The sequence below is a fragment of the Poecilia reticulata genome, chromosome 14, assembly GCF_904066995.2.
Source record: "Poecilia reticulata chromosome 14, P_reticulata-male-v2, whole genome shotgun sequence".
In the NCBI taxonomy this organism is placed as follows: Eukaryota; Metazoa; Chordata; class Actinopteri; order Cyprinodontiformes; family Poeciliidae; genus Poecilia; species Poecilia reticulata.
Window position 1 is genome coordinate 22476979 of NC_088843.1, and position 475908 is coordinate 22952886.

Here is a 475908-nt window from a genome sequence, read left to right on the forward strand (position 1 = left end):
TCAGCTAATCAACCAGCGCTGTGCTCAGGCAAAAACTTATTAATAATGACAATATAGACATTAAGCCTGACAGCATAATGTAACAGACCCAATGTTATGTTTTGGTGTTTTTGCTACTTTTTTGTGTGGGAAATGTTTGTTTTTTGGTTTTGATTTCCCTGATCGGTGATCTCTGCTCTATCTGCTCGTTGAGCTGTAGTCTGTCGGTTGCCATGGCAACAGATCCGGTAAAGTCAACACAGAGCGAGAAAAGGCAGAATAGAAGTGGTGTTTGGTTCTTCACCTGTTTATCAGCTTTATTGTACCTTTATTGTGGCGCACTGTCTGCAGCCGCTGCAATTCATAAAAGTTAAACAAGCGACAAAAACTGAACTAATCATCAAACTACGGCTCCTACAGCATATTTAAAATAAAACGATTGACCAATATAAGAGAAATTTGCGCCTTCTTGCATCTTGACAGAGCTAACAGAAACAAAATTGTTTATAGATTTGTATCACGGAGAATTTATCAGACATCAGTTTTCTCCTCTTTATTTTATATCTGATAACAAATGATGGCGCTACGAATATTTTTGTGACAGATTTCTGCTTGTCCTGCATTGGGATAAAATGGTTTTCTGGACATAACTCGATGAATCACATAGTGACTAATAGGTGGTGTCCAATCCAGTAATATATCAATTAGCAGGCAGGAGTATGAAAGACATAAAAATAATTAACTATACTATATTAAGAAATTAGATTTAATCCTCAGTGCTACATGAAGCTCATTTTGAAACATCCATCCATTTTCTCTACACCCTTGTCCCTTATTAGTGTTGGGAGGGTTGCTGGTGCCAATCTCCAGCTAACGTTCCAGGCGAGAGGCGGGTTACACCCTGGACAGGTCACCAGTCTGTCGCAGGGCAACACAGAGACCATTTTGAAACAATGCAAGTTAAAAACAATATTTTGCAACAAGTAAATCAAGTAAATTAAGTCCAATGTTAGGTCTATGTAAGCTAAACGTGAGAATGAGACGTTTATATATATATATATATATATATATATATATATATATATATATATATATATATATATATATATATATATATATATATACTGGCATATGCTGCCACCACTGAAAAAATCCCTGCCCCCCCCTTGCCACCCCATAAATATTTTTCTAAATCCGCCCCTGCCTATCCGTAATTTGAGATATCTGTGTTTACATTCTGACTACTAAGAATGATAATTAACAATTCAGTATATCTTGAAATCTTGAATCACGTCACCGGCAAAGAAATCTCAAATTTATTTGTCGCTATCTCAAAAGAAATTTTGACTAGTCAGAATTATAATCCCTAATATCTCCAGTTTAGTTTTGCTGAGTCATTCCTTTCAAGACATCTGCAATTTAATTTAATTTGCACTAGTCGAATCTATTAAACAACCATCTCAAAATACATTTAAAATATCTTTGATTGGATATGTTAAATATATTAAATTATGATTAGCCTGAAATATGTGTTTCAGATAGTAATTCATTGTGGACATCTTGTATAATAAGATATATCTTAATTTAATAGTAATAAATCATTTTTTTGTATTTGGAATGAAAGTGTGGTTAAACAGATTTTATGATAAAATGGCCTGCCAGAGCTTCAGTCGGAACACATCAGCTATTCGGGTCGTTTCAAAATGAGATTAACGTGAAACTACGCCACAAAATGATGACACTCCAGACGTGTGGCAGCGTTTGAAAACGGAGCTTGGCTTCAGGTGCGGAAGCTGTCGTCATCCCTCCCCGGTCCATGCTGCGCGGGGCCTCGGGTTTCCTGGTGGGGGGGCGGCCGAGTCAAAGCCTGAATGCTGAGCAGAAGACTTTCACATCACCTTTCATCATTAAAGTCAGCAGATTAAAGGAAGGGTAAGGAGCAGGAACGCTTTAGAAACTTCAAAAAAATGAAACTTTAAGAACAGTATGCAAAAGCAGAAAAGTTTCAAACTTGAGGTGAAGCTTTTTGAAGAGCAACATGTTATTTTAGCTGTTTAAAAGATAAAAAAAAAAACAATGCACTTTCTGATATCATTATTCATAAAATGTAACAAATGTTAAAGTTGCAGTATTAACTTTTAGAGGAAAAAAAAAGTTTTAATATGAACAGTGACGGTTTCTGATATGGGTGACATGGGCATCTGCCCAGGGTGGCATTTTGTGGGGAGCGGCATGAGTCCATCCACCCTCCCTTGGTTGTCAAATCAGGTCAGGTTGGTGGTCAACAAACACTCAGAAATGTCCCTCAAAATGTAGTTAAACTGGGAGGATGTTAGAGAAAGAGTCAATGTGATCAGTGATGTCCACTTTTGTCAGTAACGAGTAATCTAATACGTTACTATTTCAAATCCAGTAGTAAAATAAGTTACTTATCCAAATCACTGTTCGTTACTATTTTATGTAATTTTATTTCCTCTATGCATCTTGGGGAGAGACCGCCGTTACTATGTGACAGTTGTCAGTAGTGACTGATACATAAACAATGGAGGGAGAGAGATGCACATTTTGTTGCTGGAAAAACAGGAACTATTTAGAGTTTCTGTCAAGTCCGATTATTATAAGTGACTTTGGGCTTGTTTTATTCTGAAGTTTCAGGTTGCGGTTTTTCTGGGCTTGTTTTTCAACATAAATTTGCTCATTTGGTCTTGGAAATAAAAACTAAGCAGAGACACATAATGAGACCCAGATGTTGTCTGACATCCAGGTAGTTTTAGTCAGGCTCTCCCTGTTCACCATTTCCTGGATGAACAGGGAAATGTTCATATATATAGATATATATCTATATATATGAACATATATGTGTATATATATATATATATATATATATATATATATATATATATATATATATATATATATATATAAACACCAGAGCAATAGAGGCTCAGATCTACCACACCAGAGAAGACCCAAGGTGTAGGTTGTGCAAGGAGGCCCCTGAGACAGTCCAGCACATAATAGCAGGGTGCAAGATGCTGGCAGGGAAATCGTACATGGAACGACATAACCAAGTGGCAGGCATAGTGTACAGGAACATCTGTGCAGAATATGGACTGGAAGCCCCGAGATCAAAGTGGGGAACACCCCCAAAAGTGGTGGAGAATGACCGAGCTAAGATCCTGTGGGACTTCCAGATCCAGACAGACAAGATGGTAATGGCGAACCAACCGGACATTGTGGTGGTGGATAAAGAACAGAGGAAAGCCGTTGTGGTGGATGTAGCAATACCAAGTGATTACAACATCAGGAAAAAGGAGCATGAGAAATTGGAGAAGTACCAGGGCCTCAGGGAGGAACTGGAAAAGACCTGGAAGGTGAAGACCACAGTGGTGCCTGTGGTCATCGGGGCCCTCGGGGCAGTCACCCCCAAACTGGAGCAGTGGCTACAACAGATCCCAGGAACAACATCAGACATCTCAGTCCAGAAATGTGCAGTTCTAGGCACAGCCAAGATACTGCGCAGAACCCTCAAGCTCCCAGGCCTCTGGTAGAGGACCCGAGCTCAGAGGATGAAACAGACCACCCGAGGAGGGTGAGAAGGGAATTTTTATATATATATATATATATATATAGATATATAGATATAGATATAGATAGATATATATCTATATATATATATATATCTCTTTATATATATATATCACAGCTGTAACGCAGAACAAGGAGGCTGGAGGGGAGGTGACTCTAAAATCCTATCTAGAGTTTTCTTGATAATAGTGGAGCACAAAAAAACACATAAGAGTTACTAAAGTCTTTTTTTAACTGTTGTAACCATTAAACAATCTCCCCTTCAGGTCAGCCTTATAAGTGGAGACACATTGTTGAGGTAATATTATAAAATAACTTGCAATTACATAAGTATTGACAAAGATCACTGTAATTTTCAGAGATGGCTGAGAGTTGTCAGCAGCTGCTGAAAGTAACTAAAAAGTTATTTGTACACTTATACTTGTACTACACACACACACGCACACACACACACACACACACACACACACACACACACACACACACACACACACACACACACACACACACACACACACACACACACACACACACACACACACACACACACACACACACACATTTATAGAGACCAATTAACCTAACAGTCATGTTTTTGGACTGTGGGACGAGGCACAGAGAGGCATCTCGATGGCAAGACGGACGATGCACAGAGGTGGAGGCACAGAGAGGCTTCATGGAGCAAGGATCCACAGAGGTATGACAGTATTGGCCCTCATTTATTGAAATACCTTGTGAAGATTTTAGCAGCACCAGAAAAAAGTCTTGTAAAAAAACTGCACGTCCTTTTCTGGCGCTTTTCCAGTTCACTTAAAAGACACAATGCGATTGTGTCTTCAGCTGCCTCATGCTCCATGAACGCCAGAGTCCAGCCAGCAGAACAGTCCCAGGTCTTCATTAGGTCTTTGAAAACCTTTTTTGTCAGGCCTGGAATCCAGTTCTGCTGGATGGCGATCGGCTGGCCCTCGATTTTAACACAAATTTTGTTGCTGGACAATCAGGAACTATTTTGAGTTTCTGTCAAGTCTGATTACTATCAGTGACTTGGGGCTTGTTTTTTTTTCTAAAGTCGTGGTTTGTGGTTTTTCTGGGCTTGTTTTTGAACATGAATTTGTTCATTTGGGCTTGGAAATAAGCAGAGACACATAATGAGACCCAGATGTTGTCTGACATCCAGGTAGTTTTAGTCAGGCTCTCCCTGTTCACCATTTCCCGGATGAACAGGGAAATGTTCATCTGTGTCTTTGTTAATATCCAGGTAATATAAATACATTTATAAATGTAAATATAAAACTATATGTATAAATATATTTATAAATACAAATATATAAACATTTATACATTTAAATATATACTTATACGGTTTCTGATATGGGTGACATGGGCATCTGCCCAGGGTGGCATTTTGTGGGAGCGGCATGAGTCCATCCACCCTCCTTGGTTGTCAAATCAGGTCAGGTTGGTGGTCAACAAACACTCAGAAATGTCCCTCAAAATGTAGTTAAACTGGAGGATGTTAGAGAAAGAGTCATTGTGATCAGTGATGTCCACTTTTGTGAGTAACGAGTAATCTAACACGTTTCTATTTCATATCCTGTTGTAAAATAAGTTACTTATCCAAATCACTGTTCGTTCATATGTTATGTCATTTTATTTCCTCTATGCATCTTGGGGAGAGACCGCCGTTACTATGTGACAGTTGTCAGTAGTGACTGATACATAACAATGGAGGGAGAGAGATGCACATTTTGTTGCTGGAAAACAGGAACTATTTAGAGTTTCTGTCAAGTCCGATTATTATAAGTGACTTTGGGCTTGTTTATTCTGAAGTTTCAGGTTGCGGTTTTTCTGGGCTTGTTTTTCAACATAAATTTGCTCATTTGGTCTTGGAAATAAAACTAAGCAGAGACACATAATGAGACCCAGATGTTGTCTGACATCCAGTAGTTTTAGTCAGGCTCTCCCTGTTCACCATTTCCTGGATGAACAGGGAAATGTTCATATATATAGATATATCTATATATATGAACATATATGTGTATATATATTATTTATATTTATATATATATAATATATATATATATATATAATATATATAAACACCAGAGCAATAGAGGCTCAGATCTACCACACCAGAGAAGACCCAAGGTGTAGGTTGTGCAAGGAGGCCCCTGAGACAGTCCAGCACATAATAGCAGGGTGCAAGATGCTGGCAGGGAAATCGTACATGGAACGACATAACCAAGTGGCAGGCATAGTGTACAGGAACATCTGTGCAGAATATGGACTGGAAGCCCGAGATCAAAGGGGAACACCCCCAAAAGTGGTGGAGAATCGAGCTAAGATCCTGTGGGACTTCCAGATCCAGACAGACAAGATGGTAATGGCGAACCAACCGGACATGTGGTGGTGGATAAGAACAGGGAAAGCCGGTGGTGGATGTAGCAATACCAAGTGATTACAACATCAGGAAAAGGAGCATGAGAAATTGGAGAAGTACCAGGGCCTCAGGGAGGAACTGGAAAGACCTGGAAGGTGAAGACCACAGTGTGCCTGTGGTCATCGGGGCCCTCGGGGCAGTCACCCCCAAACTGGAGCAGTGGCTACAACAGATCCCAGGAACAACATCAGACATCTCAGTCCAGAAATGTGCAGTTCTAGGCACAGCCAAGATACTGCGCAGAACCCTCAAGCTCCCAGGCCTCTGGTAGAGGACCCGAGCTCAGAGGATGAAACAGACCACCGAGGAGGGTGAGAAGGGAATTTTTATATATATATATTATATATTATAGTATATAGATATAGATATAGATATATATCTATATATATATATATATATCACAGCTGTAACGCAGAACAAGAGGCTGGAGGGGAGGTGACTCTAAAATCCTATCTAGAGTTTTCTTGATAATAGTGGAGCACAAAAAACACATAAGAGTTACTAAAGTCTTTTTAACTGTTGTAACCATTAAACAATCTCCCCTTCAGGTCAGCCTTATAAGTGGGACACATTGTTGAGGTAATATTATAAAATAACTTGCAATTACTAAGTTGACAAGATCACTGTAATTTTCAGAGATGGCTGGTTGTCAGCAGCTGCTGAAGTAACTAAAAAGTTATTTGTACACTTATACTTGTACTACACACACACGCACAACACACACACACACACCACACACAACACACACACACACACAACCACACACACACACACACACACAACACACACACACACACAACACACAACACACATTTATAGAGACCAATTACCTAACAGTCATGTTTTTGGACTGGGACGAGGCACAGAGAGGCATCTCGATGGCAAGACGGACGATGCACAGAGGTGGAGCATCCACAGAGGTATGACGTATTGGCCCTCATTTATTGAAATACCTTGTGAAGATTTAGCAGCACCAGAAAAAAGTCTTGTAAAAAACTGCACGTCCTTTTCTGGCGCTTTTCCAGTTCACTTAAAAGACACAATGCGATTGTGTCTTCAGCTGCCTCATGCTCCATGAACGCCAGAGTCAGCCAGCAGAACAGTCCAGGTCTTCATTAGGTCTTTGAAAACCTTTTTTGTCAGGCCTGGAATCCAGTTCTGCTGGATGGCGATCGGCTGGCCCTCGATTTTAACAAATTTTGTTGCTGGACAATCAGGAACTATTTTGAGTTTCTGTCAAGTCTGATTACTATCAGTGACTTGGGGCTTGTTTTTTTTTTCTAAAGTCGTTTGGTTTGTGGTTTGTTTTTGAAATGAATTTGTCATTTGGGCTTGGAAATAAGCAGAGACACATAATGAGACCCAGATGTTGTCTGACATCCAGGTAGTTTTAGTCCGGCTCTCCCTGTTCACCATTTCCCGGATGAACAGGGAAATGTTCATCTGTGTCTTTGTTAATATCCAGTAATATAATACATTTAAATGTATATAAACTATATGTATAAATATATAACAAATTTTTATTTATTAATATTATCTGTGAATGATGTCGAGCTTTGAGTTGCACTCCAGAAAACTGCAAACACCGAGACTAATATGAACAGTGCAATAAGAGTAAAAACAGTCACAAATGAACGTGTCTGTAAAGTTGCACAATTAAACGCCATTATAATGATTAAGATCAAGATAAGTGTCACAAATCTGTGCAGCCATCTGGGTTGTGGAGCCGCTGTGCTCTGACAGCAAACGCAGGGCCCTAACAGAACCTGGTGAGTGTGAGGGAGGAGGCTCTAAAATCCTATCTAGAGTTTTCTTGATAATAGTGGAACACAGAAAAACATGTAAAAATTACAAAAGTCTTTTTTTAACTGCTGTAACCATTAAACAATCTCTCCGTCAGGTCAGCCTTATAAGTGGAGACACATTATTGAAGTAATATTATAAAATAACTTGCAATTACATAAGTATTGACAAAGCTCCATTTTTCATAGGTGGCAGAGAGTTGTTGTCAGCAGCTGCTGAAAGTAACTAAAACGTTACTTGTGATCTGACTTAGTTACCTTCCAAATCAATTAATCAGTAATCTAACTGACTTGTTCAGATTAACTATGCCATCACTGAATGTGATTTATAAACAATTATCTTTCTTTTTACATGAGTTTGTTTCACTCCGCCCAGCAGCCGCACCCTCGAGGGTTAATTTGCCCTTCTCAATGTCTGACAGGGGGGTAGAGGTTGGTCAGGTTTGCCCTGTGTGTTGTCTTGCAGGCATGGCGCCAGGTTGAACCGTGGAACAGATTGGTTCCTCCACACCAGCAGAAGTGTGTAAAGAAATAAGTGTTAAGGAGAAATATTTTGCAAAGCATGTTAATTTGTCTAAGGCTAATTAGTTAAGGTTTGCAGATTATTTTGTTTATGCCCAAAGTGAAAGTAAAACCAAGATATAAGTGCTGAAGGTTTTAAACATTACAATTGAATAAATATTTAATATTGAGTAGAGTCTGAGTCTCCTGTAATTTACACTGTTAGCATAGTAGACAAATTTCTTATATATTCAATGTCTATTGGACACAATGTGGTACAAGATACTACAAATTTGGATGTTATTAGTAGGTTTAGTGGAAGACACTGGAATGTCGGGACATTTTAAAGAACTCGTGTTATAGTTATTAGAGACTGAAGTATATGACTTGGAGCTCAGGGAAATTATTGTATAAACTAAGCTTTTGCAAAACAAAGAGACGCAAACTGGATGACACAGACACAGATGACGATCACACCAACACCCACAACCTTCACACACTCCCCCAAGAACCCGCACCGCCAGCGCAGGGGGGTGGGAACCGAGAACGGCGTCAAACAGACTAGAACCGCCTCTGATTAGGAGACAGTCTGTGGAAAGATCGATCTCCTCCACCTACTCTCTGAGCTGATATTGCTTTCTGAAGGAATGCATCAAAAACCAATCAGAGTCAACAGGCGGGGCTTAATGTTGCCAATCAACTTTGTGATCCAACTGCTAAATGTCCTAATGGTGGAGAACCAACTTACCATTACAACAAAACCGTTTATTCACTGTCATTGGTGGCTACGCTAACTAGCATTACGTTGGAAGTTTGGATGCTGCCATTTTTGTATGTGTCCTGTTCAGCAGTGTGACACTGAATTGTTGTCCGAGTGTCAAGGTGAGATCCATTTACTTTCACAAGTGGAGAACTACAGCGTTTGGCATGATGGTCCATTTGATATACATAAACTTTATTAAATTTTGCTTTGGGTTTATTTCAAATGTAATGGACTAAAAGAAAGGGAGAAAGCAGGAAAAGACGTTTAAAAGGAGAGAAAGAGTCATAGCAGAACACAAGTCGACTCAATAGAAGTCTGCCTCTAAACCTGCAGAAAGAGAGAAAGACAAAACACAGAAACCACAACATATACAAAACAGCTAACACATTGTTGGAAAGTACATGGTACATGGTATACTTTCCATAAGGTTTGAAGCTATTTTAGGCTTGATTAGCTTCGCTGTTTAGCTAACTCCGTCTAGTGTTCTCCAGCTTCCAATCAGATCGGTTTTAGAAGCAGAAATTACCCCAGTAGGACCAGGGAAGTAGATTCGTCATCCATCGCCGTTTGCAAAATGTCGCTTATGCGTCAGATTTACAAATGTATCAGAAACGCACAAGTATACAGGTTCCGGCTTGGTAAAAATGTGATTGTGTTACAATCTATGTAATTAATGGAAAGTAATGCTGTAAAATCCCAGCCCTTCTTAATTTATTTGTATTCTTTGTTCAATTTAGCAGTTTATTAAAGACGCTCAGCTCTGCACAAACAGTACATCGTCTGTGTATCTTGTTTTTGACGCACAGATCTGAAATAAAAAGCCAACACATATTATTTTGGACATTAATATCTTTTCTCTTTTATTAAGACAAGAACTCTTCATTGTTTTGTAAAAATGTCTATTTATGAACGAATACAAAATGTGTATGGGAATGTGGAACTCCTGTTCTCCATTAATACACATTACATTTTTCTCAAGTACAGCAGAGAGACAAAAAGAACAATCTGAAAACAAGAACCGGGTGGAACAATCAAATCTTTTTTTCTTTTTTGGGAATCAAAGGAGTTTGAAAAGGCGGTGGAGCGTTCAAAGTGACAGTAGTACAGCCACGACACGTTTCTGATCCTGCTTCATTCCAATAAACGTATGATATGTCAAAGAAAAGGAATATTTAACTTTTTTTTTTTACAGTGCACCAAATATTAAGAAAAAATACATAAAACATGTACAACATATTGTATATGCAAAACATCTCACCAGTTCTGGACCTAAAAAGAATGTGTTTGAACTTCTGGACTTGATGAACGCATTTGTACATGCCTTTATGTTGGCGACAGGGGGGGCCTAAACTTTGCATTCTACCTGAGATGCAGTCACATCGGTCAGCAACACATGAACCTGAGACAGGACATTATCAAAGGGATCCAATGTGCAGGAAACTACCTCAGTTACAACATATGTGCGTTCTTTTTTTTTTTTTTTTTAATTTACAGGGAATATCCAGAAAAATAAATCAAAACCTTATGTGTCATTTACTCCAATCTCTGATTAATTCGACACACACAAATGGTATCTTTCATGTTTTTAGGAGTACAAAAAAGTCAAAATCAACAAATCGGCCTTAAGGAAGAAGCAACATCCCATCCCCGTCAGTTCCTGTATTGACGACTTCATGTCTTAAAACTGGATCTAAGTGGAAGCTGCCATTGGTCATGGAAGCAAAAACAGTGCTCACTGTAGAATACAAATCACAAAGTTGCAGCCTAACAGATGAAGTGGTATCTGCTCTGTGATCCATAAAGCAACAATAACCAGTCAGATATTTGTTTGTCATTTCTTTTTATTCAGACACCAGACCGTGAAACATCTAACCTAATCAGTCCCCCGTTGCCCTACCCCCACCCATCCAGTTTACACAAACACAAAACAGTGTCGTCAGCATACAGAGTGAACATAGTGGTGATTTATAAGTGACTTCTTAAATCGAGTACACGAAATGTGTGTAACTAATATGTACATGTCCGGTGAAAAAGCCAAAAAATTAAACTCCCAGCTACAGCTATCCCAACTCTTCTTTTCTAGGGCTGCAAACATTTCATTAGCACAGACGGGGAAAGGATAAAGAATGCATTTCAATCAGTTCCTTTGAGACAAACCTCAGCTTCAAATCCCCAACATAGAAAGCCTAAATGCTGTCTTCATGCATGACGATGATATATTAAAGCTATCGCACAGCTGATGTGATTCACATTTATAAAATACAATGAAATGCTTAAAAGTCACAACTAGTGGTGGATATGAGGACACACCACAAGCAACACCCAGTTCCCCAAACAGGAACTCTAAAAGTAGTTTTCAGTCCAAAATGTTCAGTAGGTTTGACTGATATGTATTTATACTGATGATGAACTGAAAAAAATATAATAAAGTCAGCAGAAGACAGAGGTGTGTTAGGTCAAAACTAGCTAAAAAGCTAATGTTAGCTAAAATGTTGTTAAAAGCACATGGGCTAAACCTAGCATGTTGACTAACATGAACTCACTCCATTCAGTGCATTGGGTTTATCATAAATAGCTCAAATGATAATTTTAACTAAATTGCTAATGTTAGCATGAGGACTATCACTGAAATATCAGTAGCAGTCCCTATTCAGTTTGCAAACACCTGTTGAAAAGATAAACTTAGCTAAAATGCTAATGCTAGCTTAAATGCTAATTTAATGACTGATCTGGGTGATGCTTAACATTTTCTTGTATATTTTGTTGCTTATTGTCATTATCTTTTCTCCACATCTCTGTAATGACTTTTGATCTAAGAAGGTTGAATAGTTAGTTCTGATTAAAACTCTATTTCATTAATTGTATCAGTGATGATCAGACTAACGGTGAGTCAGAAGGTCTGACAAAAGGTCAATCAGAACAAATTATCTGAGCTGCCAACTTTATATAGAGGCAATTAAGGGATTTAGTCAGTTTTAGAGATTTTCAGCTGTTGATTATTTGAAAGTTTCTTCTACAGTCAAGTGACACTATTTTACTACTTATAAAATAAAAACAGGAAGGGAGTGTTTGGAATGCATGTGGGTGCTCAGCTGCCAGCAGTTCACTGTGATTGGTTGTTCATATAAACTTGTTTTAATGTGAAGAAATTACCACAAAATAGGGAAGTAATGGAAAACCAAACAGTCGGAGCAGAGTCTGCTGCTGGCAGAGATCTCTCCATTTCACAGAGAATATTTCTCCTTTCTGCTGGACTTTCTGCCATCATAAGATATTTTTACACTCACTAAAAGTCAGATCACTACCTCTAACATTTTGTCAGGTTAGGTCTTAATGCCTATGATGCTGTATGAAAAACTTTTAGCTTACCGAGGGAAAATTCTAGGAAAAAGGATAACATTTCCAAAAATTTGAGCATTTTCCTGATGGCGTTAAGGAGCTGATTTTAGTCTTAGGATTCTTTATGCATAAAGACCCAAGATATTCGGTGGGATTAATTGATTGTTTTCACATGATTTTAAATGTTTGAGCATATATTTTTGATTTTGCCATCTGAATAAAATTAATTCTGTAAACTCAAAACTTTTAAAAATAATTCCTTTCTCCCACCCATAAAATCCATTAATTGCGGTTGATGTTTAAAGGGGCAACATTATGCAAAAATCATATTTTGCACGTTTTTGTATGTCCACTTGGGTTTCCACAGCTTCTAACAACAACCCAAGCACTTAAAACAAAACCACTCGGCTGTTTTCAGCATTACGTTCATGTTGTTTGGTGTCTGGAAAATTAGCCGTTTCAAAAATCTCCAGGGTTTAATGTCACCAATCAGCAGTCACTGCCCTGTTACCTAGCAGCCCCAGCGGAAATCAGCCCGTTGCCAAGCAACCCAAAACTGAGCTCCAGAATGTTTGATCAGTTGGTTTTACTGCTGTATAAGAACAGAAGTGTTTTGTTGTTGACTTATTATCCAGAAACCATTTGCTGTGTTCTTGTTGGTTATGTAGGCGGCTCTACTAATGCTTTTCAAAGATGTATAGTTGTACAATTGCTCCTCTGTTTGCAGCCATTTTCACCTGCGAGTGTAAACATTGAGTTGGGGGGCGTGGCCAGCAGCAGCTTAATTTAAAGTGACAGGGGCCGTACTGAGAAGACTAAAATCACATTATCTAAGAATGAATTTTTGCAAAAATAAAAAGTGCTGAAATTGTTTTTAATGCCCACACACCTGTTCTAACTTGTTCATTTAGTCATTTTGCCCTGGAAAAACACCCAGAATTAAAATGGCAGTGATGTAGATGATGGCATATAAGCTTTATGTGACACGAGGAGTGAAAACCGCTAAATTTTCCCACTGGAAGAAGAGCGCTCCAGTCGCTACCTCCACAGACACCCACCCACATCTGTCCTGGACTCATTAAACGTGTTGCTTGCTGTGTGAACTCATAAGAACCACAGCAGAACCACCAGGCGCTCTGCACTGTTGACAAGCTGATGCAAACAACGGATTAACGGCACGGAGCAGAAAACGTGAAGGAAGTTATTTTACAGGCAAACAATGACTTTTGGCATAACTCCAAACCGACTCCGGTTCGGTTCTGGCAGCTGGTGCTGAAGCGGAACCGAAACGATCCGAGCGCAGATACAGACATGCAAAGAACGTGTGAAATATCGAAGCATTCAAAAAGCGGGCGGGCGAAAGCAGAACCCGAGTGGTGTGACCCTCAGAGCCGTTCGGTTTCCTCTCCGTTTGACAGAACTTAAGATGAGAACCGAGGCGTTCAGGCGTTACTCTGGGAGGCTGTAAAAAGGATTTGTGACTCCTCTGGCTTCATCTACATCCAGTGTTTATGAGAATAAATGAACCCACCGACCAACGCCCGCGAGAGCTCAAATGAAGTTCAAACTTACAGATGTTTCAGTTTAAAACTGGTTAAGGCGGTTCTTTCTACTGCGTTAACTACACAACACGAGCATCCTGCACTTTAACAACCAGGCATCTCTCCTGAAATAGGACATTTTATTTTCTCCACTTGGAAGAAAGATAATACTTTAGATTGAGAGAAAATGCAAACAAACTGAAACGCTGATATGTACAGGCATTTTAATCATAAGAAACAGGAGAAAATTTTAATTAAGCAATATGGAAGAAAATTAGGGATGCAATTTAGAAAGTAGGTCAAGATTGGTAAAAATCTTTCAGTGTTTATTTTTGCAAACGTTCTGGTCATTTTGCCTCGTCACCATTTTGTCAGAAAAGTGAACTCTGGTTTGGTTCTAAATGTGAACACCAAGAGGACCAGAGACTGCTCCAGAAGCAGGAAGTGGACTACAGCGCAGGGCATTCTGGGTAACTACAACCAAAACAAACATGTTAGCCTAAGTGAAAGAAATGGCTCGTGGTTTTTGCCCAAAGATAAAACACAAATCCTCCAACCGCTAAAACCCGATGACACTCCATTTTTATGCTGTCTGATGAAGAAGGAAGTTGCGCTCAGTGTCGTTTTTATGTCATTTCCTCCAGTGCAGCGCCCCTGCAGGTAAGGAGGGGAACGTGTTGCTCAAAGGGTTTGGTTGGTTTGACTCAAAGCAGTTTGAAAGTGAAACAAACGTGCAACTTTTATCCCCAATCGAGCCGAGTCTACCAGACTATCAGGTGGGGAGACACAGTAAGTCTGTAGTTAATAATATCTACAATCTGGAGGTCGCTTAATGTTATTTTGATTTAATGAAGGATCAGAATCAATTGTAGCATAAAAATAAATAAATGACGGTTTAATACACAGTTATATACAAATAAATTAAAGTTTGCATGAGATTCAACCAGTTTACCAACAAAATGTATGAATTTGTTTGTTTCCAGAGGCAACAGAAATTAGGAGGAGAGGCAAAATGACCCATAAACCTTTGCATCCTTGCTTCTACCTGTACTTCTAGGTGTTGTTGGTGGGGGAGTTCAATAAAAACAAACCTGCGTCTGGTTTAGGCTGTCCGTACAGTGACACACAAAGCACTCCATGCATTACGTCTTCAGAACCTCAGAGGAAAAAGAGAGAGGAAATGGCTTGAGACAAATCACAGTATACTTGAAAGAGTGTTTGTTATGCAGGAGAGGAGTAGAGCGCGCGTGTGCAGACACATTTAGAGAAATGAATAAAGTGGCTGTGTAATTTTACCCTCATACAAAAGCCGACAGCACGCTGATAATAACAAGTGTTGGGGGGGGGGAAGAAAAGATGAAAAAGGGGAAAAAAGAGCAACGAGGTTATGCAAATGACGATCAGCATGGATGTAGAGTGTGGAGAGAACAAAAAAATTCAGAACAAGGCACAGAATTTTCTGCAAATGGTGGAACTAAAAGATAAACTTCGTACCAGCAGTTAGGGAGGTGTTAAATGGTGAAGCTCTCTACAGTGATTTCTGGCAACATCTGGCGCCCCCACCCACACCCACCCACTCCCCACCCCCCGACTCGCTTTTAATTTTTTTAAATTTTATCTTTTTTATCTTAAACACAAATAACATTCCATCTACATCTGCAGACTAGACTAAACGACGGCGTAAAACCAGGCCTTTCCTTCAAAATCACTCCTCCATCCCTTTCACCAAAAAGCGATCTGAATCCGTCAAAAACAACCCCCCTGCCCCATCCCCGGGAAAGCGGCTCGGCGTGCCAGCGACGACACCCGAGCGAGGGCGGGGGCGGGGGTCCCCCCGGTTCGGGTTAGATGTAATACTCCTTCTTTTCGTCCGAGTTGGTGTGGCCGCCCTCTGCATTGATGATGGCTGTGTCTGCGTCCGCCGCGTCGTCTGCACCTTTGGCTTCGTGCGTGAAGTAGGTACCTGAGGAGGGGCAGCGGAGCACAGAGTTACCCCGCAGCGAAGAGTGACTTATTCACCAAGTCTACTACGAGTTAGGGCTGCACAATAAATCAGTAACAAGATATATATCGCAATAGACACATGATCAATTGATATTACATGTCAATATTCAATATAGTCACCAAAGTCATATTTTGCCTAAATCACCTTTTGGCAATAGAGTGGTGGTGTTTATTTGGCAAAAATACGTTTTGACAACATTATTTTAGAACGGTAACGATATACAGAACCGCAGAGAGCCGCACGGCCTTCTGGGAGATGTTGTCAGAGGAAACCTTTAGCTGCTCAACTTCTAGGCTAGTTAAGTGGAGTTGGTGGCAACAACTAACTCTCTCACTGTGTAGTTGCCTAGCAACAACCTGCAGGGTAACAAGCAGTTTCAAACCCCCTCAACCCTCCCCCCCAACTTCGGTTACCTAGCAACTACCTGTTGATAACAGCGGCAGTTTCAGTTTTGTGCTTAAAATAAACAACGGTGTAAAGTGACAACTGAAGATAAAACAGTAAAGATCAAGCCACCAGTTTGGCAATATTTCAGACAGTTAAAATAAAAATCTAATCAATAATTGTTGCTAGATGCTCATAAGTTTTTCGGCCACATCGTTCAGCACTACTATGAGTATACTTATCTGATACTAAACATGAGGACCTGTGTTTGTAGTTTAGCTTTCATAAGCTATGGACACACTGCATGTTATTGTTTATATCCAGAAATTTTGCAGAGCAAAAAAAAACAATTCTTTTTTTTGCCATCGGATTCCGTTGGCAAAGTAAAACTTGGAGACATATTAATTTAGTGCATTGCGCCACAGCAAAGAAAAAATAAAACGTAGAAAAAATGTTGAACAACTCAAAACCACTGATATGTTGGACTGTCAGGATAACACATTTTGCTGGATGGCAAATTGTCCCAGAAGTTGTTGTGATAAACGATAACATTGTTGTTTTGAGAGTCTTTATATGTAATATAATGGTAATGGCATAATAACGCAAGAACACATTCTCAAACATCAATAAACTTTAAACTCTAATGAACATTTAACACAAGAGCTGGAAGTCATCAAATATCCAAAACAAATAAAGAAAACAACAGAAATAAAAAATAAAATGAATTATGAAGTTTCTGTAAACAAAATTATCCTTGAAGAAAAAGGCCAGTTGAGACCAAAACAGCAAACTGAAGACTTTTATCTTCTGAAAAAAGAAAAATGATGCAAATGAAAATTAGTAATTTATTGCTGATTGCAACATTTTATAAACTTAAAATTAAGTATTTAATTAGTATACTTTCTACTACACTACAAGTACATGGACCACACTATACTTGATGTACTCAAGTATACTCATCAAAATAAACTTTGAGTATGCTAGCTTTTGCTAAGGGACGTAGCGGCTAACAGCCTGCTGCTTTAGATGATACCACAGATTAAAATGTGACCCTCCATTCACAGCACCTGATTATGTAAATCCTCAAACACACACACACACACACACACACACACACACACACGCACACACACACCAGAAGCAGCAGCAAAGCGTCACACTCAAATTCTCCATTTTCCCCCGGTTTGCTTGCTGCAGGATTGGCACATGAAAATCAGGGCCTTGAAATGATCTTGAGTGCGCAGAGGAGTGTGGATCGCACGTTCGAATTAACCTTGTCAAGTTGGGCAAAAGAAAAGGCCACTTCAAACCTCATTTGCAAGATTTATTCACACCCTGTCACAGCGGACGAGTTTGGTAATGATGACAATATATCGAGGCTGAGTGAGGGAGAAAAATGCCAAACGTGAAAAATTACTGTTTGATCAGACAGAAACAAGGTGCTCAGTGGTGCTGCAGCAAGTACCAACCTGCTGGGGGATTTTCTTCTGTTCTGCTTTAATGTCACACTCAGACCAAACTAATGTTAATATTACACAAATATAACCTGAATAAACACAAAAAACAGCTTTCGACAGCGGCCTGGCCCTGTGTGAAAAAGTGATTGCCCTTGAAACGTAATCCGGTCAAATGCCTCATTTCAGCAGTAAGGCAGTCCAGAGTGTTTTATATGGTAAAAACATAATTAACAAACAAAACCAAAGACCAAACATTTCAGTGGCAAAATAAGAAGTAAAGAAAATTTATAATCCAGACTAAAATATGGCTGAAAAATGTACCGTTTCATATCAGTCAATTCGTATAATAATTGATTAGTTTATGGTTTTAAATACCTGAAATATTACCAACCTGATGGTGTGACCTTTCCTGTTTTATAGACAGTTTTTACTCCATGTTGGTTTTTATTTTTAAGCAGTTATGAAGCTCAGTTGGGAAACCTTGAACTGCTGCTGCGCCAGTTACTCAACAGGTTGTTGCTAGGCAACCAAAGACTGAGTGAGTTGTTTGGTAACCAAAGAGAGGAGGTGAAGCTGCTGGTGCGCTTCGGATCATTGTCCTGCTGCAGAACCAACATGATCTGGACCTTAAGAGCCAAGTTCAGTTACAGCCACAGACCATCATACAGCCACCACCATGTTTCATCCAGACCATCATGCTGCCACCACCATGTTTCATCCAGACCATCATGCTGCCACCACCATGTTTCATCCAGACCATCATGCTGCCACCACCATGTTTCATCCAGACAATCATGCTGCCACCACCATGTTTCATCCAGACCATCATGCTGCCACCACCATGTTTCATCCAGACCATCATGCTGCCACCACCATGTTTCATCCAGACCATCATGCTGCCACCACCATGTTTCATCCAGACCATCATGCTGCCACCACCATGTTTCATCCAGACCATCATGCTGCCACCACCATGTATCATTCATCCAGACCATCATGCTGCCACCACCATGTATCATCCAGCCCATCATGCTGCCCCCACCATGTTTCTCCAGACCATCATGCTCCACCACCAGTTTCATCCGACCACATGCTCCACCACCATTTTCATCCGACCTCATGCTGCCACCACCATGTTTCATCCAGACCATCATGCTGCCACCACCGTGTTTCATCCAGACCATCATACAGCCACCACCATGTTTCGCTCTGTGGATGATGCTCCTCTTCTGGAAAATGCTGTCCTACTTCTAAGCTAGATGTAATAAATAAATAAAATAATTATTGTGGATTAGATTGTTGTAGGGTTCTTCCTGTTAAAAGGAGTTGTTTCTTTCCATTGTCAGTGGCGCAAAAAGTGGGTATGCAGGGTATGCAACGCATTGGGGCGCAGCACCAGAGGGGGCGCCAAAACCCTGTCTGGAGGGGGCGGCGCGCCGATGATGTTTTCCCATACACTTCAGCGCGCCTTACGCTCCTTCACCTCGCGCACATAATGAGGCAAATGTAGCGAGTTTTACCCCTCACGTATCGTCGCCTCGGGGGTGGGGGGGGGGGGCGCCGATCTATGTTTTCGCATCCACCTGAATAATGTGTAGTTGCGCCACTGTCCACTGTCACCACATGCTTGCTCAGACTGACTCAATGCATTCAGCCTGGCTTCCTTAAATCTAATGTTTTGCCATTTGGCATCAAATTATTGACTGATCTTGATTGTGTTCTATTAAAACTTGAAGTTTAGATTATCTTGGCTGTTAATTTCCACTAACATTGGAAAATGTATGACCTGTTGAAGTACTTGGCTGGCTGACCAACATTTCTGAAGCATTTGCTTTGGAGAAAAGCTGCCATACTGATAATGTGCTGATGCCAAGTAACCTGAAACTCTGACCCGAGCAGAATCATAACATAAAAAACATTTTTCTGCATCTCTAATTGCCTCATTTATGCCATTTCCCCTCTGAAGTGTTTAATGTACGCAATCCCATTTCCTCCTGCGTTGGAAACATTAACGTGTGAAATTCCTTATAGATTGTAATTATCCAGCCGTCATGAGGGCGGCGTACGATGAATGTCGTGCTATTCATCAGGACCGCTAGAAAAATGCAGTTTTACTCATCATCAGTAACCCGCAGCACTAATGGCTGCTCCTCCGTCTTTTGGCAAACTTCCAGCCAGTGATGTAATAAGAGAAACAAACTGAAGCACTTTACATCGTGACGGTGCAGATGGCGCTCCAGAGTATAAAAATGAGCTTCTAAGAAATGTTTCGGCTTAAATATCTTAAAATAAAATTCTTAATTCGTCTCCTCAATCTGACCATTTTAAGAGGAATATTTGACCTTTGAACCCTTCAAGCTTTTATTATTTTTTTATGGGATTTAAAAAGCTCACACACAAGAGACAAAGCAATGGCAACTGAGCAACTTGTCCAATAAAAAAAACAAACAAACCCCGAATTCTCATTTATCTAGTTGATTCTTTGAAAAAAACCAAAGATACCACAGACTGTGGACACTGACATTAGCGTTAGCTTCTGCGTTGCTGCTACATGTTTAGCTTTGAGATGCTATTTCAGGCCTGAACAGCTTTGCTGACAGGCAAACTCCTTTTAGCACAACTTGAACACAACAATAGTCTTTTCCAGCGTCCAATCAGATTGCTTTGGAAGCTGAAATTAACTCTTAGTAAGCTGAGAGAAGCGGTTTCTTTCTCCATCGTTGTCATTTGCGGATTTCACTTGTGCATCAGGTTTCTGGGAGTACCAGAAACATGTGAATAAAAAGGTTCCGGCTTGGGAAGAAGATGTTACTGCATTAAAATCTCTGTAATTATTTGATCATATTTGAAAAATTTAAGTCCAGACCCTACCTCAAAGGTTACATATTAATAAAAGTTTAACTTATTTACTTCTGTACTTTAAAACTGAAGAAGCTTTTTGGATGAGAGATGAAACATTTTCAAGAAACAGTAGAATAAGTTCTATGTAAGCACTTAGGGTTAGCTTACCTACTAATGTATCGCCTGAGTATAAAAAGGGAGTCTATGTCAAATTAGAAGCTCAAGTTGCCATCTCTGGCATTATCATGTAGACTAATAATTTTCTGAAGAAAAGCCACAGTACCAAGAAAACCTGAGAAAAACTGTCTAGTTGAAAGCAGAGTGAAAATAAACTATGGGTAGTTTAAAACTTTTGCACATCTACTAGAACAAACAAAACTTTAGTAAGTGAGACCCAGAGTATGAACTGGTCTGCTACCTTTGTGTCTTGCAAAGTAGCGTCCCAAGACGATGAGCAGGCAGAGCATGGCGAAGACGACCACGGCCACCACTCCTCCAATGACGGCGTGGTCCACCGTCCTCGGTGTGCCTTCTCCAGCTCGAGAGTCTGAGAAGAGAAAAGTCCATGAGAGAAACAGAACCCATAAAACCACCTGCGACACGGTGGGAAAGGCGTTTAGCTACCGAACCGCTGTGGATCTGACAGAGAAATGTAACGTAGATGTAGGTTCCTCTTAATGGAGAAGAACCTAAAATCTGCTGCTGTAGCAACTCAAAAACACGGTGGTGTGGGTCGCCTGTGACCGAGCGACTAACTCACATTTTATTAATATATAAATGTTACTTCTATCGTTCAATATAAACTAGATTATTGTGTTAATTTTATTAATCAATTTATTGAAAAACATGAAAAAAGACACCAAAGTTAAACTGAAGTAGCAACACTTGATAGTTAAATTTAGATATAAATCTAAATAACACAATATTTAATAAAGTATTCACACGCCTGCAGCTTTTCCACATTTGTCACAACAAATGATCAAGTATTGTCTGGGATTATAAATCATAAACCAACACAGAGTTGAGGATAATTGCAAAGTGGAAAGAAAATCATGTGAAATGGCGGTGAATCCTCCCAGGAGAGGCTAAATCACTGAAATGACTCCAACAGCTCATCACTATTTGCGTTTCCATCAACGTTTTCATGTTGGTTTGGTTCAGTAGTGGAGGTCCAACTGTGATCTGGAACATTTCATCTTGTTGTGACTAGTCTGGTTCTTTGACTCCAGCAGGAAATCACCTTAAAAAGCTAATCGAGCTCCTCAAAACATTGAGAAAGACTTTTTTCCCTCTTATTTTGTCAAACATAAAGCTGCAACTAACGGTCACAAATTGCCACAGTTCACAGTTTGAGTTCAGTTTGAGATGATTTTTAAAAAAAGTCAGGAACTATAAATGGTTTTTAAATTTTCCTTCCTTTGACGGTTCAAACAAAGAGCCATGCAGTTTAAAATCCACCTCCCCATGTGAGATAATGAAACCACAGTGGCTGTGTTTCCCTTAATGAAAGTAATTGCACCTAAGTGATAGTTTCTGCGTATAAATTGCCTCCCGGGACGTTTCCAGGAACTGTCAGGGGTCTGCGGCTCGTTTCAAACTGACCCCAGAGCAGATTGACACTGCTTTTCGGTGTGATTTAAATAAAAATTACTACCTTTTAAACCGACTTTGCAATTATTTCTCATCCTGCTGTTTGCAGAGCAGAGAGGAAGTTAGACGGCGCTGAATTCATGAATGCATTACATCTGCTGCCCCCTACAGGACAAGCCTCCACAACAGACGAATAAACTTTTATTTGCTGTGCTGACTTTGAATTCATCTCACTCCGTTTCTCCACTAAAATTAATTTAAACCAGAAACTTTTGATGCAGACAATCACAACCGTCCTCTGCACCCCGTCTGCAGCCCTCCGCCCCCCACCCCCACCCCGAAGCCCACATTAACATCGTAATAGGAAAGTGTGTTAAAGCACAACTCTCGCAGCCTGACAAGAAGTGAATTGGATGTCAGAAGGATTCCTGCTCAGTTTAATTGAACTTGCCCGGCGCTAAAAAAAGAAAAACTGCAGTCAAAATAACCTATTAGATCTATAAGGTGAAGCTTTGTTGAGTTTGACAGGTAGAACAGCACTGACCTCCACAGCGCTGTTTTCATCACAGTGTTAAGAAAATGGTCTGAGTAAATATAAAAAGCATTTTTAAAACAGTAACTACCCCCTAAACTTAATCATTTTGTCCCAATCGTCTTGTTCTGTCAGCTACATTGGAGGTTTTTAGACCCTAAACATCCTATTTAAGGTCACCACACACCATCCCAACCAGATTTAAATCAGACCAGTTGGTGAATAGACATGCTATTCACTAGCCTCTCCAAAGCTAATGGTAGTAAGTAGCCTCCTTCTGATTTGTTAGCATCAGCCGATCATTTACCGTTGTTGGCCAATCATTAATCAGATCAGTTGCTAGCTTCAGAATAAATGTAGCTTCCTGCGACAAGTTTTCTCTGATGTAGTCAGTACAAGTCAGCCTAGGCATGCTAGTTGTTAGTCTCTCCAAAGCTAATGCTAGACCATCTTTGCTAAAGACCAGCAGAGGAAGTAGCCAACCCAGTGGGCGACCAACCTATGTGTGCTTGTCACTAGCCTCTCCAAAGCTAACGCTAGTGAGTTGCCTCAGTTACCGTTACTAGCCGCTCATTACTCAGAACGGTAGCTAGCTTAGAAATGCATTTAGCGTCCTGTAACAAGGAAACAGCCCCCGCTGGGTCCCAATAGTCTTAATTTTGGCTCTGAAACTGCACCAGTTGCAGACCTTGGTTTAAACCAGTGGTTATTTGAGCTAACATTGCGGTTTCCTCTGACATCAGATGATTTTTCTCCACACAATGGCAGCTCTTTGGATACTTCTTCTCTTTCTTCACTATTCTCTGTAAAACTGACAGATGTTTGTACGCAGATGTATGTCGTGTTCTTATTCTCCTGTGAAATTAGAACTTTTCAACTGAATCAATAAAAGCCTTAAATTAATATGACATTCATGCTGATGAGCTGTAATAAATAGTTTGAGGCTGGTTATAAACCATGTCACAAATCTCGCCTGGAATGTAATTAGCGGGAAACTCGCAGGATCTTCGTTAAAGCACCGTGAAGATGCATCGTGTTGATGAGACCAAATGGGTTATTAAAGGACTTAATGTAGCAGCAAAAAAATAACATTAACCTCAGAATGGAAGTTGTGAACTGAAGATGTAGGACATTATGAGAAAAAACAAACTGTGTAAGAGATAGTCATAATTACTTCCCCAGCAGTAGCTCATGTTTAATGGCTCTCAGCTACTGTACCGTCCTTTTACAGCTAAGGACGTATACCTGCTCTACTTACTGCTCATTTTGAAATTTTTTTATTGACACACTTTAAATTTAGCACAGCAGAGTCTCCTGAAAGTTTTCTGTGCTTTCATTTTCAAACTTTATCTTGAAATGTGCTTGAATTCTAAAAGCAGAGTTAAGGTTGGACGGTATGGCTGAAAATTGAATCACAATATAAGCGTTTCATATCAGTGGATTTCAAACGTTATTGATTAGTTTTTTTTATTGTTTTAATGTCTGAAATACTGCCAAACTGGTGGAGTGACCTTTCCTGTTTTATCTACAGCTTTCACAACACGTAACTTTTTTTTAAAGCCATTATGGTGCACAAAGGCAAAACCTGAAACTGCTGCAGTGCACGTTACTCAGCAGGTTGTTGCTAGGTAACCAAAGAGTGAGTGAGTTGCTAGGTAACCCAAGAGTAAGTGAGTCAACTGTTGTCACCAACCTAGCTTAATGGGGCGTGAGAGTTTGAGAGGCTAAGGCTTTTCTTCTACCTACATCTCCCAGAATGCTGTGCGGTTCTGGATGCGAGTTCAGTGAATATTCTATACATTGTCACCTTCATAAAATATTGGCCTAAGTCATTTTTTTTGCCAAATGTTATTTTGGCAATAAAACCAACTTTCTACACTGTGGACCAAAATCTCCAAATTGAAAGTATTCAGGGGATAAAATTGTTTTTCTCCCCAAGTGAAAAACCTGAAAATAATGTGAAATCTCTCTCTTTTACCTGCACAACAATAAATAAAACACACAATATTTTATATTTACCTTAGCATTTAATCATTTAACACTTGGACTTATTTTCCATTTTTTTAAGTCTATAAAATGTTTTTGGTTTATTCAAAGAAATAGCCAAACATTGCTGTATTTAGCCAAATACAACAGATGGGTGTTGGGATGTCTGTATTTAATTAAAAACTCCAAACAAGATGTTTGTGACAGCGCTTATTACAAGACAAAAAAAAGGCTAACTAAAGAAAAAGGATTTTTGTTGCACTTAATATTTTTAGTTGAAAGATATAAACTTGCCATGGAAGATATGCTAAAAAAAAAAGCCAAAAAAAGTGTTTGAAGGCCATAAAAAGTTAATCCAAGGACCACAAAATAACAAAAAAGGGAAAAAAATTATGATATTGAAAGTTGAATATTGTATCAGATGTATTATACACTGATATTGATCATGTGATTATCCCAAACGGAGGATCCAGCAGGCAATCGGGAGCGGCCATTTTGGCGGGAGAGAAACCCAGGTGTGAGAGTTTCTCATTTTCATGGAACATGTTGACGAAGACGTGAAAGATCTCCTAATTGGATCTCCTAATCTGCTAATTAAGCATTGGTGATTTGGGCGCTGTGCCTGTAGATAGAGGGGCAATAAGGAATACAGCAGCACAATGTGGGCGGAGTGTCACCGGCGCACAATGCCTCGTCAAGATCCACTTCCAATGCCAGCAACGCTGCTGGTTAAAGAGTGAATGTAATTAAAGCACCAATGAACCTATTCATTGAACCTATTTAAAAATGTCAGGGAAATCTTTCGCCTCTCGGGTGGCGAGCTACACCGCTTCCATACAGAACGACTCCGCTGAAGGTTTATTAAGCCTTCCTGAAAGGTGTCAGAAAAAGGGCTTTTCATTTCGCTTCTGAAGCCGTGTAAAAAACCTTTGAAAAGTTCAAATTTAAATAATAAAAACAGGCAAATTATTCTTCTCCAGCAGTGATTCAAGAGATGGCTTCATCAGCCAGAGGAGTGTTTTTTATGAATTATTTTGAGACGTTAGAGTAACTGGAAAACGTAAAAAAAATGAAGGAAAAAGGCTCCTCAGTAGTTAAATAAGATATATTGTTATGTTTCTGCATCAATCAGGCAGAAATGGAGAGGCAAGCTGGAAAAGTGTCAGAAGAAGAGCAGAAGAAGAAGAAACATCCTGGATGCTTTGGGTCCTGCAGCAAGTCGACATCTACATCCACTCCAGGAGCTCATCAACGACTCATCCAGAAGAACAGTGACCTGCATCAGCTAAGGTCAAAGGTCATGATTCAACAATAAGACAAAGAGAAAATATCTTCCACTGGAGAGTTTCAAGACCAGAACAACTGACCTGACTCACATTTACTAAACATCCTGATAATCCTGAAGACTTCTGGGAAAATCTTCTCTTGGCTTGAAGAAGTAGAATGGATCTTTCTGGAGTAAAACTGGAGTAATTTCCAGTCTGAATGATGGTGGCGGTGGAGAGATGCAGCTCTGAATATCAACCTGAACTGCAAAACGGGATTTAAAACGACCTCATCTTAATTCAGGGAAATCTTACATCTTCAAAGAGTTCTGTAGTTTATCAGATTCAAGGAAGGGAGGAAGGAAAGAAGGAAGGATAAGAGAAAGGAAGGAAGAAAGGAAAAAAAGAGGAGAGAAAAGATGGCAGGCAGAAAGGAAGGATGGAAAATATGAAGAAAGGAAACAAAGAAGGAGAAAAGATAGGAAGGAAACAATAGCACAGATGGGCTGTTGTTCGCACTGGATTTATTGCTGATTGCCCTGAATAGGATAGTGTTAGCCTTAGATAGGCTAGCAGTAGTCTGTTTAGGCTTGTGCTAGTCCTGAAAGATGAAGTCCTGTTGAAGTCCTGTTGAAGGCTAATGCCATTGATAGGTCTGCATTAGCCTTCAACAGGTTTGCATTAGCCTTGGATAGACTAGCGTTAGTTTCTATAGGCTAGCAATAGCTTTTGATAGGCTATCGCTAATCCTGAATAAGTTAGCATTAGCCGTCGATAGACTTGGATTACCCTTGGATAGGCTAACACATCGCATGCCTAGGCTGGTTTGGCCTAGCACTTTTTTCTAATGCAAACTTTATAGAGAAAACTGGCTGGCAAACAATATCTAAGCGACATACAACAAATGTGCTTATGTGTTTTTGAAACAGTTCACTGTAATCCAGCGTGACACCTAGCATAAACACCGTATTCATGCTACTGACTCTGCAGATGGCCAAAGGGGAATTCTGCTAGATTTTTTACTGCCTTGAACATCTTTAGTTAGCTCTAGTTTAAAAACTTCAATACTTGGACTCATAAAACATGGACTAGATTATTCAACAATAAAAGCAGAATATTACCGGGTGTGAAAACACACTTTGTTTAACTAAATAAGACAAACCCAAAGAGTCAGAATTTGCATTTCATTATCATTTTTTTAATCTTTTTCACTCTCCAGTTTTCTTTCTCTTCAGCGGGAAATTAGGTTTTTAAATAAAACATGCACTGAAAGTTAAGTATCATCGGGTGTTGAGGTAGAAAATCTATTTTCTGGCACCAACATCTCAGCCAGCTTTTAAAACACATTCAAAGGCCTAAATCTGGTTACAGGATTAAATATCTAATTTACAGCAGGTGGAGAGCTGCATGGGTAAATAAAACCCTCTCATATTTCCCCCACATGTAATATCAGCCTGTGTGTATGTAATGAACTCCACTTCTGGTGTCAAACAATATAGAGAAGAGAAAGCGTTCCAGCTAGTAAGCCAAGGCGAGCCAACAGTACATTACCTCCTTTGGAAACCTTGCACCTTTTTTTATCTGACGGGGCCATTCATCATTTATCTAATCATGGCAAGTCCTCATCCAAAATGTAATATAATTATGGGCTATAACTGTTCTCAGGATATTAAGCTGTATCTGGGCCACGGCTAGCTCAATAAACACCTTCTAATAATGGCTTTTAGTGGTCTCTGGAGCGACTTATCCTAACACACAGAGGACTCTCTACGGCTCCCAGGGCCAAATGAGTTTGCAGCTTGTTGCAGAGATGCACATCAGTCCTGTTAATGGGGACACAGTTTGGCAAAAAAAGAGAAAGAAAGTGGCCCAGTGGTGCTTCTCACCAGCCTCCAGACTATTCTTTGCGTGATTATCTACCCGACTCTCTCCTCCCACCCTGCTGTCGCCGAGCTGCACCAGTCACCCCATCGACGGCTGGAGACATTGCCCTGGTTGGTGCAGCTGCATTCCCCTAAATAAACAATCACCTGACGAGCACAAATAAGGTCAAAACAATTATTAGCCGTGTTTTAATCATAAAGAAAAGGCCAGGAGATAAATAAGCCGTACTGGAGAGAAAACACAGACTCCCAAAGTGGAGTGCCATGCCGCCTCTTCCCCTGCCTCATTGATAACAACAACAGAGACTCTGTGTAGCCCGGTGTTGTGTGACAGAATGGCATCAGTGAAATGACATCGGGGGCTTTGTGTAGATCTGTGAAAACAGCAGACGCAGCCCTGAGTGAAGGAGCCGTGCCAACAGCAATACAGAGCTAATCCTGGAGAAGAAGCCAAGACAATGGCTGCATTAACATACCGACAGTAAACAGACAGCGGTGCACTCGCCGGTCAAGGTCGTCCATGAACCACTCACGGATTAATACACAAACTTGTGTGCCAAAGTAAAATGTTAGCATTGAGTTGTTTTTGGGGAACCAGAACTTCATCATCTGCTTCATCTCCAGCATGAGGTGGTTCTCTTTCTCTCTGCTCTGAGTCAAACCAACCAAACAACTTGTTCCCCTCCTCACCTGTGAGGGCGCTGCACCAAGAACCACTGAAGGAAACTACACAAAAACCTCTGAAGAAGACACTGAGAACTTCCTTCTTCACTGAATGGAAACAACAGCATGCTGGGGTCAGATTGTAGCAGCATAATTTGCTAAAAGATCATGAGCCATTTCTCCTGCTAGTGCCAGGCTAATGCGTTTGTTTTAGTTGTCTTTACCCAAAATGCCTTGTGCTATAGTGCGATCCAGCTTTCGAAGCGGTTTCCGGTCCGCTTTGCGTTCACATACACATTAATAATTCACTCCAACTGAAGCGAGACAGAGGTTTGTAGGCAGACAAGAGTTCACTGTTTTGGTGCAATTACTTATCTGTTTTAAGATAAATGTCAATATAAATTAGCTTAAATTAAAAGTTAAAATAGTGATACTGTGATAAAAGATTATTATTTTAAGGTTTTTCATTCATCTTTACCAGTCAAAATGTCATGAATGAAGCTAAAAACATCAGACTTTTCCAGCTTTTTTCCTGTCTGAATCCTTTAACCCGGCTGACTGCAGGGTGTTGGTCTTCAGTTCAAACTGGAAGTAAAAGCAAAGGAAACATGGAGGATGGACGGTGGAGAGGATCCCTGCAGTTATTCAGAACATCACTGAAAGAAAAAACATTAGTGATGTTTTCCCTGATAAATTCCAGCTTGGTACATTTTAGAAATGAACCTGGAAAACCTCCACGGCGGCTTTGCCTGCCAAAAAGCGAGCGAGCGAAGCGTTTCAGGGATCTCAGCAGCTGGAACGGTGAGATTAAATTAGAACAGGAAAGAGTGGAAGAAGGTGCTTTACTATGGATATTAATAATCAATTTCGATTTCCTCTGAGATCTAATTTTTACCTTGTTGAAATAGAAATACTTTAGAGTGTGACCCACATTCTAGGACAAAAGAACATAATAGTCCATGAAGGATAATTGGAACTTTTGATGAAAACTGTAAAACTGTCATATTTGTGGGAAGATATATTTTAATGTAAAAAATAAAACATTAAATAAAATTGTCTGTTTCAAAATAATAGTATTTTTTAGGGAACACCTCCTGAGGTGTCACAGAGTGTGACAGTCAGTGACAGAGACCATGGGGTGGGAAGATTTTACTCAGTTATATTAATCGATTTTCGAGTCCATCCATCCATTCATCTTCTTTACACCCTTGTCCCTTAGTGGGGTCGGGAGGGTTGCTGGTGCCTATCTCCAGCTAATGTTCTGGGCGAGACGATTTTCGAGTCAAAGCGATTATTCATAATGATTTCTGCTTTAATCTATGAATGTGCAAAAGATTCTTGTGATCTTCCTGGGAATCGATAAAAGACTAAATGACTCCAAATGTTTGCCTTCACCAAAGACGGGGCCGGTTGGATCCCTCTCTCTCTCTCATTTTTGTAGCTTCCTCTTTGTTTTGGTGCTTTCCACGTATGCTCCAGAACCGTCTCCATGGCGACGTCAGAACACCGTTTCAAAATGGAGGCTCGCAGGCAGTATGTTTTGGGACATTTTAGGTCGATTTTGAAAGCTAATAAATGAGAACTGGGATTTTATGTGAATCCATTTTTTTGGCACACCCCTCCCTAACAGATCCATAATTCTCTCTATTTAAAGTGGGAAAGACAAGAAAACATGATATTTAAATGTGTGTGTAGAAACACCAAAGGATAACTTCCTTGATTTAACAAGATATTGCTCCTGAATTTATTTCCAAGCTCTGGCAGTTAAATGTTTCAGGACGACTAAAATATGACATGAAGGTCACATGCTTCACTGTTGCCAGTAAAACCAAGTTATTTTTCACCTTGTGTGACATGAAGCAGCTGAAGGAGACGACGCGAGCGGCCATTATGGTGCAGGTGTTGTTGCAGCCAGCAGATGGTTGACTGACAGCTGCGATTAACGAGCATCTGGACGCCCTAATGAGGCTCTCTTTGTTATTACAGGCCATCACTATTACAGCACATAATCACACATTTTGTTCTATAATATTTCCAAATGCTTCTCAGACAAACCCTCTGTTATTTGGAAGACATTGTCTGGTAATGATGTCCATAACCGCAAAACCATCTGCTGGATTCTGTATGCGGATCTGGAGGTTTACAGGTAGCATTCAGGGGGAGGAGCAGGGGAAACTCTGGTTGCCATGGTGATATTAAGGCGGAGGGGATTAGCTGAATCTGTTTTGACCTTGACCGATTAAAGAAACGACCTCCAGTTGCTGCAACAAATCCACACCAGTAGAGTTAAACTGGTTCTACTGGTTACAGTTAAAGTGACTGAAAAGATGGCTGAACTTCCTTCAGGGTAAATGAAACGTCCGTCCATCCGTCTGTCTGTCCATTCATCGACTGAACTCTCCACCAAACCATACGTCTATCATCTGTTCCTGCTTCATCTCTAATATCATCCATCATCTTCTCTGCAGCTCATTTTCCAGAACCTGCTTGAACTTCATTGTTATGTGACTTTAATTAATATTAATTAACCAACAGCAGCTCATTTATATGTGTTTTGGTTTGATTATGGCTCATAATATTTCATACTTTAGTGACCACATACCCAAAACTAGGAACATAAATAATGTAAACGGTGTTCGATTTAAAATCTTGAGAAAAAAAACAAACTATAATTTAGCATTTTTAGTGATTATTTATCTCCATAACGCTGGTTAGACCCATGGAGTTTGAAATGTTTTGTTTTGAGAACAAAATGGAAGAGCTAAAAATGTCATCCATAACAAATTCTGCAAAGCAAGAGCCAAAGATAAAAGTTACCGGAGCTTCAAAACTTTACGACTCCTACCGAATAATTCGTCTCCTAATTTCACCATTAACAAAAACACTAATTAAAACTTAAAGGTAAGGCCGTTTTTCTTCCTCTGCTGAGAAGTTTTCAATCCCTGCAGCTGCTTCTTGATGAAAGCTGTTGATGCTTCATCTATTTCAGGACTTCTTGGTTTATTTCATCATGAAAAGCCAGACGGAACCTTAGAGGTTCACTTGACTTTCAGCAGGAGGCGAGTTATAAGGGGAGGTAAAAGGTTTGTGGAGGTGCTGGTGGTTTGGGGGGGGGTCTGTTTGTCACCTGTCACACTCAGTTGTGAGTCTCAAACTAATTAATGCAGCATATGTGGCTCATTTGAAGAGAGCCCCAAAGGCAGGTTGACTGCCAGATTAGAAAGTGACGCGTCTACCTGCACATACACACTCAGCGAACGCCAGTGGATCTTAAATAAAAAGGTCCAACTGGGCCATTAATGACTTCTCCGTCTTAATGAGGAAACCACATTAGATCTGGGCTGTTGCATTCTGGGACGAGCAGCAGGGTTTCCAATCTACTCTGAGTTTAACTCCTTGTGTGACTTCTGGAGTTAAACCTTTGGGTTCATTAGAAATCTGAGTCTCTTATTTGTATGTCCTTTGTTTGTCCCAACATGGACAGAAACGTCTCAGAATCTGAAAACCTCATACGACCACATGTGATAACCAAACATCGTGCTTAAATGGATGGATGGATGGATGGATGGTTTGATGGATGGATGCATGTTGGATGCATGGATGGACAGACGAACCATTTGATGGCTGGACAAATGGAAGGTTGAATGGATGGGTGTTTTGGTAGATGGATGAACGGTTGTTGGATAGACAGATGATAGATGGATGAAAGGCAAATAAATGGATGGATGGACAGATGAATGGATGGTTGGATGGATGAACGGGTGAACAATTGATTGACAGATAGATGGATAAACGGATGATTGGATGGTTCTGAATCATATCTTCATAATCGTATCTTCACTGATCTTTTTGGACATTTTTCCTCTCAGATTGGCATCGAACCATTTCAGAACCGGGTCAAACCACTTAAACCTGTTGACCCCTGTCTGCCCCCCGACCTGGCAACCAGAACCCCCCACCTGGCAACCAAAACCCCTCGACCTGGCAACCAAAACCCCTCGACCCGGCGACCGCAGCCCCTCCACCAGCCTCCCGTCCTCCATCCCGTCTCCTCCACTGATGGTCTGTAACGTCGTCCTTCTGCAGCGGCTCGGTTGTCGGATTAGAGACTGAAGTGGCGTCCTTCACTGCTGTTCCTGCGAGCAAAGTGGCCATTATGCCTCTGCGTCCCTCCTCCACTATTAGATCTCGGAGTGCAGCTCAATTATCCCACGACTTTCAACAGTTTGCTGACAGCCGCGTTGGCAGAGCGTATCCTTTTCCAGACGTGCTCACCTCTCCGGATGGGAAATTAGTCAGAGCACCGAACCATCGGCTTAAACAACTGACATTTTCCCTCAAGATGCCCTTTCATTAAGGGTGAGGAGACATGAGAGGACCAGAAGCTGATTGAACCTCCAACATCCAAACCCTGACTCTCACCCCGCTTCTTAGAAACAAGCTACTCCATAGGCGTCCAGAAAATCCTCCACAGCTTCTGATTGGTATTATCCATCATTTTTATTCAGGCTTAGAGAAGCTACATGATGAAAAAACTTCGACTCTCCTGAACTGCAGCCATGAAAACACATTTTTATGTCCTCTAAAGCAGCGTTTCTCAAACTTTTTCAGACTGAGGACCACTTCACCCATTTAACAAACACTCCCAGTCGAACTAACCTGAAATGTCAATAATATAACATCTTATTATATACAACCTGAAATGAAAACATTAGTCTCTTAACTCAGTTCAAATTTGATTATCCTAATGAGAAGGGTGATGCTGTTTTGTAAATGAGACTGGCCATGACAAAAAGATTAACAATACTCACTGCGGTTTGAGTCTGTTAGAGTGGATTTTAAACTTTCCAATGATGGAAAACACATGGATATAAAAAAAGAAGCTGTTCTTTTCTACAAGTGTTTGTGTGCATTAATAACATTATAGGGTTTTTTGTACTCTAGAAGCATAATTGCAGAAAAATATACTTTTCTTTCATTCCTATGAAAGCCCAATGTAAATAATTATTTCATTTTAGGTTTTCCAGATGCAGTTAGTTAGCATGGGGCGCAGCACTGCTAACCTAAATCTGCTGGCATGCTATGTATCATAACAATTTTCTAAAAACAATAAAAGTTCTGCACCTTTAACTAAAATAGTTTTCTCAGACTCAGAACTAGAAGCGGACTTGAAGTTTATCAACATTCATATCAAAATATGTCTGTTTCTCATGTAAAGTAGAATATCTAAGGCCTAATTTCTGTCTAAAACACCCACTCCTCCCATCTATTTTAGAGGGAAATGTACAATCTAAAGAGCAGCTCATGGTGTCTTACTGTTCTCTCTCTTTTAGCCTCAAAAAGCTGGCCATCGCCATGGCGACAACATTAAGGAGGGCACATAGAGCCAGGCGGTCAGTGCTGATGGCTTTCTAACAGATTCTGACTCGATAGTCACACTCTGAGCAAAGGGAATACAAACTTGCATTAATATTCCTCCAGAAGCTAGCTTAAAATCAAATATTAGCTCATTAACAGAACTCTGGAGGATTTAACTACAGACGGAGGAGAAAATTCAGGACAAGGGACAAGTCTAAAAGTTTTGACAACTCTTTATTTAGAGAGACAGTCATGTCTTTAGACTTCTAGAGAAAACCCATAAAGGCCAGGGAATGCAGAAAGATGAGAAACATCCTACTGCTACCAGCTAGCATGAAGCGCTAGCACCACATGACATGTCTCCAAAACGTAAAGTTTTACCTCCCTGAGTGCAAACAAACTGTAATCTGGCTTTTTATGTCACTACTGGAGGATTACCATCTTCCTCTCTGAGCAGAATTTCAGTCCATGTCGGTAAAGAACTTGTTTCACTGTGGATAGCGTCTCTCTCTTAACTGCTTTTGCCAAAATCTTTAGCAAATCCAAAATATTCTCATCAGATTTAGGAATAAAGAAAACATCAACACTGCAGAAACACAAAATTTTATCAAAAAGTATCTTTGTCTAGTTTCTAGAGCAAATAAAAAAATAAATAGAAACTTTTCAGCAAGAAATAGTAACTAGTTAAGTAATTCCTTAATAGTGAATAGAAGTATTGGTTCTATTGACAGATTATTTCACTTCTAAAATGGGAGAAATATTTTGTGAAATAATCTGCCAATGGAACTAGAACCTTTCTATCAATACTGAGGAATTATTGACCTAAAACAAGCTCCTATGTTTTGCTGAAAAACTTACTTGTAAGTTTTGTATTATTTAACGTACAAAACAAGATAAATATTTGGTAAGATTTTGTGTCTTTGCAGTCAAAACAAGAGCATGTGAAATGATTTATATAAATAGAAATGTCTGTGCAAATCCTTGGACATGAGGTCACTTTGCAGCCTTTTGTTTGGTTTCTTGTATTTATATAAATCATTTCACATGCTCTTGTTTTGACTGCAAAGACACAAAATCTTACCAAATATTTATCTTGCTTTTGTACATTAAATAATACAAAACTTAAAAGTAAGTTTTTCAGCAAAATATAGGAGCTTGTTTTAGGACAATAATTTGCAACAAAAGGCTGCAAAGTGACCGCATGCCAATGGGACTGTCTGATGCACATCATGCTGGACAACCTGACAAATTGCACCTTTATTGCTAATGCTGCTAATGTTTAGGCATGAGCACTGTAACCCAGACTAATTGTATGTTTAATCAGTGTGCGCTTAATGGCACTGGAATGACAAAACAAAGCTCTGCAGCACAGAGTTAAGCTGTTTTTAGCTGAATAATGAGCAGCTGCAGGGTCCATTCATTCTTTAATTTCCTGTCTTTCTCCCAGTAACCTTGTTTCCTTTTGCATGTAAACATATTAAAACAGGTGTTGACCTAGCTGCAGCTACAGCACACATTAATTACCTGCTACTCTGGAAAATGGCCACCGGACGTCCATATAATGTTCTACTGATTTATCAATCCACACTTGAAACAAGGAGGCGGCGTTCAGAAAAATGAACAATATTGTGTGTAAATGCTGACTTTGTGCTCAGATGCTCTTTAAGAATGAAGAAATGCATTCAGTCTGCATTAAAAATGACCGACTGAGTATTTCCTGTTTTAGTGACATCAGAGCAAAGCTGACTGGTAAGAGAGAAACATTTTTTTTATTTATCAGATTAGAGACAGAATAAATTTGCAATCTGTTGACTTTGTGTGTGAAAAGCTGAAGGGGTTAATTAATTAATCTTTTTTATTTAGCCATAACAGACAAATGGAAAGATTTTATACTTAGTTAAAAATAAGATTTTGTTTTATTTCTTGTTTTATTATTGCATTCTCTAGATATTTTTTTCTGAATTGTTTAGCAGAAGAGTCTTAAAATTAAAACTATTTTTTACGTTTATTTTAATTATTTGGAGGAACATTGGGGACATTTTTGCAGAAAATCTCTAGCCATATAACCGGTAACGACGAATATTTATTTATTTAGGACTTATCTTTCGTCTGTTCTGAGCTCCTCTCAGTTTTTCAGGGTGCAATGGAGGAACCAGTAAATGACGTGATGTTTACTGGTTTCGGTTTGTTTCTGAAAACCAGATGGTGATCTGAATAACGGCAGACCTGCGTTTGCTCTGTTTGTGTTTGCAGCTTTTGTTCTGCGGCTGATCGCCGCATTAGGAAACAACAACGGGCTTTTCACAGTTCACGCTTTGCCAGCCGCCATTCTCCCGCTCGCAGCTCGCTCACACCTCAGCGCCAGATAATAAACGATGGCATAAATTAATTACAGGTAACCAACACCTGAACCCACCACCAACTTTCAGTCGGCGTGTTTCCATATTAATGGAGTTGCGTCTCCGCTGCTGTCGGAGCGAATCAATCCTCGCATTGTTTTAATAATAATAAATATTCCTCTTATTGTTTTTCTTAGCATCACGTAGCATTTTAGACTTTCAGCTGCTAACTCTAAGGGGTTGATTTATGTCAGGAACAATTCAAGCAGAAAACACATGCAGACACTGCAAAAACACAAAATCTTACCAAGTACTTTTGGTCTAGTCTCTCAAGCAAATATCTTAGTATACTTGAAGTAAAATTACAAAAGTAACTTTTTAGCAAGAAATGGGAGCTTGTTTTAAGTTAACAATTCCTTAATATTGATTAAAAAAAGTAGTTGTTCTATTAGGAGATTATTTAAATTTCAACATGATGTTTTAAATGTTCATATAAGTGAAATAATCTGCCAGTGGAAAAGTTACTCTTTATCAATATTAATAATTTATTGACTTAAAACAAACTCCTGTTACTTGATGAAAAGCTACTTGCAAGTTAGAATACTTCAAATAAAACAAACTAAAACAGTTGTTCTAGAAACTAGAAAGAAATTATTGGTAATATTTTATTTTTGCAGTGTATTTGCACTGAATTTGACTAATTTTTCAACAACTACCGTCTGCATGGTTTTGGTCTTTCAACAATTGCTTTTGCTTTACACTTACATTACTGAACATATTTGATTAATTCCTGATCATGTAATTTTAAAAATGACCTTAAAAAAATCCATAACAGATAATGAAATAATACTGAATTGATGGAATGGGTGGATTTATATTCAAAGTGAAGATTACTCCTGTTTGTTTTTCATATATATTTGAAATTGATGACATTTTGTGTTTTCTTTGTGTGTTTTAAGGTATTTTGTGATGCTTATCTTTTGTAATGTTTGTAAATTGTTGAGGCGGCTCATTTTAATTTTGTGTTTTGACTTTAGGACGTTTGATTCCTAAAGTCAAAACACAAAATTAAGGATTTTGACGTAATATTTATGGAAGAATCTTTAAATAGACAAATAAACATCATGACCTAAATTCAAACCGATATCTCTGGGATTCATTATTGGGTAACATAGTTAATAGTAAAAGTGAACCATGCATCATTTTCCATCCTTTTCCATAAAATTCCAATAAAACACAATACGCTGTTGAGACTGCAATTTGAAAAATGTGTTAAACTTTAAGAGGCAGAAATACTTTAGCAGGATTTTGAGCCTGAACCAAAGCCAGGAGCAATCCTCATTAAACCTCAAAAGTCACTTTCAGTTATTACATAAGCGCTCCAAATCCTTTGTGTGTGAATACAGAAACATCCTCAGCGATCAGGCATTTATTTATATTCCCCTATTGATCAAAACCGCTTTAGAATATCACAAAGAAAGCCAGGCTGCCTGGCAGTGAAGCACAAAGACATGAAAGGTGATTTAAAACATTTGCACAGGGAGCAAAGTGAAGCAGATGAATAATGAATATTAAGATGAAATGTTTCTTAAAAAGGATGATCCACTCCATCTTGGCACAGAGCCTCTGTTTACCACATTTGGGCCAAAAATATCAAGAAAAAGAGAGAAATTCAGATTTCATACTCACGACGCAGCGCGGCGGCTAATTACTAACATTTAAAAAATGATTATGGGCTGAGAAAGAACATCTGGGGAAACCATTCAAAAACTCATCAATGCCCACAAAACATCCTGCTAAAAATAAATAAAAACTCAAACAAAGCATCTGCTTTCTCTTGAAGACGAGTTTTTCTTGTCAGTAGCAGGCAGGATGCTTCAGCGCCGCCGCGGAGCGCCAGCTAACTGGTGGAGATGGAGGTGATTAATTCAGGGAGCAACATGGAGCTATAATAGAACCAATCTTTCTGATCATTCCCTGCTTTATGTGAGCATTTATGCTGAAAACTAATTAAATTATCTCCTGATTTGGTGATTAAATCTGAGATCTGGAGGTGGAGAAAAGCTACGTTTGTCCCTGGGAATGTTTGAGGGTCTGGACTTTGACTGCACCATTGCCTCACCTCGATTCTTGCTCCTTTGTTCTGGTTTCTTATCCAATTTTACAGCTTTATTCGATAATACTTTGGGTTGCAGAGGCGTTTGTGGTCGATTCAATGACTGCAAAGAGTCCAGGACCAAAAAACAAAACAATATCACCAAGTAACCACAGTTAGCATGATGTGTTTGTCCTGACCTGCTTTGTTTGGTTTCCTCTGTTATGGTCAAGCATTTCTTCTTTGGTCTCATGGTTCCAGGACGTTTTTGCTTCATTCATATGAAGTTCTGTGAACCTAACGCCTCTCACATCCTCAGGCACACACCAGCTCTGTTTATTCTGACTCCACTCCGTTTGTCTAGAAAGTCCAGTTCGTTTGGTGAAGTGTGAATGCTAATTGAACTCTGGTCCATCTACAAACCTTGCCCTCAGTTCGGTTGAAGTTCGGTTGAAGTGAACTCTGGTTCGGTTTGGATGCACATGAGAACGCCAAGTGGACCGAAAACCGCTTCAAAAGCAGAGAGCAAGGTATTCTGGTAAATATAACCAAAACAAATATGCTAGCCTAGCTCTAGCAGGAGAGATGGCTTGTGGTGTTTAGCCAAAGACAAAAGAGCAATCCTGGGTGTGTTGTGGTGGCGCAGGGGTTAAGCACAACCCACGTATGAAGGCCTTAATCCTCAATGCAGCCATCGCTGGTTCGATTCCCGGCCTGGCGACCTTTGTCGCATGTCTTCCCCTTCTTTCAATACCCACTTTCCTGTCAATTAACTATCAACTAGAGCCAATAAGACCTTTAAAAAGAAAACCTCTAACTAAAACCTGATGGGACTCTACTTCTGTTTGCATTTTAAAATCTGAGGGGATCCCAAATAATGACATCATGAAGATGTTTGCAGAAGTTGCAGGACGTCTGGATCACAACCAGAGTAAAGTACCATCTCTGCACGTAATTTCATTAGCTTGTTGACCTGCACGAAGCCTCAAATAAGTCGTAGACCAAAATGAAATCATGCAGCTAAATTGCAACAAACAGGAGCTGATTTCTGGGCCCATGGCTCATTTTTGCTCTGCAGCTCACTAATTTGGTCATTAAACCAAGCGAGCAAAGTTAGGTTTAAATTTCCAACGGAGCAAAATGAGCACATTGATTAACAGAAAGCTCATGACCGTGAATTCGCTCGCACAAATTATGAGACGGCAGCCAAAAAAAAAAAAACACAAAAAAACCCCACAAAAATAAAAAAATAATGGGAAAGCGATGCAAATTAGACGAAATTAGAAAATGATGTCTATCAGCTTCAGTCAAACGCATGAAAACAAGTAAATGAGGTCTATTTTTGCCTCCACACAAAACTATCTGCAGTGGCTGATATAATCAGTCCTGTCCTCAGAGTGGCTTTTATTACCTTCAGGGAAGAACTGTAATTGGTTAGTAGGTGAAATCCTTCTCCAAGTGTTTCCAGCTAGAAAGATTAGACTTATTGCAACCGCAGTAACTTATTCTGACAGAATAAACTCAAGAAAAATAAGACTGGCGTCCCAAAAGACTGATCAGTGCAATCGATGAATAACTGACAGTAAGCGGTTGACATTTAAAAAGCCAAGCGGCGGTGCAAACACAAACGCACAGAAACAGAGACATAAAGAGGAAAGTAAAAGATACCAACCATGAGCTGCAGGTTCAGCGCTGGGCACAGTGTCTGAGCACACAGGGGGGAGGACAGGGAGGTGTGGAGGAACAGGAGGAACGACATGCAAATAAAGAAGAAACGGGGGGGAGGAGAAAACAAACAACACCCATAAGCAAGCATTCAGGAGACCAGAACATGACAAAAGACATAAGACTTAAGGGAAATCAAAGGGAGCCGGCGGCAGCGCAGAGATAAACACCAACACAAATACGCTTCCCACTGCAGACGGCGAGGACGATACACAGCCGACTGTTTTCATGTGCGCGGGCACAAACCGCCCGGAAACATTTAACTACTTCCCAACGTCCAGTTATCACCGACGGGAGAAGTTCAAACAAAAGGGCTGAAGCTGCAGAGATGAGATACTGACCCGCTGCTTTCATTAACACATAAAGATCCACTTCACTCCGTCTGACGGTTCACAGGAAACACGTCTGGTTTAGAAAACGGTGATAAAGCTGAAGCATAAAAGTTTCACAAAAATATGTTGTTTACATATATAACTTTCATAGAGTCACAGTTTGATATGTGGCAGGTAATATGTGAAAAAAACTGAGCACCTCCGCCTTCACCCTGTGCTAACTAGAAACAGCCAATCAGAGCCAGGAGGCGGGTCTTAGTGCTGTCAATCACCCCTGTGTATGCTACAGTACCTTCCCCACAGCAGAGCCTGTCCTGAATGCTAAAGGTAGTTAGCATGGCCACCAATAATAAACAGTGGATAAAGAGTTTTCCTGTATCGGTAAGTTGTTTCTTGCCATTCGCACAATTAGCAGCGAGTTCATGAGGATGACTGACAGTGCTAAGACCCTCCCTGGTGTCTCTGATTGGTTGTTTTTGGTGCATTTCCTCAGACACCAATAGTAGCTCAGGAAAAAGTTGGAGGAGGTGTCTCATAAATATTTAAAAACATATTCTTTATGAAAGTTACATACTGCAGCTTCAAGGCAAGAATGATAAGAAAAATGGCTGAAAACAAAGAAAATAAGAATAAAAAGTAGGAAACTTTTAACTAGAGCTTGTAAAAGTTCCCCTTAAACACTTTCACAATCCTCACAGCTACATTTAGCTCTTTAACCTCTCCTAATAACTCCATATATTAATTTATTAAACCTTTAAATAAAACCTTTGTTGGTTATTTCTATTTCTTTCCAGCAAAGGCTGTTTATTTTCCTTTAATGGGGCTTCGTTTGTGAGAAAAATGTGTTGAGGCAGAGTTAAGACAAAAATCTACTAAATCTTCACTGAGAAACAGCTTTTTCAACAAAACTTTGTTGTTCAGATGGAAATAATTACATTATTTAATTTTCTTCCCTCATTACCTGCAGCTAAAGTTTGCGATGAACACAAAGTAGAAAAAAAAAATATTTTTTTACAGCTTATATCACCAACATTTATTGCATGTTTTGCAACATATGTTCAACTTGTTATGCAAAATCATTAAAAGATCATTCATATGCACTTTAAACTCATTTAGTTTATTAGTTTTAAACGGTTACAGTTGATTTCTAATCTCCAAAAACAAGTGAAGCTTTGAGACAAAAGATGCTGCCATAAGCCAGTCAGATCCAGCTGCAACACGTGAAACCAGTTGCATCGACTGGTTTGCCTTTAAGGAAGATCCTGTCAGTGAAACTGAGACAAATCCCAGTCGGTGGTGCTGCAGCAGAAGCAGAGTTCACCTTTACTCTCCCTGAATCTATTAACATTTACATAGAGAACAATGTCAGATGATACTGGAGGTGATGCAGAGTTTTCTGTTTGATCAACAGCAGCACAGAAACAGTAATTACAGGAGTTATTGGCCGCTACGGTGAAAACCTGGTGTTTCCCAGGCATTTTCAGAAAGTCCATCAACAAACCAAAGGTAAACACAAAGGTTTATTTTTCCAGAGTAAACAGTTACGTCACTGATAAAGTTTATTTATTTCAGTAAACATGGTTTTCTCCAGGTACTCTGGCTTCCCGAAAACATGACTAATGCTGATTTAACAGTGGCTGCGTTTCCATTACAAATTTGTTGTCGGAAAGAAAAATTTTAATTGTGGTGCTTTAAATAAGAAACTCAATTAAAATCACATCTAACCATGTTTGTTCACACAATAAATCATTAAACAAAACATGCTGCACCATCGTCCTCCAACCACTTCCTGTTTTTCTGAAACTCAATCTGTTTTTTATTTACTTGAAATTGTGAAATTCAGATTTCTTCACTATATAATAAATAAAGAAGTTTAAATAATCTATACTGAAGTAAAACATCTAGCATGTGGTGAACAGTTAGCTGTAACTAATAACAGTGTTAGCAGTTAGCAACGCTCAAGCGGTTAGTTTAGTTGCTAGTTGCCTTTCTGATGCCTGAATTTATATCTTGAAATAGTTGTACATAATTTAGCAATGTTAAAAGGTTATATGTTTACATTTATACATATGTAGATTTATCTTGAATTAATTTATGTTGAATTAATACAGTTAAAACTGTTGGCTGTAACTGCTAACAGTGTTAGCTGCTAGCTAACAACGCTCTAAATGCTAACTTGGTAGACATTGCTATTCACATTTCTGATGCCTCGCAAGTCTGAATTCACCTCTATAAATAATGTTGTAGCCAATTTAATAATGTTAAAAGGTTGAATCTTACTGTGTTCTGAATTTATGCTTTTTCTATTTCTGGAGAAATAAAAGGGTTATATTTTTACTGAAAATTTTCACAAACATCCATGTTTTTTAGATGATTTCTTCTATTAATTCAACAATAAAAACTCCTCCATCTCCTCTCCTTTTTATGCTTTCATTTCTTCAGCAGAAAACAGGAATGCAGACATTAACAGAGCTTTGATGTTTTGTAGAGATAATGTGAACAGTGTTGACGATAAAAGCAATAAAATACAGTTTAAGGGTTTGTAAATGGTATATAAATGGTGTGAAATAAAAACACAAACCCTCTGCGCCGTAGATAATTTACAAAGCTCATGCCTGGTTATGCTTTTAACGAGTTATCATCTGGATCAAGCAGAAAGACTAACAAAATACAACAAAACACTTGGCAGGAGGCAAAAAGAAATGACATGGATGCGAGAAGAGAAAAGGAAAGAAAAACACACACCAATCGTTTTTCATACCAAATATGAAAAACCAACTATTTGAAGTCAGACGGATTGTAATGTTATCAGCACAAAAATTGTTTAACATTTACTTTATCCATTTTGTTTTCTCACTGCCTGTCAGACTAAACTTATCCTGTTTTAGGCCAGATAAAACAAACTTAAATATCTCTATTTGCTAAATATGAAAATATAGAGAGAATATTTGATTACTTTCTTTAAATCTGCTCGGATAATCAAATACCGGGGTCTCCTTCCTCAAGCTTCTCATAATAATAATGTTTTGCTGCTGTATACTTTGTATACAGCAGCCACAGGGGCGTCACTAGGTTTTAAGGATAAGGGGGCTTAGGCCCCAGGAAATGCAAACGGATGAATGCAACATTTCTCCAACAGCAACAAAAAAGGGGAAGTTGCTTTTCCACTTTTAAAATAGTGTTCAGGGTAATAGAAAACTCTTTTCCTACAAAACATGATTGAAAACATTTAATATATAAATATAATAAAATTAATTTCTAGCAAAAGTTGTTAAAATAAATATAATTTCCTATGGCTCTACACCTAAACTATTCAATATCCTTTGAATAACATTTGTTCTTAGTAATTCGAGCCATATTTTACAGATCTTTATACGATAATGTAAAGAGAAACTGACAGATTTATGACCAAGAAGTCTCCTCCTGATTGGCTGATTTCGTCAGATTTTTCTGTGATGTCATACAAAGAAGCAGAGTGTGTGATGTTACCTTCGACCCAAATTTTGGCTGAAAAGTTTCAATTCTCCCTTCAATTTTCAACCATTGCAAGACTTCAGCTAAGCTTAAATGTGGACACCATGTTTTATTTTCACATTTTTATTGATAAGTGTTTGTTTCAGTTGCACTAAAAGACCCCCAACACATCACATTACATGCTTTGAAATGATCAAAATAAAGACATATTTTCAAGAAAACCTGGCAGGTAAGCACGTTTTCTGTCCTCTTTAAATGATCTGCAGGTTGTCAGTTGTGGCGGTTTAATATGATTACAGCGTACAGTGAGAACAACAGGTGTACAGCGTTTGTTCAAGTGTGATCAACAAACCACAACGGCAGAATCTTTAAATAGAAAATTCCTCTTTGCCTTTCAAGGCTGCAGCTAACGAGCTCACTGAGGTAAACACTTGTCAAGGCTCCTGTTCTGCTGCATAGAATGTCAACATAATTAATATGAAAGTGTTGATATCACAAGTGTAAATATCACACAGATATTTATGATGCACGGTAACAGGAAAACCTGCTCCCTGCCTGTCTTCATGAAACCAGAAGGTTGTTCCAATTTGTGTGAATTTTGTACATTTTTGATTTTTTAAAGAACAAAATGACTGATTTGGGATTATTTACAAGGAATCCTGCAATATTTGCAACAAATTTGACTTTGTGTTAGTAGCCACATCAATCACAGACTGTAACTTAACATAAAGTAATGTTGAATGAATTAGTAAGAAATACTGCCTCCTGTAGGTGGGAGTTAGTAACCTGATATTTTGACAGGTTTAAGTGACAAAAAACTAACTTTTTGTCCCCAATTTAGTTCTACATATTGCAAACAAAATTTATTTTTGCAATTCACTTCACTTCATCTCACTATTGGTGCTGGTTATTTTCTTAATATAGTCAAAAAAGTTTAATCAGCTTTGCTGCCACCTAGTAGTTACAGTTAGCTCAATTATGCCTATTTTTCCTAATTTTCCCACCTTCATTTATCCATTTTGATTTACTCAGCTTTTAAGTATTTACTTAATTTATTATCTGCTTGACAATAAAACGTCATATATGCTTTATTAAATTATTGTTTAATTTCCTTTTGGGATCAATAAAGTATTTCTGAATTTGGATTGAACTGAATGTTTTCAGCTGATGTTCAGGCCCGTTTTCATGTTTTTTATTGATTTCTGGAAGTTTCAGTCGTCCATCTGTACATTAAGAAGATGTGCTGGACTCCAGACTAAGTGCTTTCAGCCATTATAATTTCACTGATGCTCTCAGAGGGCTGCATGTCCCATGACGGCGTGTATTGTGTTACTATCGATCGCCAGCTGGATCCAATTTTAAAACAGAGGACTAAAAACGAGGAAAGTCGGGACGAAACCTCGGGTAAAGTGAGGTGAAGCAAATCTAAATTCATAAAATTCCTAAATCGCTTCACCAGATGGTGTTTGTGTAATTTAAGATGCTGACAAACATAATGAATTTTTGTTTCTCTTCCCTTCCCTTCACTGCATTATTGTCCTGTTTATGCTGTGGGTTAAATTAATTGCTTGTCAGCACCGTTTATGGACTTTCATCAATTAAAGCTAGCCTGCTGCCTGATTGTTGTCTTTTCACTGCATGCGCATTTATTATTCTTTTGTTTTGGCCATTCATGGATTAAGCACAATTGTTCATTGCACTGTGCTGACTTGGGGGATTATTAGTCATATTGTTTTGATGGTCGAGGGGAGTGAATAGGTGGGAGGGTGGGTCATTTTTCAACAAAGCGCTGCACTTTTTCACCAATTTCAGAGTTAGTTTGGATTCCTCCGAAGACCTCTGTTGCCCCGACTTCTGCTAATATAATAGGCTGCTGCCCCAGAGAGGGAGTCGCACAATAAGGAAGCTTTTCAAGGAAAACCTTTGCTTTTACACTGCCAGAAATAAAAAAAAACTTAGATAGCATAGAATACGTGAAAAGAAACTGTGGACACAAAAGGAGACGAAATGCAACTCCTGAAGGTGTTGTGACAAGTAGAAAAGATGGAAAATCACAGCAAATGTGAGAGGAAATTATTGACAAGTCCTGCAGTAACAGAAGCTGAACAGAATCCTATTTAGTGGCAATTACAGCAATTTGCTCTCACTGAAGTGCAAGGAGTTTTTGGTTAGCAGACATTTAGAAATTCTCCGTCTGAGCGAAAGCAGTAAGAGAAGAGAAGGCATCTGGCAGAAAGCTTCAGTTTGTCGTTTCAGGATGAAAATATTGGCTGTGCAGATGTGAGGTTGGCTTTATCAGGAGAAGTCCGGCTCTCAGGGAGCCTGAAATAACCTGCCAGATTCTCTGCATCTCCAGGGATTATCAATGAAAACACGGCTGAGGCTTTACTGCTGGAGTTTCCTCACAATCTGGGTGGAAACATTCAGCGTTCAACTAGAAAACGCCTTCAGAGAATTATACGTCCAACAAGTCACGTTTAGGTGACGTCTTCATAGTTTGTAAAGCACTTTCTAACATTAATGTATAAATATTTGTAATTAAAAACTATTTCCAGTGTGAGATCATGTGAGTGCTTTAAAAATTTATTTATTTTTAGGCTATTCTAATAAAAACACTTCAGTGCTTCTCCTTATGGATCTAGTTGGTAATTTCTGACCAACTAGTTGGTGGTGAACTAAAGATCGAACACTAAGAAGACTCTAGATCTTTCTGGGATCAAACTTCTAGCGGCATAACTCAAGTTTTAGCTTTTGAAGCAGAAACAAATTTTTAAAATGAATTTACTGCATTTGTTTCTACAGTAACCAGGCGTCAAATGTGAAACCTATAAAAAATGGAAACAAGAATGGATGAATGTGGGTGAATGGATTAATGAATAGATGGATTAATGAATAGATGGATGGATGGATGGATTGATGGATGTTGGACCAATGGCTGGAAGGTGTATGATGGACCAATGGAACGATCGATGGATGGATGGACAGACCAACAGATCAGTAGGCCAGATGGATGTTTTCCCTACTCAGGTTGCCATGGTGATTTACTCAGTTTTGTAAACTGAACACAGATCTGTTATATCTCCTTAGCATTGATGATTTCTATCAGTTTTTCAAAGCTTCTCATCTCCTGCAGTGTAACTGAAACGCATCTACTTCCTGTTTCCAGCAGGAAGCGTTACTATTGGTGACGAGCGATGAAAAGGTGCGGTCCTACGGGGAACTCGGTGTTAATCATCCAGATATTTCTAATCAGCCAGTCGCCAGCGCAGACTCTGGATCTGCACAGCAACCTGCATGGATGCGCGTTCCCTCTAATCCAATCAGATGGCATAATCAAGCACAATGCCTGTGATTTCTGCCAGCCTTGTGAGATTTGTTCCAATTGAGCAGTCCGTCAGCGCAGCTTTGATTGCGTTTGGAGCTCAGACTGATTTAGAGTCTATGTTTTCTATCTGCCACCCTTTGGAGGTTTAAACCCGCCTCGACCCCCTGGGTTCTGCTGCTAAAAAATCTGCTTCTTTTTTAAAGAGAGGCCTAATTTCTGAGTGCTAATGTTCATTTGTTGGTTTGCTCTCATCACTTTTCTGTTTTTCAAATCCAGCACTGCGTTTAATCCAACAATTTTTTCAGGAAAATGTAGTTTCAGCAGGTCACACCTCCCCACCGAGGGCATTAATATCACATTAATCTGGACTTTTATTGATTTATTTGAAACATTGTTTGAGTATCTGTTGTTTTTTGATCCAAGCGTGAGAAAAAAAAACAAAAAAAAAACATACAGTCTCACTGTGGCTGCAGCTAAAGATATTTTTATTAACTTATAATTCTATCAATTTTTTCTGGCGATTAATCGATTAACTGGATAAGATTTTTAATTTGACCGCTTAAGCCCATTTGAGATTAGAAATGCATTGAATGACGCAAATAAACAAGTAATAACAGGTAGGTTCCTTTTAAAATAAGTAAAATAAACACTTTATTGCCTAAAATGTAACAACACTATTCCATCTTTTAAAACCATTCTGCCGATTAATTGATTAATTAGATAAAAAAAAATTATTTAGCTAGTTCAAAATTTTTTATACATTAGAAATACATTAAAAGATACTAAATTTTTTTTAAAATAGGAAAATCAATATTTTATTGCTTTAAATGTTACAGCATTCCTTTAGTGAACACTTGATCATTTTTGATCAAATAAATTCTTAATTTGTTAATAATTAATCAATTGATTAACTTTAATTATTCATTTTAATTAAATTTTTATTTATTTATTTATAATTTATCTGCACCAGTAACAGTTTACCTGTTTTGTTATTCATATGTCGTCACACTCATATTTTTTCTATATTTTCTCTGCGTGCTCCAGCAGCCATTTTGCTGCCAAATAACTGGAGAGCAAAATGTCCTTAAAAGGAAACTTTTACAGAATTTGATCCACTGCACTTAATGCAGTTTCCTGAACAAGTGCATGTTAACGAGCATTTGAAGCATTTAACCTTCTCAGTTGTGTTTTGTGTGTAAATATTGGTGGCCTGAGAAAAAAACAACAACAACATATATTTGCATTATAAATGAATTATGAGACATTTTTTGCATCCTAAAAGCACCGGTTTGTTCCGACACAATGAGCAACAAGACAAAAGTCTCGGTCCTCTCATTTCCTCGCTCACCCACATCCTCACACAGATGCATTTAGAAAATGTGAAAAACATGAGGGGGCGACGTCACTCTGAGCCTCGGAGCGCTGTAATTACTCATCATTTATGACTGGCTCAGTGATCGTCCAAACACCAGCAAAACCGATTCTTCTCTCCATATTTATTATTTTTATAGGCATTATGAGGAATGTTGACGTCTTCGATGGTGACCATGCATGAAACCAAAACAGGCCTGGAGCAGAAACTGTGCCGTATTTTGAGTTTTTTTTTGTTGCACCAGGTGTTGTGTAAGTTTGTACACCATGAAACCAAAACTTTTGATTAGAAGTCAGGTCTCTGTCTTTCCAGGTCAGACATCAATACTCCGCTTACCTGACCCTGGTTTATGTGTGCGTGGACGTATATCTGCTAAAAGATCTTCAGGATAATAATCTTCCTACATTTTGAATTTCCATCGATGCAAAGTGAGCAAAAAAACTGAATAAAGATGAAAAATATTAGCAAGTTAATTAGTTTAATTCCACTTATTTTGTGTGAAGAAAGTGTTTGAATGTTCTTTAAATGAGCAAGTTTTTCTGATAAATGGAAGCTGATCTTAGCCTTGGTATCAGTCTCATTCTCTAATTGCTTTTCCTGAGCTCTCTCCATTTCTGTTAAATAATGTGAGCCTAATTTAGATTTTCTGTTAAAGCCCAGAAATAGAAAGTTTGTTAAGTGATAAGAACTTTAAGAGGTCTGCCTCTAAATATGGCCGACAGTAGGCCTCCTTACAGTGTGATATCCTTAATTAAAATACCACAGAATCAAAGTATGAACACAAATATGTGCATAAGAATTCAATTTATTTTTTTAACTTGCAACTAGTCCTCCTGCTGTGAAAACAGATTCATATTTAAATATGTTAGTTTTATTTATTTTCAACTTTAACAGTGTTATGTTGGTATTTTTGATTTTCATGGCCAAACAAAAATCCTGAATGCTGAAAATAAACGAGGTCTGAAAAGATGCTTAACAAAGAGGATAAATTAGCAACAGGGCTTGCCCCAGATGTGGCCACGCCCCTCTGTGTATATTGATCGTGGTTGATTTTACTTACTATATGACTATTTTCATATTATTTTAACTTTATTTCAGTAAAATTAAGACTTTATTCTTGTCCTACATTATACTCATAATATGACTTTATTCTCATAAATATATAAATACATATAATTTTTTATTTTCTTCGCATGGCCCTAATTCCTTGTCGTCCATTATGACCTGATACTGGTAACCAGTTTGATACTGGTAACCAGTCAGGCCTAAGTGCCACAGTGCAATGAAAAAAAAATCCAGAAGGAAATGGTAAAATCCAGAGTAGGGAAAACATAAAAGCACAGGGTGATACAGTACCTTGACTGGCTGCAGGGTTCGGGGTGGAGGTGGTGATGGTGGAGGTGGTAGTGATGGTGGCTGTGGTGGGTTTAGGGGTGGTGGTGGGAGCATCTGGATGAGAGGACAGATACATGTCAAACACAGGGCTGGACGGGGAGGAGAGGAGGGGAACAGATGAAAATAACAGCCATAAAGATAAAGTCTGAGTGAGGCAATGCTGTCTGCAGCTGATGTAGGCGCAGCGGCTCAGCCTGTGGCGCTGTGAGTGAGAGGGTGGGGGTGGGTGAAGTACTGCAGCGCAACGACTCACCAGGCAGAAACTGAGAGCATCAGAGGTGTCACATCACTACACCACGCAAGTTACGAAATATAACAGTCAAACATACAGAGGATCTGCACACATCCATCAACATCTCAGGTTTTTGTGACATTAAAACCTTTGAACTGGAAGTTTATCCAGCTTAAAAACAGACATGTCTGCTAGGAGGCAGAGCTGGACAACAAGTCAATAATATGTCTGACACGATCAATACCAATAGATAATACATATGATAATATATGTATATCTTAAACATTCACTAAACTCAGATCCAGAACCGCACAGCATTCTGGGAGATGTAGGCAGAAGAAGGCTTTAGCCACTCTCACAGCTCACTAAGCAAAGTGGGTGGAATGAACCAACTCTCAACTCTGGTTACCTAGCAACCACCAGTAGAGTAACTTTCACAGCAGCAGTTTAAGGTTTTGCCACCGCACCTCAAAACTGCTTGAGAATAAAATGGGAACAATGGCTTGTTATAAGTGAAAACATTCGCCATTCGAATCAGTACTTTTTAAATCAATATTAAGAAATTATTTACTTAAAACAAGCTCTTACTTATTGCTTCAAAGTTACTTATTATTTAATCCTGTCATATTTCCAGTGCACTAAAATATCTGTACGGAAAACCAGACAAAATGACTTGGTGAGATTTTGTGTTTTTGCAGTGAAGCTGCATTTTGCAGGGAGGTCATAGTTGATCAGAAGGACCTGAAAGGGACCCACTGCTGTGAATAACAGTCTTCAGTCAGAGCAGGGGCGGATCTACTGGGGTGGCATGGGGTGGCATGGGGTGGCAGTTGCCACCCCAAATGAGAGCCTTGCCACCCCTGTTGCCACCCCAGCTGGCGACTATGAATTCAATAAATAGTTATGGGAAATCGGACATTAAGCTCATGAATCTCTTTTTTCCGACAACATTGAATGCATCACCTACTGCTGAGTAGCGGGAAGTGCGAGAGAAGGACAGAGCGCGAGGCAGCAGCATTGATATGGATGGATATAAATTACTGGACTGGACATTACGTGACTTATCTTGCGCCACACATGCGCCATTGCTGTCCATTGAGTCAACATTATGGGTGGTCAGAAAATACCACAGTCACGCAAAGAATCTGAAAAATGGACGCAATATTTAGCGGTTAATTCAACCCTATGAATTAGATAACAAGGGCTTCAGATTTAACAGGTGAGGAAAAAGTTTTAACTTAAAGAAAACATTGAACAAGTGAGCAGTGGGTCAGTTATGCTAGGCTAACTGTTGCTAGCCTTCTATTGACTTTATAACCTTAACATGTGCTGCGCAGTTCGGTGTGTTTTGGTTGGCTTATGTATTTAATGTACTGTGTTTTTATTGTCACCAACTGTGTGTGTAACGTGTTTCGTGTGCTGAGGAGCGATCAGAAACGGCAGAGAACAGATTCGAGGTGAGGCATGCAGTTCTCGTGCATCATCGCTGGGGGCGTTCATGAACCCAGACATTGTGACTCCACAACTGCAGTAAGAGACAGTAACAGCGATCTAGTCATACAGAAGCTGCACTGATACAGAGAGCAAGAAAGACGTCATTTTGAGTTGTACTTTAACTGTTTCTCCCTTTGCTGTTAAGCACAGCACGAAATTTATAATATCTACATGTCTAAGTTTGATTGAGATAACGGAATTATTCTGCGGCGGCGACGCAGCTAAACATCACATGTTAAAGAATAGTCCATTTTCCCTCCAGCATTGTACCCATGCGCGAAATTTCCTTATGTAAACAATAACATGCAGGGGTCTAGATTTGTAAATCCGATTATAATCAAGTCAGTGCTTCACCAGCTATGAACCTCACCATACATCACTATATATATATATATATATATATATATATATATATATATATATATATATATATATATATATATATATATATATATATATATATATATATATTACTGGCATATGCTGCCACATGAATATTTTTCTAGATCCGCCCCTGAGTCAGAGGTCTCTTCAGAGACTGACTGCTACTGGAGAACATTCTGGCCCACGTTTCAGTTTAACAAATTAGATTCTCCTTTGGGATAAATAAAGGATTTTTAAATTGAATTCAACTACAGTTGATACATTTTGTCTCATTTAAGGTGGAATAAGTTTCAAAATGACTCACCTTGGTCCCATTTGTCACAAAAACCTGTTGATTCACGGCGGACATGTTGACCGTTTAGATCCACTGTATGTTGAATAACAAACTGAACAACTACACCCGTAGGCTAGTTTCTCTTTACAACAGAGAAATAATGTATAAGCATAATCAAATGACTGCATGGAAACAGAAGATGAAAATTAAAAGTGAGGAAAGTGAAACAAGCAACCCTCTGGTGCATAGCGGTCACTACAGTGGACAGCTGTTTAAAAGTAATTGTTTCCTAAATGCAGTGGTTTCTATGGTGGAATTGCATATCAGTCCTTAGAATGCTCTCTACTGCTCCCCTCCATTGAGGTTAATTCAGTGGCAAGTTGTTGTAACTACAAGTTAATGTCATTGGAGTCCAAGATGGCTGGCAGACAGACACACTCGATGACCACTCCTGGAATATCCTCTCAATCCTTCTATTCTAGGAGAATCCTCGAGGTAAAAAAAATATGCTGACATGCAGAAGTATCTAAGTAACAATATTATTAACTTAGTTTGGAAAATTTTATTTCACATAAGTAGGAAATTGTGATTAACCATGTGTCCAACACAGTGGACATCATGCATCGCTGACTATATTTTTAACATAAGTCATGTAGTTGATTTACCTTTCATTATAACTGTTTTGTTTGTAATTTAATTCATTTTGTGTATATCTATAAGTTAGTTTTAAAAAATCTGCTTTCTTATGCAGATCAGTTGTAGTTTGTCTTAGTAAAATTATCATTTTCTCATACTTTTAGACCACAAGTGCAGCAAAGAACAAGGAACAATATAGAATAGTCAAGGAAATTCCCTCCGACTCCTCTGATGATGAGCATAGTGACAGCAGTGATGAGGAGTGGCTACCAGAGAACACTAGAAATATAGGAGATACGGATGATGAAGGAGATGCAGACAGTCAGAATGCTGAAAGTCAAGATGATGGGGGCCAGGATGATGAAGGACAGGTTTCAGAGGGAGGTCAGCAAGATGAGGGAACTGAGGAAAATGTCCACATGGTACCAACTCAGAGAAATGTTCACAAGGGCCATGCCCAACCCCGCAAATATGTCTGGAAAGTCCAAGACAATAACTTTGATGGAGACCTGCCACCTTTTCTAGGAGAAAGAAGGGTAAATGTTGATGGAAGAGAACCAATTGATTTCTTTAGGTATTTGTTTCCCTTAGATCTCATTGATGAGATAGTGCATAACACCAACATGTATGCGCTACAGAAAGGGAAAGAAAATCTGGCAGTGACCAGCGAAGAAATGCAAATTTTTCTAGGGATCAACATGGTCATGGGGTACATTCGGTATCCTAGGACACGTATGTACTGGTCCAGTGAGGATGGCCTCCGTCTTGGAATAATTGCAGATGCTATGTCTGTAAACAGATATGAGCAAATTCTGAGTTATCTGCACTTTGTGGATAACTATACCTACCAACCAGCAAACACAGACAGGCTCTTCAAAATAGCACCAGTGCTAAGTACACTTCAGAAAACATTCCTGGCGGCAGCAAACCCTGAAGAATTCCAATCAATTGATGAGCAAATCATTCCCTTCAAAGGCCAACTGTTAATCAAGCAATACATACCAAAAAAAGCCCAAACCCTGGGGAGTGAAAGTGTGGGTCAGGGCAGGGTCCTCGGGTTATATGTACAGATTTGAAGTGTACCAGGGCTCAGCAATTAGGGGTCAGAGCAATGGTTTGGGAATGGCTGGAGATGTAGTGATGCGCCTTTGTGATGACATAAAGCACAAAAACCACAAGGTGTTTTTTGACAACTTCTTCTGCAGCATTCCACTCCTTGAGGCCTTGAAAGACCTAGGCATCTATGGCACAGGTACATGCAGAGCAAACAGAGTGAAAGGAGCGAGTGAGAAACTTAAGAGTGAAAAACAACTGAGAAAAGAAGGTAGAGGAGCCTGCTCTGTTGTCAGCACAAACAGTAACATCACTGTCACACGTTGGCTTGACAGCTCAGTCATCCACATGGCATCGACCTGTGCAGGTCAGTCCCCTGAAGACACGGCCCAAAGATGGCTGAAGAAAGAACAAACCAAGATCAGTGTGCAAAGACCCTACTCGGTGGCCCTTTATAACCAACACATGGGTGGGGTGGATCTTGTTGACCAGTGTGTGGCAATGTATCCCCACAGACGTAGAAACAAGCGGTGGTACATCAGAGTGTTCTTTCATTTTTTGGATGTGACTGTTGTAAATGCCTGGCGACTCCACCTGATGTCTGGTTTGGAAAAGATGAATCTCCTCATCTTCAAAGCTTCTGTGGCCCGTGCACTGATAAATTCTGGCTCCATTCAGCAAAACAGAAGAGGAAGACCCAGTGGAGCCCCACCTCCAGCAAAGTGCAGAACAGTGACGAAAGTACCCAGTGAAGTCAGGTTCAGCGCAGGAAATCACTGGCCTGAGCTCACCCAAGTCAAAAATGCAAACAGATGCCATGATGCTGCATGCACAAGGAAGACCAAATACATATGCATGCAGTGCCATGTGGCACTGTGCCCTGGATGCTTTGCCAATTTTCATGTAGCCTAGGAGTTAGGAAAGAAGTTAGAAGAGAAGTTCTGGAGATGCAGGTGTTTGATGAAGATTGTTCTCTTGGTTTGGAATAAACAGAAGGGCTATAGGATGTTAGAGTGTATGAAAGTATGTTCAAGTGCTTTTCAAAGCCCACAATGGAATAAGGGGTCATGGATATATGATCAAACTCAGATTAAATTAGTCTTCAGTTAAGTTCATACTGTTCTATGTTGAGTGCTGAAGCGCATGCAGTCCACTGTAGTGGACATTTTTGTAACTTCCTGAAAAAATTAAATTTTTGAAAAAATAGTTCATATTTGTTTTATTAATGCCCTAAGAAGAGTAAAAACAGATTTTAAAAAAATCTTGACTCAGGGATTCATAATTCATGCATCAGAGGGTTTAAGCAGGGTTGATGAACAAAACATTCTGACTGGAGACCATTTTCCCCTCACAGCTTTTTCCTTTTTACTTCATTAGCCGGGTTAGACTCCCCACCCTGACAGTGACCAGTGGGAGGTATCAAAGTGACATTTTCCCCATCCAAGTGTCTGGGCTGCATTGATATGAAGCAGCCGGCGGTGCTGCTTGCTTAGAGACCTCCCATGCAGCTCTGATTGCCTAGGAATGGACCGAGGAAAAAAAAAAATAAAGTAATTTGTGGCTGTTGATAAGGAGGAAAGCTAGTCCACGCTTTAATGAAATAAGGTGTTATAAGAAGGTGAGGAGAGGAAATGTGTAGGGACAGAGACAGGAGGAGAGGAAAGTCAATGAGATGGAAAAACTGTTGGCTTTAGCAGTTAGAGGGTGAAAAATGAAGCTAATGCAGCAGTGTCAAAAACAAATGCTTCGGAAATGTAATATCACCGAGTTTAAGTCGCATTAACCCCTAATATTGTGTATTCATATGGCTATGGAGGCATTTTGCACTGTAAGTATGATGAATTACAGTGAAAACAAGCCCTTTGTTGCTTCAGAATACGTCCTGGCCCCATGCGAGATCCATACTTTAAATATCAGTCATGTTACCTGAAAATTTTAAACATGTAACAGTGAAAACCCACCTCCAAGACCTCCATACACGACTACATCAAAGTAATCTCTCAGCTCAGTTCCTTTCTGAAATTTGGGAGAATTTAGGCTGAATTTCTGAAATTTGGGAGAATTTAGGCTGTATTTAGTTTTGAACGGACAGATCATCAAGCTACGTCTGGAGGATGTGGCTAACAAACATGTTATTACTGTTTCATATCAATAATTATTGATTAGTTTTATGTTTTAAATGTCTGAAATACTGCCAACCTTGTGGTGTGACTTTCCTGTTTCATCCTCAGTTTTCTCTCCACACTGTTTGTTTTTAAGCAGCTGTGAGACTCGGTGGTGAAACCTGAAACTGCTGCTGCTCAAGTTACTGTACAGGTCGTTGCACAATAAAAGCCTTTCCTTTACCTAAAGCTCCCATAATGCTTTGCAGTTTTGAATTAGTTTCAGTTAATATTAGCTATTGATCTATCGCTATTGATCTATCACGATATAGGTATTATTGATTTACTGTTTAGCCCTACATTAAACTTTGACTTTATGCTAAATATTTAAAGCTGAGAATTGAAATTCGAACAACCAGCAGTTATAAATGGGTTCCAAGTACAATCCAAAGCAAGTTGGCCCTGTACCAAAAAATAAAATATAAAAGCCAACATTTTTTTACGACACCTAAATTTTCAGGATTTACTTTTTTTTTTTTTTAGTTCTTACTCATTAACTTACCCTACATTTTAATTTGTCACCTTGTTTTTGCTTTCATGTATATTGCAATGTGTTTACACTGTTACAACTATATTGTTTTATATAGTTGTAACATATACAACTATATAAAACAGTTGTATTTGTAAATACCCAGTTGTATGGGTATTTCCATATATTTTGTACTTTGTACGATTATTAATTTCTTTGAGTTGCAATTAACCCACTTCTCATACTTTTTAACAACAGCAATTGCATCAAACTGTATAGATCCTCAATTTATTCTGTTTTGGTAATAAAAGTTGCAAAAAGTTCATCGAAATGAAAACAGATATTGTTTTTGTTTATCTGAGAGAGAAAAATTGAGAACTTTGTTGATTATTTTCTTTTCATGCAAGACTGCAGACAACAGCATAAAGGTTAATTCACACCAACACACCGCAGATAATTAAACCAGCTCTCATCTCCAACCGGTTTCATAGCCACAGTAATATTTCTGTTCAACAGTAAAATAAACTCTGCATGTTTTTTATGACTTTTAAAAGCAAACCCAGTCCAGCGTGAGCTCTTTTTTCACGCCTGCGTGACATTTTGTGTGATTTGCAGAAGGTGGGTGGGTCATCACCCCACTGAGCTACGAAGTGAATATTGCAAATATGGTACACTCACACTGCGACAAGCTCTATTTTAAGGTTGTTTTCTTACATTAAGGTCTAGTTGAGTGCATGACTTGGTGTGTCAAATGTTTAGAAAAGAGAAGTCAGGATCTAGTCGATCAGACGAACTCTTTCTTTTTCTTTCTTTCTTTCTTTTTTTTTTAAACGTAACGAAGAGAGAAGTTACCTAAGATGTGTGCAAAACTTCCTTGATGTTCCGCTAACATAGGAAAAACACAATTTTGTAACTGTGACGTTTCTATTGAATAAGAAACATGATTAAAGTAAGTTTGTTAACACAATAAGAAAAAAAACACAAAAAAAAACATGCCGCACCATGATCCGTCTACTTGCAGTTTTCTTTTTCATGGTTTCTGCCAGTAGCAACATTTGGTTGTTGATCACATGACTTGCATAATGCAAAATGTATAATTGCTATGTTGTGAAAAATACTGATTTAAAAACAGCCAAAAAACACACCTTATCCTAGCACAAAAACTGTATCGAAAAAAGTTATTTCAAAATTAGCCTGTTTCCATTAAGAGAATTTATTTTTGTAATTCCAATTTGGGCGATTTTAAGTTCAATGGGAATGAAGTTTGCAACACACAACACACAGCAATCAAACACACAACAATCAAACACACAACAATCAAATCCTCTCAGGCACAAATTCTGCTCCTTAAAAACATTAACATTTGTAATATGCTACTTTATTTGTTTCACTAAGATACACAAAGTAACTGTATTTAATCATATAAAATGAATTTATATTTATTGCTATTTTCATTGAACAAACGTTGGAAAAAAACAGTAAAACTTGCAATCCCAATATAGATGTGGTTGTAGAAACTATGTAAATTTGTAACATTTTTCACAACATACATAGCATCCCCAAGAGCAGAGACGAGGAAAAGAGTACATGTTAGCTTCTGTGGTAGCGCCATCACGGTTTCCATTATGCTAATTAATGCAGTTTAAGGTATATTTGGAGTTTGAACTATTGAAGTAGGCAGTTACAAGCATGTTTAAAGATGGCAAATTAGCAAATATAATAATTAATTTAAAACCAGCAGTTTCTGGATCAGAAATTCATCATGAGTGTTTTATGAAGATCTCAGGATCATCATCTGTGGAATAAAAGATTATCTCAGTTCTCTTTCATGTTATGCTGAAGGCCAAAGGTAACGTTTTAGCCAGAATTATAAAATATGTGCAAAAAGGTTAATTTTTTTACTATAATATAAATTAATTTGAATATTGTAATATATTTCTGTATTAAACTGAATACAATGACCTCTGTAGCAGTGATATTACCTAAATAAACTTGCACATAAAGATATATGAACAGAACTGCACTCAGGTAGAAAATAGAAGAGCAGCTGTTTGTTACTGAGTAAAGAAACAAAAAGGCACCCAACAGAACAGGCTAATGGCTTCTCTTTCCACACTGAGTAGCTTTTTGTCAAAAGACAGAGACAAAAAAGGTAAAATGACCTCCTGTTTTTTGTGTGTTTACAAAAGTGCACTGATGTTCAGAGGCCTTGGTTCATGATCCATCTTTCAGTCGAAACATCAACAGACTGAAAAAGCTGCTTTTTTAATTAATGAAACAATTTTTGTGATTTAGTTATAAATAATTTGAGCAAACATCACTGTTATCTGTAGGTCCAAATCCCAGGTCTAGATCTGGTTTTCTCTGGGAGTTCTGCTCATCTCCATTAGTCTTAAACATACAAGATTACATCTTCTGAAAGCCAGAATAAAAATTACATGCACCAAGATTACTTTAAGTAATTTGTTAAGAGCCAGAATGAGGATGTTATGGCTTCTGAAGCAACATCTGAGTAAAAAGGAGGAGCATCTGTGGCTGAATCTAAGGATTGTGGCGTTACATGAGTCTACTACATCTTTGGGAACAATTTCCATGTGTCTGAAGGTTATTCTGCTCATCTGTCCAGTTAAATGCATACAGATGGCCATAATGACCATGGTTTAAATTTCAATTTTGGGAACTGATAACACAAAAGTTACTCGTAATGAAGAACAAACAATAAACATTTTTCTGTTAACACTAGAGTGCTAAATCAACATGGTATTTAGCAGTTCATTAGTGCTAACACGTTATACAAGCATCGTATTCATCATAAGTTTGAAGCTAATGAAAAAGCACTACACCAACATAATATTTAGCAAAAGCTAACACTAAAGTGCTATATCAACATGGTATTTAGCAGAAGCTAACGCTCTAGATTTAATAAGTTAGCATTAAATTGTCAATGACAACATATACACAGTATTTCACCCTCAACAGAGCCATATTTGTCATTACACACCTACCTGCAGAGTTTGCCTTTCAGGAAGTGGTTCTTTGGATCAGTGTTAATCATTGTTTCAGTTGGTGAGTATAGCTAACTACTGCTGATTTTAGCTAATGATCAGAAAACATGCAGGACATCAGTAGATTTTACTGTAAAACTACAGCAATGCATTCTGGGTACAGAGTGTAACGGCTTCAACTGGATGTTGCTTAGTAACTTCAGATTGACTTTTTGAGTCGGGGTGAACGACAGCTGGTTCTGTTGTGGATCCAGGACCTGTGAAAGGTCTCTCCGTCCCCAGTCCAACTGCCTTGGGGTGGCATGTCCAAAGCCAACCGTTAAGAGTCCCCGAGTCGCCATGGCAACCATGTATATTAAGGCTCACGAGCATCTTTACTGGGGTTGGGAGCGAGCTGCAGTAAATACATGGATGGATGTTACTCATCTCTGTTCTGTCTCCAAGTCTATTGTTGTTGGAAAATAAATTATAATGAAGCCATTTTAAATGTTTGTTTTGTATCAAAAATAAATCTGAAAGAAAAAAAAAACTGAATGTGAATGGGTTTTTTTTTTCTGTAAAACACAATGCATGAACATGTTTGGTCAGAGACATTACTTAGACATGAACAGACTCTTTTTGTTATTATTAACAGGGTTCTTAAACATTTTTCAAAACAATATCTCAAAACGTTTTAAAGTTATACAACAGTCTATGTGATTTTTATAACTTTCTGCCTCAAACCTGTTAGACAATAAGAAAACGTTAACACTGGCATTTCAGAGCTTGATGCAGGACAATTTCACTGCTTTTTTGGCAAAACTAAGCTTCAGTGGTTGGTTTGACATTTTAGACCCAGATTAAAAAACAAAATTATCAGTTAAACCTGATTTATAAAGAGTCCAGACTGTAAACAGCTGGTAAAACTACATTTCTAAACTTAAAAAAAGAAAGTAACGTTGGGTCAAATATTAAAATCAAAATGTGATGTGGTAAATCTGAGACAAAGCTTGAAATTTAACATAAATCTCTGCATGAGCTTTGTTAAAATTTTGTGTTTCATAAACTAGAAGGAAACATATTATTCACATCTGGAAAATAAAAGGTAATTCCAGACTTTCCCAAACCATCTAGGAATCCAGAATGAGGCAAACGAATGAATCTTCTGTTTGTTTTACCATCCAGATGGGAACTTTACGCTTCTTTTAAACGATTGCCTCTAACTGGCAATGTTTTAAAAACATGATTTTTTTTCCCTCTGAAATGAACATAAATGTAATTTTTTTTTCCATCCGAGTTTTATTATGATGATAATAAGAGTAATGCAGCTGTTGTTAATATCTTCCCTGGGGGCACAGCGGCTCTACATGATTTAAAAACAGTCTTCCTTCAGGGAAAAACATGTTCACAGCTAATGACAAATTCACACTTGTTAGTTCTTGGAATATTATAGTTTATGCTGTTTTATAAAGCAAATCAGGAAATCCAAACAGGAGCCAGGGACGGCCGTGTAGCCTCTTAGAACTCCGCCTGAAGCGAAATTTAAAATTGCAGGATTGCCTTCAGGTGTAATGGATCAGTATTCTGGCTACGCTCCAGTGCAGCTTGTTTTCAACGCATCAGACCACCGCCACTGCTCAGACCAGTCTGGGGATAAAGAAGTGAACAGATGGGAAGCTGGATGGAAGATCGGTTTGATCCCATTAACAGAAGAAGTTCTGAACGACTTCTGAGAAACGGTCCGGTGAGCTGGTTCTGATGGCCGGGAGGAAAAGCTTTATAAAAGCTCATTGACTTTCAGATTGTGACAGGAATGTGCTTTTCCTCCCACTGAGTCATCAGGCCTTGTTTACTGATGAGGGTTATGAATCAAGGCGTCGCGCCGGACAGCGGGGAGCGTCGAGACCCGACCTGACAGGAAACGCTCGCAACTGAAAGAAACGTCAAGTCTGCAATCAGGCCGAAACTTCAAATCTGTTTCTTTCCTTCGGTTTCAGAGCTATCTTTCAGTTTCAGTTTCTTTTTCTTTTGAACAAACTTTATGGCCCCAATGTAGATCCAAAGAAATGGACAGGAGAGTGCAGCAGGTTTCCATCCATTCGTCTGTTTTGACAAATTTTAAATTAAAGATGGAGAAAATTTACATCTCATTCATCACAGGCTCAGATTTTTTTTTATTATAAAGTTTGTATTTTTTGCTTTCTTTCTCATATAAACTGAATTTGTGCTGATTATAAGGTTGGACCTCTTATAAACTCTACCTGTGGTCTCTGCATCGTTTCTGCTTTTATGTCTCAGTTTTCTGTCCACTGATGCTGCAAACCCGCATCACTGATTTAATACTGCGACTTAAAATCCTCTCAGCGTCTTTTTTTTCTTTTTCTGCGTTTCTTCAAAGCAGTTTTTAGGCAGTAAATTTGTTCTCTGAATGAAGAAGTGAAATGACATTTTCACACTCCGGTGTTTCAGAAAACTCTGATTAAATAAAGGACTGAACCTCTTTTCCAATTCACAACGCCCTTGTCAGAAAGGATCTGGTCTTTAAAGTGCGCTCCAAAGCAAACAGCAGCTTCTCTGCACTGACAGTCCATTTAAATTTATTATGAATGTATTTATGGGAAAACATATACATATTTATTTCTGTTTAGGTAAATAAATTAAAGAGTTTGCACAATCCAGATTGCTGCACAATCCAACACAAATTTAGCACAGATTATTGGCCACAACTCTTTTAAAAATGCTGCAACAATTAGAGATGTGAATCGTTCAGTGTCTGGCGCTTCGACTCACTTCCAATTTTTAGGGACATGATTCAATTCAGAAACTATTTTTAGTTCAGAAACCAAATGTTCTAAAGATTCTGTTTAAATAAAAAATTGCAAACAAATAGAAAATGTATCAGTAACACAATTCAGTAAGGTTCCATCAATTTATATTTAAACAAAAATATGGTTGTTTTAGGTGCGCTTAGGTGTCTTTTCTTTAATAAAAATATCAAAGAATAATTCAAACTAGAAAATTCCTGCAGAAATTTTAAAGGGGCATGCCAAAGTGTGCCCGTCGGCTTTGAGCCAGTGTTTTTATACTAAAAATTAGCATTAATGCTAAAGAAAGCTGCAACGTAGTCAATAACCTGTGGAGAGGCAGAAGCATGTAGAATAATCTGTACTTGTACCATTCATTATGTTAAAATTGATGCATATGCTAAAATTAGCCAATATGCTAATGTTAGCTCAAATGCTGGCAGTAGGATGTGGAGCAACACGACCATGTTGTTTTAATTTTACTACTCTATTCAGTATACTAAACATTTCTAATTAATGAGAAAATTAGGTAAAAGCTAACTTTAGGTAAAAGTGCTAGTGCACTAGTCATAGACAGTGAAATGCTAACTTTTGTACAAATGCTAATGACCTGCCTTGCTGAGCATCACCGCTCTTTTCCTACGAATCCTCTTCTGCTCTCTGTCAGGTTTGTGATCTGTAGCATCGCAGGCGCTGCGTCTGTGCCGCTGGTTCCTTAAAGGAGCAGCGACGTTATTTTCTGTCCATAGACTTTTAATCAGCTATTTATTCTTATTTATGTCAGATTTTAACATGGGGGGACATATGTGTAATGGTTATAGTCTTGAATCAGTAGTATAATGCTGAAAACACAAGCAGTTGTAAATACCAGTAAACCCTACAGTGCAGTCCTGGGGAGCTGCAGTTCCAGACACTCTGTTCTTCTGTTGCTATGGTAATTAATCCCCTGCAGCTGTGAGAGCCAAAGAGCGGGAAAATCCTCTTCAGACACAGTTTCTATACTTGGGAGACACCAGGCGTCAGTCTGAAGGACCCTGACAAAAAGCATAAGCCCTAGCAAATTTTTGTAAACATTGTACATGAGCATGCATGTGTATCTATGTTATGACCAACTTTCAGACCAATAGGGCGATATTTATGCCTGTGAGGGGGATTTAAAAAGGGTTTTTGAGTCAGCCATAAACAGTCCTGTGTGTGTGTTTCATAGAGAAAGATTACTGATTCTGTGAGACACAAAATCTCAAATTTTTTCGTTTTTATTAATTTATGTAATCATTTTAACTCCAATCCCCAATAAAAGTAATAGCTCACTTGCCGGGATTGAGCCGCACGTTTTGATACCACTTTTGTGGGTCAGCATGCAGCGGTACGAGCCGCATTAACGGTAACGGAAGAATAATAAATTATATTTATAACTAGAAAATTCCTGCAGAAATTTTAAAGGGGCATGCCAAAGTGTGCCCGTCGGCTTTGACGCAGCGCTATGATGTTAAAAATTAGCATTAATGCTAAAGAAAGCTGCAACGTAGTCAATAACCTGTGGAGAGGCAGAAGCATGTTTAATAAACTGTAGTTGTACCATTCATTATGTTAGAATTGATGCATAAGCTAAAATTAGCCAATATGCTAATGTTAGCTTAAATGCTGGCAGTAGCATGTGGAGCAACACGACCATGTTGTTTTAATTTTACTACTCTATTCAGTATACTAAACATGTCTAATTAATGAGAAAATTAGGTAAAAGCTAACTTTAGGTAAAAGTGCTAGTGCACTAGTCATAGACAGTGAAATGCTAACTTTTGTACAAATGCTAATGACCTGCCTTGCTGAGCATCACCGCTCTTTTCCTACGAATCCTCTTCTGCTCTCTCTGTCAGGTTTGTGATCTGTAGCATCGCAGGCGCTGCGTCTGTGCCGCTGGTTCCTTAAAGGAGCAGCGACGTTATTTTCTGTCCATAGACTTTTAATCAACTATTTATTCTTATTTATGTCAGATTTTAACATGGGGGGACATATGTGTAATGGTTATAGTCTTGAATCAGTAGTATAATGCTGAAAACACAAGCAGTTGTAAATACCAGTAAACCCTACAGTGCAGTCCTGGGGAGCTGCAGTTCCAGACACTGTGTTCTTCTGTTGCTATGGTAATTAATCCCCTGCAGCTGTGAGAGCCAAAGAGCGGGAAAATCCTCTTCAGACACAGTTTCTATACTTGGGAGACACCAGGCGTCAGTCTGAAGGACCCTGACAAAAAGCATAAGCCCTAGCAAATTTTTGTAAACATTGTACATGAGCATGCATGTGTATCTATGTTATGACCAACTTTCAGACCAATAGGGCGATATTTATGCCTGTGAGGGGGATTTAAAAAGGGTTTTTGAGTCAGCCATAAACAGTCCTGTGTGTGTGTTTCATAGAGAAAGATTACTGATTCTGTGAGACACAAAATCTCAAATTTTTTCGTTTTTATTAATTTATGTAATCATTTTAACTCCGATCCCCAATAAAAATAATAGCAATAATGCCGGCCTCGAGCCGCACGATTTGATACCACTTTTGTGGGTGGGCACGCAGCGGTACGAGCCGCATTAACGGTGATGGAAGAATAATAAATAATAAAGAGGCGTTCTATTGGGTGTAGAACAATAGGTGCCTGCCATGCAATGCATGGAGGCAGTACTGACTTGCTTCGCAAGTCAGTACTGCTCTCCTTATGCATTGCTATGGCATGCCCCTAATAATAAAGAGACATTCTATTGGGTGTAGAACAATAGGTGCCTGCCATGCAATGCATGGAGGCAGTACTGACTTGCTTCGCAAGTCAGTACTGCTCTCCTTATGCATTGCTATGGCATGCCCCTAAATATAGTTTTACAAAAAAGTAAGCAGACTAAAATCGATTCTTTATGGAATTTTTTTTTCTTGCACAAAAACCGTAGCGACATCCGACTCTTGGAAAACGAACATAAATGCACCAGATTTCCTTCTAGTCAAGAACTTTAAAGGAAAACGACAGAAGACCCAAAATCACCTGGACAATCTTCTTTCTGCCTCACTACGTTTGAATTTCAGCTCCATCTGCTGTTATTTAAGCCATCTAAGACAAACAGGAGCGACTGGCAGCAAACTGCCCACTAGTTAAAATGGAGACGCGGTAAGTGGGGAGGTGACTGAGAGGAAAACAGCCGCTGAAAACACTGTGATGTCGGGCAATAAACTGTGGAGCTGAAGGAGCGGGGAGGCCGTTAACTTCCCCAGGCCCCTCAGGATGGTTCTCTCCCTGGTTTGAAAGGAAAACTGTGATGATTGTGTGAAGCGAAGATGCAGTGAGAGCTGCAGACCGGGCCGCCGTCCCTGTTAACGTTGTTAGTGTCAGGCGGACTGGGGGTGCTCTCCATCACCGCGGGTCACAGCGGTCTGGAATCAGACGCATTAGAGCGAGCTGCCGGCCCCGAACGCTGGGCTTTGGCTCTCGTGGTGGGAGAGCAGGGAGGCAGCTGCTGCTGGGCGCTCACTGGAGATCAATGTGGAGGCTGTGCTCAAGTGCTGGGCAATAATTGAAAACATACATCAAGTTTTGAGGCACAAAATATGAAATGTTTGGGTTGTTTTAGTCGGGTGGACTCAACTATTTGGCTTTGTGCGCGGTGATACAGTTTGTCCCCTCCAGGGTCGTTTTAAGGTATGACCTCACTGATCGTTTCGTGATCAATGATCGGTCAATACTCGCCTGTGAAACTGATCTTATCCACTGTTTTTTTCTACCTTCACAAGGCTGCGTTTAACAATGGTCGGCGTACCAATCCCGACTTCGCAATTATTTAGTTGTGTTCATTTCAATTTCTTAATCGCACAGATTTTTACACAACTGATCTTGTTTGTTTTCTTTTCTACATCCAAAAGTCCCAAACAGAACCGTTGTATTTGCTTGTTTCTGGTACGCCCATAAATCTGAAGCACAGGCAACATCTGAGAAACAGCAGCGATGGACCTGGATTATTGAAATGATCTTCCTCAAAGCTCCAGGAAATTATGCCTTACTAGCTCTTGTGTTCCAGATGGATGATTATTTCTGTGTGTTTATTTTTTTTTTATCTTATAATTTCAGATTTTTTGTCCAGGTTGACTTAAAAAGTTAACTACTGTAAATGTTAGGGACGCACAGATATGAGAATTTGGGCTGATAAAGATATTTGCTAACATCCTTTTATCATATTTTTGATTAGATTACTTGATTAATCATCAGAATAATCAATAGATTACCCATTTACTAAAATTATAGTTTAAAACAGCATCTTTGTTCCTCTTTCAGAAGCGAATGTTGGGTCTGACTTGATCCTAAATTACTGCAGAGAGAAACACGAAGGGATTCTATGAGGAAGCGAGTCTGAACTGGTTTTAATGGTGGCTCCTCTCTCTCTCTTTCTGCACCGTCGGTTTGTGTTTCTCAGAGAGACGGCAGCAGATTTCAAAATTCAATCTCCATGCAAACTAAGGAGGAAGATTGCTTTCTGCTGCTTAATGCCGCTACGTTCGCTGTAATTGGCTACAAACAGATTCACACCAACATAAACGGATGCATTTTGACGTATAACTGATATTTTACATGATTAAAAACCCGAAGCTCAACAAGTTTTTAACTAAAAAAATGTTTCCCCGACGCCTGACAGGATTTCTTTTTATGTTTGTGAAACAGTTTCAGGATTGAAGCAGCTGACAGACTTCAAAAATAATTTAGATTCAGCTTTTCTGTAAACAGAGAGGAGAAACATTTCCTCATTCTCAGAGACTTTTGAAAACGGACAAATCTGCTGTGATTGTGCTCCGAGTCAGATTGTGCAAAGATTATTTTTTCTGCACATTTAATTTTTTCCTTTCATCCAAAATTTGGATCTGCTATAAGAACATTTTAACCCACAATCATCCTTCACCTGATCCAGTTCTGATAAGATTCTGAAGCAAAATGAGTAAAATATTTACGTGTTTCATGAAAACTGATATTCATTCAATTATTCTGAGATTTCCAATTAAAACTGCTTGGAAAAACCTACATGTAGTTAAAAATCCAGGTTATTACTAAAAGGTCCTCAACTGAAGCATAACGTGAACTCTTGTGCAGTAATATTTTAAAACATCTGCAGAGAGAAGCCGTCGGAGTGGATTTGTTGTGGCAGGACGGTTACGGACGACCTCGGCTCGACCCCGGCATGAATAAATCACACGAGTTCAAGCGCAGTGCATGCATGCATCTCCGCAGCTGCAGCGTCTTAGCGACTCTGTGAACCATTAAATTAAAGCAGAGTCAAACTGAATGTTTAGTTTTCACCTAAATATGGTTTACCTGCTGCTGCAGAGACCTAACGCTAGCTTAGAGCGCTTTGATTTGTGGCGGCGCCTCTGCAGACGTAATTAGCCCGTTGTAAGTAACGCTCACCCAGCCGGCGTCCATCACTTCTCCACCCAAACCTTTCCACTCCGCTAATTCCCCTCCGACAATAGCAGCCGTATAATTTCTCCGCAGGCTTGGGCTCCACCAAAAAGTGATTGGGAAGTAATTTTGGTCAGGGGAAAATGAGCACATTAGAGCGTAGTGCTCGGCTCGGGGAGTAAATGTTATTTGTATCAACAGCAGAGAGGCATGTTGAGATAACGCGGTGAGGAGGAGGAAGGCAGGAAGTCGACACAAACGTGGGATTCATGAGGAATAAAGTCGTGTTTCCTCACCTGGATGAAACATCACAGCTTATAAATAAATCTAAACTGACTTACACCGAGATGTAATGAAAAGGAACAATGTGGCCTCTGAGCCGATGTTTTTAAACATGAAATCTCATAAGAGACTGAACCGTATGAAGTCAGGCTCAGCGTTAGAGGAAACAACATTTTACTATCAGCTGTTATTTGCTCACGGTATCGGCCGATCTCTTTGCTTCAGGCGGCGGTGGAAGGGGGTTGTGGGATATTTATCTCAAAGCGGTTTATAGAGCTGTGCAGGCTAACTGGAGAGCACTGCTCAAGAACAAGAAAAAGAATGGGAACAATGACTTTATAGCACAATCAAGTAACTATGCTACCTTTAGTTATTATAGAAATGCTATATATATCAAATATAACTTAAAAGAAATTTTATTTCCTAATTTAACACCTTGAAATTGGGCCTGGTCTGCACAGTGGCGCAGTTGGTAGAGCTGTGGCCTTGCAGCAAGAAGGTTCTGGGTTCGATTCCCGGCCCCGGTCTTTCTGCATGGAGTTTGCATGTTCTACCTGTGCATGCGTGGGTTCTCTCCGGGTACTCCAGTTTCCTCCCAAAGTCCAAAAACATGACTGTCAGGTGAATTGGTTTCTCCAAATTGCCCGTAGGTGTGAGTGTGTGTGTGTGTGTGCATGGTTGTTTGTCCTGTGTGTCTCTGTGTTGCCCTGCGACAGACTGGCGACCTGTCCAGAATGACCCCGCCTCTCGCCCGGAACGTTAGCTGGAGATAGGCACCAGCAACCCTCCCGGCCCCACCAAGGGACAAGGGTGTTAGAAAATGGATGGACGGATGGATGGAAATTGGGCCTTTGTTTCTTTAAAAGCTCCTGTTCTTTCTGAAGCTCCATCTCCAGGAAGTCATCCCCACATGGCTCCTCTATTAACCCTTTAGCAACGTTTTCACCAGCATTGCTCTGAGCAGCAGCTCCTATAATGAGCTCAGTAGTTCCACCAGCTGTTGGCTAATTGCTGCTGGCTAGTCTGAAGGAGCTGATAGGGGGAGGAGCTACGCATCAAAGGCAGAGCTAGGTTCACCCAGGTATTTTGTACAGCTGAACGGTTGCCATGGAGATTAAAGGGTCAATCTCCCTTTTTTTACCAGTATGTTTTTGATTCCGGAATAACATCATTATATGTTGGAAAGCTAAAAAAAAAAAAAAAGGATTTTAAATCATACTGCACCTTTAGAACTTTCAAAAAAGAGGAATTTCTTGAGTGAACAATTAAGAGATATGACTGTAATTCATTCAAATACTACAGAAAAAATGTAAGCAGAATCTTTTATGTCTTTAAGATGACAACTAAATCCCACAATAACTAGAGGGTTTCAGATTGGAAATGTATTCATAAATAAATTAAAATGTTCAGCTTTGGAAACTTTTAGGTTCTATTTCACTTTGTGTTTTGAGTCATTCTTTCTGTCAACATGAATAGGTTAATGCGTGCAGTTAATGTAATAATTTCAACGTGTTAAAATCCCGTAACGAAGATTAATCTATTGTTTTGACCTGAAAGCCTCTCCTGAGCAGGGTTACCGCGTTCTGGACTCGACACACGGAGAGCGACGGACGACAGCAGAAAGCAACAAAAGTTTGGAACGTCTCAATTTTCTTGTGTTGCGTCAAATTGTGACCGTCGCCTTGTGGCACAACATCCACAAGAAAGGAGACTTGGAAAGATTTTTTGTGGCCCGTAAACAGCAGTTCAAAAATGATACAAATTTATTTATTAAACCGTAAATTTTTAATCAGGGTAAAATTTTTACAAAAATACTTTTCTTGCAATGCAAAATATTAAGTACGACACAAAGTATTTGTCTTTTTATAACTAAGCTTGTATAATAAGTACAACCAGGTCTATCCTGAGACTTTTATGGGTTTTATTTAAATTTTCAAACTTGGCTAAATATAGAACACACCAAATCCTGTTCTTGTAACGGGGAAGAAACTTGTTCAAATGAGCCAAAAAGATTTTGAAAACTAGATCCCTTTGTTTTAATACAGAAAAATATTTTTCATGTTTTGGATCTATAACAAATAACATCCTTTTCATACAAAAACCAAAAAAATAAAAAATCAGATGACTATTTGGCTAATTTTAGTTTTTTTATATATATATATATAAAACTAAAATCAGTTTATATATATATATATCTATATATCTATATATATATATATATATATATATATATATATATATATATATATATATATATATATATATATAAATTTTTCTAGGCCTGTGGTACTTTTGACTTAACCTGGCATAAAGGTGATGTTTTAATTTCATTATGATAAGTGAGTGTGTTTAAGAGGAACATTTGATGTGAAACTGTTTGAAACAGGAAGAGGATTCCTGCATTATCCGTGTTGCTCTAAATGACGGTGCAGAGCGGATCAACAGTGTGGTTAATAAAGCAGCCAGGCTTCAGCAGTGAGCTGTTAGCATATCCACAGATCCCTTGTTTTAAAGTCAAGTCGCATTTCTTGAATTATGCCGGCAGAGTGTTTAGTATGCTAGAAGTGCGACAAATGAGCACCTGTGTTAACAGCTTAGCGGCCTCATAAATCACTCAGTGTTTTACATTTAATTATGCTGCTGTTCATGTTCAGTCTCCTAAAACTGGCTTAAATTGAGCAAAGTGTTCACAACTTGAAAAAACCTGCGTGAATCATAGAAACGTCATAAGTTTGGTGTTTCAGCTTACCGTAGACGTAGAGGACGTAGTCGTCGAAGGACTCGCCCAGCGGGTTGGACGCCACACACCGGTACGTCCCGTTGTACGACTTGTTCAGATTCTCGATGTAGAGATCGCCGCCGGTGATGACTGCGTGGGACGGGACGTCGTCATCCACCTTCAGCCAGTTGACCCGCTGTGGCCTGGAACCAGAACGTCAGGAAACAGTGAGGACAAAGAGACGCTGGAGGTCCTCAACCATCGGCCGGGACGCCCACCATCAGCTGAACCGAAGAACGTTGTTGAATAAATCATGGAACGTCACAAAGGAGCCAACATTTGAAGAAGCCAGGGACAAAAACCGCCTGCAAAGACTACAAACTTCCTCTGAAACAGCCGAATTGGCACCAGTTTTGATAGATTTGAAGAAGGTGGGGGGTCCAACTTCACTCAGGTTAAAGCTGACCTATGTGTGTCCTTTGAACAGTGCCGAACCAGTCTATGGCCTATACAAAGCATGTTCATTACAGTTTTTTGAACAAAATCATTCTTAGAAAATGAGATTTTAGTTTGCCCAGTTGTTCCTATTTTAAGCCGTTTTAGGGCGTCTTGTCACTTTAAATCCCAATAAGCTGCTGCTGGCCACGCCGCCCAACTCCACGTTTACACTCAGACATGAAAATGAGTGCAAACAGATGCACAACTATACAACCGTACATCTTTGAAAAGTAGAAGTGGAACCTCCTGCACAACCAAAAAGAATGCAACAAGTGGATTCTGGGTGATAAGTCAACAACAAATCACTTGTTTTTCCAGCAACCACTGCACTACACATAAAGTCATAAAACCAGCTGGAACAAGTTTGAACTCAACTAGGGTTGCTAGGTAACGGGCGGAGTTCCATTTGAGTTGCTAGGTAACACTAGGTGACTTCAATTCTGGAGATTTTTGAAAGTTCTCATTTTCCAGACGCCAAAAAACAAACTTGTTGCCAAAAACTGGCTGTGTTTTTTTTAAGCGCCTAGACAGTTTATTGAAGCTGTAGAAATGTAAATAGAAGAACAAAAATGTCCAAAATGTGAATTTAGCATAATATGTCCCCTTTAAAACTGCCTGTTTTAGTTGTTGAAACACCAAATAAATCTTGTTGTTACTTCCTTCCACAGGGTTGCCACACACAGTCACCTCCCTGACTCCAGAGCTGCGCGCACACAGACTTGGCAGACATGCTTTTACAGGAGCAGTAAAATGTAAAATCGACTTTATGAGCTTTATGTCATGTTATAATGTTATTCACTCATCAAAAACATAACTGGAGAGTTGCTTTGGTTCTTTCATGCATGTTTGAGAAATCCATACCAACAGGTCAACAGTGTACTGCTGCAAGTGTGTAACATACACTGCAAAAACACAAAATCTTACCAAGTATTTTTGGTTTAGTTTCTAATGCAAACATCTTAGAGCACCTAAAATAAGACAAAACTAACTTAGTAACTTTTGAGAAAGATAAATGAAAAATTTCTAGTTGGCAAATTAATTAACTTATAACAAGATATGTTTCTCATGACGGAAGTAAAATACAATAGAGCCATTTATAGAACCCTGTTGATGGGTAAATAGTAGAGGTGTGCCGATTGATCGGTCACCGATCATAATCGGCCGATTTTCGTGAAAAAGTGCATGATCGGTGATCCGCGATCATTGGCTCTTGTTGCCGATACCGATCACCTGCATCTCATTTCTCAGCCTGCCTGTGCAGCTGGTCTTTCACACTGCGCAAACGCGCAGCAACAAATCCTAAGCGATGTGGAAATACAACGCACTGAGTGAATGGGGAAGTTTGTGTATTGCGGCGGAAAATTGAAGCAGGTCAAAATGCATCAACACAATGAATCTAATACGACATAAAAACATTGCCATACTTGACGGAGTTTGGCTACATCGAGGCTCGCTGCAGTAAAAATGACATATGGAGGATCAGATAGCAGGTAAAGCAGCGCACAGCTACAAACACTCACCCGGATTATTAGCATGACGGTCAGAAAGCTAAACAAATAACCCGCAAAATTATTTAAGTCTTTGAGCTGCGATGTAAGACGCTGGTTCTGATCTCGCTGTTGAACCGCTGCTACGCGCTACAGGTAGCGCGTAGCAGCTACCTGTAGCTGCTACAGGTAGCTACAGACGGAGCGCCGCTTCTGCTCCACCTGGTAGTGACTCTCACACTGAACCTCTGCTTAAAGCTGCAGCATCTAACCTAAAAAAATACATTTCACATACTTATTAAAACTTTCACTGTCCTAACATGAGACAGATAATCTCTAAAAAAAATAATCAATCTCCTCCCTGCTCTGCATAATTACTCCACTCAGTCAGAAACAGCCACTCAGAACTAGCAGTAATCAGCTAGCCGCCATGCTATCAGGACGTTTTCATTCAGTAACTCTGGATTGTTTATTGTAATGGAACCTGTATTTGCCTTTGAATGTTAAGTTTTATACTTGAATTTTTTTGGCAATGTTGAGAGGTTTTATTTTGGCTCTTTGTATTATTTAGCCTCTTCAGAGCCTTCATATGTTATCAGTCTGTTAAAGATTGTATTACCGACAGCAGTACAATTTGCAGAAGGCCTGTTTTGTTTAGTTTTCTTCTTGGAAAAAGTTATTAAAAACAAGTTTTTGTCTAAATTAAGGTGAATTCATGGTTCCTTTTTCCACATAATGTAACCGGTAGTGTTTATGATAAAAAAAATTATAATAATAATTATGTGATCGGTATCGGTGATTGGTATCGGTGATCGGCCCTCATGGGTGATCGGTATCGGCAGGAAAAAACCTGATCGGCACATCTCTAGTAAATAGTTTATTTTTCCATTCTCCTGCTACATTTTTCTAAAACAGGTCTATTCCAGATACAGTTTTGATCAATTCTAAAAAGAGTTTGGTTATTATGGAGACTAATGAATTTAAATCTAATTTTCTTGTGTTAAATGAATGCTACTAATTGCAGCAGCTTTGTCTTGCATTGATATTTTTACCTGTGTAGGTGGGGAACTATTAAGCATCAGCCTTTGTTCTGGTTTCTTCTTGAATAGCAGGGTGGTTTATTTCAATTTTATGACAATAAACTCCAAGTGCCCTGAGTAGCAGCGGGTTGGGGAGGGGGGAAAGGAGACAAAAAAACATCTCCATTTGGCTGCAGCGGCTTCCAGAGGCCTCTGCCAGCTCCCGTTATTTCCCCTGAGCGCGCGATGATGGCCTCTCTTGTTGCATTTTGTTGCGCCGTTTTAAGTTGCTTCCCTCCCTTTGAAAGCAAATTTGGTGGGGATCAAGCACACAAATCGAAGAGGTGGAGAAAAAAAAAAGAGATGAAGCAGAAAAAATTCAACCCAAAAAGAATCTGAAGCAAAACAAGCAAAGCCCAAGTGTGTTTAATGGCCGACAGAAGAAAAGTCAACAAAAATATAAGTTCTGATGGAGCGGATATTCTATAGGTGGACTGGATGTTGTGAGAGGAGCTGAAATGAATTCAGTGGAGGCTGATAGACAGAGATAGACCAAAGAGGTAAGATGGGGATGCAAGGAGAGAGGAAGGGCAGGCGTCTGGAATACAAATGGCCGCCTGCAGCCGGGCGCGGCGCCGCTATCTGCTGTAATGACTACACAACTCTCAGCAGCTCTAATGAAAATGACTTCCAATTCCCGGCTCACTGTATTGATTGTGTTTTCATCTTTAGAAAATGAATACAGGGAGCGCTTGTCTTGATGCCAAGTTTGAAAACCGTGGGGGTCGGTGGGGTTGGTCTGTGTGTGTGTGTGTGTGTGTGTGTGTGTGTGTGTGTGTGTGTGTGTGGGGGTGCGCGTGTGTGTGTGTGTGTGTGTGCGTGCGTGTGCGGGGGTGTGTGTGTGAGTGTGTGTTGGGGTACATGGTGTTTTGATCCGTGTGTTTTGTGCCTGTGTGTTCAAGTTGTGTCCTGCTTTAGCAGATCATAGAGTAAGAACCGTTCCTGGCAGCTCCAGATTAGGATGTCTGGAATAAAGCTGGAGGTTTCAGCTGAGTTTCACTTCGCCGCGTCCTGCTCACCTGGATTTTAACTGATTAAAAATCATTTTGAGGAGTTTTTATTAAAAAATGCATAAATTAATGAAAATATGAATGACTTTTTTTTTCCACTGAATAAAGATTTAAACATTTGAAGCTTTACTTTCAAATATTTTAATGCAGTGATGTCCAAACTTTTATCTCAATCTAAAAATGCTAAATAACATTTTGGTGAATTCTTTTCCTGCTCCGCAACAAATTAACACACATTTTAATTGCAAAGGTCCAAAAAGAGTCTCAGTTGTACAGTTTCCCAACTTGTTGGTCAGGATATCAGTTTTATTTTATTCCCAGAGTTGTCCTGGAAAACCCTTCACTGGATTTAGCCCAATTTAATTATTGGGTCAGCTTTTGAGCAAAAAGTCACTGGGGATTTCTGGCTCTACTTACTATGACACACAAAAAAACAATATGGCTAACAAAATAAAAAAAAACACTTATTGTTTTCAATAACAAACAAATTTGTTATTGAAAATTTCATATAAAGAAAAACAGAAAAAAATCTCTATCTGCATCAGCTCCATTTGCTTCTTAATTATTGAATAAATATATCTACTTATTCAATAATTTAGCAGCACAAAGGAGGTTCTGAACTGAAATTGTTGCTTATTTTGTTGATAAATGAACACAGAACAGGATCCCCACAGCATAGTGCTGCCACATCAGAGGCGTGCTCCGTAAATGATGCAGGTAGGTCAGTTCTACTTGAAGCCACTAAAGGAGCTGCAGCTACCACTAACTTGCTGTGTTTCTTTTACAAATGTGTGCAAAACTTCGCCAATACTCTGCTAATGTAACAGAAAACACAATTTCACAATTGCGATGTTTCTATTAAATAAGAAATGCAATTAAAATCTTATGTTAACTTTGTTCAAGTCATTAAAAAACATGCATCCAACTACTTCCTGATGTCTTCTTCCTCGTGGTTTTCGCCAGTGGTAACATCCTGTTGTTGATCATGTGATGCGAAAAAAGTGACTCTATTGCAGTTTTGTGAAATAAACCAATTAGTCAGCACATCCTGGTGCCAACACTTTTTAATCAAATAACTGCTTTTTGGAATTTGGCTTGTTTCCATTAAGCAAATTTATTTTCAAAATGTCAAATTGCACAATTATATGTTAAATGTAATCTGTAGAAAGTACTTAATAACAGCACGACTTCATAACTGGGATCAATTGGAGTTAATGTAAGATTAAATTAACTTGTTCTTATTTTATAAATTGTCTTGAAGTGACATTTAAAACCAACAGAAGCCATAACGTCTCTGTGTTTTTCTGTTTGCTGCAGTTTCTCCTCTCATTAGGTCACTTTTATACAATATTCACAACTCCACCATCATCCAATGATTGTTTTGTTCTGTTTGGATCCGAGCGGCCTTGTCAACAAATTAGCGGGAGCGACGCAAACGCTGCCAGTTATACGGAGGCCTCAACCGTCCAGCGGGACTTCTGCCCGAGGCGCTCGCTCTTTTATTCTTCCCCGTTCGCTAATGGCTGTATTTGCACTCCATTACATCTCCTATCACACAGACCTGTCATCTGAGCAAACCAACACCTGCGTTCGCCACTGATACGTACGAAATGGCTGCCTAATGAGAGACGGGCAGGAGCTTTCACACGACACCGACAGACATTTGCAGGAATCAATTATCACCAATAAAAGCCTCAGTAAGTTTCCAACATGAAGGGGAAAAAAACAAAAAAGATTCAGCTGTTTCTGCTACAACTCAACATTTAACTGCATTTGTCAAAACAGTTTATACATTCACATCCTCGATGGAAACTCCTTTTGAAAACGCCGTGTTTAAAGAAGTGATTGGCTGATTTTATTTTTTCAGTTTTGAGGAAAAGGTCCAAAAAAATCGGTTGCTAAACTTACGGCTGTCACATTAAAGAAGTTAAAAATATAACTTGTTTTTTGATCAATATGGATGCTGAATGCTTTTAAAGCTGCAGACAGTACATTAACTGTGTAATTGACTATTTGTAAGTTGCAACTTTATCCTTTAAAATGAAAATACTGTCACAGATGGAAAGACCAGGAACTTATGTAATAATTTGTAAATGCCAGTAATAATTATTTGTTGTTAAAGGGATGCACAATATATCGGCACTAACATCGGTACCGATCAATATCAGTCATTTTTAAAATATCTGAATCAGTTCAGTAATTTATTTATCTTTATCTTGTTGCCGTTTGTTTCTGGGCTCTTCTTTTTTTCTAACGATTTTGAAACAGTAATTCAATCTTTGTAATATTGGCAAATATCGGTTATCGGCCATAGCAACAATATTATATCTGTAATTTACCAATTTGCAAATCTAAAATCAAACCAGATTTTTCGTCAGGTTCTTCCTGTTAAATGGAAGTTGTTCATTTCAGCTGTCGCCACGTGCTTGCTCCATGTGAGGGATTGCTGTAACTTCAACAGCTTGCAGTAGTTATCTGTAGACTGTCGCTACTTGCTTGCTAAGAAGGAGGGATCTGTGCTTAGTCACTAGCTGTGTTTATCGCCTTTTGAAGTACTGCTTCATTAAACATTAATGGAAATAGCAAAATTAAAAATAAACTGATTTTTACACTTAAGTTGATTTTTGACATTTCTGAAAAAGAGTTAGTCCTCTAAAAGGCCAAATAAATTGTGAAATGCAAACTCTGTCTTACCAGAGGCACAAAACTCAAAAAGGGTTTAATGTGAAGATCTCCAGCTTGGAGGAAGAGGACTCACTCCTTTTTTCTGAGAAGTATGATCCGTGCTGCTTAGCGGTAGCATGGCTGTTAACTAGCTGTGGCTGCTAACTAGCTGTGGTTGCTAATTGTCGACACAACATATGATTTAAAAATAAGCAAGAGAGTCAGATTTTGGCAGAGTGCAAATCTGTAAAACACCTCAGATAAACAGAACAGGTTTATGGTTTCCTATTTTTTGGCTTTAAAGATTATTTAGTCTAAGTAAAGGAACAAGAAGTCTAAATACACTCAATATTTATTTGTAATTGCTTAAGGTGTTAGTCATTGGAACTAAACAAAACTAAATTAATATGGAAATACTCCACAGCTTCATGGGAACATGCTGTACGTTTGTAATGATCAAAGAGAAGAAACTGAACTAAACCACAAACCACTTCATGGATACTTGCTTTATGTGATTAACCATCAAAACAAAGAGATTTATTGTAACGTTATCAAAAAAGAACATAGATTATCAATTATTAATTCAACAGCAACAGGATTTTATGGTATAAGTGTTGACAGTTGAACAAATTAAAAACAAGTTTAGTAAAAGTTACCACTAGTTTAGCGAACAATATTTAATACATGAAAGCCATGACTCTTAATTGGGATGTAATTTACACAAATATACATAAATATGTGAAGACTTTTCCATAAATACATGCATAATATCTCATTAAAATGTGGGGAAACGTTTGCTTCACAGCGCTGTTTTCGGAGCATCAAATGGACATTAAAACTGTAATTTCTGCATATTTAAATTATTTTTTGCGACCCGAAAATGTACAAGTTGAGGTTGCATGTCCGGAATATTAAGAATATTATTCTATGCAGGGTTTAAAAACAAAAAAGTGAAGCTTCTGAAGGCTTCAGAGGCTGTCAATAGACGACAATGAAGCAGGAAAATTAGGTAGAAAATGCTAAGAAATAATACAGAAAATGCAGTAGAGCAGCAGAGTGAAGCAGACAGTTTAGAGCTGCGTATTAAGGCCAGCATGTGATAGATTCTCACTCAGTAGACCCAGAGGAACAGAGGAAATATTTTATCTCCTTTATGAGCTGCTACAGATACTGTACGTACTGAGCAGCTGCGTGCTGAGTTATTTAAAATTAACTGCTTCCTATAAAGAGAGGAAAAAAATAACTTCCTTCCCGAGTCGGAGAATGATTCAGCACTGGCACGCAGAAGTATGTCAGAGAAATAACTCAAGGTAAAACACAGAAAACTTCTTACCGGGCTCCTCAGAAAAATCTTTATTTTATGGCGCCATTTTTACTTAAACGGCTGCTGCCTTGAGCTTTTTCAGATGAAAAGAAAACCGTCCCTGACTTCAACAAGAAAGAGGAAAATAAAGCTTAATAAATAACGCTAAACTTGAAAGATTCATGTGGCCTGATATGACTTTGCTGCCAGTTATTTAAACACGATATTAAGATCAATGTGCTTAACACTTTATAATAAATTAAACTACATTCAGTTTTTTCAGTGGGGATTTTCACTGAAACATAGCAGAATCGTTTTTATGTCAAAACGTGGTTAAGATGATGTTACCGGAGGTTCCTACACAATGGATGGGTGAACGGATGGACAGAGGGATGAACAGATGTATGAATGGATTAATGGACTGTAGGAGGGATGGATGGAAGAATAAATGGATGGATGTTGGACCAATGGCTGAATGATGGACCAATGGATGGATGGATAGATGTATGGATAAGTGGATGGATGGACGGACGGATGAATGTCAGAACAATGGATGGATGGGTGAATAAATGGATGTATTTTCGACCTATGTATGTATGTATGTATGTATGTATGTATGTATGTATGTATGTATGTATGTATGTATGTATGTATGTATGTATGTATGTATGTATGTATGTATGTATGTATGTATGTATGTTGGACCAATGGATGGATGGATTTTGGACCAATGGATGGATGGATGAATGTTGGACCAATAGACGGATGGATGGATGGATGTTGGACCAATAGACGGATGAATGGATGGTTGTTGGACCATTGATGGATGAATGTGCAGGTTGTGCCAATGACTCCTTTTCTTCAGCCAATCAAATCCAAGCTTTCGCTCCAGGCTGGTGGTTTTCAGTTTGAACTTTGATGTGTTAAAATCGTTCTCATCTCATATCATCTGAGATCCGGCAGAAACTCTGCAGCCCAGAGCAGTGGCGTCCCCAAGTGATTGGCAGGAGGGGCCATGGACCTCCTGGGAAAAAGCTGATTGGTTGAAAAAAGTGTTTGAAAGTGACTTACTTTGGTTTGCCTTTGGCTTGACACGTCAGCTCCAGGTTTTCTCCTTCTCTTGTCAAACCCTGAGGAAATTCCACCACGATCTTCACCTCTGGTTTGTCTGAAACAACGAGAGCAAAACAAGAAAATATCGTATGACTCAGAAGAAAAAGACACAGGAAGGGGAAAAACAGACCCACAAAGCTTGATAGCTCCAAAAATTGTATTTTATGTACAATACAAAGAAAAAAATCACATCATGCAAAGTTAAACCATTGTGTTTAGCAAGACACCAAGGCAACTGAACTCTGGAGACAAATATTCTATTTACCAAAAAATGAAACAAATTGGAATTCTGAAAATAAATTTGAAAAAAAAAAAAAGTTTTTGCCCTGCAGTGAGGTGTCCTTTATTTTATTTTTTTCACAAAATTACAATGGAAACATTTTTCCACATCACACGAGTCATTGGTGTGTGACTTCCTGCATTTTCCACTTCCTGGAAAAATGCAGGAAGTGGTAGGAGCAAAATGGTGCTGCATGTTTTTTAACTTGAACAAATGTATTCACATGTAATTTTAAATTGGTTTCCTGTTTAATAGAAACACTATAATTGCAAAATTGTGGGGGGGTTTTCACAAAAACAATTGCAAAAAATGTTTTTGTTTTTAGCAGAATATCGAAAGCTTTGCGTACATTTACAGCGTCTACTGGTTTTAGGTCGAAATCAAAGACGATGGAGAATCTGCATCCTTTAAAAGATGAAAGGCAAAATGAGGAAGCCCATTCAAGCGGAACTGACTGCTAACGTTTAGCGTCCTGCTAAAGGGAAACGCATGGAGCAGAATGTGTGGAAAAGCTTCTGCTTCAAGCAAACAGAGCGAGCAATCTGAGGTTCCCAACAGACACAACAAAAGATGCAACAATCAGAGCAACATCCATGACTCGCCTCGGCTGCGTTTGAGTGAGAGGCGGTCAATTTTATGCTGCTCAAAGGAACCTTTATTGACAAACCAACAAAAACAACAAGCAGCACCAGCTTAGCCTCGATGGAATCAGCTTGACATAAACAATAAAATTACATTCAAGGCGTTTTTCCTCTACACTTCCTGCTCTCTGAACCGTGGACGGCTGTTCTGGAGCTGCATCCTAAACGGATTCTACACGAACCGCAAACCAAAGCATGGAATAAACCTTTAGGGGTCAAAACGTTAACTGGGCCGCACCAGAAGTCAACCTGCAAAGGGCAAAAGGAAAAGTTCCAGCAGAAAACAGAAGATGGCGCTTCAGAGCCAGAGAAGCTTAAACTGTGGACATATTATATTGGGAGAGGGACCAAACAAGATGTTCTAATCTAACCAAGGACACTTAGAAAAAAAGTCTTTAGTGGCAAGCTCAAAGATCGGTAGGTCAGAAAGCAAAAACCCTACTTTTTTCCTGTCAGTAAATGCACCACAGTTAAGTTTCTACTTCACAAACTTAACACTCTTCAGTGTGAAGTTGCTACACTGAAATGTAGCTGTTTTCAGCCTCAGAAAGCAGCTTCAGGTAAAGTTAAAGGAAGCAGAAAAGTTGTAAGACGTTTCTAAGCAACAGAGAGAGGAACTTCTGCAGATAACAGGAAGGCTAAGCAAAATGTTCTGGTTTCTTACTTTAAGCATTCAACCATCACGGATCATGTGGGGCGTTTGGAAATGTTGGTAGTCTCAGAGTAAAACTAAAGCTACACTGATTAAAAATACATAGAATGCTAACTGCTAGCATAAGGTGCTAACAACAGCTTCTATAATCAATATGTTTTTGTCTTTAGATAACAGTGTAAACCAGTTTACTGCGGAGCTGTGTAGCACTGACTGCACTCTCGTGCACACTGTGTGACATCGCCCCTGCTGCCGAGGCAGAGCTAAAAATTAGCTCTGCTGTTAGCACATTAGCGGAAGAGTTCCCACCACTGCAGGGAGGTATGACCCATTCCATAAAGGAGACACCCTGCAGAAAAAGAAGAGATATTTCTTCTTGTTTTATGTTTTTTTTTTAAATGTAAACAACTTTGAGTTGCCTTTTTGCTAAACCGTCTCGTCAAAGTCCAGAGCCAAATCCAATCAATAATCTGTGGCAATCTGAGTGACTTTGAGCTGTTTTCTGAAGAACGGACCAAAGATTTGGTCTGTAGATGTTCAGAGCTGGTGAAAACAAACCCCAGAAGAACATGGATCACTCTGTTCCACCTGCGATGTGCTGGTTCATCGCATAAAATCCACTGAAGTCTGTTTTTGGTGACGAGTTCAGGGGGTGTACATACTTTTACAAAGCTCTGTACTGAATGCATCTTTTTTTCTGATAAACACACAATGGAATAGTTTTCAGATTTGATCCAATTCTTCATAGAGAGAAAAATATCTGGGTTTGATCTGAACGTCTGCTGAGAGGAGGAATCATAACTTCCTGCTGGTGATGTAAACCACTCTTGTTGTGGCCTAAAGGTTCCCGTTTGATCCTGGCATTTTTAATCAGGCCTGAGCCACGGCAGTAAAGCTCCACAAAAGGCCGTCCGACCTCCTCAGCCATAAACAACAGAAGCCTGGTTGTCCGTCTGTCCGCTTCCTGCTGACGGACGGCAGGCGGGTGTGCTGCCAGCTTAGTGGGCTCAGCAGCGCTTTAGCTTTTTCATGCAGTTCAGACTGCATGAAAACTTTTTCCTGCTTCCACTCATCTGACCTTGTCATCTCGGATCCATAAACATGAAGGACGCCCGGCGTCTCCAGGTCGCTCTGACAGCCTGCAGTTCCTTCAGTGAGTTTCTGTTGACGTGTGTTCGTAGGTTGGAAATCACATGACTTATCGTGACATTCGTCGTTGCTATGCATTGATTCAGGGTAGGTTTTTTCAAATCACGGATTTTACCAAATCTGTGATTTGGTAAAATGACACAAAGACTCTGAAGATCATCTTCACTATCACAGCCAGATAACAGGGTTTAATAATAATAAATTAGAAAACATTGAGAAAGCAGGAAGTAGGTCAGTTATGCTGGCCTGACTTTCCCTGACAGCCTTAAAGGGCCAGTGTCATGTAAAATCAACTTTTTCTAAGCTTTCCATCATGTTATAATTTTATTCCTTCATCAAAAGCACACTCAGTGTTAACTGATTCTTTCATGCATGTCTGAGAAATCCTTGAATCTCCTGTTAGTCTGCAATGTTTGTTTTGTGTGCACTAATTGGTGAATGCATTTTTTTTAATGCAAGTTTTTAACAGTTTTTTAGAAGTTTATTCACGCAGGATTTGCATTGAGTTTCCACAACTCAATGTTGTGGTATTATTAGTATTAGTGATATGTTTCTAGATCTGTTTTTCTCACAATTAAGTTGGAATCTATGTGCTTTTTCTACATTTTACCTCCTTTTCCATCCCACAGAAACACATATCCATCTTCTTTTTGCTATGTTTTATGTTTGTCTTTACTTTAAATTCTAAAAATAGAAATAAAATTTCCAATAGTAGATTCATCTAAAGTTACAAGTTGTCTGTTTTCAACAGTTGTGTGATATTTTTGAGTTTTATATATATATATATATATGCAAAATTTAGCTGAATTTTATGTTCATCTTAACTTTAAATCCTCAAGCTAGAAAGAAAATTGTGATTCTTTAAAAATAACAGCACATTTCCTACAGTAAATGCATCTAGAGTTAGAAGTTGGATGCTTTCAAAAAGCAGTGCAACATTTTGGAGTTCGTTTGTCTGGTATGAGAGTAAAAACGTCTGTATAGGGTGTAAAAGTTGCAGAAGTTGGTCTGATCGTGGTGAATATTTCTGAGCGGTTGGCTGGTGGATCGTTTGTGTTCATCCTCATCAGGTTTTCTCTTTATGGCGCGGCTGCCGCCCCCCCACGGAGGATTGACGTCTTTTTTTGTCTACGTGTTGTCCTTTTTGGACACGGAGGCGCTTTGATGTCGACAAACTCGCCGGGGTGTGTTCCTCTTTCACTCGCAACGCGTCAAAAGTGCAAGTGTTGCCGTTTGATCCCTGATGGATGGAGGGTGATTAGTTTTCCAGCTCAAACTGGGAGCAACTCGCATGCAGTGAGAACAACTTTGATCAAATGTTGGGGATTCAAAGTGAAAAAACGAAAAAAAAAAAGTGGAAATCAACATTCTGCCCCTAAATTAAATACATTTCTGCAAATCAGATCATAGAAACTGATCAGTTTATATTTTATGAATATTTACAGACATAAACAGAACTGGAGAAAAACTGAGTTTCCTCCATGATTGTCCTGAATTTATAAACTCTGATCAGAATTTTAATTTTTTTTTTTATTTGTTTGTTTTCTAATATTATTCAGATTTGGAAAACACTGGAATCTAATTCCAGATTTTTCCAGACTGCATTGGGACTTTGTATATTCATTCATAATTATAGAAATCCAAAGATTTTCTGGATCAGACAAAGATTTTTCTATGCAATCAGACACTTTTGATCACATCTCCGCCAAAACATGGAGCTGACTTTAAATCTTCAAAGAAAACAGAATTTTTAAATGACTTTTCTGCTTAGGAAACCTCACATCTATGTAATCTGACGACATTTGATCTTCAACACATCAGTGAGTATTTTATCTTTATTTCCACCCGTTGCGTGTGACGGCATGCAAGAGACACTGTAAACAGAGTAAAGATTAAACTTCCACCAAGAAAATGTTGAGATTAATCAAAGTCAAACATTTTGAAACCAAGAAATTTCCGAGATTTTTCTAGAAAATTTCTGAACTTTATCTCAAAATTTCAGACTTTTCAAGCAAATTGTTTACTTTTTAAATTCAGTGACTTTTATGTTTATCTTATCAAATATCTGAGATTAATATAAAGATTTCTGAGTTTCTTGTAGCAAATATTTGACTTTTTGAGTGGAGAAATTTCCTTGTTTTTTCTATAAAATTCCTAAGGTTGATCTCAACGTTTCTGAGATGTTTATCAAACATTTTTTCACTTTTGAAATTCAAGTTTCTTCTAGAAGATTTCTGAGATTAATTTAAATAATCTGAGTATTTTCTTGAATGATTTTTGAATTTTAAACTCAGCAATGCAAACGTTTTTATAGAAAATGTCCGAGATTCTCTGACATTTTCCTAGCAAATGTTTCTATTTTAGAAGCTCATATATTTCCTTGTTATCTAGAAAATTTCAGAAATGTATCTAAAAATTTTTCAGTTTCTTGGAGAAAATTTATTCCTCTCTTTTAATATTTTTTGTCTATAATGGCCCTAATATGCCACCATAGTTGTAGTTGATGGATAACAGAACGTATAAGCCACATTGGTTTTTATTTAAATGTTTCACCTCCAATAAAAAAAAAACAATCAAGGTAACAATTAAAAAAGCAAAAGGTTTGAAGTGATAAAGACATGAAAACTAGTTTATTACAAATCTGAACATCAGACTGAAACATATACTTTTGCCTGGTTGGTTTCCAACACCGTAAAAGGAGCCATTTTTAAAGTAAACAACGGACCGCGGTGCTGAATATTTAGACGAAGCAACATTTACAGACTGCAGCATTGTTATTAAAAACAAAAGCAGCTGGACTCACATTGCACCTCCAGGAATTTGCGCGCCAGGAAGTCCTTGACCGCAGGATGGTCCACGATGCAGATGACCGGGACGCCGTCGTCCTCCTTACTGACGGCGAACGTCACCCGGCTCGTCACGGTGTACATCTTATCGTAGCTCAGTTCCACTTTGGGTTTGCCTACAGGAAATACAGCAATACATTTAGTTATATTTAGCTGCGTAGCTAGATGTTTTTGAAGCTAAATGTTTAACAAAATAAGCATTTAGTTAGCAAACTAAATATTTAGCTCCTAACTGAATAGTGACAAAAAGCTTGGACACCACTGGTGTTATGACTGTTGGATCTGTTGGTTTTCCATTACTTTGATACTCCTAGTAATAAAATATTTAACATGCAGGAAGATCATTTCTGCTAAATCCAGCTGCTGGCCTGGTAGATGATGTGTGACTTGTTATTTTGATTCAGATCCATTTAACATCAGGATGAGGATCAAATCAGTGAACAACACCGTCACAAAATCCTTCAGTTCATGTTTTTAGTCCTAAAATGCTTTTAATTTTAAAAACAAAGTCTCCTGCTCCAATGTGAGCACAAACCTGTAGAAAGGTTTCAGAGAAGAAGGTGAAATTAGCAGACAGTGTGAGGTTATTGGGCTGATTAATGAGCTGCCATCTTATTTCCTGCCTATCCTTCCTTTTCCCATCTGCCATTAGCTAAAAAAAACTCTTCACAGTTGAACGATGCCGTCTTCTCCCCGCGTCGCGTTCAGACCGGCTCCTACGGGCCGAATCTACACGAATCAGAACAAGTACAGCTCAGCTGGAAGGTTTTAGGTGCTGAGTACCTGTCACTTTATTCTCCTCCCACACTGATTAATTCATCATCCTCCGTCCAGATGCCAACTCAACATCCATTTGTGCTACGTAGAGATAAAATGGAGAAGCCCTCCTGCGCGCGGCGTGGAGCCCAACCCAAATGGCGCCCGGATCTCTGGGACAAAGTCATTTCAAAAGATGGACGGCTGAGCTGTCAAACTGTGCAGCATCAAATATTTATCTGTTCAAGCAGAGACAATGTGAAGCAAAATGGGTTGGACTAAAACCTCAGCGCTCAACGTCCTCCAGGAAGTAGATGGAGGTGGAGGAGCTACGTCATATTTTCTCTGAAAACGTCAGTCGAATCTTGACTCTTCCTGGTTAGCAAAGACAAGCAGCTAAAGCCAGCAAATGTTTGAAAAATATTAACCAATTTTAGATTTTTAGCTAACAACCAATCAGAGCGTTGTAGAATAGTGGAAAAGGAGGAGTAACATTTTCACAAAAACACTCAGAAATTTGGAGATACATTTCTGAAATTATCTAGAAATAACAAGGAAATTTCAGAGTTTTAAAATTTTAAAAATTGTTTGAGAAAAAATTGAAATTTTTAGATTAAGAAAATTTCTAAAACAAAACAACAACAACAAAAAAACAGGAAATTTCAGAGTTTTAAAATTTTAAAAATTGTTTGAGAAAAAATTGAAATTTTTAGATTAAGAAAATTTCTAAAACAAAACAACAACAACAAAAAAACAGGAAATTTCGGAGCTTGGAAGGTTGAAACTTTCCTAGCAAAACATCTGAAATTTTGAGATTCATTTCAGAAATTTTCTACACAAAACACAAGAATTTCAAAAGTTGAAAATTTTTTACTTTGAAAGTCACAAAATTTCCAAAAGACAAAAATGTGCCTTTTGAAACTCAAAAACGTCCCTGTTCTCTTCTAGACCACTTCTGAGATTAATCTCACAATTTGATTTATTTCTAGCAAGTTTTCAACTTTTCATGCTCAGAAATTTCTGAGTTTTTTTTAGTGCACGTTTACTACTCCTTTTTTTTCCCCCTTTCTGCAACAGCCTGTTGCAGGAAAGAGGTAAAAAATGTGCAAAATCTACATTACATCCCCGGAACTCCACCACATACTTTGCCCTGATTGTTGTTTTATCTGTTTGTGGGGACTTCCTGCCGGGGCAGAGCGGGGTAATTGAAATCGCCCCGTGGTCGCCTCTCAGCTCTGCAGCCTAATGGCTCCTCTGCTCCCTGTCAGTCAATAAAAAACCTTATTTCTGTCGGCCTTGAAAGAGCAGACGGAAGCGACCCGGGCAGCGAGGACCGCTGTTTTTATGCGACTTTCACCGTATTGTTAGCGTGACGAATCGGACTATAAATCACAGAAACTCACAGGATAAAAGGGGAAGGATATAAATAAGATAAAGGATCTGTGGATGTAGAAACAGATGATTGGAACGGATCGTTATCTGCAGAACATTAAAGCAAACTTCACTGAAACATGAGTCTGAATTAGAGGAATTAGACTGAATATGTTTAATTGGAAAATTATTCTGAATGGAGCCTCTTTAGAAATATTTAAGTCTTTATGAGGAAACCAGATATTTATATATAAAAGACATACAGCATCTTGTTTCTCAATAAATGTGCGCAAAATTTCAGTTTTTCAAAATTGTTGCGTTTCCATTATGCAACTGAATTTCCTAAATGTCAAAATGTGCAGTTATTTGGTCAGTTGTCTGAATTCCAGCTAAACTTTTCCTGTTTCAGGTTAAACAGGGTTAAAGAGAAGTTGAGTTTTTTCTTGAATTCAGCAGTTTTTTCAGTGTTTGGCAGAAATGGTTTTGACGTGGGTCAAACGTTCTGGATTTCTTCAGAAATATACTTTTGTATCCTGTGACCTTAACTTCTGAATTTTTAAGTAAATTATAAGATTTCTTAAAGAGTTTTGAAGATTTCTTACTGGAAATGAAAACTTTTCGGACGTCAGGTGGATTTTGGGAGAATACAAAGCAGATTCTTTCAGATTCTGAGTAGCTTTCTCACAGTAATTAGCACAAAAAACTAAAAATAAACATGTGTTAAAAAGCTCTAATGGCTGTCAGTCGATCTTTATTGTCGGCCTGTGTGCGAACGGTGTGCGGGTCGAAGGTAAATATTTAAAAAATAATTAAATATTTACCATTAAGTTTGGTGAATATTTGGTGAAAGAAGTAAACTTTTGTTTAAATTGAGAGAAAAACAGGGAAATGAAGCCATCTAAAAGAAATCTATATTTTACATCTGCTCTGGTCATTGGTTACCTCTTTATCTATTTAAATCCAGATAAACAGTAAAATACTGTGATTCATCTGCTTACATACGATTAAATCCTGTTTTCAATTGTCTGAACATAATTACCTGTCCAAAGTGACTCTACAGACTCAGAAAATACGAGTGAAGCGTACCGTCCCGTGTTTTACGGTCTCTGTAAAGCGGTTTGTGAGGTCAAAGCCGCAGAAGCGTGAATCCACCTCTTCAGAAGTTTCACTGCATCACAGTCGGTTATTTTCCTCCAGCTAAAGCCTTGGCTAGTGCTAACTCTAATGTGTCAAGAAGAAGAAGACCTCATGAAGCACCCGGCGCCCATGCCTCCTCTACAAGGCTAAGTTTAGATGATAACTTCCAAAAAACTTATATAAATATCCATCCATTTTCTTTACACCCTTGTCCCTTAGTGGGGTTGGGAGGGGTGCCGATCTCCAGCTAACGTTCTGGGCGAGACGTGCGGTCACCCTGGACAGGTCGCTAGTCTGTCGCAGGGCAACACAGAGACACACAGGACAAACAACCATGTACACACACACTCACACCTAGGGGCAATTTAGAGAGACCAATCACAGTCCAAATGTTTTTGGACTGTGGGAGGAAACCGGAGTACCCGGAGAAAACCCACGCATGTACAGGGAGAACATGCAAACTCAATGCAGAAAGACCGGGGCCAGGAATTGAACCCAGAACCTTCTTGCTGCAACAGCTCTACCAACTGCGCCACTGTGCAGCCCTTATATAAATATATACATATATATATAAAAATAATCTTTGCGTGTTTATTGGTGAAATCTGGTGAGTTGCTGCTTTAAGTCGGGTAAATTATCGTTGGATTCTCAGTTTAAGTAAAAAAACAAAATGCAGAAAAATAAAAAATGTAAAAGTTTAAATTTTATGCTTCCTTGAACAGTTTGTGCTCGGTCTATGAGCTAAATAAAACATGTTACATTTTTTGCACAAAATCATTCAGATAATGAGATTTTAGTCTGGTTTCAGCTAATTTCAGAATGGGCTGCTTTAGGGCCTCTGCTTGGGTTGCCAGGTAACGGGCAGAGTTCCATTTGGGTTGCTAGGTAACGGGCAGAGTTCTGTTTGGGTTGCTAGGTAAAGGGCAGAGTTCTGTTTGGGTTGCTAGGTAAAGGGCAGAGTTCTGTTTGGGTTGCCAGGTAACAGGCTGTGCCTACCAGAGGGGCAGTGGCTGCTGATTTGTGACGTTACATTATGGAGGTTTCTGAAACAGCTCATTTTCCAGACACCAGAAAACACGAACTTAATATTAAAACATTGAATATTAACTGAAAATATTAACTTATTGCTAAAAACCAGCTGGGTGATTTTTTTTAAGCACAGTGGTTGTTTCTAGAAGCCGTGGAAACCCAAATGGAAGAACAAAAATTTAAAGATTTGAGTGAATCTCATGGAGGAGAACCTGCTGTGGTTCTGGAAGCCCAGGCTGCTTTGACAGAACCTTCAGCTCATCTTGCTCTTGATAATACTTCATAGATTCTCTATGTGGTTCTGGCCAGGCCTCATTTCTGCTGTTGCCATGGTGATTTGGTTGCTTTTGTGCGAGTTGGTACCAGGTCCAGCTGGGAGATGAAACCAGCACCTCCATAAAGCTCATCAGCAGACAGAAGCCTCATCAGATCAATTTCCTCCATTGGCCTTGCTTCGCACTCCCTCTAAAGGCTACAAATGTTTTCCTTCCGCTTAACTTTCCTTCCTGCAATATACTGGAAGGCAGCAGTCCATGAACATCAAGCTTCTTCAGCAATGACATTTTGTGATTTATCTCATTTTTTTGTCAGTCTAATGCAATAACATCCTGAGAAAGTAAGTTATATTACTTTGAATAAATCATTCAGTTATTAATGAACTTTCTGAGGATATTTTACTGTACTGACATGCAGTCGTGTTTGCTTCTCGTTTTGTTTTTCATGGAACCAAACGAAGCTCAAACTGATCCTCTTTTCATCTCTGCACGTGACGCCGTGGAAACGCCTGATTTCATAACCCTGATGGCATCTGATGAGATTTTCTGAGACGTAAGTGAAAGATAATGTCTGCAATGTGATTTGGGTTCTGTCTGCAGATAAAATAATGACTCTCAGAGGCAGTTAGAGGTGACAGGACGTCCCTGTAACTGCGTTGGTTATGCAGTTACACATCCAGACAGATGCACTCGCTCTAATGCACAGTCACTGATGGTGTCTTTTTTTCTGTTTTTAAATAAAAAGCTTTGTGGGAGTGACAGTAAGCAGAGTCAGATTCGGTGCTGCAGGTGATAAAACGGCCTTTTTCAAACAGTTTTGAAATGGAGATGAAAGCAGAGGTGTGATGGAAAACCTCTCAGATATTTTGGGTTTGAATTTTAGCTGAACCGTCCGACAGCGTCATTTAGGAAGAGCCTTTTAAAACACAGACAGAAAGTATTTACCGGCTTACGTGTTTATTTTGCTTTTTTGTTAAATCTACATAATTTAGGACATAAAATCATTTTTAATACACTGCAAAAACACAAAATCTTACCAAGTATTTTTGGTGTGATTTCTTGTCTTAGTCCACTTGAAATAAGACAAAACATGAAATAGGAGGATGTTTAAAGTCAATAATTCTTTAAAATTGATGAAAACGTGGGAGATTGCTTCACTTATGGGAAAATGTTCATCACTTTGATTTGTAAAAACTTTTGTCTGCACCACATATCAGCAGATATGAAATGCTCCTTTTGTTGTTTAATAACATGTTGTTTTGATGATTCAACTTTATTTTTTAAAAATGAGACATTACATATTAAGTAAGACTTACATGTACATACATGACATCATCATTTTTTTTACTCACTATTCAATGATTATCACTTTCATTTAGCATAAATGCTGCCTCAAACATGTGTTTTGTTTGGTTAAATAGTTGACACAGTGTCTGTTGTAATTTCAGACTGCAGTGGCCCCCCTAAGGACCAACCTGGACACTAAAAACCTAGACGCGCCCCTGAGTGCACCAAGTCTGAGCTGAGCCAGATGGTGCAGGATGAATCGGTGCCGTTTTGGGGTTAATGTGCCGCATTGTGACGCCTGCAGCTCAGCTCCTGATTGGACGTTTGTTTGAAAGTCTCTGAATAGCCGGAGGCCGGCCGCTGAGGTGGAGCCACCCAGCAGGGGGCCTGTTCCTCCCTCAGCTCGACCCGCACTTCTGAAGCGCCGCTGCCTTTGATGATGGCATGCAGGCTGTGAGGGCGCCGGGCGGCGAGCCGCGGACACCTCCACACATCGCTGAGGCTTTCATGGAAACGCAAACAGGAAACACTATCGGCTCGTTCTAATGGCTGCAAAGCGAACGCATTGGCAGAAAAAGTGCTGAATCTGTTCGTGTCATCGTTATTTATTGCCTGGCGCATTACAAGGACGTGCTGGTTAAACCATAAACTACATAAAAATAAAATTACAACAGTTATTAAATAACCCCAAAAGAACTTCTTTGTATGTTTTTATCTCTCTTTGGCGCTTATCACCTTTACTTAGTTTTATCTAAGATTAACGTTTAATTTTGGTATTTGATGCTTTTATTTTGAAAATTCAATTTCCGGTCTGTTTGTTAACGAATGGCAGCTCAACAAAAGTGTAAGATGGAAGACAAGTTGTTAGGGAGTTAATATTATGAGTCTTATTTTGAAAATGAGTATGTTTTAAATACTGACTAAAAACGTGCTTTTGTTTTATCATATGCTGTTTATTTTATATGTAGCCAATATTTTAAGTTGCAAACATTAATGGTTGTAACAGTATGATGCTTTATTCAACCTGAAAGTTCGTCACTAAAGTCCTTCATTTGCTACATTGTCTAATATTCAAATGAACTAAAACTTAAAACACAGATTTAGACATTGAAAGTATAAAAAGCATATCATACTTGATTTAACTCAGATTATATATAATTCACATAGTGTACTCCGTGGACACTCAGCATCTCCATCAACTCTTGGCACAAAGTTGTTGCAATAAATCAATTAATCACACAGTAAATTAAAATGAACTCAATAATTTTCATTCTGCAGATTAATATTTTTGGAAGGGGACTCTGTTTACAGAGAATTCATGATTCATTTTATTTGTTGTTTTTGATTGTTGTATTTTATGCTGGATATTTAAAATATCTTTAAGGTTCCAGTGTGAAGCGTTCATTAAAAATTAAAGCGAGCAAATTTGCATTATGATGTCATCATCAACGTATTACCTGAAAATGTTATAAAAACAACAATATCATCGTTTATCGCAATAATTACTGGGACAATTTATCGTGCAGCAAACTTTTTATTGTGACAGGCATAATTTCCCTTTCAGATTATTAAAGTATTTTTTATGTTTTATTTATTACTGTCTATTTTATAAGATACATTTCTTTCTGTAATGTAACTATTGTCAAAAATAAAGGGCCTCACTAAATAACAGCTGATTTTGAACAAAACTAAGACAACAGTGGAACATCATGATGTGAGCAGCACTGTGACATCACGTGATGATGTCACACCAGTTCCTTTGACCTCAAAGTCACCAACATCTCTGAAGTCTCATTGCGGTTTGTGAACCACTGAGAGCGCACAAACCAACAGCGGCTGTCGCTACTGTTCTTTTCCACGTTTGAGATCTCACCGTTTTCGAGGAAAAAATGGCAAATTATCTCCAACCAGAGCTGCTGGAATTCAAACTTTCAAGCAACGAGGTGATCCAGTACCAGCCGGACATCTTCATGCTGAAACTGGAGCTGGACACGTTGGGGGAGGACCTGAACCTGAACACAGGCAGCGACTGCAAGACGGCCATGGAGGATTCTCAGGGCCTGCACAACTCAATCTCTTTGAACATGCAGATGATGCTGGAACAAACGGTGGACGACACATCCACTTCCCTGGACGAGTTTGACGAGGACGACGGCTGTGACTCTCTTACTCTGGGAGAAGATCTTGGACAGCTGACACACGACGATGAGTCTCTGCTTCCCACTGCAATAGGAACGTCTGAAGGGTTCGAGTCGTTTCTGCACAGAGAGCTGGAGGTGGTCAAAATTTCCCACCAGGAAATAAGCTCCAGGTTCGAAACCGACGTTCTGATCATGCGAGAACAGCTGCGAACGTTGGAGGAGAACCTCAACAACGACAGAGAGATCATAAAACACCTGAGTGCCGAGAAGAACGACTTCCAGCAGGAGATCACGACCCTCAAACAAAAATGTGGCGACAATGAAAGCATGTATAAAACCGAGCTGGAGTGCCTGAGGAAGGAGCTGCAGGATCAGGCGGCGCTGAACAATCAGCTCAACAAGAAGATAAAAGAGATCAGCGACAAGGCCGTTCAGATCGAGAAGGAAGTCAAGCAGACGAAAAAGAGCGGTTTCTGCGCCTGTTTGAGCTAGAAAGGAACCAACATCACAGGCTGCATCCGGGCCTGGGATTTTTTTTTTATTAATATTTGCTAGATTAGATAGAAATATATTTTTTAAATGTATATTTTGTGTGTGTTTGTGTGTGTGGATGGGTTTGTATGTGACAGAGTGACAGAGACTGTGAAAGACCCCAAATTTTCAAAAACTAGGTAGCATTGCTAGCATTGCAGCATGCTGGCGTGGGTTTTTCCGGATACCCGGGGTTCACCCATCTAGACCAAAGATGTCTTTCCAGAGAATTGTGTGTGTGTGTGCGTGTGTGTGCATGTGTGTGTGTTGGTGTGAATGGTTCCTCTCTGGAGAGTCGCCACCTTGTCGTGGTGGAGAGGCTTGCGTGCACCAGAGATCGTGAGAGTGATGCGTTTTGTAGCAAAACTCCAGGTACGGTCACTCTAAGCAGTAGCAAGGTGCCAAACAAAGAGCGACTCAAAAGAGGCTCCTACAGGCTGCCGGAGAAACTACGGCAAGCTGCTTATGTAGATACTCAAAACCCCTGATATATTACTTTTATTTCAATCAATCAATCAATCAATCAATCAATCAATCAATCAATCAATCAATCAATCAATCAATCAATCAAAATTTATTTGTATAGCACATTTCAGCAGCAAGGCATTTCAAAATGCTTTACATCAGTTCGCTCCCCTTATCAACAACGGGGGGGACTCCAACCCGCTCCCCTTTTCAACAGTGGGGGAAATACGTGCATTAAAAACGTATTTACACATTTATGGTGAATCACCAAAATGGCTGACACATTCAAACTATTAAAACATGAGATTTTTGCAATTCCATTTGAATCTCAGTGTACAATTATATTATAATGCTTTTTGATAAAAAACAAAAACTTTATTTTATTTTAATACTACTTTATGACAGCATTTTGTGGTGTGCTAAATCTGTCTGCGTTGTATTTCAGTAGTACAATCAACTGTAGCAAGAAAACTTGAATTAAATGAGTAAAAATGATAATGTTAGCTAAAATGAGTGTTGACTGGGATTAAATTACTGCATCTAGAATAGAAAAAAATTACAATCTAAAATTGGCTATTCTGTTCATAGCTAAAATGTTGGCTAGCATTCGTTTAATCCATCTAATATGGAGACATTTGCTTGCATGCTACAATTTGCTAAAATTCTTCTGTTAACTAAAACTTTAGGACATGTAGTCATTTTCTCCTATGATGTTGACAGTGTATAAACCACAGATAATTAAAATCCTAATGTTAGCAAAAATGCTAATAGTATATTATAGTATAATATAGTATGAGAAGTATGAATGCTAACTCCATGTTAACGGTTGTGTGCGAGGTAACAGTTGTGTGCGAGGTAACAGTTTCCAAAATGTCAACATCTTGTTGACATGTTTGTCAATCTAGTATTAAAATAGTAGTTTAAAGCTAAAATCTGGCAAAATGCTAATGTTAGCTAAAGTGATAAAGGTTGCATGTAACATTAATTTCTTATATTAAATTTGAGAACAGTGAAACTTCTGAAATATCTTAAAAAGCTAACATGAGATGAAATACCACCCATAACATCTGGGCTAACATTAGCATGTTGACTAACATTAATCTACTTCATGTCGTATGCTAGCAGCAGTGTATAAGCTAAAATTAGCTAAAATGCTGATGTTAGCTAAAATGCTAAAGTTAGCACAGGTGCTGTCACTACCATATTAATGAACATTACAATTCACTAGACGGACGATAATAGTTTATCATCTAAATTGGCTACAAATAAAATAGCTAAATGCTAACAGTAGCATGAAAAATGTCCCTAGCATAAATACCAACATTAATTTTGTTAATTTAGTATATAAGCTAAAATGTAACCTATATACATTGGCTAACAATAGCAAGTTAACTGAAAATGACCTATATCTATAATGCCTATAAGTATTATAAGTATGCTTATAATGTAGACAATGTTGTAAAAAACAACAGGAACTCAGTGTCAATCCCTGCAGCATTCACCCAATAAAACAGTATCTACTGGCTGATTGAGATTGTATCCAGATACATATGATATTAGCCTGAAGCAGTGATGGTGTGTTTTCACCCCCCACCTTTCAGCTCCTTATCTCCCTTCATCCATCTGATGGTGGCTGCAGGCTTGCTGCTCATGGCGGTGCAGGTCATCTCTGTCTCGTTTCCCTCGCTCAGCACCTCATCCTTGGCCTCGATGACGGGGTTACCTGGAGGAACTGGGATGGGACAAACAAAGTAAACACTGAGGAAACAGAAGTTGCTTCCACAAACTCGTATCACAGCTAAATTTGGAGGAATCATGGGACATGTGGTATGCTTAAAATTCTCCTGCTAGCTAAAATGGTAACATTAGCATATTAGCTAGTGGAGTTAAAACAACAGATCTTATCCCAGAGATTCCATGATTCCTCCACCATTTGGAGAAATCATGGGATAAATAGTATGTTTATCTTCCCTTACGCTATTGTTGTTTTATTTGTATTTCCTCTAATTCATTCAAAGACATTTGAATAGACTTGTTGCTGAAAGTGTGCTATATAAATAAAATTACCTCACCTTACCAAGAATGTTAACATTAGCATATTAGCTAGTGGAGTTAATACTCCAGATCTAATCCCACAGATCCTCCAGATCATGATTATGATCATGATTCCTCCAAACTCTGGAGGAATCATGGGATACGTAATATGCTTAAAATTCTTCTGTTAGCTAAAATGCTAACATGAGCATGTTAACTAGTGGAGTTAATACTCCAGATCTAATCCCACACATCGTATGTCTTCTCCATGATTTGGAGAAAATCATGATTTGGAGAGAATCTTACATTTTAAGATTCTCCTGTTAGTTAACATGTTAGCATTAGCATGTTAGCTAATAGAGCTGAATCTCCAGATATTTTCCCGTATAAGTTGAAGCAGAGGTGAGGCAGAGCGGTGCCGCTCTTTAACAGGCATGTTGGCAGAAACTCCTGATGACAGCTGACCTTTAGAGTCACTCAGAACGCCACAAAGAGGAAAACAGGTCTGATCATCAAGAGTACACGCTCAGGGGTCACTCTGAGGTTTGTGTGTGAAATCTGAACGGTCCTAGTCAAAGACTCTCAGCCTGAACACAAAAGACTTTCTGAGGGTTAAACTATCATTATCCAAAAGCTGACTGGTTCAGTTCAGGAGGGAATCATCTGCAGATTAAACAGCGACAAAAATAAATGGATTTCATGTTAATCAATTAGGCATTTAAATAAGGAGTATAAGAAGTACATGTTGCCATCTCTTCAGATATTAAATTAAAAGTTGTGTTCATTTTGACTCATTTTTCTGGAGTCATTATTCATCGTTTCCATTGATGGATGAATTTGGGTCGTTAGCTAAAAGGATCTGAATGAGATCATCTCTTTATGACAGCAGAGTAACATGCTGGGTGAAAGTGGCAGTTAGTTTTCTCTAGCATTCATACAAACAGAAGCTTCTGCTGGGAGGGCTTCTATTGTGCAAAAGTCTTAAATCATACATTTTTTTCTTTATTCCATCCATCCATCCATCCATCCATCCATCCATCCATCCATCCATCCATCCATCCATCCATCCATCCATCCATCCATCCATCCATCCATCCATCCATCCATCCATCCATCCATCCATCCATCCATCCATCCATCCATCCATCCATCCATCCATCCATCCATCCATCCATCCATCCATCATTTCTGTGTAAAATTTAAAATCTGTAGGAATGAACAGACATTATCTAGAAAAAAACAGCCAATTTAACTCATTTTAAATGGGATTTTTACACACTGTTACTGAGAAATGGTTGCAAAAACATAAGTTATTATATTTCTTTTACAGAATCTAACAAAGTTCAGAATTTAAACAGTGTGAAAGAAATAAATCATATTATAGCACAGATAAACTAACTGGAAATGAGCCGTTAGTTTAAAACGCTGATCTGAACCCGATGCTAAGATAATCTGGACCTAGAACTCAGCTGATTTTAGGTCAGAGTCAGATTAAGGGAAGTTCTGGTTTAAAACATTTCCACGGTACTGAAGGTGAGAATGAAGGAATCGTGAAAAACGAACCCGACTCACTGCTTCACAAAATGCCAGGAAAACTCAAGTTCCTTCATGAACAACAGATTTAATCATATCTAAGATCAGATTCCCCTTATTGGCTTTAATATTTATTAATTAAGATGGGTTGCATTTAAAGGGGGCATAACGTGGCGAAACCATCACTTTTACTCCAGCGTGCGACCTCGTTATTGCTCCTTTTAATAATTTAAACACCAAACAATAAAGGCAGTGCATGCAGTCACGTTGTTTTCTGTTTTCCATGTGAATGTACTGTATGTCGAAGCGTGATTAGAGGCTTTACCTCCCGCCGACCCGTAACTCTGAGCGGCGGTGCGTTTGTGTACTGAAAGCGTGTGTTTTTGCTGTGTGTGTGTGTGAGAGCTTTGATGTTGTACTTAGCACTGTGATGTCGGCGTAGGCTTCCTGCGGGGGGTCTGTGTAGAGCTGGCAAACATATCGACCCTCGTCTGACAGCGAGACGTTAGACAGCGACACCCGCAGCTCGTTGTCTGAGAAGTTCACCAGCTGAAAGCGCGCGTCTTTCAGAGCTGAAAGACAAAAAATAAAGAATTTAATATGTGGCAGAGATCGAGGTTTATAAACTCCAGTGTGACGATTTGATCTGATAACATCACAAAAAGCAACGCAAAAGCAGGAAGATAGACAGGATTATTAAAGAAATTCAAACGCTAATCAAGGAATATGAAATAACGTATCATGTTGTAATTATTGCTATTAAATGTATTGAGAAAGAAACTAAAATACACATAATGCCAGTTCTAGTCAGTTTCTAAACAAAAATCTAATTTTGTTTAATAATTTGGTCAATCAACAGAAACGAATAAAAAGTGGTAGATATACGTTTGGGAAATTTTATTTTTTAATTAATTAAAGATCAACAGGGATAACCACTGACTGGACAGATGGATGAATACATTATATAACAATAAAACCACTTTAACAAAACCGTTCCGACATTTAAAATAAAAAATTATTAAACCACCTTGGAGTTGTTTGGATAATTTAGACAATCCAGGCTACCAGATGTACTTGAATGCACCACAAAGACACACTGGTGGGGAATCGCCTCTGAATATTTTGGTACCAATCAGTTAGTAAGAAAAAAATCGGATTTATGTTCAAACTTCTGACCTTTTGGTCATTTTCTTTCCTTTGATTTATTTTGTTTAAAACAGTTTATAGGTGCAGAATATTTTTAATATCATATTAAAACGACAAACAGCAACAATAGAAAAACAGAAAAACGTTTCTGTGCATTTTCCTGAATAAAGAGCAAAAATTACATTTGACAGCAAATCACGGCAAATAATTTTTTTTGAGAAATTACAATATGAAAATAAAATCAAACTTCAAAAGTGAATCTGAAAGAAAGTATTGATCTTACCATGACTCTGATACCGACTTGGTATTGATCTTATGGATCTTATGGATCGATCTGCTCTCCTCTGACTCATTTAGTTACATAAATATTTAGCACATGTTCAGCTGTCGGCTTCATTAATGTCTATTATATTAATAATATTTCAATTACCCGACTCAGTATTATTGCTTATGCTGTATTCTCTGCTCTATTATTATTATTTTTCTGCATTTATATATATTTTTTATCGTAGTTTGGATAAGATCAGAGGTGGGTAGAGAACCCAAAAATAATGCTCAAGTAGTATAGCACTACTTCCACATATTTTTACTCAAAAGTAAAAAGTAGCCATCCAAGAAATTACTCAAGTATAAAAAAATGATCAAGTGCTGAGTAACTGAACCAAACCTTAGTTATTTAATATTTAAAAATTATACCATCAGATGGACCAAAACAACGTTACATGGAAGCATTGGTATTTTAAAGACCAAAACGAAAATAACTAATATAAATACCATAATTACAATAAAACAAACAAAGGACACGACTCATGAAATGTTAACAGAAACTGCAGGTGTGTTTCTGTGTCTGGTGAATTTTTGGTTAAAACATGTTTTGTTTTTCGTTCAGTGGGTAGAAAATCCAGACATTTTACTCAAGAGATACAAAATTACTCAAGTAAAAATAAAAAGTGCAGCGTAGTAAAAATGCTCCTCTTCAAAAACAATGACCTTACTTCAGTCATTTTCTGATTACTGGAATTACAACCAAACTCTACAATCGCTTCCATTTACCTCCACCCTGAATTCCCTGCTGCAGCTAAATAAAAACATATTTGTATTTCTACTATGATTCTGCTCAAGCAGACGCGGTTTCCCTGAACAAAAACTTCGTCCTTGGCCGTCCTTCACGGACTCAGAAGTCGTGCGGTCCCTTTCATCCCAGCTGACCCGGTTTGGCCGCCTACCTGAGCCGCTCCATCAGCCGTAATGCAGGAAGACGACATGCGGCTGTGATGAAAGCCGACCGTCTCCCGCCGCTCTGACAGCGACTGCGGGCTCTCTGCACCCTGACCCGCTCACATCCCGACCCGCTTCCACTGAAAGTTTGAATCATTAAATGCTTCTAACAAAAAGCACCTTTCAGCAGATGTGAGGAGACGGCGAGACCGCTGGGGCATGTCTGCACAAGAATTTCACAAATAATGAACAGAAGGAGGTTGATGCAACAGTGTGAAGCTCCCCGCATCTGCAATTTTAGCTAAGGGTCAATTAAAACGTTCTGCATCTGCACAGCAAATCTGCCTGATTTTACTCACTTTACTGGAGAAAAAAAACAAAACAAAAGAAGCAAATCAACAGAACGTCAGTTTTTATTTCAAGTCGGTCTTTTCCTTCCTGGTGCAAAAGTTTAATGAAATTAATGAGATCCAAGGTCAAATCTGAGAGAAACGAGATGTATTTAGCAGCCTTCATTAAAGTTAATCAGGCAGCGAGAGAGCATCGCAGGGGAGGGTCTGCGGGTCATCGTTCATCCGCACACAACATGGAATCAAAATGTTTGACCGAGAAAGATCGCTTTATGTTCTGTCGCATTCTGCTAAGCTGCTTCACTTAACCACCAGATTCACACACAGACGACCGTCCTGCTAGAGGAAAGCGGAAAAAATAAAACAAAATGCTTCATAAAACATCCAGAGCCGCATCAACATGCATCTGAATTAATGACTTCATCATTAAAAACTTCATTTAGCTCAATGATTGATGACAGTTTTTCACATTAAACTTTTGAACCTCTGACTGCAGCACGTCTTTAAAAAATGTGGGGAAAACATGCAAAATGTTGGAATGAAGGATGAAGAGGTGATCACAAAAAAACTAATTTTTCAAGTTTAGCTGCCGTCTGAATGTTGTTCTCTCAGTAAATCCATCTACAGATTTACAGTTCTTCTGGGAATCCCGCTGTTGATGCGAGGAAGAATTTTGTTTAAGTAAAGAAATGAGAACATAGTGTGTCTTTGTGACAAGCTGCTGCTAGAAAAGTGCTTGGGAATCCATTTAAAATTGATTCTGCTACTAAGTGAAGTACAGCAGTGTTTCCTCCCTGGATTTAGATGCATTTATAAACACATTTCCTTTAGATGGCTGTAAATACAATCACCGGCACATAAATGTTCTGAAACACGCAACAAAAATTTCAGAGTCTTTCCTGAAGAACATGACCTCCACAGTTAGGCATAAAGTGGCTGCATTATGCTGTGGTATTCATTTCAGTTAGCATTGATGGGGTCAGAAGACAATCCATGACTCAAAGTCCTGGAGAAACGTTTCCTGTCAACCAGAATTTACAAAAAAAAATTGTGATGAAACATCTCCAAGGCAGCAAAAGACAACTAAAAAGAAAAGCGTTAAAGGTCATGAGGTGAGCCAGCCAGTTTTCTCTCCTGATAGTCCAGTCGACCCGGTTCTATTGGGACCAGTCTCTTGGTTCTCTCTGCTCGGAGTCAAACTATCCAAACCCTTTGAGGAACCTGTTCCCCTCCTTGCCTGTGGGGGCGCTGCACCAAGAACCACTGAAGGAAACAAATGGAGGCGTCAAATTTTAGCCGTTGGAGGATTTCTCTTTTGTTGTAGGTAAAAGACCACGAGTCATTTCTCTCGCTAGCACTAGTCTAGCACGTTTCTTTTGGTTGTATTTACCCAGAATGCCCTGTGCTGTAGTCCACTTCCTGCTTTTGGAACGGTCCCCAGTCCAATTGGTGTTCACATAAGTATTCAAACCGAACCAGCGTTCACTTCAGCCAAACCCAGATTGCGTATTCGCAGCTCACCAAACGAACATGACTTTCTCGGTTGGATTAAAGTGGACTAAACCGGGCTGCTCCTAAACCCCAAGGCCAACAGAAAATCTGTGGAGCAAAGATGTCCTGAATTATGCAGGAAATCAAACCAAAAGCTGCATTTCCATTAAAAATGTGCAAAAAACTTTGTCGATATTCCTCAAATGTCGGAAAAACATAATTTTCAAATTGCGGTGTTTCCATTAAATAAGAAAAACAAATAAATTCACATGTGAATTAGTTTGTTCACACGGTAAGTCATTGAAAGACATGATCCTATCACTTCCTGTCGCCTTCTTCATGGTTTTTGTCAGTAGTACCATCTGGTTGTTGATCATGTGATGCCAAAAAACAAAGTGTTTCCATTGCAGGTTTTGTGAAATACACTAATTTTGATACAAGCGAAAAACCTCATCTTAGCGCAAAACTTATCAAAACATTTACTTTTTTTTCCCGAAACTGCCGTGTTCCCATTAAGCAAATTTATTTTCGTAATTTCAATTTGTTTGATTAAATGGTCAATGGACACAGATAACAAACATTTAATGCTGCAAAGAAATTAGTTTGTTGAGTTTTAAATTTTTGCTGGAGATGAACTGCAGGTTTCAATCAACTCTAACCAGTCAAATCACCTGCTTTTGTTGATATTCTCTCTTTCTGAACATTAACCTGAAACTTTCACAAAACTAGAAAAGGCAAATTCAGAAAAAAATTGCTGGAGATCAAGCACTTGTTCTATCACACCAAAAGTCTTTAGTTCTGTTGTCATTGTCAGGTTTGTAATTAAAGTTCCCATTGTCTGTCGTTATATTCCAAACATTCAACCTCTAACAACAAAAATGGATTTTTAATCCAATCAAACATTTGTTGTTGCAGCAATTGATTTTAATCTGTTTCATCAAGACGTTTTCCTCTCCTCCCTCTAATCCCTTTATGTGTCACTTCTAAATATTGGATCATAATGTGAGCATGAGCAGAATAAACCATAAAAAGCATTTAGAAAAACAAGGACGCCGCCGTCCAAGGTTTGGGACGGGACAGAGATGAAGAGGCGGACGCTGCTTTGTGCTGCTCTGCAGGACGGGGACGGCCGTGTTTAGGGCGAGGACGAGTGAAGATGGGCTGCAGACGGTCCTTCATCGTTACATCACCAGAACTCACCTCTGCCCGGGTTTTGTGTGCGTTTAAGAAAAGGTGACCTTTAGCTCCACTCGTTTCTGTCCTGTTCGCCTTCTCCTGCTCTGTCATATCTGATGACATGAGTGGGATGACAAAGATGGCCGACAAAGGCGGGACAGAGTGAGGTCTTCAGATAAGAGACATCCATCCAAACTCAGAGGTCAGAAATGATCTGATGCGTTGATTTTTACGGCTCACAACCAGAAAGCTCATTTAAATGTGAAAAGACGGCATGTTGAAAAGGTGAAGCGACCAGGAGGAAATGTTCACTATGTGATCAGTTCAGTGTTCACAGGTAAATCCTAATCATTCCAAATTCAAGGAACATTGGTCTATTTGTAGATTTTTTTTTTGTGAAGCACAAAATATTTTGAAGGAAAACTTGTGAAGGTGAAATACCTCAGAGGAATGTTACGCGCCGCGATTGGCTGGCGTCTGCGAAGCACAACTAGCTAACTCCTCATTTTATCTCCTTGTTTTATTAAAACATAAAATGCTGCGTCCCTTTTTCAGATTTTTTGTGTAATTTTGTCATTTTCCAAACCACAGATTTTCTAGACTCAGCGCATTTTGACGATAAACCACATAATCTCTAATCCAGTAACGAGGAAGATCACAGACGTTAGTTTTTGCGCTAGTGCTAAGACGGTTTCTACTGCACATTTAAATGCGTATGGAGGTGAATTTGGTGTTTGACCCATCATTGAGTCTCACGTATTTGCTGATTTTAGCTTTTAGTTGGTGGTTTTGGTCCCCAGACTCGGTTAAAACCAGGAATCCACTGGAATGCATTTTGAGTGACGGGAGAAAAGAGTCAATTCACCAGAAATATGTTACAACGCCATGAATATAAGGTCAACTACTCCAATTATATTCTTTAAGTGTCCTTCATAAAGAGTATTTAGGGTATTTAAAGTATTTCCATATAACTATGAGTCAAGCTGTTTTAAAAAAGGACTCTCAAAGCTCCCGTTTGTTATAACTGCAGACTCATAATGGGTAACACTTGTGGTGAAAACTTTAAAACAAAACCCGAGAAGATTGCTCGCTGTTCTTCTCCTAATGGCTTTTTCTTCCCCTCCTCACCTCTGCTGACGCCGCCTGTTTTACTCATACAGCCTTTTTCTCCTTCTTTGCTCCCCCCTGATTAATCTGCGCTTCTCGTGGCGCATTTCATTTGAATAGTTTTAGTTCTCCAGCCGCTGGCGGAGGGAGCGACTCCCACCCAGAGAGAGCTGGAGATGATGAGTGTGCCTCGCCTAAGTGGCTGCAATCAATTGTGATTAGTGGCTGCTGCTACTTTTTGAGAGGAGCACATCAAAGTTTTATTATTGGGTGTCAGAGTGGGCGAGACAGGGTGGGGCGGGGGTAATTATGCTCTTATCACCCCCCTCCTCCCCACTCTGTGTGAAGTCTAGGCTCCATAGCTCTAGTCGCCGCCTGATTGTTGGATTGCTTCAGTTCGAATTATGATTTTCTCTCTAATACGACTAATGTTGCTTTAATGTTGACTTTGCTAATTTATTTGCACTGATTTGCATCATGATTTGTTTTTTAATCAGATGTAGAGCACAAAACGCCTCTTAATTGACCTTTAACTTCTCTCCATCTCACTTCAAAATGCCCTTGCTGATCTGTAAGATATAAACAAAACAATCTCGTTTTTAACACAGAAATCTAAAATGGCGTATTAGGGCAATTGTGGATATATAAAAACAGGAGGAGTACATTCCTGCCAAAAACTTGACATTTTGAGAATAAATTCAGAAAATGTCGAGAACAAACAAAGACATTTATGAGCTCCAAAAGTCGAGCTTCAAAGTTGAAAATTTGCTAGAAAAAAACAAACAAAATTTAGAAAAATTTCGGAAATTTTCTAGAAAAATTTAGGAAATTTATGAGAATTAAAAGCCGAATATTTGTGAGAAAAAACTCAGAATTGATCTTTTCACCGTACAGGATGCAAAAAAGGTCGAGTCATAAAAAAAAGGGTAGCTAACATTTCTGCAGACCCCACACATTCTGAACACTAATTGTTTGCACCTTTACCTTACAGGCAGTGCTAGAGCATTATTTAAACATAAAAAAAAAGTTTCTGTCCCAGATTAATATCTGTATATATTACTCGATAACCTTTTATTTTCCATCAATCTTTATATATCTATATTTAAAATGTTTAAACATTTCACCAAAATACAAATTTCTTTTGAATAAATTCCAATTCTGTATAACATCTTTGAACTGCCATCGTAATCTGTCATGTTTTTTTTTAGGCCAACTTTCCCAAATGGAAAGAAAAACCAAAACAAATGAAAACAGTTTTCAGCAGAAATAATTACCGTCGACTTAAACAAGATTTAAGCTGCTTTATGAGTACGTCCATTATGAAGTCAAATGCAAAGATAGATAAACCAATATGAGTTTAAGTAGTAATAATAACATTAATGCATCTTATTTGTGTTGTGCTTTTCTGAAAACTCAAAGAAACTTTACTGGAACCAAACAGAATCATAAGCAGATAACCTGGTTATGTAAAGGTTGTTTAATGTGTGGAATGTATAATGTTGGTATGAATTAGCAAAATGGTAAAACTGACCTAAAGAAATCAGAATCTGTCATATTTTATGACGGTAAGATGGCGCAAATGGGAATCAGTGGGAAAAGTGTGTAAAATTAAATCTTCACTAAAAGCATAGGGAGGTAATGTTGGGGTATTAAATGTTAATTTGTGGGTTTGAAATGGAAAAAAGGCAAATTTACCAAGACCAATGATTAACTAATCAGCAAGAAAACCAGAAATCTTGACGCTTTCACTGTGGATGGCAAAAAAAAAAAAAAAATTTCATTTTTCAGCAAAAAAAAAGATAAAATATCCAACACATAACCTTCAATATTTAGCTGCGTACAATCCTGCACATGCATTCAGTGTTTCTGCTCGCCTTTCTGTCCGAGCTGCCTTGTTTTATTTTTCATCACATGAATCCTTCAACCCTCAACCTTTCTGCTCTTCAGTGGACAGCTTCCCCGCTGATCCACAAGCTACAAATGCTCCCTCCTCCACAGGAGAACAAGGACGCGGCTTTGTGTGCGAGTCCTCTTCACAGTCCTTTGATACCAGCATCCATGTGGGTGTGCGCATCACAAATAGAAGATGCTGCATTTTGGGTTAGCCAGCCGCCGCAGAACTTTGCTTTTTGTGTCTTCGTTTTACCAACAAGTGCTGCACTGCAAAGGAAAAACTCAAAGCCGGGGAGGGAAGCATGACTTATGCATTAAGCCTCTGAACATGTCAGAATCAGATCCAATCGTGTTGGGATGTGTATGAACGTTCACGCTTCCTACCAGAGATGACACATGTTAAACTTTCAGAGATGGGATAAAGGGAATTTAGCCAAACAAATAGTTAAATTCTGTCAATTTGAGAACAATGTGGAAAAAGCCCCCAATCATAATGCCATTGTTTTCTTTGTTTCTCTGAGTTACTTAAGAGGAAAAACCGCGGATGATTCTGAAATGTGTGAATCAATCCCAGAGCAATAAGTCTGATTATTCAGTGGATCCAATCCTGCACCAACGTGGGCTGAGAGGCCGCTCAGCGAGGAAGAGGCCAACAACACAACAGCAGCACAGGAATCCAGAACGCAGTGTTTGACTAAACTGAAATTAAAAAGGATTAAAAAAAATTATGAAATACATCCTGATGAGGTTTGTTTGTCAGATTAAAAATATCTTTAAAAAAAAAATTTGCCTTTTAGCCAGTGTTAAACATACTTCCACATTTCTGTTTTTAAAAATCTTTTTTTTTATTGATCTGATCTAACATTATAATTTATAATGTCTTTTTTTCATTAACTGCCAGCGCAAAATCATCATAATTAACAGAAATAAAGTCATCCAAGCATCCATCTACGTAGTTTGTTTCTCTTCATGATCATATTCCTAAAATAAATGGACTTTTCGATAATATTCTAATTTATCTAATGGCTTTGTAAAGTTTAGTGTTTGGTTACATCCAAAATGAAGTATGGTGGTGGCAGCATCATGCTGTGGGGATGTTCTGCTGCAGGACTTCATAAAATAGATGACATCATGAGGAAACAACAGTATGTGGAAGTACTGAAGCAACATCACACAATTAGGTTTTGTTTTTGGCAAATTAATGAACCAATCGGACATTTTTCTTCTCACTCTGGTGATTTTGACCTGAAACGATGGACGTCTGCTCTGATTTAACTCCAGAGAGGAAAAGAGATGACTGTGAATCGTTTCTGTGGTTTTAGAGCTGAAACGTGTTTATGTGATCGGCGCAGCAGCAGCTGCTGGTAATCTTAGCAGAAACTTTCCCTGAAACAGACGACAGGCTGCGCTACAAACTCCCAGCTGTGTGTGTTTACAAGCAGCGAGCGGCTGCAGAGCAGGAGCGCTCTCATGTTAAAAAGGTCATTGTTGCTTTGGAACGGTGCCATCTGTCCACCCTTCAGTCGGCAGACAGTCGGAAAAAGACGGAGAAAAGCATCAGACGGTTGTGTTTTCACAGAGGTTAGCATCTACAGTCAGCGAAGATGATAAAATATCCCAGGAATATTGTTTTGAGACATTTTTTTACTAATATTATGGAAGAACACATTCTCAAAGATCCATAAACTTTGAATTCTAATCAACATTTAGCGCTGGAACTGGAAGACATTTTAAATGTCCAAAATACATAAACAACAGAGACAACCAATAAAATGAATTATGAAGTCTCTGTAAACAAACTTGTCCTTCAAAAAAAATGGCCAGACGAGACCAAAACACAGACTGAAGACTTTTATCATCCAGCTTTGGGTAGAAAGATAAAAATGATAAATCATGCAAATGGAAATGATTGAGCTCATTTTAATTAATCCTGCAGATAACTGATTTATTGCTTATTGCTACAGGCCTGGGTGTGTTCACGCCAGTCCTGTTCAGACCACTTTAATCCAGCTCCAGTCCATCTGTTGACAAAGTTTGGTTTGTTTGTGGAGGTGTGAATGCTAATCAAATTCTCGTCTGCCTGCAAACCTCAGAGCAGGGCATTCTGGGTAAATACCAAAACCAAAACCAAAACAAACGTGCTAACTTGGCGCTAGCAGGAGAAATATTTCTTTATCCTAACAATAAAGAGAAATCCTCCAACCACTAAAATCTGACACCGCTCCAACTTTGTTTTCATTAGTGAAGAAGGTAGTTGCGCTCAGTGTTTCCTTCAGAGGTTTTTGAGTCGTTTTCACAGATTTCTGCTTAAAGTGGCATTCGACTGCATCCTTTTGACGCATTGCAAAACTGAAGTACCGCCCTCAAAGGACAATTTTTATTTTAAATCATCTGTAGAAGAACTGAGAGATAACACCAGAGAAATCCCTTGACTTCCAGTTAAACTTGACTAAAATTGATTAAACTCCACATATTTGCCCGGCGGGAAGCATAAAAGCTGCTTTCTGGTGTCCGTAACGCGGAGCAAAGCGATGACCAGCGGTCCGGAAGCAAATCGCCTCTCTCCCTCTGCATCTCTGACATAATCCACCTCTGCGGATTTAGACTGAGATCCAGCAGATGTGAGATGTTGTTTGGAAGGTTATGTCATAATGAAGCGGTGCAGCTGCAGCCAAGATGCCTAGAAGGGATCACAGGAGATCAAGGAGACGCCGTCAAAGCAGAACGTTGCCCTTGACAGCTGGCGCCGTGGGAGGCGGCTCTTCGTCGGCCCCACAGCAGATAAACGCAGAGTTTTGTTTGGTGCACACGTGAGGGCATTGGGTAAACGCTGCCCTTGTGCCGGATGCGGCAGGCTGGGCAGAGGGAACGGAGCAGGGAGACTGAAGGACTGATTGACGTTTCACCTCACAGGAGTTTACTGAGGCCGCCGCTTCACGCGAGCCGGGCAGGAAGTTTTAACTCAACAGAAAGGTCAAAACATAAAGAAAAATACGCATGCTGGCCGCGCCGCCAACATCTGAGGTGTAAGAGGGAGATTCAGATAATCACAGAAAAATATCTGGAGTTGCAGTGTAAAGCAACTAAAACTTTGTGGCAATATTTAAATACATCAGTCCAGCAGTAGCAGAAAATAAAAATATACGGAAGAGTTTATAGGTGTCCTGTTAGGCTTCCTAGAACAGGTTAGGGTTGGAATATGGTCTAAACAAAACGTCTTCATTACAATTTTTTCACAAAATCATTCTTAGATGATGAGACTCTCAAGTTTTTGGTCCATCTCTGTCAAAAGCAATACACAGTTAATAAAATATACCACAATTTTGAAGTATGGGCTCTTTTCTAATTTCCTGTGGCGGCTAGCTGTGCTGCAGAACTGATCCTAGCCAGCAGATGAGCAGGAGCTAATGGTGGAGAGTTGATTTCTGCTGTTATTTTTATGCAGTTCTGCAGCTAACAGCGTTTCAGTTAGCATGTTTACTTTGGCTTTCTTATAAACTGCCAAGATGAGATAATCGGCAGTCTTTGCATCATCTTCAGTCTTCTAATCACTTATTCATAACCACACTATATCATCAAAGACAGTGTGCATTCTTATACACAGGCGTGTGTTTTTTTTCATCCTAAGACGTTAAAAAAGATTCCAAACTACATAATTGTTGCTTTAGTTATTATGTTGTTTTCATTCTGGCAAGCAGATATCAAAACGAAGCACAGCGACCTTTTCATATGCAGTCTGGATAACACAGTTTTTCTTTCTCTGATCAAACACTCTGCTTTGCTTCAAATGTTAGAAAGTGCATCTTTGATTCGCGTCCAACGTGTGGGAGTGGGGTTGGATAAACAGGCTCACACAGCAGGGGAGGAACAGAAGCGAAAACAATGAACACCAGCTAACGCAGCTCCGTGTCGCTGTTTGTGCTGCTCAGGTAAATTAGACTGAAGTAATGTTTCTGCTAGTCATCTGACACATTTACCTTGTTCCTTTGATTAAGCAGCTAAGACAACAAGCGCTCGCTGTGTTTGCATCGATTGCGCCGTTTCTAGCGGTGATTAAACTGCAGCAGCCTCGTGTTCCCCTGTCAGGGCTGAAACTCGCTGAAACCTCCGCATCCTCCATCTCATGTGTTGCCAGGTTTGATCTGGGAAAACATTTAGCTGAGTTTGGGGGTAAAATAAATGTTTTTAATAACTCCTGATGCGTTTTTTATGAACACAGCCGACTGCTTCGCCTTCAGCTGCAGAAACACAGCAGTGAAGCTGAAGCTGCCAGGTTATTGCAGTCACACTCGCATTATTTTTGCAAATATATTCCATGTGAACCCCTACTTTGCTTTTGTTTTTAAGTTATGCAAATCTCTTGTATATGGACTATGCAATATGCTGGAAGCAATATATGCAGTAAAGTGAGTAATGCACTAGAAACATATGCAGGTATTTCTCACAGGGTTAGGTTCTTATTTTGATCTTAAAACATAAAATCATAGCTATCTGTAGCCGTGTTAAAAATAACAGCAGGAGAAATTATATTTACTAGTAGATCTATTAGAGTAATAGAAAACCAACAGGCAAGACATGCACAGTTCTGATTCTCAGTAATTGAATTATTATTATTAAGTTATTAAGTGGAGTTTAATCATTGAGGTCCTTTATTTAAATATGAATTCTTCCACTAACGCAGGGGTGTCCAAAGTGCAGCCTGGGGGCCGTTTGTGATTTTGGGCAAACAGTGGAAAATGGAATGGAACGTTTTCTTCTATTTGGATATTGTTTTCAGTTTTACAAAACAAATAATATCTTCCTCAAAAAGTATTAGCTGCAAAAAATAGATTCCCATTTATAAAGGTTTTGAAGTAACGAAAACACTGACCTGTGGGTTTGTCTATTACTAGATACTACAATAATTTACTGATCTGCTTTCTACAAACATCCGACTATTTTGTTGAGCTCAATAAAAACGTAGTTCTAGTTGAGCAGATAAAATGAAAAATATAAATTTTTTGTGTCACTATGTGCTTTCAACTTAACGATTTTGGCCCTAAAGACAAAAGGTTTGGACACCACATCCCTACAGCAAACACAGTGGATGGGTTCTTTATGCCTGGGAAAGTAGACCATCAAACCTGGTGGTTTTATTTTACAAAAATAAAAGATTTATCAATACCTTCTTCACTGCAATCTACAGCTGAAAAGTTAAAACATGCATGTTTTAGGAGTCCAGACCTTCTGCATTTATTCAGACAAGCAGCAGAAAAACAAATGAAGTCTATGAATGCTTAATAAACCAATAAATATGCTACAAGACTGACGTCCATTGTATCAGAAGCACCAAAAGGCTTTTATACACTGATGACAAAGACATGCAGCAACATTTCTCTGCAGCCTAGCGACCTCTTCACAGAGACAAATGGTTTGAAATAATAATAACACGCATTCAGGCCAGCCCAGTATCACGTTATTTCAGTGTAAAAGTCAATTATGTTGTTGGCTTTTATATCAGACCAGTGAAATTATTTGCTTTCTCCGTTCCAAAGCTAGTGATGCTCTGTGATAACAATAAACTGCTCCTACAGGCTTCAGGCTCTGGTGGTTGGCTGTAAAAGTCACATATTTACTTTTAGTACATATAAAAACACATTAATGGACAGAAAGGAAAGGCAGAAAACACACCATTAAGTTTAGTTTTATTTTACGTGTTGGCCTAACAATGCCACTGCCAAGAACAAGCAGTTAGCTGGTAAGCTAGCTAGGTAATTAGCATGCTTTTGTTAGATGAGGGATTCATGTTAACGTGCATTTAAAGACATAACAGAGGACAAAGGTAAACATGGCAGTGTATTGTAAAACTTACGTCTCATGTCTCTGAAGTAAATGGTCTGTCTGTTGGGGTTGAGCAGCTGGATAACGGAGTCGTCGTTGTTCTTCACCCGACAGCTGATGATCGCCGTCTCTCCCTCCACCACAGCCACGTCGTCCGTCACCAGGTTCTGACTCACCACTGCGTGACAGAAAGGAGACAGGAAGCCTTAAATTACGAGACTTCAGTGAACGCACCATAAAGAACATCATGCAAACCATATAGCCGACTCAAAATGAAGGTAAAAGTTAGCTAAATTTGACAAAAGAGGGACGCAAATCTTAAAATACAGCCCGAGAGCCTTTTTGGAGCCGCTGCTTGTAATAATGACATTTTTATTTTTATTTTTTGCTGTCTTTTGTTGAGAACAGGCCGAGTGTTGGTGAGGGAAATACAGCCAACTGATCCAGTTTTAATGCAGCTCAAAACACGCCTGACGCGCCTCCTCCACGATTCCTCCTTCCCGGTGAACAGAATCGCTTCGGGTCCAGACGAATCAGCGGGAGCCTTCATCGCTCAGATCGCTGCGCTTCCTCGTCGCTCAAACAATATCTGCGCCTGCAGGATGAAGCATGGAGCCGCTCCAGCTCCGTGTTGTTAGGATTTGAAAAAGTGCAGCAATAACCTCTCAGACTCCGCTTTGGGCTAACATCTATCGCTGCAGCTGACGGTTAGCCTGTGGCGGCGCTGGCTCGTTTTAAATGATGAGTGGAGAGCCGAGCCGGACCGGGCAGCCAGCCGGCGGGGGGCGCCGGTGACCAGGGCCCCCCGCCGACACTACCACGAATCAAGTGACGGAAAACAAACAGGACGTCAAATTATTGGGAAATGAGTTCATTGAGAAAAAAAAAAAAAAAAAAAGAAAACTGAGGAGGATTTGAAAGGTAAACACACACTGTGTATGTGTCACCGTTTCTCCGAGCAGCTTGTCAACATTTAAAAATTAAACACCCAGAAATGACCCGGCTTATGAATTATAAACCAGAGCAGCAGCTAACCAACGCACATCCAATTACCGGGATCAGACCCGTCTCCGAAAACCGCCGAACACACGCCGCTGATTCATGAGAGCAAATATGTTCCAGAGGAAAGAAAGAAAGAAAAAAAAAATCATAATTTAACAAATGAGGTTTTCTATTAGCATCAGGAGGAGAACTGTGTCACGGCAACATGACAGGGTAAAGAACGGCTTTAATCATTTATGGATGCAGGCGCTACAGGCCAGCAACGACTGACTGCAGATCAGACACAGGTTTCAGATTTCAGATTCAGGCTCATTTCCACCAAACGTCCGGTCCGGTCCGGTCCAGTCCGGTCCGCTCAACGCCACCGTTAAAACCAAATCAGCACCCAGCAGCTCCTGGACACCATCAAATCCCTCACATCACTCTTACTTGTGACAAACTCTGAATGTTTCTGTCTTCATCAGGTCTTTACATCGACTTCCTTTAATTTTTGATTCACTTTTAACAAAGAGAACCATCAGGGCTGTGGCAAATAAATAAATAAAATCGGTTGACGTAAGAACTGCAAATTTATGATTAGGCGCATACAAAGGAAAAATATACGTTAAATAAAATTGCAATAAAGTGGAAATAATATGAGTATAGAGTCATCACATTATGAGAATAAAGTCTGAATATTATGACTATCCTCAAAATATGACTTTCTTCTCAAATTATGACTTTTATCATATTAATACGACTTTATTCTCGTACAAGTTAATTCTTGTAATTCTATGTTTTAATTCTCATAATTTAATGACTTCATTCTCGTAATTCGTAATTTTATTTTTCTTAGCGCAACCCTACTACTCTATTGTACAATTGCTATTTAGTGCTGGCTAGTCTGAAGGAGCTGAGCCTCCAAGGCGGGGCTAGGTCCACCCAGGTGTTTTAACAGCTGAACTGTTGCCATGGAGATTAAATGATTTCTCAAACATGAAAGAATCAAAGCAATACTCCAGCTTAGTTATTGATGGGGGAATAACATTAAACATGATGGAGAGATAAAAAGTCGATTTTACATGAAACTGCCCCCTTGGGGAATGTTTATGCGACATGGAAAGGAATTATAAACATTTTTCTCCATCCTTGGATATTTTATCCAGGATTTATCCAGGTGGTCATAATGTAATGCCTTGTTTTCCAACAGGATTGGATTTAAAACTTTGTATGCGCCGGCTGTTGTTGCCTCTGAAGCGCAGACAGCCGTATTGATTCCCTCGCTAGGAGGTTCCTCACCCTTCAGAAGGTCAGTGGTTTGAACTCCAGAGTCAGAATAACCATGCATGAGATCCCGACGCTCCACTTCTCCACCATGCATTCATTACTGAGTGATTTCTACAGGAATGTGCTTCTGAATGTGACCTCTACTACTGACGTGTTGAAGTGTTGCTAAAGAGGATAAAAACATCAGCAGTTCACCATTTTACAGCCGCTGTTCGCAGAAAAACCTGAACAACAAGTAACTTCCTGCAACACTAACTACTCTTTATTTTGTTTGACCCGTGGTTTTTAAAGTACTAATGAAGATAGACACAAAGCTACAAATTTAGAGGACCTGCAGTCTAAAGGTGGGTTCACGACAGCCCTGTTTGGTTCGCATTAGTCCAACTCCAGTCCGTTTGTCGAGAAAGTCCGGTTCGTTTGGGGAGATCAGAACAAAAAGTGGAACTCTGGGCCGCCTCCAAACCTCGATCTGGCTAAAGTGAACTCTGGCTCAGTTTGAATGCATATGCAAATGCCAAACAAACCGGAGACCGCTCCAAAAACAGGAAGTGGACTGCAATGCAGGGCATTCTGGGTAAATACAAATAAAACAAACTTGCTAGCCTAGTGCTAGAGGGAGAAATGGCTCGTGGTCTTTAGCCAAAGGCAAATCCTGCAACGGCTAAAATCTGACGCCTCCATTTTAGTTTCCGTTTGGGAAGTAACACGCAGTGTCTTCTTCAGAGGTTTTTGTGTCGTTTACTTCAGTGGTTCTTGGTGCAGCGCCCCTACAGGCGAGGAGGGGAACAAGTTGCTCAAAGGGTTTGGTTGGTTTGACTCAGAGTGGAGAGAGAGAGAAAACCACAGCTGGAGGATGAACAAATGATGAAGTTTTGTTCCCCAATAAAACCAAGTCTACTGGACCATCAAGAGAGAAAACAGCCTAAAAGTCTTCGAGAGAAGAATCAAATTCTGTCGGCAAGTTAGAAAAGTCCTGGAAAAATAAGTTTAAATAATTTTCCACCATACTAAGTTTATGTTCTATTAAAGCACCTGGTTTGGTTCAGGCATGAAGCGTATTGCAGATCAGATCATTTACACATGTGCAAACGGCTGTTTAATACAGAAATGACACCATTGTTTTGGCGCCCCCTCTGGTTCAGCACCCCTATGCGTCGCATAGCCATTTTTTGCACCTCTGTTTGCTAATAAAACAGGAAACTCCTCCTCTCTCCGCCCGCTGGAAGCAGCTCTGACTCTTCCTGCAGCTCATGACGGCTGCGGCGGCCGTTAATTAGCCTCCGCCTCCCTCCGCCATGTCAGACGTGTTTATTTTGCACAACAGGAACAATTAAGCCGCTGACAAGGCGGCCTCATTTAAAGTCGTCCCCGGCAGACACCTTGCGGCCCCCCGCTGTAACCTTCAGTGGTGCCTTGAAATGCGTTTGGCTGTATGGAAGACATATTATCATAAGCAGATGCCCACGCTGCCGCCCACCGCCGCTCAGCTCCGAGGAGCGAGGTCGGCTCCTGAATATCAAAGACGCGGAGGTTCATTTAGTTGGGGTTCTGTTTGGGCCGCCGAGGCCCGGCGAGGCCCGCTGATCTGAAGCTCATTTGTTAAGCTGTCTGTCCTCATCCGTCAGCATCACAACAGCCAATTTCTCCTTCCCTGCTCATCTTCCCGTCTCCTAATGGCCGGGGATGTTCAGAGCTTCTTCACTTCTGAGGTATGCAGATAAGAAGTTCACGCTCCTCCCTGTGTTGGCCCGTCTTCTCTTTATTTTAATCGTTCATTAAATCAATGGAAATTGATATATTTTTTTTTTTACATCTGTGAGCGTTGCTAGCGCTCGTATCTCACGAGAAGCAGATTTGTCTGATCATAAACATCATATCTGACAACCTTCAGCCTCCACCTGTTTGTGAGAGATGTCATGTTTATTAGGTGAGTTGCTGCCGCCGTGTGATCTCTTATTAGATTAAATTAAAACTAATCAAAAGCAATATTGGGCCGCAGAGACTGAATTGGCTTGCAATCCCGTCTACTTAACATCAGCGACCCGAGCGGTGTGTGCGGCGTTCCTCTCAGATCGTCTGACGTCAACGGAAATCGATGACTCTTGTTGCAAAACATTGTTATTTGTACGTATCTGTTTAAATTTATGTAAATATGCATATGTATTCTTGTTTTATAATTGATTTGTCTGAAATAAAAGAAAACCAGCTGATCCTACAGACTACATTTCCATTACAAATGTTAAGAAAACACTATTTCACAATTATGGTGTTTCCATTAAATAAGAAACGTAATTAAAATAATCACGCAGCACTTTGTTTGCGTGATATTTCATGATATTTCATCTCCCTCCATCTACTTCCTGTCGTCTTCTTTGTGATTTCCGCCAGCAGTAACATCCGATTGTTGATCATGTGACTCGTCTGATGCAAAAAAAAATGTTTCTATCACAGTTTTGCAAAGCAGACCAACATGGATACGGCCACAAATAAACACCTCATTCTAACACAAAAACATTCTATCAATTGTCCATTACACAAAATTATTTTAGAAATGTGACATTGTGGAATTTTCCGGTCAATGTAAACACAGCTATCGAAGGATGATTACTGGTTCCTCTTTGCTTGTGTGAAGTTACAGAAAAGTTCTAGCTAGTTTTCAGAATTAGTCCATTAAAGATCTGAAAAGTGTGGCATGCATCTTTGTTCAGGCTCTCTGAGTCATAGAATAGTGGTTCCCCAGTAGGGCAGGGCAATAAATTGATTTTACTGATTACATTTTTGACTTTTTTTGGAAAATGTTATTTTTGGATATAGTTCAGAGCGATGTTAACACGCCCAAGGCGGCCATCTTGATTCTTGTTCTTGTAAAATTGTGTGTTTATTTTGCTGCTTCTCGATCACCAGATTATAACAACAGATAGATAAACGTAAACTTTCAGTTGTTGCAGCTCTTTTGAACTCGCTCCAGTTATTTTCTCCACCATGAATGTATTTGACGTTTTCCATGTCGGCGTGTGAACAGATTATGATCCTGCAGAGATTATGAATTCCTCTCTGACATTTCAAACGCTGTGTGTTTCTCAGCAACTCGAATACGATTGTTTTCTCCTTTTTTGCTGCACACACACACACGTATGAGGCTAAGTGTGTGTTCGTGTTCTGCACACAGAAGCATGATTGCATGTTTTCTGATTGCAGGCGTCGACTGAAAAACGATGATTTGTGTGAAGCCTCTGAGGCCGGAGCTTTTTGAAAGTTGGGAATCATTTTCTGTGATAACGTGGTGAGTTCAGGAAAAATCCGTCATCATCCTGATCGTTACAGAAAGGAAAACAAACAGTATCCTCACTGCACATTTATTTATTATATGGATCTGCAATTAAAGTACAAGTTTTAGAAATCAGTAGTTTAAATGACTCACGGGAAAAATACTGAGGACAAAAAAAGAAAAAATCCGGACATTTTTAAACCTATTCAACTACAAGTTTCACAAGTTGTAAGTTACAATAATGTAACTGAATGTGTTAATAGTAAAGTTTCTGTTGAATGTGTAAATAGTTGTAGATCCTAAACGTTAGAAGGGTTTTGCAGGTTTGTTTTATTAAAAGAAACAGATCCACTTTGTGAATTTTTAAACATTTATTTTGTCAATTCTGAGCAATAAAAACAAGATGAAAGTTACTTTTATTAAAAAGCGTCATAGCAGTCAACGGGCCACAAATGACCCCCGGGCCGCACTTTGGACACCCCAACATTAGTTTCATGTCATGAGATGGATAATAGCAGTGAATCATTTATTAATTTTTTTTTACCACCAACAGGTTTAGGTTTGTTGAATCTTGTGTTCTGCAGGTAAACCTGCTTTGTGCCACACTTTTTCCTTTCCAGTAACTTTCCAATAACATGCAGCACTCTGTTAGCAACCAGCGTCATTAGCGATGATCTTTGGAGGCTGAGTTATAACCGTCATGTCAACACGGCTGTAACTTAATATTTTTTATATTAAAAATCCATTTTAATTCCAAAGGTGAACAAGAATAAAAATAAAAAAAAAACTGTTTTGGATCCAGGTTGGAGGTTTATCTTTTTACATTTAATTTCTGGGATAAAAACAAAAATAAATAACTAAAGGATTAAATGTTTTTTTTTTTATATGTAGGCTTTTTCTAAATCAAAAAATGTAGTTTTAGCTACATTTTTACATCTGTAGTGTTACATCTGTAAGCTGACAGAGAATCGGTTTTACTGTAGGTTTCGTTCCTTTGAGCGGGTACTGGTACCGTTCTGGACCGGGACCAAATCCTGCTGGAAAATGGAACCAGCCTCTCCATAAAGCTCATTCAGCAGAAGAAAGCATAGATTTTCAAGTCTTAGTTAATCAAGTTAATACTGCCACACTTTTTCCTTCCACTCAACTTTCTATGAATATGAAATAACTTTGTTTTTGACACGTAATTTTTTTTTGGTTTTCATTCTCTTTACGCCATATTAATCTAAAGACATAAACACTTGAATTATACAGTGTGTGACAGAGCTATATATAAAGACACATCTAGAAGAAATATTGAACTTTTTCAGGAGATTCTCGGTTTTTAAGCTCCCACCATTTTGCTTGCACTCTATTATTCAGGCCTATTTTGTTACTCTATAAATTTTCAATGTTGCTAAAATCCTTTTAAAGGAGTATTTTTCTATTATCTTGAGGCGATGAAGCAGAATGTGAATACAGAATCTCATCTGAGGCCTTGACATCTCAGTTAACAGCCCGCTCCTCCCAGCTCCTGAGAAAAACAAATTAAATTGTTCTGATTTTTCTAAAAATGCTTCAAACCGATGCGCATGTCGTTTTTTAAGGAGTCGCGGGGAACATAAAGGTTACGATGGAGGCAGGCGAGTATAATTGTGCACACGGTGTAATAACATGTTACAAGCTCACGTCCGATCCAGAAAAATCAGCTGAAAGCATTGTTTATTTATGTTGGATATTTAAAATGTCTCCCACTTCCAGTGCTAAACATTCTCAAAGTTTATTGATCTTTGAGAATGTGTTCTTGAATTTTTATTATGTCATTACCATGATATCATTTGAAAATGGTCTCAAAACGACAATATTATCGTTTATCACGAAAACTTCTGGGACAATTCATCATGACAGCTGCCTGTGTGCATTTATTTCATTCATGCATTGCAGTTGGAGGCAGCAAAAAAATCAGTCTATGTGCCACAAATGGCCCCCGCGCCACACTTTGAACACCCCGTCCTAAATTAGAAAAGTAGTTTTTTAAATATTTCAGTAGCTCTGATTTTCTTCTGACATTGTGAGTGTAGAGAAGCTGCTTTGAAACGTTCAGCCATCGTTCATCAATTCAAAGAGGAAAGATTTATGTTAGCTGTTGCACTGAGCTGATTTTAATTACAGTAAATCTGTCATCAATTCCTTCTAAATTATAAGGTGCAAGCGATGATGATGATGATGATGCAGCAGGCTTCATCCTCCACCTTATAATTTAGAGATGGAACAATAAGAAAACCGATGGTGTTCATTTTTTAGGTTATATTTTCAGACTTTTACTTCTTCAGCTGCATTTCCAGACTCATTTTCCTGCTCTTTTGGTTTCTAAAGGCCTCTTCATATCGAGAGCTCTTAAAACTCACTTAAAACGTGTGTTTATATTACAAGCCGCGCAAAGGAAGCTCACCAAGGTCGGCGATAAAGTCTTAGGAAAAGGTTCTAGTCACAGAGACTTAACAACAAATCCAAACGTATCAAATGACGCTGAATTGTTTCTGTTGTGGATGAAAACCTTTAGCTGGAATTTAAAGCTGCAGGCATTTGAATGTCAGGAGGAATTTCAATAATTTCTATTGGAGTGCAGGACTCAGTTGTAAAAAAAAAAAGCTTCACACATTAACCCCATAATAGTGCAAAATAAAATCAATAAACAGCTAAAAAAAACTATAAATAAGGACATTGAAGTCAAGTTTACACACCTTTCAAATCGACTCATTAGATTCCTAAAAGTATTCAACCCCTACTGAAAACCAGAGCCATTAATGTAACGTTCAGGTTTTATGAAACAAATGACAAGAACAATTGTGAAATAAAATCTATAGATTACCTGCTGCTCTGTATGACTATTAAAGTTTTCCTCTTCATAAGGACAATTTTAAAAATCAGCTGCGTCTCAGGTAGATATGGTAGATGCGTAACCATGGCAACAGGTTATTGTTTTTGCAACTTCCAGCAGCTGATTAGCATCTCAAAAGCTCAAACAACAGTTGAACTTTGACACCAAACCTCAGAGGAGTTGCCCAGGCGGCTTTTTGGATGTAAAGCAGAGAGAGAATCGTCTCTGCCATGAATCTTAACGAGCAATAATCTTATCCCCTACTCCAACATCTTCCTAACCTGACACAGACCTAAAGAGGAGCAGCAAAAGCAAATGAGGTGGATCAGCAGTGGTGATGTCATTCAGGACATTTCACTGTGAAATATCATCTCCGAGCTGTTAGCATGACATGGCAGTCATACAGTCAGACAGTCATATAGTCTTCAGTCAGAGGCCTCTTCAGGTTTGTTGTAAGACAGACTGCTACTGGAGATCCGTCTTTCCCACAGGACCGCAATTCTTTGAAGCTATTTGGATGATACGAAGTACAGCATTTCGTTTCTTTGTTATGAAGAAAGGATTTCTGTATCTGGACTAAATTATGCAATGGTTTTGTATCAAATGTTCATAAAATATTCTGTACTTTAAGGCAGTGTTTTTCAACCTTTTTTGAGCCAAGGTACATTGTTTTAATAGAAAAAAATCACGAGGCACACCACCAACCAAAAATGTAAACAAAGATACTCTGTAGCTGTCTAGATTACATATATAGTCATTCTTATCAAAGTGTCTTGAATAGAAATCAAATAAACACAAAAATTAATTTTTATAATATTTTACATTTCTTATTTCAAATTGCACTTAACATGTCCACTTCAAAAATACACCTGAACAGCCACAACACTGTTGTGTGTGATGCATGAATGTAGTAACATTCATGCATCACTAATTCTCGTTTTAATGTAAAATGCTCTGTACCTACTGCCATCTAGTGGTAAGAAAATTGCATGATTATGCTGCTAGTCACAACTACAGCAAAGACACTCATAGATGGCATTATATGCAGATAATAAATTCGTTTTCAAAAAATCTTTTAAGACTAATTACTGTATTTTCCGGTCTATGAACGCACCATACTATAAACCATACCTTCAAATTTTTTTGAACCCCCTCCTTCCCGGAAACTTACATATATATCAGCCGCACCGGGCTACAGACCGCTGGTAACTCTGCCGCTCTCCGTTTCCCATAAGGACCCAGCAGAGGGCAGCAGAGGGCTGCGTCCTAATAACTGCTAGATATATTAAGAACGTAGTTCTCCGTCTCCAAATCCGGTTTTGTTCACACCGAGTTTACGTGCAGCGGCTTTATTTCCCACCTGTACTGCCAGATCGATACTCCTCAACTTAGAAGCTGCATCATATGAGTTTGAAAACATTTCTCCTTCGTGCCTGCTGCTAGCATGGCTGCTAGCATGTGCTTGTTCTAAATGAAAATTAGCGCATTCTTCTTTGATTTCCAATTTTGACTTCCAATGATTCACTTCCTGCTAAAGAGCCCCCTGGTGGTTGAAGAAAAATACACAGAAAAGCCGCATGTTCAAAGTGTAGGAAAAAAGTAGCAGCTCATAGTCCGGACAATACGGTAGGTGAAATTGGATAATTTCCACGGCACACCTGACGATCACTCACGGCACACGCGGCACAGTGGTTGAAAAACACTGCTTTAAGGAAATAAGGTGTATATTGCTTAGTGTTGAAGTAATTTTGATACTTAGAATTTTTCAGTTTAACCTGAAGCATTAAGATAATCTGAAATAAAAAGGATTCTTTATTATGAATTATTTTATTGCTGCTCAGTTTCCTTCTCTTGCAAAATGTCAATAAAGGAAACATTAATGTCATTAGGAATCAGTGAGTTCTCATTAATATTCTACAGCAGTCACAGTAAATAATACACTTTTAATAATGTCTTTAGTGTTAAAGCTTTCATGTTAAACTGTCACCTATTAGCAGTTCTGAGTATTTCTAATGATTTATTGGTTTTATTTTAAACGTTAAGCATCAATTTAACCAGAACCAGAGTTTTAAAAAATCCTTTCAGGGAAAACTGGTTGGAAATAAAGAATAAATATGATAATTTTTACAATTTTATTCCAAAATTAAAATTGAAACAAATGTTTGCCTACCAATAAAATCATTTTTTTGGTTCATTTAAGTTTGTTTTAAATGATTATTCAGGAGATTCTGTGATTAAAATGGAATACTAAAAGAATTTTTTTATCTATCGTGTTGACTAAATGTTACATTAATAAAACCTTTTTGTAGGTTCTGATTTCTTTGAGAAACTGAATTTTGGATGTTCACTCAGTTTTAGCCAGAATAATCAAAACTGAGTGAATTAATTTTTTTAATGCTTAAACTGCCTTAGTGAAAAGATTTAGACCATTTTAATTAATTTACTCATCTAAGATATTATTTTACAAAAAATGTCTTTGCAATAAAAAGTAGCAGGAGTAAATTAACTTCATCAAGATGTTTTATTTTTGACCTGATCCCGATTCATTGTGTTTCCTAACAGACCAAACCTTTTTGGGGCCAAAAAAAAAACACACAAACACCGTCCACACAAAGAACAAAACATTCAGTTTGTTGCAGTTTTATGTTTTCAGGCTTGATGTTTATTTTGCGATTAGTAATTAAAAAGTGAATGACACCATGGTAGCAGCTAATCTAGCTACTACGGTAGCAGTGTTAGGTTAGCTACCACGGTGGTGGCTAACCTAACACTGCTGTGGTAGATTAGCTCATTTAAATAAATGCTCTACTGATGATGTGTCAGAGTTGATGTGGAGGTCACCTTTTTTCTTCTTCTTCAATGAACCAAAACACACCAAACTCCACAGCACATCTACATGTTATGGTCGTCAAAGCCAAGATAGCATAACTGAGCTACTTCCCTCGACCTCCCTATGCTATGCTAGTCATCAACAGCATGTTTTTAGCATTATGCTGAAATGTGTCAATAGAAATCATTTTTCATGTGTAATAGCTTTTAGTTTGTATTACTCACCGTTATTTTTAAAATATGATCATGCTAGGTCAGTGCTCTTAGGGCCCCCTAGTGGTGTGGAGGCACTAAGCAGTGAGTTGAGTCGCACATGTCTTGGGCCAGCTCTGTTCCCCATCTAAAACAGCCTCTCCCTCCCTTCCTGCATCCTTCTCCATCCTCTTTTTGCTCCCAGCAGGGCGGGGGGAGACATCGCCCCGAAATCAAAAGAAATGGAGAAGTAAACAGAGGAGTAGCGGGGGAGCCGGCGGTCAGGGATGGATGGAAGGCGGCTCCGCGCCCGAGTCACTAATGATCAGGAAAATGGAGGGTCATGTGGGAGCCGGGTGGGGGCACATGGAGCTGGTGTACAACAGACCGGAGATCGCTAGGAGTGGTGGGCGGACGCGCCGCGTGTGTTCTGGGAGTCGCGTGCGCCGACGCGTGTTTGTGTTGCACGGTGGCGGCGCAACGTGATTAATGCGTCAGAGAGGCAGCTGTGGTCCGGACTCACTCGTTTGGAAATATGTTTCTGGAGGAAGACGGAGAGGAGGGAGGGGGTGTAGCTTCATCTTGTGGCAGATGAACAAAAAAACAAACAACAAAAAAACCCTCTACTGGAGTCAGAGGAAGAAAGGAAATCCCAGCCAATTCCTCTTCCTTCCATCAACACCTGCTCTGTTCACGCATGATACATGTTGGCTTATTAAAATATGATTCATGCTTAGGTTAGAGCTTATAGAGTAAGACATTGTTAACTAGGATTTAGGGATGGAGGAGGGAAGGGACAAGAGTCGATTTCCTATCTGAACCGTTTCACATATGTTAGCATATGTTAGCATGTGTTAGCATGTGTTAGCACTGCTGCCTTGTTGCAAGAAGGTCATGAGTTTGAACCCCAGTCTGGGCTCTTTCTCCATGTTTGGGTTCTCTCCAGTTGCTCTGGCTTCCTCCCACAGACCAAAAACATTTTAAAAAGCTACAGTTTGTATATGCATTATATTAAAAATATGTTCTTCACATATTTTTTAAAAGTGTCACCATGTTGTGACAGTTTGCTATGAGACAGATAATCTGTGAAAAGATCGATCTCCTCCCCGAGCTGCTGCTGCCGTCTGAAGAAATGCAGCGCTCCGACCAAAAACAACAAATATGTAAAAAAAAAAAAATTCTTTATAAATATTACATACTGCAGCTTTGAGTTAGTATATAAGTCACATTTTAAATATTTCTTTAAGGGAACCTCTGGTTGAATAAACTACTCTGCATACCAGGTCCAGTTTCCCAAGCGGCATTTTGTTTTTAATACTTTACGATGCTGTACAAAAAGATCCACAACCAATAATGGAAATAAAAGTGAAAGGACGTTTGTTTTAAACCAATACTTTCACTAATCGTGGGATTATTAAAGTTTCAACCACATGAACATTAGTTCATGAAAATATATTTCCTTTTAGTCCCCTCAGCAGTTATCTGGACAAGGAATTCTCAGAAAATTGAACAAGTTCGCTGAGCGTTCCTGCCAGTAATGTTTCATATTGGACCGCCATGTTGGCGGAGTGCGCTCAAAAAGCTGCGATTTGTGCAAACCCTGCCAGCCTCCATCCTCTCTGGCAGATTATGAAATCTGAAATGAGTCCAAACCTTATTAACACCATAATTAAACCTGGAGCTCCAAGTATTATCGAAGTGGCCCGCATATGATAACAGAGACACAGAAGCAATTTGAATTGCCCAATTTTTCTTAATCATTTGGAATTATCAATAATATGAATCTCTACTGACTGAATCCAAGCAGCTGATATTTTCTGGGTGCGTTCAGCTCCAAACACCTGCAGAACGGATAATTCAGAAATCCTTCCAGCATGACTGTCAATAGCGGCTGATGAGAATCAGATCTAATAAAAAACAGAAAGTAGACTCTGACAGCATGTTGAATATGAATTTACAAATACATCCTGTTAATATAAAAGCTGTAATCTCAAGTGTCTGACTCAAATTTCACATTTTTATGAGAATAAACTACAAGCTCCTGTATGTGAATACTTTCTGATTCCTGGTGAATCGTTAAAATGAACGAACTGAATCAACTGACTCAGTTGATTCAGTTCATTTCTCAGTTCAGATGAGGTCATCGCCAGTCGGGTGAAACCTCTTCGTTCTGTGACTCATAAAATGATTCACTGACTGTTTTCATTGACCATATAATTGCACAAATTGGAAGTACGAAAATAAATGAGCCATGTCAAAAAACATCACGCTTTTCACTAAAAACGTGGAATTTGTGTATTTCACAAAACCGCAATAGTAACACTTTTTTCACGTCACGGGATGAACAACCGGATGTTACTGGAGGAAAAGACAAAGAAGACAACAGGAAGTGGCAGGAGGATCATGATTTTTCATGACTTATTATGTGAACAAATTTATTCACGTGTCTTTTAATTATATTTATTATGTAATGGAATCACTGCAATTGCAAAATTGTGTTTTTTCGACAGAATATCAACAAAGTTTTGTGTGAATTTGTAATGGAAACACAGGTAGTGGGAGACAGCACCACTGCAGGACAGCAGGTGATGCGCGTCAGGATGTGATTCGTTCACGTTGTTATGTAGCGCCACATCAGGACGTCCATGCCAGAAATAAACAAGTAAACAGTATGTTACTTAATGTCTGGCTGTTAAATATGTTTTATTTGTTAGCAAGCGCTAACAACGAGCTAAACGGTGCCTGATTGTAGTTCTTTAACATTATATTCTAGAAAAGGTTTTACCTTCATTTGTTTTCCTTTCCCCATGAGAAATAAAACTGATTTACCTAAATGTATAAAATGAAAAACTATCCTGTAAATTCTTATAGAATAATCAGATATAAAATGTTAAAATAAATTAAATGAAATGTAATTTTAAAAAAAATGTGACTCTTACACATTTTTTAAAAATGTGTAAGAGTCAGGGAATCTGTCAGCGCTAAAAAGCTTCATATTATGTAAAGCATTTTAACTCAACAAAGCTGCAGAAAGTCGGTTATGAATTTTTTAAGTGCAGTGGCTCCAGCTTCACGTTGCCAGTGTGGGTGGTTCTGTGGAGCGACTGTGTCTGAAATGTGCAGCCAGTCATGGGGATATTGTGTTGAGTCAGGCGGCAGCAGCGCGGCGGCGTTTCACCATCAACCCTGACACTCGAAGCAGATTTACTCTTCAGGGGCCACGACAGGCGACAAACAGCTGAGGACAGACGATTTTCCTTCTGAAGAAAGACTTTAGCTTTGCAAGTTTTCCTTCATCCTCAGCTGGAGCAGTGAGGAAATACAAGAAAAACTCTGATAACCGAAATCTAACATGACAAGAATGATCCAGCAAAAACACCTCTCCACTGAAACGTTGTTAAAAAAATTACACTGAACATTTGGTTTGGAAATTAGCACAAACCTTGTGTTGCTTTTGGTTTCTCTCTATGGTTAAACCAGTTCACTATGAAAAAGTATATTTTTATAAGGACAAACCATTTTAGCCTTAAAATAATAGTTTTATGTTAATTGTTAAAAATAGTTGTTAAAAAAAAAGTTGAATCGCCGCCAACTGATCTTGCAAAAACAAGTACATATTTTCATAATATATACAATTTTAAGATGTAAACATCAAATACTCATGTAGTGTTTTGTTGTTTTTTTTACAAGAGTTATGCAAATTAAAAACAGTTTTGTGCCATTTTTGTTGTAGAAAAAAAAATGACACAAAACGGTGCCATTTGTTGAAAATAGTTCACTTGCATAGGCCTGTGGCAATAAGCAATAAATCAATAAATCAGTTAATCGCATGATAGATTAAGACAAACTCAATAATTTCCATGAGAATATTTTACCATTTTCCTTTTTTATCTCTTTCTACCAAAAGCTTAATGATTAAAGTCATGCACAGCATTATGAGCAAACAAAGTTGATAAAAACAAAGAACAACTTTAACAAACAGACTGGAGTCCCATCATTTGGGTTAAAGAACCGTTCAAACGAATCGGATCGTTCGAGAGCATTCTGTTTGGTTCACTGTTCAGCAGTAAAACAATAAATTAGCAAATAGACTCTAGTTAGAATCAAATGAAAAATGTTTTTGTTGGAATTACTTTGGTTTTCATTTTTGCCCAAAATGGGGGAACTGACTCATTTTTTCCACAGAAAAAAATACAAATTACATACAAATTAAACTGTTGTGATGCTGTTTGGACACTAGGAGGCGCCTGTCTAAGTGCGTTTATTAAATTTCACAGCCTGCAGGTAGAAATGAGACCTGATGGAATAGGCTGGGGTTTTAAAAGTAATCTATATCTGGATATAATTGATAACAGAAACATTAGTTAGTCAGACATATTTTCTACCAGTGGTGCAACAAACAGCAGAGCTATAAGAGTCGTGGAATCAAGACGGATGTTAGTCTGTAGGACAGGTTGGGGGGATTTCTCTGATTTGCTCCATAATAATTAATCATTACAAAGGCACAAATATCAAATTAACCTCGTCGCAGGAAATTGCCACATAATTGTGCAGGCAGCCCTGAATCAAACATGTTGACAGCTTGAAGTTTTGGCTCCACATACTGAGGGGAATCTGAGCAGGCAGACGGATCGAAGCCAAAAAATGGTGCAGGATCCAGCAGATCCTGAGAACACAGACTGGCCTTCAGATTCTGTTAAAAAAAAGGCACAAAGCTGCAATATTTCTCTGTGCAGTAGCTGCATGCATTTTTTTTTATCAGTTATTAATATCTAATATTATTGATGGAAACAGCCAGAGAGGCAGAGTTTGGTGCAGCAAAGAAGCCAAACCGCGGCGGCTTTGTTGGTTCTTCTGTCTAGCAGCAGGTCTGGCTGCTGTTTCTCTGCTGCTGATCATTGTTATGAAGGGAAGTTTGGCTCAGAAACCTTTTTACAGGTGGAGGTTTTTACACCAACCGTTACTGAGGGATGGAGGGAACGTTCAGGGTGTGGATGATGGTAAGATACCATCTGCAGCTTCCTGCTTTCGGCCAAAAGCTGCCCGCCGCCGATGACTAGCATTTATCTAAGTGACCAACATAAAGTGTTAAATCTTAAATGAACGTGTGATATATAAAAGAAAAAGGGACGCAGTGCTTTGCTACTAATTGTCAACTCTATGACTACTACATAACGAGGTCAGGAAAACGTTTTAATGCAAAAAAAATAGCGAGGGAGAAGGAAGTAGTTCAGTTATGCTCGTTTGACTTTGACAATCTTTAACATGTAGATGTCCTGCGTAATCCGTTGCATTTTGGTTCAGTTAACAAAAATGGCAAGGAAAACAATGGTCTTTTTTCCCTCCAGCATTGTGAACATGCACAAAATTTCTGGATGAAAACAATAACATGCAATGTGTCTATATCGTGCCACTTCACAACAAATGTTATCTGGAGGCATTTTACAAAAAAATCGTCCTAGATATCAAACAGTACAGTAAGCTCTATTAATTATTAAAAGTAGCTTGAAATATTTCCATCTAAGGAAACCCAGCAGACTGCCTTGCTGACCTGCAGCACTCACTCCTCCTGGACCAGCAGGGGGCGACAGTCGCTTGATCTTACAGCAATCCTTCATACCCAGAATGCATGTAGCGACAGTGGAGAGGAAAAACTCCCCATTAACAGGAAGACCCCCTCAAAAAAACAGATGAACTGATGTAGGATTATATTTGTCTACAAGTTATCATGAACACATTCATGATAACTTCAGGCTATTCAGGCTAGAATAACCAGTTATTATGTTTGGGGTGTAATTACTTTTTCACACAGGGTCAGGATTGTTTTAATATTTTTGTCCCTTAATTTCTGAAATCACCTTTTGAAAAGTGCTTTTTTAACTTATTAAATATATATAGTTAAATGATATGAAACATTAAAAAGTGACGAAAACTAAAAACTTCAGAAATTACTTTTTCAGAGCACTTGATGCAGGAAAGAGTAATTCTTTTATTAGTTTATTCCTAGTAAATTGAGGATGTGAAAGTTCTCGAACATGAGCTGTGCATAAAACCCCTCTGCTCCCTGTTAAAATTTATTCCAATCATAACTTTTTTATAGCATCCACTTGACTTACACTTTAATAATTACGCTGTCCTGCTTCCAGCTCCCTTAACACTGTCAAACTCTTTGGCTTTGCGAAAATATTAACATTTTACTAGTTTTTTAAGGAATGCTCAAAATTTAAAATAAAATCTGAAATTATTATGAAATCGAGGTTGGAGAAGTTTAACAGGATCCGCCTCTCTCATGCTGCTAATTAATCAGTGGACTGCAGTCGGATAACACGTCCCGGTGAAGAAGGAGCCGTGTCCTAAGCTGCCTTTCTATTGATAAATGTAGATTATAATGCGACAGACTAGAGTGAATATTGACATTTCAATAGCAAAAACACATCCCTGCGGCTGCGCTGCTTCTTGTTGCAGTGAGAGATGACCTTGCTGAATATATCTCTTGGAAAAACACCGATAGGGCTCCAGTAGCTTGGGAAATTGAACCCGTGTTATAAAAGGGAAAGCATACAGGCTGACAAGCAAACACTGTATGCGCGTGATTGATTCAGTCACTTATCGGAGCTGTGCTCCGCGTGCAGCGCGTGTGAGGCTGCGCGCACATGCGTGCATGCGTGCCGGCGTGTGTTTAAAGAGCCCGTCTGTCCACACGTGGATAAGGCTCCTTGTGTTTAACCGCGGCGGCGCTCGGCCCACCTCCCCCCCCCCCTGTCCTATTGATTGGCACCCAGAACCGACACGTGAGGCGCCCGTGCAGAAAGAAAGAAGCCTTTTCTGTAGAAACCAAACAACGGGACCTTTGACTGCACAAAATATTTTTTAGCCTTGAGGTCTTTTCAAAAATGTTACCTTTCAGCTCGGCAGAAGACCATTTTCAAACACTATCTCTTCTTTTTTTTTTTTTTTTTTTTTTTTTGCTAATCAATGTGGCTGCAGCAAGCTTTTATTAGCTGTAGGGCACTATAGGGCAAAATCCGGTTTTCTATTGTTACGCTGCTCTACTATCAGTTCCCTCAGTAGCTACTTAAAGGGCATATATAATATCACCTACGACTAATTAATTTCAGGATTGCACCTGATGAAAATTATAGGTTATTCTTCCATAAAAGTACCGAAAGCGGAGCAACCGAGGGCGCTTCAGAAGCTGGCCGAAGAGCAGATCAGAGCAGAACAATCCGCCCAAGAACCAAGAAGTTATAGAAAAAACTGTAGCTTGAGCTGATGTTTAAAACAGTTATATTCATCAGGGTTGGGCTAGTGAGAAGGAAGAATGATAGGAAGCCAAATTCCAGTAGAAGTAATATCTGCTCCTGTTCTGACCAGCATCTTTACTCTAATATGCACAGGCGACCGTTAGAGTTTTCCTCCTAACAACTGTCCCATAAATACCCTTTATGTTATACTTTTAGAATATTATATTATTTCTGGGATCCACTAGATAAAAAGTTAGTTCTACTACTCCAACACCACAGCTAACAGAAGCTAATGCTAAAGCGCTAATTTAAATTCAGATTACATCTGCCCTTAAAGAGTACAACCCTCAAGCCCCAGTTTAATTTTAACTAAATCTGCATGTTTTAGAATGCCCTTAGATATTGTATTTATTTTGTTCCAGAATGTTTTTTGTTCTAAATAAAGTTATTTGTAAAAATAATGAAGTTGTGGATGGATGGAAGTTACACACACCATCAGATTTCAGATAAAATCAAACAGCCACAAAACCTTTTCATTTCCAGCTTCCCAAGATGCACCTTGTTTCCAATATTGTAAATAAAAAATTGGTGATTTTCTGGAAATAATTTAGTTTCGTTCCACAGTGAAATCCACAACAGCAAGGGTCAGTCTGCATTAATAATCAATGTTTATCTCCATTGTGTTGCGTGGAAATATAAATATCAATAAATATTGGTTATCAGTAGAGGTGTGCCGATCGATCGGCCACCGATCATAATCGGCCGATTTTCGTGAAAAAGAGCATAATCGGTGATCGGCGATCATTGGCTCTTGTTGCCGATACCGATCACCTGCATCTCATTTCGCAGCCTGCCTGTGCAGCTGGTCTCCTCTGTCCTTCACACTGCGCAAACGCGCAGCAGAAAATCCTAAGCAATATGGAACTATAACGCACTGAGTGAATGGGGAAGTTTGCGTGTTGCGACGGAAAATTGAAGCACGTGGGGTGAAGCAGGTCAAAATGCATCAACACGACGAATCTAATATGGCATAAAAACAATGCCATACTTGACGGAGTTTGGCTACATTGAGGCTCACTGCAGTAAAAAAGACGATCAGATAGCAGGTAAAGCAGCGCACAGCTACAAACACTCACCCAGATTAGCATGATGGTCAGAAAGCTAAACAAATAACCCGCAAAATTATTTAAGTCTTCGAGCTGCGATGTAAGATGCTGGTTCTGATCTCGCTGTTGAACTGCTGCTACGCGCTACAGGTAGTAATATTTTACAGACAGAGCGCCGCTTCTGCTCCACCTGGTAGTGACTCTCACACAGAACCTCCGCTTAAAGCTGCAGCAACTAACTTAAAAAAAATAAATTTTACATACTTATTAAAACTTTCGCTGTCCTAATACGAGACAGATAATCTCTAAAAGAATAATCGATCACCTCCCTGCTCTGCATAATTACTCCGCTCAGTCAGAAACAGCCACTCAGAACTAGCAGTAATCAGCTAGCCGCCATGCTATCAGGACATTTTCATTCAGTAACTCTGGATTGTTTATTGTAATGGAACCTGTATTTGCCTTTGAATGTTAAGTTTTATACTTGAATCTTTTGGAAATGTTGAGGGGTTTTATTTTGACTCTTTGCATTATTAAGCCTCTTCAGAGCCTTCATATGTTTTCAGTGTGTTGAAGATAGTATTACTGATAGCAGTACAATTTGCACAATGCCTGTTTTGTTTTTTTCTTGGAAAAAGTTATTAAAAACAAGTTTTTGTCTAAATTAAGGTGAATTCATGGTTCCTTTCTCCACATAATGTAACCGGTAGTGCTTATGATTAAAAAAATAATAATTATGTGATCAGTATCGGTGATCGGCCCTCATGGGTGATCGTAATCGGCAGGAAAAAACCTGATCGGCACATCTCTAGTTATCAGCCATAAAATTGGATATAGATATTGGCCAAAATTCTACTATTGGTACATCCAACATGTAGTCTTTTAGAAAATGTTGTGTTTTTCATTGTACCACTGACATGGAGAAACAAAGATTAACAAGGACTGACGATTTTTTCTTTAAGGACCAAGACAGATGTGCTCCCTTTGCGTTCCCTCTATAACAAAACTTTTCTTACATTTCTAAGATATTTCCACCTTTTTTTCATACTTTACCTAATCATTGTGAAACTTTTAATGAACGCAATTATGAACCAACACCATCACCTAAAAGTTTCAGCATCCCTCTAAGCCAAAATAAACCATCTGGAGCATCAATTGATTTCTCTAATTGACTCCTAATTAACTACACAAAACATGTTAAAGTGACTTTAGGGACTAAATATCTCAGGATTAACCATAAACATTAATGACTTCCTGACTCAACTAAAAATGGCTTTGCTAATTAATCTAAAGTCCAAAATCCATCAACGTGTTTAAAGCGGGTGGTTCAAACCTTGAAGGCAGTTTGCTGGCAGCGCCATCGTTACTTTCTCTACTCCCTCTGAAGAACTGCAGCCGTTGGCGAAGAGTTCAAAAGGATAAGCGAGTCAGATTTGGCTGCTGCCGCGCTCATTTGGCTCCACCGACGGTTCAGTCAGCAGAACCAGAGATCTGAGATCAACCTAAACGCTGATGAGACGGCTTATTACAGCCTCCAAATTAGAAGTTTCTTTTAAAAACGCCACCGAAACATGAAAGGAGTTCACCGGTTGTGGGGACAGAAACTGGGCACGGATTTGGTTTCCATGTTGAGGACAGACTGGCCGGAGACTGGCTGCGAGGCTTCTGATTGGCGGACGCACGGCGGAGATCAGCTGCAGGCCTGGTTTGTGAAAAAAAATGTTTTTAGCGCTCTTATTTATTGTGACTTAACTTAAAGCTGAAGTGGCGTTCTTGGATAGTGTGTATTCTTCCATAAACAGTTTGGTTTCTTTCAAGAGGACTAAAATAATTTAGTTTTTATACCAGACAATTAATTTAAGTTTGCACATTTGCCGCTGCATTTTTATACAATATTCTACAAAGAAACAGCTCTGGGAAGGTTCCATTATGGCATTTCAATTATGTTGAGGTGTCTAGACTTTGACTGGACCATCGCAACAGTTTGATCTTCTCTTTAGAAATTTTGTTTCAGATTTCAGATTCATTTATTTAAATAAAATAGATACATTGCACATTTACAAGTATTAAGGGGAGACTAAATGTTTTTTGTTTAAATTTACGAGGAAAAGAGCATAACATTAGTAGAATAAAGTTGTAAAAAAGTTGTTTTAATGAGAACAAAGCTTCAATAGTTATTAACGTCTGACTTGGTCTAATCTGTAAAGTGTTGGACTGAAGATATCCCGATGTGGAGACTTTGTCAAGATCATTTTGGCACACATTTGTGATGTGTGTCAACATAAGCAGCTAATATCAGTGAAGCATATTATTTTTCAAAATCACATAAAAATAGAAAACCTGTGATGTTTTAGAAACATTTCCAGTTCCCACGGCTCCTGAAAATGTTGAGTCCAGCTGCTGTTTTGAGCTTTCATGATTCAGTGCGCTGTCATAGGAGGCTCCGCCCCCTGATCCATGAAGCCCCGCCACACGCCTAGAGAGCGAAGATGCTTGAAACCGAAAAGAACCGGAATCTAAAAATTGATCTTTATTTTCAGTTTCAAATCCTTTTTTGTTTAAAAATAATTTTTAAACTAAAACTCAAATTTTATGCCTTCAATTGAACTCCGTAGGATGACATATCCGTTGTTCTGTCAGATGAAAACTGTGATCGTGTCTCTATACGGCTGAAGTTAAAAGACTAACAGGTTTAATAACTAAGTTTTAAGGATTAACACTTTGCAATTATTTATATTTTTTATGTTTTCATTGGATTTTTCTTGTTTTTTGACACTTTTGGTCTCCCACACCAGAAGGCGACAGGAAGCCTGAATTAAACGAGTGAAGGAGGAAAGCTGGAAAGCAGGAAGCTGTGGCGAGGAGGAAAGGAGAACATGCAGGAAGGGCTTACCTGGTTCCTGTGCAGCTCCTGAGGTGGAAGGGTCAGGCAGGTGGAAACAGGTTGGAGAGGGGGGAGAAACACAGAACAGAAAGGGAGATTAGAACTGAAACACCTGCTTAAGGTTGATTTACACAAACACAGTGGAGCATGCTGGGAAAGAATACGAGAAACAGGAAATGGGTCGATTCCTTCTTAGAGAAGAAACATTAAAATAATATCAGGGAGTTGCTGGAAACAAAAATAACATTTCAGCTTCAAAAGACAAACATCTACATTCAGCATCATTCTGAGAAGTCGCTAATCGCAGGTGGAAACAGAGCAACCATCTAAAACTCCTGCAGCATTTTACCAGGAAACGAGTCTTTTACAGCCAGACGAGGCTCAATTAAGTCGTTACTTCAGTCATCATTTTAGCTAATAGCTTTCATTCATAGTTTGGGGGCTTAAACATGAATGCAGCTCCATTAAACTGAAACAGCGCATTTCCACCAAGTCCCACTAAAAGTTTAAATGTTCTGCTGCTAGGCAACAACTCCAGGAAGTCCTCGCTCTGAGCCAAAGAAATCTGCAACACACACCTTCTCTCACAAACAGGATTGTTTCTCAGCTCCTGGGCGGCTTTAAGTGGTTTTTTAATCAGACGACAGTCTGATATTCAGCAGTGTTTTAATGTTTTAATGTAACAAAGAATCATGTTTTTCTGTTACGTTTCTGCACAAATATGAGGAAAAGGAAAAAAGAAATCTAATGTTCACAGTAATGTTCACAGAGGAAAATCTCAAATTGTTCAGTTTACAGATTAAATCCACTTTAACAGATTTTCTGAAATACTTTTTTTTAATATCATCTACTTGTTAAAATTGAACCCATTTTATGTTTTTGTAAATATTCCCATAAAATGTATAAAACTATATCATACAATAAAATCATAAACAAAAACAACCAAATATTGTTTATTTTCAAAACAAATTTAAAAATGTTTTCTTTCATGCTCAATATTTATTTAAAATTATGACGTCAACCAGCTTCAGCCAGTTTGACCACAACATAATGCATGGATTTTAAAACGATTTAAATTTTTGTTTATTGAATCAGATTAAATCAGATTCATATATAAACCTAATATATAAACCTACCCTCAGTAAAGCATAATAAAATAACAATAAAAATCTATATTTCTTCAAATATATTTAAATGCGGAAACAATTGACTTTTTTATGATGTGGAGTATTAAAATCTTCATTTAAAAGCAATAAAATAAGATATTTGACAGCAGAAAATCTAAAACCTGAGAATTAATAAATGACAGAAGCAGAAAGCATCGGCGAAATCACCCTGAGCCGAGGCGTCGGTCCAGCATGGGCGAGCAACAGAGAGGGAGAGAGAAGGAGTTGGCCTTTGGTACAGTCTGGCAGCCATTTAGGCCCTCATCATAGAGGAACAGTCTTCAGCCAAGGAAGCATCAGGATTCCAGCTAAGAGGCAGCTTTTGATTAGAAAACCTATTTCCTCTTTAAGTTTTGCCAAATTTCAATCATGGTGATATTCTAATTACCATTATCCGAAGCAAGAAAGGGATTCAGAGACTGAGTAGGAGTGATGGAGAGGAGGAGGGAGAGGAAGGCTGCCTTTGAAGAAAAATGAGGGATGAGAAAGAAGCAAGAAAATTAAATGAAATAATGAGGATAAATTATTTTACAGTGATGTGAAAAACTATCAAGCCCCTTAGAAATGTTTCAGATAATCAAATAGATTTTAATAAAGATAAACTGAGCAAATACAAAGCGCAGTTTTCAAATGATGAATTCATTAGATGAATACTTAGAGACCAGAATGAGTATATGTGGAAAAATAATTACAACCATTATTTATCCACACATGAAACCATGGAGAGAACCTTCCAGAGGCCGACCTACCAGAACTACTCCAAGATCTCATCAAAGTCTCATCCAGGAGATCCAGAACATCTAAAGCTCTGCAGGCCTCACTGCCTCTGCAAAGGTCAGAGGTCATTCGTTGACAATAAGAAAGAGAGACTGGGCAAAAATAGCTTCCTGGCAGAGTTCCAAGGCCAGAACCGCTGCTGACCCAACAGAACACAAAGTCCCAACTCACATTTACCAGAAAACGTTGCAAGTTGTGCATCCTGTTACAGCTGGTGTAGAAGTCAGAACACACTGGGAGAACTCTGACCTTAATATGAATAAAGACACACTGTCTTGGCAGGACCAGACAAGCTAAAATCTACAGTCTTCTTTATTTTCGCTCTTGGGGTTACAGCCAATCTGTGGCAAGGAAAATAAATGGCGCTCCTGGATTGGCTGCTTCACAGTTTATAGCATGAAATAGCATTGTGCTAAGGTTTTTTAACTTCCCAAGCTGCATTCTCTTTAGATTATTTTAGATATGGTCCAAGAAAAATCAGAGATTTGGAGTGTTTTCCACAAATAATTTGGAGGAAAAATTCATAATTATTGATCCACGTTTAGGCGTGGGTCCACTGTAATCATTTGGAAACTGTGTTTTGTGTTACCTCTGGTTACTTTGTCTGTTTGAGGACAAATATGTCCCTAAGTCACATCCTTCTCCTGACATGTTCATCTGCAAACTTACTTGCCTTTTTATGCCTTTAGATAATTAATCCTCTACTCGCTTTGTGTTTAATAAGTGGCAGAAATTTCAATCCATGCATCCTGAATTCAGTCTGGTGAAATCCCTCGACTTCCCGGCTCTAACGCAGCGCTTATTCTGCTCGACAAAATCTTGATTGAGTTTGACAGCCTTCAGTTTCACCAGAAAAGCTTTTACCAAACCTGCAGCACTCACCAGAAGAGTAAACTGCTAAGTCTCTCTGCAACGCATCAGTAGTCTCCTGCTTAAGCATTCAAGCATAGTACACAGAGAGCGGAGAAACAAAGTGCTTCAGAGAGAGCCACCGATTCAACCCGGACCACCCTGGAGCTCAGGTTCACGCGGTGTGATGCGGAGGGTTTGCTGTGGGGAGATTGAGCGGCAACAGGCCAAACATGGAGCAGCCGTCCCCATGTTAAGCAAATGGAGAGCAGGTGAAGAATAACTGCATGGCCGCTCTGCCCCTCGTGGGCCTTGTGGGAGCTTTTTGCTAACCCACCCCGACCCGCAACCTCCAGAGGTGAGGTTAAATGACAAGGACTGCAGAGATGCATTAAACATGAATCATTTGGACACAGAGCCAGGCGCTGGCCCACTCCAGAGATGATAGGGACATTAACCAGGGCTTCACCAGGGCCTGAGCTGCATTTAATGAAGGCCTCCGCTACACCCAATGTCTCTCTCCACATTTGACTCACAGCCACAAAGGCAAGTAGTTTAAGATAAACACTTCCACTTCTCTGTCTGCCGCTTCGTCTAAACATAGTTAGCGGTTATAGACATTGACGTAATCACGACCAAAACAAGGGTCAGGACAGATCAGAAGTGCTTTGAGAAACTCTGACCAGAAAGGGTGTTTGCAATTGTTGGAGACAGAACCACGTTTCTATGAGCCCTCAGGGCAGATTCCAGTTTAAAAGTTTAAAAAGTCATGGTTTCTAAACAAGTAAAGCTTTGCATCATAACTCAGCTACAATTTAAACATTCTCAGTGGCACTTGTTCCTGTGAGCTGTGTAGGATGGGATGGTTATAATACCTGAGGACTCTATGACATTAAAGGTAACACTGTTTGAACCAAAATGATTTACAATAGCTAGCAGGTGGCTATCACATTTAGCATGTCTGTTGGTGCTATAAATGGCCTGCTGCATCATGGATAATATCTGTCAAACACCAAATGCTACTTTTTGCTGAGTGATTTTACACTTACAGAAACAGGCTATAGCAAGCTACAAGAATTAGCATATCAAATTGGTCCAATGCACAACTATAAAGGCTCACTCCCACAGCAGCTAGCCTGGCTAATCAATAGGCTAACTTTGACTTAACTGCAAACCTTTCAAAGTCTGTAAAGGAGCCAGAAAACAACTAACTGATGCAATCATGATGCAGCGTTCATGGATAAATAAGAAGTTAGCACCAAATATGACCCCAAATGGTACTAGAATAACAAACGTTATTTTACATAATAATGAAGTTTACTCATGGTTGTTTGTCCTATGTGTCTCCGTGTTGCCCTGCGACAGACTGGCGACCTGTCCAGGGTGACCCCACCTCTCGCCCGGTACGCTAGCTGGAGGTAGGCACCAGCAACCCTCCCGACCCCACTGAGGGACAAGGGTGCAAGAAAATGGATGGATGGATGGATGGATGAAGTTTACTTGAATAGTACTCAGTGGTGGCCAATGCTAACTAAAAAGTTTAATGAACTAACTTTAGAGTACTAATCATAAACATTAGTTCTACTAATGCTAAAATGTTACACCAACACAATGTTTAGCAGAAGCTAATGCTAAAGCATCTCACATTATGTCTGCCTTTGAAAGATTACAAATTTGAGAAGTTTAATTTGTGTTATAATGTCCTTAGATATTGTACTTATGTTTATATACTGTCCTCTACTGTCTGTTTTATTTTGTTTCTGTATGTTTCTTGTTTAGAATAAAGTTATTGATTTAAAAAAGACAGAAACTGAGAGGAAACAGAACTTCTGCGTAAACAGTCTCTACTCTCTTCAAAATAAGAGCATGAATATAAATGGCTAACTACTTCAAAATTGAATGGATGCTAACCAAAACTTCAAAACAAAGTTTACAAAACAGCCAAGTAAATTAGTCCTTTAGAGTTTATCCTGAAACGTTTAGAGGCAGCTCAGTGTACTAAATATCTTTCAAAGTTAGCAAAAGCGCTAAACAAAAAATTAGCTTTGCTATTTGCTCATTAGAGCAAGTGTGCCTTGTAGTACTAATGTACTTATCTGATGCTGAAGTTCATACTTCTGAGTTTTTCCATCAGTTTGAACATTTGTCAAATATTTTAGTCACTTTTAGTTGTTTTCTCTGATAATAAGCTTAAAATTGATCTCTGTGGCTGGGTTTCCATTGATCATATATAACTGCGCAAATTGCAATTATGAAAATAAATTTGCTTAAACACGGCAATTAAAAAAAAACAAAAACATGTTTTTCCAGACGTTTTTGCACCAGGATGAGGAGGTTGACAGCAGTATCAAAATTAGTCTATTTCACAAAACTGCAATGGAAATGAAAGGGTGGGATGATGATGATGGTGTGGCATGTTTTTTAATGTCTTATCACATGAACAAACTTATTCATGTGTGATTTTGCTTTTCACCGCAATTGTGAAATTGTATTTTTTCAACATTACTGATACATTGACAAAGTTTTTTTGTACATTTGTAATCAAAATGCATCTAATAGGATTTCAAGCTTCATTTACAAACCATTTCAAAATATGAAAGTAGTAGCTACCTAGCTTGATAGCTAAATAGCTAAACAGACATGTCAAATAAAATACATAAAAAAGGGCTGGAAATGGTGTTGTTTTTTAATCTATAAATGTAATTATGGTAGAAAATGAGCAGATTAACCCTACTTCTAATGAATCAGCAGATTTTTAAAAGAAACAGATGCTTCCAAATGGCCTTACTAAACAAACCAGACCTGTTGCCATCTGCATCCATTACGTAAGGCCTGGCGACTCTTTCCTTCACTGGAAGCACAATAACAAAGACTTCCTTCAACACACTGCACTCCCAAACACTCCCAAACACGTCATCTTCAATCGTCGCTCTTGGTTAATGGCCTGGAACGCACAGTCAGTGTCCATCAAAGAGGGACGTTGTCGGGATGGATGCACATGCTGACAACCTTTCTCTGCTGCTCCTCCATCTCAAACACACCGTCCTCGTCTCACTCCCTGCAGTCGGTTTAAGTACAGCAAGCAATAATGTGTTGATTAAATCTGTGATCAGCTGCCCAAAGGGCATGAAATTGGACATGATGAGTGTGACACATTAAAAACTAATTATCAATCGCAGCGACCCTACTGCCTTTCTTTTAAAGCAGCAGCACATCAAGTGTGGAAATCGTTGCACTGTTTGCTGTATCGCTGTGAGCTCGAAGGTTACAGCCGTACCTGGATCCCCTTTGGCTTCAAAGCATTGTGATAAAATATTAATCTGTTATTTACGGCCTACAGCGTTTTCTTATTATGTAGCTAACACAGGATCAGGAGACAGGAATGCTGCCAGCAGGGGTTTAAGTAATTAAGGTTCGCCTCTCCTGCACATGTCTCTATTATTATTTTGTCTCTGTGAAATGCAGGAGGCTCAGCCTGACACATGAAGAGCGAGCCGTACATTCCTGTGATATAGAGATCCATTACCTTCATCTACGACTGTGCAGCGTTAAAACTTACTGGTAGAGGTTGGAGTTTTAGTCGGAAAAGATTAACAGGTAAAAGGTCTTTTAACACAACATGAAAACTATTTTGGGATGTCAACATTTATTTGATAAGTTATGATCAAAATGCAACAAAAAAGGGTAAAAAAAAAAATAGGGATGAAAGAAATTGATTCATGAGTTAATGTAAAGTTGATCAATTTTATTGATCTTTCCATAACATTAAGGGGCTAAATTTTTCATGATTTAATGCTGCATGGCTGAATGAGTTAAGATGAAACTTAATGTGGAGTTTTATATTTCATAACAGAACTGCATAAAGTGTGTTTTGCATTCCAAACACCATTACTCTTTCCCATTCTGGTATGGCCCCGCCATCTTTGTTTCTGTATTGACAGCTCCGGTTACGGATGACCTGCTGCTGTAGTTTGGTGCTGGATGGCTACCAAACTATAACACTAAAAGAAGTTTTAAGCTAACGTTACTGGTTAATCAATTAGAACTAATTTTGATATAATAAACTATTAATCTACAATCATAAGTCGATTAGTTGTTTGCATCCCTAATACAAACCAATTTCTGTCTCCCTCTTTGGAACGGTTTTCTTTGAAAAAGTACTAAATGATTGTGAAGTGGAAAGGAAGAATAGTTTTCAAAACTGTTGACAAAGAAAAACCTGAATGCATCTGTATTCTCCGTCCATCCAGTCATCGTCTTCCTGTTATCTCCACCAAGAACCCCTGAAGGAACCGACACAGACACCGCTGAAGAAGACACTGAGAGCAACTTTCTTCTTCACAAAATGGAAACAAAAACGGAGTGGCGTCAGATTTTAGCGGTTGGAGGATTTCTCTTTTGTCTTTGGCTAAAAGACCATGATGCATTTCTCCTGCTAGCACATTTGTTTTGGTTGTATTTACCCAGAATGCCCTGCGCTGCAGTCCACTTCCAGACTTTTGGAGCGGTTTCCGGTCCGCTTGGCGTTCTCATATGCATTCAAACTGAACCAGAGTTCACTTCAACCGAACTCAGACCTAGGTTTCTAGGTGGACCAGAGTTTGGTCAGTATTTACGCCTCTATAAAACAAACCGGACTTTCCAGGCAAACGGACTGGAGTTGGATTAAAACAGCCTGAAGAGCTGGTGGAAAGGCAGTCTTTGTTTCCCTTTGGGATCAGTAAAGTGTTTTGAATTGAATTGAGGACCTCAGCAGATCCATCTCTGCTACTTTTTAGTTTTGCATTCGTTTTGGCACCTGCTCCCGGTAAAGGGAGACTTAAAGCCGCTGCCAAGTCTCCACATTGCGTCACCAGAAACCTGCTGTGGGATGAAAACTCTGCACTCGTCTCTTTGCACTAAAATGATTTCTACTCAGTTATGCAATGAACTGGATAGCAGCTGTCATTTGGTGCAACCTTAGAGGCATAAACAGCTTTTTTTCCCCTTCCCCTCGCCTTGATTCCTTTCTCTCTCTGGCTCTCTTTGGATGTCGCTCATCCATCCTCTTCCCCTTTACCTCCGGCTGTCTCTGGGACCTGGTGATTAGAGCGCTGGGTGCTGTCCTGCTGATAAGAGCGAGAAACCTCCGTTTCTCCACCACCAAAGGCTGTGTCCACAGGGAGCCGGGTAAAGAGAAGCCCTGGGTAATGTCCTCCAGCTCCCCAAACCATAAACCGCCTTGTGCGTCACATCGTTTGAACAGATAGGCCCACATTTTCACGACGGATAAAAGAGGAGAGGAGAGGCCTGGGCATTAAAAGCCCAGCGTTATGCATGGAGAGCCCTTTTTAGCAGAGAAATTTACCATTCTAGAGTGAGTGTTTACAGTACCATCTGGCAGATTGTGTGCACTAGTATTGAAAATGTAGGACAAAAGCGGTGCTTAAATGAGGATAATCCTCAGTTTATGAGTGCGGCTATTGTCTAGATTTCCATCTAGCTGCCATAAAAAGGAAAATGATAAAGCATCAGGTTAGCCGTAAAAAGAGTCATTTGAAATAATATGAGCATAGCAGAAGAACTGCAGCTTCCCATTGTTTCTGAACCATTGTTACTGAGCGAGTTATTTAAAAACCAAGTCTCAAAGCGCTCCGGATTTGCTGCTTTTTTTTTTCCTCCTCCTTCCAATTCGAAGCTGAAGAATTTCAGAGTTGAAAACTCGAGGAGGGTGGAAATCTGTCTGTGAAGGACAGATGCTGTGAGTGGAGACGATTTTATGGAATCAGCTGGTGAAAAGAAAAACAGAAAGGAGCCAACCTTGGCCTTGAGTGAGCGGACTGTGGGCAGACTGAAAACTGCCCATGAAAAGATAAGATCTGACAAAAATACGTGGTTTCTGCTGAAACTGAACTGGGCTCTGTCAAATCTGCACTTTATTATCTCCTCAGTGTTTTTGTTTTATTCTATAAGCTGCTAACCGTTGCAATAGGCAGTCCGACTGAGTTTACTTCAGATTATCAAACAAATTCTAAAATCTGACAGAGAAAATGAGAAGCAGTTGGTTTTGTTTGTCCTAATAAACAAAAACTACCTTTTAGTTTTGTTCAGTTTATATTTGTCAGATAGTAAATGTGTTATCTGCAAAAATGGGAAGAAATCTAGAAGGACATCAATGAAAAATAGTTTTTTGAAAGAACTGTGGAAAATTCAACTAAAGCATTTTGACAATTTAAAAGGACCTTGTTATTTTTACAGATACGACGAGCTTGCCGGCTTCTCATTGGTCAACTTTCTGCCTTTGTCGGGGTCTGAGGATGCAGACTGACGTTTGAAACTCTGCAGACTTTTTCGTTGTGCTGTGTGCTGTCTTACGTGAGGCCGACTCACATCTAGAGATTTTATCTTGAACTCCAAAAATACAGATCCAAGGGTCCAGCTTTATTGGATTTCTGTGAAACACTGCATTGATTTCAAGGTACTTCTACTTTCTTCAAGTCTCTCTTTAACCCTGCACCTCCATGTCTGATCTAAAAGTAGTCAACTTTAAACCTGAGAGTTGTGTGTTTCATTCCAACCTCCTGCTTTCAAAGCTGGTCTGAAACTTTTTCAGGTTGCTTTTTATATTTCTTAACTTTATATTTTAGCAGTGTTTTGGTGTCACTTAGAGGTTTGAACAACAACTTTAAGTCAAAAGGTTTGTATTTATTTATTTATTTATGTCAGATCAGATATTTGAAATCTTGTCTAGCGCTGACTGGTCACCAATCTGATAGAAACTCAAAAATCATAACTTATTCTGATTAGCAAATGCACCACACTCCTATGTTCACAGGAACATAGGAGTGTTCATGTTGCACTGCAACAGCAACACTCTTCAGAGCGTGAGGCGTAACTGAGGGAAGTTGATTCTGATCAATACGGTCAAGTTGTTTTAATTAAAGTCAGAAGACATATTCTGCTTTTAATCCCAGAATTCAGTTTATTATTATTATTATCATTATTATTATTATTATCATTATTATTATTTTAAAATTTAAGTCAGAATTCCGGTAGTTCCATTTTTTTTCCTCCAGAATCTTGATTTTAATATCAGAATCCTCGGAATTTTTCAGAATTTTGAAATTTAAGCCAGAATTCTGGGAATTCAAACTTTTTTTTAAAATTTTTATCTTGACTTTAATCTCAGAGTCAGAAATTGTATATTTTTTGGTGACCCTAATCCTCCTCTCAAGACATCAGACTCCTCACGTTGCACTAGCTTTTATCCAGGGCGTTGGGAGTAACGCCTGCTGATGACAGGCACAACCAACCTCTTGATTTTTGTTTTTAAAATAAATATTTTTATCCAGTTTCCATTTCTTTGTGTTGGTGCAGTAAGGTGTTTTTTGTGGTTCCGTTTTGCTCCATGCTAACCCTTTACGCTCCTCTGCTAATGACTGGGTGTGAGGTTTTCTGTGCAGGGAGGAGATTTTCCAGATTTAAAAGCCGGACTCGAGGCTCTCCTGTGTCCACTGCGCTCCATCACCACTCCGTCCCTGCTAGCTTGCTTTTTACCTAATTGAATCAGCCAGTCCCCCGTATCAGATATTCCTGAGCGAAACGCTGAGGCCCATCCACCCTTTTCCTAATGCTATTATGGGACGTGGGAGAGCAAGATGGATGCTTTAATCCTGCTGCTGGAGAGAGCAGGAAGGAGAGCGTGCCCCCCAGTCAGACATTAGCCGCAATATTCCTGCGTACAGAGGACCTGCCCTGTCACTGCCTGACCGAAAGCCACAATAACAAGAGCTCATTTTCCTGTAAATAACAGAAACAATAAGTTATTGCACTGCTTGTTAAAGGGGGGAATAAATAAATGACTGCAGCACATTCCGGTGTGGGCTACCGTGGTTTTTTTTGTGTGTGTTTACCCGGCAGATAGGCAGGAATGCATGTCCAATTTGACACAATGGCGATGCAGATGAGTGCGGCTGAGGGAAGCCTCCTGCCGTCCAGCTCTTCTTGTTTCCCAACATATTTTCTGCTGTGTCAAACCACGGCTAAGCTGAGGTGAGGTCCATTATTTCTGGCCAGCTCAGGCACAAAACTAATCCTCTTATTTGGGAGGTCAGCGTCAATCATTATACAGAGGGGTGCCATTACAGAGTGCACTCCAGTGAGCTGATTTCTCCTTACATAAATATGCGACTCCAGGGGCCACTCTCACTCCTTCGCTCCCATCCACTCACTTTTGCTCTCAACTTTCCCCTCTCTTATCTGCGACCTTCTCCAGCTCCGTTTCGGGCTTTTTTTTCCCTCCCTTTCATTATTCACTCTCATGCACTTTTCGTCTAACGTTCCTCTCTTTCCGGACCTTTTTTTTTTTTTTTCTCAAAGTCCAGAGTGGCGTATAATTGAATCTGCAAAGAGTGCATGAGCAGGAACAATTAGCCCGGTGGCTAAGAGGGAGGATGAAGCTGTTCAGCAGTCGTAGAAAAATAAAGCAAAAAAACAGAAGATGCTACAACATCCGGAGTCATTAGCAACTCTGTCAAACACGTGGAAGAAATGTAGAGAATCTAACCATCAACTTGCGTACATTTATCTGCTCTTAAAAATGATTAAGACAGGACAACATGTTAGCTATGTAGGAAATGATTCAAAGAAAATAGCTACTAGCGTAAACTGCTACACAGTTAGCATGATGGTAGAAGATGTGAAACATCAGCAAAGATGAGCATCTCATGCTAACTGGTTGTTTGGGAGTAAAAAATGTTTCCCCCCTACCATCACAAACATAAGTGTGCTACTGGGACTAGCTTGAAGTGTGTGGTTTAGTCAGAAGAGACTAAAAAAGAGCCAGGTAACAATCCAGGTGTGTCTAGACCACCTGGACTGCGGTCATTCAAAGACACACTTTTGCCTCCACTGCAACAAAATAATCTGATTTTCTAAATATGTTCTACATAATTTATTTATTTTTTCATAAAATACTAACTACTTAATCTAAAAACAGTTTCTGTTTTGAGACCTCAGAACAAATTACATTACAAAAGATGTGGAACGAGGCAAACCTTTTCTGGAAATATGGAAAATTAAGAAAAATAGGTTTGAAGCTCGTTACCTTTTACACGTCTGGTGTAAATATTAGGCCCCAAATCTTTGTTTATACTTGCATGTGAAACAGGCTGCAAACAGATGTGCAAATGTACAACCGTACGTCTTTGAAAAGCAGAAGTGGAGACTCCCGCACAACCAACCAGAATGCAGCAAGTGGTATCTTGATGGTAAATCAGCAATAAAACACCTGTCTTTTTCAAAAGCCATGAAAACCAGGTGACCAGATGTGCTGGAGCTCAGTTTGGGTTGCTAGGGAACGGGCAAAATTCTGCTGGGGTTGCTAGGTAACGGCGAAGAGTGACTCAACTATCAGGAGGTTTTTAAAACAACTCATTTTCTAGACACAAAAGCTTACTGTCACAAAACAGCTGGGTGGTTTTTATAATGGTTTGGATTGTTTTAGACACAGTAGAAACCCGACTGGAAGCGTACAAATGAACAAAATGTGAATTTTGCGTAATATGTTCCCTTTAAGTTTGGGTACGGATTTTATTGAGGTTCTGAGTGAAACGCTTTCCAGATTTTTATTTGTAAATAAATGAAAAAATCAATGTCTTTCCTTTTATTACTTAATTTTTCTAAATTTTTCACGACTCTGTTCGTTGATCCCATTAAAACCCGTCGAGGTTTGTGACTGCAGGGCTGCAGGAAGTGGAAAACGCCAGCACCAACACTCCAGAATGCTCCGTGTCTGTATTCCGTTTAATTTCTGTCTTCCAGGAACACTTTGTGCATCCCTGAAATTACTATCATAGATTGCAAAGCAGTGCGGCTCAAAATAACAGCCCCTTAGTGCTACTCGGACGGTTACACCGGAGCAGCGACGCATGACTCCGCTGAATCCATGAATATGTTAAAATAGGCAAAAATAGAAGGTTGCTTTTCCAGGGAAAATGGAAGAAGGAGAGAAGAAAAGCATAAAAATGTATGTCTTCCTTTATGGTGGTGCCGGCGTCTGCAAGGATGGGCGGTAAATACGTTATAAATACCAATTAGGTTAAGAGAAGGGGAGCAGCTAGTCGGGGAAATTATCAGACAGACGACTCTTCTCTGAAAGGAGAAACGTCGGCCATGTTGTGAAGCCTCAATAATGTTCCCTCCACCTTCATGTCTGGGATGAAAGAGCCAAAATGTCCTTTGAATGCCTCCAGCCCGAGGACTTAACATGCATCAATAACATTTCCACCTTTGAAAGTGTTTGAGGAGGTCTCCACCAAACCTTTCCAGACTTTCAGCTTCTGCTCACTTCCTGAAAGGCCCCTTCCTCAGATGGAGAGGAAGAGGAGGCAGACAGCTCATCGCCGTGGGAGACGGCCAGCTGCAGCAATATTCTGACCTCTTACTTTTGTTTTTTTTTTGCCAAAGCAAATTTGATTTGAACAGTTTACGTCCTCATCTGCGATCGCTTCAGAAAGTCGTATTCTTCTTCATATGAAAGCAATAAATCCAAAGATTCCCAGAACAAAAAGCCACGTTTATTCAAATGGATCTCTGCTATTTCTCTACAGCCGGACAGTTTTCCAATGAAGGGAAGACAAACTGCTGAATAAGCATGAGTCTGTGCTGCATTACCAACAGAAAACAGAAGCGAGGGAACATCAGGGACCGAGCTGCTCAGCGAGCGGCGCTGTGAGGAATGGGTGCTGCTTTCACCGCCTCCATTATTCATGAGACTCTTTTTTTTTTTTTTTTTTCTTAATCTAGTCAGCCAAAAAGCTCCTGAAGTGGCTGCTTAAACATCCAGTTTACAATTAAAACCTTTGAGCAGAAGGTGGCGCCGTCTGAGGTTGTGTCTTAACGAAGCAGCACATGTTGGATGAAAACGGACTTTTCCTCTGGAAGTTGCACCGGCTTCTTACCGGATCGTAGAGAACTGTAATCTAAAAGTGTTTGACTTGTTTGGATCATTTTGAAGTTTTCTTAATTGAGAAGGAAAACATCGAAGTGATGAGAGAAAATTACAGAGCAGCGGCGGCAACACCCACACAAGGTTATTAGAGTTAAACTAAAGCTGAGGAAATAACCAAAAGTGAAACTGAGAAAACATTTTTAACTGAAATAAATAAAAATGATAATTAATGAGGACAAACTACAGCTAACTGGAACTATATTGTGTGCTTGTAAAACATACTGAAATTATAGATATAATATCCTTTAATGAATCTGTTTATTGATTTTCTTTCTCAATTCAAACAGTTCACTGTTCAACAATTTTGTTCAAAATGTGTTTTGTTGAGTATTCATCACCCAATCAATGTATACAGAATACATTGATTTTGCAAACCTTTTTGAATTCTGCAAATAATTGAAAAAACTAAAACTGCTATTATAACTAAAGAATATTTAATGAATAAAAGCTAATAAAATCTATCAAACACTCCCTAAAAACAAGTTCAAACAAACTGAATTTCACTATAAAATAAAACTGACCTACAGTAACAAAAATGTGCTGTAAATATGTGCAGATGCCAAATCTCACTGTCAATGTGTGTGTGCGCGAATGCGTGTGTGCGTGTGTGTGTGTGTGTGTGTGTGTGTGTGCTGCACTAATTTCTCCAGAAGAGTAGCGACTTCTTTCATTTGCCTGCCTATTGTCACAGCTTTACCTTTTTAAATCTAATTTTTATGAAATCGTTCCTCACGGTGCTGTAAAGGTGACCCAGTAAAAACAGCTTTAATAAGCTCCTTCCAGACAAAATGTCACTTCTCCTAATTTCTTAAAGCTTCTTCCCATTTTGTCATCTGCAAGCAGAAAAAAATGAAAGTTAGTAAAAGAAAAAACTATTTTAGAGATTCTTTTAAACGTGCCGCTCGCTCTCCGTGTGCCTGATTCTGACCTAAATGATCCAAAACGAGTAAATAAATCTTGTTAGGATAAATTATCATCGACAGTTCTGCTGTTGATTTAGCCTTTGACTGGACATCTGTCTTCTCATCACAATGCTTTCACACATTCGTTCTCGCTCTGCTTTTCTCGCACATCCCAGCTGTATGCATGCAAACAAATAACAGGGGCTGAAATGTTCATTGTTCATTGAGTTTCCAAGCTGAAATGCTCCAAACTGGAACATTTGTCCGTTTAAAACAATCCGTCTCCAGTCGGACTGGTTTAAATGGCTTTTCTGGAGAGATAAAGATGAAGCTCTTGCATGTAATAAAAATAGTTATACGTCTACAGTGACATCATCATGACATCATCAGGTCCTTCAGCAGATACATCAGTACTAACTCTCCTGTTATTTTTGCAGTTTCACTCATTTTAAATAAGATTTCTGATAATTTTTTGCACATCTCTGTTGTTTGAACAGTTTTGTTTTCACTTATTATAAATAGTCTGTTGTGTTTTTAATGCAGAAATACACGTCTACATTTTGTACATTTCTTAAAATGGGGTATTATGTATTTTTCAGGCACACAGAGACATTTTGTAGCTCAATCAAGTAACAATGTTATCCTCAGTTGTTATGAAAAATCTGTATGTCAAAAATAGCTTCCAGAAATTTGATTTCACATCTTAGCCGCATCAAACGCCTTGAAATTGGCCTCGGTTTCTTTTTCCTTTATTGAAAAAAAGAAAGAAATTTGTTTCAGCTTCATTAATTATTTGCTGTGCTTGGCAATAAATCTTCTACTGGATAACCTTTGTTTTTAATTGGTGCGATATTTGTTGGGAAAGGCTACAGCAATGATAAATTTGGCAAATTCACTTTTTTATTATTTTTATTTTTAACCTGTTATATATTAATCTAAGCTTAAGAAAATTTATATGAATTCATAACCAACAGGAAGTTTGTGTTTTAGACTGCAGACCTCTATTGTTAGGATGCAAATTTAATCAAACTGAAAGACTTGTGTTCACGTTTATTAGGCACACAGCTTGCAGCTACAGGTGGGGGAGGGGAACCTATCTCTAGTCTCCATTCGAAGAGATGAAAGAAACGTAAGCGGTACGATGCAACATGTGTGTGGATCTGAAAATGGGCCTTTTCAAAACTCTTTTATTGGTTTTCAATGAAAAGCATAGGTCTGTTGTAATAAGCAATAAATCAATCACATGGTGAATTAAAGCAAACTCAATAAATTGTCAGTAATTTGCATGATTAATTGTTTTCCTCTTCTCTCTTTCAAACAAAAACTTGATAAAAGTCTTCAGTCTGGTGTTTTGGTCTCAACTAGCTCTTCTTTCTGAAGGATCATTTTGTTTACTTCATCATTCATTTATTTTTATTTTAAATGTCTTTCAGTTCCAGTGTCAAATGTTCATTAGAATTTAAAGTTTATTCGTCTTTGAGAACGTGCTCTTACATTACACTAGTGGAGAAATGGTCTCAAAACAAGAATATTATCATTGTAATAACTTCTGGGACAACTTATCCTTCAGCAACACTTGCTACTGAATCGATGAAAACCATGGCTTCATTTCAAACTTTTCCGTTTCCAACTGCAAACGTAGATAACCTGGGTGCCCATGCAGGGAAACCCTGAAGTCTGAGGACGGATTTGGTCCGTCGTTCCAGATTGTTCCGCAGTAATTCCGGCCGGCTCGCTCTCAGAGGCGGTGATGGCGAGGGGGAAGCAGCCAAAGCGAGCAGCGCTGGTCATCACGGCTGCTGCCAGAGGAGTCTGTCGGCGGCGTGCTGGCTGCTGTACACCTGCCATTCTGGCACATTCTCCATCCCACCGTAATTCAATTCGCCACTTCAGAGCCGTTTCAGAGCGCGACACACGGCCTTCCAGCTGAGAGGCAGCGCTGTTAGCCGATACTGGACGTCATGATGATTGTGGGAATGTTGCTGTTTGGAGAAAATGAGAAAAATATCCACCTGTACGCTGAAAGGAACGGGCGGAATTAGAAAGCGGTGAGGAGGGGGAGTCGATATCCGAGAGCTTTGGGTTTACAGCTCCTCTCATAAAGGCATTAAGATGGTAGGAAGTGATAGCAGCCTTATGATTCTTGCTCTTTTGTTTGAGGGGGAAGGCGGGAGGAAAGCAGTGCGGTAATTGGAAGTATGGCCACCAGAATTAGCTCGCAGTCGATCTGAATGAGGTTCATTTATTTCATTGTACTTTTAAAATCCTCCTAATTAAGTTAGCGGGTCTATTCGTGGTTTTGGCCGAGTCTGCTTACGGCAACGAACACACGACAAAGTGATTACTGGAAACAAGAGGTCTGCTGGTCCAGAGATGGACACACTGAGAGAGGGGCAGTTCAGCTAAAAACAAAACCACCTGCAGGTTTTGGTACAAAGGATGAAAAGCTGGATTCAACTTCTTTAAAAAGTGGTATACTAGGGTTTTTCTGTGGGATGTAACTCCAAATCATCCACAGAAAATGTACCTGTTTGGACACGTTTTGATTAGCTTGACTCTCTGGATTGTAAAGGTTGCTGATCCTGTTCTTTAACAAATCCAGTCTGCTGCCCCTGAGCTTAAAGGGCTTACCGGGCCTGAACTTCACATCCATCCATCCATTTTCTTGATACCCTTGTCCCTCAGTGGGGTCGGGAGGGTTGCTGGTGCCTCTCCAGCTAACGTTCCGTACGGGAGGCGGGGTCACCCTGGACAGGTCGCCAGTCTGTCGCAGGGCAACACAGAGACACACAGGACAAACAACCACTCACACACACTCACACCTAGGGGCAATTTGGAGAGGCCAATTAACCTGACAGTCATGTTTTTGGACTGTGGGAGGAAACCGGAGTACCCGGAGAAAACCCACACATGCACAGGGAGAACATGCAAACTCCATGCAGAAAGACCGGGGCCGGGAATCGAACCCAAAACCTTCTTGCTGCAAGGCAACAGCTCTACCAACTGCGCCACTGTGCAGCCCCAACTTCACATCTTGTTCCAAAAAAAAAAAAATATATATATATTATATATATATATATATATATATATAATATATATATATATATTATATATATATATAATATATATATATATGTGGTTCAAACTTAAATAGACGTGTGTCTATCAACATGTCACTATCAGCATTTAATCAGTTAATCAATAATTCTCATTCTGATAATTAACATTTTGAAGGGCAGTTTTGTTTACAGTGACCTCATAACTCATTTTATTTATGATTTGGTTGTATGAGGTTTTTATTTTGTTTTTATCAATTGTTTTTGGTTGTTTTGTTTCATTTTGGTGAACCAGTGGAAAGAGTTCTTTACAAAATGTAAGTTTTCTGGTTCTAAGAGGGTGTACTTGCATTGTTATGCAATTATCATTGCATTTCTTGAAAACTGTCTCAAAAACGACAATACTATTGTTTATTGCATTAATTTCTGGGACAATTTATCATTCAGAAAAATGTGTTATTGTGACAGGTCTACTTTTCTAACTTCCGGTAGCAGCTAGCTACGCTGCAGCGCTGATGCTAACTCAAAAGCTAAAGAGGAAATAGACCTCATATTGTTTCAGTTGCTTTATTTCTCTACTGTATAACTGTACACTACAGCTGACAACAATAAGTCGTTTCTCGCTGCTGGTTAAATTTTTCCTTTAGCTAACTTGCTACGCTAACTTGCTAGCTTGCTTTTGATCCCGCAGGTCAAAAACAGCTAAAGGTAACTGTAGATGTTGAGCTTTGATATGACAGAAAACATCATTGATCTTTTATAAAGACGAGAGAACGGAGGTTTTATGTTGTTGGGAATATTACAGTCGGTTATTCCAAACCCGGCCAGGACCGTAGCCTGAGGAAAGTCCTGGAGGTTCACACCTCGCCCATCTGCACAGCAGCCAGAAATCAGAACAGACAAGCTGGATCTGATAACAGGCCAACATCAAGATCTGCCTCAAAGGACCAGCAGGTCTGACTTTATATTAAAGCGACAGAATGCCTCAGGGTGATAAGAGTCCCGCTGGAGACAGGAGCGCCGGCTGTTTTATGTTCAAACCACGACCATAATCAAGTGTCTGCTAACAACACTTCAACAGATGACTGCTTTAAAACCCTTTGCACCAAGGCCAGATGTTGCTGAATATTTATATCTGGTGACGGGCAGATGGAAAAGTTGCCTTACTGTTACTGATTTTAGGAGTTTCTGGGTGAAATTGGAATAAACTGAAACGAATCTGAACCGGCGAGCTGTCCAAGATGGACCCAATGACCGCTGGACGGATGGAGGGCACCAAACTACAGAAATCAAGAGCTGAGGAAATACATGATGGAAGAAAATTGACCTTTTTACATCAGTTTATATCTGTGTGGTATTTGTAAACTGAGTAAGCCTCTCAAAAAAACTCTCAGAGAGATCTACAATGTTTATGCACACAAATTTAACAGTTTGTACGCACAGGAGACTTTTTGAATTAATAATTATCACTTTCGTGAGTTTGAAGGAAAAATAATATGTTTTGAATTTGATTGTGTAATTTGTAAATGTGCGAATGTACATTTATTTCTCAGCTTTTCACTTAATGCTATGTCTGTTTTGTTGCATTCTGTTTTTGTTTTCACCTGGCAAAGCGCTTTGGCCAACACAAGGCGTTGCTGGAAGGTTCTGTATAAATAAAGTTTGATGGGTTGATTATGGGCATTTCTTTTGACTCTCAAAAGAAATGCCCATTCTCTGCAAAAAAATTTAAAATTGTATATGTTCAATTGTTCAGAATAATTTAGAGTCACATTCTACAGAAAAACTCGGTAAATACTGAACTGAAAACAGGTGAACATGACCATAATCCCTCTCTTATTGTTTTACACTAAAACAAGAGGAAATATTGTCCCACTGTTGTTATTTCGTCTGATTCATTCAGAAAGAATCCAACGTCTTCAAATAATAAAATGGCATTGAGTATTTTCTTGGTAACATGTTTTAATTTTAGCAGAAAGCAAAACTCCCTTCAGGACATGAAAAACATCCTCCATCTGTTTCCGGCTCTCAGAGCCATAAAATCTTTGTTTATATACTGACAAATCTGATTTATGTTCATATGAGAATAAAGTTTATGTGTTAAACCTTTGTAACACATGTTAATATGAATCCCTCGCTTTACTTGGTGGTGTAATTGGTTCATATTTAATGCAACTGAGAATCACAGCGAACACATCCAGCAGACAATCCAGAACTGAAGAAAGGACCTCTTTGCTGCAGGAGCTCCAGGATGTTCATTAAAGCCTTTTCTTCAGCCCCAGTCAGCATTCTGAAGCAGCTTCTTCAATAACTTCACTGTTTAGATGCACAACGTGGCTAATCCATATTAATCCACCATTACAACTGGATGGGCTCCAGAATCGATGCCTCTGATTGATTGCTGTCCAACATGCAGCGCTGTAAGAAAATGACCGCCATCGGATCCTCAATTCCTCTGCACTCAGAAGCTGCTAGCATCAAGCTAAATGTGCTCATTATATCTAGACTGCAATAACACACAACCATTATGTCTTTTTTAAAATGCAGTCCCTCACAATAAAAGTTCTGCTTTATCAGAATCAGCTTTATTGGCCATGATTGTGTGCACAAAGAAAGAATTTAACAAGTAAAGTAAAAATGTATAAAGTTTAGAGGTAATAAATTACAATATATTAGGAAGAGAATCAATTTTGATTGATATAAAAAAGAAACAGGTGGAAATATTGATTTTTTTGTTGTTTTTTTTAGCAGAGTAGCAGACTGCTCAGACGGGAAGCTGATCAGCAAAGCAGAGAGAGAGAGAGAGAGAGAAAGAGAAAGAGAGAGAGAGAGAGAGAGAGAGAGAGAGAGAGAGAGAGAGAGAGAGAGAGAGAGAGAGAGGCTGGGCAAGAAACTGGCACCGCCCTGCTGGTAAAAGTATAAACAGTTTGTGTCCAGGATGTGTGGGGTCTGCAGAGATGTTAGCTGCCCCTTTTCTACCTGTACAAGATCCTAGCTAATTAAAGATTAAAAACTGTCATCAGATTTAAATATTTATGCTCAGACACAAAAGCTACGATTAAAACTTATAAAAAGATAAGCAAACAGAGACGAGGACGTCACCAAAGGCAACGAGACGAAGCAACAAGGAGCTTTTGTCAAGTGAGAACATCTTCATGTCATAGGTATGAGCTACACATAGACATGAAAGCAGAAATTTGTATTCATGCAGTTATTTTTTTAATGTTTCCCTACTTGGTCGCTAGGCGCGTCGTCATGTCGGCCATGACGGTTCCGATCATAAGAATCCAAATGTGAAGAGTTTTCACTGGACTCTAGACATCCAGCTGTCAGTTGAGGTTCAAACTAGGGCTGGGCAATAAATCAGTATCAATATACTCTGATAGACAGATGATCAATATCAATAGATATTATATCAGATAGAATGTTCAATAGAAAGATTGAACTCCAATCCAGAACCGTAAAGCATTCTGGGGGAAATAAGCAGAGGAAAGGCTTTAGCTCAGCCAGCTTCAACTAACTCACTCTTTCTTTCGTTACCTAGCAACAACCTTCTAGGTAAGGAGCATTTTCAAGTTAAAGCAAAAAAAACAAATTAATTGTCAATATCGACATGAAATGCTAAAACTAGAATATTTAATTTTCCTTTGGGACCAATAAAGTATTTTTTCAATTAAATTTATTAAATATAATGTAATGTTTTTTAGACACATCATCCAGATTTAATTCATACTGTTATCATTTATTCTCATAAAGTGTCCTGCCATTTTTTCCAAAACAAACAAAAAAAAAGTTTCTTCTTCCATTTCCACTAATAAACAAGCAGCAGTGTCATAGTTTTTTTTTTTTTTTTTTTTTAAATCACCATACTTCAGGATTAATTAACAAAAACAGTAAAAACAAGTAATGTTTTAGGTGGGAGAAATAGTCCCTGTAATGTTTTTCACTATCTGCCATATCAATATTTTAAAATCTGACTTCAGTTCTTCCCAATATAAACAGGTGAACTTGGGCTGATTTTCTCAGGGATCAGCCGTTTCTCATCTTCTGTGCCTCGTTTCGTGGTCGTGGTCCTTGTTTTAAAATCCTCCTCCAGATAACGTAGGTAAACAGATCCACTCAGACAGCCCGGCTGTTTCAGTCCGCCGCCCGCCGCATCTTTCTCCTGACCTCCATTGTGCGACGATAAGAAGCTGGTTTAACAATCGTCACTTCACACTTTCAGCCGCTGCGTTTCCATTTCAATCAGCTCCAGCGTCCACAGTCCTTCCATTTGGCAGGAAGGAAAAGTGTGTTTGTGTAAAGCAGAAAACACTCCTTCCTCTGCAGCTATCAGAGCCATCAATCAGACGTGTTTTGAGGCTAAAATTGCAGGCCGCCCTGATGGATACATTTGCGACTCCCTCACTTCAATTTGTTTTGGCAGCTTTTGGAAATGTAGAGAGCTTGTTGTGCAAACTCGGAAAACTTTCTCCCTTCCAGCTAGTGGAGGATGAAATAAAAGCTGCTGGCAGGTTTTTAATGACCTTTAGGAGCAAATTCTATAAGAACCAAACATCTTAAAAATCAGGAAATATCTCAGATTTAGATTTCAGTGGTAATTTGTTAGATACGCCCGTTCAGTTGCTTTTTTAACACCGTTCCCGTTTTGGATCTCAGTTAAAATCAAACTTATTCCATTTGCTAAATGCCAGAATCATTAAATTCAGAAGTTTGCATACACCAAGACTTCAGAGCAACACCTCAAACACACAGCTTTGTTTTTGTGAAATTATGAGATGGAGAAGAGCTGTGGAGCGCCAGTAGTCTGGTGAAAAGGCGACGTATTCAGCAAAATTATTATTATTTTTTTAACTTTGTGTTCTTCTATTTAGGTTCTGCTGCTTCTAAAAACAGCCGTAGCGCAGGAAAACGGGGATTCTTTGCTGTAGGAGGGACTGGTGCGCTTCACAGACTGGATGGTATCACAAGGAAAGACCATTATGTGGAAATATTAAAGCAACATCTCAAGACACTGGGCAGAAAAATGTCTTCCAAAAGACAATGGCCCTAAAAGTTTACAGCCAGAGAAGTTAAAAAGTGGCTTAAAAACTACTGCTTGTAAAAAGAAAGTAAGAAAGAAACTTATTGTGGTATTTAGAGAAGAGAGATAAATTAATCATATGTGACGTAAAAAAAACAAACAAAGTGTTATCAGACCTGATGTCAGACAGTGAGTTCATGTCATTGAACCCGGGGTATGTAAATATCTGGTTCCTTGCGTCCTCCAGGCTCCGTCTCTGTTCCACCAACTCACACAAATACAAACAGGAGCCGCTAGCAGCCACTTCGTCCTCCACTCCAACAGACAGAAAAGGCTAGATATTGGTGAGACTCACTTCCTGTTCGGACAGCTTCCTGTCACAGATCCCACTTCCTGCCTCAGATCCCACTTCCTGCTGTCCTCCCGTCTCCAGACGGCGCTCTCTCCTCGAAGCGGAGTGCCGGTCCCGTATCTCAGGCCAGCGCCGGCCAGCAGCAGACACTTAGATGGGCGGATTGGGAATTGTGACAGCGGTTTTATTTATTTTCTGTTGCAACCTGTAATCTACTTCAGCCATCCTGACCTTGTTGGTGCTTCAGAGAAACTGGAAGGAGGAATAATTGTTCTGGATAGCAGCAAAGTGTCTGACTGTGATGACCCATTTTGCTTTTTGTTGAGGACCCGGAGTTAGGAGGACAACCCGTCCACTCTGTCCTTGTCAGGGCAAAAAGTTTCACAGGATATGTGCTGGAAATCAGTTCTGCAGCATTAATTGGGATGTGAATACTTGTGGTTGCTTTTAGGATGTGGAGATATAAAGACACTTTCTTCCCGTTCTAGCAGAACTTCATGGTTAAATCTCCTCAGCCTCAGTGCAATGTGGGAACGGTGACATAACATGGATGTAATATTAATGTTCTTGCAGCGGTGATGACTTTATATAAAAGAGAAAGCGAGCAATCATTACGTAACGCCGGCTCTTAAATGTTTTATGGCGAGTCCCATCGTAGGAAAGCCATAACGACAGACTTTTTAAAACTTCAGTTTTTCTTCTTTAGTAATGAAAAAAAAAAAACTTCCAGGGATGTGTGGTATATTATCATAGAGCTGGAAAATCTGAAAATACTGAGGGTATGAATTCACAGCATTTCCACAGGTTTCAAAAAAGATATGTAGTTTCATAACTAGTGATGGAACTGGATTTTTTTTTTAAATTTGTTAACTGCAGGGTTTCAATTAATTAATTTTAATTAATTTCAATTGAAAACTGTACATAAAAGATAAGCAGGTCTTTTTACTCCCAAAATCCCTTTTACTGCTAAATTATTTAATAAATAAATATACTGCCACAACAACATAATTATTGTTGATATTTATTGTTTTTCAATCTGTTATTCAGGTTTTTTCAACCATCAGTTTGGTTCAAAGGTCTTTAGAAGCTAACATCAGCATTAGCATCTGCACTGCCGCAATATGTCAGCACTGAGATGCTACTTAAGGCTTGAATAGCTTCGCCTGAACATGAGAATCTTTTCCAGCATCCAATCAGATCAGTTTTTGAATCAGAAAACTTGCTGTCATTAGCGGACGTTGCTTGTGCATCACATTTATGGGTGTACCAGAAACACAAAAAATACAAAGGTTCCAACGCCACTAGTTACGTCAAAATCCATGTAATTAATTAATAAAAAAAATAAATATATATATATAGTTACTGTTGAGTAAAGATGATTTAGGGGCATTGTGTAGGAAATATTGACAACAGTTTATTCCATTGCTCAGCTGTTTCCAGCTGCTTGTGAGGTTAATGTTGATCAGGATAGAAAATGTTTTCTTTTACAGCCTTTCTTTACATTTAACAGCAAATTATACAAATATTCTGGGTTTTTATACGGGTTTTCAAGTGTTTCCTACATACTTAACCAGGAAACACTTAGCCTCCTTCCAGAGTGTTCACCTCGAGTAGGGCTTAAGTTTTCAATCTCGGCGACCCTCAGTGACCCGTTAAGTGTAAGAAGATGATCCTCTAACTAGTAGGACAGGAGTGATGGAGCACGCTGTGAAGGTGTGAGCCTCAACTCTTCAAGTGTTTTATCAGAATGAAAAGAGCTTCGTGTTTACACTGTGCATCATTCATGCTTCATTCTATGATCCGTTTCTGGCAGAGTAAAAATAAATCTGTTATCAGTGGAGCTGACCCCCTCCGGCGTGATGTTATTGATTAGAAAACATGTCTAATTTCAGTGAGATGTGACGGCTGACAGGCCTGCTATACGTCAGAGGGGTTGATTAGATTCTGGATGTTCTGCTGCGTCATTCCGACCCAACAGGGACACAGCAGGTCAGAAATGACTCACTGGAAACCTACAGGTGGATTTTAAATAGCAACAAAGACCAATATCAGGGCAAATGTTTCTGACTGGAAACATTAGGCCTGACATATTTGCATCAGTGTGGGGCAGATGGGAGTAAGAAGGTTCAGGGTTTGAATCCTGGTCTGCTGATTTTTTTCATGAAGTTTTCCATGTTCCCCCAGTGAACATGTGCTTTCTCTCCAGGTACCCTCAGTCCAAAAACACGACCGGTAGGTTAATTGGTCTCCAAGTTTTCCACAGATCGCATTACTTTAAGGGTCATAAGATCAGAACTGGGCCGTTCAAACTGCTGTTAAAAAGTTGGATATGGGTCACATTTGGACAAAAAAAAAGTACATCCGTCGTATTTACCTGCAGTGTGAAGGTAGCTTAACACCGGTTCACGCTCTGTTATGAACTTAAGTTAAACAGCATTTAAGTAACAATTTCATGAGTTAGCTTTTATTATAATTTGCCACTCCTTATATATCTGATCCACATAAATAAACAAAGGTAACTCAGAACTTTTGATGATGTTGAGTTTACCGTGTTCTTTGGTTCCCAGCTAAACAGCTATACACTCACTGCAAACTTTGAGTTGCATTCAGGTACATTTCTGAGCAGCGGCGCCTCTGAAGTGAAGACAGTATCGCCTCTTGACCCTGAACTGACTTGTAGCATTGTGTTTTATTTATAAGTGATGAATAAACCCAGCTTCTTTTAGTCGATACGGTGCCAACATGGCCGCTGTGATGCATTTGAGTGCTGGACAGAACTGACCTAATGATTCTCAGCGTACTGGTCAGGTGAGGCTCCAGTCTGCCCTGGCTCCCAGCAGGTGAGCCCAGCCACTGAGTGATGAAATCAGATGGTAAACTCCATACAGTTTTGATGAGGTTCAGATTTCATACCTCTTGTCTGCGGATCCAGAGAGCTGGCAGGAAAAGCTCATAACGTGCAATCAAATGCAATCAAAACGCCGAACCCCAGCCTGGCAGACTCCCACAGGTCTGCGCGATGGGGTCTAATTAAAGCCCACCCCCAAGGTATTCCTCTCCATTTCTGCTGTGGAGCACTGCTGAGGGGGAAACCAACCAAACCAGCGCAAAAATAAACAGCCTCACGAAGCCAAACTGAACTCCGGAGCTTCCTGATGAACGACAAGAGAAATGGATAAACGGTAAAGTCCTCTCCGACGATAACGCAGCTGTAATAACAGCAGATGATAACAGCTGTAACTTTAAAAATATGTTTTTTACATATTTGTTTAAACTGTCACCATGCTGTGACAGGATGAGACATATGGTCTGTGAACCTCTGCCTTCTCCCAGCGCTAACAGCAGGTCTTAGCGCTGTCAATCATGCACATGTACGCTAGGCTAGTTAGCAGAGCCACTGATGATAAGAGGATAAATGGCTTACAACAGTAAGTTGTTTCCCCTCCATTAGTACATTGAGCAGTGAGTACCTGAGGTAGAGTGACAGCGCTAAGCCCCTCCCCCTGCCTCTGATTGGTTGTTTTTGGTGCATTTCTTGAGATCGTTATAGCTGCTCAGAGAGGAGGTGGAGCAGATCAATCTTTTCAGATTATCTGATTTATAGCAAACCGTCATGACATGCTAACAGTTTTAACAAGAGCACTACGTATGTTTTATGGGAATATGGTTGTTTTTGCCATGCAGTCACAGCCATACAATTACCTAAAAAAAAAAGAGTAATAAATAGTTTTTATTGCCACTTTTATTGTTGTCACAATAATACCTGAAAATATTTGGATAAAACCTTAACTCCATATCGCCCACCTGTATTAACCGCAATAACTTTTGAGACGATTTATCGTCCAGTCACATTAGTTATCGTGTCCGGACGCTCAGTCAGGAGAAAACAAACTGAAAAGCTGCTTGTCAGAGAAGCTGCTTTAGGTAATTGAGAGTAAATCACAGGAAAGGTTGCAGATGAGTGCGAGCAAAGCGTGCCATTTATTCTGCTGCTTTTACCTGGCCTCCGGAAAACCAAACCATCCCTCAGCATGATGGAAAATTGGCATCCTGCCTTAAATTTTCCTCCACAATCAGAAGTCAGTGAGCACAAAGCTCACTCCCCGGTTAGCCTTAATGCTTTCTGCGGTAGGTTCCCCCCACTCCCTCCTGGTCGGGCCGGGCCTGACGGGAGTATTAGTCTTTCAAAGTTCAATCAGTCATTTCAACAACTTCCCGGTGACAGGCCAAAGAGAACAACACGGCCACAAATCAAAGGTGAGCTGAGAGGCGCCTCTTACCGCAGCGCCGCCGAGGAGATGTATGGCTGCCGGCTTTGAAATGCAAAGGAGGAGAGGGATGTGTTTACATGATGACATTGTGTTTATCCATCAAAAGCTGAGTGTTGGAGTGAGGCGGTGCCGCCGCGCCGGCTGCAGATGGCGGATGACGGAGCGCTCAGTGCAGCCTGGGTGGCACGCCAATCTAGCAGCCGCATCCCGCCGGTGATGGAGGGCAACGCCTCGCCATATCTTCCACCGGCCGCACACACACATACACACACACACGTGCACGCACACACACACGCACACACACACACACACGCACACACGCACACACACACACACATGGGGAACAAAATTACCCCATCCGAGATGGATAATCTCATCCGACACCATTTTCATATCACACTTTGGTTATGTAACAAACACTACAAACACAACAGGAAACTATTTTTGCATGTGAAATTGGCCTGCAGCTGTTTCTCCACTTCTCTGTGTGATTCTACAGAAATATGAAAGAAATAAACTGTGTCATCTGATGAGAGCCAAGCGATCAAACAACCACATCCTGTCCTGCATAAGCTGCAGAAATCTGGCAGAAGACTTTTTATTTCATCATTTTTGAGCATCTGTAGCACGTTTACCAATTTACTGTCACCTCTGGTAAGGATAAAATAAATACATTCACAATTCTTTTCAATAATATCTCTCATTGAAAATTTCAACAAAACCTTTGAATAAATTTGCTATTAATTTAATTACTTTGATCAAAATTATGGGTTTACACACCTGGTAGTCCTGTCGACTCGGTTTGATTGAGGACCAAAACAACAACACTGTCCCTTTTCCAGGTGTCGCGGGTCACGGAGCCAAACCAACAAAACCCTTTGAGCAACCTGTTCCCTTCCTCACCTGTGGGGGCGCTGCACCAAGAACCACTAAAGGAAACAACACGAAAACCTCTGAAGAAGCACACTGAGCACAACTTACTTTTTCACCAAATAGAAACAAAAATGCAGCGGCATCAGATTTTAGCGGGTTCAGGATTTCTCTTTTGTCTTTGGCTAAAGACCACGAAGGACTAGCGCTAGGCTAGTGCGTTTGTTTAGGTTGTGTTTACCCAGAATCCCCTGCACTGTAGTCCACTTCCTGCTTTTGGAGCGGTCTCTCGTCCGCTTGGTGTTCACATCTGCATTTGAACCGCACCAGAGCTCACTTCCGCTAAACCCAGACTGAGGTTTGTAGACAGACCAGAGATTGATTAGCATTCACACCTCATCAACCGAACTGGACCTTCTAGACAAATGGACTGGAGTTGGATTATAAGCAGACTAAACAGGACTGGTGGGAACACACACTCAGATTGATTGGTCTCTCTAAATTGCTCTTAGCAGTGAGTGTGTGTGTTTGCCTTGTGATGGACTGGTGTCCTGTCAAACTGCAGTAAAATTTAACTTTTTTTTTGTAGCATATTTCTACCAGTTACCAATCTGTCCAGCGCTGTAATGTATGAACACACAAAGGTGAATCTCCTGCTTTTCAAACAAATCCCAAAGCTGAACTGCTGTCTTTGGGGTTTTCAGGTAGTCAGATAAACGGTGAGAGGAGGCTGACTGTGAGAATCCCCGTCCTGTCGTTCCCAAAGCTCCCAGTGACGCCATGTGAGTCTGGAGATTAGAGAAAAGGCCAGTAAAATATCAGAGGCTTTACTGTCTAATAACCAACATCGCCATGCTGACATTGATATGAGAGCAGGTGGAGGAGAAAAGAAAAGATGCGAATACAGGCTGCTGGATCTGAAGTCTGACTTTTAGCTTCTATCAGTCCTGACAGACCAGCAGAACCTGAGTACTGATGGGTTCAGGTGACCGAAATGCCAGAAACCTTAACATTAATGATGATAATTCTCTTGAACACTATAGAGAACTTTAGTGTTCAAGAGAAACCTCCTGTTCAGTCGTGATCTGTCACGTTTCAAAAGTATCATGAACAAACAATTCCTCCAGGATTGTTTTTGTGACTGATTCTGTGATGTGCTGCTTTAGAAATAGTTGCAAGGAATTTTGTGACATTTTTTCCTCATTAAACTCCTTCCAAAGTCTACATAATATAGAAAAAAAGAAAATAAGCTAAGATTTGACAAACATCTTCAATATTTAAGGAAACTGAATAGATTGATCTTTGCCACTCCATATCGATTACAGACTATAACCTGACATAAAGTGAGGCTGAGGCAGCAGTGGGGTATAAATAAGCAACACTGCCACCTGCAGGCGGGAGTTATTATCACTTACACATTGGCTTTGATCACTTAAATTGGTAAACCAATTATTTAAAATGCTACTTTAGATTTTTTTTTTTTTTTTTTTTAGTAAAAAAGGCACAAAAAGTTAAAATACTTGTTTTGGCCTCCAAGTCCTTCCAGCAGCTTAATGATTTTGGCCCTCATAGCAAAAGGTTTGGACACCGCTGATGTACAAGCTGCAGGACAGCAGTAGGGTCACTGATTTAAGCACGTGCAGCTCCTTCTGACCCACTAACAAATTAATTCAACACCAGAATTTATTAGAAGACACTTTAGTTCTCTTTTAGAGACTTCATAAAGTGAAAATAACCTACCTTCATCATACAACGTCAAATCTGCATCCATGCAACACACACACACACACACACACACACACACGTCTGTCACATGATCAGCGTGCAGCTAATATAAACCGTCACACGACGACGCAGCCACCCGTGAGGAGGAAAATGTGACACGTTACAACGACTGGTGACGGCGGCAGCGACTTCACCGCAGCGTGTTTTACAGCGAGATAACGAGCTAATATATGACGGGATGCTTGTTAGGGGACTTTCCCTCAAGGCTTTAATGCAGCGTGTAAATACAGCGGCATCTTCCCAGCTGCGGCAAGAAAAGTGGGCTAACTCCCACAGAACGCGGCGTCAGTGGGTGAGAGTGGGAGTGAGGGAGGGTTCACCTGATTAGGCCTGCCGCTCCTGTTAGCCCGGAACGTAACTTAAACTGGCTGGTGGAGGCGCCATCTTTCCTCCACCACAGCGTCAACACGGATACTTGAATATGTCACATATGAATAAAACTCTGTTATATTACACACAACAGTGGATTTATAAAGCAGCAGAGTGTTTAATTCAAAGCAAGGCTGATCTTTTTCTTAGTCAAGTTTCAAGTGTTAATTTCGTAGTACACGAGTAAAAAGACAAAAGTAGCTCACAAGTAGTTTTTCAGCAAGAAATAGGAGCTTGTTTGAAGTCAATAATTGTTGAACTTTTATTTTTTTTAAATTACAACTCAAATGACAGATTTTTTTTTCCATTTAAACTTGGGATGCACTGATATGCACTGATCCACTTTTTCACCTCCGATACCCAGACCGGAGGTTTCGTATTTGCCGATCCACAAAAACAGCTGACCTGACTTAAAATGTTAATTTTTTTTAAACAAACATCTAAATGTACTGAAATACATATTTATATGACTTACACGTATTACAGCCATGCGTACCGTCAAAATCTGACCTAACTTTACTCCAAACCTCATCATGGTAACACAGCTAATGCACATTTAAAAAAAAATTTTATTTTATTTTTGCAACATTTGAGAAGTTAACTCAAAATTCCCATGACAATTGCATGAAAACATAACTACTCACACACCAACACACAGCAGTGGCCAGCATGGCATCTGCGTAATCAGCAGTCAGCGTGGCCAGCTTCCAGCCCGACCACACAGAACCACGATGCAAATCAGTTTGATATTTCCAGCATAGGAGATTCCTCAATAAACACGTCTTCTAATAAGACGACAGGCAAACTGATCCTAATCCGTCGACATAAATAAGGCAGGCATCAATAAAAATCAAAGCAGGCCTGAATGTCGTGTGTAATCCTTTAATGCCCTGCAGGACCTGCCAAAGGCCAGAGGAGAAAAAAAGAAAAATCCACACTGAAGGCATTTCTCCTGAAGGACGTGTGTGACTCACTGCAGCCGGAGGATAATGAAGAATGGCAGCTGGGAGGGGGGGCACATGCAGGCGTGGCCCCGCAGGTGGCCGCTGCCAACAAGTGGGAGCGTTCCTGAAATGATAATGAAACAGTCTGACCGTGGAGGTTTGCATGCTGCAGCGTTGGGGCTTTCAGGAGATGCATTCTGGGATGGAGGACAAGCGAAAAGCCTCACGGCGTGGAGGAGCGTTTTGGGAAGCGGGGACAGATTGAATCAGGTGGATAAATGCGGTTTAAAAAGATCGAGCACTGTGTCACCAGGTTGATCAGAGGGCAGCGCACGGGTCAGCACACTACATAATTTCCTCCTTTTTTCAACTCAAAGAGGTGACGTTTATTTCCAGCTGCCTTTGGAAACAGAAAAGAAAAACATACAGAGAGAGCGAAGCCAAGGAACACTCATGCTTCATCCAAGCCACTTCATTTTAAACCAATAATGTCGGGTGACCTTTCCTGTGTCGGCCTGTTGGATCCGCCGGTTCTCGCCCACATTCAGTTTTTATCCCCACTTCTTCTTTAAACAAGACTCAGCAAAGAGAAATGGCTCCAGCTACACGGTTCTCCTAAATGATTGTGCTGAAGGATTAATAGCTCCTTTTTCTTTGTTTCACTCTTGGTCAATAAATAACACAAACTTCACCACTGCCACTGTTCTCAGTAACTGGTTCCAGTCCTTCACTGGTTCTTTGTGTTTCTATTGCAACAAACTCTCTGAAAATGGGGAGGTTTTGTTGGTGCTTGGTTAGCAAACTGGTGCTAACCAAGTTAGCAACCAACCTTAGTTAGCACCAGGTTGGTTAGCAGCCAAGCTAACCCAGCACCAAAATTAAATTTGGTTTTTTTCCATAACACTGTCCATTTAATCTAACTTAATTTAGATTTTTGTACTTTCTGCAGAAACCTGCCGTCAGTTTGGGTTCCTGTAGAAAGCAGCAGAAAGCAGCCGGCACAACAAGGCCAAGCAGGCTTTGACAGCCATGATGACCCGATGTTCCTGGTAGCGGCACAGAACAAAACCGACGTCTTTCATCAGTAAGGTCTGCTGGAAATCTGCTGCGGTCATCTGCTATCACGGCGGCTACGTCTGCAAGGAAATGAGGGCGTTATCCACAGGAGTCGCGGCTCGGAGAGGCGTCGGCTCTCAGAGCAGGCCTCTGAAACGGTCAAGTCTTTGTGATGCTTCACCGAGCGCTGAAACCTGGAAATGATCTTCCACCGCCGCCGCCGCCGCAATGCGCTCAGCGGTCCAGAGGTCATCGGCATTTTATTTGTGAGCTTTGAGAGATATGTGAGACAACAAATCACCCGATGGCTTCCAGATAAGGAATATCTCCCCCGTGCTTCAGAAAGCCAATAGATAGCATTGTTTTCCCGCCTTTGGTCATCATCCAACAGCGGTGGCTCGACTCCTGAGACCGCCGCTCGTTTGATGCAGAACCAGGGCGAGGGGAGGGAAACAAACTTTATAGAGAAACAAAAATCATGCTTCTTTTCTCTATCACTTGTTTATTTATATACAAAATAACATATTGCTTTTCAAATAGGGTTTTTGTAAAGTAAACTTGGTGGATTTACAGTATTTGGATGGTAAAACCAGCCTCAAGTTCAAACAGAAAAGCAGAGTTTTAATTTTTGTAAATGGGAAACATCGGGGAAATATTTCAGCGTCAAGACAACAAGCATGAGCCAGTGCCAGAAAAATTCAGAAGTCAACTGTTTTAAAGCTGAACATATAGAAAAATGTTCATAGCTAAGAGCAAAGAGCAACGACTCCCAGCTACCACCGCAGTCTGCCAGTAAAGGAAAGTCAAAGTTACTCATGACGAGTTAGTACAAAAAGAGCAAAAAGAGAATTTTTCAATGCAAAGATTGAATGACTCAACTATAATCTACAAATATTACAGTATGACTCACCTGAGAGAAAAAGTCTGAATTCTAAGATGAAAGTTATAATTCTGAGAAAAAGTCAGAAGATGTAAACATCTTCTGATACCAGCTCAGTCTCATTCAAACAGCCTGGTCCATTTTCAGGCGCTTTTATTGTATAATTCATCCAGATGTCAAATACAACCTGATTATTTATGAAAAACTATGCCAAATACAACTTTATTACATCCATTCTCTTGAGCAAAAGATGAAACGGTCCACGCAAAAACGCTGGAGAAAAGTCTGTTGGTGAAGCAATAAGAATAAAGCATTTTTTGTGATTGATCTAAATTCCAACAGAAAGATTAAGGATGTCTTTGAGGGTATTGATTCACCTGAAGCTGCTTCACTTCTTATCACAAGCAGCCAACCAACACACGTCTATTACTTCCTAATCCCAACATTTACCGGCGAATAACTGCAGAGTTTTTAGAGAGAGGTAACTGCAGAGGATTTGGCTGCAAGCTACTCCGTTGCTTCCAAGCGCTGAAAAGCAGGAGAACAGCGCCGAGAGCCGGAGCTTTGCAACCAAAGCCAAGCCTCAGTGGGAGAAGTACAAACAGCTGCCTCCCAGCACTTCCACTGGTCCTTCAATCCGGACCCGAACGCCATAAACACAAAGATTCTCCTTCAGGTAACAAGAGCTGCAGGGCCGACGCTCTTCAGTCAGCCAGGATTTTCTATGAATGATGCAGAAACGAAGAGAGCATTGTTTGGTTCACTTGAATCCAGCTCCAGTCCGTTTGTCTACAAGGTCCGGTCCGGTCCGTTTGGCAACATGTCAATGTGTAATCGAAGTCCGATGCGGACCAAAAAAGTGAACTCTGGTCCATCTACAAACCTCAGTCTGGGTTCAGTTTGAATGATATAAGAACGCCGAGCGCACCAGAGACGGCTCCAAAAGCAGGAAGAGGACTACAGTGCAAGGAATTCTGGGTAAATACAACCAAACGTGCTAAAACTAAAACTAATGGAAAAAATGACTCGTGGAGTTTTACCAGAGACAAAAGGGAAATCTACTGATATATATTTTACTCGTGAGTCGGGAGATAGAGGAAAAATGCAATATAAGTGGTTTACTTATATGTTTATCAGCATCATTATCCCTTTGCTGTGGCGCACCAAAACCGCAAAAACAAAAAAAAATAGACTAATTGCCTCTTTTCTTTGTACAACGTTACAATCATCAAATAAGATGAAATATTTCATAAAGTATAGCAGCCATGTGGTTTGTCAAAATTGAGCAAGCTAATTTCAAACAGATGCAGTTATGTAAAATTAAATTATTGACAAATATAAAAGGGACATTTCCATAGTACTCTCTTTCATCTTGGCAGAACTGACAGAAAGCAAACTGTTTACAGATTTATTTATACCAGTGAGAATACATATTTTACATAACAAAACATCAGCAATTTTCTCAGCATTAATGTAAGCCATATTTTATAGAAATAAGGGCATTTTTGTGACAGATTCCCACTTTGCATCAGTCTGGTTTTGTTGACATGACTCATTGCGAAGTAATGGCCGCCTGCAGGAGCGTCAGTATCCGCAGCAGCCAGCAGGAAACCAGTCGTATATCGATAAAGAAATCATCCTACCACTAAAATCTGGCACCTCCATTTTGTGAAGAAGGAAGTTGCACTCTGCGTTGTCTTCAGAGGTTTTTGTGTCGATTCCTTCAGTGGCTCTTGGTGCAGCGCCCCCACAGGTGAGGAGTGGATCAGGTTTCTCAAAGGTTTGGTTTAACTCAGAGCAGTAAGAAATAAAACCATAGCAACTGGAAAACGTAGCAAATGTTGCAACTTTGGTCTCCAATCAAACCAATTCTACTGCTACTATCAGGTGTGAAAACAGCCTAAAGCTCTAAATAAGCAGGTAAAGCTCATTCTTTTGTCCCTTCTTGGCTTTACTTCAGCAGCTCTGCCTTGTCTTAACGTTTTCTGGAGAAAGCAGATCTTTACAAGGAGCGCTGCTGTAATTGTCAGTCATTTGGAGTCGCTTTTAGACACCAGGAACAACGGCTCCCATATTAAGCAGGCCTCCCGGTTTCAGAGTGCTTACTTAGCACCTGCGTTGGAGTAGCTCCTGTAATAAAGTGTTGCGCTGCATTGATTTTGTGCCAGCGCTCGGCCTATTCTGGTACGCTTTCTCTTTTCACTCTCAGCGCAGCCTCTCCCGCAGCCTTTTTTCTGCTTTGGACAGCACAAAAAACAAACATGCACTGCAGCCGGTCGGTGTTCGTATTGGGAGGTCACCCTGCCGAGCCCCCCGGTCAATCTGAATTATCCACAGCTCTGGCTCAGTGCTGAGCAGGACAGAGATGATTCTGTCAACAGCAAGACAGATTTACCAGAATATTAAAAAAAAACTCCCATAAGTCTAGGAGATAAAAAAAACAAAAACTGTTCTAGAAACTAAAACTATGAAACAAAAAGGTCAAATCTTTCTTATTCATGTATTCAAACGCCTACTTTTTCTGGAAACTTAACTCCAGATTCATTTTAGGTGAAAGGAAGTGAAGTTTGGTGTGAACTAGTTTGGTGTGAGATTTCAGTTTAATTCAGTTCAGTTCATTATAAAGCACTAATTCACACAGGTGGGCAAACAGCCTGACTTTCAGGACGCTCTGTAGTCAAGCTTTTTTCTACTTTGCTGAAATTTTGTCTCAGGAGTCCAAAGTCGACTTTATTCAAACACGTTTTTTTTTTTTTTTTGTCTTTTTAATCAAATTCCCATTTTTATCCGGAAGCATAAAGGTGCTATGTCAGTCTAATTTAGTTAGTTTAATCTGCTCTTTTCATTCACACTTGACTATATTTTTCCCTACTTTACAGAAAAATGTTTTCTTCACGTCTGACAACGTGTGTGTAGTCGTTCTGACGCATGGATTTCGAACCGAGCTTCATATTTGGCGATCGTCTGGTATGGACCGACCGGCTGCTTGGTGGAAGAAGGAATGGAAGGATGTAAATGGACACAGATAAAAGGAAGGCAGGAGTGTGGCTGGGCAGGAAGAGGAGCTGGACGAGTAGATGGAGGTTCGGTAGCTGGAGGGGGTCTGCTACACATTGGCATCGATCCACAGGAGGGACCATCAAAGACACGGTGACATTTATGGCGCCGCCGACTGCAGCGGCTTGGCCTCAGAAAGCTGTGACATTGTCAGCTGAGCGGGGAGAACTGTCAGTGCGTTTGATGACCGCTGGGCTATTTTCTCCGCAGATCTGCGGGTTTGGGGCTGGATCGGACAAACAAACCCATTTCTTACGCCGAATCAGATTTACATTTTACATGTTGGAGGAACAAAGCAAGGACATGTCAAGAAGCATCAAGCCAGGCTTTTACTTCTCAATGCAACTCAGAGTTACTTAATGGGATAAACTGTCAACTTGAATTTAGCAGAACCAGTATTTAATACAAGGTAAAAAAGAAGGGCCTGTTACTGTATGAATAAAATACTAGAATCATTTTATATGAATATGAGCAGAATTTATTCTTCCTCTTGGTGCCACTGGGAGAATATCAAATATTAGCTTTATGAAGTTGGAACTGTAAAGAAAAGCTATTTCCTGGTTAAATTGTCTATTTGGTTTCCTGTCATATTTAGATATGACTTTGAATAAAATAAATGATCCCTTTCCACAAAGATTTCATTCAGCAGAGAGTAGTCTAAGTCACTGATCTGTCAGCGCCCAGACTGTCTGCAGACAGCCTGAGGTGGGTCCGTATGATGGAGCGGTCCCAGGAAGGCTCAGCAGCTTCAACTTTTAACTGATAATCTAGAAACTCATGTGGCCTGCAAGTACTTTCACCTCCACATTTTTGGCTAGCACTGCCAGCTCAAAAGTTAGCAGCACTAGCCCTAAAGCTAATGCTTTAGCTATGCTAATGCTAAAGCCATGTACCAACATGGTGTTAAGCAGAAACAAACCAGGAATCCACAAGACATCTCCTACCTGCTATATATATATATATATATATATATATATATATATATATAAATTTTTTTTTCTTACCAATTTCAATGAGCCTCTTGTTTTTCTGTAGATGTATTTAGTTATTTGTGCTTTATTACTGTTGATAGAAGCTGCTAAGGGGAATGTCCTTCAGCTAATAAATATGACCGTCTTTGTTCTAGAAGACGGCTGCAGCAAATTAAAGGTGAGGACACACTGATGTAAACAAAACTGATGGTTTGTGTTTTTGGTGTAAACATAAAATAATAAATCTCCTTTCTGAGCTGGATTTGTTTGGTCTCGGCCTGATTATTACAATATTTTAAAACTACAACAATCTTTTTGAATTCTTTTTGCTTTTGGGGCTTTTAAAGCAGGTGGGCCTGATTACCAAGCTAAATTTGACCAAAAACTGCAACAAATATCTTCCTCTCCACGTTCTCATTTGTCACAAATTATCAAAGAAAGGCAGTGCATCAATACTTCATTTGTTGCCGCCGCCGCCGTCTTCACAGCAGACATCCAAACAAACAATTTTGGAACATTATTGTCGGTAAATTTGCAACGGAGGGATTTTCGTTTTATTGGTGAACAATGTTCTCGGGGAGCTGCGGCGCATTCGAGAAAGGAAGGGAAGGAAATGACAAAGTAAAAGGTTTGATTTACGGTGCAGCGAGAGACAAAATGGGATCCGCCTGCTAGACGGATTCCAAAATCAGCGGAGGAGAAATAAATCAGCCTGGAGAAACAGACATGTTGCTTTTCTTCTCATTGGGATTCAAACTGTTTTAATTACAAGGTTTTCCTCAGCTTCTCCAAACCACTTAAAACTCAAGGATTTGGTTAAAAACATGGAGAGAACAGCAATAAACAGACATGGTTAGAAGATGGATAAAAAGGTTATTATTGTTGCTTCATCATATCAGGAATATTAAGAACATATACTCAAATATTTTAAGAAATATAGATTTAATGGTAACAATATGTATTTCCACAAAGTATGTATAAATGAAGCAGTTCATAATTTATTTATTTAAATTTCTGGTTGAAACCAGATACTTACATAAAATAATGACACATTTATGTGTTTTTTCACTTCCAGACGTGAAGTCAGACTAAATTTCTGTGTTTTATTTCCAATATTTCCTCTACTTTTTGCTAAAAGCCAATAAATATTTTCATCAAAGGCAGAAGTTTACATACACTAGGATTATTTTCCGTTAAAAGAATGTGAGGAAGCCAAGGCCGACGATGTCATGGCATTGCAGATTTCTGACAGGTTCTTAGAGGGAATCTTTCTGTGACGCGCACCAGTCCCTCCAGCAGCAAAACGACCCCACAGCATGAGGCTGCCACCGCCAGACTTCACAGTTAGGATGATGGTCTAAGACTTGCAAGCATCACCACTTTTTTTCCCTCTCAATGTGAAATACGTCATTAAGTCCAAACAAATCCAAGCTTAGTTTCTGACCACATTTCTTCAGTTAATTTATTCATCAAGTAATTAATTTTTTTAAGGTTGGGGCTTAACATATTTCTTTTGATTAATTAATTAATTAGAAACATTTAAACTAATTAAAAATGTTAATACAATCAATCATATTTTAGTTTATGTGCAAAACTCCCAAGCCGGAACCTTTGTGTTCACATGTTTCTGGTACGCCCATAAATGTGACACATAAGCAACATCCGCCATCAACCCACTGGGGTTAATTTCTGTATCCAAAAATGATTGGAGGCTGGAGAATGCTTTTATTGTGTTCAAGAGGCACAAAACAAAGTAGAATAGGACTTTGCTCCAATTTGATGGATGAATAATAAATAGGTAAAAATCTATCGACTTGTGTTAGTTCTGAAGAAATCCTGGTCATAGTAACTGAAATAGTTGAGTTTAAGCTCAATGATAAGATGTTTTCAGTTTTGTTAGAATGTAACACCCTCAGTGTAAGAGCTAATGAAATGATCTTAGTGCAGCTCTGGATTTCCATGCCGAGGCGGCCATTTTCCACCAGAAATCCTCTGATGGAATCAGTCTGATCTTGTTCCAATGTGGTGAATTATCTTTACGGGAACAGCAGCTGTGTCCGTAATCCACACAAAACCAAACCCTCTGTGAGGAATCTGGGGGATTGCTTCACCGCTTTTCATATTTCTATGCAAATTAAGTACTGCTGTAATTACTAGAATTTTATAGATTTTACAGCTGAGATGTGTGTGAAATAAATCTGGCTTTTGATCAATGTGTTCATATTGACAGTGTGTGGTATTCGTTCTGTTTTATCTCAGCGTGTTTCAGATTTAAGTTCTGACATCTCTTACTTTTAATCAACTTAAAAAAAATGTCAGAACAGATATTTTCATATCAACAGGTTTGAAGGCTTTGTAAAACTTTGTGGTATTTTATCGGACAGCAGCTGATCAGAAATTCACCAGACTGTCAACGGCAGAGGAATCAGTGAGTCTGATTCATGAGAACTTCATAGAATATTTTATGGTTTAATTAAACTTAAAAATACACAAACACCAAAATAAAATATAATTAAAATGGGAAGCCTGTGTATGAAAATACATTCAAATTTTAAAGCTAATTTCACAAGCATTCGGTATTATTAACACCTCTAATAAAAAATGTATAATGAGATTTAAGTTAATGTTTCTGTCAATGCAGCAGTAGATTATTATTAAATTAAAATAAAAATAGTTTTTTTTTCCTCACAGGAAAATTTTATTTTGATGTAAATATATATGTAATTATTATTAAATTAATACTATATAAATCCCAGAAACAAAATGTTAATATGATATCACAGTATCTTAATGTTTTAATATAATACATTATGTTTTTTATTATACATAAAACACAAATATTTACATAAAGATAGAAATCCCCCCAAAATATTATACTTCCAAAAAGCATGTATTTTAATTAATTTTTGTCATTTTCTTTAAGCATCTTTTGTTTCTTTCACTTGAACTTGTTCTCTTAAACAAATGAAAGTTTTTGTCCATAAAAAAAATAGAAAAGACAAAAGAGCATGCCAGTAAAGTAAGGTAGAAGTATTTTGATCTGCTTGAATGATGAAAACTTCACCTTTAAACAATCTAAAAAATGTCATGTTTTCTTTTCAACTCTAACTTTAGAAAATAAATTCAAAATGTCTCCATGTCCCAAAATAAATCTGTTTATGACTTTACTGTAATGAATCATCTTACAGCCAATTCAGATGGTTTAACACAGTGAGCCACCAACAGGTAAAGACTGAACTGTAAGTGATGATGGGGTGAATAACGGGGGGAGGAAGATAAAGTTCAGGGTTTGTCATGATGTCTCATTCCACAGTCGCTCTGCTTTCCCCCTCATGTCTCTCTCTGCGTGTTTTTCCCCTCATGTCTCTTTTTGCGTGTGATTTTTTTTCCTGCATCTCTCTCATCTGTCCAAGATTAAAGGCTCATCTCCACTCCAGAAACCTGCCAGCCTACAGGCTGCTGATAGGCTTGGAAAAGGGTCACAGCACTGATCCTGTCCAAGAGGTTTCCTTTGAAGCAGACACACACACGCACACACACACACACACACGCGCACGCCTAAACACACGCACACACAGAGTTCTACAAGCTTTTACTCTCGCACTCTTCCTCACTTAGTGATGAAGGCCCTGCTGCAGGCTGTTATCACACCTACCTCATTAATGAAGCTGCATGGATTGATGAATGATGACAGCGGATTTGTTTTCCAGCCAAACTGTTGCCTCTCATTCAGCTCCGTCTCCTGCTAAAAGCAGCATTCAGTCTGAACTAGAGGCTTCGAGAGGTCCGGTCTGATCCGGAGCATCTGCCGCGCTCCGCCCGACTCGATCAGAAAGTTTTTCAGAGCACCTTGAGAAGTCGCAACACGCCGCCGCCACATTATCCACCCGTAATTAAATCCGGAGTAAAGTGTGAAGTGTGCGGCGGTGAAAAGGAGCGGGGTGCCATTTGATATTCATGAGGTGTCATCCTGTTTCCAACGTCCCCTCCGGTGTCAGCGTGACAAAACGCGGTCCTGTTCAATCCCGGGCGCCCCGCTGGGCCGGACGGGAGGCTCATCGCTCATTTCCGGCGCGTGGTCGGCGGACGGGAAGGGCCGGGTTTCAGCTGCGTGTGCATCAAGGTGAAGGATTGCCTTCTGGCTGCCTGGTGTAGTCCTCACATTTAACTTTTCTTTGGTCATCCAGGAGCTTTGTTTCACTCTTACCGGCTTCTTTCCGTGTTCAGAAATTTCCTTCAATAAATTGGAAACCAAGAAGGCTGCAGCCAGAGTCCCCAGGTCCAAGTCCTTTTTATTTTATAAAGCAGATTTAAAAGAAACTATTTGTTTATCCAGCTGTGGTGTGCAGTCCTAAAGGAGCTCCAGCCAAAACACGGCAATAATAATACAGCAGGATGAAACAGAAAGATAGAATGCAGATTTGCACTAATTTAATCTTTTTTCCCCCCCAGTTTCATAAAACAGCATATTTACAGAAACATTTTTATTCCAATTTTCTATGACATATTTACATTTGAATGTCCCCACTGAAGGTAAACTGAAAGCAAGGTCAAAATCTCTGTTAAATAAACTTCTGTAAATAGGAATTTTCTGTTACTTCAAGAAGTTTCTCATTAAATAATTAAATGAGAAATTATTTAATGAAATGTCACATTTATGTTTATATTTTAACTGACTCTTTTACTAGCTGCAGATTTTAAACTTTTGTTTGTTTTTAAAGCTTTTTTCAGTGACATTGTTAGTTATATGCGTGTTGATTGCTGTGGTTTCTCGGTTCTTTTCTCTCTTTCTGCAGGTGCAGAAACAGACTTCCTGTATTCTCCTTCTGTCCTTTTTTCCCTCTAAACTTTTTGCTCCACCTCTTTTTTTCTCTTTCCCCCTCTCTCTCTGTTTCATCTTCATTGCATTTAAGTAAACTCAATGCAATTTATTTATATATATTTTTTATAAATAAAAAGTGGAGCCTTTTAGCAAAAGCTGTGACACCCAGACAACAAGCCTGACTTAACAGAACATGGAAAAAACAGAACCCAGGTCCACTTTGTTAAGTTTACAAACCTCATCTGTCATTAAATGACGATGACCTGAGTAACTATAAAACATCCGCTTATATGAATAAATAAAATAAGAATTTTAGGTTTTTATTGGTAAAATAATGACCTTCAGATACAAAACCTATCTCCTGTACTTTTTTATTTATTGTCTACAATGCAAATTTGTTTTGACCAAATGAAATGGACAAAAAATTTACAGTAAAAAAAAAGAAGAATACAAATTTAACAGAGCTAATGTAAAGTAGCTCTGCTGAATGTCTCAGTTTGACATGTTCCTGCTTGTTTTTTCTTCAGTTTTTCTCAGGACATTAACCTGGTGGAAAAAATCATTTTAACTGCAAAAACAAATTAATTCTGAAAAAACAAAATATCTTTTTCTTAACTTTACCGTGGGTACTAGCTGGCAGGATAAAATGATGGATAAATAGATTATTTACTTATAAACCTCATAGTTTTCTTTGGAAAGTTGTAGAACGATTTTCAGTCTCTGTGACAGAATGAACAGAAACGTGTGTGGGATCAGAACCACTGACCAGAGCATCAATGGACCTGGTGGAACTGGACCTAATGCTCTAAAATAATACAGACTCAGGAATGCTGCTGCGGCTAGGAATGGACCGGATGATGAAGTCCCAGATTTCTGAACGTCCAGCAGCTGCTGATCCAATCAGAAACCTAACGCGCAACCAACGACTAGAACCAACGACTCACACATCAGTAGACACTGAAATCAGCTGCACAGGTTTCTATTTGTATTTTCCAAACAAAAGTATAAAAAAGTCAGAAACGATCTAAGGAAAAGTCTTTCAAAACTAATTTCTTAAAAAACTGCATCAGTCCAAAAGTCTGACTTGTTTAGACGGGTCAGTCCTGCGGTCTAATATTCAAAAACATCTAAACTCACATTCAGATCAGAAACACCCAGGAACCACCGGCAGTCTGAACTGGAAGCTACTGGAACAGCAGCATCACCTTCTGACAGAGGCACCGGATAAACTACTGACTTCAGGATGAACTCAGAGCTTCAGCATGGAGAAACCACCTGGTGTGAGCTTTATATGTTATATTATTTAAATAAGTTGGTATAGGTCTTTGATTGAGGATCTACTAAACATGTTCATTATACTTTTGCACAAAATTATTCTCAGATAATGAAACTTCACCTCCAAAGCTCTGCCTACTTTGAGATCCTTTTAGGATGAGTTGTTTCAAGGCACAATAATTTTATGCAAATGAGCTGCTGCTGTTGGCCACGCCCCCAACTCAGAATGGCTGCAAACCAATGAGCAGTTGCACAACTGACTTAATAATCAGGAGGTTTTTGAAGCGACTTGTTTTCCAGACACTAAAAACATTAACTTATTGCCAGAAAATGGCTGGATTTTTTTCTTTCTTTTTTTAGCACTAGGGCTGTTTCTAGAAGCAGCAGAGACCCAAATGGAAGTACAACATACATTCTGTTATGTTTTCTTCATTTTTTTTCAGTTTATGGATAAAAACATGATCATTTAAAACAAACCAGCTACTTTTTGATTCTCCCAGTAGCTTTTATTTGCATTCTTAGCTAAAGCCACACAATATTGTCAGTGTTGTGGTTTTAGTATTTTGCATAATAAAACAGCAGCAGAATTTGTTTAAAATGCTTGTTATAGGTTGGTGTTTTTTTAGAACCACCCATATTAAACAGCAGTTCATAAATTGTTTGTAATCTTACAGATCTTGCAGGTAACTCGGGATACCAAGCTGGAATCAAACTCACAAAATTCAGACTACAATATGTTATACATTATAAAGATTTAATGGTTTTACAAGTAAAAACACGTTTGCTCCCATGTTAAATTTATAAAGTCCAGTTGTTAAATCGCATTTGAGAAGGAACCACCTGACATTCTGCAGCTTCCTCTGAAAACAGGTTTTTTTTCTCTTCTTTCTCACCAGCTGAACCGCAGAAATCATCGACTTCATAAATCTCAATTTTGGAGCGACTTTATCAGAGAGGCCCATTGGGAAAGCTGCACCCTTCAGCGCCCCCGCCTCGGCCCTGACCTTTCACAACCAAATTCTAATGAGTTCACCCACAAGTCCGAGCGGACGTCTGCTCTGAAATTGAAGAAATTCCCCCCAGGCTTTCCCTGAGATATCACAGAGAGAGGAAGGGTCGGGGAGGACGACCCAGACACATCACACCTCTGTCCTCTCGCCGGCACCGAGGTGCTTAAAAAGTAAAAGCATAGGATGCGCAAAGAAAGAAGAAGTTGTTTTTAAGTCAGGGCTGCTGAGGAAATAGATGGCTTTCTGTGAAGATGGAGCAGAAATGGAGACAAATGAAGGAACCCCAGAAGCCTCAGGAGAGTTGCTTCTGTTTGTGTGCAGATGTTTATGTTCGGCATAATAAGCAACACTTACCCACACACCTCTATATGAAGAATAAAAACCAAAATCCATCTGCCTCTGACAGCGCTCCATACATTAAAAACAATATTTCCCCATGAAACTGTGAGCATAATGTCAGGAAAAGTGACGTAATGTGGCTGTGATATTCCCCGTGGAGGATTCTGTCACTGTCGCTTTCTTTGCCTCTATTTGCTCGGCGTGTTTACGTTTCTGCTTTGCTTTGTGGCCGACAGCTTGCAGCCAAAACCTCTCTCTCAATACATATTTACAGATGTTTTGTGTAAAGTGTACGTGCCGTGGTAATGTGTACAAGCGGGACAGATTTGGGTTGAGCACACAAATGGACAGAAAGAGAGAAACAAATCAACAGCTGCATACAAATAAAACAAAACCTCAGGAAATCCTTATGTCTGTGGGGAAGGAAGGAAGTTCTGCATCAAGGTGCCAACCTGCTACCAAATGACTATCCTACAGCCTGCGCCGGACGAATAAACAGCAAAAATAAGCTGCGTCAGTTTTCTGTACATTTCAGCAAGAAGAATTTGTTCTGAAGTAAAAGCAGAAATCTTGTCCAAAAAAAAAAGAAGTAATGTTTAGAGCCAATCAAATGACACGGTTGGAACTCAAAAAGACAACATTCACACAGCCGGTCTTGATGCTCATTTGCGATTTTTCTGTTGAAATCTGATCAGATTTTTTTTTGGTGTGGTTGTTCAGGCTACTAATTAAATGTAACCGCAGTCAAACTTCTTTGTGAATTTGTGAAGGGCACAAATTGACCCAAATGCGAATAAGAACGTAGCCGTCACAGAGCAGCACTCTGTTTACGGCAGTAACAATGGCCGCCGCCGTAGATAAATTTTAAAAGTTGTTGAGCCGACGGCATCGTCACAAGATCAAAAATGAAGGGAGCTAATACAAAAAAAAAAACTTCACCCATTGTTTGCAACCAGGTTCACGGTCTGTTTCACACCAATGACAAAAAAGTTGGATAAAACGCCACCTGGTACTAGCAAGGTGTACCTAATAAAAGACTGAGTAGAACGAATTTACCCAAACTATATATGGAAGTACGCAGCTCTAATTAAACACATCCATGTTGATTTTTTAGCTGAGATTTTCATTTAGATGGTCTCAAAAATATAATTTAAAATGTCGCAATAGCTATATAAAGCCAGTAGGGGGTGAGAATACCAATAGTAACAGCAACATTTAAAAGACAAGTGTGAGCATTGCTAAAGCTAAGCTAGGCTAAATATTCTCCCAAAACGGCCACAGCTGCTTTTTTTAAAGCCAGTTTTTAGCATTTTGTCAGTCATTAACTGCAAATTAGATTTAATGGACACAGTGAGGATGAAGACAGACAGATATGGGGATATAAAGGACATGGAGACATTACAGGGAAGCCAGTTAAAGAATAAAATACCTTTTCTAGCTGAGGAGAAAGTTAGGACACCCCACCCTCTCACAGTTAGACTTTAGCTTTGCCCTAAGCTGCCTTTAGAAAGAGTTCTCAACCTTCTCAATCTTAAAGCTATAGACTGAATAACCAGAGGTCCTTTTCTTCCAGAAGTTGCTCTGGTTCACTGACTTAATTTTAAAGACACTTTTCATCAGGCACCTGGAAGGACAACTCTATTTAACCTTCTAAAAGGTGACAGACTGGGCCTTCTCAGGTACCGGCACCTTGTTTCCAATCTGAATAGTCCTTTCTTTTGATTCTTTTTTTATTCATTTGACATGTTTGTGTTCATGCAGCTTTTTCAGGAAGTGAAAACTGTTTTTACTGAACAAACTCAACGCCGGGGTCCTCAGCCTGCAGCACAGCGCCAACCCGACCCTCTGTGTGGAGGTTAAAGTTCATTCAGCGATGAATCGGATCACCAGCTGTTTGTGAGCTCCTCCAGAGGTTATGGTACATTCAGAGCTCTGTGCAGTCAGACCACCTGCCCGCCTGCGGTACAGCAGCAGCAGCAAAGAGGGCCATGGAGGTAGATTCACCCCAACCTTTAACTCTTTACCTGAAACCAAATAAAGAAGAAGAGCTGCAGGTCTTCCTTTCACATCGCTAACATTTGATGATTCTTTTACATTTCCTCTGATATAAAGTCAGTGATATGGTAAAAACCTCAGGGAGGAAAGATCTAGCTACAGATTAATGTAATGATTAAATCAACCTGAAGACTTAAGTCAATGAACATTTTTACAGAGCACTGAGGGACTTGAAAGACGCTCGCCCGCCCAGTTTTGTCTCAAAAATCTCATTTCCTAGTGAAGTTAATGATTATTTGACAAAGAACAGCTTCTGTCATTTATTATTTGAACTCAAATGTAAGCAGGAGGAAGGCATGCTCATAATGAATGATATTTATTCAAGAAAAAAGACAGACCTCAACCTTGATAAAGCCAACCAATATAAATGAATACAACCAATTCTGTTTAGAGAAGCAGTCAAATATGCAAACAGAATAATACCAGAAGCCTGTTAATGGCTGTGGATGTATAAACTGTATGTTATTCAGCATATATGTAGAGAAAATCCACCATAAACACAAATTCGAGCACTTAAGTCTTGTTGAGAACAAATGTGACATTAAACACCCGGAATAATGACGTTCATTGATGATGTGCTAATGGACTTAAACTTTTCACCTGCACTGCGGCTCCAACTCAGACCTCTTCTCACGCCAACGTAAAGTACATTCCCTCAATTCAACGCACCAGACGCGCGATTACCTGCAAGAACGGCTTCATTTGCTGCTCATCGGCTACAGTTAAAGTCATCAGCATATGCATTAACGTTTGGGATGATGCATCAACAAACAGGGATGGAAAGGAAATCTTAAAAAATGTTCAACAGAGGTGAATCCATCAGCATGTTCTGAATTCGGGTCAGATGATACAGATGTTAGAGCATCTGCCAAAACTAGAGACAGACTTCTTTTATTGACCCACTTAATCTACAACCCCACTCACCCCCAAACGGCAGTAATCAGCCCCAATTAGACCCGCAGAGCCCTGCTGGCCCCGGAGCCCACCTCTCCGCCTGACTCCGTCCTCTGGGCCAAACACGGCAGCCGCTGCTCTCTCAGTGACTCGCCAGTCCATCACCGGGACAGAGAAACAAACACCAATTAACCTAACGAGTGTGTGTTTGGAGGGAGGGAGGGAACGGGCCCGCAGTGGTGAAACGAGGTTTGGGTCGAACCAGATGAACTCGCCCACTGAGACGACCAGAAAACAATTCAGTGAGAGACATCAGAGTTTAGAGATATTCAACGCTTTGACTAGCTGGAAAGCAAACATCACAAGACGCTGATTTTAATTAAATTATGTTTAGGAGTTCTCAGCAAATTAGGACTTTATTTTTATATTATTGTGTCTTTATTCTTGTAAAAAGAAAAACTAGCCTGTTCCCAAGACTGTAAAAAAATCAGAAAACAGAATGAATCCTTAAGTCTGTTGGGTTTACTGTGAATGCAAAATGTTCTGCACATTTAGGGATGGACAGTAAATCAATAATTATATATACGGCAATAGACGTGATCAATATGAATAGATAATACATCTGATAGAATATTCAGTATAGAATAGACGTAGGCAGAGGAAAGACTTTCATTTCTCATGGCTAGCTATGTAAGATTAGTGGAATCAACTAACTCTCTCACTCTTTGGTTACCTAGCAACAAGCTGATGGGTAAAAGAGGAGTTTCAACTCCCCTCCAACCCCCAACTTTAGTTACCTAGCAACAGCCTGTTGAGTAACTGGCACAGCAGCAGTTTAAGATTTTGATACTGTGCCTCATAAATGCTTAAAAATGCTTTTCAGCCTTGGACTGTAGAGTAATCACATTCAATTCCAAAGAAATGACGCTAAAGTTTGTTGTTTTAACGCAAATAGATTTTTTTTGCAGTTTCACAATAAAGCAGCAACATTTTGAGCAGGAAGCTGGGAGGCTGAAATCTGCTGGCTGGAATCATCCTGAAGCTCCTGACGCTCTGCAAACGGAAAGACAGAGATGAAGAGGAGGAAGAGGAAGAGGGAGAAGCACCCTGCCACTCATCATCCAAGGGCCGGCGAGCATGGCTGCAGTCTGCAAGCCATAGGTCACCAGATCCATGTTTAATGTGAGACTCAAGTGTGTGTATGTGTGTGTGTGTGTGTCATTCCCACCATTGTGCCTCTCCTCCACCATTGTGCCTCATCTTTCAGCATCACTGCAGGGGCTGGGGATGTGTCACATCAACCACAGGCCACCGAGCAGGTCTGGGGAATTGGGCTCTCTAGCTGGATGTGTGTGCGTGTGTGTGTGTGCGTGTGTGTGTGTACAACTGCAGGCAGGTAGTGATGTGTCTGGACAAGAAGGGAGATGGAAGGTCCAGAGTTTAGAAGTTTGCATTTATCTGTCTATTCCATATGGAAGTGTCTTTCTCCATGCTGTGATTATTTATTACGTGTGTGTGTGTGTGTGTGTGTGTGTGTGTGTGTGTGTGTGTGTGTGTGTGTGTGTGTGCGTGCGTGTCTGTGTCTGTGTCTGAGTGTGGAGTTGTTGTGCAGGAGCCAACATGTGATGCAGGGTGCAGGCAGAGTTAACTGTGACAGACAGCAGCTGTCAGCGACTCCCTGACGATGACAGCTTCTCCATCTCGGCCCAACAAACATCCTCCATCTTTAAATTTACACAACACATGCTAACTGCTGCTGCTGCTACGTGCTGCATGCACAATGATCACACTGCATGAAGTCTGTGTGATTGTAAACAACTCTCTTCACCACCTTCTTTAAGACACGAAAATACAATAAATCCTGTTATTCTGGTTGTGATATTGTAGGATCACTTGGATCTGATGAAGATTTCCCAACTGGACCTTTGATGCTGAACTTCACCAGTATTCTCACTGACAGGCGAAAAACCAGGCTTTTGGGTACCGTGATCCTGCATGTTCTAGATTTCACCTTTATCAGGTCTGTAGCAGACCTGAAGGTAACTCAACCGCTGGAGCACAGTGTTGGAGTTTGGTGAGAATGTTCACTGTGGATTTTCCATCTTTAGTGCATCCAGACTTTTCTTTTTCTTTTTGCAAAAATAATAAACCACCTCAAGCGATAAAAACTTTTTTGTGAAGTTGAATTTTGCCATTTCTATCAACCTTTTCTAATGCAATGGTTCAATATACACATAAAAATGTTAATGTCAGTTTATTAATGCAAATACGTTCCATGCCCATAACTGCTGGACCCATGGCTTCCATGCAGTTTTGTTACAGGTTAGTTTTAACATTCTGCAGATAATCTGATCAATTTCAATCAGTCAAAAAACAACAACAAAAAAAAAAAAGTACATTTATGATAGCTTTACGGTTTGCAGTACAGCTGATTCCATGAACCTCATGTCTTCCTTCGGTATAATCCGCTCCTGTCTGTTTCGGGGCTGCAGGTTCTGCTTGCTCTTTTTAAAATCATGACTAAGCAGTGGTAAAGCTCATAATTGCTCTGAGCAGAATCTATTTTCAATTATTTATTCATCTAATCTGATCCCGGCTAATCTGGGCTGAGGCTGTGTCAGCAGCATGCAGAACGTGATCACATGTGTGCGGGTGTGAGTGTGTGTGTTGTACAGGAGCAGTAATTTACTGCTAGATATGGAGTACATCAACGCTGTGGTGAAAGTGCGCACCATCTGTGTGTGTGTGTGTGTGTGTGTGGCCTGTGCCCTCACACACTGATGGGATAAATGTGAGGCAGCCTTGTGTGTCACACCTCCAAAGCAGGCCTATAAATAATAAATGAGCGTCCATGCAGAGGAGACGCTGCAGCAGGGCATGATGGGAGAATAGAGTGGCCTTGTTAACACGCCTCCACCACACCGCTGCACTCCGGGACGCATCACTGCAACGGACGCTGCTGCTGCTGCTAGCAAACAATACGCTTTGAATCTCACTGGCCGACGGGTCAGAGGATCACATGAAGCTTTCAGGAAACCTAAACTTTTCTAAGCAGTGAGAAAATGTTTGAACAAGTGGTGTGAAAACTGATTTCTGCTCAGCAGTCTGAAGGAATTGAAACAGTTTGTTTCATTAATGACGTCAAGCAGAACTTTGATGTTTCAACTATCAATTAGAGATATACCGATTCGATAATAATCTGCATCTGTAATATCTAGATCTATTCAGTCTAATTCTTCGCTCTGTGCTTTATTTATTTATTTTACGTTATATTTAACATCTCTTATTGCACTTTCTGAACCATTTGAACTGTTTGTTTCGGTTTCCTTTTTACGTTTGACCAACGAAGTCAATCTATTGCTTTCATCAGTTTCAGTTTCTTTATCATTTATCTCACATCAGCTGTTGTAATTGCTCAGATGAAAGTTGTGTTGTTTCTGCATGTTTGACCGAGCTTGTGAAGCTGTTGACAGATTTCAGTGAGCTGTTCTGCTGCAGAGTTAGTCTGGGTGAAAAAAAGCAACGTTTTAAATCAGTTCAGCTGTTTTTCTGTATCGGATCAGAATCAACCGATAATAAACCTCAGGTATCAGTATCGGTATCAGAAGTGATAAAAGTAGATTGGTTCATTCCTATAATTGATTACAATTATTAAATATAAATATAATATTGTAAGGAGGTAAAAGGTTTGTTTCCTCTTCCTGGATGGCAGCTCAATGTTTCCCTGATGACAAGCTTCCTGGAGGCTCAAGTATCTTCTAAGAGTCATAGTGGATGGTGATGCTGTGAGCAGGAAGGGTCTCCAGTAGCAGTCAGTCTCACAACAAATCAAAAAATGCCTGATTGAAAACTGACAAGTAAAAGCTCCGTATCCAGGCAGCAGAGACGATATCCCACAGTAACACATCCTGCTCTGCTAATCCACCTCCTTTGCTTTAGCAGCTCCTCTTTAAATCTTTCTTCGTTTGGTTAGAAAGATGTTGGAGTAGGGGATAAAACCTTCCCATCATGATGGATGCAAGAGAAGGTTTGAATTTTCTTGTTCCCTCTCTGCATCCATGAAGCCTCCTTTTAAACTCCTCTAGGATTTGGGGTCAAAGGTCAGGTGTGTTATAGAAACAGAGATGATAATCAGCTGCTTCCAGAAACAATACCTTGTTATTTTTGGGCATCATAGCAACTGTCTCAAAGGGAATAATCATCCAAACAGGCAATGATTCAGCCAGGAAATGATGAACTAAAATCCAGAATCAGAACATATCAGATCAAATGCAGCCAAACTGCTCTAGCCTGCTAATCTAATCTAATCTAAGTAGATTTTCATCATCTCACAAACTGAACAGTTCACGCTTGGAGCCAAATCAAGCTGAACTCTCATCAGTCGAATTCAATTCCTACATCTGGAGATTTTCGCACATTTTTAAACACACAAAATTCCCCCAGACCGTTGACCAAGCTGTCACCATTGTGCCGACCAACCAGAAGCCTACTCCTCCCAGAGCTCAGACTGTAATAAGGCTGATTTCACCTGCAGAACAAACCGTGGAGCAGCAGCGGAGGCCGACGCATCGCTGGGCAGGATGACAGCTCCTTAGCGACGGGAAGCAGTGTCGCCGCTTTAGCCCGGTCCCTGCTGAACGCCGCTGCCTCTCCTCCATCTCTGCACTTATTTTCAGTCACTTTGGGTCCAGTGAGTGTCAAAGCAGAGCACATTTCAGCCCCTGCAGACAGGGGGCGCTCCACCTGTCAGTAAGAAATACCTAAAGCCCCTCCCACAAACAATGATAAAGAAACTTTTATAATCTTTTTCCTCTCTTTTATTCAGTATTTAATAATTATTACATTTGTTTAGCATAAGCGCTGCCTCATTCTAGTCCTGTCACAATAACAAATTATGCTGGACAATAAATTGTCCCAGAAGTTATTGAGATAAACATTAATATTGTTGTTTTGAGACTATTTTCCAGTAATAAAATGGTAATGGCATAATAATGCAAGAACAAATTCTCAAATATCAATAACTTTCAGTTCTAATCAACATTTAACACTGGAACTGGAAGATATTTTAAATAAACAAAACATGAGAAACAACAAGTAAAACGAACTTTGAGCACCAGACTGAAGACCTTTACCATCCAGCTTTTGGTAGTTAGAGAGTTAGAGAAAAACAATAAAACACACAAATGGAAATTATTGATCTGGTTTTAATTCGTCACAAGATTAATGAATTTATTGGACAGCTCCTTTGGTCTTTTTATTGTCAAAAACAAAAGTTTTGCTGGCAGCCAATCAGACATTTGAGTATGGCAAATAACATATTTCAATATTCACTTATTGAAAAAACAGACTAGATTTCATGCAAAAAATTACGAATAAAAAGCTATTTAAGAAATTGTCAGAATCAGTTTTGTGATTTTTTTTTTCTATTTGTCCTTCTTTCTGTGGACCCTCTAGCGTCCCCTTGTGGTCCCCTATTTAAAAACCACTGCGCTAAGATACAACGACGATATTAGCCGACAAAAGCTGACAAAGTTTTCCATTTCAGGGCCTTGTGATCCCATCTCCAGCTAACGCTCGTCAGAGCAGAGCTCAAACGAGGTCGGCAGCGCCGCCTGAGCGCCGCGGCTCCACATGAGAGACGAGCTGCTGCACACAAACTATGAGAGCAATTCATCTTCATAAAAACAGTAATTGATAGTGATGTATAGCGTTTCTGAGCTCGCTGAAAGGCCCCTTCATATTTCATACTTTGTTGTTTGTTTACAGCTCCGAAGATGTTCGCAGATATTCAGAATCTATTAAATAAACAATAAGACTATTTCAGGTAAATAGGGCAACACGAATAGATCAGAGCGACACTGACGGTGGATGGGGTTCCTCTGGAAATACATACGTACAACAGAGGCGAGCGCAGCCAATGGCGTGTGGCGGCCAGCACAGGCCCCATCGGAGCCGAGGCTCGTCGACTCGTGTTCTTATTTTGTGCCTCATTTGCTGGCGTATTGCAGCTCTGCAAAAAAAAAGTCGAGATCACCAACTAATCGAGCTGGGAAAGCTGCAGGGGCGGACAGTTTTCATGCAGGATGTAAGTTTTTATCAAGAGATCTGGAACGATTTACAGGTGAGATAAGAAAAGGACGTCTAATGCTAAAGATGATCGTTCCTCATTCAGTTCAAAAGGTAAAACTGTAATGATGTGCAGATTTGTTCCAAAGATAGATATTTAAATTATTTATGTTAACATGATGTTTTTGTTTTTAACAATTTTATTTTTCAAACCAACAGTAAAGGAATTTGCTACCATAATCATGGAGGTTAGCAGACAGTCTCTGCCAAAGAAGCTGCTTGTTCACGGGTCTGTATCCAAACACAGAGAAGGGAAGTTTGGTGGAAGGAAAAAGTGTGGTAGAAGAAAAGGTGCACATGTCCAATTTAGAGAAAGATAACAATATCCAAAAATCTACTAATGTGTCACATGTGGAAAACATTAATGTGGATCACTGTGATAAATTCAGCTTTTGAATTTATAATGTCTTTAACAACATGCTAGAGCCACATAATAAAAGCATGTTGGCAGTATAATTTTTAAATATAGTGATCATAGTATCTGTTGTGATAAACCAACATCTTCCTCACTGATGTTTTTCTTTCACATCAGCCGACTCTGTGCTGACCCCCATGTAAAAACATAACTCCGCCCCCAAAGCATTTTAAAAGTATTACAAAGTAGGCGGAGTCAAGAGACAATAAGGGGCGTGGCCATGCCTGAGGATGAGTTTCACTTATTGAATTAACAAAATAAGTAAAGACACGGATGATTTTCTAATTTATTATTCTGTGTACCTAGTTCTCATGTGATGTCACATTTACATGAACTTTGTAGCTGACAGACATTTTGATAGGTATATGTAACCAACTGTCATTCTAGGTGCTATGGAGTTGCTATGACAACGATAAACAAGCCACATTCTCTGTCAATCGCAACAGCAGCCATTTTTTTTTCTGTCTTTCTCTTGCACATTTGTCCAGAGTGTCCATATACTTTCTTTGTGTTGGTCTGGAAGCCATGGTTCCTCTAACCTTTGTTCTGCATTTGCTAACCAAGATGGCGGTTCAGTGGTGCGGATCACTTCTGGTTCACTTGTGGGAACTATGCATTTGTGGAAAAGAAAAAAAAAAAACAGACATCCATTCCAGACAAATATGACTTCTGTTCCTAACAATGACTCATTCAAGACTGTAAATGCAAACAAATAAAGAGCCTGGTTCGTACTGAAGCCATTGTGAAAAAATGTGAGCAATTAATAGCTGGAGCTATTAAACATGACACGCCGCCAGGAGTTGGACCGACGTCCTCCACAGAGGAGCCTGACCTTCTGCTGTCACTTTGGGAAGCTGAGCAGAGTGAGCAGAACGCTTCCTGTCGATGGAAACGACCCGAACAAAGCGATCCGCTTCAGGAGCGGGGAGCAGAGACGCTGCGGCCCGTTACTCTAAAACACGACGGGAACATTTGTTCAGCGGAGATGTTCTGAGCAGCTCCGCTCCGAAGTCGGTTATTTAAATGAGTTTGTCTTTGGTGAGGATAAAAGCGAAGACCCAGGCCCCCTTTTTGATTTATCCCAGTACCAGAACCCTCCATGGGTCATTTATCAGCTAAATGGCTTTTTGAATCCATACTCTAAAGTTCATTACAGCGATTAAAGATTTATTCAGTCATAGTTATAGATAATTCATCTGAGGCCCATTAAAATGCCTTTATGTTGCTGCGCCATGGGGACCATAGAGAGGAAAAACCAAGCGGGCATTTTTTAAATTGGCTTCCATGAACCACGTTTTCAAGAACACAGCAGAGAGGAGGAGGAGGAGGAGGAGGAAGAGGATTCTCACTGAAGATGACCAACAACATCTCTTAGTCTTCTTCCATAATGTTTCAGACAGAAGATTCTCAGCTCAGCCTCATCGTTTCTCCTCAGCCCTGGTGGCTGATGAGGTTACCGGTTATTCTGGATGAAACTGTCTTCAGCTTTCCAGCAGAAAGCATCAGATTTATTTTTATTAGAGCCTTTTAAAAACAAAAAACCCACAGCATCATCGATCTTCCACCATGCTTAACAGTGGGCCTTAGGTGCTTTTCCAGTATATTCATCTTGTTTTTTTAAATGCTTAAATTTTGCAACCAAAATGCCAGAAACGCTCTCAGGGTTAAGTGAGAAATTTAGAGATGTGCTTCTGGATCCCTCCTTAGAAAACTTTTTTATTCTTAGAAAACCTGAAAGTCAGGTTTCTTAAAACTTGCGTCTTAATATTATAAAATACGCCTTTAATTGTGAAGAAAAATAAATTGTTCTCGCAAATGTACATTTCAACATAAAAAATATATATCCAGGTTTTAATGGCAAATTTGTGGAATAAATAGAAACTTCAGAGCCTTTGGGTGGAAATGTGCTCCTCTGTCGAACCCAGGCTGCAGCTTCCTCACAGTAAAACCAGGCTGTGGTTTTAGTCTCTCACAGGTCGTTTCTTTTCACATGGCCCTACACTTTTATTTAACCTCCAGAGCTCAAGAAAGCAAACCTCTTCAACCAGCTTTCATTGGAATAATTACCCTAAGACAGGCCTTCACCTTCATCCATTGAGCTTCCCAAAGTCCTCTGACATGACCAGAACCGATCCGGCCTCAGAGGGAATTAAATTAGGGCCTGGGTTCCCATTCTCTACAGACTTCACGCTGTGTCGGTCTGCTGCCGAGGAGAAAGAGGGAGAGAGAGCTGAAGAAAGGTAGAGATAGCGCCTATCCAGAGTTTCTGATGTTTGCTGGAAAAAAAGAAAAAAAAAAAAAAAACAGCAAAGGCTGTCACAAATCCACTCAATATGCAGCTTCCATGTGTGTCATGGTGAATGTGCTGTGCTGCAGTTCAAGCCCCTCAGTGCCTCGGAGGAAAGTTATTCCTGACATCCGCTGACCTTTGGTGATGGTAATGTCAGCCAGACATGAGGTCTAAGGCAGAAACCTCACCGTCCGCGCTCACACCGCGCAGCTCTCTCCTCTTCGGAATATCTGCCAAACCTTTACTAACCTTTAGCTTCTCATCAGCTGCGCTCACGTGGATCAAGGAGGTAAAACCAAGCCTTAGCTTGTGTGTGTGTGAGTGGAGCTGTTTGGAGGATGTTTTGTAGCAAAAAGAAACATCAGAAGATTAATGTCTTATATTAAATAATCCAAGAGCAGCTAGATAATATAAAGTTTTTGGTCCATAGGTTTTACATACTGCCTACTACATTAGCTTTTGCCCATCTCCATCTAACGTTCCGGGCGAGAGGCGAGGTCACCCTGGACAGGTCGCCAGTCTGTCGCAGGGCAACACAGAGACAGACAGGACACACACACACACACACACACACACACACACACACACACACACACACACACACACACCTAGGGACAATTTAGACAGACCAATTAACCTGACAGTCATGTTTTTGGGCTGTGGGAGGAAACCGGAGTACCCGGAGGAAACCCACGCACGCACAGGGAGAACATGCAAACTCCATGCAGGAAGACCGGGGCCAGGAATCGAACCCAGAACCTTCTTGCTGCAAGGCAACAGCTCTACCAACTGCACCACTGTGCAGCCCTGGAAACACCTGAATCTAAAAACCTGCGTGTGTGAATATAAATGAAGTAAAAAAAAAATCTTGTATCTTGTAATCTTACTACATTTTAAAATCCATGCCAACTATCCCTCCATTGTTTAATCTGGATTAAATTGAGATATTTTGTTCTTGTTGAGGTCCGACCACTCCGCCTCACAGGAAATATCAAGTCCAGCAGCTCGGCCGTCTAGAATCATTCCTTTGTTGTATTTTGGAAATGCCACCGTACATTTTTCTACAGTATTCATATAGATTGACATAAAGGTTAATACAAAATTAAAAGTCATTCCAAAATTGTTAAATTATGGAATTAAATTATGGAATGAGTTTCTGATATCCTGGTGGTGCACAAAATTTGACATTTTACGGATTATTTTAATAACTATAATTGAACACGTATTATTTGAACACATTTTCAGGTTCTGAATTTTGCTCCTTCACTGACTAAATGGACCAATGAGGGAACAGGAGTCAGAGCCATCCTGTTGCTTCCCTTCTGAGTGATCAGTCTGCGTTTCACCAGATCTCCAGCGCAGCTGTCACGTCTACCACATGCAGATGGTGCTTTTTGGAAAGGCACTGTTACGGTTCTAAAAACAGAAAATCAGAGAGGAGCAGCGAGCAGAATAAATATTTAAAGTTATTAGGTTAACATGGATTGGGAGTAAGTTTTGCTTGTCTAAGAAGAGCTTTGCAACACAGCATGGTGACAGAAACAAGATGAATTTTAAGGATCAAGAAATCTGAAAAGCTGTCGTAGGAAGACAGAAACTGAAACAATGGACCCATTTAATGCAGCTAAAACTGTCCTGCATCAATGCTACAATTTTAAATAACGAAATAATGATGTTATTGGTTACTCCAAATTAAGATGGTTGGTTACCATAGTTATGATGAATCTTCTTTCTGAAAACTTTTAAAGCATGTCCCAATGAGAAGGAGAGACTAAATAGAAACCAGTTTCTAATCTGGACTTGGACAAACAAACTGACCACATACTAATGTCGACATGGTAATGGAAACATCCCACAGTAATCAACTGTATGAATCAGCAGACCTGATTGTAAAGATTCACTGGAGTATAACGGCGCCACGTTTCTGCACCATCATTCATTCCAGAAGCTTCTGACTGGAGCAGATTCATAATGACACATCAAACACACTTCAGTACCAGTCCTCTGTCTGGATCACGCCTTGTTCACAGTGTGGCCCAATATATCAGAAAGTAAAGTGTTCTATGACATTATAACATATGATCTCCAGTTTAGAGTAAAGGGTGGGAATGGAAGTAAAAATCATAAAAAACATTTCCAATTCAACTAAATTACACATCGAGATGATTGAAGGGATGGTGTTATATCGTAAGCATGTTTGTGTCTGTGTGGTGAGGGGAGGGTAAGAGCTCGTCAGAGTGTGCTCACAAATGCCCATATGTGCCTCGTTTGTGTGCCATCCTCGATTAAAGCAGCAACTGCCCAGCAGGCGCGGCTTCCAGTTCTGTCGAAAGCAACACAGACGCCAGCAGCTCACAAACACGCGCCATCAGCCACCATTACGCCTCCAAGAGACTTCAATCACTCTGCAGATGACACGTTCAAAGTGCTGCTTCTGACAAAATATTTCCCATGGGGGGTTGGGAGCGCGTGTGTGTGGGAACCTCACACACACTCACGTACTTAACGCGTGGGCGTCTCACATCGGATGTGTTGCTGAGCTGCCACATCTCCTCTTCCTCCACTGAACGCAGCGCTTCGTAAACTGTTTCTACCTCCATTCATTCCGGCCCTCCTCTCATTCATCTGTGTTTTCTGTCTTATTTTTCCTCTGCAGCGGCTGCAGCACACAGAGGGAGAGAAAAGGCTGAACACGGCCAGTAATTAGTGGTCTTGATAATGGGGCAAGGCCAAGGAAGGTTGCCAATAATCTGGCCTAATTGCTCAGATGTATGCCAAAGCGTCCGTCTAGGACTGGGTGGTAGATAATGGCTTTGGCAGGTGCTGCCAGGGATATGTTCCCGGTGACATGAGCTTTTAATGACCACTGGAGTGTGTGTGTGTGTGTGTGTGAGAGTGTTGTTGTGTCAATGGGAAGCCTGAGTGAAACCAATTGGACAGTTTAAAAAAGACAGACAATGCCAATACATCCTATTATATTCTTTAATAACTGCCTCCAAATATCCTGCAATCAATATTTCCCAGAGGTTTTAATGAAAGCCTCCGTGTCTGAATGACATTTTCTGGGAAAATATCTGACATTTCTAAGCAATTACAGTTTCTCTCTAACTGGCTGTGTTATTTTTAAACCTGCAATTAAAACAAAGTAGGTGGACTCCAATCTCTTTCAGATGGTAGGATACCAAAGGGTTAAGATCGGAAAGGTTTATGTTCCCTTAAATGGCTCATTGACGCACAGAGAATATGAACACGTACAAAAATCCGTTTAATGTTCAAATGTACATACATTCTAATTCCAAAAGCTCACACCCACATAAAGGGATCTACATAGAAAAGTGATAAACAAAAAGTGGTCAAATGAAAAGGTACAATAAAAGTGGAATACGAACAGTGTGCTACACCAGATGACAGTTGTCAAGTTACTAAGATTTCCAACTCAATATCAATACTAATAAAAATATTGTAACATTTTAGATACTGCAGCAACATTTTATCAAGAAATGCCATTTTCTAGTCGAGAGCAAAAATAGGGATTTAATTGCAACATAACAAAATGTTAACTTCCTTGATTAGAGCAAAACCCACTAAGTAGGAGACAATAAATATATGATTTAAAAGTGTCATTTCCCAAACCACTAGACAAAATAACTATTAGCACGTGTCACTTTGTGTTTCCATTGTGTGTTTCAAAACAAACATGGATCTGACACACAAAATACATTTTATTACAATGAAAACAAGGATCTGGTCCATCTGGTTCTTAGCAGAATTTGTGCTACTGCCAGACTTAGTGTGAGAATTTGAGTAAAGGTCAATGGGTGAATTTATACTGATTTTGAAGCAAATTAGTATTTAATTGTTACAGTATTGGTTATATCATGACACAGATTGTTTTGACAACCCTACAACAGAAAAACCAGTTCATAATGAACAGCCTGAGCCATCAGAGCATGCTATAGCTAGTGTTAGCAGGCTAAACCCAATGCTCATATTAGCAAGGTATCCATGTAGCAATATTATCTACAGTCAACTGTGTTCTAATAATTAGGACATTAAATAATGTGACTTAAGATGTAAACAACAATGTAGCAAGAAGATTAAAATCAAGCTTGGCCGATAAGGGTGTTTGGAATAACGTCACAAAAAGTACCTACAGGAGAACTAACAAGGAACGTAACCATGGAAACGTTTCAATAGTGGAGAAAGTAAAACACATTAAAGAAAGATAAAGTGGTTTTAATTGATGTACTAACCCACATCTGATGCCAAATACCACATGTAGTGTGAGATATTAAATATTTCACACGAATATATGGAGAGTGATGACATCTTGTCAAATAACCAGACAACCACTTTAAAGCTACATGGGTAAAAAAAATACTTCTACTGCTTAGACACTATTCTAAAGTATATTTTTGAAAAAAAAAAGATACAAAAATAATTTTCAACTCCACACATATTTTCTTCGACTGGCCAATCCAATCCAGAGCTCTGTCAGTGCTTGGTCTCTTCTCAAAGCAGAACGGTTAAACTAACCGACATCCTTTTCTATACTCGTGTCGATTATCTTTAAAACGAATTGGAAATCTGACAGAACCGAGACGTTCAGAAATGAGCTGACTCCAGAGGCGATCGATGGTAATACCCTGGCTTTACATCCAGGCATCAAAAACTGTCCCAAGTGCCAGAAATTAACACAAGCAACGATTTCCAATCAACTATCTGACTTTAGGAATTGCTCTAAATGGAAGACTGATCAATCAGAGACAGAGTAACAGAGCGACACGGAACGGTGGGAAATACAGCTTCCTGCAGGGAAACGGAGAGCTAAAGCAGGATCTAACGTTAACTATTTTAACCCTGTGTTTTAGCTGAACTCTTACATTAAAGCAGAAAAACCTGCATTTTTTACTAATACGTTCACACGTTCACAGCTGCCAGTTCTTAAAATGGTTTTATGAAGGCCAAAGTCTCTGTGAACTGTAAAAACCAGCAAAACATAAACACTGCAATGTTCCTAGAAATCACATGACTTGCTAAAATACTCGGCGAGTGATTGCCTTCCATTTCCAGTCAGCTGCAATCAGTAATCAACCCGCATGCAGCAAACACTAAAGGCGGGAGAGCACAGCCCTGCATAACAAGTACCACAAATAAAGGTTTCCTAAATTTAGTCGCCAATTTGGCTTCCTGCAGGCCAGCAGAGTCAACAGAGATCAAGTCCGACCGATACACCGTGAATGTCTAACAAAGACCAAAGCCATCATACGCCGCTGACATTTATCTCGCCGACTTTTATCTTCATACAGTCCAATCCAGCCGAGAAGGAGCCCACCGTGCGACTCCACTGCATGAGGCTCCACTGTCAGGACACGCTGCCTCTCCCCTGTTTGATCTGAATCACAGCCAATCACAGTGGAAAGGAGGGGGTTTGGGGGAAGGGGGGGGGGTGATCTATTCAAACCTGATAGCAGAACCACAGAACGACGAGCGAGAAAAAAAAGCTGGTGCAGAAGAACACAGCAGGAGCTCCCAGCTGAATGAAATCATCCCCACATTGTTGACTGACACTCACCTGAAAGAGAGAAAGAGAGGGAGAGGAGAAAATATTAAATTATGGATTTCAGCTGCAGTATTGACAAGACAAGAATCACAAAGCAAGAATCATGGGAAGGTAATTACTGGGAATGCTTGAGAGGTTTGCGCCAAACAGGCTCAGATGAGCCGCTTCACGTGTGACAAAAGGCAGGCTTCCTTTGTTCGGCGTGCCGGCCGGCCCGACTCGCATCGAACAGAGAGAAGGGAACGTTCTGACAGGTGAGGGTGTAATTAAAGATATGAAACCGCATTAGTATTCAAGGTTAGCTCTTTTAAAAAGGTGCCTCTGGGTTGGGAAAATGTATGAAAACTTGCTTTAAAGTGGAAGGGATTTTCAGTGTGCAGGCGTTACTTGTTTACTGATCATATAACAGCTCACTGCCGGTGTCGACTCACAGTGTCATTACATTTACCCAGCAAGAATACTCTCACAATGCAGTTGATTGGAATGGTGGCCACAGTTAAAAAATATGCAAAGAAAAATGTCCTTGAAACTACCACACTACATCTGATAGTCCAATAGGCTCGGTTCTATTGGGACCAAAACTACATCATCTTGTTCCGTCTCCAGATGCTGTGGTTCTATTTCTCTCTGCTTTGAGTCAAACCCAACAAACGCTTTGAGCAACCTGTTCCCCTCCTCGCCTGTAGGGGCGTTGCGACAAGAACCACTGAAGGAAACGACAAAAAAACGCTGTCTTCTTATATATATACTTACATTGAGTGTAAATATATCAGGCTTTAGTTACTTTATGCTGTAAACAAGAATTGGCGTCAACCACGTTAATCAGGACAAAATACATTGTTTTTGTGGGCTGTTTTGTCCCTATTCTTTAAAATATCTTAATTTAATAACACTCGAGTCTTTTATTAAAGCGTGCTAAGCAGAGCATGTTGGTAGCGATACTATGTGAGATTGAAACTGTGTCTACAGTGTAACATTAGTGTATTTTAATCATTTCAGGAGCACAGTGACCTTGGCAGTTCGGTCACATTGTTGCTGCATTTGATAGAGCCACACAATGTATCAATGCGCAACTGTGTAGAGATCTGTGTTTAATTTACTTCCAATAAAAACGTGCTTCCCCCGTCTGATATTATTTTATTCTTACAAACGCCTCTGTATTTAAAATATTTTTTGAAAAGGTAGGATATTCTAGACCAGCTCTACACCCTCAGCAGGGTCCTGGAGGGTGCATAGGAGTTCGCCCAACCAGTCTACATGTGTTTTGTGGACCTGGAGAAGGCATTCGACAGTGTCCCTCGGGAGGCCCTGTGGGGGGTACTCCGGGAGTATGGGGTACCGGGCCCTTTGATACGGGCTGTCAGGTCCCTGTATGACCGGTGTCAGAGTCTGGTCCGCATTGCCGGCAGTAAGTCGGGCTCGTTTCCGGTGAGAGTTGGACTCCGCCAAGGCTGCCCTTTGTCACCGATTCTGTTCATTACTTTTATGGACAGAATTTCTAGGCGCAGCCGAGGTGTTGAGGGGATCCGTTTTGGTGGCCTTAGGATCGCATCTCTGCTTTTTGCGGATGATGTGGTCCTGTTGGCTTCATCGGAACGTGATCTGCAGCTCTCACTGGAGCGGTTCGCAGCCGAGTGTGAAGCGGCCGGGATGAGGCTCAGTGCCTCCAAATCCGAGGCCATGGTCTTGAGCCGGAAAAGGGTAGAGTGCCTTCTCCGGGTCAGGGGGGTCGTCCTGCCTCAAGTGGAGGAGTTTAAGTATCTGGGGATCTTGTTCACGAATGAGGGAAGAAGGGAGCGGGAGATCGACAGGCGGATTGGGGCAGCGTCTGCTGTGAAGCGGGCGCTGTACCGGTCCGTCGTGGTGAAGAGAGAGCTGAGCCAAAAAGCGAAGCTCTCGATTTACCGGTCGATCTACGTTCCCACCCTCATCTATGGTCATGAGCTTTGGGTCATGACCGAAAGAACGAGATCACGGGTACAAGCGGCCGAAATGGGTTTCCTCCGCAGGGTGGCTGGGCTCTCCCTTAGAGATAGGGTGAGAAGCTCGGTCATCCGGGAGGGACTCAGAGTAGAGCCGCTGCTCCTCCACGTCGAGAGGAGCCAGTTGAGGTGGCTCGGGCATCTGGTAAGGATGCCTCCTGGACGCCTCCCTGGTGAGGTGTTCCGGGCACGTCCCACCGGGAGGAGGCCTCGGGGAAGACCCAGGACACGCTGGAGGGATTATGTCTCTCGGCTGGCCTGGGAACGCCTTGGGATTCCCCCGGAGGAGCTGGAAGAAGTGGCTGGGGAGAGGGAAGTCTGGGCCTCCCTTCTGAAGCTGCTGCCTCCGCGACCCGACCCCGGATAAGCGGAAGAAAATGGATGGATGGAGGATATTCTAGTAAATGGATTAGTGCATACATCTATAGCTTTTCATTTTAAACGGGTAGGATATTCAGGTGAAGGAAGTGATACTCTTGTGGTTTATAAATTATTCCACTGCTATGCTAACCATAACTCCTAAGCTTCCACTTCAGTCCCGTCACTCAGAGCATGTTATCCGATGATGATATTTAACATTAACACAACCCGCTATAGTTTTCGGTTTGTAAACATGATGGTAGTTTTAGACGCACAGCACTGACAGATAGCCATCTATCCGTGCTACTGTAGGAAGCACAGATAGTCAGAACACCGGTTTTCTAACTGACTTCACCACTATTCTTGTTTTACAGATTTTGTACAATGTGTTGATTGTAGGTGTCTTTTGAACACTGTTGACGAAGCAGAGAGCCTAAAAATTGTGTCAAAAAGGTTAGTGGAGGAAAAAACAAATGTGTAGAATACTAACATATTCTATGTATCCTTAATGAAGTAGCCACTTCCACGATTAAAACACACCTTTTTGATTCCAGTGCTAATCAAGCCTGCTTATTGTTAGCAGCCTACAGTTGGTTGTTCTGTACCAGTACCATCTTTCTGCAGCACATAGAGAAGATTTATCCCGTTTTTGACCAACCTGACTGTGCAGAACACATTCTGACAGACTAACAGGTATGCATTTCCCCGTGTGCTGCATCAGCACCAAAACATGCAGAGATCTGCAGCAGGAGCATCCATCAGTTACAAACCCAAAACCAACAAACTGTGGCAGTGATTTATAAACTCTGTTCGCTTTTCTGTTGGTGGCTTTCTCAAATAGAGAAACAAGCAATGAAAAAGGGACTATATATTTAATCTTTCAAAAATAAAAGTCCTGAAAAGCGCGGTGCAAAAGAGGGCTCCACATTTTAGACTCCTACAGCGACTGTTAAAGGTGTATTAACAGCATAATGGAGCGTAATGAGTGACTTAACAGGACTAATGGAAGCAGGCTTTGTACGTTATATTATTACAGATTATATTATTACAGATAATGGCCTGAGTCAAATAAAGTGCTGTTACCTTCTTATGAAGGTAACAGCCCAGGTCACTACTTAAGGAAATGATGTTATTACATAATAATCCAGCTACCTATTTACTGGAGATTTTTTTTTTGTGTGTTTCCTTAGATTTTTGTTCACTGCTTCTGTCAAGCTGAGAGTTTATTTCAAACCATACTTTTTTGTGCAGAATTGCTTTGAGGGTTTATTCTTTGTCTTTTTACTCCAGGCGTTCACCTTAAGCATCTGAAAGAAAACGTGGCGCTGAGTGTGATGGATTACCTCCATCAGACAAGCTGCTCATCTTTGAAAGAAGATATTTATGACATGCTTAAATCATGTAGGACAAGCACATTTATCACACTAAGACTCAACACTGCTTTACTTGTTGAAACATTCAAGTCTTTATGAGGCGAGGCCAGAAATTTAGTATCCAATCCGTGAGAGCAGAGTGAAGCTTGCTGCTGTAGCTGCTCCAGGTGTTTGACTGATGTTCAGATAAAGTAGGATTTATCAATCAAGCAGACCTTTTTTCCTACAGAAACACAAAGCGCTCTACAGAGATAAAATCATACTAGAAATGATCAAACTAACAATTTCAGAGGACAAGGAACCGAGAAAAACCCATTCTACAGCGAGAAAACAGAAAAAAAAAAAATCAAATATATTTGATCAAGATTGTTGTGGTAAAGTTTAGTATTTTTTATGGTTAAGTGCCTTGAGATGGCATTTGTTTACTAACAATCAAATAGATAACACGATGCTTGTTAAAACTGTAAATATGGGAATAATATTAGAAGTAAAACCAGTTGGAGCATAAAACAATAAAAAGGATTATGAAAACTAGATTAGAATATTCTCCAAAATTCTGTTACAAAAAAAAATCCTTTCTTTATAGCAAAGGGAAAATAAACGTGACTCATATCATCCAAGTATCTGTTGTGGTTGGCAATGCTGTAGGCAGGACGGATGTCCAGTAGCAGTCTGTCTTCCAACACATGTGAAGAGGCCTCTGCCTGAAGACTGTTGCTCAGAGACAAAATTCCAGAGTCCTGATTAACACCATCAGCTGTTGGCAAGCACTGATAATCCACCTCATTTGCTTTTGCCGCTTCTCTTTCAATCGATCTCTGTTCAGGTACTGTTTGAGCTTTTGAGATGCTAATCAGCTGTAAAGAAAAAAAAAAACACCTTGTATCCATGGTGACAAATCAAATCTGTCCAAAAGTAAAAAAGAGTAAGAGTAAAAATATGTATTCAGAACCAGAGGGAATAATTGTCCAGATATGGAATAGTTCAACCAAAACATGATGAACAAAAGTCCAGAAAAAAACAAAACAAGAACGAATGCAGCAGAACTGCACCAGCATGCCGCCACCGTCAGCGGTGCTGTCAATGAATAACTACATAAATAATATAATAAACTCTTGCAGACAACTATAAACCTGCACCAAATAGATGCTACTTTAGCTAGTTGTAAAAGATTTTGGTTGAATCCCATAGCGAGTCTTCAGTCTGGTGATATTAAATAAACTGGTACAGTGTGAAACGTGAGCCTATTGTTGGTCAGAACAGAGCAGACAGCTGAGGAGCATCACATTCAGCAGAGCTGTGCTCATTCAGGTGCTTAACTTCCAGCCGACCTTTTACACGTTCAACACTTGAAACCATTAAACAAAATTGGAGGAGAAAAACCCCCCATGTGAGCAGTGTGGAAGAGGTTTCTTTTTTTTTTTTTTAAACAAAGGAACAAATCTTCACAGAGGACTTAAAAGAACCGGTTCCTCCCTGTGGTTTCATACGTGTCAATTTCCCCACAATGCAACCTGCTGAGAGGACAACACGGAGCAGAGACAATGGAGACAGAAGAGCAACAATATCAGGGCTAAAGAGGAGGAGGAGGAGAGGGCATTTGCAATAACGTTTTCAGTTTGACTGCTGAATGTGTCCTTTTACATCTTTTTCAGAAAAAAAAAAAAAAAAACATAAAAAGGTTGGGAAGAGGGGTCACATAATTTCAGGAGTGCGTTGCCGCCATGGCGGGCGGGTGGGGGGGGGGGGGCGGGGCTCAGTGATTCATTGCAGATGACAGGCGAAAAAAACGCTCAAGACTGGTTACAGCTGGGAACAGGTGTGTGTCAAGCTTCAAGCTGGCTCCATTTATTTTCTCATCCGACACGCTACGCTAATGGTGAACCACACTCCATGAGACGCCACTCCAGAGCTGCCCACTGTCTAAATCTGTCCACTTGTTCACCACATTGCTCCGTACCTGCACTGAGTCACCATGTTGTTGCTGCTGTATGTATTAGATTCATCCACTGTCCTCCACTCATCCACTTCATCAAGTTAAAGTACATGAGTACAGGGCCAATAACACATGTAAACACCAACATTAATGTTACCATGCCAACATTAGATCTAACACAAAGGTTATAGTCTACAGTACTTTAGTTAGCATACTAATATTACCATAATAACTTAACATGAGTCCTTAAATAAAGGCAGCAAAAGCCAGTTTGCATTGCCTGAAGAGGTTTCATATTTTCGTAATAAGTGTTTTTATGCTGTTCCTTATTTAGCCAACTGTTCATTTTATTGCTAACATTGCTACTATCTGTACAGTTTTAAATGTAAGTATATTAAAGTCTTAAAGAAGTTGTTTTGATGGACTTTCGTCATATATATAGATTTGTTTAAATTAACCTTTTGCACAAAAAAAGATTAGTTCTTTAGTTTAAATAAGCAACAAAAAATAGCACAATTTGGATTTCCGTTTGCATCGGCTTGTGTTTAGTGTGGGGCGACTGCGGTTCTGTGGGTAGAGTAGCCGTCTTCTGATCAGAAGGTTGTAAGTTCGATTCCAGCTTCCTCCTGCCGCATGTCGATGTGCCCCTGGGCACATTGGCACCCAACCCCAAATTGCGTATCGGTGTATAAATGTGTGAGCGTTTGTGAGTGCGAATGGGTGAATGTGACTCTCGTGTAAAGCGTTTTGAGTGGTCAAAATGATTGGAAAAGCACTATATAAGTTCAGTCCATTTACAATTTAACTGTTGCTAGGCAACAGGATATAGTAGGAATAAATCTTAAGGCTACACCGTCTTGTCTTGTCTTTGTATTTTCCTCTGCAGTCAATGAAGAACCCAGACAATGTAGGCTGGGATGCATGGATACATCCATAAAACATCCATTAGCATAGCATGCTACTATTAGCATGTATGATGAACTGGGGATGCTAACAGAAGCATTAGCATGCAAAGTAAATAAATGGAATATCACTTCATAAGCTATTGCTAGCATTGTACATTAATATTAGCATTAGCCTGCTAAGTAAGTGCTTTCTGTTTAATACTTGACCATTTATTAACCTTATTTCTTAATCAATTCAGCCAGTTGTGCATGTAGCGCTCATCAGCTTGTTTCTTGGTTTTTTTGGTCAGGAGTCAAACAACCTGCTCGAGTTAAAACTGAGAATCCTAACGCAAAAATCCTCGACTGAAGTTTAATACCAAATTCTCAAGAACGGAAATGTTTGTTCTCTTTTCCAGAGCTGCAAAGAGAAAAAAGGATCGTTCTGTTCATGGAGTTTGTTTTTTTATGTCTAAGTGATATGAAGTGGGTGAGCCATAGTGGGAGGAACCTTCCTAAGAGTTCTGGACTTGAGTTCTTGTGAAGTTCGAAATGTCATGACCAGAAGGATCTTTGTTCTCTGTTCTGCCTTCTTGTGAAGTTTTACTCTTGGCATTTTCAGATCCACAGAGAACTCATCTGTTGGGTCATTTTCCACATCATGAGCTGGAAATTACAGGGAGACTGGGTACAACAACTGGATTTAAGACATTATGTGTCAATGATATAATCCAAGTCACAACACAAAAACTAAACCAGCTGTACATCAAGTCAATTCCTCCAATTCATCTTCATACCTGCTACACTCTAAAAACAGCCGTTGGGTATGAATTATTGAATAGATATTATTGTAATATAATTTTTAATAGATTGAAGGTTGTAGCATAGTTACAAAGGTAAAGGTCACATGTTGTAGCTTCCTGTGGATAGCTGAAAGCTACCTGAGACTTCCTCTGAGAATGATTATAACTGCATATTTTCATAGTTCAAATACCAAATGTACTTTAATATGCAGAGGAGGCTGCCTTAGTGCTACCACTGAAGCTAACACCTACAGTTTTCATTATTTCTGCTAAGCAGGGTTCAGCCAATCAGAACAAAGGAAAATACATGCCACCCCTGGATTGGATGCTTTGCAAACGACAGCTAGAAGCATTTCCAAGCTACTCTTTCTATAGAGTATTTTAGATATGCTCTATGAAAGAAAGATCTGCAAATACACGGGGATTCTGTGAATAATTTGGAGAATCCACTAATATTGCACCATAAATAATCTGCTCTGATAAACAGTTACTGCACTCAGCGTTAGAGCCACGTTGGTTTTTATAGCATGTTTCAGCAACAAGGCAGCTCAAGCTGCTTCACAATAGGGAAAAAAAAAAAACATTACATTTTCTCAAATGTCATCAGAAATAATTATTAAATATTGAAATAAAGACAACAATTGATCCATTTTACAGTTATTAATCAAACGGTTTTTAGCCTTCATTTAAAAGAACTCAGTGTTTCGGCTGTTTTACAGTTTTCTGGAAGTTTGTTCCAGATTTGTGGTGCCTAGAAGCCTCTCCATGTTTGGTTCTGGTTCTGGATACCGACCAGAACCAGAACCAGGACACCCGAGAGGTCTGGAAGGTTGATCCAACAACAGTCGGTTCTGGATGAGCTGCCCGAGTTTCTAGGCAGACCTCTGAGGAATCTGCTGCGGTAATTAATGCGACTAAAGATGAACTGCTCTGGACCTTACTGGGACATTAGTCCTATCCTGGAAATGTGATCGAAGGCCGACTTTGTAAATATTGTCTAGATCGTCCCTCTTTAGGTCCAAAGATAATAACTTCAAAAGATTACTCAGAACATAATTATGACCTGCTGCTGCTTTCAAGTAGTTCTTGAAATGCAAAAACACACGTCTGCCCCAGTCCAGGGGTTAACCCACTGCACTGTGAGTAAGCAAGTTAACCATCTACTGAAATATGACCAACATCCAAGAACAAGCAGAGACAGAGGAGGCATCCAAAACACACACAGCTAATGTAAGCCAAACAAAACTTGAGTTAAAACTCTCTAAAAGAAGGATGACATGAGTGCGGAGCGCCATCCAGCTGCTTACTGTACACTTTAATATGTTCCAGTTGCTTTAACCCAATGAGAGACAGGATCTCAGCAGCCTGACTCTGACAGCTCAAGGCATTCTTGGAAAACCCCTGGTGATTCATGTCCTTTGCCAGGCTGTTGAATTGCCATTACAAGTTGCCAGGCTGCTGCTGTTGTGTCTTCATTGTAGGAGCGGGGGGCAGGGGGGATGGGGACGTGACAGAAGCGGCGGCAGAGAGAGAGAGAGAGAGAGAGAGAGAGAGCTCTATCTTGTGAGGCTCCTCTGACAGGATAAGGGAAAAGATGCAAAAACCTGACGAACACCTTCCGGCTGACAGCGCACACGTGTCTGCATGTGCCGGATTCCCGAATGTGTGCTTTCAAAGAGAGGCACAAGCCAAAAATAGGATTACTCCGTGTCTTGGCACGACGTTCAGCGAAGACTAAGCAGGAGGAGGAGGAGAGAGTCGCATTTACTGCTGCAGAAAATGTCGACTCACTGAAGCTTTCCTAACATTTGTGTTTGTTAAAAAGATGAGTATAATTGAGCAGAGACAATTTAGTCGATGTGAAAAGAAAGGTATGATTTAATTACTACCCAGTGATTAGTGAACATTATAATTAGATTTTTTTTTTTAACCTTCTAATAGCCACAATAAAAAAAGACAACATTCTTACTGATTATTGAAGCTGTGGAAGCAAATCTGGGAAAAGAGTTTGGAATTTAATTAGGTTTGTGATAAAATCCCAGTTGTTTTTACACAAGACCCTGATCCACTCAGGAGCTGCCGAGATATGCCGTCGTGTGAGCAACGTTCTGATCAACAGGACGGTTTAACGTCGCCTCGTTGTTTGGGATCATTTTCAGAAACTCACGGATAGATTTCCTACGATACCAACATTAGACTTATTTCTGCTTCATTTCGCTCACAGTCGTGACACGTTTCAGGTTAATTCTTTAAAATAATTTAAAACTCATCAGTTTTGAGAACCAATTGGTAAATTCCCCATGTTCTGATTAGAAACCTGCGTTCTTCCTTAAATTTGGTCATAGGTTGGTCTTAACCGCAGCTCAAATGAACACGGTTCAGATTCAGACGTCGTCCATGATGTTTTGCTTAGTTAAATTTAGACAGCAAGTTGCAAACTCTGCAAACAGCTGGATTAAAAGCACTTCCAATGGAAACCTGTTCATAACAGTCCAAGTCTAGATGCAAATCCTTTAGTGATTTGACTCAGATTTTTAGGGATATGATTCGATTTGGATTTTCAATTCAGAAACCAAATGTTCTCATTCCCTCTGCACTGACTGGAAGCCCCGGTAGAGATAATTTAATCTGCAACCATAAGAGACAAATCCAACCTTAAATGTAGAACAGTGAAGCGTCACAACAAAACCAGGATCAAGTAACCAGAGCAGAAACGGAAAATCGTTTTCCTTAATTCTTTCAGCATTAACCGCGTCGTCTGGAAAGCTGCGTGAAACTCATATCCCTGCACATTTTTGTTCAACCTGTCATGTATGCATGCTGCTGAAGGTATTAATGAGACGTCTCGAGATCACTCTTAAATATGCATGTGCTTGCCATAGGCATTAAAAGTAGCCTTCTGCACACGTATACAACCTTCTGCGTTGCTGGATGCAGCAGAGTGTGAGCTTTAAACCTCCAGTACGGTTTAAAGAGCATCTCTGCTGTCTGTAGTATGGCCTGAGGTCTCATCCACTTGTCTCTGCATTTCATCCCTGCTGTCACCATGTTTTACATCACAGTCGGCCTCAGCGCTTCCCCCTTCAAACAGCTTAGTTCTACAAGTTAGATGAAGTGCAGCAACAGCTTTCTTAACTATTGATGTGCTGTAGAAGCAGATGTGAACTGTTTTTAAGACAGCTCCATACACACAGATTTCTGAGTTAAGAGCTGGAAAATTACGAATATATTAAACTGATATTCCTCGCCGACGTCTCAACATCTCAAAACCACGGACATAAGCCCTAAAGCGATACCAAAGATGTGTATGTATTCCAAAAAGTCGAGCGTGGAAACTTTTCTGAACAGTTCAGTTTGACTAACCAGCCCCGATACAACGCCAGACCTGCAGAGTCAAGAAACAGAACCGGGTAGATCGCACAAAAGAAGTAATGCAACAAATTTTAACGCTCTAAAGAAATTCAGAGACAAGAGGAGGAACAGAGAGAGAGAACATGCAACAGGGATGAACCTTCCCAGCAGAGGAAACCTACCAAAATCACTGCAAGTTCTACAAGAGCTCATCAACGACTCATCCAGGAGGTTCCAGCGCCGAGTTAAGAAACGCTGAAGAAAACGACACCAAAGCTTCAAAATAAGAGCATGCCCACAAACAGCTGACTGCTCACCTAACCAAAACCTCAACACAGATGTTGAATGTCATTCAAATGAAAGTTTGAATATAAAAAAGGCCAAGAAGCTAAGAGCATTTACAAAGTTAGCAAAAATGCTAAAGCGCTAACCAAAAAATTAGCTCCGCTATTAGCAGGTTAATGGAAATGTGCTACCACTGAAAGAACCTCTTACAGGGGATGTTAACTTTCACACTGTGTCAGGAGTTTCTATTTGAAAAACATTTTAAGGTTAAAACTACCTAAAAAAAAAGTAATGATTTCTAAGGTCGAGTGTTTTGTTGACATATTAATTATCTATTGCAGACTAATAACTCCTGAATCTCACTCCATTATTTTCAACTCTACTTTTTTCTGTTTATTTTCCTCTCATAATCACTGTTTTCATTTTACCATAAGTCCAGGTGTGTTTAGCCAACAATTGCCAACAGCTGCTGAATAAACACACACACACACACAACGTAATCTCCAATATTTGAACCCAAAACCTGATTAAAAAAACAACAAAAAAAAAAACAGGATTTGAAGAGAAACATCCACGCTTCTGCGATGGAACCTGCCTCCATCCAATTTCCCCTCTTTTGTTTGGTTGTTGGTTTTGTGAGCTTGATATCTTCCACCTGGAGGCATGAATTGCTAATGTGTGTCAACCTGAGCCAGCAAGCGCTGCAGAAGTATATTTCAATAAAAAAAATAAAAAAAACAGGCCAGGATAATTAAAAAGTGGCAATATAAGTCATAACAACAATCCATCTGAAGGGTTTATTAAAAGCAGCTGTTATTTTACGCCCAGATAAATCAAACAGAGACGTGACAAGAATCCTGCAGGAGTAACGGGAAATAAAAAAACATTTTATTTCCATTTTATATTCAATGGAAATATGGCAGGAATGACAGAGGACAGCGTTCGGCTTGTTTACAAATTGTTCTCTGCATCGTAACTCCAAATGATGTGGAATATTTGTGGAAGATCGGCCGGTCATGCATTTTTCTGGATTTGCAAAGCAGTCAATCCATGGCCTCCATTCAGTTTCCTTGGTTCTGATTGGCTAAACCAGCAAGAGTAGAGGTCAGTAAGATGATCTATGCTAGTTTTGGTGGTATTGCTAAGACCATTTCCACTGTGCATATTAATGCATGTTAACTACATTTGCTGTTTGAAATATTAAAATGGTTACAAACATTTTTAGAGAAGGTCTCATGTATTTTTAGTTATTCACATTAGGTGTTGACCAAAGTACTTTACATTTCAAATAATCAAATGAGATAAAAACAAAGGAAGACATGAGAAACTCGATTAAAAAAAACAAAGTTAGAGTAGTCAGAACGTACTCTGATTAAAGCAAAGCAAATAAAAGTGCGTTTTAAGCTGGTTTTGAAGGGGAAACAATATGACAAACTGTCAAACTGAGTTTTTTAAGCTTTTTTTTAAAGTTATTCCCTCATCAAAAACATTCCTGGAATGTTACTTTGATTCTTTCATGCATCTTTTAGGAATATTGAATCTCTGGTCTGCTGAGCTTTTTATACAAATTACTTCTCAGCCCAAAGCTCCTAACAGAGTTTGCAAACGGCACCAAGGAGGAGCATTGTTGTGATGAAGGTGGAGTGTCAGAAAGAGTAGGAGCTTCTTAAAGAAACAGAGACACAATTTCAATGTATCAAATTGTGAGATTTGTTGCGTTTCATAATATTTCTATAACAACTGAAGGAAAAGTTGCTTTAAAATGGAAACATGTGCCTGGAAAATACATAATAAATGTCTAATGTTGGGGGAACTGCCTTTAATATGAAGAGGCAGTCTGCTCCATAATTTAGGAGCAGTGAAAGTAAATGTCTGATCTCTGCTTTAATCTGGATTTGAATAATCAGGCGCTAACCTGTTCAAAGCTTTAAAAACAAACACAAATCTTAAAATTAATTCGAACACTGACTGGCAGCCAGTGGAAGGCTGGATTATAACCACATCAACACCAGGGCTCCACTGAAGTGAATGAACCTGCTGCTGTTAAAGTTGAATGTATCAGAGTTTAAACCTTTAGATTTTTTAGTGACGTAGGCGGTCCTATGGAGGGATGAGTGGGATCAAAAGCAGCCGCAAAACAGGAAGAGGAGGATGGGTGGGATGAAAGCGCGGCGGCCATGAAGACGGATTCAAAGGATTGGTGGAAGGAAAGGAGGATTAAAGGGCAGGCAGAGTGGGCTGGATGAGGAACGGTTTGACTGGGATCATCTGGACGTGGCAGATTAATAAGCGGCTCAAGTTGTATTATAGTTGCATTATTTCCTACAACAACTGCAACCTAAACTAGATGTTTTCTGTAACATTTGTGTTAATGTCACCATTAAATGTATCAAACATCAACCATAAAAGAGAAAATGTGCAGGAGGTTTCTTTAGCATAGATTAGTTTTGAATATCATAAATAATGAAGGCAATACAACATTAGAGTGAAAAACTTGTCAATACTGCTCTAAAAATGCAACTGAGTATTTTAATCACTCAAGCACAAATGAAACTGAAACATGCGTTCATAATCTCAGTGGAAGCCGACTCAGCACTAGCGCAGAAGCTAATATCAACAATCGTCCTTATCACCACTTTTGTGGGAACAGCCAATCAGCATCAAGGAAAGTAAATGCACCTCCTGGATTGGCTGCTTTGTAAGTGTCAGCCAATAGCATGTTAATTACCATTTTGTCAAGGTATTTCAGATTCCCAAGAGCATCAATTTTAAAATACTATAGACAAAGTTTGCCCTCTCAAAGATTAGTAAACTTTAATTCTAAAAACAACACTTTACACTGGAACTGGAAGATATCTTAAATATATGTATAAAAACATAAAATATTAAATGAAACAGGAAATACAATGTACACACAACTAAAACTTAAAGTGTATTATTAAAATTGCCCTGCAAAACATATTATTTATCAAAATCATTTTAAAGAATCAGAAGTGATTAGCTGATGGGCTTTAGGGTGAGCATTTATTACATAATTATGATAAAAACTTTGATCTATTACTGTCTTAAAACATTCTAATTAATGATGTTAAAAAAAACAACAACAAAAAACCCAACAGGATTATTGGAATAATTTTTTACCACTTTTGTTTTTGAATTTCAGTAAATCCAAAAATACATTTAAATGTGGCCACCCCTGGACGGACAGAGGAAAATGTCACCGGTGAAAAGTTTGTTTGTATTTAACCTGAATGAACAACGTTAGCATGAGGAGCTCGTGGTCAGCGAGTGACGGTGTTCCTGGTTTTACCCATGACCGGGTCTGGATCTGCACAACAGCCTGGCAGAGCAGCTTCCCCTCGTCTGACTGCAGGTCAACGAGAACTGGACCCATCAGACACACCAACAACTGTCCTCACACATGAAAACAACCAAACATGGCGCACTGTGTGCATGATGCACCTGTCGCTTCATCTTAAGCCAGAGAACACACGGACCACGGCGTAGTTCCCTGCAGGAGCTCGCACACACACACACACACACACACAGTTCCATGCTAACAGTTGTTCCCTTCCTCCCGCCTCGGGCGTCTCGCTCTCCTTGGCTGACCTTAAGTTGGACCGCCACAGCTAGTTTGCATCAGATGCTTCATGAAGCGGACCGCTTCGTGGCTCCAGTACAGGTAGAGGAGGGGAGATCCGGTAAAAGCAACATATTTTTTTAGTAAACACTGGAGATCATTTTCCATGTTTTATCGTCCTGCTAACCGCCGGCGAGCGAGAGAGAAACGTCCGCAATATCAACAAACCCCAAACTCTTCATTTGTTTCCGCTGGTAGAAATGTACCATGGTTAGATGGGTTACACTTAGACACACTGAACATAAATATAATAAATAGATGTACAGATTAATAAAAAGGATCATTTGAAGAATACCATTTCATCGAAACAAGTACGACTCAACCTCTAAAATACTTTAGAGAAGAATTAAGCTGATTAATGGGGAACTAGTTATGTGGGTAGCTCTGTATTTTTGCTTTTGCTGTATGTTTGATTTCCTGAATGCTTCTCCTGTCTTTCCCATTTTTAGGAATGGAAAAGAAAAATGAACCTCGGTGTTGCATCGTAATTAGGTTAATTTTTTGTCATTGCCTGCTTTTTAAATGTTTCTGGACATGTTTAAAAAAATAGACTCTATGATAAAAATGCTGCGTTATTAAATTCTACTTGAGTTAGAAAAATTGTTAGACATGCTAAACATGATGGCAAAGGTGATCATTTCATTAAAAAACCCTAAAATCATTATATTTATCTGAAATATAAGATAAAATACTGGCCAAAGTAATTACAACAAAAACATAGAAAAAAAACAGATTATACTGTTTGCTAAAATTCAGTTTAATTCAAAAATTAAATGGTTTTATAAGTCAAATTATTCAAGTGTCTTCACAGAATCTCTGTGGATGGTAACAGTGTGAGTAGGAAGCAGTAGCAGTCAGTCTCGCATCTAGTCTGAAGAAGCCTCTGATGGAAGACAGAAGTAATAATGGATGCTGCCGTCTATGGACTGATTTTAAAGTTGAGCAACGGGAGACGAGTGAATCGATTACAGACGAAGGAAGTTAAGAAAAAAGAAAACAACCAACAGAAACGATGTTCAGTGGAGCATCGACTGGATGTGGAGTCAGAACCCGGAGTTCACTTCACTTGTTCACACGTTTTCTTGTAATATGTTGCAATATTTTCTTGCATGATGTTTTCCTGGTTTCTGAACAGGTGGATGTTGACAGTGAAAATTACTTCAATTTTATTCAACTTACCTGGTTAAATAAAAAAAATATTTAACAAAATCAGGTTTTTTGGGGTGAAAAGATCAGGATCAGGTCGTTCAGCCTGTCGTGAAAAAGTTGGATTTGGGTCGTATTTTCCTGCTGTCTGAACGAAGCCACAGTCGTCCTGTACCCCTACACTCCCCCCTCCATCCTCTCCTGTCCCAGCCTGCGTCTCATTGGTCGGATGACATGGCTGCGTGCCCCCCGCCCCCTCTGACAGCTCCTGTTTTAGGATCAAATCTGCGGCTGACGAGTGTGTCTGCAGGGTAACTATGATGTAGAGGCGCTCTGTCAAAACGGGGAGGACTAAACTCCTGCTCCGACCCAGGAGGGTAATTGGCTGCTGCCTGGCAGGTGTGCTGTTTAAATAAAATGGGCCTCATTTGTCAACCTGCACACAGTGGTGTTAATGGGCTACAGAGTCCATTATGCAATAAATTTATTATTGAATACATCTGCTATGCATGATGTATTCATCTTTTATTATCTAATTACATACTTGAATATGTGTTGGCCTTTATTAAATTTTTATCTGACTAAATATGATGAATTTTTCATGTCCGGAGCATGATTTATTAAAACGTTGAGACTTATTTTAGAGTTCAGTTTTCTAATATCATGCCTAATTACAGCTGTCCTCTAAAACTGAAAGCTGTTAGTAGTTAGAATATAAACATCATATATATGCATTTTGCTGCAGTTCAAGTGTTTGTTTCTTTGCTGATTGTTTCCATTTTTCTCTTTTAAGAGGCAGAAAACAACAGATTAAAATGGTTTTACTACAGTGATGTTTCCGTCTTGTGACCTACAAGGTCAACACGACTAGACGATCTAATGGAAATCCATCAACTCCCTCCACCACAAAATTACATTATCAGAAAGTTCAGTGGAAGGAAAAGAGCTACATACAAATCTCTAGTGTTTTCGTTTATTGCTTGTTCCAAAACGCTGCATTTTGGGTTTTTAGTGAGCCACATTCCTCAAAATTAATCTGTATGAAATTGATCTGCTTACGCCTACTTTATACAATGTTAGACGTAAATTGAAAATTCAAATAAACAATGAATTCCATCAGTTTTGAAATAAAAATAAAATAAAGGTTTTATTGCCTCAAATGCAGCAACAGCATTCCTTTAGTGCAGCTAAAACCCTTCAAACATCAACATGTGAAAACCTTTTCTGGGGACATCTTGATACAGTGTAACTGATCTGGTGACTAATTTTCCATTTAAACAATTAATAATTGGACAGCAAAAGGTGCAAAATAGATTTTTGTTTTGGGTAGAAAATATTTACAAAATCTTTTTTTTTTATCTTAGATGTAAGATGTATATGTTTTTGTAAAGTTTTGGCTTCATAACCGCTCTGAACGTTCTTTTCTTAAAAGCCGTTTTTTACAATTACGATTAATCGATTACTAAATTATTCCTATAATCGGTTCATCATCACTAATCGTTTCAGCCCTTGAACGCATCTTTCCATATTTGAATTGAACTTGAACTTTTCCATGACTTTTTCCTTCTGCATTTCTTCTGACACGTTCCAGTGCATTGTGGGAAGAGATGCATGTATTCATCCCCATTGCGGATGCACAGAGTGAGCGTGTGAATGCCAACGACCGGCCGGCTGACACCGGCTCACCGGTCATCAGCTCCACAAACCGGTGACCCGTCCCGGCTCGCACGTCCTCCATCCAATCTACCTGTCACTCCTGCCAACGACGAGACACGGAGAAATGGATACCCGAACGCCGCTGCATATTGACAGTGACAGTTGCAATTCTCAGGCGAGCGGCGGCTTATCTCCAGCGAGCAGCTCCCATTTCCGCCGCGCGAGGAAAGGAGAGACGGCCCGAGACACGACTCAGACAGAAGTCTATATTCCGTCCTCGCCCGCTCGCCCTCGGTCAGACCATAATATTTGGTCTGAATGTCTCCTCCAGCGGCTCTTAAAGAAAAACGGGTGAGGGCAGACAAAGATTGTATCTGGCTTTGATTCTGGCTCAGTTTACAAGAGGGCTCTGCGATGTTTTACTGAGCAGAGACGCAGCGGGTGAGGAGTCTAACAGCTAGAGGACAAACACTCCAGACTGGAAGGTTTTAGTTTAGGGAGGAAGGGAAGCTGGACCGGGTCAGGAGGCCACCTCAGGCTTTTAAGGCTGCACAGCTTTACTCAAACCACTTCCTGAAAGTTAAGAGTCCTCTAAACCCAACAAGCAGTGAGCAGGCCTGGCACGATAAACAGCAAATCAATTAATCATATAAAAATTACACAAGCTCAATAATTTCTCTTTTCTCTCTTTCTACTAAAAACTGGATGCTACGTCTTCAGTCTGGTGTTTTTGTCCCCACCGACCTTTTTCTGAAGGACACGTTTGTTTAATTCATGGATTATGAAGTAAAGATGCCTGTGAAGGTTCACTATTCAGAACACAAAGCGACCTGTGCTGGTAACAGGTGACAGGGCTGAATGTTACAGAAAATGAGAAATTAAGCACCGTTATGATACGTTACTGGATTGTAACTCTCATGACTCATCGTGTGCCACTGCCATGCACTGAGTCGGGAATATCATTGGTCAGGAAAATGACACAATCGCACAAAGAATGTGAAAAAGGGACGCAGTGTTTTGCTGCTAGCTGTCGACGCTACGACATCTAGAAAACAAGGTGCAACGTGTCACAGGTCAGGAAAGAGTTTTCAAAATTGGCGACAAAGTGGGAAGAAGGTGAGCTACGCTAGCTTGACTTTTACAATCCTAACATGTACATGTGCTACATAAACCAATGAGATTTGGTTCAGTTAACAAAAAATATGTATTATTCTGCATTGTTTTCACTTTGTTGCACTGCATTGCAGCCTCCGTAATAAACAATAAGAACTGGAATAACTGCCTCGCTCCTTTGTTGAATGTCACAATGTTCATAACAATCATCAAATAAGTTTAAAATGTTTAAGTATTTCACAAAACATGACTCCCGCAGGGGTTATTATGTAAAATTAAATAATCAAAAATAAAAATAAAAAACTGTGTTCAGTCCTGCCTTGCATATAGAAAGCAACCAAAATGCTTATAGATTTATATCCAGGGAGAAAACACATTTTACAAATGAAAACATCAGATATGTTAAACGTCCTCCGCCTTCACTACTGGTTTAAGATATTTGCACAGATATATCAGATATGTAACTCCAGAACAGAAGCTCTGGCTTCTGTTGGTTCTGACCATCTTTTCGGTGATAACGTCAGTCTTTTTTCTTTTCTTTCACTTTTTCTGATTTAGGAAAATTGAATTAAATTCTTCCATCAATAGAGAACCTTGGGAAGTGACGGCTCTTTGTGCTGAAGCCCGCAGAAGAATAGAGGCCACAAATTGAAGACTGAACCTTCAAAATATCATCACCAAACTGTTTCCAGCAGTCATTTCATTTCTTGCGTGGAAACAGTTTTACTTCAGAAAAAATGTGCTTTGAAACTGGAATTCTCCCCGTTTTATATCGCCTGACAGATTTGAAAAGAGGTCGTTTTCTTTTAGTTGAACACAAACTTGACATTTGCTCGGTTCCAAAGCAACATTTTTATACAAAACAGTCCTGGAAGTCGAGTAAAGGTGATCCTTTTCCACGCTATTGATATAGACCCATCTGCAGTGGGATTTGTTCTCATCAATAATTCATACCAAAATATAAGTAAACATAAAACAGTAGCGATAAAATAAAAAAAAAAAATAAAAAAATCAGGAACAACTAGAATGTCACAAAATGATCTCCAATGAATTCTGGTTTCATTATTAAATATTCAGTGACTGCAACTAGAAAACCTCATAGCGCTGTTAGAAAGTACTCCTGGCTCAGGTGTTGAATGTTCAGCTGGATTTCAGAATCTACACATGGAAATGCGTTTGCACATGATGTCACGCTCTTCAGAAAGCATCCCACTGCGCCTCAACCAGAGACAACCTACGAGGAGCCAACTCCTGCAAAGGTTTTCATTTAGTTGATTTCACAGTAAAACATGGTCACAGGGTGCTGAGGGCCGGCTGCACAGACGGGCAATATGAAAAACAAGCTGTCTGCAGGATACAGTAAAATATTGCATTATGAACCACCATCATCTAGTCTAGCATGTACAAAAAACTGGTTAGCATCTTTTGCACGCTTTTATGTTTGCTCTACTGTGAGGTTTAATGTTGTTTAGAACATATTGCCTCAACAAGTGAAAAAGTTGCAAAGGGTTAATATAAAGTCCTCAGAGTGACTGTGTGATCCAGGTCATGTTGCAGAGGAGCACTGGCTCTGCTGCCTGGATGTTGAGCTGTTAGCAGGTCATTACAGCCAGGAGACAGTCTTCAGTCAGAGGTTTCTTAAGATTCACTGCAAGACTGACTGCTACTGGAGATCCTTCAAATCTACAGCATCATCCACAGTGAGTCTGCGAAGGTCTGAGATTTAACTTCCCTTCAGGATGAAGTATTTCTGAGCTGAACTGAATGGTTCTTTTTTTGTAATAAAGCTTCAGTCAATTCATTCACCTGATCACACTTAAATGCTCCGTGTTGTTTCTCCTGCAAATCAGCGCCGACAGGCGGCGTCTTCTCCATGAACTCCGAACATCTTCCTCCAATTGTTCGTCCTGTCAGCGTCAAGAGCATCGGAACAACAGCCGTAACACGAGTCGGGAAGAGGAAACACAATCCGCCATTCATTGGCTGATAAATACTTCCAGGCTCGCGGTGACAGGCCGGACAAAAGATGGCGGGCAGGAGGAGAAGCGGCGGCCTCTTGCACGCGTTTGTTCCTCGCTGATTCCCCACAGTGGGTGGCTAATCCGCCGCGCTCACTGCTGTCATGTCAGAACGCCATCGCTGATTGATGTGCCAGATCGGCGGATTTTTCACTCCCACTGACAAATAATGCACAGTTCCACTGGGTTCTTGTCATCCCCAACATATAATACAGCCCAGACCGTGGTATTAGTTTTCTGATTTATTTATTAATATTTCTTAAGGCGGTGGCAGAGATGAAAGGAGAGACCATGGCATCCAGCAAATATGGTTGAATTAAGGCCTGCGCGGAGGACGCGGCTCCTCTTACATCTTGCTTTGCATAATGCAGCGAGGTGGGGCGCTTTGTTTTGTCTCTTCTCCCGGGATAATCATATTATCTGCCGAGGGCTGAATGCACTCGCCAACTTCTGCTCTCAGCTAAATCCACAATTGATCTTTCCCCCCGATTTCTGCCCTGCCTTTTATTCCTCCATCAGTCTCTTTCTTCTCCCACAACCTTCCTCCTCTCTCCCATCTCAGGCAATCACTCAGGCCTGCAGAGATGGGAGGAAGGAGGGGAGGCGGGTGTTTAATCAACTGGGCTGGCTCTGCTGGTGCCGAACAACAAGCACTATCAGAAGCAGGATTTAGCAAGTGATCAGCATGGAGGCTGCTATTGATCACACATTCCCCCTCTGCAACGCCCGGCGCCCCCTAATGAGGCCACGCCGCAGATTTAGAAACTTTTAGGAGAAGGTGGATATGTGGGCATGAACTAATTAGCTGGGAGAAGAGGAAACGTCCTGGTTTTTTTTTCCAAGCGCGATTGTTCGAAACTTTACCCTACTTCTTTCCCTTCATGTCAGGGAAGCTACCTCTGGCTACTCTCAGCCAAATGAGTTCTGCTTTAGCCCGAATTAGGAGCAAGTTCAGAGCAGTGAGGGGAAAAAAAGAAAAAGTTAGATATTGCCTTCAATTTACATCATAGAGTGAGATTTAGCCCTCAGACTCTGACAGGCTAATGCCGATTGTGGATCTTTTAAGCAATTTCTCAAGTTGGAGCAATGCTAATTGAGCCCTACACTACAAAAAGACGCAGGGCAGCTGTTGTGACAGGACGGAGGAGACAAAAAGGCAACAGCAATTGGCTCCCATGTTAATTGTCTCTTCAAAGCAGAGTGCACATATTTTAGCGCGGTGTCAAACCGCGCTTGTCACGGCCTTTTCATTTTTTCCGACCCAATCAGACCTCAGATGTCTCGGCATCTGCCGAGATCAAATGACACCAACATCACTTTAAAACAAGAAGAGAGCAGCAACCCCTGCCTGGATATCAAATATGGAAGTGGGATAAAGGCGTGCGGCGCTTTCATCTTTAAAAGAAGCCGGTTTGAAGGGAAGCTCCACTGTTAAAAAGTCTGCAGCTGTCAGCCGGCGACTCCCTCCTTCCCCACCCATGTGTTCAGAGAAACGACAAAAGCTCCGGAGCAGAAGCCGCCGAGGTAAACCGCTCTGGTGGAAAGCAACGCGATGACGAGACACGACTCGTTTCAACCATCAGAGCGGGGAGAGAGAGGCGGGTCCATCATTACGAGTCCCAAACGAGTCAGACTCACCGATCCAGGTCAACATTCACTTCAACCGCCTTTAATGATGCTCCGTTTTTATCACAAAAACAACCAGAAGCAAATCTATGACACAACATTAACTCTGCTGCACCAGACTTAATGACTTCTGGTCTTTAATATTTAGATGGTGTTCCTCAGCGTTAAAGGTGAAGCTGGGTGTGCAACGTGTCCAAGGTCAAGTTTAACCTTGACCCTCAGACCGCAGTGGTTGGCATTCGCAGCATGCTGGAAGAACTGGACAAGAAGAATTGGCTCTATAGAAATAGACTGAATAGAATGAATACAACAAAATAAACTAATAAACTGTCATGACAACAAAGTCTGACAAGTTTCAGTAGCTGCTTCGCAATTGTGCACAAAACCTTGTCAATATTCCACTAATGTAAAAAGAAACAACAGAATTTCACAATAATTATGTTTTCATTAAATAAGAAACTAAATTAAAACAACATACGAATAAGTTTGTTCACATGATAAGTTATTCAAAACATGCTGCGTCATCGTCCTCCATCTGCTTCCTGTCGTCTTTGTCTTAAGCCACTGGCAACATGTTAGTCATGTGATGCAAGAAAAAGTTTCTATTGCAGTTTTGCAAGATAAATCAATTTTGATTTGCTAAAAAAAACACTCCAACCACCATCAAAAGTCTTACCCAACATCAAAACTTTTGAATGAAAAACTAGTTTTTTCAGAATTGGACCGTTTCCATTAAGCAACGTTTTTTCCGAAATGTCAAATTGTGCAATTATATGGTGAATGGAAACGCTGCTACACCAACCAACTTTAGGTCTGTAGCATTTTTGGTTAAGATATGCTTGTTCTCACAGTAGGTTTTACACCAGGAGCAGTAGTGTTACTTCAAAATATCTCATGTAAAAGTAAAAAGTACGATGTAGTGAAACTGATCCCTAAAGCACTATTTTCCCAAAAAATGTACTAGAGTAAAAGTAACTGAGTAAATCCAACTAGAAACTGTTGACCTCTGATAAAATGTGTTGATGTTTGTTGACAAAATGTGACAGTTGTGGGTAGAGTCGAGTTTTCCAACTTTCAGTAACTAGCTATTCCAGAGTTTTCCAACCCTCCATCGTTGACCTCATGATGACCTTTACTCCAGTTGGAGGAAGGCTCTGAGTTGAACCACATTGTTGATGTACAGTGGAGACACTGCACCATCTTTTTACCCAGTGTCTATCATAAGAAATACAGTAAGATACAAAATACAAAGAATACAATACAAAATACATAAGTTACAAAATACATAAGAAAACAGTCAAAAGTTTAAATTTACCATCACAGGGACATGAATAGTTTCCAAGTCACTGTAAACGTGGACATATTAATTAAACACGACCATCCAGCAGCTACTAAGTCGTGAACTTCTTGTGAACACAATATTCTCATTATTTATACATTTCACGAACAGTAACTTGTCAGAACACATATTCCCAACACATGTTGTTACACTGTGCAAAATGCAGAGCAGAGCATTCATTTAACCCTCAACGTAAAGCACCGCTAGGAAGAAATGAAGCCCGGCGTCCGAACTCATCCCGCTTCACAGGTTTACAGGAGACGGAAACTTTTTTCCAGCATCAAAACTACTTTTCATCTGATTATTAATTCATGAGATCAGCAGCGCAGAGTGGAGGGGAGACATCGTTATCTAACCAAAAGGACCCCCGGGGGGGACGCCTCTCGTTTTTGCGAGTGCTGGAAGACCTCGGGGGGATTACCCAATCCACATCACTTCCACGCCTCAAGACCTCACGCTCTCCTGATCACATGGAGGATTACACGGCTTTGGAGGAACACCTTTAAGCATTAACTTCGCACAAAAGCAACCAAATTAAACACACGCCTCCTTAACTTTGAAGTAACAAAGTTCTGAGCTGAGCGGTGTTTAGAAAGCAAATCCGTCACGATTTAAGGAGCCGCTTGTGTTTCACGTCATCTTCGAGTCAAACGTTCTAGCAAGCGCCGCAGAACCGAGGCTGTTTTATGCATGACACACACAACTGCTTTTATCTGTTGCTTCTCTATCCAAAAGGTTAAGAAATCATATAAACATCACATGCAGCTCAACTGCAGCTTTAATTCACACACACTGTGGATTTCACAGCGTGAGAGACGACCTTCAGATCTACAAACTGCAGCAGAAACATGATGCTGTGGAAACGGCAGAGCAGATTTAGGACACCAGAGGAATCTTTATACAAATCTATAACCGCGTCTGTTTGTGTGTTGATGTGTGCAGAACTGAGCGGGGAAGGAAGAGAAATACATGTGCATGAAAAATTCAGCATGTTTTCGACCTCCTTTGTGTACGGCTCAGTTTCTCTGAACTCAACACAGTCCAGTGCCTTTAATGCGGATATCTGCATTTCCTCCATGCACTGTCAGGAAAATGACTCGCGCCCGGGTGAAACGGCCCGACTGTACATTGAGCTTTATGAGCGGATCCCGTCGAGCGTTCATGCAGCTGCCGTGAACACCGCTCACATTAAACCAGCTCCCGTTTTACCTCCTTAAATATGTCCTCTGTGTTTGCTTTTTTATTTTTTTTTTTCCCAAACTGAAAACGGTTTTAGATCATCAAAAAAAATGTAATTTCAGATGAAAATTGAAATGAACACAAAAAACATTTAACAGTAATTTAAGGGGGGAAAAAAATCTCTCCAAACTACCCTAACTCTCTCTGTAAACATGATTGACCATCTTCATAAATAGGTAATTAACTATAATTAAAGCTTCTTTGACAGCTGAGCCTAATTTCATAAGTCACACTGGTTTGATTACTGAAAAAACCAAATCACTCCAATGGAACCTGTCAGTAGGCTGATCTACTAAAATTCCTCCAGGAGAGCATCAATGAGTCATCAGGATGTCACCAGAACCCAGAAGAATCTCTGAACACATCTCAGAGGCTGAAAAGAAACAAAATAAAAGTTTTAAAGTGGTCTAGTCAAAGCATTTGCAGGTAAGTTTGGAACCAGCAGCTATGAGCTTTAGGGATATTTTTTTCTACATAAAACCAGATTAGTTTATACAGCTTTGAGTCATTTCTAGATAAATTATCATTTAGCAGATTGTTTTTGCTTGATATTAAAATTTGTTTAACTGAAACATATTGGAAATGGAACAGAAGGAATTTATTAGAGGGAACTGAAATACTTTTGGACAACTCTGTAAATAAAGTAATAAAAAACAACATTTCAGTCTTGGTAAAAAAAAAAACAACAAAAAACAAACAAACTACATTTTAAAGAACTACCTGCATAATTATGTCAGTAAGAAACTTCACATTGCTACTTCTTTTAGACTTTTTTTTGGTCTTCGCCCTCCTCCAGGATACATTCCTTCTCTTTGGCTTGGAAAACATCTTATAGCCAACTTCACTTTTGGCCAAAGGAAATCATCTGTGATACAGAGTGTCAGAACAAATTGCCAACCAGTCAGTCTGTCTGCCAAAATGTAAGTTAACTGGGAGTGTTTAACACATGGTGGGAGCACCCTTCCTTCCCTGTGAAGATCTTAGCTTGGACTGCAGCTACAAGGCAAAAAAAAAGAAAAATCTTCCATTTTGGCTTCGTTGGTTGCTGAGGAAGGTTGCCAACACGTCCATGTGTTCAGCAGTTTTTGCCTCACACTGATCCACCCACCAAAATAAATAAATAGATAAATGGCAATTATTAGCGCACTATCTAGCAATGTTGCCTTCTTGTGCTAACTGCTGCTAGTTTATTAGCTTGATCTCCTTTGTTTTAGAGTAGTTGATTTGAGTTGGGAGAACTTCACATAATGTTTTTACCCAATTTTTCTTAATAAAACTTGTACTTTTTCAAAATCTTCCATTCTGGTGATAATTTTGTCTGTACACAGAACTTTTAAATATAAGTTAAATCTGATCAGATTTAAATGTCCAGAACTTTATTAGCTCCGGATGAACCCATCAGAATGGGTCAAATCCCAAGAAAAAAACAAAAAACAAAATTATAGCAAAATCTAGACTTATTTCATGTGACTGAGGTCAAACTGTAGTGAAATATTTGATTCATTAGAAGAAGTAATAATTTCAAAACTGCTTTTTGCATTCAATCAGGTAATATTTGTCCAATATTAAAATTTGTTTGATGATCTTAAACATTTATGTCTGACAAAAACAGAAGGAAACTGTAAGATGGCCGAATACTTATTTAGTCCTTGGAGTTTGTTAGATTATCTGTTCCACTTTCTCTCTCTCTGTTAGCGTACCAAGGCTAGCTAGCCTTAATTTATGTCCTAGCAGCCAAAGTTATCATGTCATGTTGGCTGTAGCCTTTTCCTCTTTGCCGTTTCTAGCTTAGCAAGGCTAGCTAGCTTTGGTTTCTACCTTAGCTGCCAAAGTTAGCATGTTACCTTAGCTATATTTTTGCTCTGTCTACTGTTTCTTAACTTAGAAGACTAGCAAGCTTCGGTTCTACCCTATGAGCCAGAGCTGGCATATTACTTTGGTTGTAGCTTTCAAGAGTTTTGTCCACTGAAAGCAGGACTGAATATTTAAGTGCAGAAGCTTCTTTACGCTATAACAGCTGCCAGATTGTTTGTGTTTATTACAGCAAGTAGGTTATCTGAAGAAGAAGAAGCAGAGATTTAAATAATTAATTGCAAAGAACATTCTCGGTGGACCATCTGCTTCTGCTTTAGAAACCTTAAAAAGCGTGAAGGATGTACTAATAATACCACCATGAAACGCATACATTTACACACCAACAATTACCCTGATGATAAATTGTGGCAAGACTCCACTAATTTAGTGAAATCGCTTGGGGTAAGAAAAAAAGTTAGTAGCCAAAGAAAAAGTGATTTTTGTCATTCTACATCTGTCAGTCTGTGTTCTAGCCTGATTAGTGAGCGCTAATTGACTCTGCTAATCACACCCCCAGGTGATGTTGCACGAACCAGAGAGGCATGGGAGAGTGGCGGCGGCGGGGGTGGAGGGTGATGGAGAATGTTGCAGGGTGGTAAGCTGTAAAATGGTGGAACAGCTGCAGAAGTCTTTTATGTGGGAACCCCAGAGAGCTGCTCCGCTGGGTGCTCCTCGTCACACTGCAACGGTTTGCTGCAGAGAGACACTGAAGGCCAAACTGGAAACCGCTGCACCGGAAACTCACCTATTTGATTGAATGCAACATTACAGAGGAGGAGGAGTTCTTAGTCTGGTTTTAGAGACGATGGAAACATTCATCAGCCCACAAACAAAGTGACAAACTGATGGAGAAACACCCATAGCAGCAACGCCTTCAAGTATGTAGGGGTCTATCATCGTAAGCGTTTTGACCCACTTCTCTATAGAACATTACTTCAGTTTTTTGAGGTGCGGACAGGTCTACTTCCAAACTAATAACTTCCCATTAAACCAGTAAGATTTGGTCCAGTTTTGGACTCAGCCATTGTTACAACTTGATTATTTTCCTTTTCAGCCACTCCGTTTGTAGATTTGCAGCATTGTTCTGTTGATGGCCCGGTTTGGACGGAGCTTCAGCTGTGGAACAGATGACTTCATGTTTACCACAGATGACTCTGGCTTACAGAGGAGTTTATGGTTGAATCAAGGACTGCAGCGTACTCTGGTCCCATGGCTGCACAACAAACCCAAATTATCACCCATTAAAATCTTATAGCATTATGGTCAAACAACTCAACTTTGGTCTCAAATGCCAAAGAACATTTAGGGTGATTTCACACCTGATAGTTTGGTAAACTCTGCTTCACTGGGGACCAAAGCTGCAATTTCAGCTGCTGTGGTTCTCTGTCTCACTGCTCAGTGTCAAACCAACCAAAACCTTTGAACAACCTGTTCCCCTTCTCACCTGTGGGGGCGCTGCAACAAGAACCACTGAAGGAAATGACACAAAATCCTCTATAGAAGACACTGAGCGACTTCCTTCACAAATTATAAAGACAAATGGAGTGGCATCAAATTTTAGCAGTTGTAGGATTTCTAAAGACCACAACTCATTTCTCCCGCTAGAGCGAGACTTGTGCGATTGTTTTGCTTGTATTTACGCAGAATTCCCTGCACTGTATTCTGATTTCTGCTTCTCAATTGGAGTTCACATAAGCATTTGGACTGCACCAGAGTTCACTTCCACCGAACCGAGACTGAGGTTTGTAGGCGGACCAGAGTTCGATTAGCATTCACACCTCCCCAAATGACCCGCACTGTCTCGGTAAACAGACTGGAGTTGGATTAAATGGATTAAACAGTGGATTAAATGTAAATGCACCTTTAATCTAACAGTCTTCATCTAGATGCAACTTTGCAGGAAAGCTGTTTTCCTGAGATCCCAACCAAGCAAACCATACTTGTTCAATCTTATTTTCCTATCACAACCTTTAACCTTTAACACGCTAACTGAGGGCTATGGAGTCTGAGACGAATTGTACGCTCTGACCTTGGTGTTGTCCACTGAGAGACTAAGCCTGGCAGCCGTGTTAAATGTTTTCTACTTGTAAATAATCGCTCTCTCTGTAAAACGAGGGACTTACGTCATTTTCCAGATTGACAGTGGCTTTTACGCTCCTCCACTCTGCTAAATCTCCTAGCACTGACAGTCAAAGATGCTTTCAGTAACTAGCTATTCCAGTTGAGGGTAATCATCCTGCATCTGTTAAGCTGAGCCAGAATGAGGTGAAATAGGTATGAAGCATCACACAGAGATCCTCCTGTTCAGAAGAAAGGAATCGCTCTGCAGTCTTCACCCTTTGATGCGCTCCTCTAGTCTCTGTAAAAATGATTTCTGCCTGTGCCCACAGGACTTCTCATTCACGTTTCAGTTATCCTTTAACATTTTAGCAAAAATGACTCAGCGCTGAACAACCACGGCGCTGGCAGCCGATCCCTCTCCCCACATTCAGAGTGCTGGCGTGCAGCAGAGCTAAATAACTAATGGGCGCGTAGCGTCCCCGAGACGCACGAGATGCTCACACTCGGATGAAAAATCCTGGTGGAACATCTGTGTCATCCATTTCTTGCTTGAGCTCATTTCTTTATTTTATCTTTTTTTTTTTTTTTTTGCTCTTATGAAATCATTTGTTAAATATGTTTTCGCCGCCTGGAATCCAAGAATTATTCCCATCCTCGGCAGTGAGAGGAGAATTGTTTTTCACCCAAATGCACCGCTTCCTTCTGTTTTTTTGTTTTTTCCTCTGCCGGTGGAACTTGTTTGTCTCCGGGTGCTTTTCATACGCCCACCGAGACGCGTTAATGCACACCCTTAAACACACACACACACACATACAAAAACTAGCTAATAAAATGTACTTGTGGATTTAAAAACGGGAAGAAAATAGTGCTGCTTTGGGACTCGGCACACTCCTCCGCAGAAAGACACGACTGCTGCTGATTGTTAAGTAAAAATCAGCAGCAGTTTAGTTATTCACATTTATATTAAACAAAGAAAAAAAGCTACATTTTTACCACTAAAAAAAAACAAAAAACATCTAGGGTGTGAGATGATCCAAAGCAAGCTGAAAGATGGCAGAGCTTCTGAGAGATTTTCTTGGCAAACCTCAAACCTGTCCTGACTGCTCTCTGCCTTTTGCTCAAGTTGCACTGAGCTTCTCTTGTTTCTGATATGTTGGAGTACAACCTGACATGGGTGAGTGGGCAAGCGCCTTTCCTCCCACGGCCTGGCAGTAATAAAGCGAGCTCAGTCCACAGTGATGTGGGGGAAGAAGAAGAAGAAAAGCTTGCGAGGTGTTGAAGAAGAAAAGAGAAAGAGGAGGAGCAGGAAGGATGAAGGGTCGGCTCGGGTTTTCAGCTGGGAATTGGAAGAAAAGCCAGTTTGGTGAGGTGCGAATGGACAGTCTGCAGTGGCAGGTTTCCATCGCATTCTGGTCAGCTAAGCATGGAGGGAGGCGCAGCAGCAGCTGAGGACGTGCAGCTGTAACCCGTTCGCTCTCATGGTGAACCGGTTACACCACCATGTTGGCAGCATGATGCTGCCAACACCATGTCTTACTGTGCAAGACGGAAGAACTACAAAATACAAAACAGGAAACCCTAAACAGTTTAGCAAACGAAACGTCATTTTTTGTAAAGCAAGACGTTTGAAACCCTTTTGATTGTTTAATTTTGTGTTTAATATTTGTTCTGAGCCTGTGCAGTTTGGATAGAAATAACTCAAAAACATGAAACCTTGGAGTGCCGCATGGCAGAAAGTTTGGAGATCATTACTTTATGTTGTAAATACACAAAAACATAATTTTACAGCTTTTTACTAAGCTAAATATCACTCATTCGTAATTTCATTAAAAAACTTATGGTTGAATTGGTCTGTTATTTTTGTTGCATATAAAATTTTGAGAAATGTTGAAGAAGTGCTGAAATAATCTAAAATATCTGAAGATGCTTTATCAAAAATCGTTTCTTACCCTTTTTGTGGGAAACATTTTGGACCTTTCAGGCGACATAAACACAGTTCTCCGTCCAGCTGATGAGACTGGACCTTTCCACTGACAGACTCACGAATCCAGAACGTTCTTCAGTTGCTCAACATGTCTACGCAACCAAATGTTCCCAATCTGCCGGATCCCTGATCCCTGCAACATGCTGCTGAATCTGCTCGCCACTTCATAAGAATGCTGCATATTGTAAATTTAAGGAACAAGATGCTTTACTGGATTAGTTCTGGCTGGTGTGTGAAAGCAGCAGGAGCGGCCATCTTGTTCCCGGTCTGCTCTGTCAGTCTGGCGCCGCGTCGTTTCCTCCAGGAGACGGTAAAACACACAGCAGCCAGGGAACTGATCGAGTCGGTTCTGCTCTGGTTCTGCTTTCAGACCCAAAGCCTTTAAAGCCAACCTGGACCTGGTCGAGTTGTGAGAGAAAGCTTCAGAGAAGCAGACGCTGAACACGAACTTCTGATTGAGCCACTCAGTTTATTTTTCAGTCTCCATCCGAGATGTTCTCCTAAAGACCTTCAAATGATTCACGTTTCATATTTTATTCATTGGTGAAGCTCTGATGCAACACATGAGGAGCGACCACAACCAGACTCTGGAACCAGAGGACCTCAATGTGTCCGAGTTTCCTCCTAGATGCTTATTTGTGGTTTTCCAGATGAATCCGACACAAGTCAATCACAGAAGATCTGCTGCTGCAGGATTACTGAAATATGGGGCAGAACAAGAGGAAATCCATAGTTTGGATGGTTTTAGTTGAGTAAATTTAAGATTACTGTTCATTTGTAGTCTGAAAATGTTTTTTTTTCCAAGGTAAAAAAGAAACTGTATTCTGAATGTTTCATTTCAGATGCTTTTACAGAAAAAAATGTCCAAATGTTTTTATGTTAGAAGATAATGTGATGAACAACGTCTGGTTTTATCTTTAGCGATAGCTTGCAGGTTTTGCACATTTCATGCATCTGTTCCAAATTTTAAAAACAAAATTTATTGTATTCAAGAAAAATGTAGTGTTCGTCTCCTGATGTTATTTAAACACTTTGAAAAAGCGTTCAGAGCGGGATCAGTGAAGGTTCCTCCCGAACCAACTCTGATCTTAGCAGAGGAAGTTGTGCTTCCTCATTAATGTCTGAGTTGGACTGTTGGTTTGCTACAGCTGACGGAGAAGACGACGATTAGAGGAGCCAGGAGGGGGCAGCGAGGCTGAGAGGAGGGAGGGAGGAGGAACGAGCAGATGGGACGGCATCAGTGGGAGCAGAACGAAGCATACCTTCATCCATCATGGCACTCCACAGACAGACACACACACACACACACACACAGCAGTCAGAGTCATTGTATAGTGGGCTTACTGAGAGAACAAAGCACAAGAAACGGTCGCAGTTTCTCATCAGCGTCAAAGTAAATCCACCGCTGAGTGAAGCATCTCTGGACGGCAGCTGGAAACGGGCAGGAGGAAAACATGCAGAGCGTCATCTAGTCAAAGTCCGGATTCCTCCAGAACCACCTTCATCATTCTATGAACATGAATGATGCTCGTAGAACATCATTCATGTTCATCAATGTTCATAGATGTACATCAATGAACATTGATTACATGTAATTACATGTTGATGTAATCATATTGTAATTACTTAAGAAAATGGTTCACTGAGCAGAACACAGGTCTCCAAATGGTTTTGTTTGATTTGAAACACAGATCAGTTTCTTATTAGCAGTGGCTGTGGCCCACTGGGCAGAGTGGCTGCTTTTCAGTCATCTCTGTACAACATTTTAATAGTTTATTAGTTTCCATAATTAGGTCATTTTTTGCTTTCTAGTTTTGTTGAGTGTTACTAGTTCTGTTAATTAGTAAATAAAAGTTTAACTGGAAGGTTGAATTATTGCTAATAAGCTCATGTATTGGAGAGAAGTTGTTCCATTTATGTGTTTATCCAGTTTGAGTCCTGAACTCAATTCTTCATATATTATTTAAAATTGAAGTCTTTCAGGCAGGTATAATAATACCTGAGACTGAATGACATTTGGCTATTATCTCATCATTTTGATCTAAATGAATAATTTTGTCAATAATGGTCTTTGCATTTATTAACAGATGTAGCCAAATTAAACTGAAGCTGGAAGGAGGAAGTCGTGGTGAGAACCTGACGTACGCTGAACCAGCTTTGGCCTTTTTAGGATGAAACTCTTTCCATCTCAACCAAACCTCCACCACCGATCTGTCGGATTAAAACTCCAACACGCCTCTTTCAGGTCATTAAGCCGCCAGCGGTGATATCACTGGTTGTTCACTGAAACGTCTTCTGCACTGTCACTTCAAGGTCACAGGGCGCCGAGACGTGCAGGAAAAATCCCAGCTGTGCATCCAGAAAATTAAAGAGGTCACGCCGGGTCGCCGGGCAAGAATAAAGCAGCAATCCTCCAGGTGTTTACATGCAACTTTATAACATATTTTCATCAGTATCTGACAAAGCAACGTCTTTGTTCTCCTTAACATGCTAATTTAGCCGTATGTTTAAGGTCATTGTGTATTTGGAAAAAAATGAGCTCGGCTTTAATTTCCTGGCTGAGGTTGTAAGATGTTGCATCAGCAACTCCAGATATGCGACGCGCCTCGGAATGTATGAACAGAAATGTAGAAACCAGATAAAAAAACACAAATTTCTGAGAAAAAAAATCAATTATAGGTTTTTTTTTGCTAAACATGCTAGGTCAGCTCATGAAGAAACGACTCCATGCTTTCAATAGGAGTTTTGAAAATGTTAAACTTTGAGTTCAGCTCGTTTCTAGAATAAATCGGAGCCTTTCGGAGGGAAACACACAGCTGATTAACGGACCGGGTTTTATCGGCCAATCACAAGCTTTTGTTTGGGTTTCGGCCGATAAGTTGTAAGTGTGAGGTAAACACGCGGCTCATCAACATCGTTATTCGTTGACGCTGGTTTATTTGTGTTATAAATGATAATCTTAAGCTTTTTGCAGTTAAATAATGATCGCTGTTCAAAAATACATACAAACAAAATTTTGCATCACTTTTTTAATAAGCTTGTGGTTTCTGTTCTGTGAGGGGAAGAAAGAATTTGGATTCTGCGTGAGATGCAGGATGTGAAGATGAAGGAGCAGCAGCCCCGCCTGTGACCCTGTGCGGACCGCGCTGCGGTGTGATGTAGGGCCCGCTGCCCCTGTGGATTCCTGCCGGGCATGATGGGAGATTAGCTGGAAAACTGTCCGAGAACGACTAAATAAACAATGAAAACCAGCGAGAGGGGAAACAAAAGTCAGCACGGCCGCGACTCTGGGTCTTTTTTGAACTCCGCAGGGGTTTCCCGAAGAAAACAAAAGGTGACAGCACAAAGAGCTGAGAGGAGTCTTTCAAAGCCTCAAATAAACGTAGACTGTGTGGATGTTTACCAGACGAGGAGGCGGCTTTGATGAACTCCAGAAACTCATTCTCCAACTTCGGCTATATTATGACGGGAGAAAACTTCTAATTTCCATACAATCCACTCACCGAAGTCGTAGGGAAAGGCCAGGAGCCTCGCGGAGAATTGGGTGCATAATGCAGCTATTCGCTTCTCATTTCTGCAGCCACATATCGGAGACAGCCAAACAAATGGTAATAGAGCTGATGTCTCCATTCACCCATTCACGCTTATTTGTTATTTATTCATGAAAAAGCAAGCGGGGGTGCCCCACCTAACGCTGTTTATATCATTCACCCACTCCATCGGACTGTTCTGATTGGAACTGCTCTCTCTTATTCCTTTAAACAACTTCATTCAGACTTGGATGTCAAGGGTAGCAGAGCAGATGCTTCTGATTGGATGAGAACAACACGACAAGGTCAAGTGAGGAACAACTCCATCCGACGTAACCCCACGTCTTCGATGCAGATCGTTCCTTTCTGCCGACATGAATGCAGCCCGGCTTTTCTCTTCCCTCACACACTCAGGCATTCGTTTTCCTCTAGGATGAGCAGCAGTGAAATCATTTCTCCGCACAGCAGAGAATGAATCAAAGCTTTAAGTTACAGCAAAGTAATTACTCCTCAACAGAATGAAGATGTTGGCCTTGGAATCAGAAGAGTAGCTTAAGCAAATTAATATCGCCGGAGAAGAAGAAACGTCTCCAGCTGCATTTATTTGTCTCTTATTGAAAAAAAAAAAATTCCTCCAGTGTGTAATTTAAATACTTTTCATTTGTTGTCCCACATCACAAAATTATTGGTTTATTTATTTATTTATTTTCTACCAAATTACTGATGCAACCAAAGAAGTCAGAGATTTTATTTCGTGGTGCAGTTTTACAAATATTTGCAAGGAATTTTGCAATATTTCTTTCTGATTAAATCCCTTCCAAAATCTATATATATAACAAAGATTACAAGAAAAAAACAAGCAGAAATATCAGACAAACTTTAAAGAATTGAAACAGCTCAACAGCAGCAGACACTTAAAATAATGTAATTTTTTTCTAATTATTATAAGACATTATTATACATTCTGAAAAATATAATTGAAAAGCTCAAGTGAAATTAGTCAAGTCTACGAAAAAGGTGTTTATGTGTTGCTTATGTATCAATCAGACTATAACTTGACATCATGTAAAGCAGTGTGGTAGAAATAAGAAATACTGCCACCTGTAGGTGGGAGTTAGCATTACCTTGGCCCAATGTTTTTGATTATTTCTGGAGAAAACTTGCAACAAACTCACAATTATGCATCTGCACAAAAAAAAATGAGAATCTATTGATTTTGCATGAATTTCTGCAATTGTGAAAATCTGGAGTTTTGGGCTAATGGATTACAGGAAGTATGCAAGCCACTCTTCAAAATGGGAAATATGGAAGAACGTGCCATTCAAATAAGGCAGATGGTTGTTAATCTATGTAAATAAACTGGCTTCAAGTCATCAGCTGCTAGCATTAGAGCGACAACATAGAAGTCTAAAATAAAAGGAAGTGTGAGAATCGAGGCTGGACCAGGACCAGAGTTCATCTGTCCAACACTGACAAAGATCACAAGACTTAAAAAAAACACAGTAATGTCATCGCAGTAGAACATTTCCATTACAAATGTGCTCAAAAGTTTGTCGACATCCCATTAATGTAAACCCCCCCCTGCAATTTTGCAATTGTAATGTTTCAACTAAATAGAAAATGCAATTAAAATCACATATGAATGAGTCATTAAAAAACATGACATGCTCATTTCCATACGAAAAGTCATATAATCCTAAAGCAACATTTTGTTTTATTTAAAAAAGTGAATTTTGTTTTAATTTAAGACTCCATAATGCAAATTCATTTTCGTAATTCCAATTTGCAGTTATGGAAATGTAGTTACTGTCTCCATTAGACTATTAATATCCTGCACGTTCTTCCACTTAAAAAACAAGAAAAAACATAGTTTACCAAACAGTCTTTCTACACACAGATACCAGGATCTAGTTTCTCTAACAGGTTGAACTTTATGAACTGAAACATGAGTAAAATACGGTTCTGACAGATTCAATGCCTTTATCTGTCAGATGTAGCCAGCAGCTATCTCAATGACCCCCTCAGCAAGTGAAGAGGACCACTTAAGTTACCACGGTGACCCCCCCACACCCCTTGGAAACGCAGCATGTTTATTTAACCTTTAGGAAGTCCTCATTAGCAGGCTCACTCCGGAGAGCCTATTGGGTTGTCAAGAGAGAGATAAATTAACAGTGGGTGCATTGATTTGACTTATACCTTGAGCCAGGATTAGGCTGGATGGTCAGTATGCACGATGTAATTAGTTTATCAGCAAGATGGAGGTTTTCTAAAGTGATTAATCAAGGGAGCTCTCTGAGTCCCAAGTAACGGCAAGAGCCTCCAGCAGACTGAAGGGGCATCTGATTAGGCCCAACAGTCTGAACCAATAAAAACAGAACCGCTGGCTGTGCGTCCAAATATCCAATTCGACCTGCGTGGTCCAACATAATTGTCCTTTGGGATTAGAGTTTACCCAAAACGAAGCATGTATGCTGATTTTTTGCTGCGACCTCAGATTTTGGGATTAGTTACAAGTAGTTTCAAGGCTGGTGTGTTAAAACATCTAGATAAAAACTCTATAAAGTTACTGTCACATTGTTTACTTTCTCACCACGGCTGCTGCTGGATTAAAATGCACACTTCTGCTAACCTGCTAATAGCTGAGTTAATTTTTAGCTTGGCGCTTTAGCTAACGTTTAAAACATTTTGTGCACTTAGCTTCCCCCACATTATTCTTTTTCTAAGTCAAATAAATTTGAAAGTGCTAGTTTAGTTGGCTGTTTTGTAAACTTTCAATTGAAAGTTTTGGTTGTCGGCTGCTTCACAGGTAAATTAGGTGGTCTCCATGTTGTCGATGGACAGCGACAGAAACCTTAGTGAATGTATTTTAGGAAAGGCATAAAAACCGAAGGTTTCCTGAAGCCAAAATATTGGAGTTTTTCAGATTCTGTTACTTCCAGTGCGGCGGGGTCTGTCCCAGTGGTCCCGTTTAGGAGAACATCTCCAGGTTTCCAGCATAGTTAATGTCTTCTCAGCCCAGAAGTTGCTGCTGAATTCTGGATATGTGGTCCGACCCCGTCAGCTTTCTCCCATCTGAGCTGAGTGGTGGGGAAAAAAATACAACTTTAACACCGCTTTCTACGCTCAGAGTGCTTTGGGTGTGAAAAAGCAAAGAGAGTAATATGGTTTATAATTGATTAACCGTCATTAAACATCACAAAGAAAAAGACAAGCTTCAGCAAACGCACGGCTCAAGCTAAACCGCCTCGGGCTGACGCGCCGGCTTCTGCACATCCACATGCAGCCGTAATTGGAGGGGATGAGTGACCCCACCGAGGTTAACAGATTTATGCTTGGGTTAGAAAAATCGGAGTTTTATAAAAGGTTGAAGGAATCTTTAGAGAGCGTAAATCAGCATTTGTTGAAGGCAGAAAATCCTAAAAAATTAAAAAAAGGATAAAACATACATAAACCAGGGTTGGCCTTTCTGTTGTTCAAAGGTTTTTCAAATGCACCCATCAGAAATGAAAAAGGTTTTAGGGGAAAACCAAAAAAGGAGGACTACATATGAATAATGACCTTTTACGTCTAGAAATTTAACAAGAGTAATCACCAAACAGATTCTTTGTGGGATGGATCAAAAATATTTAAACTGAAATATGTGGATTGAATCTATAGCTGCTTATTGGAAACAGATAAAGTTGTTTTGATCGCTTTTGCTCAGCAGAAGTTCAATTTCTTTTATTTTACCGTTTTTAGCGATTTCTCAATATCAGACCAAAAAGTTCATATTGAAAACACAAACATTTCAACTCCTTAAATGAGTACGTAAGAAAGAAAAATGCCGTTACGTTTAAGTGTTTGGCCTTTAAGTATTTGATCAAAGATCTTTTGTTGGCCAAACTCTTGCACATGCAGCTCATGCGTGGAAAGTTGCAGACTGTAGATCGGGAGCTCAGACAGTGAGGAAAGCAGAGCTCTGATAAAGCAGAACAAAGAACGAAGACGGATGCTGCCGGGAGCTCTCACTTTTGTTCAATAATGAAACCTCATTACCAAAGTGAAAGTTGTCCAGGCAGACCCTAAAGAAGCCCCACACGGCTGAGGCTGACCCCCGAACGCCGAGCCGAGGGAGGAGGAAGTAACGGAGGCATAGAAGGCTGAAAAAGAGCGAGTACAGGAGAGACAGAAAATCTATAGGTAGGAGGAGAAGTGTCAGAGCTAAACAAATACAGGAAAATGAAGGCAACAGATGAAAGGGCAAAGTGGCAACAAAAGGCAAAGAAAAAGGGGTGAAAAGGAAGTATGAGAATCAATTCCAGGATAAATGAGGCAGGAACTCCCAGAGAGGAACTGTGCCCCAGAAAAAAAAAATAAAAAAAAGACAGAACCCACACAGATCCTGCTAAATGACAAACAGCTACTGAAGGTTACCGCCTGTCCTCCATGGACAACTCCAGCTTTTTTTCTGACTCTTCCAAGCACGTTTCATAGGTCAATCACTCGGTGCTAATTGGCTAGCAGAGCCACTGGGCCACATGGTCCCACTGTCCATCCCAGAGCGCTGTCATCCTGCTGCTGCCTACGCACAGCTAGCTTCCTCCGCGGTGGTGGTGGTGGGGGACGAGGGGTGTGTGGCAGCTGCCGCAGGAAACGGGAGCCGCCGCCTCCCCGGGGACACGTCAGGAGATGGAGCGCAACCGCGCTTCAGTCAAGGCCGCCAAAAATACCCGGCACTGTCACTTTAAGCAGCGCGAGGAGGTCGCTGCCGATGGCACGGAAGACAGGGTCAGGGAAATGATGAGGATTTCAGGAATACAGGGGGAATCCCTGGGGCTTCGGTTCTGCTGGTAAAAATGAATACATCTGAAAATGTGCGGCGCGTTTCAACAGCTGGTTTCTAACAGAGTTTAAACATTTCACCCTGTAGAAAGCACAAAACTCTCACATAATTTTAATACTGTAAAATAATTTGGTTTTGCAGTAAAGGTTTAGTTTATTTTGTGTGGAGTCAACATTTCGGCAAAAAATGTGTTATGCATCAGATGCTATTTTCAAAAATAGCATCTGATGCATTTCTGATGTTGACCATCTATTTGTACTCAAACATTTTCAAATTAACTTTTCATATTGAAACGGAAATGATCTTGGCAATGTCCTACATAGTCCCAAAGAAACCAAAGAGGAATGCACTAAAAAAGGCTGAGGATATCTATCACAGGTAAGACATTAACTTAATATTAATAAGCAGTATTATGTTCCTGAAATTAGAAAAAGTGAAATTCCAGTAGTTTGTCTTACAATTCCTAAATGTAGCTTAAGATTTAAAAAGAATGCAATAATTTTTTGGGTAAAAGAGAAGGAAACATTTTACTCTGTGGGATGTGGTCCAGTACAACAGAACTAAAACAATATAACAAGTTATTTTAGTGTTATTCTTTTGTGAAAACTTGACAGATTTATTCCACAAAAACCCTGACAAACTGATAAAACCTGGAGTTTTGTTAGATTTATATTTTAAAAACAGTTTGTTCTTTATTATTTTAGCCACAGTTACTAAAAGTGTTTGCAGAACCAAGACCCACAAGATGCAGATGCAGACGACCTACAGTTACTCTATAAATCCCCCAAAATTAAAAAAATACACAACTTCAAACTCGTCAGTTTGTAGTAGAACAGAAGTGAAACTGATAAACAATAAAATAGTTTTTAATTTCTTTTCCTGTAAATAAATCTCATGTTGAAAATGTGTGTTTCTGTAACCATAAAACTCTGATGAAGTGTCCCCATCAGCGCTGCTGTCCGCTGGAGCAGTCTGAGGTCCCGATCATCGACCGTCAGGGTCAGTGCGCTGACGCTCTGACCCAGAGAGATCGCCACGGACGACTGAAATATGTCAAAGTGAGACGACTAAGAGTCGATAGTCACGTCTCAAAAAAGCAAATGTCACAAAACGCCATGAAAACTGGGCCACTTGTTTTGTCTAATCCTCAATGAGAAAAGCTCTTCAGCTCAAAGCTCCTTCTGCCTCCATTATCAATTTATAGGGCTGCCTCTTCCTAAAATAGCCGCCAAAGCAAAACTTCACTCCTGCAGGGAGAACCGAGGAGCTCCACAGCAATGATTCGCTCATGTTAAGAGAAATTAAAGGCCTCTAATGTGTGTTGCAGTTTCATTTCAATACTGAGAGAGAAAGAAAACTACATTTAAAAGCTCATTCATGAATCTTGAAGTGACGGATCAACAGGTCAAATCAGAGCAGACAAACAGCAGCGAGCTTGTTGAAAAAAACTCGCCAAACGTGGCTGGATTCACCACATCACCCACAGCCTCATTTAAAGCTCCTACTGTAGACCCTTTGGCTCAGATCCCACTTAACATGACAGCCTGACAGGTTGAGGATGCGCACCCAGGACGCCTCGGGGCCGACGCCGCGGCACCTGGACCCGTCCAGCCACCGTTTGTTTTCAGCCAAAAGAGTCCGATGCTAATAATCCGCAAGCAGAGAAAAACAACTTCAGTCATGTGCCATTTCCTTGATGAATTTTGAGACCATGCCACCATTAAATTTGATAAAATGCTACATTAACTCATGGCCACATCTGTGCTTTAATCAGACTGTGAAGATGGATGAGGCCTTGTCGGCACGGCGGCGGCGGCCGTGGCCCACATAGCTGCAGAGGCGCGGCCGCTTTTACCTGCAGTCAGCACTCCTCCAGGGCCTGATGGCTCAGGAATAATGGCCACTTTGGCAACTGTCAATTTTCCTCTAAGAGGAAATTGTTGATGCTGCGTGATTGGCTGAAGCTGTCATTTCCTGGCCACCTATTTCAATCAGCGCCACCTTGTTTACTTCATTACAAAGATGGGCCGACAGCTCGATGCTGCTCTAACTCAATAAGCCGAAGTTATACTTTGGAATCCTGATTTCTGCTCCCCGCACCGCGAGAACTCGGACGGGGCGAAGTTCACTCACGCGCTCCATCTTCATTAGCAGAGAAGTGATGATGATCTCACGTTTTATTAGATGGTATTTAAAAGATGAGCCTCGCGGTGCGAACTCTGACGGGGGTTTTTTTTTTATAAGATTAGCCTCTGAAAATAAAGTCTGGAGTTATTTGGGGTAGGGTGAGGGGAGGGGGATAAACTTTTCATGAGCCCAGCGGCTAAATATGTGTGGATGAAAGCAAAAGGTCAGAGCTAATGTTAACATTTGGGTGCTGAAGGATGTCGGGCATTATGAGATTAGCTCCTTCACTCTCCACGTCCCATCAGAGACATTTTCAGACCGAGTGCCAAAAAAAACCCCCAGCAAGAGCAGAAAGAGAACAGAGTCTGGAAGTCACACACATTTCAGCTTCTCCTTACAGTCTGAGCTTCAGCTCCCTCATTTAGACGACGGCAGGTCTCTACAGGTAGCAACATCAGACAAAACTATGTCTGATGTAAAGTTGGTCAGCAGGAACTTCTTCAAATATCAAATTATTGAACATCCTCAGGTTTACTTGAGGCTGGGGGGGGTCAGTCTGAAGTTAGATTAATGCAGAGAACAGATGCAGGATTAAGAAGCATGAAACAAACAGAAAGGCTACAGTAGAAAATGTTTAATCAGGAGGAACGTTTTAGTCATGCTAATAGGAGCCACATCTGTTCCCATCATCCTGTTTATCTTTCAACTTCCTCTGTGACCCAACAGCAACAGTTCAAATCTAAAATATGCCAAAGGAAATCCAGGTTGGGAAGTTAAGTCACATAGACACAATGATGGCTTTACTCCATGGCTACGGCTGCAACATGCTTGTTTAGTAAATCTGTTGTATTAAACGGCTGCGAAAAAAAAAAAAAATGTAAAAAAAATAAATAGAAAATCCAATGTCTGACATCTTTCAGACGAGGATTTATTTGGTAGAAATAGAGACTGAAAGAAAGTGAAAAGTGTAACCTGAGACCGTCGGGTTCTACAGAGACATGCAGACAAGAATCTTATGGATTCTTTTTTGCATGTCAGCGAGGAGAAGTGAGGAGTTTGAGTTATATGAAATATCAATATCAGTTTTCTCCCTCCACCCCAAAAAAGAAAAGATAACAGATGGTCAACTGCCTTTTATTCTGGCGGGACTCAAGACTTTCTTCCCCTTTTGGTTTTCTTGTGAACATATTTTCAGCCGTTTCCATTCGTATGCTGCAACTTTCTCCAAACCTCCAGATTAGACGAACCGTTTCTCCTGGACTGAGGTCGGCGCTGAGATCAGGGGGGATTGCAGACGGGATAATCTGATAATCAGCTATGCCACGGTAACCCCTTTCATAAATAAAGATGAGTAAACAAGCGCATATGCTAACACATATGCTAACTAAGAGGAGCAATCACTAATTTCCCCCGTCAGCTTGTTTGCTTCACTGGACTGTCAGTTTGCAGCTGGAAATCTGAACTCAAGGCCAGAGCCTTCAGTTCGCATTAACAGCTGCAGATAAAAAGATACGAGCAACAAGACAATATTAGAATACATTAAAACCGAGTCCTCGAGTCTGAGCAGTGGAGGTGCAGAGGGATTTAGTTTGCATAATTCAATGCGGAGCACAGAGCTGTGAAAAAGTATTTCCTCCCTCCGTCAGACTCAGTCAGAGGAGGATTTCATTTAGTCAGGGATCAACAGCTGACTGGTCATGAGTCTTTAACATGGAGGACAGGGACCCACTCCGCTTTGTTTTATTTGAGACAATATTAAAGATTTCATCAGCTGGAACAGCCTCGTTAGGGTCTTGGCCTACTTCGTGTTGTCAGATGAGTTCAGCAACCAGGTCTGACCCCGGGATCAATTTATTTCCCTTTGATGAAATCATTGTCTGAAAACTGCAGATTTACAGTAACTCTTTCATCTGCAGCATGTCCTGGTATCACAAGCATCCAAACAAAGTATATTCATTCTGTCACTAGCGTTAAGGGTGTGAGGCGTCTCACAGCTGCTCGTTCTGGAGGAAACAAACAGAACTACTGGTTCTGAAAGGTGCGGCTGAAATCGGACGCTACTGTTAAGGATCATTAAGAAATGAATTTGTTTAAAACGACTGATGCGCAGTCATCAGCAGGTAAACGCTGTGACGTCATCAGGATGAGCTTCCAGTGGTTGGAAGCTGCCAGGAGTTTCTTCCATTCAACAAGCAGTGGATAGAAACTAAACGCACTTTTTGAATCTTTAACAGGAAAACAAGTTGAGAGCACGTGGATCTGTGACAGGAGGAGCCAGCCGTGTTGGTTTCTCCTTCCTGCTCTCTTCTGTTCACTGCTGTTTGCTTTCACCGAGACTCTGAAACCGGGGAACTTGTTTAGTGATCCAACATGTGTGTGAATGTTGTTGTAGTTCAGTTCGCTGCTCTCTTCCTTTAAAATGCGGCGGCCTGCCAGCAGTCAAACAGCATCCTAGTCCTTTCACTGGTGCATCTGCTGGGGAAGCGCGTTCAGCGTCCTCTTTCTGTTTTTGTTTTCCTTTGCGACTGAATGCACAAGATAACTGATATTAAAGGCAGGAGAAAACGGTTTCATCTGGAGCAAAGATAAGACCGTTGGTGCACAACAGAGGGAGACGATAACAGACTGCTCAAACGTAAAGTTTCATTTTTAGATTAGAGACCAGCTGTGCAAAGGCCTCCATAACAAAGCTGCCTCTCCAGATGCCTTTTCTTTTCTCCCCCCCCCCTGTGCAAATCCTTGATTTGATTAGCTTTTTAAAGGCTTTTTAAAACGGCGGCGCAGCACACAACAATGAGGTTTAAAACGATTGCCTTTAAGGCTCCATATCTGCAGGCTTATTGTCTACTTTGGGCTACTATTGTGGGAAAATATCACTGTCGTTAAATTATAAATAGAGATCATAAGTGGAAGTGGAAGGTGGCTCACAGAGTGAAGCCGAGGAGCTGCTTCATCCGTAACCCAACGAGAAAAGCTGAGCTTCACTCTGAGTCGTTTGGGCCTAGTTCAAACATCAAATATCCTTTAATATACATTAATACACACAGTGGAAACCATCTTGGCGCCAACACAGAAGCTAATATCTCCACTCTCATATTCACTTTTTTGGGTCAGGGAATCAGCGGCAAGGGGAAAAAGATGCCACTCCTGGAGCTGTTAGCATGTCAGCTAGCATAGCTAGCATCGCTCCAAGAGGGATTTCAGCTTCGAAAGCTGCATTTTCTTTCACATATTTAAGATATGCTCTATGAAACAAAATGAGCCAAGAAGCAACTTTGCTGTTCATTGCTGTTGATAGTGGATGTTGCCAGTGCGTCATATTTACAGGTTTACAAGAAATGTTTGGGGAATGTAAAAAAAAATCCAAATTAACACGCCAATATCTTGTTCTAATAAGACGGGATAAGTTTCGTCATTTTATATTTGACTAAACTTTTACACAGTTAAACCTGACGCGTCATGTTTGTTGTCCAGGTATCTCTGGACACCTCTGAAGAAACACGAACAGCAGCTACACATTTGTGACCTGCAGAACTTGGTGGTTTGAATGGACTCGGTTCTTCTACTCTCCGTCTCTTTTGTCTGTAAAAAAAAGCGGCTTCTGTCACCTGAAAACAGGTGAGTAACTTCCTCTGCTGACTCGTACAGCGGCAGCCGGAGAACCGTCGTCTTACAGAAGCTGCATCATCCGTTTACCTGCAGTCTGAACCTGAAATCCTTCCTGCTTTTCCCTCCATCTCTGGCCAGCAGCAGAGACGGCCTGAAATATTTGTCGCTGCAGATAACAAAGTTAGCACTAAGTGCCCGTCGTCAGTCATGTCCACCTCGTCCCCGTCGTCCCTTCCCATGATCATTACCCAACAGCCCTCGCTAAGCAACGCCGGTAAACAGAGCGGCAGCCGCGTGTCCCCCGTTAGCACTTGAGCTCAATGATTTGTTTGTTTCATCTGAAAAGGTTAGAGCTCGACATAAAGTGGGTGGGGAGAAGGCGCTCCTCTTAAGGCTACCTTAATCTGAGTGTTCCCCCCAGGACTGCTAATGAATGTAGGCAGAGGAGGCGCTGCCACGGCGTGCCAGGCTGGCAGCTCCATCACACATAATGACATTAAAAACCATGTCAGAATCAGAGGCGCAAGACAGCAGTCAGTGGGCTGGTTTAGAGCCGGAGACGTGGCTAATGAGGTACTGAGGAAAATATGGAGGAAAAACTCTACAACGTACAGTTCAAACCAGAAAAACACTCATTCAGCCTTTCCTGTTTTAGCTTCGTTGGGAAATTAATTCTTTAGGACAAAATAGCAAAAGAGGAATATTTAGTTGTATATTACTACAACGTCGCGTTGATGCTGTTGAAGCCACAGTAAAACCAACACAGCCTGAAAGGCCACCCAGAAGAGAAGATGACAACAAAAAAGACGCTTTACAGTTTACAAACGTACTCAGGAACGAAAACAAATTTTTTTTCCATCACATGTCCCGGGGACAAATGAGGCTAAAATTGAACTATTTAGCAATAATGACCAATATTAAATATGGAGGGCAAAAAATCTGCAGTTGTAGCAGGAAATGGTATCATCGTCTCACTAAAGAGGCTTCTGATGTTGTCTGATAGCTGCATGTATTTTCAGGCATTTTACAGTTTAATAATTGACTTTCCTCCAAGCTTCTTAGCTGAAGACCAGATTCAAAGATACAGGAACGAGCTGTGCTATATTTCTGTATCGTTACAATTTGTATAGCAGTCATAATATCCAGCCAGTCCTTTTCTTCCATTGTTTGCTACTGTGCCATCTTGGTTTTTGACCTTACAAGTGTGCCTCATAATACCTTCCTCCCAGAGTTTATGTGGAGAATCCTCATCTCTGACCAGGACTTTATTTGCTTTGAGGCAACATTTTGTTCTGCCAAGCTGCTTTTATAAAATAAAATATTTACCAAAAAAAAAAAAAATCACAAGACAGGAGTAAGTTACAGGTTTGAGATTCCCCTTGGATATCTAAAGCCAAACAGAACAATCCCAACCCAGAACATTCAGCTCCGTGTTTCTGAATTTATACTGTAGCTCGTCTCCGATCAACAATAAAACCAGCAGAAATACTCTAAAAACACCCAAAGCAATCCAAAAGCCCGTTATCTCTCCTCAAACCTCATGTCATGGTCACAATCATTACCGATAACAAGACAGTGGTCACACTCCTATCATGTGATCGCCTCTTCAAAGTCAAGTAAAGATGCCCAGAGGTAACGGAGCACTAATGCCACGAGGATCACAAAACAAGGCCGGATACTTCCAGATAGCACAATAATTAAATGCTTATCTCAGGATGAGAAAGAACCTTGATGATGCCGTTAAGGATTTAGAAGATAGCATCTCCATATCTCCAATAACAAGAAAATGAATTCCTGATGTGGAGATAAGATTCCTTTAATAACTGTCAATGTTAACAGTGAAGCATGGATTTATTAAAACAGGAAATTTGGGTGCAGAACAGTTGGAACCTTCCTGCTTTGGTGAAATTACACGAATCTGGATAACAGCGAGAGTCAGGAGGGTCAACAGTTCACACCCATGAAGAGCTTCTCCATCGGACATGAGCGTCAACACGCTGCCGCCGCTGCCTTCCATCTTCCTCTGTAGCTCTGTCAGTGCTGGGATTGTGCAGAAGGCTCCCCATCCCTGCGGACAGCTGGGAGCAGACCTTCTAGTTAAGTTTCCTTGGTAACAAAGCTGTTGAGCCTGGAGCTCTTACAGTACATTCCCATTTGCACTTTGTCAGGGTGGAGGTGCAGGATTTGGCCTGACAGTAGGAAATCGTGTGTGGGGTCTGGGATTTGGAAAAAGCAATTTTTGATAGACGACCGGTCCGCTGCCACCTGGGATGCACTGAAAAACTACTGTTGCTCTGAACTTTAGACTTTTAGATTGTCACCCATTGAGATATCCAAATACATGCTGCCTCAATAAGACCGCGCTGAACAAGCAGCCAGGGTTATTTCTTCAACACATTTCAGCAGCGAGGCAGATTTAAAGGGTTTTACGTGATAAAAGACTTAACATTAAATTGAAATGACAAAAATAAAGAGAAGTAATGAAAAGTTGCAATACAAGCCAGATTTTAATTTATTATTGATCAAAGGCAACAATAATCAAGGAGTTGTTCAGTCTTCATCAGTTACGGCAGTTTTTCACTGAAATTCATACTAAATCAACAGACTGTTGTACTTTTACATAATTGTGAGTTTACTGTAATTTTTTTTTTCACAAAATTAGTTAAAAGCGTTGGGTGTAAGTGATGCTAACCGGACTTGATGTCAAGTTAGTCGCTGATCGATGTGGCAAAAACCTAAAAGTCACATTTACCATCAAACGTCCAACCAAACAGTATCTGCTCTCTGTGAACGAGGGGAAACCTTATAAAATGAGACACTTTTGGACGGAGTTAAAGGAGGAAGAAGACCCTGCTGCAGTAATCAATGAGACTAAAGAGAAGCGCACGGATGAATTTCTCTAGATCTTGCTGGGACATTAGTCCTGTAATCCTGGAAGCGTTCTTCACCTGATGGAAGGCCGACTTTGTAACTGTCTTTATGTGTTTTTGTAGGAGACGGGTTGCAGTCTGACCTGAGGAACGAATTGTCTTCCTCTTATAACGACAGATATGAATGGACAGTTGTGTCTGCCAGGTCGGAGCTGATGTTAGCTGGGAATCGGGTCTCAGTGTTGCAGCAGCAGTAGAACAGAAACCTAACCCTTCTGTTTGACCTCCACTCAGTCTGAGCTCTACCCAGCCAGCTGCTCATTTGCATATCTCTGACAACATTAAGCATCTGGCTCTGACCAAACCTTTAGCTTTAAGGGGAATTGACCAAGGTCCTTACTACCCCGTAGCCAATGCAGCCAAAATGGATCTGCATGAAGTTGATAAGCTTTTGATAGAGATCAGTATTGGCAACTTGAAAGAGGAGATAAGGTTCGCTGATGCTGAACTCTCAATGGCTTGCCGTCAGCAATGAAAATATTTCATTCGCTTTTTCCTTTCACCTTTTTGACATTCCGAAATCAAAAATAAAGACACTGTTTAGCGAAGTCGATGCGAGCTGCTTGGGTTGCTCTCTGATCCGTAAATGAGCCAAAGGAAGCATGAAGAGGAACCAATGCGCCCTTGTTCCAGAGGTTCAAGGTCCCGCGAGAACGCCGGCGTTGTCTTTGCTAATCAAAGTGTTTAAGAAGGAGCAGGCAGAGGGAACCGAGTGAAAATGGAGCCGTCAGCGGCGCTCCCCTGGGCTGCGTGTGGAAGCCAACCGTAGAGGAAAACACAAGATTCCCGTAAATACCAGGAATTACACCGCTCCCCCGACTGACGGGGTTATGCCGGAAACCTGGAGGGCTCTGCTCCAATCAGGACGTTCAGCAGAGGCTGGGGGTTCAGATTCTACAGGAAGACGGCGTTCGTTCGGACAATACAGGACGGAGTGGTGAGGATTCCCGGAGACGAAGCGGGAAAACACACATTCAGCCATTAATGTTTAATCGCTCCTACATTCACAGGATTGCTAGAATAACTAATCTGAGCAGCGAGTCGGCAGTAAACAAACATTATTACGACTCAGCATAGCTGCAGAAGATCCACAAGGTTTTCTATTAACTTGTTTACCTTCTGCTTTATGCCAGGGTGGCGTTTTCAGCGGCGCCTCGTGTTGACTGATTGAACACATTAATATTTGAATGTGCACACATGCGCAGATCGGGACGTGAACGGAGGCGCGATCGGAGCGGCGAATCTGGGTCAGGGATTTAATTACGCCTCGGCTTCTTCTCAATGAAACTGCGAGCAGCGGCAGCTGGAGGCGTGATGTCTTACTCACACCATTCTCAGAATCACCATGTTCTGCATGTATATTTCTGTTCTCAGCCACAGCAGTCCGGCATCACTAATGAGATCCATCGCGGAGTTCCTGCACGGAAAAAATGTACCAGCAGAGTAATGAAAACAGACATGTATGCTGCTAAATTGAAAATAACATCCAAACGCTGAATTCGAAGCACGGTGGTGGGGGTGTTATGATGTGGGACATTTCACCAAGAGATGTGCCAAACGGATCAGTATGGAGGATCCTAGGCTACGTTCACGCAGAAGGTCTTCATGATTGCAACTGCAGTCAGATTTCTGTGTGAACAGTTTACGACGCATGTGTAGAAGAAGAGAGCCGTCCACCAGCAGCAGCGCTCCGTTTACAGCAGTAAAGATGGCCGCCGCCATCTTCTCTGGTCAGAACCGGATCAGAACCAGCTGATAAACTAAATGTGATGCATTCACCGACTCGGACTGTTTTCATCACGTCATCATTATCATCCGTCCAGATTTACTGTCTGGCTTCTTCTGCTGCTGAATTATGACGCAGGTCTCACCTTAATGACAACAGCCGGATAAAATGCAACACGAATGTTCAGACATTTCGAAAACAATCATAAATGTCAGATGTCGGAAATTGTTTTTTGATCTTTTGCAGGTAAAAGATTTGAACTGTGCCACTCAGACTGCTGCGATAAAAGTTGCGTTTTCCTGCTGTGTGGACCTGGTCCTTGTTCCACATCAACAATTTTAGAAAACTTCCTATAGAAAAAATGTCTGGTGTCATCAAACATGCTGGTTCTGAAGGCTCAACCCGAGGAATACCGACCAATCAGGCGGGAGGACATGGCCGACTCAGTCTGACACAGATGAGAAGCTTCCTTCCTGTTTACATGGTAAATGTGGAAATTTGGAAAGAAAAATGCTGACGATGCCGTTTATGGAACAACACAGGGATGGAGGGAATGAGAAAATGTCCAGATCATCCCTGACTACAGTAATGGAACAATGTTTCAGCATCACTCAGAACTAATCTCTGCCCATCACTTCCCTCCAGCTCACTGGAACCTCTTTCTCCTGTTCGGGTTTTTATGATTGTTCTGATTTGGCTTCTTTTCTCTCTGATCTTTCCTTACATTTCACTACAACTGCTTTGTTCTTTCAGGTGTTTTGTTTTGCAGTTTCTGTTTTCCGTCTCCATCTTGGTGTCCCTTTGTGGTCTTCCCGGTTGGATTTGCTCCAGGTTCCAGAGCCAGCTGAAGGGGAACTAAAAGCCTCTCCTCCCACTCTCTGGGTTGATTTCCCTTCTTGAAGGAGTTGTGGAGTCGCTCCCATTGTTTTAACTGACGGCTCTCTTGCTGGGATCATGTTTTCCGTTAATGAGACAGGTGCAACACTTCATCAAGCTCTCCAAGATGGCTTTTAATTGCAGACTTGCAAAGCGTGCGCAGGTATTTAACAAATGGAAACTTCAGGGTTACTACGGCTTCCTCTGCATGAACTAAAAGCCAGAAGCATCAGCTGTTCCACCATTTTATTTACAATCACCTGCTTAAGAAGAAATCTTTAGACTCAATCTTGCAGGATAATTACCTCCCAACCAGGCTGCTGCTGAACAATAACTACCCAGCTGCAGAGAGGTAAACATCCTGCACACTGAGCCGCTGCAGCTCTGCACATGTACTCGGGATGGCATGTATTGAGCTGTGAGATGAGCGGGAAGAGTCGCTCTTCTCGGTGTTACTTCTGCACTAAAACCGACCTGTGCAATCTCTCCCGTTAGATTAAGTGGGATATCCTGGAGTTCATTTGAAATTGGATTTTATTTGTGCAAGAAAAGCTCGGAGCAGTAACCTGGAGCGCTTTATTTCCAGACTGAACTCAGCAAGATGAGTAACCTGAGGCAGAACTGCCTCATCATCTGATTTTTACAATAAAAAAAAACAAGAAAAATCAGTTTTTTTCCACAGTCTAAAAGAGAAACCAAGTAATTCAACAAGTGGAGTTTTGGATTCGAAATGGAAAGTAAAAATCAGAGCCCCGCGCGTTGACATCACTGCGCCCTGCACTCCCTGCGTTTACGCCTCCAAATTGTATGTGTGGTTGTCAGGAAACGAAGACATCACTTGCATACATGTGGGATCATAGAAAAGACTCATTGTCCTGATTTAAAGAAATTCAGGAATCCACTGATACACATCAGTCTGGGCTGGGGTTATAAAGCCATCTGTCACAGAACATAAAAAGCAACATGTAAAAAATAAAACCAATATCAGTGACAGGTTTGCAAACTGCAACAAAACCTAAGGAGTGAAAGCTGCTCAGGTCTCAGCAGCTCCTCAGCTCAACTCCATACATATTCAGCTGACGATGTCTTCATATAGATCAGTGACACGAGGCACCACTCAGTTCAGTCAACTCCTGAGAAGAAAACCTGCTAAACTGATAAATAATTCATCTTCTGCACATTAATATCGCTGGAGCCATGGAGACATAAACAGGAGGTATGTAGTCTTTTCTATCGCAGCTGACTGGTGATTAATTATGGATCATGATGTCTTCATATAAATGCATGTTTGCATTTCTGCAGCTAATGTTGCTGTGAAGTTGAAAAGCAGCACCATGGACAGCGCCGGCTGATCAGCCGCTTCCCTCTCAGGAGTTAAAGTCTCTAATCTGGACCTTGTCTTGTATCTAGTTTCACTATTTTAACAGCTGAAGTCACTTTTCTTAAAATGGTGTCTAATCTCTGTCAAAAAGGTTTTTTTTCTTTTTTTATTCCAGTATAAAACAACTGAAAACATTAGTTTAACTTCTAAGATTCCATGAAGTGCATCAATCCTGACATCTTCTCACATCACAAGACGAGAAAAGGTTTTAATTTCTTCTGTTTTCTTTAGGCACAGAGGCAACAAGAGGATAAAAACCGCAGTTTAAATTCACATCCATAACCTCACACGTTTTCTACAATCCGGTTTTAGAGGTGGAGAGTTTTCAGGCTTCACAGCAGCTCCATTATGGTGATCACAGCGGACAAAGACTCTGCTGAGTGTCTCTCCTTTAAAAAGAAAATACAATATTTTTTTTCCTGTCTGGATAAATGACAATTTGTTTATTCCTATTTGAATGTTAAAATGTATTCTGTGACCTAAATAAATGATGACAGACAATAAAGACAAAAAAGTCTCTTACTTTTGGACAGTGTTGGTGCGTAACCGTGGCAACAAGTTTTTTTTTCCTTCTTTACAACTGGGAGCAGCTGATTAGGATCTTAAAAGCTCAAATGACACCTGAACTCCGACCCCAAACACCAGAGGTGATGAACCAAAGGCTTGATGGACGCAGAGCAGCGAGACGATAACGGAGTTCCATCCATCTTAGCTCACATCCCCTATTCCAACATCTTCCTGACCCGACAGAGATTTAAAGAGGAGCGGCAAAAGCAAATGAGACGGATTAGCAGTGGTGATGATAGTTGGTCTACCTCCAGGTCTTCTCCCAGTTGGATGTGCTTAGTAGAGGCATCTTGAGCAAAACCCAGAGCAGAACAAAACGCGTTGAGGATTTTCCTCTTTCCTCTCTAGAGAATCTGAACGTTGCTTGTAATCATTGGAGAATAATGAAAATCTACTTAACCTGGATTTTAACCAACTTTTGTCTCCAGTGAGGGCTAAGCAACCTCATCCGTCCAACCGTTGCGTAATCCTCTCAGGGTCGCGGGGGACTAACCGCTGTACGAAGAAAATTAAGAAAATGAATTTTAAAAACATGCTTAAAACGGATTAATATCCAGTGTGAGAACAAAAGACGGTTCAGGAGGATTTACACTTTCAAATTTAAACGCAATCAAAATGTCCTTATGGTGCAGATAAAAGTTACAGGCACACAAAATGCCGAACTATTTAAGCTAACAAAATTACTGAATACTGTGCTTATTTTCAGCTGAGTGTTTGTTGCTTTTACACCATTTTGGTAATTAGCCTGTGGAAACCTAATTCTCAAATCACGTGGAGAAGAAGAAGCTTTACAAAAACCCTGTGAAGTGATTTCACCTCAGAGCCGCACAGAGAGCAGCTTGTGAAGAAAGGGACGCGGCGCGCACCAGGCTCTCCTGCGCTCCCCCGTTTTCAGAGCATGTCAAAGACCCTGAGAGGTTAATTATTTGGTGCATGATCTGTTTATTTATTTAACTCAGACCACGTTCCCAGCACTCTTATCTATGCCTACACAGCATGTCAGGAAGTGGGCTGAATCCTAATAAATGAGATCCCAGCACAGCTCCGAGCTTCGCTATTAAAAGTAAAGCAGCAAATTTGGCAAATGAGATGCGATCTGAGCCGACGGATTCCTGACATTCTGAGCAGATTCAGATCGTTTCTCAGGCAGGAAATATCTAAAATGTGCTTTTTTATTTTGAAAATCTATGCAGCATGGGGTTTCCATTACTCTGCCCCTCCCCCACCCGTCTCTGTGCACTACTGGTCAGCTGGCTGAACAATGGCTATAGCAATCAGAAAATGTTTTCAGTGTTCATATTTTCAAGTGCTTCACAAAATAAAAATCAAATTCAATTCAATAAAATCCAATGACGTACAATCCAATATCATCCTACTTAGAATAAAACACGTCAAAATCACTTTATCAACAAACATAACAAAAAAGTACTCATTTAATTATTTACACTAAGACACAAATAACATTTACATTCTGCAATAAAGAAAATCATTAACATTATCTTCTTTTTATTGCTTTGAATATTCTAATGGTGAAAAAACAGACGCACAACAGCTGAAAGTCAATCTCCACCTAGCATGACGAGCTACTGCATAAAATATGGCAAATATAAACATTAAATTCAGGTGTGCTGTTAACATAAATGCTGAGATTGTTTGTGATCAGGTTGATATTTTCTGTGACACAAGAAGCTGAGACACCAGCTGAAATAAATTTCATTAGCTAGACTAAGCTAATGTTAGCGCTGCAGCACTGTTAGCTGCCACATGACTTTAAGTCTTGTAGTTAAAAAAAGCTTAAAGAAATTATTTATCTTATTAATTTGTTTTTTTCTGTCACAAAGATAAATGGAATAACATAACAGCTGGAACTGACGCTCTAATTATTAGCAATAGCTAGTAAAATCTAATATTAGCATCTAGCTGATTACAGAAATGTAAAAATCCAGTACAATTCTAGAGGCGTTTCATTTATTTATTGTTTTAGTTGTAATGATGAAAATAAAAATATTACAACTGAAGCTGAATCTATGTTCCTTACATAAGCTAGTGTTAGCGAAGCAGCAAAGCTAGCTGCTAAAAAGATAGAAAACAGTAAACTGTTTGCCTCCAAACATTTGGGATAATGCTGCATTCTGACAGTAATGAAGAAAATAACAACCTGGCATTATCAAAGTATGGAAACCCATTATGACTTTAACCAAATCCTTTTAAAGTCATCTAGAAATAAATGACACAAAAATAATCACTGCTGTGCAACAGTTTTAAAGCAAGTCAAATACATTTTTTTCTGACTAAAACAGCCAAGGAATTTAAAACAACATCTGAACAAGGTTTGAATCCCTGGACTGATGTAAGTTATTAACCAAGGAAATCGGTGACATCTTAAATCTCTAACAAGTAAAATTCATGAGCAGAAAGTGTGAGTATGAGCAATCTCAGGTCATTTGCTTCTGTATTGAAGAAATTATATATGCAGTTTTAATTAACACCTTGAGCAATTCATACGAGCCTGAGTGTAAACACATCTGTTTACTGTTATGTACCCAATAACACCTTGAACTAAACTTCTAAGAACCTCCAGATACCCTCAACAAGCTTCTCACTGCTGCGCGACCATGTGAGGACGGAGCCGTTGCTCGCTAATGTATTCAGAATAAATAATTTTCTATTACTGAAACAATATATCTGATATCTTCAACATCCATCGGAGGCATAACAGCGATGGAGCTGATTTATTTGAACAGGATGTGGTTGAAAATCTAATTCTCTGAGAAAATGACACTCTGGATGACAATAAGCTCACAATAAAAAGCAATGCCACAAAACAAGTTGATACTTTCCATGTTTTCTATTCATACATTAAAAATTGAGAGATGTGTGACTATGAATTTGCTAACAGTGCCCTGAAGGGAAATTGTGGCAGCGTGGTATGAACATATTGTGCAGCAACGTAGCGAATGGCAGCTAAAACCCCCCAAACACAATCCACAGGCTCTCTATAATTAAAGCCAGTCCCTCAAAAAATGGCTAAAAACATCACAGAACCGGTTCTTTGTATTTAAAGGATTTCAAGGAGTTTCTTTTAAAAACTGGACTGGCCAAATAACAATAGACACTGATTACAAGTGGATAAAACATCACTGCTAGATTAAACACTTGCCCTCTGATTTGTACGCAGCAGTAAAAACGTTTTCTTATTTCTTCAGTTTTTGCTTTTCTGCCACACGGTTTAGACAAAGATAACGGGAGTAACAGCTCAGAGAAGGTTGATGATGACTTGATTAAAAAAAAATCCCTGTAGACATCCAAACAAAATCAGCCTTGTGGGAGAAAGTGATTGCCCCTTTGTTAAAGTTATTTTTTCCCACCCAAACTAAGTCCTAGTCAAAGTCGACACACCTATTCAGGCTTAAAAACTCTCCAATGTTTGTGGATTTAACAATTCTGCTGAGAATGGAACTAGATATTAGGTTCAAGTTTAAACTGCTTTCAGTACTCCAAAAGTGACAAAAAAAAGCAAAGAAACTAACTTTATGGTTAAGTACAATGATCATTTCATCGCCTGGAAAAGCTCAACCAACACTAATAAAGGGAGCGGATACGTCCACGTTCTGGAAAATGGGTGAAAGCTCTAGTTTTGAGACGAGAGGAGATGGAGAGTCAGCAGGGACTTTCCTCCTTAAACACTGCCGGGTTCAAGCTGACACATTTAATGGGAGCCACAAACCACAGGAATACGTATTATATTTGATCTACAAAGTGCCTCAGTGTTAAGAGAGTTGTAGTTAACATCGCCATTTCTAAAGACGAGCTTCGGGAGCCATTAGGCTCGTCTTGTATTTGACTTTGCGAGTAGCGAGACGTTTAACGGCGCGCACGAGTCTGAGCAGGTGCCAGAATGATTATCCCACTGCCCTTTTAACCAGGAGCCACATTTCTCATGTTCACGCATGCATACACACACACACACACACGCACACACACACACACACACACGCACGCACAGAGCTACAGGCCAGCATTCAGGCAGCGCGGCGACAGACCGGCCCACGCACATCTCCACCGATGTGATAAGATATTCTGCATGACAGCTGTGGGTACAGAGGAGAAAAAAGATTTGTCTAGGGATTGGAGAAATCCTCTCGGTTATGAGCAGAGAACACATGATAAATCCTATTGGCTTCACAAAGGCGTCTTTCTCGCCTTCATCTCTCCTAACCTTCTCAAACCGAGCAACAGAAAGAGAATTCAAAAACCTCTTGCCCGCAGCTACTTCAAGTCCAATCTGGAGTCAGAGCCTGTGGCGGAAACTCCAGGCATTCTGGCTGAAATATTGTCTCCAGAGGTTAAGTTAAAGCACAGCTTGTTGCCGAGCAGCAACACGTCTTCCGACCGACACAAGTCCTACAGCAAATGAATCCTAACTCTGGTCATCTTACAGTGTTGGAGGTGAATGAACTTTAACCCCGCTGAGCCGCTGCTTTAATGATCTCTATAGCCGATAACTCTGGAGTTTCTCCGTAAACGACGTCCTACAGTGGCTGGAAAAGACCAGAGATTAAATAAACATCAGCAAAATCAGAAGCTGAAAAATGATTTCATTAATTTGTTCTGGAACAACATATGGAGAAACCATAGCCCCCTTCAGCTGCAGATCCTGTTCGGTTCCTCCCCGTTTTTTTTCTGAACCATCTTAGGGACGGTACCATCCGGACTTACCAGGTACTGCCAATGAAATCCAAAGTGACTCCATTGGATTCGCCGTTTGGCCCGTGGGTTTATGTCACCGGACGAGCGAAGGCGGCACATGCAAACACACTCCTGGAACAAATACGACTCAAGCACCACTTTCAATCCGAGACTGGAGTCGTTGACGACACGGTGAACTGCCAATCAACAATTCAATGATCAAAACATTTTTATCAATTGCTGTGGAAGAACTTTCATTTAAGAAGAGGAAATGGGTTTGAATATTTTACTGCGTCCAATAAGGTTAAACTGGATGTTTGGAGAATAATAAATTGTCAACTCTCCAGCTTGGTGGTGGAGGCGTGATGCTGTGGGATCTGTTACAGTACAGGTGCCTTCCCCAGCCCACATTAGATCCTGAATCAGTTCAACATCGGCGCCGGAGATTCCAGACGGAGCAGTAATCCATCCACAAGGAGAGAAGAAGCAGCCAGCAGAGGAGCAGAGGTCACTGAACTAACGGCGCCCCCATCAGGAACATCCCATGAAGCACTCGGCGGCCGAGCAGCACTTCTTCCTCCAGCAGACTCATTCAGCTTTGGGAAATCACTCCGACCTCTCGCCGTTTCACGGCTCACCTCGGTGAGACAGGTCAACACTTTATTGCCCGTCACATCTTTATATATCCATAAATACTTGAACTCTTACTGCCAGCTCCCCCCCCCGCCCTCCTTCGGCGCTCTCAGTACCTGCCTTCTCCTTTCACAGCTCTGACAGCTTCACGCTGACAGCCATCTTTACCGTCGCTCTTTCCTCGGAGCAACAAAACAATCTGCAGATGCTCTCATTTTCTGTTGCCTCCTGCTAATTTATTTCATCACCTGCTCGTTACCTGCTGCTGAGACACGAAACCCTGTTTCACAGGATCAATAACCAGCTTCAGCAGCGGGCCGGCAGACGCCACTAATTTCAGTCAGAGTGGGAAATTTGGCTTTGAGGCAGTTTGATATCAAATCATCCTAATGCAGACATAAGCAGAAAATGAGACACTGAGATTACATAACTTTCAGATTATGTAAATACCCCCCCCGCCCCCGCACCCCCAGTAATATTATAGAGGCCTGAAATAAAATCGCCCCAAAATGAACGCGTGTAACCATGTTTTGGAGGATAAAACAGCCCAGAATAATACAGCGTGTCTTCGATGCAGAGCATCTTTTTTTTTGTGTGTGTGTGTCGCTCTTATGCAACTCTGACTGAGATTATACTTGCATGCAAAACATGACGCATGCAGAGATCAAAGAGGCAGCAGGATGCATGAGGATGGAGCCACGCTGCAGGCTTTTCTGTCTCCGTCAGGCTTTCATAAGAGCCGGGAACGCTTTAGTTGCTCAGATACCTTCATGCTGACTGCTCCGACTCCGAAAGGTTGCTCGCATGTTGCGTAAGACGTCAGAACTAGAAATACCTGTTGAACTGACCATTAGTGGGCCAAACATCCTGTACAAGTTCACTTAAAAATACATGAAAAACAACAACAAAAAGAACCCTGCAACACCCTGCAACAGAATCGGAATAAACCTCTGTTGAAGTGACATCCGTTAGCTCACCTCTACCATCGGATGTAGTAAATCTGATTAAAGGTTGTTGGTAGCTAAGCAAGTTACGTTTGCTTTCCAGGAGAAATTTCCCGAGTGCGGGCGGAAAACGTCGACGTCTCCGGATGTTAGCCGGGCGTGCGTTGAGCAAAGCCGACATCCAGAGATGAGTCTCAACTTTCGAAACATCAGAGGAAGAAAGTAAGATGAAGAATATTAAATGTTGTTTGACTAAGTTGGGTTAAGAGCATGTATCTTGTCGAGTTTCAGAGCAGATCAGTGAGAAAACAACTTTACTTCTGATCCGAAGCGGAAACAAAGCCCGGCATTTATTATTCATCTTCTGCTCCCGCCTCACAGCAAACCCTGCTATAGGTTCTTTTTTTTCTTTTTTTTGGGGGGTTTCTGCAGTTTTCTTCCACAAACTCTGGAAAGCTCTGTCATCTATTCTTAGTCAGATATGAGCCAAATAAAAATAATGCAGAGCGCCATGGAAATGCGAGAGCCATTTATTGTTTGTAGTGCATTTTGAAGCGTGCAGCAGGTTTTCTCTTTAAGTCGCTCTCATTAGACAGACTGCAGCCGATCTAATGAATTTCCCCGGGGACCGAGTGACTCTGAACTCACTTTTTAAAAGTGATGGCTTCATAAAAATATGGGCTGAACCCCGCCTCCCTGGAGAGCTGCGCTGTTGTTCTTCATCTGCCTGGGTGACCCTCCTTATTGGTTAAGCATCGTCCTTAAGCAGTGGGAGGGTTGGGCTTTATCTGAATCTCACTCACTTCTCTAAATGAGCTCGTTTGATTGATTAAAATAATTTACCCAGACAGACGGGAGCCAATATGAACAGCCAGCGAGCGCAGACAGAGGAGCCGTTGTTTTCTAATCTGGAGCTGATGATGGAGGTCAGCGCTGATGATTAAAGTTTTGGTGACCCAGCGTAGCTGAGGCTCCAGGTATCGTTCATTAAAATAATCACCAACTGATCAATGACAGGAGTATACAGAGTCAAAAAAGCCATTTTGCTTAAAGAACAACACTCAGAGCAGTAAGTAAGCCTAATTGTACAAAAAAAATCATTTTTGGTTTTAAATCCGTCCTCCCCAGAACTCCTCATGTGGCCGTTTTAGCTTCACCTGGTTCCAGTTCTGTAAAAGATTTATCAAGCATCTTTTCTATTCAGTTAGTAAGTCCAGCAGAAAAACTTATTTCACATTCTGATGGCTTTTTTTTTTAGCTGCAGATATATCCTTTGCTACAAATGATCAAGTGTTCACTAAAGCAACGCTTTTAATGCAATTTAAGCAATAAAATATTCATTTTCTTTAAACTAATGGCTATTTTGGTAATCGATTAATAAGACAAAAATATTGACACATTCTGCAAATGTTTAAGTTTTTCAATTAAACATTTTCTTAATATAACAGAAATATACTAAAAGACGTACATACAACAAATTTGCATCTTTTAAACTTCAGTAAATAACATTTTTTTAAGTTTGTGCGATTTATCTGCAGAATATGCCAATTAATTATTTTTTTATTAATCATCAGAATAACCGATTAATTGATTCCTAAAATAATTGTTCTTTGCCGCTTGACGCCGTAGTGAACTGTAAATCTGGTGTGGAGCCATCGCTGCTGATCTGCCCAACAAGAAGTGGGTAAAACAGCAGTGAGTGTGAAGTCGGGGAAGTGAACAGGTGTTCTGTTTATCTGTGCTACCCAGAAATCCGTCCTACCTTGTGGTAATGAACTCGCGCATATCGATGCTACACCGGCACCGATTCAGCCGAGTCATCAGTCAGGGAAGTCATGAAGCAGACGCCGAGCTGACAGGACGGATGAGGAAGATGAGAGAACGGGTCTGAATAAGCAGGTGGGTTTTTTTGTGTGTTTTTTTTGCTATTTACACGTATAACGGCCGCCATTAGGCTAGCCCGCCGCACAGCGAAGACCCCACGCACATCTAGTACGGAGCGGGAGCCTTGAAAAACGACTCGCAATCAGAGAAGCCTGGCTTAATTAAGGCTCCTACATGCTGGATCTCTGGCGGAGTTTCATTTCCCTCCGTCTGCAGAGCGGCTGCGCTCACCAGGGACTCTGCAGCAACAACTTCCTGTTCCTCGATGGAGTCGGGAGCCGCAGCGGCACAGCAAAAGGAAAAAATAAATAAATTAAAAAAAAGCTAAATGCTTCTAATTTTTACTCTTCGACACTTTTAAAATAAAGAGAAGATAAATTATGGCTCCCCATGTGACTGATCCAGATACGGCTGCTCAGACTTTTAAATGAGGAGCCAACCGCAGGCTGCGGCGCCGCAGAGCGGGGGAACCTGGGAGCTGTGGAGACCCGCTAAGGCCCGAATGCTAATTGAGATCCTCAAACAAATTTCCCCGCTTGGGGTCTGATTAGATGACAGAGAATCTCTGGCTCACTTTTGATTTACTCCTTTTGGCTCTTGATTTCTGGGACTCACGCACAGAGTCGCTCTACAGCCGGAAACGACAAAAGACCGAAAAGTTCAACTCGAAAAAAATTCACATCAAGACGATTTAAAAGCAGGAACAAGCAGGAATATTCCACTGGAATTTTTTTTTTTTTTAAGAAATCATTCATTATTTGATGTGTAATTAATTATTGTGGATTAACACTAATTTGGTTAATTTTGGAGAGCACTAAGAATTAATGTAATTAAACATATGTGTGTCTCCTAGTTAGAAAATCATTCAGAGGTTTTTGTATTTCAGTAATTGGATTGAATTTTTGTAACTTAAATAATTTTTGGATTCTAACTTATACTTGAAAAAAATTAAAAGTTCAGTTCCTCAAAAAGCACCATATATCAGAACTATAAAAAACAACTTTGTAGCAGAAATGTCCCCATATTGTTTGGTATTGGCTCCAAGTAGCTGGTTGTTCCTCCATTAGCATGATTTACTGCACCAATGCGGTGTAGTATGGAGGACATCAAGTTGAAGTTCTGCTTTTTATTTGCTGCCTTCAGCTTATCTGGGTTGTTGGTTCTGTTGTCTGTAACATCTATGCGAAAGGATTTTAATTTGCGGAACATAGTTTTGTCTTATGACCTGCATGAAATCAATTCAAGGGCCTCAAATGGCACCTGGACCGCACTTTGGACACCACTGCTCGGTAAGGTTTTGGTCAGGCCAGTTTGCTGGTGTTACCATGGCGATTAGAGACTCCACACTCTGGTTCAGGATTTTATTCATCTGATTTTCACATTTTCAGAAAGATAAGTTTTGGGTTTTATTAAGCCAGAATCATTAATATGATCACATCTTGAGTTATAAATTACTGAGAAATGAATGCACGGACTGAATTATTTCAACTTTTCAGTAAAAATCTCATTTACTAAAATCCACTGGGGTTACAGTACAGAGAAAGGATGTGAGGTAGTGGATAGTTTGAGTATCTGGAAATGTCGCTCCTCCTACATGAAACTCTGCAGACGTCTGTTTTGAGAGGGAGAGAAGCATTTCCTGCCCTGCCAGCTCATGAAAGTAGAGTCATCAAATTATAAATATGCAAATAAGGCAGGCAGAGCTGCTGAATCATAATCATGTTGAGAGAATAAAAAAAAGCATGTATCTCGAGGGATTACATTCACATGGGTGAGAGAACATAAAGCAGGAAGCACACCAGTGCTGCAGGACCGTTTACACAACACTTCCTGTACAGTACCTGAGATTAAATTCATTTCAATGTAGAAAATTACGTTATTTCCTCTATGTGCCATGTCACTTTTTAAAACCAGATTTCCATTTTCTCCTTGACTCAAATCACATACCTTTGTATCAGTTTTATTATGATTCATGCATAAAAAAGGGCTCAAAACTCAACATGATGCTGTAGATAAATTACAGAAACAAAAACTTTAAAACATGCATTTAATCACATTGGTCAAGGTAAAACATTCAATCTGAACCAAGTAAACATAGGTAGCAACCAATATCTTATCTTCAAATCCCAGCATAAAATCAATGGATCACCTTTTTTATAAGTTATCAATGCATCATGTAAACAACTGGAGAAGCTCTTCATGGCTCCAGTTAGCTTGGCTGGTGCCGTGTTGCTGCTCGGGGTTGGGCAGATGGACGAGCCCAGCTGCTGGTTGACAGACCTCTGATGGTGGCCAGCCGTCACCATCCCTGGGCTCTGACTGCCTGGCTAACTCCAAGAGCAAATTAGAGGAAAAAACAAACTGGTTTCCAGTCCAACAAGCCGAAACCAAAGAGAGCCGTCCACAGAGCTGCGCCCCCAACTCGCACGAGAGGAGATGTGACGTCACACTAAAGACTAAAAGATTACCTTCATCATGAGCAATCAGAACAATTAAACAGTTTCTCTTTAGCAAACAGACTGTGTAGCGAAACAGCTGTGATGAACATGCAATAAGATGTTAATTATCCATTTGCTCAGTGAGGCGTTTGCCAACAAACCATGTGGAGCTAATGTTCAGCTTCAGTCAAATAAAAGGGAAAACACATCTTGCACCCAACAATGTTTGAAATACCGTCCGGTATGTTTCATATCTGTTGGTTCTAAACATGTGCAACTGCAACACGCCTCAAAGATCTCGACAAATGAAAGCTGCTAGATATTACAGCGTCGTCCAGCTCTGGTGCTTTTTGACACTGGATGTTTGGGTAAGGTGTTACATCTCAGCCTGGTCTTCCTGAGCCAATTCAACATTTTGCCCAAAATGTTAATACTAAACTGTAAGAATCTGAACTTCAACAAACATTGGACAATAGTAACTTATTTGTTAAAGAAAAAAGTCCTGTTTTAGTCTGCTTTGATCCAACTTTAAAGTGTGAATGTGTAATCAAACTTTGGTGTAAACCTCAGTTTGGGTTCGGCTGAAGTGAACTCTAGTTCGGCTTGAATGCATATGTGAATGCCAATCAGACTGGAAACTGCTCCAAAAGCAGGAAGTGGACTACAGAGTAGTGCATGATGGGTAGATACAACCAAAACAAACAAACTACAAAATTTTAGCAGGAGAAATGACTTGGTCTTTAGCCAAAAACATCCTCCAAACGCTAAAATCTGACACCACTCCATTTTTGTTTCCATTTGGCAAAGAAGGAAGTTGTGCTCATTGTCTTCTTCTTTGTGTTGCTTCTCTTAGTGGTTTTTGTTGTAGTGCCCCCACAGGCGAGGAGAGGAACACGTTCCTCTAAGGGTTTGGTTGGTTTGACTCAGAGCAGAGAGAAAGAACCACAGCAGCTGGAGATGGAAAAAATAATGAAGTTTTGGTCCCAAATCAAACTGAGTCTACCAAACTATTCGGTGTGAAAACACCATAAACAGTAAAAAAAAAAAAATTAAATGGATTTGAAACTAAACAGGAAGCAATGAATGTAGTTGTGCTCTCATTTTCTTGTACCAGTTAAAAATCCTGCAGCAGCAGCTTTTTGTACAATCTCTGTACTTGAGATGAACATATTATAAAAATTCAGTCCACCTTTAAAAGACCTAGCACTGAAATTCACTCCCTGTCAATCCAAAAGTTGTAATATTACAACACATACAAAACATAATTTTGAATTTTGTATGAGAATTGCACAGAAATGACATGATTATCATGTTCAAGACATTGTAATGATTAGTCCAGACATTGGAAACAGATTTTGCTTCTTATTGATTGATAAGTGCAGTGATCACAGAGATCCAGTTCAGCCAAGGTTTGTCAAGTTGTGGTAGTTTGTGAATCTGCAGCTGAATTTCTATGCTAATTTCTATTCCAAGAGCATTTCAGGAATGAACAATAAGGTTCAATCTTGACGTTTAGGTAAAAAAATAGAAAAAAAACACCATAAGAAAAAGTTGATTTTTTGTTTGACATGTAGATATTATAATATTACATTAAAACCATTTTATTTTTAAGGCTTTGCAGGTTCTTTTCTTGGAGAGCATGAAGATTTGTCAGGATTTGTTTTTATCTCGATGAGACAACAGTCCTTCCCAGAAAACCTGAGCATGTAGGGTGAAATCACTAATCTGTATTCCCAGGCAGTGAACCCAACTCTCTATTTATCAGCGGACAGTTTCTATTTAGTCAGAGATAGAGGCAGGCAGAGAGGAGATCATTTACTGGCCCTGACCACACCAATGATTGGAACGGACCGGCTTTCATTTAACGCAAACAATACAAGACAATGACTCCAAACGTCCTCGGCAACAAATTTAGATCAACATTCAAATTGAAATATCGAGCTGACCGAGTCCGGCGATAAGAGCAGTTTATAAATGCAGAGGTGAGGCTCCTGTGCAGATTTGCAGATAAGAAGCTGCATCTGCAGCAGGACCTTGTAATCTGACTGTATGATCAGCGCTGGGATCAGATCTGCTGCGACGGACCAACACCCACAGGAAAAATGGGTCTGTTCAGGGAAGGTCATGAACATGACATGGAGGCAGCCAGACACGCTCACCTCACATGCAGATATGTAGTATCTACTGTACATGCTCCCACTAGCTCAGGTTGTAACAAGTAACAAGATCAGTTACCGTAACTACGCAGATGATACTCAGCTCTACCTTAAATAATAAAATACCAACCAGGGTAAGATTCAGCTGTCTTTTCCCCTTTCTTTTTCTTTTGTCTATTCTTTTTTCCCTACTCTTGTAAAATATGCATGTTCAGCTTTAAACTACATGATAATTACTCGGTGTCCGGCGAGTGTCATTAAAAACACCAGAGAGGTCAATCTACTTTGACAAGCTGCAGTAACTGTGTTTACAACTGGCATAAAATAAAGAGCAGGATATTAATATTAAATGATGCCCTGCGCTACACTTGCACAGATTTTACAGCCTAACGGCACTCATCTCTCAGTAATAAATAAAATAATAATGAAACTGTAATTCATTGAGCTTATATAGCTTTGGGAGTCTGGCCACAAGCAGTTTGGCCATCTGGCTTTTTGAGATTCTTCTTCATGGATTGAAAAACAAACTGTTGTGGGGTTCTTTTTGAATGAGAACTGAACAGTTGACGGGGTAGAAAGTGGAGCTGTGTTTCTGTTCTGGTCAGCGTGTTCCGTCATTAACGCTGTGCGGTCGCTGGTGGTCCTTGACTGGACAGCACTGCAGCTCACCAGCTGCGTTTTACGACAAAACTGTCGATATTCCACCAACGTCCAAAGAACACAATTTCATAAATGTGTTTCCTTTAAATGAGAAACAAATAAAATAACATGTGAATAAGTTTGTTCACATGGTAAAACATTAATTAAAAAAAAACTTCAACCATCTACTTCCTGTCGTCGTCTTTTCCACTTTAACAGTCATGGATGAAGCTGTTGTTGTTGGACCAATACTTCTGCATTTAGATGTCTCTCTTTACTGGACATAGTCTACAGTGATGACTCAACAACTCAGTGTGGTCTTAGTTCTTGTTCCTCATAGAAAGTCATCCTGGGTCAGTGCCTTTGTGTTTGTCGATGATTACTTCCAGGAAGAACCAAAGATTTCATCTGGATGCCGTTAACTTTGGGTACTTTCTCTTCTTCCTTCAACAGAAACTCCTGCTGTACGAGTCCGGCTCCGTGTCCTCTCAGTTCTTTGCTATAGAAAGTTTCCCTGGTCCAGATCTTCTGTGTTAGTCTGTGGCTCTTCCTGGTCAGAGTCATTCACATGGTTTTGCTCTCATTAACCAAAATGTTTATTGTTTTTCCCCACAGAAAGTACTCCCGGCGCAGCGCTCCTCCCACCCAATTTAAAATGAATTTAGACTCAAATATATTATGGCTGGATATTAAGTAAATATGATTTATTAAGTGTCATGAGATCAACCACGTTGTGAGTCTGAGTTTTGCAAATAACCACAAATGAATGATTCATTAAATATGATTTCACACTAACTGTTTCTTGCAATATTAAATTTGGTCTGGTTTGCTTTTAATCGTATTCAAGAAGTTATTAATTATACACTTGCCAGAGTTTTAAGATCCTCTCCGGTTTTTGACAGTGATGGAGGGTTAAACTTTCTCAGCGTCCCTCTGGGACTGCTCAGTGAGCAAAATGGAAAACAAACACAGACGCTGATCTCAGCTGCAGAGATGCTGCGTCACCTTCTTAAATGTCAGGGAAGGAAAGAAAAGCCGTTAGCAGAAGATGAAAGATGAAACAAAAGGTTCAAGAGGATCTAATGTGAAGGCTTTTTCTTTTTCCTGATGCTTTCCAAAGCGGCTGTTAGCACTAAAGTGACGCTGGTTTTCATTTCTGCCTTGTCATTTCTCTGTCACCACAATTTCCATAACAATCCGTTTATCATCTTTTAAAGGAACAGGAGCGCTTTAATTCTGCTCAGAAACCATTAATGGCTCAGAAAAACAATTCCTGGACTCGCCTCCTGCTCAACGCAGAGACTCGCGTTCAGTTTCTGTTCTCCTCACTGACACAATGCTGCCGGCTGTTATGAAAGATGTGCAGAGAGCAGGACTGAAACGGAAAGAGGTTCTGTCTGCTGCACAAAGATGCTCTGCATTTATCTGATGATCTTTTCAAAGTCTGGTCCGTGAATACATAAAACATGACGGTGCACAAAGCGCTCCTGCACAGAAATGCCATGCAAGTGAACACCTTCTGACATATAATGGAAGCAGCAGGCGGGGAACAGTTTGTTTTGATCTTTTCATAAAGGTCTTGAAGATCATATCCAGCTAAAAAAAAACAAAGCCGGGAGTTTCATTTCACATTTACACCGCAGCTTTTTACTAAATAGGATGTTTTGAAAACGGTTGCTAATAGGAGGGCACCGATAGTTTTTGGTCGATCACCAATATTTAAAACGCCTGATCTGCTGATTCTAATCTTGGCTGATACTTAAAAAAAATAAATAAATAAAAAAATCAGTATCTAATTACTGATTTTCTCCTATAAATTTGCACGTATCTCTGACAACAATTTATCAGTACCCTGGTCACTAAAAGAGAAAAAGAAAAAAATAATTCAACATTACTTTTGTGTGTTTTGGGGTTGATTTCATAATATAACTTTGTCTGCCATGAATTTCTTTGAAGTCTTGTTCATATTTCACACAATATCCCATCAGCTCACTGGTTCTGCATCAACCAATCCTGCAATAACCACCAAACACTGGAGGCTTCCTCCCTCTGGTGGCGACTGGATCGCCGGTGAACGTCACCAAACCTCTCAAATTAGGATCCCAATTAAATCTTCTACTCTGATCCAGAAAACATTTTTAACCACCCATCTTTTCATCTCACATTCTGAGATTATCGATTCGTAATAAAATCGCTTGTCTTGGTTGTTTTGTGTGAGCGATGCCCTAACTGCTGAGTCAGCTCCGTCTGGATAAAAGATGAACTCATAAAATGTCAAGCAGTCAGAATCATCTGGGAGATCTGGGAAAACAAACAAAAAACAACAAAATCTTATCAAGTATTTTTGGTCTAGTTTTCAGTGGAAATATCTTAGTACACTATGATATAAGACAAAACTAACTTAGAAAGATTTTTCTTAGCAATAAACAGAAGCTTGTTGTAAGTCAATTGGTTAATATCACAGCAAAATTATGGCAGTTTTTCACTTCTGCGAAAAAAGTATTGTTACAAGTGAAATAATCTGTCAATTGAATTAGTACGTTTTAAAACAACTACTAAGAAAACACCGACTTAAAACTGGTTTCTATTTTGTGCTGAAAAGTTGATTGTAAGCTAGTTTAGTTTTATTTCTCGTGTGCTAAGATGTCTGCACTAGAAACTAGACCAAAAATACTCTTCAAGATTTTGTGTTTTTGCAGTGAATGTTGCAACTAAAGACTCTTGTAGTCTTTTTTCGCAACAAACAGGTTCATCAATCCGTTCCCTCCGACTCCACTACTCATGTCTGCCTCTCTCCCTGTAGCCCAGATTAGGTAGCATTCCAAAACAAAGTCCAAACGATTGAAACAGGCTCCTGTTCCATGGACACAGTCAACAATAATTTGACGTTCAACATCTGGTGCCTGTGATGCATTAACCCGAAAAACTCCTGGACAACAAATAAGCCGCACTGTTGCCAAAAATCCATTAATGACACATCAGAGAGACACGCTGCTGGACGACTGTGTGTTCAGACCCTCCAGTTTAGTCTGAATTAATCTGACACACACACACAGCGTTCTGTTTGCAGGAATGTGCCCAGCTGTTTCTCAAAATGACCAAATTAATTGAAAGTAAAACATTAGAGACCCAGGATTTAGTAGGAAACCATGACAACCATTGATCTACTTTGGTGGAAGCTGCTGAAGTAAAGCTCAAACTGAAGAATACCACAGAACCGGTCTGTGTACGCAACTGAACTCCAAGGGGGTTTACACACACGGACAGGTCACTAGGGAACGAGAGCAAGTCTCTGTCCCAGTCTCTCTCTCTCTGTCCCAGTGTCTCTCTCTCTCTGTCCCAGTGTCTCTCTCTCTGTCCCAGTCTCTGTCTGTGTCCCAGTCTTTCTCTCTCTGTCCCAGTGTCTCTCTCTCTCTGTCCCAGTGTCTCTCTCTCTGTCCCAGTGTCTCTCTCTCTCTGTCCCAGTGTCTCTCTCTCTGTCCCAGTGTCTCTCTCTCTCTGTCCCAGTGTCTCTCTCTCTCTGTCCCAGTGTCTCTCTCTCTCTGTCCCAGTGTCTCTCTCTCTGTCCCAGTGTCTCTCCGTCTGTCCCAGTCTCTGTCTGTGTCCCAGTCTCTCTCTCTGTCATAGTCTCTCTCTCTGTCCCAGTGTCTCTCTCTCTCTGTCCGTCCCAGTCTCTCTCTCTGTGTCCCAGTCTCTCTCTCTGTCCCAGTGTCTCTCTCTCTGTCTGTCCCAGTCTCTCTCTGTGTCCCAGTCTCTCTCTCTCTGTCATAGTCTCTCTCTCTCTCCGTCCCAGTCTCTCTCTCTGTCCCAGCGTCTCTCTCTCTGTGTCCCAGTCTCTCTCTCTCTCTCTCTGTCCCAGTCTCTCTCTCTCTCTCTGTCCCAGTCTCTCTCTCTCTCTCTGTCCCAGTCTCTCTCTCTACTTTGGGAACTTGTCGGCTCGGCAGATTAGATATTTTTCCGCAGCAGAACGTCAAAACACATCAAATTCTCCGCTGCGTACTTTGGGTTAAACAAATGAATCTGTCAGAGCTGTTTGCTATAAATTACCTTTAAAAAAAAAAATGCGAGCCAGTTTACCATGACAATAAAAGAGAAAAGCCAAGTAGAGCCACGAGTCCGGGTTGCTGCGGGTCGGGCTTTCCCAGAGATGAGTTAGCGGCTGGTAATGGACACTCGGAGCAGGCTGCTGAGGTTTCACTTAAACCCGTAATGACTCGTGTTTGCAGCTGTTCTGTGTGGTTATTATTCGTCCTGGAAACGCTCCTGTTTTTGTCCAGCCAGCCAACACAAACTGAGGCAATAATGGACCCAGGAATACGCTGCGGATCTGTCATGGCGCACAGCAAATTGCAGCAGCTTTGTGTCAGTCAAGTCTCATTCTGCTTTATTTATTTGCTCCTTCCCCCCCGGCTCAGCGTGTGCTGTTTAGGTATTTTAGATGCATGCTGCGGATTTGACTGTGCCGGGGTAACAGCGGAAAGGTGAAGGCGAAGAAAAATAACCTATTTTGAGTCTCATTTCTAACCAGGAAGGCCGAACCACATCAGGTCCACAACTTTAAAACTTTAGCTTATTACGCCTGGTAGAAGAGAACTGAATGTTTACCTTGAAACACACAAAAATACTGAAATATAAGAAATAAAATAGTAATACACATTCAATATCAGTTAGAGAGGATATGCAATTGCTGCTGTTAGACCCGAATTTACCCACAGCGGGATAATAAATGAATTTTCTATTTAAAATAAGGATTTTTTTCCCCCCAAATTGGATTTCTATGGCGTAGTTATCAGTAATCAGTAGCTTACCTGTAATTTTTTTTCCTGATGTAACTTTCCAGAATCATTAGGTCTATTTAAGTCTATTTTATCTTATTAAAGTTTCATCTGTCAATGAGCTGGCAGTAAAAGTAATGAACAAACATATTTTTACTCCTACCAACAAGAAATAAACAACAAACTTAGCAGTTTGGTAATATTAATAAGTCGTTGCATGGAAACTGAAAGGACGGCTTTCAGTTCCATTTCAGACAGTTTAGGGATGGGAATTTATCCTATTATCATTTGTCATGACAAATATTGTAAATTTGATTTGTCATCTTTATAAATGTCAAAGAAAAATGTTGCATAAAAAAAACAAAACTGACTGCATTACTATAAAAGTAATTTTTACTATTTTCTCCACAAGAAAATTAATAAATATGAGTAAATAAATGCAATTCTGTTGTGCAGTTTAGAGATATAAATCACTTATAAATCACTAATTGACAAAGCAGCAAATTTCAAATGGGAATGTTTTTCATGAGCAATATTTGTATCCATCTTCCTGCAGTCACATCATGCATGAGGCACCTAAAAATCATAACAATAGTACCTCAAAATATCACAATAAAATACTAAAGCCCCTGATGCAGATGGAAGCCAGGAGCAGCATGTAAAGCTGCAGGCTAGTTAGCACAGCTAAACAACCGGCTAATATCAGCATGTTACACTCCTGGTGCATCACAACGGTTTACTGTCACGGTTATACTAAATAAAATAAGCAGAATGTTTCTCCTCTGATAAAGCTAATGGCCTCAGTACATGCAGTTCAGTAAAATAACACAGATGTTAACCTGATCAAACAGTGAAAGACACCATTAACAAGTCTTAAAATCAGATAATTAGACCAGTAAAACAGTTGATTCCGAATGATGTGAAACTCTCTCTGCCCTGTTCAGATTAGCCTTTCGCCTGTACTAGAAGTCGCTGCTGCAAAATGTTTCACTGCTTCACAAAACCCTGCTCCCAAATCTCTGAACTGGTCCTTTAAATTAGCAGTAAAAGCTGCTGCTACACCTTTTAAGCACTCAGTTTATGGTGAGGTCTCTATAGCAGCTGCGGTTTTCCTTTTTCTCCACTAGAACTCTAACAGGCTGATGGAGTATCTGACGGAGCCTCAGTGAGATAAAGAGCTTCTTAAGCACCAGACTGTAAAACAGAACACACACCGCTGCAGCGACACACCCTCCCATCCAAACCTCTGCCGTTTGTCCGTCGCTTCCAGAGCGGGTTCTGCTGACAGGGTCAGAACCGGACCCGGAGCGTCTCCGTTATGGACCCGTCGCCTCCGTGCATCACCTTAATCGCTCCTGCCTCGCGTTTCAGCGGCGCGAAGCCGTCTTCAGGGCCGGCGGCAACAGGATGCACGCTTACCGACCCACGCACACACACACACACACGCTCACACACACGGCTCCATTATTGCTCCTGGTGTAGATGAGAGAAAGTGCTTACCTGGAAGAAAACAGAAAGAGAAGGACAGAGGTAATCAGGGTTAGTCAAATAGCATTACTGGCTGTTCCACTCTGCAGATGCTGCCGTTTGCTCTGAAGAGCAACAGTTCAGTTGTGGAAGTTAAACCCATCAGTCACAGAAAGTCGGACAAAAAACGTCAAAAAACCCACAAATATTTCAAACATGAGATCGTTTCAGAAGCTTAAAACTTCATAAACGCATCGACACATTTGGGCCCGTCTGGTTCTGGATGGTGACAGAATGTTGTGCAGGAACACGAGTCCGTCCTCAAAAACTGTTGTCCGAATTGAGGGAAATTCACTAGTAATAAAAGCGCCAGCACTCCGTTTAGCGCAGCATGTGAGGGTGAAGAGAGGCAGAAGAGGAACAGCCAGGAGACACAGGGAAGGTCAGAAACTCAAGGGTTGATCTGTTCGGTTTGAAGAAATGAGTAAAAACAATAGAAACGTCACATAAGCCACGCCCCGTTTTTCAGGAAAGGGACTTCATTTCCTGAGAAAATCAGGAAATGAAGTCTCTATAAAGAGTCACCAGACTGTGGCAAACAGCTCTCTAACAAACGAGGACAGTTCCATGAAAAAGGCCAATGAACTTTTGGTTTTAGACATTTTATAACTGAAATAAAGCTTGGTCGTGGCAACACAACCAATCGTGTTGCCATGACAACATGTCCTTACATGGTTCGAGAGATGTTGGAGTAGGGGATAAAATCCCTGTGCGTTATGATGGATGGAAGAGATGGTTGTAAAGACAATACCTTGTTGCCATGGGTACGCATCATGGATACTGTCAAAGTAAAAAAAAAAAAAAAGAGCAAAATGTCTTCCGGCTGTACAGAATCAGGAAGCAGAGGGAATAATTGTCCTAAACATAGAATAATTCAGGCAAAACAATAAAAAAACGAGAAAATAACAAATCAGAACTTTCTTTCTTTTGACTGCAGCTCGATTTGGAAGACAAACACAGGCGCAATGCTCTTCAAGCAACCAGCTTTAATGAGTTCTGAATGAATCACATCATTAGTCCACAATTATAAAACTAAACATTTCTCCAACATGATTCATCATGTAGCTCAGCTGCTCTGTACACCCGAAACCTTTCACTTACCAACTAGTTAAAGACATTGGTTTAGTCAATGTAATCGTTTAAGTGGTTAGAAGGGATCAATGTATGCAACAAAAGATATTATTGGAATATTACGTTCCTCCAGCGGTAATAGAGAGAGGCAGCTCAAATTGTCTCTAATGTAGAAAGCGATGGGAACGGAGTTAAGATGTTTTAGTCAATCAGTGGATGCATAGCCTTTATTACTGGGCTTCATTTATCCTAAAGGCTCCAGACATTTCTGCTGAATGAAGATGGAGGGGAAATCATGTCCGACTTGAGACCGAGCGAGGCATTCATGAGGGGAGCTGCGTCGATCCGACGCTCCCCGATGCATTCTCATTTTCCTCCAGGAAAAAGGTCAAGTATGTAGCTCTGGCTGCCTTTTAAAACGAGCCTCGGGTCACGGCCCCGGAGAGGCGTTACTTCAGCCTATATTTCTCCAAAAATCAATGAGGAACACAGAGGAAAATCTGAATGAAAGAGCTAATTTAATGGACAGACTCGGAGCTCCGCAAAGGAGCAATAACGGTTTTTATAATGTTTCCCCGATGGAGAATCAGACCAGCGAGGTGATGAGTCAGACGAGCGACGGCGGCAAAAAGTTAGAGTGGGAATCACACCTGCACTACCGCTTCTCTTTTCCACTGGGGCAGAAACAATTAATCAGATTAATCGCAACGAACTGAATAATTGTCAACTTGTTTAGAAATTGATTAATTGTGAGCTGGACTATAAAAACTAAAAAAAAAAAGTAAAAAAAAAAAAGGTTCATTTTACTAGAGGAGCAACAGACTCAGATCAATAATTATACAAAACAAAAAACAAAGATTCTGCCTATAAATATGTTCCATCTGGAAGTCAAGTGACAGTTTTAGCTTCACCTGGTTTTTGGTATCCAGTCAATCAATACGTTTGTCACCAGATCAGCTCTGCTCTGCATTGATAAGTGAAGGAGGAAGACCTCAGCTTTCCACATGTTAATGACAGAACTTTTAGCTGCAGATGCATCCTTTGATAAAAGTGAAAATTGAATGAATTGAATTGAATTTACTTTTGGAATAAATCCAGTTCTTTTGAGTTTTATTTTTTTTATTTTTATTTTTTTGCATATGGTTATGTCAGGCTTTCTGTGACATAATTTCAACAGAGGAACAAAAAATATTTACAGTTTTGAGTTAGCATGAAATCTATAAAAAACCCTGAACAGCCGGTTCTTGTTTGTACAGAATCCCTGAATCATTAAAAAATATTATATTCATGCCCAAGGAATGCTTATGTCAAAGTTTCCGTGGCACTGCACCATTAAAATGACTTGGTTGACATGTTGTTTTATTTTATTGTTGTTGTTTATGCATTTTGTTTTTTTGTTTTTTTAAAAGACCATCGTGACCCATTTCCACAGTATCAATAATGCAGATAACCCCTGCAAAGCGAGCCGTATCACAGGCTGAGAGCTCCGGCGGCACATGTCAGAAAACGGCTCGGCGGAAAAGCCTCGACTCGTCCTGCTTTCTGGGGAAAAATGAACATGTCAGACTGAAGGCTCGTCTTTCAGAGAAACAACCTGCAAAGGGTGCAGATGACAGAACACAGGTTCTGATTAGAGCTGACAGGAAGCCAGCCAATTAAAGATCACATCTATCTGCCCTTTCCACTGCCCACGCCTTACAGTCTGCTCCGGGAGAGTGGGGGTTGCTTCAGTCAGTCAAAGATGATTTCGAGGAGGAAGAAACCTGTTAGAAAAAAAATGACTGAGATTTATTTCTGAGCTGTAAGCAAGCCATTAAATACGGCCCCAACCCCTCCTAAATCCAGCAAATGGCTGTCCAAATGTTAATTTGCTCAACAGCCTGCAGATGATGCAGAACACAGCTTTCACCTTCTCCTGCCATACATAATTCATGCCATTGACTGGTGAGGCAATGCCACTTTCATGGACCAAGCTCATAAAGTGGTGCCACTTTCACACGTCGACGCGAGCCAGTGAATCCGCACCAACTGCGCCGTAACGCGACGCTTGGCGTGAAATGTCCCGACAAGATACGAGGCTGCTCACGGTTTTCTTTTTTTGATACTGGCATCGAAAGCCTTCGTGTCGGTCGACGTGGAGAAGGGCTCGCAGGCTGTCCCGAAACGCCACGAGATCCAGCAAAAAAAAACAAAAAAAGAAGCAAGAAAACAGAACTGCAAGGTTCAGTGTAGTACAACACAATCAGCACGTGTCACACAACAAAAGATGCATTGATTGCATTTTAGAGGCGGGAAAAATGAAAAACCCTCGAGTCCCGACTTCAAAATGGGAAGGAACTTCCATATATGGGTAACAACAGCATCTGTATCTATTCATTTCTCACTGTATTTTTTTCACAGATATGGACGTGCTACATCAATCACTGTGGAGAAGCAGCATCGATGGCATATTTGGGATTTTAGCTTCGCCTAGCATCCACCACATGTGTAGCATTAGCTCAAAGGGATGTTTTACAGTCAAACCTGTTAACTTGTAGGACTGTAACGCTCAGTGATTTTACACAAAAGTTGTATTACTGTGTTGAAGTCGATTCTTCATGACCTTACGTTTTGATAATCAAAGTGAAATACCAATTTTGAGCAAGAGCCATAAGATATATGATAAAAAAGCCATTGATTAAACTGACACTGCCTGTAAAAAGCTATGGAGGACTGAATGTGAGAGTCACGCAAGGAACATTAAATATACATTTTTTTCTGCTACACAGCGTGACCCATTTCTGAGGATTTATCCATAGAAACGGCTTTTAGCTCCTTCTCTGTACCAAACTGACTGAAACCCCCTTTGATTGATCTCGCTGCCAAAAGGCAACTAGGCAATCACCGTGTGACTCCTGCTTTCCTCTCGCATGAGGAACATTGACAAGAAACCAGCATGAGAAAAAGAAGTCAACGAGGAGCTCAGAGTTGTGACAGCGGAGCCTCCAGAGAGTCGGGAACTGCGACGTGGATCCGCTGCACCGGACACATTCCTGACGCTGAGCCTGACCAGATGGCCGCCGTCACAGGACTGAAACTCCACTTTGGACGGTGAGGAGGAGTGACGGGTCTTGGAAGCGGCACCCACTGTAAACATTTGCAATAACGTCTCGCTGAAGCCAGAACACAAATTAATATTTAATCTGACAATATGACACACAAGAGGGCAGGCTCTCCTCCTTTGTGAATGCAGAAGATGCTGTAATTGTTCTCGCTGTAAAACCTCAGTAACAGCTTCGTGTTGTGTGAGAGGCTCCAGACCAATGAACAGCTGAACATGACGGAGATGTAGCTGAAGGGGTCTGGACAAGAAAGACACTACGATGCTTAACATTTCTGCTTGATTCACGAGAATTAAAAGTTAAATAACTCCCAACTGTGGTTTCAAGATTTATATGCCATGGAAAACATTCCTGAGTTAAGAAATGATTGTTTTCAGCAGCTTCCTGGTGTTCCAACTAGTGGCAACTCTAAACTGTCTCTGCTGACAGTATAAATGTTCCAAACTGAACAGATTTTGCTTTAAAACACCAAATAATCCGTGGAGGTTCTGCAGCTCAGAGAGAACGTGGTGGTCCGCCGCCGTTGTTGTTGTTGTGCAGGTGATCACCGGGTCATTGTTTCCAAATGTTTTCACTTTGCTTTTCTGAAAAGTTTCACTCTAGAGTCCTATTAGTTTTTCCCAGCAAAAAAAAAAAAAAAAACCTGTTACGACATAGGCACCAACAAAAACATTTGTGTTTTACTGTTTACCCCACAAAGATCTGCTTTTTATCGATGCTGGAAACCTTCCAAACTGCCAACATTATTCCAAAACGCAGTGAAGAGCCGAGAATTAATTCCTTCACTAATATCCATACACAGCTGAACGACAACTCACACAGACAGGAGATGGAAAAGGGAGGACTGCTCATCATACAGTTTAAAACAATGAGAATATTAAATCCAGAAACTTGAAACTATACCACAAAAAAAAAAATCTGAGGGTCTTTTGCAGAGGAAGTAGTTTTGAGAACCTTCAATACAAGATCATCACCATCCATCAAATCAACCAAATCAAACAGTTAACTTTCAATCGATTTCACCCAAAGTTTATGTACATAAAAAAAAAAAAAAACGACATTTGTGGAGATTTTTAGTTTTGATGCATTTAATGAACTTCCTCTACTCTAATGATCAGAGTGTTTGTGCTTTGCCATCTAAATACAATGAATAATAAATCATTTAACTTGGTTTTTCTTCAATACAATCAAGGGGCTACAAGCAGTTTTTGGATCAGGTGCCACGTCTCGTTCTTCTAAGGCAGATTATTTCGGTCAGTTGATCCGTGACTCCAGCTTTGTTAATCAGCTGTGTATGCTCAACCTTTTCATCTTTGAGTTAATTCCTTCTATAATCCCGAGCCTTACATTACACTATTAACACTGCAGGGAGAAAAAGACCTTTTCCAAATGTGTTTTTTTTTTTTGGGGGGGGTACAAAGTTAATTACGTCCTCCAACTCAGTTGAGGACAAGTCCTGCTGGTGGTGACGGCCAAAGGGCAGGCGCAGAGGGAACGGGACTAAGCGATAACACCAAAAACCGTATTTCTAAGGGACGACTTGTTAACTCAAAGGCTCATTATAACGGAATATGAATCATTCATTCAGTGTGTCAGAAATGTCCTTTTCTGAGTCAAATTTAATTTCTTTTCGAAGCCGTCATGACATTTGGAATTTGTCCTTATCTGCGCCAGCAGTGCAGCCCTTCAGGGGAACTTTAAAATCACTCACCTGACACCTCGCCTGGTACTCCTCATGTCACTATCTCTCCTTCTCTGCCTCTCCGTTCGCTCTGTGCTCTTCGCTTCGCTCACTGAGAGCAAATCTTAAGACAAGCGGTTTGATGTTCAAAGCGAAAGGGGCTTGAAAGCTTTCCACCAACCACCCAGACTTCCCCCTTCAAAGAAAAACATGAATTGGCTCAAGAAAATTATTCGCAATGGACACAAACAGGAGAGGAGTTCTCCCGAAGGATGAAGCAAACTCTTTGCATATAATATGGGCCCACTTGGAGCTGTGGAGACGCTCCTATTAGCATGAGGAGAATAGATGTGTTTGAATCTGTGTTCTTTAAACAGACTTAAGAAAAACAACTCGTCTTTAATTAAGTCATCTTGACTGAATTTCTTAAACATGAACACAACTGCTCTCTGTGGTCACATTTAACAGCACTTTGTCCCAGAGATGCTACGCTAGCCAATCTTTTAGCCTGCACCAAACATACTGTAAAGTATTTCATGTAAATATTATGTTAATACATTAAGGAACACATTTGCACTTTGCTTCATTTTCTTTAAGCTCTGAGCTAAACTTTACAGTTATTTAATGTATTTTTTTTAAACACTTATTTGACAGTAATGTATGAGTAATGTATGAGTCATGTAACGGAGCTAGTAGAAATGTAACCCATTAGCATTTTAATTTTTTTGGACTTGGATGCTTATCCCAATTCTAATTTTCTGTCTGATGCAATTTGTTTCAACTTTGTTTAATCTAAACAATTAACAACACATTTCAAATGTCAAAAGTATTGGTTTTGTTTCGTTTTTACATATATATTTAAAACTTTAGAGTACGTATCAGAAATTTCTGGGTTTTTATGCATCTGGCGATTGAAATGAGTGGGACTTTTCAGATGAACACAACTGACAAAAAGTGCTAAATGACAACCATCAGTGACGGTTGATCGAATGGGAAACAGACAATGCAGTAAAAACTGAATGGTGAAAAACAAATAAACATTAGAAAAGCTTAAAGCTCTAGAAAGCGTAGATGTCAGAGAAAAAAAATATGATACATTTTACACTGGAAAAAAAAGACAAAAACAAAAAAGATTAATCTTTTTATGTTTAAAGTGAGCAAAAACTAAAGTACTAATCGCAAAACAAATGGAAAATTCCTTTGGACTGATGTAATCATTAAACAATCTCCCCTTAAGTTCAGCCTTATAAGTTTAGACGCATTGTTGATGGTATGACTATAAAATAACTTGCCATTAAATAAGCATTGGCAAAGCTCAATGTAACTTTTATATTAAGGAGGGCTGTCAGCAGCTGCTGAAAGTAACTAATAAAGTAACTTGTAATCTAATTTAGTTACTTTCCAAAGCAAGTAATCAGTAGTCCAAGTTACTTTTTCAAGTAGTAATCAGTGATCTGATTAAAGTTACTTTTTCAAAGCAGTTATGCCATCATTGCGCAAATATTAAACCAAACTAAATGTAAACTGATGAGGTTGTTCAGAGATTACGATAATGTCTTTAACAACATATTGTGAATGCAAATTACAGGTAATTTTGTTGGTTTATCAAAAACTGTAAAATATCCCAACACTATCTACAGCCTAACAAACCTGTTTCTGTCGACACACCACCAACTATATTAGTTTATTGATCGTGTCTGAAGTTTTCATTTCTTCTTTCCACCACCTTCTTGCATCAACATGCAGCCACCACAAGGTGGCAGTAAAACACCAAGTTGTTTGCCATTTATCAAAAGCCTCAACTGACGATTAACATCCCTACAGTTTCATTTGGACCAGCTCACAAAATACAAACTTTATTTACATTTAACTATGAGCCATTCACCACTCAAACTAATGTCATGTGAGCTACTGTTTCTTTTCCATGACTGTAAACTAGTTGGCCCACTTTCCTGTAAAAACAACACTCTGTAATCTTGGAAGACGGTTGACTGTGAAAATCCCTGCAGATTAGAAGAGTCTCAACCCGTCTGGCACCGACCACCATGCCACATTCACACACTGAAATCCAGCTTCATCTCCGTTCTGATGCTCAGTTCAAACTTCATCTCCATCACCTCCACATGCCTCAACGCACGGAGCTGCTGCCAGATGATTGGATGATTTGCTCTTGAAAAAAAAAATTGAACATCTGTTCATGATAAAGTGGTCAGTGATTGTATGTATGGAATATAATTAGGCTCGTTTCTGTATTGACTATAATTGTATGAGGAAAGAGAAATAAAAGCATAAATTGGTTTAGTGCCACAGAAATCTTGTGAAATTATTAAAAGCAATAAATATATTTAGTTTGAAATTCTTGTCCTTTTTTCACCAAGCAGCCCGGCACATTATCAGACGGATATTTACATTGGAATTAACAAGCTGTCCTGAAACACATCCACACAAACAACCAAAATCCTCTTAGTAAATGTCTCTCTGCCTCTTCCTACTTCTCACTTTTAGAGCCATGTGTCTGATGACACTCATCGGTCCCTTTCGGAAAGCTCCATGTTTCATAAAGTCAAAAATGGTGGCATACTTTAGGGAGGGACACTAAAATTTCTTGACTAATACAAATCTAGGTGCACATGACAGCTGCTGCTTATCTCTCCTTCACAGCACATCCATTGTTACTCGTTTTATCTTGAAGGAAGTGGCACATTAATCTGGGAGCTGCAGAAAGGAGGAATGTGGGGAACATCAGTGCGACCAAAACCCGCCGCCTTTCCTTTACACGTTGCTTCCCATCGGACCTCACCGATCGGCTGCACAGCCTGTATTCGTCACCTCTGAAAAACCCGAAAAGCTTCACCATGGAACAACATTGTCCTTTCCTTCTTTTATTACCTCAGAGTTTAATTCTGTGTCCTTCGTTGCCCCCCCCCTGGACTGTGCGTCAGATGGTCAAGAGTGACAAAAGTTAAGCTAACGGCCCCCTCAGCTGACTCCATCGGCTCATGGAGGTATTTGACGTAACAAATGGGCGAAGAGATAAAGGAAGATAAAAAAACGGGAGCATTTCCTCGAGTGTGGCGTTAAGGTTGATGGTAATGGTTTTGAGATAAAGGGCGGAGGGAGCTGCAAGCACGTAGAGAAAAATGGTTTTCTAATCCAAATGACAGCGATGACCCCATTGTCACCAGGGGAATTGTCCGCTGCACTTTGATTTTGCTCCGTTGGACCACTTGAGAGAGTCCTGAAACGATTCCAGGCTGAACCACGTCTGCCGAATCCACCGTGGGGCTCCTTTTGTTGTCTGAGGAGGTCAGGGCACGCCAACTGCGTGGAATATTTCTGCTTTTTCAACTATGAATGGAACTATTTTCAATTTTCTCAATTAGACCTTCATCAAGGACTTAACTCCCACTTCAAATCCCATTTTCTTTTCAAGCTAGAGGTGGATGAAACTAATATTTAACGTCCTCTGACAACCCAAAAAAAGCTGCAGTATTTACTAAAACTTAAGCCACTATAAACCTCTAGACCTGCATCTACCTCCCGTTTTTGGGGCAAACTGAGCTTCCTGCTCGGTGTCTTTCAGGAAAAAGGTTCACTTTGAGTTTTTCATGAACCATGACTGCACAGAGACCTTTCCTTCCCTGCCTAGCCTTGGAGCAGAGAAATAAATCAAAGGCAGGATGATACAAAAAAAAAAAACTTTTTGTTTTCCTTTGCCCCTTTAGCCACAGCTCGTCAGGTGCACGATCACTGAAACATCACTGGAGGACGATTTAAATTGAGATTTCATCACTGTAGTGATGAAATCCAATTGCAATAAAAACAAGACTCAAAGTCTTGCTTTGAAGGAAACACTTCTCATCAGTACACTTACTTTAAAATCTTACAAGGTGATTTCATGTTTCTGGCGTTCCTGAACGGCTTAAAACTTTAAGAGCCAGTTTAAAGCAAAAAGAAGATTTCACACGAGAGTTGATTATTTCACAGAAATGGTTGTTTACAGTTATGAGGCGAGTTTTAGAAGGCCATCGGTTTAGAGATGCAAACCAGAAACAGAGTAGCAGAACACAAAAACATCCTCATTTTCTGAATATTAAATATGACCAACAATTTATGGCATGAATGTATAACATTGCTCAGCTTCAAATATTCAATTTAATTCAGCAGTAATGGGAAAAATTTCACTAATCTGCTAATAGTGGAGCAAATTTTTAGCTTAGCACTTTTGCTAACATTGAACATATTTACTGCTCTTAGCTTCCTCTAAATTCATTTTTCCAGATAAATTCTAATAATTTACTCGACTGTTTTGTAAACATTCAGTTAAATAAAATTCAACCAATGTGTTTATGTTCTGGTTCTTGACTGAGACATATTAAGGCATAATTGCTGCATGAACAATTAAAATAGGCAACTTTAATTGTTTTCAATATAATACTCAAGTAGTGGTAAATTTTAGCTAACCTGGGTTCCTCTGCATTTTCCAGTCACTAAAAAACAAAACAAAAAAACACTAAGCTAATGATATTTTTTGCAGGAAAGTTGTGTAAAAATCCCTTTTTCCAAGCCATAATTTCTGAAATATATGATGTAGAGACTAGGTTAGAGAGCAAAAGTCCAGAAATAATAATAGTTATCCATATTTACTAACACCTAGAAAATACTTTGATCTAAATCCATCTTTATCCAGGCTGTGTAGAAACCCTGAGATTAAAAAAGAGAAAGAAAAAAAAAGATCACAACCCTGACAGAAAAAGCTCCTGAAACATCCTCAAGTTAAGTGCAGTTAAGTCAGTTTGAAAACTGCAAACAAAAGAGAGGTAGGAGGAAGAAAGTCTGCAAATAGAGAACACTCAGGGGACACACACCAAAGATAAGAGGAGGCAGAGTGACTGAGGGAAGAAAGAGCCACCTGATAAGCAGATAAGAGCAGAAAGCAGTGGTGTCGACATTTAAAAGTGACTGATGGAAGTAGAGATGCAGAGTTGAGTTGCTGTACTGACAGCTGACAGCATAAACATAAGCAAAGGTACTGTATACGCTCCACTAACTCTCGCTGATGGCTCCTCAGAGGGACTGCTTGATTTGGAAAAGTTTTTGTCCTGCTTAGCTGCGTTCAAGCGTTCACAGTTCAGGAATCTGTCAAAGACGGAGCTGAGGCACGTTGATCAAATCAAAATCCACTCCAGGACCTCACCAGACACAAGTCCGTCACGTTCCCGTTTAGACATTCACAACTGAACAGCTTTATGGGCTTTAATGTTTACACGTGGAACATTTTGACACATTTTATCTGCTTTGATTGTTCAGCTCATTGGTCCATAAAGAGACTTTTTCATACCAACCATCCATCAGTTTGTACCCATTTTTTACAGCATCTCTATCAACTGGTATTTAAGGAGTTTAATAAAAGCTACTCCCTGTAAGGAAATGTAATTCAGGCAGTCATTCAAACAATCATTCTGCGCAAAGTTAAATTAAAGGCTATGAACAATACAAAAGAGATAAAAAACAAGGTAATAGGAAACAAAAAGAATCAAATTCAGAACCATCTAAAGACCATCAACGTCCTTTTGGTTCCAACAGGTAAAAAGTGTCATTACATTTTAATCCAAATGAAGAAAAATACACACAAGCGATACTTTCAGTTCATGTCGACACAAAGCTTTTGAGTTTAAAGATTTTTCTAGAATGAAAGAAGCAATTTCAGACGTTTGGGTCAAAGATTGAATGTAAATGGCGTCAGTTTGGGAAGTGATGCTGTTACTTTTCAGAGTTTACCTGAAGGTAACTTTCACTTTCTCTAGGTCTGATAAACAATCCAGTAGATTTCATTGTCCTTAAAGGAAAAGTAAAGCTTCATGTGATCTGCATAGATGTGATCAGAGATGTTTAATATGCATAGAATATTATTGAGCAGAAAAAGAATGGTTCCTAAAACAGAACCGTGAGGATCTCCATGGGAATTCTCCAAAATATGTCACTTGTTTCTCTCAGCAGAACAGTTCACTAAAGGGTCATTTTTTACATTTTCGAAAACACATTTCTTCTAGAAGAAATAAGTCACACAGCCACTACCTTTTCCAAAAATCTCATGGATAAACAGTCATATCAAGATGCTAATTCATTCAAGTATTCAATACAAGACATTTTACCATATTTCACCAAAAAACAATATTTTTGATAAACCATTTCTGTTATCTTCCCTTCTTTAACTCTTTGTGGTTAACAAAATAAAAGAATGAATGGCTGCTTACCACTCAGATTTCAACACTTTCATTAATAAACTATACTTCAGTGTCTCTGTTGGTTTCCCAAACATCAGTGATAGATCTGACGCTAAAGACATGAAACCACTCACTGAGCTCCAACTTCAGCCATTGCCACCACTTGACTGGAGAGCCGCACAGCTTTCATGTCTACTTCAAGCAGCCTTCCACCTGCTTACAGCTTCAGCCAACAATACTTGACTGCTGCTCTCCAAATACGAGTTCATCTCCTTCAAATGCCTTTTTTCCTTGCAATAATCACTACCGGTTTCAGAGCTTGAAATTTATCCACATGGGTGAAAACTGACGAGAACGTTATTTTCTCCTCATTGCAAACACACCCAGACGTTCTGACTCAGCAGCTCTACTCACCAAAACCACATCCTCAATGAAAACATGTATAAATATGTTTAGATTTCCAAGTAATCCTCCAAGAATAGTAAAAAAACCCTCCCAAAAACGATTTCGAATTATCAGCTGCTCCATTTTAGTCCATCAATGGATGAATCTCGACCAATGAAATGCGTCATTCTTCCATTCAGCTCGCTGTATTTAATGTGAAGGATGCACTCAGCTACCAGATTCAATGCTCTACTTAATCACAGCAGCTTGTAAAAGATCTACAAATAGTTTTCCTGTGCTGAGCCGTATCAATCAGAGCTCATTTTATATGATCACGATCCGGTACCCAGGAGCAGGTCTGAACAGGAGTAAATATCCCATTTAATGCGGCTGCTGCAACCCTGTTAGGCGTCTTAATTAAAACCCTGATGTGTTTGGTAATGATCACGCTTTAAAGACCAATCTAAAGTTAAGGAGCCGGGCAGTATTCTGCTAATTCGATGATTCCTCAAAAGTGTTTTACTTAACTGGATAAAGTATTACCGACAATGTATCAGCCTATCAAACGCTCCGCCGGTTCGACCTTCTGAAGGGTGCGGCGGGGAGGACAGGAAATGGGTCGCGAGTTCTCTGAAGAAGTCGACAGAGAGATTACAGAAGTCCCAGCTGTCAGAGCGCAGCGGCAAATCAGCAACACGGCAAAATAAAAGCTGGAAAACACGACAACAGGGCGGCGAGTGATGGACACGTGTTGACAGGACGCGTCGCCGGTGATGAGCAAGGCGACGCTCTGAGTCATCAGCTCTCCGGCCAGGAGTCACGCCAACAGGCCCGGCTGTCAGCTCCGCTGCACTAATCCACAAGGCAGGAGTCTGGAGGAGGCCAACTTTAACCTTTTAAAACCAGAGACTGAGCCCGGTCGGTTTTTAGCAGAGCAACAGGGTCAACTTGTCACGGGAAAGGCTCCGGGGAAGCACAGAGGGAGCCGTGATGACCAAAATATTCCATCAAGAAATGAAAAATGATGCAGGAAAAAAACAGAAATCCAATAGTTTGCAGTGCAGGATGATCAGCTGGAAGTAGCTGATTTCTCTGTCCAGTTTGGGGTTTCCTCTGCATTCAGAGGAGTTCAGGTATCATGGTGGCTTGTTGCTGATTGATGATTGGATGGAGCAGAAGACAGGGACCCTCACTTACAGATCATAGCTAAAACAAAAAGACTGCAGATAAGATCACAGCCGAAGTGAAGATGAGGAGTCAGCATTAGGCCCTGGAACAGGAACCACCGAAGGAAACAAGAAAACCTCAGATGACACTGAGTGCAGTTTTCTTCTTCATAAAATGCACACAAAATGGAGGAGCGTCAGATTTTAGAGGTTGAATGATTTCTCTTTTGTCTTTGTCTAAAGACCACAAGTCATTTCTCCCGCTTGGACTAGAGTAGTGTGTTTGGTTTGGTAGTATTTACCCAGAATGCCCTGTGCTGTAGTCCACTTTCTGCTTTTGGAGCGGTCTCAGGTCCATTTGGCATTCAAAGCAAACCAGAGTTCACTTCAACTGAACCGAAACCGAGGTCTGCCATTTTGGTCTGGTTCAGAGTTCGCCAGGTTAACAGATTAAAGCAGACTAAACATGAACTCAGCGACAGACTGTGGTGTGTGTCTGATCAGTGGAGGAAAGCTTCATTATTACCTCGAATGCTTCTCAGCTAAAAGGGAAAACCTGGTATGGTGTACAAACACCGAATGCTGCTCGTCCTTCTCACTGCTAACACTGTGTTCACAGACTGAAATAAAGGCTGATGTTAAAACAAGAAAAGCACCAACAATACGACAGCCAAACACAAAAGAGGCAGAGCCAAGTTCATCCCACCAGCAGACCCAGCATGCAAACCACCATCGCACTAATAAACACAGCCAGTACCAGTCAGTACCAGCACCATAAAACACCAGAGGTGGCAGAAGACGGGCCAAGCTCCCTGCCGTCAGCCGTTTCAAGCACAGACAGATTGTTTGTACAACAGATTACTGCTGGGTCACCACAATGGAATATCGTTATGCCATTCATGCAACAATTCACCATAATACCCCATAAATCCATAGCACCCTGGTGGTGATGATGGAGCGGTAAATGTGGTGGAAAATCACGGCACTTTCTTACAGCCGCACGTCTCAACATACAGAAACATCATGGAAGGAAATTATTGAAGGACCTGAGAATCCAATGTTTCAATGCTACAGAAATGAGAAAACATCTTTCTTCAGTCAGAATCTGATGGATTATTTCAAACTCTGTTAAAGTCACTTCCAGATAAAATAAAACGCACAGTTCTGCTCCGTCATTTAGGCAGAGTCAGCAGCGAACCAAATGAATGGACTCCTGCCAGCTCCAGCTCTTCAGAATGTTCTGGTCGGTGGAAGGAACTTCGTTTGCGCTCAGCAGGGGAACAGAAGGCGCCCGAGTCGGGCCAAATCCAAACTCCAAGAACGAGCGAGGAGACCAGAGGTCAGCGGTCCAACTCTCATCTTCTTGAGCAGAGATGGGAAATCCAACTATTCTTCTGTCATCTGTGATACACACACATCACACAGAGCCGCATTGTTTCTTCAGGAGGCCTCATTTGTGGGAAATGAAGTCGGGGAGTAAAACCTAGTCCTTTCATCTCTCCCTTCTTATCTCTCTCTCCGTTATGATCACCGCTCTAATGAATCCAACCGGAGAGCAGGGTATTAGGCCCTCATTTTAGTGAATGAAACATTCAGGATGGAGAAAAATATCCTTAAATTTGCCCTCTGGGGAACATGAAGCGCTTTCGGTTTCCTCAGACCAGGAACGGCAAAGATTTCCACTTCCTTTTATTCAGAGCGACATCGAAGAACTCTTTCATGTATGTAAGCAGGTCAGCAGGATAAGGGAAGCTTCTCAAGCAACGAAGCAGAACTAATATACAGCAATGCTGAACATATTTAGGACTAATTTGTATTTTCAAGATGCTGAAAGCTACTTTCTGAAATACATATAGTTTCTAATGGACAACACTTAGTTTCATCTGACCAAATGGTTCCAGTCGTGCTAAATGAGAGAAAAGACTTTATTCTAGCATTTCTCCCAAACAAACAGCTGGCATGGTACTGAAACAGGAAGTCATGGATCTCTACGCCATCCTCCCGTGATTCCAAGATTGTTTTTGTGATTTTTAAAAATCAAAATCACTGATTTTGTGCTGCTACTTAAATACTTGCAAAGAATTTTGCAAAATATTTGCACTCATGTATGTCAGTGAATGTGTCTTTTTGTTACTTTGTTACATTGCGCCTTGGTACTTTAAGCTTCCCAACCACTTAGAAATGATTCATGGAAACATCCACAAATAGGTGAAACTGTGATTACTAAAGCACAAACAGGCGAGGTCCGCTGCTCACCTCAGGTTGGTCAGAGCGTATAAATCAGTTAGTCAGTCCCTCCAGTTTTGTGCGATTCCACAATCATGGATATTCATGCAACATCAATAAACCCCTGTCATTTTTTGCACTAGCACGTAATTGTGAATTGATAAGTGAGTAAATTTTCTGCAAAACTTCCACTGTACTGCTGCCTGAGCCTTACATTATGTCAGTTTTTAGTCTCTGATCCATATGGCGATTGGCCGGCGTTTGTATAGCAGCCAATCCAGGCGCACCATTCATGTTGCTTGTCACTGATTGGCTGAACCCACGTGAGCAGAGATAAGACTGTATGTTGTTTTCTGCTGTAACTGCCAACATCTAAGATGAACTACATTTGGTATTTGAACTGTTAAAATAGGCAGTGGGGATTTTTGGATGGAGTCTCAAGTATTTGTGACTTTTAGCAAGTTGCTCAAACAGCAAATGCTGGTTCCTAATTCCTGAGGTCCACTGTGCAAACAGGAAGTGCTGCAGTTATCTTATTTTACATCAACAGCTAGAAGTGCTTTATGGTGTGGCACCTGTGATTGTTCTTTTACATAAAAACTGAATAAATGTACTGGAAATAACGGTTGGATTCTTCTATTTTTTGGATTTTAAAAAATTTAAACAAGACTCTAGTAACCAGGCCACATTTTTCTGTGCTTCTCTAAAATCTTTACCTGGTTGTTCCTCTTAGAAAAGAAAGCTAGATGTTTGCAATCAGTAACAATTCACCAATATTTGTTGACGGACAAAAGTGTGAATTTAGATCCCATTTTTATTAGGAGATTTTTGTAATTTAATGGGATTAGAACAGAGATTAAAACTGGTCTGGGCCCATTAAAATGTCCGAGCTGCATGGAGCCACTGGCTGGTTATTGATTGGATTAGCAGATTGTCTACAGGTAGCCGAGCCAATCCATCTGAACTGGCTGGCTAAATGTGCCATGCTGTTAATCCGGAAACCCTCTGATCAAATTAAAACGTTCGAGTGCATGAAGGGGGAAAAAAAAAAAAAAATCTGTGGATCATTTCCAGCTGGACGAATTAATCTGTAACCAGAACAACAACCCAGGACTGGTGGAAAGATTTAATTCATTCCAGTAGAACAAATTCCTGCCCAAAATGGAGGCTTCAAGTGAAAACTCCCTGTTTAGATTATTAAAGGATTATTAAAAATGATTTAAGTTTATTAAGCTTAAATCATAAACTGCACAGAAAACATGGTGAGCTAATAATTCATGTAATCAGAGATAATTTACTCTTGGTCAAACTAATTTTCTAATAATGACATAAAAATTAAATTTAAAAACAAGATAAAACAAAGATGGTAATAGAAATGCAATGACAACTACGACAGCTAAGACTGAATAAGAAATTAAATGTTTAAAACATTTAAAAAGCTTTATTAAAAAAATAATATTTTATGGTCTTTCATGGGTTTAAAGAAAGTTTTCTGCCTCAGAGTTCAGTTTCAACAACTGACCTTAATTTGACGGGCAGTACTGAGGAGCAAAAAAAACTAAAAAAGATTAAATTCCAGGTTTTATCAGCACCTTTGGTTCTGTGAGCTTCACTCAGCAGAACCGCCACCACAGAACAAACGTTCTGGTCCAGAACCAGGCGGCTTTTCAGACAGAACAGACGTTAACTTTAGTTTATGTGAATTTGGGCTGGTAGACTGGAAAGCTGCTGGTTCTGGTGCGGTTCTTTGGGTCTTCTGGGCATCTCTTCATTTTTTAATACAAAACTGGATAAATTAATTGAAAAGCGCTTCAGGCAATTAAGGTGTCCAGGCGGTTAGACTAGCTGATACTTTATTGAGATTTGAAACTCAGAATTAATGGTTTAAAACAATATTTCATGATAACCAATCAGACATTAACTTAAAAGATTCGAAGCTTTCAGCAAAGTAAAATCATTCATGTGAATGTTGACAGATACTGAAAGGCATTCAGAGCGGACCTTCTTCAACTGTTAAACTTTGGTTATGAAAACATTCCCACTTTGGAGACTGAGACCAACAAAGCGTTTGGATCAGAAGGTTTTCATGGTCACATCTGAAAGGACTGCGAGGTCGTCCTGAAGGGACTCTTTGAAGGCAGCTGAATGCATGTGAAAGGTCACATCTGAGGCGTTTTGTGTTTTATTCTGAACACTTTTGCTCATCGTGACTGGATTTTCAGCTTGAGATTTATCTTTAGTGACAGAGAACAGTTCTCCTTTACAAGTGGTTGAGGAACAAAACAAATAGATGCTCTGAGCATCTAATCTCATCTGATCTGATCTGATCTGATCTGATCTGATCTGAAACTTCTCGCGCGAAAGAATGTGGTTGTCGCAACAAATAAGGGGTAAATGTATCCAGTTTCCACCTACAGCTGCATTAAAACAAAAACTACCCAGAACCAATCAGAGCCTCTGGGTTTGAAGAAGCTCCTTATTGGAACATTTCTGTCTGTACGGAGTTTGAACAAGCGTGGCAATAATTCAGTGATGGGAGGAAAAAATTATGATAAACTTTGTTTGATGCATCGTTTCTGTGAAACACAGAGGAAGACCTTTTGGTAATCAGTTGCTTGTATTCTTGGCCTATTGCTTGACCTTTAAGAAGCCTTTCTAAATGAGCTGGTCCTCTGTTACTCCATGCAGGCATTAAAGAGTAATGGCCACACTGGAGCTATGAAGGACGCCTGCTGGGATTTCTCCCGGGAGTCGGTGACAACAGGATGTGAACGATCTGCAGAGAGGAAGTACTTTAGACAAAGTTCAGTTAAAGATGGAATCCTGAAAAAAATAACAATAAAACAGGAAGATGGTTCATGTATTCATCCCGAGGTGCTTTCCATTGTTCAGCTAACAGCTTCTTAAAAACCCAAAATTTAGTTTCTCAGCGAGAAAATTGACAATGGAGAGAAGTAGTTTTGTGAGATGACATTTTTTTCTTCAAACTTAAGTCATTTTTTTTGACCAAAGAAAATGTCTCAACGTATCACAAACTGACACAATAACACATGCACTTGATGTAAATATTTCATTTTCCTTCCTCGGTTCAGTTCTCCTACTCTGGTTTCATTTCAGATTTGTATCATCACTCGGTTTTCATGACCAGCCGTACGTTCAGAGCCTCTTCTCTGAGGTGGAAGCTCCGTTTTCTGTGTAGGCGGTGGTGAAAAGTTCTGCGAAGTGAAACCGAGCTGCAGACAAAGTGAACGCCATCTGCTTGACCTGCTGGACCTGCCAGTTCACCCAAACGTACTGAGAGAACCAACCGCGCGGCCGCAGCGCTGAGCACGAATGGAACCGTAGCAGATTCACCAGCAATGGCTGAATACATGTGAATCTAAAGCTACATCACACACACACACACACACATGCTCACACACACCCGCATTCTCACACAGTATGACGTCCCCCTCCCCCTTTTTGCTGTAATTAGCTCCTTTCAAACAAAACATGAAATGAAAAACACTAACTGAAGTTAAATCACCTTCCACAGAGATCTGCAGTAAATCAGTATTTACAGCAAGTTGAGTCTCACTTAAATCTGAAATAACTCGCAGCATGGAAACGCTTTGAAATTCATGCTGGAGCTTTAATTTGCACACCGCGACTGCGCTTATGTAACCGTTCGTCGTGGCAGTTTGGGTAGGGGAAGAATTACGCAGCCCAACATGCGCTTTGAAACAGTTGTTCTGTGCTCCAGATCAAGTGTTTCTGTTCATGTGTTGGCTTGGAAATGATGGGGATGAAGAAAACGGTAATTTTTTCCGCAATGATATGGAGCGAGAAGTTAAAGAGTTTAAATCCTTTATTCCGTTAGGAGGAGGCTTCTGGGACATCTGAGCAGAACCTGAGCCGTTTCGGTTTTCTCTGGGTGTTTTTGGGGATTTATTTTTTTTTTTTTACATAAAGTCAGAGAAGAAACTTAGATCAATGAAATAACCTGAAACAATGAAAGACATGGTCCAAGCACTGCATTGTTTCCGACAACAACTCGTCACTAACTCCATCCTAAAAACATTATCACATCTGCCTCCTGCCACAAAGAAACCTGCAGCCTGCTTAAACTGAACCTTTAACGGGATCCGTCACTTCACTACAGCCAACATACGTCAATGTTGATCATTTCTTTGGTAAACATTTTCATTACTCAGATTTCAGACTAAAATAAATCACTGCCTGGTGAGCAAATCATGTTTTGTGCAAATAAATTAGATATTTAGAAGTTATCTTCCAGCTGCAACAAGTTATTTAATCAAAACTGAAGCAGAAAGTAGATCCTGGTTTCCTAATCACTTAGAAAGACGCATCTTGTTGTCATGGAGAATGCGTTGGTGTGTGGAGGAATGGCCAGATTATCGGCATCATGCAGAGGAAAACATCAAAGGCAACGCAGAAAAGACAAACTCGGCCGAAAACTGTGCAACAAATTATTAGAAGCTGGAAGTTAAGAGGGGAACATCGTGTTCAAGGAAAACATATCAAAGTATTGTGACTGGTGGTCACTTAAAGACTGGGTACAATCAAAAGCAGCAGAAATTACGGTTGTTTAATACCGACAGTAATAACATTTCTACACGTACAACGTAAAGGAAGCTCAGGAGATTGGGAGGAAAAGGCTTCGATCTGCAAGGGAGAGATTTTCCTTCAGATCTACTGATGTGCAGGTTTTAGATCCAACAAAGTTGAATGAAATGAACGACTCGTTGCTGGTCCTCCTGGAGAGCTAATTCAATCATTTGGTCCAGGTGTGTTGGAGAAGCTTGCAGATCTGGATCTGGATGTGATCCGACTGGTCCAGATTTACCCTCTTCCTGAGCAACGGGCGCTTCAGGGGAAGAACAGAGGCAGATGGATGATGAACCATCATGTCTAGTGTCTCCTGTCGCAGCCATGTAGAGAAAATGAAACCTGACTCCATAACATGTTAGGATGACTTTTTATTGCCTATAAGAATGATGATAGTAAAGAAAAAGTGAAGAAGAAAATCTAATAAATAGTAAATTACTATTTTAGGACAACTATCTTTTATTTGTTAGATTTTAATGACAGCATTGGGTGGAATAACATTTCTAATTAATCTAAAATAAAAGAAAATGTGAATAGTAAAAATAACAATTCTGACAATGTGGACAGTTTTGCTTTAAAAGAAAAATCATCAATTGGAATTTATCAATCACGTTAAATGATAAATAATACGATGAATGTCCACTCCTATTTACGAGGTTTTGAGTGTACAAATGTTGATCGTGCAGCACACAGAGAAACCTCTGCACGCTCTGAGGTCTCCATTATATTCTACATTTCCAAAGACTCGGAAAGATAAACACTGAAATTATTAAAAAAATCACAGTTTTTGCTGGAATGATGACAGCGGTTGTAACCTGGGCATGTTTGCAATCCGCTGCAAGGAATCGGACAAAAACAGCGATTACCATCGAGGTCTAGAAAGAAAAATACGACCAAAGATGTGAAACACGAAGCCGGCTTCTGAGGCCGCCCGAGTCCAGATTCACAGAGGTGAGAGCAAAACGAATGACTGACACGCCTCGTCCTGTCAGATGGCTCGCCGCATCACGCTGCCGCACACCCCAACATGTCGAGACAGGTAATACCGCGTACAGGGAGGAAGGTGGTAATTTTAAAGGGTACATCTCATGACGTGAGGAAGAGGAGGAACACATGCGGCGGCCTTAAGAGAGCTCTCTGACAGCCAGGTTTCATAGTAAAGAGAAGAGCGCTGCGCTGAGACATGGCTCCAGGCAACGGAATGAAAAAAAGAACAAAATCTGACAATATTTCATTTTGAAACATGGAAAGCTCAATATGTCCAACAAAGCTCTCCTTTTAAATCCTCTCACAGTGTGAGAGATAAGCATGCAGCCGCTTTTAGAGATGACAGTGAAATGTATTATGCTTTAACAAGGGAAAAGGGGGAAGTTGGCTCAGGCTGATGTGCTGTTTCACCCCTTCAGAAACACATTTCTTTTCTGCTCTACATGCTTTAGACCCATCTGAATTTCACGCTCGGGTACGAACCGAGGGGAAGCTGCTGGAGGGAAAAAAACAAAACAAAACAAAACAAAACAAAAAAAAGGCACAAACAGGGCACATAAGAAAACACGCCTTTATGGAGGTGCGCAGATTTCCTGAATGAAACAGACTGAATAAGAAAAAGTCCACCAGCGTCTCACGGCTTCTTTCATTTAAACATTCGGGGAGATTCGTAGCACGTTGCGTAGGTGGGAGGGTTTTCAATGCCAAACACGGCTGACAGGAATAAAAGTGGCTGTGATGCATCAGAAAGCAGAAACACTCCCTGCAGTGTAACTCAAAGTCTTCGCGTGGTTCGTTTGAACAGCGGAACCAACAATACGCTCTAACCCGTCCTCACATCTCACTCACACCAACAGGAGCCAACTCCTCAAAATCCCCTTTCTAGCTCATTTTATGCCATCAATGGCCGGACTAAACGAGGAAAATTAAACTAATTATACCCTGAGGGGAGGCCACACACACTCAACGAGGACAAATGGTTCATTTCTACAAACTAATGTTGCAGTCAACGTGTTAACGCCAAGTCAACAAGGTTGAACTGTGGTTCTCTGGATGTTCAGAAAACAGTGAATGAAACCGGTCACCAGGAAGACAGAATTCCTTCTTCGGAGATTTGGTCTGTGTGTTGAGGCCGAGTAGACACTGTTGACCTCAAAGGAGCAAACACTGATCATCACTCAGAACTGATGCAACGATTGAACATCCCAGAAAATTCAGACAGAGCACGAAGCTCAAAGAAATGACCAAAAACACCAAGAGATCTAACTTAGACTCTGTAGGCCTTAGTTGAAAGGTTAAAGGTTAAAGGTCATGATAGGAGACTTTTGCTACAAAATCTTTGAGACTGATAATGCTACATTCCAAAAGTACTCCGAATCGGGAAATTCTGACTTCCCATTAGAAGAAAATCAACTGGAACTCGTTTGGAAGTTGGGCCAAGATTTGCAAGGATGACTTCTCGTCTCAATATGGCCGCCCCTCGAATCAACAGTAGTAAGAAGTGGTGGAAACATGACACACTTATAATAGTGCATCTGAAATCAATGTTACATGCAAGACCTGTAACCATAAATGGACCAAATTAAAAGTGGCGTTTGCTTATTGAAAGCTGACAGTATTTGTGAGAGGTACTGCAGACAATGTCTCTGGGCGTCACCATGCTGAAACGCTGACTCCAACAGAACGCTGTGACTGGGTCTGACATCACACCCAGCAGTAACTGAATGGAAATGTTCGTCCATCTGTCTGACAGCTGAACCTCGGCCCAAACTGGTTCATCAACAGAACACTGATCCAAACACAGCGGCTGATCTGCTTAAGAATGGCTGAACAAGAAGAACGCTTAAACAAGGGCCTAGTCAAAGTCCAGAGAATAACCTGACTGAAATGCTGTGGTGGGACAAAGGTTGTCGAGATACTCAAACTAAGAAAAATATTCCATATCATTCCAATAAGTCAACATTTCTTGAATGGAGGCTTCTTTATAGTCAAAGGAATCCATGACTAGTTGTAACAAACTAATATTTATTTCAAAGGTAAAATGAAAATAGTTATTTTTATATAGATTTGATAGGCCATATAGTTTTGATAAACTTAAAATGTTGCCACACAGATGTTGCCATATCGTTTACGCTGCAATCCATCCTGAGTAGATGATGTACGCTACATGCTATGAAGCTAGCTAGCTCCGTCCAGCCTGAACTGTAATCTTTGCACAATAACAATCTCTTTCACTTTCCCCAAGAGTGAATAATGCAAGGTTTTATTCGTATAACCTGGTCATCTTAAAACCTTTGTAGAGTTTATAATCATTTTACATAGAGAAACATGATTATAGCGTATTTTTGGATGAAAAGAACCATTTGCAAGCCTGTTTGTTGAGTGGAAAAACGCTCCCAGATTATGCAACCTGCTCACATTCTGGCAACCAGCAGCACCACTGCCAAACTCCTCCAACTCCCCACAACCCTCTCAGATTATTCACACAAATAAAAGACTCAGTGTGCCATCTGTTCTTTTCTTTCAAGGGAAAGAAATCCTGTTCCTTCCAGTAATTAAGTCCAGAAGAACACATTTTCTGACTGGAAACAGCATCAGTTTCTTCAGGAAACCCAACGTCTCCGCAAAAAAAAGAAGAAGAAAAAAACCTCTGAATCAGCATAAGCATGTCGGAGAACTCATTTATTCAGTCTTTATCAATTTGCCAGCTCTAAGCAGCTTAAATTTGATTTTATTAGATTAAAAAAGGAACAATTATCTCTCCCTTAGCTGATGAAAAGTTTTCTAACGGTCCTCTGCCCTCTCTGTGACCTTTCAGGATTCCTGGGGAGAAAGTGCGGCTGCAGCCGAGTCTCTCGGGGCGTATCTCATTTGCTGACTGCGGCTTCCTGTCCTTTCCGTTTCAAAGGGAACTGCAGGCAGATTGTTTGCATATCACACCGTTTACTTCCCAACCAATCTAATGGTTTCCTATGAAAACACCAATGCTAATTTTAGCAGCGCCAAGTTGACATTGAAAGGAGAAACTGCTGGTTCTTGTGACAGGAGTTAGAAACATGTCTCCAGGCAAGCTTCTTCACTTCTAATGAAGAACAGATCAACTAAAAAAAATATTTAACAACATTCAGATTATTACAATTTACTTAATTTGTGATGGCAATAGAAATTGACTGTGGAAGATCTACATATCTGAACAGAAGGAGAAGATTCAATAAAGGGAAATTACAAAGACACCTGCAGCAGTGGGTCACTAAGGATGCATCCACACCCGTCCAGTTTAGTCCGCTTTAATCAAACTCCAGTCCGACTGTCAAGAAAGTCCGGTTTGTTTGGTAACGTGTGAATGTGTAACCAAACTCTGAGGTGAACTCTGGTCCAACTACAAACTTTGGTCTGGGTTCGGTTGAAGTAAACTTTGGTTTCAATGTTAATGTGAACGTCAAGCGTACCGGAGACCGCTCTGAAAGCAGGAAGTGGACTACAGCGCAGGGCATTCTGGGTAAATACAATCAAAATAAACGCACAAGTCTAGCAGGAGAAATGAAACCAAATCTGATGCCACTCCATTTTTGTTCACATTTCAAGAAGAAGGAAGTTGCGCTCAGTTTCTTCTTCTGACGTTTTTGTACAGTGACAATACACATAAACCTCCTCGCAAAATATTTCATTTTCTAACAGGACGTTTTGGTTGCTTTGAAGCAATCTGGTTGGCTGACAGATTTTAACTTTGCGCTACACTGCCCCCTATGGGTTTGGCATGCTTAAAACAACAAATAGCTGCGTATTATTCAAGTTTCCTGTGAATGAAAACCTTTCTGAAACCAATCAGATGATTTTTAAATGATGTGGCGGAGATATTTATTTTTTATAAAGACCTCGCTACATTTGAACAGTTGGAACTCGTCCCATAAATCTGGAAAGCTGGTAACCAGTTAGACAGATGAACTGGACCAGTCTGGACACAGCATTAAGGAGATGGATGTGACTGGTGGAGGCTGAAGATCTTTTCTCTGTTTGGTTCATCAAAGCAACAAGAAGAAGAAAAATGGCCTCATTCCACTGATTTTTCTTCGAGCTCTGAGTTAGCAGAAACATTTCATATTTCCAGTGTAAAACTGTAACATGAATGATGTTGAATAGCAACAAAGATGGAGGAGGATTAACTTTTATGCCGCAGCAGCCTGTAATTTGTATCCGACTTGTTCAGGTTTTATGTCTACATTGTTCACCCTTACTTTCTGAACTGCCACTGTGCGCTAACAGCCATCAAAAGGTGTCTCTCTGAAAAGCTCCCCTGTGCACCCGAATGGCGGTAATCACGTCTCTGCTGCCGGTATGTGGGTCGAAGGAGATCAATGGCGGCGAATCGGACTCGCCGTCGCTCTTTTGTCGCTGCTGTCGGGGCGTAGGTGGAGGCAGGGATGGGCCTGATGTAAATCAAAGGGTTTTCAGTTCAACCCCGAGGAGACTGGTTCAGACGCTATCAGCCCTGGCTATAACTGACCTTCAATCCCTGAACAATGAGTCATTATGGCGCTCTGAGAGGCCCTAATAGACTGACTGATGGATGAACTTGGAGAAGATGAGCGATTTCTACTGAGAGCAGAAAATAGTGACATTATTTTCTAAAAATGACAAACCGTGACTCATCTGAACCCTCCTTCCTTACTTACAGCACAGAAGGTGATTAGCTATTTCATGCTAACGCAGCTAAACTGGCCCTGTGATCATTTGGACTGAGAGTTTTATTAAGGTTTAAGAGCAAGAAAGAAGTTTTTCTGTACACTTATCTACTTGCAGATGACAAGATGTTTAAAAATTATCTGGTTTTCTTACAGTCTCATGTCAAATCAAACCAATGTTCCTTAAATTTGCGTGTTTGAAGAATTTATAAAAAAATGCCTGTGGGAATCTTAACCCAATTCCAGTGGTTCTGTCAGGAGGAACGGGCCAAAACTCCAGCAAGCTGTGTTGAGATGTTTGTGGGATGAAACCCGAAATGTTTGACCCAACTTAGAAAGCTTATAGATGGTTCTGGATAGAAACTTTTAAAGATGAAGTGGTAAAAAATATCCAATTGACTTGCAGTTTAACACATAGAAATTATTCAGTTAATCCTAGCTGACTTAAATCAGGAGAAGTTTGGTCAGATTTCATGTCGGATAAGAAGTAAAAATCCTTCTTACGCTGTAAATATCTGGTTTCAGCTGTTCATCTCCTCTCAGCCTGCTTGGTTTTCTCTACTTGATTCAGGACAAAAAGCTTAGAAACTTTCTAGAAGCAATCCCTAGAAAACCTTAAATGACTGTGGCACTGGTAAAAAAAACAAAAACAAAGAAAAACTACAATGTTGTGGAAATACATGTGAAGAAAAGCTGTTAGCTGCCTTGATGTTTGTCCCAAGTTCAATTACCAATCCTTCAATCAAAGTAGTGTCCAAAACATCTCAAAACCAAAAGGGGAAAACATTTGCAAAATATTTAATGTGGATTTGTTCAAATCAGAGTTCTTTTGTCCTAATCTTAATCTCCAACTGAGGCGTTATTAGATTAGGACAAGTAGAACTACCTTTAAATGTCCTCACATTTAAATCAGGCATGACACAATCCATCTAAAAACAGAAAAACTATCCACATCACTTACTGGTTCAGAAAATCCATCCTGATTGCTTTTCTCCCCATTTTCATTGATTATTTTTCAACCTGCAGAATCAAGTGACAATTGTTCACATATGCAGGATTGGCATATCATTATTGACGTCTTTGTTGTGAATCCGGTGCAGAAATAAAGCAAATGGCACTGGAGAAATCCCCCGTTGATTTTATTAAACATTTAACCCAGATTAGATCATTAGGTCTAAACTACAGACATGTAACCTCACTATTTGTTAATCATTAAAATATAAAAATGGTTTTATAATACAAAATTTCACTTTAGTCACGTATGCATATCGTTTCACATTGTTTTATTTGCTAAGAATTACAAATATTTGCATTTAGGATTCAAATCAAACATGTTTAAATGGATCTGGTTTGTGTGACTCAAAATATCCAAATACACTGAATGTATGGCGCATATACGGATGAGTCTTTTATGAAACAGACATAAGATCTCTACACGACATCAGGTATGAAACCAAAGCATCAACTTCGCTCCATCAGCACAGAAGCAGAACTCTTGTGAGGAAAACCAAACCTTTCAGCTCATTATTTCTGTTCAGTGAAGATGAGACCAAAACATCCATCTGTCTCATTTGCATGATTTACAACATGGAGCCAAAATCACACCAGATGCAGTTTTCATTTCTGTCTGACCCAAAATTACTAATAGTCGCTGATGGCTGCAGTGAGTAAAAATAGTAAAACTGAAACAGAAATAGGGAACAGAATGGAAAACACGAGCAGGGAAATGCAAACCAGCCATGATGGAAGAAAATATGGTAAAAAACATGGATGTTTAAGAACCAGACGGCCAAACCGGTCGGGTTCCCCAACAACCTGCATCATTTGATACTTTATTCAGGTACAGCAGACCCCGTTTTAAATCCTCAAATACTCCATACACCCTCTGAAAGCAGAGAGGGTGTAAACCTGCCTGTTTTAATAGTCTGGACAGCAAATATACCTTAACATGCATTAATACACACAGTGGGAAACATCAAAGTACTGCAGAAGATAGCATCCACAAGCTTTCACATTTCATCCAGTCACCGCCATGGAAAATAAACGGCACACCTGGATTGGCTGCATTGTAAATGCTAGCCTGTAGCATGTCAAGTAGCATTGAGCTAAGGTGTCAGAATATCCTAAGCTGCATTTTATTGAATATTTTAGATATTCTCCATGAATGGATTGATTTATAGAGTTATGCTAATCCACCAAAAAATACACAGCGACTGGATGGGGAAGGGGTGGGGGAGGGGAGGCTGGAGGTCCCACTGTGGTGGAAGCTGATGCATCATCACTTCCTGTTCATTGGTTGTATGTCAAAATACATGACTTGATATGTCTGTGTATGTAACAGTTATCAGTCTGCATTATATTCGTGCTTATTAGTGTCATGATGAATGAAGAACCCAAGTGCAGAGATGTAGAGAAGCAAGGATGCAGTCAGGAGTGAAAAGATAATACAAATGTACAGCAGGATGGCAGTGAGCACAGAAAATATGATAAATATGAGATAAAACAGAGGAACCGGTGAGAACTAATGAATCCTGAAGAGTCTAAATATTGAGGAAGAGATGGAAAAGAGATGGAAAAGACAAAAGTACCAGAAGAGCTAATGACAGGTGAGTGGATGCAGCTGCATGGGGAAAAGAACAGGTATGAGAAAATGAGGAGGCGATTAACAGCTGGGAAGTAGAGAAGAGTGGAAGGCTGGAAACAAAAAGGGGAAAACAAACTGAACAGAAACAAATCCGAAACACAAACAGTGAAAAAAAAAGAACTGGTACAAGAGATAAACTGAAACGGCAAGATAAGAGAAAATAAAGGAATATAAAAACAGAAACATACATGATACGAAAAGTTCAAACATCTATGGATCATAACAATTAGACAAAACCATTTCAGACGTTAGTTAACAGTAAACAACTGCTAGTTTGTACGTTTTACAATAAACCTCATTTTCATCAGGGGTTGAGTGATTTTAGCAGGACCTCGTGATGATATTTAAAATAAGATTTTTTTCATGAGAACCAAAAAAACAACAGTTATTGTCGGCGCTCTCTTTAATTGTCGTAGTGATTACAATATTTGAAAGTCAGAAATCATTTTATGCTGAACAATAACAGAGGAGCCTCCAGGCAGTTCAGAACGCCGCGTCAAATAAGACTCAAACCCGGCCCGACCGACGGTTCCGACTGTCACAGACGGTGAAGTCTCCCTCACAACAACAACAGAGGAGGAGTCAGCGCATCGCCATGGTGACCCCCTGTCCACAGCTTCTCCAAATCACTGGAACGGACCGGGTCTAATGAGTGTCACTTCTGTTTACATTATGCAGATGGTTGGTGGCTGGGATGTTTGGGAAAACTGGGATGACTGGGATGTGTGCATCCTGAACCAGAGGCAGAGACGGCAGCCTGACATGTGAGGAGACGGTGAGCTGACAGAGGCGACGTGAAGCTCAGGGTGACGTTTAGCTGGGGAAACTCTGACACACATCAGCCAAGCATCGCCTCCCACCATGTAGACACCCTTATGGCAAAGCAAGGCATGATGGGAGCGGCGCCTTCAGCAGCACGGCGCTGCCCGTCACCAGAGACTACTGGCTCGCTGCGATGCATCCTGCCGGAGGATCCGATCTGACCCTCACTTTATTAAAATCACCAGCTGGTCCAGGCTAATTCTGCCCAGTAACCTCACACAGAAATCTGTGACTGGCTCATTTCTAAAGAAACGCCTCTTTAGAAAGGAAGAGGTGAAAGGGGAATAAAAGAAAGATTTCTCTTCTACATTCCAGGGACAATAAGAGATCAAACTGACTTCTCAGACCTGCTTCCTTAAAGTCTGCAGAAGATCAGAGTCCAGGGTTTGGAAATGTGACCAGTAAACCTCTGTAAATATGCTTTTAAAGTATTTTAAAAGTAGGGCTGCTTGTGAAGAACGGCAGCCCTGCCATCAAATTCAAGATGTTTTCATTTTTCCAGTTGATTGTCAGATCGGCTTTGCTGTAATTTTCTATAACATCATTTAAAGAAAGTCTTTAAATGCTAGTTATTAAAGAGAAAATCAGGACACTGACAGTCAAGCCCCCACTTTCTGTAGGTAACCTAAAACAGTTTAAGATGACTTTATGTGACCTGAAAATTTTGGTTTTACTAGCTGAGTATGTAAACATTTGGTTTTCACAGTCCGTCGGTAAAATGAAGAGATGTCCATTTAATGCTAGACCTCAGCAGCCATCAGCTGTTGGCGCAGAAAGCTTGTCAGCATGTCACAGTTCTAGTCGGTGCCATGCCGACGCCACTTTTCCTCCAGCTCTTTCATTTGGAGCACAGCTGATATCTCCTCCTCTTCCACTTGGGTAAACAATGGCAGGGAAATGGAGATGGAGATGGTGACTCACTCCCGGCTGGATGTTGCAGTTCGCTGCCATATGAAAGTTTAATCAAAGGAACAGGAGGCATTCATAAAGTCTCTCCGGAGAGCGGCACACCGCCACCAAGCAGCCAGGGTTGGCGAGGGGTCTCATATCAAATTTAGCAGTCATTAGGGTTGCTAATAACCAGCAGCAGCCGATGCTGGTGAGAAGGAGGCAAATGAAATGCCCCTCCTCATCTACGGTCCCAGAGGAGAGGCCAAAGAGGGGGCCAGACCTCACCCGCATCTCCATAAGCATTTTTAATCAAATCTGAGATGATGAAAGACAAACAACCAGAAGCTGGGGTGGGATGGTATTTATTAGCGGTGTACTTCCAGCCTCCCCAGGTAGCTGCGCTCCCCCGGCGAGCCCTTTGTGTGTCGACACACACTACAGAGTGTTTAATCTACAGCCCAAGTACAAAGATTAAAGTCGATGAACGACTTCGCAGACGACACAAACATCGTGCAGAGCAACCGGTTGGAAGGTCAGTGGCCATCTTGGGGGAGTTTGAGCTGTTTTCCCGTTCGCCCCTGGCGTGAAGGAAGCTGCCGGTGATTCTTGATTCAATCTACACACACCGCAGATTGCTACATCTGCCACAAGTGTTCCATAAACGAGAGTGTGTGGAGACAAACGGCCAATCTGGTGGCGGTGAATTTTCCAACCCATCTTCTAGTGTGGGAGGAGGACTCCCACGTAGCATTCTGCAAGGGCTTTTCACGAAACGCACCATGTGGAAGGTAGAAATGAGGTCAGAGCAGCAAAATAATAAAGTCCAGCAATTACGGGTGTTTATCTGCAAGAAAATCTCTCTAAAAGCCCTTTCAGAAGAAATTAGACCCCTGGGAAGTGATCTCAGGTATGACAGAAAGCTAAAAACCTGTCGGGTAGAAACAGACGAGGCGCTTCCAATATGGTTGCATTTAATTCAATTTAATCTGTGTATAAAAAAATGTAAAAAAATAATTTCCCGTCTGGCGGCAAATAAAAAGTGACAGTTTAAATTCGGTTATGTTAGACACCTGTATGAAGACGGTGGTGAAGGTTAACTGTCTGGAACTCGTAGAAAGAGCAGCATGAATCCTACAGGGTGCCAACTTTTAGGTTTTACCAGTAAATCCATACATCTGGCCTTTTGGAGAAAACATGAATAAGAAAATCATAACAGACACAACGATGAAGGTGTTGTGGTCACATGAGACTACATTTGAACTGTTTGATACGTCGGTGGAGTCGCATGAAACTTGCAGTCAGAGCTGCAGTTTGACGGTTTAGACCTGTAGCTCCCAAAGCTGGAGCCTGGACTAAACCTGAATATTTGCCGTAATTTCCAGAATATAAGACACTTCTGCTTTAACACGCTTTGCATAGCGCATATAAAACCCACCCATATACGAGATGCAGCAAATGTATGGATTTTTACCAGTGTGCTTCAAAGGCAGGACTGCTGCGTGACAAAGAGGACGGCACAAAATCAAAAGTGAATTTTCCTCCAGATGAAAGTGACATCAAAACGACGACAGACAGACATAGGAAGTGTCAGACTGTTCAATACCAAGAAGAAGACGACTTTAGTTGTTTAGTGTGATTAAGATAGTAATATTTTTAAGCAGCCGTGTTTCAGACACTGTTTGGAAAAAAAAAAGTGAAAAAAAATATCTGTGTAAACATCTCATGGAGACATCAGGCTCATAGACAAATGTGGCCTATAAATGTGATATATTTTTCATTTGAACGTTCGTGGTGCAGCTTCTATTCAGCACTCAATATTTCTGACATTATGGCAAGTCTGGGGTGTTGAGATCCTCTTCAGAAATTAACCTAGAAACTACAACATGCATATGCATTTCAGAAACGTTTGAAAAAATGAACAAAACCGACATATTTGATGATAATGGTTATGTTGTCCTGACTTACTGGAAATGCTTGCATGCTAAGAGTTGGGATCAAAAGTCCATTACAATATTTTGTTGGCGAGAAGAAGCTGGGGTAGATCAAAGCATGTTTATGAGTTAGAATGGCCTAGTCAAAGCCCAGAAGTAAATCCAGCAGAGAATCTGTGTTAACAGATGGCTTCCATCCAATCTGACTCATTTTACAAAGAACTGGAAACAATTTTATCCTTCAGATGCTGAAAAGACCCACAGCTGAAATCTACAGAGGAATGAGATTCTTCAGAATAAAATACAAATCACACTTTACCTCCAGTTCAGTTTTTGTACCTTTTTGTGATGGTCTGTCACACAACATTTCTAAAACAGTTTGTGTTTATAGGTCAACAAAACAAAGCAGAGGTTTATGTTCTGCTAGTGAACAACTGCGGCTTGACTCCAGCCTTTTGGGTTGACTGCTGCCGTTTCCTGCCGTGTGAAACATAATAGCTTTTAAGTTGGTGACCAACAGTGTTAATAATAACAGAGTAAAAATGTAATGAAAACAGACAGAGGTATCCTTTAAGCTCTAACAATGTCCAACCACATATTATGTGGTGACATAATCAATTACCCGAATCAATCCCACACAGAGGTAACAGGGATCCCGCCGAGACCCGAGCTGTATGCTCACGTACAACGTATAGATTTCCAATTTCTTTGTAGCGGCGAGGAGAGGAAACCCTGATGGAGGAACGGCGGCGCCGTATTGAGCCAAGTGTCTGTAAACTCACAAATGAGGAGGAGGAAGATCAGCACCTGCAGACGCGGCGACGGGCGGCTGCTCAACGTGCACATGACGCATTCATTAACCTCGGGCAAACACTTCCTGGTTGATATTTGACACCGTTTTCATTCAAATCTGCACGCAGATATTAAAAATATGGGACAAACATTTTATCGAAGCATGGTGAAAATGTTCCTCCCAATTATTCCAACAAAGGTTTCCCCTCCAAACAAATCAAATCTAACACTTACTCAAACAGCTGCATGCCAGTATTACAGAATACTGTAATCCAGCAAAATGTCATTTAGTTCAGTAATTTAAGTAAAAAAAATTTAAACTCAAACACTGATTTGTTACATAAAGTGTGACAAATGTCACAAGTTGTTTAACAGATGTCATTTGCCTCAAAAAATCAGAGCAGGCCACCATAGGTCACCGTTTCACAAGCTAGCTGTTCACAGTGTGCTAGATCTAAGCATAGAAATGGAAAGTTGATTGGAAGGAAAAAGTGCGGTACAACAAGATGTGCAAAACAACAACTGCAGCGGTAAGAGAAAGCACAAATGTGAAGCAAAGCCCTTTGAAGTTTCACACAAACTGCAGCTGCCACAACAAACTATCGTACCTGACAGTCACATCCTCACTCCTGAACCAGAAACAACTCAAATAAATTTTGCAACATGTCCAAGTCTGCAGAAGTAAAACCCATATTCCAGCTGAATCTCAGCAAATAAAAAAAAATAAAAAAAAAAAACGGAATAATGTTAGATTTTGAACATATGTTGCTCCTCACCAGGTCATAACTTGTTGTTTAAGCACCCGAATAATAAAGTGCGGTTTTATTAACCAAGCAGAATTATTAAGCATGGAGGAAATGTTGATTTGGTTTGGAAACAGTCCAGTATTCTGCTCTTCAGTGTAGTTCAAACCGTCTGACCCAGTGCAGGTTTTATGAGCTCATCCATACAGATGCTCTCCTCCACATTAACATCCATTAGAATAACATTAGACATGACATCTGCCTGCTTTTTTAATGCCGTTTTGCTGTCCATAAACTATTTTAAAGTTGTAGCAACGTTAAAAAATGCAACAGCACTAAAACATTCCACGAGGGCCGTAATTATCCTCGACATTTTCAGACTAAAAACTGATAATAGCTTGAAGCATTCCTGTTTTGGATTTCTGAGAAACACTTTCAAAGATGTGATTCTGAGCGATGAGCATAACATGAGTTTTTTTGTTGCAGAGAAAATAATGAAAATGGGATTCTGAACTGAGGAACAAGGCAGTTCAGTTCAGGACTGATTAACATTCCACATTATGGTCTGAGAAATCACCGCAGGCTGAATCAGTCACACACTTGAAGACATGAAAAAGTTCATTGTGAGGCTAAAAATGGATGAAAAACAGCAAAGTCCAGCTTCAAGATCATTGGGAAATGTAGTTTTGGGGGATGAAGTCAGAGAATAGCTTAATTTCACATTTTAAATTTGTACCTGCAGTCATAAAATTAATTTGATATTCAAATGTACAAATTTTCAACTGAGTATATCCACATTTATTCTTGTAAATTTGAGAAAATGTAGAAATTTTTAGTTTTCTGCAATAGATCATGTTGCCATAATGTTTTAAAAAGCTGCAATGACGCCAATGCTCTGTTGTAGCGAGCGACACAGTTTTCATAAAGAGTGAATAGAAACCGGCCATGACCTTTGTACAAATGATGGTTGATGCTGTTGCTTAATAAAAACCATTGCAATTGGTACAAAATCTTAAACTCAGTTTCTATGGTGCTGCTTACAGGGGAATTATGACACTAAGTAAAGTCTATTCTGGTAGAAAACTAATAAAACAAGTTATACTTCTTATTTATACTTTAATCTGATACAAACTGAGTTTTTCTGGTTTAAAGTTCATTGGTCAGAATCTGGACTCGGCTTTCTGTGATGCACTCTAATCAGTCATCAGAAAATCCAACACAAGCGAGAAGAAATGCACTAATACAAAAAACTAGCCTCCATTTTCAGCCTTTAACAGCAAGAACCACCAGACTGGACTTTGTTAGTAACATAGAATTTGATGTAGAAAAGGAATCATTTTAAACTTCCTTCATGTTCTGAAAACTCCAAGACTATGAAAAACATTCTGAAGCTTATTTTTCTTCTTTATGGTTTTTACTCTTTAGCAAAAAAAAAAAAAATTCTCAAAAGGCCTAAACTGGAACTAAAACCCGACCAATTCAACTAGTTCATCCAGACTACAACCTGTAAAGATCTGAACTGTTTGGGTGGATTTAAACAAGTATTAACCTGATCATTCTTAAGAAACCACAAATTTGGAACAAACTTTCAGAAAACTGTAAAACAGCTGAAAGACCGGGTGCCTTTAAATCTCTCAACTTAAAACCCACTTGTTTAGAGTTGCTTATGGGTAAATTGTGGGTTTTGATGTCTGAGGTTTGAGAATCCTTGTATGATGTCGCTCTGCTAAAACTCTGTTCGAGGAGACCCCATAAGGGCAAGTCCTCACGTGGATCGATGTTTTTAATGTTTTTATCTTTACTTTTAATAATGTTTTTATCTTTTTAAATCTTTTTCAAAATCTCTCTTTCTCACCGTTTATTCTGATTTTTATTTTAATCATGTAAATGCTTTGCTGCTGAAATGTGCTATACAAATACAATTTGATTGATTGAAGAAAAAAAAAAGCTAAATTTAAACCTGCTGCAAATTTCAGATCTGAACACCATGGATCCACTTAGATGCAAAGTTAATTCAAATTTTTCATCCCTGCAGCGAGGGCCAAGAGTCCCACCTTGCCTGTTAGAGCTCAGAGATAATATCACAGGTGGCTCGAGCGGCAGGGGAGCCCCAAATCTCTATTATCAGCCCGAGGCAAGAGGCAGTGGAAGGAAGAGGCAGAGGAGACTGCAATATGGTGAGTTTAGTTTCACCTGGCCTCACAGTTTGACCTCTGGACTATGTGTCAGCTGCTCCAGAAGAGCTTGAAAATAATTAAGGAGCAAAAAGTATTGAGAATATGAGGCGGCGCGAGGATAATTCAGATTTAATGTGCAGAGAGTCGGAGAAACCTGCTGGAAAAAAACCTTCCAACAGGAAGTGAGCATCTGCAGAGCATCGAGAATCGCTCATAAAGTGGAAATTACTTTCCGGTTTCCGAGGAGCTGCTGATATTTCATATATAAAATCATTATCATTTATAATGGACCACAATGGGACGGCTTTCCTAACCATTAATTAGCCGGATGCAGTGTTCATCAGCTCTCCAGAGCCATGAATGAGCTTTAGATCTGTGATCAACTGAAGACCGCATGGTGGGCCGGGCCCTGGAATCACTGAGCGTCAGAGGAAAGCCTTCGAGTGCATCTTTTTATTGGACATGTACTTCATAACTACATGAAATACACTGAGGTAATATAAACTCCAGACGGGAGCAGCTGTTTCTGTTAGGTCTGTTTCTAGACCATTGTTCGTTTTAAGGTTGAATTGTTGCATCTTTGGGTAATTATTCCCTCTGGTTTTGGAAGCTGGAAGGATTTTTGCTCTTACCTTCGTACTTTTGGTAAGTTAAGATGCGTAACCTTGGCAACGAGTTATTGTTTTTACAACTAGGAACAGCTGATTTCAAATAACACCTAAACTATAACCCCAAATCGCAGGGGAGTTATAAAGGCGGCTTCTGGAAAGACAGAATGAAGAAGTTCGAGCCATTTCTTCCATCCATCATAACGGCCAGCGATCTTATCCCCTACTCCAACATCTCTCTGCCCGAGTTTTAAACCGTACGGCCAGACAGAGATTTAAAGAAGAGCAGCAAAAGCAAACTATCGAAACCCTTTGAGCAACCTGCTCCCCTCCTCGCCTGTGGGGGCACTGAACCAAGAACTACTGAAGGAAATGACATGAAAACCTAAGAAGAAGATACTGAGCACAACTTCCTTCTTCGCCAAATGGAAACAAAAATGGAGTAGTGTCAGATTTTAGTGCTTGGAGGATTTCTCTTTGGTTTCTGGCTAAAGCCAACTGACCATCCATCAACTCTGTCCTGGACATTAATCTGTTAGCATGTGATCACAGTCAGACTGTCATAAAAGTAAGACTGACCGCTACTGGAGATCCTTCCTGCCCACAGCGACCGACTGAAGATACTTGGATGCTATGAGTTCGACCACATTGAATTCCCTTTTGGAATAAATAAAATATGTTTGAAATGACTTTACCAAAAATCTATTCTGGATTCTGGTCTTTTGGCTCTTTCACCATTTCATTTCTTTATAACTGGGGTCGTTTTGTGGCCAGCAGTCTGAAGAGAAGCTGTCTGGATATTAGGATCCATTTTATACCTGTGTGTAAATTTTAATCTTTCAAAGTGGAGTTTTGTTCTAGATTATATTTTGGATGATCTAACAGTCGATGCCGTTAGATCAGAAAAAAGTTGGAAATGTGTGCAATATCACAATGCAATTCAATAATACGTGAAATGTTAGCATTATTATTATTATTATTATTTTATTATTGTTTTTTGTCTTTATATTTTATGAAAAATAAGCAAATGAAGCTGATCTGCAGTAGTGGAGAACATGAGTAGCAACTGAAGGATGAACTGGACCAACTGGCGCAGTGAGTCAGCTCTGAGCCGCCCGGCCATGTTGGCTGAACCGCCGTCTGCTGTTGATGAAAACTGGAGACGTGTTCAAATAACGGAAATCTGGAGCGCTGTCATCTTCACATTTGGTCATGAAGTCATTGTCACAGAGCGGAACCAAACCTGAGCAAATCATGTTGGAGGGAAGCTCACCATAACAACCAGACATGCTGCGCGGCATTTCCAAGCAACCACAGTTCAAAGGTCACCAGATGGACGGTCCCGCCTCTCTCTGGACTCATCGTGACTTCTGTTGTTTTTCTTCCTGCTTGTACCCTACTGGAGTTCTGCGTCCCGACTGGTACATTTTCTGTTCGGCCCTCCACTAACGGATCAGATGGGAGTTCCCCTTCCAGTTAAGAGTCTTAATATCCTGCATAAATGTTACTTTGCATTCTCTGGATTCCATCCCTGATGTCTTTATTTTCATTGAAGTTATCAGAACATGAAATATAATGAAAATCAGTCTCGCCTCATCTCCCCGAGCCTCCAACTACAGGATTCCAGCAGCAAAGCATCAGGCTGGGAATGAATTATTGAGAAAGGAGGCCTTATAGCTTCTCTCATTATCGGGAATATCAAAAGACAATACGTTCCAGAGTCAGATGGGATGGCATCGTTTTTAGATGCATCCTGTACTTTTTAATCGCCTTCTCTGGTTTGATTGATTATGAGCCTCAAGTTTGATATGTTATTTAAAGCTTAAGGTCAGAAATGGTTTGCGTTGACTTTAAAAACATCATCATATGATTACTTCCTTTATTAAATAAATCAGACTACAGGTTCATATTTTCACAATTACATTGTTCCGTCTATTAAATGTTTTTTTTAACACATATTTACGTGTGGAGGCCACTGCATGCCATCACACTAACATCAGAGAGGTAGCGCTGCAGGGCCGAAATGTCTTTATATCAAAAGGAAGCTGTGCACGGAGGAACACTGTTAGGAAATCTTTATGCTAATTAAGTCATCTTCGCTGTGAAGTCTGTTTTTAATAGATGTGACATGAACTAGACTTTAGACTCATGAAGTGAGGGAGAAGAAGGAGGTGGGAGGAACAAAGAGTAAAAGCCAAGAAGTGGATGAAAGAGCAGAAGGCCTGAGAGGAAGGCTGTGAAGAAGAAGAAGAAGAAGAGGAGGGGAAACGTCTCTTTTTCGCTCTGACCCCCTTCTCAGCCACTGCCCTCCACGCCCCCTTCCCCTCTGGGCAGCCAGGTGGCCGGGCTGGGCACAGACGGCCCTCCTTCCCTCCTCCATGCTGGCCCTGCTGGCCCCATCCAAACACAAAGCAGCAGTAGAGGGAGGAACCGGGCCAGACGGGACACAAAGGAGGGACGGAGAAGGACAGTCTGAAGGCCTGGCAGGCGCTCACCTTCCACACGAGGCACGGCCAGAGTAGAGCAGCCGGACCGGCTCAAACACGCTCTCTGGAAACGGCACCGTCAAGAAAAACCACAAGCTTCTAACTGATGGCAGCTAGTCTGATATTTACTCTGAGGATTAAAATGATTCATCTCCGGTATTTACTAGGGACGGGCTGAATTGGTCCAGTATTGGTACTGACCTCATTATTAGATCAGGTGTGGAAACACACTGGAGATGCAGCTTCGGTTATTTTGACATAACTTAATAAATTACATATACAGACTTCTGTCTGGAGGGTGTTTGCAGGATGTGTTTTATCCAAACACATCCTGCAAACATATGAATATATTAATCAATTATACAGTATTACACCGATATTCGAGGACAGTTCTGTTCCCTAAAATAATTAATAGCTGAATCTGCAAATAACTTGAGATCCCCAATAAAAACACTTGAATTTTGATAGTTCAAATGCCAAATGTACGTTAATGTGCATTAATATGCACAGCATTAGCACTGCAGCAAACATCTACAGTTGTCTTCATCTTTGTTTTGCTTACATTTACCATCCAATTTTTATGAAAAATTAAAGATTTAGAAATACTGGCAGACGTTAGGAAGGCTGAGACTCAAGGTGAGACTGTTTACCTTCTAGAAATGGCTTCAAAAGGCAGCTCTGTATCGATGCTAACCAGTGGCGCAAAAAGTGGGTATGCAGGGTATGCAATGCATAGGGGCGCAGCACCAGAGGGGGCGCCAAAACCCCGTCTGGTCACTCCTTCACCCTGACGTTCCTATCCCCTGGTGGGGGGGGGGCACCGATCTATGTTTTCGCATCCACCTGAATAATGTGTAGTTGCGCCACTGATGCTAACTGTGCTAATTGCTAACGGAAGAAGCAGTTGTGTACCAATGCCAACTGTGCTAATTGCTAACAGAACAGCCAAAAAGTTGGTCGTAGCAGATTTTTCCTCATACTACTGCTGATTCCCACAGTCGACCCGTCTTAGTCTCAGCAGTTTGTAGTCACATTTATCAGCTGTGTAACAATAAAATGTTTCAAATTTAAACAAAGACACTGAAACTACCAGGCAACTGAAACGCTGCCTGGTAGTAGTGGGCGATATGGATGGTAAATTTTAATAATTTGTAGTAAAGGTGATAATAAAGGTGACAAAAAAACCTATAACTTACTCTGTCTCTTTTAGGCAGCTATTTGTGTGGTTTAGAGCGTTATCACTGCACTTAAAGCCCAACAAACAAAAATAACATACCCATTTTTAAACAGGTTTCTTCAGGGCACCAGTTCAATTAAAAGGTTTGATTTAATACGATATTGAGATACTAATGATGACATTTTATTCAGGACAACAATAAATAATATAAATGCTTATACTCCTACTCTCTAGACTTCCTAAAGCGACAGAAACTCCTCCAACAGCTCATTGATGACCAATCTTGGAGGTCACAAAAAACCCAAGCACCAAAAGGTGGAACGCTTTGAAAGACATGCATCTGGTTACATCTGGCCTTAAACTAACATGAGAGAAAAATGACATTTTTCTGACACCTGGGAGACTTGATGTAACTGATGGCTGGACCAGAATTCATGGATCCATCAGTTTGAGACATTACATTTTAAATAACTTTGGTTTAGGACAGAGATCCAAAGCTCTCACAAAAAAACTAACAAGCATAAAAACTAAATGATATAATAGCGGCTTAGTCAAAGTTTGATCTTAAATCTGACTGAGATGCAGAAGCACAACCTGAAGCAGTTATCACAAGCTTTTTCAGTTGCTGCTGCTTTCTTTCCCTTAATACATGTTATACGATTCGAATAATTATAACACAATCTACAGTAGTTCTTATTTGCATTTAGAGATAAAGTAGTCAGCATTGCTTTGTCCTCCGACTGGTTGGTAACAGCTGCAGTGCACATTGTCATGCCATTAAAGTAACATGTTTCTTTATATAACATATAGGTCACTATGAGCTGATAGTGAACACTGTGCAGCCATCAATCCCGCGCCGACGACCTGCACCAACAACCTGAGGTCTGCAGCTGGAGAATCTTCAGTCAATACAGCTCACTTAGGCTGAAATCACATTTTTCAGCTTCAACAGGGAGCTGTGGACCCAGGGCTACCGGCTGTACGTCCACGGCAGACGTCTCACCCACTCCATCATCTGGGAGGTCTATCTGGGCCCTCAGGGGCCGTGCTGTCACCCCGTCACAGTGAACACAGCGAGCCATTCAGCCGCCGCACACAGGACAAATGGGGAGCCGGAGCCAAGAGGAGGACAAAGAATCATTCACCTCAAGATGAATCACTGACTTCTGAGAAAAATCTGGGTTTTATTCTTAATGTGCTGCTGTTGGGTCGGACCGCGATTCCCAGAATGACCAGGCGCTGAGGTCTACCGCCATCGGAACAGAAAAGGAAGGAAGGGGCAGCTGCCGGTGTCGAGGGTTCAGTCTGAAGCGAGTCCCCGGTAGCAGCAGGGACTCGGCACGCCTCGGCCACCACGCCGTCCCCCAGCGAAGCCGCATTCTGGAGCCGAGAAGAAGGCAGCAAGGCAGCTCCACTGATCTGAGAAAGCTCTGTTCTGAAGCACAGACAATTGCAGCTGCGTTGCATCAGTTGGATGCCGGGTCCGCCGGAGCGTTGCTGGAGAATTCGTCATCCCCAAAGCCCGAAAAAAGGACCTCAAAAGTTAAAGCCCAAACAATGCTCCCACGAAGCGATTGATCTGCGCGGCGTAAACACCGTTTCTGAAAAGAAGCCCGAGCTAATTGTCATTCCAGAAACACAGAACCGACCCGCTTCTCCTCGTTCCCCCCGCAGTCGGGGAAGTGACTTAGCTAAAACACATTTCACTGGATTAATCTGGTCCGCCTGGAAGGAGGTGATAAAACGCACTTCAGGCCGGCATCGGCTGGAAGGAAGACGAGGCGGAGGGCGGGGTGGGCCCATCACACCGAGCGGGAACCGCATCAGAGACAATGGGATGATTATTATTTACCGTCCGCTGCCAAGGTCGGTGTTCTGTGAAAGTTGGGAGAACTCAAACAGAACAATGTCCTCGCCTCTTAATGAGCGCCTGACCTGAAAAGGTAGCTTTAAAAGAGACAAAAAAAAAAACAACAACATGGAAGGCAGCAAGGTCGAAGACAAAAACCTGTCAGGGACCCAAATGAATAAAGGCGCTGATAAAGAACAATGATTAATTGGGTTTTGTGCATCAATGCAAGGCAAGGACAAACCAACCACCCAATGATCAACACACTGTCACCTTAACATTTAGCCCCCTTTGCTGCATGTTAAACCAATAACAGAGCTCATTACAACCTTGGAGGAGAGGTTAGGAGACGCTGCGGCGATACAGACTGCAGGTCTGGTTGAGGGGCGAGCAGCAGAAGCTTCTGACAATCAGAGGCAAACAGAGCGCAGGGAGGAGAAGGAGTAGGAGGAATATTTTTAACCAGCTCGGCTGCTGATGAATCACCGCGGCACCCTGCATCTCCAGGGGGCATTCCCTGATGGGCGGGGTGAGAGGTGTGTGTTTCAGGATGGAGCACGGGAAATCTCACTTACCTAGAGAGGGAGAGAGAGAAAACAGAGAAAAACAACTTCAGTTCCAAACATGCAAGATGATACAGGCACGACGAAGCTGGAGGACACATCAAGAAAAAAATAATATGTGACAACACTGAATTAACTGAAGGATTGAGCTTTAACGGCAGAACCGTCTAAAGAAACTAAAAGGCCTGTCACGATAAATCCAGCTCGATGATGAATTGTCCCAGAAATGACAGCGATAAAAGATGTTATTGTTATTTTGAGACCTTTTCAACTAATAATGGCTTATTAATGCAGGTATGCCCACGCAAAGATTTAACAATTCAATTACTAACAGATATTTGAAAGATTTTAATAATCCAAAATAATCGAAACAACTGAACTAACAATAACTAAAATGGATTATGAAGACCAAAATGACGTTAAAAAAATAATGATCATTCAGCTTAGACAGGAATAACAGGCAAAAATGGCAGATTTGTCAAAATGATGTTCAACATTACATCAACTGTAGCACCTTCTGCCGTTCACAAGAATACGATCCGTTAGAAAATAAATCCCGGCTCAGCTGACAGAGCACCGCATCGTCTTCCACTGGCACTAGATTCACAAAGCAGATAGCAGTAAACCCATGATGGAGCAAACACCACATGCAGCTCAGCAGACAGCAGCAACATGCAGAGTGAGGCAGAGACCAGAAGTGCTACAGATGTTTATTTAATTTTTTTTTAAATATTAGAATTCTGACAGTCAATATTTTTTTAACTTTTAGTTTTATCAGAATACAAACAAATCCACTAAAAGTTGACAGTTTTTATTTTCAGTAATTACATTTGTTACTTTAAACCTTATTTCATGGTGAAAGAACAAGAAACTCGTCCCATTTTTCCGGTAAGCACTCATTAAACTTCATGTTTCTATGGCTACGCTCTCTTTTATTGAACTTTAAACCTGATGATTTGGGCCTGCATGTTAAGTTATGACACCACCGCTGAAAACTGTACAAAAAAAAACAAACAAAATCACTGTGTGACTGGAGGAATCATGTTTTTACTCCAATAAGAGATTGTAATGATATTTCCCATAAACCTACTCATATAGGAATAAAAAAAAGTTGGTTAAATTATGGCACAGTTTATGCCAGTGTGGGCTTGCAGAATTTAAAACTACTGTTCTATGCACATGTGCCAACTTGGTGTTTCTAAAAGGTTTTGTGCAATTATACCTTGTTAAATGTTTGCATAAAAGAGGCTGGTAGCTGTGAACTCATTCTGCATCTTCATTGCAGAGTTGTGTATAATATTATCTGCATGTTTAACATCTGTTGGAACATAAAGTCATACAATTTGTATTCCTTATTTTAAAATACATACTTAATGCATTATAACCTCACTTATTTTTGGTGAAAAAACAATTTAAGCATCAATCTGCCTCTTTGTCTCGCCTCAGAAAAGCAAAACTGAAATAATACCAGAATTCAATTGTTGACTTATGAGAGATTCCAATTCCGTGCCTACAAAATAATAACCACCTACTTTTACTTACAGGAGATAAAAGCTGCTGTTTAATTAAAAATAACCAGATTGAGCAAATGTCAGTCCAAGCAGGAAAACAAACATCCAGCATGGCAAAGAAGAACAAACATAAAGAATTTATCCCAATGCAATGCATCCAGTAGATTAAATGCCATAAAAAAACTGCGCTACTATCTGTGCAAAAACAAATATTGCACATGACTGAGGGGGAAAGCAGGTTATGAAATGTACAGCTGCCAGTCGCAGGATTAGGCTGCAGCTTTCATTCCAAGTCTGATGAATTTGTTTGTTGTTGGATCTGCTGGTGGCGTTACAGGTTGAGCTCCAGACCATCCAGTCAGCCTCCGTTACTCTGCATCCTTCTACTTCTCATAAACTTTGAGACTTGATCTAACATTTTCAGTTTGGAGAAGAAGATCTGAATGTGAAAGATGGATTACATACAGATCTTAATGAAATATCAAATTTTTCCACAAATAATTTTCAGTTTAATTCCTCAGAATAGGCAGGGATCCACTGAATGTTTAAGGCTCGGTTCACCTGGCAGGGGTCGATGCTAAATTGTAATTTTTTGCTGTAATTAGATTTTTTTTCACGTGGTTGTTCATATTACTAATTAAATGCAATCATACTTGCAAGAGCAAATCACAGAATATCAGCTTAGACTTCACACAGCAGCTCTTTTTACAGAAGTAATAATGGCCGCCGCTGCCTCTGGATCAACTTTAAAGTTCATTCAGTAACGGGAGCCGACAGGATTGTCACAAGATATTAAGAAAAGGGATAAAAAACAGAACAAATAACAGCAGTGGCCTCCTGGAGAGAAGTTTGGACTTGATCAGAGCAGAAGTGGTGGGGTTGGAATGTGATGCCTTCACTGACTCAGACTGTTTACATCGTTTACACCCAGATTTACCATCTGGCTTCTTCTGGTGCAGAATTAGGACATACATCTCACCACAAAGTAAAAAGTCAGAAAAAATGTGACATGACTGTTCCAGACGCTTCGAAAACTCTTGATTATGATTTAGTTCCATGTATGGAAGTGACACACATCTGATTTTTGGGGGGGTGAAAAGATCAGAATTGGGGGAGAAAAAGTGAGACGTGGGTTGCATATGGGCATTCGGCTGCTGTGTGAAAGGATCTAATCAAAGCATTTTGAATGAAATTTCTCTCAATATGTGAGGCTTTAATGAGAAAGGAGGTACTGCAGCTTATTTACAGTAAAGCGAGTCTCTCAGGAGAACTTGGACTTCCCTACAGTAGTTCAGCTTCTTTAGACAAACAAGTGGTTGATAGTTGCCAAACAACATAAGAGCCAATGGTGGTGATCAAGGAAGGAAAAAAAAACAACAAAAAAACAGGTGCTAAACAGGAAAAAAGATATAAAAACTGTTGTTTAGTGTGTATGTTGCAACAAATTATATAAAGCTACCGTGTTATGCTGGAATATAAAGCATTGCACCAAAAAAGCAATCTAAACTGAAAGCCATTAACCTTTAACTCTGATGAAAAGCAACAGCAAACAAAAGCGATACGCAGCCTTTCATCCACATGGCTGCAGTTCTGCACCGAGCTGTGATTATGTCATCGCTCTTACACGCCGCCGTGGAAAACACAGAGCTGCAGGAACCAGAGCATTACGCTCCGCCAGCACACACACTCACAGGTCAACATCGCGTTCAAAATAAAAGCGTTTTATTTTCGCGAGCTAATGCTGACGGGCTTATCTGCTGCACGCCCACCCAAAAAAAAACACTGATGGGGCTCAGGTGTAGCGCCGACAGTCACGCCGCTGGTTAAACGCCGTCAGCTGGGAAGCTGTTTTACATAAAAATGACAACTAAATAACGTGCGCGGGTAATTGTTCTGCACCGCCGCGCCAACGGGGCTGCCCACGCCGCAGGAGGTTCTGACATTCAGAACTACGATTACAGGGCTCACAGAAACACAGAGGCCACCGCAGATCAAGCCAAGATGGGAAATAAGCGAGCCGAGTGACCGGTTCACCGAAAACACAGGACGCGAGCGAGACTTGAACTTCAAATAAATATTTTGTAGTTCCACTGAATTTAGTCAGGAGAAAAATTACTGTTAGGCCAAGAGGTGGAAAACTGACTTTAAAGGCCAGACAGAATCACATCATTGAAACTTGAATATTTAAAGTACTAAATCAGAGGTAAACGTTGTAGTGACAAATATTTAAGTCAGGGACAGGAAAGCTTTACACAAGAGAGGCATGGCTGGTGGTGTCCTGGGAATAATGTTTTGTCAACTGGGGTTAGAAAAACATGAACTGGTTATGATTAATGCTCACTAATATAAAATAGACTGTCAACAGAGTCACAATGCTCTGTGTAGAAACAAAATCTACATGAATGCTGCCAGAAGTTTTTATTTAGTTTTTGGTAAAAGTATTAATTCACCACAATGATAAACCATAAACAGCTTGGATTCATCCCACAGCACTTCCATTGCTACACAGAGTGCCAGTTTGTTGGATCTCCAAGCTATTGCACTCAGTCATCTCTCATTTCTCCTAACTTTCTCCTTCTCACTTAGAACAGTACGACTTTCTCGCAGTATGAATTCAAAGGGAAGCTGGAAACTTAGTTTTTATTACTTTTATCTTGGGTCTTCAACAAATGTCATGATTGTGAAAGATCTCTAGCAAACTCAACGGAGAAGGTTGGACAACTCTCGGCATGTCCTTTAATGATTAAGTTACAAGAGAATAAGGTCGTTCTAAAAGAAGGAGAGCAGAAAAACCAGATAAACCATTTGGTAGGGAAGTGCAGTTTCAGTTGAAACCAATTATTAAAAATGTAGGAAAAAGATGCACCGATCTGTCGCTTTGATTTAATACTTGAGTTCTTCTGTGATGTAAAGATTTAAAATTTTCCTGGATGCGAGTCGCGGCAGTTAGTTTGAGTTTGTCCTGAACTGGAGCAGAGAAAGCGATGACAAGAGGCAATGGTGAAGAAAACCCACAACCTAAGCCTCATGTCTCAGCTCGCTTTGACAGAAATACAATCCATCTAATTCAAGCAAGCGTAAAACATGGTTAATCGGTTGTGTGACCATCTATCATGCTGCCAGCCTCATGACTTGGATTTGGGACAGCAGAGACCTGATCTGAGGGAAGGCTGCGGTTTGCCAGGACTCGTTGAAGGGCGTGTGAATATTTTCAGTTTTTAGCTCCGGACAGACGCGTCTTTAAAAAGCGATTTGGGGTAAAAGTTAACAGCGGCTTATTCCTCTGCCTCACACTGGTAAACGCACGAACCAAACCTGAGCATGTGGTCGGAAAGTAAGAATTTCTTTAATCAGGGTAAAATGAGTAAATGCATCACAACATCAACTCAAATGTATGTCTACTGTTGACACCATGTGGATTTTCTTTTAAAAATCAGTCGTATGCTTTGCAATCAACTCACTGTGGAAAAACAACAATTAGAAATTCACTATAGTGTACACTAAAATAAGAAGACAATAGAAACCAGGTAATCCTGAGAAGCAGACCAGTTTATATTTATACATCTCTGCCTCGTTCTTTCAGCCCTCCCAAAAAGCTCTGGGACGTGCATAAGGGCTGGAGCACAGGCTGATGGGTAAATTGGCAGGGATGGTTCCTGGGCTGGCGTCCCTCCTCACCACAGCATCACAGTGAAAACCAGAGCAGTATTGTTGTGGGAGGCCACACCAATCTACCTTTCCATCTTCCATCTTTCAGGAAATTCAGGCATTTCCCCCCCCCCATTCTTGCTACAGAAATCCCAACAGGTGGACAAGATGCAATCTGCCACCATCAGGGTGCAAGCAGCTGCAGAAATACATGATCCTTTTCACAATGTCCTCATTTTTTGTATTGAATTTAGCTAAAATATCAAAATCAGCCAAATTGTAACCTGGATCAGCAGGAAAGCTGAGCTGGAAAATGGAAAAGCTATTGCTTGCTGCTTTTTTAGAGTCTAGGAGATGAAAAAAATGGCTCGAGACGATTGTCATGGACCATTTTCTTTCACCATAAAATTCAGTCGACTGGATTGAGATCCTTCCCGATTGTGGGACGCATCATTGAGTTGTTATAGGAAGGTTTTAATGTTCCATTTCTCTACGGAGCATGCACTGGACGCATTAGAGTCCGGACAAATGACTTCACCGACATCAAACCAAATCAACTGACGCCATCGGTTCAGGTTATTTACCTGACATGCGAGCTTATAATTAATGACTGTGAAAGCTTGCATCAGGCAGTAAAATCAGAGTATTTCTACTGGACCTTCAACGATAAGATCCCAACACCGAGTTTACTGCAGATCTGAGAGTCTGAGCTTCATCCATTTAACAGCATCTTCTCTCTTTGGTCGACTAACCTGGGTATGATTTCTGACGCTTTGACATCTGCCTCTGTTAACAACCTTCCCGTTTTGTTTGTGCGTGCTGTAAATCTACAGCCAGCTGACGGAGAAAAAAAATAAAAATCTTTTGCCACATTTCATGTTGAACGTACGACCTTTCTTTAGGAAATCCATCAATCTCTGCACTGAGCTGACTGTAACGGGGCTTTTCCAGGACATGTTTACTGCCAGAGAGGTAAGATCTGGAGGAAAATAATATTGTTCAGGATCATTTGGATATGCTGATGTGTGCAGATATAACTATGTTATTGAATTATTGGATAACTTTCTCTTGGATTATTGAGTGAAGCAGAACAATTTACTTGAGTGGAAATAAATGGCTCGTTAACCTTGTGTAGTGATGAACAATAGACAAAATTTCATCTCAAATTTGTGGCATTTATCGCAATAATGATAAAAGTGACTATTCAAATATTTACTACTCCTTTGCAGACTTTTTAGGCAGCTGCATAGCTGTTATTGCAGGGCACATCAATCAGAACCCCATAAACAGAAATATTGCTATTAAAAAAAAAAGAAAAGAAAAGATCACCCATTTTTACATAGACTTCTTCAGTACGTCAAGTTTATTAAGTGAGATTTTTATTACTAAGCGGCACACACTAACCCTATTCATTCACATTTTCAAATATATTAATATTTCCTAATGGTCTCATGGAACCAAAAGTGAAGAAAAAGGCAACAATTAAAACCATAATAATCATAATCCTGTCCACTTCTGCTATACAACTGATTTCTAGTTGTATCTTTAATGATTATGAATCATAAAGAACTTTAAGCTCAGCACTTGTATTTATGGCAGTATTTTGGGTACTAAAAAAAAACAGACAACAAAGGATTTCTAAACATAACTTGATAGTGATCAATAGAAATGCTAGGACTCTGATTAGCTGCTGATTATGATGCTAGGTGAGACTAGTTAGTTTTCTGTGACCGAGTAGCCATCATGTTAGCTGCCACTGGGTAGCCCATAGTTGCTTACAATAGTAACTGTGACCAGCTAGTCATTGGTTGCAAATAATATTAGCGATGACTGGACAATAATATATTCAAGTAGCCAACCGGTCGCTAACGGTGCTACCTGAGACTGGCTAGCTGTTGGTCGCTAATGTTGCTAGCTCTTCGTTTCTCCTTTGAGGCGCTAAACTTAAGAGATTTTTGAAAGTGTTCTAATGATTCTGGGCAGAACTTTGTATCGACAAAAACTTGACCTAGTTCAGGGGTGCCCAAAGTCGGTCCTCGAGGGTCAGCGTCCTGCACATTTTAGTTCTCTCCCTGGTGGTAGTAACAACCTTTTCAGCTTGTTCCTCTTAGGCCTCTAACAAGCCATTACTTGATCCAGGTGCACTAAACCAGGGAGAGAACCAAAACATGCAGGATGCCGGCCCTCGAGGACCGACTTTGGGCACCCCTGACCTAGATTGTTTGGCAGAGAAGTTCTTTTAAGTTTGAGAATTGGGAAATTTTCTACCTTTGTACTACGCAAAATCACAAAATGTAAATATTTTTTCTTTTTTTGCATTGGACAAGCAAAAAATAAAAAGGAATGCAATGGACTTGATCAAAGCTGAATTTTTTTAAATTCAGAAATGATACATTGATCAACATTTCTTAATAGTGTATCACAAATTTAACAAACATTTCAGAAAAAGATTCCAAGATAACCATAATCTTAAATTAACGTGTTGAAACAAGTGCAAACACCAAGTCTCATTTTGTAAACTCTTAACCATAATTCTCGCATGAGCACAACATTCCCCATCAGTCTGCAATCTTCAGACGGACCAACATCTCTCACGTTGTCTTCTGTCTCGTATAATCTCTAAAGAGTGTGTGCCACTTGAAAAGCTGTCAAAAAAGAAACCCTCATATATATGCAAATATGTAATAAATACAATCTGCTGTGCTGAGGGTGAGGCTTAAATAAACCATGTAGAGCAGAAGAAGGACGGATGGAAAGCCTGAACAGGCCTCCCTGAAGAGCTGCAGCTGTTGGCAGCGAGCTCTCGGTCCGTCTTCACCTACCATGCCCATGTTGTCCCCGTCAGTTGGACGGCCAATCATTGGATTTGGCTTATTTCTCAACAGATGGGATGATATCCTTGCCAGTTTTTTTAGTCATGCCCCTATAACCTCTTGGAGCTCCCTATGTGGAAGCCCGTCTGCTGACTCCCGCTGTGGTCCTCTGCAAGGGTCACGCAGGGTTAGTCTGCATGGACGGAGCAAGGAATACTGAAGTCTGGACTGCTCATGTAGAGCCCGTCATTCAGCCTCCAGATTGCAAAGCTGTTAAATCATATTCAGACTCGCTAAAAAGGCACAACATGATGTTAGAGCGACGTGTGGATAAGCAGAGTTTCCTCTAAACGAAGTAAGACTTTACTGCTTCGGTTTTATGAGGAGGAGAGCTTCAGACATAAGCCGCCAGTGCGCAGCCGTTTGTCTTCTCCAGGACTGCATCGGTTGTTTTTATATTTCAGAGGATTAAACAAGGATCTGCATAGTTTTTTTTATTACTGTACACAGATTTTTAGCTTCGTATAAATGTCTGTTCAGCATAAACATATAGAAGCAGCAAGGATTATAGAGCTGCTTGAGATAATCCAAAACACGGCTTTCGCCTTTCATTTTCAGTCATGGTTCACACTCATTTATGTTTAAACATTTATTTAATATTATAAAGATGACGTTGGGGGATTTTTTATTCTTAAGCATGTTGGACGACACTTTCTGAACTTATTAATGTTCTGCTGCAGAATTAAATCATTTCCATCGCCGTAAAGTAATCCAGCACTTTAAAATGAGAATGCTAAAGCAATGAGGAAAAGTCTGGAAATTCAAGTATTTTTTTCCGGTCTGGATAAAAATGTAACTATTAGTGGTGGGACTCCATTAAAAGTGTCTCATGTTAATTGCAGAGTCTAATTAATTAATTGAAATTAAACACCTTTTAATAGAAAACAATGTGCTGACAAGATAAAAAAATTCAATTCAAAAAGCTTTTGCAGCTAAATTATTGAATGAATAAACATTTAAGTTATTCAACCATTTGATTGGTGCAAAGTGCCATCATTGAAAGGATAACCATTTACAACAGGATAGTTCAGGAAAAAAAATGTTTAAAAATCCTGAGCTGTATAAGATACTTCCTTACAGCCGAGTGTTGTCCAGTTTTTGCGTCCAGTTGTCTCTGTGACACGACTGCTTTATTAAAGGTTGTTTCAAGCTATGAAAATAATGTTTCACCTTCCTCATTTTGCATTTTGGTTCACTGATGCACTTCATTAGTCTAACACAGAGCAGCTGTAATAAATCTAATACCTCCAATGCAGAGCAAGCAAACTTAAAGAAGAGACAAAGCTTTTAAACTATTAAGAAGAAAGCCAAACATGAAATGCTAAGTACTTCAGTCATAGCTAATTAGGTCAGCCACTTACAACATTGACACTAAACTCAATTTAATATACAGGCAGTGTTTAAAAACAGCCAAGACTCCCTACAGAACACCTTCTAAAGAGAGAAACATCAATTGTTTCAGTAATCAGGGGGATTTATTGCCTCAGAAATATCTTATGTAAGAACTTTAAAGTCCAAACACTGGATGAGTTCTGCTTCTGATTTATTTAACGGGGCATTTCTGAGCATGAAGGTGCTGCTCTATTTCCATATTACTGGTTCCTGCTGTGCACGCCGCTGAGGCTCTCAGGTGCAATTCTCTGCAATACAACTGAAAGGAAGAACTTCACTAAATACAAACTCACAAACAAGAGAATATAGACTTCATAAGACTGGAGAATAGAACAAAAGAAAAACTAAACCAATAAGGCCAATCACTGTTATGTTTTCTGTCATGGTTTTAAGCATGCATGAATCTCACTGTGATCCTGTTTAGTTGCTCCGTTTTTAAAGCAGCAGGTCTGTAAATGTTTGGGTTTCCTCCCATAGTCCCAAAAAGATCCAAATTAAACAAATATTTTAAAGCACAGCTGCGACTTATTCTTGAGATGACAAATGTTGACCGAATTGTCCCAATAGCTTCACCAATGGGAATGGGGCAGGGGCTGAATGTACCTATAAATTATTTGTGTACAATTTAACTATCTTGTGGATTTTTTTTCCATAAAGCAGGTCTAAATAAGAACATTCAGTTTGATGTGTTCGTGGATTTTATTACATTTTGTATTGATTACATGATCCAGTTTTAATGATGTTCAATTTCATTTTGAAGCCAGATTTTATTATATTATCGCATGCTGCGGTGTTCCTGCGTAAAGCGTTAAACACAATTGCAAATTTGAGTGTTATTGACATTTGCAGAATATCAACAACTTTGCACACATTTGTCATGGAAACAGCTGGTAAACTTTCCTAGTAGGCTACTGGATTTATTTTATAGCACCGTTGTTTGGAGAAAACATTCACGGTACATATTTATGTATGATACTGTTACACATTTCATTAAAAGTAAAAAAATAATTGTGTGCCACTACCTCATGTTACAGTGTAGACAGCTGCAGCTTATAGACATGTGTGGCACGTAAGTAACATTTTTATTGAATAAGTGGAAGCACCTTATGCGCTCAATAGTCTGGAAATTATGGTACGCTTGAAGTCAAAGAAATTCTTAAAGCAAGAAAGATGGGTTATTTGTGCACAGAAAGCAACAATGGTTAATAAATCCTCTCATTCTGAGCTCCGGAGGTAAACAGACATCAGAAAATGTCTTTTTCATTGTTCAGTTGGATTTTTCAACGATAGCGCAGGAATTGCCATCCGAGATAATGAGTATGAGGAGTGGCAAGTAAATCCCCAACATAAGGCGAGAGTGAACCTTCTGGCTGATGCAATGTGGATCAACTACTTCAATCTGCAAAGCGCTGTATCTGTGTTTCACTTTCTGACATGCCTTCATGCTGGCTGCTATCTGTTCAATTTCAAACCATTTAGGAAAAAAGAGCTGAAAAAGATTTAAATAGTGCAACCTGTCTTTTCATTGCTGGAGAGTCTACCTTAGCGGAGAAAATGAACTCTCCGGCGACAATAAAGCAGCACATCTGAGGTGAAGCCATTCCAATTTAAAAACCGTCTGGATTTTCATTGGCAGCCCCCAAACTGAAAGGGCCCAACATGGCAGCCTGAGGCGAGGATCGACGGTGGAGGAGCTCCCAATCCACAAGCAGATCCTGGAGTCTCCTCAGCCACGAGCCTCCCAGGACCAGAGAGGCAGGTCATGAAAAGGTCCCTGAATTTAACAGGATGTGCCAACAGTGATGAACTACGCTGCCAGAGGAAGAGGAATTTCTCAGTGGCCGCGCGCTGTATGGCGTCTCCACGGGGAGCAAATGAAAACAAGGTTAATGCATTCAGCTCTTATTACCCCCGCTGGAAGACGGGTCTTCGGCTGTGTCCGGAGGCACGGAGGCAAGAAATCAAAACAGCCAGTGATGTGTTGGCTGCTATGCAATACAAGATTGTACTGCCAAGGAAATCTGTTAGTCCCGCGCTTTGGTAATGACCTATAAAGCACGGCGGAACAACTTGGTTTCTGCAGCGTCTGAACCAGGGCTGAATGGTCTGCTCCACTACACACTTATGGGAAATTATAATGGGGGGGAACACTGACTGTTATATTACCTCTCTGGCCTCAAACATCAGTAGGACCACAGCAAGGACACTCTCCAAGAAAACATTTTCCACCTCGCTTTGAGGCAGCAGTGTGAGATAGTTTCCAGATTACTGGGGTGAAAAGAGGCCCTTTGTGACCCAGATGTAATGGGATGGGTCTTTAATCTCCTGCTTTGTTCCCCAGATAGTGTCTTAATAAGTGTTGTGTCTGTGTTTAGATGTAATACCCCTCTAATAAGTTCTTAAGCTCCCTTCACGTCGGATGCCAGCTCTGGAATCTCTCAGTCGGAGGTCAGACAGCTCTGCCTCCAGCTCTCGCTCCCAGATGGACCACTATGACCAATTGCTCCGACGTCAATCACGCCGACCGGCCAAGCCTGGCTGGGCGAAAGCAGCGGGGCAGACAGGATGGTGCGGCAGGCAGGCGGGGGTCCGGGCATTGTGTACGGCCAATAATCTCTCAACAGGGGTTGCTGGCTCCTGTCTAATCTGTCCATTAGTCATGAGGGGCCTCAGAGTCCAGGCAAAAGCTTGGGTCAGGACTGGTCCAGCCATCACAGGCCAACGAAGCGCTTCACAGTGAGTTAGTGCACTTGGAAAAATATGTCATATTGTGTTGGATTTATACAGACACAGTCAATATGAAGATATTATCCAGGAGGGGAGGAGGGGTTGTTTCTGCTAACAAATATACACCAACAATAAATATCCAGCTGAGTGGTGAGGTAGGAATCTGCAGGAAAAAAAAAACATGTTTTTAATAATAAAAAATCGGTTGGTAAACATGGTGAACGATGTGTTTTGAATAAATTTCCAATTTGAGGATCAAGCAGCTTTAATTTTAAAATGGTCACCCTGCCGTCTAAACCTGAAATCACACACATAATAATACAATCTTTACTGGTTTGGTTGAGCAGTGTGCGGTGTGAAGACAGCAGGAGCAACACACCACACACAAAACAACTCAACATTCAGATTTCAGGAAATGAACAGAAAATCTCACAATGCCTCTCCAGATCAAACATGAGCTCAGAGTAAACAAACATGGCCGACTGGGAATAAAAGGGTTGGACAAAAAAAAAAATCAAAAAAATCTATAATTTATGCATATTGTGACTAATACCTGCGACACATGATGATTGTCAATAGAACAGAGGAAGGATACAATTTTCAATAATTTCACTGGACTCCAATCCAGAACCGCATAGCATTCTGGGAAATGAAGGCAGAGGAAAGGCTTTAGCAAGGTGGGAGGCATCAACCAACTCACTCTTTGGTTGCCTGGCAACAACTGGTTAAGTAATTTGAGCAGCAGTTTCACGTTTGGCCACTGTGCCTCATAACTGCTTAAAAATAATTTAAAAAACAGCGTTGAGTGAAAAAAGAAAAGGAGTTCAACAACTCAAGAGAAAACTATGGATAAAAGAGGAAAGGCCACGTCTGTTTGGCTGCATTTATAAAAACATCAACTTACTACCAAAACTCAACTGGGTGCAGCTGGGTAGTTTTTCTTTTAGAAGCATCTGAGACCCAAATTAAAGTACAAAAACATGCAAAATATGAAGTTAGGTCTCCTTTAAAAGATGCCTTCTGTGATGTCACCAGAAAGCTATTTGTTTGAGGATTAAATGGTGATATCCACCAAAAAATACTATAATAGAAAACTTATGACATGTTCAGTCGCTGATGCTCTAACGCAGCAGGTTTCTGTCTGACCTCTGAGGAAACCTCTAGCCGGTTCTGTAGGTTGACCTTTCTGCGGTTCCAGGCCCGTCTTACTGGGCCTCACTGGACCACTAAAGTATCAAACTACAATAAACTACAGCAAAGCAACAGTCAACACATGCAGAAGGGAAGTGACCTTGTTAGCTCAGCCAACAATTACTACCTGGCCCATTTAACCCCATCTGCACCAATCAGTGTGAGTGAATTCATCTGCAGCCCCCCCCAACTTACCAAACCTCTTCACCCCCCCACCTCCCGCTCACCCCCACCCCACAACAGCTGCACAGTTCAGCCTCTGAACAAAGCCCATAATAGCAGCTCTAAATGCAGATGCAGTGACAGGTAAATGTTGACTCTGAAGAAAATGTCCCACGATGACGAGATTCACCGCAGGGTGACCATTATCCCTGATTCATCATTCTCATATACTGCGGTGCTTTGCGTATTCCTCGCCTGCAGCTTATCAGCGCCAGCCATTCTCTCTCCGCTGCTCGCTCTTCTTTATATCTACCCCACCTCCTCTTCCTCCTCCTCCTTCTTCTTCGTCCTCCTCCTCCCTCTCTGTCCTGCTTCAGCAAATCCCTCCAGTCGAATGCTTTTTACCCTCGAAATCTAATGGAAGTGATTTGACTCCCGATTAATGGGGCTGACAGAGGCAAAACGCCAGGGCAGTGCACTACAGTGCCTATTATGCTAAACACTGGCTGCATTGAAGGAGAGCCTGCAGGGCTTCAGACTGTTTGGTAACAGCAGCTGGTGGAGGTAAATTACAAAAACACATTCCTGACGACCTCCACAAAGCAACAAGAGGTTCGAGTTCAGGCAGAGTCACTAACCATTAAACCCACACTCTCATTTTATCACTTAAAACAACAGAGGAACATAGTTCACTCAGATTATGGCCATGATTTCTACAGTGGGGAAGAAAAGGAAGGAAAGAAAGAACAGATTTAGGAAAATGCACAACAAGAAAGGACTGAAGGGCACAAGGAAAGAAAGAAGGAATGATAGAGGGAACAAAATAACAGACAAATATAGAAAAAAGAAGGTCAAAAAATGAAAGAAGGAAACAAGGAAAGAAGCGAGAACAGAAGTAATATAGATGGAGCAAGAAAACACAGAAAAAAGAAAAAGGGATGAAGGAAGGAAAGAAGAGAGATAGAAAGAAGTGAGAGTCCAAGGAAGGATATAAGGAGGGGTGGGGAAAAAGGAAAGAGTCATAAAAAACTAAGGACAGATAAAAGAATACAAAGGAAGATGAGACAATAAAGGAAGCAAGGGAAGAAGCAAAGACAGGAAGAATAAAGATGGAACAAGAAAAGGCGCAGAAAAGGAAAAAGGAATGAAGGAGAGAAGGAAACAAAGGAGGAAAGAAAAAACAGAAGAAGACAGTAGTATAGATCTCAGGAAAGTCAGTTTGTCGCCAAAAGGATTGGTAATGAGGTCAGGAAGACTTATATTTATCTGAGTTTTTATTTTCCTGCTCATCTAAACCTGGTACATCCTGAACTCCTGGTCTGTGTAGGAACCCGGTAAAATCAGTCAGATTAGTATAATTAAAGTCCGGATATTAGGGGCTACAATCACAACACTTATTATTTCCACTATTCTGCCCCTGCAGCTTCCAGTTTGATGCGCGCCACCAAAAGTGATAATTGTACTTTAAGACGGCGTCTTCCTGTGAGATGAGCAGATAAATCCGTAGAGATCAATAATTAATTGATGAGACCCGACTTAAGAATTCAGCAGCTGAATTACAAGCAGGTCGCCCACTGAACCTCTGCCCACATGCAACCCGCAGTCCCCGCGTTGTTCTGTTGACACAGTATAAATATTAGATTTTGTTTTCCAACAATCAGGACATGGCTGCCTGGAGGACTTTCTATAAATACACCCTGACAGGCTACATGGCTTTTAAGGCCCTGTGTGAATTCGCTGGGCTTGCTCAGAGTGAAAGCCTCTGTGTTTTTGCAGCTCTGAGGGATGATCTATGTGCAACAGCCTCGCCGAGGTTCGATCTCACTCCGAGGTCGGCTTCTTTATTTCACTCCTTCTGCGGCTCTCTGTGTACATGAGGCTTCTCCGAATTAGGAGGGGGGCGGGGTGGTCAAAGCGTGCCGAGACCCTCCTGGACGCCAATCTGCAAGAAAACAATCAAGACAAGCCTCCGGGGCTCTGCTATCTTGCAATCACAAAAGACAAAATAATTTTAAAAGAAAATGAAGCTAATGCAACCAATCAAGCCGAAAGGTTTGCAATTCACTCCAATCTTCGCTGAATACACAAGAAATCACAGGCGGTTTCAGCCAAAACCAGTAATCTTGGCAGGTGATTGGCTGCATGAAGCCTCCGATCACTCCAGTAATAAAAGCAGCGCCCGTCCTCGTGTTTGTGCTGGGGAAAGGTCACGACGAGCGCGGCGGAAATGGGTTTTGACAGCAGAGGAGAGGTGAGATTTTCAAGCCTTCACCGACAGTCTGCTCCGACAAGGCTTTTTACCCCAAACCTTACGGAGGAAATTATTACAAATATTACACCTGACGATACCCGAAACCGTCCCGGTAATGACCCGACGTCATCAAGAGCGGGAGAAGCCGCGTGGAAATTCGCTCCGACACAAAGCCGGGGATCAAAACGGCGCTGATCAACTCAACACGGCGACGCGGGGCGCTTTCTGCTCGCCTCGCTCACTTCACATCATTTTTATTCATTGAATGAGCGTGCATGCCAAATCCTTCTCAAAGTTCAAGTAACCAAAGCAATTCAAATGCCATGCTTCTCTGCAGCCTTAGTCAAGCAAGAACCCCTTTCATTACCGCCATGAATGGAAGCCATGTCGCTCCTGCTTCCCAACATCAGCCAAGCTAAGTGGGGAAAAATATCCTGAGCGCTCCCATATGCCTGGTATTAGCATAATCAGAAACAAAACACTCACTGGCAAACAAACACAGCTCACTGCAAACGCCCTCGAATCATGTAATTATGAGCCTCCAGTTCAGTTTATGTTAACGCCATCATTATCTGCACAGGCCAACTGTTAGCAGAATCTGGCATCTCACTTTAATTCACAGAGTAAGCAAAGTATAAGGGCATTGAGTATGGAGATTGTGTGGATTAGCATAATAATATATTTATTGCTTTAATATACTTAAAGAATGTTATGTTGGGAAATTAATTTCTGCCCCCCCCGCCCCCCCAAACTAAAATCTAAAAACGTCAAAATTTTACCTGAAAATACTTTTTAAAAAGCTACTTAGACAAGTCATGGTCAAAATCTCCTTTAAGTATCTCATCCACAGTAGATACTGTTAGTTACAGATTTGCAAAAACACTAAGCAGCTATACTTTAAAGGAATCGTTCTATTTAAGATTTTATTGGTCTTCCCCAATGATTGGAGGTATTTTGGTCCATTCTCTTTTGGATATTTATTTCTATGAAGGTTTCACCGCAACATGAGACCTTGGTTGAGATTTTGACTTTGACTTGCCCGTTGCAAAACCACAACTCTTTTTTCAGCCATTTCATAGGAGATTTGTTGTTGGATTTGGGATCATTTTTCTGTTTACGATGCAGTTTGGGCCCAATGGCAGCTTTAAGGTCAATCAACCATCCAAGCACCAAAGCAACCGGCAATCTTCCCGACATGACAACTTTACACCCATCTAATGAATCAGCCCCTCGCTCACTCAACCAACCAACCAATCAAACAACCAGCAATTCAACGAATCTGCCAAACAACCGATCAAAACACCAAGGGTGGGAATAATATATTATTTGGATGATAACCAGCCATCATCCAAATAATCTGCTAGGTAACTAACCAACCAACTAATCTCCCTTTCAATCATCTAGTAGGCATCTAGATGATTGGTTGGTTGTCTGGTCAGTCAGACCAGACAAGTCAGACAACTGACCAGACAGTTGTCTGACTGTCTGGTCAGTCAGACAACCAACCAACCATAGAATAATCCAGCAACTAACCCATTCAACCACCCAACCATTTGGAGAGTTTGATTAGATTTATATCCATTTAGGCAAATTTTTCAGAAAAAAAAGGTAAAAAAATACACAGAAGATTATAGGAAGACATCAACAGAACATTTGACAGAAGATGTTGGTGGTGATGGAGTTCAGTCTTAAAATATATTCAACAAAAAAAAATCCTTCAAAATATGTAATATTCATAGATTCCCGATTTCACCAACTCTCTACTAAGTTCTCAGAGTGACAGGCAGTTAACTCCCCCCAGCTGAGGAATAGCCAAACAGAAATAAAACCGATAGAAAGGAGTTCCTTCTCTAAACAGCAGCCGCTGGAGGGAGGTTTCAGGTATTTGTTGAAAGCAGAATCAACACTCCGCAGGTGTTTGTCTTTAAACAAAAGCTTTTCAAATCTGCCGTAAGTGCTCAGAATTGAATTTCCTCAGACAACTGCTTTATATCAGAGACGTTAATGTCTCCACCTGCATTAAACTGTCAAGTTAATCTGGCCTGACTTCAGTGCAGATTGCTGCATAAAGTGTGTCAGCAATGTGAGTGAATTATAAGGGTAGGAGGAGGTAGTTCAAGCAGAAAACTCTGGGAACATGAGGCATATCTGGGCAGAAAAATACACTCTACTCATCATTTCTGATTGTCTTCTTGAAAACGACGTGTGTAAAGAGTCTAACTTCAGACTGTGAGGAAGAACGCAAACAGAGGGAATCGAGGGGAACAATTCCAGGAAATCATGTTTCTGGGTGTTTTTGCAGCATTTAAGGAGATTTGCATGGGATTTTAACACTGGATTGTTCAGAATTGGCGAGTAAATTCAAGACTTTCTCTGAGGCAAACAAGCAAGCAGCAACTCCAGTTCATTTAAAGCTTACGGCAAAACATTAAAGAGTGCACTTAGCAGTTTTTGTCTTTCATGCCTTTCTATGCATTTATGGTGAATCTGTGTAACTAACTGCAATGCAAATAAACGTGTTTCTACATCCACAGATCTAGTATTCAAATGTCTAAAATGTTAAACCAGTCAAGAACTTCACAGGACCTCAGAAACTGATAGTTGTCCACTGCCAGTGGCGCAAAAAGTGGGTATGCAGGGTATGCAACGCATAGGGGCGCAGCACCAGAGGGGCCGCCAAAACCCCATCTGGAGGGGGCGGCGCGCCGATGATGTTTTCCCATACACTTCAGCGAGTCTTATGCTCCTTCACCTTGCGCACATAACGAGGTAAATGTAGCGAGTTTTACCCTTCACGTATCGTCGCCTCGGGGGGGTGGGGGTGGGGGGGAGCGGGTTTGGAATAGCGCTCCTTCACCCTGATGTTCCTTCCCTGAGGGGGGGGGGGGGGCAAATCCCCCCCCCAGGGATTTGCCCCCCCAGGGATTTGCCCCCCCAGTAATGGAGTGCCGTTACTGGTTTTCCACCAGTAACGGCACTCCTAATCAGCCCAGAAAAACTGAAAGGTGATAAAAAGAGCTGCATGTGGTTGGTGACTTATGAGGCAAATGATTCAACAAAAACACAGAAGCACCAACAAGAAGCACCAGGTCTGATGAAGAGAAACAAACCATAGTAAAAGCTATAAAGTCACTTTTACTTCCCTGACTCAGGTTCTCTAAACATTTTTCATCTCCACATTTTATGTTTCTTCCATGTTCACATTAGTGGAGTTTACAGTTCAAACAAATACTAAAGTTTATCATTAATCAATTTACAGAAGACATTAATGTTAAAGTCAGGCGGTAAACTGGAAAAGAAACTGGGTGGATTATGACTGGAAGGACGAACGGACAGACGGATGGTCAACTACACAGCAGGACAAAACGATTCATGGATGGACAGATGGATAACAAACGAATGGATGGAGGAACTACAGACAGTTAAATGGAGAGATGGATGGATGAACAGAATGATAGGTGGACCAATGAATGAATGAATGATTAATAAACAAATGGAAGAAGAAATAGAAGGATGGAGGAATGGATAGACAGAGACAGATGGACGGACGACTGGATAGATAATCAAACAGCCAGAAAGGTGAAAGGATGGACAAACTGACGGACGGATAAATGAACTGATGAACTCTGAAGGAACCCTAAAGAAAAGTGGTCCAGACCTGATCCTGAGACATCACACACCTGAGACGTCCAGACGTCGTCTCAGAGCGGGAAGCTGCCACTTTCCCTAAAAGATGTCAGCTGCTCAGGAGCAACATGTTTTCATGCAGATCACATATTGAGAGCTGGTTTCCTGAACATAACTGTAGCATTTATTCATATGCACGGCGCCTTAATAAGAGCTCCTAACTCCTTCCTGGTGACACAGTTTGACGGTTTATTTGGGAGCTTTTAGTCCTTCTGCTGCCTCCAGACTCCCAGGAACAGGCCTGCTGTGTGGGTGGGGTGGGGTGGGGGGCTGGGGGGGTGAGCTTCTCTGTCTGGCTCCAAACCACAGCTTTCCTTCAGTCTGGTGGAGCTTTTTAATTAATCACCAAACCGTGTTCTGTTACCTGGGGAGTTCACAAAGCAAGAGTCCTGCAAAGCATCTGAGCTCTTCTGGAAACCGACAGGCTGCCGGCCTTTTGGACTCAAAGCTAAATATTGGGAACGATGCAGCTCAGAAAGATATAAGCATCTCCAGGTTTACAAGCTCACTGAAAAGGTAGACTTCACTTCCTCAGATAGAGGAGCGGTGAGTGATTCGAAGTAATTAACCTTAAAACTCAATGGGTTTTTTTTTTTTTTTCTGGAAATAAAAGGAAAAACAACGTCTTCTGATGAGCTTTCACATTTCTCTGAGTTATATGCAAGACCTCGTCTTTCATACATCATGCAGTGCCCTTGGGAAACCAATTAAACAAAATATGAATGATATTGCTTTACCCCATTGCGCACACAAGGCCTTTTCACAGGCCATCTGGTTTTATGGATTAATCTAAGAATGTAAGAAATTAAAAGGTTTAGTCTGCCAGCCATTCTTACCACAAGATCCTGTCAAACATCACATCCTCCGTCTGAAAACGCGTTCAAAGCTCCAAACTGCATGTTGGCAATTCATGTGAGACGTAGAGCTGGTGTTAACACACTAGCGTAGTGGGTTCGCATTCATCATTGTGCAAAGGGAACGAGTTGGTTCACGAAGGTCAGCCCGACTCCCACTGCCCTGAACAAAGTTTCACTCCCGAGATATAAAATCTAATTAATCTATTAGAAAATATGAAAATTCAATTAAGCTCAAGGCTCTAATGTTGGAAAAAAAAAAAAAACCCGAACATAATTCAAACTACGAGCATTACCGCAGAAAGGGTCCAATTACTTACGACTTGTTATTGTATAAATCATTAATGGGCTCTGTGAATAGCAGGCGTGACGGACACCAGCGAACGCAGGAGGCGGGGGGTGCTGATGCATCAGAATGTGTGCAGCTATAGGCCCGCGCAGGCGTGCACGCCTCACCGTGGAGAATAATGTGGAGCGGTGGTGAACAGATGTGCTGCTGGATCATCAGTTTAAAGCAGCTTTCTGAGCCCAGAAAAAAAATCACTCTGGATCAATCCATCGACGGGTTTTTAACGCTCAGAGGTTCAAAACGTCGACGTTTACCCACATGTGCAATGAGAAAATAGTTGAGATGCATAATATCTGGCCCCATTGGAGCACCAACGGTTAGGATTTACCATCATCTTTTCCTATTAAATACATCTGGATTTTTAATTTGTAGAATTATTTCCATTTAATCCACATATCAGTAATATTTTCACACGCTTCTTCAGATTCTACCATTGTTAAGAAGCACAGCATAAATGATATCTGAACAAATAAACAGTCAAAAAATGATGAACTGATACATTCTACCTGCAGGAATAAACCAAATAGAAAAACTTTAGACAAAAACCAAAAGGAAGAGACAGAGAACCAACCCTTTGACATACCAATGTTTTTAAAATGGCATCAGGCTGATTCAGTTAGACCAGTGTTTCTCAACCTTTTTCGGCCCAGCGCCCCCCTAGCCCTTATCCAGGTCCCTCACCGCCCCCCACCAAAGAATTTGCAGGCTACTTTGCACCGACTATTATTATATCATTAATATTACTATCACTATTGTAGATGTTTTGATTTTTATGCTTGTTTCTGTATTTATCATCAAAAATAATTTCCCAGAGAACAAAAAAAGTCATGGGAATAGAAATTATTTTCACAGGCGTCTACGAAAAATGCAACGAACATTCAAGTTAAAATCGGTAGGCCTAACAGCAGCCAATCAGAGTGGAAAAAATATTCTTATTTTGTCCCATTTTCTAGTTGTTAAATCTTGCACAAAATGACCAGATAAAAGATGTACAACATGCCAGTTTAAACACTTTGATCTATTTCCAAACAACTGAGCTCTGCAACATTAAAACATGGATAGAACTGTAACTACATTAATCATAGCTCTTCTTCTCTTCAGTGTTTCTGTGGGTTTCTGGTGGTGCAGCTCTGTGCTGCCTTCAGGAGAATGGGACATCAGAGTATCATCCATAAAACTTCACCCACATGGCATTTATTGTGCAAACCAGAGCTTTCAGTGGAAAAACTAAAGTTCCAGATGCTTTTAATGCCATACAAATATGAGACAGAAACATGGATTATATCTTTATATAGATCTGTCTATTGATTTATAGATTGATAGTTTTACTGGACAGAAATGACAAAGAACAAATCTGGTTCTTAATCAAATCCTAATGAGTCAAATTGAAAGTGTCATGGAGTCATCAGCCTCATGACATTAACACTGACATGAAAAATAATATTGAAGAAATAAAAATATCAAATCTAATTAAAAACATAAATAAGTGATCAGTTCTTTACTGTTATGGTCTGTAAGATATATTTATTCTCAGTACTAGATATGGTCTCAACAAACCCATGGCACTTCAACAATATTTTACCTTTTATCTGGAAATAGTGTCCGTTTATTCTTGCCATACAGTCCTCTATATTAATTATTGCTCTAAAGGTCTTGCCATACCAGTTTATTCCTCTGCATTTACTTTAGTTTCTTAGTTTATTCTTGAATTTTGTTCTTCATTCATTTCCATTTGGTTTTATTTGACTAGTTTTATCCTCTCTTGGTTTATTGCTGTGTCCACTTTAGTTTTTTTTTTTTTTTTTTTCCTGTTGCTAGATTTATTTGATCGTTTATTGACGGTTATCATCAGTAATATTCATTCATCACCTGCTGCGCCTCCTAATCGTCATGTGTTTCACATCATGTGTTGATTTTTTCACTGTTCAGCGTCGGATTCTCTGTTTTTATGCCATAATTCACATCTAGTTCGTCGCTCCGTTTTATGTCCCGCTTCTACTCTTTCAGAGTTTTGCACAATGTGCGCGTCTTTTTTTTAAGGCCCTAAGGTGCCGGGCGGTCGGGAAGCGTATCGATGGGGAAAAGCCAGACCCACATGAACCTTTTAAAACAACGGAAACAATTTCTGCATTCTAATTATTGAAATTTAAAAGTGCTGTGTTGTTCTATCACACCCGTTTCATACCGGACCACTTACAGCACCGGTGTTAACGCTATAAAATGAACGCTCTCTATCGTGGTATCACCCATGGAGGGATCTCTTTATTTAAATGGGTTCATTTTTCAGAGGGATACACAGTGAGGGTATCGTGATTTTAGCTACCAGTAGCAGGAGAAGGGAGCTGCGCCAAGAAGCTAACAGAAGCTACAAACACTGAATAGAAGAAGAAGAGCTGCCATCGATACAGTTACAGCCAAACATGATTTAATGTTACACAATACAGTTTTACCAAGTTGCTCAAAGTCTAAACTGGTATTGTTGTGCATTTAAGGTGTAAATTTTACCTTTGACCAAACGCCCCCCAAAGGCATCCCAGCGCCCCCCTTTTGTAAAAATGTCCGCCAGCGCCCCCTGCCGTCCTCTGAACGCCCCCTGGGGGGGGGGGGGGGGGGGGGGCGGGCGGTACCGCCCACGTTGAGAACCGCTAAGTTAGACCATGTGGTTGTTAAAATTTAAGACTAAAACAAGTGTTTATTTCCAACCTGGATTTCTGTTATTTCTACAAACAGTTGGAGGAGAATGACATTATGGACTACTTGGCTCAGTGGCTTTAGTGCAATGTGCTCAGAAATGTATAATGTTATGTAATCAGAATGCAGATGGTGAGAGATTTTATTATACTACATGATAATAGCCTGGAGTATCATGTAAATGTTAAGATCAGGGTCTTGAAGAAGCACACATTGAATCTCAGTTTATTTCATTTTCCATGTGATAAATGAGAAAGGTGTCCCAGTTTGCTGACTAAGATGAACCAGTCGACAGCAGCGCCCTTTTCTCCAGCAATCAGTCTGTCATAAAAGAAGCATTTTACTTGTGAGGGCAGTTTAGATCATAGTTTTATTTTCTTCAAAAACATTTCACAAAGTTGTGCACCTGAGTGTTGTGTAATGACTCAAATTACTACTAATGTGCAGGTTTACTACATTACTACTGCAGATACAGGAGCTTTGCTGACCTTTCTTAGTTGCTCTCAAATATTAGTGTTGTAGTGTTAGCTTGTAGCATTAGCACAGCTAGCGTGTAGCTTTTCTCAGCATTTCCTGCCCGTCTGCCTCTTAAAGAAAGTAAAGCCAAACAGCGATGTTAGCTGACTTAAAGAGAGGCGCTCGTGCTTTTTCTGGATGTTCCCGCGTTTCAATCTATTAGATATTAAAACTTACAGCAGCTCTTTGTCTGATCATGTGAGCAGCTTGCTGCTGGAAGTAGTGGGACAGTTTGGGTATTTAAAAAGGGGTCCGTTGAGATTGATCGTGAAGCAAATGAGCATCACTGAATAATTTGTCTTACTAGTATCAATATATCAACTATGTTGACAATGATACTCTCCTCTGAACATATTCAAACCATCTCAGGAATGACAGTCACCAAAACATCCTACATGAGCTGTCGCTCTGATGTCCTCATCACTCCCAAAGAGAACCTCAACCTTCTGCCTCCCGTCTCTAATACACCATCATATACAACATCACCGCTGTACAGTTTTACTTTTACTAAAAGAAACAAAAATATCTAGAAATTATTTGATTGCACCTTATTTTGCAGGTACCAACCTCCTGGAGAAATGCCATGGCACTAACCTTTGAAACTCTGAACTGAGTTTGTTCTTTTCCAATTTTTTTGGTTTATCTGGGGTCATTTGAAGTTCAAAATTGTAGCAGCTACAGAACCTATAGTGGCATCAATGCATTTCACATTTTATGTATTGGTGTACGAGTCAACTTGTTACCCTGACAAATAGGCAGTGGTGACTCCCCCCTTCCCTTCAGTATCATTCATCTATGTGCAGTGATCCGAACAGGACCCACAGCAGAGCTGGGCGGAAACTCTGTTCCAAGGCTGGAAAATCAACAATGACAGAAAGGGACTGAAAACAAGAAACTCTGACCAGCTAAGGAGAAAAGACTGAGGCCCAAAGAACACAGTGTGTCTAAGTTAAAATATCCTGATATCAGCAGGTTTAAACATTCACAGAAGATGGCCGTGGGAATACACCTGATTAGCTTCAACGTAGAAGGAGAAAGGGATCTATTTATGCCTCAATCATAGTGTGAAAGATATTCTAAAGGTAGCCATTTTGTACCAAACATAATGAACAAAGATCAAAGTGAGAAGTTTAAAATCTTCATCTTGCCAAAACAAGAATCTTGCAAGATAGCAACACCACCAGTTCACTGCGGAAGAAGGCCCAAACATGCCTCTATTTCCAACACAAACCTCCCTCAACTGGGAGCTCCTTCTACCAGGGTACCAGTGAGAGTATCATCACTGTGTGGCATGGAAGCTGCTACCCGTCTCTGCAACACACTGAACACAGCTTTACTTATTAGAGGTGATGGTGGCTCAGGAAGTAGGCATGCATCCTTCACCAGTGCATCACCATGTCCTTTGGCAAGTTGTACTAGAAAGAAAATGGCAACGGGTTTTTACCAGTGTCCTTCTTGACAGATGAGGCTAGATGTTAGGTCCAAATGCACGACTTCATGTTTGAACAAAAAAAAATGTTGGCATGAACACGCCTCAGAGCAACTTTCAAGGACGAAGGCAAACTCTTGACGGGTTTGGACACATTTTGCAGCCACGGGGTCAGGGAGCCTTGCAGCCATCAAGTCAACCATGAACTCCTTGGTAATATCTCAAGTCTAATCTGAGGTTACTTGTCTAAAAGTTGAAGTTTGGTCCAAACTGGGTCATCAGCAGAACAATGATCCCAAACAGTGGTGTCCACAAGAAAATGGCTGAGAATGAAAAGAACACATTTGATGCAAAGCCTCAAAGCCCAGACCTCATCCTGACTGAAATACGGTGGTGAGCTCTGCAGAGATAAATGTCTGCAAACCTCAGCAATGCTGCAAAGAAGAGTGGGCCAAATTTCCTCTACAGTGATGCGAGAGACTGATAAAGTCAAACGGAAAACAACTTTTTTCTCAGGTTATTGCTGCTAAAGGTGGTTCAACACTTTGCTGAATCATGTGGTGGACCTAATCTCTCCCTTAACTGTAAAAGACGGTAAATTAGAGAAAGCTCGTCGATGCGAGTACTGAGATATCTGTGCAGCTGGACCCTGCTGCCTCAGCAACAGCGCTATAGGACAGGCATGTTAAACACCGAGCGGGGCCCAGAGTTCTCACAGGGGTCCTTCCCTCACTCTGATCTCCTGTTAATAAAACTCTGTCCCGATAAGAGCAGAATATGCATCACAGAGCCGTCGGGAGTGAGCAGTTTTGCTTTAAGACAATACCAGGCCACAAAGGGCAGCACAATTTCCGCCCTCATTAATCTAATCTGAAACCGAGGAAGGATTCGATGGCGGCAATTCTTGCCCTGTTGCATTAATGCTTTACCTTTACCCCCTTACACATGCTGGCAGGCAGGCACATTACGCTTCACAGAGAGGATGTCAGCGGATGGAGAGTAAAAGCTATTTGCCAGGATGCAAAAAAAAAAAAAAGTATTCTTCATTTCAAGTCGGCATCAGATTGAGCCTTCAGACACACTCACTTTCTCTCTCCTTTGTATGAAAATGCCTCGGCAGCAGCAGCACTCCTCTCCATCCTTCTCTTCCTGCACACTTCCAGACAGATAAATGGGAGGGAGTCAGACCGGTTGAGGTTTTCTCGAATGATCCCACTTCCACACCAGCAAACCAATTACCATGACTAAGATAAACCCCTCCAGCTCCCTCCCCGCCCTCCTCTCCATCCTCCTCCTCCTCGTCTTTCCAGACACAAAATAAGGCTGAGCCATTGTTGTGGCTCTGCGTTTTCTGCTGCTGCCCCCGGAGGCTTAAAAAGAAAGAAAAGTCAAAAGTCAGCCTGTAGTCACTTTACCGCCTCGACAATATGACAAGTGAGCACACATGAGCACAAACCACAACACATGTAGCTGCAGCTGTTTCTAAAAAAAAAAAACTGACATTTTCCATCCAGCTCCTTCATTAGCATTTTTCTCTCTGGATCTTAAAGCGGAGAAATGTCACGACCATGCCTGTGGGCTGGAAGCTGCAGCGCTCTGTGATGACTGGGGCTTGTTTTAGTGCCAAACTTTGGGAGCAGGAACCAAAAGCAGCCTTGATTTATTCCTCTTGCTGTACTTTGGTTGGCATCATGATTAATAGCTTGCTATAGGTATATTTCTCTGTCTCAGCAAAAATATTCCAAGTGGACCTTTACTGGAAGATTTATATTATTTTATTTTTATCATAATGAACACAGAAGAAGAAAAAAAAAAAACATGCCGGCACTTTCAATGTGTTGTTTTAATGACTGTTTACGTAAAACTCTGCAGCTCCTGTTAGTAAGAGAGTTCAACAACTTTCAGCGCTCAACTTCATTAAATCCGCAGAGACCCAGAGGAGCGCCGGCTGCACCGAGGACGGCGCTCTCTCCTCAGCAGAACATGTTCGCTTTATGTTATGTATTTCTGAATGGAGCTGGAGTTGTGATAGCGTGAGGCTAATGGGGAAAAGACGAAACATTACTGCAATCCTGGATCAGCCACAGGGCCTTTCTGCTGCAGCTGGTTGTTATGGTGATTGTTGGTGCTTATACGAGCATCTGAAGACTCGGAGTTAAAGCTTTGAAGCAGGTCCAGAAGTTTACATACAATAAAAAATAGATAAGACATTTTTTTCTTGCAAAAAAAGTTTGTTCGATCAGACCTAACTTTTTTTGTTCTAGGTCAGAATTATTTTTCATTGGCTAAATAATAATTTAGAGAAAGAATCTGTGAGAAAATTATTTGTAAGTTTACCTACATCTCCTCAGTATTTAATACCATTGCCTTTGAACTGTATGCGTTGGGTCGAACATTGTGGGTTTTGTTCCGGAGGTTCATCACAGCTAGCTGGAGTTCTGGCCCATTCCTCCTGACAGAACGGGTGGAACTGGGTCAGGTTTGAAGGCCGCCTCACTCTTTCACATCTGCCCAAAAATTCTCCATGGGACTGAGATCATGTGACTCCATGCCAGAACAGTGACTTTTGAAGTGATGTTTGTAGCCACTCCAGATGTTTGCTGAGGGTTACTGACCGTCTGGAAGACCAACCTGCACCCAAGCTTAGACTTTCTTCAGAAACGAACAACATATTTATGAGATAATTCTGTTACTCTCAAAGCTTCAGGCCATAGAATACCAGTTTGCAAAGCAATAAAGTTCACAGATTGAATGCGTCACTATTGAGCGCGCTTCCATTTAAAAACAATTACATAACGCAGAGCGGCGGCTCATTGTGATGCAGTACAGTGAGAGTCTCTGCGCCTCTTGGCAGGGTTACAGCTGCTTACCGTACACTTCCACCCACCTTGCCGCTCAAGGTCAAACCGACCTGGAGACGGAGGTCTGCTGGGCATCGGGCCACGCAGCCATCGCAGAAACATAAAACCTGATAAATGAACTCATCTATCTCCGTTGAGTCCTGCCACACGCGGTTTGTCCCACACAGTCCGGGGCCGCAGTCATCACAGCAGCCTGCAGAAACTGTGTTTGATGGGAGCCGTTACAGAGGACAGTCTGCTCCGGTTTTCTTCCTCCTGCAGGAAGTCAACGTCTACAACTGGAGTCCGACTAAACCCGCTACGTGTGAACGAGTCAGTGACGCCTTGATCGCTGGAACCAGCGGTAAATTAATCAAATTACGGTAGGTTACTCCCTTTTCCTCTAAAAATGCGAACAGTTAAAAAAAATTATAGTAAAAGTTGGAAGACTTTACCACTGGTATTGTCTGAGTATTCATTACCCAATCGGCATAAACATGATCACAACAATACAACGAAGTATGAAAAAGCTACAACTATAAATAATAAAAACTGAACAAAAAAATAAAAAAATTGAACTAACAAAAACTAGCAAACACATTAAGAACTTGCTAAAACAAACCCTGAGCTGGATTTAGAACAAAAAAAAAAATAACTGGACACACTTAAAGAATATTTTTCCAAAACGGATTAAAAGTGAGGAATCAACACGGAGCAACAGCAGCTTGCAGAAGAGCAGTGCTGGCCCAGCAAAAACGTGGATCAGAACTGATGTTCCAGGTTGAAAGGTCACTTGGCAAAAAGTGTGGCGGTACACTGCAAGTTTGACAAGTGGAGTAATTGATCATGAGGGAGTCCACACCACTCGTTACTTCCACCGGCCCAACGCCGCAAATTGTGGAAGCTGCTGAGCAACCCACAAAAGGCAGCATCAGCAAGATTGGTTGCGATGCAGCCGGAGTCTTTGTGCCTCCATTCTCTCCTTACAAAAAGAGAAGGCAAGCTGAGAAATGGTGTAATCCACGAGCGCTGACAATGCTTCAGCCCGAGAACCAGAAGCATCACTTATTTCTCAAGGAATAAAATAGATGCTTTTCTCGAAAGCAAAGTACTTTTCATACACAGTGGAATAAAAAGGGACAGCACACGGCTGGTTTTCATGTCTGGAATAAATCTACCGGAGTCTTTATCCGACAGACAGCCGGCTTTCTGCACTCTGAATATTCATCTGGTCGTCAGCATGATGAAGTCCTCAGACACCTGCATCACCTTCCACTGATGTAGCTTTTCAGAAGTATTCACACCTCATGAACTTTTTCACCCTTATTGGGATTTTATGAGATGAATCAACAAAATGAAGGACATTTAAATGAAATGTCTTCATTTAAAAAGTGAGGCTGAGTGGATAGAGAGCATCTCTACACGTTAGTTTTTACATTTTGCCACAGATTATCAATGGGATATAGCTCTGGACTTTGACTAGGCCATTTTCACACTGCTGCAGAACTGGAGCCAGTGACAGATTTCTGCCTCCTTTGTGTACAAAGCAGCATTAAGTAGAACCTTCCTCCCAGCAGCTGCTGGACTTTATGGGGCCTGCCATAGCACTGCATTGAAATGCCTCGCAAAGCGTTTTTTTCTGGTAACGCACTGCCACGAAGAATCTGATTTTTACTTTTGTGTTGAATGTCCGTTTTATAATATATGTAAAGGTAAGGTAATTTTATTTATATAGCATATTTTCAGCAACAAGGCAATTCAAAGTGTAAAGTGCTTTACATTATGTACCACCAATGACAAAAAAAATAAATAAATAAAAATCTCACTTTTCTGCCAAATTCACCAACTGCACAATTCTTGTTAAGTAGTATAAGATAAGTAGTATTTAAAAAGTGCAGAAGAAATTTTACATTTTTTCGAACAATAATATTTGTTATTAATCTGTTGCTAAGAGATGAGTGTTTTCTGGTAACCAAGTGCCACAAAGTAAACATATGATTTTTACTTTTGCAAAATTTACAAACTGGAAATTTCTTGCATCTAAGCAGATATTTTTTATAAACAATAATACAGCATGTTATTTATTTGGTGTTAAGAGATAAGCATTTTTCTTTCTGGTAACGAACTGCCACGAAGTATAAATCAGATTTTTACTTTTGTGTTCAATGTCTGTTTTATATTTACCATGTAGGCAGCACATCAACATTAGCATACACATTAGCAGTGGCTACTGCCACATTAGCGGTAGCTAAAAAGCTAAAATAAGCTTTTTAGCTATTATTTATTAGTCATGTTTAGCACACTGAATGGAGGAAATCAATATGAGATAACATGCTAGTTATAGCCCTCATGCCACTGGCAGAATTTAAGCTATCATTAGCATTTTGACAAATTTTAGAAAATACACCAATTTTAACATACTGAATGGAGCAAGTCCATGCTACTCAACATGCTTGTAATTCTTCGCATGCTATTGAGTACATCGTCGCTTACTTTAGCATTGATGCAAAATTTTAGCATCAGATCGCTGGGTCTAAACCGACTGGCACACTTTGGCAAGCCCAGTTTAAATCTTTTCAGAAATGTTCGAGTTCTCCAATTACTCTGCTGTTATTTTCAGTTTTTTCTCATTTCAGATTACATTCGTTTGTTGCGGCCATTTATGTTGAATTTTTGTAAATTGTAAGGAAAAAATGTAATTGATAGAACTTCAGCAGTAACAATATACTTAAGCTAGTTTGGAACTTAAATCTGTAACCATTGGAATTATTAAACGTAATTCCCAGTCTCCCATTAATTCAGTAGATTACTAAAAACAGTCACCCCACTGTTGCCAGATGAGAGACGTTTCAGACAAGAGAGGGAAAAAAAAATGTTTTCTGCCCAGATCTGGTTGGACCGGTCAGGTTTTTTAAAGATCTGTGATCAGCCAGAAAACTGGTGCACTACTACTGCAAACAGGCATATTTTGAAAAAAAAAAAAAAGTTTTTAAATTGGCTGCACATAACCTTTATTCAGAGCATGCCATTTTTTCACAGCTTCTTTGTGGCACTATATTGACGGTAGTCGGACAGGAAACGGGTAGAGAGGAGGAGGAGGAAGCAGCTATGATCCCAGGGTGGACGGCTCACCCTGACCGCCTCCAACTGCCTCTTTACGTTCTTAAAATGTGCAGATTATCTGAAATAAATAAGGTCAGCCTAGATGGAAGGCAGGTTGTAAATGATTAAGAAGGCGGTTCAAAAACTATTTTCATAGGAATTCTAAATTTAGATGCAATACTTCGTTTTCCCTCCCACACGTTTCCCAATTCTTCAGAAGAGATTCTTCTGAAACTATTTTCACATCAGTCTTACAAATCTATCTCCTATCTGCTGTTGGGTTAGCTAATAAAACCTTAACACCTCATTATTTTATCAAAGGCACCACGGTTGTTATTGTGGAGCGTGCAGCACATCCCACGAGGCCCGACAAGCCTAATGGGAGAGCCGGGGTTGTGTCACACGAAGCATGAAAACACCCCGCTCATCTTCTGGGAGGCACAGTGTTTATATCACGTTCGCATAAAGAAAACATGGCGGCACGTTTGGTTTCACAGTTGCTCAACAGTAGCCACCAGAAAGCGTTTAATTAGGAGAAGCTCATAGACTCATGCAACGTTATGCTGACAATACCTGCAGATCTGATCAGCACAAAACCGTTTCATGTTAATTCAGAACTTTACAAATGCAATCTCAACATCACAGTTAAATTTTGGGAGAATTATTTAATAGAAAGTCATAAACAGCAGCCAGAATAACTTTAAAGTAGCTGATAATCATCCTCCAAATAAAACTTTTATGACAAATGTTTACTTCAGTTAACTCTGAATTGAGATGAAATGCTTGACTTGGATAAAACTGGGTTCATTAGAACTGCACAAAAAGCAATCCTGAGCTCATCCTTCCAGTCCTGCAGCAACATGTTGCTTTTTTCTCCAGCTTCTAATTGTTAACTTTTCAATCTCCCTGTATGATCCAACTGGCAGCTCCTCCTGCTGGTAAGTGACTAATGAGCAGTTTTCTGCGACACATTTGACTCGCACGTCAACATTTCCCCGTAGTGACAGCAGCGAGCTCGGTCCAAGGTGAAAGTCACCGCAGCGGAGTGAGTCAGTCAGCTGGCATTGGCGTGCGGCGAGGGCCCAGACCCATCCCGCTTCAGGACGCCCCGCAGGTCGCTTTTTATCTGCACCATGACCTTCCTCCACCGCCTTCTCTCTGAAGCACACTACAAGTCAGCATTTCAGAATTCAGATGCAACATTTTCTGCAGCCTGAACTCAATTTGTTTTTCCATCTTTGGTTGCCACTGAAGGGTGTAAAAATATTAACAGGAGTCAATAGCTGTGTTCTCATTAACCAAAATATTGCACAAATTGAAATTATGAACATACATTTGCTTAATGGAATAATAGCAGTTTAAAAAAAAAAAAAGGTTTTTGATAAGGTTTTGCGCCATCATGTGATTTTTCAGTCAAATTAAAAAAATGCATTTCAAAAAACTGCAATGGAAAACTTTTTTTTTTTTTTACATCAGGAGTGACATGAAATACAGCAGGATGTTACTACTGGTGCAAACGAAGAAGATGATGGCAGGAGGAAGATGGTTTGCTTTAGTTTTTTCTGACAATGTGCAGCTGGCTCCACCAGAGCTCTCTCAGCATCGAACAATTCATAAAAAATTGTGCGTCATTTAAATGTGCTGAATCCACAACTCTTCTGCAAAATCACCAACTATAATATCCCCAAAACATCACATACTGTATGTAGCCACTCCCAAGTATAAAGAGCTTGTTGCCACAGTGCCTGAATAAGATGCTGACGTCTCCCCTGACGGATAAATTATGAAAATATTTCATGTTTACATCTGTTGCTGCTGTTATTTTCAATGACTTACCACGGACAAGCTTATTCACCTGTGATTTTAGTTTATTTTCTTATTTAATGGAAACACTGGAATTGAAAATGTGCTTCTTTCCGACATTACAGACTTTAGAAAGATGTGTGATCTATTTCTGGCCTGCTGCAGGATGCCGCAACTGACAGGGAAATACAAGCAGACTAAATTGGGCTAAATGCGAAGTAAACCTTTCTAAATCCAACAGAGTAAAGTAAATCCCTCTAAGTAAGAGGAAAATGCACAGTGACAAACTTTGCATTGGATGTGGTCAGTATTAGCCTCTTCAGCTCCACACAACCAGCCATGCTTTGATCTGCAGTGAAGAGAGGCCAGACATGCATGACCGACTTCCTGCTCCAGCAGGTTTCCTCAGAACGGAAGAAAAGGGGAAAACCGGATGGAGCAGACAGTCCTCACTGCATCCAGCCCTCTTTATGGACCCTAGTGTATAATCTGCATTCAGTACATCCATTTCTAACGGCGCATTCACCTGGGAGCGCTTAGCAAATCACACTGTGCAAATTATGAGTGGGCAAGAAATTCAAAATTATGCAAATGTTTAAACTCATAGGGCTTCACCTGTTATTGTGAAGGATATATTGTTATGTTCAGGATATTTGTTTGCTTCTCGGTTTTCCACAGCAGCAGGTTTTGGAAGCAGCAGCTTTACTGATGTGTGCAGCTGAATAAAGTTCAACGCAAACGGGTCAAAGTGATTAACCCACAAGCGTTTCCTCATCTGGTCTGGATTACGTCACGAGGCTTTTTGTTTCTGCACAACCATCTCTGGAAGGAACTCATTAAGCAGCACACTCTGGTTCTTACTGAAACAGATTCACAAAGCAATAAGTGCAATAAGTGCAATAACAGCACAAAGAGATGTTTTTTTAATATATTTTACTTATTTTAATAAAGGTCCAGGTTCTGTCCTCACAGGTGGAGGATTCTCATCAAAATGGAGCTTCTGAGACTAGAAGATAAAAACATATCCCTTTAACTCTTATTTGTATTTCAAATACATTGATTAAAGTTAAAAATGCATCAGATTCTAAAATTATGTGTATTATATCTGGGTTCCTTCAAGGAAAAAAAAGTTATAAGAACTTGATAATAAGGTCAAAACTGTTGATATGTGTTTTGATGTTTCTATATTGCAAATAAAATGCTTTTCAAATCAAGTTAGACTTTAATATCAAACTGTGGCTGTCTGACCAGCCTCTCTCATACTTAATTCTGAAAATTCAAATGAATACTGATCACTCCAATATACTTAAAAAGCAAAAACTTAGGATTTTGTGGGACAGCTACAAAATTTAAAAGAACCAAAAAGCCAAAATTCAGAAATCAGTAATGGATCAAGTGTAAAACCGAACAAGGAGAGGGTCATTTCCCCGATTCCAGCGCCTCTCTGCCCAACTTCTTGACCAAACGACCGGCAAAAACAAATGAGGTGGATGAGCAGAGCTTGGTGTCCTCCAGCATGTTACTGTGGAACATCGTTTCTGCTGCCTGGATGTAACATGCAGCAACAGCCTTCAGTCACAGGCTTCTCCAGATGCATTGTAGTACTGACTGCTACTGGAGATCCTTCCTGTCCACAGCATCACTGTCCATAACGACTCACTGAAGACACTTGGATGATAGGAATTACGATCATGTTAAATTTCCCTTGTGATCACGTTCATTTGCATTGAAATGTAAACATTCGTCTCGCTATGCTCAGGGATTTTGTTCAAGTTAGCTCAGATGCTAGGCTAACATTACCTTGCTTCCTCTCCGTTTTCAGATGATTCGTTGCTGAAACTCGTCCCCTGCACGGTTCCAGCTAATGCTGTGCAGACCAAGCCAACAGAAGGTTGTTCTGAATGACCGGCGTGCTACAGCAGCAGGTCAGGCTAAACCCTCATCACACCAAGAGCAGATTTTTTTTTTTTGACGTCTCTGTTATGGTGAACATCCCGAGAAAGAGGACGTCACCGACGCCAGATTTGTTGCTTCATATCCACAATGGACCAAACTCTTTGTGCTGCGCTGCTGGTAGAAGAGATAAAGTCTGGGTTATTTTTCTTCATTTCCTCTCCACAACAGATTCCATTTGTTTTGAGTTGAAGACATTAATCAGAACAACATTTCTATCTACCCAATCTCCCTTCTCATTTTTGCTTCCGGGTGTCCTTTCCATGACTGGAGGCTTCGATGCTTTTACATTTTCACAGCAATGTCCCTTTATCTCCATCCTTTGTGCGGTTCTGCTGGCTCCATTACCTTTTCTCAACAAGCCCATTGTTTGCCAATGTGCTAATGTCTGAATTTGACTTGTTCATCCATTGTTGCTGCGCTGTGTCGCTAAATGAATCTGCCCGGCAGACAATGCGCTACATTATGCATATTTGGTCTTCTCAATTTAAGGATAACAGCTCTCGCCATTCACATGCGGGCTTGTGATGCAGGGATACGTTTCACTGTCGCCGCCTGTCACAGATCAGTGGCTACTTCCATCAGCCTCCCTACCTTCCCTACAAATGCAGGAGGTGGTCCAAATCTCCGTTCTAACAGAACCAGAGTCCTTTCTTTCATGCTGAAAACAAATTTACATGACTACTTGCCAAGTCGCTGCTAGAACTCGTCTCTTTTCATCCGTCGGTTCGACTCGACACAAACTGGGCAACTTTCCCCCACCGAGACGCAGCCAAATTGATGGAGACATTTAAAGCGGGTTCCTCCATCATTTTTATCGCCGTCACTTTGGAAGTTTAAAAGCTGCTTTATAGATCTTTAAAAGTTGGTCGTTCACATTCATTGTTGATAAAAAACAAAAACAAACAAAAAAAAAAGTTGAATGTAGAGAGCCAGACAAACGGCAGTGTGACAGCTTCATTGGGTACGGCTTGATATTTCATTGTTTTACTCCTCGCCGACAGAATTTATTTATATTCATGTATTTATAGAGAAGAAATTAATTTTGTTTTTGTAGGATATGCATCGACGAGCAAATCCTGTGTGACATGTGGTGACATCTCATAGTGAAATCACAAATAGGAAAATCACTCTGTCATATTCAGTAAATTAAAACATGCATCCCAATGAGCCTCATTCGTCAAATTAAAAAGTACATTATGAAAATAACCTTCAAGTGGATATTAAACATACTTTTCATTAAGCTCATATTTCTCTTTTTAAAAAGTTTGATTGGTCTGATGCAAGTCTAATTTTAAAAGTCATATTTTCATTAACTTTTCGCTAGAATTCATTATTAAGAGATGTAAAGGTGTTTAAACATCAGTCTAATTATTAACGTGTTTCTCTTGGTGATGTAGATACTGTAATAAATTAACTTTTCAATAATATTCTAATTTAATCCTAAGAAAAACGGATTCAAGCAAAAAAAGAAAAAAAAAAAAAAAGATGGCAACAATCAATTCTAGAGATGTGCCGATCAGGTTTTTTCCTGCCTATTCCGATCACCCATGAGGTCCGATCACCGATACCGATCACCGATACCGATCACATAATTATTTTTTTAATCATAAGCACTACCGGTTACATTATGTGGAAAAAGGAACCATGAATTCACCTTAATTTAGACAAAAACTTTTAAATAGCTTGTTCCAAGACAAAAACAAAACAAAACGGGCATTCTGCAAATTGTACTGCTAACAGTAATACCATCTTTAACAGACTGAAAACATATGGAGGCTCTGAAGAGGCTAAATAATGTAAAGAGTCAAAATAAAACCTCTCAACATTTCCAAAAGATTCAAGTATAAAACTTAACATTCAAAGGCAAATACAGGTTCCATTACAATAAACAATCCTGAGTTACTGAATGAAAACCTCCTGATAGCATGGCGGCTAGCTGATTACTGCTAGTTCTGAGTGGCTGTTTCTGACTGAGTGGAGTAAATATGCAGAGCAGGGAGGAGATTGATTATTTTTTTTAGAGATTATCTGTCTCATGTTAGGACAGCGAAAGTTTTAATACGCATGTAAAATGTATTTTTTAAGTTAGATACTGCAGCTTTAAACAGAGGTTCTGTGTGAGAGTCACTACCAGGTGGAGCAGAAGCGGCGCTCCGTCTGCCAAATATTACTACCTGTAGCGCGGAGCAGCAGTTCAACAGCGAGATCAGAACCAGCGTCTTACATCGCAGCTCGAAGACTTAAATAATTTTGCGGGTTATTTGTGTAGCTTTCTGACCGTCATGCTAATCCGGGTGAGTGTTTGTAGCTGTGCGCTGCTTTACCTGCTATCTGATTGTCTTTTTTACTGCAGTGAGCCTTGATGTAGCCAAACTCCGTTAAGTATGGCATTGTTTTTATGCCATATTAGATTCGTCGTGTTGATGCATTTTGACCTGCTCACCCCACGTGCTTCAATTTTCCGTCGCAACACGCAAACTTCCCCATTCACTCAGTGCGTTATAGTTCCATATTGCTTAGGATTTGCTGCTGCGCGTTTGTGCAGTGTGAAGGACAGAGGAGACCAGCTGCACAGGCAGGCTGCGAAATGAGATGCAGGTGATCGGTTTGTGTGATCGGCAAGAAGAGACCGTGATACATACACTTTTTCACGAAAATCGGCCAATTATGATCGGTGGCCAAACGATCGGCACACCTCTAATCAATTCTGTCTTTAACAAGTGTGTTTTTTACATATTTGTTAAAATCGTCACTGTGTTCTTGCAGTGTAACATGAGGCAGGTCATTTTTATTTTTTTCACAAATTGAGATTACAAATGCTTCTAGCCTGAAACGATCAATCAGAACCAGGGGGAGGGTCTTAGTCTCATATACTGTCTGCACTTGGTGATGGTTGTAACAAATATTTATGAAACGTATTTTTTAAAAAGATACACAATGCAGCTTTCTATCTGCAGACAAAGCTTCACAGAGCAACACACCAACAAAGCAGCACGGCTGGCCAAGCTGCAAGTATCAGAGCTTTGCAAAATTACACACATTCCGACAATCGGTCTGTCTGTAAGAGAAGAAAAGAGGAAGGAGCAGAACACTCTCAGAATGAATTGTAAAAATGTTGATTGTGTCCGAGATGCAGTGGAATGGCCTTGTAGACGCCAGTGGTCAATTTTGTGCTCGACTGCTTGAAGCTGATCTGTTTCCAGTCAGTAAACGACTCCACGTAAACTACTAACAGGTTGCAGAAACAACACTCTTCAAGGTGGAAGTTGCTATTGAGTGGCCTTTACTCATGCTGTGTGTGGTTAATCCTTAACCTGATGAGACGACTTCTCTCTGTGTTGGCATACATAGGATCAGTGGACATTTGTCTAACCTCATTTAAATTCCAAAACTAAAATTCATTTGGAAGTTCGTCTTTAAATATCTCTCAACAGATGAAGGTATATTAAATTCATTTCACCTCATTGCTCCTGAAGCAACATCAACCATTTGCTGGTTGGAGCGAAACACTGAATTCTACAAACTTTTGACAACTAATTTCACACAAACATGTATTCGTCTCTTGCGCACAATAAAGAAACTGCCGTCCCAGCAGAAAAGGACAGCATGGGGACCGAGCTATCGCTGCAGGTCACATCACAGATAGCGGGTCATGAGAAGTCGCAGGCTAATGATGTAGCTGGCAGTTGGTGGTTCCTCGGTGGCTTGGCAGTCCTTGACCAGAATTCTTCTTAAGCTGATTTACCCAATAAATTGCTGCTCTCGCCCATTTCACATGCCGACATGAGGACAATTAGAAATGTGTGGAGAAGAACCTTTGCCTCTCATTAACTCAGGCCTGGAAACTTGGAGAGGGAGAGAAAAGCGCAGGGTAGCCCGCCCCCGTTCTGACAAACTCTACTGTCCCACTCTATTACGGCCGAGATGTGTCTCTTACTATATAGGGTGCCAATCAATAAGCTATTGGTTTGGTCCAGGTGACGTTATTGCTTTAGTTGCACTCCCTGGACTTGGATGAGGATGATAAATTCAGGGGGGACTGGAAGGTGTCAGGGCAATTAAGTCGGTTAAAGTGAGCTCAAGTAACGATTTCCATGCTAAACAGGCGAAGGCAGCGACCTGAAATAACCCTCACACTGGTGGCTTTGTCCGGCCCCAATGAGGGAGGCTGCTCAGGAAGTCGTCTCTGTGCGTGACTTCTCCTCCTGTAGGGTTACGGTAATGACTTGGTGAAAGAGCGAGCGGCTCCTCAAGCATGGCGAGGAGTGAAGCAGCGACGGCAGCCGCCCGCCTGTCCTCCAGACACCAGTAATATTTATCCTGACAAATACAGAGCGACCCAAGCAGGCAGCAGGCAGCCGACTAATCCCCCAATGCAATAAATTGTCTTCTCCCCCGTGGCATAATATTCGTCTGCTAAGTTTCCACTAATCCATACGCACTCGGAGTAAAATGTGCCTTTGAGAAAATGGTAATTCAGAACATAAAAAGCACAAATGTTGATGTTGTAGTGGAAAAAGTTTTTGCTCCCTTACAGATTTGTCCCGGCTTTTGTCTTGCTTTAGTAACTTGACAGTAATGAGGCCTGAAACGTTTACCTGTGACAAAACGCAAAAGAAAAAAGACATTTGTGAGGAATTGCTGATCTGCTCAGTAATGACAATAAAAAGTATAAACTATGAAAACCAGGGAATAGAAAAAGAGAAGATGAGTCTGATGTCAGACAGGAGACATTCGGCCCGTTTCGCTCTTGTCAAAATATGTTGAAGTTCATTTGCAGTCTTTTTCGTCAAACAGAAGAAAGACTTTCAGAGTTTATCCAAGTGAATTTTAAAAAAACACAGGAATTCAGGACATTCACACAAAAAAAAGAACAATCAGACAAACAGAAAAATTGTCATGTTATTTGAAGGAATTTTAATTTGTAATTTTATGCTGCACTGCTTGAAAATAATTGCTGTCAGAAATGCCACTACAGTTTAGAAAATGAAGCTCTTCAGGAGCTTCGGACGGCGCTTGTGTTGCACGCAGACGAGTCAACGTGCAAAACCAATAAACTCAAAATCTCAAGTGTTTTATAACAAACACATATTTGTTTGTGGTTTAATTCCCGTAATTTGCAGTTATCCGTCAAAACCCTGAACATATCACACAATTACAGCAAATTAGCGTTAGTATCCATTTGTTAACATTGCCATACTTCATTTTAGGAATCCAGAGCTTAACATATAAATTAAAAACAGAAATGTGCTGATGAGAATAATTTCCTGCCAAAATGAGATCTTCCGAAGCAGGCATCAGCTGTGATGTAACGAGCTGGCCAGAAACTAAATAGTGAAGCTAACACTCTTTGGTGTGGAAGACATTACTTGAGGAAGAAGACGCAACGTTCAGTATTTTCAGAATGAGGTGCCCTACTAACACTGAAGCGTGAACAGGTGGCTGCAGTGTGCAGGAAAAGCTGATGTTTATCAACTTTTGAGCTTTTGGTCTGTTATGGAAAATGTTGTATTTAGAAATCTGTGTAACATTCAGGAAATCTCAGATTAAAGGCATAATCTGTAAAAAAACACACATGAAGGCCTCCGTTTCTGTGATGCTAGCTGTGCTGCAATGCTAATAGCTAACACAGGATGCTACACACGGTATACTTTTTTTTTTTTATAAACTCAGTGACATGACATTTGCCAATAATAGAAATTGATCAAAACTCTCATTCTCGCTGCTATTCTTGTGTCTTCTTGCACTTCTTAAAGAGAAATCTGCATCATTTAAAATCTGTATTTACATGTAAAAACATTTAGTCCAAAATATTATGCTTCCTGTTGTGAAGCAATGAACTGAAACCAGAGACGTGAGCATTTACAGCATCAGAGGCTGTGTTCTTGTTCGGGAGGAAATATTTTGGGTCAAGCTCACAGATGGGGCCTGTTGTCGATTCCTCAGTGGGTGTTAAACTTTTAAACCTTGATGCATTTCTCTTAAAAGTGAAGCTTTTTGTTGGCTCTGCTCCACATGATGCTCCGTTAACACAGTGGCCTTGGTAAGCTGTCAATAAATACATTTCTTCCTCATTGATCACAACCCATCTATAGGCAGCAACAGGGGGAATGTAGTTCCCCAAAGCACACCTCCCACCGCCTGGGAACTCCTCTCTAAAGCAGCCTTGCTCTCTTAAAAGGTCATGTTTACAGATCATTAATAGAAACTACATGTTTTTTTCCCCCAGCAGTTATTTCAGACATCCGTTCCCAAGCTGCTGCTGCTGATGGGTTTTTATTCAACGACTCACAATCCACTCCGTTTTCTCTGTTTAGTTTGAGATCTACATTTTTAACCAACTTTCTGTCTGCATACAAGACAAATCTCCAGTGTGGAGCACTTAACAGAAAAGATCAAGGTTTAAGAGAACAATAAAAGCATTTTTGCTTTTAGAAATAATGAAAAGAGAGGATCTAGTAGGATTCAAAATCTATGTGCCGTACTGTACTATAGCTGATGTCTTCACATCCCTAAAGTAGGCCTAGTAAAGGCTAATTAAAGGGTCAGAGTAGCATCTATTTTCTTTAACACGGAGTCTGTAGTTAAAATTAAATTGTTAACCTTGTTAACAACCACAGGGGATCTTTTATTCACTACTAGGACCTTTATGAGCCAATCAAAGGCAGAGTATTTCCTCTAAAGACCTCCCAGCAGAGCTTTACATCAACGCATCATGGCCTTGGAAAATAAGAAAATAAGAATTTAATCCTTTTTATGGTTTATTTTGACTTTCTATATGTAGAGTTGAACAATTTGACAACATAGCTGCAATTTTACATTTATTGTGAGGATATTCAGGAAACTACCAAGACTAGAGTGGGCCATGAACTGGAAACTGCTTGCAAGACCAGTTTCACCATAAACAGTAAAGCCAGTTTAACATCAACATGGGCTGACTGGGTAATGGCAGAGTCATGCTGAAGGATGGTGGTGCTGGTCCAATGGAGTAACCAGGAACAAAGTGAGCCTCCAAATTCAAACTTCACCTCTGACAGTAGGACAGGTATGAAAGTGAACTCAGATGGAACATGATGCCAAAATGGTATGAGACTGAATCAATAGGTGTATTTATAAAAACTAAGAAGATTGGTGAAATATTCAGTCAACCAGAAGCTTGAACAGGAAGAATGCGATTAGGGTGGAACCTGTTTAACCCAAATATTTGTGTCAGTATGGCCCATCGCCTCTTCTTGTAACTGAGGGGAAAGGTCCAACTACTGAAGAGACATGAGGTTAATATACATATTCACTAAATTAAATAGACTGATCAAAACCTTTGAATGGTTTTCTTAATGGGGAAAAACAACCAAGTGTGACGTTAATGAGGAGAGATGAATTTGAAAGAGTTTAATGAAAGACGTTCAGTTATGTTTCCATGTAGCTTTGACACAATTAAAGGCAGGCACTTCATTTTTCATCAACAACAGGTGTGCTCTAAATTTGAAGTTTCATCCTTTTTTACAAGGTTTTCATTCAGAGCTAAGAGACTGAGGAACACGCACACACACGCACACCTCCTGAGAAAGCCTACAGGTGGTAGATGATGAGCCAAACTGCTTTATAAAACATCCACATCCGTCACTCTCCCACCGCCTTTACCAGCATCCATTACCGTCAAAACCTCAGCATTCCTCGATCCAGCTGACAATTAAACAGGAACACGGCTGAACGGAAGACACCATCAGCCCCAGTTCTGTATAGGTGAACGTCAATCATCTCGTCATAATTACCCCCTCGCACCGTGGAGAAACCTTTCCAGCTAGATACGAGCGGCATGTGACTGTGAGCGGCACGTCGACAAAGCCGGGAGTCTGCTTTGGTTGATCGCACCGACTCCAGCAGATGGATCACACAGAGCTGCTGGCTCTGGGAATGCCCTGCGTGGCTCTTATGCAGATATATGCTGTCACCCAGGATGATGAACCTGTCGGCTGGGCAGCAGTGGTTACAGCACTGCTGAGAGGGAGTCATTTCTGCACGTCCCGGGGAGGAAAGTCTGGATCTGTGCGTCGGGACTACTGCTGGATTCCCAACTTTTCTTTATCACACTGCAAAAACACAACAACTTACCAGGTACTTTTGGACTAGTTTCTAGTGCAAATATCTAAGTACCACTCAAATAAGTTAACTTTTAAGCCACATATAGGAGCTTGTTTAAATGTCAATAATTCCTAATATCGATAAAAAACTTCTAATTATAAGTGAAATAAAAAATACATTTTAACTTATAACATGGGACAATGCTCAAATTATTTCACTTATAACATTTTCATAAATAGAAAGGAATTATTGACTTAAAACAAGCTCCCACATGTTGCTGAAAAGTCTCTTGTAAGTTTGTTTTCTCTTATTTTAACTGTGCTAGGATATTTGCACTAGAAGCTGAACCAAATTTATTTGGTTTTTTTATTTGTAGTGTTCACTGTGCCACCTCCAAACTACAAGTTCTACGGTGGCCAGCGATGTTCAAATGCACAGCAGACAGCAAAATGTGCTGCAAAAGCACAAATGATGCAATCTTCAAAACAAAAACACAACGTTGCTAACTATAATGTATTTTAAATGAATACAGTTTTTAATTTAATGATGAAACGTAGAACAGAGATTTCAAAATCTGATAAGTTGATTTGGATCTCATCATGAATTCAGTGTTGTCTGCAGTTTAATCATTTGTTTAGAACATAAAGTCAGTTTAGAGTTAAATAACCCTCTGCAGCCAACAGCAGGTCGGTTTTACAGCTTCTATGTTTGTATAATGACATGTAGGGTTTGTCTACATGTCAACCCTAAAAGGCTTCCTTTTTTTTTTTTTTTAAATAGTCACCAGATTATTTGTTAAAGTGAAAAATGACCCAATGAAAGATTTTCTTCACAAGTGTTATTAATCTTTGGTGATCGTTCATTTGAGATGCGTCAGGGTGAAATTCACAGATACTCAGAGTCGAGAAGCTGAACTGAAACAGGAACCAATGCTGTGAGCTTGAGGTGAGCTCACACCAAAGACGGATTCAAATATTTGATGCCTAAATTGCACACAGATTAGTCAGTTTCAAAAACAATTTCTGTCTGCAGCCTCCGACGCTTTTAAACTTCGACAAATGAGTTGCATTTACATCAAAAGCAGCATCTTCAAGCTGCAGAGTCAGGGATTTTATTGTGCATCTACGTGGGCAAATTATAAAGCTAAAGCAATCAAACCGACGTCTTAAGAAACTAATAAACTATGTGATCTACAGTGTTGAAAATTTTACCACAGGACCATAAAGTTGAGGTCAGCTCTGTTTCTGCCTAAATAATCAAACTGGCAAAGTTTAACAACAACTGTCAGTTACTGGAATTAAATATGTAATTTTATAAGTGAAAACATCAGAGATTGAACTCATAAATAAAATTCCAAAGCGGTGAACACGGTGAATGACTGAGGAGTGAGTGAGCCGCCGCTCAACAGCAAAGCCTGGTTAGATTAAACTTCATTAAACCGGGTTACATGCGGGAGAGCTGCTGCCTGCTAAATGTTTAAACAGCTGAGAAGCTGCTTAGACCACCAACAACATCAGCACTCATCTAAACTTAAGGGTCTGCTTAATGAACACGACCCTGATAACAGGAAAACATCGGGCCGCTAAGGAGGGAAGTCAACCAGCAGCTTCGTTCTTTACTCACCGTCATCTCTCTGAACATGAAGTCAAATGTATTGTTAAAGATAAAGTTTGACATATTGATGTCGTCAGATTAGACTAACAATCTAATCTGATGTAGGTTAGGAAAGAATTTAATAGTTTGAGCTAAAATGAGAGCTAACCCAGTATGAGATGATCTGTGGGGCTTTATTACACTTAGAAGAAATTAAACATCTGCAGCTAAAAATAAAAGAGCATTTCTTCTAATTTTAACAGTCAATTGAGCATTTAAAAGTCAAATACGATAACTTGATGTCCATGAAGTGTCCATGGCCTTCCTGAAAATCCAGATATTTGTGATGTAAACCAGATTATGACAGACTTCAACATGAACTCTGAACTCCACTTGGAAATATTTGGATTTTTTCTGACCCCACGAACAAAAGAAGGATATGAAAAACCGTTTCCACATGTGGCACACGCACAGCATTCGGAAGACGTTCCTGCTCCTCTTGCCGTTTTCTTCTCATCTTTTTATAAATGTCACTGTTGCACCATATTTAACTTTGACTGGCATAACATTTACAACAAATGACTTTATTATTTTGGTGATTTAACAGAGTATTCAATTTTTAGAATAGTCGCAGACCTCATTACAAATCGGAAAGCCTGAGTGCAGACATAAAACCAAGGAGTTCTGTTTTAAATGATTGCAAATGAATAACATCTTTAATATGTGCATGTAAAATTTTACAAGTGTTTAATACGATTAAAATCCAATAATGGACCGAAATGTTATTCTTCTGAGGAAATGAGAAAGCATCATGCATATAAACAGCAGCAGCATCAGGAACAGAACTCACTAAAATCTCACTGTTGGATTTGCAAAATGTGATTTATTATCCCAATATAACTTATTTTATTCTGGTTGGCTGTTTGCAGAGAGAAATGCAGGAGAGAATAGTCTCTCATGCTGCTGGGTCAGGTTTCACCAACGTCGAGCAGGCTGTCCTAACGCTAAACGAAACTTAAAACAGAGTGCAAACATTAAATTAATCTTTTCTGTTATTGTGAAAATATAACAAAATGTCATACCTTATGGGCTGCGGTGATAATTTACGGCCTGGCCACGAGATAATGTGAAGTAGGACAATCACGTTGAAGCTTAACATCAGTTATGACGTTGACCTTTTCCTATAATTGCAGTAAAGAAGTGTGAGCCATTTCATTAGGCCTGCAATATCAAACCGTTTGGATATTTTACACCCAGAAGTGTGATTTATGAATGATTGCTCTGTTTCTGCAAATGGAAAGGTCAGCCGCCGAGCCTGGGCTCCTTTTTGGAAATAAAGCACTTGGCAGAGCAAATGAAACAAGACAGCGATTAGAATGTTAATAGTGGAGCGACAGGCAGCGAGGCTGTGCTCGGGGATGTTTCTGGCATGAAGTGGAGCAGCTCAAGAGTACGATGACGAGAGCCGACATGCTTGGCCCTCACATAACCTGTGCTTTTCCCTGAACTGGGCCAAACCCATCAAGACAGTCACTGGGAGAACACCTGCTAATCTGAGAGCAATGAGTGAGCCGCTGTCAGCTCAATATCTCTTTCTCCCCTGAATGAGACTCGAAGTACATTCTCTCTCAGCTATAATAATGTCTCTAACAGCAATCGATAAGCTGGAAATACTGAGCAAACATTAAGAAGAACCTCAACCCAAAACCGGCATTGAGCTCATTATAGTGAGGGTTCCTACATTTTCACAGATTTTAAACGTGAGACGTGAACAAAATGACAAACAGGGACGCATTGATGCATGCACAGTTATATGGATTAATCGTTGTATGAATGCAAAGATGGACAGATGGATGGATTCAGATGTAAACAATACTCAACCAAAGGGACTATTATTTCCTCCTTTTTTTTGCACATCCATCTGACAAAAAATAACCACAAATCATTACTTTACTCACACGTTTCCCTTTATTCTATAAGATATTTAAATGTATTTATGTGTGTGTATGTAAAAAAAGAAAAAAAAGCTTGTTTGTGCCTGTTTGTGCTAAATGAAGGCTACACAGCAAGGCTGCTCTGCTTCACAGCATCTGCTCTCTCCAGCCTTGGGGAAGTCATTTGAAAGTTGCTAACATCAGGATTTGACGATGTGGGAGAAACTCACAGGGTGACTCGTGGAATATAGATGAAATATAGAGCAATACGCAGCTGCAGCAAAGCACAAATGGCAGCAGGAATCAAAATCAGCCTGAGATAGAGCTATGGCATTACGGTCAATGTCTTTGCTATTGTTTTGTGCGCATGTATTTAAATCAGCATAATTTTCCTGAAACAAAATATAAGGTGAAAATTTTGACGGAAATAATAAAAGAATTTATTATACTAAGGAGAAAAATGGAGCATAATCAATTTGATGCTCTTTGGAGTGACAGTTTATACAAATTCCCTGGTCTCATGCTAAGCTAATGGCAGCTATCCGAAGATCTAAGTTGGAATAAAGCTGCATATGATTCCATGATCCATCAGTGAAACTTTGTTTTGTAGAAACCCGACGGCCCAGTCATCCATCATGCTGGCCATCAACAACGGCCGAGCGTGACAGCCCAAGCACAGCTCGCCGCCTGTTGAGCCAATACAGTAGAGCAATTTTTCCCCCTGATTGCCATCCAAATAAAAAGCAATGGTTTGGAAAATGTGCTGACCCCGGAGTGGCCAGCCTCTGGCGAGAATGCCTAGGAGCCAGACATGCTCTGTGCTAGGACTTTAACAAAGAGCTGGGATGACTGTGGGAACTGGAGCATGCTGGGAAACAATGCACGAGACCCGACCCCGGCGACCTTTCCCTGCTCCTCCTCCAGCTTCCCACTCCTCAAGTCTCCCTCAGCCTCATTCTCCTTCCCTCACCAAGAGAAAAACTTCATATCTGGCCAGCATTTATTCCACGAACATAAGCTAATGCATAATGACATTCTCCTAATTACATCTTACTGTTGCCTAATCATACTTTAAAATTTAATCTGCTTCTGTGCTTTAAGCAGCATTACGCTGGGCTGTAAAAGCACCAATTACAGACCATGAGTTTACGTTGAAGGGATATTACGGCGTGATTTATGACTTCTAATCACAACAAACCAATAATCCAGCTTCCTGTAAATACGTCTTAATTGTGTTTACAGGTGCACTGAACCTTGGCAAAGATTATGAGATTATGCAGTTACACATGATGGGATTTCAGAAGAATAAACGGAAGTGATTGTAGTCGCGAATATCCCGATTCTGATTCACCTTCTCGGAGGTAAATCTGGTGAATTGAAGAATATTCCATGTGGATGGATTTGGTAAGTCCAGAGTTCAGCCTGATCCCCTTAAACCATCTGAGAATTAAAAACTTTCTGGCCTAATCACGGTTGAGAAAAGCTGCTCGACAGCCAAGATGCTGCCTGGCAAAGCGTAAGATTGGTTCATCGCTGACACAACCGAGCAGCAGCAGCCAGAAATCACAATGCACCACTAGTACCGGACTGAATAATTAAAGGAACTATTTTTTTTTTCTCAGGCAATCCACCAAACCCCGGCAGAAGGTGGAGAAAAAAACTGAAGCAGTGAAGGAGAAAAGAAACGATGTTGCCGCTGAAGGTCCGGCGAGTCGCTCACCGAGGGCACTTTCAAAACACACTCCATTTTGGACGATTTTTGGAAAACATGAAAAGTAAAATGTGTTCGAGACATTTTCGAAATATTACTTTCCCATTTCAGAGATTGAAGGATTAAAATTTTCATCTAACACCCTTTCTTGCTTCATTACTTCTGTGGAAAATACTGTGTTTTGTAGTCATTTTATCCCGTTTACCAGAACGTTTCAAGCAGAAACTTCAGTGCCACTTCTGTAAATCCACCAGTCCTATGATGAAGGGTTTTTTTCCCCATATGCTTTAATGCTTAAAGTTTGTGGCTGAAAAGTTTTAAGTATAGTACACCTAAAGTCTTACAACTTCGACTGCAAATCAGGTTTATTTGCAAACGGTACCAATTAGCAATTTTTGCAATAAACAATTATTGCAAATAAAATCCATCAATACAATATTACCAATACTTTGTCTGAGATAAACATTCAATGCAACTTTCATAGACTACTAGAGTATAACAGTGGCTCAACTTCTTCATGACGTTCCTCTCTAGTCCTTAGCAGAACATCCTTTTCGTCATGACATGCTGATCGTCTCTGATCCAGTCAGGATCAGGTTGGGCCCCAAGCAGAAGAGTTTCAGTATTTTGGGGTTCTAATTACAAATGAGAGCAGGAGATGGATTGGTGGATTGGTGCCGAGTCTGCAGTGATGAGAGCGCTGTGCAGCCTGCTGTGGTGAAGAGAGAGCTGAACTGAAAGACTAAGCTACTGACCCAACTGTGACCCGACCACAACCCATTAAAACAAAGGTAATGGACAGACCTACTGCAAACACGAGTTTCTTGACGTTATTGAGAAATCTTTGCTCAATCTAAAACAGTGATGGATTCAGAACTTTCAGAGACACATAAAAACAATTACAAAGTCAGCCTTCTGTCACGTGAAGAACATTTAAAGAATTAAAGGACAAATGTCCTAGAAAAATCGAGAGAAACACATCTGTGCACTTATCTTTAGTTGCATTGATTACTGCAACAGTGTCTTCACAGGTCTGCCTACAAAAAAAAAAAAAAAAAAACCGTCCAGCTGCAGCTGATCCAGAACACTTCTGCTGGCATCCTCACTAAAACCAGGAAGACACAGCACATCACCCAGTTCTTCCACTGAGAGAATAGACTTTAAAATACTGTTAGCTTAGCACCACAATACATTAACAAAATGTAATGTTTGTTGCTCGTTTCATAATTGATGATGTTTTTATGATGTGAAGCACTTTGAACTGCTTTGTCGCCAAAATGTGCTTACAAATAAAATCGACGTGACTGAAAGGCCAAAGTTCTCCAGTTCTTTAACATTTCTGGGTTTTGTGCTCCAGTTACTAACAGAAATGTCTGATGGAGTCCAAGTCGGGTCACTTTGATGACAAGAATCTTTCAGGACTTCCTCTCAAAACGCCTTTTGCTTACCATCAGAATAATTTTCACTCATTAACTTCCCCGTAAAAGTATCAGATCACTAAGTTGTAATCTCCATGGATACAAGCTCAAGCCGTCGGTGTGCATTTTTCACCAGGCTGTTTAAGTTTATTCCACATAAAAAATGCTCTGTGACACACTCTGTATCACAAGGAGCTTCCTTTCCACTTTGACTAATTTACAGGCTTTCGAAGCTGAAGTGGTTTTGAATCATAGCTTCAAAAAGTGACTATTACATATTATCACTGATGCACCACTCACAGCTGCTGGTCATGAATTAAATATCATTAACATGTGGAAAGTGTTATTTTCACATTTTATATCATCATGATGATGTTTGAGACAAGGACATTTTATTAGCTTAAAAAAAATCCTAACATAATCAGAAAGAAATGATGCTGTAGACTTTGGTAGAAGAAGATGATCAAAACAGACCCAGCAATTCTGTTAGAGTTTGATATTTATATTGTTTAATTGTCAATTTAAATGTAAACTGTTTTAACCTCAGTCCTGAAGTCAAATGTAATGTTAAAACTGTATATCCATCTCTAACCTTTAATGTCATTTTGTCTTCATTAAATAATAATAATAATAAAAAAAACATTAAATAAAGAAAAAAACGATAATGTTTTGCAAAACTTAGTTGAAATTTGAAGATAACCAACCTACAAACCACAGTAGCATGGTTAGCTATGTATGTGGGGTCACAACACCAAAAAGTCATTATGAACGGCTATGAATGAAGAGAGATAAATCATGGATAATAATAGAAGAATAATTGAATGATAATTATGAATTTTCCATTTAAACCTGTGTTTTTATTACAAAAAGAGGCAAAATGGAAGCATGTGATAGAATGTAGGTACAAAACCATCAATCAGGTCTGATGAGAGGAAAAAGGTAACATTTTATAACCAATAATGAAACGTTAGAGAGAAGATTACCAATATCCAAAGGTTCATTAGGAAAAATTATGTTAATAAATGCTACAATGAGTTGAAAGAAAATGATCTTTTTCACTTTGATAAACTCATAAATTAAGGTTTTTTGGTTGTTTTAATTCATTTGCTTCATTAAACTTTCTAAAAACACTAGGTAACTGCTGTAAAAGCATTCCTCAAGCTTTCCACATTCCTGTCTGGTTGCATATAAAGTCCTCAGAAAGCAGCAGACCGCTCTGATTCCGCCTGACTGGGCCGCGACTGGAGAGAGTTGCATAAGACTCCGGCCAGACAAATTAATCTGTTCCTGTTTTTGAGGCTGCCATCACAGACATTAATCCAGAGTCATGCTGGTGCTCTCCAGTTTCATAACTATGCTGACAGCCACCATGATGTTATCCGGTTTGTTTCATTCCCTTCCTGAGCCGTGGCTCGTGTAGTTTCTGACTCATCTACCTGCCGTTGGGCGAGTCAATCCAGTCCTTCATTACAGTTTCTCTTCTCCTCAGGTCAGGAATAAAAATATTTTCCCTCCTTTAATGACATTAAACCTGCACCTTTTAATTAAAGCCTTTCGTTTACTTCACAGGCGATATTTATTTCTGTCTATATGCATCTAAATGCAGCAGGAAATATTGTGGAGTGCATCAAACCCATTTAATCTCAATGCACAGTGAAAATGCACAGTTGCCAGGGGTAACGGGCCATTGTCTGTGTTCTGTCAGTTAGGTTTTTGCACCATGTCCCATGTTGACCTTCTGTCCTCACTAAACGGCGTTTTGAAAGAAGATTGAATCAAAGTGCAGGGAAGCAGCTTGTGTTGGTGAGGCAGTGGGTGGACAATAAGCCTTACGACCAAGGCCGTTACCTCAGAGGCCTGTGGGCTGGCCATTCATCCCAGCAAACAAAGACAACGGACGGAAGCAAGAAAATGAATATTTAGACGTTTAAAAAAAAAAAAAAGAAAAAAAAAAAGAAACATCAGCTGTGCTGCTGGAGAAATCCAAGTATTAAAACCACCGTAATGATCCTGGAAAACTCAACGGACTCGAACCAGCAAAAACAGAAACGTCAACGCCAACATTTTAATTCAAGATTGATTCATCAATCTGCCTGGCTGATTTCTACTAATCTGAACCTCTCAGAAAACAAAGCTCAGTTTATTCAGAGGCTGCATCGATACAGATTTCCAGTTTTCTTTGAGGTCTGATCAACCAAATATTTTTTTTTTCTTCTTCGGACTCAAAATACAGAAAGACAAAACAAGGGCTGCATGTTCCCTGATGGAGGTAGAGTGGTTTGGGACAGCAATCACAGGAAATAGTTAAAATCCCTAAAAATGCTTCCAACTGCCTATTTTAGTAGTTCAAACACCAAATATACACAATATGCATCAATACTCTCTGCCACAGAAGGCAGCATTGTGTTCAGCCAATCAGCATCAAGCTCCTTCGCAACCACTAGTAAATGGCATGTCAAGTGGCATTGTGCATCAATATTTCAGCTGCCTACAAGTTGAATTTTCTTTTGAATATTTTAGATGTGCTCCATGAAGAAATCCAGGAATAGTTTGGAGTTATGGCCCACATAAAAATCTGCATTTTAATGAAACTCAGAGTCCAAAGTTCATCCTGTTGATGCGTTTTTAGATCAGAAAGGTGGAAGTTCTTGGTTTTCATGCCGATTTGCTTGAAACTGTACAACATAATCAAGTTTTATTCAAAAACAGAAAAGCAACATTTTTTCATACCGTTACTAAAAATAAGAGCAGGTTATGAATAACTTTCTTTCAGCCAACTGAGTGGCAGTGTGTAGCAGCAGCTAGAGGAGGGGGCAGTGCTACGCTCCTCATACTGTAGGAAAGATGTGACTGACAATGTAAGTGATTTTAAAATATAAAACTGGGCGTACCGTGGGACACGGATAAATAGTTTTGATTAGAAATAAAGTTCTGTTTGCTTTGCAGTGTGGAGAGGTGAGGACGAGGCAAGCGGAGGCTGAAGGGGGATTTTCAGAAGGATTTTGTGTTTGTTCTGCTCCTGGAAAACATAGGAGTTAAAGAACTCGCATGCAATCAGAGCCTCAACAAAACACACACTTCACATACACACACATGCACGCACACAATGAGGCTGCTGACAGAAAAACTGGCAGCGTATCAGAGCTTCTCTTAACTGCACGCTGCTATTCTTTTTTTCTAATGGACAAATTTAGTGGTACATGGGAGCGCAGACGCTAAACGATGGAATCTCTGCCTTCGCTCTCAACCACAGCTTCCCCCCCCTCTCGGAGCAGACTAAATGCAGAGGAGCCGTTATGTAACTCCAGCTGTTTCCACGGTTCAGTTAATGTTCTACCAGAAGAAGTCTGCGCCATGCTCGGGCTCTATGCCTCCGACCCCGGCGGGGAAGCGGGGCCGGGGGGGAGCAGCTACTGTCACAAACTCCTTCAGTCAATTTAGCACCATGTAAGTTTGGTGGATATTCTAATCTGACCCATTTGTGACGGGCCGTGTTGAGTTTCTTCCCTTTATGTGGAAGAAGACTCCGGTGTTTTAGCTTCAGGTAGAGTTTATCTAGTTCAGGTTAAAACCAGCAAAGTGATTTAAAAAGGAATCAATAATGGAGATGACTGAAGGAAAGAAGTCATCTTATTTTAATTTCTGCAGATCCTAAGGGATTTATCCTTGATGCTAATTGGCTAAAGAGCAGACATAAGCAAGGCTGCGGATGTTAACTTCCGCTGTAGCACCAAAACAGCTTCCACTGTGTTCATTAAATCATATTAAGGTATATTTGTTTGGGATAATAAAATAGGCAGTTCTAAGCGTTTTTAGAGGTGGTTGTATTCACCAGCAGATGTGGACCTTAACCTCCATGAAAACCAGGAGTCCACTGTACAGGAGAAAGTAGAAATCTAAGCATGCAAATTGTCCAATTAATAATCTGCTCCATAATCAGAGTGGTGACCAGGAGCCCAGTCGTCACATTGGCTGAGCTGCAGAGGTTCGGTTCCAGCGGGATAATTAGGACTGCTCAACTCCAGCAAATTGGTGAAAAAGTGTTTAAAACGTCTGATTCCATAAAAGTTTCTCCAAGACCTTTATGCGCAACAAATTTCCCCTTAGCTCCTCCATCACTCCTCACATATAGCGTCACCTCACTGATGGAGCATGGTGGAGGCTGTAAACCCGTCACATTTTCTAATCAAAGATAACCTGATAAAGACGGGAGGAAAGCTGACTTGGTGTTCAACATCCTCCTGAACTCCGGGGACGCATCGATCCACTTTACCGATCACTACTGATACCGATACAGATATCTGAGGTTTAGTATCAATTGATGAAAATTTTAGACAGAAAAACAGCTGAACTGATTTAAACCATTTCTCTTTTAATAAACACAGATGTAAGTGTACTCAATTACAAATGAGAGGCAACGACAGATGCACCGATTCTTTACCCAGGGACGCTGCTCTTCAGTAACTGCCCCTCTTAGTTTCTTAAAGGGTTTGGAGTGGCCTAGTCAAAGTCTGGCTGTCTGAACCCTTCAATGTGGCCGAATTAAAACAATTCAGTCAAGAAGAGTGGGCAAAAATGTCTTCTCAGTGATGATGTCCTGCTTGTCTTCTACCAGAGGAACGATCCATGTTTACAGCAGAAACCTATGATCAACTGCAAAGATTTATTGTTTTGAAAAGATACAAAGAGTCACAATGAGAACCAACACGGCCAATCAGTTTGGGTCTACAACCTGCTTCAAATATTCACCAAATGTCAACCTGCTATAAGCCAATTGAATGATGTACTGGGACAGTTTGATGCGTTATTTTCAAATCTAACCGGTTCACAGCTAATGCAGCTACGGATTCCTTTGACATCGTGGATACAACAAGCCTACGTGAAAAGAGACGGAATGAGGAGCCGGGCCGACTGGATGGAGACGCCAGGATCTCTGAAAGCTGAAGTCTGGGGTTCTTTTTACAGATTAATTTTCCAGATCAGTCCAAGCAGCTCTTTCCCTGGGGGCTGAGCAGAGGAGAGGAGCGTGTAGGAAAGGCTTTCATTCCGACGCAGCGCTGCCAGTGTTTCCATCCCACAGCCACGGATGCTCAGTCTCCTTCCAGAACCGGCTCCCAAAAACACAGGCTTTTCTGCTGTAATGCAGACTAAATCTCTAATTACAAATTTGGGCTGGAGTTGCAGAAGTCATAATTATGGCGCCTGTTATTATGCAAATTAATTGGCTGATTCCAAAGAATTAATTACCTCTTGTCTCAAGTTTGATTAGCAAATCAGAGTTTTCCGCTTTTATTTCTTATGTTTGGGTTTATTTCTGTCCTGGTGGAGAGAACGGGATTAGAAGGAAACAAAGGGCGATGCAGACGCCACGTTGCTTGATGTGTATTAACTGAACTGGATGGAGAAAAGCAAAACGTTGTTTTTTTTGTTGTTTTTTTTAAATGTGCCAGACAATCGATATTTGAAACTACAGACCTCTAAGCTCACTGCTCCCCAATGCACAAAGTCAGGTCCATAAATATTCCGGCTTGGCACAGCGTACTGACCCAAACCCCAGCGGGATGAGCTGGAATACGAGCTGCCAGCCTGATCTCACCACCCAACATCAGTGACACACCTCACCAACACTCCTCTGGCTGGGCTGCAGAGAATCCACAGCAGGTTCAAAGACTCCCACGAGAGTTTGAAGGATCGCACCACAGAATATTTATGCCCGTGGTTCAGGCAAATAGAGATGGACCAGTGACCTGAAACTCGTACATCTTTACGTACGAGTTTGATGAGTTTACAGTGTACACATTCATTAAAGAGAATTTAGGGAGAGGTGGTTTTATCCGTTTTAATAATAAGGAACAAGCAAATATTTTCTCAAATGTCATCAAGATCATAAGAAATTATCATAAAATGTGGGAATAAAGACAACTCTAAATGGGTCAGTTTTTAGTCTTGATTTAAAGGAACTCAGTTTTTTGGCCGTTTTGCACGGAAGTTTGTTCCAGATTTGTGATGAATAGAAGCTGAATGCCGCTTTTCCATGTTTGGTTCTGGTTCTGGATGCAGAGCAGAACCAGAAGGACCAAAGAAACCAGAGGCAGGAGTAACTCGGACAATTGGAGTGAAGCTTTTTGTCATCCAGTCTCTTTGGCAGAAAGAGAGAAAGACACAATGAAAAAAAACTAGCGACTATCGCCCTCATTTTATTATCGAGCTCATTTTAATTTATTGTGCCACTAACTGATTTGTTTATCACAAACCTCTCTGGAATGCATTCTGGTTAATGTATTGTTGTGGTGCCAAGCTGTTCAGTGATTTATAAACTAACAGTGTTTAGTTAACAGGTTGTTCTGCCCAGGTCCCTCTTGAAAATGAGATCTAGAAGGAAATAAATATTTTTTAAACTTTAACAAGTATTTTAAAGTCCCTTCTCTCAGTGAAGAACTGTAGAGCTGAGTGATGTGCTCCATCTTCCTGGTTTTAGTGAGAACGCCAGCAGCGTTCTGGATCACCTGGAGGGTTTTTTAGACCTGTAAAGACGCTGCTGCAGTGACCAATGCGACTAAACATAAACACATGGATGAGTTTCTCTAGATCTTGTTGAGACATTAGTCCTTTAATCCTGGAAATGTTCTTCAGGTGACAGAAGACAGACTTTGTAACCGTCTTTGACCTGAACCTTCAGAGCCACATAGAGTTCACCACAACACCCAGATCGCTGGTTTCCAGCTGTAACAACCGAAGTTGTGTGTTGACTCTAAATTGTTCCTCTTTAGGTCCAAAGATAATAACTTCAGTTTTGTTTCTGTTCAGCTGGAGTCATTCTAATGTACAGACACACCTGTATGAGGAGTCACAGTTAAATACAGGGGTTACTGGGATTATTGTGCAAAATGATGTTAAACTGATGGGCAAGAAGTATATATACTAAAGATTTTCAGACTAGAAAAGAAATCTGGAGTAAAGAAGAGAGTCAATCTTGTAGTTTACATCTTTAGACTCTCCAGCTCCACAACGGAAGTCAACAATAGGTATTTAAATAAAGTTGTTTCACCTCACCCTCCTTGACATTTTCCTAGTTAGTCCGCCTCCAGGAAAGCATGAAAAGCGCGGCACTAATCCCCGCCTCGGATCCGACTCGGTACCTCCGGTTCATCTCCAGCAGGAGTCGAAACAAAGGCCTGGCAAATGAAATGCATGAGCAGAGAGGCGACGCACAATGTGGTCCACCTGAATGACTGAAATGAACTGGACCTGACAAAGCCAAGGGGAATGAGAAAGGCTCCAGTCAACGCTCTGAAGCCTGATTTGCTTCGCTGAATGAGAAACACCTCAAAGCTGGACGAAATAAAATCCTTCAACTCCTCGATTTGGTTTAAGAAATTAGACACGTGCTTTCTATTCTTCTCCAGTCATTATCAGTGGATCACAACAGCACCAAGAATTACCAGTTTAATTGCTTCTGTTAAACACACTGAGACGGGCAATAGAAGAACTATTGAGCCCAACTCCAGTCTGTGAACCAGTGGCCGGTTCAGCGCCGGAGAGGTGTCACGCCAAAACAATCCAATCCACCCAGCGCATCACGACCCGGCCTCGGTTTCTCCTGCAACGGGCCCTGCAGCTGTCAGCGGCAGCGCTAATTACCGGACCAGCAGGAGAAATTTCCGCATTACAGAACCCTAATTTCGTCTGTCGAACATTTAAATTCCTTCTCCCCTTTAGAAGATAACAGGAGCAATTAAATGCAACTCAACCTTGGTGAGATTGCACTCCTGAGAAAGGCAGCCGAGGAAGAGCAGGTTCACCGCCTCCGAGAGCAAAAACACAATATGGTGGAAAATAAGAAAAATCCGGCTTTGTCCAACACACGGCACCAAAATTCACACTTCTTATTCAATTTAACAAGCAGAAGTGTGGAGGAAAAACGGCTGAAAGCTTCACAGGAAATTAACCAAAAAATTCAAAAACCTTTTTTTTTTTACTTGAGGACTTAATTTTTAACCTGTACAACAAATCTTTGAAAAACTTTGAAAAATCTGAGCTACAACCAAATTATACTTTCAATAGTGTATTTTTAGCTGAATATAAAAAAAGACAAAAACAATGTCAAAGAGTTACTGCTGCTTAAGGTTGTAGTACCAGTTGCTGAATTATGGGATGTACATGTTTGATTACTAAATGACAGTGCTCTCTTCTGGTTTGACCTATAAAATCTGCTAAAGAACAGGCCGATGATCTACAAAACTACAGAATTAATGAGGGAAAACTTTTTTCCCCAGGAAGACTCCTACTCAACATTTTAGGCATATTTTTTCCCCTCATCTAAATCTCTGGTTGTTACTGGAAAATCTGTAGGTCTGCATGCGCACAGATAAGAACAGCAGCAGCAGGTTTGGTCCGCAGATGACGCGTCGATCTGCAGACCCGCTGAGCACATCTTCTGCACGCAAATCAACCAAACGGCACTATTGATCTCTGGAAAAGTATATTGTTTTAATTAGTATGTGGCGAATATGCTGACAAACAAAAGATAGGAAAAGCTTAAAGCTACGGCTCCTCTAAGTGCTCGGCCGCCGCAGCAGAAATCCATCCCAGTGGCTAAACAATAACATTGAGATAGGATGATGCACGGATCAATATTTAGGCATGAAGGTAGCTGCTGAATCGCCCAATCGATGCCACAGACATACAGTAATTCCTAAGAGCACTTGGCTGCAGGAGTAATCTGGGCCTCTGCTGCACCACTACATGCTCTCAGCCCAACCTGATACTTGTTAGTCCTCAACTAAACCCTCCCATAAAAACCAAGGCGGCTTTTGCTTTTAATGAAACCGAAGAGCTTCCATCAGATTCACCTCCATGTTTCCTCTGGTTAATAAAGACAGAAAATATGTCAGAAAGATCATTAAAATCACACAAGTGTGATTTTCTGTTTCCTTGGAGATTTATGTTTGTTTACTTATTCCCACTGTGTTGGTTCTGTTTACTAAATATATCTGCTCGTCTTACAGTTAAATACAGTTCTACAGTCTTTCCCATAGTACCTGCATCAGGTAGGAGTCTTAATGAACCACACCGGATTAATCGTTTTCATCCGGTTTTATAATGACTCAAATAAAGAATACTTCTTTACCAAGAAAAAATTTAACAAAGTAAACAAACATGTCTGAGTTTGGTACTCCTCTCAGTTTGATTTCTGCAATAAAAACATTTTATTTAGAGTCGAGAAGCGGTGCAAAACATACATTAAAGTGAAACTTTTTCACTAAAACATTTGTAATTTCTGCTAATTACTTGGAAATTAGAGGAAACCATGAAAACCCAGTATTCAGACATGGTTGTGGTCCAGGACCTCAGGAAAAACCAGGATACCACTGTAAACACTTACATTTCTAAAATCTTTAAATACTTTTAAACTAGATGAAAAACAAAAAGTGCCAGTCATTCAAGTTTCACAGAGATGCCCCTCCCCCACGCATTGCCACACAATGTCTGTCAGCGAGCTAAAATATAAGAGCCAAACTTTTTTCTTCCTCACTTAAAAAACCCCCCCCCACATTTTCAAAGTGGGGGCAAAGAATAAAATAATAAACAAAACACGACAACTTTGGCTCACAGGTATTATTTTCTGTCACATAAAAAACCTACATGAAAAATAGCGACATGCCTGGTAAACGGCTGACAGGACGACAGGTGTTCTACCGGAGCAGATGGCTTGACCGGCTAACCAACTACCTGGCTGCATCGTGATAGAGCTATATTCTACACAACATCTACAATATAACCAAAATACTAGTTCTTAGTCAATTCTGCACATTTAACAACATTGAGATTACATCAAAGAACTGTTGCCGTTTCCTTGGAGACACCTGCAGATGTGGTTCAGCAGAGCCTGAGGTGGGACAACCTCCTAATCCTCCTCCTTCCTGCCATGTGTCGAATGTCTAACAAAAAAAAAAGACACCTGCTGCATGCATTCAACAACAAGCAGTGTAAATGTCTGTTCATGTAAAAATTTGTTAGCGGATGACATTTAGAACATTAAAAGCTGTAGCAAGCTGATGGTGTGGGTGTGCACACTCTAAACTAAAACTCACCTTCTGACTCAGATTTAACATCAACTCTGATGGAGTCAATCAGAACGCTACAACTAATGCTCACCCACAATAACCTGCTAAAGCATTTGCATTTCAGAGCCTTCTCCTGACTGATACCCTTATGCAATTAAACAATTTTGAAATGTTGTAACCTCTCTGCAAGTGTCAGGGAGATAGATCACAAGAAAATACCAACATGAAACCTCAACTTCAATTCTCTGTCTCATGATTTGTGCATTTTTATTTTTATATTTTGTGGGAGATGATTTTTCTAAAATATTCCAAAGAAAAGGCAGCTTGGAAAGCAGAAATATTTGGTGCAATGCTACAAGACACGCTACTGGTTGACGGGTCCAAAGCAGTCAATCCAAGAGGTAGACGGCGGATGTTGGCTTCTGTGCTAGTTTCCACTATTAATGCATACTAAGGTTTTTGGGTTATTAAAACAGGCAGTTCTAAGCATTTTTAGAGGAGTTCTCAAGTATTTATGGATTTTAGCTATTAGCAGGTATTTTGCTTTTTACAGATTTCTTTGCTTTCAGTTTAATTATGCAGGATTTCTGACACATTAGGGACAGAAAGGTTCTGAAGATATTTATTGTGATCTCATTTTACATCACTAAAACCTGACACTTTAACTAAATGGATATCTGCCAAGAAAACATCCAGTACAAGATGAGCCTGGTGGCTATAAAAGCTTTTTTCTTTTAAGAGAATCCTGCAGGTTTCTGCTTCAGTGTTTTCCTGTCAATGTGATCACCTACCAGTCATACTTCTAGATAATCTATTCACAAGCTCATTTCATTTCTTGCTTACAGTTTCAGCAAAAACACATTTTAGTACAGAGTATTTTATTTCCAGCTCCTTTCAAAGAGCTTCAATTTATGGTGAACTGTTACCAGAGAAAGCCTGATTTTCCTCTGCATGCGGCGGCGGCGGTTTTAAAGCACCTGAACAAACGAGCGTTTTGATGACAGAAATAAAAGCCGCCCTTTCTCTCTGTGATTCAGAAATGTGGCTCGGAGCGGCCGACGCCGTTATCATCAGAACCCTCTTCTGTTCTCTGCATCTGCAGCTCCCGTTAGGTCCAGATCAATGGCCGGTCAATCCTTTCCCTGAGAGGATGCATCGATCCAGGCTCCCCCGCGCTGACCGCCCTCTAATCTCTTGAAACGGTGCAGCGCTCCGGCCGTTCCTTGGGAGCCCGGTATCCTGCCTGCGCCCCGGCGCCCCGACGCGTGGTACAGAAAAATACATCTGTCTGAGAAATCCATTCGCCGTCACTTTGACAGTCTGTAATTCTGAAAAGCGTTCGATATGAAGTACACCCCATCCTGCAGAGGGGATTTAGGGCTCTGCTCTCTGCTGCTGCTGCTGCAGTGGAGCCATTCTGACATTCAGCCACCTAAAGAACCCTTCCTTATTAGATTCATCTACTGATCAAGAATTACAAAAATGAGTCAAACGTCACCAAATAAAGTCACATTATGACGCGCTGGGGCAGATTTCAGATTGTTGACACTACTTTGCTTCCGTTTTCTGGCCTTCCTAATCACAAGTCTCACATCTTCACCTGTGTCCTGATCCTAAGGAGACCTTAATTCAATTAAACAAGATGACTGAATTAATGTGTTGCTAAGCATCACAGCTCGGCCCATCATCCTGTCAGCACAGATCAGTGTACCACAGTGTGAACAAAGCCACGCCGTCTTGGAGGAGATGAATATTTGATGAAGGCTAAGAGCAGGGAGGCAGCCATAAGGTTTGCTTTCGCTGCTTGGCAAAGTGTGAGCAATTGCATGCGACAGAGAGAAAAGGTCAGCTTTGTTTGTCATCAGTGTAGGTCACAGCAGAGGGTTTCTCCCCCCGCCTCATTCATTTATGCACGCTTCAAACATCTCTGTTAAAATGTTTTCATTGAAACCTGCACCGTGGGCTCTGGGCTCGTTTCTCTGTAGGTTTGTAAAAAAAATTTAAAAAAATAAAACAAATGTGTGTGAAAGCTGCGCATCGTGTCTGCACACGCATCCCAATCGATTAGAGCTGTTATTTCAGAAAATTTCAGTTTAATTAAGACCCAAAGTCAGTTTCTCAACAGTTGAGTACGACAAACTAATAAAAATGTTTTTTTTTTGTACAGAAAAGTTCTGACAGCAGCTGTTCTGAGTGCCACATCAAAGACTTTTAAATAAAAGTTTAGTGGAAGGAAAAAAAGATGAAATGTGAAGCCAAGACTGTTTAAGTTCTGGCTTATGGTGGATTTATAAAGGTGTGGGCTGCAGCTGGAGTCAGAGCAACAGAGACAACGTCAGCAAAGCCTCATCTGATCGAAGGCTAAAGCTCTCAGTCCTCTGAAACATCACCAAGTTCCTCACCACAAATCGTAAAGTGGAAACCGTTTGCATGCCACAGAATAAGGTTAAATAGTTGAGGTATTTCTTTTTAGTTTTTAGCAATATGGTAAACATTCAGGATTTTAATAAACAACAAAAGTCTACTGCTGTGGTCCAGTTGCACACAGGACTGGGAAATTAAAACTTCCAGGTCAGAAAAAACAACTGGAATGCCAATGGCAGTCAGATTTCCCACTGGGAAAGTGGAAAATCATGCAGCTGCAAACTGAACTAAATACAAGTAGCATTTTCTTATCATTTAATACTTAAGATGATGATTGTAAAAAGGTACTGCGAACAATGTTTACAGGCTTCCTGAACACGTCAGCAGAACCTCAGGTCGGTGTCCGTGTCACGCCGCATTGATGCAGTAATTCATGCAGAAGGACTCAGCTGAGCGCTGAGTGTAGATGCTGTACGGTATACTGAGTCAGGTCGTCTGTATTTTGTTATTCTGCCCACGAAACCTGGGCACGATTACGGAGTAAATGAAACAGAAATAAAACTCATATCAGCATATTTAAATCGATAAATTTATCTTTTAAACTAAATTATATTGCTTTTTTTAATTTTATTTTATTTTTTTGCTGCGCCTGTATTAAGACCTAAAATGTGAAGTTAAATGAAGAAAACTTGTTGCGGCGTCAGTCTGATGCTGAATCTAGAAATCCAGAACTTTTATCATCCAACATCAGTCACAGAGTTTTTTTTTTTTTTTAACACTCCTGTGACTGAATGGGAGCAATTCCCTGCAGCCAAGTCAAAATATCCCTGCAGTGTGGGGAGGGGGGGTGTTGCTGAGCAGCAGGAGCGCCTGCGGTACCAAAACGTCACGTTCAACAATCCCATTAAAAGTCATCTTCACGTTGCTGCACATTTCTTAATGTGGAGCATAAATATAAAGCAACTTTTAACATTGTTAGACATCCAGGAAAGCTGCCAAACTAAAGCTGCCATCATTTTTATCTCTTATGAATTATTAGAGCTTCTACTGAATCATTTTTGCTGCACTGGTTCAGAGTCACAATCCAACGTAGAAACAGGAGGCAACAGAACAGAAAATATGAATAATAGATTCATTTCAAGCAGGGGAGCAGAAGAGTCAACCAATATGGAGGCGGCAGAATATCGATTGGTAGGTTGCAGCTTGTTTGTCTTCTATGTATTACTACAAGCAACAAGTCAATGGCAGACTCTCCTTCAATGCACACGTTCAGCCGAAGCAACAGGCAGCTTAAAGGGAGTTCTGAATAATATTTGCTGGAGTGTGTGTGATCCAGAATGAAAAGGTTACCAACTAGAAGCAAATGTTACCTGATAGATACGTTCCCTTTATTTTAATCAGCTGCATTTTTATCTGAGATGAGCCGATGTCACTGGAAAGCACACGGTGAGTGAACCGAAGCATTATGGATGGATGGAGTCCACCACGCAGAAAGGAACATGGTAAGAATTTATAATCTAAATAAATGTGTTATCAAGTTCATTAGAGGACATAGAAACTCCAAATCATTTGTGGAAATTCTGTCCATTTGTGGATTTTTCTGTATAGCATAATGTTCAATGGGAAATGCGTCTGAGCAATAATGCTTGAGACGCTATTTGCAAACCAGCCAATCGAGGAGCACCATTCGTTTTTCTTGGTCCTGATTGGCTGAGAGAGGAGCTAGATGTTGGCTTCTGTGGTATCCAAGATGGTTTCTACTATGCCCATTAATGCATGTTAAGGTATATTTGTTCTTTGAACTGTTTATATTCATGGGTGAAGTTTGTTGATGCAGCAATCCCATTTCCTCCCCTCACATTTTCTCTCCCCTACCCATAACTATTTCAAATCAGAGAAATTCAATAACAAAATAAGACACGGAGAGTAGAGAACAAGATAAAAATAAAGCTGTAGTCTTTCAGGGGCAGATGATATTTGAATTAAAGTTGGCGCTTTAGTACTAGCCTCCATTAATTATTGCAGTGGCATAGCAGTTTTGTGTTAGCAGAACGAATGTTTATGATTAGCCCTTTACGGCTAGCACAGCTAACATTTAGTTAGTGGTGCCCTCCCCTGCTGATCTCATTGTAGCAGAAAATGTATTTGTTTGTAGAATTTTCCGTCCAAATCCCCCAAAGCTGTGATTATTTACCTCGACCTAATAAAACCGTCACACCTTCGTACCAGCCCAATACAGCCTGATGCGGCACATGGTTTACATATCCTTTCTTATTTGCAGCATGTCCTGATGACTCCTATGTGAACACACTGCTTAGGTGAGTTTTTTTCTACCATAAAAACTGGCAACATTTACACTTCTGAGTCACCATGACGACTCTCGCTGTTGCTAAAAGCAGCAATCTATGCACATGAGAGGACACACAGAAATGTGATGAAAGCAGCATGAAGAGCTGTGTCTAACTGTACTATTTATTCCATGCAAGAACACCATCATTCTGCAGTGATGGCAGCGTGAGCAGAGGAAAATTACCAGGCTGCCTCTCCACAGGCCTGACTGATTTTGCTCAAAGACTAGCCCACATGGGTGCACCATAATCCCCTCATCTCCGAGGGGCTCTCATTGTGCTGCCATACATGCAGGAAGTTTAATAAAACAAAACTTCAGAGGAAGCCTGCGATGGGGGACTGGTGTTGGCTGGGTTGTGCACACACCAGGCAGCGCTCCTTGCTCTATTAAAGCGAGGATACAGATTGGTATATTAGGACACGAAGTTCTAAGTCTGAGAAGCTCACCATGATGTACAGCAATGTTCGCTTTAGGAAAAACAGACAGGAGAATTAGAATGAAATTGAAGCCCAGATTGTTCTCTTTTATATTGTTAAATTACCTGAGCTGTGCAGTCAAAACGGGAGATGAAGAGAGATTTTTAAGGAGACTTGCAGATGAATAATTGCCTTCTGTTCCTTTCCTTTTCTGGACCAAATTAGAAATTGCCCCAGAGCAATTTATTTGCCTTCTCTGTGAAGTACGTACATCTATCATTTGAAGACCAGAATACGCAGGCTGGCATGAAGGATCCCAAATGGTTGAATCAAATCTAAATGGGGGGGGGGAATAATGACTACCAGTCTCCTCACGTTCAAATTCTGCCCAATAGATTCCACACAGGATCAACGCCATGTTGCATCACATCAATGCCTGACAGAGAGCAACAGAGGAGTTTTACAATATTTAGAGTTACTGATAAAAATAAATTAAAAAAAAGGAACATGGTGCTTCATTATAATTGTGTACACAGAAGCTGGAACTCCTCCTCACACTCAAACATGATTTAGATGGTTTCAATTGAAAACAGAAATGCAACAATTGTTGCTGCTGCAGTTAAAATGTCATTTAATCAGTTAAATTCAAACATACTCCGTTTATCTGAAAGGGAAATGAAATGTTACAGCTCATATCATCCTAGTATTTTCAGACAGTCTTGGTGGACGGTGATGCTGCAGGCAGGAAGGATTTACAGTAGCAGTCAGTTTTGCAACAAATATAAAGAACCCTCTGACTGAAGACTGTTGCTGTATGACAGTCTCATGACTTACGACATGCTAACATAAGTTGCCTCTGCCTCCTTATTCCACAGTAGCATGTCCTGGATGGCACTGTGTTGGCTAGCACTGCTAATCTACCTCATTTGCTTTTGCCACTAAACCTCTCTCTTGCAGATAGTCAGCGATATGATCCTGGAGAAACAATCGATGGAAGAAACTGTCTGCATCCATGAAACCTCATTTTTAACTCCTCTCAGACTTGAGGGGTACAGTTAAAGTATTTGAGCTTCTAAGATGCTAATGTTTGACAAAAAAAGAAAAACTTACCTTGTTGCTACGGTTGCACATAACTGTAAGGAAGTAAAAAAATAAGAAAAAGCTGGAGCAAAAATCATTTCAGCAAACACAACATCCATATCCAGAGGCAATAATTCTCAAAGAAATGATGAAGTTTATTTGCAGAGCTGTGTAACACCGACAGCTCTCACTCACATGACATCACACCTGCATTACTAAACAACAAACAAATCACAGCAGTTCCTCAGGAATCCTTCCAGCATGCAGTTTGCATCAAAACAAATCTAAGCTCCATTGATTTCAATTGATTCTTTATTGGTCGATGCATCTATAAGCTAGCTAGCTATTATTTTTAACATTTTGAACAAGTGCAACTGGTTATAAATAATAATGAAATGATTCCACGTAAGCAGTGGTGGGCACATTTCCACTAATTCTCTAAGAACCAATAGCAGAGCTAGCTTTTCATTTAGCGCCTCGGTGGTTTTGCTAACTTTGAACATATTTGGTGCACTTGGCTTCTAATTCTAAAGCAAACTTTTAGTTGAATAAAGTTCAACGTCTGTGTTAAAGTTGACTCTTTACACAACAGTTAGAACTGTGAGAGGATTTTTTTCTTTTTGCAATGCTGGTTTCATAAGAGCATCAATTAAATCAATACAGTTAAAAATATGATTTCATGCAATCACTGTGCAAGGTAAGTGGTGCAATTAAACCACTTAATGCAACTGTGGGACTAAAGAAGCTAATTTGGTAAACAATATGTTTTATTTATTAGAGCAGTATTTTAGTTTGTTAGGCTCTGAGCAGAGATGCAAAATATTATAATTTTGCTAATTAATCACTTTTTGTCATCACTTATTGTCAAAGCAATATTTTTCCAAAATATACAATTTTTTGGGAATAGTACCATTTAGAGATCATATAGTTTATTACCAATTCCAAATGTTGGCCAATTAATGGTCGGCTCTCCGGCTACAAGGAGAAACGTCTTTATTTCTGCTTCCCTCTCAAACTTGAGCGAAGTTCATCTGTTCCATTTTCTGTTTATTTGTAATGGAAAACGTACATTTAACTGGTAAAAAAAGATTTGTAGAAAGCAGCTTCATAGCGTTTTACAAAGCACTGCCTCTTATCTGAGCAGCTCAAAACTTTATGAAAGCATCTTCATCTACAGAAGACAACTGAAGCAGCTCAGATGTTTTCTAAAATCTGCTCCCAGATTCTTAAAGTCGTGTCAGGATGACAGACTTTAATTAGCAGACAGAACTGCCAGAAGCACACAGAATAATTCTGCTTTCTGAACCACTTCTGGCCGGGTTTGAGACATGAGGATTGGCTAAATAAATTAATCAGCGTTCATCAGCATTGCTATGCAGCTCACATCCTATATTTTAAGAGATGTACAAGGCCAAGCCGTGTATACAGACCCGGGCCAGAGGGAGAATTCAGCCCTGGGGCCCAGAGAAGAATCTGATCAGAGCGAAATTGTTGAGTAGAAGAAGAATGTGAGGAATTGGGGAAAAGGAACAGCAGTACCCAAACAGAGCGGACCACTCTGATACGGCTGGACTGTTACAAAGAGATCCGCTTCAAAACAAATAACTGCTAAAAAGATCCAGGAGGAAGTTTAAAACCCCAGTTTAGAAGAGATTTATTGCGCGTCTATGCTCCAAACACTTAAAACATATCAAAGTCCCCAGCAGGCATGTTTTATAGAAACCGGCAGAAACACCAGAACAAACCGAACTTGATACAGAATGCACAGCAGCGTGTGTCCACAATCTGAGTCTTATCATCATTTAAAAAACATTTTCTCAACAGGGATCATCAGACCTCAACCAGAAATCAGCTCTAAACGCCTCCATGCTTCTGAAAACAGAGGGACCCTGAACCTCTCATCACAGGAAGACAGGAGGACCATGCTGCCTGGAAACAGGACCTCTATCCAACCATCCATCCATCCAGTGGTCCATCTGTCCACCAGTCTGTCTCCACTTTAAAAGTCCTGAGAAGTCCAGGAGCCCAGTGCTGCAGCTGCACGTAGCTCAAGTCCAGCTGTGCTAATTCGTTCTCCTGTGATTTTAGTTCCCATCAATAGCAACAGCAGGTCTTAAAACACACTGATGGAAGAAACGCTGCTGCTAAGAAGGAAAATAATAAAAACCCTGGTGTACTTATTACAGGACAGACATGGAAAAGCATGTCTGTCCTGTAAGATGGAGGTGAATGTGAGACAAGTTCTGACAGCAGAACCTGGTTAGAGGCAAGGAAACATCACTGCCAGTTGCCTGAACTTCCTGCTTAATATTCAAATCTGTTAACATTGTGAGGGCTGGAGTCGGCGCCGTTATCTCCCGATGTCAAATTAAAACAGAAACGCACGGGCTTAGCTAGCAGGCCCTGAAAACAGCTGGATCCAAACAGCACACCACACCCTGCCTTCCTTCCTTCCAGGACCGCAGGTTCCCCTTCCACAATGTTCTCCACTTCTTGTTGCATGAATGCTCAAATAATATGTGGCGTTTTCAGACTGATAAAGAGCGCTCCAGCCTTTTAATTATTCATGCGACCTCAAATGAGCAGCGAGAAATATGCTACAGTGCTACATGCAAAGCTGGCCACTCCGCTTTGTGCTGAAGCGGATAATAGGAAATCAGATCTGCAAAGTTTAGCCGTGTTGCCAGACCTGCTGTCACAGTCTGCTAGCTCTGCCATTATTCCTCTGAAATGACCCACTGTTGTCATTTTTTTTTCTCCCTCCACAACATTAATGTGACAATGTGGAAGGCAGGCCGACATGGCCGCTACACTCGCTCTTTGCTTTTTTCTGATCTTAAATGGCGCTCTCTTGTCATCTTTCAGCACATTAGCTTCAGAAAAAAAAAAAAGAGAGGAGACTGAAGTGGCAGCATCTGTGACTGAAGGGGGAGGACATTAATCGATTGTTACAGGCCGATCCAGCTGCTTCATTTTTAGGAAATATTACTAGCCAATGACAGCACAGCCAGGGAAGTTAAAACGTACAGGCGGAGTGGCGACATCTAGAGCCAACCGTTTATCGGCTGTTTTTATTTTCCAAAATTAACACAACATCTACTGTGAGAAAAAGAAAACACACCTACAGGATGTGGCTCCTTAATTTGATCCCTTTTCATAAATAATTTTACAGAGCTTTGCTGATTTATAACTATTTAATGTTGGATCAGAACTCCAAAATTGTCTGCAGAATATTTGTGTTGGAAATAGATATGAAACCAAGAGATGATTAATGAGTAAATCTGCCCCCTTTGTTTCAGATAGAGAAAAAATATTTTTAGAGTCATGATGACCAAAGATAAAATATTGATACAATGTTGGTATTTTTACTCAAGGTTAGCAAACTATCGATCCTAATAGTCAATGCCTTGTTCTAATTCACAAGCAGTAGATTAAAATCATTTCATAGAAATAACTGAATGGCAGAAATTTTCATTTCTACCAAATTAAAACAATCTAACGGAGCAAGACATCAGGCAAGAAGCTTCATTAGTTTCCAGATCCTGGATCAATGTCTGGAGATTTAAACTTAGCATTTTTTCCCCAACAGTAGGTGTTAAAATATATATAAAGAAAATAAATGTATTTTTTTAAAAATCACTTAAGCCAAAAAGTAAACTGAATATTGAATTATTTTACAGAGTTAAAAATGGTTTTGTTTGACACTGCGGTTGGAATCAACTTGATGGCTGACATTCGTTTCTCCTGATCCATGAATGTTCCACTGCGTAGCAAATATTTTGAACTAGTATCAACATCTACAGTGTGGATGTGTTTACATGGGAAAGAACAGTAGAACACTTAACGTTAGTTATTAATTTGATAAATCTGTCAGGATAGAGAAAGAGGAGCAGCAGGAAAAAGTGATTTTCTCGCTGTGGTTATTTATTCAGAGGCCAGGAAGCCAAAACTCTTAATTTACACTTCAATGACAGATTGTTGAATCATTTTATAACTTTATGCACTCAGTTTTACATCTTTTACAAAGATATTGTAAATAAATTATAAATACCAAGTGAACTCTTGCACTGATATTTGGATGTTCACAAAAAAAAACCAACATTTCTGCACAGAGCAGTGCCTTGCAAAAGAAAATGATGTATTTTTTTTGTTATTTTACACATTTTAACACGACTATAAGTCAACATTCATATCATGCCAAGGTTATTTCTGTATTCCGTTAGTTACCATCCAATATCAGCCTTCAGTGCAAGTCAACTTGGAGTCACTGGATAAAATAGAACATTTCCTCAAATATAGTCATGGTTTATTTATAAACTAAATATGTTTTTGCGGGTTCATAATTAAACAAGAATGTTAAAAATTATTAATTTTTTTCAGAAAGTACAGTGGCTTTTCAGGGGTATGAACATTTTCTGACAGTGCCTTTGAAAAAATATAATTATTAGTGAAATAATTATGGAGTGGGAGGTAAAATAATAGATGTGGAGAAAGGTACCAACTTCCATCAGCAGTGTGCGACAGGTCAGAGCAGCCAGAGGGGCGGATACTGTGACTGAGACAGTAAATGGGGACGTAGGCGGCGAGAGTCACTTGTTTGGTGCCACATCTCCTACAGTTGTGGACGATAAACCACAAAGCTTTTTATATATGAACTCACAGGATCCAATCTCCACATGGTTAGTCTTGGTTACTATATTTTTTTAAAAAATGCATCGAGAGGATAAACATTTCTAATTCCTCATCTGCAAGAATCTGTCTCTGAATTTTTGGAGAATTTATTTTCTCAGCTCAACTCCATGCTGAGACCTCTACAAACCCACCCATCCTAAAATACAGGATGGGTATTCCAGGATGTCTTCCAACTTTATATCTGGAAACAATGAAAGAGCGCTGGGAAGCCTGGCTCTAGTGATGGGCCTCCAGAGATTTATCACCTATTCCCTTCAGACTCAGAGCCTTAAGGCCCGTTCAGACAGGATTAACACAACGCCAAGTGGGGAATAAGACTTCCAAGCTCCTCCGGTTAATTGAGGCGTATGATCTATGGTGGATATGGACATTCAGAAGAACAAGACGAACTAAGAAAAGCAATTAAAGATGAATAAAAGCTTGGGAATCCTCTGAGAAACCCCTATTCCCGGTAATCCACAAACTGTTTAGCACGCAGGAGTAAATAGCCATCATTTCAGCAACGCTTTTTTAAAGCATATTTTGAAATATCAAGAGGTTGATGGAAATGGCAGAATTCAAAATAACTTCCTCAATTTAGCAAAAACAGTTTTTATTCAGAGAATGAGTTTGTGGTAGTGAATTTTTCCCAACCACTGGTGGGTCTGCACAAAACTATTAAATTACAAACCACCAGATCCAATGGGAGGTCTTGTTCCATTTTTCTGTGATGTGTGGTCGATGTTAGTCTGCAAACTATATTTATAAAAAAAATTTAAAAAGCAATTATGCTTTGTGTATCCAGCTTGATTCACTCCAAACCAGTGAGGGGGAAACGTGTCTAATTTGCTTTCTTTTTTTTCCTCAATATTAAGTTCCCTTAAAATTTGCATGACATGACACCCATACACTCTTCTATGGAACGTGACTCCAAATTATAGGTGGATCATCTCTAAAATATTCAAGAGAAATTGTAGGGAAATTTTTGAATTTGAAATACCTTCAATGCTAATTGAAAAGCTATTGGCTATCATTTATGAAGCAGCCAATCCAGGAGCACCATTCATTTTCCTTTGTCCTGATTGGCTGAACCTCCAAGACTGATATCTTCTGTAGTCGTGGTAAGTCGATTTCCACTGTGTGTATTAATCCATGTTAGGGTATACTTTGTGTTTGAACTATTAAAATGGACAGTTTAAAAACATTTTAGAGGACAAGGTCTCAAGTATTTGCAGATTGTAGCTATTCTAAAATGTGGATGCCTGACCCCTATGAACTCCGAGGGTCTACTGTATATGCCTATTTCGTTTAAGGTCCCAAGGCAATATATATATATATATATATATATATATATATATATATATATATACACACATATATATATATATTTAAAAAAACCCAAAAGAATATTTTTAAGAGCGTTGTCTTTAGTAGATTTTATTGTAAAATTGAAAAATCTAACTCCCACAATGGTTCCCTCCTCTACATTGCAGACGCTGTATGGTAATAACTCGATTCATGAGAAACATGAAATGGTTTTGTAGAGAATGAAAAGATGGCAGCCTGTCAGGTTAACTCCAGACAGCGCCAGACAGCCAATCAATACGCAGACAGATTGCTCCACTCGCAGATCTTTCACCCTTAAAAAGGAGGAAAACAAAGCATATGCGTTTATGCTGATTAACTTCTCCTTCAAACAAGACAATTCAAACTATTCCACACATTTTAAATGAGCAGAAATCAGTTTGTGAAGGAAGCCATACTTTACTCATCATGGTTCATTTCTGAACATCTGTAAATAAACACGCTTAATGAAGCCCCACGGCTGTCTTTTGTTAAGTAGACAACATTGATCCACCAAATTGATTTAATAATTCAAATTAAATCTGTTCAGATTGCTCCCATAAGAACATTTTTAATTGTATGTTCATTTATTAATTTTATTAAGCTTCACAGCAGAAAACTGTTGCAGTTTCAAAATATTTGTTTATGATCCCCAAAAATATAAAGAAATGAGACCCTTATTTATGGGCTGTGGGGGGAATATATATATATATATATATATATATATATATACATATATGTACAAATGTTTTTGTAAACTACAAGAATAGACTCAAAAAAAATCTTAAAATGAGAACTTGTATTCCTTTGACTTCTGATAAGATGGTAAAAAAGCAGGAAACTGCTCTGGTCGTTGTTACCGTCAGTCAGCTGCATAAAATATGCACAAAATGTTAAAAAGAAAAAGAAAAAAAAAGACAAAGCAATTATCCGGTTAAAACCTACACAGTCTCAACTTCTCCAGGAGAAAACCACCTACCCACCGTTAGCTCATTCCTATCCGACCAGCTCTCCTCTCAGATAAATTGGCCTCTGTAGCTCCAACAGGAAGCAATTTATAATTTTTGCTACACGTCTTTGCTTGGCGGCAATTTTAAATAGGAAGTCTATTTTTTTAAATTAAAATTGGAAGCAAAGCAGCTGATTTGAGCATCTTCAATCAAACTGTGTGGATGACGCCTGAATGGCGCAGATAGAGTCAGAAATTAGTTCATCTGAACACAGACCTCAAAGAAAAATGCATCACAGTGCAGTTCAGCCCAATATGTCTGCTTCTGGTGTCATTTATTCCAAAGATCTACAGTCTCTAAATGAATTGCTCGTCTTCTTCAGTGAAGAATAAAGCTAGAAAAACGCTGAACTGAATTTGTCTTCTATGCCAGAACGTGATGGAAAACAGGAGAGCATACTTGCTGACTTACTGTCAGCTTGGTTAACGGCGTCTCCTTCATGCAGGGGGTTAGCGGCAGGATTAGCACACACTGATGTTTTAAAGTTACACAAGATGCAGAGAGAAAAAGCTGCATGGAGCATGCAGAACAAAAATAAATGTCACAAATTGAGCTGAGAGGAACATTGCAATTCATCCTAGTTATCAAACAATGCAGTCAGTCAAATTTAAATGAGAATCTCATACCTATGCTGGACTATTAGTCTGATTGTAGATAAAAAAATTAATAAAAGAATAATGGCTACAGGAGAAGTAAATTTCCACCAAAAAATGTTTTTTCTGATCAATTTTACATATTTGTAAGAAAAAGTGGGAATATTCTCAGATGGTCAAAGATTTTCAAGGGAGAAAAAAAAATTCAACCAATAAAGGCATAATTTTGCAATATTAAAAATTTGACATTGTAAAGTCAAATATTTATAAGAAAAATATTTGGAATTGACTGATATTATTAGGTCTGATATTTGGGACAAAACAACAGCAGAAGTCCTCTAAGAGTTACACTTAGAAGATGCACATCCGGATATTTTTCCCAAGTTTAAGTGACAAACCTGGACTACAACATCAATTTTCTCAAAGATCTGACTTTATAAAGTCAGAAAATATTTTTGTTTCAATATCATAAATGCCTTTAACGGAAAATAAAATTAGAAAGGGAATTTAACATTTTATACCAAGGAGCAACAAGTTTATGTTGATCTTATTCTGAAAATTATTCAAAATTCATTTGTGAAGTTTTACAGAAGGTAATGTGAACTAAAATATAAATTATGGCATCATAAATCAGTAGAACAGCTCTGGGTGAAGTTCGCCTCTGTCCCCACTTCTATTTGGTACCAGCACACCATGTACTACTAACCCATGTATGTGTATTTGGTGTTGAAAACTCATTCTTAATTCAGATCTGATTGTTCTCATTTATCTGGGTTCTTTACACCATTTGGACCAGATGAATCTCATAAAGAAGCTTCAGACAGATTATGAATCCTCCTCAAACCAAAATAACTGAATGATCTCCTCCGGGTAGATATTATTTAGAGTCAAACAACCGTATGTCCTTACAGTAAACTTTAAGTAGACTAAAATGACTTTAAATTGTTGCATCTCAGATGTAACAGAATAATTCAAAAGGTCAGCTTTAAGGAGACAGATGTACCGGCTGTTCCGTTAGGATGAGTCAGGAAAACCAGGAGGAGTTAGAAAGGATCCCTCTCTTTAATCTCAATCGATCAGAAAGCCGCTGCCAGTTCCTCTACTTCTAAATGATGAACACACTCATTGGGCAGAAGAAACCCTTCCAGATGCCAAGCCGCCATTTTTTTCCCAGCTGTTTCTTTATATTATCTGGCAACGGGAGAAGCTGGAGCTCTAGCTCTGAGAGAAGTAAAATCAATCCGGGTTATGCTGAAAAATTCCCCTCACCTAACATACACTAATGTCGTTTAAATTACTGCAGTTACTCTTCAACTGTTTCACGTCATGGATGCAAAGGAAAAAGAAGAAGAAAACTGAATCTCTGAACCCATTTTATGAAAGAAACACACAGACAGTAGAGATGAGAGTGGAGAGCTTTACTCTTAATAGAGATTAAAACAGCACTGTTAGTCACAAGGTTAACACAATTATCCTATTTTACTCTAACAAGTATTACTGTGGAATGTGGACTACCCGGCTCTGCAGTGTCAAAAGATGTCATTGGTTCCCGTGATGAGGAACCGCATTGTGTCGTCTGAATAGTTCACAGTTAAAAGGAAATAACCCAGGGGAGCTGTGATCTTTTCTTAGAGAAGGAAATCAAATTACGGCCCTAAATGAAATTAATCTGTACTTTACATCCTTCCAATCTACAGTTTCTGATCAAAGGAGCGCCGCATTGTTCCCCAGTCACTACCATTTCTCCTCCGCATCCTCCGAATAGGACACAAAGAAAATGAGACGGTTTGTTATTGTGCTGTGGTTGTCTGGTGTTAGAGCAGAATGTATCAGTCAAGACAGGGTTACAATAGATGAGACAAAGGACGGAGCTGAGCACAGTGGGGAGACATGATCCTGTTCCACGGGAGACAGTGGAACAGCCTGAAGGGTCTCATCAGACGCACACTCACTGAAATGTAATACAAGCCGGAGCGTTATGGAAAACGGAAGACGGGCTCACGTGGCGCCACATACCTGCATTGTTTTCAGAAGGGCATTCGTTTCCCCTCTGATGATTACAGCACAACGCCAGCTGAATTGTTTGTTTGCTTGAAAGCTCAAATCATCCACATTGATTTCTTTATTCGCTCATTGTTGAATCCGCCGTCGTGTCAATGGATGCCAGCAAAACAGGCCCAATTACAGCAAGCGACGCCTCCCTGCGACTCCAGAGCCGGGCAAAGATGATAGAGGCCTCAAACTGGGAGGAAAACGGACAATCAAAGACTGCTTATGGTCTGCACAAACTGGCACGCAAAATATTCCATGCTGTGACCCGACAATGGTTCACATGGGACGTCAGATTAGTTTTGTCAAGCATGTAAACCTGCAATTAGAGCATCTCAACAACCCATATGACCAGACATGGTCATATGGGTATAAAATGCATAGAGGTTCAGGAGGACACACATAAAATATGTAAATCATAACAAACATGGCTGAGCTGTTTAACGTTAAACTGGCTCCGTCTGCAGATCATAAACACTAATCCTACGGCTTTGAACAAACTGTCACTTTGGCACAAAAGCCTCCAACACTGTCCTGATGGCGCCCCGCTCCGAGATGTTGCCAACAGATCTGTGACGCAAGCAAAGCAAATGCAATGGATTTGAACTCTTTGCTTTGACAACTGAATTATGTTTGGAATTATCCGACATTCTTAAACTGCACCTAAGCAGTTTTAGCAAAAACCAGTTATCCCGCAAGCGAACTGCACCTGTAGAGGATGTGGCCGGTTGGTCAAAATGATTCATTAGGCAACCAATGGAAGTCTAAAAATGAGCCAATATGGGATGCTCATAGTAACTGTATAAAAACAAAGATCTGGAGTAAAAATGTTTTTGGTTAAAGTAGAAATGCAAAACTTATTAGCACTACAAATAAAATAAACTACTAAAAATCCACAAATACTTGAGACCCACTCTAAAAATGCTATTTGAATAATTCACATGGCTTAATTTGCACAGCGGAAACCATCTTGGCATTACTGCAGAAGCCAATATCAACACTCTTCCTTACTTCTGCTTTTGGGGGTTCAGCCAATCACGTCAAGAAAATGAATGCCGCTCCTGGATTGGCTGTTTTGCAAACACCAGCCAATAACGTGTCAAGTAACATTCTGTCTGTGTACTGTCAGCTTCTCAAGCTGAATATTTTATATGTGCACTACGAGAATTTTTTTTTTTTTTAAATTAGTGAATTATGCAAATTTTCCACAAATAATTTGGAGCCATATTCCACAGAAAAAGCTGTAAACAGTGATCCACTGTACCAATTATCAAAGTCCCATTCCCTGGCATTTACCATCTCAGAAGTAGAATTTATAGACATTGTTTCATAATATTATGGGATGTTTCTCTCAATAATTATACAAGTAAAAAAAAAAAAAAAAAAAGAAAAAATTTATGAAAGGACGAGATTTTACCAGAAGTTCATTTCCAGTATCCCAGTGCTTTTAGACAATTTTGTTCCTCCAAAATGTAAATTTAAAACATCCATACAAGTAAGAAATCTGTATAACATGAATCTTATTTAGCATCTTATTCTAACACATTGAATTTATTATTAATTCACACTTTAAGACTTAATAACCTTTAGTATTAAAAAACTAAATATTTTCTCAAAGTAAATGCATCCCTCAGTGGTGGAGAAGTGGATGGGCTGCTTCCTGGTGTCGGATGCAGAGGACGAAACCACCTGCCTGCAGCGGCCCTCTGATGCTGCCAGGGCTCCTGTGTGCTTCACAGTAAAAGGCCCTTTTTAGTTTCTTCTTTAGGAAACAAAAAGAAAAAAAAACAAGCTGCTTTTGAGGAGGATCTCAGAAGCCTGGATGTGTTTCCAGCTGACAGCTCACTGATGAAATCGGGGTAACAGTTGAGTGACTGATTGATAGGAGCCAGGCTTTGCCAATATTACAACATCAATCTCATTTAATGAGTTCATATTAAAGGTTTGTTTTCAAGCCCTGTGAGGCCAGAAGGAAAGGAACTGGATTCCAGCTGCCAAAGTTAGTAAGCCAATAAAAAAATTTTTTTTTAAAAACTTGGTCTTTAAGCAAGAAGGAAAAAAAAACTGATTAATGCAGTGGCCTAGACTTCACCGGATTTTCCACAAAGAGCCAGAATTTATTTATATATATATATATATATACAAAAATTTTTAAATCACCAGTGTAACCTGTGTAATACATCTTTATGATATAACCCAGTCGTTTGTGTCAGAGCTGTAAGAAAAGCCGTCCATGGCAGCGATGTCACAACCCAGCAGACACCAGGAAAGGTTCTGAGCTTCTAATCCAGACTTTTCTCCGTCAACACGGCCGCAGTGTGTATAATAAATACGCATGGATTTATATGCATGACGTGCCGAAGCACGTCCAATCACAGTACGTCTGACAATCACAACAAAGCTGGGCCGGTGCTGGGACAACACACAGAAACAGAATAAATAAAGTAAATCCAGCTCAACGTGACAGCTGCTGTGACTTCATTTAGCAGAGCCTCCAGATATTACCAGCCTCATTTTTCCCCAGACACAATGGACCGCTTCTGTCCAGTAAATGACCACATATGTTTACATTTGATTTTGTAAGTTATAAGAATGAACAGTGCTGGGAAAATATATTTCCTCTTTACAGATTTCTGCTGGTACTTTAATGGACAAAATGCTCTAAAACTTACCGATCTGAAGCAGAAACTTAATGAAAACTGAGTTCAACCTGACCACAAACATCCAGGTTCAATCACTACCAGACCTGCAGAACAAAGAAGCAACTCCAATAGAACCTGACTGACAACAAGAAGCAGACCAAAAGAAGACATAAATCATTACAGATGCATCGATATGACAATTCAGGGAGATAGAAATAAACACCATTACTGTGGTTGGCATCATATTTTACACATATACACAAAAGGCAACAAAATGGAAATATTGTCACAGCTTGACTTATCGGTCCGGTACACATTAAAATATGAATATCAGCCGACACTGATATATGCCGATATATTGGCGTTACGTTAATGTTATTGCAATATTCAGCACCAAGATTAAAACTACATTTACTTACACATAATGCAGTAAAAACCAACACCACCTTTTTATGAAATGTAGCGTTGGTTTGGATTAATCGAATGTGAAGTTTGACAATTTAAATTCTGGAAAATCTGGATTTTACTCCAGCAATGGACTCCTTGGGCTTCCATAGTTGGGCGTCAAATTTTGAGCAAGTCAAATGTTCATACAGTTCCCCAGTTCCACCAGCGAATGTGGACAGTAGGGGGCGCCAACACCTGTCACAGTGTTGGCACCCCACACACCCCCCAGTACAGCATCGAAAGACCCATTCAGACTCTAAAAGAAATGAAGCTGGAATATCTTTGCTTTTCGTATCAAACGTGCGTTAAGCTCCAAAGAGCCGACTGTTTTTAATTCCACGTCTACAACCTGTAGAACAGCTTCTTATCAGAAAATGAACGGCCTCAGCTCAGCCTGGGAATTTATGTATGTGCACAAAGTAAAGCTGATTATTACATAACAGGGAAAAAAAATACAGAGTATATTCCATGTGTTACCTTTCATCTATGAATAAACAATCCCCAGCCCTGCAGGATTCTTTATTACTTATCTGCATTTGCTATATGCTAGCTGCAGGCCTCAACAAAACAACTCTTTAGAAGTGAATAGAATTTGCATTCACCTTTTAGGCATCACCGTTTTGTAAATACGAGCATAAACAATGAATAATGACTCTGATTTGGCTGGATTTTGCTGCTTTCATGGTCCGGTTGTTTCACCGTACCAAGCAGCACCTTAGCTGCTGTCAGTGTGGCAGATTGCTGCCCACGCCCCTGCTTTACTCCCCCCCCCTCCCAATCCCTCAAGACATTTCGAATTGGAGGGTGCTTACTTGACATCCCATCAGTTGGCGGCTCACTAACAAGTAGGCCATAAACCTTTTTTTCTCCCTTTGATTACACTAAGTGCAGGGAGGCCAGATGCGACCCAGCAGTCATCTGTTGGCCTGCCAGCGCCGTCGCTCTGAGACTGACAGGGCAGCACGGCGCGGGTCACTGGGGGTCCGCCCCCCCTTCAGGAATACAGCCATTGTTCTTCATTACAGCAGGAGAGACTGCAGCGGGGGTTCAGAAGGAGAGCACGTCCATTTCCACACCTGTTTCCATCATGGCGGGGGGTCCTGGCTGAGCCACAACCACGCCGGAAGGTTCCTCTATCAGAAAGGCTGGCTGCTTTCTGACAGAGAGCATGGTGATGATACAAAGGGAAAAAAAACACAAAAACAGTTCAAAGTCGGGGTTTATTTTCCTGTAATGAAAAGATTGGTTGTGTAAAATCTGTGAAACTGTTGCAGGACTGCATCTCTGCAGAGTGGAGCCCAGCTCCGCAGTAAAACTCATCTTTACTAAGAGTTAGAGAGATTCAGAGAGCAGATCGTCATCTGAACAGCGCTGCATCATCTCAAGCCTCAGCTCCTCAACACTTAGCACCGATGCAGTAAAACGCCTCACCCACAGAGACTCTATACGTTTATTACCACCTTAAAGAGGGGAGGGAAAGCATAAAGGACAAATTCAATAAGTCGTTTGGGCAGAACGCCACTTTTATGTCCAATTTGGGCTCCCCTCCTCAATTCCTAAAGCACAAATTCTACAGTTTGCGAAAGCTATGGTAAACATTTCTTAAAAAGGTCAGACTTTATGGAAGCTACACAAACTAACTACAGGAAAGAATAAACTAAGAATAGAGAGATTAAAGAATACAACTTTTAAAAAGACTTGAAATGCTAAACATGTTTCCATTTTTACCCACATCTGGAAAATACTTCAAACTCCACAAATTTGTAGACTATGTTGTAAAGGCAGACCTTTACACAGTGTACACTTTCAAATGCAACACCATGCTGGTGTGTTTACAACCTAACATGAGCAGAATTGGGAAGGAATGACCAAGTTTACTCTGGATCATCCATCCGTTCTCACAGCAACAGTCAGACCTGCAACACTTCTCCAAAAAACATTTTAAAACCACTTTCATTCAACCAATATGTTGGTGCCTGGAAATGTCAGCAATCTTTCAGAAGATAACGAAAATATTAAAAGGAATATGAATGTTTAAAAAAAAAAAATTGCAGGAAAGAAAACTATGACAGCGAGGCTGAATGTATCGCAGAAAAGTTTCTCCGTTTTCAACTTCCCACTTAGCAAACCATTCCCACCCCGTGAACTAAACCGCTGCTCATCCGTTTTTATTTATTCATTCATTGAGATAACCACATTTCCTTACAACAGACCAAGTATTGATCACAGGAAATTGGTTTCAATAATTGGTTGTCAAAGTAGGCATTAAATCTCACCAAAGCAGGTTGAAACTGATGCATCCCATGGTAGACGCAGCAGTAAAAGTATGAATCCATTTAAGAAAACCAGTAAATGGAGTTTGGTTTTTTTTCCCTCTCAGATATCTCAGCATCTCCAAAGAGCCCAACGGTTCCTTCTATTATCCCCGAGTTCTGTTTACAGTTGAGTATAATCAATCAATCACCACATTAAGGAATGTGAAGCCGACAGATCATGCAGCCTCAGTTTATATGTCAGCGGTAATGTAGCGGTAAATAAAAAAATAAGAAAGCAGGCCAGAAAGCAGAAATGTACTCAGTATAAATCAAACTGTCAGCCATGCATTAATCAAGGCTTTACGCTCCAAATTAATCCATTTGCTTAGCTGTACAGTGGGGCTGTATATCTGAGAAAAAGGTGCCACAACAATGTCTGCATAAAACAGCGGGATCGGGTCCAAACGGACTCCATGGCTCCCAACGCGATCCACTTCCTGTTGTTCTGAGGAGCAGACGACCACATGCGAGCGGTAAACACGTCTCGGCGTCCATCAGCGGCAGACATGTTGGATTATCTGCCAGAGATTGCATCTATACACACACGAGGCATTACTAACGCTCTTATCCAAATCTAATAACTATCCGAGATCAAACAGAAAGCGGCGTGTAAAACGTGATGAGGGTCATCATCAGGTCAGCAGATAACAATACTCCTGTGCAGACGCCATAACAAGCCCGCACGACCACAACACGACACGGTTGGTGCTTGTCGGGATAATTGGTGGATTGCCACCGGAGCTTCAAGTCCCAATAAGCTGATGGCGGGAATGCTGCGTTAGCACAACTCAACACCTGGAAAGCAGAGTCTCCTGTTGCTGTAAGCCGATAAGCTGCAGGACTACTCCGCTTAATATTCATTCAAAGGCACCGCGCAAAGATTAAATCACATACCTTTCACTTATAGTAATATAGACACGTGTAAAATGAAGAGAGGCTAGATTAGAATCTATATTTGTTCTATGGTTTGTATTAGAGTCAAATAACACTTGAAAGGAATATATGATTTCATAATTCATGAGGGTAGGGAAATTAGGGAAGAAAGTGAAAGCCTACTTAAACTTTAATGTAATGTAGAAGCAAAACTCATGAATGCAATTTGGGTATTTTTAACCCGAGACGTGCAGGAACAGAAATATCCGTGCGTGTGCCGCTTTTATTGGCAGTGGCCAAGCTAAGGCTCTAATGTGAGCATTTTATCTCAGCGCTTTTCATTTTTGTTGTGTAAATTGACGAATATGAGATGAGTCTTTGTATAATCGCTCCGATAGTCCTGGTGGAGTGCTTCACCGTTTATCCATTTCTCTTTCCTGGACAGAATCACAGAAGGAGCTGCTGCTGTTTAGCTTCTTTGTTTTGTTTTCTCACAGAGTTCTCCTGAAACGCCGCTGCTGTGCTTCTCTCTCTCTCCTGTACACAATTACTGACATAAAAGTTAACTTTAATAGTTGTTTTTATTTTAAACATAGAAAGGATTTTTGACTAAATGTTTCTATCTCTAGTGGCATGACTTCCTGGCTAGAGCTGTTGTTGCTGTCATTAACTTTGAACAAAAGCTCTCAAAACTGTTCTATAGAAAGTACTCCTGGCTCAGGGGTCCAGTCTAAATGACTGCTGACAGGGTGAAATGGTGTACAGTGAACCCCCACATAGCATTGACAGATTCCCAAAATCAAAGCTTTGACAGACTTTTATGTAGAGTGCATTTAACTATTCCAAAGGAAATGCAGATGGGAGGCAGAAATAAGTGGCACAAAGCCACTTGAAATGCCATTCGCTGACTTTTGCAAAGTAACCAATCCAGCAACCCCATTCATTTCCTTGGCACCAATTGGCTGAAGCCCAAGAGAGAAGCTAAGAAAGACCACAGATGTTAGCTTCTGTGGTAGTGAGGCGTTTTCACAATGCTTATTAAGATATATTTTGTGTTTGAACTATTAAAATAATCAGTTGTAAGTTGAGGTGCAGACCTTTGTGGAAGTAGCTAAGACCAGTTTCTCGTGCAAGTATCAGCTGATGGCTGATCCCAACGTTAAGGAAACTGGAGCAGATTTATTGCATTGGAGCTGGTTTATCTGCGCGTTCTTAGTTGTGCTTTGAAGGAATTGTCAGATTTCAGCTGCTTTCACATGGTTGTAGTCCCTGACCTCCATGAATATTACGGTATGCCAAATGCTGTTATTCTATGGGTCTTCTCCAACGTAGCTGCATTTCCATTACAAATATATGAAAAACTGTCAATGTCCCGCTAATCTCGAAAAACATATTGTGCCGTTTGCATTAAATAAGCAATTAAAATCACACGTGGATAAGTTTGTTCACACGGTAAGTTATTAAAAACATGCCACGTCATCTTCCTCCAACTACTTCCTGTTTTCTTCTTCATGGTTTTCACCAGTGGCAACACCCACTGGTTGTTGATCATGTGATGCAAAGAAAATTTAAAAAGAAAAAGGGGGTTTCCATTGAAGTTTTGCCAAATAAACCAATTTTCAAAAACAAAAAAACAAAAACATTTCAACCTAGTGTCAAAACTTTTTATTAAAAAACAAACTTTTTTGAAATCAACATTTCCATGAAGCAAATGTATTTTCAAAATGTCAAATTGTGCAATTATATGGCTATCAGTAGGATAAGGATGCTGAAACTGAATCAAAAGGTGGTTCCAACTATCAGCTTAAGGCTGTGAGAAATTCTCCAACTCTGTCATTTTAATATATTATTTTAATAAATTAGTTAATTTCTCATTTTGTAAAGCACGTGTCACATTAAAAGTGAAATTAAGTTTTTAGTTCAATTATCAAAGTCTGATTTTAATAGGTGTCAACACTTCTGAGAGCTTCTGTAAATCCTTTTGGTGATCTAAACAGAACAAATACAGAAGTTTATGTTTACTTCTGGGTTATTTCTCTGCATTTTCATCCAGGAAACACAACAAGCCACACCCACTCATCTCTAGTTTGCAACTAAATTATAATTTTTTTGAGTTTGAATGGTGGATGGAATGGAACCTGGTTCCAGATTAGCTGCATGGATAGTAATGGCAGCTGGACGGTGGATTATGGCCTCAGCTTTCACACCTTCGTATGAGGGAGGGAAAAAGAAAAATCAGGCTGTAAATGCATGGGCACAATGTGATCTCAGAGTATGCAGCTGGAGGTGAATAATTGATACGCTTTGTGCCAGAGTGCCCCGAGTTCTGTGTGAAATCAGTGGAGCCATTACCATGGAGGGAGAGCAGACTCAGTCTCTCTCTGCTGCTTTTCACTCATTCACTGACTCGCTCCGAGGAGAGAAGAGGGAAACACGGCTCTGCATCCATTTCCCATTTCAGTGGATAAAACTGGATTAGGTCTTGTGGATAATCCACAATGTGACTAACATCTGCCTCCCCTGTCATTCTCACCACTAGAGAGGCTGGAGCTTCGGTCATGAAGAGCAGCCTGGAACATTTAAGTTGATGATTTACTGCCTGCACCGACCGGCTGTTTAAATGCAGAACTATACTGGAAGTCAGCTGGGAGAGATGCTGAGCCGTGAAGCCGTTCTGCACAGATCACACCATCAGCGGCGGGGAAATCATGTCGCATCTTAAACTGAAGCCCATCCGCTCCCTGAAACCTTCCAACTCAGAGCAGGAAGCTTCGACGTTTCCCCCCCTGCAAACACATCTGCGGTGGAATGAACGCACAGTCCCGCAGCGGCTCAAACAACTCCGGGATTTATTTATAATTTTTTAATTATCATTTATTAGATGTCACGTGGATCACCGTGGAAATGCTTTTACTTTCCCAACGCATGCATCCACTCGGCTACTCCAAACCCAACTCACTGAGTTCTGCTGTTTATTTCGTAATCCCCCTCCCCCTTAATTTCGAATTAGTCGCGCACGTTTCTTCTCTGGTACGAAGTGCCACTGGTGTTTCGTACTTTTTTTGTAACATACTTATACATTTTTGCAAATAAATCTCGTTGGGCGACTCTAATAATCAAGCATTGTTATTTTTATTGATCAGGAGGTAAAGCAGCTCACACTAGAATCAAAAACGTAAATAAAATCAGAGCAGAAAATGGAAAACTAAATTTCGATATTTCTATTATTTGTTTCCATAATAGAGAGAAATGTTTAACCGCAGAGCAAAACAAACTGATAAGCTGTGATTGGAGAAGGTAGGCAAGATATCGGGATAGGAAGACTGCTATTGACCTGGCGCCATCTCAACATTAAATCCAGAGATTAATTACAAAACATACCGATTTGCAGCATGTCTTTGCGCCGAATTAATCAAAACATGCGCATTGTTATCACCACAGAGTATCCAAACAAAACACTCGGGAGAAATTTCCGAGTCGATTGAAACAAGTTAAATGAACAAAGTTGCTTATGGAGTTCCGCTGTGACACGCTGAAGCTGCAGCATAGAGGAGTTTCCACGCACTGCTGCTCTGTCCGTTCAGAACACGCCACAAAGTAACCTCCGGGACAGAAACAGCAACAATGCGACCAGGCACATAAACAAGCAGGTTCATATGTCTTCACATCACGCAGAAATAGAAGTTATTCTTTTCTAACACTTATTTTCTTAAAGCAGTTCCCAGAGGAGGTGGTGGTGAAGGAGGGAGAAGCGGTTTCAGCCTCCAGTCAAATGGTGAGCGGTCCAAAGTGATGTATCGGCTGGGCATCGCCTCTGCAACGCCAAAAACACCCAAACCTGCCCTGTTCTGCTCAGAGCTTCAACTTTAGACATGTTCTCCTACTTGGTGAACAACATCTCAGCTGAATCCAAACAGCTCTACCGCGGACGACTTCCCACAAAAAAATAAAAAAATAAAAAAGACAAAAAAAAGCTGCTAAAATGACACTCCACCGCATCTACATCCGCGGAAATGCGGGAACAAAGGGCGTCCTCCGTCCACGCACAAGCAGAAAAAGTCCTACCTTTGTGAAGAGCCGCTGGAAACGCGAAGAGAAAGAGAATAGTCGCCAGAGAGCCGCTGCGAGCGTTCGCCATGTTGGACACCTGCTTCAGAATGACAGCGCGAGGCAGCTTCACCTACAGCGGGACTCGCTTAATGAGATGCGGACAAGGAGGGAGGTTCTAGCTTCCACACAGCCTCCTGTTCCCAGCTGCTTGACATGGACGCGCTTATATAATACGTACCATTCTGAAATTAAGCTTAGGGAAAATATTTACATTCAAGGCTTTGCTACAGGGGCAGGGGGGAGTGAGTAACTCTTCTTCTTTTTTTTTTTTTTGCATTCCATCATTATGGAAAATGACTGGCGTTTATTCATGCAGGTGCATCTCAGTAAAATGTGATGTTTATATATATATATATATATATATATATATATATATATATATATATATATATATATATATATATATATATATATATATATCTTGTTAACATGAGGAGCTTTCCTGTTACAAGACATTAAAGTCAACTTTTCTCATTTGAACACATTTTCCATCTTGTCATAAGAACGTTTCTTAATCTAACAGGATACTACATTTATTTCCTAGTCCTGGCAATTAAATGTTTTTCATAATTTTCTGTAGCGTGACTGCATAAAGTTTGTTTATGCAGGAAAATCTTCCAGCCTGATGGAATTAAAATTAATTCTGAAAAGAAAAGTGCGGGAAAGTCCTCCACAGAGCCCTAAAACACTCATTGCCAAGCATCATAAAATACTTGGTAGCTGTTGCCATGAATGGTGGCACAAGCAGTTATTAGGTTTAGCAGTAATTAGGTGCCAGTTTGGTGTGGATACATCTTCATTCAATAAATTAAATCATGATTTAAGAAAATATACTTTCTCAGGTTGTACTGAAAATATAATAAAATGTTTAATCATCAAGATTTAAGCACGAGAAAAAAAAAAGCAAAAACAGAAAAATAAATACTGAGTCTTTTTCACAGGACTGCTGTTTTTAAAATGAGTTTTGCTTATTGAAATAAATTTCTGAAATAAATAGTGTTTTTAATGATGGTCCTATTTATCGAGATGCACCTGCATGTTGGCAGGAGGAATTCAGCGGGCATTCAGAAGAGCTGTTCTCATTCAGGGCTGGAAGTGGGCTACGGCTAATTAAAAAGCTGTGAGCAGCTAAATCGGATCACTTCCCCCTTTCTTCTTGCTTGGAAAAAGAAGTTTGAAGAAACACCAGATTTGGAAATGATGATAAATTAGGAGGAATGTCGTTTCCAGACCTAAACATTGACTTTGAAAACAGAAGGCAGTGTAGTATTTAAGCATCCTGTTAGTGTTCTGTGAGACGTTAATTGCTCCTCTGACTGCTCTGGCAGTAATATGCTGTGCAGTAGTGTAGGTTTTTTTGAAGTTAAAAATGTCCAACTACAACAAATATGGTATCATTACATCTTAGTGGATGTTCAGTCCAAACTACAAGTTAACATAGAAACCATAAAGCAGTGAAATGACAGGTTAATGTATAAATTAGAGGCTAAAGTAGACAAAAAAACTTAACATCAACCTCAGAAACTACATGCAAATTTTCAGCTATTCAACCTGAACATTACAGGCTAATGGAGCAATGACAAAAGAGGCTAAATGCTTACATAGAAACTACCATGTTATGTAGAAAATTCAAGATTAATATGCATACAAACTTAAATATCGCTTGTTAGTTATATTTGTACTTGCTAAGTGAATGTCTTTATTTTGAAGATCTTTATTTCAGACCAAAAAAAAAGTAGTCCATGTTGTACATAAAAGAATAACACTAAATAAAACGAATCAAGTAAAAAGGACATACCATCACAAAACTGATAAACAATTACCCCAACGCTTAAAAAGACAAGAAGCAAATCTAAAATCACTGTGTGTTACAATTGTCAGAGCTCTTATTCTTTAATATTTAACAACTTGGATGAAGTAGCTTGTTAACAAATAAGCAATTTCCCATCTGGGATCAATAAACCATATTGTATTCTATTCTACAAGGCCTTCTTGAGCCATCATTGTAGTTTTTCTGTAATTCAGTGATGTGCATGTCTGCCCCTAATAAGAACAACTTCTGTACAATTTGACTTGTGCTTTTTTTATTTAAAAATACAAATCATGGGCTGATAAATGTAATGTGATTATTTATGTTCTGATTGTGTTGCTGGGTGTCTGTATCACGCTCTACTTACCTTCACCCAACATTCCAAACTGTCTTATGTTACCTTAATTTCCAACTTTGTGTACTTATTCAATGTACAACAGAAGCAGATACTCATGTTGCATGCATCCTGCAAACTATAGTTACTTTTTTTATTTTATTCAAATATGAATTTTCATTCACCTCAGACCTACTTATGATTTCTTTGGCAGCCCAGAGTAGTCATAGGTGTAAATGTTTGCTTTTCTTTTCTTTCCTTGCTCATCTGTATAGTAGATATTTATCTGTATTTTTAGTGTAAATGACATGATTCAGTCCGGGATTCAATAAAAACAGTACAGCACATTGTGCACTTTAAGGGCAGTGCAGCAGTGGTCTATTGATTCTCACACTTCCTCTTATAAGCAGGGCCATGAGATCCTTCAACGCCTACACCTGTGACTCATGGCTCAATGCCCCCCCCCCACCACTATCCCTCTACCCCCCCCGCACCCTAGAGCAAAACAAAGCCACATCATCTGCAAAAAAAAAAGAAAAAAAAAGAGCCATGTGCAATCCCAAAGCCACCACACTTGACGCTCTTCTCATCTCAAAGCTTCATTCCATGAAACTCACAAATAGAGCTGTTGATGAGGCATATCCCCGGCGGAGCGCAACCCCAAAACCTCATACCACGCTCAGAAGATACCCCCAGGGCACGGTCATTAGCCTTCTCCAAGCCAACTCAACACAGCACATTTTTTTTCTCCCCCAATACATACATACATAAAGTGTCCCTGACGGAGTAAAGAGCTGACGTTCACTTTCTCTTTGCCAGCATCCAGCCACACGTTTCCTCATTGAGGCTGATCAGTGTGGGAAAAAAAACGGTTGAACGTACAAAATCTTGGTGGTTCCTGGCGTCAGTGATATCTGCCTGCTGCCTCAGGAGTTCCCTTTGCAAACTAAGCCGATAAAAATCAGCAGTGAAATTATTAAAAGTCTAGCATTACATGTGCATGCTAGGCGAGGGCTGCACTGACTGGGTAATGGTGAGACTCTGGCTTAAATGGACATCTATCATCTTCGGAGATGACTTCTCTGTTGACTTGTTTTGGTCCGGAACATTTTAAGTATTCATTTTATGACTTTTTCCAACACTATGTCTTTAATGCGACCTTTGAAACTTTTTCTTTCTTAGGATATGTGACATATTTAATACTTGGTGCCATGTCCATAAATCATAGATTGGGGTCTTAATGCAGGGATTGCACCTGTCTTTCATGGTGAAGAAGAGTTTTATTTATCATTCATGATGAGTTTATGATCATAACCAGTGGTGGGAAGTAACGAAGTACAAGTACTTCGTTACTGTACTTAAGTACAATTTTCGTGTATCTGTACTTTACTTAAGTAGATTTAATAATGGATACTTTCTACTTTTACTCCACTACATTTTACAGTAAGTATCTGTACTTTCTACTTCACTACATTTCTACAAAAGTGTCGCGTTACTCGTTACATCCAAGTCGCGTTGCGCTTTTTGTCCGTTAAAATGTGAAGTTCAGGGACTTAAGATGGCGCCGTAAAATCCGAGCATTAACGTGACTTAAGGGTCTGTTGTCACCCATCGCCTCCATCTTTACTCGCACGCTGAGCTTCAAACATGCGCAGTGGTTTCCTCTGAGCAGGAGGCGATGTCTGTCTAATCGTCAGTAATATTCTAGCGCTGCATAAATTGATATAGCGACATGTAAAAACAGCAGCCCTTCGCTTTCACAGACTGTGGGGACTTCGTCCAACTTTTAGCGTCACTTGGAAGAAAAGCTTAAAGAAAGGCAAGCTATGTGGACGTGATGCTAGCAAGGCTAGCTGTACAGACTTGACTTGGTCTTGGGTAGGTGGTCTTGACTAAAACACTGCTACTGGCTCCTGTCCTCTCCCACCCACCTTCTTCCCATCCTCTTTCTGTTGGATTTCTTTCAAAATAAATGCCACTAAAATGGCACATTTCTAATGTATTGAAATTAAATACGATCGGTACGCTTAATGATATTAGCGATTAGGCAATCCATTCAGCAAATACTTTTACCTTTAATACTTAAGTATTTTTAAAAGCCAGTACTTTTTTACTTTTACTTAAGTACAAATGTTAATGTGGTAGTTTTACTTTTACTTGAGTACATTTTTGCCTGTGTGTTTGTACTTTTACTTAAGTAAATTTTTCGAGTACTTTCTCCACCACTGATCATAACTCAGTATGTGATTTAAAGCAGATTTCTGCCTGCGGATGAAGATGCCACGGACCTTACAGTGCGCACTGCAAGGAGATCCAAAGATCCAAAAAAGATCCAAATTCAAGAACTGGAAACAAGCATATAGTTAAACCACGAGGTGGAATACCAGACCAGCTCTGCTTCTCCCTGTGGAGGAGAGGCAGGAGGTTAGATCCTGTACTTCCCTGCATGATTTAGAACAAAAGATATATTCTGTATTTCTGCTTCATATGTTAATTTTTATTTTTGATGTTCTATTTTATGTTACTGCTGCATTTAAATGTTTCTCAAAACTTCAAATCTATACATTGAACCCTGAAACCACCAATACTTGAGACCGCTCTAAATATACTTATAACTGCGCTTTGTAATAGTTCATACACCAAATGTACATTCATACTCATTAATACTTAGAGCAGAGACCGTCAGCACTACTGATGTTGTTCTTCATCTCAGCCAATCAAAGTCAAGCAAAATGAATAGAGGTCCTTGGTTGGCTGCTTTGTAGACATCAGCCAATAGCATGTCAGGTAGCACTGTGAAAGGTAAATGGACACCTTATTTGTTGTTGCTGAGCGATTTCACACATGATGACAACGCAGATTTTGGCTTCTTCTTGAAATTTACAACCTGAACAACAAAAGGAGCCTCATTCTGTGCCAGCAATCAATAACCAAGGGGATCCTGCAGATCTGCTACGTTCATTTCTCAGTGACAGTGTCTGGTGTTCTCAAAATGGATGCACAGAGAACAAGAATGCCCAGATAGGAAATCGGCTCCCTGCAGACGCGGAGCTTCTTTGGCAACAGGTGGGTGTTCCTCATGAACCGACTCCCGTTTGGTTCCATCAGCTCTGAGCCAGACACCCACATCATGTTCAAAACGTTAAAAAAAAAGAATAAAGGTTAACAAAGCTCCTTACAATGTTTTTTATTTTTATTAAAACGTATACTTAAATGTTCTGAAAACATTGACTTTCCGTTTCACATCAAAATGTGAAGTAAAAATTATTAAACATGTAAAGAAATGTGAATATTAGGCAGAACCAACTGATGTGTTCAAATGTATATGTGAGAATAAATGAAGGTCTAGCAGCTTTTTAGTTTTCTAAGAAATAATTGCACTGAATTTGTGCAAATGAATGAGAAAATAAGTACCAGTAATAGTTTTACAAATAATGTATTCCTTTTTTTGTATATTTTTTTTATGAATATCAAAATTCCAATGATGAAATGAATCCATGCTCTTTATGCAAAAGTTTTTTGTTTCTCTTTGCACAAAAACCTAAAAGTACAAATAAAATGGGGGTATTTTAAAAAATAACAACTCTTGCATGGTTGATATTTATCAAGAACTCTTAAGTTGTGTTTCTTCAAGTGGTTCTAGATGAGATTTTTTTGGGGTCATAAAGGTTGCAGTCCCCTGGTTGGAGCATAAAGCAAATATTTTGATGTTTTCCACCTGATCCTTGACCCAACACCGCAGTATGACATCATAGCTGAGCCACCAGGCTTCACAGTGAACTGTGGACTGAGCTCAGTGTTTGGGGGCCATCTAGACCCAGAGCGATCAGTCTGGACTATATTAGCTCCTAAAATCTCCTGTTTAGGTCAGTTAGTTACTGTAACCTCTTTAGTTCAGGGTTTTTAGATAATGTGTTTGGGTGGGTGAGTCTTTAACTCCCTGGGAACTGTAGACCTGTAGACCTTCTCTACTACTGTTTCCTACCAAGTGATAGTTTTCCGTTTTCTCCCACATCTTTGTGTTTGGTTTCCATTTTAAAGTAGATGAGATCATTTTTTGCACCTCTCCACTCCAAGCGGCATACTAAAATGTCTAGAATGAGCCATTTCCCTCACAGTGTCCAACATCTGCTGACTTCGTCTTGGAGTAATGGCCACTTGTTTGAAGGAACCTCTGACCACTCCACTGGTTTGATTTTGAACACACTCTTTGCTTTTAATGATTCAATTACACAGAATCAGCAGCATGCATGTCATGGCTGTTGGTTTTCTGTTTTCTGTAGAAATAACGTTTTCACCCAGTAAGCAGGGAATTGATCTGGCTGGTGAAGTTGAGCCGCTGTTATTTTGAACACAGCTGTATGCTACCCTGCTGCTCAGGACTGTACATACTGTTTTATTTTAAAACTTGACACAAATAGAAAAAAATAAAAAATCTCATCTGCTTTGAGCTGTGAAGAAAAGAGCAGCATCATAAGTTGACCATCTGACTGATCAACATTGCCACCTATTGGTTCCCTTCAACACAGGAGAAATCAAAACAGGAAGTGAGGAGTTTAGACTGGGATGAGGGGAGACAATCTCCCCCTAATATGCTTCACCTGCCTGACCAGGATGAGAAACACTAGAAAATATGTGCAAATATTGTTGTCCACACACACACCCGCGCACACGCACACACACAAACAAACTGCTGAACGAGAGTCAGAAGCATGCTTTCTACCCTGATAGCAGGGCAGCTGCATGCGGCGGCGCTGCAAACATGACGCCGGTGACCTGCTTCCGTATCACGGCTGTCTGAGGCTGGGCAGGAACAGAGGCTGCAGCTGGCCGGGGAGCGGGATGCGGCTAATATCAGGCACATGACAATGAGAGCAGATAGGCTATGAGTTTCAATTTAAGCTTTGCACAGTCAGTGCTTCCTTTATCGCATGGCTAGCTCTGGTGGGTGGCTCCAGAGACAGAACATTTTCTGCTGCTTGATTTTATTTTATTTTTTTCTGATTCCCTGACCGACCAGTCGCTGTCCTCCAGTCCGAAGACTCACAGTGATCAACAATTAAAGTGAATAAACGGAAAGGATGTTTAAATCCTCACATTAACAAACCTGCTGCCTTTAAAAGAGAACTTTTAATCCCGTAGCGCTGTCATTCATTTATTATTATTCCTTAATTTAAAGTAGGTAATAAATGCATCTGTTGGGGTTGTTGACCTAAAACAGCCTGATACAGAGTTCTGGTTCTGCTCTGCAGACGACTGCAGAACCTCTGGAGATTAATCATAAAATAAAGAACACTCCAGACGACCCCGAGCATCCGCCTCATCAGACTGTAATACAGCAACAGTTTCGTCACTGAGAGATTTGTTTAGAACCGCTGTAATACAGACTGCTACAGGAGAGCCTCCCTGCTCACAGCCATCAGACTCAAAGAAAACTATCTGAGTTTGCAGAATTTCTTCTCCTTTTGGGATTAATAAAGTATTTTTGAATTGAACTGAGCAAGCTCCAGGTGAAACTATAATAAATTTAGATAATAAGGTTTTAATTATAAATTTCTTCATCCTATAAACTTCTCCCTTTAGTAATTATTGCATGTGTTTAATTCTTGTAACCCACTTTTTTTCCGCCCATCTTTTAAATGTTACTGTTATTGACGTTTCTATTGGTTTCAAATCCTAAGAAATCTTTTTAAATCTTCAGTTTTCTCTCACAAAGTCATGGAGATCATTCACTGGAAACTACGTTTTCACTTCTTCAATTCAGTTTCTAACTGGGTATAAGCCTGATTGATTTATGGGTGTTTTAATATCACTTAAATAAAGTCCTCTGCAGAAAAATCAACCTGCAGATCCAACTTAAAGAGATTAAAGGCTTGAGAGACAAGCAATACTTTTTCGAGCATCAATCAGATAAGAAGCAATATGTTTAATATCGCCTAGTTCCACCTCTCAGAACCCGGCCACCTGTGCATGCAGGTCCACCAATCATTTGGCGAGGTGAGGATAGTTAAAGTGGGGATAGTGAGTGATGGAATGAAAACCTGGATAAGGGCTGGCCAGACTGAGATGGAAATGGAGGTCAAGCATGACGGGTTGAGCAGATATTTGTATGGAGATTGATGAAGGGTACGGCTAAGAGATTTTATAAGGGGAAAAAAACCCCTGCAGAGTGAGACTGCGGGTGTTAGGGGTCTGCTTCTCACTGCCGGTCTACAGCTTTATTGGTTTCTGCTATATTAAGGAGATACGGTGAAGGAGCTGAGTAGAAGTGGAAGAGGTGTTGAATACCGCAACCAATCGGACGTGGTGTATGATGCCACGCCGTATGCCACAGGATGAAAAGCAATGACAACATGAGGGGGAAAAAATGACACAATTACAGCTTTAGTGAGAGCTTGGTTTGAATTAGGGAGGATGGAAAAGACCTTCACAAACTTTCTGACTGATGCGTCTGGATAACTGACCTAAGGAGAAACACAGGAAACGGGACTTTTGCCAGATTTATGTGGAAGAAAAAAGTTTGTTTGAAAACTCCTCTGAGGTGATTGAGCTCAGCTTCCACCAGAGGAGACGACCAAGAGATCCTCAGGAATTCAACAAAAACTGAAGATTAACTCATGTCTAACTTCTCCTCTGTTTTGGCCTCCTTTCACTTCCTTCTGAAACTTAAAAAAAGAAAAAAATGACCGGACAAAGCTACTTTATCGTTTAGATAAATATATGGATATGGAATTTTTGGAGACCAGAAATGATCATTTCTGAACCTGGCTCATGGGTGAAAAAAAAAATAAAAATGGTGGTTTCATCTTTCTATGTGTACATGTCAGTGTTTCTTGATGATGTTGCAGAATTCTGCTTCTATGCACCTCAAATCCGAAACAAGCTTCCGGAAAACTGCAAAGCAGCTGAAACACTGAGTTCCTTTAAATCAGAGATGAAACCTCAGTTGTTAGAGCTGTTTATGAACCATAATGTATGAAACATAGACCATCATATTTGCATTTGTGATTTTAAGGACTCAACTTGACAAAATGTACCTCTTAAAATGTATCTCTTATTAGTTTTCACAACTGTTGAGTATATGATGTGTTCATGATGTTTTTAAAAAAATGTTTTCACAATGTAAAGCACATTTAACTGCTGTGTAGCTGAAATGTGCAAGAGAAATAAGCTGTATTGATTGACTGATTGTGTTTTTGTACTTGTACTCTTCTGCTGTATTTAAGAGAAAATAATTCAGCATAAACTTGTTATTTTTCATGACATTGTCAGTCAGTAGAGCTCTAGGTTTGTTTCAATTCAACTTTAACACAATCCATCTTTAATTTGCTTTTTCTTTAAAATGAATTGTTAAAGGCGGACTCCAACTGGAGCCCTCAGGTCCTGAAGCTCAAATCTGGTGTTTGACGGACGGCTCCCTCTGCCAGACTGGTTCAGAGTCTGGACTCATTGACAAGCAGCTGAAGACGCTCCTGTTCAACCCTTCACCTTGAGGTGCTTTGGATTACCATTACATTTGTTTTTAATCATTTGGATCTTTTGATTTGCTCTTTGTCGTTTATTCATGCCTTCATTTAATTATTTAAAAATTTTCATTTGATTCTTGTGAAGCTCTTTATCCAAGAAAGGTGATATAGAAAACTTTGGCAGAGTTAATTATTTAGACTCGGAATAAATACAGTAAAAAAACCCCCCAAAAAACAAAGTTCAATTTAATTGTATTATAAAGTGGAGCAGCCAGTTATAAAAGCCGTTTGGGTTTTTTTTATAAGGCAAGAGAAACATTTAAATGTCAAAGTTTGTGATCTGAGAACTGAAAATGTGAAGAATGAGGATCTGTGCATGTTTGCTAAGTAACACATAAAACCACATTTACATTTTTACTCATTTGCTTTTAACCACAGAAAAAAAACCCATATTGGTATGTAATATTTGATATCTAAAAACAAAAAAAAACATTTTTTGAGGGGGATTGTTTTCCCACATGAAACAAAAACATGAAAAATAAAAAAATAGAACAAGAAACGGTTCATATTCAGAACAGCAAAACCAGGTAGATGATCACAAAATTATATAAATAAATAAAAGTTTAAACAACACAAAATACATAATATGAAAATAATTAGTAACTTTTTAAAATGATTGATGTTTTGAAGGAAGTGAGGTGAATTTACACTCTTCAGTGATGATGTTATAGTTCCAGAGGAAGGCTACGTTTATCAGGTATATAAACGAACCAGTTGCAAATCAGCTTACTTAATAAATATACATATTTTTCTTCCCTAAGCTCCCTGCAAATGTAGATTTTCCATGATCTGATTTGTAAAGGTTTTCTTCTCTGGTTTTGAGTCTTTCTTGATATAAATTACAATCAAACATCCAGAAAACAATCGGTCGAGACAAACTTCTGGTGAGAAGAAACAGTCGTGCCTTTTTCTTCCTCATCCTTCCACTGTTGTCCTTTTCATGTAGCTGCAGATTATGCGGTTCATTGACATTCTCTCCGTTTGATTGCAATTTCCTATTCAGCCCTTTGATGCTGGCCAGATTTAAAAATTCTGTTTGTGAACCGTCCATACCTTTGGTCTGTCGAGTGCCTGGCAGGACTGGAGGCTGACAAGCCAAGCAATAGTCGCCTCCCCTTGAAAAGAGCCAGGGGTGGTGTGAGGTTCATGGCGTTCAAAGGACTGCTCTCCTCCTTCATCGTTATGTGGTGTAATGCCAGTGAAACTTCTCATTTTGATGAAGATCTAGATGTACTTAGACTGCTTTCGCTAAACCTCCTGATTCCTTGTGTTTTGGCTCCATTTATGAACATTTTCTTTTGTCTAAATGACTTTATTGCAGCTAAGTACATATACATTATGTACTTTTTTTTTTTACTTAAAAACATCACATGTGTTTTCATCAACAACTCCCAGTGTTTGGGGATTCCTACATGTACCCAACCTGGAGAACCCAAGATGAAAAGGAAGCTAAAGTCGTCACAGGACTTTGTTTTCAGGAAATAAGATACTCTACGAATGAGAAAGTAGAATGTTTTAATCCGTCAAGATTGATTTAGCTAAGACAATCAACCAGTCAATCAATCCTAATCCATTAAAAATGGGTTAAGCGTATGAGGGAAAAACTTTCAAAGGTTCCTTTAGCTGTGGTTTTCATACTCAAATGCAGGCAGGAGATTACAGGACATTAGGTACCGGAATTTTAGAGCAAAAAAAAAAATTACTTTTAATAATTAACTGAAATCCAGGCAGTAATCAGATGTCAACAGAGATGTTTACAGGAGGATCTAGCAGCCTGGATGAAACCAAGGAGTCCATTGACTAATTATTGAATGAGAGCAGATGAGTTATTTGACCAATGAAAGTCAGGAAAACCAACTAGAGGATGACTGACCTTTACTAATTAAACACAAGCACTGCAAAAACTAAACAACCGCAGAACACTGTAGAAATAAGACCATGATTGATTTATAGTACCAAAGTATAACATGAAATGAAGACAAAGTTCTCACTTCCTGGCAGTACCACCAATGGATGACTTTCAGGTACACCAGAGAAAAGTTATCAACAAAAAAAAACAACAACAATTCAAATGAGGCACCAGAAAAAAGTACCAAACAGGTGAAAGTGAGCAGCCCAGAGTCTGGTCTGCCGGGCCAGCTGGGAGGCTGTGGAGAACAAGAAAGGTTCTGTAGAGCAGAGGTTCCCAACCAGGGTCAAGGTACGACCTGCATGCTTACCTTGATTACCAGGGAAACACTTCTCTAGAGGGCGGCCAGAAACCATGGCAACAGGTTGCCATGTCCAAAGGACAGCCAAGAGACCAAAGAGGCTGATGAAATGGTTCTGACTATGAACCTTTCTGTCCTGAAAACACAAGACCTTTCAGAGGAAGCTCATTGTTGACTCCTCTGGAACCACAGAAACAAATAAACCTCGACATCACTGACCTCCTTTGGACAGGCGATATGGGTCATCCAGGACCGATTAGAGCACATTCATTCGTGGAGATAGGTTGTTCTCGACTAAGCGCCAGAACTCCTAACGACAGCTCAACCTTGACTCCCTTACGTGGCTGGAAGGGGTCAAAGTTGAGCTGTAGACGCATCTGGACCCCCATTATCCCAATGAGGGAGTGAAGATGATGAATCTAATGAAACCAATGCGCGAATAAAAGAGGGAAACAAAGAAAAACAGCACAAATCTCCGACTCGAGACATTTCTGACTAAATTTTGTGTTTCACAGGATAAATGTGGTTATCGGAAAAATAGATTTCTTTATCTCCAGCTACGCAGGGCATAAAATCATAAGCTGATATAAAACAGCGTCTCCCACTTCATCACATTCATCCCATTTCTGTATGGATTTCTGGATCCGCTGCTGGGAAAATGACTCTATAAGACCGGTGGCATTCGTCACCAGCGATGCTGAAACGGCGAGGATGAGTCTCCGATGGTTTCTGTTGTATTTTCATCCTTTTTTTAATAGTTAGAAACAAGTCAGTTTAGTTATTTTATTGCTTTATTGATTTTAATTAAACTCTGTTGACCCCAGCCTTTCCTGTCTGCATGGGTTTAGTTGCGGGTGGGGGTGGGGATATTGATTCCTGCTGTAGGATAAAAACACTTACACACAACCTCAGAGTGAAGCAGAAAATAAGAGCCGTGGAGGACAAACCACACTAGAAAGCTGGGAAATCAGCCTGTCTGGGTTGTCAAACCCGACTCCTGGAATTTACCGGATGGCATTAAGAGGAAAACTGGAAGTTTTATTCAGCTTTATTATAAATTCATTCCTACACTGGATACTTTTGCATGAGATTATTATTGACGTAAAACTGAAGGCTTACAGCCACCCGAGGTCAAGCTGAGCTGCAGTTTGTAGCAAAGAGTTACAAAATGTGTTTTATAGAAATATATCCAACGGTAAAGGAAAGCAGAGTAAACATAGATATGTTAGTATATATACCATCTTTAGAACAGAGAGGTTCATTTGCGTAACAACACTCAAGGTTAGTGGTTAGTGACTTGTGATGGATTGGTGACCTGTCCAGGATAAGCCCCGCCTCCCGCCTCCCGTCCAATGACAGGTGTTAATAGATTGAGACCAGGGTTCATAGAGGAGTTTGAATGTTTCCGCCTCTCGTCTCAAAATAAAACTCAGCTCCTCCGTCACACAAGTACTGTAAATCACATCCATCCCGTCTTCAGCTGAAGGACAAACAGTGGTTCGCCTCAAACAGGAATCGCTTTTTTGTGTGTCTTTCTTACAACAAAACATTTTTAAATACCTACTTTCTTTACTTTTGTTGTGATTGTAGCTTGATTTTCATAGTGTTACTTAGAATATTGAAATCAAACCTCGCTGACCTTTTGGGTTTATTCTGGTTAGTAGCATCAAAACTGAGCTCAGGGATTGTTGCATAAAAAACAACAACAAAATACTAGTTCACACAATTTTTTTTACTGACAAAAAATGTAAATACTTGCTTTTTGTGCTGAGTGTGTATCATCTAAGCAACCTAATTAGTTGAGTGTACAGCAGATGTGATAAGCTGCTTATCTCTGGATGGAGGCCGGTCCCACCAGTGTTGTTCATAATGGGTTTTCATGAGAAGACCACAGTAAGAGAGCAGTCAGCTTTCCTTTTGTTCTGTTGTCCATCAATAATGTTTGCCAGACATGCAAAACTGGGATGCACTCCATGTCATGATGTTCAGAATTTAGGTCTCATGGCATCTCAAGGTGTCAACATTGCAGCCAGTGGGCTGAAGGAATAACAGCTTTATTTTGTAGCAATTCAAGAGATACCAGCTTTTATCGCTTCGCAAAAAAATTAATCAGCACAGAAACTCCAAAGCACACAAAGATATATACACTGCTCCAAAAAATAAAGGGAACACTTAAACAACACAATATAACTCCAAGCAAATCAAACTTCTGTGAAATTAAACTGTCCACTTAGGAAGCAACACTGATTGACAACGGGGACCCTCGTCGGGTCAATCAGTGTTGCTTCCTAAGTGGACAGTTTGGACAGTTATATATATATATATATATATATATATATATATATATATATATATATATATATATATATATATATATATATATATAACCTGAACTGCCTTTAGATGTTGTGTTTTTTCACAATCAGAGGGACTTAGTTTGCGAATATTACATTCAAGTTGTAACTTTTGAGAAAATTACTCTGATCAAAAGATTGTATTTTTTCATGCATTGTATAAAAATCTGACTAAACAGAAAGAATGTTGTCAGATTTAATGTTAGAAAATGAGTGGGGGGGAAAAAAGGTGTTTTTATATAATTTATGCAAATATTTGGTCCCAACCGTACATCTGTCTTCCATTTACCTTTAAAAAGACCAACTATTTATTCAAATTCTGAAATAATTGTCAGTATCTCTACAAAAAGCCTGGAAGCAGGGTTTTGATGGTTAACTGCTCTGACACCAGTATCTGCCATTGTTTTTGTATTTTTGATGGAGAGTGGAAGGTAACCTCCCTCTAGTCAATAACCGGAGCTGACACACCTGCTTCCCACGACTTAAAAGGAAAACCCGGTCCATTAATGCCTTATATTAAATGCAAAATATTAAATCTCAAAAGAGTTTGGAAGCCTTTGATTCTGAGGAGCCAAATCTCCAACACGACCTCCTGCTTTTGAAGTTTCAGGACGGAATTTTTCGGTGGTGTCATAAAAAGAAAAAAAAGAAAACTTTTGTCTTTAGCCTCACTGCTGATTTTATTCACAGAGGTATTTCAGGAGAAAAAACAAAACGTCTTAAGTTCCTCACCCAGCGTGTCACAAAATTCACCAAAACAGATTTAATAAGGGGTGAATAAATTGAAATTTATTCAAAGTCCTTTCTGTAGGTTTTCATCTTCGTCCTGACTTTATTCTCATTTTTCACAAACAATAGCAGGCATAAGATACAACAGTATGCCAGGAGGTATACAATTGATTCCTTTTTTTTGTTTGTTTGTTTTAAGTTTTTACTGTATAAGTAGTTTGTTTCGGGCATCTTACCTACAATACAATACAATATTATAGTTTAATTAACATACGTTTTTATGTTTGAAATCTAAAATTATGCTAAAAAATAAACAAAACATGAAAGAAAAGGCAGAAGACGGTTGCATTATCGTCCATCTTGAACTTCTCATTGGCCGACAGGTTTATTTAAAAAAAGAAAAAGAAAAAGCAAGCCCTTTGGGAACATCTGTGTCAAAGCTCCTTGTATCAAAACGTGAAAGATTTTGGTGAAATGTTCGATCATCCTAAGTAAACCTGCAGGATGAGCAGCTGTGGATGCTCAGAGACACGTCGGCGTCGTGTCCTTAACGGATCCCAATCCTCCGATTCTCTCCGCTCAAAAAAAACAACTAACGAGACACAAGCCAGCGAAGGCAACATCTAGATTAAAACAAGTCCCCACACGTGGAATAAGCAGCGTACAATCTGACCCTAAAAGCTGTAATCATTTTCTGAAATCCCTACTGTAATCAAGCGCGAGGCTCAGTCAGGTTTGCTGGATCGACCAAGCTCTCCAGGAAAGTCATCACTGGGGCTCCTGACTGAAATCTTGCAGTCAGCCTTTCTTATTGATTTGCCTCAGGTGTTTTAGGAGCAGAGCGCAACAGGAGCCTTATTTGATTGAGGCAAAGACAACTGCGATATATATCTCCTTCACTGAATAGCAGCGCTCGTATTCTTTCCTTTACACGTTCTACAATGTTTGGTTCTTACTTAACTTATATTAAAAATAACCACAAAAAAAAACCCAGATCCAGAGATAGTTAACTTTTACGCGTTGCACTGCAGAGCAGGGTAGGCCCACAGGAACTGTTTCAAGACCAATTGAGTATGACGAATGTGATTAATTTGTGGATTTCATTGTTTTGTATGCAGGTTTTCTGTCTGGTTTTGTTTCCTGGCTCTTCTTCTCACAGAGAGCCGATCTTAACGTCTCTCTTTGTGGGTTCGTATCCACGCGTCTGTGTGTGAGGGAATCAATCACCGAGCTCTTTCTGAATAAGGCCCTTGTAGGCAGAACACTGTGAAATGGATTTCATTTCTCTGATAACTTTGTTTCCTATTTACTGCTTTCCGGACCGCTTTGCCTCGTATCAGCTGTGATTTTTCTCCTCTGGTGTCGAGCTTTGCACGAGACGCACAGAGAAAGGAGAAAATGAGCCGGAAAACGACGACGACAACGAGAAAACCATGAGCAAGAAATAAAACCCCACAAACAAACTATGTCTGAATTATTTCTGGTACAACAACATACACATATAAAGTGGAAATATAAGAATTTATTTTTCTTACACCGAATGTTGGTTTAGAAATCAGCACAGAAATGGAGCCATTTGGACCCTGACCTCCGTTTTTATGATCGTTTACAGAAAAGGTTAATTTCTAAGAAACGAAATAAGAGATACCAAAGAAAAAAAAAAAGAAAAACACTTTGAGAAAATCTATTATGCTCCCAAGGCTCAGGATGTGTGTCCTTCATATTGTAATAAATGCACTTTGACAGACTTGCCTTCTCCTTCTTGTTTGGACTGTAATCATTTTCTGTCCCAGGGATCATAAAACTGAATCCTGAATATCAAGGTGTTGCATAAATATTAGGCAGCTGTGGCCACTTCTGTACAGAACGTTAACAGCCAACAGATCAAGAAACAGATTCAATGACTGGAAGCTGATCAGTGGTTCTGAAAAAAAAGAAGAAAAAAAAAACAGTGGCCATATTGGTCACTGATTTATTTCTTTTAAAATGTCAGAAATGTTGATTGGAAGGTTTTGAGTTGTATGCTTATAATTTTCACTTATAGAGATGAAAAATAAAACTCATTATTTCTTTATTTAGTTGCAAAATGATTCTGCAGAATAACAGTCACCCAGTGGTTCTGCACACATAGATATTCTTCTAAGAGCTTTCTCAAACATTCATGTTTGAGGTTTATTAACATTTTGTATTTAGAGTGTGTTGTAGTTGGTTATCAATAATAATAATAATAATAATCCTAAGAAATAAGCCTTACCTAGTAATTGTGCACACACACACACACACACACACACGCGCACCCCCCCCCCACACACACACACACACACCCACACACACTGTAGTCTTACAGTTCTTAACCGGCTGTTCCAGGTTTGATTCCCGACCCCGGGTCATTTGCTTCTTATGAACAAAGACCACTAAAAGAAAAAGTTGTCCATCTTCAGCATAGAATAATAATAATTAAAAAAAAACCAGAATCCATTAAAGTCCATTAATAACGCTCTAAAAGACAGATGCTGAAAAGGATCCTTCTTCACACACAGCTGGAGCCGAGGGCCGGCTTAGAGGGCACGGGAGCACTCTCTGCATCATAAATTATGCAGATTTATGCCCGGCATAAAAGTACACACCTGGAGAAGTGTTTGATTTACAACCTTTAGGAAATCACATCAATTCTGCTAGAAAATGAATTGGTATTTTATAGAACGGTTGAAGATTTAGGGAAACGTGTTCATACAGCTCTGGTGACGCAGCTGGCCGTCTGTCCTGCAGCTGTTCTCAGGTAACAATGCACACAGCCACAATAACAAAAAAACAAAACAAGAGAATTTTATTCAAAAGTTATTCTATTTCAGTAACTCAATCCACTTGATGAAAAAACATTATAGATATATTTATTTCTGTTATATGTTATGCTTTTCCCATTACGGCCAATGAAAACAAGACAGTTTAAGATTCAACAACTTTTAACTTCCTCTTGTGATGAATAAAGTATTTTTGATTTGAACTGGATTACAAATGATTGATTCAGTCATGTGGTGGTCATGATTTAATATATTCATTACAATGTGTTTAATAAATATATTTTGTTCAGTATAATAAAACATGTCGTATTTTAATGAATATGACTATATATTTGCAAACCAGTCTGCAAATCTATAAAAATAAATTAATAAATAAAACCATACAGGGGATTTATTTACAATCGACACTAAAATGAACACTTTCATATCAGCATATTCACTTTTTATTGCCCAAAGATGCACACAAAAATAACCAAATATACAGCCGGCAACAATATTCATACTTTATAAACTGCTGACCAAACATGAACTTTTCTAATGAATTTCCTCCATAACGAGCCTTTCTGCCACGAATACTCAGAAATTATTTGATTGTATCTTCATGTGAGCAAGAAACATTGAGAGAAATCACACACAACGGCTCAGTAAATAGTAGCTCTCTATTTTATTGCTAAAGTAAAGAAGTAAAGAATAGCATGTAGGTATTATTTTACCTGTCAGCAAAATGCAGACATTTGTTCTCACCTAATCTATAGGTGAATTGTCTGGAAACCTTCTAGCTGACATCTGAAAGGAGAACGACTGGCTCATCTCTCTGAACATCCAGATGCAAGAATAAGATACCAGCTCAAACTCTGGTTCTGCCAGGCTGAAGTGACCTAAACAGGCTGAAGTGACCTAAACAGGCTGAAGTGACCAAAACAAAAGCAGTTAAAGTAAATTCAGGCCTCATTAAAACAGCAACAACCCTCCGTTGAGATTGGAAAGCAAAAAGGCAAATAGGTTAATGTGGTTCCGACAAATTCCAAGACTGCTTTTATGTTAGTGGTAAAACAAAATAAGATTATATGGTAATTAATCTCTGAAAAGTTGGCTCAACAGAAGGTGCTGTGTAAACTGAAACTGACTAAAACCTCCAGGTAGGTAATTTGTTTTCCTCTGGCTCGGAGCTGGACCGAGCAGAGGCCTGTGCCAGATTTTAGCTGCGGCCCACATCTTTTCTAATCTCCCATGGAAAAACTCTGGCCGTGGTCAGAAGTCTTCATTTGTCTCTGGCTGCGTTGGAAAGATAAAGGTGCCAAACTAACCTGCAGCGGTACTAAATTAAGACAGAAATTTGTCTTTGATTGTTGTCGTCGTTAAATGGAAGCACTGGCTCTGCAAAACGCCGGCTGAGCTATAAATTGTTGTCTAGCTTTATTTTTTAAATTATAATGAAAGTGTTTGCAGAAAATAAAAAAAAAAACTCCTGCAGGGAATGTTTACATTCCCGGCCACTTTATTAGGTACACATATTCAATGGTTAACTAACGCGAACATCAAATTGGCCAATAACAATGCAGGTACTAATGTTATTTAGGGATCTGTGTGGTGAAGAGGACTAGTCCAAGTTCAATCTGAGCATCAGAATGGAGAGAAAGAGGAACCGAAGTAACTTTTAACGAGCCATAGAAGTCCTTGCTGGTCTGAATATTTCAGAACCTGCTAATGATTAGCTGTTGGCTTCTGAGAACATGTCTCCAGTTTATGGCACCTGTGGTTTGTTCCTCCTGCCCATCACAGAGTTGGTGCTGTGATGAAGGAGCAGGAACGCGGGCAGCTTTTGGTTCAGGGCAAAGACTCAGAATCGAGTCTTTGGTCAAGATTTTGTGCACAAACAAGGAAATCTACTATGGGTTTCACGCACTCTCATGCATATAAAGACAGAGACCGTAGGTTAAATAAAATAAGGAGAAAAAAAAACATGTTTGCTACCACCTTTTACTTTAGCCAGCTATTCAAGATGCATGATGTTTGATATGTTTATCAGAGCTGAGCACTATGCAGAGCTGAAGGTTTGTGTCCAGGATGTGGGGCTTCTGCAGAGATGCTAGTTGTCATTTTCCTGACTCTAAATGTGAATACCTGACCAGAGGTCAAGCTGTTTCCCTCAAGTCAACCGTTATCTCCAGAGTCGTGAGTGGGGTTAATCTCCAGGCGGCTCTGATTGTAGAACCAAGTTTCTACATTCCTGTAAATTAACCAAAAGCAAGAAGCTGCCTTCTATTAGACAAGAAAAACACTCAGCTAGGTTTTGGATTTGCTCTTCATTTTCTTACTGGCAACGTTTAGGAAAACATTTCTATGAATTATGCAGCACAATACTAAGAAATAACTTCTTTTACTCGTTTCTGTAAGAGCAGGCAACCATGAAAGTGATAGTGAGCCAAACAAAGGAAAAGATGCCAGCTTTCTGTTTTACTTCTTACTTATCTTGCGTAAAGCTAATTTCCAGAGTAGCTGTAAATTTAGAAACATCCACAATGATGCTGTCACATAATCCCATGTTGGCCTCGGGGGCTTTATGAGGGATTTACAACAAGCATTACTCACTCCCATCTATTTGCCAGATCTGTGCATAATAATTTCCATTAATACCATTTCTCCAGTCCTGTTGTGTTGTGTGTTTAGACGTTGGCTACCAGCGGTTAGAGATTCGTATATTTTCCATGTCCATTGTAATCCAGATGCCTATGCATGAAACAGGCTGACTGTAAGTGCGCGTGGAGCTTGTTAGACTCTTGTTTGTGAGGATTTTTCCCCCCCTTTTCTGCTGGCGCTCTACCCTCCGCCTCGGTTTAGCTCCTCCAGCCCCTGCAGCTGCTGTGAGCTGCCTCCCCCGGGGTTCTTGTAGCCAGATTGAGTCAGGCAAACGGTTATCGAGGATGTGCACAGCTTTGTCATAATTGCCCCCCTCATGAGTTCACCACTGCCGTTATTTCGCATGCTAAACCTTATTAACGGACGCATATGTTACCGCGCCGCGCCTTTATTGGGCAGCTTTGAACACAATTAGCTGGGAATGCTCCGGCCTCCGCTGCCGACGCCATTAGGAGAGAGGTCCTTGGAATTACGGCTCATTAGTTAATCTGTTTACCCTGGAATAACTTCCAGATTTATTACTGGCAAAAGGGTTAGTTGCCTCCCTACTTGGTGTGACCTCATTCTAATTAATTTTAAGGATGTAAGCGCAAAGCCGGATAGGATCTCGCCGACTGTGTAGTCGGAATGCTAAATGATGTGAAATAAAAGAAGTGGGATCCTCCTTCAGTGTTATGCAACCGAACGTTGAGGGATCAATATTGCCATAATGTTTTTTTTTTTTTTTACAGGAGGCAAACGACACACTTATATCTTCCACTTTCTGTCAGTTTGGAGCAAAAAAAAATGTACTCAAATTTGAACTGACATCCTTGTGGTTCACCATCGGATTGTTTTGCGTCGCTGTAATATATTTCTGTTCATTCGTGTAATAAGTTTGAAAGCCCGGCCATAAACAAATTAGCCGCAACGGTGAAAAGCCCACATAAAACATCTTTTTAAAATTTTAAAAGGTGGAATGTAATCTGTTTAATTGCAAAGACACATTTAAATAAGGCTTGAAGTCTTTTTTTATTTGATGCTAAGTAACTGTGACTCCGCTTTGAAAAGGCATCGCCGCAGCTCGCAGAATGCTAAATTACTAAAGAGTCTGAACCCACGTGGGCCGACGGAGAGCACGGGTTTGACAAATGACACCACAAGTTGTCTCCTTATGTGGAACGGAGCGTGTTAACCTCCTCTGCCTCAACTGAATCGCGCGGGCCTGTGTGCAAGGTCCTCTGGGAGTGCGTGTCCTCCTTTGGCATACTGTGCAGTCCTTCGCTGACACAGTGATACTTTCTCCTCATTGATCATAGGCGGGAAGCAGGGCATTGCTCCGGTTTCATCATGCTTGCTGCACTGGCTAACCTATGTAAGGTCATTATGCCGTACAGTCTGGACCGGGACTTTTTAAGGCCACAACTCACCAAGACTTATTTTCTCTTCTAAAAAAAAAAACTAAAAAACTAAAAGTTATCTCCTTGATTTTTCTTCACCGTTCCAACTTTCTTCTGAGCAGCTGTTCCAAGACACAGTCATTGTTGGGTGATTTATGTTACCACATCAATTAAAAAATAAAATAAAAATAATGTAGAAAACCCCCATCTCAATACAGTATAAAACATTTAAAAGAGAAACATGTTCCTCTGCCATATTGGGGCAAGAAACGTGTCACTGAAAGTATTTCAGCAAAACACTGGCTATTAGGGACTAGGGTGCACTAACTTTTTCCATAGAATATAAAATTTTTTGTTCAATTAGTGGCAATCAGAAATATTCGTTCACCATTTGTTTTAAAAATATGTAAAAATGTGAATATTTCACTTGAAAGAACTGAACACTGAGAAGACAGTCCTGTTTTTGTTTTTCATCTGATCTGACTGGATGCATGGTGACTTACTAATCTTTCTGTGTTAGTAGCTGAAAGTTCAGGTGACTGAAGATGTTTCTCTGCAGGTGGAACCAGAAAGTAGCTCAAGCTGAAAAAAAAAAAAAAGATGCTGCGACTGGAGCCGGAGGTGAGAGTAGGGCATGACAATTGATTATTTTATCCTGTGTGGTGAATCGCAGTTCTCTCATGAGATGCCAACAGAAATAAAAAGCATACCACAACAATAGTCTGTTTTCCTGCTTTGTATGAAATCTTCCACTACATGCTTTCTTGTTATTTCTGGGCCAACCAGCTCAGTGTCGCGGGTTGAAGCACAGGGCAGGGTAAAGACAATACCTTCTGTCCTCTGGTATGACCTACAGGGTGTTTTATATGAAATTTCCGACTTTAGTTTTTTTTTTCGAACTAGAAAATGGGAAATACGTTCTTGTAGTTACATCCTATAAAGTTAGTCTTAGTCTTGTTACGTATGTTTAGTAATGTTTCACCAGCAGTAAGGGGCAACATTAATTTATTCGCTATAAAAAACAGAACAGAACAATATGCTGCGAGATAAAATTAAGCAATAAACATAATTTACAGGAGGAAGCAGTTTTTGAGATGAATGGTTTTTAGAGAAGGGTGCTGCCCAGCTGGGCGCCTGTCCAGAGCTCCACCACGTCTGCCAAAGGAACCTCAGCACCACCTTCTACTTCTGTAGAGACTCCACTGTCAGAAAAGCTGAGAGATTGTTGCTTAAATCGACACATCCACAGAGACCAGGCCTGGTTCTGAGAGCCCTCAAACAGAATCGAGTTGGATCTCAGGAAAGGAGCTCCAATCCGTCTGCTGACGATAGTGACGACGTCTCGCATTCCACGTTTTTCCTCTTAGACTCTGGCTGAGTACAACCAAAGGAAAACTAAATCTACTCACTGATATTCATATAATGTCATGGCCTTCAACTTCATTAAATTTCTTTTAAAGCTTTAGTTTTTATCTGAGAGAAACTCAGTGGACTGCCTGACACCTCTTGCTGATTTTTCTGTCAAATGAAACTTCTAATTATTTGTTAAAACTTCATCTTTTCATGGATTATTAAATATTTGAAAGAAAATGCAGTTTGAGAAGTTGAAATACCTTGGAGCAATGAGACACATTAATGTATTTTAATGTATATTTGGTGTTTGAATTATTGAAATAGGACATTAAGAGCGTTTCATGTGTTCGTAAACAGCTGATTGTGGGTGGTTGCAGTCTCTAACCCATGTGGCCTACTGGATGTCAGTTTCCTTCCACGTAAGAGATATACCAGATTTAAATTGATATGGAAACAAAAGAATACTGGCAAATCCATTGTAAAATAAAATGAAATCGTTTCCTATGACAGCTTCTGGAGCAAAACTGACAGTTTACCTATTACCACTTCGATTTTTAAGCCAGAAGGGGCAAAAAGCAAAACATCCCACTGTACTTTAACTGGTCATCCATTACGGGGAACTGGAGGCTTCTGGATACGACTGTCTTCTAGTTTCTACAGAGGCTTTAATCCTCTCCCTCTCCATTGTTTCTCTCTGTAACCTCTGGGGCAGCGGAGCCTCGCTGTAAGTAAGTTTCCACAGAACTTTGGACAAGTCCGTTTCTGCTTTGTTTCTCCGCAGCTTTGATTTGACAAACGATGCGATCCACCAGAGAGGTTCAGAAATATCTTCAGATGAATAATGGCCTTTGATTTGTTTAGTCCAGAGGCGGGCGTTGTGGTTGTGTGGTTCCCATGTGGATATGTGGTGACTTCAAATACCATAAATAACAGGCGACTTTAAACTGGGGGAACTGAGAGATTGGCTGAATTTTCCCCTTAATGTTGGTTAAAAAAAAAAAAAAAGAGCTTAGAAATTTCTTTTATTTTTCTCAGAGTAAAAATTAAATAACTTATATTACTGAAATTGTTTGGTCATGTTTCTTCTTCTGTCCCAGTATAAATAAGGGTATGTTGATATTTGAGTCTTCCCATGTTAACGAAAGGATTTCCATTTCTGTGCACACTTATTCGAGGAGAGTTAGCATCACTCTGTAAAGTTATTAAAAATCATGGGATATCCTCAGGTCCTATTCAAATGGGGTATTAAATTAGAATAATAGCCTTTTGATATTAGATCTATTGAGCTGCCGGACTGACATAATAACAGAATATCTGCCAATTTACAACCACTAAGCATATCTGCTCATTTTATAATAGGCCAAATCTGACTGCTGGTCCTCTGATTTTAAAGCAAATGAACTTTGCTTTAAAACTGCACTTCATTCAGTGCAGTTTTGTTTCCAAAGTCGTCCAACAAAGAAAGATGGTCTATTACTGTTACAAGCAGTCAGAACTGTAATGACTGGAGTCATTTGTGTGTGTTAATGGAGGTGTTGTTGCACGGTCACATCAGGGACCCTCATTTCCGGCGCTCTTCTCAGAGACGGCTTACAGTTTCTGAATATCAATGGTGGTGTATAAATATTAATGATAAGGAACTGCGGTTCTACAAGGTTTTTCACACCACTGAGAGCAATAGGAGGATTTAAAGTGAGTCTGTGGCTAAAGTTGGAAGTGTGGAAATTGACTATGCAGCAGCGTGAGTGTAAATCACCTTTGGATCACACAGGGAATCTCATCTGTCAATTATGACGCATCAGTTTAAGAGATGTTTCTCTGCGCTTGAACTCCATTAGATTTTAACGCTCAAACCCTCGAGAGTAGATTTACGCTGAAATATTCAAGTTTTCCGGGTCTGTGCAGGATTTTTGTCCTAAAACACTCTCAGTGTTCTTACATCTGATGAAGAAATAAATGCCACGTCAAAACTGGAACTCGTCAAAAAGTGAACTGTTCCGATCAGAGATTTTATTAAAAATTGTATGATATTTGTCTTCTGTTAGAAATAATCACAATTACAGAAGGTTCCTTTCTGACATGATCTGCAGTTTTTTAACTTCTTGTCAACAAATGTGCATGCAAACTAGATTTTTTTAAAAAAAGATTCTACCCACTTGTACATTTCTATAGATCTGGAAGACGTTTTATTTATTTTTTCTAATTCTCCAAGTTTCCCCTTACTGGAAAGTCTTTTAGTCTCATTTTTTGTTTCTATTTGTTTTTTTTGTTTTACCTTTGCATGAATTTGCTTCTATTTACCTTTAATCTGTTGCTGATACGCTTTGAATGTCCCCACTCAGGAACAGTAAATGTTATTTCTAATCTATTGTATTATTTCCTAAAGTAAAGGAAATAATACAATATTATTGTATTGTATTGTAATACAATATTATTACAATAATATTGTAATAATATTATTACAATAATACCATATTATTGTATTGCAATAAGGCACACATATTATAATACAATAATACAATATTATTGTATTATTACAATACAATAATATTGTATTATTGTATTGTATTGTATTACAATACCATATTATTGTATTGTATTACAATACAATAATATTGTATTATTGTATTGTATTGTATTACAATACCATATTATTGTATTGTATTACAATACAATAATATGGTATTGTAATACAATACAATATTGTTCATTTTACAATACTTAAAAACGAAGCCTGACTTTGTTTTTAAGTCAGGCTGTAAAAACGAACCTGGCTTAGTTTTCTGGAATCCATTGCTGCAGTTCCAGCTGCAGGTGTTTTGGGATCTTCCAGGTATTATCCCTGTTGTTCTGTGTTGAACGGATCAGTTGGACTGAATTGAGCTTGTCCGTTCATGTTCAGTTTAATTCTTTCCAACCATAAAGGAACGGTCTTTGAGTCTTTCTGGTTTCCCGTAGCTGACGACTGTGCTGCAGTAACTGCAGTAACTTCAGCTTGTGGGTGAATGTGAAGAAGCTGAGTGATGTTTTTCCATCCAACAGTCACAGAAAGCAGAGCTGCAGCCACGTCAACCTCCCACTTCCTGCTCTGAGGGCTGAAAATGCTAATTAGTACATTTATAATCTCTTATAAGTGACAGAAGATATGATTTGTGTCTTATGAATTGTGTGATATGATTTGTGACTTTTTAGACCTGACGGCTTACCCCATATACCCGCACATTGAGATGGTACACCCTTTTAAAAATGAATTTTACTGCTGCACCCTTTGCTCATACTTTATAAAAGATTGAGCGAGCCTGTCTGATAAAGCACTGGTTTCATATAAAAGTGCATATAGTAGCAGCAGATGAAGATCAAGTAGATTTATTGCAGTTGTTGCAGGAGATGACAACCCTTCAGCCGGCTCGTCTTGCTGTATTTGTTCCATGGGGGACTTGGGAGACGTCATCTGTCACCGTCCGTGCACCGTCCCAATTCCGGCTCCTTTTTTAGCCGAACGCAAGCGAGCAATACCCAGGTGTCTTTGCTCGGACATGTGGAGTCTTAGCAGCTGACATGTTTGAACTTGGCTGTGACATTTCCAGTGATAAAGAGGCCTTGACACACTGTGCAAGGTCACGGTCCTACATTGCAGAGATACCATCTACTGTCTGCAGCCATGAGGACAAAATAAATCCATCTCAGCAGGAGCTGAGAAAGTGTCATTTGGATTTTTATAGCTCTCTAAGGCACACATATTCAAAACCCTCATTTGTTTTCGAGCCTAGAGTGTACAGCACTGGCTCTCAAAATCAAGAGTTCAGTGTTATAAGGAAGACTCACTGAGCTACTAATGAATGCACAAGTTCAAAGGACGCGTGCTCCATGCTGTCAATCATTAAACACCTGCTGTGATTGGGATGGAGCCAAACGTGCAACCTGCTTAAAGGATGCAGCCCAGATGCTTCTTCCTTTTTAGTTTCACACTCCTCATTCTTGTTTCTGCACCTCCGCTGACTGAAAGGAAGTCAAACCCCCCGCGCCGAGACTCTTCTTCCTCGTTTCTGCGCTCTAAAAGGTGAATGCGCTGGGCAGATTTGCGCTGTGCTGCTAATTGAATTTGCATTCCCATTTTGGGGATAATTAGCGTCAGAAGTGAAGCAGCAGTTCATCACTTGGTCAGCACCTGAGCCTGTGAGCCACGCTATTTTTTGCTGATGCTCAGACAAGTGTTGTTGCTGGTTTCTTGCTAATGAGGAAACTCGGTTTCAGTGTTTCCTGAGGCTCCAGGTTCTGCACATCAGTACAGAACTTTACACTGTACACACACACGCACACACGCACAAGATATAAAGTAAAAAGAAAGTTCAGGTGTTGCTAAACCAACTCCACAGTAGGCAGTGAACATTGAGAAAATAAATGAGTTTTTATCCAAAATTAAAGAAGTTATAACAACATTATAAACTCGTAGGGGAAACATACATTGTCAGATTATCCGCCTATCAATCACCAAACCTATTTTTCCCTAATTCATGAACAGAACTCTGAGATACTGAAACTCTTACACTTGACCGGATTTCTTCCCAGCCCAGAGGAACAATCTACCATTTTCTGGTTCAAGAAGGTGGTCTTGAATGTGGAGGTACTGATTTTCATCCCAGCTACTTTGCACTCAGAATACCTCAGAGCAATGCTACCGACTCCCCATTCACTACATGCAGCCGATCCAAGAGTGATGCTCACTTTCCTTCTCACCGACTCTGGAGACAGTCGGTGAGAAGGAAAACGAGGTTTTTAATCTCAATGGTTTTATATCCTGGTAAAAATAAATGTTAAACAAATGCGGTGTTATTAAAATAGGAGGTTATAAGCATTTCTAGATAAAGTGTCAAGTAATTGCAGAAGGTTGTGGCCTAATGTTTTAGCAGTAAGCCAATATTTTGCATGAAATTTCAATGACACGTATGGATGATGTCTACCTGGATGACAAACTGCAGCTTTCCGTCTTGACCTTTCATAAAACGAATGAAATGAAACCCGTGTGATATTTTTTTTAAACAATGACATTTGTCCTCAGTTAATCAATGCTTCTGGTATGTTTTCGTGTGTAAAGGTGTTGATCTTCAGAATTCCTGCCTATGTGAGTTTGAAGATATTTTCTGTGAACTTGGTCTGGCTGCCCACCAGGTGACACTGCATGAAATGCCCTGCTGGAGTCCAAACGAAGCAGCTGATGTTGAAGTGAACCATCGACACCCACCCACATGCAAGGAAAGGGCGTTCGCATAGCGGTACACCGTATTCTCACACATCTCTGCAAACAACACCGCTTTAAGTGAAGCTGCATTCAAAGGTTATAGAGAATGTTGACAGCCGTTTCTTTAAGGGAAAAAAAAAAAACACACGAGTTCTAACCTTGGACTGTGATTCGTTTGTTGCGTTGGTGACGAGTCCTCGTTGAAGAGAACGGTGGATGTGCGTCAAAGCACCAAGACGTGGACTAAAAGTAGTTTTGCTTCCCAGCTTATGTCCACTTGTGTCCAAAAGCAAATCAAGAGTATGGAGCATTATTCTTGTTTCTGTCATTAGTGGAAAAAAAAAAAAAGAGGGTAAAGCGACTTTGCGCAACTTGTGTGAGCACAGTTTAAAACTGCGGTTGTTAGGAAACAAGAAGCACACTCGGCTGAACCCGGTTCCTTGTTGTCCAGCAGCAAACGGCTGAGAGACCTTCAGTTAGAAACATAGTGACGGAGGCGGCAAAGTCAGATGTTTCTCTCATTAGTCGTAGATCCTTAAGCGGATCTGCAAAAACAATAAATGTCTCTTAAAGCGTTAATCAGATACCACACTAAATAATGAGTCTCTGTCTGATAAGCTAAACAAAGCTGCATTATCAAACAAGCAAACGGGCCACATCCCTCCATTAATTCTTCTATTAATTTTTGTGTGTTTAATTAAACTACGCAGAAAATCTGGAGCTATACGTTTATTTCACGGACAAGAACCGAGAGTGGGGGGAGCGCAGACTTAATTTAGGCCCAGCAGGGGGGCTTGGGTGAAGAATCTCATTTACGGTGCGGGCCCCCTGCCGAGCTCTTCTCAAGCAAACTGGATGCATGCAGGAGGAAACTGTTGATAATTCCAACTTTCTAAGGTGATAACTCTCTCAGCTGCTCTGTTTTCAGCTCCGTCAGCTTCTACTTTAGACTGCTAAACAGAATAAAGAGTTCAGGCTGCAGGGACGGATTTCTATCTGCGCTACAGTTCTTATTAATTGAAAACGCCACATTTTCTTTGCCATTTGTGATTATTGTTACTTAAAGAAATTTACAGGAACCGTAACAGTTACTTACTGGCACCGCAGGTAAAGATGTGCAAAACACACATTTTATTGAACTACACACTGAATTGTTTCATTTAAAGTACATTTACTGTATCTAGCTGGTAGATGCCATGGGTGAACTATGAGTTTACATCTTTTAATTGACTTGTTAAGTGAGCAAGCTTATTTACATGTGATTTTAATTTCTCATTTAATGGAAACACTGCAGCTGCAAAGTCGACATTAGCAGAAACACAGCTAGTGTCGCCTTGCAGCAAGAAGGTCCTGGGTTTGAATCCCGGCCTGGAGTCTTTCTGCATGGACTTTGCATGTTCTTCCAGTAGGTTTTCTCTGGGTACTCCTGGTTTAGTTTACAGGTTTTGGCTGCACTTATTTTCTTGTAGCTATTTTCTGACTTAGGTTATTTTCTGGCATGTTCCCTTCTTCCCCATTTTGAAGGGTGGCTGAGTGAAAGTAGTTATACAAAGGACTGATTAAAAGTTCCTGTGCACTTGTGAACTTTGCAACTAAAATATTAACCTTCAGTCATATCATTTTTACAGAAATTGTCGGGGATGCAAACAGTTATGGCAGCAGGGGTTCAGTGGGAACAAATTATCTGGACGTGTGATCTTTAACTCGTAAAATTAATACATTTAAAATAAAGAGTGGAACTTTTGTCAGTGTGGGATTATGCTGTTGCAACAATAGATGCGTTTGCGTTACAGCTTTTTCACACGCCAGTGGCTCCAGGAAGTGCGAAGGATGCTGCATGTTCCATCTTTTTAAAGAAATCTTATTTCCACCAGCAGCATTGTGTCTGTGCACAGCGTGATGACCTTGTGATTTATTACTCGGACGCCGTAAAATATGAACACAGACAGAAAGAGGCATTGCTGAAATGAGCATTTTTCATCGCCACTATATCAGAAGCTCCTCGACAACACATCAAATGGACATGAGCTGTTCGTTCTGGGGGACTTTCAAGTTATTTCCTCATATACGGCGCGGGAATAAGACGCATTCATAAATATAAATGCTTATTTCTTTTTTTTTTTTTTTTATCAAACTAATGCATTTCAAACCAGTGTTATAGTCTGCCGTGCTCATAACAAAAGAGCGCTGACTTGTTCGTTTCATTTTATGGGCACTCAGTCCAACGGGCGAAATTAAAAATACAGTATCTTCACAGCAGATGTCCGCGCGTCTCTTTACAAACCACTCCCAGCAGCAGTAAAAACCAGCAAGAAATACCTCTGTGAAGGTTGGACTTTATGGATACGCTCTGTCATCCAGTTTATCAACCTAATGAGAAAATTGTGTAAAAGAAAAGTTTCCGGTTTTTTTTTTGTTTTTTTTCAGCCGCTGATGATGCATGCAGACGACAGAGTCTGGCCACTGAAGTTATTTTAAATATTCCATCTTAGGAAAGAACAAACATCTAAATTAAGATGTCAGCTGAAGATTAGCAGCTCCGTTCTTTGTGGCCAAACGTCGTCCACACCAGAGGCGCCCAAGAAGTCCAGTCCTCCAGAGCGACCAGCCGGCAGCTTCACATGCATCTCTTCCTCCAGCAGCTGAATCAAATGGCTGAAGTTCCTCATCAGTCATGCAGCCCTGCAGAGGCCCGCTCACAAGACATTCACCTGATTCAGGTGTTGGAGAAAGGATGCATCAAAAAACTGAAGGACAGTGGCTTCAGAGAAATAAAGCTGGAAAAATCCTCTGATCATTTTATAGCTAAAAAAAAAAAAAAATACTTCTACATCCCTGATGTGAGACGTACGTCATGATTCTGCGCCAGAAGAAGCCGGATGCAATAAAACTGGATGTGAGCAATGGTTGAAAATTATAATTAAGAAATTATGAAAGAAGACTGAGTCAGTGAAGCGCAGCACATCCCAAGCCTCAACTCTTTGACTCTGACTGCACAAAGTCTGACTTCTATACAGAAGAGGCAGTCAGTGCTCCGCTAAAGGCCGTTGCTGTTAGCCGTGCTTTCCTTTTATTAGATTCCTTTATGTAATGATCTTCTGACGATCTTGTCAATTCTTAACTTTAAAATCAACCAATAGACGGTAGAGTCCGTTATTCCCTCTGTAACCAGAGCGCTGCTGTGTGACGGCTACGTTCTGTTTCTGTGAATGCGGGTCACATAGACTGCGGTCAGAATTAATTCGCCGTATGGATGACCGTGCTAAAAGAAATCAGAAAAAAACTGGAATTGAGAATAAAGACCTGCTGTGAGAACTTTTCCTAATAAACATGACTGGACACAGTGGGATCAGGCCATGGATGTACTAACTAAAATTGAAAAATGAGCAACATTATGAGGCACAATGAGCAGAACACATGAAGAACTAAGAAACTAAAAGGAATGAATTGATATACAGACAGACATTAATGACAATAACAAACAACGCGGCATATTCCAAATGACTTAATGGTCAGCAGAATAACCTCATGCCTGGAGGCTGACCACCAATGTTTCATCATGACATTATCCAATTACCAAAACATGCACAAGCTCTGCGACACAAACCCGACAAATAAACCCAGAACCAAACAGAATCGTTAGAGAAAAAACCTCTGATAAACAAAAATGTGAAAACGACGAACCATGCAAGCAAAATGCATATTCTAATGTACTAAAAACCATTTCATCTAAACTAAATTATGAAAGTTACATACCGACCCTTCAACCATGGCAGTTTTAGTCCATTACAGTTTTCAGCACCTAAAAATAAATATAGGAAGTGCGCTCGCTCGGTGATTGCTTTGTAGGTAGGAAATTACAGGTAAGACACTTTAAAGAGCTGTTTTCCCTGACAGCGTTAGCCATCTGCCAAAGTGATTCCTCGGTGAGGCTCTGAAGTCTCTCCTCACTCCCCGTTCTGCTCTCTGTGCTGCACTGTATTGTCACAGAGGCGACAGCACAGCTCCATTTGCCACTTCACAGGGATCTACATCAGTCTTCTGCTGATGTCTCTGCAAGGATTAGAACTGAGGGAACAATTTCCCCAAAAGGACTCATGCTGCTTTCCCACATGGAAGATAATAGATGCATGCAAAAACTGTCAGAAATTTCTCATTCCTCTTGTAGACAGCTTTGCTCCCTCCAAACAGCCAGCAGTCACAGTGAATGTGCTTCTGTCGGGAGCAGGTGGCGCATCACTGACGTGAAGCACCAAAGAGTGAGACTTTACTGTTTTATCGTATTTCCCTGTTTAAAGGTTATTTGCTTCATCAGGATCGGATCAGCTGATACAGTAACTTAATATGAGAAAAGATCAGTCGGTTGGACAGCAGTAGACGTCTGGAGCTCGAGTTTCAAAGATGGTGGATGCCAGAGATAGATGCTAAGTAACAACAGGAGAAAAATCACAGTTTTCTACCAGAATAAATGACACATTTTCATGAATAAAGGCATATATTTACAATATTAAAACAAATATATTCCCTGACATTAGAAAGTCAGAAATATGTATGGGTAGTAATGTGTATGAAGGTATATATGGTGTTGAGTAGATGCAGTAATATGTTTTAGAGGGGGTCTCAAGTATCTACAGGTCTCAGCTAATCTCCATGACTACCAGGGTCCAATGTATGTCATTTATATCATTGGTAAGCCAGAAGAATTTTACAGAAATAAAGCTTAAAATATGTAACTTTGTGTTTGTTTAATGAATGTAATGAATCCATATAACACGAATTCAATTTCTGAACTGAATTAGTAAAAATAAAGTAATTTCTGATGACATTTAAGCCTTCGGAGTGCATCTCGCTCTGTGAATAAGATGCCGACAGAGAGCAGATTACAGGCAAACCAGCAGGTTCACCGCATGTCAAACCAGTCACACTTTTTGCTGTGTAACTTCTGTCTATGAGATCATCGTAGAGTTGTGCAGCAAACCGTTTAGCACGAGCAGATGTAGCATAATGTCAGCAGTACAGATTGCAAGAGCAGGGCAGTGACAACCACTCACCCACACACTGAGAGCAATTCATGCACCTAATTAAAGCAGGCTTCTACAATTATATCCCATACTGTTTGACAAGCGTGAAGAACATTTACATTTATCTGGTGCGGTGTCCTCAAATAGCCAATTTCCTGTACGTCTTCCAGTTGGATTTGGAAAGCAGACGTATTGTTGGCTTAGAAAATAGATCATGATACAAAGAAACAAGCAGAGACAGACTGACGTTTAATGGGTCATTTTGCTTCGTGTGCACAATGAAAGCCTTTCAGAAAACATTTCTTTTTTTTTTTTTTTTTTATTAAGTGCAGATTCTTTTTGGAGAGTTGTGTGAGTGGAGCTGAGCTACTGGAGAGGCGCAGAGTGGTGGAGGGCCAGTGGCATGTCCTGAAGGCCTCCACAGGTCGAGGCAGAGCAGTAGGACAGGTCTCCAGAGCCTCAGGGAACAGCCCAGATGAAAGCGGAGGGAAAGGAGCGATGCACCGCTTCGTTCTTTCATTTTATTCCTGCATTTATGCAGCACAAGATACACAAACTAAAGCATAAATTATATGGATTTTGCTTTTGGTGTCTTTATAGTTGTGCAACGTCAGGTAGGGACAGATGCAGTTCAGACTGATCATCCATTTCAGTAGGAGGTTAGTTAGAATTAGCTAAATTATTGCTATTTGCTAGATGCCAGAAAAGTTAGCAGAAGCATTTTTTTTTAACTTGATTTGGTCAGTGTCAGGGATAATTGTCTTTCAAACTGGACCCCTGGGTTTAGTGTATTTGGTTTGTTTTTCACAAGTTTCTCATGATTTCCCTGTTCCTGGCGCCATGTTTGCTGCTGCTCCTCTGCCCCTCCCCCTCCAGCTGGCTGCTGATTGGTTCTGTCTCTGCCGCAGCCTATATAAACTCCATCTCTGCACCCACAGTGGGACGTCCTCCATCATCATGCTTGTCACAGCTCTTGAACGTTCCATATCTTTGCTCCTGACCCGTTTTCTGCCTTCCTGACCACCACCTCTGCCTGCTCACTGTCAACACTATGAGTTACTCCGATTTTACCTCTAAACCTCCTGCCTCACAGAATCCAGGTTAGTTCTGCTTTCTCTGACCTGGACTGTTTCTCTGACCATTGACTATAGCATCATGTTCTTCCATATTTTTTCTTGTAAAAAGGATGTGTTTGCTTAGACATCAACTTTTTTCATTGCTGGAGTTTCCTCACTCTGTCATGTTCTGGTTTCCAGCGTATCGTCATCGCCTCTGGACGGTGCAGTGGGTGAAACAATCCCCAGTAAACTGAGATTCTCTTTATCTCAAGAGTTAAATCTTCACAAAATTATATTTAAATACATTTTAACGCAGGGAAACAACAACAAAAAAAAGGGTGCTTTTGGTATTCTCGCTGTGTAAACAAGTATCACTGTGTCACACTTGCATCCACCCCAACATCCCTCTGGGGAAAATAAAAACATCCACCATTATGAAATTTTTTGGTTGAATTTTTTTTAGCTTTTTTTTTTTTTTTTAAGTTTTGAGCCTTTAAGAAAAGGTTTGTTTCAGTTTGTGTTTCTTGTTGGCTGTTCCAAAGTAACTGAGGCCCACAGCTGTTCAACAATCTTAGATTAAGACAAACCTTTCTGGAAAGAGTTAGGAGCAAACATCCCAAGTGTTTAAACATTTAGTTCAAGACGAGAAATATTTGCTTTTATCAAGAGCCACATAATTCATAGAAAAATGGATATAATAAAGATATTCTGGATGGTTTGGATAGAAGAAAAAAAAACCCTGCAGACATCAAAGAACTGATCTGTTTTTCCCCTTTTGTGAAATTTGCACATCTGAGAGAAATAATTCTCCACTTGTGGCATCAGAAACGTTATTGTGCAAGTCATGTTTCTGGGGGAACATAAAAGCCAGAGCTATCTCTAATTCAATGAATCGGTTCTTTTCCTGCGGCAACACCTGCTAATAAGTTACATTTAAACAAAAAAGGGTCCTGAAAGGTCTTTTTATTATTCAGCTGAAACTCAGAGGTATTTAACTCTGAAGGAGCCAATTTGGCTGCCACTCATGACCTTTGACACGCGTTCAGAGAAACAACGTTAAAACACCGGAGCTAGTCATCCGACTTTCCTCCATATTTTACCTAAAAGAAACAAATAGAATGGATTTTATCATCCGGTAACATCATAAACAGCACAGATGTGCCTTCATCTAGCGAGGAAAACTAAATTATCACGTTGTTTATGGAATGTGTCTTTATGCACGACAGTTAAGCAGAATCTGATCTTTGTCTGAAGACTCGCAAAAACAAATTCAGTAACATCTGCTCTTTAGGGCCGATTATGAAATGATAAAGAAATGGGCTTTACAAAGAGCTGCAGCGCCGTGCAAATGCATTCATGCTTCTTTAACCGCTTTACGTTTTGTCATGTTGCACTCACTAACATTAAGGTATTTATTGTGATACTTTTTAGATAAAGTAAACCAACATAAGAAATACAGGGAAAATACAGGGATTTCATACAAACAATATTCTGAAAAAAGTGGCATCAGCTCCTCTAAATTAAATCCAGATCATGGAGTTGTCTTCAGAAGTCAACTTATCTGTAAACAGGATCCAAGATCATGGTTTAGATAAAAGCAGATTAGAAAGGCCTAGTCAAAGTCCAGCTGAAAATCCAATTGAGAAACAGTGGCAAAAGTTGAAAATCGCGTCCACAATATGTTCTCCCAACAGTTCTCCATGCATTCCAACTGATTGGTATGAGTTTTGCAACGAATTGGGAAAAAAAAGAAGTTCTGCTGTAGATCTAAAGCTGTTTGAGAAGATCTGCATATTTGAAGTTAAAAGGTTTTTCTCTGTTTTGAAAGCAAAACAAAATGAAAAGTTCAGGTAGTAAAGTAGATTCTCCTTGTTTGGGTCTAAAAGCATGTGAATGATTTGTGTTGGAGTGAAAGTAAAGGCTTTGCATCAGTTTTGTATCTGAGGTTTCAGACGGCGTTCTGCTTCTTGACGTTAAAGCGTTTAGAGCGAGGCGCGCAGCTTCGCGGGAGTCTATATGAGAGCTTCTGCTTCGATATGAAAATGCTGAGGGCACCACATGATACAAGTCAATATATCTGCAAGGTACGTCTTTGATTTCATCTTGCACCATGTGGGGAGAGCTATGATCGTTTAACTTTCAAATACAGCACCCTCCACACTTATTGGGACTCTGGTAAAGGATGTGAACTAAATCCATCTTTTATTTCATCAGCATAATCTCACATTAAAACATGGGGCAAAATCCAACCATATGACATGCATATAATCATTGTACAAATATAATGGAAGTACCGGTAACAAAATCTTTTGTACATGAGTGTTTTAGCATAATCTGTGGGTCCAGATTTGTTGGACCTCCATTATGTTTCTCACACTTGCAGCAAATCACTAACTATTGGTTTTAACACAGTGCCTCTAGATGCACACTGCTGGGTTTTTTCTGTGCTCTGATGGATTTACGTCTGGTGGGAGAAGGTTGGTTGTGTGTCACGGGAACTCTTTCATAGTCCATGTTTTGGATCATCGCTCTGCTGAAAGGCTGAACGTAAACCCAGTGATGACTCAGTTTCAGTTTTCTTGTAGATCCCACTTGATCTTGATTCAGAGTTTATGATGACAAACTGTACATTTCCAGGGACTTTAGTGGACAGACAGGCCCCAGAATTACAGATCTTTCTCTGTTCTTGACAGTGGATAAGAGGTTTTATTCCCACACAGCCACTCTTTTAGTATATTCTAGACTCAAATGAGTAAAAAAAGAGTTTCAATAAAGCGTTGTGAGCTAGTAAAAAACTATCTAGGATTTAATGACATCAGTGTCTCTGGGTGCCGTTTCAGGTAAAATTAGAAGTGCAACAAACGTTTTCGAGAGGACGCCTTGAAAGTTGCATTGGGCTTTACGTTTTTATTACTTTGTTTACTGTAGCGCATCCCATAATGCAATGCAATCCTGGCTGCAGGAAGACATTTGGCACAAGATTGCAGTGAGCAGCTGCTGGCAGTATTAAACGGAGGTCCAATCACCGGAAACACACCGCTTCAGTACAATGGCCGTTTTCACACCTACACAAACAAACCAGAGTTTGCTTTAAACACTCCAAACAGCTCAGGTGTGAAACGATCCTAAAAGAGTCCAGGAACAAAACAACATCTGAATAAAACTTTAAGGATCTGCAAATGGCTGACTAACCCGAGGAGTATAAATACAGAGGAGGGTGATTAGTGGAACAAGCAACAGGTGAGTTTGATGTACTGACTGGAAGCAGGTGGAGTCAGAAAGCAGACTGAGAGAATCATAGCATGAAGAGTGAAATATGTAACACCACACGCTGAAGATAAACCTGGGTCTGTTGCAGTTCCAGCTGCTTTACACTTTTTAATCTCTATCGGTGGATATGTGGATAAGTTTAGGCTAGTAGCTCCTTTCTTGTAACCTAAAACAGCAAAGAAAGAAAAAAGCCATACATTCATCAACAAACAGTCAACATGTTCACACCAGTAAAGGTTGCACCAACGCTCTCAGTGCGGAGAAAACAAGTGTCTGTCACCATCATTTCCTTATGATGGTCCCACAGGGATCCGCGGCCATCACTCACAGAGTTAATTTGACAGCCCAGAACAAACAAGCAGGTAAATAAAGTCAAACCCGAGAAAGCCTCCATCCTCCTGGGGAAACGGAAAGTGTGCGTTGCAGTATAAATGGAGATAATCACATCTGAACACCAACAATCCATCTTGCTGGTTTCTCCTGCAGTGACAGGGCTGCTGTAAATCATTTTGAGTAAATGCTCTGTCTTCAGTTTTATCAGTCATAATGTACAGTCATGCTTTATTTTTAAGCATAGAAATGATGTCTTTTGATTCATAACTTGGTCAATAGTGGGTTGCTGTGGTATTCCACACAACTGCAGAATGTGATCTGTCCTCTTGGAGTCAAATTTAATATTTGGACTTTTACAAAAGAGATCGGATGAAATCAGATTTCTCTATTGCAGGACTCAGCAACTTCAGTTTTTCAGTGCCACTGTCCTGCAACTTGTGAATGCATCCCTGCTTCAACACGCCTGAATAAAAGAAAAGAGAATTTCCTCCTGGACATGTCTGCAGGTTTTGAAAAGGCCTGTTCATTCATGTGATTCAGGTGTTTTGGAGCAGGGATCCATCCAGAAGCTGCAGGACAATCGCACTCAAGGTCCTGGGTTGTTGACCCCTGCTTTACTGAAGCCAGCATTTTGCTTGGCATAGAATCCAACTGCAGAAATCTCCTGCTCTAATCCAACAATTTCTAAACTTGCTGAGTGATTAAATATAATATTTTCTTGAGGCTAAAAAATAATTACCTCGAAATATCCAGCTCTGACCTTTGCATTTATTGACTTTTAAGTAGAAGTTATTTGGGTGCATTCACACCAGCCCTGTTTAATCCACTTGAATCCGACTCCGGTCCGTTTGCCTAGAAAGTCCGGGTTCATTTGTGAAGGTGTGAATGTGTAATTGAAATTTTGATGTGGACCAAAGAAGGAAACTCTGGTCCGCCTGCAAACTCAGTTGAACTCACTTCAGTGCAGTTTAAATAAATATGTGAAATTCAACCGTATCAGAGACAACCGCTAAATTCTGATGCCACACCATTTTTGATTCCATTTGGTGAAGAAGGAAGCTGCTCTCAGCGTCTTCTTCGGAGGTTTTTGTGTAGTTTCCTTCAGAGGTTCTCAGTGCACGGTCATCACCATTCACTTGATTCAGATGTGTCAGAGCAGGGAGGAGTCTGAAAGTTTCTACATATCTCTAGTGGACTGGATATGGGTCTCTTTTGTGTAGGGCGTAACCCTAACCCTAACCCTACATCTATAAAACATCTTCAGACGTTAATGGTTCAACATTCCAGCTCCTAAGACCAAGACTTGCATGTCTCAGAGTTATGGACTGCTCCTTTCGAACAAGTGTTAAATGATTTAGGCAGAAAACGGAGAAGGATGAAGAGAAGTTAAACAGGTAGAGAGTGTTATCTTTCCATGCGCAGCCATGCCAGTCCTTCCCTGGTGGTTTTGCAAACTATTAGCACATTAAAACTGGAATCAAACCATCTGTCAAGATGAAATGAAAATCTCACAGGTGATAATTACCCAGAGAGATGAGAGGTAGATCAGTGTTGATTACACAGAAAGTTACCTCAGGTAGTCCAACCAAGCTAACTATGAACAAGATGTGCAAAGAAGGCATGAGGGGAGGGGGAGGGGAAGGATAGGAGAGAAAACTGATAACACACAGAGGCAAAGATCCAGACATGAATGCTAGGTAAAGAAAAGCAAATACAGCACACACACTTAATGACAACAACAGGTATGTTAACAGCTCCTTTGAGGAAAGAGATATGGAAACACAGAAATACTTGATCAGGAAGAGGGAATGCAAAATTTATGACAGCAACAGCTGTCAGTTGCTACGTAGCAACGGAAAAGAGACTAAACTAAAAATGAGACTTTCATTCAGAAATCACACTCCCCACCTTATGTACTCCTTACATCAGTGATTGTTGTCAGATCCTATGCTGATGATCATCATCAAAATTAAACACACTCCTCCTGTCCTCATCTCTTCTTGACAACTTGATGCTGTTTTAGTCCGTATGCATTTCTTCTTACAATTCTCTCCCAAAACACCAAAATGTGCAAAAACCTCACAAATTCCACTGTGTTCATTACGTGCGCAGATTCCAACCTGTCTGATGTTTACATTGTAATATGCAAAACCTTTGCAGAGGCTCTGCGGGCGACGTGCGCCAGAAATAAAATGAAGCCGCAGCTACGTCTGCGAGTGGGGATTCTAAATTTAACATGCTGTCAGTGTCACTGTCTCATTCTCTGGTGTCTGTTTGTGGAGAAAAGGCTTCGTCAAAGGATTCGCAACCTCATTCCCACTGTAAAGTTGAGCGTGCAGGCTGTTTGTGTCAGTACCCAAAAGGATAAAGCTAATGCTCTTTTTCAGACGATCTGTATCTTAGACTTTATTTTCCAGTTTGACATGCTGCTGTACACCGAACACAGTTTGAAATATTTATAGCAGCAATCATTAACACAGTTTCTAAACTTGGACTAAAAGTAAATACTGTGTAGTTCTGCTTTTCAGAGCTGGTGGAGTGCAAATGAAGACCATATAGAGACTTAGGAAAATCAATTGCACAGCAATCTGTCAGAGCGCATCGCTGCTACACAGGCATTTTAAAACGTCCAGTCAGGCAGAGCATGTTTGAAGAGCAGCTTCACTTGCTTTGCTATTGAACTGCACTGGTCTATCAAAGAGGCTCTGCCTCATTTTGGGTCTGCAAACAAGAGTTTCTATCCGACGCTCTCGCTCAACCATGTAACTGCAGCACTTCATTTCAGATCAATGCGGCGCCAAATAATGAAAGGAAAGGCTCTAACTTTTGTCTATTAAATGAAATAGGATTTCCGAGCACAAAGGTCGCGATGAGCTGTTCACAATGCATCCTTTCCGAGTCAAATTCCTAACGTTTAATGACCAAAAGCAAACATTTTCTCATGCCATCTAGTCTGCCTGTAGCACTTCACAGCTGTAGCAGAGGACTTCATATCCTGTGCTGAAACAGCATGTCAAGTCAAGTCAAGTCAAGTTTATTTGCACAGCACATTTCAGCAGTTTTCTGGAAGTTTGTTCCAGATTTGTGGAGCATAAAAGACTGCTGCTTCTCCATGCATGGTTCTGGTTCTGGAAGCGCTGACCGGTCTGTAAAGTTGATACAACAACAGATCTTTAATGTATTGTGGTGCTAAGCCGTTCAGGGATTTATAAACTAACAAAAGTATTTTAAGGTTTATTCTGAGCGACAGGGGGGAAGGACTATAGAAATAAGACGATGTTTCTGGTTTCAGTGAAAACGCCAGTAGCAGCTGGATGATTGCTTTTGTAAAACATGAATAGTTAAACAATTTTATTCATTCTTTTTAACATTTGTTTCAAACCAAAGAGTTGCTTTCAAGTAGAAGTGGGACACATTTACATTTTTTAATTGAGTTAATTGCAGGGTCTCTAATTAATTCATTATGTTTTAATCAACAAAAAGGCAACTTTTTAAATTCAAAAACTCTTTCTGCTGCTAAATGATTGAATAGATAGAAACATGAGCTCAACAACAATGATATTTATTGTTTTGAATGTGTTATTTAAGCTCTTCAATCATCAGATTGGTGTAAAGTTTTATTCTATCCACTCAGCTTTTCAGAATTTCAGGAACTCCTGATCATTCATGGAACAGCTTTAGAGATGTGAACTGTGGACGCCGACATTAGCACTAGCGTCTGCGCTGCTGCAACATGTTTAGCATTGAGATGCTATTTCAGGCTTGAATAGCTTCGCTGTCAAGCTAACTTGCTTTAGCACACCTTGAACACAACAACAGTGTTTTCCAGCTTCCAGTCAGATTGTTTTTGAAGCAAAAATTAACCCCCAGTTGGGCAAGAAAGCAGCATCTGCTGCTGCTGTTTGCGAATGTTGCTTGTGCGTCAGATTTACAGGCATTCCAGAAACACATTATGTCTCGGGACTTTGGTATGGACAGAAAAAGCATGGAAAAAAAGTGATTGGTGTTAAAACTTTAATGTGTTACTACATAGATTTTTGCAAAAGTACAGGCCCTACAATAAAGTACTATAAAAGAGGCCAGTGTCTACCTTGTTGAAAAACCCAATTCTAATTTTATGTTCGAAGACAAATAGAAGAGATGATAATTATTTACGGAGATGGGTGTTTTTTTTTAAGACAGGTACTCCAACTGGCATATTCCAGCCGTCTGATCATTTCAGTATTATAATATTCCTGGAATCAGAATCTCCCAATCACAATGTGATCTGTAGCTGCTCACAGCTGACGACTCATTACCAGCTCTGCAGTGAGCGAAGCAGACAGACAGTCTTGCACCTTTTGCTTCAGCAGAGTCTTTATATGCTCTTCTGAGACGGTGAGCAGCATGAACAACATCTACTAATTCTGAAACTTGAGACCATCTGCTTGCAGAACTGGCTGATTTTGAGTAATTTAAAAATCTCCGTAGGACACTCAGCGGCATCCAATTTCCTAAAACAGCAACAGCTGCAACAGATTGAAAGGCAACATGTGGACTTAGTGTCTCATCACTCAGAAATCTGTTTCTAAAAGGGTTTGTTAAAAGGATGAGGCGACGGAAGTTCTGTTCATTTGCGATGATTAAAAGAATCAGTTTGTTCCGTCCGTCCATCTATCCTGCGCCTGAATGAGCCATCAGGACAAAAAATAAAGTAATCCTATAATATTCAAAACTGATTGACTTTCTATGTAATTATGCACCCTAAGTGAACCTTGTATTAAAAAAAAAAAAAAACTTTTTAACTCAGTCACTCTCACTTAAGGAGTTGACAGGATAGTTGATAAGGAAGACCCTGGCCGATCACGGTTCAATATTTGAAGATTCACTTACTAAAGAATTTCTTTTTCACAGATTTTTCTGGGGAATGTAACTCCAAGGTTTGCTTACGAGGGAGAGTAAGCAAACAGGAGAACTAGAAAAACGAATCTAAGAACTAGACGCGAGGAATATTTACACACTAGAATAACTAAGAAAGAACTGAACTAAAGTCAAACAGGAACAAGGCCGATCTAATCAAAATAAGAAACTAAGGAGCACAGAATAATATTAACATCAGGCTCAATAATCAAAAGGTCCAAACAAGCCATGACCCTGTCAGTAGGGTTCCTCAGTTTGAACTGTTTCTGCTGCATCTTTACACCTACAGAGAGGCATGTTTGAAATAACACCCTCGTGTTGCATGAAGCACTTTGGAATAAAAGCCAGTCTTCTAAGTTCCTTTGGGGAAAAAAAAACAGCTTTGGGTGTTTATAATGTGATGAGTTGTCAGTTACACGCTGGCAGGCCTTTTATGCAGCTGCTTGCCGTGTATTTATGCGAATATGCCTCGCTGCTCTCATTCATTGAGCAGTTCTCAGGTTAAAAGCTCCGGGTTCCCATTGTTGCTGATCACTTACTGTAATATCACATCTTTTCAGTAAAACAGTGTTTTTCACTCCACTTGCTGACGAGCTGAAAGGTTTTCCTCTGGAGTACGCATATGATAAACACTGTACTCTACGCAGAAACTTCTTAACCCCTTAGAGATCTACATTCACGCTCTCCTCATTCGTCGAGACCCTGACAAGTGCCAGCCCAGTGAATGACGAGTCCCTGACACCGACCGTCTCTGGGTACTTTGTCTTAACCGCCGGCGATTAGAGGAGAGTCACATTCTCTCCCTTCTGAAGAGTCTCAAAGCAGGCTCTCCCAAATTTCAGAACTTATCCCTCAACCCGCTTTCAGCGTATGCGCATTTACTGTGAAGCAAAGAAAGGAAAAAAAAAAATGTTTCCTTTCTTCATCCTTTGGTGTCAGTCAGACAACAGCACAATGCGCGCCATCTGCACGCGCCTCCCGCAGCGAAACCGTGGCGCTTAGTGGCCATATGGGTTCATTTTACGTATTATGTGGTGAAACGGCATACTGTACTCACTGTGAGTGTTTAGTGTGCAGATGCTGCTAAATTAGGCAGCAGCTCGGCTCTGCGCTGGTTAAGGTTGGGTCCTGAGTGTGACGTTACTGCCACCGTTTGGGCGCAGCGGTAAGCCCGGCCCCAGCCTCCCCGGCTCACGCACTTCCCCTTCATCATGTCTTTAATGAAATCAAAACAGAAACAAGACTTAGTAAAAAATAAATAAATTAAATAAAATTCACATAGGTCAGGATTATTCACTTGCATGAGCTCGATGAGTTCTATAATATTTGCATGATTACCTCCTTTAATTGCTGGTACTCCCGTTGTTTCCCTGAGCTCCCCCAGCTCTGCTGGGTGAACAACTTTGCTGTTATAATGTTATTTATTTCTTTTTCTAAGTTGGATTTTAGTCGACGTGAGATCAAGCTGTTGTCTATATGCATTGTTGATTTTTTTTTCTTTCCAGGTTCTATTTTATCACAGACCTCATGGACGAAATCTTTTCAGCCTTGAGTGGCATGTTGATGTTTGACTCTAGTGAGTTTTTTGCACTTGGCTTCTGCTGATCAGACCTGATATCACAGACGGATTGGAAGAGAAGGCAGTCTTTACCTTCGCTATCTGTCGGCCTAATCCCAAAGGAACATAGCTTCATTTTCTCACAACAGTGTTTTCTGAGCCACCTTTGACTTCTTCACACAGACACTGTTTGGTGTTTCATCCTCCTAATCATCAAAGGTTCCTTTAAATCCTTTTCCCATCTTTTCCAATCCTTTGACCTCATACAATCATTGTTTTTTCTGTCTTTCTGTTCATCCAGCAATGATATTATTGTCAGATTTTCTTTTTAGATAAAAAAATAAAATAAAATAAAATAAAACTTCTCTACACTGGTGAATTTCTAAGCATTGAGATGCTGCATTGTAGCTCTCATATTTACAGAAATGAATTAATTACATTTTGCAGGCCAAAACCTAATGGAGCGTAGCTTAACAACAAAGCAATTTTAGGCATAAAGTGCCATTTCTTTAGAATTAAAGTTGTAAGCAAAGATGATAAACGAGGTTTTCTTGCTGTTCCAGATATTTTACCTCAACTGGGAATAAGATTTAGACCTGCACATTGTACAGGACAGACTTTAAGCCTCAGGGTCTGAAAGATAACAACTTTGACTGAAAATCTCATGTACAAAACGGTTTATGTTGAATATTATTCAGCTGAATAAATACTTATTGGTAGAATAACATTTAAACATTTTACAGTGGACCCTCATCTATAATCCAATGATTTTGACAGAAAAATCAGTGAATATTAAACCATGAAAAGTCTGCCAGCGTAAACGGGCCTTCACTCTTCTCAAAGACTTCCATTATCTTTCTGACCGTCTTCCATTCTAAATACCTCACAGGCAACCCGGTCCTGGCATAAACTATCCCTCCAAGCTGCAGTTAGAGCAGACGCTCACCTGTTTTTTTTTCTTTTTGTGTGTGTGTTATCTTTTCATTCATTTGGATAGATATTGAGTTCTTACAACTCAATGACACACACTGTGACTTCTTGCAGGCAAAGAAAACAATTTAACTCCACCGGTTTGTCATTTTCTGTTCCTTTTGTCAGTCACAATCAGTCCTGAGCAGAGAGGTGGGATGAAACTGTGACATTAAAACGAAAACAATTCACCGAAGGACGTTTGCTCGTTGTTCCACTAAAGTGTCTTTGTGTCTCTCCTGCAACATTAGTGTTTATTACAATTGCGTTCGCACTGAAACCGTGAACAAATACGACTTAAGAAACTTTTCAGACATTCTCCTTCAACGAGACGTACCAGTAGATTTAATAAAAAGCAGATCCCAGCAGATCTTTGGAAATAGAATACAGTAACCTCCTTACGCTTCATCGGCACAAATATGAGTTGTCAAAAAGTGTGTAATTATGTACCTTGTGTGTCTCTTGGCAATTTATTCTTCACACAATGAAGTCAGCATACCTATTATGAAAAAACGCATCATTCAGAGGGATGAAAGTAGCACTTAGTCGTTTTGAGAGCCAGACCCTTTGTGATGCTGAGCAGACCCGCCATCTGGGAAACCAGATGATGAAAAGACATTTACTGAACCACATTGAATGGTTGTGGAAAATAAATAGAGCAGAACACACACGCTTTTCTTTCTCCCTCGAAGAGAAAAAAATACTGAAGTTTTTGTGTAAATTTGTTCAAGTACCCTTTCAAAATGTTGTTTAAAGTGGAAATCTAATTACATTTACCTTTGTGATCGTACAAAGGACTTTGCATGCGAGTTCAGTTCATGTTCTGCTTTAGTCAATCATGCCTTTGCTTCACACTAATCACAAGGTTCTTGGATAAGCTCCGGCGTATATTGACACTCCTGCTATCAGGCGAGCAGCAGAAGTCAAGTCCCTCTGCACACACGTAGCCGTTTTTACACGGATGTCTTGCATGAGTGTGGGTGGGAAAAAAAGTGAGGAAAAAGTGCAGGGTTCTGGTCCCGGTCCAGCTCTGACCTGGAAGTCCATCACAGAGCCAGAGGATGCAGAAACGCCACCATGAAGCTTTGAAGGCGGAATCAAGGAGGCTCGTTTACGACTTCAAACTATCTCACAGATCTCCCGCCGTTTGCTCTCAGTGCAGGAAGACGAAAACCTAAACGTCGTCATTAGCATATTTTTCTCGAGGAAAGCGGGCAGAAAAGACGCTGGGGAGTATTTAAACTCAGGGATGTGTTTATTTCCTTGCCCTGGCTATTTAGCATTAAGCAAAAATCCAATCTTTGTTTAGACAGCAGCAAATTAGGCACAATTAATTATTTTTTGCTGTCCCCGGGTATTGGGATTAGTCCAAGCTGTTTATGGCCGCCACTCTCCACCGGTGCTCTGAAGTGTTGAAAGGAGGAGCTGAAACGTTGGAAAGCACACAAACAGTTTCCCTGTGTGCTGCCGGACGATTAAAGTTGTGACATGATGAGAAGTTTTTCAGACATCCTGAGTCTGTTTTCTGCTCTACCCTCAGGATGGAGCGCCGACGCTTTCTGCTTTCTTCGTGTTTTGCTTTCATTCACTTCTGATCTCCTCTCTCACTGACGCAGAAACAGCTCTGATTAATTAAAGTTATTTAATTGAAATATCAGACACAGAGAACCTGAGTAAATACCAGCCACTGAATGATTATTTCATTAATTTAGTAGGTAAAAAGCTTTCCAAACTAACTGGACCTGTGTGAAAATATAACTGGGTCTGGATCCACTTCCGAACAGCGTCTGGTGCGGCTCGTATCTGGTGTGGCCTGGTTCCACTATGGAGCAGAGGACTCTTCATGTTTTTTAGATGTGTTCTCCTTGCTAGTTTGCAACTTCTACTTCCTGTTTGTTGAAGCCATGTGTAAACTTCTACTTCCTGTTTGTTGAAGCCATGTGTAAACTTCTACTTCCTGTTTGTTGAAGCCATGTGTAAACTTCTCCTTCCTGTTTGTTGAAGCCATGCGTAAACTTCTACTTCCTGTTTGTTGAAGCCATGTGTAAACTTCTACTTCCTGTTTGTTGAAGCCATGCGTAAACTTCTCCTTCCTGTTTGTTGAAGCCATGTGTAAACTTCTACTTCCTGTTTGTTGAAGCCATGCGTAAACTTCTACTTCCTGTTTGTTGAAGCCATGTGTAAACTTCTACTTCCTGTTTGTTGAAGCCATGCGTAAACTTCTCCTTCCTGTTTGTTGAAGCCATGCGTAAACTTCCACTTCCTGTTTGTTAATGCCATGCGTAAATATCCAGTCAAAAGAATATTACTAAAAAACTCAAAACGGCTCATTTAGAGTTTTTACTGGAATGTTTCACTCATGCGCTCCGTGTCTCAGAGCTGCTCAGGCTGAACACAAAGTATGTTTTTATAGACTTTGGAGAGAAATGGTAACATTGATCCTGAATATTACATTATGGGTAATTAGTTGTGAGCAGTCAGCTTTTTGCTGCTGTTGTTAATAGAACAAAGCTATAAGAAGTCAGGTGTTTCGCACTCGGCAATAAAAGTGATTTGAACGTTGAGGCTAAATGTAGACATAACATTATACAACTCAACATTAGCTCTGTAATTTAGAGCAAAGGTGATGTTTATGGGTAATCATTTGTCTTTTTATCCAAACAAATGTTTAGTTAGAATTCAAGTTGTCATTGTAATAAACATACTTGTTTAATTAAATTCAATTCAACTTAAACCACAGGGAAATCATGTGTGTGAAAATGTATCATAATTTAACTCAACATGATGTAGAGTGCCAAGATTCTTTGCCAGACAAAAGTCACAAAGTGCGTCATTAGAGTAGCAGAATGAACTAGAGAAATAAAATGACCAAAACACAAAAAAAACCCTTGAAACTAAATTTTTTTATGAATGAAAAAAGATTTGCCTGTTTTTAAAGCAATCTTTATCGATGCTCATCTCTTATTTCCTCCTCCGTTTTTTTCTTTTTTTGCTTCCAGTGCAAGGGAGCAAATTTAAATCTATTCCTCCTGTAAATAATGCATCCTCTCTGGTTAAGGAAGAGATTAGATCTGACTCAACAAAGGTTTTCTCTCTTCCAGCGATACAGATATCTGCCTGTTATCTTTCCGAGCCGAAAGGAGCCGAGATTTCTCTTTCCTTTTCACGTGGAAGTTGTCAGATTACTATATGTAGCTCTCGTGTGACAATCAGTGGTTTTCTAAAGTTCCATTAAATTTCTCTGTTTTGGTCTTTATTCGTTGAGTACCTAGAAGAGGAAGGAGCAACATAATTAGCAGTACAATACCTAGAAATGGCTTTAACATCAGTGTCTCCTTTTCCTCCAGCAGAAGATTTAATTGGTGCTCCTGTGAAGCACCAAGACTTTTTTTTTTTTTACTCCTTGACACACACCTCTCTGTGAAATTGGTTTGCAACAACTCAATTCATGCACCTGCATCTCTTCACTTCACTCTTCACGAGGACCTGAGAGTGAACCTGTCAGAATCAAACAGCTTTTGTAGCAAACTTTCAGACCGAGCGAGTATAGGTATACTTTTTTATTGATTATAGACAATAATTTATATCCTGTAATCAGTTTTAAAAGTTGCTGTGAAGCTCTTGAGAAAGTCCCAAGAGGTCAAATGTTAAAACAAGCCAAGTTTCTGTCTGTCTTTGCCACTGGGCTTCTGTAATATTTACAATTTTTGAAGTTGTAAATCTATAATTCTGTCCGTAATGAATCAGTGAGTTTAACGTTTTAAGTTGAATTCACGGAGACGTCCTTAAGGCTAACCCGTCATAAAAATAATTTGACAGTTTGCTTTGGTTTGCCTGTCAACCGTAACATTGATGTATGTGTCAAGAAGCTCTGCTTCCAGCAGGGCAGCCAACAAAAAGCTGAATTGACCAAAACATGATGAAAACTTCATCCAAAAAAAAGTCAGTCCTGGAAAACAAACTCCACTGGGAAGCAGCTGGGAGTTAATTTCCCCAGTGTCCCTCCTCGTCTGACTGTAACTCGGTGTCTGATCTTTCATCATTCTGGCTTTTAAAGGCTGCCTCATGAACTATATACTAACAATAGTGGCAGCATGTATAGTGTCACACATTGGTTCAAGTACAGACAGGCAAGGAGCAGCAAGATACGACGTTTGAAGCCTAATGCTAAAATATTGTGCTGCTGTCTGCTCATTTTATGGAAGGCAGAAGAGGGTTTTCAAAAAATAAATAACAATCCTCTTGTAAAATTATCACAGAAAAATGTTAGTGAAGTTAGCTGTAAGAAGATAAGACAGTCTTAAAATGTAAACACTTTTAGAAAAAGAGGCTCAGGTGGTTTTATTTGTATAGAGCTCTCTGGTTTTTTCCTGCCTCTGGAAGTTGCTGGTTTTCTTTAACTTGCCGCCATGAAGCAATTTCTCACTGCACATCCCTCCATTCTCATCCTTCATTAATGCTCTGAACAGGAAAAACATTTCAAATTTCTCACCACATGTCCCACATATTGAGAAGCTGTGGACCGAGATTTCAACCCAGGAAAGACAAACAAGAGAGAGAGTCGGTTACGATAAGATTAGTTCTCACGTCTATGTGTTTAAAACTGTAACAAATAATAAATGGTATTTATTGCTGGGGTATCACAGAGTTTCAGCTCCCTTCAAACGTTTACTGTTTGTTCAGGACTAGAGACGTTTTAGGGCATTCACTGCAAAAACACTAAATCTTACCAAGTATTTTTGGTCTAGTTTCTAGTGTAAATATCTATTACACTTAAAATAAGACAAATTTAGTTTAGAAGTAACTTTTCAGCAAGATGTAAGGGCTTGCTTTAAGTCAATAATTCATTTATATTAATTAAAAAACTACTAGTTCCACTTCAATTATAACAAGATATTTTTTCCATGTTAAAAGTGAAATATTCTGCCCATGAAACTAGAACTTTTTCTTCCATACCAATGAATTATTGAATTAAAACAAACTCCCATATCTTGCTGAAAAGTTGCTTATATGTTAAGTTTTTTTTTCCTCATTTCAAGCACACTAAGACATTTGCACTAGAATCCAGACCAAAGACACTTTGTAAGATTTCGTGTCTTTGCAGTGATCGAGTGGATATGGGAATAACATAAACAGACTCTCAGAGTCAAGCCAAGTCTGACAACAAACAACCAAACGAACTCGGGCCGTAACAGCAGCTTATACCGAGCAGCGCCAGAACCCGAGCTCAGGTTCATGTTATCGGTTTGCAGAAAAAGCAGATGAACTCAACAGGTAGTCTCTCTCAAGTAGAACCCCCTCAGCAGCAGTTAAGTGCTTTGTGCACCAAACCAGCTCCCTGTGCAACAGTTAACAAGCCAAAAGGATTTATTAGTGAGCAGGCAGAAAGAGCTGTTATTGGATGCAAGACGGCGGCAAACACAAGTAGACTTGGGCTGGTAATTTATAGTCCCTCTGGAGTTGGTCTTCATGGCTGAAGGCACGAAATGATATTAGATTCCTACAATCAGTGGAAGCATTTAAAATGTACCTGGACCAGCTCGTATTTTCTCCGGCCTGGAGAACAGTATCGGTTTCATTAGATTGTAATAAACGCGTGTTCAGACTTTTCTCATTTTAGGTATTGACTGGAACGTATAAACACGCAGCTGAGCTGTTGACTGAGCTGTACAGCGGACGTGGCGCAGAGCGGTCCTGTGTGGACAGATGTTGGTGGTGACAGAAAGAGATCCTGTCACGGAGGCACGTAGGCTCACCCTGACGTCCAATTAACCTCAGATCATCCAATCAGACTGACTCAGATTATTCATCTATTTTCTCTAGATAAATAAACCAGAAATATCTACAGAGGGAGATCCACAATTACTACTGCCATTAAATTTAACGTGAACTGATTTTTTTTTCTTCTCAGAACCATAATTGTTTAAATTGTTTCTGCACCATCAGACAACTCAAAACTAAAGCTGGCGTTCAGGGAGGATACAGCGCATGTTTACAAATCCTACAAGGAAGAAGCAGAAAAGAGACAATTTTCACATACTAACAACAAAACTGACATACACATAAGAATGTTTGGTCATTTATCGTAGATTGACACAGAATTAGAATTCTGAGATTAAAATTCAAATTCTTCTGTTATTTTTCAGTGACCATAATCTTCTGTAAAATACAACAACTGAGAAATTATTATTTGTTTTTTACGACATTAGCAGAATATCAAAAGAAAGTTTTGCACACATTTGTAATAGAAACAGCACTTCTGAGGCTGGGAAGATAAAAACTGGAGAAGTTCTCGGTCAACAAGATTGAGCACAAATGTTTCTCAGCAGATGAGCCACAACGAGGCCTGTGGTTCACCAGGACGCCTCATCAAACCCCCTGACCCCATCTGCTCCCTCAGGTTACTCAGGTCAAAACCAAACAAACTCAATCGCTGCTTTTAGCCCTTGTGCGTGTGAGGACTGAGGCAAACGTAGAGGACTGAGGCAAATGATACACGTTTTACATGTGCCGGGTCGGTTGGACCCCATTTCTAAATACAAGGGTATCTGCTGAATGATTTCTCCTCTCTCCATCTCCTGAATGTCTTGGTTTGCTTTGCATGATGCATTTTCATTTCTATCTCATTTTTATGCTGCTGAGCAAAGATTTGTTTTCATTTGTTTGTTTGCTTTTTGCAATACTAAAAAAAGTTGTAATCCTTTCCAGTTTTATCAGCTCTGCAAAATGATAGTTGTTGTTTGTGTTTTATTCAGTCCAACTGTTGCCGCTTCACCTCAGATAAGACTTTTGGTTTGAGTAGTTTAGAGTTCTACAGGGTGAGAAATAATAATTTAGCCTCCCACGTACGTTGGTTCAAAGCGGCCTAACTAACGCGTAGTCCTTCACCGTCTCCAGAAAATTCTTCCGACATCTTTGGAAGCCCCTTGACCTCCTGGTGCTTCAGGTCAAAATCATCTCTTGACCTGAATATTGGTCTTGTTATAATGGAAACTAGTAACTAAAAGCTGGGTTGAATGTTTGACCTCCTTGCCTTCCTGTGAGCAATAGCTGGATAGGAACTGGAACAGTGCGATGCAGTCAGATAGGCTCCTGTCAGGTCACTTTGTTCATTTCTACATGAACTATTCTACAAAACAAAATGCATATTTTATGGGCTAAATAGAAGCACTCTTATTTCCGGGAACATTTTGATCTTTGGAGATGTTTTTGGCTTTTGAGTCCAGGCTTCTGTAAATATGAAGATGATGTTTAAGCCTCCTCCTACATGACAGGGCAGGCAAGATGAGCGAAATAAAATCAAAATCTGTGGAGAATTATCCCTCTTTAATCACTGTGGGGGGGCTGCATAGTTAAAAAAAATCATCTTCAAATTTACAGCAGCCTTCACACTAATTGACACCACTGGAAGAGATGAATTAAAGGTGCTAAAATAAATACAGCAGTAGCATAATTCCACACTGATTTTAGTTTAATCCACCTTTTACTTTTGTCCTGTTTTTGCAGTAAGGATTAAATGGTGCACTTGGTACCAAAAACACCTTGCAGCAAGAAAGTCCTTGGTTTGAATCTCGATCTGAAGTCTTGTTGCATTGAGTTGCTCCTCTATGGGCACTCCAGCTTCCTCCCAGAGTCCAAAAACACGAGGCACCAGAAACCCTGCAAGGAGAAGCATGAACAGATGAAGGCTGGTTAGACAGACATCCATCCTTCCTGTAAATCTAATCTGATCAAATCTTCTTTCCAATTTCACTTTTCAAATTGATCAAAGTTTCCAAAATGATGTAGCAAGGTTCTGCGGAGAGGAATGGTCCAACTTTATGAAGAGATATCCTACTGACATACGATTGTGGAAAGCAGAGTACCAAAGAATGTGGCAATTCTTATGTCAATATAAGATATTGCTGGGTTTCAGATGACGTAGCACAGATGTCACCCTATGCAGATGGAGGGCAGGAAGTAAATGCAGCCCGTTTTCTTCTTTTGATCCAGCATCAAAATGTCTAAAGTTTGTGTCCTGTACGGTTGTTCCAACCGTTCTAATAGAGAGAAAGATGAACGTTATTTTCGTGTTTCAAAGGTAGTTGGTCACAAGGGAGTTAATTTTAAAAACTTACTGAAAAAAGAGGAGAAAAGTGGATCAACAATCCACAGCTAAAAACAGGCAGTATGGAAACTAACAACACCAGAGTTTGCAGCGCCACTTTCGAACAGGTAACGATCGCATTGTTTATTTTCATTTATTTTATTGGATGGTTATTTAGAAAGACAAGCATTCATATGTAAGGTAAAACATATTATTTTTACGCCATAGCTTGGTTGTCCTCAGAGTGCTAATGTTGTTGTCAGCTAGCTCTGTGCTGAGTCAGAAAATACGTTTATTCAATGGGACTTTCATGGTAAAAAAAATAAATAAATAATAAAATTAAATTAAATATAACTTACCCAGCCATACAGTCGCAGTGAGCTGTGACTTTCCCCCACATGGTTTGTGTCTGACCACAAAATATATATGTGGCCAGACACGGACATCGGGGTTTCTGTCATTTAGTGCTTCATTTGATCCTAAATGCTTGACCCAACCTGAAACTAGAGAAATTGCTGTTCCTAGCGAAACAGCCGTGAGAATGCATATTTGCAGAATGATTGATGGAGAAATGAGAGAAACATGAGAACAAGAAGCATCTGTCTGTCTGTCTGTCTGTCCATCCGTCCGTCTGTTATATACAGAAAGGTAGACAAACAATATTTGTATAAAACCTTAAATATTTGAAAAAGTACAATAGTAACATATCAATAGATATAGCATAACTCAACAGAAATATTTGAAAAAGTGCAACAGCAACATACAGCAAAGGATATACTATAGATTAGCAAAAGCTAAAATAAGTGTAAACCCTGAAATATTTGAAAAAGCTGATAAGGAAAACTTTGCAAAAAGCAGAAATTAGAAGAGCAGAAATTAGTACAAACCTGAAAGAGTTGAAAAGAAATTATAGCAAAAAGCAAAAAATAGTACAAAAATCAGAATATTTTGATATATGAATTGATAAAATTTATTAAAGTTTGCAAACAACCTTTGTAGACAGTAAAACCAGTAAAGCAGAAAGCATACACAGAAAGGTAGAGAAGCAAAAATGCTGACAGACAGAAACAGAGCACAGCAGAGAAATACATTGAAGGAATAGGAGAAAGTGTGACATGTCTGTACTCCAGAAGAGTTTGACAAAAAACAGTAAGACCTGTAACAACAACAGAGCTGTAAAGTCTTACTGTTAAGAGTTAAGAGTTGAAAAAAGTAAAACATAGCAAAAAGCATAAATTAGCAGAAGCAGAAATTAGTTCAAAACCAGAAATATTTTAAGAAGTGAAACATAACAAATAGCATAAAGGAGCAAAAGAAGCAAAACATTTTGATATATGAATTGCTAAAATTGATTAAAGTTTGCAGAAGACCTTTGTAGGTAGTCACTGTCTTTGTAGCAGACAAAGACAGTGAATTAGCAAAGCTACACCTTTGCTAATGAAATTTAGCAAAGGTATAGCATAATTCAGCAGAAGAAGCAGAAGTTTGTGTGCAACCTTAATTATTTGAAAAAGTCAAAAAGTGAAACAGAGCTTAAGAAATAGCATAATTAGCACAAGAAGCAGAAAAATCTAGCACCAGATAGTTTATGTCGATCACCTCGATGCCGGGTAAATCTTCAAGACTACATGAGAAGTATCTTTTTTTTTTTTTACCAAGATAACATAAATACACCCGTATTTTTTCAAGACGCCTCGCCTGTTTCAGCCTATTTAGGGCATTAGTGTACTCACTGTGATCAATTTTGCTGTGTTTTGAACTGGAGAAATCCACTTCCGGCCCTCCATCTGAATTTCATGTGTCAACCGGGTCATGTGTCTGAAACCCAGCAACATTCCCTGCAGCTGAGAACATTTTGTATTCCCGGCTGCATTTTCTGAAGAATATTAAAGATATCTGTGAATATGTGTTTCTGTAATTTAACATAAGGCCATATTTTTATTAGCCAAAATAAAAATATTACATTTGCAGACACATTAAAAGTGAGTAGATTTCCCAAACTTGAAATAATATTCTTTATTCAGATTTGACCTTTGACCTTGAATTCAATCAGTAGACAATACACAAAAGCCTGAAGTTGGAAGAATAAACTCCGAGGTTCTACTTTCCATGTTTCAGCCGCTGCATTTGTTTTCTCTTTCCTCTTCATTTTACTTCAGCATGAAGATCAATAAAAATCTCTCCCTGCTCACAGTGGAACTGAGGAAGAAATATGAGTAGTTGTTGGCGGAACACGCGGTGAATGTTATGAGCTGCACTGATGCAATAAATCAGATATGATTTGTGCCTTAGCATACAGAGACACAAGGACACCCGGCAGAGTGTAGCAAAAATCAAAAGCTTAATGAATTTTTACGGTAAATAAATACAAGTCATAATGCTGGTACTTACAAGACACCTGGGGATGCAGCATGTTTACAGCGATGGTTTTAGGCTTCGAAGAGGGAAAAAAAAAATTCACATAAAAATAAGAGCAAAATGAAAGAGTTCCTGAAATGAAACTTGGTGAAAGAGAGCTGTGACTTTGTTACAACCTTGCTGCTAATAAATTGGTGAAGCTGTAAAAGATAAGAAAAACTTGCTTGCAATAATTCATGTTTGAAACTTACATGGGGAAAAAAAGATTAACCCTTCGCAAGGCGGAGAATTCATAGATGTAATTTGAAAACTGCACATCTTCAGAGAAGTCCCTCTGGAGATCTCAAAGATCATGTCACATGCAGATCACTGTGCAATTAGAGGAGCTGTGGTAAAGATGAGAGCTAAACTTTTAACTAGATGGTTGTTATGGAGACTTGGAAACCAAAGTTTTCTCTCACAGCTGCAGTTTTCTAAATCTGAGTGGTGCAGATTCGTTTTGCCTCCCTCGCCATCCTCTGAATCTTGTTCACCCTTCAACTTCTGTCCTCATCCAGCTTTGTTTGTCACATTTCCACTTTCAAACTCTAATTAAAGGTCTGACTGAAACAGTCTGCCTCATTACAGATTTGGTTTTTTTCAAATGTTTTTTTCCCCATTTCACTTAAATAACAAATATTGCCTGAGTAAAAGGAAAAATCTGATTTTAGATGACTGTTTCATTTAAGAGCAAATACAGTCTATTCAAGTAGACCTGGCTCTATGTGAGAATGTAACTAATAGCTGCTTATGCCACAAATGCTGATGTGCTGTTTTGATCCGTAAGTGTTTGGACTTTTTTGGTGTTAGTTTTTGGTTAAGTTAATACAGAATCACCAAGCTAGGATTTATTTTTTCAGAAACTTAAAGCCATACCCGGAAAGGCATGGCAAAGAGGTTCAGAAAAAGAATGAATCAATCCTGAAATGAGAGCTCTTCTTAACAGAGGCTGACCAATCCCAAACATCCCGCGTCCTTTCCATGTTATACGTATCACTAATGACCTCTGAAATAATAACAAAATAAACACTACGTATTCCTATACAACAAATTAAATGAATGGAAAATCTTCAGCTTTCCACAAAACCTGCGTGGTCTTTGAAAGCTAACGACTTTGAGCCAAAGACAGTTAAACTTATAATGAGTCTCAAGGGATTGGTTGTTGTTTAAGTTTTAGGATCAGTTTCTCTTTGTGAAGGAAAGTGCTCCATATACCGCTCCACTCAACTTCTTTTCACGTATTTCACTCCTTATTATAAACAATGTCGGTATGAAATTGTTCTTGTCTAGATTCAAATAACTACAGTTTCAATTGGCTTGTATTGTTTTTTGATTATCTAAATATAAAAAAATTAGTTTTGTGTGTATCCTCAAAGGGAAAATGACCAACATGTTCAAGATTGGTTGAGCATGTTGGCCGAAATATGTTGTCGTTTTCCTGTTAATGGAAAAGTTGCTGTTTGTGATATGTAAAAACTGATATTTACTTCTAAATCTATTTAGTTTTGTAGTTTCTTGGTGTCTGGTTTGTTCTCTGTCCCCCAGCCTGATTATTTAACCTCATTGGTTTCTGTTGTTTTTCACTGGTTCATCTGTTCTTTGCTGATCTACTTGTTGCTCGATTTATTCAGTTTCATAATAATCAGATCATGTTTCTGTTATCCTGGACCTTGGACTTTGTTTTTGTAATATTAAGCATCTTTATTTAGCCATGTTTCCACTTCTTTGTTCTGCATTTGGATCCTCCATAAACACCAACTCATCTGTGAAACTCTTTGTGTTTCTTTATGCTTTTTTAAAATCTTAATTGCAATATTTTTTCTATATCCAAACTTAATTTAATGTCATAACTAAATTTTTGCCCTCATTGCCATTTGCCTGATCTCCTCCACTCCTAAGAGGATTTTATTCCACAGATAGTTATTTTAGTTTTTCTTGGACATTTTTCCTGCCTTCAGTTATTTATTCTATTTATTCATTTTAACTCACATGTTTTATTTCACCTGCCTATTTCCCAGGAGCAGATTTTGAACCAGGCTTTAAAAGTCTATTATTTATTATGTTTCTGAAATTCAAATTTCCGCCTTCATGTTGGGAAACTTTATTCTTAAAAAAAAACAGTTGAATTATTTACCCACAGGCCTTTAAAGTACTAAACTTTCTTTCTGAAAAATGCCTTATTTATGCCTTAATTATAGAAATATCACCTGAAAGCCCAGGATTATTATTTCTTAATTTTAAGAAAGCAGACACTCATTCTTATTTTTTATCTTTTTCCTATCTAAAACAATCTATTTCAAAGGCAAAACAGAGTTCCCAAACGACCACCTGCTTTTTTCTACTTATTCTTCCCACCAGGTATCTGAAGACGTAGTTTTGAAACGCCTTGGTGTTAAACTTTTAATTTAACTAATTCCCTGATTTCTGTTGTTTTCAGACAGCTCTAGACATTTCTTTTACACAAAGTATGTCTGTAACTTGCTAAATAATAATAATGTAGCTCTTGAAGACATCATCTACACAGTTCTGTTGAAAGTCAAGTTTTAACAGATGTCTTGTTTTAAAGCTCAGAGCCTGATAACATTTTACCAGCTGGTCTTGTCTGAGCAGCTGAGTCTGGTCATGCTGGTCTTGGAAAGAACTTTGCGTTGATATTGAAGAAACACCACAGGGAGCAAACCTTGGTCCTTCTGATTTTCACCATTTACTTACGACTTCTGAACTTTCCTCTGAACAACCTTAAGAAAAAAAGAGAAATGACAAAAAAACACCCACTTTATTACTTATTTACTCCGTAGGTTTTAAACGTGACCTGTCCAGGTGACCCCGCCTCTCGCCTGTTAACCACTGCAGATAGGCACTAGCCTATGAGTTCACATCCACTTTTCTTTGAGAACTCAAATTTTAGTCTGTCCATTTATCAAATAACATGTAAAAAAATTAGAAATATTTGGCTTTCATCTCACCATGAAATATCCACGTCCAGTCTGTTGTCTGGTCTCTTTTTGTTTACCATAATGCATTATATTCAGTTATTGGTCAGAACTGTTTGTGCCAGTTTTAGTTGGATTAAAAACACAGCAGCCAGAATCATTACTGGGACTAAATGTCGCAAAGTACCCCAGACTAGCCTCTTTAAAATATCTATTGCTAGATTCCATATTGATTTTTAACTTTAATGTCCAGTTTCAAAGCCTTAAATGACTTTTTCTCTAAGTACGTCTGTGGTTTATTGACCCAATAGGGGCCATATTGACCACTGAGATCCACTGATACTGTCCCCCTAAGAATTGAGGTCACAGTTTCTGAAAAAAAGGTACAAATAAAACTGCAATGAGCAGAGACTTAAAGATATACTCTTTAAGTCTCTGCTCATTGCATTCAAGCACACTAAGCAGATGGAATCTTTTTCTCTTCCATTTCATGCAACTCTTTCACCTTTCTATTTGCTTATTTTTGCACCAGATTCAAAATCTTTTCCTCCAACGTTGTATTTCTGTTTTCAGCCGTCATCCTGCGGCGATGATGGGAGTCCTGCAGCACATCTAAAAGACTCCCAGTGACATCGAGGTCTGCAATAAACAGAAACGTGTGCAGAAATGTTGCTTGTTCTTCCTGAGGTTATCTTTCATTAAGGTTCAGTGATAAATTATACAGCTACCTGCTGAGCCATCGGGGAGATAAAATAAATCTGTTTATGGAAAATTCACTTTCTTCTGCAAGTTTTCATCTGTCACTCTTCTCACTCTGATTTCTGTATCACCAGCCGACCTGACCCTCTGTTGCTCCAAAATGAAGTCTCTTCCTGACAGGAAATGATTTCTTTTTCTCAATTAATCCTTTTCATAAGAAACTACTTTTTCCCCTGAAAAGAAGCAGAGCAGACGCGTACACATTGAACTATGTTGCCTTTGTCTCCCTGATAAAACAAGTGAGCTGCTTTTGTCTAACCTAAGCCGCTCATGGTTTACATTCTTGCCATGTTTCAATGCAGTGAGAGCTGTGAGAAGCTGTTGCAACTTCTTAAGAGGAGAATGCTCTTTTTTTTTGGTTTTATTGACGGAGAGAAAAGTTGGAAACAACCTGAGAAGTTGAGCTCTTTAAGCTTCTCTGGATTTTCTCTAATCTACACGAAGCTAAAGCTGGAGATTGAGGCTCAAACATATTTATGCACCCTCGCTAATATTTAAAGTTTTTTGAACAAGTTGCATATTGACCACATGAGGTTTCTGACATAATTCTGGCTGGATATTTTTGGCAGTATTTCATTTTATTTTTAATCTGTTTAGGAGGTTTTTTTTTCAGGCTTCTGGAGCAGCCAACCTACCAATTAAATGAATTTTCTTTCCAACAAATAATATATCAGAAGCTAGTTTAGGCATACAAAACATTAGGTGGTGTTTCATGCCGCTGAGGGATATTTACTCAAAAATTAGTAGAAAGTACTGCTCAAACAATTTATTAAAACCCCAAAATTAAAAGGACATTCATGCTAGCTGCTGAGCTATTTTTTAAAAGGATGAATTAAAGTTTTTTTTGCCTTTAGGGCTAAGCTTCACTTGTTGTGTTCATTCAGTGTAATTTAACCTGAAGGTGGGGAAAAAGGAAAGAATATATGGGAAAACTGGTTACTCCACTCAAACAGACAAGACCAAGAGATTGGTGGAAAGTGGACAGTTTCAGACAAACTAACTGGACACCTAAAGAAGGTCCATTACCAGCTGGACATCAAGGTTGTGCACCGTCAGTCACTTTAATTAGCAACTCCTGACATGGCAGCGATGTATCACGTGTCAACAGCGAGTGCTTGGAAGGAAAAGCTGTTAGCAATAGCAGCCGCCTTGCCAGATCATGTAGTTGTCTTTGCTTTTCAGACACATGGAAGGTCAGTCGCAGCTGGTAAAGTGGGCATAATTAACCTCAAGGGAGCTGGGCGGGAGGCGAGGATCCTCAACCCCAGATCAGACAGCCTGGCAGGAGGAAAGTCGGAGTTTCTGTTTGCATTTAATTCATGGAATTAAATCTAAGAGACACAAATAAAAGGTTGAAGCATCCGGAGAGCCTCTGAGAGCAAGAAGGGATGCTAAGCTGGAACAAAAAAGTGGATTTGGTTCTCTAAAATTTTGTTATATTATGTAATATCATGTTATAGATACATGTAAGTACATATATATGTTCTTCTTATTAGGCATACCCCTTTATTTTTTTACTGCATACATATTGTTTAATTGATTTCATCCTATCATCAGTTTTCTAAGTAAGTTTGGTGTTAATATTGTTGCACCCATTGACCATATTGTGTCTGCACATTTACTCAGTTTTACACTTGGAAGAGAAAACACCATTAAACATTAGATTTTTTTAAAAGAGGATACAGTGAGGATTTCTGTTCTGATTCACAAGGAAAGTTTTCACAACTTTACATAATCTAAACAATAAACTTAATAGATCAAACTAGAAAATTCCTGAAGAAATTTAACAGGGGTCTTCCAAAGTGTGCCTGTTGGTTTGGACCCAGCGTTCTGATGCTAAAAATAAGCATCAATGCTAAGCTTAGCTAAAGCCAGGAGCACAACTGTGCAGGATGGACTGAGAGTGCCCTGGTCCACCGCCACAGTGCAATGGTTGATGCTTACCATGGGCAATTTCCTCTGCAGCAATCTAAATCTACGATTCTCTTCAATATTCTGAAAGTTTCTTCTGCGATAAAATTCAACAAGATGTCTGGTAAAGTACCCTAACATAAATCCAACTCTTATAAGAACCAGGTCCTTTAGTCACAAATTCATCTTCAGTTTGCTTTCTTGTGGGATTAGTTTCAGTCAAGAATTTCATATGTTTTGATGACCTCACAGAAACAAAATGTTTGGCATTTACTGCTATAAGGCAAAAAATTGACAACCTACAAGTGGCCGACAGTCGTTAGCCTGCATCACCAGATTCAGGTCATTTGTGATTTCCAAGCCCACCACGATTTTGATCTTCGTCATTGTCACGAAAGTAATGGCGAAGTGTTTCCCAAACCACGATCCCCAGACAAAATGCTATTACTAAATTTAAGCTGTTTTGAATTCTTGGATTCGTGTTTTCGACAATTCAACGGATTCAGCAACTTGAATCTGTTGAATTCGTTGCTTCCTATCAGAAGTGTTGAGGTCTCGCTTCTGATTGTTGCTATGGAAACGATAAGCTTGAAATGTCATTTCAAACAAGTTTTTATTTATTTAACATGAAGAGATTAACAATCGATTTTTAGATAACTGAATTGTTGCGTATGTGGTTTTTCATGCCTGCTGTGGTTTAAATTGTCAGATACAACAGTGTTGCAACACATTCTCAGTACCAACTCGTCATGTGGACACTTGGGCAGGTTCCCTCTGCGTCACATGCTGATGCATCAGGTACCCCCTTCTCGTCAATAACTTACTTTCAGGGTGCTCTCATTGAATGCTGTAGAGCATAATGACAAATGTAATAGCAAAGGATTTAAGCAATGTGTCAAACTTCACAAAATCTTCAAAGGTAATGAGTCTTTCATGTGTTCACCATAATGCCTCATGTCTGACGTAGCCAACGGACAAAAAGAGCCCATTACTCTTATCGTCTGGTTTATGAAATCTAATAGCAAAAAAGTTTTTTCTCTCACCTGCAGAAGTACAAATCGTCGATTTTCATTGTTTCTTGGGAAATATAAGTTTACTAGATGTCTAATAACGTATTCTAGCCCAAATCCAAGTCCTCAAAAAAGGAGATTCTCTAGTTGGAAATTCATATTGTACAACTTGCTTTCCTAGAGGTCCTGAGAAATTTAGGGTTGCTACTGAACTACTTGTCCCCAAACGCGGAAGCTGATGTGCAAAGAGACCATTACAGAAACAAAATGTTTGACATTTACTGCTATGCTACAAAAAGTTGACAACCTACAAGGACCCGACAGTCGTTAGCCTGCATCATCAGACTCCGGTCACTTATGGTTCCCAAGTTCATGACAATTTTCATCTTCATCACCACCACGAATATAAAGGCGAAGTTCTTCCCAGATTATCAACCCCCAGAAAAACCACCTTTACAACATTACAACCATGTTGAATCGTCGTATTCATCTTTACTAATATCCCAGCTGGCGAACGTTGTCTGATATGGAGACACTCCCCAGCTCGCATTGAATGTTCAGACGACGTCCACTGAACGATGTCTTGAACATCCGCTGCCAACGTTTTCCGAACATCAAAATGAAATGCCATTAGAAGTCCAGCGGACTTTTGTGACAACGTTTTCCAGACTCACAGTTAAACACCATTAGACATTCGGCGGTGAACGCGTGTAGAGAGAGGAGCCTGGAGTGGAAGCTTGCCGAACTAGAAGCATATTCTTGTGAGGATTTGGGTTTTCTGTGTGTCAATTTAGTTCCTGTATCGTCTTGTCCACCCCTTGATTGATCCCAGCTGTGTCCTGTTTCCCCTAATTACTTTCCCTGTGTATTTATACCCACCTGTGTCTGTGTTTCCCTGTCGGACCCTTGTTGAATGTCTATTGTCATTAGCCTTATGTCTATACCAGTTGCTGCCAGTGTGAAAGTTATTGCCGTTACTCACCTGTGCTGCCTGGATTTTGTGAATTGTGTTTGTTAATGGTGATAAGAAGGGATAAGAAGCACATAATTGGTGGCTTGATTGATGAACCTTTTTGCTACTCGCCTCCATCATCAACATCTTCTACATTCTACCTACTTGACCTGGACCACATTTAGCCTCCATCTTGACCTTAGCACTCTTCCACCCTTCCTCCTGTTGACAGACTTTGGTAGCTACTATTTTCTTCAGTTCTAATGAAGTTGCTTTACTCCAGCAGGGTCATTTTTGGAATCAGTGAGACCCCATGCTTCTTCCATAGTGGAAGTGTGAATTCTCCTGATGGACAGTGTTCCTAGGTGTCCATTTTTGCCCTGTTGACAGGGTTACTGCAGCAGCTTTGATGAAAATGTCCTTTGATTCTGGCAACATCGTCTCAAGTCCCACTTTAGTGCATTTGAACTCCTCTGAGAGGCTGGAAAAGGACAGTTGGAGTTTTCCCTGAAAAAACTGGGCTGTGCTGATTGGACATCGAGGGACAGCCAGCCACGTCCCAACTCTTCTGTGGCTGAAGTCATGCATAGTTAGTGGCCACAAAGGCAAGAAGAGCTTGACGAGAAAGTCTTTATATATCTGAATGTCCCACTGATATAATGTATCTGTTTGTTAGAGCATTGTCAGGGCTCTGGGTCCTTAGGTGCCAAGTTTAGTAATTCTTCTCTGAAAACTGCAGCTGCCTCCAGACAGGAAGATAAATAATTGGCCATGGTTTTAATTGTAATACAATAAACTTAAAATACCTCCTATGACTTGTTGTCTAAATGTAGCTGAACATTCTGCATGGTTCAGAAACAGGTTTCCTTTTACTTTAAGGCTGATGGTACAAAACTGGTCTGAAAGTGCAGCTGGCTCATTAACAGGAAAACCTTTAATGTGAAAATATGAACCACTCTGCATGTTTTTATCCTGTCAGCTTCTAACTGAATGATCGCTCTACCCCAACCACAGCAACACAACATAGACCTTATACTGCACCTCCACCTAGTGTTAAGTCTTTGTTACTACACAAAGTGGTGTCTCATTTAGAGATAAAGGAAGTTAATTGATGTTTTGGTATATTCACATAAAATATTAAATCCATTTATTTTTTTAATGACAGACATTTTAGCATGTCACATTATCCCAAAATACAGATTGTGTATAGTTCAAGCATGAGTCACACATTTTTGAGCAAACATAATCATTATTTACTGGAATGTAAGTAACTCCACAGTATGTGTAGAACAGCTGCAGCACACATTGTAAAAATACTGAGGGATGGAGAATATTTTCTATCTTCATGTCAGTTTCTCAGATGACCTGGGATGCAGTTTAATTTAATTTAAACCCTTATTATTCTGAAAGCAGAAACACAACATTCATCCTGTAACTTTTCTATTGATTAATACATGGAATAAATGAATAACTACATTTTAATTGTAAAAATTAAGATTTTTACAATTAAAATTTTGAGTACAGTAGGTTTTTTCACGCTCAAACTCAAAGCATTGCCCTCTTTCAGACATAATGCTGGTTGAATGTTTAACCTGGAGCACCACCTGGTGGATGTTTGCAAATGTGCCACTGTTTAAGAAATTGCACACCAACAATATGTATACACTGTAAAGTGGTACAAGGAGACTGGGAACACACAATATGCATGCATTAAATCAGCCATAGCTGCTAAGAGTGGATTTCTGAAAAAACCTACAAAGGAATCTTTTATTTTCCGACTCAGAACTGCCTTTTTTTTCTCTCCTTCTCTGATAAATCAGAGGAAACGGCTGAAATATTCATCCTGACAGTGCAGGTTGTCTAAATCTACTCTTCTTTTATTTAGACGACAGAAAGGAGTCACTAAAAATCATTATAGTTGTTCTGAGAGATCACCTTTGTCACTCAAAGCTGTTCGTATCTTGATGAAAGTGACGCTCTCTGTCATAGTACCTGCACACATCTTCAGAAAAAATCATTTTCAAAGAAGCAGTGCTTCTAGTAAGGATTTATTTCTGCAAAGCTCTGATGATAAAAGTTTCATCAGTTTTCAGCTATTAAAATCCAACTTAAGGATGACGTTACTGATTGTTGAACAAATCACATCCAAAGATGGCAACCATGTTCAAATAACTGACTATACAGAAACAAAAAATAAAGATTAAAAAATAAAGGCTAATACTATGTTTTCCGGACCATAGAGCGCACCTTATCAAAAGCCGCATTCACAAAGATTAAAAAAAAAAAAAAAAAACTGGAAAAGTACACATATAAACTGCTGATATCTGCGCCGCCATCGGTTTTTCACAAGGATGTAGCAGAGAGCTTAAGAAATCCTGCAGATTTCTTAAGGACGCAGTCCCCTGTCTCCAAAGCCGAACCATGGATTCATTCACGCCGAGCTTACGTGCAGCGGCTCTACTTCCCTCCTCTGCTACCAGATCGACTGCCCTCAACTTAAAAGCTGCATCATATAAACTTCTTCGTGTGGTTTCCATGATGAGGGGGTATGAGTTTGAAGAAATGTCTCCGTCGTGCCTACTACTAGCATGTGCTTGTTCTAAATGAAAATTAGCGCATTCTTTTTGATTTCCAATTTTGACTTCCAATGATTCACTTCCTGCTAAAGAGCCCCCTGGTGGTGGGGAAAAAAAGCCGCACTGGGCTAGAAGCCGCATTGGTTCAAAGCGTGAGGAAAAGGTAGCGGGTTATAGTCCGAAAAATACAGTAAATTGTAAAGTCTTAACTGGAAGATGTGTCTAAACATATTGATGAGAATGTGTGGTTATACATAAAATGTGATATAAATGTTCCACTGATAAAAGGAGGAGACACACTTGCTACATACTCTCTTCAAATAAATTACAAGAAAAAGTTAATGTCAGAATCAAAGAAAAACTGTGAAGAAGTCATTTATGATTCATTGCTTTTGGGACCGATGTTTGCAGACCGTCGACCTGGTGAGCCTCGGGCTGTTTGAGCGTCTTATGAGGATCACCTGCAACCTGCAGCGAAGAGAGAACATGCTGGGCATCAAAAGGATCGCCACAATCGTTTTAACACCGACAACCACTTTCTGTTTCAGGTGGATTCTGGCTGTTGCTCATCTGCCCCCAAAACACCAAAGGCTTGTTTCTGCATGTTGCAAAGGGGAAGTCTAGGATTCATGACTTTTGGATGAAGGCTATCAAGACCCTTCAGACACTCATGAAATCTTAAACATCAGAGAACCCGATGGTCCATCTGCCCAGAAAAGATTCCAAACTAAAGCTGACTATGATAAATTTTAGGTTCAAATGTTGCCTTACACTTACAATCAAGTTTCACAAAGCTTTCAGCCTGGATAATGTACAATTATAAGATAAACACAGAAAGGAGTTTAAGGGATAAAGTCTGGTTTTAGGCTGAAAGACGCAGACAAATAAAGTCCAGAAGATTGTATTCCACTGGTGAAACCTTCCTCATATATCACTAGTTCTTTGGCAGAAAAATGTTCTGGACAGTTAGAATAAACAATGCACAGGTAAAGGTAAAATGCGGAAGGTTGTGTCAGGAAGAGCAACCTAATGTAAAATCTGAGCCAAATCAAATATGTGAATCAAACACATTGAAGCTATACTAGAAGTGAGCATTTGTGAGCAGCAGTACAGCTTCACGCCCAGACAGAAAACCAGGAAAACACTTTTTGCTTTGAGGAAGCTGATGGAGAAATACAGAGATTTGTAGATTTAGAGAAAGTGGATAACAGGTTGCCTAGAGACAAGCTGTGGTACTACAAGGGGGTTTCTGGATTGGCAGAGATGGATGTTAGGTGGAGGTGGGACTGCATCAAAGATCATCATCAAGCGCCTTCTTGTTTGTTTTGGTGATGGACAGACTGACAGATGAGGTTAGACAGGAGTCTGCAGTGAGGAAAACCTAGTGAGGTGAAGGTATGAATGAAAATTCATCTCAGCACAGATTACAATGAATGGTGAAGTCAAGAACATGGAGGATCTAAAGTATTTAAGGTCAGCGTTCTTTTGAATCAAATTAGCAGTGACTACTCTGAGCTCCGCCTTGATGACAGAGCTCCTCCCGTCCCCTTCAGGTCGAACCCTGTCATCGACACAGATTTCCACTACTTGTATCCAGTATATTGTCCCTTCAGACATGATCCCTATCTACTAGGTATTGAATGTAGAGAGGCCGGTAAATTCGAGCTGATTTGCTTTTCTCCAAATGTTTTCACACAAACGTCGCTCCGCTAACTAACATAAACTGTTTACTGGGAAAATAAGAATTGTCAAAGACACCGATCGAGACATATGTCAGTGTTGGCGCATGTTTGTTTCGCTGTGTTTGAGGCAGTCCTGATGATTTGATGTTCTTGTGGATCTGCAGCATTCTTTCTCCAGGTTTGGAGCGGATGCAGTCAGATCTTATCACCTTCATCTCCCCCCTCCTTGCCTCGCTCAATCAGATTAAACTCTGACCTGCAGCATCTCAAGGTGTCCGTCTCCATGTGAGTCAGGAGGCTTGTCTTGGAACTCATCCAGAAAGTATTGATTGTTGTCACAACTGGTTCATATTACTGTCTGTCCATGGGAGACCTCTGGAAGAAGAGCAGAGAGGAGCAGAAAGTGTCTGAGAGGGAGAGTGTGTGTTGACCAAAAATGCATCAGTGGTTGCTCTAATAACTGAAGAGGATTACTGTTCAAATCACCTCACATTCTAAAATGTCTTCATTCAGAGAAAAATAAAACTTCACACTGCAACTAAAAGTGGGCAAGTATGTGTGAAATTTCAGTCAGTGGAAAAGGATCAAGCTAAAACCTTAACAACTACTAGAGTGGGCAATGTGTTACTGTGAATGTTGCACAGTGAAATTATAACGTTTGCACACGTAATGGGCCTCTCTCCACTGCAGCTTGCCAGGACTATTATATAGCTGAAACCACAAGTTTACATACCTCAGATAAAAAGACAGATTTTTATCTCCCTGTCTGAAATGAAAAACAAGCTTCTCTTGTTTTAGGACAGTTAGAATTACAACAATTACAACAAAAGTTAAAGCTCGGGGTCAAAAGTGTCTTCTAGATGGACAATGACCAAAGCATCCAGTCGAAGTAGTTACATAGTCAAAGGTTTGTTGTGTTCATCACAAGCCCTGATCTAAATCCTAAAGAGAATTTGTGGGCAGATCTGAAAACGTGTGTAGCGACCTGACCCAGATACACCGGTTCTATCAGGAGGAATGGGCCAGAACTACAGCTAACTATTGTGAGAAGGAAAAAGGTCTGACCCAAGTCGTGAAATTCAAAGCCAATGGCACCAAATACTGATAAACATATGTAAACTTCTGAATCTGAAGAATGTTCGGCGAAACATTCAGAAATCAGATCAAACCTCAAGCAGAAAAAGCTTATTCTGATTTAATATTGGACAAATTTTGGAAGAAATGTATATATTTTTACACAATGTGTTGATATATCCGATTTCAACTGCATTTGAATCCAGATATTTAATTTCTCACCCAAATTAGCAAATTATGGCCAAATAAACAATAATAAGTCTGATTAACATGAATGTTTTTATCTCAAGTTTTCACAGCTTTGTTGGCAGCAGCATATCCGAGATCCAGGAAGAGCACTGATGGGCAATCACTTCACAAGTAATTACAGTCTGGAGGCAAAGAGAATTATTATAAAGGGAGTCATCAGCTTGTGTCTCATGTAGCTGTTATCTAATTAGGTTAATGCAAGGAGATGATAGTCTGAAAGTGGATAGCTCGAATATTTTCTTTCAGAATGAAAGCCTATAATAACCCTGCGTCTGGCTAGACTGGAGCTAATAAAACAAGAGAAATTTGAGATTTGTGTTTGACATTTAAAAAGTCAGTATTACTGTGTGCAGAAAAAGACGAAAGAATTTGACTAATTTCCTGCTAAAGTCGACCACTGCAAATGTTCTCCTGACAGCTTAATTCTTAATTCTAGATGTAAAAATGCTTCATATTTAGCAAAGCGCAAACTTTCCTGCAGCACAGCAAAAGTGAGGCTTGCTGTTGGTTCACGCTGGAGAAAGGACTCCAGTATGAACAAGAATGCAGATTTTTTGCCACCCTCGATTAAAATGCGGAGCATGTAAAGTGATTACATTCTGGTCTCTGGAGCCATTTTTCAGGTGACCTTCGCCTCTCCCGACTTTCATTTCATATTCTTTCTGCGTTGTTTATTCCTCCGGTAAGGGCGGATGTTTGGGCAAGTTCCCTGTTCAAATGTGGTGTCATAATGAAATTTAATAGTGATAATAAGCGGTTTGAGGAATAGATTAGGTTTTAATTAATCGGTTCCAGAAAGATAATGGCTTCCTGAGACGGCCATTAAAGGCTTTTTAATGATGGCTTTGACCAGCGCTGTTCCCCAGGCGACTGTAGACACATCCCAGGTGGAGCCTGGTCGTTATGGCTTCACCTGAGCAATGTTTTAAATATTTCCCTCTGGTTTGCCGTAATCATGCAACTAAAATCTGAAACTTTTTATTAAGTGTATCTTAGTATCCCTGCTATATTTGTTTGTGACAGGAACGTGTGTGTAAACTGTGACATTCCTGCACAAGTTAACCAGTAACATAATTTAACCTTCTGCCCATGGTGCTATCAGCGTCTGAGAAGAAAGCAAACACAGCCAGGGAAATCTATCTGTGTCCCATTGAGGCCGACACCAGGAAACCAAGAAGCAATATCTTTTCTTGTAAATGACCTGGACGCCCTTGTCAGCCCGCCTCCCATCAGCACCTGGAGGAATGTCTCAAAGCGGCGCCTGCATCTTGGCCTGATGCCTACATAATAGAGGGCACATCAGACGGGGGGGGGCGGACCGCCAGACGTCTGCTGAAGTGGAACTAAAACGAAGGAGTGAAGGAAAGAGATTTCATTGAAGTGTAGGCAGAGTGGGGTTCTGACTCACGTTCACCCTCCGTAACAGCTTGTTGACAGCCTGCAGCTGCAGAATGAAATGCTTTCCTGCTCCAGCTGCAGAACCTGCAGGGGTAACATGAGTTGGTTCAGAAACGCTTCGACTTTCATAATCTCCCATTTAACGTCTGCAAGATATATCAACGCTCCAGGCCCTACAGGAGTGGTCTGATTTTTATTTTGTTCTGTATGTCTTAAGAAAGCTTTTTTTTTTTTTTTTTTTTATGATTTGGTAATTATTTACAATGTTGTCACTGTTTATACTTGCAACTTTTAGGTGCATACCATTAAAACATCCTTATAATTCTTTTTGGATCTGAAATGTATAAAAAGGCCATTTTGAGTCAGTGGTATCTATTTCTCTCTCTACCTCTCTGGTGTCTATCTGGGTTTAATTTCTGCTTCAAAAGACAATCTGATTGGACGCTGGAAAAGACTGTTGTTGTGCTAAAGGGTTGTTAGCCTATCAGTGAAGCTATTCAAAGCTAAACCAGCATCTCTATGCTAACATGTAGCACCAGTACAGACTCCAACGCTAATGTTATCATCCTCAATCCACATTTCTATAGAAGTTTCATAACTAAAATGCTGCTTACCAATTAACAACAGTAACATCTTAGCATGTGGCTCGATATGAACTTGTGACCAGTAGAAAAGCTGTAAACAGTTTTAAGTGCCTTATTTTAAGTTCTCTCCATCTCTGTCTCCCACCTGTGGTCTCTGCAGCCATTCTGCAAACTTTACCGACTTTCCTCTGAATGCCTGCGATGCATCATTGCATAAACATGCTGCCTCACAAACACTTTTAATCCAACTGCAGGCAAACTTATGGGGAATGGTTTAAAACAGTGGTGGAAAAAGTACTCAAAAAATGTACTTAAGTAAAAGTACAAATACACAGACAAAAATGTACTCAAGTAAAAGTAAAACTACCACATTAGCATTTGTACTTAAGTAAAAGTAAAAAAGTACTGGCTTTTAAAAATACTTAAGTATTAAAAGTAAAAGTACTTGCTGAATGGATTACCTAATCGCTAATATCATTAAGTGTCCCGATCATATTTAATTTTAATACATTAGAAAACAACCTGCTGAATACTATTAATCAATCATTAATCATTTTGTCTAGATTAATGTCAAGTTGTCAAAACAAAGACATTTTCAATAATGTCAACTTTGTATTAAAAGTGTCATGATTTACTGAATGACGCTTTATGACAACAGTCATAAATATTTATGAAGACTTATTCATGTCCATGACAGATGTTTATGACGGTGTCATGTCAGTCTTATTCACCTGCCTTCAAATAAAGTGTTACCGGCTGGGTTTATGTAGCATTTGATTTTAACAAAATATTTATACCTGTATTTCAAAAAAATAATGGTAGACTTTCGGCATTTATTTTGAAGTATGTTGATCCTGTTTACAACTATGATTTTCATGTTCAAAAGCAATTTTTTATGTTCCATCTTATAGTAATAACTTAACAAAACTTTATTTGACTTCAAAGACTAGAGTCAAAATTGCTTTACATTTAATTTATACGTTGAAAATTTGTATAGTAAAATGCAATAAATTAGTTGTGATGTACAGAAGATAAACATTAGCAAGCTCAAGAATATGTTTAGCTCTTAATATATAATAGTAAAGGTTAGTTATAAAGACTAGATGACGTCAATTTATGGTCTTAAATTGCAAAATAAAGTCTGCAAATTGATTGTAGAATGGTTTCATTTTTACATCACTTTGCATGAGCTACTTTCAAACTAAGTGTTTTGTGTTCTACAACTACATTTTCTGTGGACTTAGAATTTAATTTTGTTTCAAAATTATGTTAAGAATATATTAAATACATTAACTTTAATATATTTTACACTATAATTAACATATGGTATAGAATACAGACTTCAATGGTTTGGAGGACAAAAGTATTTGGAAATGTCCAAGGTTTTTTTTAAAAAAAAGTTTGTGAATGCATCACAAAAGACAGAGTAAAAAGAGAATTTCAGTTTTGGGTTAACTAAATATTGGTAAATTTGACATAAAAACTGTTTGACATAAAAACTGTTAAATTATGGAAATATTTTTGATGGAAATTCAGAAAAAAATAAATAAAAAATACAGAAAATGTCCTGGTAATTTTCTGCCATAATATTTTCAGTGTTTTTTACAGAATTTCCATCAGAAGTTTCCCGTGATTTAACAGTATTTTATTTCAAAGTTTTCCATAAAAAAACAGGGAAATGTCCTGGTAATTTCTGCCAGTACACTTTCTCGTTTTTTATGGAATTTCAGCAGAATTTTTCCATAATTTAACAGTTTTTTTCCCCATAATTTAACATAAACAAACTGTTAAATTATGGTCCACCACCACTTCAGGTGACATTTCCCATATTCTCAAACTCAAAGCTTGACATGTATGGGGCAACGTGAGAGCTCATCTACTGACTGACTACATAAACTAAAAGCTGGATCATAGATATTTTTAATAAGCGTATTTGTGAGCCTGCCTCTTTTTATTAAATTGAAATTAATTTAAAATTTTCGTATGACTTTTTCTCAGATTAACTTAGAAAACGAATTGTTATTATTACAGGTTAGTTTTCTAAACAACAAAAAAGTATCTGTTAGGGAAGCTCAAAAATGAAAAATTGGACTGATATTGATATCCGATAGTAACACTGCTGTTATGCCAGATTTACCAATTCATTATTTTGTCAGTTTTTTTTATATGATTACTCGATTAATAGTAAGAATAATCGATAGATTAAGCGATTACTAAAAGTTTTGCTTACAATAGCCCTAATTATATAAATAAAATAGCATTTATAGGTGGATCGGGGGGATTAATTCTCTCCTTCACCCCCCTCTTTCTACACCCAGACCTCCTCCCTCTTCTTGCAATTCGCTGTCCGGCCGCGCCCCCCACCCAGCACTCAACGGTACGCTAGACCGGCCCCACCCTCTTTGACCCCTCACATATACCTCTACATTGAGGGGGGACTAGTGTACCTCTCCTGGTACACTAGCCCCCCGAATGTCTCTCCTTCGCCCCCCTCTTTCTACATACAGCCAGACCTCCTCCCCCTTCTTGCAATTCGCAGTCCGTCTGCCCCCCCCCCCCCCAGCACTTAATGGTTCGCTAGACTGGCCCCACCCTCTTTGACCCCTCACATCTACCTCTACATTGAGGGGGGGCAGAGTACCTCTCATGGTACACTAGCCCCCCCGAATGTCTCTGCTTCGCCCCCCTCTTTCTACATACAGCCAGACCTCCTCACCCTTCGTGCAATTCGCCGTCCGTCTGCCCCCCCCAGCACTTAATGGTTCACTAGACTGGCTGGCCCCACCCTTTTCGACCCCTCACATCTACCTCTACATTGAGGGTGGGCTAGTGTACCTTCATGGTACACTAACCCCCCCAATGTCTCTCCTTCGCCCCCTCCTTCTACAGCCAAACCTCCTCCCCTTCTTGCAATTTGCCGTTCATCCGCCCCCCAGCACTCAACGGTACGCTAGACCGGCCCCACTCTCTTTGACCCCTCACATCTATCTCTACATTGAGGGGGGGCTAGTGTACCTTCATGGTACACTAACCCCCCCAATGTCTCTCCTTTGCCCCCTCCTTCTACAGCCAAACCTCCTCCCCCTTCTTGCAATTTGCTGTCCGTCCGCCTCCCCAGCACTCAACGGTACGCTAGACCGGCCCCACCCTCTTTGACCCCTCACATCTACCTCTACATTGACGATGCGCTAGTGTTCCTCTCATGGTACACTAGCCCCCCCTCAATGTCTCTCCTTCGTTCAATCCTTTGCTTCCCCCACACCCCCACCTCTCTAACAATACGTCAGCCCCCCACCTTCTCTCCTTCTTCGAACCCCTTCTGGCCTCCCAGTGGGCCATCGTTCCCTCGGCCTCCAATTCTGATTCTTCGGGTCAATCTACCCGTCTTGCTCTCACTGTAACAACGAATGACTAAAGGTTTCCGGTATTCTCAGATTAAAAACTTGCAAGCAATCTTTAAGGCCATAATCATCCGCTCTGGTAAGTTGCGAAGTTCTGCTGAGGAACAGTTTTGACACTAATGACAAGGTGTCACTACGTTGGTGAGATTAGGCATGAGGACTCAGAGGTCTGTCGTGAGTTGGAGACAGGCCCTGACTCAGAGACAGGTCATAACTCTGAGGCAGGTCCCGACTCTGAGGCAGGTCCCGTCTCAGAGGTCGGTCCCGTCTCGGGGACGGGTCCCGACTCAGAGGCAGGTCCCATCTCAGAGGCCGGTCCCGTCTCAGAGGCCGGTCCCGTCTCGGGGACAGGTCCCGACTCAGAGGCAGGTCCCGTCTCAGAGGCAGGTCCCGTCTCAGAGACCGGTCCCATCTCAGAGGCCGGTCCCGTCTCAGAGGTCGGTCCCGTCTCGGGGACGGGTCCCGACTCAGAGGCAGGTCCCATCTCAGAGGCCGGTCCCGTCTCAGAGGCCGGTCCCGTCTCGGGGACAGGTCCCGACTCAGAGGCAGGTCCCGTCTCAGAGGCAGGTCCCGTCTCAGAGGCCGGTCCCGTCTCAGAGGTCGGTCCCGTCTCAGAGGTCGGTCCCGACGCTGAGGCGGGTCCTGACTCTGAGGCAGATCCTGACTCGGAGACGGGTCCTGACTCGGAGACGGGTCCTGACTCGGGGACGGGTCCCATCTCGGAGACGGGTCCCATCTCAGAGGCAGGTCCCGTCTCAGAGGTCGGTCCCGTCTCAGAGTTCTGTCCTGACTCGGTGACAGGCCCTGACTCTGAGGCAGGTCCTGACACTGAGGCTGGTCCTGACGCTGAGGCGGGTCCTGACGCTGAGGCAGATCCTGACTCTGAGGCGGGTCCTGACGCTGAGGCGGGTCCTAACGCTGAGGCGGGTCCACACTCTGAGGCAGATCCAGACTCGGAGACGGGTCCTGACTCGGGGACGGGTCCTGACTCTGAGACGGGTCCCGTCTCAGAGGTCTGTCCTGACTCGGAGACGGGATCTGACTCAGAGACGGGTCCTAACTCTGAGGCGGGCCCTGACTCCTCCAAGTCAGTACCAACCTCTGAGTTGACCAAATTTAGAGGCCCAGCTAAGTGTGGACTAAACACATTTGATCCACTCTTGGTGGGCTCTTGCCTCTCTTCTTCGTCTGGATTGTCTCCACAACCCGCAGCCTTTTTGATGAGGCCCCATGCCTTTTGAAGAAAGGTGTCTTTGAGGTTGATTTTTCGTGGTCGTGCAAGGGTTCTTTTAAAGCATTCCACAACCTTGTAAATCACTAATGGGTTGTTGCTTTTGATCATTTTGAAGAGCAGTTCTCTAACTGCGTCTTCATTGCCCCAGAGAAGTTGCAGGATGTCTCGGCAGGCTTTTTTTTCCATTTTGTCATAAAAGACAAAATCTATGTCCTTGACTTCTTTCCATATTTTTGGAGCAAGCTTTCTCTGAACCGGTTCGGTGTCCTTCCTTTTGTAATGCCCATAGGTAGATCTGTAACTGGACTTGTAAATCAATCTCCAAAGAATATTTTGAACCATAACTCTCCTTTCTTCTTCTGTTCCATGTCTGAATCCCATCCTGTTTGCGTCCCTCAAAAATTGTTCAGGGTCCATGGTTTCCTGAGTATAATCTTCACTCAGGCAGTTTTCATCTGCGTACAAGTCTTCAGTTGGAAAAAAAGTCTTTCGGATCTTTCTTTTGGTAGACGCTAACATTTTCTTTGGAGGAAGAGGATTCTCCAGGTGCTTTTTGAATTTTTCCACGATGACTTGGTGTCCTTCTGGGTGTTCCAGTAGTGCGATTAAATGCAGTCCACTGGCAAAGTGGAATGCATCTCTCGCAAGACTCTGGAAAATCCTTTCACCAAGCTCTTCTGAAACCTCAGAGAGTACGTTCACATTTATATCTCCAGTTTTTCTCAAAAGTAAGATCAAAATTTTGCTATGTTGTTCCTCAAAGACTTGTCGGACAAGATGCAGAGTTGGTCCATCTGCAGCCTTTTCAATCACTTCCCACAAAAGTTCACTGAGAAAGTTTCTCTTTTTGTAATCTGGGCTTCTTTGACCAGGATGAACTTTGCTGGACAATGTCTTTTTCACTTTCGTCCAAAAAGAAACCTTAGGTTTCACATCCATTTCTCTCTGTGGGCTTTCGTCGTTCATCTTTATTGTGCTGAGCTAAAACGTCCAAATGAATCTCGAGTTGACTGACTTGTTAACTGATTTGTGGTAACTGATCAGAGAATTAACTGATCAGTTGGTGATGTCATGGACTCTATGACATCATAAAGTCATCCTCAGAAGGGCCTCATGACACATACATCATTTGACGTCATGCTGATGACATCATTGTCAGCAGCATGACAACTGTTGCTAAGGGTAAAAATAGCACGCAGTGAGCATGCGCTATGAAAAAAAAATTTATCTGTGGCCACTAAATGCATTATTCCCGCAAGTCTGAACTGGCAGTGATTTGCGCAGCTTAACAGGAGGGGCCAGGGAACCATTGGCCCCTCCACTTACCGCCCACCCATTTTTATTTGTTATTTGGGTTCCATCTCCTAACAGGCATAGAGCAAATGTCAGTGGAACCACAACATGACCTGGGCCGGTCTATCAGTCAAACAAACCTCTTGTGATGCCCACTGGTGTGTGAAAAAAAAGTTAAAAAAGGAGCATTTAAATGTTTATGGGGTTATGATGATGATAATAATAATAATAATAATAATAATAATAATAATAATAATATTTTACTTGTTAACAGGGGTTAAAGATGATGGGTGCAGTAACGGTGTTTCACCGGTATGTGGTGCATGGGAACTCTGAGCTGCCAATTGCTCTGCAGTTTCTCATAAGCTGAGAGAAATTGGAGAAACACAGACTGCGTCTCCCTTGTGCTAATTTACTTGAGGTGAGAATAACCCTCAAGATTATTTTAACCAGTGGTGGAGAAAGTACTCAAAAATGTACTTAAGTAAAAGTACAAATACACAGACAAAAATGTACTCAAGTAAAAGTAAAACTACCACATTAGCATTTGTACTTAAGTAAAAGTAAAAAAAGTACTGGCTTTTAAAAATACTTAAGTATTAAAAGTAAAAGTGCTTGCTGAATGGATTACCTAATCGCTAATATCATTAAGTGTCCCGATCGTATTTAATTTTAATACATTAGAAATGTGCCATTTTAATGAACAATGCCACAGATAAAGCATGTTTTTATTATGTTTACAGTATGTGATTACTTACTATGTGATTCTATGCATCATACTTTCAGGGATGGAAACATCTTGTCTCCTGTCCTAACATAACATGAACTTCACTTTTTTTTTTTTGCTACTAGTGGCTTTTATTTTTAAAGAAATCCAACAGAAAGTGGATGGAAAGAAGGTGGGTGGGAGAGGACAGGCAACCAAGGAGCCAGTAGCAGAGTTGTAGTCAAGGTCACCGACCCAAGACCAAGTCAAGACCA

At 40.1% G+C, this 475908-nt stretch overlaps 1 protein-coding gene across 6 annotated transcripts; it reads right to left on the reverse strand.

Annotated features, from left to right (window-relative positions):
* Positions 1 to 9904: 9904 nt before the first annotated feature.
* On the reverse strand, positions 9905 to 398119 carry cadm1a (cell adhesion molecule 1a). 6 transcript variants are annotated; one of them, XM_008428589.3, is made up of 12 exons: positions 397861 to 398110; positions 135038 to 135055; positions 112409 to 112555; positions 98596 to 98748; positions 96204 to 96341; positions 85575 to 85733; positions 80008 to 80104; positions 70926 to 71098; positions 49936 to 50028; positions 40024 to 40056; positions 21059 to 21187; positions 9905 to 15916 (listed from the first exon to the last, which is right to left on the reverse strand). In XM_008428589.3, the coding sequence occupies exons 1-12, from the start codon at positions 397931 to 397933 to the stop codon at positions 15798 to 15800; spliced, it is 1332 nt and encodes a 443-aa protein (XP_008426811.1). In that variant the 5' UTR covers positions 397934 to 398110; the 3' UTR covers positions 9905 to 15797. The 6 variants fall into 6 exon arrangements, with proteins under 6 accessions (XP_008426811.1, XP_008426812.1, XP_008426813.1 ...); XM_008428590.3 differs by lacking the exon at positions 135038 to 135055 and having other exon boundaries at positions 397861 to 398119; XM_008428591.3 differs by lacking the exon at positions 40024 to 40056 and having other exon boundaries at positions 397861 to 398107.
* Positions 398120 to 475908: the final 77789 nt, after the last annotated feature.

Coding starts and splice junctions, on each gene's coding strand:
- cadm1a (XM_008428589.3), bottom strand. CDS start 397,933: ATGGCGAACGCTCGCAGCGGCTCTCTGGCGACTATTCTCTTTCTCTTC. Junction 85,734..96,203: donor GGGAGATAAGGAGCTGAAAG/GTGGGGGGTGAA, acceptor TATTTCCTGTAG/GCAAACCCAAAGTGGAACTG. Junction 71,099..80,007: donor CAAGCCAAAGGCAAACCAAA/GTAAGTCACTTT, acceptor TTCTGGTTCCAG/GCCACAGCGGGTCAACTGGC.